General features: G+C 37.3%; 16 protein-coding genes across 18 annotated transcripts; 9 read left to right on the top strand and 7 right to left on the bottom strand.

The window, feature by feature from the left end:
- The first annotated feature begins 1,794 nt into the window (after nt 1–1,794).
- LOC131984968 (glutathione S-transferase A-like) lies at nt 1,795–8,134 on the top strand. The gene is made up of 6 exons (XM_059349956.1): nt 1,795–2,026; nt 4,659–4,724; nt 4,832–4,937; nt 6,382–6,500; nt 6,586–6,674; nt 7,371–8,134. Exons 1-6 carry the CDS (start codon nt 1,859–1,861, stop codon nt 7,501–7,503), a joined length of 681 nt encoding a protein of 226 aa, XP_059205939.1. The 5' UTR covers nt 1,795–1,858; the 3' UTR covers nt 7,504–8,134.
- A 4,500-nt stretch (nt 8,135–12,634) lies between these two features.
- LOC131985137 (glutathione S-transferase A-like) lies at nt 12,635–18,670 on the top strand. Its single transcript, XM_059350184.1, has 6 exons — nt 12,635–12,867; nt 13,598–13,663; nt 13,929–14,034; nt 15,998–16,116; nt 18,158–18,237; nt 18,332–18,670. Exons 1-6 carry the CDS (start codon nt 12,700–12,702, stop codon nt 18,462–18,464), a joined length of 672 nt encoding a protein of 223 aa, XP_059206167.1. The 5' UTR covers nt 12,635–12,699; the 3' UTR covers nt 18,465–18,670.
- A 3,170-nt stretch (nt 18,671–21,840) lies between these two features.
- LOC131985134 (plasma kallikrein-like) lies at nt 21,841–29,612 on the top strand. The gene is made up of 9 exons (XM_059350180.1): nt 21,841–21,983; nt 22,075–22,231; nt 23,088–23,197; nt 23,278–23,440; nt 26,016–26,134; nt 26,220–26,352; nt 27,107–27,213; nt 28,561–28,720; nt 28,872–29,612. Exons 1-9 carry the CDS (start codon nt 21,926–21,928, stop codon nt 28,972–28,974), a joined length of 1,110 nt encoding a protein of 369 aa, XP_059206163.1. The 5' UTR covers nt 21,841–21,925; the 3' UTR covers nt 28,975–29,612.
- Nucleotides 29,613–33,369: 3,757 nt separating this feature from the next.
- LOC131985133 (coagulation factor XI-like) lies at nt 33,370–40,316 on the top strand. Its single transcript, XM_059350179.1, has 9 exons — nt 33,370–33,528; nt 33,621–33,777; nt 35,530–35,639; nt 35,717–35,882; nt 36,072–36,190; nt 36,270–36,402; nt 36,629–36,735; nt 39,797–39,956; nt 40,110–40,316. Exons 1-9 carry the CDS (start codon nt 33,468–33,470, stop codon nt 40,210–40,212), a joined length of 1,116 nt encoding a protein of 371 aa, XP_059206162.1. The 5' UTR covers nt 33,370–33,467; the 3' UTR covers nt 40,213–40,316.
- A 63-nt stretch (nt 40,317–40,379) lies between these two features.
- Nucleotides 40,380–46,552, top strand: LOC131985125 (uncharacterized). The gene is made up of 8 exons (XM_059350172.1): nt 40,380–40,905; nt 41,205–41,721; nt 41,829–42,360; nt 42,488–42,593; nt 42,718–42,956; nt 43,067–43,225; nt 43,336–43,984; nt 45,654–46,552. The coding sequence occupies exons 1-7, from the start codon at nt 40,849–40,851 to the stop codon at nt 43,460–43,462; spliced, it is 1,737 nt and encodes a 578-aa protein (XP_059206155.1). The 5' UTR covers nt 40,380–40,848; the 3' UTR covers nt 43,463–43,984; nt 45,654–46,552.
- Nucleotides 46,553–51,772: 5,220 nt separating this feature from the next.
- LOC131985130 (coagulation factor XI-like) lies at nt 51,773–63,906 on the top strand. The gene is made up of 9 exons (XM_059350177.1): nt 51,773–52,772; nt 54,663–54,804; nt 56,601–56,710; nt 57,375–57,537; nt 58,683–58,804; nt 59,894–60,026; nt 61,721–61,827; nt 62,541–62,700; nt 63,726–63,906. Exons 1-9 carry the CDS (start codon nt 52,679–52,681, stop codon nt 63,865–63,867), a joined length of 1,173 nt encoding a protein of 390 aa, XP_059206160.1. The 5' UTR covers nt 51,773–52,678; the 3' UTR covers nt 63,868–63,906.
- Nucleotides 63,907–66,224: 2,318 nt separating this feature from the next.
- Nucleotides 66,225–74,527, bottom strand: heyl (hes related family bHLH transcription factor with YRPW motif like). The gene is made up of 5 exons (XM_059350181.1): nt 74,150–74,527; nt 71,258–71,324; nt 70,245–70,328; nt 69,542–69,623; nt 66,225–67,349 (listed from the first exon to the last, which is right to left on the bottom strand). Exons 1-5 carry the CDS (start codon nt 74,227–74,229, stop codon nt 66,661–66,663), a joined length of 1,002 nt encoding a protein of 333 aa, XP_059206164.1. The 5' UTR covers nt 74,230–74,527; the 3' UTR covers nt 66,225–66,660.
- Nucleotides 74,528–93,797: 19,270 nt separating this feature from the next.
- On the top strand, nt 93,798–104,742 carry zbtb8b (zinc finger and BTB domain containing 8B). Its single transcript, XM_059350175.1, has 5 exons — nt 93,798–93,899; nt 95,307–95,499; nt 97,305–98,217; nt 99,143–99,321; nt 102,158–104,742. The coding sequence occupies exons 2-5, from the start codon at nt 95,326–95,328 to the stop codon at nt 102,476–102,478; spliced, it is 1,587 nt and encodes a 528-aa protein (XP_059206158.1). The 5' UTR covers nt 93,798–93,899; nt 95,307–95,325; the 3' UTR covers nt 102,479–104,742.
- Nucleotides 104,743–105,910: 1,168 nt separating this feature from the next.
- LOC131985193 (tissue alpha-L-fucosidase-like) lies at nt 105,911–112,836 on the top strand. The gene is made up of 7 exons (XM_059350258.1): nt 105,911–106,284; nt 108,210–108,344; nt 109,490–109,733; nt 110,268–110,468; nt 111,358–111,548; nt 112,516–112,615; nt 112,699–112,836. The coding sequence occupies exons 1-7, from the start codon at nt 105,911–105,913 to the stop codon at nt 112,834–112,836; spliced, it is 1,383 nt and encodes a 460-aa protein (XP_059206241.1).
- Nucleotides 112,837–116,035: 3,199 nt separating this feature from the next.
- Nucleotides 116,036–125,983, bottom strand: LOC131985129 (tissue alpha-L-fucosidase-like). The gene is made up of 8 exons (XM_059350176.1): nt 125,567–125,983; nt 124,008–124,142; nt 122,501–122,638; nt 122,300–122,405; nt 121,066–121,266; nt 118,950–119,140; nt 117,993–118,092; nt 116,036–116,842 (listed from the first exon to the last, which is right to left on the bottom strand). The coding sequence occupies exons 1-8, from the start codon at nt 125,923–125,925 to the stop codon at nt 116,708–116,710; spliced, it is 1,365 nt and encodes a 454-aa protein (XP_059206159.1). The 5' UTR covers nt 125,926–125,983; the 3' UTR covers nt 116,036–116,707.
- A 5,612-nt stretch (nt 125,984–131,595) lies between these two features.
- On the bottom strand, nt 131,596–133,022 carry LOC131985141 (uncharacterized). The gene is made up of 2 exons (XM_059350188.1): nt 132,341–133,022; nt 131,596–132,145 (listed from the first exon to the last, which is right to left on the bottom strand). The coding sequence occupies exons 1-2, from the start codon at nt 133,012–133,014 to the stop codon at nt 132,103–132,105; spliced, it is 717 nt and encodes a 238-aa protein (XP_059206171.1). The 5' UTR covers nt 133,015–133,022; the 3' UTR covers nt 131,596–132,102.
- Nucleotides 133,023–142,767: 9,745 nt separating this feature from the next.
- On the bottom strand, nt 142,768–386,058 carry dlgap3 (discs, large (Drosophila) homolog-associated protein 3). The gene is made up of 15 exons (XM_059350170.1): nt 385,934–386,058; nt 355,781–355,869; nt 242,279–242,349; nt 199,854–199,906; nt 174,087–175,303; nt 160,623–160,831; nt 158,636–158,738; nt 157,831–158,047; nt 151,885–152,393; nt 150,736–150,830; nt 149,615–149,834; nt 147,694–147,982; nt 147,502–147,593; nt 145,703–145,849; nt 142,768–145,059 (listed from the first exon to the last, which is right to left on the bottom strand). The coding sequence occupies exons 3-15, from the start codon at nt 242,305–242,307 to the stop codon at nt 144,742–144,744; spliced, it is 3,498 nt and encodes a 1,165-aa protein (XP_059206153.1). The 5' UTR covers nt 242,308–242,349; nt 355,781–355,869; nt 385,934–386,058; the 3' UTR covers nt 142,768–144,741.
- Nucleotides 380,249–388,260, top strand: gja4 (gap junction protein alpha 4). Its single transcript, XM_059350178.1, is given in 3 exon segments — nt 380,249–380,317; nt 385,839–386,645; nt 386,647–388,260. Coding segments are annotated over 2 exon segments (1,119 nt in total). The 5' UTR covers nt 380,249–380,317; nt 385,839–385,847; the 3' UTR covers nt 386,968–388,260.
- Nucleotides 388,261–404,652: 16,392 nt separating this feature from the next.
- smim12 (small integral membrane protein 12) lies at nt 404,653–409,261 on the bottom strand. Of its 2 annotated transcripts, none has more exons than XM_059350189.1 (2): nt 409,168–409,261; nt 404,653–406,670 (listed from the first exon to the last, which is right to left on the bottom strand). In XM_059350189.1, the coding sequence occupies exon 2, from the start codon at nt 406,650–406,652 to the stop codon at nt 406,380–406,382; it is 273 nt and encodes a 90-aa protein (XP_059206172.1). In that variant the 5' UTR covers nt 406,653–406,670; nt 409,168–409,261; the 3' UTR covers nt 404,653–406,379. The 2 variants fall into 2 exon arrangements, with proteins under 2 accessions (XP_059206172.1, XP_059206174.1); XM_059350191.1 differs by having other exon boundaries at nt 404,653–406,673; nt 409,168–409,199.
- Nucleotides 409,262–415,821: 6,560 nt separating this feature from the next.
- Nucleotides 415,822–425,990, bottom strand: pef1 (penta-EF-hand domain containing 1). The gene is made up of 5 exons (XM_059350187.1): nt 425,934–425,990; nt 422,531–422,771; nt 419,920–420,075; nt 418,803–418,946; nt 415,822–416,888 (listed from the first exon to the last, which is right to left on the bottom strand). Exons 1-5 carry the CDS (start codon nt 425,952–425,954, stop codon nt 416,659–416,661), a joined length of 792 nt encoding a protein of 263 aa, XP_059206170.1. The 5' UTR covers nt 425,955–425,990; the 3' UTR covers nt 415,822–416,658.
- A 1,795-nt stretch (nt 425,991–427,785) lies between these two features.
- Nucleotides 427,786–430,487, bottom strand: gjb9b (gap junction protein beta 9b). 2 transcript variants are annotated; one of them, XM_059350186.1, is made up of 3 exons: nt 430,098–430,487; nt 428,165–428,445; nt 427,786–428,107 (listed from the first exon to the last, which is right to left on the bottom strand). In XM_059350186.1, exons 1-3 carry the CDS (start codon nt 430,485–430,487, stop codon nt 428,017–428,019), a joined length of 762 nt encoding a protein of 253 aa, XP_059206169.1. In that variant the 3' UTR covers nt 427,786–428,016. The 2 variants fall into 2 exon arrangements, with proteins under 2 accessions (XP_059206169.1, XP_059206168.1); XM_059350185.1 differs by having other exon boundaries at nt 427,786–428,445.
- Between the last annotated feature and the right edge of the window lie 56,867 nt (nt 430,488–487,354).

Here is a 487,354-nt window from a genome sequence, read left to right as displayed (position 1 = left end):
TGGTATTTTGCATATATATATATATATATATATATTGCTCTGCTTCTCTCCTGGTGACGGCTACCTGTCAATCAAAGGTAGCCCCGCCCCAAATCATACGATTCTTTATCTTCTATTTTCTTCTAAATGGGGCCATTATTAGAACTGTTGACATCAAATTGTCTTGAAGAAGATTTTTTACTAGTGATTGAGACCATATTGTTGTCCTGAAAAAACTTTCTGAGGTAATAAATCAAGTCAGAAGTTTTCAAATTTTGCACTGAAATGAATGGGCAGATTTTTTTTGCAGCCAAACTTAGCACCCCCTACTGGAATTTTCGGTGGATTGCAGGCTTAAGGCACTTCCTGGTGGCCTCCATGCTCAGACACTATGCTGACTGCAGTGTTTCATGATTTCTGCACTAAGGTGGCTGCAGGCTCGTACCTGGCAGGAGCCTTTTCTTTGGCCGATGTGATCATCTTTCCAAACATTGCTTATGCGTTTCGTTTTGGGTAGGTGGTCATCTGTAATACTTGATGGAAGAATCAGCCCAGACTGTTCAGTGCCATGACATCATAACCTTGTTTTTTCTTCTCTTTAGGCTGTCTGTTGGACGTTACCCCAAACTGGCTAAATATTACAGCCTGTTGAAGGACAGAGCCAGCATTAAAGCCAGCTGGCCCCCACACAAAACATTGTATTCACCATTACATCCTTAAGTTAGTTTTCTGGTAAAGTGAATTAAAAAAAAATTGAAATGTGTGTTAATGTTTACTTTTCCATTTAGAATTCTCTCAAAGGAGACTCCTTTGTTCATCAAATATATATAATATATAAAGTTTTTCCCCCCAACTTTGATTAAACATTTCGAAATACCAACATTAATATCCTATACTAATTCCAAGCAGCTTATTTAAAGCAGTAGTTCTCAACCTTTTTGAGTCGCGACCCCCAATTTAACATGCATGTTGTCCGCGACCCCCGCTCACTGAACACAATCTCACACGCACAGTTCAGATCACCCAAAAAAAGAAACAAAATGACCCAAAAAAGAAACAAAATGATCCAAAAAAGAAACAAAATGACCAAAAACAGACACAAAATGACTAAAAAAAGACACAAAATGACCACAAAAGAAACAAAATGGCCAAAAAAAGAAACAAAATTACCAAAAAAGGAAACAAAATTACCAAAAAGACACAATATGACCAAAAAAGACACAAAATTACCAAAAAAAGGAAACAAAATGACCAAACAAGACACAAATTGACCACAAAATGATTAAAAAAAGACACAAAATGACCAAAAACACACAAAATGATCAAAAAGACTAAAACACATTACCACATGAACACTTTAACACAGTGGAGACAGAGCTGACTTCCAAAATGATTTGGCGACCCCCAGAAATCAGCTAATCTCAACCCCAAGGTTGAGAATAGCTGATTTAAGGTAATACAGGGTGAAAAAAATCATACAAAATAAAAACAATAACATAATAAAAAGCAATAAAGTAATGCAAAAAAAAAAAAAATCCAAAAAAGAAACAGAAATCAATTAAAGGTGAATTTATAATGTCAATAATTTATATTTCCAAGTTTTACCAACTTAAATCACTGTTTTAGGCCAAAAAATACAAGTTGGCTTTTTTTTGCAGTGTACTCATTACTCCCCAATCATATCAAAGCAGTTCAGAGTGAAAGAAATGTTCACCAACCACACACTAAAAGGAAGTTGCACCCGCTTGGTATAAAAGAGACATCTGGCACATTTCAGCTTCACTTCTTCCACAACTTAAGTTGGTGTTAGGTAGCAGCTGACTCTAAAACCAGTTGACTCTAGAACCAGTTGACTCTAGAACCAGTTGACTCTGAAACCATGGCCCAGGACATGACTCTGCTGTGGGGCTCCGGCTCTCCTCCCTGCTGGAGGGTCATGATCGCTCTGGAGGAGAAGAACCTGCAGGGTTATCACCAAAAACTGCTCTCCTTTGAGAAAGATGAGCACAAGTCCCAAGAAGTGTTGGATATAAATGCCAGGGGACAGGTATGGAGTATCTTAAATCTACTGTGAAATACTAAGTTATGTGAATGTGCCTCTATATTCCGCTTATATTATGTTTACAAAGCAGCACTTTTTTCAGGGAAATTTGGACTTTATGAACTTTAATTGCTCACTTTCACTTTCACTTAAACGCACCATATGCTACAAAAATAACCAATATGCAAACGTGTAGGGTCAAAAAAAATCCATCCACACATTGATGCATCCCTTCTGTTCATACTACAACAGCTGTTTGGGGAAAACATGCTTTTATGTAATTTATGTGAATATTTTAGACATAAAATATGTCATCTCGACACTATTGAAGGGGAATTTTGACTTTAAAGTGAAAGGAAAAGTGAGCAATTCAATGCATAAACGCACCATAGAGGGCAGTAACGACCAAGTAATAAGTAATAATAAGTAATTATGTGAATGTGCCTCTATATTGCGCTTATATTATGTTTACAAAGCAGCACTTTTTTCAGGGAAATTTGGACTTTACTTGAATTTTAATTGCTGACTTTCACTTTCACTTAAACGCACCATATGCTACAAAAATAACCAATATGCAAAGGTGTAGGGTAAAAAAAAAATCCATCCACACATTGATGCATCCCTTCTGTTCATACTAGAACAGCTGTTTGGGGAAAACATGCTTTTATGTAATTTATATGAATATTTTAGACATTAAATACGCAATAACTACAATATTGAAGGTTGTATTAGTACTAAAATCCCCTCACACATAAATTAGTTTCTCTTGGTAGAACTACAGCAATAACCTGTGAAATAGTAAGTTATGTGAATGTGCCTCTATATTCCGCTTATATTATGTTTACAAAGCAGCACTTTTTTCAGGGAAATTTGGACTTTATGAATTTTAATTGCTCACTTTCACTTTCACTTAAACGCACCATATGCTACAAAAATAATCAATAATCAACATATTTTAGACATTAAATACGCAATAACTACAATATTAAAGGTTGTAGTCGTACTAAAATCCCCTCACACATAAATTAGTTTCTCTTGGTAGGACTATAGCAATAATTTTTGGGAAAACCAGATTTTTTTTTGTAATTTATGTGATTTTATTTTATTTTTGTCCATAAAATGACAATAAGAACACTGTTTAAGGTTGTAGTAGTAAGAAAATCCCCTCTCACATCTACATACAACAATTGTTTTGGGGAAAAAATCTGCCTTTATGTCATTTATGTGAATATTTTAGACATAAAATATGTAATCTGTACACTACTGAAGGGGAATTTTGACTTTAAAGTGAAAGGAAAAGTGAGCAATTCAATGCATAAACGCACCATAGAGGGCAGTAACGACCAAGTAATAATACAATATAGGTTTACTTTCAGCATGCTGAAGTTATAACACGCATTTTAGTGTTACTTAACCCTTCATAGGGACTCCTGGAAATGGAAAATATCAACCCTGAAGTGATATTGGAGAATAATAAAAGACTTTTTGCAAAATATTTCATTTTTATATTGCAAATCGAGGTCAATTGAGTCATGAGTCAACAGAATCTCACACGCTTCAGTTCAGATCATACAAAAAACAAACAAAATGACCACAAAAAGACACAAAATGACTAAAAAGACACTAAATGACCATAAAAAAAGACACAAAATGACCAAAAAAATACACTAAATGACCAAAAAAGACACAAAATGACGCAGAAAAGAAACAAAATGACCAAAAAAGGAAACAAAAGACCAAAAAAGACACACATTGACCACAAGATGATCCAAAAAGACACAAAATGACAAAAAAAAGACACAAAATGACTAAGAAAGGACACAAAATGACCAAAAAGACACAAAATGACCAAAAAAAACCCACAAAATGACCAAAAAAGACACAAAATGACCAAAAAAAGACACAAAATGAAATGAAATAACTAGAATATTGAAGGTTGTACTCGTACTAAAATCCCCTCACACATTAATGAGCTTCTCTTGGTAGAACTACAGCAATTATTTTGGGAAAATCTGATTTAAAGTAATTTATGTGATTTTTTTTTTGTCCATAAAATGACAATAACGACACTATGAAGGTTGTTGTAGTAATACTGAAATGTGCTCTTACATTAATGAGCTCCTCTTACTATAAAAACTGTTTTGGTAAAATCTACCTTTATGTAATTTATGTGAATATTTTAGACATAAAATATGTAATATCTACACTAATAAAGAGGAATTTAGACTTTTTGACTTTAAATTGCTCACTTGCACTTAAATGCACCATAGAGGGCAGCAACGACCAAGTAATAATAAAATATAGTGCTTCTGCAGCTTCTGCTTCTGGTTGTTGGTTTATGTGGTGTGTATTTCGCGAGTAAACAAGATAACATTTAATTGACTGGACTTTGAAAGTTTTTTGGCTTCGAGTCAGTTTTATGTTGTTCTATAATTGACTGTATACAGTATTACTCACCATGAAGAAGCCTACTCTACTCTACTGTAATTCTTAAGAGGAAGCTAGCTGCCATTTTTGTTTTAGCAAAAACAACAACCAAAAACATCCAGCACCAGTTTCTGTTCCCCAGGAGACACTCAGCTCTTTTTAATGAGCTCCCAGTGGCATTAACATTTAATCAACCTGTTTGGCTTTAAAGCTTCCCTCTTTCAAACATGGAGGCATCATCGTGAACGAGTCCTATGCTGCCTGTTTTTACCTGGAGGTGAGTGAACCTATCAGTTTAAACATAAATACAAGTTTAGAACTAAATTCAACATTGTAAAGTGTGACATCAAATGTGTGTTTTCTTTTTTTCTCTCTGAATTGCAGAGCCAGTTTGAGTCTCAGGGAAACAAACTGATCCCAGACAGCCAAGCAGAGCGAGCCCTGATGTACCAACGCATGTTTGAGGGTCTCACATTCTACGAAAAACTCAGTAAGATAAATTCATTCAAATCCCCTTTTGATACAAACACATCCGGAAGGTTCTGGCTCATTTAACCTGCTGGCTGCTCCAAGGAACGATACAGGAAGTCCTTCCTTCCTTCTGCAATAAGAGTCTATAACTCATCGACCTCTGCCAGAATAAACATTACAGAAATGCACTAAATCTACGCATGACACTCTGCTATGTTATTAATATTATTATTATTATTATTATTATTATTATTATTATTATTATTATTATTATTATTATTGTTATTATTATTATTATTATATACTGTTGCTGACATTACTATTATTATTACTATATACTGTAATATACTACTATTACTATTATACCGGCCTTATTTATTATTATTATTATTATTATTATTATTATTATTATTATTATTATATATACTGTTGCTGACATTACTATTATTATTACTATATACTGTAATATACTACTATTATTATTATTATACCGGCCTTATTTATTACTATTATTATTATTATTATTATATATACTATTGCTGACATTACTATTATTATTACTATATACTGTAATATACTACTATTATTATTATACCAGCCTTATTTATTATTATTATTATTATTATTATTATTATTATTATATATACTGTTGCTGACATTACTATTATTATAACTATATACTGTAATATACTACTATTATTATTATACTGGCCTTATTTATTATTATTATTATTATTACTATTACTATTATTATATATTTATATATTATATATCATATTATTTTATTTATAATTATTGTATTTTATTTTATATTGTTACTATTTATTATTACATATTATATTATACATTTATATATTATATCCTGTACTATTATTATTAGGGCCACTGGTCCCATACAGCAATAGCTGTAGGGACCAGCGCTGCACTACTGTTATACTGTGGATTTCTTCTTCTTCCTCTTCAGGACGCAATTTTGCAGGAGTTGCAGACAAATTATATATCAAAACGTGCGGTGTGATCGGGATCGGTGTGCTATTACTTTTCTCTACAGAATATGAATTTTTCACGACGTAAATCGCGAAAAACTACCCAAAATTTTGCATTGAAATGAGACAGCCGAAAAAAAATGAGCGGAAAAGAACAATAATTGGAGATTTTTAAACGTCTACTTCTCCGGCATAATTTCAACTAGAGACTCCATTTAAACTTTAAACAGTGTATATATACATATATTTATATATATATATATATATATATATATATATATATATATATATATATATATATATATATGTATGTATTTGTTATCTGCTTTTCATAGGATATACTGACAATAAGAAAAATGTAGCATAATGCAGCTTCATATTTAAACAATACACTATTAATGTTTTAAATTACCACACTTAGAAATAAGATCATACACATCATACATCATCAACTATCCCCTGATTATGTTTCTCTAGATGGAGTGACCCACTATGACTTGTTCGTCCCTGAAGGAGAGAGGCATGACTCAGCCCTCAAGAGAAACAAGGAGGTTCTGGCCATTGAGCTCCAGCTCTGGGAGGGTTACCTGCAGAAGGTACTTTATGTACAGTACACACATACAAACAAGCTCAACATGCAGTAGAGGCATTCAAACATGATATATTTCTCTTTCTTTACAGCTGGACTCCAACTCCTACCTGGCAGGAGCGTCCTTCTCTCTGGCAGATGTGACTGTTTTTCCAACTGTTGCTACTCTGTTCAGATATGGGTGAGTTTACAGCAAGGTTATTATAGTTAACGAAAACTAACGAAATAACGAAAACTAGAATTGAAAAAACATTTTAAGTTAACTGAAATAAAAATAAAAACTAGAGTTTTTTTTAAACTAAATTAAACTGTATTGTGTGGTTACAAAACTAACTAAAACTAATTAAAATTAGAGTGAAAATGTCCTTAGTTTTCGTTTTTGTCAACTTTTTTCATTCATAATTCAGTGTTTCTATTTCAACATGCAACACATGGTGAATATGTTTACTGAGACTGGGATGTTTACACTAGAACCAAAATTCAAAACACCCAGAACTGTAAGAGTTAATAACCTTATTGGGGCTGAGATGATAAACCAAAGGAAATAAAGGCAAAATTTATTATGACCTCTTTGAATCACGCACCCAACACATAGCCCATTACAAAAAACCTAAAACTAACACTAAAACTAATAAAAACTAAACTAAAACTAAGCATTTTCAAGAAATAAAAACTAAACTAAAACTAGAAAACTCACTCTAAAAACGAACTAAAACTAACTGAATTTGAAAACAAAAATTCACAATGAAATTAAAACTAAAACTAATGAAAAATCCAAAACTATTATAACCTTGGTTTACAGAAGGCCTGTTGCACAAAACAAAATGAATGATGCATGGCTTAACATTGCAGTTCAAATTTCTCCTGCCTTCTTCAGGTTGTCTGCCGAGCGTTTCCCTAAGCTGGGGGAGTATTACGCTCTGCTGAAGGAGCGACCCAGCATCAAAGCCAGCTGGCCTCCTCACTGGCTGGAGGAGCCCACGGAGGAGGACACACTCAAAGACTTCTGAGATCCACACACACACTCCACAGCCACATCTGCCTGCAGTGTTTTGTTTTTTTGCAGATAAAAGCTACTGCTTTTCTTTAACCCTTTATCAGGCGAAGAACTATATTTGGTAACTTGGATATCAAAATGGGGTCGAGAAAAAAGTTGCAAATTTACTAGATTAAAGTAGCAAGTCTATAAGAAAAAAGTGGTGAATCTGCACGACAAAAGTCGCAGATTTAAGAGATTTAAAGTGGTGAATCTGCACGAAAAAAGTTGCAGATTTAAGAGATTTAAAGTGGCAAATCTGCACGACAAAAGTCGCAGATTTAAGAGATTTAAAGTGGTGAATCTGCACGAAAAAAGTTGCAGATTTAAGAGATTTAAAGTGGCAAATTTGTGCGAAAAAAGTGGCAGATTTAAGAGATTAAAGTGGTGAATCTGCACGAAAAAAGTCGCAGATTTAAAGTGGCGAATCTGCACGACAAAAGTCGCAGATTTAAGAGATTTAAAGTGGCAAATCTGCATGAAAAAAGTAGCAGATTTAAGAGATTTAAAGTGGCGAATCTGCACGAAAAAGTAACAGATTTAAGAGATTTAAAGTGGTGAATCTGCGCAAAAAAGTCGCAGATTTAAGAGATTTAAAGTGGTGAATCTGCACGAAAAAAGTCGCAGTTTTATGAGATTTAAAGTGGTGAATATGCGAGAAGAAAAGTTGCTTTTTTCCCCACTTCTTTCTCGTAAATCTGTGACTTTTTTCCACGCAGATTTGCCACTTTAAATCTCTTAAATCTGCAAGTTTTTTTTCTTGTAGATTTGCCACTTTAATCTGGTAAATTTGCCGCCTGATAAAGGGTTAATATAGTTTCAGCTTAGCATTCATGTTCACAGTCAATTAGAGCTATATTATTTAGCTGATAATGAAAATGAAAGATAATCTTCTAAATATAGTGTTACAATGGCAGCAGTGTGCTTCTTGTTCATTATTAACTTTTATATCTAGTTTTTCAGTCATGTTTCTGTCAAATTTACGGCAATCAGTTATTAATCAGTCTATGCAACATGTGTAATGTATGATAACCAGGCAAAAGTAGCAGGCAGAATGTTACATTGTGATATTGTTGACATAGCAGACTTTGTTGCTGAGATACATTGTGTGCATATCTATCAACGCCCGTCAAACAATAACTCAAATAAAAGTCACCATGACAGCAGTTTTTAATGGATTCTACAAGGTCTAATTTAACCCTTTATCAGGCAAAGAACTCTATTTGGTAACTTCAGGTAATATTTCGAGAAAAAAGTTGCAAATTTACTAGATTAAAGTGGCAAATCTGCACGAAAAAAGTTGCAGATTTACGAGAAAAAAGTGGGAAAAAAACAACTTTTTTCTCCCAGATTCACCACTTTAAATCTCATAAATCTACGCATTTTTCTCTCGTAGATTTGCCACTTTAATCTTGTAAACTTTTTTCTCTAAATATTATTTTCATATGTTTTTTTTTTTTTTTTTTTTACACATTCTGGCTGTATGCTGAATTTGCAAGTATTTCAATGAGTGCTCTGTTAAGGGTTAAAGTGGTGAATCTGGGAGAAAAAAGTTTTTTTTCCCACTTTTTCCTCATAAATCTGCAACTTTTTTTCTTGTAGATTTGCCACTTTAATCTAGTAAATTTGCAACTTTTTTCTCGAAATATTACCTGAAGTTACCAAATATAGTTCTTTGCCTGATAAAAGGTTAAATAAATAGGGTTCAGCTTATTAATAACCAGTAAACATCGACTGTAACATGGGCCCCATAAAACCAAGAGAGCATGAACAATAGTGCTTAATAAACCCCAATGTTAAAGTCCAGTGCAAAACAGGTTTTTCAATCTCACAGCTCCATAAAAAAAGGTAGGCGGTGTCTCTGAGGGCATGACCCAGGGTGGTTTGATTGTTCAGGTGGTTGTGCCAAACTTGTTTGGTCTGCACAGAGGTAAGCTAAAAGCGCTGCGTTATCATGACTTTGCATAAACAAGATGAGATAATTTGCATCAGAAACGAATGATTTTACATTTTGTGCACGGCTTCTTTTAGATTCACAGCAGCTGCACTGTGTGTTGGTCTATCTTCAATAATAATTTCAATATTTCTAATCATATAGCAGCATTTTAAACAGGTTACAAAGTGCTTTACAACAACATCAAAAAGAAAATGAAAAGATAAGATAAAATACAAATGAAAGAATAGAATAAAACCATGTGCAAAGCACCTACAGAGAAAAGTCAACACAAATTTATCAAATACAATACACTCTAAGCAAATGGCAAACAGCCAGAAAAAAGCTGGCAATTATTGAAAGGGATTTTTTAAATGTTTTTTTAAACATAATAAATGACTAATGCTTATATAGAGGCATATTTAACTTTCCTGCACACTATCAGGAGCACTGAGTAAGTCTGCAGACACTTCTCATGACAATAATATTGAATTAATGCTACTAGCTCATAATCACATGTACAAGAAAATAAATTAAAATGTGATTTTACTTTGGAACCTTCATACCAAAAAAGGCCTCACACTGCAAAAAAAGCCAACTTGTATTTGTTGCCTAAAACAGTGATTTAAGTTGTAAAACTTGGAAATATAAATTATTGACATTTGTCTGCTCAAAAACAAGTTGGTGAGTTATTGTTACTTATATCTTTAAGTTGGGGTTCACAACAAGGGACAATAGTTCTGATAACTCTTATTTCTTTGTTGGGAAATGCGGGAAAGCGGTGAAATTCGGTCATTAGCGAAGGCTAGCGACTAACTGATGCTAGCGACTAACTGATGCTAGCGGCTAACTGATGCTAGCGGCTAACTGGTGCTAGCGGCCGCTGCTTGTCACAGCTACAAGAGTAGCCATTAGCGTATCAATGCTAACTCAAAATTGTGGTCGCAACATTAGCTGACATTTCATAGTGGCGTTACAATCGTGCCAATTCAGCACATTGCAGAAGTTAGCAGAAGTAAGGATTAAAAGTTATTACAATGTAAAATTATAAGTTAGTACAACTTACAGTTGAGTTGACAAAAATCTGAATTCAGAGTTGAGCAAACTAAAAAACAAAACTTAAAATATTTAGTTTAATTGTCCAACTTAAAATTGGATTGAAACGTATCCATGGTTTGTAGAAACGTAACATTACAATACCAACATTGGGTTGATATTTATTTATTTTTTAATATTTAAATTGAAAACACGAAATGAACAAAAACATGTAATTCGAGTCATCATGTTTCAAGTCAAGTCACAAGTCTTTACCTTTCAGATCAAGTCTCAAGTCGTTTATTTTCTGTCAAGTCATGTTACAAGTCATACAAACCGATCCTTTCTTTACATAAAGTCCTCCAGTGCCCTGTGTACACAGGATGCAAACAAACACTTAAAGTCAAAATGTCCAAGTCATGCATGTACAGCAAAACCAAATATTCTAGAAAAACCAGTCGTGTTTTAGTCGAGATAGCTTTTGCCCTATTTTAAATGCTTTGTCAACAGAAAGTGTTTATGTCATGCTGATGAACTGGCTCATGAGTTGAAGCATGAAGATGAAATGATATGAAGAGGTGTGAGAGTCACCAGTGCTCTCACTCACACATCACTTACTTTCAGACTTAATGTTCTGAATTAGATTTCCTTCAGATATGAAGTACATTCACATTTACATTTAGTCCTTTAGCACAGTAGTTCTCAACCTTTTTGAGTCGCGACCCCAAATTTAACATGCATGTTGTCCGCGACCCCCGCTCACTGAACAGAATCTCACACGCACAGTTCAGATCACCCAAAAAAGAAACAAAATGACCAAAAAAGACACAAATTGACCACAAAATTATCAAAAAGCCACAAAATGACCAGAAAATGACCAAAAAAGGAAACAAAATGACCAAAAAAGACACAAATTGACCACAAAATGATTTAAAAAAAAGACACAAAATGATAAAAAAAAAAAGACACAAAATGGCCTAAAAAAGACACAAAATGACAAAAAAAACAAACACAAAATGACCAAAAAAAGACATTAAGTGACCAAAAACACATTAACACATGAACACTTTAACACAGTGGAGACAGAGCTGACTTCCAAAATGATTTGGCGACCCCAAGAAATCGACCCCAAGGTTGAGAATAGCTGCTTTAGCAGATGCTTTTATCCAAAGCGACTTACAGGAAGAGTAAAAGCAAACAATCAAGGTATAGCGCAATCATAATTAGTGCATCAATAAGTGCTAGTGACAAGTAAACTGAGTAAACTGAGATGCAGTGTTTTTGTCAAACTTGTCAGAAAAGATTAAAATAAAAGCATGTCATTTCTGCAACCTTCTTTCATGCAACAGGATGTCTTTTTAATGCAAGTCAATACCAATAAAGCTGAAGTAGTGATTGCAAAAACTGTTGATTCTGGAAAGTATCATAAGTTTGCTCAAACTCAGAGGAAGATCAAGGCATAAAGAAACTGCAAATTATATGTAAATAATGTCAATAGTGGGTGCTCATGTTTTAAACGTGGGTATACATTACATAGGTGGTGTCTATTACATTCAGTAGCTGCTTCATTGTTTGGTTTTAATGACAGTGCCAGAGCTGTTTTTTTCTCTCTCTGTGTGTGCAGAGGTGAGTGAAAAGTGCTGAGTCACTGTGAGTCTTCATTCAGCAGGCAAATTTGTGGCTACCGTTTACACACAATCACAGCAGGAATAGTTCTATAAACTCTAACTACTTACACTTCCAGGCAGGATTATTTAGAGTCCTTATCACTGCAACAAATACATTATGATTTCAGTGTTGGAGTCCTTGTGTGCTTATGTCTGCACCCTGCATGGTTTAGATCAAAGAGTATTCATGCAATGCAAGAGAAGTGTCTCCTCCTTCTTTGTGACTCTGCTAATGCCTTAAGATTTAAGTAGCAGAAGGCTTAATCCACATAAAATACGTTCAATTATTTGCAGAATTTCAGAATTACATCATGTTTTCCTGTTTTAACCGAAAGAGGGGGCGTGAGCTATTTGAACCGTCTTGAGACACAGATCTTTGGCATGACACAAAAATGGGATGGGACTAAATTCCACCAATCCGGATGTAAAGGGCGGGAGCTTCTTATATAACAGGCACCCAACTCACTCCTGCTTCACTGCTTTCCACAACTCCCAACTTAAGTTGCTGTTAGGTGTTGCAGTTGACTCTGAAACCATGGCCCAGGACATGACTCTGCTGTGGGGCGCTGGCTCTCCTCCCTGCTGGAGGGTCATGATCGCTCTGGAGGAGAAGAGCCTGCAGGGTTATAACCAAAAACAGCTCTTATTTGAGAAAATGGAGCACAAGTCCCAGCAAGTCTTGGACATGAACCCCAGGGGACAGGTAAGCTTTGACTTTAACATTGCCTAGAAATAATGCAAGGTCTGTTTTTTTCTGATGTGCACACACACACACACACATACATATATATATATATACACTACCGGTCAAAAGTTTTAGAACACCCCAATTTTTCCATTTTTTTTATTGAAATTCAAGCAGTTCAAGTCAAATGAACAGCTTGAAAGGGTACAAAGGTAAGTGGTGAACTGCCAGAGGTAAATAAAAAAAGGTAAGGTTAACCAAAACTGAAAGATAACGTACATTTCAGAATTATGCAAGTAGGCCTTTTTTTTTCAGGGAACAAGAAATGGGTTAACAACTTAACTCTATGGAGTCTTGGGCTATTTTTTAATTCTTTTCATGTCTTTGTAAGTCATTTTGTGTCTTTTGGTGTCTTTTTTTGGTCATTTTGTGTCTTTTTTTAGTCCTTTAGTCCAACATGAAATGTGATTTTGAATCTTTTTTTTACTTTCAAAACACTATCATGCTCGATAACGAATTTAAATGTTGCAAATGTGCATTAATTTCAGAGTAGACTGAGACATTAAACTGCATCATTTTCAATTAAATTCTGGAAAAGTTGGTGTGTTCTAAAACTTTTGACCAGTAGTGTATATATATATATATATATATATATATATATATATTTTTTTTTTTTTTTATTTATTTTTTTTTTTTTTGTGTTAAAAAAATAAATGTTACTAAACATTTTCATTCCTCTTTCTTAAAGCTTCCTTCCTTCAAAGTCAAAGAGTACGTCCTGAATGAGTCCTATGCAGCCTGCATGTTCCTGGAGGTAAGAACTTTGCTCGAGTTCTGAACTTAGTTAAAATTTCATGCAGCTAAACGCCACCAAGGAGTTAATAAGTAGGAGGGCTGATTGTGCTGTGTGTGTTCAACAATGCCTGGTAGACAAACAGACACCGTACACCTCAGGGGGAAAGAAACCGGAGATCCTTGCAGCTGTGTTCATAATAGTTACTCTTTTCATGTCTCCAACAACAGAACCACTTCAAAGTGTCACGTGAAATGTGTGTTTTTTTTATTTCTCTTAATGTCAGAGTCAGCATAAGTCTCAGGGGGCCCAGCTGATCCCTGACTGCCCCGCTGAGCAAGCAATGATGTACCAGCGCATGTTTGAGGGTCTCACACTCGCCCAGAAATCAGGTATGGACCCTGTCAGTCCTGCATAATAATCAATAAAAACATTGTGGTTACATTTGAGACAAGGTTATAATAGTTTTGGATTTTTCATTAGTTTTAGTTTTAATTTCGTTGTGAATTTTTGTTTTCAAATTCAGTTAGTTTTAAGAGTGAGTTTTCTAGTTTTAGTTTATTTTTTATTTTTTGAAAATGCTTAGTTTTAGTTTATTTTTTATTAGTTTTAGTGTTAGTTTTAGTTTTTTTGTAATGGGCTATGTGTTGGGTGCCAGATTCAAAGAGGTCATAATAAATTTTGCCTTTATTTCCTTTGGTTTATCATCTCAGCCCCAATAAGGTTATTAACTGTTTTGAATTTTTGTCGAAGTGTAGACATCCCAGTCTCAGTAAACATATTTACCATGTGTTGCATGTTCCAATAGAAAAACTGAATTATGAATGAAAAAAGTTGACAAAAACGAAAACTAAGGACATTTCCACTATAATTTTAGTTAGTTTTGTAACCACACAATACAGTTTCAGTTAGTTATCGTTTTTTTAAAAACTCTAGTTTTTATTTTTATTTCAGTTAACGAAAATGTTTTTTCAATTCTAGTTTTCGTTATTTCGTTAGTTTTCGTTAACTATAATAACCTTGATTTGAGACAGCTACCATAATAACTTTATGACTTAACTGATGAGGTCTGCCTTATGAGACTTTGAACTGCATTACTCTTGGCAACATACAACAAACTTCATGCCAATCTCCTCAGAGAGAGCTCAACATGAACTCCAATCCCAAGACACCTGAAGCACACACCTGAACTAATGAGCGAGCTGTGCATTCATATCCACACCTAACACAATGCTCTGCACTTTATATATTTGGGTCAATGACGTGATCTAACCCAGAGTCAGTTGGTGTAACCAGTATTTTTTCCCCCATAAAATCTGATTATATACAGGGAAATAAATATGAACTAAAATGAGAAAAAATACAATCCATGTTTAGATTGCAACATTATGGTATATAACACATTTTTACATAATTTGTCAAAACTTATGGTAAAAATGTTTGTATTTAGAATATGTTCTGCTCAATATTGACAAAATGTGTAAATGTAGGAATACTAAAAAAAAATAAAAATTCATTTGATGTTTTTTTTAAAATTAAGTAATATGTATAAATCCACTTAAATACAATGTAGGTGGATGAAGTATTTAATATTTAGCATTTTTTTGTGGTTACACCATTTGACATCTTGCCAACCCTTATTTGTCACTGACCCATTTATATAATTACAGTATTGTTTTACTGCATACAATGGCACTAAGTTGATGGTAAAGTGAATGAATGACATGAATATACTAAGTGCTGAGAGAATGAGAATGTATCTTTTCTATTTACTATTTATTGAGATGAGATGATAAGAATGCATCTTATTTACTATTTATTATGCTTTTTTTATGAGTCCAGTATCTGAGTGCATTGAATTTCGTTGTATTTCTGTGCAATGACAAATAAAATCTAATCTAATCTAATCTCATTAAGCCATAGCAACATGTATTAAGTCCATGTGGTGCACCCCTTAAGAGGTAGCAAGTTAAAAGGTCCCAATAATCCCACAAAGGATCACATGCTCAGCTTGCAGGCAAAGATCAAGTCATGAGACGGGGTACTTTTTTGGGGAGGAGTGCAAAAAGAAGAGAGCTGCTTTGCTCACTAACAATCAACTAATGCATAACCAGAAAAACAGTTCAGGAAATAGGCTGCTTCAAACTTAATTTGAGCTGCTTTAACAGTCTTCAGATGGAAACTGATGTTATGCAATAATGCCCTGACTAACCCCGCCCTCAGCTGCGATAGGGAAATGAAAGCAATTTCTTGTGCAGAGCGTGGAAGCTGCAATAAGTGGGTGGATTTAGCTGATATCTGACATTCCATCGTGAGCAGGCAACACAAATGAATGCCTGTTTTGACATTTTTCAGCGGATGTTATCTACTACACCTGGAAAGTCCCAGAGGGAGAGAGACACGACAGCGCTGTGAAGAGAAACATGGAGGCCCTGAAAGCTGAGATCAAGCTGTGGGAGGGATACCTGCAGAAGGTAAAATTACACCCTGAAAACTATTTTAAAGGGATCATATAGTCTAGACGTAATTGTCCAAAAAGTGAAAGTGAGGAGCATTTATGGGTACAAGTCAGGAACCGGCCTACATTACTTATTCCAAGGGTGCTGAATAAAAAAAAAAAAAGGTTCCCAAGCGAAATTTTTAGTTTTTGACCTTCTAATTTGCATATCAAAATGGCGGCCGTTGGTTGTTGGACCATTGTCCCCTAGTTTTTTTTGTGAGTAGGCAATCAAAGATGAGGAAATTAAGTTTCTAGATCTATATTCTAGGGTCAAAACAAGGATATAGTGGAGGCTCAGTGTCTTTTTTATCTATTTATATATATGCAAAATACCAACTTTTCAGGTGAAATTAAGCATTATTTGTGTCATTTTTTAAGGCCGACATAAATATTCAATCAATATCACTTTTAAATGTTCCAGTTGGTATTTCGCATACATATATTTACATAAAAAAGACACTGAGCCTCCACTATATCCTTGCTCTGACCCTAGACTATAGATCTAGAAACTTAATTTCCTCATCTTTGATTGCCTACTTACAAAAAAACTAAGGGGAAATGGTCCAATGACTGAGCAAGATGGGCAATTTGGTGGCCATTTGATACAAATTAGAAGGTCAAAAGCTCAAAATTTCGCTTGGGAACCATTTTTTTTGGACTCAGCACCCTTGAGATATGTAAGGTAGGCCGGTTCCTGACTTGTACCCATAAATGCTCCTCACTTCTTATAGGAGGCCTTTATTCTGAAATCCATCTAGACTAATAGCTTCATACTCGTATGTAAGGTTTCTACTAGAACATGTTTTTCATGCTTTTAATTTTTTTTTCTCATACTGTCTGTGTGAATATACCTGCATTCACTGTCTGTTTGAAGTGCTACATTTTAGCGCCTGTCTCTTTAAGCCCCCCTCCTCAAAAATCCCAGCATGCTCCAATTGGCTTGCAAGAAAAATATTAGCACATTTGCAAAGGTAGTTCTCAAGCAGTGGGTGGAAATACTCAAATCTGACCCCAAAATTTTCTGATTTAGTCAGCCCAGTAAAAACTGACTGGCTTGTCTTACGTCACATTTTGTGAGTTGGTAAGCACTCCAGATATCCAAATATATGTGCAAAAGTACAAGAAATGTATCTTTTCCGACAGATCTTCTTGTCTCATCAGTCTTTCCTTTGCATATGAAGATAGACACGTTGAGCGCATACACTGCAGAGGTCTTTCACATCGGCATGGATGTTAACAATACATCCACTAGAGCAGTAGTTCTCAACCTTTTTGAGTCGCGACCCCCAATTTAACATGCATGTTGTCCGCGACCCCCGTTCACTGAACAGAATCACGCACAGTTCAGATCACTCAAAAAAGCCAGAAAATGACCAGAAAAGACACAAAATGAAAAAAAAAAAAGACACAAAATGACCAAAAAATACACAAATTGACCACAAAATGACCAAAAAAGCCTCTCAACCTTGGGGTCCCGACCCCAATTGGGGTCGCGAGATGATTTCTGGGGGTCATTTTGGAAGTCAGCTCTGTCTCCACTGTGTTAAAGTGTTCATGTGTTAATGTGTTTTAGTCTTTTTGGTCATTTAATGTCCTTTTTTTGGGTCAATTTGTGGGTGTTTTTTGGTCATTTTGTGTCTTTTTTGGTCATTTTGCTTCCTTTTTTTTGGTCATTTCGTGACTGCTCCTGTTTCGTCTTTATCCTTTCACATGCGCAAATAGAGAAGAAATGAAGGAAAACTAGCCTACGGACAAAAGTCTCCGTCTGTATCCATATATCTAACATTGAGCGTTAACTCAGCAGTGAATAAGTGTATTTCACAATAAGTGGAAGGATTTCTTTAAAGGCACATGCATCTATAATGTATTTTAAGCTCCTGTATGGCATCAACCACAGCCAACATTTACTAGCAAATGAAAGAAGCCCTGTTCAGCAGCTGACATTGAGTATTTTGGTTGTCAAACATGCCCATCAGCACATGAATGTGGCCTCACTCTTTCTATCTCTCTTTCAGGGCCCTTATCTGGCAGGAAAGAACTTTTCACTGGCTGATGTGACTGTTTTTCCCAGCATTGCTTATCTCTACCGTTATGGGTAAGTGTAAAAGTAAAATGTATTTCATCACCTCAACAGAATTAATGCATGAATTTCCAATACCTTTGTTATTTAACTTTTCTCTTTTCTATAGGTTATGTGAGAAGCGTTACCCAAAGCTGGCAGCTTATTATAACCTTGTGAAGGATAGACCCACCGTCAAAACAACCTGGCCTAAACCCTGGCTGGAGACCCCAAAGGGATCAGACCTAATGAAAGACATCTGAGATTCTAACACATCAGATGGCACACTGGAAATGTACATGTTGTGTCACATGTAACCACTCCATTTATTGCACTACTTAAACTGGCTGCATTTTTGAGAAAAAAGATTTGCTGTGACTGGTCATTTTCTTACATAATCTGCTTGTTATTAAAAATTGAATAATCTTTTTGTTCTGTAAACTAAAATAAACAAAAAAAATGACTTTCAGCTTTGTTTCTTTTATTAATTTGAAGGTCAGAGTCAGCAGCAGAGTACTGGTTTGACTGGAATGTTTTATATAGTATAAAGTATGAACTTTTCAGCATGAAAAGTAGTTTACCAGCAGACGGTTGGCTAGTTAGCTTGCCTGCTAATTCGACCATTCTTTCATGCTGCACTGAATACAGAAAATGAGCCCAATAATATTAGTCGTCCAGCTACAGTAGTGTGCTTTCCTACACTACCAAGATTGTATGGACTAAGCATTAAGTTGTTAAATTTTACTCATTTAGCAATGGTTTAGCTACACTGCAAAAAAAAGAAAAGCTAGGTGAACTCAAAATTTCAAGGCAACAAACTTCTATAAAATTTCAAGTTGGACAATTAAATTAAATATTTTAATTTTTGTTTTTGAGTTTGCTCAACTCTGAATTTCTCTGGTACGATTGTAACGCCGCTATGAATGTCAGCTAATGTTGTGACCACAATTTTGAGTTAGCATTGATACACTAATGGCTACTCTTGTAGCTGTAACAAGCAGCGCCGCTAGCATCAGTTAGCCGCTAGCATCAGTTAGCCACTAGCTTTCGCTAATTTCACAACAAAGAAATAAGAGTTAGCGGAGCTATTGTTCCTTGTTTTGAACCCCAACTTAACCCATAAGAACCCAGACCTGTTTATCCTTGAAAGAAAATTATGGGAGATCTACCACAGACCAAGTGGACCACATAGAACACATTTATGATGTTTTTTTTTAAATACTACTCTTAAATGTCAAATATCTGTGATGTGACATATATGTCACATTGGGCATTTATGATATTTATGTTTATGATATTTCTTATTTTAATATAAATAAACTCAACACCTTTTCTGCTTACAGAAACACAAATTTGCGTTTTTCTCTGCATCTCCACAACATATATTAAAATTGTGACATTATTAGTGCTGTTAAATGGGTTAAATGCAATAAAGTGCACCATATTAACAGAATAGAATTGTTAAATTGGTTATAATTATAACAAAAAAAAAAAGCTTTTTCACATTTCTGTTTCCAGTCACTTAGGGATTTAATGAGTTAAGGTGAAAAATAAAGCTGAATATGGGAGATTCTAGAAGATTTAAAGTGTTTGTTACACCTGTGTCACCATGGGTTCTTATGGGTTAAAGATATAAGTAACAACAACTCACCAACTTGTTTTTGAGCAGACAACTGGCTTCCTTTGTTGTGCTAACTTACATTATTGCCCTAAATGTCAATAATTTATATTTCCAAGTTTTACCAACTTAAATCACTGTTTTAGGCCAAAAAATACAAGTTGGCTTTTTTGCAGTGTAGCTAACTTGCTACTTCCACCATACTTTTCATGTTATAAAGGACTACACAGCACGCCAGGCGGATTGGCTCCATGCATGTATGGGCTGTGCTGCATGACAAACAGCCAGTTCAATATAGGGAGGAAGTCTTAACACTACTATTTAAACACAGCAAGACTAGTGTAAGTAGGCTAACTGCATATTAGAGATGCAGCATTTTAGCCTAGACAACGTTATACATGCTACATTGACTTCCAACGGCAGCAGCTCAGCTTTTATTATTTCTATTTATTATAAGACACAGACCGGCCTGTTATACCGTATACCTTGGTCAAATGTATGGAAGGTGTGGTATTATGAAACTGCCAAAGCCTAATACACACCCCTTCAAATAGGTTTACTAGATCACTGTTAAGGTCTTAATGCCAGAACAATACGTTGTGTGACTGTTAGCAGACCATGAGGCATTTACAAGTCTTGACAGCAGATGTCGCTACATTCAAATAAACCACTGCTGCTTTCACTGTCCTTTGGTTTGATTTGTGCCATTCTGCTGCTTGAACTTTGCAGCTTTCCTGTCAAACAGAGACCTCAAAGGCTTCTGCGCTACCAAGGACATTGCGTCTCGGTGCTACGGTTCTATTTGCACATATTTAACCCTTAATAGGGCACTCATTGAAATACTTGCAAATTCCAAATTTCAACCCTAGAGAATATTGGAGGATATTACATACAGCCAGAATGTGTGAAATGTGTAAAAAAAAACATACGGACCCGGGGGAAGGGGGTTAATATTTTGAGAAAAAAGTTTACGAGATTAAAGTGGCAAATTTACGAAAAAAATGCCCAGATTTATGAGATTTAAAGTGGTGAATCTGGGAGAAAAAAGTTGCTTTTTTCCCACTTTAAATCTCTTAAATCTGCAAATTTTTTCTTGTAGATTTGCCACTTTAATCTAGTAAATTTTCAACTTTTTTCTGGAAATTTTACCTGAAGTTACCAAATATAGTTCTTTGCCTGATAAAGGGCTAAATTAGGTAATATACATTTTGTACAAAATCGGCCCCTTTCTTTGCAAATAAGCCTCCAAAGTTCAAATCACAGACAGATTTTAGGTCTCCTAAAAGGCAGCACTATCAGATATAGATTGTTTAAAAAAAGAAGAAGAAAAAAGAAACCCAATACCAAATGAAACAAAAGACAAATTATAACTCTGAATCTCATGTCATTGCATCTTCTACAGCAGCTGTTCTCAACCTTGGGGTCGGGACCCCAATTGGGGTCGCGAGATGATTTCTGGGGGTCGCCAAATCATTTTGGAGGTCAGGTCTGTCTCCACTGTGTTAAAGTGTTAATGTGTTTTAGTCTTTTTGGTCACTTAATGTCTTTTTGTGGTCATTTTGTGGGGTTTTTTGGTCATTTTGTGTTATTTTTAGTCATTTTGTGTCTTTTTTAGTCATTTTGTGTCTTTTTTTGGTTTTTTTTTTTCTTTTTTGGGTTATTTTGTTTCTTTTTTTGTCATTTTTGGTCAATTTGTGTCTGTATTTGGTCATTTTGTGTCTTTATTGGTCATTTTGTGTCTTTTTTGGGTGATCTGAACTGTGCGTGTGAGATTGTGTTCAGTGAGCGGGGGTCGCGGACAACATGCATGTTAAATTGGGGGTCGAGACTCAAAAAGGTTGAGAACTACTGTTCTACAGCACTAACAGAACAGTGAAAAATAAACAGCAAAATTCAAAGAGATGGGTCAATTAAACAGAACCCTTTCCAAAGTCCAAATATTGATTTTAACCTGAACTTTGCAGGGGCCAATCAGATTTGATCTGCCTTTAAAACTCAATGGGCGTCCAAATTGTGAGTATTCTTTGACCAACCGTGCAGTTACAGAACCAGCTCTTTAACTGCAGTTGTGTTTCAAGGATCTTCATTGGCTTTAAAACCAAGAAGATGGGAACTCATCTGGTTTTGGTTCTGCTGTCCATCTGCAGCCTCTCCTTTAGTCAAGGTAATACATCCATTATATATTGGCGTTTCACCACTTAGATGTGTCTATTTGTAGATGTAAATGTATGTTTGGCGGTTTCTTATTTTTTCAGAATGTAATCGACAGCTTCAGGAGAATGTGGATTTCCCAGGAACAGACATTAAATTTTTCTACGCTGCTGATGTTGAACACTGTCAGCAGCTTTGCACCCAGCACCCCTCCTGTCTCTTCTTTACCTTTGTTCGGGCTGACTGGACCAGAGACAACAGGTACAAAACAAGCAATACACAAACTTAAAAAAAATATATATACACTACCGGTCAAAAGTTTTAGAACACCTCAATTTTTCCATTTTTTTATTGAAATTCAAGCAGTTCAAGTCAAATGAACAGCTTGAAAGGGTAAAAAGGTAAGTGGTGAACTGCCAGAGGTAAATAAAAAAAGGTAAGCTTAACCAAAACTGAAAGATAATGTACATTTCAGAATTATGCAAGTACCGGTAGGCCTTTTTTCACGGAACAAGAAATGGGACTTAACTCTATGGAGTCTTGGGCTATTTTGTCCATTTTTGAATTCTTTTCATGTCTTTGTAAGTCATTTTGTGTCTTTTTTTTGTCATTTTGTGTCTTTTTTTAGTCCTTTAGTTCAACATAAAATGTGATTTTGAATTTTTTTTTTTTACTTTCAAAACACTATCATGCTCAATAAAGAATTTTAAATGTTGCAAATGTGCATTAATTTCAGAGTACACTGAGACATTAAACTGCATCATTTTCAATTAAATTCTGGAAAAGTTGGTGTGTTCTAAAACTTTTGACCAGTAGTGTATATTTAGCTAATATTCATCTTCTTGTGAAGAGTGATTAGTATTCACAAAACAGGAAAGTGGAAGTACATTTTGATTTTTTTTTTTTAAATTAGAAATGTGGACAAAAGAACAGCCTTTTGTCATTAAAAAAAAGTATTCATTTTAACTTTTGCTGTCTCACATCAATAGATTTGAGGTATTAGCATCCAAAACTGCTTTATTAACTTATTTAATCATAATAATTAATCAAATTATCATAATTATTTTTACTTAAAGTGTAAGACACACACACAAAGCAGTAATTCCCCTCTCTGCAGGCACTTCTACTGCTACCTGAAGAACACCCCCTCTGGAAAGCCCAAAGTTCAGACTCCTCTGCTGGGTGTCACCTCTGGATATTCTCTCAAATCCTGCCACCCAGAAGCAGGTAGGCCCACAACCATTTTAAATAACAATGAAAACCATTGATGCATAGTAACTCTCCTTTACTCTCTGCCTGTCTCCCAGAGCCTTGTCTGTCTAAGGTGTACCAGAACGTGGACTTCTCAGGGGGCGACTACCGAACCTTCTTCACAGCAGACTATGAGGAGTGTCAGAGAGCCTGCACACAGGACCCTTCCTGTCACTTCTTTACTTTTGTCAATAAGGCCTATACACCAGAGAGGATCAGGTAAACTCACATAATTTTACACTCCTGCTGAAATTAAATCTTCATCTCATCCCAAAAAAGACACTACAATTTATATATAACCCACGTTATCCTGCTGCTTATTATAGTCTAGACGGAATTGTCCAAAAAGTGAAAGTGAGGAGCATTTATGGGTACAAGTCAGGAACCGGCCTACTTTACTTATTTCAAGGATGCTGAATCCAAAAAAAAAGGTTCCCAAGCGAAATTTTGAGTTTTTGACCTTCTCATTTGCATATCAAAATGGCGGCCAAATTGCCCATCTTGCTCAGTTGTTGGACCATTTTCCAGTTTTTTTGTGAGTAGGCAATCAAAGATGAGGAAATTAAGTTTCTAGATCTATAGTCTAGGGTCAGAGCAAGGATATAGTGGAGGCTCAGTGTCTTTTTTATGTATATTTATATATATGCAAAATACCAACTTTTAAGGTGAAATTAAGCATTATTTGTGTAATTTTTTAAGGCCGACATAAATATTCAATCAATCACTTTTAAATGTTCCAGTTGGTATTTTGCACACATATATATATATATATATATATACATAAAAAAGACACTGAGCCTCCACTATATCCTTGCTCTGACTCTAGACTATAGATCTAGAAACTTAATTTCCTCATCTTGATTGCCTACTTACAAAAAAACTAAGGGGAAATGGTCCAACGACTGTGCAAGATGGGCAATTTGGTGGCCATTTGATACAAATTAGAAGGTCAAAAACTCAAAATTTCGCTTGCCGTTAGACAGTGACATCTTGTGGTAATTATTACAGGAGCAAAGGAGCCACTCAGGTGACGTACAATAAAGAAATTTACACACCATCACCAACAAGACGTTGTTCATAATGTTCATGTCCCCTGTGAAATCAAATGTCGACATTGTTAATTTGTTACATTCGTAAGTTCGAAGTTACATTTTGTAAGTAACTATGTCAAGTATTTACATACAGGAGTCGTTATATTTTAACTCAAACCATGTACTTCTTTCTAAACTTTTCCAAGTAGTTTTGGTGCCCAAACTGAACTGAGTACACTCAGAAGCCACTTTATTAGGTGATCTGTTTCAAGGTTGGACGTGTTATATGTTCAGAGATTGTCTTCTGCATACCTTGGTTGTAACAAGTGGTTATTTGAGTTACTGTTGGACCGGTCTGGCCATTCTTCTCTGGATATTTTCTCTTTATCAGACCATTCTCTATAAACCCTAGAGAAAATCCCATAGATCAGCACTTTGTGAAACACTCAATGCAGTGTTCAAGTCCCTTAACCCATAAGAACCCAGAGCCAGTAATCCTTAAAAAGGAAAATTATGGGGGATATACCACAGACCAAGTGGTTCTTATGATATATCTTATTTTAAAATGAATAAACTGGACACCTATTCCGCTTATAGAAACACAAATCTGCCTTTTTCTTTGCATCTCCACAACATTTATCAAAATTGTGAAATTGACAGTGCTGTTTAACAATAAATTATTTTTTAGATTTGTTTTTAAGTAACAAAATAATATTAAATCAATAATAAATAAAAACAAATAACCATCTGCCTTTTTTGTTTTCATCTCCATAACATGTATCAAAATTGTGACATTAATAGTGCTGTTAGACAACAAATTCCCTTTCAGATTTGTTTTTAAGAAACAAAATAATAATAAATCGAGAATAAATAAATATAAATAACACTGCCTTATTGGACGGCTTCTCAATAAGCTACTGTAGCTGTAGGACACTAAAAAAACACACGTTTGTACTTGAGAAAACATACATGAACATTACTAGAACATAAAATGTTTGTGACACCGTGTCACCATAGGTTCTTATGGGTTAAATCATCTTTCTTCCCTATTCTGACTCGTTTGAACTTCAGCAGCTCATCTTCACCATGTCTAAATGCCTCAATGCATTGAGTTGCTGCCATTTGATTAGCTGATTAGATATTTGTGTGAACAAGCAGCTGAACAGGTGTACCTAATAAAGTGGCGAGTGCAGTTTTGTTTACTATGTTAACCACATGTTTAAAGCTGTAATAATTTCACAATGTTAAAATGATCATAACATGTCATACAAGCTGTTGTATGTGGATAAGTTTTTTTAATTCAACCAATGAGAAGGAAGATTATTTTTTGGGAACAGAACACTGTAAAAAAGGATAAACAATAGGTACTCAATAAAATTGAGGCAACAGATTGCATGCAATATTATTAATTAAATCTAACTACGTTACAGGTTAAGTTAATAACAACTTAACAGGAAGTGCCTGTCAATTAAAAACGGACTATTGTGTTGGATTCATTCAAAATTCTCTTGATTTAGAATTACAAACACATAAAATTATATTTAGTGTGTTTAAAATAAGTAGATTCTAAGTAGAAGAATATTTTTATATTAAAGTTACTTAAACAACTGCCTCAAAATCAAGGATGCATTAATATTTGATACATTTTATCAAATATATTAAGTAAAATGAAATGACTACAGAATAATTTATTACAGTGAAGGGTGGCGACACGGCACAGGCTCTAAAATCCTCTAATTATGTTATTTCTTGTCCTTTTTCAGGTACATGTGTCACCTTAAATTTAGCTGGTCACTACCAAAGACTCCTATTGTAGAAAAAACAGTTGGTGTAACATCTGGATTCTCCCACAACACAGCATTATCTCATGTGTCTAAAGCAGGTACACCAACAGTCATACCAAAAGCATTAGGAAACAGATTGTTTATCTCTTTTTTAATATTATTGTATTATCTGTGTCTGTACAGCATGTGAGGGTAAACTTTTTCAAACCGCCGACATCCCAGGAAGTGACATCGAGGTTTTTCCTGCTGCCTCTCCTGAACACTGTCAGGCCCTGTGCTCTGCTCATCATTCCTGCACCTTCTTCTCTTATTCCAGGTAGTGTGTGTGTTTCACAAAACTTTCTTGGAATGAACCTTTTTTCTGTTTCGTGTCCAATAAGCAACCTGGTCTCAAAGAAATCCGTGAAATAGCCACGGATTTCACTTAACTCAAAATCCGTGGAATAGCCATGGAATCGCTCAAATTTCCGTGAAACTGACACGGATTTCGCTACAATGCAAGTTAATGACAGTCATATTTTTCTGGCAAAGTGATTATGTACATTCACTGAGTGAATATTTTGAAAATAAAACATATATTTCTCGCTGGAAATGTGATCAAAATCCATTTTTATGCAGAAACTAAGTCAAAATATTATTTTTTTCACTAAAAATGAGAGAACTGTCCGCCATGTTTTTTGTTCTGACCGCCGGAACCTTGAAAGTCACGTGACTTGGAACAAACCAATAGGAAAAAATATCCATGGAATAGCCACGGGATATGACTGTCATTAACTTGCATTGTAGCGAAATCCGTGTCAGTTTCACGGAAATTTGAGCGATTCCGTGGCTATTCCACGGATTTTGAGTTAAGCGAAATCCGTGGCTATTTCACGGATTTCTGTGAGACCAGGTTCCCAATAAGACAATACAGTGTGTAATTAGAAAGAGCTAATTCATATTAGCTTCTTGTAGCAACTTAACTGACAGTTTCTTAACAGTCCTGATCCGGCCAAATATTTGGTTTGTCCTTTCATGTTCTTTCTTTCTTTCTTTCTTTCTTTCTTTCTTTCTTTCTTTCTTTCTAACAGTAATAACTTCAATTGTCACCTGAAGGACAACAAAAATGAAATGGTGATGGTAGCCAAACAAGGAACCACATCTGGATTACCAGCACGCTTCTGTCAGCCAGATAACAGTATGTATCACTAAACAACACCAGAACTTTGAGTAGAAGAGACGGACCCCCTGAACTTCTTTGGATGTGTGAATCGACTTACTCAATAACTTAATGTCGTACATATGCACTCCACTGACTTTAACACAGGGAACCAGAAGTGCTAAAAATGCTAACAGATTTACAACCCATTCCTGCAACACTTTAAGGCAGGGGTGTAACAATACATTAATCTGGATTGATACATTGATTAAATGATCCAAAACAATTGACCGTTCTCAAAACTCCTCCTCCTCGACCAATCATACCTTAGCAACTGTTACTAAGAGAAGAAGGTCCGTCAAGCTTTGAGCTCTGAGCAACAAGGTGAAACGCTGTGTATACGGGATTTGTAAATCACCAGATACACTAAGAAGAGGAGCGTTGCTGGCTGTGGATTAAACCGTGTGGGAGAGCCCACTCCCAATTTAATATCTCCAAGATCAAAAGACACACAAATGTCTGCTCCAAGTTAAGGTGCTAGCTAGAAAACAAGCTAACAAACGATTGTCTAGCTATGTTAGGTAAGACAACCCAAGTCGGATTTAAAAGTTATGGTTCCTGTCAACTAATATACCACTACTAGTGCAGAACTAGTCCAACAAACTAGTTACCATCTGTAAAATTAGCATGTTAAGCTTGCTAGCAATGTTGCTAGGAGCTTAACATAATACAGTGCTAATAGCTAGCATCACTGCATCCCACATTGGCCGGCTTGTGGCTAACATTCTATCAAAATATCACATCTTATTTTACATGTTTTCTAGAGTGTATCCTACAGATGAGGTGTTTGTAACTATAGTTAAATGAGAAATGAGAAATTTTACAGATTGTGCTACAAAACTATCAACCTCTGTAGAACCAGTGCTAAGCAAAAAAAGTTAATGTATAGCCCTGTAATGTATATATCAATATTGTAACGTCCCAACAGGCCATTATGAACCAATTTTATTTTAATCTTTGTAGCATTTTGTGAATGGGCGGCCTACCTTACAGTAGCTAAGGGGGTGAAAGGTCAATTGATGCAAAGTCAAAACACTGATACATAAGGCATGCATTTTTCTTAATGTATCTGACTGTTCTATGATTTGCTTTTACATTCACATAATGTTTATTCTTTTTTTTTTTTAACAAAAAGTGTATTTTTCACTGCTGACTCAGCACGGCTTTGGAATCTGAGTCTTGTAATTGCTGGGAATAAACTTTTTCATAATGCATGGCAAACAAATAAAAATAAAGCATTGTGCTTTATACTTTCAGTTTATTGTTAGTGAAGTCTTTCTGTATTTTATCCAGCAGCAGTCTAACTCTGGTCCTCTCTGCCAACAGACTGGGTTAAGGTCCCTCAAGTTGGAGTTGATTTCCGAGGTTCTGATATCCGCTTTGAGCTGATGGACGATGCAGACACATGTCAGAGGACCTGTACTCAGGATCCTAACTGCCAGTTCTACGCATATGCCAATGAAAAGTTCTATGACAGAGCTTACCGGTACAGTATATCTTTCATGCATATATGTATATTGGCAACCTTGATCATGTAACGTGTAACTTTATTATCAGTCAGACAACATGAGCTCAAAATAATAATGTGATGGCAGTAATTATGGAGCATGATTGTTGTTATTTATTTTGTGTTCTAGGCGCCGCTGCTATCTGAAGCGTGTCATCACCATGCCTAATCCTCCTAAAGTTACCAAACTGACCAATGTTGTATCAGGGTTCCACCTGAGGAACTGTGTGTAGACTGCTCTACACCAGTTAGTTCTCAACCTTTTTGAGTCGCGACCCCCAATTTAACATGCATGTTGTCCGTGACCCCCGCTCACTGAACAGAATCTCACACACACAGTTCAGATCACCCAAAAAAGAAACAAAATGACCACAAAATGACTAAAAAGACACAAAATGACCAAAAAAAAGGAAACAAAATGACCAAAAAAGGAAACAAAATTACCAAAAAAGACACAAAATTACCAAAAAAGACACAAAATTACCAAAAAAGAAACAAAATGACCAAAAAATGACAAAATGACAAAAAAAAGACACAAAATGACCAAAAAAGGAAACAAAATGACCAAAAAATGACACAAATTGACCACAAAATGACCAAAAAAGACACGAAATTACCAAAAAAAGACACAAAATGACCAAAAAGAGACAAAAAATGACCAAAAAAATCCCAGAAATGACCAAAAAGACTAAAACACATTAACACATGAACATTTTGACACAGTGGAGACAGAGGTGACTTCCAAAATGATTTGGCGACCCCCAGAAATCATCTCGCGACCCCAATTGGGGTCCCGACCCCAAGGTTGAGAATAGCTGCTCTACACACACGCACACACGCATGCACACACAAACACACACACACACACACACACACACACACACACACACACACATACAAAGGGTTTTCAATGTGCTCTGAACTACCTCAGCTGGATATGGCCTTTGGTTGAGAGAGTGGCAGTTTATGAGGCTGTGTTTGTACCTGGATTGGTCCTGTTTTTGAATATGGAGCCCTCACAGCACTGTTTTGGACAAAGTTTTTCAATAAAGTTGATTCCCAAGCTCAGCTTTTACATGTCTTTCTTTTAAATATTATTTTAACACAATACTGCCATCTACTGTATACTGGTGAAATACTGCCCAAGCCTAATACACACCCCTTCAAATAAAGGTTCAGTGGATCACTGTTCCAAAGATTTGATGCCAGAACATCACAATTTAGGTTTTTTAAAACCTGACCTGTCCATAAAATGAATGTAAGTTGTAGACAGTTGTGTTTCAAGAGTCTTTATTGGCTTCAGTGAGAGATGGAGCCTTCTCTTCAGTCACAGTAATACATTATACAGTATATTGTAAGTTTACCACCTACCACTATATGTGCAGAGCTTGACTGGGACAAAAAATCGTCCCTGGCAATTTTGCCGCGCCCGGCTCACCACAACTGATTACAAACCAACTACCTTAGCTTTCCCCTGAATATTTAGGTATATACTAACCATATCACTCCACACTACACTACATGCAGGGTTACATTACATGGCCCTCATCCCAGAGTGTCAATCAAAACACACACTGCAAAAAAGCCATCTTGTATTTTTTGGCCTAAAACAGTGATTTAAGTTGGTAAAACTTGGAAATATAAATTACTGACATTTAGGGCAATAATGTAAGTTAGCACAACAAAGGAAGCCAGTTGTCTGCTCAAAAACAAGTTGGTGAGTTGTTGTTACTTATATCTTTAAGTTGGGGTTCACAACAAGGGACAATAGTTCTGATAACTCTTATTTCTTTGTTGTGAAATGCAGGAAAGCGGTGAAATTCGGTCATTAGCGAAAGCTAGCGGCTAACTGATGCTAGCGGCTAACTGATACTAGCGGCGCTGCTTGTTACAGCTACAAGAGTAGCCATTAGCGTATCAATGCTAACTCAAAATTGTGGTCACAACATTAGCTGACATTTCATAGCGGCGTTACAATCGTGCCAATTCAGCACATTGCAGAAGTTAGCAGAAGTAAGGATTAAAAGTTATTACAATGTAAAATTATAAGTTAGTACAACTTACAGTTGAGTTGACAAAAATCTGAATTCAGAGTTGAGCAAACTCAAAAACCAGACTTAAAATATAAATATTAATTTAATAGTCCAACTTAATATTTTATCGAAGTTTGTTGCCTTGAAATTTTGAGTTCACCCAACTTTTCTTTTTTTTGCAGTGTAGGAAGTCAGGATGGATAACTTTTACTCTTTCATATAAATGCAATAACATGCAGCACAACAAAGCAAGCCCATAGGCCTGCAGGACACACACAATATCTCACATTAAACTCCCTCGCTCACTGTAAAATGGTGTTCTACTAATGCTCAGCAAACAAATATTTACATTTCGTATTCATATTTCCTCTCTGTTGTCATGTCGGAGCCAGTTTGTCTGATTCCAAGTACGCTTTCTGGCCTTTTTCCTGTGTGTTCGGTATTCTCTTGTGTTGCCCTCTTATGTCTCTTTGACCTTTATTATTATTTTGGGTCTTTTACAGACATTCAATGTATTAACTGATATACACTACTGGTCAAAAGTTTTAGAACACACCAACTTTTCCAGAATTTAATTGAAAATTATGCAGTTTAATGTCTCAGTCTACTCTGAAATTAATGCACATTTGCAACATTTTAAATTCTTTATTGAGCATGATAGTGTTTTGAAAGTAAAAAAAAAGATTCAAAATCACATTTTATGTTGGACTAAAGGACTAAAAAAAGACACAAAATGACCAAAAAAAAGACACAAAATGACAAAAAAAAGACACCAAAAGACACAAAATGACTAAAAAAAGACACAAAATGACCAAAAAAAGACACCAAAAGACACAAAATGACTAAAAAAAGACACAAAATGACCAAAAAAAGACACAAAATGACAAAAAAAAAAGACACCAAAAGACACAAAATGACTAAAAAAAGACACAAAATGACTAAAAAAAGACACCAAAAGACACAAAATGACTAAAAAAAAGACACAAAATGACTTACAAAGACATGAAAAGAATTAAAAAATGGACAAAATAGCCCAAGACTCCATAGAGTTAAGTTGTTAACCCATTTCTTGTTCCCTGAAAAAGGCCTACTTGTATAATTCTGAAATGTACATTATTTTTCAGTTTTGGTTAAGCTTACCTTTTTTTATTTACCTCTGGCAGTTCACCACTTACCTTTGGACCCTTTCAAGCTGTTCATTTGACTTGAACTGCTTGAATTTCAATAAAAAACTGGAAAAATTGGGGTGTTCTAAAACTGTTGACCGCTAGTGTATGTGCTTATCGTGTAATTTTCATGACTCACTATTTATCCTACTCCCATTTTTGTCCATTTGTTTTTTGCGGCAAATGTGACGGCACCATTCCCTGCTTTTTGCAGGCACGTCTCCTGCTAACTCAAGAAGACTCCCTCTGGACAGCCAAAAGTTTAGAGTTCAAACTTTAGACTCATCTACTGGGATTCACTTCTGGATTTTCTGTCACACCCTACACCCCAGACCAGATAATCATTTCATTATGAAATCCCTTTGTTTATTGGTGGTGCGTGGTCAAACTGTGTCTGTTCACAGGGCACAAAGGGACATTTTTAAATCAGAGTTAAGATCCCTGATCTTTTTGATTTTGGCACCTTTTAATCTGACTTGTTTTGTCCCTGACCCTTGGAACAAGGTATCATTGCAGTTGACTGTTTCAGGCCTCCAAGCAATGTTTAAGCCTACAGAATTATGTAAAACAGGCAAATCAACAGTTCCTTGTTTCAGGTAACTTCGCTTTCTGCCCTCTTGTGTTTTCTTATCTTTTGTAATTACCTGCCAGCCCCTGATGTTGCCACCTGTTACCAATTATCCCGCCCTCCTTTGGCAGTCTTCTTCTTATAAATGGAAATAATCTGGAAAAATGGTTTTGCTGTGCTACTGGTGCTGCCCTGAATGACCTTCAGTACCTGTAGGAAGTGAGGGTAATTTCAATGGAACAGGCTATTGTTTCAGACCCTCAATCTCCTTTACATTGTTGAGTTCCAGATGCTTCCATCAGGATGGCGGTTAGGTCTCCAAAAAGGCAGCACTTACAGATAGATTGTTAAAAAAAAAAAACATGATTCCTGATCACCATTTAAGAGAAAAAGTGTGTTCTGACGGAGTGAAAATATATGGTCAGATGCCAGCATGCCATAACAAATAACAGCACTAACAAGCCTAATACACACCGCTTCAAATAAAGGGGGTCTTTGAGTGTCTAGAAAAGTGCTATACAAATTTAATGCATTATTTTTATTAGATCACTTTTCCAAGGTCTTGATACCAGAACATCCAAATGTATTTATTTATCTGGACTTTGAAAAAGCCAATAGACATGACCTCTTTAAAATCACGAGTAGTACACATTTGGGGATGGAGAAAGACTCCTTTGACTATGACAGCATGCCATAACAAACAACAGTTGAAAATAAACATCAAAATTAAAATATCCTGTCAGTGAGGGTGAGCAGAACAAATGTAAACAGAACGCTGTTCCAAAGTCCAAATATTGATTTTAACCCGGACTTTGAAACAGCCAATAGTTCTGATCTGCCTTTAAAACTCAATGGGCTTCTAAATTGTGAGTATTCTTTGACCAACCGTGCAGTTACAGAACCAGCTCTTTAACTGCAGTTGTGTTTCAAGGATCTTCATTGGCTTCAAAACCAAGAAGATGGGAACTCATCTGGTTCTGGTGGTTCTGCTGTCCATCTGCAGCCTCTCCTTTAGTCAAGGTAATACATCCATTATATATTGGTGTTTCACCACTTAGATGTTTCTATTTGTAGATGTAAATGTATGTTTGGGGGGTTTCTTATTTTTTCAGAATGTATTCGACAGCTTCAGGAGAATGTGGATTTCCCAGGAACAGACATTAAATTTATCTACGCTGCTGATGTTGAACACTGTCAGCAGCTTTGCACCCAGCACCCCTCCTGTCTCTTCTTTACCTTTCTTCGGGCTGACTGGAGCAGAGACAACAGGTACAAAACAAGCAATACACGTAATTAGTAGTAATTAGTAAGTAATTAGGTAATAATAATAATAATAATACATTTTATTTGTAAAGCACTTTTCATACAGAAATCTCAAAGTGCTACAGAAACCAGAAACAAGAAAGAGAAAACTCATTAAAATCAGCAGTAGATAAAAAAAAAAAAGACACGGGTAATAAAGTTCATTATGCAGAGACAATAAAAACATCTAGGGACAACCTAAAAATGCCTCCCTGAACAGAAAAGTTTTAAGCCCTTTTTTAAAGGTGTCCACAGACTGGGGTTTACGTAGATGTTCAGGGAGGGAGGTCCAGATGTGGGGAGCGGCGGAGCAGAAGGCTCGGTCTCCCATGGTGCGGAGTCGTGTGCGGGGCTGATGGAGGAGGTTTATGCTTTGGGAGCGGAGGTGGATGAGTGAGGGGTGAGGAGGTCTTTGAGGTATTGTGGGGCTATGGGCCCCTATGTCCCTATGTCCCAACCAAGTTGACGCACCCCCGATCCCCCACACCTTAAAAAAAACCAAAATGCAATAAGCTTTTTTATAGCCATATTAAAGGCGGCATGTTTAATCATGCTCAAATGACCAGAACATACATGTAATTAGATAATCACCATCACAACAATGAGCTCTCGTATTTGAATTAATCTGAAACACAGTTTCAATATGTTAATGTATAATGTATAAAGTTATGCGCAAGCTTCCACTTTTAAGAGCAAAGAGGATGATGACAGGCTCAGGATCAGAGGCAGAAAGCAGATCAGTTGGGGAAAAAAGTTTATAAGTATTTTGAGCCACATTGAACAAAAAATGCAGCAATTTTAAATGAGCGTGGAGCTAACAAACACAACCCCGTCATCATAACACAGGTTGGAAAAATGGAAGACGCTTTATTTTGAGATGAAGTGCATTTTGAATAGCCTGCATTTATTTATTAATTACTATTACAGTTTTTGATTTTACATTTTATAAAGGAAATGTTTATTTACACTTCTTTATTGTGTAGGGGAAAAAATTTAATTGTGTAATTATCAGACCGCCATTACATTTTTCATCTCGCGCACCCACTAGCAGCAGCTGTTGCACCCCCAGGGGTCCACGCACCACACTTTGGGAATCCCTGCTGTAGATGCAGAGGTGGGTGATGAGGGCGATTTTGTATTTAATTCTTGAGGTTATGGGAAGCCAGTGTAGGTTCTGTAGAATGGGGGTGATGTGGTCGTGTTTGCAGGTTTTCATCAGAGTTCTGAAGCAGCACAGTTCTGAATGAATCGCAGTTTCTGGAGGTGTTTGTTGGGTAATCCGATGAGCAGGCTGTTGCAGTAATCAAGCCTAGAGGAGATTAGGGCGTGGACGAGTTTTTCTGCATCAGGGAAAGTGAGGAAGGGGCGGAGTTTAGAGATGTTCTTTATATGGAAAAAGCAGGTTTTGTACAGTAGAAGGTAATATTTATCTTCCTATGAAGAGTGATAATTATTCATAAAAAAGGGCAGTGGAAGTACATTTTGATTAGAAAAAAATAGAAAGCTTGGCCCAATATCACAAAAATGTATTAATTTTAACTGAAACTGGCTGCAAAATGCAAATGGGAAAAAGTGTATGTGCAGTGTATAATCTGAAGTCTTTCCCACCATCAAATGTCATCTATATTTAGCTAATTTACTTAGGCTACTAATATATTTGTGTCATTATTTTTACTTAGCATTAAACACACACACAAAACAGAAATACCCTCTCTGCAGGGTCTTCTACTGCTACCTGAAGAAGACCGACTCTGGAAAGCCCAACGTTCAGACTTCTGTGCTGGGTGTCACCTCTGGATATTCTCTCAAATCCTGCAACCCAGAAGCAGGTATGCACATAGTCATTTTAAATAAGCTACTTGGTGGTTTATGGTGAAAGTGTGTTTTACTTCTACCTGTCTCCTAGATCCTTGTCTGTCTAAGGTGTACCAGAACGTGGACTTCTTTGGGGCCGACTACCGAACCTTCTTCACAGCAGACTATGAGGAGTGTCAGAGAGCCTGCACACATGACCCTTCCTGTCAGTTCTTTACCTTTGTCAATGGAGTCTTCTCTACACCAGAGAAGATCAGGTAAACCTGGATCACATATTGTGACACAGTGTTTACCACGTTTAAAACTGCAATTGTTTTAAAACTTTAAATACATTGTTATGAGATATCATACAGGTTTTATTAATTCTACCAATGAGAATGAAGACTCTTTTTACATGTCACAGGCTCCACAATTCTCTAATTATGTTATTTCTTGTCCTTTTCTAGGTACAAGTGCCACCTTAAATTTAGCTGGTCTGTACCAAGGACTGATATTGTAGTAAAAAAGGCTGGTGTAACATCTGGATTCTCCCACAACACAGCCTTATCTCAAGTGTCTAAAGCAGGTACACCAACAATCATACCAAAAGCATAAGGAAACAGTTTTATCTCTTATTTATTATTGTATTATCTGTGTCTGTACAGCATGTGAGGGTAAAGTTTTTCCAAGCATTGACATCCCAGGAAGTGACATCGAGAATTTTCCTGCTGCCTCTCCTGAACACTGTCAGGCCCTGTGCTCTGCTCATCATTCCTGCACCTTCTTCACTTATTCCAGGTAGTGCTTTCTCGGACTGAAACTTACCTTTTATTTAACATTTTTCTCTTTCGTGTCCAATAAGACAATACAGTGTATAATTAGAACGTGCTAATTTATATTAGCTTCTTGTAGCAACTTATCTGACAATTTCTTAACAGTCCTGCTTTGACTAAGTATTTGGTTTGTCCTTTCTTGTTTAAAAGCTTAATTTTTCCCCCTTTCTTTCTTTCTTTCTTTCTAATAGTAATGGCAACAAGTGTTACCTGAAGGACAACAAAAATGAAATGGTGATGGTAGCCAAACAAGGAGCCACATCTGGTTTACCAGCACGCTTCTGTCAGCTGGATAACAGTATGTATCACTAAACAACACTAGAACTTTGAGTGAACCGCCTTACTCAATGACTTAATGTTGTACATACATCACAACAACACATATTTTTGTATGCCAACCAAATTTAACATTGCACTGCTTACCTCGATGAAATGACGATTTTTTCCACATATTTTTAATTAATACAGAAATGTAGTTCTTTGGCAAATAAAAGTTTTTGATAAAAGTAAAAACATAATGCTATAATCAAAGTACACCAATGCTGCATAACTTCAGCGTCACATTGGGCTGGGTAATATATTATATAAATCCTGTGATTCTGGAGTCTGGATATCGTAATAGGGCATTTTCCTGCTTGCATAAGTGTAAATTGATGTATGATTCACCCTTACTGGGGATTTCCACCGGTGGCGTTACAGCCGCGGCACGGCTCCACCGCGGTTTTGCTGCCTCTTCTGCCCGCCGTCAATTCACACAGGGCGCGTTACAGCTTAGCGAGCCGGTCGTATACACGCGAGATCCTGTGATAAACTCTAAACTCTATTTATACAGTCTATGGATAAACTGTGTGTATAAAGTAAACAACAACAACAACAACAACAACAACAACCAACAGCTTACTTTGCTTCTCTGACGTGAAAGATCTGTTGATCTGACCATCTATCCTTATAAAAACAATGTGTTATGTCATAAATGATTGTATGATGTTCCACTTCAACAATCAGTCTCTTGTCGTCCGTGTCGCCGATCCTCTGAGACCCTTTGATTGATTGATTGATTGATTGATTGCTGATCTGGTGCCCCGGTCATAACATAATGTTGATGTGAAGTAGTTTTAGGCTGCATGAACTGCATATTGTGTTTTATTTTGAAAGGGGGCGGAAGTGTTTTACGTTGATTCTGAGTCAGACTTCCTGTCTGGTGCGATCTGCTCTGTTGTGATTTACGCGGTTTGGCAGTCCTACCTAATGCTCGCGGAGAGCTGCGGCTGAGACGCTGCTGTAACGTTCCGCAGCGCGCCCGGTGGAAACGCTCTCATTGATTAGAGTGTTACCTATTTGCAACGCCGACCGCGGCGCTGACGTTACGCGGCTGTAACGCGCCCGGTGGAAATCAGGCTTCACCTTCACTTTATGGTTATTCTTTTTATTAAAAAGTGTATTTTTCATATCCGATGTAGTATGGCTTTCAATTCTGACGGCCAAATTCACAAAAAATGGTTGAATGTGCATCACTTGCAACTAGGGCTGCAACGATTCGTCGACGTTGTCGACAAAAATCGATAATAGAAATAGTCGACAATGAATTCCATTGTCGACTATTGTCGCCAGACGTGTTTTTCCAACAGAGTGAGGCATCTCACTTCATTACAATCTCTACCGAGCGCGAGCGGTAATGTACACAGAAATGACGGTGTCCAACACAGCTACACGTACCAAAACTTAGAAAGTTTGGGAGCATTTTAGCCTGGATACGGCCAATAAAAAAATGACTTGCAAGGTTTGCAAAGCAGACCTGCGTATCACGGCGGCACCTCGGCGATGCACGAGCATTTAAATAGAAAGCACGTCGGGCGAGCTTTAACGTTATGTCTGACGAACGTATTTTAAATTAAATGCATGCAGTCTGAAGCAGAAAGCCAGCATGGAGCCTTTCTGCAGATGTGCAGCAGCAACAGGCTCCTCACTGAGTCAGTACTGGTGCTGGTCTGTGATATGAGGTTCCAACAGGTGAGCCCAGTTCAACCCAGACTACATCCAGAACCCAGAACCAGTTCCACCCACTTGATGGAGCAGAAATACAGTTTTATAAAACACATTTTCCTGTCCAGAAAAAATGGACAGAGGTTTATTTATTTTTTTGTATGAATCAGCAGCTGAATTGTTGAATAAAAGATGCATTTTTCATTTAAGTACCCATCTTTCTTTTGTTTATTATCATTTGCCACATATTTAAAGCAACTTCATGCTAAATTTAAGAAAAAATTAATAATTATCCGATTAGTCGACTAATCGTTTCAATAGTCGGTGACTAGTCGACTATTAAAATAGTCGTTAGTTGCAGCCCTACTTGCAACTGCTATCTGCCCCGTCATAAGGACCTAGTCACTAAAGGTAATGCATTAATTACAACACAGCCCAAACAAGGTCAGAACATTTTGAAGCTGAGCTCAATTCGACCCCTTTTTACGCATGATTGCAATTTTCCAAATGGCAGAGTATCATTGTGCTCGAGGTTAAAGATTGTTGTTGTGATGGGTGAAGCGCTAAATACCTCCAAATTGGACGTGTACTTGGCTGGGCTTGTGCTGTTATTGTTTTAATAGATTGGACTTGGCTCATTTAACCACAAGATAAGAGTGTCTTCAGAGAGACACATACTGTGTATCAATGCACAAGGCACAAAACCGGGTGTCTGTTGAATATTTCAGTCTCCAGAGTCAGACCAACCGATCGGTCAAGTCCTAATATTAATTAATGAATTTATAAATATATGCACACTCCGTCCACTTTCACACAGTGATCGTATGTGAGCAGCTGTGGACATCACAATGGTCTGACTGAGACAGACATCTATTAGTTTATTAACCTTATTAATTTCTCATGTGTTTCAAAAAATGACTTCGAGAGCAACTGAGAGGAGAGTCCTACCAATGAATCCCAAAATAAAGGAGTTTGAGCCACCCGATATTCGTCCTCATAAATGCGATTCGTTTACAACCACCTCTCTGAAGACGCTAATAATTTCACTCTATCTGCGTGAATAGGATTTTTTTTGCAATGAGGCCTAGGCCATTTGTCTAGATAGGGGATGATTTTGCTGCAAATGTTTGCATATTACCTTGTTTAAAAACATGCAAATAGATCCAGAGCACCAAGATGCAATTTGCTTGGTAGCGCTGTTAGGGGTACAACTCTGGTGCTTTAAGGGAGTCTTGAGTCTCGTAACTGATGAGACTAAATATTTTCATAATGTAAACAATTAAAATAAAGCACTGTGCTTTATCCTTTCAGTTTATTAGTGAAGTCTTTCTGTGTTTTATCCAGCAGCAGTCTAACTCTGCCCTCTCTGCCAACAGACTGGGTTAAGGTCCCTCAAGTTGGAGTTGATTTCAAAGGTTCTGATATCCGCTTTGAGCTGATGGATGATGCAGACACATGTCAGAGGACCTGTTCTCAGGATCCTAACTGCCAGTTCTACACCTATGTCAGTAATAGCTTCCCTGACAGCACTAACCGGTACAGTATATCTTTAATGCATAAATGCATATTGGCAATACCTTGATCATATGACATTTAACTTTATTATCAGTCAGACAACATGAGCTCAAAATAATAATGTGGTGGCAGTAATTATGGAGCATGATTGTTGTTATTTATTTTGTGTTCTAGGCGCCGCTGCTATCTGAAGCGTGTCATCACCATGCCTAATCCTCCTAAAGTTACCAAACTGGCCAATGTTGTATCAGGGTTCCACCTGAGGAACTGTGTGTAGACTGTTACACACACACACACACACACACAAACAGGTGTTGTTTTTTAAATAAAAGGTCTCCAATGTGCTCTGAACGAGCTCAGCTGGAGATAACCTTTAAGGGACTGGTGAATTATTATTGCACGTCATCTAAATCAGGTTTACAGGTCACATTATGAACAGATTACTACAGTATTAACAGATGGATGTGGGGGTCATATAGGGTGGGGAGAGTGTCAGTTTATATCTTGGGGTGAGAATGTGTTTGGACCTGGATTTGTCAAGTCCCTGAATATGAATGATGGTCTAAAAGGCACAGAGCCCTCACAGGGCAGCACAGGGCAGCACACAGCAGTTTTGGACAAAGTGTTTTTCAATAAAGTTTATTTCCCTTAATCAATTATTGTTATGTTGAGGCATTTGTTACAACAACAATGTTTTAAAATCTCCTTTTTGCAAAAACAAAAAAAAGAATTCTAAGAATTCCTTGAATATCTAATTAACATATTACAGAATGTTGATGATGTCATGGTTCTACAGTGGAATCACTTAGAACTTGGTTGTGTGTAGACTGGACACTTCACATTCAGTCAGACACTCATCGAACCGGTTTGGTTGAACAATTTGTGACAAGTCAGTTGTACATTTTGGACAGTCATGGCTTTTCATGAAACTATGAACACCTTGATACAGCGGTGGAAGAACAGAAGTGATGTAAGTAACCAACTCTTATTAAGCTTCTGTTGGAAAATTAAGAAAGTCTTAAACATTAATTTTTTTATTAATTTTGTGCTTCATGCATATTGATGTAGTCAATTAAAAAAATAGCAAATGTCCTTACCTTACTGTGCAAAGTAACAAAGTGTTGTTTAGTATAATATAATATGGCATGGTATAGTATAGTAATACATTTTATGTTAAATGTACACTATATTATAATATCCAACTGTAATATCAATAGCTGATTTAACCATCTAATTCTATACAACTGACTAATTTATCTTTGTTTACAGGAACCAGCAAGCCCCAGTGGAGACAGTGGCTCCAGGACTCAGTCCAGGATCCTGGACATTGAGAGAGCTGAAAGGGCTGAGAGGGCTGCACTCATTCACCGTGCAGAGAGGCTGTGTTGGTCCCAGAAAGCCCACAGCGATGCTGTTCTGGAGAGACTGGGATTCTCCGTCCAGCGGGACACCCTCTCCTCACCTGAGCCCCCAGCTTCTCCCAGAAGAAGCTGTGAATCCTCGATGTGGGGAAGGAGGATCAGGCCCTTCACAGAGGAGAAACTTCCAGAAGAGCACCCCTTCTTTGAGAAGAAGCTGTATCTGGGCAGTCAGATGGCAATGGTTGCCTGTCAGGCGGCAAAGCTGGCCAAAAGCAGGAGCCCAAGTCCAGACTCCTCCATCGGTTCAGCCGACACTCCAACTGAGCTGAGATCGATTCCATTCTTAGGCAGTTTCACCCCAACTCCTCCTCCAACCAGGAGACGGTCCCGCCTTCCAGTGATGACTCTACAGCTTGGTAGAGCAGGTATGTTCTTACTGCTGGGTGACTATGACTTTGAATATCATTTGAAATATGTGATTCAAAATGTGAATTTGAGTAACCGTGAGTATTTTTGTTGTTTATTTGAACAGGTAAGGAAGTGGATGGATGCAGGCTCCAAACAGCGAAACCTGTGAACCTGGTGGAAGGAATTGATTCCACAATGGAGAAGATCAGGCTCATGCAGCATCCTTCACCAAAACCACCAGCAGCCCCCAGAAGGACCCCAGCGGTGGCACGAAAGGTTCACGCACCATCATCTGCCCTACCAAAGAGACAGGAATATCATCAGGAGACCCCAGTGAGACCCAAGGTTCCAGTGCCTCCATCAAAACCTGCCCCACCCAAAAGACAGGAATTTCATCAGGAGACCCCAGTGAGACCCAAGGTTCCTGTGCCTCCATCAAAACCTGCCCCACCCAAAAGACAGGAATTTTATCAGGAGACCCCAGTGAGACCCAAGGTTCCTGTGCCTCCATCAAAACCTGCCCTGGTCAACAAAAAAGGACCTCGCCGTGGCACAAACCTCCGCACCAAAAAGCCAGTTGTGGTTGACATCCGGCCTTTGGCGAACCCATCAGAGGGCTTGTCCGTCTGCTTCAAGCAGCTGGAATCAGAAGACTGGTAAGAGACATCAACACTACAGAAGCTTAGAGATAGACTTAAAAACAGCTTAGCGAGCTGGGACACAGCAATTTGTTTTTCTTAAAGCAGTGATTAACAATTAAATCATTTTGTCATCTAAACACAGGGAGGAGAAAATGAAAGGCTTGAAAACTGTTCGAGCTCTGGCGCGACACCATTCAGCACTACTACAGACCAAACTCCATGAAATCTGTTTGGTCCTTGAAGAACAGGTAAAGTACACTTGTTTATTTTTATATCTGTGTTGGATGTAGTTTTAATTTGTCTACAGGTTCATGTGCACGACCCTGTACTGTACACAGAAGTATTAACTGATTCTTCTTATTAACTATCTAGGTGAATAATCTGCGTTCTGCTGTGGCTGTTGCTGCAATGGACGCCGTAGGAGAGCTCCATGTCCAATTAGGGAAAGCCATGGACCCCCACGCAGAGAGGACAGGCCGCGCCCTGCTGCTGAAGTTGGCAACAACAACCAACACCTTCATTCACCAGCAAGCTAACCTGGCCCTGGATTCACTGGTGGAAGGCTGCAGCCCTGGAAGGATTATCACCTTTCTTGTCAACGCCGGGCTAAAGTAAGAGGAGATGATCTGATTCAAATTTAGTAGGAAGTGTAGTAGAATAAGCTTTTAGACTAAATTAAATTAAACATTGTCCACATTCTTCTGTTTTTGTCCTTCCTCAGTCATCGTTGTGCTGCAGTAAGGGCCAGCACTGCACAGCACCTGCACCAGCTGGCAGACATCATGGGAGTGGACCAGACATTGGCGGCAGGAAAGGTCTTTGCAAAACGCTACCTGACTGCTGTCAGTAAGATGGCAGTGGATGCTGCACCAGATGTCAGGTGGGTTACCAAGTCTAGCACGATCTTATGCTTTCTTTGTTCAATCTCCAAATAATATGACCTTCTCGTCATTGTTCTTGTACGCTAAATGTGACTTTATTTCTGCACAGGCACCATGGACAGGCGATGCTTCAAGGACTCGTCCACCAGAAGGATTTCATCGCACTGTATGATAAGGTCGTCCCAACGGCAGACAGGCGGCCCTTGCAGAAAATCTTGCAGAAGATGAGGCAGTAGAGGCAGTGGACCTGGGCTTGGGGTTTGCATGTTCTCCCCCAATGCCAGTCAGGGTTCTCTTTGGCATTCCCAAAGACATGCATATTAGGTTTATTCAGGTAAGTTATTAGGTTATTAGACTGGTGACTTGTCCAGGGTAGATTCTGGACTAGTCACCAGTCTATCTTGAGGCTGGCATAGAGGTGCAGGGGTTAGCTCTGTTAGCTCACAGGAAGAGGGTTTTGGGTTAGAACTTGAGGATATACTGGGCCTTCCTGTGTAGATTTTGTATGTTCTCCCCATGCCAGTGTGGGTTTTCACCAGGTGCTCCGGTTTCCTCCCACAATATTAACAATGTTAATAATTTCATTAAAAAAAATGTTCTCCCCATGTCAGTCAGGTTTTAATTTAGGTGCTCCGGTTCCTACGGTGGCCCTGAAGTGCAAACAACACCAGCAATTCACACAATGCACCAGCATTTCACCACAACGCGCCAGCATTTCACTACAACGCGCCAGCAATTCATCAAAAAGCAAAGGGTAGGTACATATTGGACATATATAGGGGCGGCTGGTTTTACTATGGAGAAGCGAATGACGGCAGGAACCAATGACGGCAGGAACCAATCAGGAGGAGGATCAGTGTCCAATATGTACCTACCCTTTCCGTTTTGATGAATTGCTGGTGTGTTGTGGTTAAATGCTGGCGCGTTGTGGTGAAATGCTGGTGCGTTGTGGTCAATTGCTGGCGTGTTCGTCGCGCCGAAAATGTATTTGTTGTGTCGGCGAAATTCACAATACAATGCCCTTGTATATTCATTCATTCATTCATTATCCTTCTCCGCTTATCCGGACTCGGGCCGCGGGGGGCTGGAGCTGATCCCAGCTGACGTTGGGTGAGAAGCGGGTCCACCCTGAGCAGGAGCCGCTGAACTGGCGACCCTCTTGCTGTGAGGCAAGATTGCTAACCACCGTGTAGCCCAGTAAATATTACATTATATTAAAAAATAATCTGTTTCCAATTAATAATTCCAGTCTAATACCGGAGGACCTCGGGTATCTTCTCACTCACAAACTTACAGAACGTGTCACTGTGGAATATCAGAATAAAATGCCCTTTGATATTTACTGTACAGTAATTATCGAAGCGCATTTTATTCTGAATTTATCCTTCATGTCAGCTCACTCTGAACAGGCTCAATGAATTTACCATAAATATTACAATACGGGCGCACTACATATATATATAGGGGCGGCTGGTTTGACTATGGAGAAGCGAATGATAGCAGAAACCAATCAGGAGGAGGATCAGTGTCCAATATGTACCTACCCTTTCCGTTTTTATGAATTGCTGGCGCGTTGTGTGAATTGCTGGCGCGTTGTGGTGAAATGCTGGCACATTGTGGTCAATTGCTGGCGTGTTGGGTGAATTGCTGGTGTTGTTTGCACTTCAGGGCCACCGTAGTCCAGGTTAGATTCTGGACAAGTCATCAGAGTATCTTGAGGCTGGCATAGAGGTGCAGGGGTTAGCTCTGTTAGCTCACAGGAAGAGGGCTTTGGGTCAGAACTTGGGGACATACTGGACCTTCCTGTGTGGAGTTTGTAAGTTCTCCCTTTGCCAGTGTGGGTTTTCACCGGGTGCTCCGGTTTCCTCCCACAATATTAACAATGTTAATATTTGGATTAAAAAAAAAAGTTTTTCCCATGTCAGTCAGGTTCTTCTTCAGGTGCTCCCGTTCCCTTTGAAAATCCCAAAGACATGCAGATTAGGTTAATTGGTCACTCTAAATTGCCCCTAGTTGAAATAGCTTTAAGTCTATTTGGTCAGTCTGTAATAGACTGGTGACTCGTCCAGAATTACACTGGACAAGTCACCAGTCTATCACAGGACAAGATCTTGAGGCTGGCATAGAGGTGCAGGGGTTAGCTCTGTTAGCTCACAGGAAGAGGGTTTTGGGTTAGAACTTGGGGACATACTGGGCCTTCCTGTGTAGATTTTGTATGTTCTCCTATCCCAGTGTGGGTTTTCACCGGGTGCTCCGGTTTCCTCCCACAACATTAACAATGTTAATAATTTAATTTAAAAAAAATGTTCTCCCCATGTCAGTCAGGTTTTAATTTAGGTGCTCCGGTTCCTACGGTGGCCCTGAAGTGCAAACAACACCAGCAATTCTCCACAACGCGCCAGCAATTCATCAAAACGGAAAGGGTAGGTACATATTGGACACTGATCCTCCTCCTGATTGGTCCCTGCCGTCATTCGCTTCTCCATAGTAAAACCAGCCGCCCCTATATATATATGTAGTGCGCCCGTATTGTGATATTTATGGTGAATTCATTGAGCCTGTTCAGAGTGAGCTGACATGAAGGATAAACACTTTACTGTCCAATATGTACCTACCCTTTCCGTTTTGATGAATTGCTGGCGCGTTGTGCGAATTGCTGGCGTGTTGTGGTGAAATGCTGGCACTTTGTGGTCAATTGCTGGCGTGTTGTGTGAATTGCTGGTGTTGTTTGCACTTCAGGGCCACCGTAGTCCAGGGTAGATTCTGGACAAGTCATCAGAGTATCTTGAGGCTGGCATAGAGGTGCAGGGGTTAGCTCTGTTAGCTCACAGGAAGAGGGTTTTGGGTCAGAACTTGGGGACATACTGGACCTTCCTGTGTGGAGTTTGTAAGTTCTCCCTTTGCCAGCGTGGGTTTTCACCGGGTGCTCCGGTTTCCTCCCACAATATTAACAATGTTAATATTTGGATTTTTAAAAAAAAGTTTTTCCCATGTCAGTCAGGTTCTTCTTCAGGTGCTCCCGTTCCCTTTGAAAATCCCAAAGACATGCAGATTAGGTTAATTGGTCACTCTAAATTGCCCCTAGATGAAATAGCTTTAAGTCTATTTGGTCAGTCTGTAATAGACTGGTGACTCGTCCAGAATTACACTGGACAAGTCACCAGTCTATCACAGGACAAGATCTTGAGGCTGGCTAGAGGTCCCAGGGTTTACACTAGGTGCTCCCGTTCCCTACGACATTCCCAAAGACATGCAGATTAGGTTTATTAGGTGAGGTAAATTATTAGGTTATTAGACTGGTGATTTGTCCAGGGTAGATTCTGGACTAGTCTTCAGTCTATCTTGAGGCTGGCATAGAGGTGCAGGGGTTAGCTCTGTTAGCTCACAGGAAGAGGGTTTTGGGTTAGAACTTGGGGACATACTGGGCCTTCCTGTGTAGAGTTTGTATGTTCCCCTATGCCAGGGTGGGTTTTCACCGGGTGCTCCGGTTTCCTCCCACAATATTAACAATGTTAATAATTTAACTTAACAAGTCTTCAGTCTATCTTCTGGCTGCTAGAGGTGCAGAGGTTAGCTCTGTTAGCTCACAGGAAGAGGGCTTTGGGTTAGGACCTTGTGTGGAGTTTGTACGTTCTCCCTATGCCAGTGTGGGTTTTCACCGGGTGCTCCGGTTTCCTCCCACAATTCCAAAGACATACATATTAGGTTAATAAATCTGTGATAAACAAATAATTGGACTCAAAAAAGTTATGTTTGTATGCATATATTATTTATCTTTGCTAAAAAATGTTTTGTCTTGATTGATGTTAAACATACTGTGCATTAGAAGTTAAATTCTTAACAGCTTTGAGGGGTTTGCTTTGTTGGTGTTCTCTGTTGCAGGGCAAAAAAAAAATGTCTTGGTTGATAGGAAGCGCTGTACCAACACAAAAGATTGTCATTCATCAAAAGCTGGATATTGTGAATTGTAAATTCACCATGAGGCCATTATGTATTAAAGGTACCTTTGGGTTTGTAGCATGTGAACACACACTGGTGCACTTGAGAGGACTGTGTGGATAGCTAGCTTATTCAGCCTTTTCAGCTAGCTGAACTTAAGCTAGCCTTACTTTGTATCTTTCTAAAAAAAAATAAGTATAATCAGCTAAAATGCTGTGCTTGTTATTGTTAAATTACTTTATGTGGTGTCACAGTACAGTATAGCATATTAATAATTAACATCACTTAAGTTGCAGCAACAGGTGTAGCTTTATTACAAAAAATGTTAGCTGTAAGTAGCTGTTAGTTTACTTATGAATCAGTTGCACAAGCTCTCCAACAACAGTTTTACATACTGTTGCATTTGAGCTGTATCGTATTTGATTCAGTCACAATAGTGTTTTGGTATTTTTCAACATGACCAGAGATTAACTTCTCAGTATCTACAGAATAATGGTCTAATATATCTAAAATATCTAATAATATCTAAATGATTAGACTTTAATTATTTCTAAAATAATAATAGGAAGTTACTATTGAAAACATAAAACCTCCCACCACTAGACTTCACTTTTCATAAAGTATAACTTTTTAATGTTATGTAACTCTACACAAAGGTACTGCTGAGGCTTAATTACAGTATTAACTACTGATATCAATGTACAGATGACTTGAAACTTTACCAGTGTAAAACACATGTTGCTTGTCTTTTCAGTGGAGGGAAACACAAGCAGGAAATGCAGACATGACTATTTTCTATTTATTTGATTAGATTTAAGTTTGAACTCTGGATGTGCAACCTGAGGACAATCACACATTTGTCCCAAAGCCACCCTTGAATTTTTTTTCTGTTTGCTAAGGTTCATTGTCCCTTGGAAGGTAAACACAAACTGATTTCATGGACATTTGATGCTGTCCACTGAGAGTTTATCAAAACAGTACTGAACACAGGACTCTGACTGTATTTATTAACCAGTAATGGGTTGTACAGTTGGTTGCTTTAGAAACAAACAAAAGTAAAATTAAAACCATCTGAATAAGTGAAAAGTGACTTTCATTAGACATTCTTACAAATACAGCAGCAATGTTTTGATGGTAAAAATAGCACATTGACACAATATATAATAAATATTCAAGTTAATGCTGACTTACATTCCAAACAATTACAATAATCTAAAACCTTTCTTTCAATATGCAAACTGATTGCCCACATGAACTGTGAAGCAGGGGCAATTAAAGGAGTCAACAGTGACACCTAGTGGCTCTATTCACACATGGCAGCTCAACACTTTATTAGCAACACTCAATTAACCAAAGTGTAGCCTTCATAACAGACTGTGACCATTTAGCTGGATAATTTAACAGTTTTTGCAACTCTTCCACAGTAAGTACCATAATAACTCAATATACAGTTTACTGTTAATAACAAAGACAGGGGGGAATTAAAATCCATCAAGTCATACGAAAATTTCAAAGTACCCCTCCACTGAAAAATGTATTTTTCTTAGGTTTATGTCCTCCAAAACAGCTATTCTCAACCTTGGGGTCGGGACCCCAAATGGGGTCGCGAGATGATTTCTGGGGGTCGCCAAATCATTTTGGAAGTCAGCTCTGTCTTCACTGTGTTAATGTGTTAATGGGTTAATGTGTGTTCATCTTTTTGGTCACTTAATGGGGGTTTTTTTAGTCATTTTGTGTCTTGTCTGGTCATTTTGTGGTCAATTTGTGTCTTTTTTGTGTCTTTTTTGGTCATTTTGTGTCTTTTTGGTCATTGTTTTTCTTTTTTTGGGTTATTTTGTTTCTTTTTTGGGTCATTTTTGGTCTTTTTTTTGGTCATTTTGTGTCTTTTTAGGTCATTTTGTGTCTTTTTTTTGTCAATTTGTGTCCTTTTTTGGTCGTTTTGTGTCTTTTTTTGGTGATTTTGTGTCTTTTTTGGTCATTTGTTTCCTTTTTTTGGTCATTTTGTTTCTTTTTTGGATGATCTGAACTGTGCATTTCAGATTCTGTTCAGTGAGTGGGGGTCACGGACAACATGTATGTTAAATTGGGGGTCGCGACTCAAAAAGGTTGAGAACTACTGCCCTAAAATATATGACCTCGACTAAACTGACTTGAATATGTGTGAAGTTTGTCACTTGAGAGGTGTTTTCACACATAGACTGTATAAAATAAAGGTTTTCACATACCTGTACAGATTGTTGAGATGTCTGTGCACTTCCCTAAAATCTGAGAATCAAGCGACACCTGGCCAACTAGATTAGGTACTTCAAGAAGCCTGTCTCTCTTCTTGGGAATTGGGAAAACCAGGTTAAATAAAAATATTTATCATAGCAGAGTGTTTTTACAAAAAAAAAATATTTATATATTATTTAAGAAATGGTTCAGTGGTGTAGTCGATTGTATCTGTTAAATTGGAAAATGTTAAGGATTGTTTCTGAGATGTAATATTATTTTGTGTAATTTAAGCCGGTTGCCGATTAAGTTAGAATAATTTTGTTTTCAGACACAATCCTCTGTTAATTGTGGTTTCATTTTTATTGTGATATTTTTGGAAGAGATTGATTAATAAAGTTGTGAGAAGATAAACACTTTATCTGTCAATAATAAATCACATTGCCACAATCATTTCATGGAAAGAGGTAAAAAATATTTTATTCCAACTTTATAAGGCAGCCGTGTATTTGGCCCCTGATGAAAACTTAAACTTTCACATTAAAATTGAATACATTTGTACATAAATAGACTATAGGTAATGTTACCGGCGCCAGAGCTAGGGGTCTCTGGTCCGCTATGGTGTAGCTATTCTCAACCTTGGGGGCGGGACCCCAGTTGGGGTCGCGAGATAATTTCTGGGGTTTGCCAAATCAATTTGGAAGTCAGCTCTGTCTCTATTGTGTTAAAGTATTCATGTGTTTTAGTCTTTTTGGTCATTTTGTGTCTTTTTTTGTCATTTTGCGTCTTTTTTTTTTTTCATTTTGTATCTTTTTTTGGTCATTTTGCGTCTTTTTTTGTCATTTTGTGTCTTTTTGGTCATTTTGTATCTTTTTTTGGTCATTTTGCGTCTTTTTTTGGTCATTTTGTGTCTTTTTTGGTCATTTTGTGTCTTTTTGTTGGTCATTTTGTGTCTTTTTTGGTCATTTATGTCTTTTTGGACATTTTGTGTCTTTTTTTGATCACTTTGTTCCTTTTTTTAGTCATTTTGTGTCTTATTTTGATCACTTTGTTCCTTTTTTTAGTCATTTTGTGTCTTTTTTTAGTCATTTTGTGTCTTTTTGTGGTCTTTTTGTTTCTTTTTTGGTGATCTGAACTGTGCATGTGAGATTGTGTTCAGTGAGTGGGGGTCGCATACAACATGCATGTTAAATTGTGGGTCGGGCTCAAAAAGGTTGAGAACTACTGCGCTACGGTGTAGCTAACAGTTACTCTCTGTGGATCCAAACACAAACATGAGAGTTGTTAGCTCATGCTACTGCTGCTCAGCAGGTTTATTCTCTGCACATGCGCTTAATATTCAAATTTCAGAATACACAACATTGTAAATACTGTACCAGTTACTTCCAGAAAAGTATTAATAAACAACAACTCTAACAGGCAATGTTTATGGTCGGAACTGCTCTCTCACACACGTACACACTCACTCTGGTTCGACCGACCTACCTGGACGGGAACGCCCAAATAATAAACTTAAAAGACGATAAAGTACATATTTCAACATTCTACCATGCTTAACTTCTCGTCGTGGCTTCACTGTATGTTGTTACATAGTTTAACCGAACAAAAATGTACAAAATAATAAATTTTACATACCTGTGGATCCAAACTCAAACACGAGAGCTATTAGCTCATGCTACTGCTGCTCAACAGGTTTATTCTCTGCACATTAAACTATTTGCCCGGACCCACTGGTTGTTAGAGCACCATCTACTGGCGCAAAGTGGTAATGCTTTTTGCAAAACTTCATAAAGATTCAAATAAAAGTTCAGATATTAAAATGAAAAAGAGGGGGTGTCTGTTAATGTGATAACTATATGTGGCTATTCCAGACCCACTACAGCAGCTGTTCTCAACCTTGGGGTCGGGACCCCAATTGGGGTCGCGAGATGATTTCTGGGGGTCGCCAAATCATTTTGGAAGTCAGCTCTGTCTCTACTGTGTTAATGTGTTTTAGTCTTTTTGGTCACTTTATGTCTTTTTTTGTTCATTTTGTGTGTTTTTTGGTCAATTTGTGTCTTTTTTGATCATTTTGTTTCCTTTCTTTGGTCATTTTGTTTCTTTTTTGGGTAATTTTGTGTCTTTTTTGGTAATTTTGTGTCTTTTTGGTCATTTTGTTTCGTTTTGGGGTAATTTTGTGTCTTTTTTGGTAATTTTGTGTCTTTTTGGTCATTTTGTCCCTTTTTTTGGTCATTTTGCTTCTTTTTTGGGTCATTTTGTTTCTTTTTTGGGTGATCTGAACTGTGCGTGTGAGATTGTGTTCAGTGAGTGGGGGTCACGGACAACATGCATGTTAAATTGGGGGTCGTGACTCAAAAAGGTTGAGAACTACTGCACTACAGTAACAATATATCTATAAAGATCATGTTTGTCCGAATGAATGTGACCTCCTTGGGCAGCCATGAACAGCAGCCACTGTTTATTGTGTGGATGACATTGTCTCAGTTACATTTCCAGCCTCATAGCACCTCACAGAACATTCATTCATGTATATGAGGGATTTTATTGGAACATGAGCTGCTGTAACTTTAAGCATTTAGTCAAGTTGTTAACATGAACTCTGAAACAGCCAATAGACCCGAGAGGCTCACCAACACCAGATTGTTAAAGCTTAATTCCCAGCAGTACATAGCACAACTAGCTAAAAGTAATGCAGTCTGAAAAAAATCAATGCATGCATTGCAGCCTGGAGCGCAGTTTTAAAATTTATTTTTTGACAGTTTTTTCTCTCCCTCTACACTCTGAGCGATGACATCACACACTCTGACACCAACATTCCGTGCAATACACACCCATTATAATCTCAGAATTTCTCCAAAAATGATCATGGTCATTGAACAGGGATTGATAAATAACTATATGACCTATCGAAACGTGGATTAATACACCGATACACAAGACTTGTGTCTACTGTTTAAAGTTTAAATGGAGTCTCTAGGTGAAATTCTGCCGGAGAAGTAGACGTTTAAAAATCTCCAATGATTGTTCTTTTTCGCTCATTTTTTGTCGGCCGTTCCATTCATTTCAATGCAAAATTTTGAGCACAGACCATATTTTTTAAGTCTGTGACTATAGAAAATATCCATGTTTACCAATCTTCCATGTGTTTTTTCACATCAGGTCAAGGCTGTACAGAGTTTGCTGCCAACCAATCACTCAATGAGTCAACAATCAGATCAGATATACAAACGTGTGGACTTTAAAACATCACTTTGGTCAGCTTGCGGTTGCTACTTGATTTCTGTCGCGCTTTAAAAATCTTAATGGGCTTCCAAACTGAGAAGATGAGAACACATTTGATTTTTGTGGTTGTGCTCTACCTCTGTGGGGTCTCCTTTAGTCAAGGGAATCGGAAAGGTAAGGCTTAACTATCGGTTCAACACAACACCTGAGTTATTACACATTAGTCATACGCACATGTTGTACAGTAAACAATTGTCTTGTACATTAACAGTAAAATACTGGCAGCAGGGTTTCCAGCATTCTACTGTTAATTTTACAGTTCTCTTACTGTTATCTACTTTACAGTATGTTACTGTGATAAAACTATATACTGAATTACAGTAAAATTCATTTCATTGATTTTTACAGTAGACTAAAACAGCTATTTTCAACCTTGGGGTCGGGACCCCAACTGGGGTCGCGAGATGATTTCTGGGGGTCGCCAAATCATTTTGGAAGTCAGCTCTGTCTCCACTGTGTTAAAGTGTTCATGTGTTAATGTGTTTTGGTCACTTAATGTCTTTTTTTTGTCATTTTGTGTGTTTGTTTTTTTTTTTATCATTTTGTGGTCAATTTGTGTCTTTTTTTGGTCATTTTGTTTCCTTTTTTTGGTAATAATGTGTCTTTTCTAGTCATTTTGTGTCTTTTTGGTCATTTTGTTTCTTTTTTGGCTCATTTGTGTCTTTTTTTTTGTCATTTTGTGTCTTTTTTGGTCATTTTGTTTCTTTTTTGGGTGAGCTGAACTGTGCGTGTGAGATTCTGTTCAGTGAGCGGGGGTCGCGGACAACATGCATGTTAAATTGGGGGTCGCAACTCAAAAAGGTTGAGAACTACTGGACTAAAACACAGTATAGTGCTGAAGTAGTTGCAATATTGTTGCAGTATACAATGCAGTCATTTTCTGTAAATAGAGCATATTACTGTCTGAAAGCCAATTACTACGAATTAAGCCCTGTCTTCACTGTAACCTCAGTAATTTTAATAAACCATATACTGAATGAGTTAGTTAAGTAAAATACAGCCATTAAAAATGTGGACAAGAAGAGACTTAGAAAATATCATAGATATATATCATATATTTTATGGGAAACGGCAAGCTACCTATAAATATTGCCCAGAATGCATTGTTTTCTACAGTATAATAACTTTTTAATGGAAAACAGTATGTTACTGTCACAATTTGACTGTTTTCTTACAGCAATTTATTACAGTGTATGTTTTACATGCTGTTTGTGTCTGCCTTATGGAGACGGATTTGTTTCAGTATTATTTGTGTGAAGCTGTAAATAGAAAATTATCAACAAACACAATAAAATGCTTTGCAAATATTCACAAATATTCTGCAAATTGCATTTGTCTGTATATATAAACATGTTAATGAACATGTATTTCGTTAAATGTACACTACGGGTCAAAAGTTTTAGAACACTCCAACTTTTCCAGAATTTTATTGAAAATGATGCAGTTTAATGTCTCAGTGTACTCTGAAATTAATGCATGTAACAAATTAAAGTTAAAAAATAAATCATAGAATCCGTTTAGAAAGGAAAATGTATTCTAAACTGTTGACTCATTGAAGTAGCACCTTAACAGATAGAACAGCTGAACACACTCAATGGAAATCAAATAATCTTCAGAAAGTTCTTCCCAACTCTGTTGCAGAAGTTCCCATAAATGTGGAGCAACTTGTAGGTTGTAAGTGATCAGGAAAAGTTGGGACACCTGTAGGAATTGGTAGCAACTTAGCAACTTTCAAGGCTTGATCAACCTCCGTTGCTGCAGAACTGCTTTAAGTTTTTAACCCATTTCTTGTTCCCTGAAAAAGGCCTTTTTGTATAATTATGAAATGTACATTATCTTTCAGTTTTGGTTAACCTTACCTTTTTTTATTTACCTCTGGCAGTTCAACACTTACCTTTGTACCCTTCCAAGCTGTTCATTGGACTTGAACTGCTTGAATTTCAATAAAGAATTGAAAAATTGTGGTGTTATAAAACTTTTGACCGGTATTGTATATTTCCTTAGAATGTCGTCGGCAGCTTCAGGAGAATGTGAATTTCCCGGGATCAGACATCAGGAATCTCTTCTCTCCTGGTGCTGAGCACTGTCAGCAGCTGTGCACCCAGCACCCCTCCTGCCTCTTCTGGAGCGGTGATTTCAGACAAAAGTATGTCACTGAAAATACATGCTGAAATTAATACAAATGCATGATCTAAGATTGAAAGTATCTGATTTAAAATGCTAGTGCAAAATAGAAATGAACCTGAGTTAGAAGTCTCAGGCCAAAAACTGTTTTTCCCCCTACTTTTATCTATTTGACTCTCAAACTCTCGTATAGGCTTCGGATATGTATATAACCTGTAGAACATTTTCTGAATAAGCAGGACTATTTGAAAATGAGGATTTATTTGATGTGAATAAGTGCAATCTAGATTTATAATGGAATATAATCAGTGGCGGACTCAGACTGTTAGAAGGGCGGGGGCGAAAATAAAAATAGGGCACATTCTGCACAACATGGGCCCCACCAGCACGCAAAAAGCTATGATGCATCATGTATGATGAAATATTAGCATTAAGTTAAAATGAGATCCAGATCAAAGTAATTAATGATATGCTACTGACAATTAAAAGTATCGAACCAAACCATCTAGGGGGGTCAGGGGGCGTGCCCCCCCGGGAGAAAATTTGTATATTTTTAAGTAAAATGCTTCTATTTTGTGCACTTTGAGAGCTAAATGAGAGCAAACATCTCACATAACATTATTCACAGTTGGGTGATACCGTATTATAGAATCTCTAGAGGGCACATCATCATCATTTATTGTATAAAGGGTAACCCTAGAGGGCAATCAATACGTTTTTTCATGTGTAAAAGGCAGCCAATAAGGCACTTTATCTCATTTTCACCACTCTTCACCACTTGCTTTTTCAACCATGGAAGCACCAAACAGGAAAAGGGGCACTAGAAGGGCACTCATTAAGACACGTTATCGAATTTTCTTGCACTAGAGGGCACATCATCATAATTTTTTGTATGAAGGGGAACCCTAGAGGGCACCAAATCATTTTTTGCACCTGTAAAGGACACTTCCTCTCGTTTTGCTGCGCACTTTTTCAACTATGGAGGCACGAGGGGGGGCGGTCCATCATCAAATATATCTTTGTTAAATTGTAAAGATCAAAACAAAATTATGCTGAATGTAATGCTTTTGAACATTATATATATACCTAAACACACACTACCAATATCTCATGCTACCATGCTGATTCCATAATGGTTCATTGTTGCCTCGAGGCAACATAGCAATTTTCCATAATGGTACGTTGTTGTCTCAGGGCAACAGTTGCATTTTAACAAGTTTCCAATATTTAATTAGAAAACAAATTGCATGAAACTATCGAAAATGTTTACTCACCTATTAGTAGGAAAATATTTTTTTTCAGATGGAAAAAGGCCACAAAATTATGTTTTGAGTGCTTTTTTGTGGTGCAAAATGGCAAAGCTGTTTACTTTGGAAAAGTCTGCAGAAACGGGTTTCAATATGGCCTCCTGGAGGTCATGTGACAAATTAAACCATTGCTATTGGTTCCCTATACTCTTTCCTCTTTTTTAATGTATAGCACCATTAAAAATATGCATTGTAGAAATTTGACAGGCCAAAAATGGGGATGTTGCCTGAGGGCAACACCGTACCATAGAGGGTTAACGCAGTCTGAACCAAAGGAAGGAATCAACCAAAACACAGTGCATTCTGGGTTGAATTTGGGCAGAAATTTGAGAATCAACACCAGACAAGGTATTAGCAGCTTGAAAAATGTCTCGTAGACAGACGTGGTCCAATGATGAAGTGATTGAAATATACTCAGATGATCACAGTTGCTTGAGGTTACACACAAAACAACGAAGTCCTCAAATTATTAAGTGACAGATATCAGTTCACCTGCTTCTCTCTCCGTCAGCAACTCCCACTGCTTCCTCAAGACCTCAACATCTGAAAGGCCCAATCGCCAGAGGACAGTGAAGGGTGTCACCTCTGGATATTCTCTCAAACCCTGCAACCCTGACCCAAGTAAGCACACAGCCCTTTTAACCCTTCATCAGGCAAAGAACTATATTTGGTAACTTCAGGTAATATTTCGAGAAAAAAGTTGCAAATTTACTAGAAAAAAAGTCACAGATTTAAGAGATTTAAAGTGGCAAATCTGCGCGAAAAAAGTCGCAGATTTATGAGAAAAAAGTGGGAAAAAGCTACTTTTTTCTCCCAGATTCACCACTTTAACCCTTAATAGGGCACTCATTGAAATACTTGCAAATTCCAAATTTCAACCCTAGAGAATATTGGAGGATATTACATACTGCCAGAATGTGTGAAAAAAACATACGAAAATAATATTTTGAGAAAAAAGTTGACGAGATTAAAGTGGCAAATCAACGAGAAAAAAAATGTGTAGATTTATGAGATTTAAAGTGGTGAATCTGGGAGAAAAAAGTTGCTTTTTCCCACTTTTTTCTCATAAATCTGAGACTTTTTTCGCACAGATTTGCCACTTTAAATCTCTTAAATCTGCAACTTTTTTTCTTGTAGATTTGCCACTTTAATCTAGTAAATTTGCAACTTTTTTCTCGAAATATTACCTGAAGTTACCAAATATAGTTCTTGGCCTGATAAAGGGTTAAATCAGCTACTTAGTGGTTGATGGGGAAAGTGTCTTTAAATTCTACCTGTCTCCTAGATCCTTGTCTGTCTAAGGTGTACCAGAACGTGGACTTCCCAGGGGCCGACTACAACAGCTTGTTCACAGCAGACTATGAGGAGTGTCAGAGAGCCTGCACACAGGACCCTTCCTGTCAGTTCTTTACTTTTATCAATGAGAACTTTACATCAGCACAATACAGGTGAAAGTGAATGATGTTACATCAATTTTGATTTTACGCTGAAAATATTGTAGTATAGTATAAAATTAGCCTGGGTATACCCATACTGCCTTGCACACTTGAATTTCATTTCGAACCTCCATCCAGTCTGGCAACCAGGGCCGTTTCTTAGCCCTGTTTTAGGATCCAATCACAGAACAGGGAGGGACGGCAAGACGATGACGCGTACTACTCGACAGACGGAAGCTTGTAGTTTTGTAGTTTTCTTACGGATCCAACATGGCTGCAGCAGACGCGAAACACTCTCTCGATCTAGCTGACGGCGTTTTAAATAGTTTAGAGTGACAGTTGATTTTAAAAGAAGAACAACAATTGACTTTACACTCTTGTTTCACTGCGAAAAAGGATGTTTTAGTCTTGTTTCCGACAGGATTTGGCCAAAGCCTAATCTACCAACTAGCGCCGCTACTAGCCCTGCAACTATCGCCGCTACTAGCCCCGCTACTAGCCCCGCTACTAGCCCCGCCACTAGCGCCGCTACTAGCCCCGCTACTAGCCCCGCAACTAGCCCCGCTACTGTAACGCCGGTGATCTGGCTACGAGCCGGGGGACAGCGGAGCCGCCCAGAGACCCGCAGCAGCTCGTCTATTGCCCACAAAATCAGTGGATGTGTGTGGCTGAATGACATGAGGGGGAAATAAGGTTGAAAATAAATAATCTTGCAGAAAGCGAGAACTGGAGAAGCAAAGCAGCAGCAACACTCTCTCACAGACACACACACCAACACTGCTGGTAGACTGTGAGCTGAAACTACAGAGCAGCCAGAGTCAGAACATGCTGCAGAAAAACGTTGCAGAAGCACAACTGAGCATTTTAGTCTCAAAGTAGAGATGCTAGAGGGCTAGTCTGGCTATGTAAACATCAATTTCTGTCGCTGTACTACGTCATCTGGTATAACTGATCTGATTGGCTAAGAGCTACCTACAGACGCTTTGATAGACATTCTAAGCGCCCAATAAACGGCTCTGGAGGATCGTAAACCACACCTCCTCTACGGAGAAATGAACGGCTGGTTTCCAGACTAATCTCATTTGTGATTAGTCTGGTGTTAGCCAGGCTAGTATAAAATAGCATATACTGGTAAATTATTCATTTCCTGTTTGTAGATACAAGTGCCAACTTAAATTCAGCTGGACGGTGCCAACGACTCCTCAACTAAGGCTAGAGGCTGGTTTAGAGTCCGGATTCTCCCATTCAGTACAAATGTCTCGACATGATGACATCACAGGTAAACAAACACTCATGTAAACATTCAGTAGTAAGTAGTATAAACACACAGTAATGTTAATAAGCATCTTGTAAGGACTTACAAGGGCCTTATTACTTGTTAATTAATGGTTATTACAATGACCTTAATATAAAGAGTTACCAAATATTTTATTCCAACGACCGTGTAAAAACAGGGTGGGGGCGGTCAAAGGGGGTTCAATTAGACTAGAAGAGCAACGGTCAATTGATAAAATAATAATATTAATAATAAAACATTCCTTTTATCGGCAGATTTGTAGTTTGTAGTTTCAGTAGTTTAACTACAAAAAAATGGCAAAAAGTAAATTAACTACTTGAATCAGTACACAAATATAAATGCAGTTGAACTACAGCAAGCGGCTGCAAAATGTAGTTAACCCTTTATCAGGCAAAGAATTATATTTGGTAACTTCAGGTAATATTTCGAGAAAAAAGTTGCAAATGAACTAGATTAAAGTGGCAAATCTACAAGAAAAAATTTCGCAGATTTAAGAGATTTAAAGTGGCAAATCTGTGCGAAAAAAAGTTGCAGATTTACGAGAAAAAAGTGGGAAAAAAACAACTTTTTTCTCCCAGATTCACCACTTTAACCCTTAATAGGGCACTCATTGAAATACTTGCAAATTCCAAATTTCAACCCTAGAGAATATTGGAGGATATTACATACTGCCAGAATGTGTAAAAAAAACATACGAAAATAATATTTTGAGAAAAAAGTTTACGAGATTAAAGTGGCAAATCTACGAGAAAAAAATGGGCAGATTTATGAGATTTAAAGTGGTGAATCTGGGAGAAAAAAAGTTGCTTTTTCCCACTTTTTTGTCGTAAATCTGCGACTTTTTTCGCACGGATTCACCACTTTAAATCTCTTAAATCTGCGACATTTTTTCTTGTAGATTTGCCACTTTAATCTAGTAAATTTGCAACTTTTTTCTCGAAATATTACCTGAAGTTACCAAATATAGTTCTTTGCCTGATAAAGGGTTAAACGAAAAGTACAAAAATGACATGTAGTTCACTACTCGCCAACACTGCATAGTTTCTAACTGATTTGTCTTTGTATTGACAGAATGTAAGACCACGTTATTTCCAAATACTGATATCCCAGGAAACGACATTCAGAGTCTGACTGCTGCCTCTCCGGAGCACTGCCATGCATTGTGCTCTGCTCATCCACAGTGTTCCTACTTCTCTTTCACCAGGTAGTGTGTGTGTGTGTGTGTGTGTGTGTGTGTGTGTCCTTGTACTTCCTACATAGTGAGGACCGGAACACATTTTTAACCAACAGAGTGAGGACATTTTTGCAAAGTGAGGACATTTCGGCCGGTCCTCACTTTTTTAAAGGCTTTTTTTAGATTCCAGACTTTGTTTTAAGGGTTAAAGGTTACATGATAATGATAATTAACTGAAACTGTATCGTGTGGTTACAAAACTAACTGAAATTATAGTGAAAATGTCCTTCGTTTTCGTCTTTGTCAACTTTTTTCATACATAATGAAGATGGATCAGGCAAAGGAAATAAAGGCAAAATTTACTGTGACCTCTTTTAATCTCCCACCCAACAAATTTAGCTAAAACTAAAGCATAAAAAAAAAATACTAAGCTAAAACTAGTAAACTCACTCTAAAAACTCATTAAAACTAACTGAAATTTAAAACAAAAATTCACAACAAAATTAAAACTAAAACTGATGAAAAATCCAAAACTATTGTAACCTTGATAGGGAATTCACTATTCCAATGAGGGTCCTCACAAAGATAGAAGTACAAGAATGTGTGTGTGTGTGTGTGTGTGTGTGTGTGTGTGTGTGTGTGTGTGTGTGTGTGTGTGTGTGTGTGTGTGTGTGTGTGTGTGTGCATTTTGATTACGGTAGTCATAATATAATTAGGGCCCAAATGATACTCTACTCTTTGAGACTGATACAGATTTTAGAGGAGAAAAATGAACTGACATGTGACGGATTATAATGAATTTTTGAGCTGGAATAAAAATATAATTTATATGTCGATTATGCCGTGACTATGCACTGATATGAGAAGAAACCTAGAAGTCTGCTTTCTTTCTTAACCCTTTATCAGGCAAAGAACTATATTTGGTAACTTCAAGTAATATTTCGAGAAAAAAGTTGCAAATTTACTAGATTAAAGTGGCAAATCTACAAGAAAAAAAGTCGCAGATTTACGAGATTTAAAGTGACAAATCTGCGCAAAAAAAGTTGCAGATTTACGAGAAAAAAGTGGAAAAAAAGCAACTTTTTTCTCCCAGATTCACCACTTTAACCCTGCCAGAATGTGTAAAAAAAAAACATACGAAAATAATATTTTGAGGAAAAAGTTGACAAGATTAAAGTGGCAAATCTACAGGAAAAAAATGCGTAGATTTATGAGATTTAAAGTGGTGAATCTGGGAGAAAAAAGTTGCTTTTTTTCCCACTTTTTTCTCGTAAATCTGCAACTTTTTTTGCGCAGATTCGCCACTTTAAATCTCTTAAATCTGCAACTTTTTTCTCGATATATTCCCTGACTCTAACTACCAAATATAGTTCTTTGCCTGATAAAGGGTTAAAGGATATTTATCATTATTCTACAATTTCATACAATGTGCATACTTTGATTAAGGTAAGATAAGAAATTCCTTTATTGGTCCCAAATCAGGACCATTCTTAGTGTTACAGCAACAAAAGTTTATAGCAAAAATAGAAAGAAGCATCAATAAATGAGCAGTTTAGTGTCACCAATTAAACTTCAGGATCAAATACAGAGATGATGAAATTCATCCCTCAAAAATAATTTAAAATGCGCTTCCGTCTTCTCATCTCACTTCCTGCTATTCAGTGAATAAGCCGGTTTCCTCTTCCTGTTAACATTTGCACAAAATATTTATGTTCTGTTTCCAGTGATGACTTCATGTGTTACCTGAAGAACAATTCCAATGAAATGGAAGTACAAGCTAAAGAAAGGGTCACATCTGGGATACCGGCACGCTCCTGTCAGCTAAATAACAGTAGGTATCAGATCTAAAGCGTTGTGTTCTGTAGTTTAGCCCAACTGTTCTCAACCTTGGGGTCGGGACCCCAATTGGGGGTCGCGAGATGATTTCTGGGGGTCCAAATCATTTTGGAAGTCAGTGTTTTAGTCTTTTTGGTCACTTAATGTCATTTTAAGTGTCATTTTGTGTGTTTTTTGGTAATTTTGTGTCTTTTTTTTGGTCTTTTTTGGTCATTTTGTTTCTTTTTTTGGTCATTTTGTGTCTTATTTTAGTCATTTTGTGTCTTTTTTTGGTTATTTTGTTTCTTTTTTTGTAATTTTGTGTCTTTTTTTTGTCATTTTATGTCTTTTTTTGTCATTTTGTTCCTTTTTTTGGTCATTTTGTGTCTTTTTTTTAGTCATTTTGTGTCTTTCTTGTGTCTTTTTTTGGTCATTTTGTTCCTTTTTTTTTGGTCGTTTTGTGTCATTTTTTTTTGTCATTTTGTGTCTTTTTCTGGTCATTTTGTGTCTTTTTTGGTCATTTTGTTCCTTTTTTAGGTCATTTTGTTTCTTTTTTGGTCATTTTGTTTCTTTTTTTTGGGTGATCTGAACTGTGCGTGTGAGATTGTGTTCAGTGAGCGGGGGTCGCGGACAACATGCATGTTAAATTGGGGTTCGCGACTCAAAAAGGTTGAGAACTACTGGTTTAGCCAGCAGCACCAGTCTCACCCTGACCCTCTCTGCTAACAGACTGGCTTAACAAGCGTTATGAGGGAGTGGATTTCTGGGGTTCTGACCTGGACGATTTGCTGGCGGTTGATGCAGAAGCGTGCCAGAGGACCTGTACTAATTTTCCCGGCTGCCAGTTCTTCACCTATGTCACTATGAAGCACCGTGCAATTCGTCACTGGTATGTCTTATGCATGCATTCAGATATGCACACATGCACTTAACCCATAAGAACCCAGACCCAGTAATCCTTAAAGGACATTTTTAGGGATATACCACAGTGTACCAAGTGAACCACATAGAACACATATATGATGTTTTAAAAAAAATTCTACCCCTAAATGTCAAAGATCTGTGATGTGACGTATACGTTACATTGGGCGTTTATTTTATTTATGTTTATAATATTTCTTATTTTAAAATTTAAAAAAAACTAGACACATTTTCTGCTTACAGAGACACAAATTTGCCTTTTTCTCTGCATCTCCACAACATTGATCAAAATTGTGACATTAATAGTGCTGTTTAACAATAAATTATTTTTCAGATTAGTTTTTAAGTAACAAAATAATAAATTAATAATAAATATAACCATTTGCCTTTTGTTGGATAACAGTAAATTCAGTGTCATTTTGTGTGTTTTTTTGTCATTTTGTTTCTTTTTTTAGTCATTTTGTGTCTTTTTTTGGTCATTTTGTGTGTTTTTTTTAGTCATTTTGTGTCTTTTTTTGGTCATTTTGTGGCTTTTTTTAGTCATTTTGTGTCTTTTTGGTCATTTTGTTTCTTTTTTGGTCATTTTGTGTCTTTTTTTTAGTAATTTTGTGTCTTTTTTGGTCATTTTGTTCCTTTTTTTGGTTATTTTGTGTCTTTTTTTAGTCATTTTGTGTCTTTTTGTGTCTTTTTTTGTAATTTTGTGTCTTTTTGGTAATTTTGTGTCTTTTTTGGTAATTTTATGTCTTTTTTTGGTCATTTTGTGTCTTTTTTTAGTCATTTTGTGTCTTTTTGGTAATTATTTTTCTTTTTTGGTCATTTTTTGTGTCTTTTTTGGTCATTTTGTTCCTTTTTTTTGGTTATTTTGTGTCTTTTTTTAGTCATTTTGTGTCTTTTTTTGGTCATTTTGTGTCTTTTTTGGTCATTTTGTGTCTTTTCTGGTCATTTTGTGTCAAGGCACATATTTAACGGTGCTGTTTTTAATTTGTGTTTTAGGCACATATGTTACCTCAAGCGTGTCATCACCATGCCTTCTCCTCCTAAAGTTACCAAACTGGCCAACGTTGTGTCAGGATTCTCCCTGAGGAACTGTGATCCACACACACACACAGAGACAGCAAGTGATTCACATGTATAATTAATAAAAAGATTCAGCACTTCATGGATGAGTTTGTTTACAAGTCAGAGGAGAAATCTCTCTCTCGATTCTGTATCATGTTCTTGATCAGGGGTGGGCAATTAATTTCCCAAAGGGGCCACATGACCAATACCACGAAGGTTGCGGGGGCCGGACCAAAACTCTGAACTAAATTCTGCTCAGTATTAATTTAATCGCTTTATGAAATACAGTAAATTATCTGGTTTTGAGCTGCTACTGATAGGAACACATGTTATGATGAGACTGTTAATGTGGAGTAAATCAAATATAGCATTAAAAAGTAGTAAATACTCCAATCACTATACACATTCTGGCAGTATGTAATATCCTCCAATATTCTCTAGGGTTGAAATTTGGAATTTGCAAGTATTTCAATGAGTGTCCTATTAAGGGTTAAAGTGGTGAATCTGGGAGAAAAAAGTTCTTTTTCCCACTTTTTTCTTGTACATCTGCAACTTTTTTCGCGCAGATTTGCCACTTTAAATCTCTTAAATCTGCGACTTTTTTTCTTGTAGATTTGCCACTTTAATCTAGTAAATTTGCTACTTTTTTCTCGAAATATTACCTGAAGTTACCAAATATAGTTCTTTGCCTAATAAAGGGTTAATGAAGACCTAAAATTCAGTGTCTCAAAAAATATTTAATATTACAAAAGACCATTTTTTTTGCAAATTTACTAGATTAAAGTGACAAATTACAAGAAAAAAGTCGCAGATTTACAAAAGAAAAGTGTGAAAAAAGCAACTTTTTTCTCCCAGATTCACCACTTTAAATCTTATAAATCTGCAAATTTTTTTCTCCTAGATTTGCCACTTTAATCTCGTAAACTTTTTTCTCTCACTTCCTGATTTCCTGCAGCTTTTTTTCTCTCACTTCTGCCTCCTCCCGGCATCTTTTCCTCCTTCAGGCCGAACCGCAACGTCAGTCTCATGTTGTACACCCTCACAAACACACTTCCCTCCTTCTTCTTCTTCTCTCGTTCCCTCCCCTCCGTCCTCTCCTCTCCCTCTCGCCTCCCCTCCCCCGTGGGAAACCCAGCGCAGTGTGACTGTGGTTGTCCTTCCTGGAAGCTGTGGTGGTGACTCTGGCTCCTCCGCTCAGAGGCTAGAATAGTGCCAGCCAGCCAGCCAGCCTGTGTGCGTCTCTGTTTGTGTGTCGTGTGTGTGTGTGTGTGTGTGTGTGCACGCATGCACCCTCCACAAACATTCCACCACCGTACCGTCCGTCCGACCGCCGGCCGGCCTCGCACGAGAGCCACGCCGCCACCGCGGTTCAGTCCTGACGCCAGCCCTGAAGACTCACATTACACATACACAATGTGCGCACAACACCACATAAACAAAACACTCAGAAAGGCACAAACACACACACACAACGCAGGGCAGCGAGCACATGAGTCTGGCTTAAGCACACACTAGCACACTCGCTCAAATAAACAATATGCACTTTGCGGAACACACACATTTTTGCACCGCAGACCACAGACATTGCATCCTGAAGTAGATCAAAGCGTTCTGCAGCAGTAAACACACACAAGGCTCTTCTCTGCTCTCTCATCCCCGCGGAGCTGTTTTGGTGAAGCACGGCACAATTATGCTGATCTTCTTGAGAAACAACTCGTTGCGACTGTCATTCATCATTGTTCAGCCTGTACGTGCTGGCCGCCTCTCAGTGATTCACACTGTTTCTTTTCCTTTTCCTCTTAAAGCCTCACAATCCCTCTCATCTCTGCTTAACCCTGTCTCCTGCCTCCCCACCACCCTGTTATTGAACGTCTACGCCAAATCAGTCACCCGACCACAGCCCTTCAGATCTTTTTCTTTGTTTTCCCCCTCTCTCGGTCTCTCCATCCTCCCTCTCGCCCTCTTCTTTTCTTTTCTGTCTGTCCATTGTTGAGGAGACAGTGGCGCAGACAAACAGGGAGAGAAGATATCCGCTGGTGTACCACAAGATTGGAGAGAAAGAATGGCAGAGAGACAGCAGAAGAGGAGAGGAAGATACATAGACTGATATGAGGGTAAAGTTAATTACAGGGGACTGCCAATTAGAGGGCAGAGCGATGGGTCTGTTTGCCTCGCCGCGGCATCCCAAAAACATCACCAGCTCCCACCATGTTTATCCTCTGCAGCCACAAGACCACAGCTCCCATCAGCCATCACTGGAGACTGGGTAGATAGAGGGGGTGACGGCTGGAGAACATGCAAACAGTGTTTGCAGACATTGCTAAAATGGATAAGTGGCTATCATGTAGCTTGCAACCATTTTTTTCCATTTGTATTAATAGAAAGCTGCAAGCACATGTTGGGAAAAAACACACAGAAAAACGTAACCAAAGGTAAAGGCACTTCGTTTTTATAGAGATTTTTGTCAAACATTCTTCAGACTTGGAAAATATAATCAATTGTATAAATGTTTTGGGAGAAAAAAACATATCACAGTTAAAAGATCAGTAAAAAGTCAACACGCTGAGTGTTTTATATATAATATGGCTCTGTTGGACAATGTTTATGTGTATGTCAAGCAAAGATCGCGACCAGGAATTTATTCAAATCTTTCACGTTCCTTCATTTTTCCATTATATATGATTGTGATTATCTGAAACTTCACCCACAGTCTGATATGGCTTTTAGAGTCCCTCAAAAGCAGAGACGACCATCAAAGATTGAACCAGTCTTTCTCCAACGGTTTCATATTTGCTACATGGTGCGCACGGGAGCTCCACGTCCACTGTACAGAGTTCATTTGGAAAGAAAAAAAACCCGAGTCGACCCCTCAGAAAGCTCCGATCTCAGTCCCCCATCCCTGGGCTGGCTTGGCCGGTCCGCTCATGCCCCTGCGCTGGGCTGTGGGAGACCCCAGAGGAGCGAAGGGCCTGAATGAGACTTGCAGCGGGGCAGAAGATGATGAAGCAGCAGAGGAGGAGGAGGAGGAGGAGGGAGAGGAAGAGGAAGGGGTGGGGAGGGGAAGAGGCGAGGCCCTGGTGGCGCTGTGGGGGGACGGCTGGGTGGGTCTGGAGGGGCCGAGGGCCGGGGACGCCGCCAGGGAGGGCACCCGGTGGATGGAGGCCAGGGCGGAGGGCGCGAGGAGCGGCGGGACCCCCTGCTGGCAGCCAGCCAGGGGGCCGAGGCGCAGGGAGGCGGGCGAAGGGTAGCTCCCCAGCAGGGCCAGGTCTCTCCTCCCACTGGGGAAGGGAGGTGAGGAGGAGGCCGGTGAGGAGGGGGAGATCTGAGGGAAGGAGGCCCACGGCCAGGGAGGGAAGGGCAGGGCGGAGGCTGGGGGCGTCTGCAGGAGGAGGGGGTCTAGCTCACTGGCACAGTGGGAGAGATGGGAGACAAGGCGGGCTCCGATGGGGTCCGGGGAGTCCCCGTCCAGGGAGCTGAGGTACCGCACCACCTCCCCAACACACTCCCTGAAGCCCAGAGTCCTGTAGTCCACCGCCAGGGCCCGCGCATCAAAGTAACCTGGGAGAGGAACACACAGTGAGTCATAGTAATGGAATGCAGTTAGTCATGAAGAATATAATTACTGGCCTCACAGAAATATCACTGAAATATGTTCACATGTGAAATAACAATGTTTACATGTGAAAAGAAAATGTCACATGACAAACATTTTAAATTGTCTATTTTTAACTTTACTTAAAGTGGTGAATCTGGGGAAAAAAAGGTGAAAAATAGAAAAAAAGTTGCAGATTTACAAGAAAAAAGCAACTTTTTTCTTGTAAATCTGCAATTTTTTTTCTTGCAGATTTGCCACTTTAATCTAGTAAATTTGTAACTTTTTTCTCTAGAGAAAAAGACAGTGAGTCATAGTAATGGAATGCAGTTAGTCATGAAAAATATAATTACTGCCCTCACAGAAATATCACTGAAATATGTTCACATGTGAAAAGAAAATGTCACATGACAAACATTTTAAATTGTCTATTTTTAACTTTACTTAAAGTGGTGAATCTGGGAGAAAAAAGTTGTTTTTTTCCCACTTTTTTCTCGTAAATCTGCAACTTTTTTTCTTGTAGATTTGCCACTTTAATCTAGTAAATTTGCAACTTTTTTCTCTAGAGAAACAGACAGTGAGTCATAGTAATGGAATGCAGTTAGTCATGAAGAATATAATTACTGCCCTCACAGAAATATCACTGAAATATGTTCACACACCTTGAAATAACAATGTTTACATGTGGAAAAAAATGTCACATGACAAACATTTTAAATTGTCTGTTTTTAACAGTGGTGAAAGAAGTATTCACTTTACTTAAAGTGGTGAATCTGGGAGAAAGAAGTTGCTTTTTTCCCACTTTTTTCTCATAAATCTGCGACTTCTTTTCTTGTAGATTTGCCACTTTAATCTAGTAAATTTGCAACTTTTTTCTCGAAATAATAATACTTTGCCTGTTAAAGGGTTAAGTAAAAGTCCGGCACTCAAAACTAACTGGAGTAAAGGTACAAAAGTAACAGCATCAAAATGTACTTAAAATATCAAAAGTAAAATTAGTCATTTTGCAGATTGTTTTATATATTCCAAATATATTATTGAATTATTGTTATTGATGCATTTATGTAAGCAGCATTTTACTGTCACCAAGGTAGAGCTAATTTTAACTACTTAATATATTGTTAAGTGATTTACATAATAATGTATAATCACTTTAAATTGAACATGTTCTTATGTTAAATCTTGACCTGAGAAGTGACTAAAGCTGTCAGATAGATGTACTGGAGTAAAAAGTGCAATATTTACCTCTTATATTAACCCTTTATCAGGCAAAGACCTATATTTGGTAACTTCAGGTAATATTTAGAGAAAAAAGTTGCAAATTTACTAGATTAAAGTGGCAAATCTACAAGAAAAAAAGTCGCAGATTTACGAGAAAAAAGTGAAAAAAACAACAACTTTTTTCTCCCACATTCACCACTTTAAATCTCATAAATCTGCACATTTTTTTCTCGTAGATTTGCCACTTTAATCTTGTAAACTTTTTTCTCAAAATATTATTAATAGTATTACAAATAGTATTTCTATGCATGCCCTATTAAGGGTTAAAGTGGTGAATCTGGGAGAAAAAAGTTGTTGTTTTTTTCACTTTTTTCTCGTAAATCTGCGACTTTTTTTCGCGCAGATTTGCCACTTTAAATCTCTTAAATCTGTGACTTTTTTCTTGTAGATTTGCCACTGTAATCCAGTAAATTTGCAACTTCTTTCTCTAAATATTACCTGAAGTTACCAAATATAGTTCTTTGCCTGATAAAGGGTTAAGTGGAGTAGAAGTATAAAGTTAGATAAATTGGAAATAAAAAGTACAAGTATCACAAATTTTTACTTCGGCACAGCACTTGAGTAAATGTACTAAGTTCCATTCCACCACTGATACACACATGTTAAAGGTTTTACATGTGAAAGAAAGTAATGTAATGTGAACTGACGGGGGTTCAGAAGTGATAATTACATACATTCATATGTCACTGCCTTTTTTCACATATGGCTTAGAAATTCCATATGTGGAAGCAAAACGTGGCATACAAATACAAACAAATGTATTCCTCCACATGCTCTGTGGTTTATCTTTTATCACACAAAAATGTTCCACAGAAAATGAAGTAGAAAAAGCTAAAAAAAGGAAAAATTTTGCAAAAAACAAACGCACAAATCTCACCTTTTCCTCCCATGGCGTGCAGGAGTTTGAGGTGGTCCACTGTCATCTGCAGGATCTCTGCTTTCTCCAGCTTAGACGAACCCTGCAGGGGAAACGAGCAACATCCGTTGCATCAGATTTTATGAAGCTGGCTTTAACCCTATAAAGCCAAGTGTATCATATTTGATACACAAGTTTTTGAGACCTAAACATCATCAGTGTGATATTTTTTTGCTGAAAAACCTGATGTATACATGTGTTGAAGAAAAAAAAACTGAGCACCAAATTGCACAAAAATACAAGATATAGCAAAAATGATATGCAGATTCCACTGGTGGATCAGTCATTGCTGCGTGAAAACTTCATATCAGCAGATTTATGATGTTGTGTTATATGGTAAAAAATATTTTGCATGTTTGAGGAAAATGTTAAAAGAAAGTAAAGTCTTAAAAGGTTAAAAATGTTGGGTTTTATATGTTTTTGTTAGTTCAAGAAAAACAAACTGTGAGCAACAAATTGCACAAAAAGAACTGATGTATCAAATATGATACAAATTAAAATCATATACGCCTATTGTTTTTAGATTTTTTTTAAATGATCTGTCAGCAGGTTCAATAAACACTCCAGTTTAAAAGAATTTTCTGGCAATTATTTAATGGTTCAGGCTTTATAGGGTTAAAGAAACTGATTTTAATTGTGGATTTATGAGAAGATGAGTAGTCACCTGTTTCTCAAAAGCACTGGGCACCAGCCTCCTGAGCTCTGACAGGCTGTGGTTGATCCGGTCTCTGCGCCTCTTCTCTATGATCTACACAAGAAGAAGAAGAAGAAGAGCAGAGGGACGGTCAGGGCCAAGCAGAATAGTCTAGACGGATTTCAGAAAAAAGGCCTTCTATAAGAAGTGAGGAGCATTTATGGGTACAAGTCAGGAATCGGCCTACTTTACATATCTCAAGGGTGCTGAGTCCAAAAAAAATGGTTCCCAAGTGAAATTTTTGAGTTTTTGACCTTCTAATTTGTTTATCAAATGGCCACCAAATTGCCCATCTTGCATAGTCATTGGACCATTTCCCCTTAGTTTTTTTGTAAGTAGGCAATCAAGATGAGGAAATTAAGTTTCTGGATCTATAGTCTAGGGTCAGAGCAAGGATATAGTGGAGGCTCGGTGTCTTTTTTATCTATATCTATATATATATATATATATATATATATATATATATATATATATATATATATATATATATATATATGCAAAATCCCAACTGGAACATTTAAAAATGATTGATTGAATATTTATGTCGGCCTTAAAAAATGACACAAATAATGCTTAATTTCACCTTAAAAGTTGGTATTTTGCATATATATATATATATATAGATATACATAAAAAAGACACTGAGCCTCCACTATATTCTTGCTCTGACTCTAGACTATAGATCCAGAAACTTAATTTCCTCATCTTTGATTGCCTACTCACAAAAAAACTTGGGGAAAATGGTCCAACAACTGAGCAAGATGGGCAATTTGGCCGCCATTTTGATATGCAAATTAGAAGGTCAAAAACTCAAAATTTCGCCAAAATTCTTTGGGATTCAGCACCCTTGAAATAAGTAAAGTAGGCCGGTTCCTGACTTGTACCCATAAATGCTCCTCACTTTCACTTTTTGGACAATTCCATCTAGCCTAGAACAACAAGAGTAAAAAGATTAAAAGATCCAAGGCTTATTATCCACTCACCCCTCTTCTCTTCTTTCGGGCCAGAATCTGTGAGGCGCTGCCAGGAGACATGGACCCGGTGACTGGGCTGAGAAAAAGAAAAAGGGAGGGAGGAGAGATGAGGGAGATGGGGGGGATGGCACATGTTAACTTTGATTCTTCTGCATATTGTTATTATTACCCTCCTTAATATGACACAGAGGCGGGATGGCACATCAGCTCCCTTCAATCTAATTTGTTTTTTGGGCACGGAGCAAGCATCGGAGCGCCCGGGAGAGGAGGGAAGATGAGATTGTTTTTGGTTTAATGCGTTTCTGGACATTAGTCTCAGTGAAATGACATGCTGTTCTCCTTTCCATCTGAGCAAAAGCACTTTTAGAAAGATGATTATATAGCCTGGGGGCGATGCTTTCGCTCGCATGGGGCTCCAGCGTGCAGCTCCTCCGAGTACAGTCACTCAATGTGGATCGTGTTTGTTTGTGAACTCTCGTCTTACAGGCCCGAAAAGAGGCTGACAGTTCTCTTCAAAAACTGCCCCACCAAAGCCTCACTGCCTTAGTTTCTATTAGATTTTAACATGAAGGCTGCCAATTTAGCTGTGTGTTTTTGTTTAGGTTTGTGTTTGATGGGTCGGACTTGAAAAGGCGGCGCTGTCTTCTGTTTGCGTGTCACATGGCAATTTGATTTATCCAAACCGTCTTTAGTGTTTCTGGCTTGTTTTGGGCTTGTGATGTAACCAGTGCTGCTGTAAATGTGTTTTTAAATATACTGGAGAAACACTCTGCTCCCTTTAATCCATATTTCTGTAAATTCCAGTCAAAGTATTTGAGAAATTTACCTAAAAATCAGAATGGTTAAAGTACTTAAAGAGTATGTGCAGTGTTTGGAGTAATTCTAGCACTTATTAGACATTTTCTACAACACTAAAATAAATAAATAATACATAATAAACAGCCTAAACAGAGGTTAAATGGATTTTTTTCATATATTTTCCTTATCTTTAATTTGTAGTTTAAATTTTTTATGATTAATTGTATGAATTTGTGACACCCAAATTTCCTAAATATAAGTTTTACAACCTTAATACAACTAATCTAAAAAAAAATACTTTTAGCCTTTAAAATATCTGTATATTTGACAGTGAGTTGAATTAAAAAATAAATAATTAAGTTAAATGAAATAATTTAATTATTTGCACTCACACAACGTCTCTCAAATATCCCATCAGAATAACTCCTCGCCATATTTGAGGTGGGGTTGTCCCTTTGTGTTGCTTTTGTTTTAATTTGACAGTTACATTTTTATGTTGTTTTCCACAGCATCAAATAGTTCCTAAACTGGACTAAACTAATAACATGAAATTGTTACATCCCAACAATTTAAAATTGTTTTAAAAAAATTAAATGAATAAAATGTCAATTCTGACTCACAAGCCTTTCAAAAATAAAATTGTTGTGAGAATTTTTTTTATATCAAATGCATTGATTTTAAATTGATACAGACATTTTTGTCATGACTTCAACCCGTCTTTACAGGCCCTAAATAGACTTTAACCTATACTTATTGTAATGCACGTAATTTGTGAAATGACTATTATCAAATTCTGCACTTATTCACATGAGAAAGTAACAGAGCAACATGACACTTTTTATTTAGAGGGGAAATGCAAGTGATTTATATTTCAGTGACAGTTAAACTTCCAACTGACAGATCATCTCTACGGAAAGATGTGTGAAATGACTTAAACACATTTGTCAACTATTTTAAATGTTGGTTCTAATTGCAGAAAACTCTTAAGAGGATGAATCACTAAAAAATATTTGCTTTATAAACCACATCTGTGACTTAAAATAACCGGTAGCCTTTAAACTTGTCTGTAATTTCGTGCATGGCAACCTCTTAAGTGTCAAAATGCTTGTAAAGCCCACAGTTCACTGCCAAGAGCAAATTTGTCCTTAGCTACTAATCTCAGCTGTACAACATGTCATTTTCCTTTAAAGTGGGACTGGAGGGCGAAAAATCCTCAGTCACCTAGCTGGAGATGTGAGGCAACACCTTAAACTGGAGAAATTGAGATTTATGTTACGAGGCTCCCCAGATAACTTTGAGAATACCTGGAAACCATTTATGGATTACATTGAAACCAAGCTTTCCACTTTCCTGTATGTATCTCCAGACCAAGCTTGCAATAAGGGATCACTGTTATTTATTTAAGCCATTATAGCCCATCAAGATGGGGGAAAAAAAGCCCTGAACTGCCTGTCTGTCTGTCTGTATGTCTGTATGTACACTACTGGTCAAAAGTTTTACAACACACCAACTTTTCCAGAATTTAATTGAAAATGATGCAGTTTAAAATTCTTTATTGAACATGATAGTGTTTTGAAAATAAAAAAAAGATTCAAAATCACATTTTATGTTGGACTAAAGGACTAAAAAAAGACACAAAATGACTAAAAAAAGACACAAAATGACTTACAAAGACATGAAAAGAATTAAAAAATGGACAAAATAGCCCAAGACTCCATAGAGTTAAGTTGTTAACCCATTTCTTGTTCCCTGAAAAAGGCCTACTTGTATAATTCTGAAATGTACATTATCTTTCAGTTTTGGTTAAGCTTACCTTTTTTTATTTACCTCTGGCAGTTCACCACTTACCTTTGGACCCTTTCAAGCTGTTCATTTGACTTGAACTGCTTGAATTTCAATAAAAAACTGGAAAAATTGGGGTGTTCTAAAACTTTTGACCGGTAGTGTATGTTTTATTTTGTTCTCCTTTCTGATTGAAGTGTCAGTTGTTTGTTGAATGTCTGTCTTGTTTTATGCTTTGAAAAGAAAAATCCAATAAAAAGAGTTTAAAGTGTGACTGGACGTCATGTGTTATGAGCTCAGGTGTGGTCGGCGGGTGCTCACCAGTAGCTGTCCTCTTGTCCCACGTCAATAAACTCGTCTGTGTCCGAGTCGGGGGAGCTGTAGTCGTGAGGTCTCTTCATGTCTGAGTCTTCCTGGTGGAGGATGCACTGATGGATGTGGCTGATCTTTCTCTCTCTTTCTCTGCACCGCGATGAAGACCCCTCACTCTGTTTCTCCTGTGCTGTTACTTATAAAAGCCTTGTTGTCCTGAGTTACTTCTTGTCACTTGTGTTTGTTTTGTTGTTGTTTCTTCATGCGTCTTCTGTCCTTTTCCTCTTGTGAGTCAGCGGAGCCACTCCATCGACCCCCGAGGGCCCATGACAACTAAGTAAAATTCACAAGCTGCTTTAGTCTTTTACTCTATCACTGGCATCCAATCCTATAGTCTCTCGCTCTCTCTCTCTCTCTCTCTGTTATTTCTCTCTTGGCTCCCTCTCTCTGTCACAGCCACCCAATGACAAAATAGGACTTTGGCAGTTGGGGCAGGGTTGCCAGTTTTGGCTCCCCCGCCTCTCCTCCCTGTCCCTCCTCCCTCCCTTTAATCTGGCCTTCCCTAGCTTGTCACCCGAACCCCTCCCTACCCCCCCGGCCCCATCTTTCCACCCCTTTGCTCAGTCATCCTCTAGTCAATTAGCCTCCAATCTCATCCTGCTAGCTCCTTCCTTCCTTCTTTCTATCCTCCTTTCTGACTATTTCTGCTCCTTTAACTACACTGCTTTGTAGAACAATGGCAGCGGGAGGGAGGGGCGGGGAGAGGTGAGGAGTGTGGGAATGATGGACTGTGAAAGCACTCCATCATCCACGGGGGAGTGTGTGACAGTGCATAAAGCTTGACTCTCACACAAGTGCACAGGTGACTAGGAGAATGGTGTTTTTCAACTGCTTTTTGGGAGTGAGCAGAAAGAAAACAACACTGCAGCGACACAAAGACAGACCTCGAGACAGCAAAGAACCACAATATAAAGAAAAATAATAATAAAACCGTACATATTTCCCCCTTAACCACACTGCAAAAAAAGAAAAGTTGGGTGAACTCAAAATTTCAAGGCAACAAACTTCGATAAAATTTTAAGTTGGACAATTAAACTAAATACTTTAAGTTTTGTTTTTGAGTTTGCTCAACTCTGAATTTCTCTGGCACGATTGTAACGCCGCTATGAAATGTCAGCTAATGTTGTGACCACAATTTTGAGTTAGCATTGATACGCTAATGGCTACTCTTGTAGCTGTAACAAGCAGCGCCGCTAGCATCAGTTGGCCGCTAGCATCAGTTAGCCGCTAGCATCAGTTGGCCGCTACTATCAGTTAGCCGCTAGCATAAGTTAGCCGCTAGCATCAGTTAGCCGCTAGCTTTCGCTAATGACCGAATTTCACAACAAAGAAATAAGAGTTATCAGAACTATTGTCCCTTGTTTTGAACCCCAACTTAAAGATATAAGTAACAACAACTCACAAACTTTTCATTTATATTTCCAAGTTTACCAACTTAAATCACTGTTTGAGGCCAAAAAATACAAGTTGGCTTTTTTGCAGTGCATCTATATACACTGTACTTTTTGTTGCTGTTGATTTATACCTTTACTTTTTAGCTTTACAGCCCTATCAGATGAGTTCAAGTACCTCTTCAACAAAACTGCCAGGCATTTTCCTAATCTGTTCTTATTTCCTTGTGTTTCTTGAAAGGCGCTATTTAAATTTAAGTTGTTGTTGTTGTTATTATTATTATCATTATTATTATTATTATTATTATTATAAACTGATGTTTAAGCAAAATGGTTATTGTTTCCTCTTTTTTTGCCATACAATTGAATTGTAAATGTATAATTTGCATTGGTCAAGTTTACATATACTACTACACCTGATATGACAGAAGCTAAATGTTTTTATCATATTATCCTTTACTTTTAGCTAACTTTTTAAACAGTTTATCAGTTAGTTTAAGCTAAGTTTATCCGTTACTTTTAACGGACGCAGCTATTTCTTTAGTGAGCTACATTTAACTTAGTTAAATATTTTAACTGTCAACATCTTTTACACTTTTACACTTTTACGCTAATTATTTATAGATTGCTTTACAGCTAACTATTTCAACTGTTACTGCATTAGGCTACCTTTAGCTAACTGTTATAATTATGTATCTCTTAGTATCCATTAGCTATGTTTAGCTAACTATTTTAACTATTAAGGCATTACTTTTAGCTCCCTGACGTTCCTATTTTTCCATTGTTTTTAATCTAAAAATATTCAACTGTTAGTGCATTAGTCTTCTTTTTGCTAACTATTTTCACCATTTTCCCTTGCTATCCATTTGCTACTTTTAGCTAACTATTTCATAATAACTTATTAATGCAATACTTTTAGCTTACTTTTTGGCCAACTATTCCTCTAGAATGTTATTTTGCTCACTATTTCAACTGTTTATTCATTATATATCAGCTGACATTTAGTGTTAGCTAATGACGCAATGTGTTAAATTTAGCCAACAATTTCCTGTGTTTATCCATTAAATTTAGCATTAGCATTTAGCATTAGTAAAATACTGGCAGCAGGGTTTCCAGCATTCTACTGTTAATTTTACAGTTCCTTTACTGTTATCTACTTTACAGTATGTTACTGTGATAAAACCACATACTGAATTAAAGTAAAATTCTGCATTTCATTGATTTTTACAGTAGACTAAAACACAGTAAAGTGCTGAAGCTAGTTGAAATATTGTTGCAGTATACAGTGCAGTCATTTTTAGTAAAGAGAACCTATTACTGTCTGAAAGCCAATTACTATGAATTATCTCATATATATACCAACAAATTTTGCCCAGAATGCATTGTTTTCTACAGTATAATACCTTTTTTAATGGAAAAACAGTATGTTACTGTCACAATTTGGCTGTTTTCTTACAGCAATTTGTTACGTGCTGCTGAATTTTTGTTTTTAAAAATGTGACTTTTCACTCAGGTTTCACTCCACAATCATGACTTTAATAAATGTTGGTTAACTGAGAAAGTGAAGAGAGAAACTTGCTTGTATCTAACAGAGTGTGGCAGGACGAGAGCAGGTACTGAGGGGTCAAGAGAGGAATCAGCACAGTGAGTGTCTGAACATCTGGGCTCTTCACTTGACAAGATAGCGTTCCTTGTATGCACACACACACACACACACACACACACACACACGGTTCCTTGCAGCACTCAGCACTTGGTTCCGCTGCCACCGTGGGAAGATTGCTGGTACAGATTGCCATGGAAACACGAGGCCCAGGCGCCCGTTGTTAGGAGCAATGCCTGCCTGACCCAGCGGTGTGTGCATATGTGTGTGTGAAAGACGGAGTGAGGCCAAGTGGCATGCCCCCTTCCACACAATGCCCAGCTGAGTGTGTCTCTTCCTGCCTGGCAGACTGGAAGGGTGTGTTAGTTTAAACATACTACAATGCATCAGAGTGCGAGATCTTTGTGAAAGTTTTTTGAACAAGTACAGTCTTTTTATGGGCTAAAATCAGGTATATTTTGATTTAACTCTTTTTTTTGTGTGTGTCTTTGCAGATCACTTTAACCCTTTATCAGGCAAAGAACTATATTTGGTAACTTACATACATAAATGCATCAATGACGATAATTCAATAATATATTTGGAATATATAAAACAATCTGCATAATGACTAATTTTACTTTTGATATTTTAAGTACATTTTGATGCTGTTACTTTTGTACTTTTACTCCAGTAAGTTTTGAGTGCCGGACTTTTACTTAACCCTTTAACAGGCAAAGAACTATATTTGGTAACTTCAGGTAATATTTCGAGAAAAAAGTTGCAAATTTGCTAGATTAAAGTGGCAAATCTACGAGAAAAAAGTCGCAGATTTAAGAGATTTAAAGTGGCAAATGTGCTCGAAAAAAGTCGCAGATTTACGAGAAACAAGTGGGGAAAAGCAACTTTTTTCTCCCAGATTCACCACTTTGAATCTCATAAATCTGCACATTTTTTCTCGTAGATTTGCAACTTTAATCTTGTAAACTTTTTTGTCAAAATACAATTTTCGTATGTTTTTTTACACATTCTGGCTGTATGTAATATCCTCCAATATTCTCTAGGGTTGAAATTTGGAATTTGCAAGTATTTCAATGAGTGCCCTATTAAGGGTTAAACAGCTTTGTTTTCCTGTTTATTTCTCTTGTGATCAGATGTGACTGAGCCCTGCCCGCCTGCATTTTATCATATCATACGTGTAAAGTAATAAAGTAACTTAAAACATGTGCGTGTGCGTGTGTTTGTAATACCCAAGTGTCAGTAATCAGTGTGACCATCACCAGGGGGCTTATAGTGTGGTGAATATGAGTCAGGATGAACAGAAAAGAGAAATCCCTCTCTCCCCCCCTCTCTCTAAACAACCCCCCTCCACATATCCTTTCATTACCAATCATTCCTTAATTCAGATCTGGATCTCATTTCAGCATCAGAAAACGGGGAAGAAAGAGTCTGAAAGAAAAGAGACATCTATGAAGTCAGGCTTCAGTCTCGTCTCTGTTGTTATTTTTATCACCCACCCACCCTTCCCTTCAAAGAATAACTTTCCTCTCTGTATCGCCACTCTTTCTTGTTGTCTTTGTTGTTGTTTTTTGAAATGAAATCGCTCTGGTTTCACTCATCGTCAGTCCCAGTTGTTCCAGGGTGATGAGGCAAGTTGCGCACAAAACACGCACAAAGTGGAAAGTAATTATGAAGATGAATGAAGGAATAAATAAATAAGTTAATTATGAAAATAGTTTCATGGTGGGGGTGTGTGTGAAGGGGTTTTTGATGGAGAGAAACATAAGAGGAAGAGAGGGAAAGAGCTGGCTCGGGATGGTGGGATGGAATTCTGGGAGATTTCTGGCGATCTTGGTCGGCCACTTCAAGTCCTCTCCCTCTCATCCCTCCAAACCACAACAAGGCAACGTCCCTTATTGAAATTAACAAGCTCATACTTTTACAATTTGCACACACACGCACACATGCGCAACTTCGAATATGAACGTGTGAACGCTCAGGGACATACACACATCTGATTCATACAAGCGCGCACACACGCAGCTCCTTCACACGAATGCGGACAGTGCATACCCACAATTTATAAGGCACAAACACTCAGCTGCAATTATTGCTTCTGATGCATGACTATTGCTATTGTTTGAAAGTCTGTGAGATGGAACCAGCTCAGCAGGATATTTTGTTTGTGACTTTCCTCTGTGTTCATGTCAAACACGATAACTGGTCAGATACGTCTCACTGTGTGGGTGACTTTGATTATTTGTACCCTGTTGTTCAGAAACAGAAAGCCAACATTATTTTCCTGTAATGCAGATACTCCAGTGTAAAATTACACTCGAGGGAATTTAACCTAAAAAATAAAAAGTCAAAACATTAAACATGCAAAGAGGCATTCTTTTCAGTCCATTTATTTCTAACAAAAGTGCACAATTGCAAACAGTAGCTGTGTTAATATATCATGCAGAGACAAGCTGCTTAAAAGTTTAAAGTGCTGTCTTGGGGCCTTCAAACGATGTCTGTAAACCATAAAACATTTATGAAAGATGTTTTTTTAAACTGAATTTGAAATATTTTCTGTGATTTACATGCACAGGCACAAAAACATGTTGTTATAAAATCACTTCACATGTAGACTGTATCATGGTGTGTTCACTCCAAAATGCAAAATCAAGTTTTCCATGCAGCACAATTATAAACAAAGTAAATGCAAAGATATAGATAAATTTGCATCAGGTGATGCAATGTGACACAAACATAGACATAATGTATAAATAATGGACGTAGTCACCGTAATGTCACCCGTTGGTTTATGGACTTCCTGTTTGAGGCATCGAGTTCAGCGTTACACTCATCGCCATCTTTTTTCGGAAATGGCGAGCAGATCATATTTGGACTGAGCACTGCAAAAAAGCCAACTTGTATTTTTTGGCCTAAAACAGTGATTTAAGTTGATAAAACTTGGAAATATAAATTATTGACAGTTAGGACAATAATGTAAGTTAGCACAACAAAGGAAGCCAGTTGTCTGCTCAAAAACAAGTTGGTGAGTTGTTGTTACTTATATCTTTAAGTTGGGGTTCACAACAAGGGACAATAGTTCTGATAACTCTTATTTCTTTGTTGTGAAATTCGGTCATTAGCGAAAGCTAGCGGCTAACTGATGCTAGCGGCTAACTGATGCTAGCAGCTAACTGATGCTAGCGGCGCTGCTTGTTACAGCTACAAGAGTAGCCATTAGCGTATCAATGCTAACTGTGTGTCGATTTGATGCTGTGTTGTGAAAGCCTATCAGATTCAGATTCTAATGCATCGCCTAACCTTGATCAATCCAAACTTCATTCAGAAAATAAACATTTTAAGAGTTGTTTGCTTGTCCTCTTGTGGATAGATCTGATATAACATGAACTTACAAAAATCATCATGATGTAATTATTTCGGCAACCTTTTTTATCCATTTATTGCTATTAAACCAGACAAAAATGTTGGGTTATCTTGGATTCATACTGCTGTAGTAAACCAGACTCTTCAGCAGATGTGTGACTTGCAAGATACAATGGCTAGTTATAGTTCTGACAAGACACTCATGAAACTGCCACTAAACGGCTAGCCACAGTTGAGAAGGAACGTCGTTGGTTCCCAAGTGAGAAATCCTGGAACCAATCCTAGCTAACAGTTCATCAAACTGGGTACTGGTCAGCCTCAAGTAGCGCTGGATGTGGCACTTATTTAGATGCAGTTCCTGGAGAAAGTGGTGAAATTCAGTGAGCTTTGTGTACCTCAAAAAAACAAGACAGTGTTTGATTTTCCAAAGGTATGTGGGACTTCCACATCTATTACAGCAAGTGATAATAATAGCTTAATGGCATTGTCGTTTCTGATTTGTTGTTGTGTTTTTTGATTTGTCATTGTGTTTTTTGATTTGTCGTTGTGTTTTTTGATTTGTCGTTGTGTTTTCTCATTTGTCGTTATGTTTTCTGATTTGTCGTTATGTTTTTTGCTTTGTTGTTGTGTTTTTTGATTTGTTGTTGTGTTTTTTGATTTGTTGTGTTTTCTGATTTGTTGTTGTGTTTTCTGATTTGTTGTTGTGTTTTCTGATTTGCCGTTGTGATTTGCACTTCAGGGCCACCGTACTGATTGGTTGTAGGTTTAACGTCATGCACGTTAGATGTAATGTCAGGCTAACATTATGTACTTACATACTGAATTATTTATTTTTTCAAACAATGATATTTTCCTAAACCTAACCAAGTAGTTTTGTTGACTAAAGCTAGTCTTATTCACTTTGCTTTCAACCTGCCGTACCAAGTCTGGGACAAAGTATTTTTGTGGCCGAACAGAACTGCAACAGTTCCACAACGTTAAGCATGTGTTTAACGTGAAACATTAGGTGCTAATTTAGGTTCTAAATTAGCTTCTGTTGCGATAGGAACGACCGACCCATGTGGTCCTATTGGTTGGCTACTTGGATGACCATGGTCAATCCTGAAAAACTCTAAAAAAAACACATTCATAAGAGTGGCATTGATGCAGCCCAATTAACTCCTCAGATGTAATTAAATAGCATTAGTCAGAAGGAAATGTTTGTTCACTGTCTAGAACCCCTGCCAAGAATATATGAAAGGCCAATTGTGGTCAAAGGAGCCCTGCATGGTGCCCTGCTGTATGCAATTGCTATTGACATACACCCAAAAAAATCCTCAGATTTCTTATTGGTATGAGGCCTTCATAGCAGTCCGCCTGTGGCTGGGTGCTCAGTCACTGGGGTCAAGATTGGATTGGCATGGGAACTGGCACCGGAGCAGCTTGGCACTGTCTAGGCTGAACCCATGAGGGAATTATCTGCCCTTCAGACACATAAGGAATGCCTGGGACCTGTGGCACTGCCCGTCTGGCCGTCTCCACCATCCACTCAGAATAACCTGGATATACGAGGCATTCCTGGGAACGACAGGTTTGTTTCTATAGGCTGTTTGTCAGAGAGCAGTTTTTTGGATTGAGCTGATATGAAGTGTGAGTAAACCTCCAGAGAATTACGGTTAGACACAGTCAGGATATATGTTTGGGATGGTCGCTGGCTGCTGTGATTTGAGGTGTCAAGAGGGCAGGAGCAACATGGTCTCACAGAAACCTGTGAAATAGCCACAGATTTCGCGTAACTCAAAATCTGTGGAATAGCCACGGAATCGCTCAAATTTCCGTGAAACTGACACGGATTTCGCTACAATGCAAGTTAATGACAGTCATATCTCGTGGCTATTCCAACATACAAAGTGATTATGTACATTCACTGAGTGAAGATTTAGAAAATAAAACATATATTTCTCGCTAGAAATGTGATCAAAATCCATTTTTATGCAGAAACTAAGTCAAAATATTGATTTTTCACTAAAAATGAGAGCTGTCCGCCATGTGTTTTGTTCTGACCGCCGGGACCTTGAAAGTCACGTGACTTGGAACAAACCAATAGGAACAAATATCCATGGAATAGCCACGGGATATGACTGTCTTTAACTTGCATTGTAGCCAAATCCGTGTCAGTTTCACGGAAATTTGAGTGATTCCGTGGCTATTCCACGGATTTTGAGTTAAGCGAATCCGTGGCTATTTCACGGATTTCTGGGAGACCAGGTTGGCAGGAGGGCTGCAGTGACGGGTCCTGCTGCCTGACAGAGAGCGAGAGACATAGAGAGAGAACAGAGAGAGAGAGAGAGAGAGAGAGAGTCCTCCCTCCTTATCCGGCTCCCCTACACACAGATAAATAAAGAGGCTAAAAGCCGAAGAGAAGAAGCAGAAAGGAACTTTTGTGGCTTCCGAGTGGGGTCCCTTTCATGGCGGTTCCCACAGCACTAGGCCTGTGATGACATTCACCATGTTTCACACACACACACACACACACGCTGATGGGCCCTGTGACTGCGGTGACTTTCGCTGGTGCCGGGCCCCAGACGGGACGGCGAGGGCCCCGAGAGCCACAGGCAGCCATTGTGCTGTCGCCGCGGAAACCAGCCTCTTTATGTCAGACATGTTTTTCTGTTTGTTTTCTTTTTTATGTCTTTAATGTGGGCAAGAGGGGAATGTTTCCCCTCACATCCCCCCCCGCCTCCCTCCCTCCTGACTGCTCTGCGTTATTTCCCCCCAATACCCATCTTCCCCCTCTCACCAATCCATCCACATTTGTTTCTCCTCTTTTCCTCCCCCCTCCTCCTCCTCCTCTTCCACTCCTCTTCCACCCTTATGTCGTCTCCCCCCTTTTCCCCCTGGAGATCGTCATTTGTAAAGCTCTTTGCTTGGACAGCTCGTATCTTTGTCGTGGTGTTGCGGCCTCCCTCTCACTCAGCTCCTTTTTATCTGTACTTCATGAGGTTTTGGCACAAACTGGCACTTTTTCTTCCTGGACTGAAAAAAACAACAACAACAATGCGCACAACTCTAAAACAACAAAACCTATCCCCCCAAAAGAATTCTGCCTTTCCCACGCTAAGCCAATTTTCTTCACAAGATTAAACAAACTCCCAATGACAAAATGAAAGAAACGGGGGAGGAGGAGGGGTTGGAAGAAGAATCTGGTTATGATTCCAGTCTCCAGCAGAGGATGCCCCAAAGTCCTCCAATGAGAAAAACAAACCTGAAAAAAGCCAACTGTTACTATTTTTAAGCGCTTAAAGAATGTTGTTCTGTGCCATGAGTCAAAGGCACGCCGGCCCTCGTCCGTAATCAGTTCATTCTGACTGCACTCCTCCGCCACATCACACACAGGACGCAATCTTTTATGAGCCGCAGAGAAAGAGGAGGAGGAAAAAGGGGAAAGTGAAAAATGAAAGAGTTCAAGGCTAATCCGCTGTGTCCCCTCAGCCGCATGCGACTGTGCCTCATTTGATGACTGGGGGTTTTAAGACTCAGCTAATATTAGCCACTGTAAAACTCAGGCGTTTGCTCAGGCGTTTTCACTTGGAAGCTGACTATCATTCAAGTTTATGGAGGAGACTAATTTTTATTGCACAGAGTCATGTGATGCTTAATTCCTCTATCGGCTTTTCTATTTTTGCCAAAGAAAATGTTGTTCACTGTTGCAATTCTGAAAAGAAAAAGCACATGAAAAAGGATGTATTCAGAAGAGGAAAATCATATTGAAATTCAAGGATTTAACTGTATCCAGGTTGATTCAGAATTGCTCTCACAGTCAGAGCCACACTGTAAAAAATATTCTGTTTAATTTACGGTAAAATACCGGCAGCTGTGGTTGCCAGAACTTTACCGTAAAAAATACAGTGAGTGGGTTTTATACTGTAAATTTCAATGTAAATATCAGCTAAATCTGTCATTTAGACTGAAAAATCACTTGCCATTTTATCCCTATTGTGTCTCTTTTTGGTAATTTTGTGTCTCATTTGATAATTTTACGTATTTTTTTTGGTCATTTTGTGTCTTTTTTTGATAATTTCATGTCTCTTTTGGTCGTTTTCTGTCTTTTTTTTTTGGTAATTTTGTGTCTATTTAGATAGTTTTGTGTCTCTTTTGGTCATTTTGTGTCTTTTTTGATGGTTTTGTGTCTCTTTTGGTCGTTTTCTGTCTCTTTTTTTGGTCGTTTTGTGACTCTTTTGGTCATTTTAGGTCCTTTGTTAGGTCCTTTGGTCTGCTATTATTTTTAGGGTAGTTATGTCCTTGTGACGTTATGATATTTCTCCATTCATTTTAAATGAAAAATCTAATATTTTTTACAGCAAACTTGTGTTTTCTAAAGTTTATGACGATGTTTTGTGCTATTCTTTGATTTACGGTAATTAAAAGTGTCTACTACGGTGATATTACATTTTTAATTTCACGCCCTATTTCTGATATAATTTGACAGTGTTTTACTGTAATTTCTACAAACATTTTTTACAGTGCATAAACCCAGGAGATGGTGCTCCATGGCTGTTTTATGCTCCCCTAGATGCTCTCTGACAGCCTCTCACTTCCCCAAATCCCTCCTATAACTTTACACCTCAGATTACCACCTTATCATGGAGGCATCCAGCCAGCACCTCGTCCCGACGGCAGCTCACAAGAGCAGGCATAAGCCCCTGAAAACCGGCATAAAAACTTGCCGCCACTGCACCGCGGGGTCATTTTTAGCGTTCCCAGAAGGGGATTAGTGTGAGTGTGCAGGGAAAAAGAGGCAGACTTTGACGGAGGAAGGATGAGACACAAAATGAGAAGACAGAATAACCAAAAAAACCCCACAGAAGACACAAAATGACAAAAAAAGACACAAAATGACCAACAAAAGACACAAAATAACTAAAAAAGACACAACAACAGACGCACAAAGACCAAAAAAGACACAAAAAGACACAAATGACAAAAAAAAGACAGAAAATGACACAAATGACAAAAAAAGACAGAAAATGACAAAAAAAGACACAAATGACCAAAAAAGACTGAAAAAAAACACAAAATAACTAAAAAAGACACAACTACAGAGACAAAATGACACAAAAAGACACAAATGACCAAAAAAGACACAAAATGACTTACAAAGACACGAAAATGATTAAAAAATGCACAAAATAGCCCAAGACTCCATAGAGTTAATGAGTTAAGGTGAAGCATAAAGCTGAAGACTGAAAAAGACACAAAATAACTAAAAAAGACACAACAACAGACACAAAATGACACAAAAAGACACAAATGACCAAAAAAGACAGAAAATGACACAAATGACAAAAAAAGACAGAAAATGACAAAAAAAGACACAAATGACCAAAAAAGACTGAAAAAAAACACAAAATAACTAAAAAAGACACAACAACAGACACAAAATGACACAAAAAGACACAAATGACCAAAAAAGACACAAAATGACTTACAAAGAAACGAAAATGATTCAAAAATGCACAAAATAGCCCAAGACTCCATAGAGTTAATGAGTTAAGGTGAAGCATAAAGCTGAATATGGGAGATTCTAGAACATTTAAAGTGTTTGTTACATGGGTGTCACCATGGGTTCTGATGGAGGAAGGATGAGGGTAATAACAAACATCATTTCCATTTCCTGAGGGAAATGTTTCCACTTTTATTGGTCTAGATAGAGTTTTTATAATCAAAATGACTAAAACTAAAACAAGGATAAACTGAACATTCGTTGTCTTTTACTGATGCCAATCTGTGTTCAATAAAACTAAATTGGATCAGTTCAGCTGATCTATAAACTTTCTCTGTAGCCTAGTGTGTTGGAGTGAAAATGTGATATTGCCCTATCTGCAATCGATATCAGAAGTTCATGATTTTTTTTTTTTTGTTGTTGTTGTCTGGGCTTCCCGCGCCACCCTGTCTCAAGTGGCCCATTGTAAAAGATATTTTCCAAATTTGTTCTTCTGAATGGATTATAAACATGATGTTTTATAACACTTTTGTTTTATAACGTTTTTTCCCCTCACACAATTTAATTACAAATGTTTAGGTAACCTTGGTCAAGTTTGCATTCGTGTCACAACCACTTGGAGTTGCAGAAGACATTTATCTATTACTTTAACCCATAGGAACCTATGGTGACACCCGTGTAACAAACACTTTGAATGTTCTAGAATCTCCCATATTCAGCTTTATGCTTCACCTTAACTCATTAACTCTATGGAGTCTTGGGCTATTTTGTGCATTTTTGAATCATTTTCGTGTCTTTGTAAGTCATTTTGTGTCTTTTTTGGTCATTTGTGTCTTTTTGTGTCATTTTGTCTCTGTTCTTGTGTCTTTTTTAGTTATTTTGTGTCTTTTTTTGTCTTTTTCAGTCTTTTTTAGTCATTTGTGTCTTTTTTTTGTCATTTTCTGTCTTTTTTTGGTCATTTGTGTCATTTTGTGTCATTTTGTGTCTGTTGTTGTGTCTTTTTTAGTTATTTTGTGTCTTTTGTTGGTCATTTTGTGTCTTTTTTTTGTCATTTTGTGTCTTCTGTGGGTTTTTTGGGTTATTCTGTCTTTTCATTTTGTGTCTTTTTTTGGTGATTTTGTGTCTTTTTTAAGTAATTTAGTGTTTTTTTCAGTAATTTTGTGTCTTTTTTTTTAGTAATTGTGTGTCTTTTTAAAGTAATTTAGTTTTTTCTGTCATTTTGATACTGCCTCCAGCGGCCCCCAGATAATTTGAGTTTGAGACCCCTGTTCAAGGTGTCACCGTGGGTTCTTATGGGTTAAAGCAGCTACAAGGAGATTTTAACTGGTTATGTCTCATTTTAATAATTTATGTAACTCATAAAGAGAGGACTATCAGCGAGAAGATTGGTTATTTCTGTATAGTAATTCTTAATGCCTGTCAGCTGTACAACTCCCGTGTAATTAGACAGAACGATTTACAGCATGTAGATGTAACAGTCTGTTTACATTTTTTCAGCCAAAGTCTGGCAAGGAGCATTACATTAGCTAGTTAAAAGGAAACATGGTGAATTCTATTTTTTTCAGTGTTTTATTTTGTAGTTATGGCTGGTAATGGTGAAAAAAAAGTGAAAAGGTAAAACGATCATCACCTCATTCATCTGATGGAGAGAATTGGCCCTCTTTCTCCAAGACAGGTATATAATATATCAATTTAATTTACAAAATACATTAAGAAAAGTGGTTTTACATTAATATCTGAATTTATATTGCTGGCTAAAACCAACTTTTATATAGATATACCTGCATTCTCTTTGCACTATGCACTTTGGTGCTCAAATATGTTTAACAGCAATGTCTCTTTCCAGAATTCAGGAACTATTTCCTTTCAGCCAAACTACAGCCCCAAAATGTATCACCGTGCAGAATGCAGCATGCATCTATTCATGGATGAGGTGCTGGTGCTCATGACAGCTGTTGAGTTTTTCTGATGCAAGACGGTGCCCCGTAGTTCCATTGTATTTGAGAGAAGGCAGATATATCTTTCATCATAGATTATACATATAACACTTTGATAAATATTGATAAATAGCACAGGTAAGTAACAAAATACTTTTGACTTTGATGCGAACTGTCACTTTAGCATATGTGGATACATCTTTTAAACCAAAGTAGTTGAGTTTTTTGTTTATTGTATCCTTTGGATCCCCATTAGTCTTCATAGAGATGAAGACTATTCTTCCTGCACTGCAAAAAAAGAAAAATTGGGTGAACTCAAAATTTCAAGGCAACAAACTTCGATAAAATTTTAAGTTGGACAATTAAACTAAATATTTTAAGTTTTGTTTTTGAGTTTGCTCAACTCTGAATTCAGATTAACGTCAACTCAATTTATAATTTTACATTGTAATAACTTTTAATCCTTACTTCTGCTAACTTCTGCAATGTGCTAAATTGGCACGATTGTAACGCTGCTATGAAATGTCAGCTAATGTTGCGACCACAATTTTGAGTTACCATTGATACGCTAATAGCCATTAGCGTATCAATGCTAACTTGTAGCTGTAACAAGCAGCGCCGCTTGCATCAGTTAGCCGCTAGCATCAGTTAGCCGCTAGCATCAGTTAGCCGCTAGCTTTTGCTAATGACCGAATTTCACCGATTTCCCGCATTTCACAACAAAGAAATAAGAGTTATCAGAACTATTGTCCCTTGTTGTGAACCCCAACTTAAAGATATAAGTAACAACAACTCACCAACTTGTTTTTGAGCAGACAACTGGCTTCCTTTGTTGTGCTAACTTACATTATTGCCCTAAATGTCAATAACTTATATTTCCAAGTTTTACCAACTGAAATCACTGTTTTAGGCCAAAAAATACAAGTTGGCTTTTTTGCAGTGTGGGGTCCACATTAAATCAAACAATTATTACACAATTACAGCATTTACACAGATAATTACATGAAGTTATTCATCCTAACATGATTATAATGTATATTAACATGATTATAATATATATTAAGTAGTACAAGACATGATTATAAAAAGAGTTACATGATTATAGAAGAGTATACGAGGTAAGCATAAATTGTACCATGATGTTCAATGCAGATGTATTAACATACTTGAGTTCAACTTAACATGATTTCATATTTTCATAGAAGACTATTGCAGCATAAGATTATGACGAAACACTGCTTCTCTCAGTTTCAGTTTAAAACTCGACACAGTTTGGGTTCAGTTTACAAAATGAGATGAGTTTTCCTGTTGTTGATGTACCAACTAAAAAATGTTTAGGTAACCTTGGTCAAGTTTGCATCCGTGTTACAACCACTTGGAATTGCAAAAGACATTTATGTATGACTTTAACCCATAAGAACCTATGGTGACACCCGTGTAACAAACACTTTACATTTTCTAGAATCTCCCATATTCAGCTTTATGCTTCACCTTAACTCATTAACTCTATGGAGTCTTGGGCTATTTTGTGCATTTTTGAATCATTTTCGTGTCTTTGTAAGTCATTTTGTGTCTTTTTTGGTCATTTGTGTCTTTTTGTGTCATTTTGTGTCTGTTGTTGTGTCTTTTTTTGTCATTTTATGTCTTCTGTGGGGTTTTTTGGGTTATTCTGTCTTCTCATTTTGTGTCTTTTTTAAGTAATTTAGTGTTTTTTTCAGTAATTTTGTGTCTTTTTTTTTAGTAATTTTGTGTCTTTTTAAAGTAATCTAGTTTTTTCTGTCATTTTGTGTCTTTTTTTAGTCATTTTGTGTCTTTTTGTGTCTTTTTTTGTCATCTTGTGTCTTTTTTGGTAATTGTGTGTCTTTCTTTGTAATTTTGTGGGGTTTTTTTTGTAATTTTGTGTCTTTTTTTAGTCATTTTGTGTCTTTTTTTGGTCATTTTGTGTCTTTTTGTGTCTTTTTTTTGTCATTTTGTGTCTTTTTTTGTCATTTTGTCTCTTTTTTTGTCATTTTTTTTTCATTTTGTCTCTTTTTTTTGTCATTTTGTGTCTCTTTTTGATCATTTTGTGTCTTTTTTTTTTTTTAGTAATTTTTGTCATTTTGATACTGCCTCCAGCGGCCCCCAGATAATTTGAGTGTTTGGGAATCACAAATATATCAGTTCATATGTGATGCAGATTTGAGCTTGATGGGTGCAGATGTAAATGCAAACGCTGTCGTTTTTTTTACATCAAAGAAACACAAGACAATGCCATTACAAAGCCTAACTTACAGTGCAGAGACAGCCATGACAGCTCTTACACACATTGACAAAAGCACAATCAACAGATGTTAATGCAGAACTGCCTTGCTGAAGGCATACTTGTGCAGTGAACTAATTCTATACCGTGCATGTGGCACATGCACAAACACACGCTGTCTTTCTCAGACATGAAAACTTGCTTGAGGACGACTGACTAACTGTATATAGTGCAGGAGGCTTTGATGTTTGGACTGAGCTGTGGCACAGACAGCCAGCCGTGCAGCGCTGAGGCTCTGCGCTGCCGGAAGCTTGTGGTCTGGGCCGGCTCCATTTACTACTCTGTTCTGGTGCTAAATATACAATAATAAAAAGGCTGGCAGATTTATTTCAGACTGTGATACATTTCCTCTTCGGCGAGGGAAGAAAGAGAGCTAAAGCGAGAGACAGACGTCTCCAGATCACCGAAGAACATTAAGTGATAATTACAGAGAGAGATAGACAGAAGGAGAAGGAGGGAAGAGGTTTCCCTTCTTTCTTTCTTTCTCTTCTCTTCCTCTTCCTCCTCTCTGCCACCACAGAGGAGAGTGGCGTCTCCAAACTAAAGAGGGGCGCCCACTCTATTAGACTCCCAATGATTGGCTATGATTGCATTATCTGATCTCATGAGGGATAAAAGGACAGCACACACACACACACACACACACACACACACACACACACACACACACACACACACATGTCTTTGTGTAGTTGTGAGGACCACCACTTCCCCTAGCCCAACACACACATTTCAGGGTTTACCATCTCTGTTAGGACCTTCCCTGAAATTCATACAGATGATTAATTAAGGCCTTTAGAGGCTATCCTAGCATTTTCTTTGTGAGGACTGGAAAAAATGTCCTCACAACTACAAATGTCCTCACAATGTTGGTATTCCGCCATGGGTTGGTCCTCAACTATATGAAGACAAACACACACACACACACACACACACACACACACACACACACACACACACACACACACACCACATGCCTGTATTTCATTGCTCAATGATCACTGCCTCCTCAGAAGTCAAACATGACTTTTTTTTTAAAAAACATCTTAAGACATGTAGCCATAAAAGAAAATATGATTCAAATTCAAACATCGTCTCTATCTTTTCAAGTCAGAACACACAAGCGTGCACACACACACACACACACACACACACACACACACACACTCACTCATACTCCCCTATGTACTCGACTTCACCACCAGTCCACCGCACTCCTCTCAGAGCTCTTTGATCCCCGGTCGAGGGTCCTCTCCGCGGTGCCTCTGTCTGAATTCCAGAGATTCTGGGATAATTCAAACGTTTCACGGCACATACTTGGTCCCCCCAGGAGACAGCGGCGGAGATGGAAAACGCCACCACGGTCTCTCTCCCTCCATTGTCCCTACTCTTTAATCAGGCCCTCTCTGTGGCTCGCGCTGCCACCGTGGTGTGTTGTCTCAGCCTGGGAAAATGCCGGCCTAAGTGGCTGTTATGTGCTGAGGCGCAGACCGCAGGGACCCAGAGGGGTGCTGCTGGAGCCCTCGGTGCCAGCCGTGGGTCTCCCAGTGGCTAACACACACAATGAGTGAGGTCCCAAATCTGGATGCTGGAAGCTTTACATAACAGCCATCAGTGCATCTATTTACTTTTTCGACTGAGCTTTCAATCTGTAAATCATGCGCCATCATAATCACAGGCCCAAACCCGATCATAAATCATGAATATTATTTGTTCCGAAAGGGTTGATGGGCGTAAACCGGCATTAAACTGCCACACAGATAGGGCAGTATTGCAGAAACTCAAGTGTGAAAAAAGTCTGTGGAGAGGGAGTTTCCTGCCCATATGTCAACAAATGACCAAAACAAAGAGCTTGTGTTTCCCTGAGTCAGAACAAGAAGAAGGTCAGCAACCAGCGCGACCTCAGAGTTCAACCCGTTTCAGCTCTACGTAGTCCGGGGGAGACTGGCGTTGAGGCCGGGCGGCCGGGTCAACCGCCGCACGGCCCGCCTGCAGCCGGACACTACGCTCCATCAGGTCAAGTTTACAAGGGCCGAGCCAAACCCTGCTGCTTTATACCAGTTTATATTTAGGGCTTATAAGCGTGAATAGAACTTTTATGAGGTGCTATAAATTTCATTTTCAAAAGAGGGTGAGTATGGAGGCTCATGTACGCCTACCCTGTGGTTTCCCCAGGCCACCACGAAGCCTTTGTGTTCTCCCTGTTTGCCATGGGAAAATATCTGAAACAAATGAGTCGCTTGGTCGGCACCCATCAGTGTAAAAAAACACTTCTAAGAGCTGTGGATTGTGCTGGGAGGGTGTGGCGCAGCGCCGAAAGGAACTACTTGTTTACTCTCGCCATGTCCGAAAATAAAAAAAAAGGGAATTATTTTCTCTCCGAAATGGAAAGCAAATAAACAAGTATTCTTGAGCAGACAATGTGGGCAGGCGCGGGCCGCCTGTGGCGCAGCAGCCGCATGCTGGACGCGGTACGAGAAGGAGGGAGACGCTTTGAGGTTCTTCTGCACAACATCATCACCATCATCATCATTGTCATCATCACTATCAATACGTTTTTGCTATAAAAATAAAACCAGACATGAGCCAAAGTTCATAGAAGTAAGAGTGTAGGAGTGGTTTATTGTCTAAAGCACAGAATTGCCATAATTAAAAGGGATTACATGGAGTGAAACGCATTCACTTAAATAAAAAAAGCTGCCCCTGTTGTCTGATGATTACAAAATTGTTGCCTTTATTCTCCTTTATCCTCGGGACCCCAATTGGGGTCGCGAGATGATTTCTGGGGGTCGCCAAATCATTTTGGAAGTCAGCTCTGTCTCCACTGTGTTAAAGTGTTCATGTGTTTTAGTCTTTTTGGTCACTTAATGTCTTTTTTTGGTCATTTTGTGGGTTTTTTTAAAGTCATTTTGTGTTTTTTTTGGTTATTTTGTGTCTTTTTTTGGTCATTTTGTGTCTTTTTTTGATCATTTTGTGGTCAATTTGTGTCTTTTTTGGTCAATTTGTTTCCTTTTTTAGTCATTTTGTGTCTTTTTTTTTTCCTTTTGTGTCTTTCTTTAGTCATTTTGCGTCTTTTTGGTAATTTTGTTTCTTTTTGTGTCTTTTTTGGTCAATTTGTTTCCTTTTTTAGTCATTTTGTGTCTTTTTTTAGTCCTTTTGTGTCTTTTTGGTCATTTTGTGGTCAATTTGTGTCTTTTTTGGTGAATTTGTTTCCTTTTTTAGTCATTTTGTGTCTTTTTTTAGTCCTTTTGTGTCTTTTTTTAGTCATTTTGTGTCTTTTTGGTAATTTTGTTTCTTTTTGTGTCTTTTTTGGTCATTTTTTTGTCTTTTTTGTGTCTTTTTTGGTCATTTTGTTTCTTTTTTGGGTGATCGCGGACAACATGCATGTTAAATTGGGGGTCGCGACCCAAAAAGGTTGAGAACTACTGCATTAAACAGACTGATCTTTGATTGATCGCTCAGCTGTAGCGGCTCCGCCTTCGACGGCTGCCGATTGGACGAAGGAAGAAACGTCACATTATGACGAAAGCGGAAGTCGTTGTGTGGGACACGGGACAATGAACCCTGCTAATCTCGTCTTAATGTTGTGATAAAAGTTTCCCCACGTTCTGTCGCGTCTCTACACAGGTGAGAGCGGATTATTATTATTATTTTTATCTCGCTGTGTATCAACGCGCTCCGTTAAGAGATGTATGTGTTGTTATTCTGCCGTTTAGCTTTATAAAATATCACCAGTAGCTTCTCGGAGCTAGCAGCATAAGTTAGCTTCACTGTTAGCGTCACTGTTTGCTTTCTGACGTGTGTCTTCTTGGTTTGGTTGTTAAAGCCTCGGAGGCTTTAAGTGTATGTCAGAAAACCTTATTATATACTTATTAAAATGGTGAATAAACCTAATGAGTAATAGCTCAAGATAACGTCAAAGATTTCTTCCTTTACCTTTAGATTATTATGCCCTAACACTGTGATAATAACATGTGCATATTCTAACAAAGATAGATAGATAGATAGATACATGTACTTTATTTATCCCAAGCTGGGAAATTACAGTGTAGCAGCAGCATTACACACAGAGACAATAACAACACAATTAAATAATTAAATAAAAAGAACAACCTAGGCATACTTCAAGCAATAAAATATAAAAATACAATAAAATGTAATGTAAAAATACAAATAAAGTGTCTAAAGAAGGAGCATGTATTAAGGAGTAGAATTCCAGTGCTTCTCAAGTGGAGAAGTTGTCTCCTTAAGAAGAAGTTACACAAGATCTTAGGACATAGTTGAATTTAAATGAAATATTTGACATCACAGAACCAAAAAAGATCAACATTTGCTGTTTAAACTGACACACCTTTGAATTATTTACCTGATAGGTAATAGCTCAAGATAACGTTAAAGATTTCTTCCTTTACCTTTAAATTATTATGCCCTAACACTATGAGAATAACATGTGCATACTCTAACAAAGTGGAGAAGTTGTCTCCTAAAGAAGAATGTGGTACCCATAGTATTATGGGTCATGTTAATGAACAGTTAAAAGAGTACACCCCCCATTATAATGTTAATGTACTATTTTATTCTCTGAATTTAATTCATTTGTTCCTGATTTTATTTTTGTAATATTTAATTTAATTAACTCATGCACTATGTCCTTTCACATTAGAAGCCAGTTTTGATCAGGTAAAGTTAGGGTGTCTATAAATGAAGTTTATACAGGCACCGTGGGCAGCACAGGGGTCCATGAGAAGAGTCCAGAAGACCGTGCATGTGAGATGAAAATGTAAACAGTGAGCAGCATAATGCTAATGTGCTTGTGTATACGTGCAGAGGAAACCGAACCCAAGTAAACTTTATTTTTTGAACTTATGCACGCCTGGAAATCCCTTTTTGTGTCCAAGTGTGCAACAAGAAGTTACACAAGATCCTAGGACGTTAGTTGAATTTAAACAAAATATTTGACATCACAGAACCATAAAAGATCAACATTTGCTGTTTAAACTGACACACCTTTAAATGATTTTCTCTCCTTGGCAGGGCTCACTGAGGTGTAGACATGGAAGTGCCTTGCTACCTGCCCAAACTGCTGTTTGAGCTCAATGAGCAGCGTAAGCGGGACTTCTTCTGTGACTGCAGCATCCTTGTGGAAGGCCGTGTGTTCAAGGCCCATCGTAATGTGTTGTTTGCTGGGAGCGGCTATTTCCGGGCGCTTCTGGTCCACTATCTGCAGGTATATCATTGCTTCCCAAATCATTTTTTTTATAGTAGAGCTAGAGCCAAGTGTTGGACATGACTTCTTGGAAATATAATGATTTGTCCATTCATTCTTGTAATCAATGACTACTGTAATGCCTTAAGACAGTAGTTCTCAACCTTTTTGAGTCGGGACCCCCAATTTAACATGCATGTTGTCCATGACCCCCGTTCACTGAACAGAATCTCATACGCACAGTTCAGATCACCCAAAAAAGAAACAAAATGACCAAAAAAAGAAACAAAATGACCTAAAAAGACACGAATTGACCACAAAATGACCAAAAAAGACACAAAATGACCAGAAAAAGGAAACAAAATGACCAAAAAAAGACACAAATTGACCAAAAAAGACACAAAATGACCAAAAAAGACACAAAATGACCCAAAAAAGACACAACATGACTAAAAAAACACAAAATGTCCAAAAAAAGGAAACAAAATGACCAAAAAAGACACAAAATGACCAAAAAAGACACAAAATGACTTAAAAAAGAAACAAAATTACCAAAAAAGACACATGACAAAAAAAAACACAAAATGTCCAAAAAAAGGGAACAAAATGACCAAAAAAGACACAAATTGACCACAAAATGATTAAAAAAAGACACAAAATGACCAAAGAAGACACAAAATGACCAAAAACCCCCACAAAATGACAAGAAAAGCCCACAATGACCAAAAAAAGACATTAAGTGACCAAAAAGACTAAAACACTTTAACACAGTGGAGACAGAGCTGACTTCCAAAATGATTTGGCGACCCCCAGAAATCATCTCGCGACCCCAACTGGGGTCCCGACCCCAAGGTTGAGAACAGCTGCCTTAAGATGTAACACAATTGCAGATCACTTTCTATGAAAACAGTAAAGAAGAATGTAAAAAGTAAAAGACTTCCTGGATGGATAGTGGAGGTCTGATAGGGTTCCTATGGGTGCTGGAATTCCTGAAAACACTTGAATTTTAATGTGTTTGCCTCTCGAATAAAGTGCGTGAAACAGCCTAAGGTAATTTGGACACTGTTTACAAATACACAATGTTTTAATTGTCAGAATGCTGTCACAAAACATAATTTTGGTTGTTTATAGCAGCTATTCTCAACCTTGGGGTCCCGATCCCAATTGGGGTGTTCATGTGTTAATGTGTTTTAGTCTTTTTGGTCATTTCATGTTTGTTTTTTTGCCCATTTTGTGTTTTTTTTAAATCATTTTGTGGTGATTTTGTGTCTTTTTTGGTCAATGTGTGTCTTTTTTTGGTGATTTTGTGTCTTTTTTTTTTAGTAATTTTTTTGTCTATTGGCCATTTTGTGTCTTTTTTGGTCATTTTGTGGGTTTTTTGGTCATTTTGTGTCTTTTCTGGTCATTTTGTGTCTTTTCTGGTCATTTAGTGTCTTTTTTTGATCATTTTGTGGTCAATTTGTGTCTTTTTTGGTCATTTTGTTTCCTTTTTTTTGGTCATTTGTGTCTTTTAGTAGTCATTTTGTGTCTTTTTTGGTCATTTTGTTTCTTTTTTGGATGATCTGAACTGTGCGTGTGAGATTGTGTTCAGTGAGTGGGGGTCGCGGACAAAATGCATGTTAAATTTGGGGTCGCGACTCAAAAACGTTGATTAACTACTGCTTTATAGCACAATACAATCTAATTTAATGTGATGAAGAAGTGAAAAAAATCATATACTGTATGTATATGCAATTTATCACAGCTGTAAAGTGCTCGATGAGCTTGAATATAATTTTGAAAAAGGTGTAGGAACTCTTTACTACATGTACTTTATGTCTTTCCAGGATAGTGGCCAGCGCTACAGCACTGCATCGCTGGACATCGTGACAGCTGATGCCTTCTCCATTATCCTGGACTTCCTGTACTCTGGCCGCTTGGCTCTGAACAGAAGCAACGTCATAGAGGTGATGTCAGCAGGCAGCTACCTGCAGATGACCGATCTGGTGAACTTCTGCAAGGGATACATCCGCTCATCGCTGGAAATATGCAACAAGGAGAAGGAGAGGAACACGGAGAAGGAGAACAGGGGACCGGGTGGGGGGACGGGTCCTGCAGACAGCGGCACTCCTGCTGTGGCGGTCTCCAGTGGTGGTGCAGGAGCTGCAGAGCCTCATTCACAAGCTGCAGAGGCAGATAGAGGGTCGGGTTTAGGTCCAGAGTCTGTGAACTCTGCTAGAAGCGCCTTGTCTATCCCGGTCCCCACTACTCCAGGCACCAGCAGGGACATGGACAGCGACTATCACTCCAGGGAGGAATTTGCTTCGGAGAGTGAAGGACAGAAGGGACACATGGATCAGACTAACCTCTCGTCCTCTTCATCGTCCGCTTTGACTCCAGAGTTGGTGAACCCCAAGATAGAGTACGACCCCGACGAGGAGCTGATGGAGTCCCCCGACACCAAAGACCTGGCTTCATATTCTGGGTCCTCCCTCCATAACCCTCATCACAGCAGACTGCTTCCTCCCTCTCCCTCCAATGAGCGCTCTCCTTTGGGATACAGCCCGTCCTTTAGTGCCAGGCAGCTGATGGAGATGCTGGCCAGAGGTGAAGGTCCCAGTCCTCTGGGGGACCGAGTGGGGCAGCGCTTCACCCAGGGACTAGGGAGCAGCACAGGAGGGGGACGGATGGACGAAAGTTTAGGGTTTGTGGGGTCGTCTATCATGGAGATCCAGTCTGATTGGCTCGGAGAGGACACAGGTAACTTGCAAGATCAGTCCAAGCTCATTCAGGTGACATGAAGTGTCACTGTAGACTTAAAAAATCATCTTAACCCATAAGAACCCAGACCCAGTAATCCTTAAAGCAGGGGTCTCAAACTCAAATTACCTGGGGCCGCTAGAGGCAGTATCAAAATGACCAAAAAAAGACACAAAATTATTTTAAAAAGACACAAAATTATTTTAAAAAGACACAAAATTACCAAAAAAAGACACAGAATTACCAAAAAAGACACAAAATTATTTAAAAAAAAAAAGACACTAAATTATTTTAAAAAGACACAAAATTACCAAAAAAAGACACAGAATTACAAAAAAAAGACACCAAATTATTTTAAAAAGACACAAAATTACCAAAAAAAGACACAGAATGGCCAAAAAAGACACAAAATTATTTTAAAAAGACACAAAATTACTAAAAAAGACACAATTACTAAAAAAGACACAAAATTATTAAAAAAGACACAAAATTAGAATAAATAAATCAATAATAAATAAAAACAAATAACCATTTGCCTTTTTGTTTGCATTTCCATAGCATATATCAAAATTGTGACTTTAATTTGTTCAGTTCCCTATTAACAGATTAGAATTGTTAAACTTAGCCTCGTAACAAAAAATACGCTTTTTGAAATTAGCTACTTTTTCACATTTCTGTTTCCAGTCACAGCCACATTAAGGAGAAGTCACATGACCACCACACCACACCTTAGGGATTCAATGAGTTAAGGTGAAGCATAAAGCTGAATACGGGAGATTCTAGAAGATTTAAAGTGTTTGTTACATCTGTGTCACTGTGGGTTCTTATGGGTTAAACTACAACTATGCTGCATTAAATAGAGTCTAGAACTGCTCTATATGGAGTGCCGTAGCATTGAGCTGTTGGCCTCTGTCTCCCCCTGCAGGTGATAGTTTGGTAGTGCCGGTGAAACTCCACAAGTGTCCATTCTGTCCGTACACCGCCAAGCAGAAGGGAATCATGAAGAGACACATCCGCTGCCACACAGGAGAGAGACCCTTCCCCTGTCCCATGTGTGGGAAGAGGTTCACCAGACAGGAGCACCTCCGCAGCCACGCCCTCAGTGTAAGACCTCACTAGATTTGCTTTAATTTTAATACACAATGGGCCAAACATTGAACAAATAAACCTTTTAATATATACCAAACATGTTTTGCTTTAACATTAAATATGGAACCAGCAACGCTTATAAACATACAATATATAACTAAATAGTGCAGACATGCAAAATCAAATTTCAAATAAAAAACACATCAATGTCATTAATTTATTAAATAAAAATTAAATAAAAATCGTATGCCTCTTTTCTATTTGCATCCTTCTGATTTAAATATCAAAATAAAGTTTTTCAACAGGTTAATACATTTAAAAATAAAATAACAATAATAAATCTAGTATTAGCGGTAAATGTGCCGTATAATACCGGCGGGTCAGCTTTTATAGTACAATAATAAGATAATAATTTGATATTGGCTCGCGGGCCAAATAAAATTACACTGCGGGCCAAATTTGGCCCGCGGGCCAGAGTTTGACACCCCTGCTTTAACCCATTGAAGCCTGGAAAGCGGATAGGTCGTTTTGTAGTATTTGTATAAGCTCTCAAATACTTTTTGAATTTCATTTCTATCTGCTACAGAGGCTGAAAAATCTATTATTTAGTAGAAGCGTTGACACTTCTGTTGAATTTCCAGAAAAACTTCAGGTTTTAGGGGCTTATTTTAAAATCGCCCAGAGGTTTTACAGGCGTTTTAGGCCTCAATGGGTTAAGTTGGGAAAGTGTAAAAGTACTATGTGCCTACTGTCAATTTAGTGGTGAGCTGTTTCATTATTTAGCAATAAAAACAGAAATGATCGTTGGATTTTTACATTTCCAATAGTGCTTGAATGCTTTGGTTTTGTAAAATAAACAGTCAAAGAAAGTCAACTCATATTTTTTTCTTTTTAATGATTTGTGTCATTAGAACTATGTTGTACTGCACAAAAAACATTTTTTAATTCACCCCACTTGTAGCCATGATTGTGCTGTTCCCAGAGGGTTAGTTACATTTTCCAGTTGTAATCAATGCTCGGTCTCCTGTTGGCAGAGAAATTGGCAGGCAGATTGCAAGAGTTTGAGTTATTTCTGAGGAATTTCATGACCAACCAGATGGTTGCAGCTGTCATACAGCAGTAGTTCTCAACCTTTTTGAGTCGCGACCCCCAATTTAACATGCATGTTGTCCGCGACCCCCACTCACTGAACACAATCTCACACGCACAGTTCAGATCACCCAAAAAAGAAACAAAATGACCAAAAAAAGTAAACAAATGACCAAAAAAGACACAAAATGACCAGAAAAGAAACAAAATGACCAAAAAAATACCAAAAATGACAAAAAAAAGAAACAAAATAACCCAAAAAAAGAAAAACAATTACCAAAAAGACACAAAATGACTAAAAAAAAGAAACAAAATGACCAAAAAAGACACAAATTGACCACAAAATGACCAGAAAAGACACAAAATGACAAAAACAAACATTAAGTGACCAAAAAGATGAACACACATTAACCCATTAACACTTAAACACAGTGGAGACAGAGCTGACTTCCAAAATGATTTGGCGACCCCCAGAAATCATCTCGCGACCCCATTTGGGGTCCCGACCCCAAGGTTGGGAATAGCTGTCATACAGGATCAGAGTTTACTTGTTGAAACAATTTTAAATAAATTGCATTTCTCTATAGAATAATTCAAAAGTGTAAAAAAAGAGTAGCCATACTCTGTCCCCTTGTAGTAGTTCACAGATTAATTGTTCTATTTTGTCTTAGTTGTAGTTAAATTGTATTGTTAATAGCATGTAGTTAAGATAAAATGGTATGTACAAAACCAGTTCAAGCCAGCTAATTGCTAGCAATTAGTTGTAAACAGTAATTAGCAGTCCCACTTTTAAATTCAGTTGTTTTTTTCCTTGTCGCTTGTTGCTGCTTTGTGTGCAGTGGAAGAAGTGTAATAAGATCATAAGGTCATTTTTCTGGCTCCTATGTTGTTATTCTTCACCTATAATATTCTAAAAGTTGTTCTAAATGTTTCAAAGTACACTACCGGTCAAAAGTTTTAGAACGCCCCAATTTTTCCAGTTTTTTATTGAAATTCAAGCAGTTCAAGTCAAATGAACAGCTTGAAAGGGTACAAAGGTAAGTGGTGAACTGCCAGAGGTAAATAAAAAAAGGTAAGCTTAACCAAAACTGAAAGATAATGTACATTTCAGAATTATACAAGTAGGCCTTTTTCAGGGAACAAGAAATGGGTTAACAACTTAACTCTATGGAGTCTTGGGCTATTTTGTCCATTTTTTAAATTCTTTTCATGTCTTTGTAAATCATTTTGTGTCTTTTTGTGTCTTTTTTTTGTCATTTTGTGTCTTTTTTTGTCATTTTGTGTCTTTTTTTGGTCATTTTGTGTCTTTTTTTTAGTCATTTTGTGTCTTTTTTTGTCATTTTGTGTCTTTTTTTGGTCATGTTGTGTCTTTTTTTGTCATTTTGTGTCTTTTTTTGTCATTTTGTGTCTTTTTTTTAGTCATTTTGTGTCTTTTTGTCATTTTGTGTCTTTTTTTGTCATTTTTTGTCTTTTTTGGGTCATTTTGTGTCTTTTTTTGTCTTTTTTAAGTCTTTTGGTGTCTTTTTTTGTCATTTTGTGTCTTTTTTTGGTCCTTTAGTCCAACATAAAATGTGATTTTTAATCTCTTTTACTTTCAAAACACTATCATGCTCAATAAAGAATTTTAAATGTTGCAAATGGGCATTAATTTCAGAGTAGACTAAGACATTAAACTGCATCATTTTCAATTAAATTCTGGAAAAGTTGGTGTGTTCTAAACCTTTTGACCAGTAGTGTATGTTGTCTCTCTCACCATGAACAGGTCCATAGACACTACTGGCCCGTATCCTGTAAGAGCTGCAGGAGGACCTTCACCGGCTCCAGCGTCTCACCGGGACTCCGGCGCTTCGGCATCTGCGACAGCTGCAACTGCGTGACCACCACTCATGATGACTCCGCCTCCGGTCACCCCGCCGGCCAATCAGAGCCCATGGAGCGTGCAGACGGGGGCACGGATTGGTCCAGTTTTATGGACGATGTAGACGAGGTGGAGGTGGGCAGAGTGGAGGACTTGGTGGAGAAACAGATGCTGGAAAGGCAGCTGGCTGTCTGCACCGACGTAGGCAACACAGTCAACCTGTAGCCTGCTGCACCTGGAGGAGACAACCATTCCTTTAACCCAGGGGTGTCAAACTCAAATACACAATGGGCCAAAATGTAAAACTTGAATAAAATGGCGGGCCAACATTGAACAAATAAACCTTTTAATATATACCAAACATGTTTTGCTTTAACATTAAATATGGAACCAGCAACGCTTATAAACATACAATATATAACTAAATAGTGCAGACATGCAAAATCTAATTTCAAATAAAAAACACATCAATGTCATTAATTTATTAAATAAAAATTAAATAAAAATCGTATGCCTCTTTTCTATTTGCATCCTTCTGATTTAAATATGAAAATAAACTTTTTCAACAGGTTAATACATTTAAAAATAAAATAACAATAATAAATCTAATATTAGCGGTAAATGCGCCGTATAATAGCGGCGGGTCAGCTTTTATAGTACAATAATAATATAATAATTTGGTATTGCCTCGCGGGCCAAATAAAATGACACTGCGGGCCAAATTTGGCCCGCGGACCAGAGTTTGACACCCCTGCTTTAACTGTTTTACTCTTAACTCTACTGTGGCCACACACACTTATTGATGTTAAATTATGAATATAATACGGCCTTATTTATTGACTCATTTTAACCAGAAAATGTGTCCTTTAAGGGCGTTTTCACACCTGAAAGTCCGAACCAAGGTCCGTACCAAGGTCCGCGTTCTGTTCCGTTGTCTACATTTGGTCCTGTTGGTTTTGATTTCACGCTGCAAAAGGAATAACGGACTTTACAAGATAATTCTACTGGACACGTCATCACCCTGTGGACTTCCGCGGCTCATTTTGTTTTGGTTACGCTGCGTTGTTAGGCCGGCCTCAGCAGTGGCGGTTCTAGACCAGTTTTACTGTGGGGGCCAAGGAGGGGCCAGTGTTTAATCAGAGGGGCATATTTAAAAACTGCAATGATGATATTTAAGCATTTTAAACCTTTATTTTAGCTTATTTAAAAATCTCATTTAAGGATATTTGGAAGATACAAATACATTGATTGAAACAATGAGACTATGAGATTAAGTTTATGGATCTATAGTCTAGGGTCAGAGCAAGGATATAGTGGAGGCTCTGTGTCTTTTTTATCTATATTTAGAAATATATGCAAAATACCAACTTTTAAGGTGAAATTAAGCATTATTTGTGTTATTTTTTAAGGCCGACATAAATAATATATATATATATATGCATAAAAAAGACACTGAGCCTCCACTATATCCTTGCTCTGACCCTAGACTATAGATCCAGAAACTTAATTTCCTCATCTTGATTGCCTACTTAGAAAAAAAACTAAGGGGAAATGGTCCAATGACTGTGCAAGATGGGCAATTGGCCATTTGATATGCAAATTAGAAGGTCAAAAACTCAAAATTTCGCTTGGGAACCATTTTTTTTGGACTCAGCACCCTTGAGATCTGTAAGGTAGGCCGGTTCCTGACTTGTACCCATAAATGCTCCTCACTTCTTATAGAAGGCCTTTATTCTGAAATCCGTCTGGACTATGGAAAAAAAAGTTGTTTTCACACTGCAAAAGGTTCGGACCTTAGTTGGTTTGGTCCGGACCGAGACCTCCTCTTCTGGTCGGACCAAACTTTGGTCCTTTGGTTTTCACACCTGGAATTTATGTTGGGATCAAACTGAAAAGTCCTAAAGTCCGGAGCAAACCAGACAGGTGTGAAAGCGCCCTGACTGTTTATTTTATGTTCCTGTGATTTGCCTGGCAGCAAATAGATTCAGTGGTTTAAAAAATGTTTTTAAGTCAGAAATGATAATTTATGATAATTTAATTTATCCTTTTTTCTTTGCACTGTTGCTCAAATCCAAATTTCTCTGTATGTGCTGCACATAAAGAGGACATGCCTGTCAGACTTTACAAATGATAAACTAAGTAGCTGGTTATATGTTCTGTCCAAAAAGATTGCATTTCACAGATGAAAATGGCTTTGTGGTTTTAATACCATTGTGGTAAATGTCACTATGAATGTGTTGTGTTATTGGTGACATATTTCCTTTTATCGCTCTCTGTCTTTTTATGTGCTTTTCTACATGTAAATACTTGCTGATCTTGTGATAAATGCACATTTCCCTGTTGTTTTTCATGGATTTGCATCAGATGGGCAGCTTCAGGATTAAAACCACCCTGTGGCTCCCTCTAGTGGAACTAATGCTACACCGTAAAAAGTACTCTGTTGCAAGTGAGTCCTTCATTGGAAGTGTTACTGAAGTAAAAGTTTGTAATTGCATTCAGTAAAAATGCACTGAAAGTGTCAAAAGTAAACGCACTTAATGTTGAAAAATGTCCCATGTGACTCTTATATATTATATCATTGGATTATGATTACATGAGTTCAGTTTTAGTTAAGTTAAGTTTGTAAAAAAATCTTAAAATAGAGAGAAAGCCATCACATCTACCAGAAAAAAAGTAGTCATGTGACATAAATTGATATTTATGATTTAATTAGCTTCTTTTTGTATTTATCTTTGTATAAATTTATTGTATTATTTATATCATTTCTATTTGATTTTCCCTTATTTATTTAGGTTCAATGTAAATGTTGTTTATTTTGCATGTTTTTATAATTTATTTATTATTCATTTTTAAACTGATTTAAAAAGGACATTTTATCAATGAATGGATACATTTTTTGTTTGTAAATTTTATTTATGCAAAGTTTTGGCACATATATATATATACAGACACATACAGTACAAGAAACAGAGAAAAAAAATAAAAGTGAACAAACAGATAAAACAAAACAGAAGCAACAGACAGCCAGCCACCACTTAATCATTAACGTAAAAAGAAAATGTGCACAAAAACATGTCGGTCCAACAAAATGCCCCCAATTGTCCGCTCATATGAAAAGGGGAACAGCAAAGTCTCATAACCCGGATACATATCAAGAAAAAATGTATAATATATATAACCTATATTTATATACAATATAAAATAACAAAAATTATAATTACTTAATAAAATAAAAATAAGAAAGCAGTGCGTTCAGGTCCCAGTTTGAGGTCTATGAATGGATACATTTATTTTTCAGTATTATTTAGAATATCTAATGAAATAATTAATTAATTCAGTATCATTTTATAGTGTTGGCAGCTTCTTTCCTTCAAAGTAAAGTGCCACAGTAGTAAATGTGGTAAGTACATGCCACTTCTGAACGTTTCTTTGTTATTGGATTTGGAGAAAAAAAAAGTCCTGAGTGAAATCTGAGAAGGAAAGACATCAGACTCATATTTAAGCCATTTTATTCATATGTTCATCCCATTGTGCCGGAGGGCGGCTCCATAGTTTGCCCTTCCCACAGGTAGGCTATACAGCATGTTACAGACAGGAAGAGTTAAAGTCACCTGTCCTTCTGATGATCCTAATAAGAGCTTCTTAATAGAAAAAGGGATGACGTCACATGAACTGGGACCAGTATGCCTTGGAGCTTGGGTCTGCCTCGCGCCTCTCCTGCTGGGACCAGCATGCACAGCGCGCTACGCAGCAAACTGGACCAGTCTGGATGCCAGACCTCTGCCCAGGTGGTTCGATGAGGCGAAGATCGGGATTTTCGTCCACTGGGGGGTCTTCTCGGTCCCTGGCTTCGGCCAGTACAGTGAGTGGTTCTGGTACTGGTGGAGGTCCGAGAAGCGCGCAGAGGAAGTTCAGTTCATGCAGAAAAACTACCCGCCGGGCTTTAAATACGCGGATTTTGCACCCGAGTTTCGCGCAGAATTCTTCGACCCTGATACCTGGGCGGATCTATTCAAAGCCTCTGGAGCCAGGTAAAGACCTGATCTCCTCCTGGTGCATCAGCCACATAACAACATGCACCAACTTGCTGTATTTGCACGAGTTATTTGAATGCAGTAAATCTCTTTTGTTGCCTGTGTTTGCTCAGCCACAGACACACCTGCAGGGGTCATGTACAGGTGCATCTCAATACATTAGACCAGTAGTTCTCAACCTTTTTGAGTCGCGACCATAGGCTGTATAAAATAGGCTACTAATAGTTAATTAGTATTATATACTAATATAATACTATACGACTATACTAATTAATAGTCGCGACGCCCAATTTAACATGCATGTTGTCCCCGACCCCCGCTCACTGAACACAATCTCACACGCACAGTTCAGATCACCCAAAAAAGAAACAAAATGACCAAAAAAATCCTCAAAATGACCACAAAATGACCAAAAAAGACACAAAATGACCAAAAAAGACTCAAAATGACCAAAAAAAAAGACACAAAATGACCAAAAAAGACACAAAATGACCCCAAAAATAAACAAAATGACCCAAAAAAGACACAAAATGACCAAAAAAAGACACAAAATGACCCAAAAAGACACAAAATGACCAAAAAAAGACACAAAATGACCAAAAAAGACTCAAAATGACCCAAAAAAGACACAAAATGACCAAAAAAAGACCCAAAATGACCCAAAAAAAGACACAAAATGACCCAAAAAGACACAAAATGACCCAAAAAAGAAACAAAATGACCAAAAAAATACATTAAATTACCAAAAAGACTAAAACACATGAACACTTTAACACAGTGGAGACAGAGCTGACTTCCAAAATGATTTGGCGACCCCCAGAAATCAATTGGGGTCCCGACCACGACCCCAAGGTTGAGAATAGCTGCATTAGAGTATGATGGAAAAGTCCATTTCCAGTAGTTCAAGTCAAACAGCCCCAACCGAGTATTGAGTCATATAGATGGACATACTTTTCAGAGGCCAACATTTACACATTAAACATACTTTTAGAAATGTGTCTTTTGTAATATTAACATTTTTTTGAGACACTGAATTTTAGGTCTTCATTAAATGTAACATGTAGGGTGCCATGGTCGGGGATCGAACCACCGATTCTCCGATCAGCCACCCCATTACTGACATAAACTTTGCTATGATATTCTAATTTATTGAGATGCACCTGTATAAAGTACACTACTGGTCAAAAGTTTTAGAACACCCCAACTTTTCCAGAATTTTATTGAAAATGATGCGGTTTAATGTCTCAGTCTACTCTGAAATTAATGTTTATAACAAATTTACAATTGAAGTTAAAAAAAAAAGAAATCATAGAATCAATTTAGAAAGGAAAATGTATTATAAACTTTTGACTCATTGAAGTAGCCACCCTAACAGATAGAACAGCTGAACACACTCGTGTCATTCTTTCTATAATGGAAATCAAATATTCTTCAGAAAGTTCTTCCCAACTCTGTTGCAGAAGTTCCCATAAATGTGGAGCAACTTGTAGGTTGCAGACAGAGGGGGTTGTAAGGGATCAAGAAAAGTTGGGACACCTGTAGCAACTTAGCAACTTTCAGGGCTTGATCAACCTCCATTGCTGCAGAACTGCTTTAACTTTTAAACCCATTTCTTGTTCCCTGAAAAAGGCCTACTTGTATAATTCTGAAATGTACATTATTTTTCAGTTTTGGTTAAGCTTACCTTTTTTTATTTACCTCTGGCAGTTCACCACTTACCTTTGTACCCTTTCAAGCTGTTCATTTGACTTGAACTGCTTGAATTTCAATAAATAACTGGAAAAATTGGGGTGTTCTAAAACTTATGACCGGTAGTGTATGTGCATGTCGACCATGAAAGTATATCATAAAAGTCGGACCGGAGTACTTAGTTCCTTGACCCAGGAATGTGTCAGGGCTTTTGTGTGTTCATGCATCTACAGGTACGTGGTGTTCACATCCAAACACCATGAGGGATTCACTAACTGGCCTTCTGCAGTTTCACACAACTGGAACTCAGTGGATGTGGGTCCTCACCAGGACCTGGTGGGAGAACTGGCTGCAGCTGTCAGGAAGAGGTGACTCCACTGCATTCATTCAACTATAGCATCTTCAGTAACGCTTTATAATAAGGTCCTTGTAATAACCATTAATTAACAAGTAATAAGGCATTGTTCTCGCTTTAGATCCGGTAGTTGCAAAAAGCATAGTTAACTTATAGTTAACTTATAATAGATGAGCAATAAAGTATATTTTAATATCAATAAGCAAACAAAATAAGATTTATAAAGGCATGGCAAAGACATAATGGGTGGGTAGAAACAAAATGACCAAAAAAAGACACAAAATGATTCAAAAAAGGAAACAAAATGACCAAAAGGACACAAAATGACCAAAAAAGACACAAAATGACTAAAAAAGACACAAAATGACCAAAAAAGACACAAAATGACCCAAAAAAGAAACAAAATAACCAAAAAAAGACACAAAATGATTAAAAAAAGGAAACAAAATGAGCAAAAAGGAAACAAAATGAGCAAAAAGACACAAAATTACCAAAAAAGACACAAAATGACTAAAAAAAAAGGAAACAAAATGACCAAAAAAGACACAAAATGACTAAAAAAAGACACAAAATGATTCAAAAAAGGAAACAAAATGACCAAAAGGACACAAAATTACCAAAAAAGACACAAAATGACCCAAAAAAGAAACAAAATAACCAAAAAAAAACACAAAATGATTCAAAAAAGGAAACAAAATGACCAAAAAGGAAACAAAATGAGCAAAAAGACACAAAATTACCAAAAAAGACACAAAATGACTAAAAAAAAAAGGAAACAAAATTATCAAAAAAGACACAAATTGACCACAAAATGATAAAAAAGACAAAAAATAAAGACACAAAATGACCAAAAAAGACATTAAGTGACCAAAAAGACTAAAACACATTAACACATGAACACTTTAACACAGTGGAGACAGAGCTGACTTCCAAAATGATTTGGCGACCCCCAGAAATCATCTCGCGACCCCAATTGGGGTCTGGTTTAATATGTTTCTGGAAAATCTCAGATAAACTTTGAAATATCTTAACCCGATAGGTGGCGATGCTTGCACAAGTCCAAAACATATAATTCTGTCAATTTTAAATGTATGGAAATGATTGACATTAAAATGACCGGGCAGGTTTGTGTATTCACTCAAGTGTTTCCGCCAACAGGTCGCTCCGCTTGGGTCTCTACCACTCCCTGTATGAATGGTTCCATCCCCTCTTCTTGTTGGATCGAGCCTTGGGATTCAAGACTCAGCATTTTGTTGCCTGGAAGACTCTTCCAGAGCTCGTAAACCTCGTGATGGCCTACAAACCGGATCTGATCTGGTCTGATGGGGACTGGGAAGCACCAGATACCTACTGGAACTCCACCCAGTTCTTGGCCTGGCTCTACAATGACAGCCCAGTCAAGGTGAGAGAGCATTTCTGTTACATCAGAGCATCTTTTTTTATTTTTTTTATATAATACAAACACTTACAAACAGCCGAGACAGACACCAAAAACAGACAGAAAAATAAAAAAAATAAAATAAATAAATAAATAAATAAATAAAAATAAAAAATTTAATAAAAATCATCAGAGCATCTTTTTTTATTTTTTTTTTTATTAAAGTATTTATTTAATTTTTAATTTTTCAACATATAATACAAACACTTACAAACAGCCGAGACAGACACCAAAAACAGACAGAAAAATAAATAAATAAATAAATAAATAAATAAAATAAATAAATAAATAAATAAATAAATAAATAAAATAATAAATAAATAAATAAATAAATAAAAATAAAATACATTAAAATAAATTAAATTAAAATAAAATAAAATGAAACAAATAAATAAATTAATAAAAATTTTAATAAAAATCATCAGAGCATCTTTAGCCCCTGGGCCTGTGTCCAGTAGGCCCATTCAGAAAGTCATCCATGCTTGTGTTTTTCCTCAGGATGTGGTGGTCACCAATGACAGGTGGGGTCAGGGCTGCTACTGCAAACATGGAGGCTACTATAACTGTGCTGACAGGTACACGCCCGGCCAACTTCCACACCACAAATGGGAGAAATGCCAGTCCATGGACAGCCGGTCCTGGGGGTATCGGAGAGATATGAAGCTCAGTGAACTTATGGATCTGCCGTCCATCATTAAGGTGACACAAAATGACCAAAAAGACACAAAATGACCAAAAAAGACACAAAATGACCCAAAAAAGACACAAAATGACTAAAAAAAGATACAAAATGACTAAAAACCCCCCACAAAATGACCAAAAAAAGTAAACAAAATGACCAAAAAGACACAAAATTACCAAAAAAGACACAAAATTACCCAAAAAAGAAACAAAATGACCAAAAAAAGACACAAAATTACCAAAAAAAGAAACAAAATGACCAAAAAGACACAAAATGACCAAAAAAAGGAAACAAAATGACCAAAAAGGACACAAATTGACCACAAAATGATCAAAAAAAGACACAAAATGACCAAAAAAGGAAAGAAAATGACACAAAAAAGAAACAAAATGACCAAAAAGACACAAAATGACTAAAAAAAGACACAAAATGACCCAAAAAGGAAAGAAAATGACAAAAAAAGACACAAAATGACCAAAAAAGGAAAGAAAATGACCCAAAAAAGAAACAAAATGACCAAAAAGACACAAAATGACTAAAAAAAGACACAAAATGACCAAAAAAGGAAACAAAATGACCAAAAAGACACAAAATGACTAAAAAAAGACACAAAATGACCAAAAAAGGAAACAAAATGACCAAAAAAGACACAAATTGACCACAAAATGATCAAAAAAAGACACAAAAAAAAGACACAAAATGACCAAAAAAAGACATTAAGTGACCAAAAAGACTAAAACACATTAACCCATGAACACTTTAACACAGTGGAGACAGAGCTGACTTCCAAAATGATTTGGCGACCCCCAGAAATCATCTCGCGACCCCAATTGGGGTCCGGACCCCAAGGTTGAGAATAGCTGGCCTATTGTATGTTTGTGTCGATCTACCATGCTCTTCCTTCAGGACTTGGTGTCTGTGGTGGCGATGGGAGGTAACTACCTGCTGAACATCGGACCAATGGCAGACGGCGTGATCGCCCCGGTGTTTGAGGAGAGGCTGCGGGGACTTGGTGCCTGGTTGGGGATTAACGGGGACGCCATCTATGCTTCCAAACCCTGGAGGGTCCAGACGGAGAACAGTACTGTCACTGTCTGGTCAGATTTTGATTTTGTGTTTTTAAAATTCCATTTTCTGTCCTGTATGCGAAACCAGGTGCACTGCAAGAAAAGAAAAGTTGGGTGAACTCAAAATTTCAAGGCAACAAACTTGGATAAAATTTTAAGTTGGACAATTAAACTAAATATTTTAAGTTTTGTTTTTTGAGTTTGCTCAACACTGAATTCAGATTTTTGTCAACTCAACTGTAAGTTACTAACTTATAATTTTACATTGTAATAACTTTTAATCCTTACTTCTGCTAACTTCTGCAATGTGCTGAATTGGCACGATTGTAACGCCGCTATGAAATGTCAGCTAATGTTGCGACCACAATTTTGAGTTAGCATTGATACGCTAATGGCTACTCTTGTAGCTGTAACAAGCAGGGCCGCTAGCATCAGTTAGCCGCTAGCATCAGTTAGCTGCTAGCATCAGTTAGCCGCTAGCATCAGTTAGCCGCTAGCTTTCGCTAATGACCAAATTTCCCAACAAAGAAATAAGAGTTATCAGAACTATTGTCCCTTGTTGTGAACCCCAACTTAAAGATATAAGTAACAACAACTCACCAACTTGTTTTTGAGCAGACAACTGGCTTCCTTTGTTGTGCTAACTTACATTATTGCCCTAAATGTCAATAATTTATATTTCCAAGTTTTACCAACTTAAATCACTGTTTTAGGCCAAAAATTACAAGTTGGCTTTTTCTGCAGTGCACTGAGGCAGAGATGTTACACAGTAGTTCTTGGAGGTCTTGCAGAGACCTTTCCAGTCGCAGGTGCTCAGAGTTACAACAGGGCACATGCAATGATATTTTAAAACTTCCCAAAAATGTCAATAATTTATATTTCCAAGTTTCACCAACTTAAATCACTGTTTTAGGCCGAAAAATACAAGTAGGCTTTTTTGCAGTGTGTTAGTAGCAGGTAACCCAGACGTCCCCCTTTCTTTCTGCTCCTATTATAGGTTCACTGCTAAAAACAGAACTGTTTACGCCATTATTCTTGGCTGGCCATCCACACAACCACTTCAGCTCACAGCGCCAAAGACGTCTGGAGCCTCTAAAGTAAGCCTTTTATGTCTATGAAGTTTAATCCCAGTTTCCTTCACTTTTTTGCGCTAACTATAAAAACAACTTTCCATCCACAGGTGACACTCCTGGACTATCCTAATGTAGCGCTGAAGTGGGCACCAGTGACCCCAACAGCTGGATTAAGGATTGTTATGCCGACCATGCCCGTATCTCCTGGAGATGCCTGGTGTCTGAAACTGGAGGGAGTAGTCTAACGCGGTAGTTCTCAACCTTTTTGAGTCGCGACCCCCAATTTAACATGCATGTTGTCCGCGACCCCCACTCACTGAACACAATCTCACACGCACAGTTCAGATCACCCAAAAAAATAAACAAAATGACCAAAAGACACAAAATGACCAAAAAAGGAAACAAAATGACCAAAAAAAGACACAAAATGACTTAAAAAAAAGACACAAAATGACAAAAAAAAGACTCAAAATGACTTTAAAAAAAAGACACAAAATGACAAAAAAAAGACTCAAAATGACTTAAAAAAAAGACACAAAATGACCAAAAAAAGACACAAAAAGACACAAAATGACAAAAAAAGAAAAAAAAGACACAAAATAACCAAAAAAAACACAAAATGACAAAAAAAAGACAAAAACTGACCAAAAAAGACACAAAATGACCAAAAAAGATACAAAATAACAAAAAAAAAGGACACAAAAATAACTTCTTCGCTTAGCAAGCTACTTAGCCAAGTAGTTAGCTATGTAATAATACAAAAACTTTAAACAATAATGAAATAATGATCTGTTGTTATCAAAAACAAGATATTTAAAGAATACTTAAACACACAGCAGCATTTAATAACATGGGAAATTAATGTGGGTCATTTTTGACCCATGTTGTGCATTAGAAGGGGGGTCAATATGTTGTGATTTAGATCAGCTATTCAATATCAACCTTGGGGTTGGGAACCCAATTGGGGTCGCCAGATGATTTCTGGGGGTCGCCAAATCATTTTGGAAGTCAGCTCTGTCTCCACTGTGTTAAAGTGTTCATGTGTTTTAGTGTTTTTGGTCATTTTGTGTATTTTTTGTCTTTTTTGGTCATTTTGTGTATTTTTTTGGTCAGTTTTTGTCTTTTTTTGGTCATTTTTTGGTCATTCTGTGTCTTTTTTGGTTATTTTGTGTCTTTTTGGTCATTTTGTATAGTTTTTGTAAATTTGTGTCTTTTTGTAGTAATTTTTTGGTCAATTTGAGTCCTTTTTTGCTTATTTTTATCTAATTTTTTGGTCATTTTGTGTCTTTTTTTAAAATCATTTTGTGTCATTTTGTGGTCAATTTGATTCTTTTTAAGTAAGGGATCTGAATACTTCTTCCACTACTGAGTACATGGACACTTTGGCCGTGTAGACAAGCCCGCCTGAGCAGCATCCATTTGAAATGCAAAGCTGAGGTTAAACAGAAGGATTCTGCCAAAGACAATTTCCATTTTCTTTCCTGTTTTTGTCATCTCTCTCTCTCTCTATCAGAATTTGCAATGCAAATGCAGAGAAGAGCGCACAAACCTATTAAGGAAGGCTAAAAGGGAGGACAGAGAACAATTTAGCACTGTTATTCTGAGTCAAATGCTCGGTCCCTGTGGGTTTATTTTCCCCAGTCAGGTCGGAGCTCAGTCTGACACATCGAGGGTGGATTTTTGTTCATTCACACAATAGTCTTGGTTAAGAAGTGCACAAATAAAGGCAGCTGCTACTGAATATAAAGTGTCCCGCTGAGATTTAAGAGCATGCAGCAGTAGCCTCTGGGTATAAGATAAAGGTTACAAGCCAAGGTCAAATAGAGTTAGTCAAATATAAACACACGGGATGTGAATGAGTAATGCCATCCAGAAGCACTTAACCCTTTATCAGGCAAAGTATACTTCTATATTTGGTAACTTCTGGTAATATTTTGAGAAAAAAGTTGCAAATTTACTAGATTAAAGTGGCAAATCTACAAGAAAAAAATGCGTAGATTAAAGAGGTTTAAAGTGGTAAAATCTGCGCCAAAAAAGTTGCAGATTTACGAGAAAAAAGTGGGAAAAAAGCAACTTTTTTCTCCCAGATTCACCACTTTAAATCTCATAAATCTACGCATTTTTTTTCTCGTAGATTTGCCACTTTAATCTTGTAAACTTTTTTCTCAAAATATTATTTTCTTATGTTTTTTTTTACACATTCTGGCTGTATCTAATATCCTCCAGTATTCTCTAGGGTTGAAATTTGGAATTTGCAAGTATTTCAATGAGTGTCCTATTAAGGGTTAAAGTGGTGAATCTGGGAGAAAAAAGTAGCTTTTTTCCCACTTTTTTCTTGTAAATCTGCGACTTTTTTGGCGCAGATTTGCCACTTTAAATCTCTTAAATCTGCGACTTTTTTTCTTGTAATTTGCCACTTTAATCCAACAAATTTGCAACTTTTTTCTCAAAATATTACCTGAAGTTACCAAATATAGTTCTTTGCCTGATAAAGGGATAAAGCTCATTTCATGTGTACAGTCATGGACACATTTTTTTATAATGTTTTTTTTTTTTTAAAGCACTTTGTGTTACATTTCTATGTATGAAAAGCGCTATATAAATAAAGTTTGATTTGATTTGATAATGGTTACTTGTGTTAATTGCTTGAATATAAATCTGTCATAGATACCAACAGTTCCACAGGGATCAAGTTAATCTAATGAGGAAGGTAAATCTACAAGAAAAAAAGTTGCAGATTTAAGAGATTTAAAGTGGCAAATCTGCGCCAAAAAAGTTGCAGTTTTACGAGAAAAAAGCAACTTTTTTCTCACAGATTCACCACTTTAAATCTCATAAATCTGCACATTTTTTTCTCGTAGATTTGCCACTTTAATCTCGTAAACTTTTTTCTCAAAATATTATTTTCGTATGGTTTTTTTTACACATTCTGGCTGTATGTAATATCCTCCAATATTCTCTAGGGTTGAAATTTGGAATTTGCAAGTACAAGGGTTAAAGTGGTGAATCTGGGAGAAAAAAGTTGCTTTTTTCCCACTTTTTTTCTCGTAAATCTGTGACATTTTTTCGCACAGATTTGCCACTTTAAATCTCTTAAATCTGCAACTTTTTTCAATGAGTGTCCTATTAAGGGCTAAGGGAGATGCTGAAATTAAAAGTGCTAACAATTCATCAAAAGAGTCCTCCAGAAGGACCCGTGTCATCTTGTGATTCACTCGTAGTTGAATGCAAAAAGCACTCTTGAGGTTGAACATTTTACTTCTAACTCTGAGTTTTTAAAATGGGGTAATTGTGTTTGAGCACAACACAGCAGCAAGGAACGAGACGCTCCTCGAGGATGCTTAAAGCACCATTACACACAAAGTGAGACAACTTTGTTTCTTGACCTTGCTTTAAGGGGTTCTTCAGAATAACATGGACCTTTAAAATGACTTAAAGACAACCTTTAATCAGACAAATCTTTTATTCAGCCATTTTAAAAGCATCCAGTAAAAAAATAAGAGTGCTCTTTATGTAAACAGTTCATTTTCCAACAAATCAGTTTTAAAAAATGAATCATTTCTGAAAGAACAACAACTAAATAGCTGAAAAGCTGCCAGGGAAGCTTTATAACCTGCACAGATGATTCAAATCATTCAGTCACTTAAAGAAAGTTATTATTAATTAATTAATAACGCAGTGATACATTCAATATTAGTCCTCAGAGCTGCAAAGGAATCATTGAAGAAGAGTGTTAAATTCTTTCAATAATATGTGTATAATATATCAATATGTGCTGTGTGTGAGTCTGAGTGTGTGTTTGTGTGCGTGCATGACTAAATGCGTGTGTGTGTGTTTGTGTTTGTATACTTACAGATGTGTATGTGGGTGGGTTTTGTCATTTTTATTGTTTGTTTTTATTCTTATTTCTTTTGTAAAGCACTTTGTGTTGCATTTTTATGTATGAAAAGCACTATATAAATAAAGTTTGATTTGATTTGATTTCAGTTGTTGGCAAAAATACAAGCCCATTACTGGAGGACTGTCCCTTAAACCTTAGTCCATAACTGTCCCTTTAATTCAACCCAGTCTCCTTATTAAGCCATATGGAGGTTTAACAGTTCAAGGCTTTAAGGCTCACAGGACTCCGTCCAGTCTGAGTGTCCAGGCCTGACCGGGGGAACAGGGCAGTTCAGGCAGAAGCACCGTGAGGCCACCAGTGGGGTAGACCGGGGTCCAGGGGAGGGGATCTGGATCTCCCAATAAGGTTACCTGGAAAAGGGACAAGATCAATGATTTAGATCAGCTATTCAATATCAACCTTGGGAGATGATTTCTGGGGGTCGTCAAATCATTTTGGAAGTCAGCTCTGTCTCCACTGTGTTAAAGTCTTCATGTGTTTTAGTGTTTTTGGTCATTTTGTATCTTTTTTGGTCAGTTTTTGTCTTTTTTTGTTCATTTTGTGTCTTTTTTGGTCAGTTTTGGTCTTTTGTGTCTTTTGGTCATTTTGTGTCTTTTTTTGGTCATTTTTGGTCATTTTGTGTCTTTTTTGGTAATTTTTGGTCATTTTATGTCTTTTTTTGGTCATTTTGTGTCTTTTGGTCAGTTTTTGTCTTTTTTGGTCATTTTGTGTCTTTTTTGGTCATTTTTGGTCATTTTATGTCTTTTTTTGGTCATTTGTGTCTTTTGGTCAGTTTTTGTCTTTTTTGGTCATTTTGTGTCTTTTTTGGTCAGTTTTGGTCATTTTTTGGTCATTTTTGGTCATTTTTTGTCTTTTTTGGTCAGTTTTTGTCTTTTTTTGGTCAGTTTGTGTCTTTTTTGGTCAGTTTTTGTCTTTTTTGGTCAGTTTTTATCTTTTTTTGGTCAGTTTGTGTCTTTTTTGGTCAGTTTTTGTCTTTTTTTGGTCAGTTTTTGTCTTTTTTTGGTCAGTTTGTGTCTTTTTGGCCAGTTTTTGTCATTTTTTGGTCAGTTTGTGTCTTTTTTTGGTCATTTTGTGTAGTTTTTGTCAATTTGTGTCTTTTTGTGGTCATGTTTTTCCATCCAGTGTTTCTGCTGCTGTGGCTCTGCCTGCCATCTACATTGAGTTTGCCTTTGATATTGGTCATATATAACAGGACGTGTCATTGCATTTGTTAGAGATAAATAAAAATGAGCAATTATCTGCATTATGACCATTAGTAAATGCTGCTTGAAAATGTATTTAACAGAAGATAAAACACAGATTGAATATAACAAGACGACGCACACAGTTAACACTTTTTGCACATTCCTGAAGACAGAGACACATTCATAGAACAGAAACACATTTATAGAGATACATCCAAGGTTATGGGCTTAACTTTAATACTTGTGAATAAAAGCATCATATCAACAGATGCAGACATTGAATTCTGTCAGAAACACACATTATGAGTCTCTTTACCTTAGTGGATGCTGATGTTATGGGTTCAAACAGCAGCAATGCAGGCTTGGAGGGTTTGACTGTCATGGTGGCATAAACAGCACTTCCTTTAGATGTATACCTAGAAAAATGGGGGAGATGATTGGATCAATGATCTCCATGTTAGGGTGTCCAGTAGCTGACAACACACAACCAAGACGTCTTTTGATTCATATTATCCTGTCTTCCTATCTTTATCTCTACTCCCACTTTAAATAAAAAATCTGCTTTAAAAACGAATCGACTACTGAAACATACTGATAGCAAATATTATTCTGCACTTGAGTGGGATTTGGCAGACCAAATCTAACTAGTTAAACACTATACAAGGTGTGTATTTAAAGTGGCAAATCTGCGCGAAAAAAGTCGCAGATTTACGAGAAAAAAGTGAGAAAAAAACAACTTTTTTTCTCCCAGATTCACCACTTTAAATCTCATAAATCTACGCATTTTTTTCTTGTACATTTGCCACTTTAATCTCGTAAACTTTTTAAAACGTATTATCTAGGGTTGAAATTTGGAATTTGCTAGTATTTCAATGAGTGTCCTATTAAGGGTTAAAGTGGTGAATCTGGGAGAAAAAGGTTGCTTTTTTCCCACTTTTTTCTCATAAATCTGCAACTTTTTTCATGCAGATTTGCCACTTTAAATCTCTTAAATCTGCAACTTTTTTTCTTGTAGATTTGCCACTTTAATCTGGTAAATTTGCAACTTTTTCTCTCGAAATATTACCTGAAGTTCCCAAATATAGTTATTTGCCTGATAAAGGGTTAAGCAGTGAAAAACAAGATGACACATAATTGTATTATCAATTCTTAATATTATTCTGCACTTGAGTGGGATTTGGCAGACCAAATCTGACTATGTAAACACTGTACAAGGTGTGTATCCATCAATTTCAATAAAAAAATGACTCTAAGATGACAGACTGCTTCTTACCACACTGGTACCGTGGTGTTCTCCGTCTGGACCCTCCAGGGTTTGGAGGCGTAGATGGCCTCCCCGTTGACCTCCAGCCAGGCTCCAACACCCCTCAGCCTCTCCTCAAACACCGCTGGGATCATCCCATCAGGGGTCGGACCCACATTCAGAAGGTAGTTTCCTCCCAGAGCCACAGTACGAACCAGATCCTGCAACAGAAACGGGACAACCGGTCAGTCACGAGGAAGAGACACCTCACGGACCACAGTGTTATCTTCTGTTCTCTTTTAACCCTTTATCAGGCAAAGAACTATATTTGGTAACTTCAGGTAATATTGAGAAAAAAAGTAGCAAATTTACTAGATTAAAGTGGCAAATCTGCACGAAAAAAGTTGCGGATTTACAAGAAAAAAGTGGGAAAAAAGCTACTTTTTTCTCCCAGATTCACCACTTTAAATCTCATAAATCTACGCATTTTTTTCTCGTAGATTTGCCACTTTAATCTAGTAAACTTTTTTCTCAAAATATTATTTCACATGTTTTTTTTTTTTTTACACATTCTGGCTGTATGTAATATCCTCCAATATTCTCTAGGGTTGAAATTTGGAATTTGCAAGTATTTCAATGAGTGTCCTATTAAGGGTTAACGTGGTGAATCTGGGTGAAAAAAGTTGCTTTTCCCCACTTTTTTCTCGTAAATCTGCGACTTTTTTTGCACAGATTTGCCACTTTAAATCTCTTAAATCTACGCATTTTTTTCTCGTAGATTTGCCACTTTAATCTCATAAACTTTTTTCTCAAAATATGATTTTCATATGGTTTTTTTTACACTAATAATATCCTCCAATATTCTCTAGGGTTGAAATTTGGAATTCAGAAGTATCTCAATGAGTGTCCTATTAAGGGTTAAAGTGGTGAATCTGGGAGAAAAAAGTTGCTTTTTTCCACTTTTTTCTCGTAAATCTGCGACTTTTTTCGCACAGATTCACCACTTTAAATCTCTTAAATCTGCGACTTTTTTTCTTGTAGATTTGCCACTTTAATCTAGTGAATTTGCAACTTTTTTCTCGAAATATTACCTGAAGTTACCAAATAAAGTTCTTTGCCTGATAAAGGGTTAAGCAGTGAAAAACAAGATGATTGACACATAATTGTATTATCAGTATTCTCTTGACAGTGATGTCAAAATCAAGGCACATCTGATTATAACATAGGCAATTATGGATCAGCAAATTGCCTGATTAAAACAGTAACACCTTCCTCATTAGATTAACTTGATCCCTGTGGAACTGTTGGCATCTATGACAGATTTATATTTAAGCAATTAACACAAGTAACCATTATAAAAAAATGTGTCCATGACTGTACACATGAAATGAGCTTTATCCCTTTATCAGGCAAAGAACTGTATTTGGTAACTTCAGGTAATATTTCGAGAAAAAAGTTGCAAATTTGCTAGATTAAAGTGGCAAATCTACAAGAAAAAAGTTGCAGATTTAAGAGATTTAAAGTGGGAAATCTGCACGAAAAAAGTCGCAGATTTACGAGAAAAAAGTGTGAAAAAGCAATTTTTTTCCCCCAAATTCAACACTTTAAATCTCATAAATCTGCGACTTTTTTTGTTGTAGATTTGCCACTTTAATCTAGTAAATTTGCAACTTTTTTCTCCCAGATTCACCACTTTAAATCTCATAAATCTGCGCATTTTTTTCTCGTAGATTTGCCACTTTAATCTCGTAAACTTTTTTTTCAAAATATTATTTTCATATGTTTTTTTTACACATTCTAGCAGTATGTAATACCCTCCAATATTCTCTAGGGTTGAAATTTGGAAAATAGAGTGCCCTATTAAGGGTTAAAGTGGTGAATCTGGGAGAAAAAAGTTGCTTTTTTCCCACTTTTTTCTCGTAAATCTGCGACTTTTTTCGCGCAGATTTGCCACTTTAAATCTCTTAAATCTGTGACTTTTATTCTTGTAGATTTGCCACTTTAATCTACTAAATTTGCAACTTTTTTTCTCTAAATATTACCTGAAGTTACCAAATAAAGTTCTTTGCCTGATAAAGGGTTAATACAAAAGCTGAAGCAGCCAAGCTAATATTAGAGAGTTGGTAATAAAATGATATATCCTCACCTCAATGATAGTGGGTAAGTCCATCAGTTCACTCAGCTTCATGTTACGCCGATAGCCCCAGGAAAATGTGTCCACAGATGTACACTTCTCCCATTTGTGCTTGGGCAGATGTCCTGGAGTATATTTATCATCACAGTTATAGTAGCCGCCATGTTTACAGGAGCAGCCAGCTCCCCATCTGTCATTTGTCACAATGGTGTCCTAAGAAAAGAAAGCTCTTGTAAGCACATGCAACCATGCTTGAACAATTATTAGTTGAATGTCTTCTTGCTTAACCCATTGACGCCAGGAAAGCATTACTGCATTTCTACCATTAAAACCAGGAGCGCTGTTGCGTTATTCTACCATTAAGGCCGGGACAGCGGATACGTCATTTTGTAGTATTTGTATTTTTTTTCCACCTATTTTCGGTCTCTTGGCCAATGAAATGCATGCGGGAGTGTCGCAATGCATCATGGGACTTTTCCAGAACTTTGAAATCATGGAGGAAGACGACTATAGCGGAGGAGCTCAGCAGGAAGTGATGGAAGAGATCTGATGAAAACAGCGCCGATCATTTAATTGTTGATCAGACTTTGAACCCTCGGAACCAATCGACCGGCATTTATGGATGAGGAATATGTTTTAGACGACATATTCTCACCAAAGAACAGACAGATTTGTGGCCATCTGGAGATAATAATAATATTATTAATAATATATTAATAATAATAATAATTGATTGTGATGATGATATAAGAAATCATGACTGTTTATGTCTTATATTACTTTATGCGTCGTTGAGTACCCTGAAAAGTGCAATATATAAAATGTATTATCATTATTTATTATTATTATTATTATTATTTTTTTTTATTACAGTAGGCTAATGAGAACTATGTCTATTTCTTCCAGTGGTCATATCATGTTAGCATCTTGCTAATGGGCATGTATTAGTATTATGCATAGGATTTTTATTCAGTCAAATGTAACATTTGCTGAGTTTGTTGATTTAAAAAAAAACTTTATTGAAGGTTTGGATAAATAAACTCAACTTCTCATGAAAGCCACGGGTATAAGCTCTCAAATACTTTTTGAATTTCATTTCTATCTGCTACAGAGGCTGAAAAATCTTCTGTTGAATTTCCAGAAAAACTTAAGGTTTTAGGGGGTTCTTTCAGAATCACCCAGAGGTTTTACAGGCATTTTTTCCAGGCGTTTTAGGCCTAAATGGGTTAAAAAGACAGATAGTTACTTTCACAGGGCTGTAATTGTAGAGCCAGGACAGGAACTCGGTGGAGTTCCAGTAGGTGTCAGGTGCTTCCCAGTCCCCATCAGACCAGATCAGCTCAGGTCTGTACCTGCAAAACAACAGCAAGGCAAAGGTTGAAACGTACTTCTATGACTTTATCATCATGATTAGATGCAATAAACATGTTTGTTTCATGTGACACACCTCATGACCATGTTATACAGCTCTGGTAGAAGTTTATGCATCACAAACTCCTGAGTTTTGAATCCATTCTTCTTGTCACTCAGGTAGAGCGGGTGGAACCACTCATACAGGGAGTTGTAGAGTCCATAGTGCAATGACCTGAACAAGGAAATCAAAAACTTAAGAATCTGTCATTGAATCATAAGACTGCTAACCAAATTAAAACTAAAAATTAAAATTAAAAACTAAAAAGGAGAGATATCTGAATGACATAAGACAAAAGTCATAAATCCAGCAAACAAAACATTTTAATCAATTCATCTTATTTTGAGTGTTGGAAGTTTATCCAATATCTGGAATGGCGATGTACAAGGCCACTTTTTCTCACTACATAGAATGAATTGTATTATGAAGACATGGCAGGGTTTCCACACACTCATAAACATGAAATTCAGGGATGTTTCATAAGCGGTTATTAATGTATGATTAACTAAATGAAAGCTGATAGAGCTGATAAATATAATTATTCAAATAAACACAAAATTATATATAATGAATTCATTTCTAAATGCTCCTTTCCTTTATTCTTTCTTATATCTATTTTTACTGTAAAATAGTCAACTTTTCATGTGATGAAAACAGAAACCCTTTTTCAGCTTTGTGAGGGGGATTTTGTGGCGTCTTCTCTTCTTTTTGTTGTTGTTTTTTTTCCAACACAAACCACTGAGTCACACACTAGAGCAGCTGGAGACAAAAGCTGCTTCTCCTCCATTTTGATGTGAAAAAAGTGCATGGTAGGAAAAAAATGCTAAAATAATCTAGTTGTAGTCTTGTAAATAGTCTGTCTAAAATCTCAGTCTGAGACTAAAACCTTGTCGATAGATAGATAGATAGAAAGAAAAAGCATAGAAAAAAGACAGAATAGAACAAGGACACTTAAGAAGTTAAAAAAAGCAGATCGGTTGGTAGGTTGACAAGATGATGGTAATTATAATTATAATTATACTGATGATATGATGCAACAATGCTATAGTGACTAGACAGTATATAATAATAATAATAATAATAATAATAATAATAGTACAGTGTATAATATATAATATAATATGTAATAATAAATAGTAACAATATAAAATAAAAAAATAAAAAATAATTATAAATAAAATAATATGATATATAATATATGAATAATAATAGTAATAAAAAATAAGGCCGGTATAATAATAATAGTAGTATATTACAGTATATAGTAATAATAATAGTAATGTCAGCAACAGTATATATAATATAATATGTAATAATAAATAGTAACAATATAAAATAAAATAATTATTATTTAATAATTAATAAGTAAAATAATATGATATATAATATACAAATATATATTAATAACTTAGATGTAAGCAGGTGTGAGCCTATAGTTTTCCAGGAGTCTTTTCCAAATCTTTCCACAGTCTTCTGATGTGTAGGTAGCATAAGTTCCTTGCAGTGAGTCTAATATTTCTTATATTACAATATGGCGGCCCACCTCTTGCGCACTGCCTCCCCCAGGTCTCCCACTAGGTCCCTGTGAGGACCAGTATCAACTGAATTCCAGTTCCAGGAGTTTGGAGAGCCCCAGTTAGTGAATCCTTCGTGGTGTTTGGCAGTCAGGACGACATATCTGCAAAGAAGATAATGTTGAAGACAAACATACAGTAGGTGTAGCGATTTTCTGTTAGCAGGTGGAGCTCTGTAACGACCTGAGAGCTCGCTAAAGAAATACACTCAATCAAATACACAGAAATGAAGAGCAGCAGAAGAAAGTTTAGAGATGGACAGACTAACTTTTAGAAATAGGGAACAAGTACATATTTGGAATAAGTTATAGTGTAAAGAAAGGCTGGTAAAAACAGTGGAAATATTTAATCAAATTAAGGAGATGAACTAAATGGTCCCCTCCCCAACACTAACACTCACATGCATACACACACACAGATTCATAAACACGCATACATGCACCACTCCTTATTTTATCATTAGTCTATTTAAGTACAGTATATCTTAGTTTTTTTTGTTTTTGTTTTTCTTTTGTGTCATTAGTTTGTTGTTTATTCCTTTTCTTAGAGATCCTCATTTGGGGAATACCAGTTTGCCTTGTAAATATGTTGGTCTGTTTACCCTATGTCAGGGGTGGGCAACTAGAGGCCCGGGGGCTGCATGCGACCCGCACCCTCACTTGAAGTGGCCCTCAGTACAACTACATGCATTTGAGCATGAAATCTTGTGTAAAAATGCACAAAATTACTTCTTGCAATTAATGTTGTTGCTGCTACTGTTGCACTGAAAAAAAAAAAAGAAATCACAGTAAGTGGTTGTTTTTTATTTGCTTCAAACCTTTTGTATTCCTATTTATAGTGTTCTACATGCATTTGAGCATGAAATATGTTAAGTTACTGCACTGTAAACATATTTAAAATTGCAGTGTCATCATATCTGGTTAAGTGCACGCTCCTATATGTGGCCCTGTGGTAGTGTTGATGAAAAATTGTGGCCCCCTGCAGCATTTAAGTTGCCCATCCCTGCCCTATGTTTTGTTAGTTACTTTGTGAATATACAGTACAGGCCAAAAGTTTGGACACACACCTTCTCATTCAATGCGTTTTTCTTTATTTTCATGACTATTTACAGATTCTCACTGAAGGCATCAAAACTATGAATGAACACATATGGAATTATGTACTTAACAAAAAAGTGTGAAATAACTGAAAACATGTCTTGTATTTTAGATTCCTCAAAGTAACCACCCTTTGCTTACTAGAATATAAGACATGTTTTCAGTTATTTCACACTTTTTTGTTTAGTACATAATTCCACATGTGTTCATTAATAGTTTTGAAGAATTTACAATGTAAATAGTCATGAAAATAAAGGAAACGCATTGAATGAGAAGGTGTGTCCAAACTTTTGGCCTGTACTGTATATCTTGAAAAAATGGGGAAAAATGCAAGGTACAATATTGTAAAGAAAACAAAATGACTGATTGTGTTTGTGAAAGTAAGAAGTCTTGGAATAAAGTATTAAAAAAAACAAAAGAAATAGACTCACTTTGCTCCAGAAGCCTTGAATATATCCGCCCAGTCCTCCGGGTTGAAGAACTGAGCGTGAAACTGAGGAGCAAACTCCGGGTAGCTGAATCCTGGAGGGTAGTTCCTGGACATGAAGCTCACACACTTCTGGTCCGGAGGCTGCTGGCCCTGCCAGTGCCACCAGAACCACTCACTGCCGAAGCCGGGGACCGAGAAGACCCCCCAGTGGATGAAGACCCCCACCTTGGCCTCGTCGTACCAGGCAGGCAGCGGTCTGGAGTCCAGACTCTTCCAGTCCGGAGTGAACTGGGCCGCCGAGGGACAGACTGCAGCCAGGACCAGGACCAGGACCAGGACCAACACTGCCAGCATGGTCATAATAATAGGTTAGCTGTGATGCTAGCTGCTGGTTAGCATTAATGTGTCTTCATTTCTGCTAAAACTGACCCCGGAAATCTAATTATTCCAGCTGCCAGCTGTTTGGACCGGGGCTTTATTGCTATTCTATTGCTTCTATTGTTCAGGTTTTCCTGTTTCCATCCATAGACTGGACATAAATAAGTTCCCATCATATGATTTCAATCACATGGATTATCACGTGACCACACCGTCAGTCTGTTTTTTTTTTTTTTTTTGGAACCCCAATACAACTTTATTTAACCCTCCTGATATGTTGCGGGTCAAATTGACCCATTTTAAAGTCTAAAACTCTAAAAAAAATTGTTAAAATATTTTTTTTCGGGGATGAAACATCTGCTGCATGTCTTAATGAGAGTAATCAACATATAAAATAAGAAAACGGTTAATTTCACATATTTGCATGTTTATATTACATAGATACTGAGAGGTGACTCATGTTAATTTATCAACATCACTCAATAAAAGGAAAAAATAATAAATGTAAAATAAAATTTTCAAAAACTCAACATCATATAAAACTATTGTATTTTATATATAGGTCTTTCCAATGTACATTAAAAAAAAGTTTTAACGTGCATTTTCTATGAAAAACGAGTGAATTATCCTCATTGAACCCTGATCTGTGAGAGGTAAAGAACACCATGGCACTAAATATTGATTGAAATGGTTACTAATGGAGTTAATAATGAAATATAAACAATGTTTATTGGGATTTTTTAGTTTCTGACACCTTTGGATAATTAAACATTCTAAACACACTATTTTTATTCCTGAGAAACAAACATAATAAGAGGGTTAACAAATAAACATTTGCATGGGGATATTGCTGTCAAAGACATGGGTCGTATTTATTTTATATATATATATATATATATATACTATTATATACAGTACAGGCCAAAAGTTTGGACACACCTTCTCATTCAATGCGTTTCCTTTATTTTCATGACTATTTACATTGTAGATTCATCAAAACTATTAATGAACACATGTGGAATTATGTACTAAACAAAAAAGTGTGAAATAACTGAAAACATGTCTTATATTCTAGTAAGCAAAGGGTGGTTACTTTGAGGAATCTAAAATACAAGACATGTTTTCAGTTATTTCACACTTTTTTGTTAAGTACATAATTCCATATGTGTTCATTCATAGTTTTGATGCCTTCAGTGAGAATCTACAATGTAAATAGTCATGAAAATAAAGAAAAACGCATTGAATGAGATGGGTGTGTCCAAACTATTGGCCTGTACTGTATATACTATTATATATATTATCATTGTGGCGAACCGTGAGCACTACAGCCTGGCCTTCAGTAGTCCAACCGGCTCCTGTTTTTGCATTTTTTATGTTTTATAACTAATAAAAACAAAGTCTCGCCATCCCCGCTTGTTGCAACTTTAGAAAATATAATCATGTGGGGAAAAAGACTTACAAACATGGACCAAAACGGCTCCATAATACGCACAAAAATCCAAAAGAATTTAAAAAAAATAACTAAACAGCATGAAGTGGTCATAATTGCTGTTTTACGCCTTTTTTAACCCTTTCATTGCTGAAGTGAACTTGACAGTAAACTTAGCTCTAGAACATAGATGATAGAAAATGTATTAAATGTATTGTAATAAATTAAATTAGATATTAAAAAAAAAATATATACATATATTATTTAATACTCATATTTTTTGGTTTAGAATTTTTAAGGCCTCAAATGTCTTAAATGCAAGACATTATTAAGAAAATTAATGTATTTACAACAGAGCATATTGTTCTGTTAACAAATGCACCCAGTGCGCTGTTTTATTTGAAATTAAACCTCTCAAGTTCAGGAGATTTTGGTTCAAATGTGTCAACTTCCTCTGCATTAATTTCTGTCTCTGTTTAGCATCTTTCATACTGTCCTTACATCACATGCATGGCTCCTTTTTCTCCATACAAACTTGGCTATCAGTCAGATTTTTAATTTAATTTTAATTAACAAAGTATAAAGCTGCCAGGAACCCAAAATACAAGCAAAAGACACAGGTTTCTATGGATTTTTTGGACCATTTATACACACAAAAACAGCAGAAATAATAATAAATAATAAAACTACAGAACAGTCTGTTTGCATGTAAATTAAAAATAGTAAGTTTTCATTGTAGAAAGAAAATTCACATTTTAAAAATGGTCTAGAAAGATAAATGGCACACTGTGAAAGCTCCTATGATTGCAATTTCAACTGTCTTTCTCAGCTTGTCTACATATCATATATCGTTAGCCTCATAGCATATTTGCCTAAGTCACATTTGAATGTTTTCGGGAAACAAGAAAAAACACAATTTTTAGTAAGCCCATTGGTATTTTTAATTGACATTGTAACAGTAAGTTCAAATAGAAGTGTGAACAAGTTTGCATAAAAAATTAAACACATCGATTTCATAACAGATAAAAGTGATTTAGGCAGAATATGCCCTGACTAAGGCAATTTTTCTCTTACATATAAATAATAGTAGTAGTTTGGTTTGTATGTAGCCGCAAAAATGCCTAATAGTGGGGCGGATTAGCTCAATATTTTACACCAATCGTTCACTTTGTGATAAAAGCATGAAATTTGGTAGATGTGTTGGTGAATATGTTTCAAACAAATCTGGATATTGGGCCACCTCAAAAGCGCCCCCTAGTGGCCATGGCAGGCATTTGTTATTCCAGTTTTTATTCATCATTGAATAAATCAATGATGAATAAAAACTGCCCTTTTAATAATACCAACTGGTGATGAATTGTATATTGTTGGAAAGCCTGATTAGTCACCTTTACAACGAGGTACAGCTTGTAAAGATCGCGCATTCATGGAATGAGCAACGGGGCTAAACGTGTGGGTCGCACCCCCCAAAAATGTGCATCCCCTGTGTAGTGGGGTGGATTAACTGAACAATCGTTCATTTTGTGATAAAAGCATCAAATTTGGTACACTCATTGCTGAATACATGTTTAATGAATCTGGATATTGGGCCATCGCAAAAAAAAATTCTGATGGCTGTGGCGGCCATTTTTAAAAATGGCCATTTAAAAGCGGCCATTTTTAAAAATGGCCGCCGGTGGTTACTGCCGTGGAATGCTTTGCCTACCCTACAGCTGCTGTTTCATGTTTTCAGCACCACAAATATAATTTAGAGACATGTTAAAGTGACAAAAGCTTTATTACTAAGTCTAATAGAAAAGAACATTAACTTTGTATAACATTTTATTAGGTCTTGATATTCCCATTCACAGGCTACGGCCTCCTCTTTGGCTTGTATTCTTCGGTTGCTCCTTAAAGAGAAAAAATAATTTTCAATATTGTATGACCTGCAACAATAAAAACAAAACACATTTAGACAGAGAAAAAAATCATACATTTTAAAAATTCTACTAGGGTTACTTGTAGCAGGTTACTCTTGGAATTTCTGGCAAAATCCTTGTACTGAGGTGTGTGACTTAGTCAGGCGGCTTAGCCAAATAAAGGGGACACGCCGGACAAAAGCACCACATTTTTTCCACATACTCTCTATCATTATAGGTTTCAATTTTTAGTAGGAGCCACTTCATCAAGATTGCGGTGATGGCAGCCATATAAAGTCTATGAGAAATGCTATATCTTCCAAGCCACTTAGAAGGTCAATCTTGGTGTCAAAATATACATTTTCTGGGTCCAGGAATCATTTAAAGCTATTGAGAATATCACTAGATGATTATTTGATCAAATAGATATGTTCATTTTCACTCAGACTGGGCAACTCGCTTCAAGTGCTGCAGCAGGGTATCCTGAGTTGAAACTGTTTGGAATCAATGTTCACAGGAGAGTGTGGATTAGCTGCCATGTACACTGCTCAAAACAATCAAGGGTACGCTTTCATCTCATGTCAGATCTTGATCAACAAATTATTTACAGTGAGTCATCCAGTGATATTCTCAATAGCTTTAAATGATCCTTTGACCCAGAAAATGTATATTTTGACACCAAGATTGACCTTCTAAGTGGCTTGGAAGATATATTGGTTCTCATAGACTTATGGCTTATGGCTTATATGGCTGCCATCTCCTCAATCTTGATGAAGTGGCTCCTACCAAAAGTTGAAACCTTTGGTGATAGAGAGCATGTGGAAAAATTTTGGTGCTTTTGTCCGGCGTGTCTCCTTTCTTCTCAAATCTGGTCCTAAGCCGCCTGACTAACTGTGATGGAGTTATAAAATACATTTTAAAAAAAAGAAAAAAAGAACCACATGAGCAAAGGAGACATTACATATAGTGTGTGTGTGTGTGTGTGTGTGCAGAGAGGGATGTCCACGTTCCACAGGACATAATTTAACAGTGTCTTATTAAGCTTTCACACCCAACAGCCACTGATACATGTTCCAAGCTAACTAGCTAGCTTAAGTACATATTTTTGCTATCTTGCCAATTTACTTTTCGGCCAAGGCCCATGATGATTGTTTTTCTCTTTAGCCTTTATGATGTTCATAGCATATTTTATTCATAATTATAACAGGTGAAATAAAATATTGAGAGATACCTTGATGGACAGTCCACTGCACTGCTTGTCCCAGGAAGCAAATGCTAGCTAGCTCATTTGCTAGCTAGCTCGATGGTTAGCCTGATTGTGGTGGGGCAGGAAAAATAACTGAAAGAGTGTCTAACTGGATTTTTGTTAATTTAATATGTGTATTTACATTTTTTAATTTACGTTTGTATATTTAGTTTAAATTTTTTAAATATTTTAAGAAATAATTTAAATATTTTTTGTAATTTTAAAGAAGAAAATGACTGCTATGGCCACTAGGGGGCGAATTTGCGATGGCCTAATATACAGATTTGTTTGAAACATATCCACCAACACATCCACCAAATTGTGTGCTTCTATCACAAAATAAACAATTCTTGTGATTTATTGAGCTAATCCGCCCCACAGGGGATGCACATTTTTGGGGGGTGCGACCCACACGTTTAGCCCCGTTGCTCATTCCATGAATGCACGATCCTTACAAGCTGTACCTCGTTGTAAAGGTGACTAATCAGGCTTTCCGACAATATACAATTCATCACCAGTTGGTATTATTAAAAGGGCAGTTTTTAGTCATCATTGATTTATTCGTATAACAAATGCCTGCCACGGCCACTAGGGGGCGCTTTTGAGGTGGCCCAATATCCAGATTTGTTTGAAACATATTCACCAACACATCTACCAAATTCCATGCTTTTATCACAAAGTGAACGATTGTTCAGCTAATCCGCCCCACTATAAGTCAAGGAGATGACTAAGGCAGAAAGTGATTTTGGACTCTAACAAGTGTTCTGATAGGCTGAGAACATTATAAGGCAATAAAGCAGAAAGATGCAGCAGTGGTAGGAGAGTAAAGTTAGGCAGATATCACAATTTGGCCAAAAAATGACGTAGGCAATTATGCTAAGAGGCTAACGATATAAATAAAGGGCAATCTGTGGCCAAGAAGTTTGCAACTGGAGAGTCGCCGGTTCGAATCCCGGTAGTGACAGGTCAAGAACTCCCCGCATGGTGTGTTCACTTGTGTGTAAAAAAGGATGGGTTAAATGCAGAGGTTGAATTCCCCCATTGTGGGATTAATAAAGTAATCTTCTTCTAAATAAAGAGCCGGCCCAAGGCATAAGCGAACTAAGCGTCTGCTTAGGGCCCCGTGGCCACTAGGGGGCCCCCAAGAGCAAATACCAATAATATTTTTTTATTTTTTGCATGTATGAGTGATTTAGTGATTGAGTTTCTGTATAATCAAAGATATGTCAAAAGAGTGCTGCTGCTGATGTAGGCCTATATGTATATAATATAATGTATATAATATATATTATTTTTGTTTTTACAAACCCAGGTCGCTCTTGTATTTGAATGTGCTACATTTTGAGACTAAAAACCCTGGACATCATTCATTTATTGGTATTATTTGCATTATTATTGCATTGGTATTATTTATGTTATTAACAATCAATATTATTGGCAGAAATAGAGGGCCCGAATTCTGCTTAGGGCCCCATGGAGGCTTGTGCCGGCTCTGTTACTGTAAATAAAACGTGTATTTTCAATAAATAGATAAACTCCAGAGGGTTAATGGGTCGCCATTTCTGTACAATGTTTCCAATCTTACATCATGAGGGGTCACTCTCTTTGCTGCACACTAAGTCCGTGGAGGTGTCCTCCTGCAGGTGTGGGAAGGAGGAGGTGTCCTCCTGCAGGTGTGGGGAGGAGGTGTCCTCCTGCAGGTGTGGGGAGGAGGAGGTGTCCTCCTGCAGGTGTGGGAAGGAGGTGTCCTCCTGCAGGTGTGGGGAGGAGGTGTCCTCCTGCAGGTGTGGGAAGGAGGTGTCCTCCTGCAGGTGTGGGGAGGAGGTGTCCTCCTCCTGCAGGTGTGGGGAGGAGGTGTCCTCCTGCAGGTGTGGGAAGGAGGTGTCCTCCTGCAGGTGTGGGGAGGAGGTGTCCTCCTCCTGCAGGTGTGGGAAAGAGGTGTCCTCCTGCAGGTGTGGGGAGGAGGAGGTGTCCTCCTGCAGGTGTGGGAAGGAGGTGTCCTCCTGCTGGTCTGAGGAGGAGGTGTACTCAGCCAGAGCGTCCAGTCCGGCCAGGACCAGCGTGGAGTCCCGGGTCCCCCGGCTGTAGCCGAGCCGCTTCAGGGTCCTCCGGGTGGTGGTGAGGGAGATGGACCTCTCCTGGCCGCTGCTGTTGTACAGAGCCTGGATCTGCTCGGTGGTCGCATGGTTGTTAGCCTCCACCACTCTCTCCATCGTCCTCTCTCCATTATCATCCACGAGCCGTTTTCTCCCGCAGGAGCCCCGCTCACTGGAGGTTTTCTGCTTCTCGCACCACTCCCGGTAGACTCTGGAGACCCCTGTCCGGGAGAAGCCGAGCCGGTTCGCCGTTTCTGAGATGCTGTATCCGGCGCGGCGGGCTCCCACTATCATACCCCGCTCAAACTCACTTAAATCCCGCGACTTCCCCATGTGTAGCACCCATAGACTGGATATAAAGGTAGCACCGAACTGGCTTAACGCTGAAAATGAAACAGGCATAAATATTGGTTCTTCTTCTGTGGTTTTTGGCACATTGGCCTGTTTGTAGTCTTCTTCTTTTGGTTTTAAAAAGGCAGCTTGCACTACTCATATCGCACTACTGCCACCTTCTGGCTTTAGTTAACTCTTACACAGGCGGCAATCTGGTCTGAGCATATAGTGGAGATTCTTGATTGAACTTGTAATAATAGTATTGTGCAATAAAGTTTAAAAAAAAAAAAAAAAAAATAAATAAAAAATATATATATATATATATTTTTTTTTTTTTTTTTTTTTTTTTTATTTTACTTTATTTTTTTTTAACTTTACTGCACAATACTATTATTACAAGTTCAATCAATATATATATATATATATATATATATATATATATATATATATATATATATATATATGTTCTGAACATGGAGGCCAACCAGGAAGTGCCTTAAGCTGCATTCTACCGAAAATCCCACTAGGGGGCGCTAAATTTGGCTGCAAAAAAAATCTGTCCATTTATTTCAGTGCAAAATGAGAAAACGTCTCACTTGATTTATTACCTTAGACACTTTTTAGGACAACACTATGGTTTCAATTGCTAGTAAAAAATCTTCTTCAAGACACTTTGATGGTAATAGTTCTAATAATGGCCCCATTTAGAAGAAATCTCGCGACTTCCCCATGTGTCACCGTTTAGTCCAACGGGACTTTAAGTGTAGCACCCATAGACTGGATATAAAGGTAGCACCGAACTGGCTTAACGCTGAAAATGAAACAGGCATAAATAATGGTTCTTCTTCTGTGGTTTTTTTGGCACATTGGCCTGTTTGTAGTCTTCTTCTTTTGGTTTAAAAAAGGCAGCTTGCACTACTAATATCGCACTACTGCCACCTTCTGCCATCACACTGTACAATAACAAATAATAGTCTGGTTCATTACATACTGTCTATGCACTTTATGTGTTTTTTATGCACACTGTTCATTGCACCTTATTTGTTTCATAGCACCGACATTTTTATACTGTATATTCATATTTATTCTGCACTGGAATTCTATTCTACTACTTAATACATACTCCTTCTTTAGACACTTTATTTTTTATTGTATTTTATTGTATTTTTATATTTTATTGCTTGAAGTATGCCTAGGTTGTTCTTTTTATTTAATTGTGTTGTCATTGTCTCTGTGTGTAATGCTGCTGCTACACTGTAATTTCCCAGCTTGGGATAAATAAAGTCTATCTATCTATCTATCTATCTATCTATCTATCTATCTATCTATCTATCTATCTATCTATCTATCTATCTATCTATCTATCTATCTATCTATCTATCTATCTATCTATCTATCTATCTATCTATCTATCTATCTATCTATCTATCTATCTATCTATCTATCTATCTATCTATCTATCTATCTATCTATCTATCTATCTATTCTGGCTTTAGTTAACTCTTACACAGCAGGGAGGCCAACCAGGAAGTGCCTTAAATTGCATTCTACCGAAAATCCCACTAGGGGGCACTGAGTTTGGCTGCAAAAAATCTGTCCATTAATTTCAGTGCAAAATGAGAAAACGTCTCACTTGATTCATTACCTTAGACATTTTTTTAGGACAACACTATGGTCTCAATAACTAGCAAAAAATCTTCTTCAAGACAATTTGATGTCAATAGTTCTAGACCAATTTTACTGTGGGGGCCAAGGAGGGGCCAGTGTTTAATCAGAGGGGCACATTAGCACATGAAAAAATGGCAAAGATGATATTTAAGCACTCAAAATCTTGGTTAGGTTTAGGAAACAACATGGTTAGGTGTAGGGAAAGATTGTTTGGCGTAAAATAAGTCCTTCTGAAGGTACTGTTATGGCAGTTACTTAGATGACATAAAACATGATTTAGAATGTGACGCAGTTTAGAACATAATTTACATTATGTAACTTAATGGTTTAACTGGAGACATGCAGGAACACCGGTCTCCTGGGTGTTTCGCCCACCCTAAACGGACCTTGTGGTTCTTTACACCAGCTGTTCTCAACTTTGGGGTCGGGACCCCAATTGGGGTCACGAGATGATTTCTGGGGGTCGCCAAATCATTTTGGAAGTCAGCTCTGTCTCCACTGTGTTAAAGTGTTCATATGTTAATGTGTTAATGTGTTTTTGGTCATTTAATGTCTTTTTTTGGTCATTTGTTGTTTCTTTTTTTGGTCATTTTGTGTCTTTTTTTGATCATTTTGTGGTCAGTTTGTGTCTTTTTCTAGTCATGTGTCTTTTTTTCTTCTTTTTTGGGTAACTTTGTGTCTTTTTTGGTCATTTTGTGTCTTTTTTGGTCAATTTGTGTCTTTTTTTGGTCATTTTGTGTCTTTTTCTAGTCATGTGTCTTTTTTTGGTATTTTTCTTTTCTTTTTTGGGTCATTTTGTGTCTTTTTTGGTAAATTTGTGTCTTTTTTTGGTCATTTTGTGTCTTTTCTGGTCATTTTGGGGTTTTTTCAATCATTTTGTGGTCAATTTGTGTCTTTTATGGTCATTTTGTTGACTTTTTTTGGTCATTTTGTTTCTTTTTTGGGTGATCTGAACTGTGCGTGTGAGATTCTGTTCAGTGAGCGGGGGTCACGGACAACATGCATGTTAAATTGGGGGTCACCACTCAAAAAGGTTGAGAACTACTGCTTTACACTAACCTCCCTTCTCTAATAGGCATCAGTTGTGGCCACTAGAGGGCCCAACCTAACAATACACCTCCATATGGGTCATAACAGCAGTACAGTAAAACAGCAACTCTGTTGTTGCTTAGTCATATTTAACCCTTTGATGCACAACATATTGACCCCCCTTCTAACCCACAACATGGGTCAAAAATGACCCGCATTCATTTCCCATGATATTTAATTAATACTGAATGCTTGCTGTGTGTTTCTGTGCTCTATCTTTTGATATCAACTTATTTTATGATTGAATATTCCAAGTATTCTTTAAATATATTGTTTCTGATAACAACAGATCATTATTTCCATTTTGCCTCTCATACTTTATGAAGAAAAAAGGTTTTGTATTATTACTTAGCTAACTAATTGGCTAAGTAGCTTGCTAATCTGACTACTTAGCCAAGAAGTTAGCTTAGCAAGCTACTTACCTAAATACTTAGCCAAGAAGTTAGCTCAGTAGTTAGCTCAGCAAACTGCTTAGCTAAAAAAAATGGATATGGGTCATTTTTGACCCATGTTGTGCATTGTAGTGAAACAAAAGGGGATTTTATTCAAAAATTAATAAAGGAAAACACAAAATTAGGATGTATGACGATCAAAAACAAACTAATTGAGGAAAACCTGGAATACTGAATGATGAAAATAATTAATTGTAAAGATATAAAACATAAAAACTCTGTCGGGTCACTTTAGACCCATGTTGTGCATCAAAGGGTTAAGATTTGAAATGTTTTCAGGGACATTAAAAATAATTTGATTGACCTTAGGATTCAAGAGTCAGAAAATCAACACAAAATAAAGACAAAGGAGACACAGCACCTCTCATTTAACTCGCTAAAATAGCTTTATAATAATCATATTAATAGTAATAATATTAGCCATTAGAAAATGTTTTGACAACGTTGACAGTGTTACATTCTGTGTTGGGGTAAACCACGTCACAGTGTGCCATCTCTCTGGGCTTCAGCGCTATCAGACGTGCTCCTTTGACACATCTAGATCCATAAAACATACGAGATCAATAAATAAATTTGTATGTACAAAATGAGAATCACAACACAACAAACAGAATCATGATGTACACTTCACTGTGCAACACGTCCCACTGCCGTCCAGCACATAATCAGACTGCATCTCCCCCTCGCCGTGGTGTTCTCATGCATCTTGTGTATCCACTGGTGGCATTATGAAATAAAAGTTCATGTCTTATGGCATCGCTATTGCTATAATGCTCCAGTCAATTGTTTTCAGAGGAGAAAAAACAAAAGCATTTAATGTCTGTATGTACAATATGCTGTCTTGGCACTGAATCAAACGTGTATAAAAGCAAAGAACTGAAGATAAAGCTGAGCTTGAAGACAGAAAAGCTCGCCGTATCAAACCCGTTTGATTAAAAACCATGGTGTTCAGTGAGGAGTACATGAAAGAGGAGGAGACGTGGAGAGAGTAGACAACGAGGGGCTAGTTAGTTTTTGCTACATTATAGAGTAGAATACAGAGAGTGGAGAGTCTGTATCAGTTTCATGTCCGTGTTGTTTTCCTCCTCTGGCAGAACGGAGAGTTCAGAGTGGAATAAAATAAGATGGAGAAAGAAAGTCTTACGTTTGGATCTTCCATTCAGTCACTTCCTTTCCTCTTGTGATCTCTCACTCCTCATTGGAGCGTCCATCATTGATCCCAGAGAAAATGTCTTCCCAGAGTTATTGTCAGTTTGCTTTACTTCTACTCCATCTCCTTAGTAGCAGCGATTTAAGACTTGTCATCATAGATTAAACCTTTTTTTTGTTGTTGTTATTGTACACAAGACTCGCCCTTGAATACAGAACAATGTTTACCCATAGCTATAATCGACAACACCGTTTATAATAATGAGAGTGATGGCAATAATTAATCCTTTTAATGACAATAATCATACTAATAATATTAATCATATTGTATCAACAATATATGTAATATTGAGAATAGCAATGTCCATTGGCAACAGGTATTTACAGATTTGTAAACACGAGGGTGGCAGGGTAATATTTTTTTTGTTAATTACACAGTAATTGCTCAGTTGTCTCTGACCCACATGGTTACCTGTGTGTATACTGTAAAGCAACATTACAGTGTAAATACACGCACACACACACACACACACACACACACACACACAATTACACATCAGTGCTAAAGGCACATTAGAGTTTCAGTTAAATATCTTCTGGGGTTTGAGCTGCTCCGGAGGAAGTAAAACTTCTGGAAATACGTTTTAAGGACATGTGATCAAAGTACAAAGTATAAAGGTAATGCTTTATATTAAGGTCCTTGTAATAACCATTAATTAACAAGTAACAAGGCCCTTGTAAGTCCTTACAAGATATTTATTAACATTATTGTGTGTTTATAAGCTTATATAAGTGTTAATAATGGCATTACAAACACCCATGACCCACCCGTTATGTCTTTGCCATGCCTTTATTAATCTTATTTTGTTTGCTTATTGATATTCAAATATACTTTATTGCTCATCTATTATAAGTTAACTATAAGTTAACTATGCTTTTTGCAACTACCGGATCTAAAGCGAGAACAATGCCTTATTACTTGTTAATTAATGGTTATTAAGGACCTTATTATAAAGCGTTACCAATAAGTATTAAAGATATAATTGTAATGAAATCAGGAACCCAATTTTTCTGTTCTATATAGTAGTTATCAGTGTTAGTGGCGGGGTCCGCCACTGGATTAAAATTGTCAATTTATGGCCAAAAGAATTACAGGAATTGATGCATGTGTGTAATCCAGCATTTGTTGGGGTTCACAACAAGGGACAATAGTTCTGCTAACTCTTATTTCTTTGTTGTGAAATGTGGGGAAGTGGTGAAATTCATTAGCGAAAGCTAGCGGCTAACTGATGCTAGCGGCGCTGCTTGTTAGCTACAAGAGTAGCCATTAGCGTATCAATGCTAACTCAAAATTGTGGTGGCAACATTAGCTGACATTTCATAGCAGCGTTACAATCGTGCCAATTCAGCACATTGCAGAAGTGGATGGGACATGAACCAAACAAAAAACTCAAAGCACATGTCAAATACATTTTCTCCAAAAGATGGCTTCTGTCATTTAAGTGAGTTCTTATCACACTAATTGTTTGTCTTGTTGATACATTTGGTCTTATTTAGTTATTTTATTCCATAAATGTCATGATTGACAGCTGTAATTGACATGTGATTGGTTGGGTGGATGTTTTGGCTTCACCAACCAGTCACTGCTGCACAGACTCTAAATTATATTTTGGCTTCACTTTTGTACAGTGGGAGGAAGTGGAGACGGGGCACCATTCTTTATAAAATCTAAAAAAAACAAACAAATATTATAGTTAGTTTCGTCCCCAGTGTGAAAGCATTAACAGGTCCTTGGTTTCTCCCTCTGACTTTACTGTTACCTCCAGAGCAGCTCTGCCTCTCAGAAACTAAAACTCAAATCTGCTATTACAGCATGCCTCCTGCTCCACCTGGCTGCAGATGCACACCGCCCAAACACACTGGCTACAATAGAGCTCTTGCCTCGACTTCCACTTCTTTCGCTGCCTGTGATTCTGCCGCTCTCCAGTCTCAGAAAATGGCTACAAGGGAATCTGGGCTCAAATGATTTCCCCTTTCATTCAGAGGATATGGACAACATTCCTGCGGGACCGACCTGCTCCTGTATCAGCAGGGTCTGTCCGGTTGTGTGGTGTTAGAGAATCCCCTGAGGACAGAGGCCTGGGTCGGGGCTGGAGACACTGCTGCTAGAAACTGAGGTACTCGGAGTTGACTTGTCCGTCTGACTGTCCACGAGGGGTTTTTGCACTTCTAGAAAGAGGTGAAAGGGTTCGTATAGTAGTCTGTCAGATGTGTTGGTGAGTGCTCAGATCATGTTTGTACAACTATACACCCAGGTGCTATTTCTAGCTGAGGCTCCTGTATTCATACTGTGAAGATATCGGATGGATCGGGTGAAATACTGACCAAAAAGTATGGAAATCAAACCACCAAAAATGTGTTTGCAATGGACCTGTTTCAAGGCAAGGTGGCTGGCTAAACACCTCAACGTGTGATCAAAAGTATAGAGGAGAAAGTCAGCGAGAATTGAAGAAGTAGTAGTTGCTACGGTGGATAAACATCCAACAAAGCCTCTTTGATTCCTGGTGTCCCTCAAGGCCGACTCTCCGTCGTGGAAAGACCTTGCCGTCCCTCTGTGTGTAGGTTTGAGGATTGTGAGGGTGGAGTCAAGAGGCCTTCACAGTGGAGTAACAGTATAAAAGCAGGTATTTGTGCTTTGTTTGATGAGGGCTGTGTCGAACACCACTGAGATGTTGTCAAGTTTTTTGGAGGGTAGCAGAGGAGAAGGACGAGGGGATAAAAAGGCTGCTCTTCAACCCACACTGCTGCAAAATGACTTAAACATGAAGTCTGATTCTCAGCTTGTTTTACACGGAGGTTGTTAAATTGATCTTCTGAGATTCAAATCACAATTGATGTTTCAAGGTTGCCAGTATCATTGTCCTCCAAGGATATCATTTTTTTTTTTTTTGTACAAAGGCATGACTCATCGAAATATCAGCGTTGTAAAATCCTGTCAATCATTTTCGATCACAAAATAGGGGTTGTAAGCTACAAAATTTTGCGTTGCTTTTATCAGTCAAAAATGTGATTCTGCTAAATTTTTTCCAAAGGAGGTTTGACATAAAACATGCAGTATTAACAGCAACAAAATCTGCCAGTCTTATGTGTGTATTGCACGTGAAAGTGAGGGAGACAAAGTGTGGCGTGTCAGTACAATAAAAACATTATCTTTAACAATATTCTCTGAAGATTTTATACTTTTCTATTTACATATCTTTCTATATATTTATACTGTAAACTGTGTTCAAAGGAAACCTCCACATATAGCTGGTTAGGCACATGTAGTTGGTTCTAAAGGGGGAGTACAAGGAGTGGATACAGCAGTATATGTTGTTAGAGCCACAGATAGACAGATATACAGTAGGCCTAAGGAGGATCATACTTGGCAATTAACACTCTTGCCAGTTATACCCTGTGAACCTGACCCAGCACTCACAAACTGAATATAATAATCATTTGAAATTCTTTTTCACATGTACTGAGTCTGGATATGCCACACAGCTGTAGTATCACACAATGCTATAATCTATCATAATAATACGGTAGTATTTCACATTTGATATATGCTGTTTTTTGTACATATACTGTACTCAATAGTCTCTACTAATCTAGAAATGTAGATTACATTATAAAATATACATCTCCCATTAAAATATCCCATTTTGCCAACACATTCCATCCAAATGCTAGAAAAAAAAAAAAACAGGTCATGCTTAAAGATTCTTATATATATTTTTTTTGTCTTTAAAAATGGCTGATTTGGACGTTTTCATTGGGCTTCATCACATTTCTCTTACGACACGCAGCCCTTCATATTCACACTACACATACAAGCCTATACGCACCATCCATACAAAATATTTAAAGAGGAAACATCTGTTCGGACATAAATAAATAAATAAATAAGATCCCTTCAAAGCTTTTAAAATCATGCTACACCTTTTGTTCCGTGGAAACAGCAGATCGTATGATTTCAAGAAATAAATAAATAAAGAGGAAGGGAATGAAACGCAGAGTAACAATCATACAGGATAATTTCATTCACAACAGTTATTAAAGAGTTATTTAAAGGGAGAGTTTGGATTTTTTTAAAAGTTGAGTTGTATGAGGTGCTTACTCCATAGTCAGTGTATTACCTACAATAGATGGCAGTTTATTATTATTAATTCATGTCAATTTAAGTTTATTTAGAATATTTTGAGCACTTTACCTCCCTTGACGAAAACAATAATTTAAACTTACAGAACACAGGAGTTCCTGGTCTTCATTTGGCTCATTTTTTTTTAGTTTATGTGTTATTGTGTGCCTTTTGTGAATCCAAACTACGCTTTTAAACACCAAAATCACATAATAACACAAACAAACTGATGAAACGATTGCAGCAACTCCTGTATTTTGCAAGATAAAATGACACTTTACAATAACCATCATTTATAAATGGTAAACAGATAGTTTATTAATGTTTAATCATCATTTATAAACAGTATATAGGCCATTGAGAATGGTACATACATAATTTATTAATTTTTATTAAAGTTTAACTAACTACATAATGTATAAATGACAAATAGATGGTTTATTAATGTAACTTTATAGTTACTTTACCATTAACAAACAATTAAATTGTAATTAATAGTTTATTAATAGTTTTAGTTGCACTCATTATAACATGTTTAACACCATAGTAAGTATGTTAATGATTTTGAAATGATCCATAAGAAACATTTAAGAAATTGTTTGAAACCATTTAAAGATTAAATATGTATAGCACTTTGTAAATGGTTAATAATTGGTCTATAAACCATCTATAAACATTATTTAGATGGTTATTGTAAAGTGTTACCAATGATTGTTTTTGTCAAAGGAGTCTGGTGGCGTTGACAAGATGATAGTACGGTTTCAGGGCTGTCTGGCAGCACGGTTAGTTGGAGAAAATACTCTAAATAAAGCAAGAACCTAAACTTATAATGATTTTTTGGTAACACTTTCTATGAAGACTACATCTATAGTGCATTATGAGCGCATTCATACTGAATTATAATGCTCATTATAATCAATCATAATGCATTATGACTGCACTCATAAACACATATGAAGCACTATGATGATGCACTATATCAACAGTTATAAATATAGCTTATAATGACTTATAAATCCAAGTGTCTTATGAGTGCTCTTGACTGGTTATAAACTACAGGCTGACTGATGAGGCTTATAATACATTACAACTACTCATACCCCTCTATACACACACCTCAACAATCAATTGTTATAAGGACTCATAGGATGCCATAAGTATAAATAAATGATCAATGTATGCTTTAAGTAAAGTGAGGTGCATGAAAATGCGTTACACTTTACTTAACGCCAACAATGAAACATCATGATTAGCTATAATGCATTATAGATGCGTCTATATGAACCTCACTTTACTTAAAGCATACATTGATCATTTACTTATACTTATGGCATCCTATGAGTCCTTATAACAATTGATTGTTGAGGTGTGTGTATAGAGGGGTATGAGTAGTTGTAATGTATTATAAGCCTCATCAGTCAGCCTGTAGTTTATAACCAGTCAAGAGCACTCATAAGACACTTGGATTTATAAGTCATTATAAGCTATATTTATAACTGTTGATATAGTGCATCATGAAGCTTCATATGTGTTTATGAGTGCAGTCATAATGCATTATGATTGATTATAATGAGCATTATAATTCACTATGAATGCGCTCATAATGCACTATAGATGTAGTCTTCATAGAAAGTGTTACCGATTTTTTTGGTGGGAGACTAAAATACATTTTTCTTTTGCCCCCGTCCACAGCAGAACATTGCTTAGCTTCTGTGGGGGCGAACTGGATAAGAAGCTCATACAACCCGACCTCAAAAAACCTAAACTATCCCTTTAATCTCAGCACAATTACCAAAAACTAACAACAAGCTTCTTCTCTACCATTTCACAACAGATGGTTTCCTCTCTCTGATGACTCTTTGGACGGGCTTTGGAGGGAGCTACATTAAAACACGACTCATATTTGAAGAAATGATTCCTTCTTTCATCAGCGGTGTGTGAAACTGAGACGATTGTACTTCAAGTTAGGTGAGTGGACTCTGCTGAAAACTTCCGCAGCTCTTCCCCCATCTTACTTTGTGATCCATTGCTTTAACTTCACAAACATATCATGGGAAAAGTCCACCGTGAATATTCAAGAAAAAAAGAACTGAAACAAAGCAAAAAAAGAAACTTCTTTCATGGCTGTTTCATCAGGGCGTCTGTTAATTCCTGACTGAGGTGGAGAGAACTCTCTACAGACCACTGTTGTTGGTTTTGGGTCCTCGTTTGACCACTTGGTGGTGCTATAGTCTCACAGTGAACTGGGGGCCTTCTCAGTAAAGTCCTGAAAAGCCACCAAAATATATTCCCCTAAAAATTCCCAGCAACCTCACCCCTGAACACTTGAAACTTCAGAGAGACTACATAAAAAGCAAAAACGGCTCTGTATTTTTTGTTTGTGATGCTCTCTAGCTGTCAAGGCTGTGATGCTACACCGCAAAAAAGCTCCTTTTGGCAAACATGAGTGTGCACACTATGTACAAATAGCACTTGCACATTCAAACAGCCTCACTGCTGAATGCTGAGGGTCGTGGATGGATACGTGAGGAGTGAGGGAACGAGGCAGAAAGGAGGTTCATATTCCTTGACTGGGTGCCTGGTGGACAGATGGCACCTGGGTGAAAAGTGCCAGCTGTAGTTGACTGACTATGCTTGGAGAATGCTCTTTGGGGATTTGCCAACCATCTGATTTTTAAGGGCATTTAAACTGATGGTAAGAAATGACTCCATGTTTATTCATCCATACTGGTAGCATCATCATACTGCTGCAAATGGCATTCAGGAGATGGCAACAGGGGGATCCATGGGGAGATTCTGTCATCTCCTCGTCTCCACAGAGGTTTTGTGCCTGTTAAGCCCTTTATTTTCAGTGATGGAGAAGTGCTAGGTGAACACGCACAGGCATGCTACTACTGCGTGAACCTCCGCTGACTACCGTTATAAAAGTTTCATGTTTGTCAGCCGAAAAGAAATCCAGAGAATTCTTCTAAAAAAGTCTATATCTGCTAGCTACCATTTCAGGTTCTAGGCCTCTGTGTCAGTAAAATGTCCAAATTTTCAAGACACTAAAATGGCTGATCATTGCTTGTTTTAATGAACAAGAGAAGTGAATTAGTAGTAAGTGAAGATGCTGAAGGGAGGGTTAGCAGATAAACAGCGCTGACCTGCCTGCAGGAGCTCAGAGAAAGACTGAGCTTTGTGTGTGCAGGTCAGCTTAGCGTAGCGGGGCGAGTGAAGGGGCGAGTGACGAGGCGGGTGGGAGACACCTCAGGGTGTTCAGAGTCGAGTCTGGGCTTCGGGGATGTAGATCTCGATGCTGTCTGCGCTCTCGGTGGCAGAGTTCTGCCTGAAGGAGGCGGTACGCTTGGTCTGCAGCAGCCTCCTCCTCGCTTCTGTCCTCTGACGGTCCCCGAGGTCCAGGGACTTCTCCCTGATGGGGAGGGTATGTCCACCAATGCGGGGCACCACCAGGCCCCCCGAGCCACCTCCTCCACCTCCTCCGGCGCCCCCATCCCCGACGCTATCAGCCCGAAGGCTGCCACTCACCCCGCCTGCTGGCTTCTTTGGTAAGGGAGGAGGAAGCTTCTTATCCTCCTAGCTCGGCAATGGTGACACGTAGATATAAGATGAAAACGGACAGTTTTATCGTGTCGGGTGGTGAAAAAAATTGTATGGTTGTATGAAAGGGATCCCATGCAAAAAAAAGTGGTGGTGGGAGAAACAAAGAATGGAAAAAACCAAAGAGCAAAACCACCAACAAAAAAAGGGGAAAATTCAAGTGAGGAAGAATCACAGACCGACATTATAAGAGACAATTTGAGACATTTGGCAAAAAAAAAAAATAAGCAAAAAGAATCGCAGCATGCATTGGCATCAGGTGACGTAAAAGGACATGAAATGGGAGAAGAAAAAGGTAAACAAAGGTAATGTAAAAAGAAAAAGAAGAAAATAGAAACAATTGTTAGTTTATTATCAAGAATAATGATCTGTAAGTAGACTAACCATTCTAAACAATAACAGTTTGTCTGACCAGCTGCAATAAATGCAAAAAAAAGCTGCAATGCATTTAGATTTCTATCAGTTTAAGACTCCACCGTCCTCAGTTCCTCTTGCTGTTCTGTATTTTGACAGCCTGCAAAGGCTTGGAGGGCACGACCATCTGTGCTACTCTTCTGCACACTGCCATCTTAGCTCTGGGGGAGTGCTGTAGGGAAACCAGGACCCCTCGGCCTCTCACCTTCTTTTCAGGTGGGAGCCTCCAACCAGAGTCCTTGAGCCTCTGGAGGTCCTGAAACTTGACCCTGACGTCCTCTATGTTGAGCTGGAGCAGGTCCCAGAAGCCTGCCAGGTCCTGAGAGGTGGGCTGAGGGTACGCTGACGGGTCCTGGTGGTGATGGAGGACAAAGAGATATGAAAGAGAGAAAGACAACAAAAAAACACAGGAGTCATTTTTGCAACGGTGTTTTTGCAGCTGAGCTAATTTTGCCGTTAGCGACACACTGCAAAAAAAAGAAAAGTTGGGTGAACTCAAAATTTCAAGGCAACAAACTTGGATAAAATATTAAGTTGGACAATTAAACTAAATATTTGAAGTTTTGTTTTTGAGTTTGCTCAACTCTGAATTCAGATTTTTGTCAACTCAACTGTAAGTTGTACTAATTTATAATTTTACATTGTAAAAACTTTTAATACTTACTTCTGCTAACTTCTGCAATCTGCTGAATTGGCACGATTGTAACGCTGCTATGAAATGTTAGCTAATGTTGCGACCACAATGTTGAGTTAGCATTGATACGCTAATGGCTACTCTTGTAGCTGTAACAAGCAGCGCCGCTAGCATCAGTTAGCCGCTAGCATCAGTTAGCTGCTAGCATCAGTTAGCCGCTAGCATCAGTTAGCCGCTAGCATCAGTTAGTCACTAGCATCAGTTAGCTGCTAGCATCAGTTAGCCGCTAGCTTTCGCTAATGACAGAATTTCACCGCTTTCCAGCATTTCACAACAAAGAAATAAGAATTATCAGAACTATTCTGCCCTACCAAGTCTAACTGCAGTAACTACATTTTTGGTCAAAATTGAGTTAGAACTAAAATTGAACTCCTTGATGTCTGTTTTATCTTGTGACACAGTTTTAGATTTCAATTTTGCTTTATTTCAGAGAAATAATTATATAAAAAACACAAAATCCAACTCAAAACCAAGCAGTAATTGCACTTACCACAGTCTGCTTTGGATTTATATACTAATTTAACCATAAAAACAAAAGAAATTATAAGTTTATTTGAAAGGGAAATTATTATCTAGATAGTGATCAAGTAAAAAAGTAAGATATAATTATATTATGATGAAAGTATAACATTACTTTATAATATTAAGTCTAAAATATGCAAATCTTTGAATAGAGCTGTTAAACACTTTTAAATACACTGATAACAAAATCAAATTAAAAATGTTTATTCACTGAAAACTAAATATAAAAGCTGAAAGAAGACAACAACATCATAGTTACTGCTCTCTGTTAACCATTACTATTAAAATCTTTTACAGCAATGCAGTAACTACGTTTTTGGGGTCAAAGGTCAAATAAATCATCATGATTTTTGAGCATAAAATTGACATCATCAATACATGTAGAAATAAGTGTCATATCACTTATCTACCTATAACCCATTTGGCTGGCCAGTTAAAAAACGTTAAAAAACTTTAAAGCAGTTTTTCTCAGTTTTACCCTTTGCGTAGTTACTGCAGTTAGACTTTGTAGGGCAGTATTGTCCCTTGTTGTGAACCCCAACTTAAAGATATAAGTTACAACAACTCACCAACTTGTTTTTGAGCAGACAACTGGCTTCCTTTGTTGTGCTAACTTACATTATTGCCCTAAATGTCAATAATTTATATTTCCAAGATTTACCAACTTAAATCACTGTTTTAGCCCAAAAAATACAAGTTGGCTTCCTTGCAGTGCAGCATCTCAGTGAAACCATGTACCATGTGTAATGTGTGTTGTCATGATTTTGCATGCAATCACACATACTCACCACACTTTGTTGGCAGAGGCGGAAGAACTGCTGGACTTTCTGAGACATGAGCATCTGGGCGCTGCCAACTGCATTTCGTATCAGCTCAAGAACTAGAGAGGAAACAGCACACAAGTCGTTTGAGAAATCCACAAATAAATCAATGTTTATCCTTTTCCCTGATCCTTTTTCATCCCCTCTCCCCAAACCTACTCTCCTCTGGCAGTTCATTCTCCTCTGCCTCTCGCTCCATGTTCTGGCACCAGCCCTCCATCCTCTCCACCTCCGTCTGCAGCAGGCGTAGGAAGAACTCTCCGTCCCTCATGCAGGGCGAGGCTCGGCCAGAGTCGGGCAGGCTGCGGGGGCCCTCCAGGGACGGCGTGCCCGCCCAGGCTCTGTCAGCGGTGATGGGCAGAGGGGAGTGGGAACGTGGAGGCAAATGTGGGTGCTGGTGGGGCCGTGGATCAGGGGCCTCAGTGGTGTAGCCACTCTGGAGGAAGTCCTGGGTGAAATGATGGACACATGGTATTTAGACCATTAACCCTTTATCAGGCAAAGAACTACATTTGGTAACTTCAGGTAATATTTAGAGAAAAAAGTTGCAAATTTGCTAGATTAAAGTGGCAAATCTGTGCAGAAAAAGTTGCAGATTTACAAGAAAAAAGTGGGAAAAAGCAACTTTTTTTCTCCCAGATTCACCACTTTAAATCTCATAAATCTACGCATTTTTTTCTCATAGATTTGCCATTTTAATCTCGTAAACTTTTTTCTCAAAATAATATTTTCGTATGTTTTTTTTACACATTCTGGCAGTATGTAATATCCTCCAATATTCTCTAGGGTTGAAATTTGGAATTTGCAAGTATTTCAATGAGTGCCCTATTAAGGGTTAAAGTGGTGAATCTACAAGAAAAAAAGTCGCAGATTTAAGAGATATAAAGTGGCAGATCTGCGCAAAAAAAGTTGCAGATTTGCAAGAAAAAAGTGAGAAAAAGCAACTTTTTTCTCCCAGATTCACCTCTTTAAATCTCATAAATCTACAAAAAATTTTCTCGTAGATTTGCCACTTTAATCTAAATTTAGTAAACTTTTTTCTCAAAATATTATTTTCGTATGTTTTTTTTACACATTCTGGCTGTATGTAATATCCTCCAATATTCTCTAGGGTTGAAATTTGGAATTTGCAAGTATTTCAATGAGTGTCCTATTAAGGGTTAAAGTGGTGAATCTGGGAGAAAAAAAGTTGCTTTTTTTCGTCTTTTTTCTCGTAAATCTGCAACTTTTATCACGCAGATTTGCCACTTTAAATCTCTTAAATCTGCGACTTTTTTCTTGTAGATTTGCCACTTTAATCTAGTAAATTTGCAACTTTTTTCTCTAAATATTACCTGAAGTTACCAACAGCACTTTTCATACAAGCGAGATGCAACACAAAGCGCTTTACATAAAAAAGAAAAGAGAAAATAATGATAATAAAAAGATAACGAAACATAGAAACATACACCCTCCACCCTCACACCCATCCTATTAACCCTTTGATGCACAACATGGGTCAAAAATGACCCGCATTCATTCCCTCCATGTTATTTAATGCTGCTGTGTGTTTCTGTGCTCTATCTTTTGATATCAACTTATTTTATGATTGAATATTCCAACTATTCTTTGAATATCTTGTTTTTTGATAACAACAGATCATTATTTCCATTTTGCCTCTCATACTTTATGAAGAAAAAAAGTGTTTGTATTATTACATAGCTAACTACTTGGCTAAGTAGCTCGCCAAGCTAACTAGTTAGCCAAGAAGTTAGCTAAGTAGTTAGCTTAACAAGCTACATACTTAGCCAAGAAGTTAGCTGAGTAGTTAGCGTAACAAGCTACTTAGCTAAAAAATGGATATGGGTCATTTTTGACCCATGTTGTGCATTAGAAGGGTAGTGACATAAAAACGGATTTTATTTAGAAAATAATAAAGGAAAACATAAAAATTAGGATGTGTGATGATCAAAAACAAACTAATTGACGAAAAACCTGGAATACTGAATGATAATAATAATATAATTTATTGCAAAGATATAGAACACAAATACTCTGTCGGGTCACTTTAGACCATGTTGTGCATCAAAGGGTTAAATACCTCTCTGTAGGCCCATTGTCCCTGTGTGTGGACGGTGCGGTGGCACTCTGTGTACTGGCTCGCCGACTCCGGCTCTGACGAGTGCCTTTGGAAGGAACAGCCGAACTGGAGGCTCTTGTCCTGCGTTGGCACGGCGATGCTGAGCCCCGGAAAGCCCTCGGGGTCCAGGTCGGCCTGCACGCTCGCCGTCACGCTGTTGGAGCGCTTGAAACGAGCCCGTCTGCAACACACAGAGTCACAGCGGGCCCGGAGCCATCCAGTCACACAGAGTATCGCATGCAAAAGCAAATCAGTGTTTTCTTCTAATAATTGCACATTCCTATTGAAGCCAGACAGTCATGCAGTCCCCACTACTCACTGGGGCTGATAAGCCCCGCTAGATCCTCTGGCATATGACGCACCAGTGTGTGCAAATGTCATGTCAATGGACTCAGTGATGAGTGTTTACTCTATTACAAGTTATCCCCCACCTCCCCTCATCCTTCTTTGCCGTCTGATGAGGTGTGAGGTGTGACTCAGATTTCCGTTCTCGCGCTTCTGTTTTCGTCCCCCGATGTCACACCGTCGGGACGTCGTTAACAGGTGCACGATCACACGCCGCTCGGGGTTCGAGGGTTTGCAATGTTGCGAATGCTCGCATCCATGCGTGTGAATCTGACCCGTGAGCCTCGCTGGATATAATTAGGAGGAGGGCTGCATCACGTGTGAAAGTCATGTCGAGCGTATGATTGTCCGTCGTCATGGTTACAGTGGAAAAACAAGACATTCTTGGAACAAAGTGTTGCCGAGTTCAAGCTGTGATGTCTGATGAAATGTTAAATGAAATAATAGGATCCAGCCTCGAAATCAACCATAGGTGGCTGCACCGTTGGACGCCCAGGGGATGAAGGCTTTTTTTTCAAATGATATATTGAAATTATTCACATAATTTACTGTGCAAAGACCAAAAGCTGTTGATGAAGCAACATATTTTGGGGGGCAAATATCAGTTAGCAAATAAATGCACTTCTTAGTTTGCAAATTTGTGTCCATAATTAAGGAAAGTTAAATGTCAGGCATGATAAACACACTTCAAGTTGGGAGAAGATGAATACTTTCCCCCTGTTTTGTGTTTCCATTACCGTTTGTCATCTTCCACCTGGACTCCTATGGAGTGGACCTCCGTCAGAGCTTTGCCCTCGGCGTCTGAGTCTGACAGAGTCTCTGAGCTGTCCACCTGGAACACAAGACGCCATAAAGCAGCTCAGTCAGAGCGCAGAAACACACGCCGTAAAGATGTTATACACAACTGGAAATAAGGGAATAAATAGTTAGACGTTTTAATACTCCCATCATTCATTTTTGGGGCTTCGATGAGAAGATCAACTCACATCTGTCCATAAAATAAAAGCTACAGCCAGTAGCCAGTTAGCTTAGCAACAACGTGGACTGCTGTCACACCAACACAGCAGCAGTGGTGAATGTGTAATGTATGTACAGTACAGGCCAAAAGTTTGGACACACACCTTCTCATTCAATGCGTTTTTCTTTATTTTCATGACTATTTACATTGTAGATTCTCACTGAAGGCATCAAAACTATGAATGAACACATGTGGAATTATGTACTTAACAAAAAAGTGTGAAATAACTGAAAACATGTCTTGTATTTTAGATTCCTCAAAGTAGCCACCCTTTGCTTACTAGAATATAAGACATGTTTTCAGTTATTTCACACTTTTTTATTAAGTACATAATTCCACATGTGTTCATTAATAGTTTTGATGATTTTACAATGTAAATAGTCATGAAAATAAAGGAAACGCTTTGAATGAGAAGGTGTGTGTCCAAACTTTTGGCCTGTACTGTACATTTACTCAATTACTGTACTTTTCTGTACAATTTTGAGGTGTGTGTACTTTACTTGAATATTTCCATTTTATGTAACTTTCATTTTAGAGGTAAATATTGCACTTTACCAGCTGTAGTTATTGTTCAGGTCAAGATTAAATATGAAAAACATGATCCATTTAAAATGATTATGCATTTTTATAAATTAAATTACAGTAATAACAGTACATTAAGAATTTAAAATGAGTTTTTTTATTTGTGAGTTTATTGTTATTCATTTATGCATCTTGTGTTGGATTGGATTTTGTTGTTGTTGTTATTCAGTTATGTAAAGCACTTTGGTCCACCTTGGTTGTATATAAGGTGCTCTAGAAATAAACGTGACCTTGACCTTTATCCACCACTTTCACAGTAGTAAATGGACTAAAATGCCCCTCTCACCTGTACAGCTATGGAGGGTCTCCACTTCCTGCCCCCCCCGTCCGGCCCCCCAGCTTTACTCAGCACGATGCTGTTCTGGGGCAGAGAGACGGACTTCCCCAGGCTGCCCCCCACCCTGCCGTCCCTCTCTCTGGCCGGCCTCGGCGGCCCCTCCAGCAGGCTGTCGGCCGAGCTGCTGTGTTTGGCCCTCACTCCGACCCCCGGACCCCCTCCGTAGGGCACCAGCTCCCTCGACCCCCTGACCCCGTCCAGGCTCTCTGCCGAGTTACTGTGCTGCCGGGACCTCCCGGGGCCCGTGGCGGTGTAGTAGCCCCCTCTGGAGGTGCGACCCGAGGGCCCGTCGGAGCTGCCCAGGTCCACGGAGTTGCTGTGCTGCTTGGGGCGCCCGGGGCCGCTCTGGAAGTAGGCGTCCTGGGTGGACTCGGTGCTGCTCTGGGCTCGCACCGAGAGAGAAGACTTGGACATGCGAGGTGGAAGCGGGGGAGGAGCACCTTTACGATAAGGAAAGACTGAAGCGTCAGAAGAGCAGGAGAAAGGAAGACAGAGGAGAAGTGGGCTGTTAAAAGATGGGGAGTATATTAAGAGGGAGCAGGTGAGATGGATACTTACAGAAGGGACAGACTGGGAGGTGAAAGGAGCGACAAAGAGTGAAATTTGTTGACATAAAATGGGGTAAAACGACACACAGAGAGAAAGAGAAAACAACAAAATCATTAAAAAATAATGCCGGTGCAAGATGTGACAGAAAGATTCATAAACGCGACTCAAAGCTCCGTTTCTTTTCACAGACAAATCAGCTTTTGCTATGAATTTCAGTGAGATGCAGGGAGCGATGTGGTGGAAAAGACTGACACGACAGATTCTTTATTTACAGATACAGATACTCTTATTTCTTTGTTGAAATTTGGTCATTAGCGAAAGCTAGCGGCTAACTGATGCTAGCGGCTAACTGATGCTAGTGGCGCTGCTTGTTACAGCAAAACAAATCTCCCTTCAAGGGACTAATAAAGTGATTCTGATTCTGATTCTGATACTCAATTACTGTACTTAGGTACAATTTTGAGGTGTGTGTACTTTACTTGAATATTTCCATTTTATGTAACTTTCATATTAGAGGTAAATATTGCACTTTTACTCCACTACATTTAACTGACAGCTTTAGTTATTGTTCAGGTCAACAAAGAGTGAAAAGAGTGAAATTTGTTGACATAAAATGGGGTAAAACGACACAGAGAGAGAAAGAGAAAACAACAAAATCATTAAAAAATAATGCCGGTGCAAGATGTGACAGAAAGATTCATAAACGCGACTCAAAGCTCCGTTTCTTTTCACAGAAAAATCAGCTTTTGCTATGAATTTCAGTGAGATGCAGGGAGCAATGTGGTGGAAAAGACTGACACGACAGAAGTGACAAAAGAAAACCTCTTCTTCCCCTGAGCTAACTTAACTCTGCTTCTTATGAAGATAAAGCAATTTCCTGAGAGAAATATTAAAATGAGAAGCACAGATTCTGTCTCTTCCTCCCCCCGTACAGCTTCGTTGAAGAAAGGATCAAACTTTAATGCATTTCTTTCCAAGCATCCTCAACAAAAAACACAGCTAGTCACAGCTTACACAGACCCTGGCCATGAAGCTTTGGGAGCCAGTGTGTAGGTGTATTTGTCTTTGAGTTCACTGCGCATGTGTGTGTGTGTGTGTTTGTGTATGTGTGTGTGTGTGTGTGTGTGCGTGCGTGTGTGTGAGTGTGTGCAGTTGATGTATATGACACTTCACAGAGGCTTTAATAAATATCAGGGGGGATTTGTTGGTCTAAGCTTAGACATTTGTGTTCTGCAAGGTAGTAGAGTGGCTCAATCACACACACACACACACACAATCTTGTACTTCTGTCTTTGTGAGGACCCTCATTGTAATAGTGAATTCCCTTGAAAAGTTATAATAGTTTTGGATTTTTCATTAGTTTTAGTTTTATTTTCATTGTGATTTTTTGTTTTCAAATTCAATTAGTTTTAATTAGTTTTTGGAGTGAGTTTGCCAGCTTTAGTTTAGTATTCATGTTTTTGAAATGCTTTAGTTTTAGTTGAGTTTTTATTAGTTGTAGTTTTTTGTAATGGAGTATTTGTTGGGTGGGAGATTAAAAGAGGTCACAGTAAATTTTGCCTTCATTTCCTTTGTCTGATCCATCTTCATTATGTATGAAAAAAGTTGACAATGAAAAAAACGAAGGACATTTTCACTATAATTTTAGTTAGTTTTGTAACCACAAAATAAAGTTTCAGTTAATTTTTTAAACTCTCATTTTTGAGAGGACCAGCCAAAATGTCCTCACTTTGCAAAAATGTCCCCACTCTGTTGGTTAAAAACGTGTTCTGGTCCTCACTAAGTAGGAAGTACAAGAACACACACACACACACACACACACACACACACACACACACACACACACACTTTTTCAAAAAGGTGTGATTTGGAGCAGAATAGGGGTTGGGTGTGGGAAAGAAAGAGCATAGTATTGCAATTTTTTGATTGGCAATAATGCATGGAAACATGCATGCCAAGTATTGATATATATATATACATATATATATATATATATATATATATATATTATAAAAATTGTGATTTTTTTGGGCACTAGAATAATAACAATAAAAAAGCTTTTTCAGTCCACTAGCTGGTAATGAGTTGAGATCTTTTATTTATTTGATTTAGCTGTGTCCCCCAGTTTCTGAAGGGGCTGCATAACATTTTTGCATTGTTTCAAATACCTCCTCCACACATATTTCCTCATCTTTGATTGCCTACTTAGAAAAAAACTTGGGGAAATGGTCCAACGACTGAGCAAGATGGGCAATTCAGCGGCCATTTTTATATGCAAATGAGAGTCAAAAACTCAAAATTTCACTTGGGAACCATTTTTTTTGGATGCAGCACCCTTGAAATAAGTAAAGTAGGCCGGTTCCTGACTTGTACTCATAAATGCTCCTCACTTTCACTTCTTGGACAATTCCGTCTAGACAATAAAGCCAAAGAGTGACACTACACCAGGAAGAGACACACTGAAGACAGACAGAGAGAGTAAAGCAGCTGATACACTGAGCTATCATCATTATCATGAGCATTCCTCCACCTTTTACTGAGAAACCTGCCAGACGGAGGAGATGACAGAGAACAAAGAGCATGCACAATAACATACACACAAGTCTTTGCTTATAGAATGCATGCATATATACGCAAACATGGGGGAAGTGCTGCAGGATGATTGGGCTGACAAGAAGCGAGATAATAGAGACTGAAGGAATAAAGAAGAAAGTTAGACATTAAAAATGGATGCATACTTGCACACAGCTGTGCAGTGAGTGGGCGGAGGGTTTGTGTGTGTAAACTTTTGTCGAGCTAAGCAGACATAAGCTGTCATTAAATTCCTTCTCACGCTGGCTGTCCTACTGCGTCTCTCACCAGGTTGCCACCACATTAAAGGCAGCCACACATCCCTAACCAGGCAGCAGCACACACTCACCGGCCCCGCCCTTCATGCTTCCCCGGGGGCCCGACATGGAGAAGACGGAGAGGCAGTCGTCGTCTTGATTAACCCTATACTTCTCACTTGATTTACAGTAATACCTCAAAAAAATGTCCTAATGAGTTTATGTTCTCAATCACTCATGTGTTCTTGCACATGGTATTGTGTTGTCATCACAAGGTGCTCTGTTCCTAAAGCATACCCTACTTTATTATCTGTTATGCTTTTATTGGGACCATCATTTACACTATGTAGATCAGGGGTGTCAAACTCAAATACACAATGGGCCAAAATTTAAAACTTGAATAAAATCGCGGGCCAACATTGAACAAATAAACCTTTTAATATATACCAAACATGTTTTGCTTTAACATTAAATATGGAACCAGCAACGCTTATAAACATACAATATATAACTAAATAGTGCAGACATGCAAATCAAATTCCAAATAAAAAACACATCAATGTCATTAATTCATTAAGTAAAAATTAAATAAAAATCGTATGCCTCTTTTCTATTTGCATCCTTCTGATTTAAATATCAAAATAAACTTTTTCAACAGGTTAATAAATTCTGCCTTTCTTTTCTCCATTTTTGGGAAGGGGTAGCTGGGAGACAGCTCTAGCTTGAGGTTGCTATGACGACTGTCACAGAGGAGCGTTTCTGGGTCCTGTCCTGATTGACGCGCCAAAACAACAGCAGGGCATTGTGGGATTTGTAGTATTAGCGGTAAATGCGCCGTATAATACCGGCGGGTCAGCTTTTATAGTACAATAATAAGATAATAATTTGGTATTGCCTCGCGGGCCGAATAAAATTACACTGCGGGCCAAATTCGGCCCGCGGGCCAGAGTTTGACACCCCTGATGTAGATCATGCTGTATTAAAGAAGACTTGAAACTGCTGACGTCATAAACTCAGTAGGAACATGTTTATTAAGGTAATTAATCACGTGAGAAGAGGGGTCATTTTCTGATAGACTTCTATACAACTGGACTTCTTTTTGCAACCAGTGGAGCCGCCCTCACACACACACACACACACACACTCTTGTACTTCTGTCTTTGTGAGGACCCTCATTGAATTGTGGATTCCCTTGTAAGGTTATAATAGTTTTGAATTTTTCATTAGTTTTAGTTGTAATTGGGTTGTGCATTTTTGTTTTCAATTTCAGTTAGTTTTTTTAGAGTGTGTTGCTAGTTTTAGTTTAGTATTTATTTTTTTGAAATGCTTTAGTTTTAATTTAGTTTTTATTAGTTTTAGTTTTTTGTAATGGGGTATTTGTTGGGTGGGAGATTAAAATAGGTCACAGTAAATTGGGCCTTTATTTCCTTTGTCTTATCCATATTCATTATGTATGAAAAAAGTTGACAAATATGTAAATTAAAGACATTTTCACTATAATAATTAGTTAGTTTTAGTTAGTTTTGTAACCACACAATACAGTTTCAGTTAATTATCATCATCATGTAACCTTTAACCCTAAAACAAAGTCTTAAATCTCAAAAATGCCTTTAAAGAAGTGAGGACCGGCCGAAATGTCCTCACTTTGCAAAAATGTCCTCACTCTGTTGGTTAAAAACGTGTTCTGGTCCTCACTATGTAGGAAGTACAAGAACACACACACACACACACACACACACACACACACACACACACACACACACACACACATTCTTGTACTTCTATCTTTGTGAGGGCCCTCATTGTAACAGTACATTCCCTTGCAAGGTTAAAAGTTTTAATTTTGTTGTGAATTTTTATTTTCAAATTCAGTTAGTGAGTTTTTAGAGAGGGTTTGCTAGTTTTAGTTTAGTATTTATTTTTTTGAAATGATTAGTTTTAGTTAAGTTTTAGTTTTTTGTAATGGGGTACTTGTTGGGTGGGAGATTAAAAAATGTCACAGTAAATTTTGCCTTTATTTCCATCTTCAAAAAGTTGACAAAGATGAAAACGAAGGACATTTTCACTATAATTTTAGTTAGTTTTAGTTAGCTTTGTAACCACACAATACAGTGTCAGTTCATTTTAAACTCTCATTTTTCAGAGGACAGGCCAAAATGTCCTCACTTTGCAAAAATGTCCCCACTCTGTTGGTTAAAAACGTCTTCCGGTCCTCACTATGTAGGAAGTACAAGAACAGACACACACACACACACGCACACACTTTTTTAAAAAGGTGTGATTTGGAGCAGAATAGGGGTTGGGTGTGGGAAAGAATGACACAGCATAGTAATGCATGGAAACATGCATGCCAAGTATTGATATTTATGATATAAATTATTAATATTGTGATTTTATTGGGCACTAGAATAATAAAAAAAAAAGCTTTTTCAGTCCACTAGCTGGTAATGAGTTGAGATCTTTTATTTATTTGATTGAGCTGTGTTTTATCCCTAACCAGGCTCCAGCACACACTCACCGGCCCCGCCCTTGATGCTTCCCTGGGGGCCCGACATGGAGAAGACGGAGAGGCAGTCGTCGTCCTGGGAGCAGCCGGCCTGGATGGCGCGGACGTAGCTGTGGCTGCGAGTGCGGAACACGCCTGGAAGGTCCAAGGCCTCCACGGCTTGAGACTCCACCTCCCCGAACATGGTCTCACACACCGCCTCGAACTGACGGTTCAACGTGTCTCCCAGCTGAGATGAAGAGACACATTCTACTTAGAACCTGGTCTCACAGAAATCCGTGAAATAGCCACGGATTTTGCTTAACTCAAAATCCGTGGAATAGCCACGGAATAGCTCAAATTTCCGTGAAACTGACACGGATTTCGCTACAATGCAAGTTAATGACAGTCATATCCCGTGGCTATTCCATGGATATTTGTTCCTATTGGTTTGTTCCAAGTCACGTGACTTTCAAGGTCCCGGCGGTCAGAACAAAAAACATGGCGGACAGTTCTCTCATTTTTAGTGAAAAAATCAATATTTTGACTTAGTTTCTGCATAAAAATGGATTTTCATCACATTTCTAGCGAGAAATATATGTTTTATTTTCTAAATATTCACTCAGTGAATGTACATAATCACTTTGTGGCGAAGATCTCGCCAGAAAAATATGACTGTCATTAACTTGCATTGTAGCGAAATCCGTGTCAGTTTCACGGAAATTTGAGTGAATCCGTGGCTATTCCACAGATTCCTGTGAGACCATGTTGTCTACTTAAGTTTCACATCCTCCAAAACAGAACAAAATTCACACAAATGAATCCTATTGTTTGTTACCTGTGAGCTGGTCAGAGAGCGGGTGTAACTACGAGAGCGGGTTTGGGTTTTGGGTGTAGTTCTGCTGTTGGGGTAGGAGTCTGTACACTGCTTACACGAGTACCTGAATTAAACAAAAGATACACATAATCACCATTACTCATGACTGTAACAACTACGGTGTATGACGGCACAGAGCTCTTACTTCCTGGATATTATGTAAAGTCTTAGATTGGGCTATTTTTGTCAAACACTCACTGCAGCAACACACATTTGGTTAACCACAACTATCAAATAAAATGTCACTGAGTCATTCACTGTGACTGCCAGTTGTAATGCTGCATTCCTGCAGCTTATTCATAACAACAGTTGTATCTGTTCCAATAAGCCTGCCTATATTATCAGCCATATGCTTAACCCATAAGAACCCATGGTGACACGGGTGTACCAAACACTTTAAATCTTCTAGAATCTCCCATATTCAGCTTTATGCTTCACCTAACTCATTTAGTGGCTAGGCTAAACTGCTGAAGATGCTGCAGTGAAATTGCCAAGTGTGGTTGCAAAGGTGCAAGTGGCTATGTGCCTTCATGAAGGAAGGCACACTGGAATTGCACAGATCTTTGTAGTTGCAAATGTAATAGATAATTAAAGTTAAGCTTCATCAATTAAATGTATGCACATTATCCATTTTTCAGAACACATGCACTGTATGTGACCTATATTCATATATTTTCGACTGCTGAGGAACTGAGTTGGAAATAACATAAATACATGGCCAAAATGAACATATCTATTTGATCAAATAATCATCTAGGGATATTCTCAAGAGCTTTAAATGATTCCTGGACCCAGAAAATGTATTTTTTGACACCAAGATTGACCTTTTAAGTGGCTTGGAAGATATACTGGTTCTCATAGACTTTATATGGGTGCCATATCCGATCCACAATCTTGATGAAGTGGCTCCTACCAAAAATTGAAACCTATGGTGATAGAGAGCACGTGGAAAAAAATTGGTGCTTTTGTCCGGCGTGTCCCCCTTTTTTTTCTATTATTTTATTCTACTATTAATAGACCATAGATAGAATAGAACATGTTTACTAAGGTAATTAATTCTTCTATACAACTGGACTTCTTTTTGAAACCAGTGGAGCCGCCCTCTGCCGATCATTATAAAGAATGCAGGTTCACATTGGCTTCACTTTTCAGACCTGGAGGTTTGTTAGCATCATGCAAAATGTCCTTTCATGGCAAAATTACAGCTCAACTAGTATAGTAAAGAGAGAGTGGCAGGCTGGAGCGGGTATGAACCAAGGTTATTATAGTTAACGAAAACTAATGAAATAACGAAAACTAGAATAGAAAAAACATTTTCGTTAACTGAAATAAAAATAGAAACTAGAGTTTTTAAAAAAAACGATAACTAACTGAAACTGTATTTTGTGGTTACAAAACTAACTAAAACTAACTAAAATTATAGTGAAAATGTCCTTAGTTTTCGTTTTTGTCAACTTTTTTCATTCATAATTCAGTGTTTCTATTTGAACATGCAGGAACACATGGTAAATATGTTTACTGAGACTGGGATGTTTACACTAGAACCAAAATACAAAACACCCAGAACTGTAAGAGTTAATAACCTTATTGGGGCTGAGATGGATAAACCAAAGGAAATAAAAGAAACATTTATTATGATCTCTTTCAATCTGGCACCCAACACATAGCCCATTACAAAAAAACTAAAACTAATAAAAACTAAACTAAAACTAAGCATTTTCCAAAACTAAAAACTAAACTAAAACTAGAAAACTCACTCTAAAAACTAACTAAAACTAACTGAATTTGAAAACAAAAATTCACAACGAAATTAAAACTAAAACTAATGAAAAATCCAAAACTACAGTATTATAACCTTGGTATGAACATGGTTTTGTGCAGAGCGGCATGCATAACAGAAGGGTCTTTCAACATTAAGCAAACAAACACTCCATTTGTGACATTTGACCTTTGATCCATGCTGATAGACCGTCTGAAGGCGTCCCTCTGGGCGACCAGGGTGGACTTGGGCGAGGCTTTGGGGCTGGTGTCTGAGTCAGCGCTGTCGTCGTCGCCCATGGCCTTGATGTAGCTGCCGCTGCGCATACGGCGGCAAGGAATCTCCCCTCCGCTGTCTGCGGCGCCGCCATATCCACCCCCCCAGTCTTCTGACGGGACCTGAAACACAATCACATCGTCATAGATAAGTATAAAAACACAGAGAAGGATTGATAGTCCAGACGGATTTCAGAATAAAGGCCTCCTATAAGAAGTGAGGAGCATTTATGGGTCCAAGTCAGGAACCGGCCTACCTTACATATCTCAAGGGTGCTGAGTCCAAAAAAAAATGGTTCCCAAGCAAAATTTTGAGTTTTTGACCTTCTAATTTGTATCAAATGGCCACCAAATTGCCCATCTTGCACAGTCATTGGACCATTTCCCCTTAGTTTTTTTCTAAGTAGGCAATCAAAGATGAGGAAATTAAGTTTCTGGATCTATAGTCTAGAGTCAGAGCAAGGATATAGTGGAGGCTCAGTGTCTTTTTTATGCAAAATACCAACTGGAACATTTAAAAGTGATTGATTGAATATTTATGTCGGCCTTAAAAAATGACACAAATAATGCTTAATTTCACCTTAAAAGTTGGTATTTTGCATATATATACACTACTGGTCAAAAGTTTTAGAACACACCAACTTTTCCAGAATTTAATTGAAAATGATGCAGTTTAATGTCTCAGTGTACTCTGAAATTAATGCACATTTGCAACATTTAAAATTCTTTATTGAGCATGATAGTGTTTTGAAAGTAAAAAAAAAGATTTAAAATCACATTTTATGCTGAACTAAAGGACTAAAAAAAAGACACTAAATGACAAAAAAAAGACACAAAATGACAAAAAAAGACACCAAAAGACACAAAATGACAAAAAAAGACACAAAATGACCAAAAAAAGACACAAAATGACGACAAAGACATGAAAATAATTCAAAAATTGACAAAATAGCCCAAGACTCCATAGAGTTAAGTTGTTAACCCATTTCTTGTTCCCTGAAAAAGGCCTACTTGTATAATTCTGAAATGTACATTATCTTTCAGTTTTGGTTAAGCTTACCTTTTTTTATTTACCTCTGGCAGTTCACCACTTACCTTTGGACCCTTTCAAGCTGTTCATTTGACTTGAACTGCTTGAATTTCAATAAAAAACTGGAAAAATTGGAGTGTTCTAAAACTTTTGACCGGTAGTGTATATAAATATACATAAAAAGACACTGAGCCTCCACTATATCCTTGCTCTGACCCTAGACTATAGATCCAGAAACTTAATTTCCTCATCTTTGATTGCCTACTCACAAAAAAACTTGGGGAAAATGGTCCAACAACTGAGCAAGATGGGCAATTTGGCCGCCATTTTTATATGCAAATGAGAGTCAAAAACTCAAAATTTCGCTTGGGAACCATTTTTTTTTTATTCAGCACCCTTGAAATAAGTAAAGTAGGCCGGTTCCTGACTTGTACCCATAAATGCTCCTCACTTTCACTTTTTGGACGATTCCATCTAGACTATGAGCTGCAGCTGCGACATACATATAGTGTGTACATACAACCACGTAGTATAGACAGTTTTAGTACGATTTTCTACAAATGGGTTAAAAATAAGTATGCATTCTTCTTCTACACCAACTGTTAAAGGGAACAGCAGTTGATTACAGTGTTAATTCATTAGTGGAGATATTGAAGATGCTTTCACTGCCTTGTTGGCAGTGTCTTCCCAATATCTGTTACTAAAGTCAAAGGACTTCTCGGAACAGAAATATATTTCATCAGGGAAAAATATTTCACACCTCGAACAGAAGGAGAGTGATGAATCAGGCGTACAGTCATGGCAAACCAGCATCCAGAGCCAACACACCATGCACACGATAAGAGGACACACACACACACACACACACACACACACACACACACACACACACACACACCAAGGTTATTATAGTGAACGAAAACTCACGAAATAACAAAAACTAGAATTGAAAACACATTTTCGTTAACTGAAATAAAAATAAAAACGAGAGTTTTTAGAAAAACGATAACTAACTGAAACTGAATTTTGTGGTTACAAAACTAACTAACATTATAGTGAAAATGTCTTTGTCAACTTTTTTCATACGTAAACCTTTTTGGTTGATATGAAATCTATTTCATCTTTTTGGTTTTATGACTTAATAAACTTATCGGGGCTGAGATGGATCAGACAAAGGAAATAAAGGAAACATTTATTGTGACCTTATTGAATCTGGACCCAACAAATACCTCATTACAAAAAAACTAAAACTAACACTAAAACTAATAAAAACTAAACTAAAACTAAGCATTTTCCAAAAAATAAAACTAATCAAAACTAGCAAACTCACTGTAAAAACTAACTAAAACTAACTGAATTTGAAAACAAAAATTGACAACGAAATTAAAACAAAAACTGATGAAAAATCCAAAACTATTATAACCTTGACACACACACACACACACACACACACACACACCAAGGTTATTATAGTTAATGAAAACTCACAAAATAACAAAAACTAGAATTGAAAACACATTTTCGTTAACTGAAATAAAAATAAAAACGAGTTTTTAAAAAACGATAACTAACTGAAACTGTAATTTGTGGTTACAAAACTAACTAAAACTAACTAAAATTATAGTGAAAATGTCCTTAGTTTTCATCTTCTCAACAAAAATTGACAACAGAATTAAAACTAAAACTAATGAAAAATCCAAAACTATTATAACCTTCACACACACACACACACACACACACACACACACACACACACACACATGCATGCACATACATGGGAGATGATGAAGAAAGAGAGAAAGGGACAAAGGGACTTACAGAAAGAGAGAAACTCTGACAGCTGGAGAAACACTGACACAGAGAAGGAGAAACAGCGTATAAGCTAAAAGCCGACAGACAGACAGAAAGAGAGCAAATAAACCAACCAACCAGAGCACAAAAAGGCAGGTAGACAAGACAGATGGACGAAATGTAGTACACTGTAAAAAATGTTTGTAGAAATTACAGCAAAACACTGTCAAATTTCATCAGAAATAGGGCGTAAAAATTAAAAATTGGATATCACCGTAGTAGACACTTAATTACCGTGAATCAAGGAATAGTACCAAACTTAAACTGTAAAATTATTTTAAAAAATATAAGTAAAAATTATGGAGAAATACAATAATGTCACAAAGACACAATTACCCTGAAAAAAAACAGGATTATTCAGCCTAAATAAAAAAAATTCCCCTGATATTTACATTTAAATTTACAGTAGAAAACCCACTAACTGTATTTTTTACAGTGAAGTTCTGGCAACCACAGCTGCTGGTATTTTACCGTAAATGAAACAGATTTTTTTTTTTACAGTGTAAGAGAGAGACAGACAGATGTAAAGTGTGGGGAAAAATAAGAAGCAGAGAAGCTGAAAAAGGCAGAAAGCAGGAAGACAGATGGGCCGAAGAATGAGAGTCTGATGAGAAACCAGAATGAAAAACACACACACAGGAACGCAGTCAGGACAAAAACTAAGAAGGAAGACAATACATAGAGAACTGATAAGGAGTAATGATGTGAAACAAACAAAAAAAATACATTGGCAGGTTCCCCCTGTGGCCGTCATGTAAAATGTATGACTTTTCATCACTCTTTATAATGTTACACTGTAAAAAAAAAAATCTGTTTAATTTACGGTAAAATACCGGCAGCTGTGGTTGCCAGAACTTCACCGTAAGAAATACAGAGAGCGTATGTAAATGTAAATATCAGCAAAAAAACTGTAATTTATACTGAATAATCCCATTACTTTCAGGATAATTGTGTCATCATGGTATTTCTCCATTAACTTTACATGAAAATTGTTTATTTTTACAGCACAACTGTGTGTTTTCTACAGTTTATGACAGTAGAATTTAAAGTTTTATGCTATTCTTTGATTTACAGTAATTAAAAGTATCTGCTACGGTGATACACAATGTTAAATTTTACGACCTATTTCTGATGCAATTTGACAGTGTTTTACTGTAATTTCTACAAACATTTTTTACAGTGTACCCCCGTCTGATCGGGTTTCCTTTTCAGTGAATTGAGCTGTGAATAACTTCCAAATACTCTGACTTTTCCTGCCTGAAATGCTTCCCTTAAATTCAATGACATGCCAAAACATTCCATGATTTGTGGGGAAGCTGACCAATGAAACACAAAGAGCCTGGTAGCTATAAAGAGAGCTGATGAAACACATCTCAGTTCCTCTCTCGAAAGAAATACTTCAGCCCCAAAATGATCATTTGTATAAAAATTACTCAAGGATGGATACTGAGTGGGCCAAAGTGTCCTTCACCAAGAGAATGTTATTTAAAGAGACACATAGCCACCAGGCAGAGACTCAAAATAACCGCAAAGAAACTCAAAACGACCACAAAGAGACAAAAAAGACTCCAAAGAGACCAAAACAACTAAAATGAGATGCAAAGAGACAACAGATGGACTCACAACAACTATAAAAAGGGGTTAAACAACCACAAAGAGACTTAAAATAATCACTAAAAGACCAAAACAAGTAGAAAAAGACACAACATCATAGAGAGACAGATGCCTCCACGGTGAACGGAGAATCCAAAAAAAGAGAACATATTTTTTATCTTTTATCTTAAAACTTAAAAAAAAAAAAGTGCTGCTTTTAACAACAGTAAAACTGTATCAAACACCTGCAAACTCTCACATAACGAGGCAGCACCAGGAATCCAAGTGTCATGCTCTGAACTTTCCAAACACATCCATTTTCACAAAAACCTTTCTATTTAAAACTCTTCCACTGTGTCTTGCATAAGTAGAAACAAAGCTTGCATTTCTTTGGGAAGCAGAGATAAATGAGACTTGGATTAAACGGCACTAGTTGTGTGAAAGTTTGTAGAATGTTAAAGTTTTGCTGTTATTAACGCTTTATCAGGCAAAGAACTATATTTGGTAACTTCAGGTAATATTTCGAGAAAAAAGTTGCAAATTTACTAGATTAAAGTGGCAAATCTGCACGAAAAAGAGTTGCAGATTTAAGAGATTTAAAGTGGCAAATCTGCGCGAAGAAAGTCGCAGATTTACGAGAAAAAAGTGGGAAAAAAGCAACTTTTTTCTCCCAGATTCATTTTGTGTCTTTTTTGGTCAATTTGTGTCTTTTTTTGGTCATTTTGTGTCTTTTCTGGTCATTTTCTGGCTTTTTTTTCGGTCATTTTATGTCTTTTTTGGTCAATTTGTGTCTTTTTTGGTCATTTTGTTTCCTTTTTTTGGTCATTTTGTGCCCTTTTTAGTCATTTTGTGTCTTTTTTTGGTCAATTTGTGTCTTTTTTTGGTCAATTTGTGTCTTTTTTTGGTCATTTTGTGTCTTTTTTTGGTCATTTTGTGTCTTTTCTGGTCATTTTCTGGCTTTTTTCGGTCATTTTATGTATTTTTTGGTCATTTTGTGGTCAATTTGTGTCTTTTTTGCTCATTTTGTTTCTTTTTTGGGTGATCTGAACTGTGCGTGTGAGATTGTGTTCAGTGAACGGGGGTCGCGGACAACATGCATGTTTATTGGGGGTCGCGACTCAAAAAGGTTGAGAACTACTGTTGTACAGGACCTTGCAGCTCCATATGTAAATACGAGCGCTTCCATTTGATCCCACTTCTTCTTCAGTATGATGAAAGCTTTGCACCATCTAACATGAAGCATTGTAGCAGCAGCAGCTTGTGCAGAAAGACCTCTCTTTCTGTCTCATTCTGTCGGTTTTTGCAAATGCTGTGAGGTCATGTGACCAAATAAAAACACCTACACACGTTGACACACACACAGTCAAAGCCCCGCGGGTTTGGCATCCAGCTGAGTGTGTGTTTTTAAGGTCATCACTTAAAAGATGATTCAGCCTAATCTCCCGATCCCCCCGGCCTTCCACTATCTCTCTCATTTTCTCCTCCTGCTCTTCCTCTCCTCCTCTCCTCCTCTCCTTCGCCCCTTGGCTACCATCACCTCCTTTATCTCTTTTCTATCCCTGAGCTTGCTTTTCTATCTTTGCATCCCTCCACCTTGCTCTTTCTCCGAACCTCTATCTTTGTCTCTCTGTCCCTTGCTGTTTCTTTCTTCCTTTCACCCTCTTTCCATATTCCGTTTTATTTTTATTTTTATCATTCCTTATCTATCAGCCACAGGCCGAGGGGAGGGAGAGGCTTTTGGGACGGAGACACGTTGTGATTGGCGTCGACACCTCGGGAGAAAACGACACATGTCCCTTTGACTCTGACCACAGCACGTCAGACTTGTTATAGATTACATTTTTTTCATTTTTCACTTTGAGCTGCTTCACTTCTTTCTCGCTTGTGTGTGGCAAACTCAAGTAAGAACCCAATGTGGACTTGAATGTACATGCCTGTCTGTTTCTCACTTAAAGAAGCAGCTGTGGCATATTTTAATTTGCTTTTATTATTGACTATTTTATCCATGATTTCGTTAAACCAACAAGCTTACATTTGGGCACAGGCCGAAGGGTCCAAAGGGTCAGATCTACCTGGCCTTCATCTACGAAACGTCACTCAAAGAGACACATATCAACCAGCAAGGAACTCAAAATGACCACAAAAAACATGAAACAACTATACAGAGACACACAGAACCGCTAAAAAAAATAGCAAAAACAACCACAGACAAAACAATAACTAAAAAAGACTTAAACAAATTACTAAGAGACACAAAAAGTCAAAAAGAGACAGAAGAGACAGAAAAATGACAGCGAAATTAGGCTAAACAACCATAAAGTCAGTGTGTCTATCTCCTGTGTGGAGCCTTTTGCATGTCCATGCCCAGGGGCCCCAAGGGGCCAGTTGTCTCATAATCTGCCCATGAATTGCTAACTGTGGAAGGGAGGTAATATACATTTTGGTTTTAGAACATTTTTAAGTTACATGCTGTAAAAATGCTATTAAGCTTGGTAGAGTTGAGCGGGACAGCATAATTGGGTGATAACTCTCTGTGGGTTTATCACCACCAGCAACCGCTTTCATATACAAGAAGACACGGGATCTATTGTTAGAATAAAAATATTTATAGCCACTTTAATGTCAGTTGTTGAATGCATGATGTCTTGCTTTACAACGCTGTCTGCTCAGAGAAAGTTGTCAAATTTGCTTCCCGAGAACACGGCTTCAGTTTGGAGCTGTTGCTTTAATATGGCACCTGTGCTGCTGTTTATCCAGAGCTCTAGTACCTCCACAGTATATCTGCAGCTCTGCTCTGAAGCCATGGATCAATCTGGCTGACTTCAGCACATCTAAGCGCAGCGCAAAAAATTCTCTCTACACACACTGCCTCCCTCCCGTTTTTCCCAAAACTGCAAGTGACGTCTGGAGATATGAGCAAAGCTGCAGCGAGGATTTTCATTTGGTGTCCTAAGGTGTGAATGTGATGGTAGCCTCAGGCACAGAGGCAAATTTTGTGGGGTTTGTCCTTTGAAAACACTAACACACACAAGCCTGCTCTCTCTGTCTCTTCTATCAGTAGACCTCAGCTGTGTCTAAGGGATGAGAGTTGGAAAAACACCAGGGACTCCTGTGGCTACCTGCTGTTTCCGTAGAAACACAGCCCGCATGGCAGCTCTACCTCAGCACAGCTGGAGGTGTGTATGTGTGTGTGTGTGTGTGTGTGTGTGTGCGCACGCTCTCTCAGCTGACTTTGTAGGTACACTGTAACAGCCATTAGCTTCTCATTTTACGGAATTCATGTATATAAAATAAGAAAAAGGACAAAGGGAAATTTGCATGTGTTGGATTCTGAGATGGATCATATATAGCGACAGGAGCTGGGAGACGGACTGCTAGGGGAGACATTCCTGATTTACAACTAAACACCAAGACAGTCCATGGGGTCTCTCAGGAGGACATTTGACCTGTTGAACTCAAGGCTGTTTTCACTTTTCACACACTGCAAAAAAGCCAACTTGTATTTTTTGGCCTAAAACAGTGATTTAAGTTGGTAAAACTTGGAAATATAAATTATTGACATTTAGGGCAATAATGTAAGTTATAGTTGGGTCATAAACCTCAATTCCGTGACCATTCTCTGGCTAATATGTTTTGACGACTGATTTGACTTCTATACACCCTTTATAAAAAATTTAGCCCCCATGTCCCTCGCAAAAATGTCGGCATTTTTTGCTAGAGGGCCAAATCCAAAATGGCCGCCGGCATCATCTTGAAAAAGTATTTTAAAAGTATTATTTTTACCAGAGCACCTACAGTTATGTATGAATACACTTTTTGTGGCAAATTGACCATGAGGATTGTGATCCTGGCATCATTTTGAGATTTAGGCATCATCTTGGCTTTGAAATCCAAGATGGCCGCCATCTGGTAGAGCGAGAACATCTTTTCTAATATACAAATTTACTTTTTAATCAGAGCACCTAGAATAATGCATGAAGACACTATTTTTGGTAAAATTGACCATAAGAATTGTAATTCTGATATTAAAGCCCCACCATGGAGGAATTGGTATGCTCACGATCATAGAAGCTAGTTGTCGAGAGCTGGAAAAAGGACCAATTCAGTATGTTTGCAACTACATCTGTAGCCTACAAAGGTATGCACAATCACCTGAACCAGAGAAATGCTGTTAACCACTGCTGGCTCCACTGCATACAGCGGAAAGACAGATATTAGTGAGTGAGAGTGAGAATGCTAATGAGCAAAGTACAGCTAGTCAACTATCGCTAAATGTCTTACAAATCCTGGACTATCCTGACACTTGTGGAACTTAAGTAGCAAGCTAGCCAACATAGCTATCACAATAACATTGTAAAGAAGCCAAAGAGCACTTATTACTAGCTTCGAACTACAAGAGTGTTAATAACAAACTTGCTAACATTGCTAACGAGAGGTCTTGCCAGCACTAAACCTAGCAAAACCTGTTGTAACTTGCTTACTTTTTTCATGACAAACTAGCAAGTGAATAACTTCCCTAGCACTGACAAGGTAAAATTGTTCCATTGTGTTACATTAAGACATTATTTTGATCCCAAAGACTAAAATGGCCACCATCCGGAAGAGCAAAAATGTACAGGTACATCTTAAAGAAATTTAATATCGTGGAAACATCATATATCGTGGAAACAATCAAGTGAATGAAACATTAGCCTGGCTCTGCCCTCCTACGTACTTCCTCTCAATTTTCATTTCCCCCTTCAGTACGTTGTCTGTGTCTGTGGTATATTCACAGGTTTTCTTCTGCCAAAAACTTGCAGATCCAATCAGTGAACAGAGGGAGTAGCTAAGAACGATGTTAGCATTGGCTAAAATAAAAACGATGTTAGCGATTGGTTATGGCAGATCCAGAGTGGCTCTGGGCAGATCCAATAGTTTTAAACTTCAACAGAGTACCCGCATTCAAGGAAGTTAACGCTTGGCAATGGAAAGTGGCCGGACTCTCTGTACATTATGAAATATGTACGAGAGTTTGGTAGGACCAGGCTACTGAAACATGCCACTGAATGTGTAATGGTTATAGAATGTATGAAGGTGTCATTTCATGAATTACGTTTTGAAAATGTTTTATATAATATTTCATTTTTAAATACATAATATTGTATTATAAATTAATACAATAAATAATAAAGTACATTTTATTTATATATTTTAAATAAACAGCAATTTCACAAGGTCGTCTTATAATGTAATTTGTTTGACTAAATTCTCGAAGGTTCTTTTAAACCCCACCCACTACAATCATATCATCACTCACTTCATTCTCACTCTCACTTATTCATTTCTGTTCTGACGGCAAAGTGAATTGACAATTGCAAACATGCCAGGCATTCCATGTGTTCTTCTGTGTGGCAGGCTTTGTGATAAAGACACTGATTCAATTATCTCAATGGAGAGGTGGGCTAATCTAAAGAAAAAGGCCCTGCTATGGAAGGGTCTAGACAAGTATGGAGATGTCTACACAACTGTCGATTGGGATAAAGGTCCCATTGGACAATGTGTTCATAATGCATGTATGTTGACATTTTCAAACGCCAAAAAGCTGGAGCAAGCCAACAAAAGAGCTGTTGGCCATCTTTGGTTTTGGGGTCAGAACAATGTCTTAATGTCAAAATTATGTCAAAATCACAATCCTTATGGTCAATTTACCACAAAAAGTATCTTCATGCATCATTCTAGGTGCTCTGGTTAAAAAATAAATTTGTGTATTAGAAATTATGATTTTTCCTCTACCAGATGGCAACCATCTTGGATTTCAGGGCCAAGATGATGTCTAAATCTCAAAATGATGTCAGAATCACAATCCTCATGGTCAATTTGCCACAAAAAGTGTATTCATACATAACTGTTGGTGCTCTGATGAAAATAATGCTTTTTAAATACTTTTTTAAGATGATGCCGGCGGCCATTTTGGATTTGGCCCTCTAGCAAAAAATGCCGACATTTTTGCGAGGGACATGGGGGCTAAATTTTTTATAAAGGGTGTATAGAAGTCAAATCAGTCGTCAAAACATATTAGCCAGAGAATGGTCACGGAATTGAGGTTTATGATCCAACTATTAGCACAACAAAGGAAGCCAGTTGTCTGCTCAAAAACAAGTTGGTGAGTTGTTGTTAATTATATCTTTAAGTTGGGGTTCACAACAAGGGACAATAGTTCTGATAACTCTTATTTCTTTGTTGGGAAATGCAGGAAAGCGGTGAAATTCGGTCATTAGCGAAAGCTAGCGGCTAACGGATGCTAGCGGCTAACTGATGCTAGCGGCGCTGCTTGTTACAGCTACAAGAATAGCCATTAGCGTATCAATGCTAACTCAAAATTGTGGTCGCAACATTAGCTGACATTTCATAGCGGCGTTACAATCGTGCCAATTCAGCACATTGCAGAAGTTAGCAGAAGTAAGGATTAAAAGTTATTACAATGTAAAATTATAAGTTAGTACAACTTACAGTTGAGTTGACAAAAATCTGAATTCAGAGTTGAGCAAACTCGTCAAAACATATTAGCCAGAGAATGGTCACGGAATTGAGGTTTATGATCCAACTATTAGCACAACAAAGGAAGCCAGTTGTCTGCTCAAAAACAAGTTGGTGAGTTGTTGTTAATTATATCTTTAAGTTGGGGTTCACAACAAGGGACAATAGTTCTGATAACTCTTATTTCTTTGTTGGGAAATGCAGGAAAGCGGTGAAATTCGGTCATTAGCGAAAGCTAGCGGCTAACGGATGCTAGCGGCTAACTGATGCTAGCGGCGCTGCTTGTTACAGCTACAAGAATAGCCATTAGCGTATCAATGCTAACTCAAAATTGTGGTCGCAACATTAGCTGACATTTCATAGCGGCGTTACAATCGTGCCAATTCAGCACATTGCAGAAGTTAGCAGAAGTAAGGATTAAAAGTTATTACAATGTAAAATTATAAGTTAGTACAACTTACAGTTGAGTTGACAAAAATCTGAATTCAGAGTTGAGCAAACTCAAAAACAAAACTTAAAATATTTAGTTTAATTGTCCAACTTAAAAATGTATCGACGTTTGTGGCCTTGAAATTTTGAGTTCACCCAACTTTTCTTTTTTTGCAGTGCATCGTCTTTTCTACTGTGTTTTTAGCTTCTCTGTGAAAACTACCTGTATATGATAAGAGGAATATATGAATCATGTTAATGCAACATACTATGCCTTGATATCATTTTTTATTATTTATCTTTCAAATTGGAATTTCAATTTTTTTGAGTGGTCACCATCATGTTTTGAGTAAAGCACACAGAAAGTTTTACATTTTCAGTAAACCTTCAGAGCTGGAAAATGAAGCCAACACAGAAGTGCCAAAAACTGCCAAAAATGTCCTCTAATGGCCACTTGAGGCTGGAGTCAATCCCAGAAGACCCCCATGTTAAAATGCCCAACTTTACAGCAGAAATAAACATGTTTAAAGCTTGACACAAAACTAATTTCCCTGTAGATGAGCACTAAGGTTGACAAATTCTTATATAACTGACACATTTGAATTATAATTTTTAAATTAAAGTTATGCATATTTATGGCTGTTCGGAAACGAATGCATGACGTCACAAAGACTACATTCATATTTTAAAGTCGAGCTACACATTAACCCCATTTTCCCCCTATATTTACTTTCAGGCATATCTTCAGTCAAAATCATGCTTCATTAGCTGCTAACTAATTGATGCACAGACAAACAATCAAATGGATTAATGTGGTCAGAAGAAAAAGTCAAATTTGAAGTTTGTCAGGGATGATCTAAAGTAAGATTTTTTATTCACTGGCTTTTAACTCAACATGAGCCTTTGTTCTGTTTTTATTCTTTTTTTATTTGTTCTTTGTGGTTTTTTAAAAATTAAGATTAATGTTAAAATTAAGACTAATTTTAAGACCACTTTAAAATTAAGACTAATTTTAAAATTGAGATTCATTTTAAAACCCACTTTTATTTATTGGTTTTTACCCAGCATGAGACCCGCTTTGTTTTAGTTGTTTTTGCTTGTTTTGTTTTTATTGTTGGTCTGTCCTGCCGTGTACAGCACTTTGTATCAGCTAACTCTGTCTTAAAGGGCTCTATCAATACAGTTGATTTGATTTGATTTGAAGATCCAAACAAAATCTCTGTCTTAACATGATTTTGAATAGGAATCACTGCCATCACAAAGAGTAAAGTATAATGCACTCTACGGAGAAGAAGGTGGGACATTTTTGATGCAAAATGTGTAGACTGTAAGGGTTAAGCTCTATTATACCTGAGACCGGTTAGCACTGAGCAGTAAACACCGCCATCCCATAGTATATTCCCTCTGTACACATTTAACACGCTGTTATGACTGTGGTCATATTATAGTTATTGTTTAGCAAACTGCATTTGTATGTGTGCCTTGTGTTTTTGTTTTCCTTTTTTTATATGCAGATTGGAGTGTGCCATAGCCGTGGTGCGATTGGTGGAGAGGTTCCACGCCTGGGCTGGGATTGGCTGCAGCCAGAACCACCTGGTTTAAATGGAGCCAAGATGGCGGCCGTCGGTGGCAGCAGGCTTTTTTCCTCATCCTCCTCTCCTCCCAACCGGTTCACACCTTTTGAGTTAACTTGTAGTTTTGGACTTAATTCCCTTGTTTTGAGCAGTAAGGGTGGTTTGCCAGGTTTTGTTTCTAATTTTCTCTTGTTTAAGTTGGTAGGGAGGTAAGATTTTGTATCTTTTGGTTTTTCAGGTAAATTTCTTATTTTTAAGATAGGATTGTTTTGTTTGTTATTTTGGCTTTAGTCCACCCCTAAGTTGAAGAATATTTGTATTTACCTAAGTTCTCTTTGTAAATAAACGCACAAAATCATTGGTTGTCATGTAACTGTGCACAAACCTGCAGGTAGTGGAAGGTCCTCTCCTTCATCTTACTCTCCAAGGGCACCAGGGCCTTCTCGTAGCCTCCTCCTCCTCCTCTGGTGGAGGGGTACACCTCCCTGGCCTGACTCACTGTCATGGCCGACCAGGTGCTCCTTTTCAGGGAGTGGCCGTGGTGCCCGTGGTGCCCCCCTCCTTCACTCCCGGCCAGAGCCATTGTAGTACACGCCATGCACTCCCCATGTCCCGGCGCACCTCCACCACCACCTCCACCACCACCTCCACCTCCACCTCCACCTCCACCACGCTCTTTAGGCCTCTTCATGGTGAGCTCCTGGATGGCGGCGTCCAGGCTCTCGTGCCCGCTGGGGTACCCCCTCCTGCCCCCGGTGACCAGGAAGCTGCTGTCGCTGTCCAGATTGTCATCGGAGCTCCACCAGCCTGCCGTCCTGCTGCGATGGCGCCTGCCGGACTCGTGCCGCGAGTCTCCGCTCTTGCTACGCTCTCGAGACTTGCTCCTCCTGGCAGAGCGAGGCTGGTGACCCGAATAGTGGCCGCCACCTTCCTCCCCTCCGCTCCTGTGGCCTCCTCCTCCTCTCTCGCCACGGTAGTCCCCGCCCCCTCTCGTGCCGTTGTACTCTCGTTTGGTCGGTGCCTCCAGGGAATGGGACTTGGCAAAGAGGCGCTGCACGGAGTTGACCAGGTGGCGGATACGTGAGGGGCTCTCGCTGCGCGGCTCAGCGCCCCCACTGGCGGTGCGCTGGTACTGCAGCGTGTGGAAGCCATCAGGATGGAAGGGCACCTGCTTCTCAAACTGGTCCATCAGGTTCGGGGGAATGCGGTGCATCTTCCCTCCGTGGCCGGAGGTCAGGCACTCTTCGCAAGAGTCAAACGACTGGAGAGGTGGGTGCTGGCTGGGGTGGGAGCGCGGGAAGGTTCCCCCTCCAGAGTGGCTGTGGGAGTGGGAGTGGGAGTGGGAATGGTGCCGTTCCAGCGCCAGGGCCTCGGCCGGACCCGGAGGGTAATAGTGGCCATCGCTGTGACCTTGGTAGTACTCTCGACCCAGGCCGTCACAGTCCTCAGGCGTGCAGTGGCAGGGGCCGCCTCCGCCACCACCGGAGGAATGCTGGGACATGCTACGGCTGACATGGTACCCTTTCACAGGCGCCGGGGCGTGGTGGGCCGTCCGGGCCGAAAGGGGGCGCTGTGGGCGTGACAGGGCTGCACCGGTCTCACCTAGAAGGAAAAAAAAAACAATTGAGCTCTTGTATCCTTGGAGACAGGAGTGAAGACATTGTATTTATGAATAAAAATAGGAATCTTATCAAATAATTGAATCAAGTGTTCAGTCTTGCAATCAGTGATATTTTACTGTCTCATTACACAGAATAACTGAGTGTAGTGAGTTGCTGATTACTGCACTAACTCTTCTGTTACCTCAAAAGCTGCTGAGATTTCAGGCTTTTTAAACAGGAAAAATAATGTACACATGGAAATACACCAAGGCCTGGAATCAATCGGTAATATTCATTCATCTTAATACTCTCAGTTTTCATTTCTAGAACTGGTCGACAAAATAATACATTGTATGTACACTCACTGGCCACTTTATTAGGTACACCTGCTCAACTGCTTGTGAATGCAAATATCTAATCAGCCAATCACATTGCAGCAACTCAATTGGCAATTAGGCACGTGGACATGGTGAAGAAGAGCTCAAAGAGTTCAAAGCGAGCAACAGAAGAAGGTTGATCTAAGTTGCTTTGAATGTGGCATGGTTGTTGGTCTGGATATCTCACAAACTGCTGACCTACAACAATCACTAGGGTTTACAGAGAACGCTCAGACTGGTTCCAGATGATAAAAAGGCAACAGGAACTCAAATAAGCACTTGATACAACCAAGGTATGCTGAAGACCATCAACACGTCCAAGCCTTGTAGCAGACGGACTACAGCAGCAGAAAACCACACGCCACTTTATTAGGTACACCTTGCTAGCTAATAACATGGCCGATGAGTGCAGTTCCTCCATGAAACTGTTCACAACAACGTTACAGTGAAAATCATTTGAAACCAGAAGGCCGAAAGATCCAACCATTTCATGATATCTTGACTAGAAGTCCATTTTATTAGGTACACCTTGCTAGCAAATAAAGTAGAAGTTCTTATCTATAGTTTATCTTTAATAAAACTATTTGTGTAAGAAGGTAACTTTAGAAAGACATCAGTAAAAAAATGGTCCTACTAATTATTTTCTTTCCAGCTGAAAATTCAAATTACTGCCATCGTATTAGTAATAGGTACATTTTTCCCCTCTTAGATTGCTATCAGTCTCACTCATAATTGTTGGCCTCTACTCAGGGCTATAACATGTGGTATAATCCTTTAATAAAAGGGTTCTGATGCTCTGATATACTTGGCCGCGGTTTGACCCCAACAATATCGAAGCTCTCTGGAGTGTCAGCCTCTTTATCCTCTTTCTAAGCCTGACCATGAGGCAAGAGGAAATCTGCTGCATCTCCATCTCATACACATTGGATTGTAGATGTGCTTTACTTTCTTAATCCATAAGAACCCAGACCCAGTTATCCTTAAAGGATGTGTTCTATAAGTGGACCACATAGAACACATTTCTGATGTTTTTAAAAAAATACTAGCCCTAAATGTCAAAGATCTGTGATGTGACATTATGTTACTTTGAGCGTTTATGGTATTTATGTTTATGATATTTCTTATTTTAACATAGAAAAAACTAGACACATTTTCTGCTTACAGAGACACACATTTGCCTTTTTCTTTTGCATCTCCATAACATATATCAAATTTGTGACTTCAATTTGTTCAAGAAATCTGTTCAAAACAAGTTAAATGCAATACAGGACACCCTATTAACGGATTAAAATTGTTAAATGGGTTTAAATTTAGCCTCGTAACAAAAAATACGCTTTTTGAAATTAGCTACTTTTTCACATTTCTGTTTCCAGTCTCACACATATTTTGGAGAAGTCACTTCCTGTCAAAGTAACATGACCACCACACCAGGGTGTTGAGTATGTGTCGCTTAGGGATTTAATGAGTTAATGTGAAGCATAAAGCTGAATATGGGAGATTATAGAAGATTTTAAGTGTTTTTAAAGTTTGTTACAGGGGTGTCACCATGGGTTCTTATGGGTTAAGTTGGAGAAAGCTCCAATACGTTTGTCTGGCAATTTTTCTCAATATGTTTAACAGTACACCATTTATAGACTGTTGAACACCCTCATTATTATGTGTTATTATGTTGCTTTCTTCTTCTTTCTTCCCAGACTGTACATGCAGGTGCAAAGAGCCACCCAGCCTTCTTGCCACCTATGATTCTGAATGCGTACAGGTATAAATAACCATGTCTGTGCGAGACACCGAGGTGGGAGGTGCAGCGGAGTGTAATTCATGGTATGACTTTCAAATGAATCACAACTAAATGAAACGGACTTTGTAGATTGATGCCCAGATTGTTTTCTCTCTTCTATCAAGTGGACTGTTAAATTGAAAGTGAAAACAATGGTTTTTTTTTCTTATTCTGATTAACATTTTTATTGATGTTGCACTTCATTTTTTTTCACCCAACCAAAGACAAACCGTGCAATAGTGAGCATTCATCCCGCGGGCTGCAATAAGAGGCCACAGACAGCTCTCTTCTCCTCATTCATCTCAAAGGCTACTGTGCTGATAAATCAAGAATATTAGCCTTTCTTTCTCTATTTCTTTCTTTCTTTCTCACAGTGTCTCTTCAGCTTTTGCCTCGCTCTCCCATTTAGCACCTCCTCTCTCCTGTTTATCTCTTTATTCATCAGCCCAGCACTCCTCGGCGTCCGTCTCTTTTTCCTCCACGTGTGCCCGCGGGGAGTCTCGCAGCATTCACATGATTTACAGCTGAAGAAAAGAGTGCCTTTATCGATCACATGCATCCTAAAAGCAGGAGAGATAGAGAGCAGCGGCAAGCGTCCAAGCAAATTCACAAATGTGCTATTAATTACAGAGCGGATTCACTGTTTGAAGAGCAGCTGAACAATAACAAGACTCACAGTATCCAGGTGACCAGGAATAAACCAACCCTGCTGTTGGAAAGAACAAAAGTGCAGGAGAGGATGGGATCTCCTCCACAAAACAAATGCAGGAAATGAAATCAATACACCTTGCCAAGCTGCAGCAACAATAAGGCACAATGTAAACCTTATCACCCACACACTCTGTTTGCTGTAAGTAGAAGTAAACAGCCTGTCTTTGTATTGCCTTTCCTTTCAGCACATGGATAACAACTGAGATTACATTCCAAATGTGGTAATCATGTATTTTATTGGACTGGCATTAATTGCTGTAATCTCATCCTCTATTAACCACGTTCTCCACTAACTATATAATGAATCAAGGGCACACAGCCTGTTTATAATGCACACGAGCATTTCCCCGTCATTTCTAGATTTGATTAAATTGAGATGGAATTACTCGATGAAAGCCAGAATCGAGCCGCTCTGCTGGAGAGGACTCGCTGAGCTCCTGCGAGTCTATTTGCGCTCGTGTTTGTCGCCGATCACACAGAGATGAGAGATAGGGGACAGATGCTGGGATAATCATTAAATAGAGCGTGGCCTGTTTGCCTTGATTGGCTGAATGAGAGCCGCCACCCAGGAAGCTCACCAACATCCAGCCGTGTCATTGGTGTAGCCGTGACGACGGGCCTCTCCAAGTCAGCATCTCACCGTGGACAGACTTGTGACAGCCGTGGGACCTGGTACCAGGACACACTTAACCCTTTACAACCCACATAGATACATTTTTGTCCTTTTTTTGTTCTCGTTTGAGAAATTTGGAGAAAAACTGCATGGGATTAGCATTAAGTAGGCATGTGTGTAATGGGGAGGCTCATATACCAGTAGAACCCATCTTCATTCAGACATCCTGAGGTCAAAGGTTAACCCATAAGAACCCAGACCCAGTTATCCTTAAAGGAACATTATGGGGGATATACCACAGACCAAGTGGACCACATAGAACACATGTATGATGTTTAAAAAACAATACTACTTGAGGTCAGAGACAAACCACTTGGCTAGTGTGTCTGTCTTGCTGCCATGTCAAGTCCTCCCAGAAGCCTTAACCTTTATCGGGCGAAGAACTATATTTGGTAACTTCAGTGGATATCAAAATGGGGTCCCCATGTCTCTCTGTTGGGTCGTAGAACCACATGGACTTGTACGAGGAGAACTTGACTATGACGGCATATTAAGGCCAAGTATGAATGAAAATAAGAATACAAAAAACCAGGGGGCAGGAGGGAGGGGGAGTTGCAAATTTACTAGATTAAAGTGGCAAATCTACAAGAAAAAAATGTGCAGATAAATGAGATTTAAAGTTGCAAATCTGCTCGAAAAAAGTCGCAGATTTACGAAACAAAAGTGTGGTGGGGGAACGTTTCTCTTGCAGATTCACCACTTTAAATCTCATAAATCTGCACATTTTTTCTTGTCGATTTCACACCTTAATCTCGTAAACTTTTTTTTTCTCACAATATTACCCCCCTCCCCCGGGTCCGTATGTTGTTTTTTTTACACATTCTGGCAGTATGTGATATCCTCCAATATTCTCTAGGGTTGAAATTTGTAATTTGCAAGTATTTCAATGAGTGCTCTATTAAGGGTTAAGCTTAGAAACAGTTTTCATAAATATATCGAAAGTAAAATAATAATAATAATAATGTCATAATTTAACAAATTTTAGCTTAAAATGTCTAAGAAATGAACACAAAAAATAAAGATATCTATTTGGATATTTTTTGCAGTGTGTCATACTTGCATGTGTGTATTCCTGCTTATGAATAGACAGCAAAGTGAGCAGCGCCGCTCTGCCTGGAGGAGTAAATTAAACCATGTTCTGTTTATTATGAAGTCTTTGGCTTTGGAGCAGGCCGCCGGCTAGGAGCTGTCACTCACAGCGACACGCACACACACACACACACACACACACATGCACACACACGCCAAAATGTGTGGTTGTGCACGTTAAAAGAAGTCACCCGTGTGCAGACAGACAACAGAAAAGATAAAGAGGTTGAGAAGACGCAGCCTGTCTCTTCCCTTTATTTCCTCCATCTCTCCACATGTCTTCCTCTCCTCTCAGTCTCTTCTCCTGACCTACTTCTATCCATCCTCCAGTCATGTTTCTCCCTCCCTACGCTCTCCTTTCTTTGTTTTTTATTTCATTTTAACCTGTCAGTCCGTCTGGCTCTCTGCCTGTCAGCACTTCTCTGTGTTGAGTTAATTACAAAGTTTGTTTCCATTCTTCATCTCTCGGCCTCTACTGATCTATCTGTCATCCATCGGTGTTCTCTCTTCTCCATTTCTTGTTAGATAAGTGTGGTATTACAGTATTATGTACACACATTTATACACCAAATAAAATGTGCTTGGTGTTCTTGTGTGTGTGTGTTTTCAGGGAGCTTTTAAAATCAGAACATACTGCCACTATTTGACACTGCAACAAAAAAAGAAAAGTTGGGTGAACTCAAAATTTTAAGGCAACAAACTTCCATAAAATTTTAAGTTGGACAATTAAACAAAATATTTTTTACAGTATTTTTTTCAACTCAACTGTAAGTTGTACTAACTTATAATTTAACATTGTAATAACTTTTAATCCTTACTTCTGCTAACTTCTGCAATCTGCTGAATTGGCACGATTGTAACGCCGCTATGAAATTTTGAGTTAGCATTGATACGCTAATGGCTACTCTTGTAGCTGTAACAAGCAGCATGCTAGCATCAGTTAGCCGCAAGCATCCGTTAGCCGCTAGCGTCCGTTAGCCTCTAACGTCAGTTAGCCGCTACCATCAGTTAGCCACTAGCATCAGTTAGCCGCTAGCTTTCGCTAATGACCGAATTTCACTGCTTTCCCGATTTCACAACAAAGAAATAAGAGTTATCAGAACTATTGTCCCTTGTTGTGAACCCCAACTTAAAGATATAAGTAACAACAACTCACCAACTCGTTTTTGAGCAGACAACTGGCTTCCTTTGTTGTGCTAACTTACATTATTGCCCTAAATGTCAACAATTTATATTTCCAAGTTTTACCAAATTAAATCACTGTTTTAGGCCAAAAAATACAAGTTGGTGTTTTTGCAGTGTACCTACTTTCTCCACATCTCTGTGTATTCTACAACCTCCTGTGTTTAGGCAGAGATATTATAGCTGCTCAGTAGGGAGTTGGAGCTGTACAACATGCTGTCACTGTTTAACACTGTTTGGCATCAATGTGATTGTTATAGAGGTTTCAGTCTGGAGCTGCTTCATTTTAAATATTCATGCGATCATGCCAGCTGCTCTGACCCAGTTTGCTAACAGCTGAGTCTGCCCGCTCGCTGCCATCTCTGAGTTGTGGGTCAAAGGGTGTTTCACATCAGTGAGATACTGTAAATACAAGAGCTGAAATACCAGAAATAATAAATGCATTTTGATATGTTGTTCCTTGCTTAAAGGGAATCTTTCTGTCTGTCTGTCTGTCTGGAGGCTGGCTAGCTCAAAAAATGCCATTACAGCCACGAAGTTTGGTGGAGAGGAACATCTTGATATGATTGGACGTGACGAGTCAGCTCATTGCCACACAGCTGTGAACAAGTCAGTGATTGTAAGAAAATGAATGAACTGGCTGATGTAACTGTGTCATCCCTAGAGAATAGATATCTAATGTTTAATATATGCTATGTCATAATAATCAGACAAAGCAGAATTAGCTTTAAGGTCTCATACTGTTAAAAGTGAGACCTTCATGTTTTTTTTGCAATTATAAAGCATGTGCTAGGTGGTATATAAATACTGTTTAAGGCTCCGTTTACATGATGACGGTCTGAACAGAAGACGCAAAAGTGGCATCGCGTCTTCACTTTTTATTCCTCGTTTAGACGAGCGTTTTCAGGAGGAAATCTGCTGCATACGGTGACGCAAAAGTGTGTGGAATTGGATTGTATGCAGCCAGGCGGCATCACTTAAAGCCATAAGAGCATCTTTGGGCATGCAGAAGTTTTCACGCCACACATTTTCATCAGCTACTCCTTCCACAAAGTTCTCCACCATCACTAGATCTCCCAGGTCTCGTTCACAGCCGTCTGGCTCGCCTCCGACCAATCGGTGCATCCAGAATGTGATGGAGGTAATTCCAGATCCTTCTCTGTTCACTAATACTATCTGTACATATCCTGGACATTTGGTGGAAAGACTCCTGTAAGTTTATTAGAGCTGCCAGAGCAGCTTGAAGGTCCGACGCATGTTTATTTCCTGTCCTGGAGCATGTATGTGACGTAAACACATACGTGACGTGAGCAGATCAGATCAGAGTTTTGTGTCTTGTCAGTGTAGACGACACGCTACGGAGGAGAGGATTAAACTTTTCCACTTTGGAGGGTGGTTTCAGATTTTTGCGTTTTTAAGCCCCAAAAACGTCTAAACGACCGTCTAAACGAAAAGGCACTTCCGGTAAAATATTTTGTCGTTTTTACCCGCAGGCGTCCTCGTGTAAACGGGGCCTTAGTATCAAAACACTAAATCCACGGAGAATTGCACACAGCAGAAACTGTGCTTTAAACAAGCACACACTGACCAATCAAAAACAGATGGGCTTAAAGAGGCAGGCGCTAAAACGGAGCACTTCAGGCACAGGGTCCATAAAGGGGTATGACTAGCACTGGATAATGCTAGATGGTGAATCCCTTGTGACATATATTCATTTCAGAACAGTGCAAAGACAATATATTCAATGTTAAAACTGATTAACTTTTATTTTTTGGCTGACTACAGAGGGCAGCCCTACACAAGTGTGTGTATGTGACTGGCTGAGCGAGTGAGTGATCACACTTTGACTGGGGGGCGGGTCAATGGCCTCACCAGGACAGTGCTTTTACTTCACTAATTTCATTTTTAAGGTAATTATTAGGGCCTAAGCATTGAGTGGTGCAATAGGGATATTGTTCCTCTAAGGTTTATTATATCATTACATGTATTATGTTTATATAAAACTGACAAAAATACACTAACTACTGAAATCAGAAATATTCACATCATAGACACTATCATTAACTAAACCTTTAATAACACATTGCCCACAAAATTGCACTGACCGACCTAACGCGATCAGTCATATACGAGGTTTTGACCGAGTCTTGTTTGTTTGATCACACTCTCAATTTGATGCATTTATCTTTTACACAACATCCTAGCATTCTTGGAATCTGGGTTGCACAAGCAACTTGAAAGGTCACAAAAAACCAAAGTGAATTTTTGTTTTTCCTGGTGGTTTTGTGCTGACTTTCTAGAGTCTTATTTTTTATCATAAGGTTTACAGGTCACCAGCATAGAGTCCAGGAAATGACACATAATACTGCCTCATTAACCCCCTTTTTTAAACATATATACAATGTCATGAATTATTACTTAAAATAGGGTTTTATTTTGCTACCAAAGTGGGAGACAATAGCAGACAATCATTTTGGACAAGGCAGCCGCAGTCTTGGCTTTCGTTGAAATTGGCTAACACTGCAAGGCAACGGGTATTTCTGCGGCTTTGTTTGACTGAAGATACAATGAACGAAGCGGCAGTGTGGTCAGGACCAGATATGTCGACTCATTTGAGAGTCAGGAAGTGAAACTGCACAGAGCCCTTATAGAATTGTAGTCAAATAATGAGAAAGTTTTCATTAGTCTGGTATCTATCCATATGTGCCAGTACAGTAGACTTCAAAGATGCTATTAACCACTGGAGCTGTGCACACCCATAATGGGGAGTGGGACAGACAATAGTAAAATGTATCAAAATGGGAATGGAAATAATAGAGGATTGGCTCAGCTGTGTGTTGGCCTGCACTTCCTTCTTCGCCAGCCAGAGAGACATGCATGCTGGGAAACTGGCACGAGGACTGATTTGCTCTTCTCAGCTTTTAGCCATGAATGATCTATTTTCATTTTTCCACTGCCTTCTCATATGCACACACATACACACCACACACACACTGCTCTGGCAGCCGGGGGACTGCCGTAGCTAACCCGTCGTGATCCAGAAAGAATCAGGGATGATGGGAAAGATGGAACATTTCAAGGGTGACCCCGCAGACGAGGACCCGTAAAATATGAGTGCAGCACCGGGGCCGGGCTGCAGCTCGGCAGCCCTGTGCATGCAGAGAAAGAAGAAAAGATAATGGCTTAGGGTTTTAAAAAATGCAAGGTGTCTCCCGGCCTGGTACATGCTTTCATATCTATTTTGGATGAAGATGTTATAGCTGCACACTTTCAGGTGGGAATCGTCGAGAGTTAAAACGGTGATGCAGATGGGAACGCTGCACCTGCAAGCTCACATGTACTGTATGTGCACTCACATGCACACTCTGAACATAAAAATAGATGTTGGTGATGGCTGACAATTGACTTGAGATGCCTATAAGGAGCAGAGAAGAATAATAGCCGAAGGGAATGTTGCAAAAATGCAGCCAGGAAGACAGAGAGGAAACATGGAGTGAGAGGCCGAGAGAGTGTGAGAGGGAATGTGAGAGAGAGAGAGAGAGATGATGGCCACAGCACAGGGGAAATATGCTCCCATCATGAGGGCAAAATTGAAGAGTGCCTAGGGGGCAATTCCTCTATCTTGCTTTCCTAGTCTCCTCCTCCCCTTGCCCTGTTTTCCTATCTCTCATCCTCACATGTTCTCCTTCAAAACCTGCTTTTTCCCCTTTCATTTCTCCTTATATCGCCCATTCTTTCACTTTCACACTTCTTACAACTTCTTAGCAGAAACAAGTATCAGCAGGCGTTAAACAGATCAGCCCAGGTCAGTTTACAGGATGTGTAAGGGCATAACTTTTTAAAATCGAGTCATGAAATTCTATTTATTTCTTCTAAATCGGTAAAGCAGATCCCAGCTGACATTGGGCTTGTATTTTTTGGCCTAAAACAGTGATTTAAGTTGGTAAAACTTGGAAATATAAATTACTGACATTTAGGGCAATAATGTAAGTTAGCACAACAAAGGAAGCCAGTTGTCTGCTCAAAAACAAGTTGGTGAGTTGTTGTTACTTATATCTTTAAGTTGGGGTTCACAACAAGGGACAATAGTTCTGATAACTCTTATTTCTTTGTTGTGAAATTCAGTCATTAGCGAAAGCTAGCGGCTAACTGATGCTAGTGGCTAACTGATGCTAGCGGCGCTGCTTGTTACAGCTACAAGGGTAGCCATTAGCGTATCAACGCTAACTCAAAATTGTGGTCACAACATTAGCTGACATTTCATAGCGCCGTTACAATCGTGCCAGAGAAATTCATTCAACTTAAAATTTTATCGAAGTTTGTTGCCTTGAAATTTTGAGTTCACCCAACTTTTCTTTTTTTGCAGTGTGGGCTACATCCTGGACAGGTCTCCAGATTAAGGCAGGGCTGACACATAAAGACAGACAGACATTCACACTCTCATTATCGCCTACAGAAAATTAAAAGACGGCAATTAAACCTAAGCTGCATGTCTTTGGACTGTGGGAGGAAGCCAGATGTTCAAGCAAACTTTAACCATATTTAGACCCAATACCCAGAGTAGATGCCTTCAAGGTAACACCATGATATATACAAACAAAGTCTTTAAATCTTGAAATAAATCATTGTTCATTGCCTTCCCAAATGAGCCGTGTGAGGCAGTCTGATCTCAGCTCTGGTGAGGACTGTGGTCATTGTTAAACATGGCTTCTTTGTGTCCATCATGTTGAATTAAGCACCTTTTACAGAATGGAATTTAATACCTGTTTCACAATCATACTGTCCAATGTATTAAAGTATGATGGAAACCCAGCAGGGACAATGTGGCTTACAATAATTCGTTATTATATCACATTTTGTCATTACTTCTATAATTCCTAATGATTTAATCTATTAAATTAACATAACATGGACCATGACAAGTGGCAGAAATGGATAGATGGATGAACCAATTAAAAACGACTCATTCATTTAGGTTGATTAAAATCGACACATGGGCATTATGATGATTATCAGCCCTGCTAGCTGCTGTAGCCAGCAGTGGTGACAACATTTGTTTGTTTGTTTGTTTGTTTGTTTGTTGGTGCTGACTGAAACTCGGCAGAATGGATTGAACTACCTCATGCAGGCACAATCTACTATAGCAACATCCCACTTTTAATATATATAGATGTAGAACGTCTACTGTGATTAGATCCAAAAATATTTTTTTTGACACAATTGACCTTACTATCAAAAGCCAGGCGAACATTTTAAACAGTTTTGTTAATTATATTTCACACTTTTTCCTACCTTCTAAGACCTGCACATGTTAAATGTTAAATATGCTTAAAGTTGCTAGGATACACAGCAATTTCCAATATCAGAAGCTCTTCCTCCTCACTATGAGGTTTTGTGGCCCTCCAACAAAATATTTTTCATTAAATTGCAGGTTTTCAGTGTTAGTCCAGGGATAAATGTAAATCTAACAGTCAGTAGCTGGTAGTAGGGCACTTTTGGTGTTTTGTTATTTGTTACACAGCATACAGTAGCTTTGACGAAGCGATCTCTCGTCTTTTTCCTCTTTTCCCAGTGTGTTGGCGATCTCATTCCTGAATTTAAGAATATTTGATTGTCCCTGTAGTCTCTACATGAAGATTTGTAAAGAAGTTTGAACAGGCGAACCTGCTCAGAAAGTCTTCCTTCAAGTCCATGTTGCAATAAAAAGCACAAAATTAGCCTGGTTACAAAAATTCTGCCTTGTGATGATGTCATTTTTTGTGCACTCATGACCCAGTAAGCCCCATAGGTCGTTTGTACAGGCAGCAAAATATGACCCATATTTAATATTTTATACATACATGTTATGATAAGACTGTTAATGTGGAGTAAATCAAATATACCATTAAAAAGTAGTAAATACTCCAATCACTATATCACTTTAACATTTATAACTTGGTATATTTGTATTATAGAGCTTGTTTTTTCATGTTTGTAAATTTTCTAGGTGTTTTACAATGTGATGCTTTTATTTTGAAAAGGCGCCGTCCAGTGTGAAACTGGTGCTTTTATTTTGAAAGGTAGTGGCAGGAAATAACCGGTGGAACGGTAAAAATTAAAAACGAACGGTAAATAATAACGAGTGCGTAGTAATTCATATAAAGTTGATATAAAGTAGGAAAAAGGCTTCTATAGTGGCTGACAGGACACAAGGTTTGTTAACGTTTATTTTCTTCTGTCATATATATTAGCGGCTATATTTGTTGTCTTAACTATAGTAAAAGTGCTTGTTTGCTCTAGTGCTAATGCTAATGTTTGTTAGCTCTTATGGTGGATTCACAAGGTGACCAAGGAATGTCTGATTTTTATGTTCATGGAGCTACGATTTTAAATAAATCTTGTGAACTATCAGTTAAAGAGTCGAGTCTTTGCAGGGGGGTACGTAAACCGCCTTCAAAATAAAAGCACTGCGGTTGTATTGATTTTTAATTTCTGGGTAACCTCACGCGGGCCGGACGAGGCCAGCCAACGAGCAATGAACAATGGCGATGCTGAGTATAAATGAACAAAAAACGAAAACGTTCATATGGGTCATTTCAACAAATGATCATGTATCATTATGGGTGGCATTGACAAACAACCTAATCTGTCGTTCAAGTTGGAGAGCTTGTTGCTTGTTGCTAGTAACATCATGGCCTATAAACATTGGGAGAAAGACCATAATGATGGAGCAGCAGCAGGAACATCATAAGCACATGCTAATTACTCTTACTGCCAGAGAGATAAATGATAAAAAGTTTGAACCCCTGCTTTAACAAAAGAAATACATTATCAGAAAGCAACCCAAGGGCATCAAAAAGAGGGAAGCTAAATGGGCAGTCTGTGTTATTTTCCTGAAGGAATAAGTATTTCATGAATTTTCTCCTTTTATTCTCATTTTGCATCTACTGATATGACATATCCCTTTTTCTTTAAAACAGCCTTGCAGCCAACATTCATCAGCTTAATTCAATGAGTATGATGAAGAAACATATTTAGCATAAAGCTGTATGTTTACAGCCTGAGCAGGCTCCTGACTGTGACTTAATGAGAGGGAAAATACCAACACCACTTAGCAGAGTGCTGCTCGCTTGTAATTGGCCTGCATTTTCCCTCTCTACCTCAGATAACATGGGAGGACATTGCCTGGGATATTAGCTGGGGTCAAACAGAGATCAGAGGAAAACACAACAGACTCATTCATTCGTTATTAGGCCTTATAACCTCGTCATTCAACACATACACCACATACGCCACTGTGTTAAAGTGTTCATGTGTTTTAGTCTTTTTGGTAATTTAATGTCTTTTTTTGGTCATTTTGTGTTGTTTTTTGGTCATTTTGTGTCTTTTTTGTTAATTTAGTGTCTTTTTTTGGTCATTTTGTGTCTTTTTTTTTGTCAATTTGTTTCTTTCTTTGGTCATTTTGTGTCTTTTTTTTGGTCATTTTGTGTCTTTTTTTTTTGGTCATTTTGTGTCTTTTTTTGGTCATTTTGTGTCTATTTTTGGTCATTTTGTGTCTTTTTTTTGGTCATTTTTGTGGGGTTTTTTGGGTCATTTTGTGTCTTTTTTTGGTCATTTTGTGTCTTTTTTGGTCATTTTGTTTCTTTTTTGGGTGATCTGAACTGTGCGTGTGAGATTCTGTTCAGTGAGCGGGGGTCGCGGACAACATGTATATTAAATTGGGGGTCGCGACTCAAAAAGGTTGAGAACTACTGCACTAGAGAACGGTCTAAAACAGGGGTCCCCAAACTTTTTTTCGATGGGGGCCACATCAACTTTTCTTCCTGTGATGGGGGGCCGGGGTCAGTCTATAACAGGAAATGATATGGGCCAAAGTGACCACCAGTGTTATTGTGTAAATATAACGATCATTTGTTGGCCTTGGCACCACCTGTTGGTTTGCAAAAAAGTAATAAAAAAGTCTTCACATGTTTATTTGAAGTACCACAGATATTCCTTCTATTTTGTAGAAAATAAAAACACAAGCTGATGCCAGTTAACAATGAGGTGATGTGATTTTGTAACAGGTTCTGGTGAAAATAGATGCATTCAGAATCTATTTTCCGTTTCCACATTTTGTTGACCGACTCTCTTCCGTTAGCTTGCCTTGCTGCGAAAACTTGAGGCTTACGGTTTGGCATCATGTAGATCGGAATATACCATTGTGTGGGGGGGTGAAAATTAGCTACTACTGTAAATAATTCACAACTAAGGTCAATTTTAATTAGAACGCCTACCTTAATCACACTGCAAAAAAAGAAAAGTTGGGTGAACTCAAAATTTCAAGGCAACAAACTTTGATAAAAGTTTTGTTTTTGAGTTTGCTCAACTCTGAATTTCTCTGGCACGATTGTAACGCCGCTATGAAATGTCAGCTAATGTTGTGACCACAATTTTGAGTTAGCATTGATACGCTAATGGCTACTCTTGTAGCTGTAACAAGCAGCGCCGCTAGCATCAGTTAGCCGCTAGCATCAGTTAGCAGCTAGCATCAGTTAGCCGCTAGCATCAGTCAGAACTATTGTCCCTTGTTGTGAACCCCAACTTAAAGATATAAGTAACAACAACTCACCAACTTGTTTTTGAGCAGACAACTGGCTTCCTTTGTTGTGCTAACTTACATTATTGCCCTAAATGTCAGTAATTTATATTTCCAAGTTTTACCAAATTAAATCACTGTTTTAGGCCAAAAAATACAAGTTGGCTTTTTTGCAGTGCATTACAAGTGGATATTTTTTTTATAAATTAATATATAATAAATGCAATTTAAAAAAAACAGGCCATGTTTAGAGGGACTGTTTGGGATAGTTAAGTGGGCCAGTCCAATTGCTTTGGCGGGCCGGAAGTGGCCCGCGGGCCGTAGTTTGGGGAACCCTGACATACACAGTCACATACATGGGGCTTATATGCCACCACTGGTGTATTTCTGTAACACACAGAAGCTAATTGTACCCTTACTCTGTCTTCTTTTTAAGCTTCCTATCTCTTCTTTTTGTCCTTTTTCCCTCTTTTCTCCTCCAACTAATCACTTCATAACTCCTTTTTCCTTCTTCGTGTCTCCTCCTCACTCCCTCTCTCTGCCACTCTCTCAATGCGTCTCTTCTCCTTCTCTCTCTCCGTCTCTCTCTCCGTCTCTCTAGTCGCTCGTGTTGTGTTGTATTACAAGCTCTCCTGACAGAAAATCAAAGGTAGATGCAGGAACCACAGCTCAGAGGAGAATCAAGACATACAGGCAAACACACCCGACAGCAGCTCAAAGTGTTTTCCCACTGTCATAAAGTTTGGTCGCCTTAAAGTGCCACCGCCTCTGAAATGGGTTTTTAAAGCCTTCTGCTTTCCACCTGACTGTGCTATTTTACTTGGAATGAGTAAAAAAAGATATCATATTTATACATTTAGTCATTTAGCACAGTAGTTCTCAACCTTTTTGAGTCACGAACCCCAATTTAACATGGATGTTGTCCCTGCTCAAGCCAGAGACTCCTTGTAAAGTAATAACTTGATACTTTGGGATTTGTCAGAAAAGACACAAAATTACCCAAAAAAAGAATCAAATTGACCGCAAAATGATTTTTTTTAAAATGACACAAAATGACGAAAAAAATACATAAAATTAAGCAAAAAGGACTCAAAATTGACCTCAAAATGACCAGAAAAAGAAACAAAATGACCAAAAAAGGAAATAAAATGACCAAAAAAGACAAATTCACCAGAAAAGACAAAATGACAAAAAAGTTAGCTAGTTAGCCATCATTTGTAACACATAAAAAAATCACTGACAAATTGTATGTCATAGAGTAAAATGTGGAAAAAGTTCTTCTTGTTGAGAGCAGAAGAAAAAGATTAGCTACATGTGATCCACATTCAGCACCGCTATGAAATTTTAATCACCAATGTGGAAGACGTCAACTTTTCAACAAGCTAGCGGGCTGGTTAGCTAATGCTGAAACAAAATGTATTACATTTCCTGATGGTTAATTCAAGGTCACCTCATTGTTACATGTTTATATTCATGCTAGATAAGATGTGGTTTAATTGGTTCCACATTAGCATTGTTAATGACCCCATAAATTCACTCACTAGCATGCTAGCTAACACTGGCAGCCAGAAAGGAACACGTAGTCCGTCTGATAATTTAAACAAAGAACGCATTTTCTTGTGGAGGCCTTTCTAAAGTAGTGGGAGTTTCTATATTTGGTTATGATCAAGGAGCTGTTAAGCACACAGTGTTAGCTTGCTTGCTAGCTAGCTGAAAAGTTGTCTTTTTCAGCTTTAAAAACATCTAAATCCCCATCTGAGCTGTACTTTAGCTATGTTTAGCTACATTTTGTTACTTGTGGAGAATCAATCCATCATCTATACTGCTGCCAAAGCTGAAAGCAATATGTTTGTTGTTTGGTAGGTGATGGACAAGAAATTATAAATAGAAAAGCAAAGGCTATTTACTTCACATTGTTAGGTTATCTGGAAATGGACCTCAATGAACCTTGTGGAGATGCCAACTGCTGCATCCAAAGTAAAAAATGAACATTTACTCTCAACTACAACAAACATGCTTGTAATTATAAAATGGCAGAAGGACTCTTCTCGGTTTCTAAGCACACAACACTTTACTGGCTGCCAAGTGACAATCTTTTTCCAACTTTGCCAGCATGGACAAGAGGCCCTCAAAGTGTTCAGAAATGAGCAAATCCATCTATTAAACTGGACAAAATTCATATCTATCTCCAAAAAAACCCCAAAACTTCGTAATGGATTTCATAGTAAGGTTGCTTTGTCAACTACTGTTTCAAAGATTAAAGAACATGTTCTTCACCTGCATGAACTCAAACAGTGATAATGTTCTGGACCCAGTGTTTGACTGAAGAACAGATCTCAGCAAGACATACTTAACAGAAAAGAAGCAACACTCACGCTAACATCATGCAGGGTGACAGATTATTCTGGTTTTAATTCACAACTTTACCAGTCTGTGGATGGATTCCCAGCACGTGGTCCCTTCTAACTCCTGCAAATGCTGGACGGACATAGATCCCGGCTGCAGCTGTGTCCACAGATGCAAATCACAGACAAGCAGAGGGATGGACACACACACTTCTAACCAGCTGACTGGAGTGTTGCTAGGCTACTTGGTGAACTAGGTTACTACATATTTGCATAAATCTCACATGGGTGTTCATACACCGAGAGAGAGAGAGAGAGAGAGAGAGAGAGAGAGAGAGAGAGAGAGAGAGAGAGAGAGTATAGTTGTCTACTGGGATCAGTAATGATGATCAGCTCGTCTTCTGAGGGTGCAGCTATGTCAGCAATGCAGCAAGATTAAGACTTATTTGTGTGTTTAGTTGAATGTGTTTCTGGTACAAATGTAAGCATGTTTGAAATGCAAATAAAGTATACATGCAAAATGTATAGGGGCATTTGCATAATGTGTGTGCATATATGTGTGTTGTTTATGCCGGGGCTTTGATGTAGGATTGCCTTGTACAGTATAGGCCTATAGCTTTGAGGGCAAAGCCAATACTGAGGTGAGCCAACTCTTTTGCTTTCCATTCCTTTCCTCTTCTCTTCTCTCCTTAACTTTTCTTTTCCTTTCTTTTCATCTCATCTCTTTTTACTTTATTTACATTTCCTTCCCCGTCCTCTCATTTAATCTCCATTTTTTGCTTTGCTTTTCTTGTTTTTTCTGTTCCTTATATTTCTGTCTATTCATTGCATCCCCTTTCCTCTCCTTTCCTGTTCTCTCCTTTTACTTTATTTCCCTCCTCTCCTCTCCTCTCCTCTCCTCTCCTCACCTCTCCTCTCCAGTAAAGTAATTCTCTTTCCTCCTTGTCATTTCATTTCTCTCCATTCATTTCCTTTCCTTCCTTCCCTTTCCTTTTGCTTTGCTTTCCTTTCCTTTCCCATCCCTTTTTCATTTCCTTTCCCTTTCTTTCCTTTCCTTTCCTTTTGCTTTCATTTCCTTTCCTTTCCCATCCCTTTCATTCCTTTCCTTTCCTTCATTTTCCCTTCCATTCTTTTAATTTCCTTTCCTTTCCTGTCCTTTTACTTTATTATCACTCCCTTTTCAATCCTCTCCTTCCCTTTCCATTTCAATCCCTTTTTCCTTCTCTCTCCTGTTCTCAGTGCCCATCACACTTTTCTCTCCATCCAGTCTCCCTCTCTTCCCCTTCCTGCAACTCCTCATTAGAGGTAACTAATATCAATGCTAAAAGAGCAGTGTGCAGTCTCTAATATTGAACAGATGGAGCAGGCTTAATAACACTTAATCTCATTAAGGTGAAAAATAAATAGTTTAGCAGTCATCTCAACTAAGCTGGAAGTGTTTACATCATTTAGTTGAAAGGTAAGCTCAGTGTCTGCTGCGCCACATGGTGCATTAATCAATAGCTGGATGGATGTCGCACATGCACATGTACAGGTCCAAAAACACACACACACACACACACACACACACACACACACACACACACACAGCAACCTTTAGACCAGGGGTGTCAAACTCAAATACACAATGGGCCAAAATTTAAAACTTGAATAAAATCGCGGGCCAACATTGAACAAATAAACCTTTTAATATATACCAAACATGTTTTGCTTTAACATTAAATATGGAACCAGCAACGCTTATAAACATACAATAAATAATAATATAACTAAATAGTGCAGACATGCAAAATCAAATTTCAAATAAAAAAACACATCAATGTCATTAATTTATTAAATAAAAATTAAATAAAAATCGTATGCCTCTTTTCTATTTGCATCCTTCCGATTTAAATATCAAAATAAACTTTTTCAACAGGTTAATAAATTCTGCCTTTCTTTTCGCCATTTTTGGGAAGGGGTAGCTGGGAGACAGCTCTAGCTTGAGGTTGCTATGACGACTGTCACAGAGGAGCGTTTCTGGGTCCTGTCCTGATTGATGCGCCAAAACAACAGCAGGGCATTGTGGGATTTGTAGTATTAGCTGTAAATGCGCCGTATAATACCGGCGGGTCAGCTTTTATAGTACAATAATAAGATAATAATTTGGTATTGCCTCGTGGGCCAAATAAAATTACACTGCGGGCCAAATTTGGCAGCCAAATTTTTGCTATAGATACACACAGAAAAATAACATCTGTGTCGTGCTGAGAGGTGTTGTCACTCCGGGCGCTGGGGACACAGCTGTGCAATAGGTGAGAAATGACAGGAAGTAAAAACTATGTTTTGGGGTAGAGTGTGTTCATGCACCATGGACTATCTTCTCCTGCTGGCTGTGTCTGAACCAGTAGCTTACCCCCGTCCAGCTACCATCAGTACCCATCAAACACAGACACACATGTGCACAGACCCACTTATGCACTAACCACAGAGAGGCTAAGAAGTGAGCATAGAGCTCTGCAGGCAGGCAGCTTTCCCAGCTATCTTTCTGATTAACTTTAACATTCAGCTGTTTTTCCCTGATGGTGACAGAAAATACCCAAATCAGAGCCGCGATGCACGTTCCTGCCTTCAGTTCACACCTTGATGCAATATAAGCCTGATGTGTGAGGAAAGTGGAAATGCATGCTTGACACTGCTGTGAGATTTTATTCCCTAAAGTATGACTTGAAAGCAAAAAATATCAAACAATTAATTCATTTAAATCCCTCATTTGGACCTGGCAAATCCCCTGAACAATAAACAGGAGTAAGCAAGGACAGCAAACAGAAGTCCAGTTGGAGTAACAGATTAACGCATTAAAAGGCTTATCAGCTAAAAAAACGTCACAATGGTTTATAATACTTACAGACAGTATTTCACAAATCTGGAACATAATCATGTTGGTATTTTAATAATCTGTCAGTAAACAAGGTAAACATTAGAAATGTGGTGTTCATGTTTAAAAGTAATCAACCAGTAATGTGGGCTTGTATGTTTGGGATTGACTTGTTTTCAGGTCCTCAAAGTTAACTGTGTCAGAGTACCCCTTGCTTGCCAAGCTAGCCAGCTAGCACTAGCATTAGCTTATAGCCTACATGATTCATTCATGTTCAATCATTCCAAAATGTCAAACTCAAGGCTTCAAAATCAGAGTTCACAAACCAGTGGGTGACATCACTATGTCCAATATTTTTTATGTAGTCTATAGTTGCAGTAAAAGCTGAGCCAGGTTCAACTTTTTTGGTGGACAAACAAGACTGGGCTAATGTTGGTCTGACTGTACTTGGCCTAAGAGTCTACAGCTATGCTAGCAGCTATAAGGCTTGAGACAGGCACAGTGTTGTTTTGAGCGAAGTGCTGATGTTGGCATGAGAATACTAAAATGCTGATGTTTAGCAGCTATGTTTACTATATTCATGAGTTAGCATGCTAACATCTACAACAGTACGACTTAGAATGTCAAGTTTTGCAGGTTGGTCAAAAACAAACGTAGGATATTGGACAAACTGATGATGGTAGTAGATATAAGTATATATAAAGTCAGGATCATCAAAGTTATACATATAGGGCAAATGTCTGTTCCACATTTTAAGGCAATCCATCCATCCATCCATAGTTGTTGAGCTATTTCACTCAAAACCACAAATGCCAAAGTAATTGTACCACTATAGGAAAAGTCAGGGAATCACCAAAGTCAATAGGATTATCATTTGCACTGCAAAAAAGCCAACTTGTATTTTTTTGGCCTAAAACAGTGATTTAATTTGGTAAAACTTGGAAATATAAATTACTGACATTTAGGGCAATAATGTAAGTTAGCACAACAAAGGAAGCCAGTTGTCTGCTCAAAAACAAGTTGGTGAGTTGTTGTTACTTATATCTTTAAGTTGGGGTTCACAACAAGGGACAATAGTTCTGATAACTCTTATTTCTTTGTTGTGAAATTTGGTCATTAGCGAAAGATAGTGGCTAACTGATGCTAGCGGCTAACTGATGCTAGCGGCTAACTGATGCTAGCGGCGCTGCTTGTTACGGCTACAAGAGTAGCCATTAGCGTATCAATGCTAACTCAAAATTGTGGTCGCAACATTAGCTGACATTCATAGCGGCGTTACAATCGTGCAAGAGTTGAGCAAACTCAAAAACAAAACTTAAAATATTTAGTTTAATTGTCCAACTTAAAATTTTATCGAAGTTTGTTGCCTTGAAATTTTGAGTTCACCCAACTTTTCTTTTTTTGCAGTGTGGGAGCTGTGCTGCATGTCTCCCCCTTTCACTCTTAATATCTCTCTATCAATAAAGCTATAAAATGCCCCAAAAATATATTTTAAAAAAACAAACAGCTCTTAATGTGAACATGTATCATTGTGTCTCGGGTGTTAGGAAAAACATGCAGTGTTCTCCACAAGACACAGAAACTCCCCGTGTACATTGTGTATGACTGTCACAGAAAATGCCTCATTTCTCATTTACAAGCCTCTGAAACATTCAAGCATTACTGAGGTTTTTTTGTTGTTTTTCAGTGGAGATGAGCGATGTATGTAATTCCATTATTGCGTTGCTTACGTGTTGCACTGCCAGACCAAAGTAATCTATTTCACTTAGTGTTAAATTTGTCGGCGCTGCAGTGGCTGGCTTTTGTTATTAGTCTACTCTTTTTGCGTCAAGATTGTGTCAGAGAAAGGAAAAGAAAGTGAGAGAGCAAAGGAAGGAAAAATAGCAAAGGGAGAAAAAGAAAGCCTTGAAATGCAGGCCATGCAGCTGTATGCCATAGGAATGTATAATTCTGTCCACTCAATTCATATTCAACACAGAGCACTGCACACTTCTATTAGCCTAATATTATCCAAATCAAATTAACTGAAGGTAATTTCATTTCTGTAATAGATACTATCTAATAGGATACGCACACTGCCATGTAGCATTACAACCGCTGTTCCTTCAAAAAGACAGATAGTCACCCAACACTGCCGCCATCTGACATTTAGTCATGTCATTTTAAATAGAACACACACACACACACACACACACACACACACACACACATTCTTGTACTTCTATCTTTGTGAGGACCCTCATTGGAATGGTGAATTCCCTTGCAAGCTTATAATCGTTTGGGATTTTTGATTAGTTTTAGCTTTAATTTCGTTGTGAATTTTTGTTTTCAAATTCGGTTCGTTTTAATGAGTTTTTAGAGTGAGTTTGCTAGTTTTAGTTTAGTTTTTATTAGTTTTAGTTTTTTGTAATGTGGTATTTGTTGGGTGGGAGATTTAAAGAGGTCACGGTAAATTTCGCCTTTATTTCCTTTGTCTTATCCATCTTCATTATGCATGAAAAAAGTTGACAAAGACGAAAATGAAGGACATTTTCACTATAATATAATTTGTAACCACACGATACAGTTTCATTTAATTTTCATTATAATGTAACCTTTAACCCTTAAAACAAAGTCTGAAATCTCAAAAAAGCCTTTAAAGAAGTGAGCCCCGGCCGAAATGTCCTCACTTTGCAAAAATGTTGGTTAAAAACGTGTCCTGGTCCTCACTATGTAAGAAGTACAAGAACACACACACACACACACACACACACACACACACACACACACACACACACACACACACACACAGGCATTTGAATTTTATAAATTGGTGTTTTGGTTTATAGCTGCCTACAAACCCAACACAGTGAAAAGTCAGCAGTGTTGTAAATGGAAAGGTCTTCTCATTCATTCCAGTCACCATTCATAGTTAGAATCAATGAGAAATGCTTGCAGAAAACAAGGGAGAGAGAGAGAGAGATAGGGAGGAAAAAAAGAGAGTGACATTCAGGAGTCATTCATTGAGGATGCAGACAAAGGACGAAGTATCGCAATAGAGGAGAAGTGAAAAAGTACTCTGCTATTGTTCCCCGCCTCATTATGGACTACCAAATCGGCGCAATCTAACCAGGCAAAACAATGAAACCACACTAGAGCTAGAATGAAAAGAAGCAGGAAAACAGGAGATAATGAAGACTTCATTAATCAGCGCTGATACCAGCCCTCATTTATCATGCCATTGTTGAAACCAATACAAATTCCACCGCTGAGATGTCCTTAAAAATGCCTGATTGTGGAAACTTTCCCACTTGCTTTCACACTGACATGATCTGTAGAAGTACACACTGAAAGGAGGCAATTGCCAGAGTAGGAATCCAAAAAATCTTTACTCACGCAGTGTCCTCCGGCGAAATTTACAGGTGGTGTGTGCGTATGTTAGATTTCCAATCAATTCAATGGAGTAGAACGAGAGGAAAGGAAAGGGAACGACAGTGTGTGCCTGCTGTTAGTGGCTCACTGTGCCTTTGATTTTTATAGCAATGAAAACTGCCGGTTTAATAAACTGTTAGTGAGATAAAATTGTCAGGCACAATGAAAATGAGTCTGCAGTTCTAATAAAATTGTCAAAGAAAAGATCAGAGAAAGCGGCAGGTTTTACAATGGCAGAATGAATACTTCTTGCATTATTAATTTGTTTTTGGGTGTGGTGTCTTAAGACACTGTAGGAAGTCAGAGATGTTCTTTGGAGTTATGTGTAAAAAAAGCTATAAACAAAAATAATGTAATGAACATTAAAAAGCATCTATTCACAGTATTTATCTTCCCTAGAATATTCTAAATGAGCTACTTTAAGGTCTCCATGTATCTTTTATTGATTATAAAGCAGTTCTAGGTGCAATATAGATATAGAAAGTATCAATGCACACATTTGCACTCAGCCCATAATCAGAAACTCTTTTAACCAGCCGTCAGGACTTCCTTAACCCTTAATAGGGGTTGCAAATTTGCAAACTTGCAAATTCCAAATTTGAACCCTAGAGAATATTGGAGGATATTACATACAGCCAGAATGTTTACAAAACATATGGACCCGGGGGAGGGGGGTCATATTTTGAGAAAAAAAGTACGAGATTAAAGTGGCAAAAAGTTGCTTCTTTCCCCACTTTTTTTTCATAAATCTGCGACTTTTTTCCTGCAGATTTGCCACTTTGAATCTCTTAAATCTGCGACTTTTTTCATGTAGATTTGCAACTTTAATCTAGTAAATTATAGAATAAAACTTTTTTCTCTAAATATTACCAATTTCAAGTTCTCTTCGTACAAGTCATTGAAGAATAACTCGACTGATTCTTGCAGATTTTTTTTCTAAATTTTTAATTTTTACATTGGAGGTCAAGGTCAATAAAGTTATTATTGTTATATTATTATCATACTGATTAGTCAAATGTCATGGTGTCACTGTCTGTGACATTTTGGATTTCCGCTGAAGTTAACAAATACGGTTTTTCGCCCGATAAAGGGTTATGGTTGTGATGTACCTATGTATGCTACATAGGTAGAAAGTGCTTCTATAGTGCTGTTACAGTCATTCCCCACAAGATCTCAGTTAATTTTCATTATAATGTAACCTTAAACCCTTAAAACAAAGTCTGAAATCTCAAAAAAGCCTTTAAGCACAGATGCGAAAGACTGGAAGCTGACCAATCAGGCTTTTAAGGGAAGGGGTTCTTAAAGAGACAGGCACTAAAATGGAGTGTTTCAGACAGAGGGTGACACTGCAGGAAACAATTTGTCATTTGAACATAAAGCATGTGAACCACAGAATGACAGATGTTAGTATCTCCAGTACCTGCTGTGGCCTTCCTTAAAAAGGTAGCCAGTAAACCTCTGAACAGTATTTTTCATGTCTTTTTTAACACAGTCGCCTCCACCTACATTGCTTCAATTACTTTGACAGATTCTGTGTGGTTGCTTGTATCTCGTCTTGACAGTGACACTTACATGGACAGGACGGTGTGGAGGATGTCTGCCTGTATCCACAGCAGTAAGTAGTGCTGAGTGTTAGAAACAATAAGCTGTTAGAATCACTTATTTGTTTCTGTCACGGCCACAGCAGTGCTCCTGTCTCTCTCTGGTGTTTCCATGTGTTCTCTGCTCCATGTGATTTCCATATGCCTGCTTTGTGTGTGTGTGTGTGTGTGTGTGTGTGTGTGTGTGTTAGGTGACATCCTATATCTGTTAGTGCAGAATTTAAGTGGCTTATAAAACCTTCAACAGCATCTGAATCAATGCTGACTTTGATGCATCCCCGTACACTTTATGTACCAATGCTTAGTGCCACTAAGCGTACAAATGTAACCAGCTCAAACTATGTAACATTTTATTGTATTATTGTAATACACAACTTTAAAGTTTTCATTGTATTAAGGATCAAATATACAGTTCTTTAGTCCAGCTATTCTCAACCTTGGGGTCGGGACCTGATTTCTGGGGGTCGCCAAATCATTTTGGAAGTCAGCTCTGTCTCCACTGTGTTAAAGTGTTCATGTGTTTTAGTCTTTTTGTTCATTTAATGTCTTTTTTTGGTCATTTTGTGTCTTTTTTGGGCCATTTTTTTTCATTTTGTGGTCAATTTTGAGTCCTTTTTTGCTTAATTTTATGTAATTTTTTGGTCATTTTGTGTCCTTTTTTGGCCCTTTTGTGTTTTTTTTGTCATTTTGTGTCTTTTCTGGTGAATTTGTCTTTTTGGGTAATTTTGTTTCTTTTTCTGGTCATTTTGTTTCTTTTTTTGGTAATTTTGTGTCTTTTGTGGTCAATTTGATTCTTTTTGGGGTAATTTTGTGTCTTTTCTGACAAATCCCAAAGTAGCAAGTTATTACTTTACAAGGAGTCTCTGGCTTGGACAACATCCATGTTAAATTTGGGATCACGACTCAAAAAGTTTGAGAACTACTGCTTTAGTCAATGGTAAGCATTTTCATTTCACTGTAATGTTTTTTTTTATATTTATAGGGTCATTTAAAAACACTTAGCTGTTATAAAAATAGAAAACTAATGTGACCGATGAAGCTTAGTGCAAGTTTTATTTTTGTGTTCTCTGCACATTACGTAATCTTTTACTGCCTGGCACAGTCCCAGGGCTTAAAGTGTCAGAAAAGTATTTTTTTGCAAAACATTGTGATGCCATAGTGAAGTTGACCTTTGACCTTTGGATATTAAAAATGGCAAAATTTTTATAATTTCATCCTTCTAGACTTTTTATTCAAACGTGTCATGATTAGGAAATTGATTCTTGAGTTATGAGCCAAAAACATATTTTGTCAGGTCACACTGACCTTGACCTTTCATGCCCAGAATCTAGGAGGCAAAACAAGTACAGGGACACAAAACAACTGCAAAGGAATACAAAGCAACTACAGAGAGACTCAAAGCGACCACAAAAATACACAAAACAACTACAAAGATTCCCAAACAACTACCAAAAGTGGCCAAACAACCACGGACTAAATATAACTAGAAACAGATGAAAAAACGAATTACAAATTGGCCAATAACTACAAAAAGACATATAACAACTGAAAAAGTCAGAAATAGGATGGTGACCACGTTTTATAACTCTGCCTTAAACTGTCCATTTAATGTTATTTAATTATTATTATTGTTGTTATTTAATTAATTAATTAATTTTAATTATGTATGTAATAATCATGTTTCATGATTATTATTATTGTGTGTGTTATTGTTTTATTGTTATTTATTTATTTCCTCCCGATTTTTTTAATTTTTTAAAATTTAATTTATTTATTAATATGATTTAATTTAATTAATGTATTATTATTATTATTATTATTATTACATATTAATTAATACATTTATTTTTATTAACTCAAGTATTTGTTTTCCTCAGAGATTACTGTTGGTTATGAGAGGGAAGGATGGGGTTTTATGACTGTATGTTCGTTGTTGTGTTCATTGTGTATTACTTTTTGGGAAAAAAATCAATAAATAAAGTTTTGAAAAAAAACGAAAAAAAAAAAACAACTTAAAAAGTCTGTATCCTGTGTAGGAGAGGTGGTAGGGCCCTTTCCGCTTTTCCATTTTCTTATAATCTGCCCATGCACTTACCCATACAATACTGCAGCTCCACACACACACACACACACACACACACACACACACACACACACACACAGCTAGTAACACAGGCTGTCTTAAAAACTGTCGTCTCTAAGCCGAGGCTGAGAGATGCAACTGCTTCCACAGGCTGAATTGGACGCTCCATGCATGTAAACTAAACTCAAGGCATAAAAATCAGTGGAGCTCCATTTCACTGTGCAAGTCTTTCCTGACTCGAATAAAAATAAACCTGCACATGCAAGGTCAAGAGGTCACAGATTGTAATGCAGCAGACAGCTCATTGAGAATCAAAAATTCAAATTGATAGATACTAATTATCTCATAAAATTAGACTAAATGTAATAATGAAAACTGGCTGCAGCTCACTTGATAAATGATTGTGCTCAGAAGTCTGTGTCCTTGTAGAGCCAACTTCAGATCCACAGATAATCAAGATCATGGAAGTAGTGGAGTGGAGAGGAAAAAGCTAATGAGTGCTAATGAGGAGAGAGATCATGGAAACAGCCACTTGATTACCTGTCTGACTCACAGTAATGGAAGACAATGCACCCATGATTAGTGTGTTTCCAACAGTAAAATTGCAGTGTGTATGTGTAATGCATACTCCTTCGCTCCGTCTGTTCTCCAACTTTGCCTTTTTATCTCTCTGCACTGCAAAAAAAGGAAAAGTTGGGTGAACTCAAAATTTCAAGGCAACAAACTTCGATAAAATTTTAAGTTGGACAATTAAACTAAATATTTCAAGTTTTGTTTTTGAGTTTGCTCAACTCTGAATTCAGATTTTTGTCAACTCAACTGTAAGTTGTACTAACTTATAATTTTACATTGTAATAACTTTTAATCCTTACTTCTGCTAACTTCTGCAATGTGCTGAATTGGCACGATTGTAATGCTGCTATGAAATGTCAGCTAATGTTGCGACCACAATTTTGAGTTAGCATTGATACGCTAAATCATAAATCATGGCCGCTAGCATCAGTTAGCCGCTAGCTTTCGCTAATGACCGAATTTCACCGCTTTCCTGCATTTCACAACAAAGAAATAAGAGTTATCAGAACTATTGTCCCTTGTTGTGAACCCCAACTTAAAGATATAAGTAACAACAACTCACCAACTTGTTTTTGAGCAGACAACTGGCTTCCTTTGTTGTGCTAACTTTCATTATTGCCCTAAATGTCAATAATTTATATTTCCAAGTTAAACCAACTTAAATCACTGTTTTAGGCCAAAAAATACAAGTTGGCTTTCTTGCAGTGTGTGTTGTTGCTTGGGGACTTATCATTTTTTTAATGCCATACAGCTTCACAGGCTAGCAAATGTGTGTGTGTGTGTGTGTGTGTGTTTGCATTTGTCACTGAGCTAGCAAGGATGGTGTGTCCATCACCCATCAATGGAGACAATAGAAGACAGCCATGAGCCCTCAGAGAAATATCCATAATCAGAGGGAAACACAGAGAGTCGGGATGCCTCAGAGGGACACGCTTAGCAAAAGTTTCTGAGGAATTTTGGATCTCTGGTGAGTTGGAGAGTGAATGAGTGACAAGCCATCTGTGGGAAACAGATGAGCTAGACAGCTTCAGCTGAGAAAGCCTTCCTTCCCACACAGAGGGAGAAGCTATATTCAGCAAAACAGTTGAGGATAAATCCACCTTAACTCAAATACACACATTTGTAGAGGAGCCTCCCCATCTGCTGCGGATATCTTCATGATGGAATTCTGCTTATTATTTTACTAACACGTCCACATACCTGAACAACAGAATAGATTGCCAATAACTCTCCAAAAGACATCTAGTTCAGGACAGGTGCAAGTTATGAAACAGTTGCAGTTTAACCCATTTAACCCATTAAAGCCTGGAAAGCAGATACGTCGTTTTGTAGTATTTGTATAAGCTCTCAAATACTTTTTAAATTTAACCCTATAAAGCCTGAACCGTGAAATAATTGCCAGAAAATTCTAAATTTTCAAAACTGGAGTGTTTGTTGAACCGGCTAAAAAAATGTTTAATTCAATATCAATTTTCATATATGAATTTAATTTGGATCATATTTGATACGTCAGGTCTTTTTGTGCAATTTGTTGCTCACAATTTGCTTTTCTTGAACTCACATAATCATATAAAACCTAATATTTTTAACCAAATAAAACTTTGACTTTCCTTTTAACATTTTCCTCAAACATACAAAATATTTGTTTCCATATAAAACAACATCATACATCTGTTGATATGAAGTTTTCACGCAGCAATCACAGATCCACCAGTGGAACCAGCAAATCATTTTTGTTACATCTGGTATTTTTGTGAAATTTGTTGCTCAGTTTTTTAAATCATCAATTCATGCATTCATCAGGTTTTTCAGGAAAAAAAATATCACACTGATGATGTAGAGGTCTCAAAAACTTATGTATCAAATATGATACACTTGGCTTTATAGGGTTAATATTATCTGCTACAGAGGCTGAAAAATCTATTATTTAAATTATTAAGACACTTCTGTTGAATTTCCAGAAAAACTTCAGGTTTTAGGGGCTTTTTTAAAAATCACCCAGAGGTTTTACAGGCGTTTTAGGCGTCAATGGGTTAAGCCGGGAAAGCATTACCGCATTTCTACCATTGAAACCGGGAGCGCTGTTGTGTTATTCTACCATTAAGGCCGGGACAGCGGATACGTCGTTTTGTAGTATTTGTATTTTTTTCCACCTATTTTCGGTCTCTTGGCCAATGAAATGCATCAGAATCAATCCCCATTAATATCTTCGCTATTTATTATATATTTATTTACTTTTTAGGTATTAGGGCTACGTGCAAGGCAAGATGCACTTTATATTCTTAAAAATGGGAACTCCCAATATCATAAAATTACCATTGCTGTTATTTAATAAATGTAATGTGTATTGATTATTGTGCATTTAAAATAGCACTTTATATTTACTGTGCAATCGGGCAATCTGCAATATAATTACGCACCTAACACTTTAACACTTAAGCACTCTGCAATTTAATCAACCCTTTGATATAATAAACATAGCGTTTAACACTAGTGAAATACGTTTGGTCCCCTGACCTCTGACCCCTGACCCCTGGCCTGTATGTTCCATGATCCACTATACTTTTCATTGTTCTTGCTTCTCTTTTTCTTTTCTGTTCTATTGTGCTCAAGGACACGTTTTCTCTCCTGCTGCTCATTCTGGCCATGAAGGCCAAACATGTTGTTATCGTTGTTTTATTGTTTTTATTGTTATTGTTATGGTATTGACATCAACCTGCCAAAGGGACTAAAGATGGAAATTAGCTGTTGGCTATAATCTTGCATATTTACATGTATATGTCCATTAATATGTATTGTCCCTGTTTTAAATAAATAAACTCAAACTCAAACTCATGATCAGAATACATGCGGCAGTGTCGCAATGCATCATGGGACTTTTCCAGAACTTTAAATCATGGAGGAAGACGACTATAGCGGAGGAGCTCAGCAGGAAGAGACGGAAGAGATCTGATGAAAACAGCGCCGATGATTTTATTGCTGACCATCACCTGTATTTTCTTAACAGGAAAGCTGATCTTTACAGTTACAAAGAAACCCTCTTGTGGTGTGTGTTGATACATTGAGCAATGAGCACCAAAGTTGTGACCAAAATCGAAACGTAAGAACTTTACATGAACCCACACAGCAAAAACTGGAGTGTTGAAATTTCAGGGTTAAACATGTCAGAGTTGATTTCCACTCTCAAAGTGTCATTTTAACACATTCTGATTCAGTCTGAGTCCTTAAAATAAATGCTGTTTTTGAAAATGTATTTTTCTTGGAATTAATTATTCTGTCATTTTAATTGTTGTATTAGTTATTATTTTTTAAACTATGTAGTGTTAATTTAACCCAGTTTAGTGAGTTAAAAAGTAACTCTTGGCACAGTGTTAAATAATTAACTATTTTGAAAATGTTGATTTAACTCTGTAGAGTGTGGAGCTATATAAACCCTCGAAAAGTGTTAAAATTGACTCTGTGGGAGTTGATTCAACACTCCAGTTTTTGCTGTGCATAAAGTAATGCTTTTTCTGAATGTGAATTTTTTACTATTGTCCACATGCAATGCAATTGATTTTTGATTGTTTGGAGCTTAGCTGTCATTTTAACCGTCTTCCTCTCTGGCTGGAGAACAAGCTGGACGGCTGCCATTGGGTTGAAGGAAGTAGGGATGGGGGAGGATTATTTATTATTATACAAGGCCAGGAGAGAAAGATGTACACTGTAAAAAAATGTTTGTAGAAATTACAGTAAAACACTGTCAAATTGCATCAGAAATAGGTCGTGAAATTTAACATTGTGTATCACCGTAGTAGATACTTTTAATTACTGTAAATCAAAGAATAGCATAAAACTTTAAATTCTACTGTCATAAACTGTAGAAAACACACAGTTGTGCTGTAAAAATAAACAATTTTCATGTAAAATGAATGGAGAAATACCATGATGACACAGTTATCCTGAAAGTAATGGGATTATTCAGTATAAATTACATTTTTTTTGCTGATATTTACATTTACATACGCTCACTGTATTTCTTACGGTGAAATTCTGGCAACCACAGCTGCCGGTATTTTACCGTAAATTAAACAGATTTTTTTTTACAGTGTAGCTCCATTCAGGAATTCACAAATTAAAAGTAATCTCTCCTTTATTTGGAAACACTTAACTCCCCCAAGTTGTGTATGGCTTCAGCTTTTTATGTGTACTGAGAGTTTATAAAAAAGACTTGTCATTAATAATACTGTCAATATTTAATCCACTTGTAATTCATGTAATCTCATTGTTGAACCCCAGAACCGCAAAGCAATTTAGTTTTAATATGGAACAACTCATAAGTGTTCAAACAGTGGTGATTCATTGAGAGGCCCAAGTGGTCCAACTTTAAATAGAAGTGATTCTGAAAGCACCATTTAGTCTACAGCTTCATATTTTAGGATAACGCTAAGAGATGTCAGGGCTTTTCAAGGGTTGGTGCAACATTTCTCTCACTTATAGTTATATGAGAACCACTTATATTGCTATAAACCGTCTCTTTTAACCAATAAACCACTTGGCAGTGATTTTAGAACAGCAAAGCAGTGCTTGTTGTCATGCATATTAACAATAGAAAACAAATGTCAGAAAGTTGCCACCTAACTTTGTGGGTCTATACGGCATTTTAGCTTCTTTTGACAAGTTGTTTTAGATTTCTGGGCCACGAAACTTCATCAACGTAATGTTGCCTTGACAAAATTTAACCCAAATTAAAAGCCTTATGTAGTTCCTTCCCAAAGAGATAGCACAACATGGTGGTCCAAATAGTTGCCTTCTATTCTATTCTATTCTATTCTACTCTACTCTATTCTATTCTATTCTATTCTATTCTATTCTATTCTACTCTACTCTACTCTACTCTACTCTTTTCTATTCAACTCTACTCTTCTCTACTCTACTCTACTCTACTCTACTCTTTTCTATTCTTTTCTATTCTATTCTACTCTACTCTACTCTGGTCTTTTCTATTATTTTCTACTCTATTCTATTCTACTCTACTCTAGTCTTTTCTATTCTACTCTACTCTTTTCTATTCTACTCTATTCTATTCTACTCTACTCTACTCTTTTCTATTCTATTTTATTCTATTCTATTCTATTCTACTCTACTCTACTCTGGTCTTTTCTATTCTATTCTACTCTACTCTTTTCTATTCTATTCTACTCTTTTCTATTCTATTCTATTCTATTCTACTATTTTCTATTCTATTCTACTCTATTCTATTCTATTCTACTCTACTCTTTTCTATTCTATTCTACTCTACTCTACTCTGGTCTTTTCTATTCTACTCTACTCTAGTCTTTTCTATTCTACTCTACTCTACTCTAGTCTTTTCTATTCTACTCTACTCTAGTCTAGTCTTTTCTATTCTATTCTATTCTATTCTAGGTTTATATGATACTGATCTGGTATGACTAGACCTATGTTTTATATTTTTACATTATCCTGATTGTTTGCAACAATTTTCAAAACCAGAAAAATTTGTAATTTTATTGAAAGTAGGCGAGTAGCTAATAGTAAATCATACAAAGTTACAGAATTTACTCAGAAATAATGCATTTTTCATGAATTGCTAAAGTGTACCATAATGTTAAATCGTAACAACAATTTCCAACATTTTAGTATGATTTATTTTGGCCATGGATAACAATTCTGGGCTACCCTACAATTTAATTCACCACATAACGCTAGCTACAGTAGCTGTCAAGTGCACATTTAAAAACAACCTCAGTGCTGTACAGTTATTAAAATAGAATAAAATCATACACAAATAGTTATAAATAAAAACAATAAAATACTAAAAAACAGTAAAACAATAAAATAGTAATAAAAACTCAATCCAAAAACAGATAGCTGTGTGGGTTGTTGTGCGCTAGTTAGCAAGTTAGCTAACTAGCGCACCTAGCAACCGTAGCTCTGACCCCTCCTGATGGTGGGGCCACTGAAAAACTAACCAGAAAAACTCCAAAAGATACTTTAAAGACAGTTACTTTACTTTCATCACAAAGAAAAGAAAAAAAATAAAAAGCCCTCAAGTCAGAAGAGTTAAACAGTAAATTCATCTCAACTTTGCTTATCACTTATTACTAACACCACTTATTACTAACAGACCATGCAGGCTGGGTAAGTAAAAGCATGTTTTGTTGTTTAGGAATTTAACTGATCATTTAATGCAACAGTGGTGTTTATTCTTCTGCTTGAATGTTATTTTTTTTTAATTATTTTTCAGCTTATCACAGTTACTGAACTGTAGCTTAACAGCATTATTGCAAAGCTAAGTTATTAGTCGGCACAGAAAGTAGACATTTATTATGTATTATACCCAACAGTATCTTCACTAATTAAAAGTGAGAATAACAATCAGCTTTGATAGAAACATAGGAGGGTGTCTGTGAAAAGGAAAGAAGCAGGGAGCCAGTGGCGTGTGAAGCTGAAGGTGTGACAGAAGACTAAAGTGGTGGGAAGAGAGAGCCGACAAGGTGCAGATGTGTTAAAAAAGCTCGGTGTCGAGGTTCACGAGCCTCGTTAGTTCTGCCTCTCACAGGAAGCTGATCTCTCTAATCAGAATAAGCAGCTTGTCAGCGCACACTTCTCATCATCTAATTAATCACAATCAGACAGGAATCTACAACACATTAGCGTTACCTAGACTTCCCACAAATTCACACACACACGTTCACAGTGGCCTTTACTCAGTCTGACTGGCCATGAGTGGGTTTTTTTTTTCTGTTTCCCCTCAATCAATTTACTCTTAGTCTAGATGGAATCGTCCAAAAAGTGAAAGTGAGGAGCATTTATGGGTACAAGTCAGGAACCGGCCTACTTTACTTATTTCAAGGGTGCTGAATCCCCCCCAAAAAATGGTTCCCAAGCGAAATTTTGAGTTTTTGACCTTCTAATTTGCATATCAAAATGGCCGTCAAATTGCCCATCTTGCTCAGTTGTTGGACCATTTTCCAAGTTTTTTTGTAAGTAGGCAATCAAAGATGAGGAAATTAAGTTTCTGGATCTATAGTCTAGGGTCAGAGCAAGAATATAGTGGAGGCTCAGTGCCTTTTTTATGTATATTTATATATATGCAAAATACCAACTTTTAAGGTGAAATTAAGCATTATTTGTGTCATTTTTTAAGGCCGACATAAATATTCAATCAATCACTTTTAAATGTTCCAGTTGGTATTTTGCATATATATATATATATAATATATATATATATATTTATATATATATATATATATATATATATATATATAATATATATATATATATATATATATATATATATACATAAAAAAGACACTGAGCCTCCACTATATCCTTGCTCTGACCCTAGACTATAGATCCAGAAACTTAATTTCCTCGTCTTGATTGCCTACTTACAAAAAAACTAAGGGGAAATGGTCCAATGACTGAGCAAGATGGGCAATTTGGTGGCCATTTGATATACAAATGAGAAGGTCAAAAACTCAAAATTTCGCTTGGGAACCATTTTTTTTTGGACTCAGCACCCTTGAGATCTGTAAGGTAGGCCGGTTCCTGACTTGTACCCATAAATGCTCCTCACTTCTTATAGGAGGCCTTTATTCTGAAATCCGTCTGGACTATCTTGTATGTGTACAGGCATCTGTAGCGCTGCGACCTCACTAAGTTTCAAGGGCGCCATGAAAGCGGAACGATTTGGGCTCATCACATCAATACCAACCCTTAACGCCCTTTACTTCTCAGCCAGCTGTGACGAGGAGGGGGGGGGGGGAGAAAAAAAAATCTTGAGTCAATCAAATGAAAGATAAAATCACAAAAGCTGAGAATGAGAGAGAGAAGGGGGTGCAAGAGTGGGAGAGAATCTCTCGGGTGGGGAGACGGAGCGATTTAGAAGCACTGTCAACCACTCGTTCCCGTTCTACACTCCTTGAGGATCAGAGGGAAGCTCGGTGTCATTCGCCTGTCTGCTCTTTGATGTGTGCTGTGTGAGAGACGAGGCTCGCGGCCTTTCATGTCGTACTTTGTATTCAAGCATCCCAACCCTGGCGAGAATTACAGTAAGATAGTCATTTAGTTCAAGCTCATCACGCCGCCGATTTGCTTCTTCAGAGGCATTCGACTGTACTTATGTTAAGGCTGCGCCCACTTCAACAAAGCACATCGAGCTGTATTTCACAGAACAGAAAAGAAAAGACGCAAAAAATACAAATGGAAAATATAAAGTATCTTTTTTTTTCTCTTTAGCTCTGGATCCATTAATTATTCTGCTTCAATGCCCTGAAAACACGACACATACCTACATACGCTACCGGTCAAAAGTTTTAGAACAGCCCAATTTTTCCATTTTTTATGGAAATTCAAGCAGTTCAAGTCAAATGAACAGCTTGAAAGGGTACAAAGGTAAGTGGTGAACTGCCAGAGGTAAATAAAAAAAGGTAAGCTTAACCAAAACTGGAAAATAATGTACATTTCAGAATTATACAAGTAGGCCTTTTTCAGGGAACAAGAAATGGGTTAACAACTTAACTCTATGGAGTCTTGGGCTATTTTGACCATTTTTTAATTATTTTCATGTCTTTGTAAGTCATTTTGTGTCTTTTTTTGGTCATTTTGTGTCTTTTTTTGTCATTTTGTGTCTTTTTTTAGTCCTTTAGTCCAACATTAAAATGTGATTTTGAATCTTTTTTATTTTCAAAACACTATCATGCTCAATAAAGACTTTTAAATGTTGCAAATGTGCATTAATTTCAGAGTACACTGAGACATTAAACTGCATCATTTTCAATTAAATTCTGGAAAAGTTGGTGTGTTCTAAAACTTTTGACCAGTAGTGTACGTATTCAGAAAAATAGTCTATTTTGCCCTTCAGCCCACTATGTCACAGCAATGTACAGAAATGCATCGAGGTAAAAGGGTATGCAGTAATTTCCTGAGCCAAAGGTACATATTTCACTCACCTAATACATTTACAAGAAAGCAAAAGTAGAATCTAAAGGTCAATGGTTTGTTCAGTTCACAATCTTCCACTCATGGTCAAGAGCCTTAGACTGTAACACTGGTATGACATCATCGGGCAGGATCTGTTTTTAGCTCTGAGAGAGTTGCTCTGATTGGCTTTTCCCAATCTGCAAGAGGAACATGAGACTGGGGATGGAGTGTTTTTTTTCCCCCTTCACTTTAAAACACTGTACAGGGGCGTGTTCCTGCAGATGACTGGATGCACTGCAAAAAAAAGCTATGAAATGTCAGCTAATGTTGTGACCACAATTTTTGAGTTAGCATTGATACGCTAATTGCTACTCTTGTAGCTGTAACAAGCAGCGCCGCTAGCATCAGTTAGCCGCTAGCATCAGTTAGCCGCTAGCATCAGTTAGCTGCTAGCATCAGTTAGCCGCTAGCATCAGTTAACCGCTAGCATCAGTTAACCGCTAGCATCAGTTAGCGGAAGAGATAAGAGTTATCAGAACTATTGTCCCTTGTTGTGAACCCCAACTTAAAGATATAAGTAACAACAACTCAACAACTTGTTTTTGAGCAGACAACTGGCTTCCTTTGTTGTGCTAACTTACATTATTGCCCTAAATGTCAGTCATAAGTTTTACCAAATTAAATCACTGTTTTAGGCCAAAAAATACAAGTTGGCTTTTTTGCAGTGTGGAGACAATATGGTAGGCAGCTCTATTTTTTACCTAATTTAAACTGTGCAACTGAGGATCTTGGCCTCATCATTTGGCCACATCAATTCCAAAGAGAACCCCATTGCGGAAAAGACAAATTGCTGGAGCACAGTAGCTTCAACATTCAAAATTAGTAAATAATCTTGGTTATGTATTTCTAAACAACTGAACAACTTTTGGGTCAGTGAAGCCAATAAAGGGGGGTAACTCCATTGGTTTAAAAAAAAAAAAAAAAGTCAATGTATTGAAGTCTGTAAGAAAATGATCCTATTTCTCACTTGATTTATTACCTCAGTTAAAATTGTCCTAATGAGTTTATGGTCTCAATTGCTGGTTTCATATCGTCCTCATTACAACATGATGTTCAATTTGGAAAATATGATGCTATTTTGAGTAAAATAGGCAATAAAGCAGAATATGCTTTAGGGCTTGAATAAATTGGGATTGACAGTGAGTGTGCATTTGTGTGTTAGAACTTTGGTCACTTAAATGTATTTTTCAGGTTTTTTGCACCTTAATAGCTTGACTCTACCCTCTTGTTCAAATATGGTCATTTCTGGCTCCAAAATAACAAATGGCGACGACCAAGAACCAAAATGCTGACAGCCAAAACACCAAACTGGAGGCTTCGTGATAGTCATAAAACCAGTGGGTGACATCATGATGGCTACGCCCACTTATTATGTTTTTACAGTCTATGCTTCAGAGTCAAAAAGAAAGAACTTCATCTTGGGCTCATCATTTGGCCAAATTACCTCCATGAGACCTCCCAAAATATCCTCCTTACTGCAGTAGTTTCAAGATCAAAATGCAATGGGGCATTAAATCAATATGGTTATGTATTTCTTTTTTCAATATGCTACTGATGCCAAATATTGATAGAGCTCTAAATTATCCTGCTACCATTTTGGCTTAGCAGAGAGTCACTTCCTCATGACTGACTGTAGTTGCCCTGATATAAAGGATGTTAGGATGAGAGCAAGTTAGCCAATATGCTGTTATAAGGCTCAGCCCACTGTGAGTTGTGTAATACTGATGGGACAAACAAACGGCAGAAAAACAAAGATGATTTTGTGGAGAGTACAGGTAATGCTGCTTCACTTCTATCTGCCTTTATTGGATATAATGGTACTACAAATGTTGAAAACTTTAATATCCAGGAGAATATGACTTGCTGTTTTCTGCAGGCTTGGATCAAAGTGATGCATTTACAGCAGACGTCACACTATTCACTACCACATGGGTCCAAGGTAGCTGCTGTAAAATTAAACACTTTTCTTTCTGAAAAGACTGGGATACACAGGTAGTTTTTCATGGCGGCAGCACACACAGGAACAGTCTGTCCTGGTTGCTTTGTCAAGGCGGTCAGTGGTTCACAGCGGACACAAAGACATTGCAGGACCACTTTATGGATGGACCCCTTCTTGGGATTGTAACAATGATAGACAGCCAAAAAGCACACAGAGAATACACTCGAACCCCTGAATTAGACAGATTTACAAAAAAACGAAATAAAGTTTTTGCTTTCCTGCCAACAGAGTATTGATACACTGCAAAAAAAGAAAAGTTAGATGAACTAAAAATTTCAAGGCAACAAACTTCGATAAAATTTTAAGTTGGACAATTAAACTAAATATTTTAAGTTTTGTTTTTGAGTTTGCTCAACTCTGAATTCAGATTTTTGTCAACTCAACTGTAAGTTGTACTAACTTACAATTTTACATTGTAATAACTTTTAATCCTTACTTCCGCTAACTTCTGCAATGTGCTGAATTGGCACGATTGTAACGCCGCTATGAAATGTCAGCTAATGTTGCGACAACAATTTTGAGTTAGCATTGATACGCTAATGGCTACTCTTGTAGTTATAACAAGCAGCGCCGCTAGCATCAGTTAGCCGCTAGCATCAGTTAGCCACTAGCATCAGTTAGCCGCTAGCATCAGTTAGCCGCTAGCTTTCACTAATGACCGAATTTCACCGCTTTCCAGCATTTCACAACAAAGAAATAAGAGTTATCAGAACTATTGTCCCTTGTTGTGAACCCCAACTTAAAGATATAAGTAACAACAACTCACCAACTTGTTTTTGAGCAGACAACTGGCTTCCTTTGTTGTGCTAACTTACATTATTGCCCTAAATGTCAATCATTTATATTTCCAAGTTTTACCAACTTAAATCACTGTTTTAGGCCAAAAAATACAAGTTGGCTTTTTTGCAGTGTACCAATCTCATCTCTCTACACTTAATAAGAAGATGGAGCTGGCACGTAGCTAGCTTAGCTAAGCATAGACTGTAAACAGGGGGAAACAGCTAGCCTGGCTCTGACATTGAGCTAAGCTAACCGACTTTTGGCTCCAGTGACTTGTTTACCATGCAGCAGAGGTGGGACCAAGTAAGTTACAAGTTACAAGTAAGTCTCAAGTCTTTGCATTCAAGTCCCGAGTCAAGACAGCCAACGACCAAATCAAGTCCCAGGTCCAAACCTAGAGTTCTGAACAAATTATAGTGCAGTCTTAAACAAATGTAATTTCTTTTTAAAATGTATATTTATATATTAAAAGAAGTTTGGTAAATCAAGTTTTACTGAACTTAATCATAAAAAACTTTCAAAGCATATAGCATGGCTTGGGGGAAGATATCAAGTATTTTCAAGTCAAAAGGCTCTAGTCTAAGTGAAGTCACAAACCATTGGTGTTAAAGTCCAAGTCCAGTTGAAAGTCTTTTTTGATTTTGTCGATACAAGTCTGTAGTGATCAAATTTGTGACTCAAGTCTGACTCGAGTCCAAGTCATGTGACTAGAGTCCACAACTCAGCCATACAGACATTAAAATTGTATTGAGTGATGCTCTCATCTAACCCTCAGCAAAAAAATAAAAAAAAATATTTAAGCTTATTAAAGATCATTCAGACAAATGTCCTTGTATGGTTAGCTAGCCTGGCTCTGTTCAAAAGGCTCAGTAAAGCTGACTAATTAGTATGTTATATTGTTTCTATTTGAATCCTTACAAAAATTAAAACGTACAAATGACAAGTTTTGGTTGCATTTTTTCCTTCTGTCCCTGCTGGTTTTCTGACCATGTCCCTTTGTTTCTAAGTGTTAAAATAACCTCGTGCCTAGATTCAGATGTAGCAAATGGATATGACAGTTGTATCCTTTCTCTCATCTAATTCTCTGCAAGAAAGCAAAACCACAAGAGTTACCATTTTTGAATCCTTTTCATGTCATTACGTGTCTTTGTAAGTCATTTTGTGTCTTTTTTGGTCATTTGTGTCATTTTTGTGTATTTTTTGTCATTGGTGTCATTTATGTGTCTGTTTTAGTTATTTTGTGTCTTTTTTTGGTCATTTTGTGTCTTTTTTTTGGTCATTTTGTGTCTTTTTTGGTCATTTCGTGTCTTTTTCAAGACAAGTTTTGGTTGCATTTTTAACCTCGTGCGGAGCCTAGATTCAGATGTAGCAAATGGATATGACAGTTGTATCCTTCCTCTCATCTAATTCTCTGCAAGAAAGCAAACCCCAAGAGTTATATACCGTTCTGCTACCTTATGACCTCTCTATGTTGTGTATTTAGTGGCACTGATATCCTACATTCTAGCTGAAAAGCTTGACCTTTTATTTGAGCGACAAATAAATAAAGACAGAAAAACTCTTTGTGTGTACCTGACCTGCACTTTGTAATCCAGTGGAAAGGTTAGCAGGCAGCAGTTCTGACTCATGCTCAAAACACACACAGACACACCGTGCACGACAGAGCGGGTGGAAAACACCCCAAGTATCTGAAAAGGTCAAGGGTTGTGGATCAATTCTGACAGGGCCACTGGGATATGGACACAGATGGCGCATAATCTCCCATCCCCTCTGAATTATGCAGTGCGACTCCCCCTCTCTCTCTTCTCTCGCCAAAATCACAGCCAAAACATTCATTCAGACCTAGTTAGATTCGACTAAAAGCCCTTGTTGGTTCACACTCCAGTGACTCAGTGAAGAGAGATCAGTAAAAACAACAAAACAGAAACAAAAATAAAACTACTTTATGATATAAAATGTGCAATTATGTTTCATTTCTGAAGTATGTTCTTTTTGGATGGCTTTTTAATGGCTGAAATAAATATTTAACCTGCCAAAAGTAGAAGCAAAGTTATGATTTATATAACGTTATAATATACTCATATTATACAAACTGTATTCGTGCCACTGACAGTGAATTAGAGGACAAACATGAAGATCCTTTTCTGCATAATTACATACTTATATGAAAATCCTTGCAGTTCACAATGTCATCCCAGCTATTGCATATATCAAGTTCCTCTGACTGCATTTGGTGCCACATAGGCAGCAGTTTCCATATCATAGGCTACATTATTACCATATGAGGTCATTTTTTCCATTTGGCAGGTCAATGTGCCCTGGGAGAACGCCTTTCAAAATTATTAAAATGTGAAATGGAGAGTCTACACATTATTTGGTACAATCAGGCTACTCATTATTTTAGATGCTAATAATATAGCTCAGAGGATGAGCATGGAGGATGGTATGATTGCACAATGCATATTAAAAGTCTGAGAATATATACTGAAACCTGAGAATATATATTGAAGGTTTTAACAGAAGGTTTTGATATATATTCTCAGGTTTCAATACCTATATATACACAGACACACAGACACACACACATATATATTTTTATTTATTTATTTATATATATTTTTTTTATTTATTTATTTATTCATATATATTTTTATTTTTATTTTTATATATATATATATATATATATATAATTTTTTTATTTATACATATATATGTTTATTTTATTTTATATATATATATATATATATATATATAAGCCTTGTAAATTGACACTGGGGATAGAAAAGGTTACTGATCTGCTCACATTTTGTTTATTTACCATAATTGCAAGGAATGCCATCAAACAAATGCATTATTAATGCACTTGTGAACATGAACAATGAAAATTACATGAAGGTCTGACGGCCTGTTATAATCCTGGTGGTCCTGGTGTTAAGAAAGACGTGTTCTCAGATCTAAATTAAAGAGTGAAAGATCAATGGGATGACAATGTACCTTTCCATGCAAATTTAAGTCCTTTCATGTGGCTAAAATGATTATTTCTGCCATCGCACAGGTAATTCAATCATTGATTAAAGTATAGAGCTTTGATTCAAAGCCACGTAGAGATCAAAACACATTTTTTGGACAAATCTGGGACAGCTTTCTGCTGTCTCCAAAAGCAGGGACAGAGCAGGGAGAGCACCGTGTCAGCTGTGTTTATAATACATTGTTTTGTGAATAACTAATGGAGCATCCAAAATAAAGCAGCAATAAAACCACAGTGACATTAAAGAGGACAAACACAAATGCCCACACAAATATAAGAGAGATGTAGACAAAAGGAATAAAAGTACAAGAGGAGGACGCAGGATGAGCTCCACTGCCTTTCAATTACTGCCCCCTCTCTCCTTATGCTCCTCCAGCTCTCATCTGAGACAGAGCTGTGAAATTGAATTGCTGAGCACATCTCGACAAACAACGCAACTCTCCTCCTCTGTGCCAACAGAGGGAAGGACCAGCACCGTGACAGCGGCAACACACCCATGTCAGAGCCTGATAAGTTCAGTAACTATTGGAAAGAAAACAAATCTGCGGGCTGAAATCAAAAGTGCAGTGGAGCAGCTGAACGGACAGGTGAGATGGGAGGTATAGGTGTACTGTATGATTGGTCCTGGTTTTGTGCTTTGACACACTTCCCAAAATCTTCACCTTTAGTGGTGCTTGTGTCTATTTGCATTCCTTACTGTCAGAATGTTCAATTGCTGCATGAAGTTAAGTTACTAAATATTTTTGGAAAATACACCTGTTCACTTTATTGCCAAGAGCAGATTGACACCACTTAATGGGTACATCCCACACTGTCAAAAATGTTTGTAGAAATAACAGTAAAATTCTGTGAAATACATCAGAAATGGGGCGTAAAATTAAAAATTGTATATCACCGTATTAGACACTTTTAGTTACCGTAAATCAAAGAATAGCACAAAACTTTTACTTTTTTCTGTCATAAACTGGAAGAAACATACAGTTTTACTGTAAAAATATAACATTTTCATGCAAAATTTATGGAGAAATACCATGATGTGTGATTGAATGACACAATTACCCTAAAAATAACAGGATTATTCAGTCTAAATTACAGTTTTTGCTGATATTTACATTTAAATTTAGAATAGAAAACCCACTCACTGTAATTTTTACGGTGAAGTTCTGGCAACCACAGCTGCCGGTATTTTACCGTAAATTAAACAGATTATTTTTTACAGTGCATGTCCCTTATTTTATGTCTCCTCTATCCTCGCTTGAACCAGAAATTATTTTGCGTGCGCCATCTTAACGACCATCCCAAAGCTCTTGCTCAGTTGGATGTGTAAAAATCAACTATATGCTGACATTTTTGACATATTAGCTTAAACGTTGATAATATGTTGTTGTGGTCACAGTTTTGCCATCGTCTCAAAATGGACGAAAAATTTAAACATGAGTTACAATCACTTTCTAATGTGTGCATGCTTTAACACAGATACTGCTGTGTTAGCTTTTTCCAAAGAAAGTTATGAATGTCTTCAGGGACCAATTTGTGCTACATTGTCTATTTCTGTACTTCAATCATTAGATTTCAACCTGTGAATGTCAGACAGGCTGTCTGCTAGTGAAAGTTCAGTGTCACTCAGATTCCTCTAAATGATTTTCCAATATATTTAGAAAGTGAATGGTGCTGTCACTGACACGGTTTCGAAATGCAGATGTGCCCTATTCACCCTGCATACTTAATACTCTACTTAGTGTACTTAATAGTCTGCACATCTTGGTCAGGTTAAATTCAGTCAAGCTAACTTGGGTTTTACTCTATTAATTATAAGACTGAGGTCAAATAGTTTGCTTGTGTCACAAATGTTTCGGTAACACTTTATATTAAGGTCCTTGTAATAACCATTAATTAACAAGTAATAAGGCCCTTGTAAGTCCTTACAAGATGCTTATTAACATTATTGTGTGTTTATAAGCTTATATAAGTGTTAATAATGGCATTACAAACACCCATGACCCACCCATTATGTCTTTGCCATGCCTTTATTAATCTTATTTTGTTTGCTTATTGATATTAAAATATACTTTATTGCTCATCTATTATAAGTTAACTATAAGTTAACTATGCTTTTTGCAACTACCGGATCTAAAGCGAGAACAATGCCTTATTACTTGTTAATTAATGGTTGTTAAGGACCTTATTATAAAGCGTTATAAAGCGTAAGCCCACTCAAACGTAATTCATTGATACTACTCGGACTACAAACAGACTACAAATGGAAACCAAAATGCTTCCAATAACAGAATACAGTCATGAAAAAAATATTCGACCACTCTTGTTTTCTTCACTTTATTGTTCATTTTAATGCCTGGAACAACTAAAGGTACATTAGTTTGGACAAATATAATCATAACAATCAGCTCTTAAATTAAACTCTAACGAGCTATTTTTGTAGTTATGATTATATTAGTCCAGACAAATGTACCTTAAATTGTACCAGGCATTAAAATAGACAAGAAATTGAAGAAAAAGGGTGGTCTAATATTTTTTTCCATAACTGTATGGCATCTACAGATGCTGCATTCATATCCAGATATCTGTTTATAGAGATACACTGCAAAAAAGCCAACTTGTATTTATTGGCCTAAAACAGTGATTTAAGTTGGTAAAACTTGGAAATATAAATTATTGACATTTAGGGCAATAATGTAAGTTAGCACAACAAAGGAAGCCAGTTGTCTGCTCAAAAACAAGTTGGTGAGTTGTTGTTACTTATATCTTTAAGTTGGGGTTCACAACAAGGGACAATAGTTCTGATAACTCTTATTTCTTTGTTGTGAAATGCGGGAAAGTGGCGAAATTCGGTCATTAGCGGAAGCTAGCGGCTAACTGATGCTAGCGGCTAACTGCTGCTAGCCGCGCTGCTTGTTACAGCTACAAGAGTAGCCATTAGCGTATCAATGCTAACTCAAAGTTGTGGTCGCAACATTAGCTGACATTTCATAGCGGCGTTACAATCGTGCCAATTCAGCACATTGCAGAAGTTAGCAGAAGTAAGGATTAAAAGTTATTACAATGTAAAATTGTAGTTGACAAAAATCTGAATTCAGAGTTGAGCAAACTCAAAAACAAAACTTAGTTTAATTGTCCAACTTAAAATTTTATCGAAGTTTGTTGCCTTGAAATTTTGAGTTCACCCAACTTTTCTTTTTTTGCAGTGTATGTAGTGTAGTGACAGTGAAAGATGATGCTACTGTCCTGCTTATGTGGGCCGCTCCAGTTCCCACTGTACGTTAGTCACCCTGTGGTGATGCACGGTGGACCGTCTGCCTGGTCCTGCTTAGCCTCAACCCAACCCCCCACCCCGGAGGCCCTGGGACACCCCTGGGCCTAACCAAGCTTCCTCAGGCCCACAGTTGGTGATCTAGTTTTTACAAGCTGACACATATGGGATCCCTCTATTATTCATACTCCAGGGAGGCGGAGTATTGGAGTCTTACACCATGGTGCCACAGTGGAGGGGGGGGGGGGGGGGGGGTCTCTTCTGAGTTTCATGCATCATCAACAGAATGCGCATTAGTGTGTGCGCGTATTATTTCTGGTTGGAAGGGGCGTTTTACTTTGACATGGGGTTATGTAACATGTCAGATGATCCCCATACAGCATCTGATTGTGTCTTATACACTGACACACACACATACACACACAGGAAGTATGGCTGATTTGTTCATTTTGCACACAAATATTGCAAACACGTGCATTTATTCACACACTGTAAAACCCAATGTTGCTTTTTTTGTTATTCTAACTAATTTTTCCTTTTCAATACGACAAAGATTTGTGCAAAAAGTCATTCTCACATAAAATATTGAATCAAATAGTGAGATTCATTTGAGTTAACTCCGTCGTCTTTGTTGTCTTGACATAAAATTCTTTCTCAGCATCGACACTCAAACATTTATGTTGAAACAACAAGTTGGGTTTACAGTGCATTAATGCAATCAGGAAGAAAGAATCACACACACTCACAGGCAGTGTGGCTGACTGAGCTACAGGACCTTTTCTTTACACACACACACACACACACCAAACACACTGATTACTTCTCTCTGCTTGTACATGAGTGGGCCTCCTGACCAGCAGAGAGGAGCTGGGAGTGAATTACAAACCATTATCCCTTGCGCTAAAGCAGTTACAGCCGAAACCTGAGAGCCCTCACCGGAGGGAAGAGACTCAGAGAGCAGAGACAGAGAGAGGTGGATAAGCCAGAGTGACTTTAGGACAAATGGAAATGAGGAGAAAACAGATGGGGGAGCAAGGTGACGGAGGGATAGAATGACGGGGAAAAACATGGCGGTGGAGAGACGGAGAGGAACGACAACTCTTGACATTTCTCCGCCACTCTGCATGAGGTGTACCTTTGGGGTTAGTTTATTATCTCCACCCCTCGCTCCTCACCCATCCTGTTCTTTTCTCACCCTGCCCCCTCCCCCGTCTTTGCCCTCTCTCTGTTCCATTTTCCTCTATCACTTTGTCACAGGTTCATGGTTTCCTTGGAAAGATGACATCACATTAGTCACAGTGTTTAATCAAATGTCATTATCATTTCACAGAACTCTTTCTGTTGCGCGTGTGCGCGCGCGAGTGTGTCGGTAATGTCACTTCCACTCTTGGCAGGAACAGAAGATTTATCCCTATGGGGACTCATCTCACAGCTCTGTGAGGAAACTTGAACAAAGAAGAAAGGGGGAAAGGGGTTAGCGAAACCAGAGAAAGAGAGAAAATAAGAAAGTGTGTGCACTGCAAAAAAGCCAACTTGTATTTTTTGGCCTGAAACAGTGATTTAATTTGGTAAAACTTGGAAATATAAATTATTGACATTTAGGGCAATAATGTAAGTTAGCACAACAAAGGAAGCCAGTTGTCTGCTCAAAAACAAGTTTGTGAGTTGTTGTTACTTATATCTTTAAGTTGGGGTTCACAACAAGGGACAATAGTTCTGATAACTCTTATTTCTTTGTTGTGAAATGCGGGAAAGCGGTGAAATTCGGTCATTAGCGAAAGCTAGCGGCTAACTGATGCTAGCGGGTAACTAATGCTAGCGGCTAATTGATGCTAGCGGCTAACTGATGCTAGCAGCTAACTGATGCTAGCGGTGCTGCTTGTTACAGCTACAAGATCGTGCAGCACATTGCAGAAGTTAGCAGAAGTAAGGATTAAAAGTTATTACAATGTAAAATTATAAGTAAGTACTTACAGTTGAATTGACAAAAATCTGAATTCAGAGTTGAGCAAACTCAAAAACAAAACTTAAAATATTTAGTTTAATTGTCCAACTTAAAATTTTATCGAAGTTTGTTGCCTTGGAATTTTGAGTTCACCCAACTTTTCTTTTTTTGCAGTGTGTGTGTGTGTGTGCGTGTTAAAGTTCAAGAGAGTAAAAAAACAAGTTTGAGAGGGTTAAGGAATGATTAGGGCGAAGCAGAGGAGAAAAACGAGGAATTATGAAACAAAGGTTAAGGCAAAGAAAGGACGAGCAGGGTTGCTGTGTGCAGGAGAGACGAGGACAGGAAGTGGAGGGAGGATGAGGAGCAGCGATGTCCTGGAGGAGTCGGGATGGGGTGGCGGTGGTGGGTGTGAGCCGGGGATAATCCTTGTATCCCATTGTCTCCTGTTTTCAAACCAATTATTGTCATCTGCAGCCTCATGAAAGAGAGTTAATGAGGGGAGCAGAGCTTTGGAGTGTCAGGGCACAGTCAGGGGAACGGAGATAAAAAACGGCGGATGGAGAGAACGAGGGGATACGGGGGAAGAAATGCAGTGGCGATGCTAAGGGATAGAATGTAAAGTAAGAGAGGGAGAAGAGGGAAAGTCAAGTGTCAGAGAGGCAGGAGGCTCACTGATGCATTTGGTATGCCCTACACTCTCCTCTCCCTCTGCACCGTCACGTACAAATCCTGCTTTTTCCCTTTCTTTGTCCCCCTCAAAGAAACTGAAAACTAATCAGCAGTGTTTATCTGGCTTTAGGCCCCGTTTACACCAGGACGCTCGCGGGTAAAAACCACAAAATATTTTATCGGAAGTTTCGCCTTTCGTTTAGACGGTGACAGTGTTTTTGGGGCTTAAAGACGCAAAAATCTGAAACCACCCTCCAAAGTGGAAAAGTGTAATCCTCTCCTCCGTAGCGTGTCGTCTACACTGACAAGACACAAAACTCTGATCTGATCTGCTCACGTCACGTATGTGTTTACGTCACATACATGCTCCAGTACAGGAAATAAAGAAACGTGGGATTATTTCCATGGTGGGACCTTCAAGCTGCTCTGGCAGCTCTAATAAACTTACAGGAGTCTTCCCACCAAATGTCCAGGATATGTACAGATAGTATTAGTGAACAGAGAAGGATCTGGAATTACCTCCATCACATTCTGGATGCAGCAATTCGTCGGAGGCGAGCCAGACGGCTGTGAACGAGACCTGGGAGATCTAGTGATGGAGGAGAACTTTGTGGAAGGAGTAGCTGATGAAAATGTGTGGCGTGAAAACTTCCACATGCCCAAAGATGCTCTTATGGCTTTAAGTGATGCCGCCTGGCTGCATACAATCGAATTTCACAAACTTTAGCGTCACCGTATGCAGCAGATTTCCTCCTGAAAACGCTCGTCTAAACGAGGAATAAAAAGTGAAGACGAGACGCCACTTTTGCGTCTTCTGTTCAGACCGTCCTCGTGTGAACGGGGCCTTAGTTTATATTTCTACAACCCCGATTCCAAAGAAGATGGGACGCTGTGTGAAAGGCCATTAAAAAAGATGCATCAAATTCTGAATTCAGAGTTTATAATTATAAGTTTATAAAGACATATTGAACATATGTCACAGAGGATAAGCAAATTTACATACTCTGTTTTGTGACAGACCTGGTCTGCAGTCTGTTCCCTGACTGGAACGCGTCTGGATCTCCAAACTGTGAGCAAAGATCATCATCTACTACAAGGAATGCATTAACTGTGGATATGTTCCTCATACAACCTCACTCCAAAAATTCTGGACTATCCCTTTAAGAAAGCACTGCAAAAAAAAGAAAAGTTGGGTGAACTCAAAATTTCAAGGCAACAAACTTCGATAAAATTTAAAGTTGGACAATTAAACTAAATATTTTAAGTTTTGTTTTTGAGTTTGCTCAACTCTGAATTCAGATTTTTGAACTGATAATTTTACATTGTAATAACTTTTAATCCTTACTTCTGCTAACTTCTGCAATGTGCTGAACTGGCACGATTGTAACGCCGCTATGAAATGTCAGCTAATGTTGCGACCACAATTTTGAGTTAGCATTGATACGCTAATGGCTACTCTTGTAGCTGTAACAAGCAGCGCTGCTAGCATCAGTTAGCCGCTAGCATCAGATAGCTGCTAGCATCAGTTAGCCGCTAGCTTTCGCTAATGACAGAATTTCACCGCTTTCCCGCATTTCCCAACAAAGAAATAAGAGTTATCAGAACTATTGTCCCTTGTTGTGAACCCCAACTTAAAGATATAAGTAACAACAACTCACCAACTTGTTTTTGAGCAGACAACTGGCTTCCTTTGTTGTGCTAACTTACATTATTGCCCTAAATGTCAATCATTTATATTTCCAAGTTTTACCAACTTAAATCACTGTTTTAGGCCAAAAAATACAAGTTGGCTTTTTTGCAGTGAGGTGTTCTTGGTCAGAAACTCTGCTAAGGTAGAGACACTACTAGTTTATTAAATGTCACGTAAGATGCAACCTCAGGGTCTGAAAGGTGGCTCCAAATACTTCAGAGCGTATGAAATGGCGTATGAATTGGATGGATATATGCTCCTCATTACCCCAACCCTGGATATTTCTGAGGGGCAGTGTTTGTTTCCTGTGACCTGAGGAGCCACGGATCGAAACACTTCAGTTTAACAATCCATATTTGTTTTTCACGTCCAAAGGTTTATGTTGAAGTGGCTTTTAAATGATTTTTATCTGATCTCTATCTCATTTTTGTGGAGCTGTACACTATGAAAATGACACAAGATGTGCTACAAGACATGAAAATACATCAATTAATCAACCAGATTGCATGTCTTGCCTTAATGTGTCTATAATATATAAACGTTTTCTCTTTTCTGCCTGCACTCGCTCTGTGTTGACTATTTCCTACCTGTCTAAATGCAACATGCTCAAGGCTATGACCACAGGCTTCTCTCTGCGTTCCCTCGACGGGTTGCCTGCCATAGGCTGCTTTCACCATGGTAACCACATGCCATTTTTAACCTCAATCCATTCATTTACAGTGTCTCTACATCACATACAGTATGTCTCTCCCACTCACCTTGTCAGTAATGTCTGTCTCTTATGAAGTTTACATTTCCTGCTCAGAGATATCATTTCCAGTTCAAAGATGTCACTAATGTATGGCAGAGTATTGCTGCCATGCCCGAAACAGAAAAACAGATATTAACACATTTTTACTTGAAGAGTATATTGTTATATACAAGATGGTTTTAACCAGGTGGCAACACCTGGATCTGAGAGCAAACCAGGGAGTGCCTTAAGCTGCATTCTACCAAAAATTCCAACAGCGACAGCTGCAGAAGCATTTTGGTCCATCCATTTCAATACAAAATGAGAAAACTTCTCACTTGATTTATTACTTTAGAAAAAATTCTCGACAACACTATGGACTCAATCGCTAGTTAAAAAAACTTGTTAAATTTAATTAACAAAATTAATTGTTACTTGTGTAAATGATGGTCCAGTTTAGAAGAAAATAGAAGATAAAGAATCGATTTGGGGGCGTGGCCACCTTTGATTGACAGGTCGCTCCCCAGTTCAAATATGGTCTGCTCCCACTTTCCAAAAAACAAGATGGCAACATACGAAAAGCAAGATGGCGACGAGTGTAACGCTGAACTAAATGCTTCCAACAGTCCACAAACCAACAGGTGACGTCACGGTCACTACATCCATTATTTATATACAGTCAAGATATTTTAACATTACGGTTAAAATTTTTGAGCGGAATATTCTATTTATTTTGTTTCATTGTGAAACAGTTCATGCTAAAACACAAGTTATTGTTATAAAATGTTTAACGTTATAACTCGATCACTCAGCCTATATTGTTATCAACCTGGTCTCACAGAAATCCGTGAAATAGCCACGGATTTCGCTTAACTCAAAATCCGTGGAATAGCCACGGAATCGCTCAAATTTCCGTGAAACTGACACGGATTTCGCTACAATGCAAGTTAATGACAGTTAATACAGTTGTATTAGACAGTTACATATTTTTCTGGCGAGATCTTCACCACAAAGTGATTATGTACATTCACTGAGTGAATATTTAGAAAATAAAACATATATTTCTCGCTAGAAATGTGATCAAAATCCATTTTTATGCAGAAACAAAGTCAAAATATAAATTTTTTCACTAAAAATGAGAGAACTGTCCGCCATGTTTTTTGTTCTGACTGCCAGAACCTTGAAAGTCACGTGACTTGGAACAAACCAATAGGAAAACGTATTAACTGTCTTTAACTTGCATTGTAGCGAAATCCGTGTCAGTTTCACGGAAATTTGAGCGATTCCGTGGCTATTCCACGGATTTTGAGTTAAGCGAAATCCGTGGCTATTTCACGGATTCCTGTGAGACCAGGTTGATTGTTATAATGTGAAACTAATTAAAACTAATGGTTAAATGAGGAAACAGTGTGTAAAGAATGGATCAAACAGGGAATATTGCTCATGTACACCATTGTATTAAGTTTTACTTCATGTTTGGGTTGAGACACGGCAAGATTTTGCTGTTTTTTTAGTAAGGTGGATAAAAAAAGACATTCAACATCACATTGAACATCACACTACAACTGAGGAAGCAGAATTACTTTTTTGCTGTGCTATTTAGCAGACATCTGATCAGCTGGCAGCCGGGCCACGTCACAGAGACAGGGGGATAAAATATAGCCAACAGCATATTGGCAAATCAAGAATTTATTTTGTTGGGAAATATGGTCATTAACACAATGTGATTCCAAGCTTGGATGCAGCTGAAATGATGCAGCTTGTATCTATGGAGCCTTCTGTGCCTCTCCAACTGATGAATGAGAGATAAAACTACCTCCAGTGCAGTAATTCTCAACCTTTTTGAGTCGCGACCCCCAATTTAACATGAATGTTGTTAAGCGACCCCCGCTCACTGAACACAATCTCACAGTTCAGATCATACAAACTCAGTTGATACGACACATTTTGGACAAATAATGAAGCACAAAAAGGAAACCAGATGACCAAAAAAAGTCACAAAATGTCAAAAAAAAGACACAAAATGACCAAAAAAGAAACAAATTGACCAAAAAAGACACAAATTGACCACAAAATGATTTAAAAAAGACACAAAATGCAAGCCAAATAAATAACACTGTTATCAACCATTGACTGTACTTCTGTCCTTCACAATAAAATACAGTACAGTAAAAATACAGATGTACTGTTAAGATTGTCTCCTGAGTGTCTCCCGATCGTTCTTGCTGTTTTCTCTCATTAGATTTAGTTTCATATTTTGATTAGACATGTAAATCTCCATGTACATTAATGAAACTTCACACGTAGATTGTTAAATATGTATAAATCAATTATACCTACGCTTGTCAAAATGACAATTGGGATCCAGTCTCTATAACTCATAGAGGCACAGTATACTATGATCCTTCTTAGATCAATGAATACCCACTCACTTAATGCTCACATTATTCAATGTGCATGTGTCCTCTGTGTGTGTGTGTGTGTGTGTGTGTGTGTGTGTGTGTGTGTGTGTGTGTTGGAGTGTTTTAAGCACATGTTGTTTCAGCTGTGACTGGCAAGGCAGGCCACTGTGGGAGCATAAATGCTGCGAGTGACTAGAATTCGCAACGGCCTGCCCCTAGAGTCACTCATGTGTGAAAAGCACACACACAAACACACACACACAAACAAACACACACACACACACACTGTGTTCAACGCTTGAATCAGTTGAATTTTACAGCTTTCGAGCTGCACCTACCTCACTTTACCAGCTGCTTTCTGTGACAAATCTGATCTGTTTTAGGCTCAAACCCTCTTATTACCTGCACCGACGACTCAACTGAAAATGCAATGCAGTGAGAAAGATTGCAGCTGATAAGGTGATAATGACAAATGAGGATGTGATTTTTTTTTTTGCAGGCTTTCTTTGCGCGCGCGATTGTGTTTATTAGAGTGTGTGCGAGATGGAGAGACAGGTGGCGGAGAAAGAGAGGAGGAGAGATGTCGCAGCGGTGATGAAGTCGAGAGACAAGAGGCAGAAAAACGTCGGGAAGTTTTCACCTTCCCCTCGAAAATCTCGACGCTGCATTCTTGTCACTCGTTGGCGTGATCAATGAGAGAATGTGTGAGGAATAGAGGACAAGACATCTCACTGCTCTTACTCAGCAGAGAGAGAGAGACTCTTATTCTATAAACACTCATGCATTCATTAAAATATGTGCACATTCATTAGTCTATATTGTTTTAAAATCCTACAAGAGCCCATAGATCCACCCGACTCCCCCTCATCAAATCAATGTAAACACAAACTCACCATTAAAACAGGATCACTCCAAGCATAAGAGCAGCATTGTTAGTTGATTATGACATAACACAATAAAAAATTACATCTTGGCAGGATTACTGCTAATCTGTAGTTGCAAAACATATCATCCTCTGATGTGCATGTAATTGGCAGTCATTATTGAATATCTTATACATATTAAGCATTCAGAGGAGGATCAAAGCAAATTTGCTATGCAGGGAGGGTAAGGAATCCCTTTCTGCCTGTTTTGTCTGAATCAAACACTTTGACTATACAAATACTCTCTATAAGTAATTCAATATCTAATAGCAAGCTATAGAGACACATTTTTCATCTCAATTAAATCATTTGAATAAAAACCAAGTATGCACTTGGCACAAGTCGTATTCATTCTTCATGTATTCATAATACAAAGCAATGAAGGAAGGCTTGGTAAAAACTCAAACCTGCACTAATTACCTGATACACATTTAAGCATTGCTGCAAAATTAATTTAAGAGTACGCCAAAACCATGGACTTTATGTGATTTAATTACATGTACATTTTCCATGTAATGTTGTTACACAAGTTGAATGTAAAAGGTCAAATTAAATGCAATGTTTTTCTTTCATTTAAAAGTAATATAGATACATTAAATAAAGTTAATGCAAATTACATAAACTTAATGTGTAAATTTACTTAAAGTTTATGTATACTTTTACATAAACCTTATGAGTTTATTCAAGCATCTCATACGCAAGCAGTTATGAAAAAGTTTCTTTATTAACATTAAGCACCAAATTGGGGCAACAGATTACTGTTTAGGGAACACATATTCAACATTAATAAGTTGCTTATTAGCATGCAAATAAGTAACATATTGGCTCTTAATTAGTCATTATTAAGTAGTTATTAATGCCTTATTCTGCATGGCCTTATTATACAACCAGTAAGACATTAACTAAGAGTTAATTTACATGAAGTCCACGCTTTTGGCTTAATTATTTTTTTGAGTGTAATTTAAAAATGCCAAGTCAAATAGTATGACATTACCAGGTCAAATATGCTATATATTATGACAGCAATTACAGATAAGCTTGTTTCATTCAAGAAATGGCACTTGTCTTAACCCTATAAAGCCTGAACCATTAAATAATTGCCAGATTTTTTTTTTTTTTTAAACTTGAGTGTTTGTTGAACCTGCTGACAGATAATTAAAAAAATAAATCCAAAAACAATAGGGATATATGATTCTAATTTGTATCATATTTGATACATCAGTTCTTTTTGTGCAATTTGTTGCTCACAGTTTGTTTTTCTTGAACTAACAAAAACATATAAAACCCAACATTTTTAACCTTTTAAGGCTTTACTTTCTTTTAACATTTTCCTCAAACATGCAAAATATTTTTTTCCATATAAACCAACATCATACATCTGCTGATATGAAGTTTTCACGCAGCAATGACTGATCCACCAGTGGAACCTGCATATAATTTTTGCTATATCTTGTATTTTTGTGCAATTTGTTGCTCAGTTGTTGTTTTTTTCAACACGTCAGGTTTTTCAGGAAAACAATATCACACTGATGATGTAGAGGTCTCAAAAACTTGTGTATCAAATATGATACACTTGGCTTTATAGGGTTAAAAGTTCAAATAGATTGCCCGAGAGTTGAAATCTACAATGTGTTATGGAGCAGTTTGGAGTGGACATCACGATTACCTCATTGGCAGCTGCATGGGCAGAAACTCTGTGGAAAACAATCTATGAAAACAATAAGAAAATAGAGGGAACAGAAGAGTTTCAGGGGGTGAAGATGTCTTGCTGTGCTGTTGGATGCAAAACAAATCTGCCCATTCATTTCAGTGCAAAATGAGAAAACTTCTCACTTGATTTATTACCTCAGAATTTTTTTTCAGGATAACACTATGGTCTCAATCACTAGTAAAAAATCTTCTTCAAGACAATTTGATGTTAATATTTCTAATAATGGCCCCATTTAGAAGAAAATAGAAGATAAAGAATTGTATGATTTGGGGCGGGGCTACCTTTGATTGACAGGTCACTAACAAGGCGAGCCGTCATCAGTAGAGAAGCAGAGCAATGCGTATCCACGGTAACGAGTCAATAAAGTTATATATAACGTTATATAGATAGAAAAGAGGACGTTTAGCGGTTTGGTCTCATAACTTTGACCCTTTCACTGTATTTTCACTTAATGACAGTTTATTTGAACGTTTTGTTCAGTAAAATGTCTTGTTCAGTGTTTGGTTGGACTAACAGACACTCTAAGGAGTCGCTGCTCAGTTTTCTGAGGTCAGAAAGATACATTTTGTTTTTGTTTTTTTGCTAGCCAAAACTAACATCCCAGTTAATGCTCCAGTTAATGCTAACATGAATTAGCAGCAGCTTCTCTCAGTCAGGTTGAGGTGTAGAGAGGCTGTAGTCAGTGATCAGATCCCTCTCCTCCTCCACAGTCCAAATATGGTCTGCTTCCTGTATCAGAAACAAGATGGCGACAAGTATAACGCTGAACTCGAGGCTTCCAACGGGCCACAAACCAATGGGTGACGTCACGGTGACTACGTCCATTATTTATATACAGTCTATGGGCCTTTCACTGTGGTATCATAGTCTATGTAGAATCTGTCACAGGCTTTCAAAATAAAGTTTTTTAACTCAACACTTTCTCATTCCTAAATTAAAAACATAAAAACAACAGCACCATGACAACCCATCCAGCAGTGTACAGTTCTCATGGTGACACAACATAAAATAGTCATGAAAGTCATTGGGGCATATCCTTTTGGAATCTTGATAATTATAAGTAAAACCGACACACCAAGAGCCACGCTGCCATCTTGGTTTTTAAAAAGTGAAATGTTGATTTTTTTTTATCACAACTCACTTGACACTTAATGACTTTTTGTTGTCATTTTCTGCAGAGCGCCCTGTGTTCTGGTCCTTAGCTGGATTTTTGCGCAGTGCTTTCTTACTGCCAGCACTAATTCTACACATTTAATTGGCCATCAAGCACCAAAAAACCCCTCTGATGGAGGCCTACTTGGGCTAACTGGACTCGTCTCAACTCCATCGCTGGCTGATTATGGCTCAAATTTGTGCCAAAATGTTTCAGCTGCTATAGTCCTGCAGAGAGACGGGGTCGGTACTGGGACCCTCCTCGCCTGTTTTCTGGCAGATTTGAGAGGAGTGTGAATGCATTTGGGTAAGTGTGTGTGTGTGTGTGTGTGTGTGTGTGTGTGATCTATCCGATGGGCACTGGTCATGCGATCCATGCTGCTGTCTAATTATCCAGATGTGATGGATGGCTTTGATTAAATCATATGAAGGCTGAGGCAGTCACTGCCTCCCTCTACCTCTCTCTGTCACACACACACACACACACACACACATTCTTGTACTTCTATCTTTGTGAGGACCCTCATTGGAACAGTGAATTCCCTTGTAAGGTTATAATACTTGTGGATTTTTCATCAGTTTTAGTTTAAATTTTGTTGTGAATCTTTGTTTTCAAATCCAGTTAGTTTTAATGAGTTTTTAGAGTGAGTTTGCTAGTTTTAGTTTAGTTTTTATTAGTTGTAGTTTTTTGTAATGGGGTATTTGTTGGGTGGGAGATTAAAAGAGGTCACAGTAAATTTTGCCTTTATTTCCTTTGTCTGATGCATCTTCATTATGTATGAAAAAAATTGACAAAGAGGAAAACAAAGGACATTTTCACTATAATTTTAGTTAGTTTTGTAACCACACGATACAATTTCAGTTAATTATCATTATCATGTAACCTTTAACCCTTAAAACAAAGTCTGAAATTTCAAAAAAGCCTTTAAAGAAGTGAGGACCGGCCGAAATGTCCTCACGTTGCAAAAATGTCCTCACTCTGTTGGTTAAAAACGTGTTCCGGTCCTCACTATGTAGGAAGTACAAGAACACACACACACACACACACACTATTCTTTACTTCCATCTCTCCTTTTTCTCCCACTATATGGGACTTGAGTAGTTCAGAGCAGATGAGCCCTGCTTTCAACATTGATAAAATATATCCATAAATCATGTGGAGTGAGGGAGACGGAGTGAGTGACAGCAAGAAAGGAGAAAAAAGTAAAGAAAGACAGACAGAGAGAGAGAGAGAGAGAGAGACAGAGAGAGAGAGAGAGAGAGAGAGAGAGAGAGAGGCAGAAAAACAGACAATCATAAAAAATATAGTATCACATACTTGATTAATGCTAATAGTTTACACAGAATAACTGAGTCTACACTGTTAAAAATGTTTGTAGAAATTACAGTGAACCCCTTCAAATTATATCAGAAATGGGTCGTAAAAATTAAAAATTGTATATCACTGTAGTAGACACTTTTAATTACCGTAAATCAAAGAATAGCACAAAACTGTAACTCTTTCTGTCATTAACTGTAGGAAGCACAAAGTTTTGCTGTAAAAATATAACATTTTTATGTAAAATTAATGGAGAAATACCATGATGACACAATTACCCTAAAAATAAAGGGAATATTCAGTCTAAATAACAGTTTTTGCTGATATTTACATTTAAATGTACAGTAGAAAACCCACTCACTGTAATTTTTACGGTGAAGTTCTGGCAACCACAGCTGCCGGTATTTTACCGTAAATGAAACAGATTATTTTTTACAGTGTATCTTCTCAACTAAAATCACATGAACAAGAAAGTTTTGTGACAATTATATTAAATATTTTAATCATTTTAATCCTTTAAAACCCTACCCTATCCACTGAGTAGATGTAGCTAAACATGCTAAACATTTTCAGAACCAAAATACCTTCCAAATGAAGCCTCATACACTGTAAAAAATGTCTGTAGATTTTACGGTGAAAAACTGCTAAACCATGACAGTAAAATACCGTAAAATGATAAATGAGTTAATTCAGTTTCAGTAACAATGAAACACTGTAAATGTATATATCAGCCAAAACTGTTTTTTTTTTAAATACACAACTCCACTGTAAAATACACTGGCACCTTGTTTGTAACAAAATATATTGTAATATATATACAAGCCATCACTATAATTTTTGCATTTATTTTTTGTAAAAATACTTTTTCTCACTTTTAAATGTACTAAACACCATATCTCTAACAGAAATATACTGTGATATTTAATGTTAAAATCTTTGTATTATGCTGCATTTATAATTAAAATTAGTATTAGTATTTTCTTGTCAATTATATGGCGGAACAGAGTTTCTTTTGATTGAAAAACTTTTTCTTTTTTACAGTAAAATATGGAATAAAATGGCAATCTTAAACATGAAATCAACAGTGCTAATATCATTTTACCGTAATATTAGAAAAAGTTGCACCGTATTTATTACGGTAAATTTCTGGCAACCACAGCTGCCAGGTTTTTACCGTAAAAACATTTTTTTTTTACAGTGTATATGCATTTTGGCCTTACAGTCCTTCTGTTAAAAGCTCAAAAACATTTTGATTTAACTCTACTTAAGTTCAAGTTGTTGGCTTTTCTCCGAATACCTACAGGAGCCCCCTGTGGCACGAAATGGTGAACACATTTATAACATGCTTTTTTGTTATCTGTCTTTTATTGTGTCCATTTTTTCCGTCAGTAACACAAAGTGGGAGCTGCAGCTTTTGACAGTGACAGATGGCCCACTGTGCGGTTCGGAACAAGAAGAAGCAGCAGAGTAAATAACTTTTCAGATGTGGAAAATTACCCAATCCTGTCGGAGTAACAAAAGAAGCAAAGTTTTATTTTCCCCTGGTGAGTGCAATCTAAAAATAAGAATCAAGGGTAACACTTTCTATGAAGACTACATCTATAGTGCACTATGAGCGCATTCATAGTGAATTATAATGCTCATTATAATCAATCATAATGCATTATGACTGCATTCATAAACACATATAAAGCTTCATGATGCACTATATCAACAGTTATAAATATAGCTTATAATGACTTATAAATCCAAGTGTCTTATGAGTGCTCTTGACTGGTTATAAACTACAGGCTGACTGATGAGGCTTATAATACATTACAACTACTCATACCCCTCTATACACACACCTCAATAATCAATTGTTATAAGGACTCATAGGATGCCATAAGTATCTATAATGCAGTATAGCTAACAATGAAACATCATGATTAGCTATGCTGCATTATAGATGCGTCTATATGAACCTCACTTTACTTAAAGCATACATTGATCATTTATTTATACTTATGGCATCCTATGAGTCCTTATAACAACTGATTGTTGAGGTGTGTGTATAGAGGGGTATGAGTAGTTGTAATGTATTATAAGCCTCATCAGTCAGCCTGTAGTTTATAACCAGTCAAGAGCACTCATAAGACACTTGGATTTATAAGTCATTATAAGCTATATTTATAACTGTTGATATAGTGCATCATGAAGCTTTATATGTGTTTATGAATGCAGTCATAATGCATTATGATTGATTATAATGAGCATTATAATTCACTATGAATGCGCTCATAATGCACTATAGATGTAGTCTTCATAGAAAGTGTTACCGAATCCAGTAATATGATTCCTGTGTTAAGTTGTAGAGAAAGGGGTCGGCACGGAGGACTATTACAGAGAAAACGATTCTCAGGCTAATTCGCTTATCTGCTGCTGATAAGCTGCACTGCAGATAATCAAGAAACACGACTGATAACCCGTTTTCCTGCACGCTCACTTGTGTCTCCATCTTCACAGCTAACTACACACATCCTGATGTGCTTCCTAATGAGATGCTGTCCTTCAGTGCTGCACAAAAAAAGCTGCTGTTTGAAGTTTTACTGTCTCAGAAACCATATGCTGACAGCTAGGAGACCGGGCACACAGCCACTACAGACATATGCACATGCAGGCACGTAAGGACACACACATGTGTGCGATAATGTATGCACACCCACACACAGCCACCCATTCACAAGTGGAACTTGAGTGAAGGGGAAAAAATGGAGGGAGGTGACTCATCTCTGCAAAAAACACCTCACATGACATCAATTTAAAGCCTTTTGAGGACTTTGCTGTACTGTAAGATGATGTGAAATCAAACACGCTGCAACAAACTGCCATAAATCTCACCTGACATGACATTTATGCTATGTATTTTATATACGCCATTATACAACATCTGCAGAAGCATCTGCATTTTGCAGCATCTAAACTTATTATTCAGGTTATTACAAATCTACAGTGGTGGAAAGTAACTAAGTACTTTTACTCAAGTACTGTACTTAAGTACAATTTTGAGGTACTTGTACTTTACTTGAGTATTTCCATTTTATGTCACTTTATACTTCTACTTCACTACATTTTGAGGCAAATATTGTACTTTTTACTCCACTACATTTAGCTGACAGCTTTAGTTACTTTTCACTCGAGGTTTAACATAAAAAACACAATACATTTAGGTGATTAGACACTTTTTTTTAAATAAACCTCATAACAGAATATTAAATAGTCAATATGAGCCCTACCTTGAGAAAATTAAAACGCTGTATACATAAATGCATCAATAATAATAATATAATATGATATTTGGAATATATAAAACAATCTAAGTGGCTCCATTCTACATAACAAGTACTTTTACTTTTGATACTTTAAGTACATTTTGATGCTGATACTTTTGTACTTTCACTTAAGTACATTTTGAATGCAGGACTTTTACTTGTAGTGGAGTAATTTCACAGTGTGGTATTAGTACTTTTACTTAAGTAAGAGATCTGAATACTTTTTCCACCACTGCAAATCTAAATGATATTAATCATAGGCACACAGCCACATTCCTGTGTGTTGGCCATTTGAGGACACATCTTACTTTATCATGCTGGAAGTAATCATTATAAGACGGTGTGTGGTTATAAAGGGGTGGACATGTGATGTTTTACTGATGTCCAGTAGTTCATGTCCTTGGTGGAACCCCTGACGGTCCCCACCAGGCCATGCTGCGTCACTCCCCAGGCCTAACACCACAGCTTTCTTCTCTCTGCCGTAATAACATGGAGCAGCTGCCGAGGGAGACTTCACATCAAGTAGGATTTATTCCTCCAAGAAGAGATTGAGTAAACATCTTCTCAGCATGAGAGCTCAAGGACTACATACTGTATATACCCCTGAGTAGCTGCAGATAAGGCTCTCTGAATGGGATTCATGCTTGTATCTGCAAAAGTTAAAATAAAAATATAATAACTTTAAAAAAAATTGGTACCAGGCAGCCCAAAATGTGCCAAGAAAACATTCCCTTTCAAGTTGTTTACTTCAAATTCTAATCATAGCTGGTTACCTGATGGACTTTGATGATGCAGAATGTGGTGGAACCGTGCCATGATATCTTGTTTGGAAGTGGGTTGAATAATATGAAAGTAAGGCTAAATATTGGTGAGGGTAAAACTAAACACCGGCCATTTTCAAAGGTATCCTTTGAGCTCTGACCTCAAGATATCGGAAAAAAAAGAGAAAAAAAAAGGTTCTATTGGTACCCATGATTCTCTCTCTCTCTCTCTCTCTCTCTCTTTATTACACTGTAAAAAATAATCAGTTTAATTTACGGTAAAATACCGGCAGCTGTGGTTGCCAGAACTTCACCGTAAAAATTACAGTGAGTGGATTTTCTATTCTAAATTTAAATGTAAATATCAGCAAAAACTGTAATTTAGTCTGAATAATCCTGTTATTTTTAGGGTAATTGTGTCATTCAATCACACATCATGGTATTTCTCCATAAATTTTGCATGAAAATGTTATATTTTTACAGCAAAACTGTATGTTTCTTCCAGTTTATGACAGAAAAAAGTAAACGTTTTGTGCTCTTCTTTGATTTACGGTAATTAAAAGTGTCGGTGATGTACAATTTTTAATTTTACGCCCCATTTCTGATGTATTTGCCAGAGTTTTACTGTTATTTCTACAAACATTTTTGACAGTGTAGGTACAACTGTTCAGCTGCTTGTTAATGCAAATTTCTAATCAGCCAATCACATGGCAGGAACTCAATGCATTTAGGCAAGTAGACAAGGTGAAGATGAGCTCACTGTCCGTTTTTAAAACTCATCTTAAAACCTATTTTTATTCCTTGGCTTTTAACCACGCATGAGACTCTGCTCTTGTTTTTAGTGTTTTATGGTTTGCTTTTATTTATTGTTTTTTAAATTGTCTTTTAAAAAGCAATGAATCTATTTATTTTAGTGTTTATTTCCTGTTTTATTTATTTTATTGTCTCTTTTTCTGTTTGTTTATGTATGTACAGCACTTTGTTGCAGCTGTGGTTGTTTTAAAGTGCTTTACAAATAAAGTTGAGTTGAGTTGAGAAGTTCAAAGCGAGCATGAGGAAGAAAGGTAATTTAAGGGACTTTAAGCGTGGCACGTTTGTTGGTCTGAGTGTGTCACAAACTGCTGATCTACTGGGATTTTCTCTAGGGTTTACAGAGAACGGTCAGAAAAAGAGAAAACATCCAGTGGGCCTGAATGCCTTGTTGAGGTCAGAGGTCAGAGGAGAATGGTCAGACTGGTTTAACAGTAACTCAAATAACTCGTTACAACAAAGACCATCTCTTAACCCAGTAGTTCTCAACCTTTTTGAGTCGGGATCCCCAATTTAACATGCATGTTGTCCGTGACCCCCGCTCACTGAACACAATCTCACATGCACAGTTCAGATCACCCAAAAAAGAAACAAAATGACCAAAAAAAGGAAACAAAATGACAAAAAAAGACACGAATTGACCACAAAATGATCAAAAAAGACACAAAATGACCAAAAAAGACGCAAAATGACCAGAAAAGACACAAAATAACCAAAAAAGACACAAAATTACCAAAAAAAGACACAACATGACTAAAAAAACACAAAATGTCCAAAAAAAAGGAAACAAAATTACCAAAAAAGACACAAATTGACCACAAAATGATCAAAAAAAGACACAAAATGACCTAAGAAGACACAAAATGACCCAAAAAACCCACAAAATTACAAGAAAAACCCACAATGACCAAAAAAAGACATTAAGTGACCAAAAAGGAAACCAATTGAGCAAAAAAGACACAAAATGACCAAAAAAAAGACACAAATTGACCAAAAAGGAAACAAAATGACCAAAAAAGACACAAATTGACCACAAAATGACAAAAAGAAGACACAAAATGACCAAAGAAAGACACAAAATGACTAAATAGAACACAAAATGGCCAAAAAAAGACACATGAACATTTTAACACAGTGGAGACAGAGCTGACTTCCAAAATGATTTGGCGACCCCCAGAAATCATCTCGTGACCCCAATTGGGGTCCCGACCCCAAGGTTGAGAACAGCTGTCTTAACCCACAACACGTCCAACCTTGAAGCAGACGGGCTACAACTTTACCACAACTTTATCAGGTACACCAATTTCCACTCTTAATTTATCGTATCATTTCCCTTAGATTATCCAGTATTTCTTTTAAAGAAAAAGCAAAAAAAAATAGAGAAAAGTCCAAAAATGAATCGAATTTGTGTAGCAGAACATTTCATTTATCAGCCCACCACACCTCAGATTTATGTCTTTGTATCTCACAAGGCATAGGATTTTCAATTGAAGAATAACCATAGCAACAATACTTATCCTTCACTAATAAAACCTAATTAACTCACATGTTCAGAGCTGATTGCAATCCATGCTAAATGGCTACGCTATAAGTAGGATTCACACTTAAACGTCTGCATATAGAAACAGGCAGATCACCTTCTCCTGGTTATTATTTCCTTTTATCAGGACACCTCATCATGTGTGACCGCTTACATCACACACACACACACACACACACACCTGTCAGAAGTGAATTGCCCTGACAGCGATGACAGGCATGGCACATCACCGCGGCAACAGTGTGAAGCCATGTTGGGTTGAATACAAAGTGTTTCCGATCCTAACTACTACATTTTGATGATTCTGTGATTTCACTTGAATAGAACATCACAGACCATCACATCAGAGAAACTCACACACACACACACACACACACACACACACACAGGGCTTTTTGTCTCTAAGTGGCCCTCTCTCTAGCTATAAATAAGTGGAAGCTTCGAAGCTCCATAATAATCCAACTCTGGACAAAAAAAGAGGGCTGCAGACTGTATCAGCTGAGGTGGTGATGGATAAATAGGTGAAAAGAGAAGATAAATAAACAAAATGACAAATGGACGGGAGGTGGGTGATTGGGAGACAGTTAAGTGGTTTTAGCCAATTAGAGAGAGAGAGTAGATAGATCCAGAGTGCTTCCAGACACCAGATGGACTGGAGAGTGCTGGCGTCACAGCGGTAACAAAAGAAAGGAGAAAGGAGGGAGGGGAGATGGAGAAGAAGGAGGAAAGGAGGAGACTGAGGCTAAGAATAGTCGTACAACCTCGGGCCAGCACAATCGGTCGGCCCTGCCTGCTATTTTTTACTTTACTACTGAGCCAGCCAGCTATCGTCTGACATCTTCCTCTCCTCTCTTCCAGTGTTGCTCTCTCCATCAGTCATTTTCCAAAAATGTAAAGCCAACGTACACAATGGTTATGTCAACGTCCCTTACGAAACAATCAATACATTACCTTAGAGCAGTAGTTCTCAACCTTTTTGAGTCGTGACCCCCAATTTAACATGCATGTTGCCCGCGACCCCCGCTCACTGAACACAATCTCACACGAACAGTTCAGATCACCTAAAAAACAAACAAATTGACCAAAAAAGACACAAAATGACCAGAAAAAGACAAAATGACTAAAAAAGACACAAAATGACAAAAAAAGACACAAAATGACTAAGAAAAGACACAAAATGACAAAAAAGACACAAAATGACTAAGAAAAGACACAAAATGACAAAAAAGACACAAAATGACCAAAAAGGAAACAAAATGACCAAAAAAGACACAAATTGACCACAAAATGATCAAAAAAGACACAAAATGAACAAATAAAGACATAAAATGACCAAAAAAAGACACAAAATGAACAAAAAAAGACATAAAATGACCAAAAAAGACATAAAAGTACCAAAAAAAGACACAAAATGAACAAAAAAAGACATAAAATTACCAAAAAAAGACATAAAATTACCAAAAAAAGACATAAAGTGATCAAAAAGACACAAAATGAACAAAAAAAGACACAAAATGACCAAAAAAAGACACAAAATGACCAAAAAGACTAAAACACATTAACACATGAACACTTTAACACAGTGGAGACAGAGCTGACTTCCAAAATGATTTGGCGACGCCCAGAAATCATCTAGCGACCCCAATTGGGGTCCCGACCCCAAGGTTGAGAATAGCTGCCTTAGAGCCGAGTTACCGACCCACGCTTGGTAGGTAAGTCAAACCGCTGTATGTGGAGTTTTGACAATGAATGAAGACTGTAGCTTCAAAAGCCAAACATCTACAGAGAGTAAGTCAATCAATACGGCTTCACACATGACATCAAACGCACAAGAGGCCGAGGACGGAGAACAGAGTGAGTGGCACGCTGCTGATCCACTCGCTTAGAGCTGCTTCAATGACGTGAGTTAATCCTTGAGAGGTTCCACTGGGAACCCTTCTGCTCTCCTCCAGGGGATGGGTTTCAAGGACGCACAAGACAGGAGTGGGATTTTTATGTGAGGGTACAGGTGACGGGTAGCTGCAGGAATTACACGTGTGTGTGTGTGTGTGTGTGTGTGCATGTGTGTGTGTGTGTGTGTGTGTGTGTGTGTGTGCGTGTGTGTGTGTGTGTGTTCTTGTACTTCCTACATAGTGAGGACCGGAACATGTTTTTAACCAACAGAGTGAGGACATTTTTGCAAGGTGAGGACATTTAGGCCGGTCCTCACTTCTTTAAAGGCTTTTTTAAAGATTTTGTTTGATTTTGACTTTGTTTTAAGGGTTAAATGTTACATGATAATGATAATTAACTGAAACTGTATTATGTGGTTACAAAACTAACTAAAATTATAGTGAAAATGTCCTTCGTTTTCGTCTTTGTCCACTTTTTTCATACATAATGAATGGATGGATAAGACAAAGGAAATAAAGGCAAAATTCACCGTGACCTCTTTTAATCTCCCACCCAACAAATACCCCCATTACAAAAAAAAACTAAAACTAACACTAAAACTAACAAAAAGTCAACTAAAACTAGCAAACTCACTCTAAAAACTCATTAAAACTAACTGAATTTGAAAACAAAAATTCACAACAAAATGAAAACTAAAACTAATGAAAAATTCAAAACTATTATAACCTTGCAAGGGAATTCACTGTTCCAATGAGGGCCCTCACAAAGATAGAAGTACAAGAATGTGTGTGTGTGTGTGTGTGTGTGTGTGTGCACACTTACCACAGTCTCATCAGGAAATGGTGCTCCATGTCGTCAGGTAGAAACGGCTAAATAACTCGTTCTCAGTCACTCTGCAGAGAGGAAGCGAGAGAAAAAAACACTTCAGGGAAGCTCAAAAAGATGCAAAAGCTCACATGAGCTAATCTGTACAATTTTCATACCTGGCACGCAACATTAAGCTCTGTCCCTCTTTCATTTCTCTACAGTTTGTCCCTTCTGTTAAGGGAAAAGCACCCCTCCCCATAAGCTCCGACCTGTAAGATAGTCCCTGACAGAGCCTGAAGATGCAATGTAGTGGAAAATATTCGGCTGTGCCCGTTGGTCCCGAAAAACAAGCATCTCCCCTCCTCACAGCCTGGCTCCTCTGCTCTGAGCACTACAGGCCCTGGACCCACAAATGAAGGGACGACACGAGCATATGAGCAGAGGAGAGCATGTGGAGAGTGCAAAATTAGCACAGGAAAAAAAAAAAAGGGTTGGGAGAAAGGGAAGGGAAGGGAAGAAGGGGAGGCAGAAAAAAGAAGAGGGGATGACTAAGAGGCTAACAGCTTAATTGAGTGTGTGCTGCGTCCAATTACCTCCTAAAGGTAGCAGAATGTGTGAAATCACTTGGATTTCAGAAAACAAAACAACACACACACACACTGGGGCTTACACAGAAATAACACTGAGTGTGTCGCCTGCTGTCAGAACATGCATGCATGTAAATATATTCATACCAATAGAGATAATAAGACAAAAGACAGAACAAAGCCTTTGTCCTTGATGTGTCTGAATGCTAAATGCTAATGAGCTAACTGTGGTGTCACATTGGAGGATGCCACGGGGGTTCCACACACTATATTACCCTTCCATTAGCATTAGCATTAGTCCAGTGAATACTATTAGCTGTTAGCATTGGATCCCTGGGCTGTTTTCTTACTGTCATTTTGTGCCTCATTGTAGCTAACGAACACGCTCAGCATGTGTTAGCTAACGGCGCCATGGCAACAGCAGCTAATGCAAAGACTACATTTGCACAGTTTGAATCCATGTGAGGAATTGTGATGGGATGCATTCGCAGTTATTTACCCTCTATGGCAGCTGTTCTACCCATTTTTTGGCCTGTCAAATTTCTACAATACAGGTTTTTGAAAGATGCGATACTTTACAAAAAGGGGGAGAGTCTAGGGAACCACTAGCAATGCTTTAATTTGTCATCATTTGACCTCCAGGAGGCCATATTGAAACCCTTTTTTGCAGACTTTTCCGAAGGAAACAGCTTTGCACCGTAGGTGACCTTTATTTTTGATAGTTTCATCCACTTAGACTGTTGAAGACATTAATTTCAATGGGCCGTTGTTTCAATGGTTCAATGTTGCCTACAAGCAAAATTCAGACAGGAAACCAGTTCAAAAAGTTCCTTTTATAATGTTATTAAATTTAAAATGTTACGGATGAGATAAAAGCGCTATATAAGTGGAGTCCATTTACCATTTATATATAGAGTAGCTAGTAATAAGAAACTGAAAAAGGTATTACCCAGCAAAATATGAAATATTAAGAAAAAAAACAGGATTGATTGATTGATTGTCTTTATTTCGAACATGCAAGCAAGTAAAAAAAACAACACACAAAAAAACAAGTTTAGATATCAATAGATGAATAAATAAAGAACAAAACAAAAAAGCAACAAAAATTGAGAAAACAGACACTTTCTGCAAGCTCGAAAGGGAGTAGGAAGAAGTAAAAAAACGTATCGAGTCCTATCCTTTAACAGGTCTCTATATCTATATACATATATATATATATATATATATATATATATATATATATATATGATATATATATATATATATGAATAATCAATATAGTCACATACAAATATTATAAACAACTATATATAGGACAATGAAGGGTTAGAAATGAGGTCGAGTGCCAGGTTTAATTCCCATTGCTAAAAAAAGGTCAAAGGTTAAGAAAGAGGTCAAATGTCAATTTATGGTTGGGGAAGAGGTCAAAGGTCAGTTTAACCCATTGAAGCCTGGAAAGCGGATACGTCGTTTTGTAGTATTTGTATAAGCTCTCAAATAAGTTTTGAATTTCATTTCTATCTGCTACAGAGGCTGAAAAATCTATTATTTAGTAGAAGCGTTGAAACTTCTGTTGAATTTCCAGAAAAACTTCAGGTTTTATTCAGGGCTTATTTTAAAATCGCCCAGAGGTTTTACAGGCGTTTTAGGTGTCAATGGGCTAAGATGAGGTATCCAACGCAACTGCCTTTCCTGTCTCCAAAAAGGGTTTAGGTTTTGGGTAAATTGTATGATATTAATGAAACTAATATACACAACCGGTCAAAAGTTTTAGAACACCCCAATTTTTCCAGTTTTTTATTGAAATTCAAGCAGTTCAAGTCAAATGAACAGCTTGAAAGGGTACAAAGGTAAGTGGTGAACTGCCAGAGGTAAATAAAAAAAGGTAAGCTTAACCAAAACTGAAAATAATGTACATTTCAGAATTATACAAGTAGGCCTTTTTCAGGGAACAAGAAATGTGTTAACAACTTAACTCTATGGAGTCTTGGGCTATTTTGTCCATTTTTGAATTCTTTTCATGTCTTTGTAAGTCATTTTGTGTCTTTTTTTAGTCATTTTGTGTCTTTTGGTGTCTTTTTTTGGTCATTTTGTGTCTTTTTTTAGTACTTTAGTTCAACAAAAAATGTGATTTTGAATCTTTTTTTTAATTTTCAAAACACTATCATGCTCAATAAAGAATTTTAAATGTTGCAAATGTGCATTAATTTCAGAGTACACTGAGACATTAAACTGCATCATTTTCAATTAAATTCTGGAAAAGTTGGGGTGTAAAACTTTTGACCAGTAGTGTATATATAACACAATAAGAGGCTTAATGTGTGTTAACAGAATATTGAATAGGGAATCACAGGAGCCACTCCTAACGTATTCCTACAATTCCCAAATGCCACAACTAGAGCCTTATTTCATTTTCGCGGCGTCCCACCTTGTAATTACATTCTGCTAAGCAAAATAGAGTTGTGTCACATGCAGTGGCATTCAGAGACTAAATGCATAGCCGGAAATCACAGAAGGATTTTAATATGCGCTGTGTGACATGAGGCGCTGTATCCTTGCCAAAGCTACACGGAGGATCTGCCGCTGTCGTTCGTCAAGCGGAGCATGGCAGATGCTCTCATGAGCTCCCATTGATTTGCCGAAAAGTGTGTATGTGTGTGTAGTTGTGTGAGTGTGTGTGTGTGTGCATGCGGGTGTGATGTGTCGCTAGCTAGCTGCAGAGATAATTAGAACACAACTCTTTTGCTGTCCCTGCAGGCCACTGATCCAGCTGCTTTCATCTAATATAGGTCAGCTGTGACAAAGCCCTCAGCATGGACACTGATCAGCTCTGCTAGCTCTCTCATACTCAATATGCAGCTAAACTCATACACAAACACATGGAAAGGCAGCGTCATAGCCACATGTTGATGCTACATGTGTAAGGCATACACAGTGAGACCTGCTAAGTCAACATGATCTCACAGAAATCCGTGGAATAGCCACGGATTCGCTCAAATTTCCGTGAAACTGACACGGATTTTGCTACAATGCAAGTTAATGACAGTTATATCCCGTGGCTATTCCAACATACAAAATGATTATGTACATTCACTGAGTGAATATTAAGAAAATAAAACATATATTTCTCACTAGAAATGTGATCAAAATCCATTTTTATGCAGAAACTAAGTCAAAATATAGATTTTTTTCACTAAAAATGAGAGAACTGTCCGCCATGTTTTTTGTTCTGACCGCCGGGACCTTGAAAGTCACATGACTTGGAACAAACCAATAGGAAAAAATACCAGTTTGGGATATGACTGTCATTAACTTGCATTGTAGCGAAATCCGTGTCAGTTTCACGGAAATTTGAGCGACTCCGTGGCTATTCCACGGATTTTGAGTTAAGCGAAATCCGTGGCTATTTCACGGATTTCTGTGAGACCAGGTTGTGCTAAGTACACTGTAAGACTTTGCTGTAAATTTACAGTGAAATTCTAACAGTAACTTGCTGTATTATGATTGTACAGTACACTGTAAAAAAAAAATCAGTTTAATTTACGGTAAAATACCGGCAGCTTTGGTTGCCAGAACTTTACTGTAAAAAAAACAGTGAGCGTATGTAAATGTAAATATCAGCAAAAATTGTAATTTATACTGAATAATCCCATTACTTTTAGGATAATTGTGTCATCATGGTATTTCTCCATTAGTTTTACATCAAAATTTTATATTTTTACACTAAAACTGTGTGTTTTCTGCAGTTTATGGCAGTTGAATTTAAAGTTTTATGATATTTTTTGATTTACAGTAATTAAAAGTATCTGCTACGGTGATGTACGATGTTTAATTTGACAACCTATTTCTGATGCAATTTGACAGTGTTTTACTGTAATTTCTACAAAGGTTTTTTTACAGTGTATATTGCTGTAAAAACAATGCATTGTGGGAGATATCATGATTGCTTCGGCATTCCAACGGTCAAAATTATATTTTTACAGGAATTTACTGTTTTCAGCTGAGCATGTTGGGAAAATAAAGCTGTTATTTTCGAAAAGAAGAAAAGCTTTATTTTATTTCTTTTTTGTCTGGGCTGAAATAATCACAATGTGTTGTTTTTCCAGTAATCCTAATATAGAGTTTAAATGGAATAGTTACCAGACAGTTTGTCAGTAAATGGACCTGTATTTCTATAAAACAGTAGATTTACTGTAAGTTTTACAGTAACTTACTTGCGAAACTGCTGCCAGTAATTTACTGTAGTTTACAGTAAAAAGTTTTACAGTGTACACTGTAAAAAATGTCTGTAGATTTTACGGTGAAAAACTATTAAACCATGACAGTAAAAGACCGTAAAATGATAAATGGGTTAATTCAGTTTCAGTAACAATTAAATACTGTAAATGTACACCACCGGTCAAAAGTTTTAGAACACCCCAATTTTTCCAGTTTTTTATTGAAATTCAAGCAGTTCAAGTCAAATGAACAGCTTGAAAGGGTCCAAAGGTAAGTGGTGAACTGCCAGAGGTAAATAAAAAAAGGTAAGCTTAACCAAAACTGAAAAATAATGTACATTTCAGAATTATATAAGTAGGCCTTTTTCAGGGAACAAGAAATGGGTTAACAACTTAACTCTATGGAGTCTTGGGCTATTTTGTCCATTTTTTAATTCTTTTCATGTCTTTGTAAGTCATTTTGGGTCTTTTTTTGGTCATTTTGTGTATTTTGGTGTCTTTTTTTAGTCCTTTAGTCCAACATAAAATGTGATTTTGAATCTTTTTTTTTAACTTTGAAAACACTATCATGCTCAATAAAGCATTTTAAATGTTGCAAATGTGCATTCATTTCAGAGTACACTGAGACATTAAACTGCATCATTTTCAATTCAATTCTGGAAAAGTTGGTGTGTTCTAAAACGTTTGACCAGTAGTATATATATATCAGCCAGAACAGTATTTTTACAGGTTTTAAATAAAAAAACAACAACATTACTCTATTACTGTAAAATACATTGGCACCGTGTTTGTAACAAAAAGCATCACTGTAATTTTTGCATTTATTTTTTGTAAAAATACTTTTTCTCACTGTTAAATGTACTAAACACCATATCTCTAACAGAAATATACTGTAATATTTTATGGTAAAATTTTAATTTATGCGGCATTTATAAAGTATTTTCTTGTCAATTATATGTCAGATCTTTTGATGGAAAAACCTTTTATTTATACGGTAAAAAATGGAATAAATGCAATCTTAAACGTGAAATCAACAGTGTCAATATCTTTTTACCGTAATATTAGAAAAAAGTTGCACCGTATTTATTACGGTAAAGTTCTGGCAACCACAGCTGCCGGTTTTTTACCGTAAAAACAACAGTTTTTTTTTTACAGTGTACATGCATTTTGGCCTTACACTAATGATGGCTGTCACAATGGAGTTTTTCTAAACTCATCTGCTCATGGCTTCATCTGCCCACCAGTTTCCAGCTACTGCCCACACACTGCAGAATTCACAAATACAGCACAGAGTGCAAATGAGTAACTTCAAGCTCTTCACAGCAAAAGAAAATATTGCCAGACACAGTCAATACAAATTCATTCACTCGTTCCAAAATCAATACCCGACTGGAAATGGTATTTAGTTTCTGTGACAGTGAGTATGTGTCTATTATACTGTGGCATAAGAATTGCATTAGTTTATAGTCATTGGTGGTATTGGGATGTAATGAATACAAGTACAATGAACACACTGGACTAAAATTGGATGCAGATGTTGTTATTTGTTGAATCTTGAGTGAGAATACCTGAATTTTCAAAGCTTCTATGGGGGACCAATGGGGTCCAGGGGAGTTCTGTACTGGGCTACACCGCTTCCCAGTTAGAGCTGAACCAAAGGCTTTGATGCTTTAACCATTGGCATCGTAATCGAGGTCCAAATCCAACATGGTCAAATCCGTGGCTTAACTCAAAATCCGTGGAATAGCCACGTAATCACTCAAATTTCCGTGAAACTGACACGGATTTCGCTACAATGCAAGTTAATGACAGTCATATCTCGTGGCTATTCCATGGATATTTGTTCCTATTGGTTTGTTCCAAGTCACGTGACTTTCAAGGTCCCGGCGGTCAGAACAAAAAACATGGCGGACAGTTCTCTCATTTTTAGTGAAAAAAATCAATATTTTGACTTTGTTTCTGCATAAAAATGGATTTTGATCACATTTCTAGAAATATATGTTTTTATTTTCTAAATATTCACTCAGTGAATGTACATAATCACTTTGTGGCGAAGATCTCGCCAGAAAAAGACGATCCGCTGTGTTTTATTTTGAAATCTGTTTTATTTTGTAATCTACCAGATGTGGTCCGATCCTACCGGATGTGGTGCGATCTCATTGAATCGCGCTTCACTGTAAATGGTCTGGACTCTGCTCTCCTGTTTTAGTTAAAATATCTTCATTAAGTCAGTTAAGTCATATCCCGTGGCTATTCCAACATACAAAGTGATTATGTACATTCACTGAGTGAATATTTAGAAAATAAAACATATATTTCTCGCTAGAAATGTGATCAAAATCCATTTTTATGCAGAAACTAAGTCAAAATATAGATTTTTTCACTAAAAATGAGAGAACTGTCCGCCATGTTTTTTGTTCTGACCGGCGGGACCTTGAAAGTCACGTGACTTGGAACAAACCAATAGGAACAAATATCCATGGAATAGCCACGGGATATGACTGTCATTAACTTGCATTGTAGCGAAATCCGTGTCAGTTTCACGGAAATTTGAGTGATTCCGTGGCTATTCCACAGATTTTGAGTTAAGCAAATCCGTGGCTATTTCACGGATTCCTGTGAGACCAGGTTCTCCAAATCAGTTTTCAAGCGTTTTGCTTTTGTAGCAAAGGGGAGCTGAGATCGATGGGGAAACAGTCTACAGCATAATACAACACAACACAGCACAGCTCCCCACCAACCGTCCAAGCTTTGAATATTCACAGCCAATTCTCACTAAAGCTTCAAAGTCCCAAAAATGACATTCGGCACAGACCCTCCTTCTGTTCCTCTATTAACATTTTGTATTATAATTGTGTGTGAAGTTGCCTAGTGCCTGGTGTTCAATCTGTAGACACAACATGATTGACACCCAGTATCATATAACGTTTCTCTCATAAGGCTCTCAGTTAAAAATAATGCCTCATACGGTATGACAGGTCTTTTCTGAAAATAAAGAGACTTGAAGTTCCTCATAAATTACGAGACATTTTGTAAATGCTTAGAAATCTTGTTTATTTGCTTTGCTTTTCTGAGTTTATCCTTTCTCTCTTTTTTCTTTCAACATACCTGCACTGCAAAAAAGCCAACTTGTATTTTTTGGCCTAAAACAGTGATTTAATTTGGTAAAACTTGGAAATATAAATTATTGACATTTAGGGCAATAATGTAAGTTAGCACAACAAAGGAAGCCAGTTGTCTGCTCAAAAACAAGTTGGTGAGTTGTTGTTACTTATATCTTTAAGTTGGGGTTCACAACAAGGGACAATAGTTCTGATAACTCTTATTTCTTTGTTGTGAAATTTGTTCATTAGCGAAAGCTAGCGGCTAACTGATGCTAGCGGCTAATTGATGCTAGCGGCTAACTGATGCTAGCGGCGCTGCTTGTTACAGCTACAAGAGTAGCCATTAGCGTATCAATGCTAACTCAAAATTGTGGTCACAACATTAGCTAACATTTCATAGCGGCGTTACAATCGTGCCAGAGAAATTCAGAGTTGAGCAAACTCAAAAACAAAACTTAAAATATTTAGTTTAATTGTCCAACTTAAAATTTTATCGAAGTTTGTTGCCTTGAAATTTTAAATTCACCCAACTTTTCTTTTTTTGCAGTGTGGAAGAACTCTGTTGTGTATGTGGCAACACATTTCTCCTCTGCATAACCTCTAAAAATGCAGGAATACAGCTTAGTTAACAGTAAATTCTCGATATCCTCATAGGCACTTTCTCAAATGCATTTATGTACACACACATGCACATTTTGCATCATCAGACTCATTATCTGCACTTCCACACTAATGTTTAGTGTTATATATATAGTCCAGCCACGACCTGTTCACATGGAAACTGCAGAGGATGATGGGATGTAAACTGAAGAGCAGCTCAGATGAAGATGAATGAGGTAAGAGAGGAGAAAAGCTAATATTTTCTCCATGTACTACTCTGTTGCCCCTCTATTTAAAGGCCAGATTCTTTAAGTGCCACCACTGATAAGACTAAAAGTGACTGCTTCACCTCCTCAGGTGTTTTTTGTTCAACCTATTGTATTGATGACCAACTCAACAGAAGAGCATCATTATCTTGTGTCTGCTTTACAACAGGGAGCTCACTAATGGGCCAATAATTGGTCCAAATTACAAAGTGAACAAGTCGTGGCGTAGCCTTTGGGATGATGTGATTGAGAGGCCTACGCTATGTCGCATTGCGGGAGATCCATGCATTCTCCTGACTCTAATCACTTTTCTTCTTCTCTTTATTTTTTTTCTCCTGACGCATGCCCGTAGAATGCTAGGCTAGCAAGTGGAATCATGCAGGGCTTTTAACAACTGCGGCTATTTATGCAAATACAATCAATATTTGATAGTCCCCTTCTCTACCAACTCTCTCTCTCTCCTTTCACTTCCTCTCTCCATCTTCCTCTTTAACAAGAGACTGCAGTAGGGGCATTAATTAGGGCCAGACATGCGCCAAGGATTCCCCACAGGGCTGAGCAGTGAGGCCAGTTCATACCAGGCCAGGAGAGGACAGGTTGGCCCTGACCACTGCAATCAGGAAACAAAGAGAGACCACAGAGACAGCACAGCAATCTACAGCAGCCCTGCTAACTTAATAGCTCTATTGAACTGGTGTCTCTAGATGATAAAGTCAAAGACACACAGATTTTGAGAAAAAAATTGCAAATTTACTAGATTAAAGTGGCAAATCTACAAGAAAAAAAGTCGCAGATTTAAGAGATTTAAAGTGGCAAATCTGCGCGAAAAAGTTGCGGATTTACGAGAAAAAAGTGGGAAAAAAGCTACTTTTTTCTCCCAGATTCACCACTTTAAATCTCATAAATCGTAATAACCATTAATTAACAAGTAGCTGATTAAAGAAGGCATTGCTTTTATGAGCTAGTTAGTCCTAGTATGGTTAGGAAGAATGTAAGATAAAATGTTATTCATTTGAACTTAACCTGTTATGCTGATTAGCTTATATACCTGTTTACATTTTCAAATTCTATACACGTTTAACCCTTTATCAGGCAAAGAACTATATTTGGTAACTTCCGGTAATATTTCGAGAAAAAAGTTGCAAATTTACTAGATTAAAGTGGCAAATCTACAAGAAAAAAAGTCGCAGATTTAAGAGATTTCAAGTGGCAAATCTGCGCGAAAAAGTTGCGGATTTACGAGAAAAAAGTGGGAAAAAAGCTACTTTTTTCTCCCAGATTCACCACTTTAAATCTCATAAATCTGCGCATTTTTTTCTCGTAGATTTGCCACTTTAATCTTGTAAACTTTTTTGTCAAAATATTATTTTCATATGTTTTTTTTTACACATTCTGGCAGTATGTAATACCCTCCAATATTCTCTAGGGTTAAAATTTGGAATTTGCAAGTATTTCAATGAGTGTCCTATTAAGGGTTAAAATGGTGAATCTGGGAGAAAAAAGTTGCTTTTTTCCCACTTTTTTCGCACAGATTTGACACTTTAAATCTCTTAAATCTGCGACTTTTTTTCTTGTAGATTTGCCACTTTAGCCTAGTAAATTTGCTACTTTTTTCTCGAAATATTACCTGAAGTTACCAAATATAGTTCTTTGCCTGATAAAGGGTTAATATTTTAAGGGGGTTTAAGGAAACAATGAGAGACCACAGAGGCAGCAGTTTCCACACAGCAATCTACAGCAGCCCTGCTAACTTAATAGCTCTATTGAACTGGTGTCTCTAGATGATAAAGTCAAAGACACACAGATTTTCATTTGCTTAATTTGTACATATTTTGTAAATTGATTGATTTGTCATCTCTATAAACATATATCTTTACATCAATATGAATCCGGAAGCAAGTGGACCATATTTTGTATCAAAGAGCGTTCTGGTACTGTCATTATTTGTTATCTGCCTGCCTTGCTACACTGTAAAAAATGTTAGTAGAAATGACAGAAAAACACTGTCAAATTGCATCAGGTTGTAAAATTAAACATTGAATATCACCGTAGTAGACACTTTTAATTACCGTAAATCAAAGAATAGCATAAAACTTTGAATTCTACTGTCATAAACTGTAAATGTAAATATAGTAAATATAACATTTTCATGTACAATTTATGGAGAAATGCCACGATGACACAATTATCCTAAAAGTAATGGGATTTTTCAGTAAAAAATTACAGTTTTTGCTGATATTTACATTTACACACGCTCACTGTATTTTTTACGGTGAAGTTCTGGCAACTACAGCTGCCAGTATTTTACCGTAAATTAAACAGATTTTTATTACAGTGTAGATTAAAGTGGCAAATCTACAAGAAAAAAAGTCGCAGATTTGAGAGATTTAAAGTGGCAAATCTGCGCGAAAAAGTTGCGGATTTACGAGAAAAAAGTGGGAAAAAAGCAGCTTTTCCCTCCCAGATTCACCACTTTAAATCTCATAAATCTACGCATTTTTTTTCTTGTAGATTTGCCATTTTAATCTTGTAAACTTTTTTCTCAAAATATTATTTTCATATGTTTTTTTTTACACTTTGGAATTTGCAAGTATTTCAATGAGTGCCCTATTAAGGGTTAAAGTGGTGAATTTGCCACTTTAAATCTCTTAAATCTGCGACTTTTTTTCTTGTAGATTTGCCACTTTAATCTAGTAAATTTGCAACTTTTTTCTCGAAATATTACCTGAAGTTGCCAAATATAGTTCTTTGCCTGATAAAGGGTTAATGTTTTAAGGGGGTTTAAGGCTTTAAGGATGAGTTTGGCAAATGTATCGCTAATTTACCTGCTTATTCAATTTCAACAACGTCTTTATTCCAAAATGTAATGTCCACAACTCTTTTGATCACATTTATCTTCTAAAAAGTTTTCCCTTGCATTCTGGTCCCATGTAAATGACTAATTAACTACATTAATCCAAAACTAGAGGAAGAATGTTGACCTGACAGATGACAAGCCTCGTTGATCACACAAATCCCTCCCATAATTATCAAAAGCTGAAATTAGAACATAATTTACATCCAAATTATGGATAAATACCTTTTCCCATCTGGCAAAGGACTCCATCTCTGTGAAATGCTTCAAAAAGATGTCTAAAAGCTCATTAAACTGCTGTTTTAAAATTCAAATTCACACACAAATACACTTTTTTAACATGTTCATTTTTGTTTTTAATTGTTTTTGTTACTGTCATTATAACTTGTTGATGTTATACATGTGTTTTTTCTATTATCAGTTTATTACTTTCTAATAGCTACGAAATTTTAGGTAAAGGCTTTAAATAAATAAGCCCATCTGGGTTTTCTGCCTCTTCCTGCACTTTACATTATATGTTATCTTTGTCATTTTATGTAATTCTAACTGTGCAAATAAATAAAACCTAAAAACCATTTGTTAAAATATGACAGAAGCTGGAGTCACAGCTTTATCTGACAGCTGACTGGCACTGTGATGAAACAGACGTATAACTTAACAAAATGCTTGAGAGTTTTGTTTTCATTAACCCTTTGATGCACAACATGCTCTAAAGTGACCCGACTAAGTTTTTATGTTCTATATCTTTGCAATAAATTAATTTCACCATTCAGTATTGCAGGTTTTCCTCAAATAACTTGTTTTTGATCATCATACATCCAAATTTTTGGTTGTCATTTCTTACTTTTTGAATAAATACCCCCTTTTTTTTATCACTACGCTTCTAATGTACAAGGTCATTTTTGACCCATGTAGAAGGTGTTTATATGTTGTCACCAATTTAAAACCTCAAAGAAGACACAAATATTAACTATCCTATTATGTTTAATTGGTGTTTTTCCGATGGAAATTATTATTTGGTGGCTCTAATAAGTCTCAAATGTTAAAATATGTGATTTTCCTATGTAATCTGGTGGTTCTAACAACAAGTTCTAACACAAGTTAAACCTTAAAAATAAGAAAAACATAGTTACACGAATAATCAAATTATTAATTTAGTGAATCACTTTTTGTATCATTACGCTTCTAATGCACATAGTCATTTTTGACCCGTGTGTGTAAATTTGATGTAAAAATAGAAAAACTATTTTTATTAAGTGTGAAAGGAAAAATGGATATAATGATCTACTGTAATAATAATCAAAAAGATATTCAAACACACAGCCAGCATGAAATAACATTGGAAATGAATGCAGGTCATTTTTGACCCATGTTGTGCATTAGAAGGTGTTTATATGTTGTGCATAAATGGGTTAAAGTGCCTTTGTACAGAGCATTGTATGACTATATTCTCAACTTTGGGGCAACTGCTAAACCCAGAGAGTCAAAAGCTTAGTTCCGTTTGCAAACCACTGTCCTACATTTAGGACATAGCACATAGATTCTTATTAACTTCTTAGGGATTTCCACAGGATTAGGTTCAGACAACCCAAGCAACTTCCTTAACACCAGCCATTTCCAATTAGATCCTATTAACAGAACACTGACTTCAGCTCTGCAAACACCCTATAGGGGATTTCCGTCAGCTTAACGGAGGGGAAAAGTTTAATAACAGTTGCTTGTATTTCTCCTATGTACTGTTCTGATTTTCTTCATTCCATACCATAAGGCTTGTGATAACCCTCAGATCCCACCAACACATATCTAAGTCTGACTAAGGCTTCCAGTTAAGTATCATGCCTATCACACATAGGCTACATACTGTAAGGATCATGCTAAGAACATCTCGAGGAGATCATGTATGCTGTAAGTGCCTATAATGCCTCCTGCCTGCTCAAAGGAGCTTTATTAAGCTGCACATGAGATGACAGAGATTTAGAGACCGTATGGGTCAGGATTTTTCAGAGAGAGAAGAAAAACGAGATAGGCAGTGGCGGTTCTAGACCAATTTTACTGTGGGGGCCAAGGAGGGGCCAGTGTTTAATCAGAGGGGCACATTAGCACATGAAAAAATGGCAAAGATGATATTTAAGCATGAATGATGAGCATTGAATGTCTTGAAAAAGACACAAAACGACCAAAAAAGACACAAAATGAGAAGACAGAATAACCAAAAAAAAACCCTACAGAAGACATAAAAATGACAAAAAAAGACGCAAAATGACTTACAAAGACATGTAAAGACATGAAAAGTATTCAAAAATTGACAAAATAGCCCTATAAGACTCCATAGAGTTAAACTATTATACAATGTACACATTCTGGGTTCCTTTTGTGTACAATAAGATAATGTTTGAACAAAAAAAGGTTAGAATTGTTCCATTGTTCATTGTTATAAATTGATCATTTTATTATTAATTTGACACAGGGGGGCCACAGCAGGGGCCAAAGGCTTCTTCACAGGGGCAGTGGCCCCTGCAGGCCCCTGTGTAGAACCGCCACTGGAGATAGGGGATAGGGTGGATGCTCGCTTTTCCCCGGTGATCTGTGCACTGCACTGTAAAAAATAATCTGTTTAATTTACGGTAAAATAACGGCAGCTTTAGTTGCCAGAACTTTACTGTAAAAATGACAGTGAGTGGGTTTTCAACTGTAAATTTAAATGTAAATATCAGCAAAAACTGTAATTTTAACTGAATATTCCTGTTATATTTAAGGTAATTGTGTCATTCATTCACACATCATGGTATTTTCCATTAACATGAAAATGATCTTTTTTTTTTTTTTTTTACAGAAAAACTATGTGTTTCCTACAATTAATGACAGTAAAAGTTAAAGTTTTGTGCTATTCTTTCATTTACAAGTGTCTACTACGGTGAAATACTATTTTTAATTTTACGCCCTATTTCTGATGTAAGTCGACAGTGTTTTACTGTAATTTCTACAAATTTTTTTTACAGTGTGCAAATAAAAGAAGAGTTGGGTGAACTCAAAATTTCAAGGCAACAAACTTCTATAAAATTTTAAGTTGGAGAATTAAACTAAATATTTTAAGTTTGGTTTTTGAGTTGCTCAACTCTGAATTTCTCTGGCACGATTGTAACGCCGCTATGAAATGTCAGCTAATGTTGTGACCACAATTTTGAGTTAGCATTGATACGCTAATGGCTACTCTTGTAGCTGTAACAAGCATCAGTTAGCCGCTAGCATCAGTTAGCCGTTAGCATCAGTTAGCCTCTAGCATCAGTTAGCCGTTAGCATCAGTTAGCCGCTAGCATCAGTTAGCCGCTAGCATCAGTTAGCCGCTAGCTTTCGCTAATGACCGAATTTCCCAACAAAGAAATAAGAGTTATCAGAACTATTGTCCCTTGTTGTGAACCCCAACTTAAAGATATAAGTAACAACAACTCACCAACTTGTTTTTGAGCAGACAACTGGCTTCCTTTGTTGTGCTAACTTACATTATTGCCCTAAATGTCAATAATTTATATTTCCAAGTTTTACCAACTTAAATCACTGTTTTAGGCCAAAAAATACAAGTTGGCTTTTTTTGCAGTGTGAGAGCAGATCCAGATGTAGCAGATGGATGAGGAAAAGCAATAAAGGAAAGATGATTGAGGGAAAAGGTTAACAGGATGAAGTGGGAATAGTGAACTTTGTGAAAATGAACAGCTTGATAGCCACTTTTTCATCAAGGATTTAATTTAAGGTTTGAGCATTTACAACACTCAAATCATGCGTTTTAATGGAATTTCTCAGTCGCTGTGGAGGCAAAGTAAATTTGCGCAGAAGTTTGACACACAAATTGTGCCCTTGTCTGATTTGCAAACCATTCTGACAGTGTTGACCTTTGAGGGAAGTGGAGAGTCCAGTTGGAGGAAGTTCTAGCTGTGTCAAACCATGCAATTTATATAACCCTGCTAGGCTAAGTATAAACTGAGAGAGAGAGAGAGAGAGAGAGAGAGAGAGAGAGAGAAAGAGAGAGAGAGGTGGATGAGACATAGAAGGGCAGATAGTAAAAACAGAATTAACTGTCCAGTTAAAGGCACTATGTGTAATTTTCAGATAATCCTCGTTATTAATGATGGTGGCTGTCCTATGTGGCCAGATGGGTTTTGCTAGATAAATATAAGGTTGTCATAAAATGTTTTAATTAAACAATAAGTAATCAGAGAAACAAAAAAAAACAGATTAATCACGCTCTACACACTGTAAAAAAAGAAAAGAAAAGATAAACAATAGCTACTCAATAAAATTGAGGCAACAGATTGCATGCAATATTATAAATTAAATCTAACTACGTTACAAGTTGAGTTAATAACTTAACAGGAAGTGCCTGTCAATTAAAAAAGGACTAATTCTATTGTGTTGGATTCATTCAAAATTCTCTTGATTTAGAATTACATACACATAAAGATTATATTTAATGTGATCAAAATAAGTAGATTCTATCTCAAACACTTTTATATTAAAGTTACTAAAACAACTGCCTCAAAATCAAGGATGCATTTATATTTAATACATTTTATCAAATATATTAAGTAAAATGAAATGACTACAGAATAATTTATTACATTGATTAGTTTAAATTAATTAATCCAAAAACATATAATAATAATAATTATTATTATTTTGGGTTTTTTTTATTGCTTGACAGCCCAGATAAAAATGGACTTGTGTGTGTTCTGCTATGTGTTTATTTTTTAAAGATGTTAGAGGATGCCATCTTTTCTGTTGCACATTGTTGGCGCTGTAGGGAACACGTCACATCCTGTGGATTTTTCCAGCAGAACATTCCTGATTCCTTATATAGAAATCAGTCCACAAGCCGTGAAAGGCAGCAGAGAAAGTCAGGGAATGTCTCAGTTTTTACGTTACATAACCATCCTTTAAGGCAGCTATTCTCAACCTTGGGGTCCCGACCCCAATTGGGGTCGCGAGATGATTTCTGGGGGTCGCCAAATCATTTTGGAAGTCAGCTCTGTCTCCACTGTGTTAAAGTGTTCATGTGTTTTAGTCTTTTTGGTCATTTAATGTCTTTTTTTGGTCATTTTGTTGTTTTGTTTTTTGTCATTTTGTGTCTTTTTTATGGTCATTTTGAGTCTTTTTTTTGGTCATTTGGTGTCTTTTATTGGTCATTTGTTGTCTTTTTTTGGTCATTTGGTGTCTTTTTTTTGTCATTTTGTGTATTTAAAAAAAATCATTTTGTGGTCAATTTGTTGTTGTTTTTTTGTCATTTTGTTTCCTTTTTTTGGTCATTTTGTGTCTTTTTTTGGTCATTTTGTTTCTTTTTTTGGGTCATTTTGTTTATTTTTTTGTCATTTTGTGTCTTTTTTGGGTCATTTTGTGCTTCATTATTTGTCCAAAATTTGTTGTATCAACTGAGTTTGTATGATCTGAGCTGTGCGTGTGAAATTCTGTTCAGTGAGCGGGGGTCGCGGACAACATGCATGTTAAATTGGGGGTCCCGACTCAAAAAAGGTTGAGAACTACTGCTTTAAGGATCAAGACTGAAGCCAGATTTGAAGTTAACACAAGTGGTTAACAGATAAGGTCTTACCTTTTATTTTCCTTAGTAACTCATATTTGTTTTGTCTGCAGTGGCTTTGCTAGATGTCTGGAAAGAAAAATGTACCTGATTCTTTCACCTTGGCCCACAAAAAATGCTTACAGTGTCTGAAAAAAGATAACTTTGGGTTTGTACAAGACAACTGATGTTTTCTTTTGCACACTGTTCAAATGTTCTCCACAGACCATTTGATGCCTTGAAACTCTTTCTGCATGATAACAAATTTGTAGTGAATGACACATGACCTGTGTCAACAGACTGTCACCTTGCCAAATCCTCTCCACATGAGCTGCTGAACACAGATCTTAAAGCACCCACACCCACACACACACATGCAAAGGCAAGTGGATGCAAAACAAGCACCCTCATCTCCTGTCTTAATGGGTTTTAGGCTGTGTTCTGACTGTACACAAATCAAAAGAATGTACCAGCTCGGGGCACGCCTGCAGACACGCTGCACATTAGAGTGAGGTGGTGGTGATATGGTGCTCTTAAGCTGGCATAGAGCTGCATGCATAAATCAGAGGGAGCACCGCTGAGCCGAACAGAGGAGGTAAACGGAGTGAAGGGCACGGTATGACTGAAAGGACGGTAAAAAGTATGAGGAGGAGGAAAGGTTGAGATAGATCAGAGAAAAGAAAAGCTGAAGCAAGGAGGAAAAAGAGAAAGTCTTCTTTCTGCTTCGCTGGGTTTCATACAAGTGAACCATGTGTTTTTCTTACATCTGTGTGCACACAGATGTAACTGCATGGACTGTAAATGGATATGCATGTGCTTATATGAATGCATCTGTATGTGTGTGCATGGGTGCAGCTGTTCTTTGCTTCACAGGGTTTATGGGTGCACACACACACACACACACATACATACATGTCTTTGTGTAGTTGTGAGGACCACCACTTCCCCTAGCCCAACACACACATTTCAGGGTTTACCATCTCTGTTAGGACCTTCCCTGAAATGCATACAGATGATTAATTAAGGCCTTTAGAGGCTATCCTAGCATTTTCTTTGTGAGGACTGGAAAAAATGTCCTCACAACTACAAATGTCCTCACAATGTTGGTATTCTGCCATGGGTTGGTCCTCACAACTATATGAAGACAAACACACACACACACACACACACACACACACACACACACACACACACACACATTCTTGTACTTCTATCTTTGTGAGGACCCTCATTGTAATAGTGAATTCCCTACCAAGGTTATAATAGTTTTGGATTTTTCTAGTTAGTTAGTTTGTTTTCTTTTACTAGTGTTAGTTTTTTGTAATGGGGTATTTGTTGGGTGGGAGATTAAAAGAGGTCACAGTAAATTTTGCATTTATTTCCTTTGTCTTATCCATCTTCATTATGTATGAAAAAAGTTGACCAAGATGCAAATGAAGGACATTTTCACTAAAATGTATTTAGTTTTGTAACCACAAAATACAGTGTCAGATAATTATCATTTTTTTGTAACCCGAACCCTAAAACAAAGTCTTAAATCTCAAAAAAGCCTTTAAAGAAGTGAGGACCGGCCGAAATGTCCTCACTTTGCAAAAATGTCCTCACTCTGTTGGTTAAAAACGTGTTCCGGTCCTCACTATGTAGGAAATACAAGAACACACACACACACACACACACACACACACATACACATATTCTCTGTGGTCAGGGCAAAACACTTAAAGCCCAGCTCCCTTTCCACTACACACCTGACAGCTCACCATTTTTCATAGCATTTCTACTGCTCTCTCTCTTTCTCTGACTCTCTCTCTCCGTCCCTCGACTCTTAAGGATCCCTTGGTTCTCATTAGGCGATTCCTTGGCAGCAGCTGGCTACAGTAAGTGAGTGTTTCTTCTCCCTTCACTCTCTCTCAATCAATCTTTCACCCTCTCCCACTCACTCCTGTTACCCTCTCGCTACCCTCAACTTGTACAACTTAAACCTAACCTCCTTCCTTTCCTCTTTCCTCACCAGCAACCTGTGCCCGGCCTTTTCTTTTCTTTTTTTTTTTTTTTTTTTTAAACATTTGTTTATTGATTTTTCAGTGACATAACAAAATCAAGAGATGACATTACAAGAGTCAAAACAGTGTCAAGTGTAACAAGTAAAATAATAATAATAATAATAATAATAAAAATAATACATAAAATAAAATGAAATCAGATAAAGAATAACTAATAGTAAGAAGAATTACCAATAAATAAATAAATAAATAAATAAATAATTACATAAATAAAAATGGAAGCGAACAACAAATACACAGAACAAAACAAAAACACAAACAGGTCACCCACTGCTAAATAAAAGTCTAATAATATGTTCACTTAAGCAGAGATAAATAAAAAAACGTTCCCAGCATGCTACAAAATCACACAAGAAAAAACTCACAACTAGTAGACAATCAGGGTGGCTCCTCAGGAATAGCCGTAAAAATCAATCCCTCAACATGTGCAAAAAATGGACCCCAAGTTTTATCAAACTTTGCAAGAGAACCATGTATGGAGCACCTAACCTTCTCAGGATGTCCCTGATCCAAGAGGAGTGAGAAGGCGGTGCAGAAGACTTCCATCTCAATAAAATCAAACATCTAGCCAATAAGGAAACAAAGGCTACATAGTCTGCTTTACACTTAGGAAGCTGCAAAGTAGGAGGTAAGACCCCAAACAAAGCGCTACATGCTGTTGGATCAAATTGAACCCCTGTACAAACAGAAATAGAGTTGAATATCTGTGTCCAAAAATTAAGTAGTGAAGGACAAGACCAAAACATATGGACATGGGTAGCTGGAGCCTGATGTGCCCCGCCTTTTCATGTACCACTACTCCACCATCCTTTCCTTTTTTCCCGCTGAACTGGTCGTCTCTCCTTGGGCACGGCAATAGAAGGAGGAAGAGGAACAACAGCGAAAAAACAAGGCAGCAACACTTCAACAACAAGGACCTGAAAACAAATTTGCAGAGTTCAGCGTGGCCCCATATTACCTCCTGTTATTCGCTAGTCACAAGCGGGCAATTTGGAGAATGACTAAAGTTATGATTAATTCATTCCACTGCTGCTGGTGAATATAGCAGTAGCAATGATGCCCCAGAGCAACCAAACAATCAGTATCTTTCTCATTATTCTCATTCAGACCTGAGAACGATTTGGCGTACATGTGGGTGTTAGAACATATTGGAAATGTATGCACACGCATGTGTGAATCTCTAAATGTGACTTTATGTCCGTGTCCCTTCATCCGAAGCCGTATTCCAAGCTTGCTAATGCATTATGGATCATTAGACAAATATACTGTCGGCACACTGATTACAGAAATGAATGATGCATGCTGTTTTGCCCCATTGTGAGTGCGTGAATGTGTGCACTTGCAATTGTGTGTGTTCAGATCAGTCTCAAGGCAATGAATAGGATGTCCATTAGTGGCAGACTATTGGTAATATGACACAGAGGTTACAGCTAGAGTTCACAGCATCATCCTAAACCACGTCATCAGGTTCCACCCAAGGTCACATGCAGTTTAACATTGAGAGTGAATTGCAGTTTTTTACACCGACACATATAGCTGGAGCCATATTTTCTATCCACAAAGATGCATGGATCAGAAAGAAAAAACTATTAAAAGAAACTACTATTAAAACTACTATTAAAAGAAACTACTATTACTACTATTAAAAGAAACTTACCACACCATATAAAATGGAATTAATTAAATGTAAAGGCCCATTCAAATCAACATAGCAGGGTGGTCAGAATGAACGCCATTTTTATGTGTACTGTTTCCATGGCATTAACTGTTAACTTCTGTATCGTGATAAATTTCCATAAAAATATCTTGTTACAACACTGTAAAAAAAAGAAAAGTTGGGTGAACTCAAAATTTCAAGGCAACAAACTTCGATAAAATTTTAAGTTGGACAATTAAACTAAATATTTTAAGTTTTGTTTTTGAGTTTGCTCAACTCTGAATTCAGATTTTTGTTATGCTTTTTGTTATTTTTGTTATCGCTATGAAATGTCAGCTAATGTTGCGACCACAATTTTGAGCTAGCATTGATACGCTAATGGCTACTCTTGGAGCTGTAACAAGCAGCGCCGCTAGCATCAGTTAGCCGCTAGCATCAGTTAGCCGCTAGCTTTTGCTAATGAATTTTACCGCTTTCTTGCATTTCACAACAAAGAAATAAGAGTTATCAGAACTATTGTCCCTTGTTGTGAACCTCAACTTAAAGATATAAGTAACAACAACTCACAAACTTGTTTTTGAGCATACAACTGGCTTTGTGCTAACTTAGAGTATTGCCCTAAATGTCAATAATTTATATTTCCAAGTTTTACCAACTTAAATCACTGTTTTAGGCCAAAAAATACAAGTTGGCTTTTTTGCAGTTAAGGGTCAGCCGCTAAATGAGTAAAATTTAACCACAAGCACATTGCTATCACTATATAAGAGACAGCATTTCTTTGGCTCATTTTCTGTAATCGTTGTAGCTAGCTAGCTAGCTAGCCACCTGCTAGTTAGCTCGTTAATTCCACCATGCTTTCATGCTACACTGATTATAGAAAATTACAACTTCACTGGGAGGAAAACAGACAGCGGCGCCAGAGACAGACAAGCTAGCTAGCTAAAGTAGGCTAACTATCTAGCTGCTTGTCACTTTGCAGGCCTATAGACGTGTGCTGTCACGCTAACAACTAACAGCAATCATCATTTGAAGAAGCCAAATGACCACAGCTAACAGTTCAATGACTCTTCTAATTCTATGGCACACACAATTCAAACTATCTGCGAACCTTCAAGTTTAACAGAAATTTTCTCTAACTTTCTATTCATTAGCACATCAGCAAATTCAGCAAAAAAACCCTCAAATACTCACATTCAAACTGTCACTTTTAACGTTAAACTATCTACACTACTGAAACTATCCTCGGTGCTCAGATTTAGCTAAAAAGTTCAATTGCTTTTGAATGGATTAAATACTTTTAGTGTTTATGTGAACGCTGACAATTCCACTGCATATAGCGCTCAGACTTGAAATTAAAAACATCTTTCGACTCTCTAACTTCAAAAGACGCTTCAATCCCTTTCAGTGTTTCAACTTCAGCTGACATTTTAACTGTTTTAAGTGCCTCAATTTAAACTGCAACTCCCATTCACTAGCTCCGATGCAGACAGTTGACAGATATTTTTTCCAGTCGTGATTTTCAGCATAAATATGTGCATTAAAATGTCCCTTTTGCCTTTTCTAGTTTCTCTAATGGGGTCCCTGTTGCATGACAGCAAGTGGGACCTCTATGTTGGTCCCATTTGTACCACTCAGATAAAAGAACACCATATTGGATCATTTCAACAGTCATTTGGAGTTTATTTACACTGATGCGTTCACTGTCAATGAACAGGTCTGTTGATTTAAAGCTCTTACAACAATTTCAAGAGTGCTTTAGATTTCTCTTTCACCAAAGGGCTTCAGCTGTTTCAGATGTTCTCTCCATTGACCCAAATACAGATAAATAAGTCTTTCCTCTGTTAACCTACCCACCTATATCATTCCTACTCCGTCTGGGGCCATATTCACAAAACTTCTTAAATCTAAAAGTAGCTTCTAAAGTTGATTTATCAGTAACTCTCTGTCTGACAACATTGTTCACAGAACAACCTTTGCCTCAGTTTTAGATGTGTCAGGGACGGTGTGTGACTAAAACCACTTGACTCAGGTTAGAGGAAAAGATCACGGTTGGGTTTGGTTTCACAAGGGACACAAAAGTCCGGAGGTGGTTTGACCCGTCCTCCTCCCTACCTCCCTCCTGTCCTGACCGGACCTCTGAGCTTGAAATTACATCATTTTATTTTTAGTGTCTAATATTGACGCAGATTGGTTTACATTGCAGTCAATGGGAAGCCCAGTGTGTCTCATACACTCACTAAAGCAGTAGTTCTCAAACTTTTTGAGTCGCGACCCCCAATTTAACATGCATGTTGTCCGCGACCGCCGTTCACTGAACAGAATCTCACAGTTCAGATCATACAAACTCAGTTGATACAACATTTTTTGTACAAATAATGAAGCACAAAATGACCAAAAAAGACACAAAATGACCAAAAAAGACATAAAATGACCAAAAAAAGACACAAAATGACCAAAAAAGGAAACAGAATGACCAAAAAAGACACAAATTAACCACAAAATGATCAAAAAAAGACACAAAATGACCAGAAAAGAAACAAAAAGACCATATAAGACATAAAATGACCAAAAAAAGACACAAAATGTCTTAAAAAAGACACAAAATGACCAAAAAAGACATAAAATGACCACAAAAAAGACACAAAATGATCAAAAAAGGAAACAGAATGACCAAAAAAGACACAAAAAGACCATATAAGACATAAAATGACCCAAAAAACCCACAAAATGATCCAAAAAAAGACATTAACACAACATTACATGTAACACATGATATATATATATATATATATATTCACTGGCTTTGAAACATAATCCTAATTCACAGTGCGACCAATGGAAATACTGCTCAGCCAATCAGAAGTGCAGATGTCCACCAGGAGGAAGGGGTGAATGAATCAGAGCAGAGTGAAGGGGTCGTGGCAAGGTCACCGATGATGTCATGATGGAGTGAGTCTCTTCAAATGAAGTCATCAAAGCCTCATTATTCCTTTCACTCAGGTCCGCTTGGGCAAATTAGCTGCACCACTCAGGTGTGTGTGTGTGTGTGTGTGTGTGTGTGTGTTTATATCTAATTTGTGTGCCAGTGCCCAGTGTGAGTGCAGACTGAGCCTGCTTTTTTGTGCTTGTACGTGCGTGCATGCATGTGTATTGGTGTGCATAGGTGCTAATTGAGTTTAAAATTCAGCCGTTCAAAGAAACACACAGCACTTGTGGTCAGATACTGTGTGTGGAAAAGGACACATCATCAAAAAGTGCACCATCAAACAGCCCCATTACAATGACAAGTATTACGGAGGAGGCAGAGAGAGACAGAGAGGAAGAGGGAGGGAGGAAAGCATCAAAAGAGATTTATCTTTTCCTCTTTTACCTGCTGAGCTAGCCTCACTATTTACATTTGAAACATCGTTTCCTTTTCAGCAAGAGACAGAAAGAGAATCATAAACAAACAAGAGAGGAGTTTAGATCTTAAAATCGTCATCAACCTGTAGTTGTTCGCACTAGCGGAACCAATAGGCGGAACATTTTTTGCAGACTGGCTGCCTCCGCTGTCATTTGCATATTCCTGCATGCATAATGCAGACAGGTTTGTGTGTCTAATTACAGAATAACGAGCATCAAAATTGATTGCTTTCCTATCTACTCTGTTTTGGGAGTTGGCCCTGATCTAAACAGTCATTTCGCAGTGTGAGTGCGTGTGTTATTTGAATGTTTCGTGAAAGCAAATGATTGTGTGACCTTTAAGTGATGAAGGGAGGAGAAAAGTCACACACACACATAGGAGAACCACACACTGAGAGTCATATTGGGTTCATGCATTGCCTTTGCAGATCAAGGCTTCACCTTATCATTGGAGCATGAACAAACCTCCATCACATGGAGCTTGCTAAAGGCCAGCACTGTCACAGCTGCTTTGTAACTCTCTAACTGCTGCACATATTCACCACACACGTATACACGCCCAGGTCACCTGTGTGGACTGTGACTCTCATCGAGACACAAACATCCAACGCATCTTTCTCATTAAAGAAATCAATCATGTTTTTTGCTGCAGATATCGATTGCCTGTCAACAAGGAGCCATATTGGCCAATATGATTTTTTGTTGTGCTATAGATCAGTAGTTCTCAACCTTTTTGAGTCGCGACCCCCATTTTAACATGCATGTTGTCCACAACCCCCGCTCACTGAACAGAATCTCACACGCACAGTTCAGATCACCCAAAAAAGAAACAAAATGACCAAAAAAAAGGAAACAAAATGACCAAAAAATACTCAAAATGACCACAAAATGACCAAAAAAGACTTAAAATGACCAAGAAGACACTAAATGACCAAAAAAGACACAAAATGACCAAAAAAGACTCAAAATGACCAAAAAAAGACTCAAAATGACCAAAAAAAGACACAAAATGACCCAAAAAATAAACAAAATGACCAAAAAAAGACACAAAATCACCCAAAAAAGACACAAAATCACCCAAAAAAGACACAAAATTACCAAAAAAAGACACAAAATTACCAAAAAAAGACACAACCACGGATCGTACATGTATGTATAATGAAATGTGTGCTATGTTTTAGAACGTGTCGCCTGTCGTTTAGGTTGGAGATCTTGTTTGAATTGGACTGCTAGCTAAGCAAGCAGCAAGTTAGCTAACGGCAGCTACGGTTGCAGTAAGCAGCAGTTAGCTTGCAGTTATTTTAGCAGCAAGTGAAGCTAAATCACATACAGCAACCTTGCTTTATCTGCAACCAGAGAGCATTACTGACAATTAACCGTTTGCATATTTTTATTGAATATTGACACATCAGGGCGTCCCTGTTTCTGATGCATTAGGCATCCTTGTTCATGCATATGTGAAAGATAAATGCACAAACAAACTGGCCTTTTGTCTGCACATTCATGTTGTCTGATGTAAAACAGAACTGGATGCTATACCTGAATTTAAACATCTATTTTCTGACACTGAGTTTATTCAGCTTGGACCAATTAGCAGGAAAAAAAGACTACAATTGCACTGTAGATGTCAAGCAGACCTGCATGCACACCCAGCAGAGAGAAAAAGTAAAGGGACGCCCAGACACTAATTAGCGGATGGGAGCAAAGTGGCGCTAAGAGTTCTGACAATGAGGAATGTCGTGATTCCGAATCTCCCTCCTCTTCCAGCTCGTCCCTCTCATTAATTGGCTGTCACGCTTGTGAGCGTCTTGATGTATGTCTGGGATGTGTGTGCACGCGTGTGGTGATTGTCAACATCAGAGCGTCGCCGTGGGCTGTGGTTGCCCCTGGCGATGATCGGCCACATCATTAGAGGGAGGTGATTATCGTATTTGGTGTGACGATGCATCGGTGACCTACACACACATTCACACGCTCAGTTTCTTCCCCAGTGTTTACATCAATCTGTGAACTTTTTTATTCATTCCTCAACTCTTTCTATTATCGGCTTTCTAACTTTGTTGCCTCAAACATTTAGACCCACGCTTCAACATACACAAGTCAGGCGAAATTGATTTGAGTGGGAGAATGCCACCCAAGTCATAATGAAGGAGTGAAATGCCACTGTGTGTGTTCCAATGTGTGTTTATGTCCACATATGTCTGCTTGTAGGACTGTGAAAGTTTAAAAGACAAAAATAAAGTTCCAGAGACTTCACACAGAGTCGCAGCGAAAGCAACAGAAATAAAAAAAGCAAAGTAAGAAGAGAGATAACTCATTTTCTCTCCCACTGAGATCCATCTACGGGCTGTGGAATTGTGCAACGCCATCTTTACTGCTTGGCTTGTAGCCCTAAAGCAATACAGGGATTAGCGCAGAATTTGTTCTGTGAAGCTCCTGCTGTACTGTGGCTGTGATCTAAAGGAATCTTTCTCGGTGCATTAAGACCTGAGGGAAAGCTCTGTTAGGCGCCAGGAAAAACAATGAGATGAGGGTGCTTCAGTACAAACAGTTGCTGCAGGATTCGGCCTATTAAGTCATGATAAAGGATTGCTACATGTTAGAACCTGCACTGTAAAAAATAATCTATTTAATTTACGGTAAAATACCGGCAGCTCCGGTTGCCAGAACTTCACTGTAATAAATACAGTGAGTGGGTTTTCTGATGTAAATTTAAATGTAAATATCAGCAAAAACTAATCTAGATTGAATATTCCTGTTATTTTTAGGGTAATTGTGTCATTCATAAACACATCATGGTATTTCTCTATTAACTTTACATGAAAATGTTATATTTTAACAGCAAAACGGTGTTATTTCCAGATTATGACAGAAAAAAGGAAAAAGTTTGGTGCTATTCTTTGATTCACGTCAATTAAAAGTGTCTAATACAGTGATATACAATTTTTCATTTAACACCCCATTTCTGATGTATTTGACAGTGTTTTACTGTTATTTCTACAAAAATTTTTACAGTGTGGTCTCCGTGGAATAGCCACGGAATCACTCAAATTTCCGTGAAACTGACACGGATTTTGCTACAATGCAAGTTAATATTTTTTCCTATTGGTTTGTTCCAAGTCACCGGCGGTCAGAACAAAAAACATGGCGGACAGTTCTCTCATTTTTAGTGAAAAAAAAATCAATATTTTGACTTAGTTTCTGCATAAAAATGGATTTTGATCACATTTCTTGGGTGAAATACACTACTGGTCAATAGTTTTAGAATACACCAACTTTTCCAGAATTGAATTGAAAATGATGCAGTTTAATGTCTCAGTCTACTCTGAAATGAATGCACATTTGCAACATTTAAAATTCTTTATTGAGCATGATAGTGTTTTGAAAGTAAAAAAAAGATTCAAAATCACATTTTATGTTGAACTAAAGGACTAAAAAAAGACACAAAATGACCAAAAAAATACACAAAATGACAAGAAAAGACACCAAAAGACACAAAATGACTTAAAAAAGACCCAAAATGACTTACAAAGACATGAAAAGAATTCAAAAATGGACAAAATAGCCCAAGACTCCATAGAGTTAAGTTGTTAACCCATTTCTTGTTCCCTGAAAAAGGCCTACTTGTATAATTCTGAAATGTACATTATCTTTCAGTTTTGGTTAACCTTACCTTTTTTTATTTACCTCTGGCAGTTCACCACTTACCTTTGGACCCTTTCAAGCTGTTCATTTGACTTGAACTGCTTGAATTTCAATAAAAAACTGGAAAAATTGGGGTGTTCTAAAACTTTTGACCGGTAGTGTATATGTTTTATTTTCTAAATCTTCAATCAGTGAATGTACATAATCACTTTGTATGTTGGAATAGCCACGGGATATGACTGTCATTAACTTGCATTGTAGCGAAATCCGTGTCAGTTTCACGGAAATTTGAGTGATTCCGTGACACGGATTTTGAGTTAAGCGAATCCGTGGCTATTTCACGGATTCCTGTGAGACCATGTTGCATGTTACCTGGCAACTTGGGAGAGCAAACATTAACCATATGTTTGACAGGGAGGATTCAACATGTTGATAAATTTGCTGTATAATAATGTGCTGCCATGATTCAGAGGCTGACTCAGAGCATATTTTTTTCTGTTCGACACTGCTGGATGCTGGATCTGGCTCAAACCTTGTTACTAAGTAACATGGAAGTTTTGCTGCTTCTTCCTTTGAACGTGTTTACAAAGTAATTTTCTATCAATCGCCTGCTTGTTATTTCCTGTTCTTCATACCACTGATTATGATGCTTCAGGAATGAAAGATAAAAAATTAAAAATGATATGAGATAAAAAACAACACTACTATTCTTGTCTGCATCTTGATCTCAAACAAATGTGGCTGCAGTCTGTACAGAAAAAGCAGGTAATCTGTTATTGATATTATCTCTTTTGTTTTATTGTTCGGTTATGAATTTGTTCTTTATCTTTTGTTCTTTAACCTCCTGAGACCCAAGCTTTAGTATAACAAAATAGTGGATTTATTTGACAAAAAAAAACGGACTTTGTCTGTTTATGTATGATAAAAAAAAAAGTTTCTAACTGAATGCAACATGAAAAATATAGCCTGAGTTGATCACCTCTATCAAACACTACATTCAGCAGTGTACTTTTCTGTACAGATCATTTGCTGCAGCATCTGCTACAAATTCAGTAAAATTCTCACTCTCTGCTAGCACAGTGCATCCCACACTGCTGTCAAAGGACCAAAGGCTTTCATGTAAGATTACTGGACAGAATATATTTTATCTTTTTATTCCCGCTGACCTGCAGAAAGTAGCCTCAAGCTTTTATTTTGTTAGAAGCATCTGCTAGTTTTTGCTAGCTAGCTGTTACTGTGTAGCTTGAATGAGCATGCTAATTATTTAATTTTAATTCATCTATTTAAATGTATTCCTTTTAAAACTTTTTTAAATATAAATTATTGTACTACACTAAGTAATACACTAAGTAGTTTGCTGCCTGCATTGCTGGCTCATTATTATATTATTATAATTATAATTATTATAATTAGCTTTCCTCAATGGCTAACTTATTGCTTACTAGCTATCTCACCACATGGCACATTTAACATTGTAGGAGCTATTTGACAAATTGGTGTATTTATTTGGCAAAAAACGGACTGTCTGCTTATGTAGGCTATGTTAAAAAAAATTTGGTAACACTTTATATTAAGGTCCTTGTAATAACCATTAATTAACAAGTAATAAGGCCCTTGTAAGTCCTTACAAGATGCTTATTAACATTATTGTGTGTTTATAAGCTTATATAATTGTTAATAATGGCATTACAAACACCCATGACCCACCCATTATGTCTTTGCCATGCCTTTATTAATCTTATTTTGTTTGCTTATTGATATTAAAATATACTTTATTGCTCATCTATTATAAGTTAACTATAAGTTAACTATGCTTTTTGCAACTACCGGATCTAAAGCGAGAACAATGCCTTATTACTTGTTAATTAATGGTTATTAAGGACCTTATTATAAAGCGTTACCAAAGTTTCTAACTGAATGCAACATGAAAAATATAGCCTGATCTGATCACCTCTATCTTTCTACGTTATTCTGGTTAATTCACATAGATTCACTAAATTCTCATTAAAAGCTTCCACCTTGAATATTCATGGTATTATGCAACTCTCACAGTACAATCCAGTAAGATTAATCTCTCAAAGAAAGATGATGTGTATTTGATTCATACAGTCAGATGTAAAATAGATTTGTTGCTTTGAAGAAAGACACAATAAGAATGTGTTGTTTTCAGCAGATATTTTACGCTTCATGCTTTCATGCTGCTAAGGTATGATGCCTCTAGACCAGTAGTTCTCAACCTTTTTGAGTCATGACCCCCAATTTAACATGCATGTTGTCCGCGACCCCCACTCACTGAACAGAATCACATGCACAGTTCGGATCACCCAAAAAAGAAACAAAATGACCAAAAAAAGGAAACAAAATGACCAAAAAAGACACAAATTGACCACAAAATGATCAAAAAAAGACACAAAATGACCAAAGAAGACACAAAATGACCAAAAAAGACACACAATGACCAAAAAAGACACAAAATGACCAAAAAAAGAAAACAAAATTACCAAAAAAAGACACAACATGACTAAAAAAACACAAAATGTCCATAAAAAGGAAACAAAATTACCAAAAAAGACACAAATTGACCACAAAATTGTCAAAAAAAGACACAAAATGACCAAAGAAGACATGAAATGACAAGAAAAACCCACAATGACCAAAAAAAGCAACCTGGTCTCACAGAAATCCGTGAAATAGCCACGGATTTCGCTTAACTCAAAATCCGTGGAATAGCCACGGAATCGCTCAAATTTCCGTGAAACTGACACGGATTTCGCTACAATGCAAGTTAATGACAGTCATATCCCGTGGCTATTGGTTTGTTCCAAGTCACGTGACTTTCAAGGTCCCAGCGGTCAGAACAAAAAACATGGCGGACAGTTCTCTCATTTTTAGTGAAAAATCTATATTTTGACTTAGTTTCTGCATAAAAATGGATTTTGATCACATTTGTAGCGAGAAATATATGTTTTATTTTCTAAATATTCACTCAGTGAATGTACATAATCACTTTGTATGTTGGAATAGCCACGGGATATGACTGTCATTAACTTGCATTGTAGCGAAATCCGTGTCAGTTTCACAGAAATTTGAGCGAATCCGTGGCTATTCCACGGATTTTGAGTTAAGCGAAATCCGTGGCTATTTCACGGATTTCTGTGAGATCATGTTGAAAAAAAGACATTAAGTGACCAAAATGACTAAAACACATTAACACATGAACACCAAAAAAGACACAAATTGGCCACAAAATGATCAAAAAAAGACACAAAATGATCAAAAAAAGACACAAAATGATCAAAAAAGACACAAAATGACCAGAAAAGACAGTAAATGACCAAAAAGGAAACAAAATGACCAAAAAAGACACAAATTGACCAAAAAATGATAAAAAAACACACAAAATGACCAAAAAAAGATAAAAAATGACAAAAAAAAAGACACAAAAGACCAAAAAAGACATTAAGTTACCAAAACACATTCACACATGAACACTTTAACACAGTGGAGACAGAGCTGACTTCCAAAATGATTTGGCGACCCCCAGAAATCATCTCGCGACCCCAATTGGGGTCCCGACCCCAAGGTTGAGAACAGCTGTTCTAGAGGTAAATCAGTCTACTCACAAGGAACTGAAATGTGTCATAACAAGCATGTGAAACCAGCCAGTAACTGTTCTGTCCGCTCCGTGCTCCTTTCCAACCACGAGCAAGTTATGGAAACACAAGTCGTCCTGATGTGCAGTGGAACTAGCAGGTTGCTGTAAATTTGAACAACTGTTTTGGCACTCTGAGCCTCTTCCTGCGATGCTGTTTCTCATTATCTTCCTGTGTTAATCCTGAGATCTGCTCATTAAACAGAGCAAGAACATCCACACACTGTCGGCAAACTCAGCAGGAACAAAGTGCCGACACACTGGGAAGTGTTCACACACACAGAGACGCACACACCATATATCACCCCCCTCTCCATATGTGTCAGTCACATGATGCAGCTACACTACCGGTCAAAAGTTTTAGAACACTCCAATTTTTCCATTTTTTATTGAAATTCAAGCAGTTCAAGTCAAATGAACAGCTTGAAAGGGTACAAAGGTAAGTGGTGAACTGCCAGAGGTAAATAAAAAAAGGTAAGCTTAACCAAAACTGAAAAATAATGTACATTTCAGAATTATACAAGTAGGCCTTTTTCAGGAACAAGAAATGAGGTTAACAACTTAACTCTATGGAGTCTTGGGCTATTTTGTCCATTTTTGAATTATTTTCGTGTCTTTGTAAGTCATTTTGTGTCTTTTTGTGTCTGTTTTTAGTCTTTTGGTGTCTTTTTTTTGTCATTTTGTGTCTTTTTTTAGTCATTTTTAGTCTTTTTTTAGTCTTTTGGTGTCATTTTGTGTCTTTTTTTGGTAATTTTGTGTCTTTTTTTAGTCTTTTGGTGTCTTTTTGTCATTTTGTGTCTTTTTTTGGTAATTTTGTGTCTTTTTTTAGTCTTTTGGTGTCTTTTTGTCATTTTGTGTCTTTTTTTGGTAATTTTGTGTCTTTTTTAGTCCTTTGGTGTCTTTTTTTGTCATTTTGTGTCTTTTTTTGGTAATTTTGTGTCTTTTTTTAGTCTTTTTGTGTCTTTTTTTTGTCATTTTGTGTCTTTTTTTAGTCCTTTAGTCCAACATAAAATGTGATTTTGAATCCTTTTTTTTACTTTCAAAACACTATCATGCTCAATAAAGAATTCTAAATGTTGCAAATGTGCATTAATTTCAGAGTAGACTGAGACATTAAACTGCATTATTTTCAATTAAATTCTGGGAAAGTTGGTGTGTTCTAAAACTTTTGACCAGTAGTGTATCTGTTGTTATCATTATATTTGTCCAAACAAATGTACCTTTAGTTGTACCAGGCATTAAAATGAACAAGAAACTGAAGAAAACAGGGTGGTCTTTTTCCATTTTTTCCAAGTCTGCAATTTTTTTCATGCTGGCGTGACAAGCCTGCATGTGTGTATGTAGCCTAACATGCTCACGACAGTCTGTTTGTATGGGTTTGAAAGTGTTGAAGATACGAATTATGTTCCCTCCCCAAACATAAACAAATACATATGTATATTTGGCCAAAGAAATCTGTCAGACCTGATCTGTGTCTGCGCCCACTGTGTGCATCTGTGCATGTTGCTGCTCATTTTAAATTCATGCATTTCTCACTGACTGGCCAAACTTCTCTGGAAGCGTTCACAACAAAAACGACAGTGTATTCCTTAAATCTCATACTGTAAAAAAACCTTTCACACGAGATGCAGCCTTGCATAACATTACTGTGCTTTTGCTTTTGCTGCCCATCCCCACGCTCTCCCTTCTGGTCCACTCGGAGCACTCAGTGACATCCATATTGCATGAGAATGTTGCTGGGAACTAGTCAAACAAACATGCAGACTAGCATGCATACAGATTCTCACAAAAACACAGATATGTAGTCTTGAACGCACATACGGAGAGCGTGCATGCACACAGCAACGCTCATTATGAAGTTCATGAGTTCAGAGCCAGCAGATCTTCCAGCACCTCTTTTTCTTCTTCTTGTAGTTTTATTAATTCATCGAATGGGAACTGTGCACCGCAAGCCTCACAAACCGTCATTTACAAGCACTGCGCTAACAGTTGGAGCGTATCTGAAATAGAGTATAGTCACATTCCCCCCCCACCGTCCTTTACACGACAACAAAGAAAGCTATTTTTGATCCAAACGAAGAGAGCAGGAGAGAAACGCTGCAGACAGACGGAGTCAGGAAGAGAAATTGCCGAAACCCAGCGTGCTTCTGATGTTCACCAGTTAGCGGAATAGACGGAGCTTAAATGAAGGAGGAGAGAATTATTGCCAGTTAGAGGAGAGGAGAGGCCGAGTGGGTAGCAGAGGATTAAAAAAAACAGCATGTAGCAAATTTTTCAGAGTACATATTTGAATATGAAACTTCTCCACTTTTCTGTCTTTCTGCCTTTCTTTTTTGTGTTAACCTTCTCTTCTCTCTCTGCTTCCTTTTTTTGCAGAATTTCTCTGCTCCCATGCCCTGAGGTTGTGGGCTGAGTGCCAGCAGAGAGTGTGTTTGTGGGACTCGGTAGAGAGTGTGTAAACTAGACCCCTAACCCACCCTTGAGACATGCACACCATTAAATATGCATATGGCAGCTGGAGCGGCTATATGGTTTTCTGTACGGTGAACTCTGTGCTGGGGCTCTTCTTTATTTCCTACGTTTAAATGCATCGAGAAGATAAAGTGCAGAAATTGTACACACCATCCCTCCAATTAATGCCCTCTCTTAAAGCTACAGTCTCAAAAGCTGAAGTCCAGGGTGAGAGATTCTATTTCTTGTTGCACATTCACCACACTGCAAAAAAGCCAACTTGTATTTTTTGGCCTAAAACAGTGATTTAAGTTGGTAAATCTTGGAAATATAAATTATTGACATTTAGGACAATAATGTAAGTTAGCACAACAAAGGAAGCCAGTTGTCTGCTCAAAAACAAGTTGGTGAGTTGTTGTTACTTATATCTTTAAGTTGGGGTTCAAAACAAGGGACAATAGTTCTGATAACTCTTATTTCTTTGTTGTGAAATGCGGGAAAGCTGTGAAATTCATTCATTAGCGAAAGCTAGCGGCTAACTGATGCTAGCGGCTAACAGACGCTAGCGGCTAACTGATGCTAGCGGCGCAGCTTGTTACAGCTACAAGAGTAGCCATTAGCGTATCAATGCTAACTCAAAATTGTGGTCACAACATTAGCTGACATTTCATAGCGGCGTTACAATCGTGTCAATAATTCAGCACATTGCAGAAGTTAGCAGAAGTAAGGATTAAAAGTTATTACAATGTTAAATAATAAGTTAGTAGAATTTACAATTGAGTTGACAAAAATCTGAATTCAGAGTTGAGCAAACTCAAAAACAAAACTTAAAATATTTAGTTTAATTGTCCAACTTAAAATTGTATCAAAGTTTGTTGCCTTGAAATTTTGAGTTCACCCAATTTTTCTTTTTTTGCAGTGCAGATTGTGACCCCTCTTCTGCTCGTGTTCTTTTACATCATGATATTTTTTTATTCCACCAAATCAAATATTTCCTTTCTTTCACCATTTTCAAGCTGAGTCAAGGTTGCGTCTGATGAGACGGGTTCACAGGAAAGAGCGGGAGCGTGATGAAACGAGGATCCGCCTCACATTTACTGAGCGTGCACTAAAGTTCCAGTCTGTTCACCTGGAAAAATATGAGACAGCGGGAGGGAATAAATCCTAAAATGCCATCCAAAGAGCGCCACACTGTTTCAAAAGGCATTGTAATCATTTGGCCAGGATGCATTTGCTGGCAGCTATGGGTGCTGTCAGACACTATGAACTGTAATTCAATGAGCCAGATCTCACATTGAGAAGGCCTGGCTGCCACTTGAAGGTATTTCTATATAAGCTTGGACACAATCCCACCATAATGGGCTCAATCAGGACCTTTCATAAAGTGTATCCACCCCCAAAATTATGGCCCTCGCTCTGCTGGGCCTGTTGTGTTGTTCACCTCTATCTCTCCAAATAGTTTCCAGAGTTTATAGCCATCAAAAGACCAAACACTCCGGTTGCAGCCTCGATATAACAGCATTCAAGGTTGCAGCCACAAGAGATTGTGTGTGTTTTTTTTAAACTCTCAACTCTTATTTTTTCCCAGCTGGATAACTTCTCACATCACTCCATAAAAGGCAGTTTGAAATAGACAGGTAGGGCATTTTGGTCCACAAAAAACCCCCACTTGGAATGTGTTATATTTAATGTTTTGTGTCTGAGTATGTTTTCTAAGTGTGAACTTTTTTGCTTTAAAGTGCCATGCATTAGTGCTTTCATCCATCCACCCTTGAATTAAGCTAGTAATGGATACGCTGCTTCCTCTGCTACACAGTATAGATTTCAAGTGATGAATATGTAAATCAAGCAAGTCCACCTTTTTACACAGAAATGTGCAGATTTTGATTATTTTCACCTGAAAATACATACAAAAATTGTTACAGAGCAACAGTTAACTGATTTGCATATGAAGCACAAGATCTACTAAGATATCTACTTGCACTAATGTACAGTTAAATCTGCATTTATTATTTATTTTATTTATTATATAATCTATACCTATATATCCCATAAGAACCCAGAACCAGTTATCCATAAAGGAAAGTTATGGGGGATATATCACAGACCAAGTGAACCACGCAGAACATATGTATGATGTGGGTTTTTTTTGGTCATTCTGTGTCTTTTTTTAGTAATTTTGTGGGGTTTTTTGTGTCTTTTTTTAAGTAATTAAGTTTTTTTCCTGTCATTTTGTGTCTTTTTTTGGTCATTTTGTGTCTTTTTTAAGTAATTTAGTGTTTTTTTCAGTCATTTTGTGTCCTTTTTTTTAGTAATTTTGTGTCTTTTTTGGTCATTTTGTGTCTTTTTAAGTCATTTTGTCTGTCTTTTTTGTGTCTTTTTTAAGTAATTTAGATTTTTTGGTCATTTTGATACCGCCTCCAGCGGCCCCCAGGTAATTTGAGTTTGAGACCCCTGCTCTAGAATATTTAAAGTGTTTGTTACATGGGTGTCACCGTGGGTTCTTATGGGTTAAACTGCATTTTTATACAATTCATCCCTGTATATATTGCAATATGATTCACAATTACTGCTTAATGCACTTCTGGTTAGATGCTATCTGCATTTCGTTGCTTTGTACTTGTGACATGTGCAATGACAATAAAGTTGAATCTGATCTAATCTTTAAAAGCCATGTGGGCATGTACCTGGGGTACTGTTTTTTATATTTATAGAAGTTAGGGGAATTTCTGTTTCCACCCCATATTGCAGAACAAGCAACCTGTAAGGTGAATCTTACTTTCTGAATAATGTGCCCTTAAAATAGCAGGAAAGTACTGCACCATTGACTTTAGATCAGGGTTTTTTTGGCAAACGGCGGCATCACTTTCTGCTGCCTCAACATAGCAATTTGGCAACAATGCACCAGACAACCTCTCATTCTGTGATGGCCAGACAGTTGCACTATGCTGTTCACCACTTTGCACAGGTAATAAGACTATACCTGCTAAACATCGGCATGCTAACACTGTCTTTGTGAGTATTAGTCAGGCGGCTTAGCCAAATAAAGGGGACACGCCGGACAAAAGCACCAATTTTTTTCCACATGCTCTCTATCACCATAGGTTTCAATTTTTGGTAGGAGCCACTTCATCAAGATTGTGGATCGGAGATGGCAGCCATATAAAGTCTATGAGAACTGCTATATCTTCCAAGCCACTTAGAAGGTCAATCTTGGTGTCAAAATCTACATTTTCTGGGTCAAGGAATCATTTAAAGCTGTTGAGAATATCACTAGATGATTATTTGATCAAATAGATATGTTCATTTTCACCCAGACTGGTAGGTCTTCAAGTGCTGCAGCAGGGAATCCTGAGCTGAAAATGTTTGGAATCTATGTTCACGGGAGAGTGAGGATTAGCTGCCACGTACACTGCTGAAAAAAATCAAGGGAACGCTTTCATCTCATGTCAGATCTTGATCAACACATTATTTACAGTGAGTCATCTATTCTCAATAGCTTTAAATGATTCCTTGACCCAGAAAATGTAGATTTTGACACCAAGATTGACCTTCTAAGTGGCTTGGAAGATATACTGGTTCTCATAGACTTTATATGGCTGCCATCTCTGATTCGCAATCTTGATGGAGTGGCTCCTACCAAAAATTGAAACTTATTTTGATAGAGAATGTGGAAAAATGTTGGTGCTTTTGTCCGGCGTGTTCCCTTTCTTCTAAAATCTGGTCCTAAGCCGCCTGACTATATGTTTGCATGTATCTCAAAGCATCATAATACAGCCTCACAGAGCCACTAGCTTGGCTGAAGTCTGGTCCTATTTATTTACACAAACTGTATTGACAAATGAGTCTCTGCAAACTGCATTTCTCAAGACAACTGGACAGATATTTAAAGCAGACTGATGATTCCCGACAGCTAAGCAGTCAAGATGAAGTCTAAACTGAACTCCAGTAAATGGCCATATCAGTCATGTACAGAGACAAAGCAGGGAGGGGGGGCAGGGGGAAAGGTATTATAGATAGATATTTAAATAAATATATCCCTGCAAGATGAATAACTGACATTTTCAGGCCATGTGTGGCCGCCCGGAGATGTGGCCTCATAACAAGGAGGATCAAATCTCAAAAGTCCCATTGAAACGATGAGTGGAACTAACACACTCCTGTATTTGAATGTAAGAGGCTGATAGAGCCACGCATGGACGGCCACAGTGACACACACACACAGACACACACACTTAAGTCCAGTGACATACTCATAGTCTCTAATTAGCACTGATACTTTGTTGTAAAGGGCAAAGCTGTCTGCTGGCTTTTGGGCATGACACTCCTGCGATAACCTTCCAGTCATCAGGAGGAGGAAGGGCGAGCGGACGAGAGAGATAGAGATTGCATCACACACACAAACAGAAAGATAGAGCACTCAAAATGGCACTGTGTTATGCTGCTATGACTCTCCACGGCTGTTTTTCTGTGTCATGTTGTTGATCGTTTGCTAATGGGGTGGCTGTTCGCACTATATGTCAAAGTGTGTATGAGTCATCTCTGTGAGGGGATTCGAATGTGTCGGGCAGCTCTCTCTCTCTTTTTTATCAGATCCTCTCGTTCTAATTCTCTCGGGCGGTGCATGCACAAACCTGTGATTCCTCTCACCTGAGCCAAACTCTCAAAAAGAAGCAGTAAAAAAGCAGATATGAAGCAATCGATGGCAATTGTGTTTAGAGTGGCTACCAGGGTGTAAAGAAAGAATGGCAGGGCATGTAATAGAGACGGAGAGAGGCAGTTAGGGGGCACATGTGCTCAGGGAGGTGCGGGCGGCCGAGTCGGAGAAAATTGACTGTGTGACAGTGCAACGTTGAGGGATTTTCAATGAGAAAATAAATGGCGTGAATTGATTTTAGATCAACTTGTGAGTAGAGGTTCGGGGGAGACTACGGACTCCTGCAGTCACATATTACCATATTTGAAATGCATCTCTGCTTAAGTAACGCAAGTCGCACGAAAAAAGTCGCAGATTTACAAGAAAAAAAGTGGGAGAAAAGCAACTTTTCCCCCTCAGATTCACCACTTTAAATCTCACAAATCTGCGCATTTTTTTCTCGTAGATTTGCCGCTTTAATCTCGTAAACACGCTATCCTAAGACCCTGACCATTGAAAACAGTAGTGCAGTGAGTCTTAACCTTTTATCAGGCAAAGAACTATATTTGGTAACTTCGGGTAATATTTTGGAAAAAAAGTTGCAAATTTCCTAGATTAAAGTGGCAAATTTACAAGAAAAAAAGTCGCAGATTTAAGAGATTTAAGTGGCAAATCTGCACGAAAAAAATCGCAGATTTACGAGAAAAAAAGCTGCTTTTTTCTCCCAGATTCACCACTTTAAATCTCACAAATCTGCGCATTTTTTTCTCGTAGATTTGCCGCTTTAATCTCGTAAACTTTTTTCTCAAAATATTATTTTCGTATGTGTTTTTTTACACATTCTGGCAGTTTGTAATATCCTCCAATATTCTCTTGGGTTGAAATTTGGAATTTGCAAGTATTTCAATGAGTATTAAGGGTTAAGTGCAAGCAGGGTGTGTCCAACTCCGCTTTTGCTCGTTAAATGGTGCAAAGGAGTTATATTTAGTCTATTATTTAGTCATGGTTGTGTTTTGGACATAGAAGCAGGATCAGATTGTCATTTCTTTGTCATAGAAAATTGACTGTGTGACAGTGCAACGTTGAGGGATTTTCAATGAGAAAATAAATGGCGTGAATTGATTTTAGATCAACTTGTGAGTAGAGGTTCGGGTGAGACTACGGACTCCTGCAGTCACATATTACCATATTTGAAATGCATCTCTGCTTAAGTAACGCAAGTCGCATAGTTTGAGAAATACAGTAGACTCCCACAAATCCATCCAGGTGTCAGTGGAGCGTGTACAGTAGGTGAGCTGAGCGCTGTGATGGGCTTGAAGCCCAATGAACCGCGAGCCCTCCACTCTCTCCGTCTTATGTCGGAACAGATGGCAACACTGCCAAGCCTCACACTCATCCATCATTCACCATTCATTTAGCCAGGCAGCACATCGGTGTGTGTATGTGTTCGAGCCGGGCCTGCACACTACAGCTCAGCTGCAGGATTTCAGGTCAGATATGTTTTCTGTTCAGTTTTTGCTAAACGTCACCTCCTTCTGAACTGGAAATCCACAACAGCTCCTTCCAGCACGCAATGGATTAAAGAGGCTATGTCCTTTTTAAAAGTAGAGAAAATTAGATATTCAAGAAGGGGAAACTTGAGCAAATTCTACGATAAATGGCAACCGTTTATGGGCTTTTTTGTGACAATGTAACCCCCCCCACACTCCTTTCTTTTCTTTTCTTTGTCCCTTTTTATTCATTTATTTTTATTATATATATATATCTATATATATATATATGTATTATTTTTTTTACTTCCTCCTCTTTCCCCTCTCTCTTTTATTATTATTTATGTATTTTATCTGTTATGTTTATGTGGTCAGTTTATTCATTTTATACAGACAATGTCTAAATATCTAAATACTGTATAGTCTATTTGGTTTCGTTTTGTGTGACTGTTGTTTGTTCTTAAAATCATACAATTTAAATCTAAGGATGTGTACAACATGTTTAATGTCGAAACCAATGTACCCTGATGTAGGTATGTCCCTCTGTTTTTTTTTGTATACACATCAATAAAAATATGAAACACAGATATGTTTTCTGTTTGAGCTGCGTCGACAACACGGAACTGCATTTTTTTTTTTTTTTTTTTTAAATATGCATGTTTCTTAAAGTTGCATCTGCCTGATAGAAAGTGGAATATTCAATACTTTGAGCAAAAGAGAGAGTAAAACATATCATGAGATGATGGATGCCATGTGTCAACTGTGATTGCTCTGAAGATTACTGAATGTGGCGCAGTGTTGGTGACGCCTGTCAAAACCCCTCCAGTTTTCTCTCTCTCTCTCCTTCTGAAGCACTGGGGGAGAGGAAGTGCAGATGTGTAGTTAGTGTTTCAACTCATCATCCCTCTCCATCTCTCTCTCCTTGTAGTGATTTCTCTGAGTATGGAGCGCCTTGGGCGAAAAGGCTGAAACCATCTGCTCTGCTAAGTCTGCCTCTCCATTCGGCTTTTGCCTCTACATTCTTTTTCTTCCCCTTCATAAGGCTGTGCGACCCCCTCTAACACACACACACACACACTGATCATTAATTGTGCTTTGTTTAGTCCGTCCACTGCTTAACTCTGATTTCAAAGCATAGTCATGAATTTTTATGCTTGTTTTTCGCAAATTAGGATGTCTCGACATTGCCTGCAATTAAAATGCTTAAGCTCAATGTAATCTTTATTTATTTTTTAATTCTATTAACAAATATTCAGAGCTTTAAAGCATAACTGCTTTTCACTGCATGCATTTCAAGTATGCATGCTTTTTTTTTCTACCTTTAACATCAATCTCAAACCCTCAAGCTTTTGTTTTCTCAACCATCTGCTTACATTAGGTGAGCATAAACGCCTGGCTTCTGAAAAACTCTTCTTGTTTAAAAGTCATCTGACAGATAACACATGATGTTACAAGTTTCTTATGTCACAAGCCTTCTGTCAACCTAAAGAGAACAGCTGCTTTCATGTTCATGCTAACGGGTATATGCAACAGAACACTTCATGGTTTCACACCTGACATTATTTCAGTGTTTACTGTCTAACAACTTCCTGTTACCCCTCCAGAGTTAAAGCCCTGATCTCCACTGGAGTTGTGTGCTGTGCTGCAATGTATTCTCATGAAGGGGTTTCATGTGATTTCCTACCAAAACATTTGCAGCACAATTTTGATATCCATGGAAGTGAAACATCAGAGCAACATCACATTGGCTGTTTTAAACATGTTGTTAATGCTGTAAAACTCCTGGGTTTGACCCCTCAGTCATCCAACTGCCCACCTGCCCAACATAAATGGCTTTTAACATAATGTTGCTTCATCACTGAGCATCATTTGGTGGCATACCTACAAATTCCAGTGCATTACTTATATTTGGAAATCATAAAAAGCATTCATGAGGACACATAGCAGACAGAAAAAATGCGTGTATTGCTGATGATGTTTCCTGATGCTCAGTAGTGTAAGAGCCTGGACAGAGTAAGCTGTTACCAGTAGCAGAAGAATGTGGGCTGCATTGTGTAGAAAAGGTTCCAGGTCTTGCTGCTAAAAGACCCTCCATGATCCACTGGTTACCACTGGTCACTCCCTGCATAACAAGGCAGCAGACCCTGGCCGCTGTTCATCTGTTCAAATGAACCAAGCTACAGATGTGGAAGCACCCTGACTGTTCGCCAAGCCCCAGCCTCCTTAGTCTCTGTTGCTATTGTTTGGTGGCAGATTTAACACTCAATGAATTCTTCCTAATATATTATCTTGACTTCAGGCGGATGCTGTCAATTGTCAGCTGTCAATTTTGCGGCTTAACTGACGAGTGTCACGAGCAGATTTATTTAGCTGTAGCTATCTAGCTAACTGCGCTAGCTCAAGTGGCCTTCAGTAAATTTAAAAAACGCTTGCTGGCTAATTATGCTAACTAAGGTGGCCTTCAGTAAATGTAAAAACGCTTGCTGGCTAATTATGCTTACTAAGGTGGCCTTCAGTAAATGTAAAAACGCTTTCTAGGTAATTGTGATAGCTAAAATGGCCTTCAGTTAATGTAATAAAGCCTGCTAGCTAACTGCGCTAGCTCAAGTGGCCTTCAGTAAATGTAAAAAACGCTTGCTGGCTAATTATGCTAACTAAGGTGGCCTTCAGTAAATGTAAAAACGCTTGCTGGCTAATTATGCTAACTAAGGTGGCCTTCAGTAAATGTAAAAACGCTTTCTAGGTAATTGTGATAGCTAAAATGGCCTTCAGTTAATGTAATAAAGCCTGCTAGCTAACTGCGCTAGCTCAAGTGGCCTTCAGTAAATGTAAAAACGCTTGCTGGCTAATTATGCTAACTAAGGTGGCCTTCGGTAAATGTAAAAATGCTTTCTAGGTAATTGTGATAGCTAAAATGGCCTTCAGTTAATGTAATAAAGCCTGCTAGCTAACTGCGCTAGCTCAAGTGGCCTTCAGTAAATGTAAAAACGCTTGCTGGCTAATTATGCTAACTAAGGTGGCCTTCAGTAAATGTAAAAACGCTCTCTAGGTAATTGTGATAGCTAAAATGGCCTTCAGTTAATGTAATAAAGCCTGCTAGCTAACTGTGCTAGCTCAAGTGGTCGAAAAATGGCAATGCAACATGTTGGTCTACATGTTGTGTAGACATGAAGGACTCATTCTAAACTACTGAAAACCACAACATGGCCACACTAAAGGACTTATTTAAAAGACTTAAGTATTTCTATAGTGAAATGTATATTTTGGATGTATCAGCCTATTTTGTTGAGCTAGCACCTATTTTTTTCCTGTTTTCTTGTTACTATATGACTTGGAAAATAGGACATAGTTTGGATGAGTATTCCTGGGAATCCCGTCTCCTGAGAAACGGGAAACCCTAGTCCAGGTAGCAGGATTTAAACTCCTGTGATTACAGGATTGCACAAAATATTGACAGCTTGGAAAATGAGTCTGATGTCAGATGGATAGAAAAGCCTGGGATGAGAAGAGAGAACATGCTGTGAGTCAGGGCAATCCCTCAGACTTTAAACACGGCTTTCAGACTCTGGAAACATTCTCTGTTGTGCTCTCTGTCTTGCATCTTTCTTTTTAACTTCTGTATTTTATGTGTCATTCACTCTGTATATCTTAGAAAATAAAACCAGCGGGGGTGCACTGTTTGATTCATTGCACCAGGGGAACTGCTCTGCAATAAACTGGGCTCTATTGCTGCCTTCTAAACGTGATCAAGTCAAACAACCCTTAGTCCACCCCATTCAACCAGTCTATTCATTAGCTAATTAAGATAAATAGCCACTTTGCCAAATCAATTCGATGAAGACTGCTGCTCCACCAAAGTCCAGCTCTCTACCATGCATCAAGGCCTGGTGAAGCAGTGAAGCTGACAGGGGGCTGGGGACCCACAGTGACTGAGTTTTTCCTGGTTGAACATATTACAAGGTGTTTTTTGTGCATTCATCTAGATCAGCTGTTCTCAACCTTGGGGTCGGGACCCCAATTGGGGTCATGAGATGATTTCTGGGGGTCGCCAAATCATTTTGGAAGTCAGCTCTGTCTCCACTGTGTTAAAGTGTTCATGTGTTAATGTGTTTTAGTCTTTTTGTGGTCAATTTGTGTCTTTTTTGGTCATTTTGTTTCCTTTTTTTGGACATTTTGTGTCTTTTTTAGTCATTTTGTGTCTTTTTTTGGTCATTTTGTGTCTTTTCTGGTCATTTTGTGTCTTTTTTTGGTCATTTTGTGTCTTTTTTTGGTCATTTAGTGTCTTTTTTGGTCATTTTGTTTCTTTTTTGGGTAATTTTGTGTCTTTTTCTGGTCAATTTGTGTCTTTTGGTCAATTTGTGTTTTATTTTGATCACTTTCTGGTCAATTTGTGTCTTTTTTGGTCATTTTGTGTCGTTTTTTGGTCATTTTGTTTCTTTTTTGGGTGATCCGAACTGTGCATGTGATTCTGTTCAGTGAGTGGGGGTCGCGGACAACATGCATGTTAAATTGGGGGTCGTGACTCAAAAAGGTTGAGAACTACTGATCTAGATGAATCTTAGATTGGAGATTTGAAAGGTTGGAATGGATATGACATGCACATACACTTGCACAGAGAATTGCTAATAATGTATTCATAATAAAATATTGCATTCTGGACTATGAACAGTATCACAGCCTTCTGTCAACAAACAGGCAGTGATTTGACAATGCCTCATCCCAATGAATTATTCTGTTTAAATTATGCTTTCATTATGCTGTTGGAAGCATCCGCATGGCCAGGGAGCAGAGATCCGTGTGTTTGTGTGTGGGAGTTCAAATTTGAACTGAATCAATTCAACAATACAAGCCATTCAATTTAGTCCATAACAGTCCTAAATTTTTAAATGAGGACACAGAACAAAAGGGTGGGTGTGTGATGGAAAATGAACCATTTGAAAAAGCAGTGGACAATGAACCAGGGGAGAACTTTTTAGTGGTTTGATCATTTGAGACGCAAGCTACACAATACGCCCATTCCATTTTAGCTGGCGAAGCAAAGTCCATTCTCAACGTCCAGTGTTACAGTAATTATGGGTCGCTTTATCCTTCACAGGAATGAGGAAGTCACTCACTATTGTCCAATATGTGAATCGTCAAAATGAATCAAACTCCAGCCAGCAGATCATCCCTCATCTGCTAAAGTCAATCTCACACTGTCAGTATGGAACTGTATCTGAAATTGATTTCAGTGGCATTTCTAGTCCTTTTCCAATGAGGGGATCAAGCTGGGGCCACATGAAACTGCTGGTTTTTGCCCAAAAAGCGCATGGTATTACATAAAGCAGGCATGTCTGTAAATGCCAGATGCATGGGTACCCATAAAACCATTTTTATTCAGATGTCTCAAGGGGAGAGGTCAGTTTTTCCCTCGTCAAAGTATTTTTTTTAGCACCATTCCCAAAAAGAAATGTGTTGTCACCAATGGATGGTGAATGGTCTCCTGGTATCCCATGAAGCCGACTTTAAAGACAGTAATGACGACTAACATATAGGGGGGCAAAATGGGCCCCAGATTTAATATTACAAGGGCTCTGGTATGGAGCTAGAACAGTGACAGTTAACTGAGGTATTAAAAATAAAAATTTAGTTTTGGCACTGGAAAACGTTCAACTGAAAAATAAAACATAGGTGTTTTTTGTGCATTCATCTAGATCAGGAGTGGGCAATTAATTTCCCCAAGGGGCCACATGACCAATACCACGAAGGTTGCAGGGGCCGGACCAAAACTCTGAACTAAATTCTGCTCAATATTAATGTAATCGATTTATGAAATACAGTAAATTATCTGGTCTTGAGCTGCTACTGATAGGATCACATGTTATGATAAGACTGTTAATGTGGAGTAAATCAAATATAGCAGTAAAAAGTAGTAAATACTCCAATCACTATATCACTTTAACATTTTTAACTGTAAATGACCTTTAGCAAGGTTCCTATTGGTGTATTTGTATTATAGAGATTTTTTTCCATGTTTGTAAAAAGGTGTTTTACAATGTTGTGATGCTTTTATTTTGAAAAGGCGCCATCCAGTGTGAAACGTTAAGATTAAACATTAAAAAAATTACAATCTCACAATCATGTTATGTGATATCATTTTTATATTTTTATGCATTATGATTGATTTTTTAAAATTTCAACCTTTGCTATTTACAATGACAATTTTTTTTTTATGATGTCAGGGTTTGACAATGATACTTTGCAACAATCATACTCTGGACCCCCTCCAGAACTGCCATTACGTGTATTCAGTGTTGGGGGAAGTATTCAGATCTCTTACTTGAGTAAAAGTACTAATACCACACTGTGAAATTACTCCACTACAAGTAAAAGTCCTGCATTCAAAACTTACTCAAGTAAAAGTACAAAAGTATCAGCATCAAAATGTACTTAAAGTATCAAAAGTAAAAGTACTCGTTATGCAGAATGGACCCAATCAGATTGTTTTATATATTCTAAATATATTATCACATTATTTGTAATGTGCCTTTTATGTAACCAGTGTTTTAATTTAGTAAAGACAGGACTCATTGTATCTACTTAAAATACTGTTATGAGGTTTAATTAAAAATATGTCTAATCACTTTAAATTGATCTTATATTTTATGTTATATCTCAACCTGTAAAGTAACTAAAGCTGTCAACTAAATGTAGTGGAGTAAAAAGTACAATATTTACCTCAAAATGTAGTGGAGTATAAGTATAAAGTTACATAAAATAAAAATACTCAAGTAAAGTACAAATACCTCAAAATTGTACTTAAGTACAGTACTTGAGTAAATGTACTTAGTTACATTCCACCACTGCGTGTATTTTAACCCTATAAAGCCAAGTGTATCATATTTGATACATACGTTTTTAAGACCTCTACATCATCAGTGTGATATTTTTTTTCCTGAAAAACCTGATGAATACATGAATTGATGATTAAAAAAACTGAGCAACAAATTTCACAAAAATACCAGATGTAACAAAAATGATTTGCTGGTTCCACTGGTGGATCTGTCATTACTGCGTGAAAACTTCATATCAGCAGATGTATGATGTTGTTTTATATGGAAAAAAATATTTTGTATGTTTGAGGAAAATGTTAAAAGGAAAGTCAACGTTTTATTTGGTTAAAAATATTAGGTTTTATATGATTATGTGAGTTCAAGAAAAGCAAATTGTGAGCAACAAATTGCACAAAAAGACCTGACGTATCAAATATGATCCAAATTGAATTCATATATGAAAATTGATATTGAATTAAAACATTTTTTAGCCGGTTCAACAAACACTCCAGTTTTGAAAATTTTGAATTTTCTGGCAATTATTTCACGGTTCAGGCTTTATAGGGTTAAAAAGGTCATTTTGGAGGTGGAGTTGGGTGTCCAGCTTCACAACTTGGAGGGAAGTACATGTGACGGACTTGACTGTGACATCAGTCTGTCTGACACGTCTCCGTCCACTCGCATTAACGCTGCAGGTGGGAAGAGACCGGGTGGGTCTCCGTGGTGTCTTTCTGTCTCTCACTGTCTCTCTCCATCAGTCGCACCTTTCTCTTTCTCCCTCCAACAGGCTTTCTTTGTCTCTTTACCCACAGATATGAATCATCAGATGAGAGATAAACTAGAGGTCTGGCGAATTTACAACAGACGGATGATGATGACTGAGTGTCTTTTACTGTTCCACCCAGGTTTGGAGACGGATCTTTCGTGAATCCGGTGTGATCCGCTGGTGGGATGAGCAGCTATCATCACTGAGAAGAGGCTCTATATTACAGATAATATGAAGGTTATGGGATGGAGTTTCCCTGCCTTCTAGCTACTTTTATTTCCTCTATTCTAAGCGACTCAGGAAGGCAACCTGGTCTCACAGGAATCCGTGAAAAAGCCACGGATTTGCTTAACTCAAAATCCGTGGAATAGCCACGGAATCACTCAAATTTCCGTGAAACTGACACGGATTTTGCTACAATGCAAGTTAATGACATCATATCCCGTGGCTATTCCATGGATATTTGTTCCTATTGGTTTGTTCCAAGTCACGTGACTTTCAAGGTCCCGGCGGTCAGAACAAAAAACATGGCGGACAGTCTCATTTTTAGTGAAAAAATCAATATTTTGACTTAGTTTCTGCATAAAAATTGATTTTTATCACATTTCTAGCAAGAAATATATGTTTTATTTTCTTCGCACTGCATTGTAGCGAAATCCGTGTCAGTTACACGGAAATTTGAGTGATTCCGTGGCCATTCCACGGATTTTGAGTGAAATTTCCGTGAAACTGACACGGATTTGGCTACAATGCAAGTTAATGACAGTCTTTGACGGATTTTGACGGATTTTGAGTTAAGCAAATCCGTGGCTACTTCACATATTCCTGTGAGACCAGGTTCCTCAGGGATACATATGGATTTATAATATTAATCACTGTGGCTTCTCAGCTAGTAAAGAAAATATTCATATTGAAATGTAGGTCAGCTTTAAAATTAATTAAATATAAAAACATCACAGATGACTAGTTTTGTGCATATTCCAAGATATGATGCTGAATGAGTGTCTTGGACCACCCTAATCTGAAGCAAAAGGTCACACGCAGCATTAGAAATGCATCATGGGTTTTTTTTAAAAGCTCTGTATATGGCAACTGAGTCAAAGAAAGAGAAAGCGGGCTGATGTGTTTGATTCAGACTAGTTCTGTTATCTCTGTTGCTCCACTGCACATCTCTGTGCAGAAAGAGTGTAATCTGTTTTCCCAACTGAGCAAACAAACCAAACCAGTACACCCATGTACACATGACTGATAAAACACCCATGTGTGCACACGGATAAATAAAATACAGGTATAAACACACATGTGCATGCATAAGCACATTGTACACGCACCAGATAAACAAAGCAGAGAACTACTTTCGCACAGTCCAAACTGTAGCAGGGGAGCCGTATCAGGCAGAGATTGGTAATAAAACTTTCCCTTAGTCAATGGAGTCTGTGAGAGTGTGTGCTTGTGTGTGTGTAAGTGTGTGTGTGTACTATTTGCTGCTCTCAGCGGTGTGGGAGGTCTGATTTGTAGCTGTAATATCGACAGGCAAGGCCTTGGAATGAGGTCTTTCCTTCAGGGAGTCCTCCTACCCTTACGTGCCTGCACAGAACTGCTCACACAAAGAAATACACAAACAGCGGGCTTGGATTATTATCCTACGGACATCTCCGCTGATGGCATCCAATCTCTAACCCATAACCTTAACGCCACTCCTCAATATGTGCACGACTTTACCTCAAATCTAAAATAAAATCACGGCTTAAATCCACTCAATCATGCACCCACCAACTATAAACTCAAACATTAGTTCACTATTTTGCAATCTCTTTAGTGTTGTATTTTAACATTGTTTCGTGTTGTGTCTTAATACTGTGACTTTACTTTTGCTGTTGTTCTGTGTTGTATTGTGTTCTTTGTTGTTGTTGTTTGAAAGGCTTGTTTGTTTGTGTTAGATTGATGTTATTTGTTCCTGTCCAGGGACTACAGAGGAAATTTAGCTTGTAGCTAATTCTGGTACGGCTGAGAGCCATGCACTGTCCCTGTTAAATAAACGAAATAAATAAATACATAAATAAATCGAGGAACTGCATGTCAGCAGCTAAAAATGCCAATTTCTTTATGATAACAATTCCAATTCATTTTGCATCAATTTTTTCCCCAGGTCAAAAACGTAGATAGTGAGGTATTGTAGATGAGCAGCTAGCTGTGTGTCATCCTCTACTGTTATAACCTTTTCTGTCGGAGCATAAACTCCTCCACAAAAGAGCAACGGTTGCTAAGAGACAGGAGTCAACGGTACTGATTTGTTTTTGGAATAAACTGTGTAGCTTATGGCTTCTCGGATGGTCCCATTGTCTGAGTCGGGAAGTTATTCTCAGAACTTTATGGACTTTTGGTCATAATTTGGATATGACATGGAGGCTACAAAGATGTGTTGTACTGCATGGCTTATAACTATTAAATAACATGTTCAGTCCCCAATATCACTAAAGTATTGCTTTGTTTTCAAGGTTAATGCTGAAAAATAATTTTTGTAACTAACCTAGGTCACTCTACATGGACAGCAGCTAATGGTAATAACCTATTATCCATCCATTCTTTATCCTTTACCACTTATCCAAAACGGATGGTATGTTGATTTTATGATTTTACGATTTTTTGTTTTTATTTGTAGACATGCATGTTTTATTTTGTGCGGGCAGTACATTTTACATTTTATTTTATTTATTTTTATCGCATTTTTAATTGATTTTATCTTATTGCATCTTACTGTTCTATTGTTTTCTACATCTCTTTGTATTGTGTTTCTATCTATTTATTGTTTGTGCAGCACTTTGGAAACCTTGTGTTTGCTAAAATTGTGCTATATAAATAAAGTGGATTGGATTGGATTGGAGAGGCGGGGTACACCCTGGTATACGTTTATTTTCATCCAGCATGTTTCTGTGAAGTTCTGAAAATGAGGTGTTGCTCTGGCTCAACCTGGTCTCACAGGAATCCGTGAGATAGCCACGGATTTGCTTAACTCAAAATCCGTGGAATAGCCACGGAATCACTCAAATTTAGTCATTTCACAGTGTTATATTAGTATTTTTACTTAAGTAGAAGTCTGAATACTTCTTCCACCACTGGCGTCCTGTATAGGTAGCTAAAATTACAACATGGTCTCACAGAAATCCGTGGAATAGCCACGGAATCACTCAAATTTCCGTGAAACTGACACGGATTCCGCTACAATGCAAGTTAATGACAGTCATATCCCGTGGCTATTCCAACATACAGAGTGATTATGTACATTCACAGAGTGAATATTTAGAAAATAAAACATATATTTCTCGCTAGAAATGTGATCAAAATCAATTTTTATGCAGAAACTAAGTCAAAATATAGATTTTTTTCACTAAAAATGAGAGAACTGTCCGCCATGTTTTTTGTTCTGACCACCAGGACCTTGAAAGTCACGTGACTTGGAACAAACCAATAGGAACAAATATCAATGGGATAACATGTATTCCTATCAGTAGCAGCTCAAAACCAGATAATTTACTGTATTTCATAAAGCGGTTAAATTTATACTGAGCAGAATTTAGTTCAGAGTTTTGGTCCGGCCCCCGTAACCTTTGTGGTATTGGTCATGTGATTAATTTAACTAATTAATTGCCCACCCCTGGTTTAGATGCTACAAAATGCAGATGCTTCTGCAGATGTTGTATAATGGCGTATATAAAATACATAGCATAAATGTCATGTCAAGTAACTTGTATTGTAGCGAAATCCGTGTCAGTTTCACAGAAATTTGAGTGATTCCGTGGCTATTCCACGGATTTTGAGTTAAGCGAATCCGTGGCTATTTCACGGATTCCTGTGAGACCAGGTTCTCTGGCTTGACATATGAATTTTCTGCGAGAAACTAATTTTCCCTATTATTTGTGTCAACAGAACCCATGTTCACCCATCAATGTTGGTTGAAAAGGAGTTTCTGTCTCCAAGAACACAAACCAGAGAGCGTCTCGCACAAGGACACTTCTATCAGCACACTTTTCTCACTTGCAACAGTGGAGACACAAGGGAAACTGGCAATCAGACAGAAACACATTTTGGGCTGATACACCTTGTAAATCAGAGAGCGCTTGAAGGGCGAAGCTCTCTCTCTGTAGTTGTCCACACGTCTCTCACACCCGTTCCTCTACTGACACATTGGCCAATTAAACTTCTAAACTCTGACACTCAGACTGCCTGCTTTTTGGAGTATCTGGGGTATTTTTCAGTGTGTGTGTGTGTGTGTGTGTGTGTGTGCACGCTCAGGATATACCGTCCTGGCATTTCTGTCAGGCAATAGATGGATTCCTGTTTGACTGTGAAACTGCAGAACTTTTAAAAAGGTATGAGACAGCAGAAAACAGCCCACTCCTCTTCTCCTCCCTCTATCCCTGTGCAGTATGGCATAACAGAGAGCGAAAAGAGGGCTTTTCATATCCTCTGTCTTTGTCTTCAGCCCTCTCTGGAGTCACTTTAAAACATATTAAGCTGTTTGTTGTCCTTATACCGAGACTTATCCATGAAGCTCTGCCAAACTACAGACAGAAAATAAAACAATTCTTGCGAAGCCAAATGGCTCATCCTTAACCACAATTAGGCTGGGAAAGGGAAGGAAAGGCACCTTCAACTAAGTAGGGAGAAAAAGTCACTTTAGTGAGGTCACTAACTTAATTCACATGAGAAAAGAAAATTTTGGGACAGTCGGATAACAAATCCTTTCATTTAAAAAAAAAAAATATATATTATTATAATGATATTTTATCATTGGCGGCATGTTATGCCCCTCACACGCGTGCCAGTCCTTGCACAGAGGCCACATACTCAATCACGATTTCAATCACTCATTTTGCACTACAAAGTGACGCCGTACAAAGTATTTCAAACCTAATCATATGATTTCCAGGTGGCTCGCTAAGGCTGATTGACAAGCCCATTCATTTTCTTTTCAGATGAAAAAAAGCTGGAGGAGATGAAAAGGCCAGAAGATCTCAGAGTATTTCAAAAGCCGTGGACGCCATCAAAGATTCAGTCAGCATGTGACAAATCCTGTCCGGTACAGCGCTACAAAAGATTGCAATAAAGACGGGTAATGATTGTCACACACTTGCCGACCGTTTCTGCAGGTTATCGGAAACACGGCGAACACCTGCAACAGGGATATGCACCTGTGTGTGTGTGTGTGTGTGTGCGCGCTCATTTGAATATGTGTGAAAGTGACCGGCTGAGCGCACACATCCACGCAGGATTATGGAAACACTGGATTATTTCCTCTGCGCCTTGAAGAAGCGCCTTTAAATCCTAAAATGAACAGTCAAGGAGAGGACAGCAGCTTGAAAAGGCTTGGAGATGAATTTCTGAGTCATTTCTGCTAATGCGGTTACAACAAAAGTGACCTACAGTTTGCAGAAAAGAGATGCTTTGAGGATTAAATCAGCTGTTAAAAATTCACAAAGACTGTGCATATTTGTCAATATTTGTTTGGGAATAAAGTGTCACTGTGCTCCAGTTTTTGTGTGTGTGTGTGTGTGTGTGCATGCACGTTGCAGCATGAAATAAAAATGTGTTTAAGTGTGTGCATGGCACCAACTGTGAAGGCCCTGACACACAGCAGTAAACAGTCAGTAAAAAGCAGGATGAGTGAGCCCAGTAGCCTGTTACATGGTTGATAAAGGAGAGACCTTACTTTAGAACACAAGAGCAACAAAACAACCAAGCCTCTCTTCTCTCTACTCCCTCTTTCTCTCAATCTTTTCCACTCAGTTTCTTGCCTGGCATCTGTCACTTACTGGGAATGCCAATGGCGGAGATGAAGGAGCAAAAAAAAAAAAAAAAATATGTGAAGAGAGAGGGGAGAAAAAGAGGAAGGATGCTTGAGAAAAGGAGTGACAGGTGGTGTTCAGAGTCCTTCCAAGAAACTACAAAGTGATAGAGGGATGAATGAATGGATGCTAGAAAACAATAAACCAACAAGCCGCCAAAAAAACAGGTACTGAGATGAAGACGAGTATGAGAAAGAGAGGGAGGAAGACGATGTGTAGAGAGTGAGGGATCTGGCAAGCTTTGCGTTCGGCCTTCATTGGGGAGCTGATAAATCCACAGCCGTTTGACTCCTGCCAGACGCCGCCGCGCGCACAAATGCGCGCGCTCACACACTCTAAGCACACTACATCTCCATCTGTTTGACTTGTGCCAGTTGCCCCCTTTCAATTACCCAGCATGCCTTGCTCCTCACTGAGAAACGAGGCTATTCAACGAGTGCTGTGAAAGAGAGACAGATGGACAAACATAAAATACAGATAAAGACTTTAGGAAGAGACGACAGGTGCTAAAATTATCCCCTCCGTCCCGTGAGTTTTATCTAACTAGCATGTAAGTTGTGAGAAGCTTTTTGGTGGAGGTTAGCTCATTAGGAGCATTGTTACAGCAGGAACATGGCTGGACAAGTCAGTAATGAGAATCCAGGTAGTGCTGTCAAACTAAAATATTAATTGAAGTGTGGGGCATTCCTTATTTTTAATGGCTGAGTCCAACTAGAGGATGGGATCATTATGTTTTTGTCTGGGTCAGGAAGTCAAACTGAATCATTTTCTAACCCCAGGATTAAAATGAGGGGGCTGCGGCATGATAGCCTACTGCCCTACAAAGTTACGCAACTGTACAGAGGCAGGATCGAACCTTCTGTCATGGGGACTACAGGGCGTAGAGAGTATTGAATTCTGATACAAATGTAAAAATAATCACACTCAATTCTGAAGAGTCTCTGTCTGTTGGTATGTAGAAGAGATGTCACAATTTCTGTCGATCGAAATTGATATTCATGAATCAAGACTCCATAGTCTGACAATGGCAGAGCTGTCAGTGCTGGAAAAAAAGGCTTAAAACCAGAATTGAATCACACTGTAATCATTGTGGATGTGGAGAATGGAGACAACCCTATAATGAATGTGTGTGTCTGTCCCTCAATGTTTCTGACAATCATTCATCTGAATGACTTTACACTTGTCGGATGTGTTGCTAAGGAACCAAGTATCAAGATCTTAGGGACATATTTATTCATTGTGCATTAACAACACTGCAGTATATTGAGAGGGGGGCCCTATTAATTGAAGACATTTTTATTTGTTCAGGCTTTTGATTAATTGTTTTGGGACTGCTATGGTGGTTTAAATTGCTGTTGTTTTGGTCTTTTAAAACTTGTATGTACATTTTTATGTTATGTGTATGATTTGTATGTGAAGCACTTTGTGACTTCTGTCTGTGAAAGGTGCTATATAAATAAAGTTTACTTACTTACTAATTGTTCAACAAGATCTCCAACCTAAACGACAGAATAGGTCATTTGTCAATAAGTACTTTTTGAGTACTTTTTGGAAAGTGTTTCCAGTTAGATCCCCTCAGCCTCTGTTTTGTAGCGGCTAACCGACGGAGTTCCAGTGTGACATTAGACCGATGTGGCAAGCAATGTTGCCAACTTAGCAACTCAAAGCGACTATTCAGACCCCTCTAGCGACTCTGATGCAATAATTCTCTCTGATGCAATAATTATTTTCTGGCGACAAGGCTGGCAATTCCACTGAATATGGTACTTGCACTGGAATAAACTGATCATTGCAAAATGTTGTTGGCTGTTTGTTCGTTTTAAACACTGGTGTTGCCTTAGAATTTAAATTTAAAGATAATTTAGATACGTTTTTTTACTTCCTCCTACCCCCTTTCGAGCATGCAGAAAGTGTCTGTTTTTTTTATTTATTTATTTGCTTTTTTGTTTTGTTTTTTATTTATTAATCTATTAATATTTAAACTTGTTTTTTTTTATTGCTTGCATGTTCGAAATAAAGACAATCAATCAAATCACAAACTACCTGATTAAAGAATAAGCATACAAGATTAGAAGTACTGAGGTTTCATATCCAGCTTAGTCACTCTACACCTGGGGTCTCAAACTCGTGGCCCGCAGGCCAATTGTGGCCCTCGTGATGATATTTTGTGGCCCCCACCTTGATATTAAAGTTTAATGTGAGTTTTATATGAATGCCACTTTACCGTGTTGTGCGTGGAAGGTCCCTTTAATTACTATTTTGGTAATTTAGTGTCCTTTTTTCGTAATTGTGCGTCTTTTTTTCAATAATTTTGTGCCTTTTTTTCAATAATTTTGTGTCTTTTGGGTAATTCTGTGTCTTTTTTTGGTAATTTTGTGTCTTTTTTTTGGTAAATTTGTGTATTTTTTGTAATTTTGTGTATTTTTTGGGTCATTTTGTGTCTTTTTTAAATAATTTTGTGTCTTTTTTGGTAATTCTGTGTATTTTTTGGTCATTTTGTGTCTTCTTTTGTAATTTTGTGTCTTCTTTTGTCATTTTGTGTCTTTTTTAAAGTAATTTAGTCTTTTTCTGTCATTTTGTGTCTTTTTTTGTAATTTTGTGTCTTTTTAAAGTAATTTTATGGGGTTTTTTGGTCATTTTGATACTGCCTCCAGCGGCCCCCAGGTTATTTAAGTTTGAGACCCCTGCTCTACACCATAAAAAAAATACCATATTCTTTATGGTTGAAAGACTCTAAACATTAGACCAACATGACACCAAAGCTTGTTATAAGCCTGTATGTCACCCAGCAGCAACTCATGAAGCTTCATGTGTTCCCGTTTGTCAATCACAACAACATGTTCTCATTACGTTTCATCTTGAATGACAGCATGCTCAATTTGTGTAATTATGTTTCAAATCTTCTTTGTCACCTGGAGCTATAGTCCGTCTTTTTGTCAACTGGTAGCATGTATGACAGCGCAGCCATGGCTGCGATGTTCAAATGGATAAAGAAATGTTGTTGTATCCGTGAGGTCATCTCCCCGGCAACGGGAGAAGCCTGCCTTGTCAATCAAATTGGAATTCTGTTGCTCATTGAGATGTGGACAGGAACAAAGAACAGGAAGTGCACTGTAAAAAAAAACCTGTTGTTTTTACGGTAAAAAACTGGCAGCTGTGGTTGCCAGAACTTTACCGTAATAAATATGGTGCAACTTTTTGTAATATTACGGTAAAATGATATTATCACTATTGATTTCCCGTTTAAGATTGCCATTTTATTCCATATTTTATCATAATAAATAAAAAGTTTTTCCATCAAAAGAAATGCTATTCTGCCATATAATTGACAAGAAAATACTTTATAAATGCTGCATGAAATAAAGATTTTACCATTAAATATTACAGTATATTTCTGTTAGAGATATGGTGTTTAGTACATTTAACAGTGAGAAAAAGTATTTTTACAAAAATTAAATGCATAAATGATGGCTTGTAAATATATATTACAGTATATTTTTTGCTACAATTACGGTGTCAGTGTATTTTACAGTGGTAGTAATGTATTAAAAAAAATAAAAATGTAAAAAATACTATTTTGGCTGATATATACATTTACAGTGTTTCATTGTGACTGAAACTGAATTAACCCATTTATCAATTTACGGTCTTTTACTGTCATGGTTTAGCAGTTTTTCACCATAAAATCCACAGACATTTTTTACAGTGTGGGGGAGGATGAAGTAAAGGTCTGATTTACATGCTAAGGGCTGGCCTGCCTGAGGCGAAACCTTCAAAGCGGCTTCAATTGCTTCAATATGACATCTCAGTTCATAGCCACCTAACAAGTGGGGAGGTGAGAGTGAAACGCCGCGAGCTAGCTTTCTCTAATAGTTATCTCAGCCCTCAGGTGAGTCGTGGTCACTACGTAGCATTAAGCCGGCTGCTGAGAGCAGCATAAACTCAAAGACTCAACGCCAGGGTGGCCTGCAACTTAGCTTCCATAAATCCTTTTTGGTCATTAAGATATTCCTGAGGGTAAACAGGCTAAAGCGGCACCGCTTTTAGTCGAGATTTAACATAAAATATATGATACATTTAACCCTATAAAGCCAAGTGTATCATATTAGATACAGTTATTTTTGAGACCTCTACATCATCAAAAACCTGATGTATACATGTGTTGAAGATAAACAAACTGAGCAACAAATTGCACAAAAATACCAGATGTAGCAAAAATGATATGCAGGTCATTGCTGCATTAAAAAACTTCATATCAGCAGATGTATGATGTTGTGTTATATGGAAAAAATATGTAGTTTGCATGTTTGAGGAAAAAGGAAAAGTCAAAGTCTTAATAGGTTAAAAATGTTAGGGTTTATATGTTTTTGTTAGTTCGAGAAAAACAAACTGTGAGCAACAAATTGCACAAAAAGACCTGATTTATCAAATATGATACAAATTAGAATTCATATATGCAATTTATTTATTTCTTAAAATTCGTCAGCAGGTTAATAAGCACTCAGTTTTTACAAAAATTTAATTTTCTGGCAATTATTTCATGGTTCAGGCTTTATAGGGTTAAAGTTATTAGTATTTCTTTTAATCAAATCGTATAACAGTATATTAAGAAATAAAATTAGCCCTATCTATACAAAATATAAACACTGCTTACATGAAAGTATACAATATACAATACAAATAATTAAAAAAAATATTTGGAATATATAAAACAATCTGAGTGGGTCCATTCTTTATTACAAGCAGTGGTGGAATGTAACTAAGTACATTTACTCAAGTATTGTACTTAAGTACAATTTTGAGGTATTTGTACTTTACTTGAGTATTTCCATTTTATGTAACTTTATACTTCTACTTCACTACAATTTGAGGTAAATATTGTAGTTTTTACTCCACTACATTTAGCTGACAGCTTTAGTTACTTAACAAGTCGAGATTTAAAATAAAATATATGATACATTTAAAGTTATTAGTATTTCTTTTAATCAAATCTTATAACAGTATATTAAAAAATAAAATTAGCCCTATCTATACAAAATATAAACACTGCTTATATGAAGGTATACAATATACAATACAAATAATTTAAAAAAATATTTGGAATATATAAAACAATCTGAGTGGGTCCATTCTTTATTACAAGCAGTGGTGGAATGTAACTAAGTACATTTACTCAAGCACTGTACTTAAGTACAGTTTTGAGGTATTTGTACTTTACTTGAGTATTTTTATTTTATGTAACTTTATACTTATACTCCTACATTTTGAGGTAAATATTGTACTTTTTACTCCCCTACATTTAGTTGACAGCTTTAGTTACTTTACAGGTTGAGATATAACATAAAATATAAGATCAATTTAAAGTGATTAGACATATTTTTAATTAAACCTCATAACAGTATTTTAAGTAGATACAATGAGTCCTGTCTTTACTAAATTAAAACACTGGTTACATAAAAGGCACATTACAAATAATGTAATAATATATTTAGAATATATAAAACAATCTGATTGGGTCCATTCTGCATAACGAGTACTTTTACTTTTGATACTTTAAGTACATTTTGATGCTGATACTTTTGTACTTTTACTTGAGTAAGTTTTGAATGCAGGACTTTTACTTGTAGTGGAGTAATTTCACAGTGTGGTATTAGTACTTTTACTTAAGTAAGGAATCTGAATACTTCCCCCAACACTGATTACAAGTACTTTTACTTTTGATACTTTAAGTACATTTTGATGTTGATAATTTAAGTAAAATATGAATGCATGACTTTTACTCGTAGTGGAGTCATTTCACAGTGTTATATTAGTATTTTTACTTAAGTAGCTTTCTCTAATAGTTATCTCAGCCCTCAGGTGAGTCGTGGTCACTACGTAGCATTAAGCCGGCTGCTGAGAGCAGCATAAACTCAAAGACTCAACGCCAGGGTGGCCTGCAACTTAGCTTCCATAAATCCTTTTTGGTCATTAAGATATTCCTGAGGGTAAACAGGCTCCTTAGCTGCTCCAGTGCGGAGTTTGGGAGCGTTGATTAACACGCGGCGGTTTCCATTCTGCTGACTCATTCAGGGACCGGCTCCTCTTCCCACCTCGATAAAGGGCTCTACTTGGTCAAACAGTGCTGAAGACTGTGAGATGGGCTAATGGGAGCAGCGTGGCCCAGGGCCTCCAGAGTGGTGTATGTGTGTGTGTGTGTGAGAGAGAACGTATTAATAAATTGGCTAGTTTCCAGTTAAGCCTGTAAAATTAATAAGGCCCCAACAACAACGAGGTTTGGAAACAAATCACACACACACAGATGTAGAAAGAGAAAAAAAACAACGCTATTATGAATGTGTGTGTCTGTCCCTCAATGTTTCTGACAATCATTCATCTGAATGACTTTACACTTGTCGGATGTGTTGCTAAGGAACCAAGTATGAAGATCTTAGGGACATATTTATTCATTGTGCATTAACAACACTGCAGTATATTGAGATATTAACTATTAACTGAAGACATTTTTATTTGTTCAGGCTTTTGATTAATTGTTTTGGGACTGCTATGGTTGTTTAAATTGCTGTTGTCTTGATCTTTTAAAACTTGTATGTACATTTTTATGTTATGTGTATGATTTCTATGTGAAGCACTTTGTGACTTCTGTCTGTGAAAGGTGCTATATAAATAAAGTTTACTTACTTACTTACTTACTAATTGTTCAACAAGATCTCCAACCTAAACGACAGAATAGGTCATTTGTCAATAAGTACTTTTTGAGTACTTTTTGGAAAGTGTTTCCAGTTAGATCCCCTCAGCCTCTGTTCCCATACAGCTACTTTTGTAGCGGCTAACCGACGGAGTTCGAATGTGACATAAGACCGACGTGGCAAGCAATGTTGCCTCGATAAAGGGCTCCACTTGGTCAAACAGTGCTGAAGACTGTGAGATGGGCTAATGGGAGCAGCGTGGCCCAGGGCCTCCAGAGTAGTGTGTGTGTGTGTGTGTGTGTGTGTGTGATCTTTTGAAGTTTTTAAATCCTCCTTAAAAACACACTTTTTCTCCCTGGCTTTTAATCAAGTTTAAGTGGACATCTTGCAAAAACAAAATTTTATTTACATTTTTTATTTATTTTATTATATTTTTAATTTATTTTATTCTATTGTTGCACTGTGTTTATGTATTTTAGTATCTTAGTTTTTACCGTATTTCCTGCAACTGTGATATCTGTACAGCACTTTGGTCAACCCCGGTTGTTTTAAATGTGCTCTATAAATAAAGTTTGACTTGACTTGACTTGTGAGAGAGAGAAAGTATTAATAAATTGGCTAGTTTCCAGTTAAGCCTGTAAAATTAATAAGGCCCCAACAACAACGAGGTTTGGAAACAAATCACACACACACACAGATGTAGAAAGGAAGTAAAAAAAAGGCAACAAAGCTGCGCTGCATGTTGGCTGAACATGAAGCTAAATGAGTTACAGACACACACCCACACCCAGAAACAAATTGGCGTAATGTAATGCAACAAAAGAAGAAAAAAACACAACATGGTTTGCTCGCTTCCAAAATCTAACATCATTCCAGCCTCCCTCTCTCCCTCTCTCGTCTCTGCTCAGCTGCTGTAAGTAGGGCACATCAATTTTTCACACTGCCTCTGTCTTTCACTCAGTCTGTGGCTGCGACCATAGCACCTGTCTGGGCCACATGTGTCATGGTCCTCGCTATGTGTCGCGTCACTTCAAAGAAATCCTCCACTCTGCTCCTTCTCAGTCCCTTCTGTGAGCTTCTTCATCCATCTTCCTTTCTGTCTGAGCCATTCCTCTTCCTCAGCTCTCAATCTCTCACTGCAACATGCAATCTGTCCTCTAATGTATGCAATATGTAATAATCACAGAGGCACACACACACACACACATGCACGCACACACATTCTTGTACTTCTATCTTTGTGAGGACCCTCATTGTAACAGTGCTTGAAATGCTTTAGTTTTAGTTTAGTTTTTATTAGTTTTAGTTTTTTGTAATGGGGTATTTGTTGGGTGGGAGATTAAAAGAGGTCACAGTAAATTTTGCCTTTATTTCCTTTATCTTATCCATCTTCATTATGTATGAAAAAAGTTGACAAAGGTGAAAATTTTCCCTATAATTTTAGTTAGTTTTGTAACCACACAATACATTTTCAGTTAATTATCATTATCATGTAACCTTTAACCCTTAAAACAAAGTCTGAAATCTCAAAAAAGCCCTTAAAGAAGTGAGGACCGGCTGAAATGTCCTCACTTTGAAAAAATGTCCTCACTCTGTTGGTTAAAAACGTGTCCTGGTCCTCACTATGTAGGAAGTACAAGAACACACACACACGCACACACACACACACAAACACACACACACACACAGTGGTGGCTCCATAATGACATGGAGATTAAATGGCAAAGAGAAAGCATGGACTTACTGATGCTGCACTTTACAAGAATGCATTTCTACACACACACACACACACACACACACACACACACACACACACACAGACACACACACACACACACACACACACACACACCATAAAATCAGTGTTCTCCTGATTTGTATACATCTCCATTTTTCGTACAGAATCTAAAGCACAACCTTGGCATCAAAAATCCAGAGTTAATTTGTAGCTGCAATAAGGATTTTTTTTGCTGTTGTTGTTTCCCCCCCATAAATACAAGTGTGACTAAAATAAATCATTTCCCCAGTTTTTACTTCAAATACTGAATTAGAAACGGACCATAAAACTCTTCTGCCACACAAACAATGGTAATCACGGGCAGTAAAATACTCAATAACTTTTTAACTAGTCCCAACGGAGGATACATTTTACATTGAATTTTATTGTTTAGTTTCATCTTTGTGAATTTATTCATTTCAATAGCACTGCAAGGACACCCGTCCATGACGATAAAACACTACTTCAGTAAGCAAATAAACAACAGGTAACATTATTCAGACATTTAACTTGGGCCAAAAGACTCTTTTGACAAAAAGAGTCATTTTTACTTGCAGAACAGGAGCTGCTGGTCTACTGCTGTCTCCATCAGTTATCTTTTCATTTTGTGCGTGATTTTAGTGTATTAATGGGTTAATTCACCAAAGATCCACACACTGCAAAAAAGCCAACTTGTATTTTTTGGCTTAAAACTCTGATTTAATTTGGTAAAACTTGGAAATATAAATTACTGACATTTAGGGCAATAATGTAAGTTAGCACAACAAAAGAAGCCAGTTGTCTGCTCAAAAACAAGTTAGTCATTTCACAGTGTTATATTAGTATTTTTACTTAAGTAGAAGTCTGAATACTTCTTCCACCACTGGCGTCCTGTATAGGTAGCTAAAATTACAACATGGTCTCACAGAAATCCGTGGAATAGCCACGGAATCACTCAAATTTCCGTGAAACTGACACGGATTCCGCTACAATGCAAGTTAATGACATAGTCATATCCCGTGGCTATTCCAACATACAAAGTGATTATGTACATTCACTGAGGGAATATTTAGAAAATAAAACATATATTTCTCACTAGAAATGTGATCAAAATCCATTTTTTTGCAGAAACTAAGTCAAAATATTGATTTTTCACTAAAAATGAGAGAACTGTCCGCCATGTTTTTTGTTCTGACCGCCGGGACCTTGAAAGTCACGTGACTTGGAACAAACCAATAGGAACAAATATCCATGGAATAGCCACGGGATATGACTGTCATTAACTTGCATTGTAGCGAAATCCGTGTCAGTTTCACGGAAATTTGAGCGATTCCGTGGCTATTCCACGGATTTTGAGTTAAGCAAATCCGTGGCTATTTCACGGATTCCTGTGAGACCAGGTTGTAAAATTAATCTTTCTTGTGCCCCCATCGCCACGCCTTACAACCCCTATCAATAACTCCAAACGTCTCTCCAGCCAATACACTCTCAGTGCCTCAACAGTGAGACCACAAACTTCCCAGTATTATATGTGTCAGTTAATCTTTGCTCTCTAACTTTTTTCCTGACATTGCAATCATCTGCTCTGATTATAACGGCTGTGAAGTCAATGCATCGATCAATCAAGCGAAATCAGACGGATTCAGACATCCCATTGTGTTTCCAATATAGCTTTGTTGTGACGTAAATTACCTTTGCTGTGATGTAGTGCTGCTGCTTTTCCCCCCGAAGCTCCATAAACATTGAGCGTTAATAATTTCCTGTGACGTTAGCTTGTGCCGCTCTGTATTTCAGGCCAGGCGGGGGGTTCCCACACTATAACAACCTGCACACACACACACACACAGAGCACATAATGTGAAATAACTGAAATTAATAAAAGAACCCCATCATTAGGAAGACAAAGGCCACATCTATAATTTCATTACTTCTAAAACTTGTCTTTAATGTATTTTCCGATGCAGCTGGTGGGAAATGTCAGGTCAATTGGTGTCACGGTTAAAGTTCACAGTCGTGCAGTTGATACAACTTTTTCCTGACAGAAATATGGGCCAGGTGTGACGGGCTCGAGCCTTTACTGGAGGCTTCCACTGTGAAAATGCTAAATAATTCACACAAAAGGGCAGTTTTGAAAAGCCTTAACCACCTGAGCTAACCTATCCAATATTGTACAGAGGGAAAGTCACAGCCCACATTGAATTATATAGTTTGATTTCAGACTATTTCAAAGCTAATATGTCTCTAATATCAGAAGGGCTCACCTGGGATCTCCTTCACATTAATATTTGGAGCTGTGAGAGAAAGATTGAGAGGGAGGTCACTGCAGGTCATGTCGCTGAGTGAAAGAAGTTTTCTCTTTCTTACACCATTTATAGATGACATACTCATTTATTTTAGTATCCCAGCGTGAACTAAGCTTGAACTTTGAGGGATTATAAACGTAGTCAGAGATTAGACACGTTATGAGTGGTGACGAGCAGTGGTGGGAGAAGTATTCAGATCCTTTACTTAAGTAAAAGTACTCATACCACACTGTGAAATTACTCCACTACAAGTAAAAGTCCTGCATTCAAAACTTACTGAAGTAAAAGTAAAAAATTATCAGCATCAAAATGTACTTAAAGTGTCAAAAGTAAAACTACTCATTATGCAGAATGGACCCACTCAGATTGTTATATATATATATCAAGTATATTATTGGATTAATATTATGATGTATTTATGTAAGCAGCACAAGTAATCAAATGTAATTTGATCAAGTTCGGGATCGTTTTAACTATTTAACATACTGTTACAAGGTTTAATTAAAAAACAACAAGTCAAATCACTTTAAATGTATTTTTTTTATGTTAAATCTCGACCTGTAAAGTAACTAAAGCTGTCAGCAAAATGTAGTGGAGTAAAAAGTACAATATTTGCCTCTAAAATGTAGTGGAGTAGAAGTATAAAGTTACATAAAATGGAAATACTCAAGTAAAGTACAAGTAAGTCAAAATTGTACTTAAGTAGAGTACTTGAGTAAATGTACTTTGTTACTTTCCGCCACTGTTGACGAGATATGTGAAAAGACAAAAGAAAAGATGAAATAAAGAAAGAAAATTGCTGCGAAATATGCACATATGCGTGTTTGTCAGGGGGCGTCACCTCGCCAGTAGCAATGTGCTAAAAATGACTGCTGTAAAATAGCAGTAGCCGGTTAAATAAAGAGGTCTGGAGATGGTTATGTGGCGTCTTTGGAGAGATAATCCATTTGTCAACCAAGCTGTGGGTTGAGGACAGGACCCAATACACAGAGACAGACGGAGAAGAGGAGGAAGGGATAACACTTGGCAGCAGAGGCGCAAACAGAGAGGAGGGGTAGGAAATAAGAAATAGAAAGACAAACAGGGAGAAAAGACTGAAAGGAGAGGATTGAGCGATTAGACAGATGGAGGGTGTAAACACAGGAGAGGGGAGAAAGAGGAAGGAGAAAGTACGGAGTGACAGTGGCGGAAGATGAAACTGGGAGCAGAGCGTGTGGGGAGGAATAGAAGAAGAAGAGCTGGAGGCTTTGAGATACTGTATGAAGCAATAAAACAAGCAGGCCTGACAAGAGAGAAAGAGCTGGGGGGGTTAAAAGAGAGGATGAAATGAACCACAGAGCCGATTCATAAAGACATTGGGTAACACTTTACAATAACCATCATTTATAGATGGTAAATACACTGTAAAAAATAATCTGTTTAACCCATAAGAACCCACGGTGGCACCCATGTAACAAACACTTTAAATATTCTAGAACAGGGGTCTTAAACTCTAATTACCTGGGGGCCGCTGGAGGCGGTATCAAAATGACCAAAAAATCAAAATTACTTTAAAAAGACACAAAAAAGACGGACAAAATGACTTAAAAAGACACAAAATGACCAAAAAAGACACAAAATTACAAAAAAAAGGACACAAAATGACAGAAAAAAACTAAATTACTTAAAAAAGACAGAAAAAAGACATAAAATTACAAAAAAAAGACACAAAATGACCAAAAAATTACACAAAATGACAGAAAAAAACTATATTACTTAAAAAAGACACAAAATGACCAAAAAAGGACACAAAAAGACAGAAAAAAACTAAATTACTTAAAAAAGACACAAAAACCCCACAAAATTACTAAAAAAAGACACAGAATGACCAAAAAAAACCCACATCATAAATATGTTCTGCATGGTTCACTTGGTCTGTGATATATCCCCCATAACTTTCCTTTATGGATAACTGGGTCTGGGTTCTTATGGGTTAATTTACGGTAAAATACCGGCAGCTGCACTGTAAAAAATGTCTGTAGATTTTACGGTGAAAAACTGCTAAACCATGACAGTAAAAGACCGTAAAATGATAAATGGGTTAATTCAGTTTCAGTTAAAATGAAACACCGTAAATATATATATATCAGCCAAAACAGTATTTAGTATTACATTTATTTTTTTTAAATACAGTACTCCACTGTAAAATACACTGGCACCATGTTTGTCGTGCAAAAATATACTGTAATATATATATACAAACCGTCATTTTAGCATTTATTTTTTGTAAAAAATACTTTTTTTCACTGTTAATTGTACTAAACACCATATCTCCAACAGAAATATACTGTAATATTTAATGGTAAAATCTGGCATTTATAAAGTGTTTCTTGTCAGTTATATGGCAGAGCAGCATTTCTTTTGATGGAAAAACGTTTTATTTTGACGCTAAAATATGGACTAAAATGGCATCTTAAATGGGAAATCAATAGTGCTAATACAATTTTACCGTAATATTACAAAAAGTTGCACCGTATTTATTACGGTAAAGTTCTGGCAACCACAGCTGCCGGTTTTTTACCGTAAAAACAACAGGTTTGTTTTTACAGTGTGTGGTTGCCAGAACTTCACCGTAAAAATGACAGTGAGTGGATTTTCTATTCTAAATTTAAATGTAAATATCAGCAAAAAATGTAATTTAGTCTGAATAATCCTGTTATTTTTAGGGTAATTGTGTCATTAATTCACACATCATGGTATTTCTCCATACATTTTGCATGAAAATGTTATATTTTACTGCAAAACCTGTGTGTTTCTTCCAGTTTATGACAGAAAAAAGTAAAAGTTTTGCGCTATTCTTTGATTTACGGTAATTAAAAGTGTCTAATATGGTGATATACAATTTTTCATTTTATGCCCTATTTCTGATGTATTTGACAGAGTTTTACTGTTATTTCTACAAACCTTTTTTACAGTGTAGACCATTTATAAATGGTAAACAGATAGTTTATTAATGTTTAATCATCATTTATAAACCATATATAGGCCATTTAGAATGGTGAATAGAAAATGTAATACGGTTGAACTACAATTTATAAATGCCAAATAGATTACTTTACCATAAACAAACATAATTATTAGTTTATTAATAGCTTTACACTCATTATAACATTTTTAACACCATATTAAGTATGTAAATGATTTCAAAATTATTCTTATACCTTTAAGAAATTGCTTGAAACCATTTAAAGATTAAATATGTATAGAATTTTGGGTAACACTTTACAATAACCATCTAAGTGATGTTTATAGATGGTTTATAAACCAATTATTAACCATTTACAAAATTCTATACATATTTAATCTTTAAATGTTTTCAAGCAGTTTCTTAAAGGTATAAGAATCATTTTGAAATCATTTACATACTTAATATGGTGTTAAAAATGTTATAATGAGTGTAAAGCTATTAATAAACTAATAATTATGTTTGTTTATGGTAAAGTAATCTATTTGGCATTTATAAATTATAGTTCAACATTATTACATTTTCTATTCAGCATTCTAAATGGCCTATATACGGTTTATAAATGATGATTAAACATTAATCTGTTTACCATCTATAAATGATGGTTATTGTAAAGTGTTACCGAATTTTGTAAATGGTTAATAATAATTGGCTTATAAACCATCTATAAACATCACTTAGATGGTTACTGTAAAGTGTTACCAGACATTGTTGTGTGTGTGTGCAAAAGAAAGTAAGAGAAGAAAGAGCAGAAGGAGATGGGGGGAAGAGAAGATGAGAGAAAAGGGAAAAATGAGGATGGAATGAGAGAAAAAATGGGAGAGAAGATAGAAACGTGAAAGGGCAGTGGAGCGGCAGGAATCAATTCCCTCTGGGGGTCGCAGCATCGGGGCAGTGGAGTGCAAATGCTACATTATAAACACTCAGTAGGCTATGGCCGCAACACAAGCCATCAATTTGCCCTGGATGTGCAATGAAAAATATCCTCATTGCTTCTCTTTCCAAGCGTTCCCCGCAGGAACGTTGACTCACTGCATGCATGGGCAGCAGAGTCTACGTCTCATACAGCGAGGTCGCTATTCAGAGTGTTTTATCCCGCCCTTTGTGACAAGACATTTACCCTGCTCAAGTAAGCAGAGCTGGTGTTGTGGGTTAAAAAAAAGCTTCAACAACGTGGTCTTATTTTTAGGACGTGTTCACTTCAGGGACTCCCTGGAAATGTGGGATTTCACCTGGGCCTTACATCCTGCGTCACACACAGTGTTGTGTGCCCTGATGCACCTCCTTGTTGGCTAAAAGTGTTCAGTCTCACTTTTATATACTTGATAAACTGGCAATACCACAACCTAAAAAGTTATTTATGCCCTAACCCCAAGGTTAAACCATTATATGTATATATATAACATGCATGTTGTCCGCGACAGAATCTCACACGCACAAATGACCAAAAAGACACAAAATTACCCAAAAAGAAACAAAATCACCCAAAAAGACACAAAATGACTAAAATAAGACACAAAATGACCAAAGAAAGGAAACAAAATGACCCAAAAAGACACAAATTGACCACAAAATGATCAAAAAAAGACACAAAAAAGACACAAATGACCAAAAAACACACAAAATGACCAAATAACACACAAATTGACCACAAAATGATCAAAAAAAGACAAAAAAAAAAGACACAAATGACCAAATAACACACAAAATGGCCAAAAAAATCCACAAAATGACCAAACATGAACACTTTAACACAGTGGAGACAGAGCTGACTTCCTAAATGATTTGGCGAACCCCAGAAATCATCTCGCGACCCCAATTGGGGTCCCGACCCCAAGGTTGAGAATAGCTGGTTTAAGCAATAAGTACGAAGCAGATCTTGTGTCCTCCAAATAAAAAAGGACTCATTGTACCTGGATATGTTGTGCTCTTTTGTGCTTAATGGGCTTAGCTGGAGCTGAAGAGGATTGCAAGCAATAACTACCAAGTTCTGAGGTTTAATTTCATTGATAATATCACCTTGGTGGCCTGAGCCTCAGCCTTTATCCCTCTGTGCTGCTATGAATCAAACCTCTTCCTCCTCTCTCTCTCCTTGTCTTGTTCAAGTATTGCTAACGTGTGTAAAGTTAGCTTTTGCCTTTGGATTCTGCGGTCAAAGGTATCAATAAATAACCTCCAGCGCATTATTTTCCCCCACCGCATACTTAGACTCTCTCTTTTACACACAAAGCCAAACAGTGCACACACTAGCTTGCACACACACTTGAGTACAAACCCATAAACATGCCTTGCCAGAGGGCTCTCCATTATTAAAATTCCCACAACCAGTGTAAAAGAATGGCCGCCTCCCCGCAATTATCCCATGCAATCACTGACACACTTAATAGCTGGTTTTCATTCATGCAGCGGCGTTGTTTCCCTCACGTCTGTCTGTTCTTTCTTACCATTATTTTTCATACTCTGCCCTTAGACTGGCTGCCTCAAAGCCACTCTAATTGCATTTGGGATCGGCCTTTAAAGGGTTGCCATGGTGACCAGTAGAGCCTCCACCGCGCCACATGCCTCGCTCGCTTTCCCTTACTTTAGCTAAAGCCCAATCGCTTTCTCGCTATCTATCTCCATCTCTTTTCCTCTTTCATGTACTTCCTACCTCGTCTATACTTTTCCACTTCACTCCATTCACCCCTTTAATTATTTCCCACTTTTCCATGCAGCAGGATGAAAGCGAAGGGGGAAGGCCTCCCTGAGGATGAGTGATCCGCAGATGTGGGAGGAGAATGCCTCGCCAATAAACACTCTACGTGTGTGGATGCATGCGCACGCATACACACACCCACATACACACCCCCTAAAACCCAACCCCCAAACACACACATGGCTCTGAAAGCCGTCCTGCTGGGCCGGCCAGGGGTGCAGCAGCAGGAATTGAACGTCGGCCCAGTCCAGAGTGTGTGCGAGCGTCATCACAGCTGGCCGGCAGTAAATACATGCCGGCTGACAGCTTTCACAATCAGGAGGCAACATTGTCAGTCAAGGAGAAATTCTTTGCCAGAAACTCTCCCACACTTCAGCTCTAATCACTGAGGTGTAGGTGAAAACACATGCAGCACTCAGGAATGCAGCAGTAAATAAAAGGCTGGATAAACAAAGACCTCATGCTGGCAACATTTCCATAAAAGCCATTTTTTTACGATGATTGGCACATCTGCTTCGTTACTAACCAAAGAATGTGATTGGTACTATTGTCTTCAAGCGTTGATTTATCAGTAATGAAGTTTAAGGTTCTGCATGAGGCACTTTTTCTTTTCTCTTTTCTTTAACTGTTTTAAACCAATTTCTTCAAGGTATATGAATGATTTCAAAATCCTTAACACACTTAATATGGTGTTAAAAATGTTAAAATGAGTGCAAAACTATTAATAAACTAATAATTATAATGTCATTGTTTGTTAATGGTAAAGTAACTATCAACTGACATTAATATACCATCTATTTGGCATTTATGAATTATAGTTCAACATTAATACATTTTCTGTTTACCATTATAAATGGCCTATATACAGTTTATAAATGATGATTAAACGTTAATCTGTTTACCATTTATAAATGATGGTTATTGTAAAGTGTTACCCAGCTCTGTTGCCAGAACATTATTATTGGACAGTTCTGCAAAACTTTGTATTTAGCTGGCAATGAACCTTGGAAAAAAATACTCAGCATTTAAAAAGAATTAAAAAAAAAGTACAATATATTTTCATATCTGCTCATGACAACTGCAGAATGATTAAGGTATGTTTAAGATTAGATGAGAAATAGTGGCTATGACATGTAATCTGTATAGTCAAGGTATGTGAGGTAGTTACATGGTCACATGACCCACGTGAACCTCGTTCTCCTGAGTGAAAGTCCACCGTTTGCCTGCCTTTTTAACTTTGCTTCTCTGTCAAACACTACTACATCAGCAAGATGGCAGCTGACGGTCAAATACGTAAATATATAGATCATTTTTGCTGCCTGTACACATGACATATACCAGGGGTGTCAAACTCAAATACACAGTGGGCCAAAATGTAAAACTTGGACAAAGTCGCGGGCCAACATTGATATTTATTTTAAAAAAATGGACCTAAACAAGTTCAAACGAAATGGAACAAGCAAAGCTTGATATAACTTAATATTGCAAACATGCAAAACCGAATATCAAATAAAACAAACAAACACATCAACGGCATTCATTTCTTATAATAAAATTTAAATAAAAATCGTATCTCCCTTTATTTTATATGCGGGCTTCTTTAAATTTAAATTTAACAGTAATCTTTTTCCACAGGCTAAATATGAATGTGAGAATAAAATAACAATAATAAACCAAATGACCAATAATAATAATATCCTTCAATGAATGTGCAGCCATTCAAGCCTTGGACTAGCAAGAAAAAGTGCATAAAGACAACTTTAATTGTTGCTCAGTTTGCTACACACTGATCTACTGTGTTCAAGCCCAAACACCAGCAGAGCATTCTGGGATTTGTAGTATTATTTGCGCTGTATAATAATAATTTGGTACTGCCTTTCTGGGCCAAATATAATTCGAGAGTTTGACACCTCTGTTCTAAGGAGTCGACTGGTTATCTTGAAAAAGCAGCTGAGTAGTATGATTTACTCTTGAGAAGTGGAGATGACCCCTCTCACTCACTCTACAGTGAGTACATCAATTATTGGCCTGTTAACTTCATTCTCCAAAACAAAAGTCCACGTAAACGACCACATTCTGAGGTTGGGGTATGATCTACGTTGTTCAACCACATCAGAAGTCCTTTATAAAACCCCAACAGTCACACTCCAAGGCAGGGTCGGTGACAAATCATTTATTTTTCCTCAAAAGAGCTTGAAGGAGAAGCCTACCTACCTTCTCACCTCCACAACACTGATAGGTGTTGATAAGTGTGGTCAGAAGTACCAAACAGTGAAATGTCATATCTGTCTCAAAGTACACCACAGATCACTGCAGCAAGGGGAACAAAAGTACAATTATTCCTTTGAATAACACACAAAAGAACTGGATAGATAGATAGATAGATAAATAGCCACGGATTCGCTTAACTCAAAATCCGTGAAATAGCCACTGAATCACTCAAATTTCCGTGAAACTGACACGGATTTCGCTACAATGCAAGCTAATGACAGTCATATCCCGTGGCTATTCCATGGATATTTGTTCCTATTGGTTTGTTCCAAGTCACGTGACTTTCAAGGTCCCGGCGGTCAGAACAAAAAACATGGCGGACAGTTCTCTCATTTTTCGTGAAAAAAAACTATATTTTGACTTATTTTCTGCATAAAAATGGATTTTGATCACATTTCTAGCGAGAAATATATGTTTTATTTTCTAAATATTCACTCAGTGAATGTACATAATCACTTTGTATGTTGGAATAGCCACGGGATATGACTATCATTAACCTGCATTGTAGCCAAATCCGTGTCATTTTCACGGAAATTTGAGTGATTCCGTGGCTATTCCACGGATTTTGAGTTAAGCGAATCCGTGGCTATTTCACAGATTCCTGTGAGACCATGTTGGTGCCACCTGCTGTTTAAACTGTAAATGAGTCCAAGTGTGCATGTAAGAGTGTGTGCGTTTTTTGTGTGTGTTGGACAAGACACTGATCTGTAGCCATGTTCAGCTGGGCGCTGGTATAAAGCCAGTAGATTTGCCACTTTATAGCACACGTACACACATATACAATATATGTCCCTCACACAGAGCACACACACACACACAAAAGTTCACACATATAAACAGTGACATGAGCAATAAAGCGCAAAAAGCCCAGCAGCCTCTGCAGCTCTATTGAGCAGTGTAACCTGAGCATGAAGAAGACATTACTGCACAATGTCTGTTTTTCTTTCCCTTCATCTCCTCCGGTCCCGTGGGGTATGGACTTTTAATGCGTGTGTGTGGCAGCATGTATTTCCGCAACTAGTTAAAGTCAGTGTAGGTAAAAGCCCCTGCTGATCCAGCCGTTTCCTCTTTACATCAGCAGGCAAACAAGCCACAGGGAAAACTACACATTCCACTTACCTCCACCTCTTTTTCTTCCTGTCTCTCCTCCTCCCTGCCTCTGTCGGCATCTCCGCCCTCTAATGCTCGTACCATCTACTCCTTCCCAAAGTGTCTCCATGCCTTCATCCTTCATCCCTCCGCTCTCTCTCCTTCAGCCTGCCAGCCCACCTCTTCCTTATCCTTCACGCACAAGTTCCCTGTTCACTCTCCATCTCCATCCTTCAGCCTTCAATAATTCAAGCGGCTTTTCTCCTGGTGTACAGTACGTGAGGTAGGAGTCCCTTCAGAGACACAGACAGCGAGCCAGAGAGCTCCAACATCACTGATGGAAGAGTGTGTGCTTGAACAAGTGTGCGGGCTGCAAGCGTGCATTTGTAGAAAGAGTGCTCTGCATGTTTAAAGAAGAAGAAATGGATTGCAGGGCCTCGGATATATGTATTTTAAAACATGTGTGGTCAGTGTGTAGATGTACTCTGTTCTAGCTGTATTCTGTAACCCCTCTCACCCCCTGCAGGCAACATGATCTCACAGGAATCCGTGAAATAGCCACGGAATCACTCAAATTTCCGTGAAACTGACACGGATTTCGCTACAATGCAAGTTAATGACAGTCATATCCCGTGGCTATTCCAACATACAAAGTGATTATGTACATTCACTGAGTGAATATTTAGAAAATAAAACATATATTTCTAGCTAGAAATGTGATCAAAATCCATTTTTATGCAGAAACGAAGTCAAAATATTGATTTTTTTCACTAAAAATGAGAGAACTGTCCGCCATGTTTTTTTTGAAAGTCACGTGACTTGGAACAAACCAATAGCCACGGGATATGCTTGTTACAGCTACAAGCGTATCAATGCTAACTCAAAATTGTGGTCACAACATTAGCTGACATTTCATAGCGGCAGCGAAGTTAGCAGAAGTAAGGATTAAAAGTTATTATAACTTATTATGTAAAATTATAAGTTAGTAAAACTTATAGTTGAGTTGAGAAAAATTGGAATTCAAACTTAAAATAGTTTAATTGTCCAATTTAAAATTTTATCGAAGTTTGTTGCCTTGAAATTTTGAGTTCACCCAACTTTTCTTTTTTTGCAGTGTAGTTTGATATTACTGCTGGATAGATTAATGGGTGGACAGATATATGGATAACGAAAAAGACTGGAAAAGGAAAATAAGAAAGACAAATGCAAACTGAAACACGCTAAGCATCAGACTAATGCAGTGTGTGAATAAAGCAGGTAAATCCGATAAATCTTCCACTGTCTTCAGGCTTCCAGAGAGCGTGAGACAGAAGAGCAGTCAAAGGGAATGATGCAAAAAAGATGAAGCCAGAACACAAGAAAGGCTAGCACCATTTTTTTTTTTTGCCCCATGCAGCGAAAGGGAATTTTAGGTCAAGTAGGAAAGCAGCTACAGAGTGCGCTTGTACCAGCCTCCAGAGAATTCAAATGGGAAACCATTCGACTTGACAAGGACATTAAAATCCAATTTATTCACATTATGAGGCCCGTGCGTTTCTGAGGTTATTTTAGACAGCTCCTCCCATAAAGCATGCACAGACACACACATCTTTATGAGCTGAAGACAGCTCTTCTGGAGTGCCATCAGCAGTATTATTTAGGATTTGTCACTTTGGGGACTCCACTGTGATCCAGGGAGTATAAGCCTGATCGGTCTTCATGGCTGCATGGCACATGTCGATGTCCATAAATGCAGATTGATTGGTAATGGATGTGAATACACAAACACACACACACACACACACACATAAATGTAAGTGGGTGTATCTTAATATGCATCCCCCAACTCTTCAAGCACGCACACACATGCAAATAGATGGGAAACACATCATGCATGCTCGCCCACAATCATTAACATAAAGTAGTCAATGATCATTGTTTACCTTTCGTTTAGGAAACATCCATATGACTGGAATGAATGGCACGAGTCTGCAGGTTTGAGTCAATCAATCAACCAATCAATCAATCAATCATCCAACCAATTGTCACATGCAATCATCATATTAGATACAATTACAGGATAATCATTTCCTTCAAATTGTGGATTAAAGAGTTTAGATAGAATACAAAACACACCAAGTCACGTCTGTTGAGACAAACCAAATGATTGCTGACCGTGACCAAGAATGGATTTACCAAATGGGTCATTCAAAGATTTTACGATTAGATTTTACGGTGAAGAACTGCTAAACCACGACAGTAAAAGACCATAAAATGATAAATGAGTTAATTCAGTTTCAGTAACAATGAAACACCCTAAATGTATATATCTGCCAAAACAGTATTTTTTTTTAGTTTTAAAAAAAAAATTAATTATGTATTTAATGTAATATACATACAAGCTACCACTACTTTTTCTCACTGTTAAATGTACTAAACACCATATCTCTAACAAAAATATACTGTAATATTCAATGGTAAAATCTTTAAGGGTTTCTTTTAATGGAAAAACCTTTTATTTATATAGTAAAAATGGAATAAAATGGCAATCTTAAATGTGAAAAATGGTGCTAATATCTTTTTACCGTAATATTAAAAAAAGTTGCACCGTATTTATTACGGTGAAGTTCTGGCAACCACAGCTGCCGTTTTTTTACCGTAAAAACAGGTTATTTTTTTTACAGTGTACCATATATTCTGTTTGGAATATGATTTCTGTTGGAAAATACACAAACAAAAGTGGGGCTTTTTTGTGTGAAAACAAGCTGTTAAAGCTTCCAGTGGAGAGATCATTCCACTTCACCAATGCAAATCAACTTGTTTGAAGGGTTTTCCCTAAATGAAGTGGCATAGGTTTGATAGAAGTTAAGTGACTGATGCTTGTTTTGAAGACATTTCTGGAGGTTCATTTGCATGAAAAGCAAGTGGAATAATCTCCTCGCCCTGAAAACTTTGCCTCATGAAAAATACAACTGAATTAAAGCCCTATTTTGAGACAGACATATTTTTTTAAAGGACTATTATAACAGAATGGTTTGGGGAAAATAACTGTATATGCTTCTTTTCTAAGAGTAATAGAAGAACAGATCCATCTCATGTGTGCTTAATGTATTCTCATACGACTGTTGTATAATATCTCACAAGATATAACCGTTTTATATGGGAAGCAGTCGCATGATCACTGTTTTAACCCATAAGAACCCACAGTGACACGTCACAGACATTTTAAATGTTCTAGTAATGTTCATGTATGTTTTCTCAAATACATAATTGTGTATTTCAGTGTTCTACAGCTACAGGAGCTTGTTGAGAAGCCGTCCAATGAGGCAGTGTTATTTATATTTATTTATTATTGATTTATTATTATTTTGTTACTTAAAAACAAAGCTGAAATGGAATTTGTTGTCTAATGTGAATGAGAATCGTTGTTGTTATTGCGGAGAGTGCTGAAGTCGGGGCTGCTTAGCTTAGCTTAGCTTAGTTTAGCTTAGCTTAGCTTAGTTTAGCATGAGCAGGGGGCAAAAGCTAGCCTGGCTCTGTACAAAGTAGAACTTCAGTCAGCAAATTGTGTATTAGATCATTATAGAAATGTAGAATATATATACAGCATTAGTGTTTTTGGTTTGTGATTGAAATGAATCATCTCACCTTCTGCTTGGAACGAAAGCACAAAAGGATTTTTTTTCCCAAAATGTTGCACTATTCCTTTAAGATTGGCTCGAATTCTGCAGATTTAACCAACATGACTGTCAAACATTTAGTAATAATGATGACAGTCAGTCTCAATACCCCCACCCATTGAAACAATACTTCTCTTTATTCCGGTCATTTGTCCTTGTTTCGCCTCTGCCCTTCCCTCTCTCTCCCTTTCTTCCTCTCTCTCTCATTTCATATTCAGTGCAGCCATTCAGGTCAGTTCTAATTACTGGGGTACAATTGGAATTGGCTTTTCAATTTTTGACGCTGCAGTGGTGGAAATCACAAGGTGCCGGTGCCAGCTTCCCCCCCCTCGCGGCTCAGCGCCCTCCTAGTATGACTTAATATGCCTGATACATTCACCTCACTGCGCCAACACTTTGCAATGCAGTGTGACTCTGTATGTTTGTGTGAGCGAGAGAAAAAAGAAAGAAAGATGAGGCTATTACTGTAAGTCACTATAAGGCCAGCCAGTATGTGCGGTGAGAGCAGTGAGGATGTGAATATATGTGTGTGTGTGTGTGGGTGAGAGAAAGGGTAAGTGCATGTGTGCATCAGCGTGTTTTGGATAGAAATTGAGAGAGAACGGCAGAAAGGAAAAAGGAAAAAGGAGGCATTTCTGGGAAGAGAAGGAAGGATGGGAGTGGCAGAAAGAGCCTCGGTCTCTCTCTTCTGTCTTTCCTTGGGTCCGCAGTGCAGGAGAAGAGAAGATTAAAGTGGAGACGCTGCTTTTGAAGTTGGGCAATGTAGGAGAAGCAGCAGCTCCACACACATGCACAGACACACACACACACACACATTCTTGTACTTCTATCTTTATGAGGACCTTCATTGGAACAGTGAATCCCCTTGCAAGGTTATAATAGTTTTGGATTATTCATTAGTTTGAGTTTTAATTTCGTTGTGAATTTTTGTTTTCAAATTCAGTTAGTTTTAATTTAGTTTTTGAAATGCTTTAGTTTTAGTTTAGTTTTTATTAGTTTTTTGTAATGGGGTATTTGTTGGGTGGGAGATTAAAAGAGGTCACAGTAAATTTTGCCTTTATTTCCTTTGTCTGATCCATCTTCATTATGTATGAAAAAAGTTGACAAAGACGCAAACGAAGGACATTTTCACTATAATTTTAGTTAGTTTTGTAACCACACAATACAGTGTCAGATAATTATCATTTTTTTGTAACCCGAACCCTAAAACAAAGTCTTAAATCTCAAAAAAGCCTTTAAAGAAGTGAGGACCGGCCGAAATGTCTCACTTTGCAAAAATGTCCTCACTCTGTTGGTTAAAAACGTGTTCCGGTCCTCACTATGTAGGAAGTACAAGAACGAACACACACACACACACACACACACACACACACACATTCTTGTACTTCTATCTTTATGAGGACCTTCATTGGAACAGTGAATCCCCTTGCAAGGTTATAATAGTTTTGGATTATTCATTAGTTTGAGTTTTAATTTCGTTGTGAATTTTTGTTTTCAAATTCAGTTAGTTTTAATTTAGTTTTTGAAATGCTTTAGTTTTAGTTTAGTTTTTATTAGTTTTTTGTAATGGGGTATTTGTTGGGTGGGAGATTAAAAGAGGTCACAGTAAATTTTGCCTTTATTTCCTTTGTCTGATCCATCTTCATTATGTATGAAAAAAGTTGACAAAGACGCAAACGAAGGACATTTTCACTATAATTTTAGTTAGTTTTGTAACCACACAATACAGTGTCAGATAATTATCATTTTTTTGTAACCCGAACCCTAAAACAAAGTCTTAAATCTCAAAAAAGCCTTTAAAGAAGTGAGGACCGGCCGAAATGTCTCACTTTGCAAAAATGTCCTCACTCTGTTGGTTAAAAACGTGTTCCGGTCCTCACTATGTAGGAAGTACAAGAACGAACACACACACACACACACACACACACACACACACACACACACACACAAAGCAGCTTCTTCCTTATAGCCTGGTAAAGTGAAGGAATATCAATGCTGCTCAGACTGCCTTTGATTCGAGCTGCCGTTATGTGATCCCTCACGACGTTTTAACATTCTCTCGCCTCAACCGCACACAAAAAAACAAAAAAAACACCCCTCCGAAAAATCGAATCCCATCCACTATTTAAATGAGAGCAAGGTGATAAAGAAGTAAACTCGATTAAGTCCTGACTGAGTTGTGTTTGTGGCCATTGTGGGGATTTGGAACCTGCGTCCACGTAGATACACTGGCAGCCCCCAAAGCCTATCAAAGACAGGGATGGAAATTACAGCTGTAAATGTTTGCAGTGGCGGTAAATAAGAGGATTAATCTTACACTTTTGACACACACATGCATGCAGACACACACACACACTAAGTGGAGTCCAGTAAAAGAGGTCTAAATATGAGTCTGATGCAGAAATGTCAAGAGGTAATTGTAGGAGTAATACTCAGACTTGAAATGTCAGACTCACCCAATCATTAGTGAGCAGCGCAACAAAAATAAGGCTAGAAGAATCATTAAAGAGTCCAACTGCCTGGATAACGGCCTTTTCTACCTGTGGAGGATATATATATATATATATATATATATATATATATATATATATATAGTAGTACGATCCTTTTCCACTCTGTTTGACTCGGCCCGTCACCTCTCACAGCAGGGATTTGCATCCACATTACAACAGAGCTCCACACTGCAAAAAAAACCCTGTTGTTTTTACGGTAAAAAACCAGCAGCTGTGGTTGCCAGAACTTTATCGTAATAAATACGGTAGAACTTTTTTTTAATATTACGGTAAAATGATATTAGCACTGTTGATTCCACGTTTAAGATTGCCATTTTATTAAATTTTTTATTGTATAAATAAAAAAGTTTTTCCTTTAAAAGAAACGCTGTTCTGCCATATAATTGACAAGAAAATACTTTATAAATGCTGCATAAATTAAAGATTTTACCATTAAATATTACAGTCTATTTCTGTTGTTGTTTAGTACATTTAACAGTAAGGAAAAGTATTTTTTACAAAAGATAAATGCAAAAATTACAGTGATGACTTATAATATTATTATAAAAATACTGTTTTGGCTGATACATTTAAGGTGTTTCATTGTTACTGAAACTGAATTTATCATTTTATGGTCTTTTACTGTCATGGTTTAGCAGTTTTTCACCGTAAAATCTACAAACATTTTTTAGAGTGCACAGCTGCCGTTTTTTTATCGTAAAAACAACAGGTTTTTTTTTACAGTGTGGGTGTAGTCCTGTTATAACTGACTCCTTCCTGCTCCCTCACTCCTCCTTTTACCATTTCACCCTTAAGTGACCTCTCCTTCCCCTCTTCCCTTCCCTCCTCCCTCCTCCTCCCTTTTCACCCCACTCTCACCCCGACCATCCTCCTCCTTCCTCCATTCATTCCGTTGCAGCACCTCCATCTAACCTCTCCATCAATGCTGCTGACCCGTACATCTTCTCTCTTTCTCCCTCTGTTAAACTCCCCGTTGGCTTCACCTTGACCCCTCACCTTACCCATCTACCTCCAGACCCTTTCAAGACCAACTGTACTGAAGCAGAGACCCTGATATCAGAGGCTGAAAATGAGAGACGGAGGAAAAATGAGTCGAGGGGAAGAAGGGGTGAACGCAGAGAAGGAAAGTTAGAAAATGTCAAGAATGATTGACAGGTGGAATCATATAAGTCAGAGGGGGAGCTACGTATAGATATGAGTTTTGGGATTTATTTTTAAAGTGCACACACACTCACACACACACACATTCTTGTTTTTCTATCTTTGTGAGGGCCCTCATTGGAATAGTAAATTCCCTGGCAAGGTTTGGGGATTTTTCCTTAGTTTTGGTTTTAATTTTCGTTGTCAATTTTTGTTTTCAAATTCAGTTAGTTTTAATTTGTTTGCTAGTTTTAGTTTTTTGTAATGGGGTATTTGTTGGGTGGGAGATTAAAAGAGGTCACAGTAAATGTTGCCTTTATTTCCTTTGTCTTATCCATCTTGATTATGTATGAAAAAAATTGACAAAGATGAAAACGAAGGACATTTTCACTATAATTTAGTTTTGTAACCACACAATACAGTTTCAGTTAATTATCATTATCATGTAACCTTTAACCCTTAAAACAAAGTCTGAAATCTCAAAAAAAAAGCCTTTAAAGAAGTGAGGACCGGCAAAATGTCCTCACTTTGCAAAAATGTCCTCACTCTGTTGGTTAAAAACATGTTCTGGTCCTCACTATGTAGGAAGAAAAAGAACACACACACCCACACACACACACACACACACACACACACACACTTTTACCTTCACAAACATACACACCAGTCCACAAGAGCTGTCAAAGAAAATGGTCACACTGGGCTGCCCAGGCACAACACACACACACACACAAACACACACACACACACACACACACACACACACACACACACACACACACACACACACACACACCACAAAACAATCCCAGCATGGTCTTAATTCCTGGCTGCTTTCACTCAAAACTAAATCCAGCACAGAGCACAAAAAACCTAATTTAACCTCTCTGCAACTAACAATTGAGAGATCTGTCATATAATTGGCTTTGAAGCATTGAAACAGAACAATTAAACAGAAAGTTGGGCCTTGAATCCTGCCAATGCATAAACAATCCCAGTCTACTGATATGAGGTAATAAAGTCCTCTCTGAACGTAACACTGAGCACAATCAGAGTTTTAGCATTTAAATAAGGCATATAAAAACAAAATGAGTGTGCCATCAACCACAGATAGATTACTGCCTCTTTCCACAGAGTCCACTTATTCAGCTAAAGATCTTAAGGATTGGTAAATCTGACATTTCTTCCCTGATTGATCACTTAGTCTTAGAAGCACTTAGTCTATAAAATAGGAAAAATGTCTGTCACAAATTCCCAAAGCCCTAACTGACAGGCTGGAAGCCAAAGACACCTATTACCTGTCATACATATATTTATATGGTGCAGAGATGCACATACAGTCAGTGCAGGCTGGAGAGTTGAACTGGGGCTCATGGAGAGTACACTGCAAAAAAGCCAACTTGTATTTTTTGGCCTAAAACAGTGATTTAAGTTGGTAAAACTTGGAAATATAAATTACTGACATTTAGGGCAATAATGTAAGTTAGCACAACAAAGGAAGCCAGTTGTCTGCTCAAAAACAAGTTGGTGAGTTGTTGTTACTTATATCTTTAAGTTGGGGTTCACAACAAGGGACAATAGTTCTGATAACTCTTATTTCTTTGTTGGGAAATTTGGTCCTTAGCGAAAGCTAGCGGCTAACTGATGCTAGCGGCTAACTGATGCTAGCGGCTAACTAATGCTAGCGGCTAACTGATGCTAGCGGCGTTGCTTGTTACAGCTACAAGAGTAGCCATTAGCGTATCAATGCTCAAACAAATTCAGAGTTGAGCAAACTCAAAAACAAAACTTAAAATATTTAGTTTAATTGTCCAACTTAAAATGTTATCGAAGTTTAATTGTTGCCTTGAAATTTTGAGTTCACCCAACTTTTCTTTTTTTGCAGTGCATAAAAGGTTTCCTTCCTAAAGCATTTTTTATAATCATCCAACTCCAAATGACATTATACTGAAATATAAAGCCCTCAAATCATCACATAATGAGCAGTAGAACATGAGATGGACTTCATCTTCAGTCTTATCTAAATCACATTTTTCTTCAGAGGAACCTGAGACAGCCTGCTTCTATATCTAATGGTAATGTATACTATGATACGTAACAGAAAAAGCAGCAAATCCTTTCATTTGAGAAGCTGGTACAAGCAAATGTTTGGCAATTCCTCCTTGATTAATCACTTTAATGTCTAATCGCTTGTAAGAAAAATTAAATTATTGACCGAGCAATGATTTTGGCACCGATTATCTTCACAAAATGCACGCAGGCAGTTATCTCCAACACTGTATTAGAATTCCTGCAGTGATCACTGTGAGAGAGTGTGACAGGAAATCGATGACGAGTGCAGCCGACACTGAGGAAGAGCTGGAAACCAGTAGCATGATGGGAATAGATAGGAAGGAATGGAGGGAACATGCATGCATTCATTCAATGCATTCATTAGCTGCACAAACACACACATATATATATATATATATATACAGTGGCGGTTCTGCACAGGGGCATAATAGTATAATGTAATATAGTATAGTATAATAGTTTAACTCCATGGAGTCTTATAGGGCTATTTTGTCCATTTTTGAATCCCGTTCATGTCTTTGTACGTCATTTTGTGTCTTTTTTGGTCATTTGTGTCTTTTTGTGTCTTTTTTTGTGTCTTTTTTGGGTAATTTTGTGTCTGTTGTTGTGTCTTTTTTAGTTATGTTGTGTCTTTTTTTGTCATTTTGTGTCTTTATCGTTTTTTTTTTTTTGCTATTCTATCTTCTCATTTTGTGTCTTTATCGTTTTTTTTTGCTATTCTATCTTCTCATTTTGTGTCTTTTTTGGTCATTTGTGTCTTTTTATGTCTTTTTTGTGTTTTTTTTGGGTAATTTTGTGTCTGTTGTTGTGTCTTTTTTAGTTATGTTGTGTCTTTTTTTTGTCATTTTGTGTCTTTTTTGTCATTGGTGTCATTTATGTGTATTTTTTGTGTCTGTTTTAGTTATTTTGTGTCTTTTTTTTTGGTCATTTTGTGTCTTTTTTTAAATCATTTTCATGTCTTCTGTGGGGTTTTTTTTGGTTATTCTGTCTTCTCATTTTGTGTCTTTTTTTGGTCATTTTGTGTCTTTTTGGTCATTTTGTGTCTTTTTCAAGACATTCAAAGATTTTGAATGCTTAAATATCATCTTTGCCATTTTTTCATGAGCTAATGTGCCCCTCTGATTAAACACTGGCCCCTCCTTGGCCCCCACAGTAAAACTGGTCTAGAACCGCATATATATATATATATATATATATATATATAAATATATATATATATATATATATATATAAATATATATATATATATATATATATATATATGCATTAAAAGTTTTGCTGAGTATAGCTGCACACAGACACTAAAATGCACACACACACACACACACACACACACACACACACTAACGGGTGGTGAATGTATTCCATTAGTGGGTGCTGTAGGTACCAGTGCTGGCTGTGCTCACTCTCTAATGGCCTTGGTCCTGCAGCCTCCGGTGATCCAACAAATGCAACTGACTGTCACAGTGTCAGAACTCTGTGTGTGTGTGTGTGTGTGTGTGTGTGTGTGTGTGTGTGCACCTTACTAGTGTGGACCCCCTGTCGAGCTTGTCTCTTGCCTATTTATTTGCCTGCTGGTGGAACAGCATTTGCCGCCAATGTTTTCACAGCATGGAGTCAGATACAGTATTATAAAGCAGTGGTTCTCAACCTGTGGGTAGGGGGTAAAAAAAAAAAAAAAGACACAAAATGACCAAAAAAAGGAAACAAAAAGACACAAAATGACCAAAAAAAGACACAAAATGATCAAAAAAAGACACAAAATGACCAAAAAAAGACACAAAATGACCATAAAGAAGACACAAAATGACCAAAAAAAGGCACAAATTGACCACAAAATGATCAAAAAAAGACATAAAATGACCAAAAAAAGACACAAAATGACCAAAAAAAGACACAAAATGACCATAAAAAGAAACAAAATGACTAAAAAAGACACAAAATGACAAAAAAAACACAAAATGACCAAAAAAGGAAACAAAATGACCAAAAAAGATCCAAATTGACCACAAAATGATCAAAAAAAGACATAAAATGTCTAAAAAAAGACACAAAATAACTAAAAAAAGACACAAAATGACCATAAGCGTGTGTGTGTGTGTGTGTGTGTGTGTGTGTGTGCAAATTACTAGTGTGGACCCCCTGTCGAGCTTGTCTCTTGCCTATTTATTTGCCTGCTGGTGGAACAGCATTTGCCGCCAATGTTTTCACAGCATGGAGTCAGATACAGTATTATAAAGCAGTGGTTATCAACCTGCGGGTAGGGGGCCCCAAGGGGGCAGCAACATACTTTCTGGGGGTCGCCACGGGGCTTGTAGAGGAAAAATATAAACATATTGAAAATTAAATAACACATTTTAGGCCGGGTGATGTTTTTATTACTGTGTGAGTTTGGTAGCTTTGTTACATTATATTCAGTGCTTAATTTGAAAATCAGCACGTCCCAGAACTCATCAAAAATCCAAACCGCCTGGAGCACAGTAGATAACATGTACTAGCTGGTAAAACTGAACAAAACTGTCATCACAAAGTATGATTTATTTATATTTATTAATCAGAGCGTCTCATTTGTCCAAAAAACTGTTTCAAGCTTCAGCGCTACTCATTTGGACTCATGGACTAACTCACTAAATGGTAAGATTTTGGTGAAAATGCATATTGGGGAAGTAATGAGCTTATGACTGGATAAACAAGACGAGAATTCAATAAGTTGTCCAAAGCATACATAATTTCGGCCTCCAGACCAAAATGACCAAAAAAGACACAAATGTCTAAAAAAAAAAAAATACACAAATTGACCAAAAAAGACACAAATTGACCACAAAATGATAAAAAAAATACATAAAATGACAAAAGACACAAAATGACCAAAAAAGACACAAAATGACCATAAAAAGACACAAAATGACCAAAAAAAGACACAAAATGACCAAAAAAGGAAACAAAATGACCAAAAAAAGACACAAAATGACCAAAAAAGGAAACAAAATGACCAAAAAAAGACACAAAATGACCAAAAAAAGACACAAAATGACAAAAAAAAGACACAAATTGACCATAAAAAAGACACAAAATGACAAAAAAAAGACAAAATGAATAAAAAAAGACACAAAATGACCATAAAAAGACACAAATTGACCAAACAAGACACAAAATGACCAAAAAAGTCACAAAATGACCAAAAAAGACACAAAATGACCATAAAAAGAAACAAAATGACCAAAAAAGACACAAAATGACCAAAAAAGTCACAAATTGACAAAAAAAGACACAAAATGACCAAAAAAGACACAAAATGTCTAAAAACAAAAAAAGACACAAATTGACCATAAAAAAGACACAAATTGACCATAAAAAAGACACAAAATGACAAAAAAAGACACAAAATGACTAAAAAAAGACATTAAATGACCAAAAAGACTAAAACACATGAACACTTTAACACAGTGGAGACAGAGCTGACTTCCAAAATGATTTGGCGACCCCCAGAAATCATCTCGAGACCCCCCAAGGTTGAGAATAGCTGCTTTAGATAACAGTCTCTGTCAAAACAAATAAATGAGTCCATCTCTGTTCTCTCTGAATTATGACTCATATCGGAGTGTGTTTCCTCATTAGCTGTGGCCGTCACAGTGCAGACAGAGGTCAGGGTCCCAGCAGCATCATGTCGGGCCACTGGACCTTTCCTCCCCTGGATGAGTGAGGTCAGAGCGTCTGACAGCTGTGGGCCTCCTGCTCTCCTCCTGCTGCTCCTCTGGCTCTCCTCCAGACAACACACATTTAACCCAAACTGGCCCAGACTAGAAATTAGTGTTGCTGTTATAATGACACGTGGAGTGTTTTAAGTCTCGTCTCAAGACCCATTTTTTATTCCTCGGCTTTTTAACACTGCGTGAGTTTTGTGGTCCTCTGTGTGAAATAGTGTTTTATAATAGTGTTAGCGGCTGAACAAGTGTTTTAATACAGCTGTTGTTTAACCTGGCCACCAATAGACAAACTATTTGAATACAAACATTGAAAATGCATGTGCATGCTGATTGCAAAAAAAACCAAAAACATTTTCTAAAAAATATTTAAAAGAAAAAAGAAAAAAAAATATTTTCTTTTACATATGTTGGTGAAAAACTGGTAACTTAAACTATTGCTGTCCTTTTTTTTATTTTTTTTTATTTATTTTTTTTATATATATATTTTGTTTTTATTATTTTATATACTCTATAGGTATGTATATGCATGTATGTGTGTATTTATGTGTATATGTGTGTGTATGTATGTATGTATGTATATGTGTATGTATGTGTGTGTATATGTGTGTGTATGTATATGTATATGTGTATGTATGTATGTATATATATATATACATGTATAGCCTTTTTCTTTATTTTAGCAGTCGACTCAGCTGTTACCTTCTTTTTTTTCTTTTTTTTTTTCTCCTGTTTTCCTTATTGCACTACTTTCTGTTGTATTCTCTATTTATTTATTTTTTATTTATTAATTTTTTTTTTGTGGAGGATATGGGACAATGGGGTGGGGGGAAGGGGGGAGTTATTGTGTACACTTACAGAATCTGTAACCTGTTTTTTGTTTAATTATAAATACCAATAAAAAGATTTTTCAAAAAAAAAAACCAAAAAAAAACGGACCACCAATAAGAAGACTGGGATCGTGAAGAAATCTAGCTGGCAAAAAAAGACTACTTTCTCACAGACTTTTTCTTTATTTTACTGTTGAAATACTGTCTTGATATTATTACAACTTGTCATTTGGGGATAGGCTGGTATAAAAAATATGTAAAAGTAAACATATACAGATGTGTTGTGATTAGGGGTCTATTAGTTCAATTCATTAAGGATTTACTTTTTCAAGAAAAATGTATAATTTTCAGCCATTTTTTGGTTCTCCGTTTGTCATGGAGACATGCAAGATGGATATTTGTTCCTATTGGTTTGTTCCAAGTCACGTGACTTTCAAGGTCCCGGCGGTCAGAACAAAAAAACATGGCCTCTCATTCTCTCATTTTTAGTGAAAAAATCAATATTTTGACTTCGTTTCTGCATAAAAATGGATTTTGATCACATTTCTAGCGAGAAATATATGTTTTATTTTCTAAATCTTCACTCAGTGAATGGACATAATCAGTTTGTATGTTGGAATAGCCACGGGATATGACTGTCATTAACTTGCATTGTAGCCAAATCCGTGTCAGTTTCACGGATATTTGAGTGATTCTGTGGCTATTCCACGGATTTTGAGTTAAGCGAATCCGTGGCTATTTCACGGATTCCTATGAGACCATGTTGGTTTATCTGTTTGATTGTATTGTTTTATTTATGGCATCATTTTAGATTAATATACTTATTATTTATTGCTGATTGGTATATGGAATTGTTTGTTTTATTGTTGATTTTATGTACAGCACTTTGGAGACGTTTGTGTTGTTTAAATGTGCTGTACAAATAAAGTGGATTGGATTGATTGAATGTTATAGAGGTTACACTTTTACTTAAAAATAGAAATGGCAAACTTGCAATTTCCATGTTCTCTTCACAGCTGTTTGAATTCAACTGTCAAATTATTATTTCTTTTAAATAATGTATTCCATCAGCCCTAAAAATTGAATTTAAAAAAAGCAGTGTTTAGCCAAATAAAAAGTGACAAGTAAATGGGCAAAGTCTGTCATGAAATGATTAGCATTGGACAAGTTCTTATTGTAATAAGTTGTCAGCCAATGCCATATTTCTTACCAGCTTAAGATGACAACACGGACATTAATTTGGCAATAATACAGTGTGTCAACTAATGGCCACATAATCACTGGGTAAGACTTCTCATTTATATTCTCTGAGAACTTTTGTGCAATAAGATTAACCATTTATTTGGCTGACTATATTTAAATCTAAATTATTTCTTATTTTATAGATGTAATGTCAATTTTATTGGCTGTATAATTTCTGCACCGTCCTTTGTGTTGTTTTTTTTGGTGATTTTGTGTCTTTTTTGGTCATTTTGTGTCTTTTTTGGTGATTTTGTGTCTTTTTTTTTGGTGATTTTGTGTCTTTTTTGGTCATTTTGTGTCTTTTTTTTTTAATCATTTTGTGGTCAATTTGTGTCTTTTTTGGTCATTTTGTTTCCTTTTTTTGGTGATTTTGTGTCTATTTGTAGTGATTTTGTGTAATTTTTTTGTGATTTTGTGTCTTTTTTTTGTGATTTTGTGTCTTTTTTTTGTGTGATTTTGTGTCTTTTTTTGGTAATTTTGTGTCTATTTGTAGTCATTTTATGTAATTTTTTGGTCATTTTGTGGTCAATTTGTGTCTTTTTTGGTGATTTTGTTTCCTTTTTTTGGTAATTTTGTGTCTATTTGTAGTCATTTTGTGTAATTTTTTGGTGATTTTGTGTCTTTTTTTTGGTGATTCTGTGTCTTTTTTTGTGATTTTGTGTCTTTTTTTGGTGATTTTGTGTCTTTTTTGGTCATATTGTGTCTTTTTTTAATCATTTTGTGGTCAATTTGTGTCTTTTTTGGTGATTTTGATTCCTTTTTTTGGTAATTTTGTGTCTATTTGTAGTCATTTTGTGTAATTTTTTGGTCATTTTGTTTCTTTTTTGGGTGATCTTAACTGTGCGTGTGAGATTGTGTTCAGTGAGCGGGGGTCACGGACAACATGCATGTTAAATTGGGGGTCGAGACCCAAAAAGGTTGAGAACTACTGCCTTACATAACCTACTGCAGATGTTACCTTACCTATGTTAAAGAAACTCTGTGAAAAAGTTTCACAGTGTTGTGCCCAAAAAAACTAAAGAAACAATTCCACACAATCCCAAAACAAAAGCTTGTCGTCTTGTCTTGCCTGTGATTCACACAACCCCAAACGCTCTGACAGTCTGCATACGTTAAGTGTTCAAAGTAGCCCAGGCGTCGAACTGCAATGGAGCATAAACAGCGAGGTAAATGGAAATGGGTTATCACATGTATTTCTGGTGGAATGCTGTGTGACTGCATGTGACACAATAACAAATCCCACTTTACAGCACCGTCCCAGACGAGGCTCGGCATTGTTGGAGGTGTAAAAGTGTAGCTTTTAGGGCCCCACATTTATCAGCTCTGGAGAGAACACTGCTGACAGCAGCACACTGTACCACACCTCTGATGGATGGCTGAATATATGACAAGGTTTTTGCTTTATCTACCACACAGATTACACTCCGGATCAACGACAGACCCCCACAGAGACAGAGGCGGGGACAGAAGATGGAGAAAGGAAGTGTGTCTTGGCGCATATGTGTCCGCACACTGCAAAAAAAGCCAACTTGTATTTTTTGGCTTAAAACAGTGATTTAAGTTGGTAAAGCTTGGGAATATAAATTATTGACATTTAGGGCAGTAATGTAAGTTAGCACAACAAAGGAAGCCAGTTGTCTGCTCAAAAACAAGTTGGTGAGTTGTTGTTACTTATATCTTTAAGTTGGGGTTCACAACAAGGGACAATAGTTCTGATAACTCTTATTTAGCGAAAGCTAGCGGCTAACTGATGCTAGCGGCTAACTGTTGCTAGCGGCTAACTGATGCTAGCGGCGCTGCTTGTTACAGCTACAAGAGTAGCCATTAGCGTATCAATGCTAACTCAAAATTGTGGTTGCAACATTAGCTGACATTCTTAGCGGCGTTACAATCGTGCCAGAGAAATTCAGAGTTGAGCAAACTCAAAAACAATACAGAAAATATTTAGTTTAATTGTCCAACTTTAAATTTTATCGAAGTTTGTTGCCTTGAAATTTTGAGTTCACCCAACTTTTATTTTTTTGCAGTGTACTTTCTGCCAATAGCATTGGTTGTTTTATCAAAAATAAATAAGTTGTGGTTCACAACAAGGGACAATAGTTCTGCTAACTGTTATTTCTTTGTTGGGAAATGCGGGAAAGCGGTGAAATTCGGTCATTAGCGAAAGCTAGCAGCTAACTGATGCTAGCGGCTAACTGATGCTAGCGGTGCTGCATGTTACAGCTACAAGAGTAGCCATTAGCGTATCAATGCTAACTCAAAATTGTGGTCACAACATTAGCTGACATTTCATAGCAGCGTTACAATCGTGCCAATTCAGCACATTGCAGAAGTTAGCAGAAGTAAGGATTAAAAGTTATTACAATGTAAAATTATAAGTTAGTACAACTTACAGTTGAGTTGACAAAAATCTGAATTCAGAGTTGAGCAAACTCAAAAACAAAACTTAAAATATTTAGTTTAATTGTCCAAATTTTATCGTAGTTTGTTGCCTTGTTGCCCTTGAAATTTTGAGTTCACCCAACTTTTCTTTTTTTTTTGCAGTGCACGTGTGTTTTTACTGTGAAGACACCTTGAAGGAGGAAGGAGACCGGTGAGCCTTTTTCTTCTCAAAACTCACATTCAGTAGTCTGTCTCTTTCTCTCAGCTCTCACTCCTCTGTCGCAAAGCACCAATCTCTCCATCACATCCCAGTGTGACTCAGCACCCCACTGATCAAACACTGTCTAGTCCTTCGTTTCCACCATTTCCATCTCCCTTCTCTCCCTTTCTCTCTGACAGACAGACGGAGGCGCCCACACACAAACACCTCCCTAAAATGCCCCCCTGAGGGACCAACCCTATATTCTTGAAAAGTAAGAGGCACCCTCCAGTAGAAGGCTTTTCAAAAAAAAGTAGTGAATAACCAGCAAGAGAGAAAATAACAAGATAAGATCACAAACACAAGTCTTGCTATAGTCTTTTTCCCTTCTTTCCTCAAGCACCAGTGCATAGCTTTCAACAAGGATACAATGGGAGAGACAATGGGGCATATTTTTCTTTTTTACGGCTGCACTTATTTCTCCCTTTGTGATATCTTCTTATGACTTTTTGCCCACTACACTGTCCCTAAAACCTTCGAAAAAGGCTGAAAAGCACAAAAAAAAGCTCATAAATCGAATGTTTTCTTTAAAGTCTTTCCCTTGTTACAAATCATGACCTGCTATTCTGAGAGAGCAGCCGATCTCAGATGAGCTGCCCGACAGTCCAGAAGATTAGCGATCATGACAGAATGGATAACACTGATAGTTATTAGAGCAGTGGCTTGTGGGAAAGCCAAACAATCACCCCTATGATTAGGTTTCATGAGAGCATGACATGAGATCAAATGACAATATCAGCCGGCATCAGAGGAAAGAGGAGGAAGAGATGATAAAGAGAACTGCGCTGGTGAGCTTATCGCTGTGATCGGTTCTCGTGGTTAATGAGTAAATTCTCCAATGGCGGTATCTCCTGAACACTTATGACACCGATTATAGATGTATCCCTAATAGAATCTAGTCTAATTCTTATTGTTGAAATATTAGCGTGTACACAGTGCAATATGGCTTAGGTGAATAGCATCCCCTCAGCAGCTTATAAAGGACAGGTCCATTATTTATTTTTTTATTTTCTGAGGTTTTTGTATCAATCAACATGTATGTTTTCGTGTAAAAATGCTGGTTTCTGAAAAAGTTTCCTTAGCACTTCTAAAAACTTTTTTCACATGACCTGATGAAGGCTTCTAGACCACGTTGCTACACAAAGATCCTTATCAATAGTCAGCATGTGTTAACCCTTTATCAGGCAAAGAACTATATTTGGTAACTTCAGGTAATATTTCGAGAAAAAGTTGCAAATTTACTAGATTAAAGTGGCAAATCTAAAAGAAAAAAAGTCGCAGATTTAAGAGATTTAAAGTGGCAAATCTGTGCGAAAAATGTTGCAGATTTACGAGAAAAAAGTGGGGAAAAAGCAACTTTTTTCTCCCAGATTCACCACTTTAACCCTTAATAGGGCACTAATTGAAATACTTGCAAATTCCAAATTTCAACCCTAGAGAATATTGGAGGATATTACATACAGTCAGAATGTGTAAAAAAAAACATGAAAATAATATTTTGAGAGAAAAGTTTACTAGATTAAAGTGGCAAATCTACGAGAAAAAAATGTGCAGTCTGGTGAATCTGGGGAAAAAATTTGCTTTTTTCCCATTTTTTTTCAAGTAAATCTGCAACTTTTTTCGCGCAGATTTGCCACGTTAAATCTCTTAAATCTGCGACTTTTTTTCTTGTAGATTTGCCACTTTAATCTAGTAAATTTGCAACTTTTTTCTCAAAATATTACCTGAAGTTACCAAATATAGTTCTTTGCCTGATAAAGGGTTAAAGATGGCGGTTGGTCAGTTCCCCATTTGGATAAGCAGAGTCAAGGCACAGAAGTGAATTAATACTATACTAAAGTCACACAATGACACAAAAAAAAAAACTAACAGATCGAGGTATCGGTGGACCAACAACTCCTTTGTTCTGCGACATAACATTACTTTTTTGTCTGTTATCCTTGAAGCTGTTATGCTTTCTTCAAAGCCAACAGACTCCATTGACAAAAACAGCAATTTTAGCTCGCAGAACATAAGAGTTGCTGTTCTAGCGCGTTTGTTTGTGTTACTGTGTGACTTTAGATTCCAATTTTTGACTTTGGTCATTGCTTTTTTCATGGCATTTCCATTTAAAAAACCCAGAAAAGAATGCAGATGAAGTCAGCCTTAAATGCTAAATGTACACTGTAAAAAATGTTTGTTTAAATTACAGTAAAAAACTGTCAAAATGCATCAGAAATAGGTCATAAAATTAAACATTGTACATCACCGTAGTAGATACTTTTAATAACTGTAAATCAAACAATAGTATAAAACTTTAAATTCTACCGCCATAAACTGTAGAAAACACACAGTTTTGCTGTAAAAATATAAATTTTTCATGTAAAGTTAATGGAGAAATACCATGATGAAACAATTATCCTAAAAGTTATGGGATTATTCTGTATAAATTACAGTTTTTGCTGATATTTACATTTACATACGCTCACTGTATTTTTTACGGTGATGTTCTGGCAACCACAGCTGCCGGTATTTTACCGTAAATTCAACAGATTTTTTTTTACAGTGTAGGTATCTTTCAGAGGGTAAAAGCTTTGTACTTAAGGACTGCAAACAAATTTGCATCCATGCAATGTTTTGAACTGCAGTATCACAGTCTATTTTTCCTGTTTACAGTGAGTTGACATTGAAAAACTGTACTAGAAAAAAATGGCTGTGCCATGATTGTTCATTTTTATTATTCCAAAAATAAATGTGGCAGCACTCGCTATCAAGATGGGGATGAATGCATTTTGAAATGGAGTAATTACTACTTCATCTGTCACACACTATAGTGTATGAATTGGCTCGTTGTTTATTCTAAGCTGTCAATAAGTAAATTCACCCATTGCATGATTTGGGAATAAAAACCTGCCAGCAGAGTTTTATAGACATTAATGAACTTTCATTCTTTTTCAGTTTTTCTCTTTTTCTCTCTTTCTGCATGCCCTCCTTGCGCTATGAACTGCTACAAGTTTCCAATAAAAACCAGCAGCTTGCATAGCTAGCATGCACCTACAGCCTTTGAGGCTTTGCTCCAGTCATGCACAAAAATGACTCATGGCCGGACTCTTCACAGACTATTTTCAGACAGAGGATTTTGCAGGCTTGAGCAGAAATGTAAGCTCTTAACCAGCAGTGTTCTCATCCTTGTACCATACTTGACTGATCCATATGAAATACAGTTTGGGCATCATTGTCATCAGAAAATGGAATGTTTCTACTGTAAGTTACACCCACAGCAACTCCTGGCCTCATACATAAAACTGACTCCAGTGAGTTCTACACAGCAAGGTACATTTTAAATACGGGTAAAAATATAACGTTTAACTATATGAAGTGTTACTGGGGGAGAAAAAGGTTAGATCTCACCGTCTCTACCTACAATAACGACATCATGTGAACCAGTACTCATGAGAACAGGCTGTTCCTGTATGATTTTCTACAAAAAGAAGGAACTACAATACCCTGCTTTGAACCAGGAGACTGACAGACGTGTCCCATTCTTGTTCTGTTGGAAGTTAAGTATGGAAGTCGTATTTTATCACTTATCACACCCTGTCCTTTTTTGCTATACATCTTGTGAAACAGTTCCATTTCACAGTGTTAACATGTTTAAAACCGAGATCATGACATGTTTAAAACAGCTACCATGCATTACATATTATACGAAATCATACAAATTTCTTCATGAGAATTGATTAGAACATAAAGCTGACTGAGTGCAGACGTTCAACATATTGTGAGTCTTTGAAGCTGAGTAAACTCCCCAATTCAAGCAGTTCACCAAAGTTGAGAGTCAGAACTGTTTTTTTTCTTTTCTGGTTTCTTCTACAGTCCAACGACATTCAGCTAAGGTTAATTCTTCTGCAGACTTTGCGGCATACTCTTTGCTCCCAATGGATAAGAGTCAAACAATCTAAATGCACTTGCAAACATGTCTTTATTGGGTATTTTTGATAGAACAACCAATGCTATTGGCAGAAAGTACACTGCAAAAAAAGAAAAGTTGGGTGAACTCAAAATTTCAAGGCAACAAACTTCGATAAAATTTTAAGTTGGACAATTAAACTAAATATTTTAAGTTTTGTTTTTGAGTTTGCTCAACTCTGAATTTCTCTGGCACGATTGTAACGCCGCTATGAAATGTCAGCTAGTGTTGTGACCTCAATTTTGGGTTACCATTGATACGCTAATGGCTACTCTTGTAGCTGTAACAAGCAGCGCCGTTAGCATCGGTTAGCCGCTAGCATCAGTTAGCCGCTAGCTTTCGCTAATGACCGAATTTCACAAAAAAGAAATAAGAGTTATCAGAACTATTGTCCCTTGTTGTGAACCCCAACTTAAAGATATAAGTAACAACAACTCACAAACTTGTTTTTGAGCAGACAACTGGCTTCCTTTGTTGTGCTAACTTACATTATTGCCCTAAATGTCAGTAATTTATATTTCCAAGTTTTACCAAATTAAATCACTGTTTTAGGCCAAAAAATACAAGTTGGCTTTTTTTGCAGTGTACTTTTTCTTTAGATACAAAAGATCCTTCTCTCCTACAGCCATCAGGCTGTCTCACTCTTCAAGAGATTCTACCATACTAACTGAATTTCCCCTTGGGGATAAATAAAGTAATTTTGATTTGATTGAACTTTAAGTATAAAGAACAAAGCTGGCATATAGGGGAAAAATAAAAATAACTGCTGCTGAGTCCCTTCCTCTCTCTTGATATCAATATTGCAAGCTTGCGAGCTGGCGTGTGCATGTCACCATCAGTGATGCCTGGCAACAATGCCTTCAGGATCTCCTGCATTATTCAGAAAGCCCAACAAGCGCTAGGGCTCTGCCATTATCTATTTAAATCTGAGTGCAGGCATGTCCCAATGAAAGCCTGTACTTGTGCCACCACCTGCCCCGCTTACAAGAGATTGAGAGGGCTGTAGAGAGGAGGCAAGGGACTGGTTGATGTAGGAAAACATGCAGAGGGAGAGTGATGGGAAGGCCGAAATATTATTGTTTGGAGGGGGTTGGGGTAGCAAAGAGGCAGAGAGGTAGTGGTCGCAATGAGATGAGGACTGAGGAGGGGGAGGAATTAAGCATGACAGCTATTAGAGCAAGGCTATCAGGCCAGGTCAATCAGTTTGAATACTTTACTTTATACACATGTATTACACCAGTAGTTCTCAACCTTTTTGAGTTGCGACCCCCAATTTAACATGCATGTTGTCCGCGACCCCCGCTCACTGAACAGAATCACGGACAGTTCAGATCACCCAAAAAAGAAACAAAATGACCAAAAAAAAGAAACAAAATGACCAAAAAAGACACAAATTGACCACAAAATGATCAAAAAAGAGACAAAATGACCAAAAAAGGAAACAAAATGACCAAAAAAGACACAAAAGGACCAAAAAAACACACAAAATGACCAAAAAAGACACAAAATGACCAAAGAAAGACATTAAATGAAGGCCGAAATATTATTGTTTGGAGGGGGTGGGGGTGGCAAAGAGGCAGAGAGGTAGTGGTCGCAATAAGATGAGGACTGAGGAGGGGGAGGAATTAAGCATGACAGCTATTAGAGCAAGGCTGGGAGGTTAGACGAATGTTGTGGAGTAAAAATGGGAGACAAAATCTAGAACATGGAGGAAGGGTAAGAAGTGATGGAGGCAGATATTAAGAGGGCATTAGGGAAATAGGCAGAAGATGAGATGGGGGAGGAGTGGAGAGAATGAAATGATGAATGGAGTGGAGGAAGAAGAGAAGAAGGAAAGAAAGAGGAAGGAAGGAGGAGGCAAAATAAAAAGCCAAAAGACAGCGAATGGGGAGAAAGAAGGCAGGAAGGGGGCCATGGGAAGCAGAGAGGAAATGAAGGAAGACTTAAGAAACTAAAACTGAGAAGAAGAAGAGGAGGAAAGGCACAAAGACATTTAAGAAAGTGGTGCACCTTGAGAAGAGAATGGAGGTAAATGAAATGAATAGCCGTATGATGTAGCATTTAAAGACTGCTCCTCTCTATCATTTCAGAGCCCCCTCCTTCCCACCTCGCTCTCCTCCATCACCCATTCATCAAATGACTGCCATTCCTTCATCCTGAGTCATCGACGCAATTGCTCATCCACTCCATTAGGCCATCATCCCACCCTCCTTTATCCGCACTTTCCCCCCTCTTGCTTCTCCATCCTCTGATCATCTCCAGGTGAAACACATTCCTCTTATGGTGCCAGTGTGAGGGGAAAACCAATGGCTCAACCATAAAAACATGCAGTTTAACACGTCATTTAATCCGGAATTAAGTCTTCTCATGTCATTCCCATTTACTTGCCACTAGGGAGACATACTGTAATGAATATCCAATCAATCAACTTGTTCCAAGGCTTTTCCATGAACATGCTTTTGAGCAGTGGAAGATGCTTTTTTTGTGTTTTTCAGAGGGCAAAAAAAAAGCAAAATTGAAAGGAATTGATTGAAAAGTGTTTATCTGCTCTAATAAGATGCAAATTTAACTTACTAACTAACAGGCTTTTGAGCTACAGAAGTAAACTAGCGTTATGTTAAGTATTTTAATATAATTTACCGTGATAGTACTGAGAAACTAGCCAACTACTCTTCAGCACTGTGAACAGAAGAGGATTCTGACTGTTCTTCTGGAAGAGTTAGCTTTAGCATCTGCCTTTTTAGCATTATGTCATATGTAGCCATGTGATCCTTTATTTTAGGGTTCTTGTTTTAAAGCAAATCAGGCCAGGTCAATCAGTTCGAATACTTCACTTTATACACATGTATTACACCAGTAGTTCTCAACCTTTTTGAGTTGCGACCCCCAATTTAACATGCATGTTGTCTGCGACCCCCGCTCACTGAAAAGAATCACGGACAGTTCAGATCACCCAAAAAAGAAACAAAATGACAAAAAAACGGAAACAAAATGACCAAAAAAGACACAAATTGACCACAAAATTATAAAAAAAAGACACAAAATGACCAGAAAAGCCACAAAATGCCCCCAAAAAGACACAAAATGACCAAAAAAAGTCACAAATTGACCAAAAAAGACACAAAATTACCAAAAAAAGACTAAAACACATTAACACATGAACACTTTAACACAGTGGAGACAGAGCTGACTTCCAAATTGATTTGGTGACCCCCAGAAATCATCTTGGGACCCCAATTGGGGTCCTGACCCCAAGGTTGAGAATAGCTGTATTACACTGTGCACAATGTACTTACTTGCGTAAGTGTGCGCAAGTGTGTATTTTAACAGAACTGTTGCCTCAAATCAGACATGGCTGTTGTACAATTACTGAAAATGTTGTTTGCTTCATTTGAACTCGAATGCCAAATTGCAACCGAACAACATTTCACTATAATTGTCACCTGCCAAAATATCTACCAGCTTGTCTGATGAGAAGTGCATTCCTCAGTTGTTGTTTAGCACCATACAGGTACACAAAGTACACTGTAGTTTGCCAATGTGAACTCACTTAGCTAGTGTAAGTACAGACGAGCCATGGACATAGCCTCAGAGCTTAAGCTAATGCTAGCTAAATGCTAGCAACACTTGCCATTTCAGCTGTCAAAAATACTGTGAGGAGCTGTCAGGCATAGTTACAGTAACTAATAGAAAAATATATTTCATGACAATTTAAAAACATGTTTACTTTACTTCTAATGGAATGGCATGTAGATCCTCATTAGGAGTACAAATATAGATGTTTCTTTACTGTCCTGTCTATCTTATATATGAGTCATTTTCATGGAAATAGTGGGACCTATTAATGCAGTCATCCAGAAAATAAAATATGTATGTATGTATGTATATAATATGTATTTCACAACTGCAGCAAACTGCCTTTATTATTTTTCATGCACATAATTGTCATGGGAACACTGTGTGAATGTGTGTATTCCCCTTGAGAATTACTAAAGAATATACAGTGAGACGATGCAAAGCAAACACACATCTCCTGGGCAGTGTCTCAAACACATAACACAGTAGGAAGTATGCTGATGTATCCGCCACTATAGTGGTTTTCTATTTTGAGCACAGGGACTGACACACACATATATTTTTCATACTATATGACTTGTTGGACTGCCCATGTAACGAACGGCTGTGACTCACAGTCCTCAATCAAGAAATTCATCAATTCATCAATCATGAAAGAAGGCAAGATTGAAAATACACCCGTCCACACACACACAAACACACATTCCTCTATCAATATGAATGAACACATGCTAACATGATTCATTTCCAGAAGCACTTGAGCCACAGTCCTCAAATCAGCTTCTCTCATACACTGTATTTTCTCTCTCTCTCTTGCTGATTTTAGCGTGAAATGCTCAGTGATCATTCTGCCGCAGTTCTCCATGCAGCCCGTAATCATTGCAGCGCTCGCTCACTTATTCTGTCAGTCAGAGAGGAATGGAGAGGGCTAGTTGACACCCAACACCAATCCTCTACCCCCCCACAAATAAACACACACACACACACACAAACACACACACATCAAAAACCTACTCAAATAAAAACACTCACACAGGCGACCGAAGGCAAACAGACAACCCCGGTGTTTAATGACACACATGTAGAGAGGCCATCTCGCCTGGCTAGAAATGGGCAATGGACTTGGGCTTGGAGCTTGCTAGGGTGGAAAGGGGAACAATTTCATGCCCAAGTGCATCAGAGAAGAGTACACTGGGAACACGAGCAAACATTTTTCCACCCAGATAGGTTACAGCAATTACCCTCGCCTCTTTAACCTTGCCGCTCGCCTGCAAGCTCTGTTTCAGGTCCCATCCACAAGAGGAGTCAAACATAATAGTTCATATTGGAACGTTGGGGGGTTGGGTGGGTATCTTTCCCTCCATTACATCATTTTGAGCATGATGAGTGGCCCAAACATCTATTGGGAGTATATATACTGCACGGGTAGCGATTATTAGTTTGTGTTTTGTTTTTGAGTTTGCTGAACTCTGAATTTCTCTGGCACGATTATAACGGCGCTATGAATGTCAGCTAATGTTGTGACCACAATTTTGAGTTAGCATTGATACGCTAATGGCTATTCTTGTAGCTGTAACAAGCAGCGCCGCTAGCATCAGTTAGCCGCTAGCAACAGTTAGCCGCTAGAATCAGTTAGCCGCTAGCATCAGTTAGCCGCTAGCAACAGTTAGCCACTAGCAACAGTTAGCCACTAGCAACAGTTAGCCGCTAGCATCAGTTAGCCGCTAGCTTTCGCTAATGACCGACCAATTTCATGCCCAAGTGCATCAGAGAAGAGTACACTGGGAACACGAGCAAACATTTTTCCACCCAGATAGGTTACAGCAATTACCCTCGCCTCTTTAACCTTGCCGCTCGCCTGCAAGCTCTGTTTCAGGTCCCATCCACAAGAGGAGTCAAACATAATAGTTCATATTGGAACGTTGGGGGGGTTGGGTGGGTATCTTTCCCTCCATTACATCATTTTGAGCATGATGAGTGGCCCAAACATCTATTGGGAGCGTATATACTGCACGGGTAGCGATTATTAGTTTGTGTTTTGTTTTTGAGTTTGCTGAACTCTGAATTTCTCTGGCACGATTATAACGGCGCTATGAATGTCAGCTAATGTTGTGACCACAATTTTGAGTTAGCATTGATACGCTAATGGCTACTCTTGTAGCTGTAACAAGCAGCGCCGCTAGCATCAGTTAGCCGCTAGCATCAGTTAGCCGCTAGCAACAGTTAGCCGCTAGCTTTCGCTAATGGCCGACCAATTTCATGCCCAAGTGCATCAGAGAAGAGTACACTGGGAACACGAGCAAACATTTTTCCACCCAGATAGGTTACAGCAATTACCCTCGCCTCTTTAACCTTGCCGCTCGCCTGCAAGCGCTGTTTCAGGTCCCATCCACAAGAGGAGTCAAATATAACAGTTCATATTGGGACGTTGGGGGGGTTGGGTGGGTATCTTTCCCTCCATTACATCATTTTGAGCATGATGAGTGGCCCAAACATCTATTGGGAGCGTATATACTGCACGGGTAGCGATTATTAGTTTGTGTTTTGTCTTTGAGTTTGCTGAACTCTGAATTTCTCTGGCACGATTATAACGGCGCTATGAATGTCAGCTAATGTTGTGACCACAATTTTGAGTTAGCATTGATACGCTAATGGCTACTCTTGTAGCTGTAACAAGCAGCGCCGCTAGCATCAGTTAGCCGCTAGCATCAGTTAGCCGCTAGCATCAGTTAGCCGCTAGCAACAGTTAGCCGCTAGCAACAGTTAGCCGCTAGCTTTCGCTAATGGCCGACCAATTTCATGCCCAAGTGCATCAGAGAAGAGTACACTGGGAACACGAGCAAACATTTTTCCACCCAGATAGGTTACAGCAATTACCCTCGCCTCTTTAACCTTGCCGCTCGCCTGCAAGCTCTGTTTCAGGTCCCATCCACAAGAGGAGTCAAACATAATAGTTCATATTGGAACGTTGGGGGGTTGGGTGGGTATCTTTCCCTCCATTACATCATTTTGAGCATGATGAGTGGCCCAAACATCTATTGGGAGTATATATACTGCACGGGTAGCGATTATTAGTTTGTGTTTTGTTTTTGAGTTTGCTGAACTCTGAATTTCTCTGGCACGATTATAACGGCGCTATGAATGTCAGCTAATGTTGTGACCACAATTTTGAGTTAGCATTGATACGCTAATGGCTATTCTTGTAGCTGTAACAAGCAGCGCCGCTAGCATCAGTTAGCCGCTAGCAACAGTTAGCCGCTAGAATCAGTTAGCCGCTAGCATCAGTTAGCCGCTAGCAACAGTTAGCCACTAGCAACAGTTAGCCACTAGCAACAGTTAGCCGCTAGCATCAGTTAGCCGCTAGCTTTCGCTAATGACCGACCAATTTCATGCCCAAGTGCATCAGAGAAGAGTACACTGGGAACACGAGCAAACATTTTTCCACCCAGATAGGTTACAGCAATTACCCTCGCCTCTTTAACCTTGCCGCTCGCCTGCAAGCTCTGTTTCAGGTCCCATCCACAAGAGGAGTCAAACATAATAGTTCATATTGGAACGTTGGGGGGGTTGGGTGGGTATCTTTCCCTCCATTACATCATTTTGAGCATGATGAGTGGCCCAAACATCTATTGGGAGCGTATATACTGCACGGGTAGCGATTATTAGTTTGTGTTTTGTTTTTGAGTTTGCTGAACTCTGAATTTCTCTGGCACGATTATAACGGCGCTATGAATGTCAGCTAATGTTGTGACCACAATTTTGAGTTAGCATTGATACGCTAATGGCTACTCTTGTAGCTGTAACAAGCAGCGCCGCTAGCATCAGTTAGCCGCTAGCATCAGTTAGCCGCTAGCAACAGTTAGCCGCTAGCTTTCGCTAATGGCCGACCAATTTCATGCCCAAGTGCATCAGAGAAGAGTACACTGGGAACACGAGCAAACATTTTTCCACCCAGATAGGTTACAGCAATTACCCTCGCCTCTTTAACCTTGCCGCTCGCCTGCAAGCGCTGTTTCAGGTCCCATCCACAAGAGGAGTCAAATATAACAGTTCATATTGGGACGTTGGGGGGGTTGGGTGGGTATCTTTCCCTCCATTACATCATTTTGAGCATGATGAGTGGCCCAAACATCTATTGGGAGCGTATATACTGCACGGGTAGCGATTATTAGTTTGTGTTTTGTCTTTGAGTTTGCTGAACTCTGAATTTCTCTGGCACGATTATAACGGCGCTATGAATGTCAGCTAATGTTGTGACCACAATTTTGAGTTAGCATTGATACGCTAATGGCTACTCTTGTAGCTGTAACAAGCAGCGCCGCTAGCATCAGTTAGCCGCTAGCATCAGTTAGCCGCTAGCATCAGTTAGCCGCTAGCAACAGTTAGCCGCTAGCAACAGTTAGCCGCTAGCTTTCGCTAATGGCCGACCAATTTCATGCCCAAGTGCATCAGAGAAGAGTACACTGGGAACACGAGCAAACATTTTTCCACCCAGATAGGTTACAGCAATTACCCTCGCCTCTTTAACCTTGCCGCTCGCCTGCAAGCTCTGTTTCAGGTCCCATCCACAGGAGGAGTCAAACATAATAGTTCATATTGGAACGTTGGGGGGGGTTGGGTGGGTTTCTTTCCCTCCATTACATCATTTTGAGCATGATGAGTGGCCCAAACATCTATTGGGAGCGTATATACTGCACGGGTAGCGATTATTAGTTTGTGTTGACCCGTTATCCTGCAATAACAAGGCGGGTGTGATTAAATACTCATTATTCAAGGGGAAAATGTGTCAAAACAAGGTGCTAACTCTCCGGTAAGAGCCGCTCCGTTATAGCAACAATGAAGCTATGCTTATGGATATGAGGGGGAGTACTGACAATTAAAAGAGAAGTGTGAAGGATATCAAAATGCACCCATATGAGTGTGTGTGACGCCCTCACTCCACCAAACCTGGATTAACAATACAGGCCTTGCTTTTTTATTAGTGTTTGTCTTCTCGCCAACACTGTGAGCCTGCCAACAGAGAGTGGGGAAGGGAAAGCCCCTTTGACACAGGAGAAAAGATTAGCATTAATATTACTACAAACACACTTAGAAAATGTCAGGGTGGTATTAAGCTCAATTGGAGCAGCCTTAGCATCTATTTAATGCTTATATGGATATTATTGACCATACTGACATTTATTATCTTGCCTAATCACTGTCTATTGGTTTGCTTTCAACTTTGTTCAAGTTACAAAGCTTTGCAGACGCCAAGAAATCCAGACTTGTCGTCGTAAAGTTCCTTTGTTTCTTACATTTCTCAACCAAATACGTCTGTAAGTTGGATCCAAGTCTCCAAGTCCGTGCCAAGATCATCAAGTTTCTCACTCAGATTTTGTAAAGATGTCCCTCCAGAGCCACAGAGAACATTACACAAATGTTTTAACATTGACTGTATATACATTAAAGACTGTACAAAAATGAAGCCCACACATGGGCGCTGCTCTTAACGCAGTTGGAGCTACACTCAAAAAAATTATTCAAGCCCTTCTTAGATGTGACACATTAATGTATTGTTTATCCAATGAAAATATATCAATTAAAATCAAATCCAAAGTAGTTTAAGAAGTGTAACCTAAAATGTATTAATTGACTCCCCTGTCCTTCCCTTCAACCCAAAAAGAATGACTTTCAGTTTTCCAATTCTATGTTTTTAGGTTGAACGAACACAATTTCTTTATTTTAGCTCTCCTCGACCTAAATGAGTTGAGGTAACTCAATTTAAATACAACACATACATGTTTTTAATTTGAGTTCGACCAAATGTAAAAAAGTGAGCTACATTAACTCAAATACATTATATTGCATCGATGCACTTGTTTTGAGTTTGGGCTACATATATTTGTTGGATGGAAATTCTGCCCACAATTTAATTGAGTTCATCCAATGAGTTATTTTTTTGAGTGTAGAGTCTGTTCAGTAGTGAACAGTGGATAGAGCTGTGCCATCAAGTTCCCACCCATGACGTGCACTTTGATTTTGTAATTTGGCCCATGTCCCATCGGCTGGAGCGGGGTTTGTGGTCTATACCTGCGCCAGCCACCAGGGGGCGATCAATATATTTTGGCTCACTTTTGGGGGACTGTCATGTCATGTAGTCCATCTTTTGATGCAGCCAATCGTTCTACCAGGCTGACTGGTAATCTGACTTTGTTGAGAACTGGCAGGATGCCAGTTTGAACACACACACACACACACACACACACACACACACACACACACACACATTCTTGTATTTCTATCTTTGTGAGGGCCCTCATTGGAATAGTGAATTCCCTTGCAAGGTTATAATAGTTTTGGTTTTTTCATTAATTTTAGTTTTAATTTCGTTGTGATTTGCTAGTTTTAGTTTAGTATTTATTTTTTTGATATGCCCGAGTTTTTTTTATTAGTTGTAGTTTTTTGTAATGGGGTATTTGTTGGGTGGGAGATTAAAAAAGGTCAGAGTAAATTTTGTCTTTATTTCCTTTGTCTGATCCATCTTCATTATGTATGAAAAAAGTTGACAAAGACGAAAACGAAGGACATTTTCACTATAATTTTAGTTCGGTTTGTAACCACACAATACAGTTTCAGTTAATTATCATTATCATGTAACTTTAACCCTTAAAACAAAGTCTGAAATCTCAAAACTAGTGAGGACCGGCCGAAATGTCCTCACTTCGCAAAAATGTCCTCACTCTGTTGGTTAAAAATGTGTTCTGGTCCTCACTATGTAGGAAGTACAAGAACACACACACACACACACACACACACACACACACACATACACACACACAAATTGTAAACTCAGTATTCTTTTAACTTGTCTCTCCAAATTGATGGAAAGGTGGAACGGCTTCATAAATGTTGGACTCGCAACGTGAAATTTTATCAAATTCTCGTGCAAGTAAAGCACATGCTTTAGTTTGCCAGTGCATTGTGTTCATGACTAACACTTTTCAAAAACAACAGATTTTTCATCTACTGCATAATTTAGCCAACCCTGACTCCCCTCTGCATCAGAAGAACCATGAATGCACCTGGTTATTTGAGCTTCAATAACGTCTGCAGCGTCTAATCATCTCATCTCTGCCAGCCTGCGTCTCATAACGACAGTAATCTCCCTCCTTGCTTCTGTTTGGCTCTGTGAGGAAGATATGACTGTGGACAGGCAACATTTTAAATGAGTAATGTTACATCCACTGATTAACTTGAAGGTAAATGTTGCACTGTTAATTACCACAGGGATATTAGCAAGCAAGCAAGATTAGACCATGAATCAGTCATGGTGGCCTCTTCAGAACCTGAGCTGATTACTAACCGAGAAAAAAATAAATGCATCCTGCTTAATCAGATGGAGAACCACGCCCACGCCACATCTGATCTTTCAAGCTGACTTTTATCCACTTAAGAGTGTAGTTTGCATTTTTATGGCTATTCCTGAGTAGCCACCCTGATTGTCTGAACAGAATCACGGACAGTTCAGATCACCCAAAAAAGAAACAAAATGACCAAAAAACTGAAACAAAATTACCAAAAAAGACACAAATTGACCACAAAATGATCAAAAAAGACACAAAATGACCAGAAAAGACACAAAATGCCCCAAAAAAGACACAAAATGACCAAAAAGAGACACAAATTGACGAAAAAAGACACAAAATTACCAAAAAAAGACACAAAATGACTTAAAAAAAGACACAAAATGACCAAAAAAGGAAACAAAATGACCAAAAAAGACACAAAATGACTAAAAAAACACAAAATGACCAAAAAAAATACATTAAATGACCAAAAAGACTAAAACACATGAACACTTTAACACAGTGGAGACAGAGCTGACTTCCAAAATGATTTGGCGACCCCCAGAAATCATTTCGCGACCCCAATTGTGAGTTTTTCTTGTGTGATTTTGTAGCATGCTGGGAATGTTTTTTATTTATCTCTGCTTAAGTGAACATATTATTAGACTTTTATTTAGCAGTGGGTGACCTATTTGTGTTTTTGTTTTGTTCTGTGTATTTGTTGTTCGCTTCCATTTTTATTTATTTAATTATTTATTTATTTTATTTTATTTTTGGTAATTCTTCTTACTATTAGTTATTCCTTATCTGATTTCATTTTATTTTATGTATTATTTTTATTATTATTATTATTTTATTTTTTTTACTTGTTACACTTGACACTGTTTTGACTCTCGTAATGTCATCTCTTGATTTTGTTATGTCACTGAAAAATCAATAAACAAAAAAAAAAAAAAAAAGAGTGTCATTTGCCTCACATCTGTCATTGTTATCGATTTGTTCTAACTCCAGTTACAATCAGAGGTTTAATAATAATATGGCTGCAAAAAAAACTGCTGCCATGTTCATAAAAGTTGGGTGGTTGATGTCTTGATCACCAGACAACATCTTTTGAACCTCGCCTCCATAAAGCACGTGGATGACAGAACATGGCATGCTTATATTGTGCATGAATGACTGCCAATCTGCTGCTTGTGTCTGTGAGGGGCTAATAAAACCCCCAGTGCTAGAGTTGAATGCTCTTTATTGATATGCAATATGCAAAATGGCCTCTTTATGGCTTAACACTCAGCGTGGTTTATCAGAGTCGGGGCTGAGGGGAAAATAGAGGCAGAGAGATGAGCAGAAAACATGAAGCAGGGAGGGAATATGTGCATAGCCAGCCACTGCTACCCCCAAATTGTTCTTATCGACCGCAACCATTCATCTAGATTTTAAAAATGAATGCACTATATCAACACTGAGAGCTTTTCTTTTAGATAGCACCATCTCCTCTGCTCTGCTATCATGCAGCGGGTCGGCTTTAGAGGCAACTGTAATAATATGGAAACCCCTTAAAGCCCTTCACCTTGTCATCCAGACTAGTATTGCTTTCCCACTACTGCGAGATTTCAGCACGGAGCTTTGATATACCGGAGAGATGATAACAAAGTGCTTTGTTGCAGAGGGAAACTCTATCAGTGGCAGATCGTATTGGGAGAATAACGTAACGGTCAATTTCTGAAAGGTTTGACAAGTCGAGAGCAGCTATTAATGGCGGGGAAATCTGACACGTGATATTGTTCAACATTTAAAGATGGTCCGCTGCCATTACATTCCTCAGTGTATTACATTAAGTGAACCTTGTGTCACGTCCAAATTAAGTTTTCCTTTTAAGTCCGGAATCATTCAATAGCGTTAAAAGTAATGTTAGAAAACCTTGGCACTGAATTTCTGGCACCACTTGGGGTTGTAAGGGTGGTCATTTTCTATAAGTGTCAAACTGAGCTGTTAGATTTTAGCCATGCGAGCTGCACGGCTCTAGGAATACTTCTTCAACCAATTGCAAAGCACAAGAAACAGACACAACTATTACATGAGGAGTGCCAGCTCAGGTCATTTAATACCTCCAACACCAAGAACAAACATACTCAAACGCACAGTTATCTATCGATCAATAATGTCATGGAACTTCCCACACTTCCTCCTCACATCTCTAGCATGCAAAACAAATTGTCATGGAAGTAGTATGATACTACGTATCCATGGTGTCCATGTCTACTTGGGAGTATAACCGAGACTTTAGCATGGCTGGAGACTCTTAACCTTGTTAATATGGCTGCATGAGGAAAGCCCATATTAGTGCTGGACATAGTCAATTAATATTCTCTGGTGTTTGACATCACAGAAGCCTGTCAGATGTGTCATTTTGTCCCAAGAAATTGAACTGTCTGTCATCTTTCTACAAACTATCAGGGGTTCAAGGTGTTGCCTGTCGGACTCCCTGTATCTTTTTTTTTTCACTCTGAGAACGGAGCGTGCAGGAGACTCAAACAAACGCCAACACGGCACTTAATCTTCATGCACCCATCAAGACACAGCATCATTACCGAGCCTCTCATGTGACGGTGAAAAGAAATAATGGGATTTGTGCAATGCGTGTTGATGCACCAGAATGAATCCTGGCAAATTCATCTCTACACACTGCAAGAAATGTCCACACAACATTGCCTTTTCTTCTTTTGCTCAGTTCAACAAAAGAAACTCAATTTTAAGGTTGAACGAAACTTGATAAGTCACAGCGAAGCGACATTTTGATAGCATCTTGCTTTCTTAATGTCCTGTGTTTCCTCGTGAATGGAGAAGAGACAGTTGGAAGAGAGAGAAAATATGCTTTCAAACATTTTAGGGGATTTATTTGGAGTTTGGAGATTATACGATTAACACCCACAGCACAAGGACTTATCATTAAAAATGTAAATGTGATAATAATACTAGTAGCTCTGTAGATGTACAGGTGCATCTCAATAAATTTGAATATCATAAAAAAGTTTATTTATGTCAGTAATTCAATTCAAAAAGTGGAAATAACACATTATATAGATCCATTACACACAGAATGAAACATGTCATGCCTTAATTTATTTAATTTCTTCTAATTATAATGATTATGGCTTACATTTAATGAAGACCTAAAATTCAGTGTCTCAAAAAAATGTAATATTACAAAAGACCAATTTTAAAAAGTATGTTTAATATGGAAATGTTGGCCTCTGAAGAGTATGTCCATCTATATGACTCAATACTTGGTTGGGGCTGTTTGACTTGAACTACTGGAAATGGACTTTTCCATCATATTCTAATGTATTGAGATGCAGCTGTATCTATATTGTGATGGTGTACATAAGTTGTATAACACACCTTTTTTTCCGCTGTATCAACAATGGTTTTTATCTGTGTAATCATTCCCTGTCCTGTCAAAGTGACCCCCCTTTTCCATTTGATGGACAGAATGAGCAGCGTGTCCTGTTGTAAAACACAACCGGCTGTTTCATCACACCATTTTCACATCTGACAGATTGCAGACAGGGAAGTGCAATTGATGGAGTGTGTCTCCAGTTCCTTCTGTAAACCGAGTGTGCAAGCAGGACGAAGGCTTTGATACTATGATGCAAATTTCAATACCTAAGGAGTTAATCTCTTCAGTGGGCCATTAACCCTTTATCAGGCAAAGAACTATATTTGGTAACTTCAGGTAATATTTTGGGAAAAAAGTTGCAATTTGACTAGATTAAAGTGGCAAATCTACAAGAAAAAAAGTCACAGATTTAAGAGATTTAAAGTGGCAAATCAGCGTGAAAAAAGTCGCAGATTTACTAGAAAAAAGTGAAAAAACAACAACTTTTTTCTCCCAGATTCACCACTTTAACCCATAATAGGACACTCATTGAAATACTTGCAAATTCCAAATTTCAACCCTAGAGAATATTGGAGGATATTACATACAGCCAGAATGTGTAAAAAAAACCATACGAAACCAATATTTGGAGAAAAAAGTTGACGAGATTAAAGTGGCAAATCTACGAGAAAAAAATGCGTAGATTTATGAGATTTAAAGTGGTGAATCTGGGAGAAAAACGTTTTTTTTCCCCCACTTTTTTCTCGTAAATCTGCGACTTTTTTCGCACAGATTTGCCACTTTAAATCTCTTAAATCTGCGACTTTTTTTCTTGTAGATTTGCCACTTTAATCTAGTAAATTTGCAACTTTTTTCTCAAAATATTTGTATTTTTTATTTTGGATATCAGCTGAAATTACCAAATAAATTTTTTTTCGCCCGATAAAGGGTTAATCTGCATAGACAAATGTTTAAATCACACAAATTCAGTTCAAAACACATATACAGTGGGATATTACTGTGATTGAAGCAGCTGTCTATGCAAAAAAACATTCACATAACGCCACAAAAATAGACCTGAAGTGTAAAAAAAACCCAGGGCTTCTCCATGAGATGCATGTCTTGCGTCCTCAGAGTGGACACATTTAATAGAATGAGGTCCTATGGCTGTCCTAATAATGTCTTTTTTGGTCTTTTGTGTCTTTTTTTGGTAATTTTGTGTCTTTTTTTGATCATTTTGTGTCTTTTTTGATCATTTTGTGTCTTTTTTTGATCATTTTGTGGTTAATTTGTGTCTTTTTTGGTCATTTTGTTTCCTTTTTTGGTCATTTACTGTCTTTTCTGGTCATTTTGTGTCTTTTTTGATCATTTTGTGTCTTTTTTTGATCATTTTGTTTCCTTTTTTGGTAATTTACTGTCTTTTCTGGTCATTTTGTGTCTTTTTTGATCATTTTGTGTCTTTTTTTGGTCATTTTGGGTCTTTTTTTGGTCATTTTGTGATCAATTTGTGTCTTTTTTGGTCATTTTGTTTCCTTTTTTGGTCATTTACTGTCTTTTCTGGTCATTTTATGATGCTGGTGATTGGTTGTCTAACATACACGTCATAAAGGCATGGGGGGGGTCTTTTGTGTCTTTTTTTTGGTCATTTTGTGTCTTTTTTTGATCATTTTGTGTCTTTTTTGATCAATTTGTGTCTTTTTTGGTCATTTTGTTTCCTTTTTTGGTCATTTACTGTCTTTTCTGGTCATTTTGTGTCTTTTTTGATCATTTTGTGTCTTTTTTTGATCATTTTGTGTCTTTTTTGATCATTTTGTGGTCAATTTGTGTCTTTTTTTGGTCATTTTGTTTCCTTTTTTGGTCATTTACTGTCTTTTCTGGTCATTTTGTGTCTTTTTTAGTCATTTTGTTTCCTTTTTTTGGTCATTTTGTTTCTTTTTTGGGTGAACTGTGTGTGTGAGATTCTGTTTCTGATTCTGTGAGCTGGGGTCGTGGAAAACATGCATGTTAAATTGGGGGTCGCGACTCAAAAAGGTTGAGAACTACTGCATTTTGTTTCCTTTTTTGGTCATTTACTGTCTTTTCTGGGGGGTCTGAGCCCTTAAACTGACACGAAGAACAAGAACGATATCTCATTTGACTGATTTGTCCACCAACATTCGCCTATCAAAAGAAAGGATATTGAGAGATACACTGTAAAAAATGTTTGTAGAAATAACAGTAAAACACTGTCAATTTGCATCAGAAATAGGTTGTAAAATTAAACATTGTACATCACCGTAGCAGATACTTTTAATTACTGTAAATCAAAGAATAGTAAAAAACTTTCAATTCTACCGCCATAAACTGTAGAAAACACACAGTTTTGCTGTAAAAATATAAATTTTTAGATACAAACTGTATCTATCTTCTAATATCCTCTGTTTTGCAAAATTTCTTACAGCCCATATTTTCAGAAAACAATGCTTGACAGGACTTAATTGTGGTTTCATAGTCATTGTGACATGTTTGGAAGAGATTGATTAATAAAGTTTTATGAAGATATACACTTTATCTGTCAATAATAAAGCACATTGTCACAATCATTTCATGAGAAAAAGAGGAAAATCATATTTTACTCTAACTTTATGTGTGACCATGTATATAATAATATAATATAATATATATATATATAATAATATGAGGTAATCTGAGTACTTCTGAGTACATTTGCAGTTATGTGGATGTAAAATCCACAAATTTCTATTTTCATTCCAGTCCAAAAAGTCACTATATCAGCTGCGATATCGGTAATCTGTGGATTTTTTTCCTTCTTAAATAAGAATCATATCTGCCTCAAAAATACCTTATCATTCAGGCCCTACTACACACACATACACACAGAGTACTGTAAGCAAGACACAGTGTGGATTCCCAGCAATAAGAGGCAAAACCACCACTCTGGGTCCTTTAATTAACTCCAAATGTATTAGATAAACACAACTCAGGCTTGTGGTTTACCCATCATTTCCCACAATCCTCCTTTCAATAATTTCAGAAGATCACACCTGGTATGATGTGGATGAGTTCTGTGCCTGATCCATCTGATATTTCCCCACATTATCCACATAATCCAACTAATGATGCCATAAGGTACAGCAAGGCGGTGCCAACAGAGGGGCTGTGTATGCAGCAGTGTGACTGTAGCATGCAGGGGAAGAGGCGGTAACTGAGATAATTCATGTGAAACCAGATGTTAAGGAGAATCATCTTTCAAAGGAGCGCCAAACGTGCATTAAAGAGGCACGACTGCGCCCCCTTTAATCATCCACACATCTACACTGGTGGAGTAATGAATGTGCAGCATCTTAAACGACCCTCCAACAACCCCGGAGGGTTCCTGGACCGGGGTGGTCCTGAGGAATCATCTCCTCGCTGTCCCAAGTGTTCCCAAGCTCGTTGTGTTGCATATGATTAATTAAACCATTGTGCACCTCTTTGCTTTGCAGCGTAAACGCGATACTTCTGCAGCCAGAGCGAATTCCTCTCCGGGACATACAGCACACACACACACACACACACACACACGCACACACACACACATGCACACTCAGATACATGCACACGCACAGCGCGCTTTCACGGTCAGCGAATATTTACGCACGGATGAAACTCGGCGACAACATGTTCGAGTCTTTTCCATATGTGTTTTTGCAATGCCAGCCAAAGACCATTTGGTATGTGTGTGTGTGTGTGTGTGTGTGTGTGTGTGTGTGTGTGTGTGTGTGTGTGTGAGGAGAGGGGGTCGTCCTGCGTTCGCAAATGGCGCAACTTCTCATTTTTCTCCTGTCAAGTTGACACAGCTGGGAGCCCCGCTGACAGCACACTGAACCTGTCGCTGCTGCACCGACACACACCAGGATCTAGTGGTTCTCTTCCCCGTACAGTCCAAAGACAAAAGCCTGCTTTACAGTGCAGCGTGCACGGAGAGTGAGCGTGCAGAGAAGGTCTCTGCACAGGAGCACCTGCACCTCCAGCCCTTTATCTTCACCACCCCCATCCAACATCCAACCGCTCCAGGAGGGTGCTTACCTTAAAGTGGAGGCTTCTGGGCGACGTTTTCACTCTTCGTTGGAGTAAGAGGAAGAGAAACACACGCCTATTCCGCAGCTCCCCGATCGCTGTGTGGAGGAGAACGGAGGTAGCAGTAACAGCAGTGAGAACCAGCGGTGCTCTCTCTCTCTCTCTCTCTCTCTCTCTCTCTCTCTCTCTCTCTCTCTCTCTCTCTCTCTCTCTCTCTCTCTCCCTCTCTGGTTCACAGGCAGGGCTCCCCACTGAAATATTACCGACAACCGATTGGTCCACGGGATCCTCGGCGGCCCCCTTTCCGCTGCTCTAGGAGGGGCCAAATAAACCCGCGGGGACAGAGGAGGCCATCACACTGACAATGAATCAATCATAAAAGCCAAACAAGTGATATGCATTTTGATTCTATTCACACAGCATATATATATGCCACGTGTTTTAAATTTAAATGTGTGGTTGCACAGATTTGCTGGAGGTCTCTCTGGAAAAAAAAAAGCCCAATTTTGGCTCCATTCACACAGATGCACAGCATCACTAGAGTGCAGACTGTAGTTACGGTACTCGGAGGGTTTAGACCTCACCCGTGATGTTTGAGCAGCGGATCCGCCCATTCTGAATACGCCATCACGTCAGGCACTTAACTTAGACGGTAGCGACTGTAAATGGGTCAGAGCAGAGGGAGAGAGAGTGGAAATAGAGCCGTTTCATTAGGCCTTAAGGCAATTCCATGATTGCATGAGTGTTTTAGTGCATGCACGTGGGCTGATACTTGCAAACAATAATAATAATAATCATGATATTCATAATAATGACCTATTTTTTGCTGGACTTTCCAAATGAACAGTTGGAAATGGGTTTACTTGTCATGCACGTGTCCAAGTATCATATGAGATGAAAAGGTGCTCGCGCTTGCAACCGAGAGGGCGTTAAAGTCTGACTTTTTTTTTTTGTCAGTTCCTACCGAAGACCGTGATTTTCACAGGCGCTGCTCAGCGCCTTTGGTGTTAATTCCTCATGATGCTGCGTAAATACATTCAGCGCTGCTGCTCCCACAGAGACAGACACAGAGTGAGTGCAGCAGGACCCACCCTATCAGCTTTATTGTCTTCTCACCCAGCACATTTAGAAAGAATTTGAACATTTCCAGGACGCTAAATGACAATTTCCTTATCTTTCCTCTCAGTTGAACTAACTATACAACTCTCTTTCATTAGCACAACAGAGTTTACCCCCTTTCAGGGCTGATAAATATTCATGAAGTACTTTTAAAATGAATGTGACTATGAGGTCTGCTTAAAAATAGTGTTATTTTTCCCAAAATATAATAAATTGTTTTACTTTATAGATTTTAACCCGCTGGCAATCATGCATTTACTCACACTTTAATTTACTGCTACAGCACTCTTTATTATGAGGATTCAGCATCTATTCAGCAATTAAGAAGCGGGAAGTGATGTGCAAGTGGATTTTAATTATCCCCGGCATTTGAATGTGTCATTATTTGTATAAAAGAGTCCTGTTTACTTATTAATAGCAGTGACAGTTGTGGAGCAGGAGCAGCTTGGTTGCATTGGCAGCTTTTAGTTTCAGCACCATGGTCAGTGACACTGATACAGGCCACTGTGTGAGACTGTCAGTGTGTGTGTGTGTGTGTGTGTGTGTGTGTGTGTGTGTGTGTTTGTAACTGTTCACACCAGAATGCTGACACTAGAAATAAATGTGTTGACTTTCAGGATGAATGTGTCAAGTCAACTTCAGAACAGAGTTGAGAGATTGTCAAAGTCTGCTCTGCTTGGTGTCAAAATCTAGTGTTAAACTCCATGAACACAGTGTGACCCCGACCAGTCGCCAGCTAATAATGTTAGCATTTTAGCTCCCTGCAAACCACAGATATACACTACCGGTCAAAAGTTTTAGAACACCCCAATTTTTCCATTTTTTATTGAAATTCAAGCAGTTCAAGTCAAATGAACAGCTTGAAAGGGTCCAAATGTAAGTGGTGAACTGCCAGAGGTAAATAAAAAAAGGTAAGCTTAACCAAAACTGAAAGATAATGTACATTTCAGAATTATACAAGTAGGCCTTTTTCAGGGATCAAGAAATGGGTTAACAACTTAACTCTATGGAGTCTTGGGCTATTTTGTCCATTTTTTAATTCATTTCATTTCTTTGTAAGTCATTTTGTGTCTTTTTGTGTCTTTTTTGGTAATTTTGTGTCTTTTTTTGGTCATTTTGTGTCTTTTTTTAGTCCTTTAGTTCAACATAAAATGTAATTTTGAATCTTTTTTTTATTTTCAAAACACTACTCAATAAAGAATTTTAAATGTTGCAAATGTGCATTCATTTCAGAGTAGACTGAGACATTAAACTGCATCATTTTCAATTAAATTCTGGAAAAGTTGGTGTGCCATGTTAGGATCCCCCACTGGGTTGTCAGCAGCACCAACCAACTAAGAACTTTATACCCAGAGACTATTTTTTTGTGTCAGTTGTTGGAAGTTATGTCTGGAATTAATGTTTTTTTAAATGGTAAATGGACTGCACTTATATAGATATTTTATCCAAAGCGCTTTACACTACAGACTGCGCTCATTCACCCATTCACACACACATTCATACTGGTGTTAGAGGCTACCAGGGCACACTGGTGCCACCTGCCACCATTGGGAATTCATTCACACACCGATGAACGCAGCATTGGGAGCCATTTGGGGTTCAGGATCTTGCCCAAGGATACTACGACATGTAGGCTAACCATTGGCCTTCCGATCAGTAGGCGACTGCTCTACCAACTGAACCAGCCGCCTTTTTAAGCTTAATCTAGTTCTTTTTACCTAACTGAATTTTTTTGGGGTGGAAGTGTTCTGTGGTCTTGCCTAAGATAAAGTCTGAAGTTACTTTCAAAAATCTGTCCGACCATTTGGCTGGTTAGTGAGTTTTTCTTATAATGGTCTACCTGCACTGTAAAACTGTTGTTTTTACGGTAAAAAAACGGCAGCTGTGGTTGCCAGAACTTTACCGTAATAAATATGGTGCAACTTTTTGTTATATTACAGTAAAATTATATTAGCACTGGTGATTTCACGCTAACAGTTGCCTTTTGATTCCATATTTTACCATAAAAAATAAAAAGTTTTTCCATCAAAAGAAATTGTGCTTTGCCATATAATTGACAAAAAAATACTTCATAAATGCTGCATAGATTAAATATTTTATCATAAAATATTACAGTATATTTTTGTTATATGGTCTTTAGTACATTTAACAGTGAGAAAAAGTATTTTTACAAAAAATAAATGCAAAAATTACAGTGATGTTTGTATATATATTACAGTATATTTTTGTAACAAACACAGTGCCACAGTATTTTACAGTGGAGTAATGTATTTTTCAAAAACATAAAAAACTGTAGAAAAAAAAGAAATACTGTTTTGGCTGATATATACATTTACGGTGTTTCATTGTTACTCAAACTGAAGTAACCCATTTATCATTTTACGGTCTTTTACTGTCATGGTTTAGCAGTTTTTCACCGTAAAATATACAGACATTTTTTACGGTGTAGTGTTTGTGCATATGGGGCTATTGTTTTTGCAATATAGTCCATTATATTTCAAGCTATTGATAAAAGTGTGATTCTTCATCTTATTAAAAAAAAACAGATTGTTAGATGCTTGCCTAAAGTATGTCCGTACCACAGTTCAAGACTTTAGACCAATCAGAACAAATGTTGTGGCAGTTTTGGTCCTACAGGCCCAAATGGGTTAACTAAAGTGTTTACGAAGCGATTGGCACATGTTTGCAACATATTTAAAGCAGCAATCTTTTGGTGTCACAATGAGACCAGGTTGCACCTTCCACATAATTGTGGTTTTAAAAGTGTTACGATGGAAGGTATCCTTGGTTTGAAGAAACTTAAAATACTAAAATCTATTCCGGCAACTGCGTTGTGTGACCACATCTGCCTTTGGCTACTTTGTGGTATTTTAGATCAATAGTTCTCAACCTTTTCGAGTCATGACCCCCAATTTAACATGCATGTTGTCCGTGACCTCCGCTCACTGAACACAATCTCACACGCACAGTTCAGATCACCCAAAAAAGAAACAAGATGACCAAAAAAGACACAAATTGACCACAAAATGATAAAAAAAAAGACACTAAATGACCAAAAAAAGACACAAAAGGACCAAAAAAGACACAAAATGACAAAAAAAGACACAAATTGACCAAAAAAAGACACAAAATGACCAAAAAAAAAGACACAGAATGACCAAAAAAGACACAAAATGACCAAAAAAGACACAGAATCACCAAAAAAGGAAACAAAATGACCAAAAAAGACACAAAAGGACCAAAAAAAGACACAAATTGACCAAAAAAGACACAAAATGACCAAAAAAAGACACAAAATGACCAAAAAAAGACACAGAATGACCAAAAAAAGAAACAAAATGACCAAAAAAGACACAAAATGACCAAAAAAAGGAAACAAAATGACCAAAAAAGACACAAAATGACCAAAAAAAGACACAGAATCACCAAAAAAAGACACAAAATGACCAAAAAAGACACAAAATGACCAAAAAAAGACACAAATTGACCAAAAAAGACACAAAATGACCAAAAAGGACACAAAATGAACAAAAAAAGACACAAAATGGCCCAAAAAAAGAAACAAAACGACCAAAAAAAGACACAAAAGGACCAAAAAAAGACACAAATTGACCAAAAAAGACACAAAAGGACCAAAAAAAGACACAAAAGGACCAAAAAAAGGAAACAAAATGACCAAAAAAGACACAAATTGACCACAAAATGATAAAAAAAAGACATAAAATGACCTAAAAAGACACAAAATGAACAAAAAAAGACACAAAATGACCAAAAAAGACACAAAATGACCAAAAAGGACACAAAATGATCAAAAAAAGACACAAAATGGCCCAAAAAAGAAACAAAACGACCAAAAAAAGACACAAAATGACCAAAAAAGGAAACAAAATGATAAAAAAAGACACAAAATGACCAAAAAAGACACAAAATGACCAAAAAAAAGACACAAATTGACCAAAAAAGACACAAATTGACCACAAAATGATAAAAAAGGACATAAAATGACCTAAAAAACACAAAAGGACCAAAAAAGACACAAAATGACCAAAAAAAGACACAAAATGACCAAAAAAGACACAAAATGACCAAAAAGGACACAAAATGAACAAAAAAAGACACAAAATGGCCCAAAAAAAGAAACAAAACGACCAAAAAAGACACAAAATGACCAAAAAAGGAAACAAAATGATAAAAAAAGACACAAAATGACCAAAAAAGGAAACAAAATGACCAAAAAAAGACACAAAATGACCAAAAAAGACACAAAATGACCAAAAAAAGGCACAAAATGACCAAAAAAAACACAAAATGACCAAAAAGGACACAAAATGAACAAAAAAAGACAGAAAATGGCCCAAAAAAAGAAACAAAACGACCAAAAAAAGACACAAAATGACCAAAAAAGGAAACAAAATGATAAAAAAGACACAAAATGACCAAAAAAGACACAAAATGACCAAAAAAGGAAACAAAATGATAAAAAAAAGACACAAAATGAACAAAAAAAGGAAACAAAATGACAAAAAATCCCCACAAATGACAAAAAAAAAGACATGAAATGCCCGAAAAGACTAAAACACATTAACACATGACTTCCAAAATGATTTGGCGACCCCCAGAAATCATCTCAAGACCCCAATTGGGGTCCCGACCCCAAGGTTGAGAATAGCTGTTTTAGATCATGGTGGGAACTACCTACCTACTTGTAAATGGATGTGGATCTGCATGCCATGACACACACTCAGGCCACGCTGTCACAAAGTGATTGCAGTAGAAGAGGGTTATGTGTAGTAAACATGCCTACCTCCCACACTGCCATTTAGCACATCAACATGCAAGCCTGGGGCTAAAGCTTCGCCATAGGCAAGTGTGTTTGACTCATTCAAGAGTGCATTAATGCTCATGTAAAGTATAGGGTAGAAAATCACGCTTTGCTATATTAGCCTCATTATGTTTGTGGCATCTCTCTGAGTCAATTGCATTCCAGCTCAGCCATGGCTGGCACACCATTTTCCTGCATAACAAGGCCACTGAGCTGCAGCGTACACTTGCTCTCTCTATGGAAGGAAAGCCCTAATAAATATTTATCGGTTCACTGGGTCAAGGTGTAATATCCGCATTTTCAACACGCGGCCTCACCTCTCATGTATGTGGCAGGGCATTCATCACCGGGCTACAATCGTTTACAGCTCGGCCTTGCGCCACCTGCTTCACAGCCTGCCAGCTGATCTGTTTGCATCTTCATTAGCAACGTCGCGGCTACGCTAACACCAGATGTCAGAAGGCTCTGACCCCGGCTCACTTCGAATAACGTCAACCCACTGCTTGCTGTTTTGTGTAATTGAAGAATTTTGATTTTTTTTTTTTTTTCCTTCCTGCAAACCTTCTACACAGCAAAATCTGTAGTGTTGGTTTTTTCAGTGTTAATAGTTTTGAGTTGGTGGGTGTTGATTTTAGCAACATGGTCTCACAGAAATCCGTGAAATAGCCACGGAATCGCTCAAATTTCCGTGAAACTGACACGGATTTCGCTACAATGCAAGTTAATGACAGTCATATCCCGTGGCTATTCCAACATGCAAAGTGATTATGTACATTCACTTAGTGAATATTTAGAAAATAAAACATATATTTCTCACTAGAAATGTGATCAAAATCCATTTTTATGCAGAAACTAAGTCAAAATATTGATTTTTCACTAAAAATGAGAGAACTGTCCGCCATGTTTTTTGTTCTGACCGCCGGGACCTTGAAAGTCACGTGACTTGGAACAAACCAATAGGAACAAATATCCATGGAATAGCCACGGGATATGACTGTCATTAACTTGCATTGTAGCGAAATCCGTGTCAGTTTCACGGAAAATTTTTTTATTCCGTGGCTATTCCACAGATTTTGAGTTAAGCGAATCTGTGGCTATTTCACGGATTCCTGTGAGACCAGGTTAAAAAAAAGACACAGAATGACTGAAAAAAAGACACAAATGACTCAAAAAAGACACAAAATGACAAAAAATTACATACAATTAAGCAAAACAGGACTCAAATTGACCACAAAATGACAAAAGATTACTACAAAAAGACACAAATTGACCAAAAAAGACAACAAAATGACCAAAAAAAAGACACAAAATGTCTAAAAAAAGACACAAAATGACAAAAAAAAAGACACAAATGACTCAAAAAAGACACAAAATGTCCCAAAAAAGACACAAAATGACTAAGAAACCGCCGGGACCTTGAAAGTCACGTGACTTGGAACAAACCAATAGGAACAAATATCCATGGAATAGCCACGGGATATGACTGTCATTAACTTGCATTGTAGCGAAATCCGTGTCAGTTTCACGGAAATTTGAGTGATTCCGTGGCTATTCCACGGATTTTGAGTTAAGCGAAATCCGTGGCTATTTCACGGATTCCTGTGAGACCATGTTGGATTTTAGAGTTGTTTTAACACTTGTAGTGATCAAAAAGCTCTGCCAGCGTTGTTACATGTTAACACCTGAGTTAGATTCACTTCAGTTGGAGTTTATTTTCAGATTTTGTGACTTGTATGTTCGGCTAAAGACAGAATGCACTTTTAATGTACTGTAAAACAAAATAATGAATGTTAATTATCACATTAGTGACAGGAAATAACATGATTTTAGGGTTGAAAATACACTTTAATGTGTCGAAGTAACACAATGTATGTTAAAAATTAACACTCAAAGTGAAAAGGAATAACACAATTTCGAGTTAAAAATGCACTTATGTGGTGTCATAAAACAACACCAAGGGTGTCAAATATTTAACACTATTCAAGAGTTAAAATATTAACACTTTTTAAAGTGTAATTTTAACTCAGATCCGTGAGAACTATATAAACTCAGAAAAAGTGTTTCTTGAGAGTGCAAAATTGCCAAATAAATTGGAAAATACTACTTCTTACTCCAGAAATATTGCTTGAAGAACCAACAACCCAGCAATGCAGTGAGTTCCTATGAGAATGAAAGTCAATGGTGAAAACAAATAATAATCTTTCTATTGCACAGGCTCTCTTGGAACGTCTAAAATAAATTTAGCTTTGCACAACCTTCCCCACACATCCCATCAGCATATACAAATACATATCCATACATCAGAGCAAATACAACTGCAGGCCTCCACTGCTTTCCATAACTGTGATTTGACAGAAAGTATGCCAGGTAGACAATTACACACACATCATTTTCTGTATCTGTTTAACCAACAAAATGATCTCTCTCTGTATTTAGATGGTAGACCATTTTCATTGGCAATGCAATCTTTGTGCATTCACAGCATCAAGTTGAGTTAATATTGGCATCTAATAATCCATGAAATATATATATTTCCATCCTCATTCTGCTCGTTTTATCATTTCAAGACACTTACAGATTGTGCCTTTTTTACATTAGATTATTAACAAGCAACTTTGGATAGTAAAGATATCTGTTTCCATGACATTATTGTTATTAATGTATTACATATTCCCAATGGGGTGCATCCTGTGTTATGTAAACAGCTAAATTAAAATCTGAAGAGTTCATAAACAACTTTTTTTTAGAAATAAGCCAACAAAAAAGACACAGAATGACCAAAAAAAGACACAAAATGACCAAAAAAAGACACAAAATGACCAAAAAAAAGACACAAAATGACTAATAAAAAAGACACAGAATGACCAAAAAAAGGAAACAAAATGACCAAAAAAGACACAAATTGACCACAAAATGATCAAAAAAGACACAAAATGACCAAAAAAAGATGTGACATTATTGTTATTAATGTATTACATATTCCAAATGGGGTACATTCTGTGTTATGTAAACAGCTAAATTAAAATCTGAAGAGCTCATAAACAACTTTTTTTTAGAAATAAGCCAACAAAAAAGACACAGAATGACCAAAAAAAGACACAAAATGACCAAAAAAGACACAAAATGACCAAAAAAAAGACACAAAATGACTAAAAAAGACACAAAATGACTAATAAAAAAGACACAGAATGACCAAAAAAAGGAAACAAAATGACCAAAAAAGACACAAATTGACCACAAAATGATCAAAAAAGACACAAAATGACCAAAACAGACACAAATTGACCACAAAATGATCAAAAAAGACACAAAATGACCAAAAAAGACACAAAAGGACCAAAAAAAAGACACAAAATGACTAATAAAAGACACAGAATGACCAAAAAAAGGAAACAAAATGACCAAAACAGACACAAATTGACCACAAAATGATCAAAAAAGACACAAAATGACCAAAAAAAGACACAAAATGACCAAAAAAAAAGGAAACAAAATGACCAAAAAAGACACAAATTGACCACAAAATGATCAAAAAAGACACTAAATGACCAAAAAAAGACACAAAATGACCAAAAAAGACACAAAATGACCAAAAAAGACACAAAATGACCAAAAAAAGACGTGACATTATTGTTATTAATGTATTACATATTCCAAATGGGGTACATTCTGTCTTATGTAAACAGCTAAATTAAAATCTGAAGAGCTCATAAACAACTCAGGAGTGGCCCTTTTTTTTTTTTTTTAGAAATAAGCCAATCGTAGTATTACTTTAAATACCCAAAAGAGGGTTTTCTTTTGACGATGGCTCATGTTTACCTGTGCTCAGAGTCCATTATCCCCTCTGGGCAAAACAAATTGATCACCTTCAAAAAAAATACTGCCACTCAATTGATCCCCAAACAAATGCGATGAGCTCTATCCATGGCTCATCCCCTTTGGGCCTTTTGATGTGGGGAAACTTGCTGATCTGCCGTGTCCTCCTTTTCTAATAAAGCTGTCATCAGCTGCCAATGTGCACTTTCATGGCGTCGCTCCAAGCTGGCTGAGATCAATAGCGCCTGTCAGGGAGGGGTCCCCAGGCGTAATAAGGCTGGGAGACACATGGTAAGTAGACCACAGGGGGGGATCTGGGCAACGCTCTGATTGGATACGGACGCTGAATTCAACAGTGAGACATGACACTGTGTTTACACACGGGATGAGAAAAGAGAAGTGAATTGGTCATGCATAGATATAGTCAGGCGGCTTAGGACCAGATTTAAGAATAAAGGGGACACGCCGGACAAAAGCACCAACATTTTTCCACATGCTCTCTATCACCATAGGTTTACATTTTTGGTAGGAGCCTTTGTGGTATTTTAGATCAGTAGTTCTCAACCTTTTTGGGTCGCGACCCCCAATTTAACATGCATGTTGTCCGTGACCCCCGCTCACTGAACACAATCTCACACGCACAGTTCAGATCACCCAAAAAAGAAACAAAATGACCAAAAAAGACACAAATTGACCACAAAATGACCAAAAAAGATACAAAATGACCAAAAAAAGACACAAAATGACCAAAAAAAGACACAAAATGACTAAAAAAGACACAGATTGACCAAAAAAAGGAAACAAAATGACCAAAAAAGACACAAATTGACCACAAAATGATCAAAAAAGACACAAAATTACCAAAAAAAGGACACAAAATTACCAAAAAAGACACAAAATGACTAAAAAAAGACACAAATTGACCAAAAAAAGACACAAAATGATCAAAAAAAGACATAAAATAACCTAAAAAGATACAAATTGACAAAAAAAACATGAAAGGACCAAAAAGGGACACAAAATGACCAAAAAAGACACAAAAGGACAAAAAAAGACACAAAATGACCAAAAAAGACACAGAATGACCAAAAAAAGGAAACAAAATGACCAAAAAAGACACAAATTGACCACAAAATGATCAAAAAAGACACAAAATGACCAAAAAAAGACACAAATTGACCAAAAAAGACACGAAAGGACCAAAAAAAGACACAAAATGATAGTCAGGCGGCTTAGGACCAGATTTAAGAATAAAGGGGACACGCCGGACAAAAGCACCAACATTTTTCCACATGCTCTCTATCACCATAGGTTTACATTTTTGGTAGGAGCCACTTCATCAAGATTGTGGATCAGAGATGGCAGCCATATAAAGTCTATGAGAACCAATAAATCTTCCAATCCACTTAAAAGGTCAATCTTGGTGTCAAAATATGCATTTTCTGGCTCAGGGAATCATTTAAAGCTGTTGAGAATATCACTAGAGATCTGACATGAGATTAAAGCGTTCCCTTTATTTTTTTTTAGCAGTGTACATTGCAGCTAATCCACACTCTCCCGTGAACATAGATTCATTTTCAGCTCAGGATTCCTTGCTGCAGTACTTGAAGACCTACCAGTCTGGGTGAAAATGAACATTTCTATTTGATCAAATAATCATCTAGTGATATTCTCAATAGCTTTAAATGATTCCTTGACCCAGAAAATGTATATTTTGACACCAAGATTGACCTTCTAATTGGCTTGGAAGATATAGAGTTTCTCATAGATTTTATATGGCTGCCATCTCCGATCCACAATCTTGATGAAGTGGCTCCTACCAAAAATTGAAACCTATGGTGATAGAGAGCATGTGGAAAAATTTTGGTGCTTTTGTCCGACGTGTCCCCTTTATTTGGCTAAGCCGCCTGATTAACTACACTGTAAAAGAAACCTGTTGTTTTTATGGTAAAAAACCAGCAGCTGTGGTTGCCAGAACTTTACCGTAATAAATACGGTAGAACTTTTTTTAAATATTACGGTAAAATGATATTAGCACTGTTGATTTCACGTTTAAGATTGCCATTTTATTACATTTTTTCTTATATAAATAAAAAAGTTTTTCCTTTAAAAGAAACACTGTTCTGCCATATAATTGACAAGAAAATACTTTATAAATGCTGCATAAATTAAAGATTTTACCATTAAATATTACAGTCTATTTCTGTTGGTGTTTAGTACATTTAACAGTTAGGAAAAGTATTTTTTACAAAAGATAAATGCAAAAATTACAGTGATGACTTATAATAATAAATAATAATATAATATATAATAATAAAAAATATAATATTACTATAAAAATACTGTTTTGGCTGATACATTTAACCCATAAGAACCCACGTACGTGTTTGTTACATGGGTTGACACCCATGTAACAAACACTTTAAATATTCTAGAACAGGGGTCTCAAACTCAAATTACCTGGGGGCCGCTGGAGGCGGTATCAAAATGACCAAAAAATCAAAATTACTTTAAAAAGACACAAAAAAGACGGACAAAATGACTTAAAAAGACACAAAATGACCAAAAAAGACACAAAATTACCAAAAAAAGGACACAAAATGACAGAAAAAAACTAAATTACTTAAAAAAGACACAAAATTACTAAAAAAAAGAGACACAAAATGACCAAAAAAGGACGCAAAATGACAGAAAAAAACTAAATTACTTAAAAAAAGACAAAAAAACACAAAATTACTAAAAAAAGACACAGAATGACCAAAAAAGACACAAAATTACCAAAAAAAAGGACACAAAATGACAGAAAAAAACTAAATTACTTAAAAAAGACACAAAATTACTAAAAAAAGAGACACAAAATGACCAAAAAAGGACGCAAAATAACAGAAAAAAACTAAATTACTTAAAAAATACAAAAAACCCACAAAATTACTAAAAAAAGACACAGAATGACCAAAAAAGACACAAAATTACCAAAAAAAAGGACACAAAATGACAGAAAAAAACTAAATTACTAAAAAAAGAGACACAATTACTAAAAAAAGAGACACAAAATGACCAAAAAAGGACGCAAAATAACAGAAAAAAACTAAATTACTTAAAAAAGACAAAAAACCCACAAAATTACTAAAAAAAGACACAGAATGACCAAAAAAGACACAAAATTACCAAAAAAAAGGACACAAAATGACAGAAAAAAACTAAATTACTAAAAAAAGAGACACAATTACTAAAAAAAGAGACACAAAATGACCAAAAAAGGACGCAAAATGACAGAAAAAAACTAAATAAATTACTTAAAAAAGACACAAAATTACTAAAAAAAGAGACACAAAATGACCAAAAAAGGACGCAAAATGACAGAAAAAAACTAAATTACTTAAAAAAGACAAAAAACCCACAAAATTACTAAAAAAAGACACAGAATGACCAAAAAAACCCCAAACATCATAAATATGTTCTGTGTGGTTCACTTGGTCTGTGATATATCCCCCATAACTTTCCTTTATGGATAACTGGGTCTGGGTTCTTATGGGTTAAGGTGTTTCATTGTTACTGAAACTGAATTTATCATTTTACGGACTTTTACTGTCATGATTTAGCAGTTTTTCACCGTAAAATCTACAGACATTTTTTAGAGTGTAATAGGAATCTGAGCAAGGAACCAGGAGCCAGCGGTGACACTGAATTGTCCACTAAAAGGGGAGAAACCTGATACAAAATGCATGAGATGCAGCTGTGTTTAGTTTCGGCACCGTGCTGATGTCACAGACCTTGTTCATGTTGTGTGATATCACCCAGATCCCATCGGACTGCCAGGCTTCAACACATACGATATATATATATATATATTTATATATATCACTTCAGAAGATCTACAGCTCTGCTGGTGTCATGCATATTTCATCAAACAACATGCAAGGCAGTGGAGCTCATAGCTCACGTAGCTTTGACATCTTTACTAACCAGGCAGCACTGATAGACACACACGGCTCTCAGTGCTGGAAATTCACTGTTAATGTGACAGACTGAGCCATTCTTGTGCCGTCCCATGCAAACACAGAATACAGAATAGTCTGTATTGTGTGGGTGCATCATGTGATGTAACCCCAGTAGAGGTAGTGTTATTTTTACTTAGTCTTGCAGATTAATTTTGCATGATATAACATGTCACAAGAACATTCCTGTTCCTCAGAGGCTTCTTTGTGTGCGCAATCAGCCACATCTTTCTTTGATTCTAAGACAAATTCATTTTTGATGAGAAAATACAATATTACAAATGCAGTGCTATGGAGCATCACTGACAAGTCCTCCTAGATCAGTAGTTCTCAACCTTTTTGAGTCGCGACCCACAATTTAACATCCATGTTGTCCGCGACCCCCGCTCACTGAACACAATCTCACACGCACAGTTCAGATCACCCAAAAAAGAAACAAAATGACCAAAAAAGGAAACAAAATGACCAAAAAAGACACAAATTGACCAAAAAAGACACAAAATGACCAAATAGACACAAATTGACCAAAAAAAGACACAAAATGACCAAATAGACACAAATTGATCAAAAAAGAAACAAAATTACCAAAAAAAGAAAAAAAATTACCAAAAAAGACACAAATTGACCACAAAATGATCAAAAAAAGACACAAAATTACCAAAAAGACTAAAACACATGAACACTTTAACACAGTGGAGACAGAGCTGACTTCCAAAATGATTTGGCGACCCCCAGAAATCATCTCGCGACCCCAATTGGGGTCCCGACCCCAAGGTTGAGAACAGCTGTCCTAGATAACATAAAGAGGTGATCATCTGGGGAGCCAGAGATGGGTTATGGAAATAATTTCCACAATTCTCCATAAAATACTTCCTTAGTTTAGCGAGAAACAGTTTTGTTGAGTGAACAAAATGTAAATATGTCGGGTCAACATGATGTATTTGCATTACTGTTAATTAATTACCAGGGTCAGTACAACTAGATTTGTAAGGGTAATTGTAACATACTAACATAATTTTCTTGGGCCATTTAAACATGTATGACATTATTAAGAGTTACTTTATTTAATAGGGTAGTTACAACTACTTTTTAAAATAGTGCAGTACATGAATTAATTGTGCTGAGCCAACAAAACAAAGTTAGGTTGAAGTGGTTTAGCCTAAAAGATTACCTTTATCATATGAAAATGAACATAATAGTAATTATTCAGGAAATAAATCATTTTTAAACACAGAGTATTATATTCAGCAATTTAATTAGGTTGTTTTAACATAAAATATTCTAGTAAATTTTAAAGTGTTGCATTTTATGCTAAAACTACCTGTTTTAAAACTGTTCAACCACAAAACATCATTTTATTTAGTAGAAGCTACATGTTAGACTAAGGAGAAGGTAAGAAGAAGGCTTTTTTGAGTGCAGTCAATCAGTCAGTTCACATGAAATGGTACATCTCTTGTGAAATGCAAATAATGCAAAAGCTCCTTCACTTTATGCATTATTTAGCATAAAGACATCACCTTGTTTTTTCTTGCTATTCCACTGCTCTTTCAGATACACTCAAAAAAAGCAAACTGGGTGTCTGTCACCTTCTCCTTAGTCTAACATGTAGCTTCTACTATATACAATTATGTTTTGTGGTTAAACAGTTTTAAAACAGGTAGTTTTAGCATAAAATGCAATAATTTGAAATTTACAAGAATAATTTATGCTAAAACAACCTCATTCTAATGGGTTAAGATTTCAAATCAATTCTTTTTTGTTTGTTTTTTGGCCATTTTTAAGGGTTTATTGATAGTGAGAGACAGTGTGAAGGGGGGAGACAGATGGGAAGAACCTGGGCTTCTACCCTATTAAATTAAGTAAATCTTAATAATATCATACAAGTTTAAATGGCCCAATAAAATTACGTTAGTATGTTACAATTACCCTTACAAATCTAGTTGGACTGAGCCCTGGTAATTAATTAACAGTAACGCAAATACATCATGTTGACCCAACATATTTACATTTTGTCGCTCAACAAAACAGTTTCTCGCTAAACTACACTGTAAAAAATATTTGTAGAAATTACAGTAAAACACTGTCAAATTGCATGACAAATAAGGCGTAAAATAAAAAATTGCATATCACCGTAACATACACTTTAAATTACCGTAAATCAAGGAATAGTACAAAATTTTAGAAAACACAGTTTTACTGTAAAAATGTAAAACAATTCATGTAAAATTAACTGAGACATACCATAATGTCACAAGGACACAGCTACCCTAAAAACAACAGGAATATTCAGTCTAAATTACAGTTTTTGTAATACATTTTAAATTTACAGTAGAAAACCCACTTTTTTTATGGTAAAATTCTGGCAACCACAGCTGCCAAACATTTTTTACAGTGTAAAGCATTTTATTTAGGTGGAAATTATTTCCATAATTGTATTACGTTCTGGGAACAAGTTCTTTTTTTAAGTGTAGGTCTATAGAAAACCTGGTTGAATGGTGGTAATCCTGGATCTTGCCAATGGCAAAGGCTATTACAGCTCCTTATATTCCTTTGGGGAGTGAAAAAAAGTCGCAGATTCAAGAGATTTAAAGTGGCAAATCTGCGCGAAAAAAGTTGCAGATTGACGAGAAAAAAGTGGGGGAAAAGCAACTTTTTTCTCCTAGATTCACCACTTTAACCCTTAATAGGACACTCATTGAAATACTTGCAAATTCCAAATTTCAACCCTAAAGAATGTTGGAGGATATTACATACTGCCAGAATGTGTAAAAAAAGCATATGAAATAATATTTTGAGAAAAAAGTTTACGAGATTAAAGTGGCAAATCTAGTCCTTTTGTGTCTTTTTTTGGTCCTTTTGTGTCTTTTTTGGTCAATTTGTGTTTTTTTTTTGGTCATTTTGTGTCTTTTTTGGTCATTTTGTTTCCTTTTTTTGGTCATTCTGTGACTTTTTTGATCATTTTGTGTCTTTTCTTGGTCCTTTTGTGTCTTTTTTGGTCAATTTGTGTCTTTTTTTGGTCATTTTGTGTCTTTTTTGGTCAATTTGTGTCTTTTTTGGTCATTTTGTTTCTTTTTTGGGTGATCTGAACTGTGCGTGTGAGATTGTGTTCAGTGAGCGGGGGTCACGGACAACATGCATGTTAAATTGGGGGTCGCGACTCAAAAAGGTTGAGAACTACTGCCATAGGGGATCACCAAAAGTCAGTAGGATTCATCTTCTGGGGACCATGAATGTTTGTATAAACGTATGGCAATTCCTCTGATACTAGAAATTTTAGTCTGGAGCAAAGCAGTGACCTGACCGTCAAACATTGCTAAATCTATGCCGACAGCACGGCGAAAAGCAGATGGGCACTCGAAGACCTCCACCAAGGCCAAATCCTTTATCTCACACTGTTGACAAAAGAGAAAAATAATCCATGTATCTCCCCCCGTGGTTCAGAGCTGCTTGAAAATTCAATTGGTTCTTCCTCGGCCCATGCTACACCCTGCCAACAAGTTTCATGAAAAATCAGTTCAGCAGATTTTCCGAACAGAAACAAAACAAAACAAAAACAGAGCTTTCTTGGGAGAGATAATGACATCTTGATGCAGGTAGATTTAATCTTTTGACACAGTAGTATTGTGCAAAAAATTTGAATTCGACTCAATAGAACCATCTTTGATGTCAGTAAATAAAGAGAGTGGGTAGAAGGTGTTCCAGCCTGTTTTTCAGTCTGTTATACAGGCAGTTAATCATTTAGCACAGCAAGGTAAGGTTGATTTAACACTCCCAACATTACTTATTCATGTAAAAGGAAATTACAAACATGGACATGATTTGTTGACTGTCAGTACTTTTCTTTGTTTTTTCTACAGGGACTTTAGCAGTCAAATAAATAGATCCTGTCATTTTATTTGGTAACACTTTACAATAACCATCATTTATAAATGGTAAACAGATAGTTTATTAATGTTTAATCGTCATTTATAAACAGTTTATAGGCCATTTAGAATGGTAAATAGATCATTTATTACTGTTTAACTAAGTAAATAATGTATAAATGGCTAATAGATGGTATATTAATGTACATTTATAATTAATTTACAATTAACAAACAATTAAATTATAATTAATAGTTTTAGTTTCACTCATTATTACATTTGTAACACCATATTTAGTATGTTAATGATTTTGAAATGATTCATATACCTTTAAGAAATTGGTTGAAACCATTTAAAGATTAAATATGTATAGCATTTTGAAAATGGTTAATAATGGTAATAATGGTTTATAAACCATCTATAAACATCACTTAGATGGTTATTTTTCTTTTGTTTCATGTTTTTAGATGTTTTTATTACTTGGTTTTAACAGATGACAACTAACAAAAAAAAAAAAGGAAAAAAATTGCAGATTTAAGAGATTTAAAGTGGCAAATCTGCGCGAAAAAAGTCGCAGATTTACGAGAAAAAAGTGGGGAAAAAGCAACTTTTTTCTCCCAGATTCACCACTTTAACCCTTAATAAGACACTCATTGAAATACTTGCAAATTCCAAATTTCAACCCTAGAGAATATTGGAAGGTATTACATACAGCCAGAATGTGTAAAAAAAAACATACGAAAATAATATTTTGAGAAAAAAGTTTACGAGATTAAAGTGGCAAATCTACGAGAAAAAAATGCGCAGATTTATGAGATTTAAAGTGGTGAATCTGGGAGAAAAAAGTAGCTTTTTTCCCACTTTTTTCTCGTAAATCTGCAACTTTTTTCACGCAGATTTGCCACTTTAAATCTCTTAAATCTTCAACTTTTTTTCTCGTAGGTTTGCCACTTTAATCTCGTAAATTTGCAACTTTTTTCTTGAAATATTACCTGACTCTAACTACCAAATATAGTTCTTACTCTGCCTGATAAAGGGTTAAAGAAACCAGAGTTTGTTGTTGGAAAGCTCCTGGATGGGGTGCTGGTAAGTCCACATCCTTATCCTGATGAGCACCTCATAGTCATATTTCTAACAAAAAAGTAAAAAAAAGATTTTTCATCCTCAAAACTCATATTTGGGCAGACCAACCCATTTCTGGATTAGTGTTCCCATTCCACATTCATATCTGCATGCACTGTAAAAAAAAACCAGGTGTTTTTACGGTAATAAACTGGCAGCTGTGGTTGCCAGAACTTTACCGTAATAAATACGGTAGAACTTTTTTTAATATTACAGTAAAATTATATTGGCACCGTTGATTTCACGTTTAAGATTGCAATTTTATTCCATTTTTTACTGTTTGAATAAAAAGTTTTTCCTTTAAAAGAAACACTGTTCTGCCATATAATTGACAAGAAAATACTTTATAAATGCCGCATAAATTAAAGATTTTACCATTAAATATTACAGTATATTTCTGTTGGTGTTTAGTACATTTAACAGTTAGGAAAAGTATTTTTTACAAAAGATAAATGCAAAAATTACAGTCATGACTTATAATATTATTATAAAAATACTGTTTTGGCTGATACATTTAAGGTGTTTCATTGTTACTGAAACTGAATTTATCATTTTACGGACTTTTACTGTCATGGTTTAGCAGTTTTTCACCGTAAAATCTACAGACATTTTTTTAGAGTGTGGTTATTGTAAAGTGTTACCTTTTATTTTTATTTTGTTTCATGTTAACCCATGAGGATACACCTGCTAGATGTTTTTATTACTTGGTTTTAACAGATGACAACTAACAAAAAAGTTAAAAAAAAGATTTTTAATCCTCAAAACTCATATTTGGGCAGACCAACCCATCTATGAATTAGTGTTCCCATTCCACATTCATATCTGCATGGTTGAGATCCCTAATGTACGCTCAGCACTGAATCAGTCATTAAATACAATAGTGCATTTTAAAATGTGTCCGGCACGGCAGTGAGGAATTGATTGAAGCTGAAGCTGGCAATTAGTTTCATTGATAACTGTAGCAGCGAGCAGGAACACACGGAGCACGAGGAGGCATAACACGTCCCCTGAATGGAAACAGTCCCATTACTCTCTGTCGGCTGTCCTCACTTCCCTCCTCGCCATTCATCTACGGATGTAATGACCAAAGAAAGAGCAAGACGCTGATCTGTCAGGATGATTCACTGTCAATTTAGCAGCCTTTTTTTTATAAAACAGCGCTGTGTGCAGCAGCCGGGTAGACGAGCCCGGCCTCCTAACTCTTCTTATAATCTACATATTGACACATATGATGGTTCAGCGCTGATTGGAAACGACTGTGAGGAGATGACTTCTCGGCAAACACTTTAATTTGACTGAGTGCCGTGTCAGAAGGTGATAACTGGAGAGGCCATTAGCGCTTGGATTTGTACAGAATATGTTATGACATGTGATATGTTGCTGAACAGTATTAGGATGAGCCAGGCTGGTTTTTTTTTTTGTATTTGTGTTATCATGCAGTAAAATCGTTTACGATCAATCACTCTTTCTTGGCGGCATTAGAAAGCCATTGGCTTTAACCCTTTATAGCCTTTATAGCAGTAGTTCTCAACCTTTTTGAGTCACAACCCCCAATTTAACATGCATGTTGTCCGCGACCCCCACTCACTGAACAGAATCTCACACACACACAGTTCAGATCACCCAAAAAAGAAACAAAATGACCAAAAAAAAGAAACAAAATGACCAAAAAAAGAAACAAAATTACACTAAAAGACACAAAATGACCACAAAATGATCAAAAAAGACACAAAAGGACGACAAAATGATCAAAAAAGACACAAAAGGACCAAAAAAGACACAAATTAACCAAAAAAGACAAAATGAACAAAAAAAGAAACAAAATTACCCAAAAAAGAAACAAAATTACCAAAAAAAAGACACAAAATGACCAGAAAAGGAAACAAAATGACCAAAAAAGACACACAATTATCAAAAAAAAGACACAAAATGACCAAGAAAGACACAAAATGTCCAAAAAAAGACATTAAATGACCAAAAAGACTAAAACACATGAACACTTTAACACAGTGGAGACAGAGCTGACTTCCAAAATGATTTGGCGACCCCCAGAAATCATCTCGCGACCCCAATTGGGGTCCCGACCCCAAGGTTGAGAATAGCTGCTTTATAGGACACTCCTAGAAATTGAAAATGTCAACCCTGAAGTGTTATTGGAGGATATTACAAGACTTTTTGCAAAATGTTTCATTTTGTGAAATAACTGAAAACATGTCTTATATTCTAATTACTTTGAGGAATCTAAAATACAAGACATGTTTTCAGTTATGTCACACTTTTTTGTTAAGTACATAATTCCATATGTGTTCATTCATAGTTTTGATGCCTTCAGTGAGAATCTACAATGTAAATAGTCATGAAAATAAAGAAAAAAGCATTGAATGAGAAGGTGTGTCCAAACTTTTGGCCTGTACTGTATTTGTTTTTGAGTTTACTTTGTTGTGTTACTCACACATGTTCGAAATAAAAGCTGAACTGAACTGAAAGCTCACAGCGATGTACGGCCTCACTTGTGCCAGAATTGATTGAAGATATGAAATCTGGTCTTCCAGCAACCTTTTATTCACCCCACAAACTCTCTTTGCATCTTCCAAAGGAGAGCGGCTTGTTTTAAAAAGATGCATTTTTGGACCCAGTCTATTGCCAAGAGGTGCCTCAAGGTTTTTGCATTATCTCTGTACTGATGTTCGGTGAATAAGCACAGAGAATCGTTATTATAGCAACATCCTGGGCTTGTTCGGGTTAGCTATAGCCACACATCTACAAACAAAGCCTGTGCACCGCCAGCCGGCTGTCTGGGCCTTGACAGGCTGCAGTTTCCAATAAGCACAAACACGAGAGATCTCTTAGCGTGGCGTCAGAAAATAGAGCTCTTTGTTATCTGTGTAGTATCCTCTCTAATATCACTAAGTAGCTTACTTCATTGTTTGAAAGGGCAGAAATGATACTATGAAAACCTATAAGAGGTGCCAGTAATACACAAGATAAAATCACCAGTCTAGCACACACACACACACACACACACACACAGAGGGGCTGTACCTTGCATTTTATTTGTATTCACTATTGATTGATTTAGTGAATACAAATTATCGCCAAAATGATCAAATTATAACACTGTAAACCTCAACACTGCAAAAAAGCCAACTTGTATTTTTTGGCCTAAAACAGTGATTTAAGTTGGTAAAACTTGGAAATATAAATTATTGACATTTAGGGCAATAATGTAAGTTAGCACAACAAAGGAAGCCAGTTGTCTGCTCAAAAACAAGTTGGTGAGTTGCTGTTACTTATATCTTTAAGTTGGGGTTCACAACAAGGGACAATAGTTCTGATAACTCTTATTTCTTTGTTGTGAAATTCGGTCATTAGCGAAAGCTAGCGGCTAACTGATGCTAGCGGCTAACTGATGCTAGCGGCGCTGCTTGTTACAGCTACAAGAGTAGCCATTAGCGTTAAATATTTAGTTTAATTGTCTAACTTAAAATTTTATCGAAGTTTGTTGCCTTGAAATTTTGAGTTCACCCAACTTTTCTTTTTTTGCAGTGAATGGGAGCAGTGCTAAGCAGCTACCTAATTATTAACTTCATTCTAACACTGGAAGGAATACTCAGATCATTTACAAATAACCCCGGTCTTTACTTACAAAATGCCAATCAAAGAGACATGGAATGTACCAACTACAAAGAGGGTCAAAATGACCACAAAGAACAATAAAACAGCAACAAAGATACAAAAAAGGACAACAAAGAAACACCAAAACAACTACGAAAGGATGCAAAACAACCACAGAGATGCAAAATGATAAACAGAGCAACCACAAATAGACTTAAAACAACTACAAAGAGATGCAAAATGAAAAACAAAACAACTACAAAGAAACTAAAACAGCTACAAAGAGACTAAAACAGCTACAAAGAGACTGAAAACAGCTACAAAGAGATGCAAAATGAAAAACAAAACAACTACAAAGAGACTAAAAACAGCTACAAAGAGATGCAAAATGAAAAACAAAACAACTACAGAGACTAAAAACAGCTACAAAGAGACTAAAAACAACTACAAAGAGATGCAAAATGAAAAACAAAACAACTACAAAGAGACTAAAAACAGCTACAAAGAGACTAAAAACAGCTACAAAGAGATGCAAAATGAAAAACAAAACAACTAAAGAGACTAAAAAAAGTTACAAATAGACTAAAAACAACTATAAAGAGATGCAAAATGAAAAACAAAACAACTACAAAGAGACTAAAAACAACTACAAAGAGACTCAAAACAGCTACAAAGAGATGCAAAATGAAAAACAAAACAACTACAAAGAGACTCAAAACAGCTACAAAGAGACTAAAACAGCTACAAAGAGACTAAAAACAGCTACAAAGAGATGCAAAATTACATCAGAAAGGGGCAAAGCAATCACAGACAAAAATAACTACAAAAGGACCAAACAAAAATGACAAAATGACAGAAAACTACTTTGAAGGGACACAAAATGACCACAAAGAGACACACAATGGCTTTAAAGAGACACAAAACAACAACACTAACTATAAAGTGTGTGTATTTTGCTGTCGTCTGTTCCCAGGGGCCCATTGAACCATGTCCCACCCATGGCAATACCAGACTATGAAAACACTCCATTACATTGATAAATGTACTCAAGTTAAATAACATAAATATTACCAACATTATGTAAGTATAAGTGTCCAAACAGTAATTATGCTCAGTAGCCCCTGGCAATGTTTATATATAATTTCATATTGTTTGCTATTAATGTAAGCCGTTAATGTAGTTTGATGAGCTGAAATAATATAATATAATATAATATAATATAATATAATATAATATAATATAAGATAAGATAAGTTAAGATAAGATAAGATAATTCATTTTATATAATTTGTATCAAAATCTTAATCTGAAAAGAAACAATGGTACTGAGGTGCAGATGGTGGAAACATTCAAGAAATCAATAAAAACAGACAGATAAATAAATAAATAAATAAATAAATAAATAAGGGTCACATTTCCTGTATGCATAGGGCTCCAATGATCGGTGCGTCATGTGCTTCTCGGAAATAAGGTGACTGGCGCCATTGTGTGGCATCATGGAAAATTACATGAGCCCGTGGAAGTTAGGTAGTCCCGTTAGTTACTTAGTACTCTTAAAATATATATATATATATTTTAAAAAGGACACAAAGAGCGACATGAGTAGAAGTAGTTTGTTCAGCTGCTGCAGATAATAATATATATTATACAAGTGTTTATAGAGGATATAAGAGGACTAAGAGGTCTATTTTCTTGTGAGAAAAATGACATTACATGACTATAAATGCTCTTTCTGGTGCTGTAATTATAGGTTTATTTATTTCTAACCTCATAATGCTGCACTGACTGTGATTAACGTGTTTTTCCCTTCAAAACTCAGTCTTTCCAGTGTGTCGTTCACTTCCTAAGCTCCTTCACCTCTAACCTTTAAATCAGCGCGGTCAGGCGATATTCCCGTGTTAATGGATGCAAACTGGTGTTGTTTAAACAAAAGTTAAAGTGCGTCTACAGTTAACCAGAGCTGCTTTGAGTTCATCCATCCCATTTCCTGGACCAAGTTTCCTGAGGGAGGGCCAAATAAGCAGGCATGGGAAAGTTCTCCCCACTTTTTCCGATTACATGGAATCTTTTTAAAGCAGGCAAACACAAACCGAGTGGAGCTGCATTTCACTACCGAGAGGCGCGGAGGGACACGTTAGTGCTCTGAGTGCTGAGACCAATAAGGAGACAGAGCCGCTTCAGAGAGAGAAAGGTAAGAATCTTTATTTAATTAGAGGGAAAACACATTAGGTTTGTTCTTATGACAGAAAAAACAACTTATATTGTATTATAAGCACATAATCATATTTGCCCCTGTAGTTCTTAATAGTTGTCAACGAATTGTTCTGTATTTTATATGATTTTTATTATCCCAAAGTACCACAATTACATTTCCCCAAGGGGTTTAGCATACTTTTATTGACTTTTGGTGAGAAACTTTACTTTTGTTTTATTATTATTATTTTTTGTATTCTACATAAATTACAGAGTAAACTTCTGAATCTCTATTATAGTCGTAGTCATTCAGTATAAATGAGTGTGTCACCAGTGTTATAATTATGTATTTATACTTTCTTGTTTATCTTGTTCTGTATTTTATATGATTTTTATTATCCACAAGTATCACAATTACATTCCCCCAAGGGGTTTACAGTGCCTAGCATACTTTTATTGACTTTTGGTGAGAAACTTTACTTTTGTTTTATTATTTTTTTTGTATTCCTACATAAATTGCAGAGTAAACTTCTGAATCTCTATTATAGTCGTAGTCATTCAGTATAAATGAGTGTGTCACCAGTGTTATCATTATGTATTTATACTTTCTTGTTTATCTTGTTCTGTATTTTATATGATTTTTATTATCCACAAGTATCACAATCACATTCCCCCAAGGGGTTTACAGTGCCTAGCATACTTTTATTGACTTTTGGTGAGAAACTTTACTTTTGTTTTATTATTTTTTTTGTATTCCTACATAAATTGCAGAGTAAACTTCTGAATCTCTATTATAGTCGTAGTCATTCAGTATAAATGAGTGTGTCACCAGTGTTATAATTATGTATTTATACTTTCTTGTTTATCTTGTTCTGTATTTTATATGATTTTTATTATCCACAAGTACCACAATTACATTTCCCCAAGGGGTTTAGCATACTTTTATTGACTTTTGGTGAGAAACTTTACTTTTGTTTTATTATTATTATTTTTTGTATTCCTACATAAATTACAGAGTAAACTTCTGAATCTCTATTATAGTTGTAGTCATTCAGTATAAATGAGTGTGTCACCAGTGTTATAATTATGTATTTATACTTTTTTGTTTATGTTTTTTAAAATTCCATATTGTTTCTATGTACACATTTGCCCATAAAGTTGGAATAATTTTGTTTTCAGACACAATCCTCTGGTTATTCCTATTTAAATGCCCCAGTAATAACTTTGGAAGAGATGGATTGATAACGTTTTGAGAAAATATACACTTTATTCATCAAGAATAAGGCACATTGTCACAATCATTTCATGAAAAAAGGTTAAAAAAAAGTATTCCAACTTTATGAACAACCATGTCCAATATTAGGCTACAACATAACATAGCCAATAATAAGGCTATAAGGCTTCTGCTGGATCGAAATGTAACTTTGCAACAGTTTATTAGATTAAATTGCACTGTTCTGTTTTGTCTAACAGATTATCTGTGGGGTATATGTGAAGGCTATGAACAAAACTATATATTGTTAGAATAATTTAGTTGTACTACTCAGTCAAACCCCTTACAGGTTGAGTGAGTAGTTCAAGTTCAACATATATTTTTAAAAAGGAGACTTATTACACATACTTCCATTAAAAAATGGTTTAAAGTTTTACTTTTAAAAAGCATTCATTCATCTTGAAAAAAAACCCTTCTGCTTACATTTCTTTAAGGGTAGGTGTAACTTAAAATAATATTATTAATAATAATAATTATAATAATAATTGTGGAAAAAGTGTATACACAAATATTGTGAAACCGTGATTTTTTTTCTGAGACAGTTATCGTAAAAATCTTCCAGTGTTGCAACCTTACTCTTATAAATAATCTATTTAACATTACAGACAAAGTAAAACAGCTGAACTTTTGAATCTCATCTAATAAGCTGCTGAAATTTTACTAATATTGTTATTATTATATATTTTTTATAGTATTTGATGCTGCATTCACATACTCCTCCGATGGTCTAGGAAAAATTTTCCCAACTTTGATGTCTTCATGAGTCATAATACAGAAAAAAACATGGATGCTACAAAAATGATATGATATATTTTAATTCTCAGTGTTTAAACAACACGTTAATTGCCTAAAATTTGTATAATATTGTTTTTATCGGGCCTAATAAATACACTGCAAAAAAAGAAAAGTTGGGTGAATTCAAAATTTCAAGGCAACGAACTTCGATAAAATTTTAAGTCGGACAATTAAACTAAATATTTTAAGTTTTGTTTTTGAGTTTGCTCAACTCTGAATTTCTCTGGCACGATTGTAACGCCGCTATGAAATGTCAGCTAATGTTGTGACCACAATTTTGAGTTAGCATTGATACGCTAATGGCTACTCTTGTAGCTGTAACAAGCAGCGCCGCTAGCATCAGTTAGCCGCTAGCATCAGGTAGCCGCTAGCATCAGTTAGCCACTAGCATCAGTTAGCCACTAGCATCAGTTAGCCGCTAGCTTTCGCTAATGAATGAATTTCACAACAAAGAAATAAGAGTTATCAGAACTATTGTCCCTTGTTGTGAACCCCAACTTAAAGATATAAGTAACAACAACTCACCAACTTGTTTTTGAGCAGACAACTGGCTTCCTTTGTTGTGCTAACTTACATTATTGCCCTAAATGTCAATAATTTATATTTCCAAGTTTTACAAACTTAAATCACTGTTTTAGGCCAAAAAATACAAGTTGGCTTTTTTTGCAGTGTACGATTTCTCACTAATCTAATGTAGACAGCAAATAAAAAGTTACGATCTAATACCAAATTACATGTGAGTAAAAACTTGATAGCAACACAAAAAGTTTCTTAACATCAACCTAACATTGACATTTTTTTTTTCCAATATTGCAAGTTGTGTACCGAAAAAGTAGTTTTTTTGACCTGATGGGGCATGAATTTTCCCATTTGTTAAACTCATTTTCCTGATTATTCCATGTTATAAACCATTACTATCTGTTGTTATTCTGTGGCATGTCTGGTAGAGATAACAGCAATACTCAAGACAATACGCCCCGATATGGACCAGTCCAGCTATCACGTTTGTGCTTGTTCAGCAGCAGAATCCCTGACAGCCCATTGTCTCGTCTCATCCTGTCACAAGAGTTTGTATTTTCACTTTAACGATATTTTCTTTTCTCAGAGGGGAAGAAATAACAAAAAAACATAAATGCTCTAAACAAATAGACAAGTGTCACAGCAGTGCCTCAACTCTCCCACACAGGATGTTTATTCAGATGTGACTGTGCGTATGTCACACACACACACACACACACACACACGCGCACACACACACACACACACACACACACACACAGACGTTGAGCTTCCTGACTGTGTCATTTATCATGAACCATTTCCATTAAACCCCCCCCTCCCTCAATAGTAACTTTATGAAATCTGTCACTGAATGATTTGACTCAGCTGTAATCGATTCATAAATCCAATTAAAAAGGCTGTATAATAATAATAATGTAAAAGTTTGAGTGGCCTCCCTTGGACTCATTCACTCCAGTTTTACTGTGAACAGTGAAAGCGCTCTACACAATTTCCTTTCATATTAAACGTTCACTTTAGTAGCATGTGTTTTTGTTTTACTTCATTTTAGTGTATGGAGGCCTTGTTGTTCACTTCTTGATGACGAGGAGTTGGATCCCTCCCTAACAACGCTGTGAGCTCATGGAAGAACTAATAAGGGGGGGCTGCAGCCAGATACACATGTTCCCCAGTAAAAAAAGACACCATTATACTGAAAAGCTTGGACAAACTTAGCTCATTTGTTGCTTATAGAAATCATTAAACACTCATGCATTAGCTGTGCGTTAATAAAAACCCTGGAGAATGTTGTAGTGGAACTAAAATATAGCAATTAGGTGTTAAGTGGCACATTTAAGCCAATCTGTTCAGCAATGGAGCAATAAATATAAAGGTGGATAAATTATATGGCCTGCATAACAATTAGAACTAGGCGTGCAGCAGGGCTGGGCAATTTATCTAATTATATTTTCAATTAAGATTTAATCTCCAGCGATTATGGAAACAAGGTAATGGAGATAAAACGATTATTATGATGCATTCGGTTTCGCAAAGATGGTCGAGCTTTGTCTTGTGAATCCAGCGCACCCTTTTCCTTTTCATCCTTTATTAATGACTGGAATATGTTGTATATCGTATAACAATATTTTGTTTTTTAAAGTAGGTTCTGGTAGTACACTACAACATGTTCAATCTTATTTATTTGAGTCTATTTTTTGTATTTAGTCTTTATTTTTACATTGATTATATGTCTTGTAGTTTTATCCTGCATTGTTACAGTCTACTCCAATGTATCTGATCTAGTATGTTGGTCTGAATTATAATACATTTATTGTTATTATATATTGAATATATGTTTAGTTCAGCAGGTTGTGGAAGTACACTTACATTACAACATACAAGGTCACCCATAAAGATGGAATAATTTTGTTTTCAGACACAATCCTCTGATTATTGTGCTTTAATTTTCATTATGATATGTTTGGCAGAGATTTATTAATAAAGTTTTGAGAAGATATACACTTTATCTGTTAATAAATCACATTTACACATCATCTATGAATCAAATTCATTTTATGTATTATTTTTGTATTATGTATTTGTATGTATATGTGCATATTTATACATTTAATATATATATATATATATATATATATATATATATACTTGCATTATTGATATTTCATTCGAATCATTTTTAAAGTTCAAGAAAATCCAAAGTTAAAAGAGTAGTAGTGGTAAATATCCGAGTAACAATACTTGACCAAAATTATTTCTCGATTATGATTATTGCCATAATTAAGCAGCCCTAATGTGATAGCACTTTACGATTTAAACAGGCAGTTAAAACAGGAAGAGTCTGACTCTACACTGCAAAAAAGCCAACTTGTATTTTTTGGCCTAAAACAGTGATTTAATTCGGTAAAACTTGGAAAAATAAATTATTGACATTTAGGGCAATAATGTAAGTTAGCACAACAAAGGAAGCCAGTTGTCTGCTCAAAAACAAGTTGGTGAGTTGTTGTTACTTATATCTTTAAGTTGGGGTTCACAACAAGGGACAATAGTTCTGATAACTCTTATTTCTTTGTTGGGAAATTCGGTCATTAGCGGAAGCTAGCGGCTAACTGATGCTAGCGGCTAACTGATGCTAGCGGCGCTGCTTGTTACAGCTACAAGAGTATCCATTAGCGTATCAATGCTAACTCAAAATTGTGGTCGCAACATTAGCTGACATTTCATAGCGGCGTTACAATCGTGTTGAGTTGAAAAAAATCTGAATTCAGAGTTGAGCAAACTCAAAAACAAAACTTAAAATATTTAGTTTAATTGTCCAACTTAAAATTTTATCAAAGTTTGTTGCCTTGAAATTTTGAGTTCACCCAACTTTTCTTTTTTTGCAGTGTATCTGAAACAAACCTTTACTCGTTTACTAACCAGCTGTCCTCCTCAGGTACAGAGGATGTCCAGAGCTGACTGGTCCTTCCTGGAGAACCTGCTGGAGGAGGGCCAGGAGTATTCAACAGGCATCGGCCGCGTCTGGCTTACCGTGCTCTTCCTGTTCCGCATCCTGGTCCTGGGAACCGCCGCCGAATCCGCCTGGGATGACGAGCAAGTCGACTTCGTCTGCAACACGCAACAACCCGGCTGTCCCGCCGTGTGCTACGACAAAGCCTTCCCCATCTCCCACTTCCGCTACTTCGTCCTCCAGGTCATCTTCGTCTCCACGCCGACCATCTTCTACTTTGGATATGTGGCTATAAGGGCTGGGAGGGACAAGAAGACAGAAGAGGATGAGAAGGAGCTGGAAGAAGGTGGTGGAGACAATAGCAATGCAGCTAAAGACAATGCAGCAGAGAAAGAGAAACAAGAGGATGCTGGGAGAGGTAGAAAAGCTGAAAAGCCTTCTCTTGAGGCTCCGAAACTGAAAGGCAGGTTGCTGTGTGCGTATGCGTTCAGCATCCTGGTGAAAGTCCTCCTGGAGGTGGGCTTCATCCTCGGGCTGTGGTTCCTGTATGATGGCTTCTTCATTGCAGCAAAGTTTGAGTGCACGGCGACCCCCTGCCCTCACACGGTGGACTGCTTTGTCTCTCGACCCACGGAGAAGACCATCTTCACCATCTACACTCAGGTGATCGCCGCCATCTCCCTGCTCCTCAACCTGGTGGAGCTCCTCCACCTCCTGCAGCTCGCCATCTCCCACCGGCTGGAGAAACGTTACCAAGCAGTGCGCCAGGACTACCTCCCTCGGTCGGAGCGGGGTACCGGCCCGACCGGAGGTTATAGAGCTCCAAACGGACGTGCCGCAGTCTTATAAAGCGGGGAGCCATGTTGGCGTCCCCATGCAGGTGGAGGCTTCGTGCTACCCCAACCCGTGCGAGAGCTACGGGGACCTGGCCATAGAGGTGAACTGGGGGACTGAGGAGAACGGGAATGACCTGCTGCCCAGCTATGTGAACTGCATGGGGGCGATGAAGACAACACATCCCCACAGAGTCCATTATAAGAACCACACACAGCACACTGGGAAAACCCCAAAGGTTACGCGTAAGGGACACTTAAAGCAGAAACATTATGTATGACACAGTCAGATGTGGCAACGCGTTGCTTAAAAAGCTGAAAGCTTGGTTTTGTATTGAGTCTTCCAGATATCATCTATGAATATAATCCCGCACATGACACTTGACTATCAAGAAGTGCATAGTGAGAGCTCAAATGAAGAACAACATTGCACTGTGAACTTGATGCCTTAAAGGCAGGCAGACATTCAAACAGAGATTTAGCTGATAAATGGACCTATTCAAAACATTTTGGGAACACTCCCCAAGGCAGACAAAATGAGATTCCACAATGAGATACCATTACAGTCATAAGATGTTACATTTTGTGGCTTTTAGTGCTGAACGCAACAGTGGAAAAAAGCTGTGCAATGGGGGGTCTGGGGTAGTGTATGAGTGTGTATGGGAGAGCAGCAGTAGAAGCAGATTGAAGCATATTCCTCTGAGATCTGCACTGTAACCCCTGGAGTTGTTTGAAGCCCTCCTCCTCCTCCTCTTTCTCCCATGGCTCTGTCCACTCTGTGGAATGTCCTGGTCTCTGGACCCGGCTCTGCTCCCAGGAGGATAATGGCTGCGTGGATGCAAGCATGCATGCATGCACACACACAATATCCTTTCCCCCTTTCACCCAGAGAGTATCGGTCACTTGCGTTTTCGGATGTGAACTGGGGAAGACATGGGTAAAGAGAAGGGGAGCCAAACCAGAGGAATTCTGGGATTGTAAGCGACTTATTTTTGCCAGTAACCAAAGTAATTTAGCTATAAAGGAAGAAGGAGGGGGAGAGAGGACCACTGCATACCAGATTATGAGTGCTGAATAATGGAGGAAAGACAAGCATCCAGTTTGAAAATCAAATCTTTACAGAGATTTTGGGAGAGAACTCCAAAGATATGTGAGAGATTGCACATTAAGTGGACTGAAAGCGGTACAGAACTGTGCACACTTAATGAAAGCTAACAACGTATGTGAAAACTGTATTTAATGTTTATTGTTTAAAGCCATGAAGAAATACTGGTGTTTATATTTATTATTTTGTGGAAAATAAAACTTAAAGGACCATATATTTATTATGAACTTGTCAAATGTGGTATAATAATAATTTTCAATGTATCATATCATTACACATATCAAATCACATATTGCATTTTTGCTTTTATACAAATATAGTGCATATAGTGCTCATTGGGAACGTGTGACCCCAATGCATACCTGTTTCTGGTTCCTTAGACCAGCTATTCTCAACCTTGGGGTCGGGACCCCAAGTGGGGTCGCGAGATGATTTCTGGGGGGTCACCAAATCATTTTGGAAGTCAGCTCTGTCTCCACTGTGTTAAAGTGTTCATGTGTTTTAGTCTTTTTGGTCACTTAATGTCTTTTTTTGGTCATTAAGTGTGTTTTTTGGTCATTTTGTGTGTTTTTTGGTGATTTTGTTTCTTTTTTGGGTAATTTTGTGTCTTTTTTGGTCATTTTGTTTCCTTTTTTTGGTCATTTTGTTTCTTTTTTGGGTGATCTGAACTGTGCGTGTGAGATTCTGTTCAGTGAACGGGGGTCGCGGACAACATGCGTATTAAATTGGGGGTCGCGACTCAAAAAGGTTGAGAACCTTAGAACTGCCTTAGTAGTGCTGGTCGCAGCCTTGTACAGAACCACTCTAGTGATCATCTTCATACTCGACACTGCACTCCCTTAGGTCCTCAGAAATATGCCTGCCAAGTTTGAAGTTGATTAGATGAACAGTTCTTGAGATATATGAAGGACAATCATACATGCACAGACAGACGGATATTCCTTCCTTTACAGTAACATGATGGGCCTACAGCGCCACCTATTGGCCTGATGGTATCAAATCTGCCATGGTCATTCACATTTACACATGTCCATGTAAAGTGGTTGCAACAGCACAAAACATTGAGGAAATATGACATTTCTTGTATACAAGCCATAACAACAGCTTTTCAGCAAACTCTAAACTGTATGAAACATCAAAGGAGTAGCGAAATTTGATTTGCACACAGTTAAAAAAGTTGGAAAATTGATCTAGACGTAAATAGGCGTGGCTTTTATAGATTGATTTATCTGGACCCACATAATGCAAAAAAAAAAAAAAAAATGTTTTTGAGATGATTTAGAAGTTTCAGACAAAATATAACATTTGCTGTTATAGCGCCACCGTCTGGCCAAATTGCACCACATTTGACGCTGCACTCCCTTGGATCCCCAGGAATACACTCGCCAAGTGTGAAGTACGTCGAATGAACGGTTCTCAAGATATGCAGAGGACATACATACATATATGCAACCCCAATTCCAAAACAGTTGGAATGCTGTGAAAAATGACTGCAAGGATTTGCAAATGTGTATTACTTAATGCAAAGACAAAATATTTTAGATATATACACTTATTCTGAATTTAATACATTTGGATTTAATTTGCATTTTACGCAGCACTCCAACACACACACACACACACACACACACACACACTCTTTGCTTTATAGTTAGATATATTATGGCTTATATACTGAGACTCTACATTCTACAACAGGGATGGGCAACTTAAATGCTGCAGGGGGCCACAATTTTTCATCGACACTACCACAGGGCCACATATAGGAGCGTGCACTTAACCAGATATGATGAAAATGCAATTTTAAATCTGTTTACAGTGCAGTAACTTAACATATTTCATGCTCAAATGCATGTATAACAGTATAAATAGGAATACAAAAGGTTTGAAGCAAATAAGAAATAACCACTTACTGTGATTTCTTTTTTTTTTTCAGTGCAAGAACAGCAGACCAACATTAATTACAAGAAGTAATTTTGTGCATTTTTACACTGCACTTTTAAGATTTCATGCTCAAATGCATGTAGTTGTACTGAGGGCCACTTCAAGTGAGGGTGCGGCCCGTATGCGGCCCCCGGGCCTCCAGTTGCCCACCCCTGTTCTACAAGGTGATCTGTTGTTTACAGGATGTTTTTTGTTTTTTTCCTCAACATAAGGATGTGATTTCTGTGTGAGGGAATGTCTCTGCGGTGTGTATTGCTACTGTGTCCTACCGCTATTCTAATACTGTCACAATACAGAGGCGCTGAATCACTCAAGAGAAAGCGCTTTGGGAATAATAGAAAGACGGAGGTGTGGAGAAGTGGATGAGTCTTACGGGGTATCATAAGCATGACCTCATGACAGGGGGAAAATGGAGGAGAATAACTTTGATTTAATGGCTGTTTTCAAATCCGTAGCTCTGGCGGTAAGGGGAAAAAAGGCATCAATTATATGCCGGCAAAAGTTCATACAAGGTGGAACGGCGCTTTATGCTGGCTCTATTTAATATCCCCTGGGGAGTGCTGACTGTTAAAGCTGTTTTCGTGGAGAGCAATTGATAAAATCCAGCACCTTGAACGAAGGTGCTTGCCTGGGCTCTGAGTGAATGCAGCCATACGTCTTTTCAGAGGTTGCAGCAGCAGCAGCAACGCTCATTTCCAGCAATTTACCCAACTGTCTCTATGATGATAAGCCGTTATCTATAGCAGGAAAAGGGCTTTATGGGAAATACAACTGAGACAGGATCTCATAAAACAAACCACTTGAATTGTGTGAAGCCAAACAAGAAAACAGAAATTAACCCATAAGAACCCAGACCCAAATATTCTGAAAGGAAAATTATGGGGGATATACCACAGACCAAGTGGATCACATAGAACACATTTATGACGTTTTAGAAAAAATACTACCCCTAAATGTCAAAGATCTGTGATGTGACATAAACGTTACATTGGCCGTTTATGGTATTTGTGTTCATAATATTTCTTATTGTGAAAATAAATAAACTAGACGTTTTCTGCTTACAAAAACACAAATTTGACTTTTTCTTTGCATCTCCACAATATTTATCAAAATTGTGACATTAATAGTGCTGTTTAACAATTAATTATTTGTCAGATTTGTTTTTAAGTAACACATTAATAATGAATACAAACAAATAACCATTTGCCTTTTTGTTTGCATCTCCATAACATATATGAAAAAATTGTGACAGGAAATATGGTCAGAACAAGTTAAATGCAATACATGACACCCTATTAATGGGTTAGAATTGTTAAATGGCTTTAATCTTAGATTCTAGAAGATTTAAAGTGTTTGTTACAAGGGTGTCACCATGGGTTCTTATGGGTTAAAGCCTTTTTTTCCCTTTTTGCTACAGATTTATCAAAACGTTTTCTAATCTAATAATAAGAAGACTGTTTCTCTGTCCTCATAGTGGTTTTTATTGTGTGCAGGCTCTCCCTGTGTCAAGGATAAATTGGCAGATACTGTTGGGAGAACAATCCAAACAGAGCCTGCAGAAGCTGCCCAGTTCAGTGCCTGTTCACAACAACTTGGCTGGCATTCCTGCACACAGTCTTGTTATCTCAGTGCAGGAGGGAGGGCGGGTGCATGTGTGTGCACGTGTTTGTGCACGATTGTTCATGTGTGTGTTTTCACAAAAAGCCAGCGGGTCACGGAACAGATTGCACGGGGCGACTCATATCAGACCTCGGCTGCCAACCACAAAGCCAGCAGCGGAACAGCGGAGCTCCCCTTTACATCCATCTTCCTTATAGCTGATCACGCCGGAGACGCCCTGCTTTATTCTCCCCACAGAGAAAACTCTCACCTCCTGTGCACCGAAGCACATATAAACCTCTGAGATGAAAACAACATTGCAGGTTATTTGCTGCTCCAACAACCTTTTTTCACTCCACAGTCAATATCTACCCGCTGAGCTTCAAAACCGGAGTCCACAAACCAATTGGTGACTGCATCCACTTTGTTTTATAAAGTCTATGGTCTAGAGCAGCTGTTCTCAACCTTGGGGTCGCGAGATGATTTCTGGGGGTCGCCAAATCATTTTGGAAGTCAGCTCTGTCTCCACTGTGTTAATGTGTTCATGTGTTAATGTGTTTTTGGTCACTTAATGTCTTTTTTTTGGTCATTTTGGTGGGTTTTTTTGTTTGTCATTTTGTGTCTTTGTGTCTTTTTTGGTCATTTTGTTTCATTTTTTGGTCATTTTGTGTCTTTTTTGGTCATTTTGTGTCTTTTTTTGATCATTTTGTGGACAATTTGTGTCTTATTTGGTCATTTTGTTTCCTTTTTTGGTCATTTTCTGTCTTTTCTGGTCATTTTGTGTCTTTTTTGGTCATTTTCTGTCTTTTCTGGTCATTTTGTGTCTTTTTTGGTCATTTTGTTTCTTTTTTGGGTGATCTGAACTGTGCGTGTGAGATTCTGTTCAGTGAGCGGGGGTCGCGGACAACATGCATGTTAAATTGGGGGTCGCGACTCAAAAAGGTTGAGAACTACTGGTCTAGACCAGAGGTGCCAAATTTGGCCCGCAGTATAATTATATTTGGCCCAGAAAGGCAATACCAAATTATTATTATTATTATACAGCGCAAATAATACTACAAATCAAAAATGTGTAGCAAACTGAGCAACAATTAAAGTTGTCTTTCTGCACTTTTTCTTGCTAGTCCAAGGCTTGAATGGTTGCACATTCATTGAAGGATATTATTATTAGTCATTTGGTTTATTATTGTTATTTTATTCTCACATTTATTTTCAGCCTGTGGAAAAAGATTATTGTTAAATTTAGATTTAAAGAAGGCCGCATATGAAATAAAGGGACATTTTTATTTAAATTTTATGTAAGAAATGAATGCCATTGATGTGTTTTGTCTTTTTCTTGCTAGTCCAAGGCTTGAATGGTTTTGAATGGCACATTCATTGAAGGATATTATTATTAGTCATTTGGTTTATTATTGTTATTTTATTCTCACATTTATTTTTAGCCTGTGGAAAAAGATTACTGTTAAATTTAAATTTAAATTTGGCCTGCAGTATAATTATATTTGGCCCAGAAAGGCAATACCAAATTATTATTATATAGCGCAAATAATACTACAAATCCCAGAATGCTCTGCTGGTGTTTTGGCTTGAACACAGTAGATCAGTGTGGAGCAAACTGAGCAACAATTAAAGTTGTCTTTATGCACTTTTTCTTGCTAGTCCAAGGCTTGAATGGCTGCACATTCATTGAAGGATATTATTATTAGTCATTTGGTTTATTATTGTTATTTTATTCTTACATTTATTTTTAGCCTGTGGAAAAAGATTATTGTTAAATTTAGATTTAAAGAAGGCCGCATATAAAATAAAGGGACATTTTTATTTAAATTTTATTTAAGAAATGAATGCCATTGATGTGTTTGTTTGTTTGTTTTATTTGATATTCGATTTTGCATGTTTGCAATATTAAGTTATATCAAGCTTTGCTTGTTCCATTTCGTTTGAACTTGTTTGGGTCCATTTTTATCAATAAATATCAATGTTGGCCCGCGACTTTGTCCAAGTTTTACATTTTGGCCCACTGTGTATTTGAGTTTGACACCCCTGGTCTAGACGATTTCCCAAATTCAGTGCAACAATGGAGATATTTGTTTGTGTAAAGCTGTTCAAATAAAAAGTCATTAGCTGGGAAGACCCCAATCTGTGCCATAGGTCATCGTTAACGGTTATACATGCAACCTCTGGGATCAGCTGCCGTTCTGTGTTTCCTCACATTGTTGGAGTCACCGCTGATGCATTTCCTCACTCTGTTGGTGAAGCCACATGCGGCTGATCACACACAAAGACAGGCAACATCCCAGTTCGGTGAGTATACGCAGAACAAAAGCTTCAGAAGCAGTTCAAAATGCCGTCAAGTCGCCCCCAGGCTCCGGCAGGTTTTATAAAAAGCAAACTGTCATGCCCAGAGGCAACTCTCCTTTAGGGGAGTCTTACAGTCGAGCCCTGTGCCAGACTCTGAAGGCTCTCATGTGCCAGGCCTGTCCAAAACGGGCTGCTCATACTTCCTGTCAGCTGTACTGCTGAAAGCTCTGCATATCTCTAGGAAGCACCCCGAACTCACTCCCAAAACCAGGAGTGACCCAGACCTCACATCTCAAAACTCAAACTTTCTCTCTCTCTCTCTCACACACACACACACAGAATGCAGGAATACAGGTATTTCTGTACACTCTAAAAAATGTCTGTAGATTTTACGGTGAAAAACTGCTAAACCATGACAGTAAAAGTCCGTAAAATGATAAATTCAGTTTCAGTAACAATGAAACATCGTAAATGTATCAGCCAAAATTATTTTTATAATAATATTATAAGTCATCACTGTAATTTTTGCATTTATCTTTTGTAAAAAATACTTTTCCTAACTGTTAAATGTACTAAACACCAAAAGAAATAGACTGTAATATTTAATGGTAAAATCTCAAACTTTCTCTCTCTCTCTCTCACACACACACACACACACACACACACACACACACACACACACACATTCTTGTACTTCTATCTTTGTGGGGACCCTCATTGGAACAGTGAATTCCCTTGCAAGGTTATAATAGTTTTGGATTTTTCATTAGTTTTAGTTTTAATTTCATTGGGATTTTTTGTTTTCAAATTCAGTTAGTTTTTTAAATGCTTTAGTTTTAGTTTAGTTTTTATTAGTTTTAGTTTTTTGTAATGGGGTATTTGTTGGGTGGGAGATTAAAAGAGGTCACAGCAAATTTTGCCTTTATTTCCTTTGTCTGATCCATCTTCATTATGTATGAAAAAAGTTGATAAAGGCAAAAACGAAGGACATTTTCACTATCATTTTAGTTAGTTTTAGTAACCTTAACCCTTGAAACAAAGTCTGAAATCTCAAAAAAGCCTTTCAAGAAGTGAGGACCAGCTGAAACGTCCTCACTTTGCAAAATGTCCTCACTCTGTTGGTTAAAAACGTATTCCGGTCCTCACTATGTAGGAAGTACAACAACACACACACACACACACACACGCATGTAAACAAGAGACCAGCAAGGCTCAGAATAGCAAGCTGCGGGGTGAGTGAGTTATGTAAGATCTCTTTATTTGGCTGTAATTGGAAATAATGTGCCTTACAGAGTAAATAACACTTTTTAGTGTTTATGTTGTGATGTGTATGTGTGAAAGGCATACAGCATAGCGTGTGCCAACTCCCTTTGTTTCTGTATCCATAACAATGTCCAAGCACCCAGTCCTTAATTTGTGCTTCTCAACAAACCAAGACAAGAACTGCTTTGAGCAGTACCTATATTTAAACTCTGGATAGGAAGTGGGTCTGTATCTGCTTCCTGTTCCAGTATTGTTTCTCCCTCGGGATTGGTAGATTGGGATTGTTCACCCTGACAATTGGGCTGCAGTGGGCATTGTTGCATTGTTTGGTCCCAGCTCCCCTGTGTTCTGCTGACCCCGCGTCACGGCCGCTCCATCAAAGCCCAGTGAAGGATTAGAGAAGTGGGCAAAGTGCCAGATGAGCGGCTGGAGTCAATTAAGAGGGCTGGTACCACTTATAGCCTGCAGAGTGTGTGTGTGTGTGTGTGTGTGAGGTGGGGTGGGGCACGTACAAGGCATGCTTGGCCATGTTTATTTGGTGGTCTCTCTTCAGCTATTGTTTGTCAAGATGAATTACAGGTAGATTTTTAACACTACACTCTATGAACATTTTAGCATCTTTCAGCTTGTTTTACATCAAACAACTTGGTAACGCTTTATTATAAGGTCCTTAATAACCATTAATTAACAAGTTAAGGCTTTTAGGTTTTATTTATTTGCACAGTTAGAATTACATAAAATGACAAAGATAACATATAATGTAAAGTGCAGGGAGAGGCAGAAAACCCACATGGGCTTATTTAACCCTATAAAGCCAAGTGTATCATATTTGATACACAAGTTTTTGAGACCTATACATCATCAGTGTGATATTTTTTTCCTGAAAAACCTTCTTTTCTTCATGTGTTGAAGAAAAAAAAACTGAGCAACAAATTGCACAAAAATACAAGATATAGCAAAATCGATACGCAGGTTCCACTGGTGGATCATTCACTGCTGCGTGAAAACTTCATATCAGCAGATGTATGATGTTGTGTTATATGGAAAAAAATATTTTGCATTTTGCAGGAAAATGTTAAAAGAAAGTAAAGTCTTAAAAGGTTAAAAATGTTGGGTTTTATATGTTTTTGTTAGTTCAAGAAAAACAAATTGTGAGCAACAAATTGCACAAAAAGAACTGATGTATCAAATATGATACAAATTAAAATCATATACGCCTATTGTTTTTAGATTTTTTTTAAATGATCTGTCAGCAGGTTCAATAAACAAAAAATAGAATTTTCTGGCAATTATTTAATGGTTCAGGCTTTATAGGGTTAAAGCCTCCACCTAAAATGTCATAGTTATTAGAAATAAATAAACTGATAATAGAAAAAACAAATGTATAACATCAACAAGTTATAATGACAATAACAAAAACAACTAGAAAATTTCCTCTGGGGAAATTCTGAAAGGGCCACGGGGGCTACTGCCGGTGTGTGTACACTATGATGAGATTCTTCAGAGATTTCAAACTATGCCCTTTAACCTCAAAAAGTGTGTGTGTGTGTGTGTGTGTGTGTGTGTGTGTGTGTGTGTGTGTGAGTGTAGCGAAAATCGCATAAAGTTACCTGTGTGTGTGTTTGTCTGTGTAATTAAAATCACATAAAGTTACCTGTGTGTGTGTGTGTGTGTGTGTGTGTGTGCGCGCACGCGTGTTTGAAGCATGTGTATGCATGTGTGAGGAGTGTGCGTGCTTACGCGCGCGTGTGTGTGTGTGTATCTGTAACTGTAATCACATCAAAGATCAAAGGCAATCAGATCAAAGCAATCAACAGAATTAACTGGCACCTGTGACAGCAGAGTGACAGACTGAATATTCTGGCCTCGAACAGAAAGCATTTTTGGCAAAACCATAATACCTATCATTGATCCGACTTCACTTTGAGTTCTTACCAACAACGGTAATGCTTTATATTAAGGTCCTTGTAATAACCATTAATTAACAAGTAATAAGGCCCTTGTAAGTCCTTACAAAATGCTTATTAACATTACTGTGTGTTTATAAGCTTATAAACATACAACTTACATCCAGGACCTTGTCAAACTCTACACCCCTGCCCGTCCTCTCCGCTCTGCATCAGCCAAAAAGCTGGCGACTCCCACCCTGCGTGGGTCAACTCGCCTCAAAACCTCTTCCAGACTTTTCTCTGTCTTGGCTCCCAAATGGTGGAACGAGCTCCCCACCGACATCAGGACCTCAGACAGCCTGGACATCTTCCACTGCAGGCTGAAGACCTATCTCTTCCAACAATACCTTGGTTAAGTCATGGTCACCTAACACATAAATGTATTAAAAAAAAAAACATTAACATATAGCACTCCTGCAGCAATGACAGTTAGCTCTTAAAGTTATGTACTTACTTGATTCCTGTGGTCTATGTCTAGTACCATCAGGTTGAATGCACTTATTGTAAGTCGCTTTGGACAAAAGTGTCTGCTAAATGACATGTAATGTAATGTAATGTAATATATTACAGTATATTTTTGTCACAAACACGGTGCCAGTGTATTTTACAGTGGAGTAATGTATTTTTTTGTTTTCAAATATTGTTTTGGGTGATTTATACATTTATGGTATTTCATTGTTACCAAAACTGAATTAACCCATTTATCATTTTACGGTCTTGCGTCTTGCATTTTGCTGTCATGGTTAGCAGTTTTTCACCGTAAAATCTGCAGACATTTCTTACAGTGTAGAGCGGTTGCCCATTGATCATAAGGTTGGTGGTTTGATCCCTGACCATGGCAGCTTTTATCCAACTGCAATAACCACCCTCAATACTGGAAAAAAAACGATAATATTGCACTGCATTCACATCGATGGCTCAACACACTTGAGATATGTTCTGTACTGTTGTTTGTCTTGACTGTGTGTTCATGCTGTTTTTTGTTTTTTTTCCTGTGCGACTATGCATGTATGTCTGGGTGTGTTTATGTGTTTGTCTAAACTCTGTATTTTGAATTGTACATATTTCTCTTTTTATATTCATATTTTTATAGACTGTTAAATGTTGCACTTACTGGAGAGCACTTTGAATTTCGTTGTACATGTGACAATGACAAATAAAGACCTATTCTATTCTATTCTATTCTAATGTCGAAGTATCTTTCCCCAAGTGGCTCCCAATACTGCGTTCATCGGTGTGTGAATGAATTCCCACTGGTGGCAGGTGGCACCAGCGTGCCACCAGTATGAATGTGTGTGTGAACAGGTGAATGAGTGCAGTCTGTAGTGTACAGTGCTTTGGATAAAAGCGCTATATAATTGCATTCCATTTAACTTTTGGACTGGAAGCTTCTTTGCTGTGATTTCCTCATTTTGCATCACAAACATGGACTCAGGGCTGAGTGGGCGTGCACATTTCAAAAACAGAACACGGATGTTGTCGGACTTTAGGTGATAATTTAACAATGTTTTCAACATGTTCTGCTGCCCCTCGAGTGGCCACATAACAACAACAACAACAACAAACTAGAAAATTTCCTTTGGGGAAATTTTGAAAGGGCCACGGGGGCAACTGCCGGTGTGTGTACACTATGATGAGATTCTTCAGAGATTTAAAACTATGCCCTTTAACCTCAAAGTGTGTGTGTGTGTGTGTGTGTTTGTTTGTTTTTACTCTTCCTGTAAGTCGCTTTGGATAAAAGCGTCTGCTAAATGTAAATGTAAATGTGTGTGTGTGTGTGTGTGTGTGTGTGTGTAATTAAAATCACATAAAGTTACTGTGTGTGTGTGTGCGTGCGTGCGTGTGTTTGAAGCATGTGTATGCATGTGTGAGGAGTGTGCGTGCTTACGCGCATGTGTGTGTGTGTATCTGTAACTGTAATCACATCAAAGATCAAAGGCAATCAGATCAAAGCAATCAACAGAATTAACTGACACCTTTGCCGGCACAGTGACAGCAGAGGTGGACAGAGTGAAATTTCTGGCCTCGAACAGAAAGCATTTTTGGCAAAACCATAATACCTATCATTGATCCGACTTCACTTTGAGCGTCCTGAGTTCTTCCTGAACGTCTACATATGTTTTTTTTTAAAGAAAAATGAAAAAATAGCTTTGTTAGAGCGATCTAAAAAAACTGTTTTTTTCCCCCTTTTTCCGAAATCTTCCTGCGTTTTTAATATGGGAGCCAATGAGGCTGTTGGTGGTGTTGGTGGCGCATCTTTGCGTCGTACGCCCAAACTATAACTCTGACAGCTTTACCAGAGGATTGTGAGTGAGAAGACAAATTTTCCTACATTTCTATGTATAAATTATTTCTGTAGAGTGGAATTTGCGGCCTGGAGCGCAGTTTTCAAATTTATTTTTTGACAGTTTTACCTCTCCCTCTACACTCTGAGCGATGACATCACACACTCTGACACGAACATTCCGTGCAATACACACCCATTATAATCTCAGAATTTCTCCAAAAATGATCATGGTCATTGAACAGGGATTGATAAAAAACTATATGACCTATCGAAACGTGGATTAATACACCGATACACAAGACTTGTGTCTACTGTTTAAAGTTTAAATGGAGTCTCTAGGTGAAATTATGCCGTAGAAGCAGACGTTTAAAAATCTCCAATTATTCAAGTATCGTGATTATCAGTTAAAAATAATGAAAGAGGGGCTTAAGACTTCATTCAATCATTGCTTTTTAATTTGAAGAGAATTTTATTTTTTACAGGAAGGGGACATTTCTGAGTTATAGTTAGTAGTATAGCAGGTAAAGCCCAAAGTATGCTACAACCTAAACCTAAAGTATGGTTTATATCAATTATATCAAATTCATCTGCGGTCAACCAATTAAGTCAGCAACTATATTATGCATCCTGGTTGTCAGAGAAGTTTAGAAAACATTTTTCATTATTTAAATCTGTGAAAAAATGTATTTACATCGGCTTCCCCTACAACTATTTATATGTTTATATTTAAGCTTCTTGTGTGAGAATAAGTCTGATACCTGTATTCCTGTATTCCTGTATTCTGTGTGTGTGTGTGTGTGTGTTTAATAGGGGATGTGTGCCCCTCCAGCAGGCAGACAGCTCTATTGTTATTGCAGCAAAGGGAACAGCGTCTCCGGCCTGTCCACTCAGGATGTTGGACTGGACCTCCTTAAAAATAAAAAAAAGGAACAGCCAGCATCACCCGCACCCATTATCCCCATCATCCAGCCAGAACAATGGAGCCCTCCTCCTTTCCCAGGAGCCTCTGTGCTCGGTTCCCACAGTACTGTCCAGTTCTGGGCCATTGTTAGCCAGTGACCTGTCCTCTGATTGTTCCCAGGAGGACACACACACCTAACCTAAACACAGCACACTTCTTGTTAACTCTCAGGATAATCTACTCGGAGCTCTGCCTCTGCTCTGTCTTTTTTTTTTTTTTATCATTTTGTGGTCAGTTTGTGTCCTTTTTTGGTAATTTTGTTTCTTTTTTGGGCCATTTTGTGTCTTTTTTTGGGGTAATTTTGTGTCTTTTTTGGTAATTTTGTGTCTTTTGGTCATTTTGTGTCTTTTTTGGTAATTTTGTGTCTTTTGGTAATTTTGTGTCTTTTTTTTGGTAATTTTGTTTCTTTTTTTGTCGATTTGTGTCTTTTTTTTGTCTTTTTTGGTCGATTTGTGTCTTTTTTTTAATCATTTTGTGGTCAGTTTGTGTCTTTTTTAGTCATTTTGTGTCTTTTTTTGGTCATTTTGTTTCTTTTTTGGGCCATTTTGTGTCTTTTTTTTGGGTAATTTTGTGGTTTTTTTGTAATTTTGTTTCTTTTTTGGGCCATTTTGTGTCTTTTTTAAATCATTTTGTGTCTTTTTTTGGTCATTTTGTTTCTTTTTGGGCCATTTTGTGTCTTTTTTTTGGTAATTTTGTGTCTTTTTTGGTAATTTTGTGTCTTTTGGTAATTTTGTGTCTTTTGGTAATTTTGTGTCTTTTTAGTCATTTTGTGTCTTTTTTTTAATCATTTTGTGTCTTTTTTTTGTAATTTTGTGTCTTTTTTGGTAATTTTGTGTCTTTTGGTCAATTTAGTCATTTTGTGTCTTTTTTTGGTCATTTTGTGTCTTTTTAGTCATTTTGTGTCTTTTTTTGGTCATTTTGTGTCTTTTTTAGTCATTTTGTGTCTTTTTTTGGTCATTTTGGTCATTTTGTGTCTTTTTTGGTAATTTTGGACATTTTGTGTCTTTTTTTGGCCATTTTGTGTCTTTTTTGGTCAATTTGGTTCTTTTTTGGGTAATTTTGTGTCTTTTCTGACAAATGCCAAAGTAGCAAGTTATTTCTTTACAAGGAGTCTCTGGCTTGAAGCTGACTGTTTTTAGTTGTTGTCTGCTTCATTATTTGTCCAAAAAAATACGTCGTATCAACTGAGTTTGAGGTTCCCACAGTACTGTCCAGTTCTGGGCCATTGTTAGTCAGCGACCTGTCCTCTGATTGTTCCCAGGAGGACACACACACACACACACACACACCTAACCTAAACACAGCACACTTCTTGTTAACTCTCAGGATAATCTGCCTCTCCATCCTCGCTAGTTTCAGATGGAAACTTACTGCAGCTTGAAGTAATTGCGTCTCTGAACATGCACAAACAGGGGTCAGCAGAATGGAGCCGGTCATTCTGCTGATAGCAAACTTAAAGAGGGGAGAACAAGCTGATGGCTGCCGATAGCCTCCATCCACCACTCTGCTGCCAATGTAAACCTGGGCCTCATCATCTCTCTACATTCACTAGCTGGCAGGCTAACGTAGTGGAACTTCTCCTGGCAAATTGTAAAGGTTATCATCCATTAAGAGAGCTCCCGGGGCGCGGGAGAGTCGGACCTTTCTGTTTATTATTTAACACAGGAAAGGCTGCGGGACTGGAGTTAAAGTGTCAACAAAATAATCATTAGAGCTCTCTCTAAGTGCATGTGAGTTATCATGTGCTGCATTTAAAAAGCTTCATAAAGTTTTCTCATTTTGTAGCGCTTTACGACGCCACTAACTTTTCCGTCTTCAATCGATGGTGGGTTCTTATTAAAGTCTTTGTTCCCTGACCACAGCACTGCTCTTGGTTTATTAATGAGGATAATAAAGATTTTCTCCATTGAAAATGTGGAAACTTCTCCTCTTTCTGCCTCGAAAAAGGAGATCAAAGGTCATATTGGGTACAGGCAACATCACAGCAGTGCTGAGCGACAGTGCTTTATATTTTCTCATCATTATATTATTCCTAATAAGCATTCCGTATTATTAATCATGACTTATATTTATCATGCAGGGAAAGTCACCAGGGGAAGAAGGTGAATCATTGTTTGTGTTGGCGACTATATAAATCATGACACTACTGATAGATTGTGAGATAAAGAGAGGAACGCCCTTAAAAGGCTAAAAAGAAATGTGGCCTCATGTTCTTCTGGTGATGCCTGAGTTACATGGAATGTTTGCACAGAACTGAATGTTGGAGCTCTTTAGTGCAGCTGTTCTCAACCTTGGGGTCGGGACCCCAATTAGGGTCGCAAGATGATTTCTGGGGGTCGCCAAATCATTTTGGAAGTCAGCTCTGTCTCCACTGTGTTAAAGTGTTCATGTGTTTTAGTGTTTTTGGTCACTTAATGTCTTTTTTTTGTTGTTGTCATTTTGTGTCTTTTATTTTCATTTTGTGGTCAATCTTTCACAATCAAGTGGGATCAGATATTTGTTCAGACCTGAATGTGAAACAATGCTGCTGAATCATAAGTGACAAAAACTGAAAATTTGAATTTTATTTATTAGAGAATTTCATCAGTTCCTGCTACTGATTTTTTGGTCATTTTGTGTCTTTTTTTTATGATTTTATGGTCAGTTTGTGTCTTTTTTTAGTCATTTTGTGTCTTTTTTTGGTCATTTTGTTTCTTTTTTTGGTAATTTTGTGTCTTTTGGTCATTTTTTAGCATATATAAAAAATATTTCCTTGACACAGGCCTGGAATGATTTTCTGCATTAAACTTGTTGCACTGCAAAAAACAACAAGTTGTATTTCACTTGATTTGATGCATTAAAAGTATTTTTTTTACTTTTTTTATTCAGAGGGTTTATTTCCCATCTTTTGGTATGTGTTTGCTATGTATTGTAATTTTTGTCATAATTGTTATCACCTTTTCCTACACTATCATTTATCTTTGGGTAAAAGCATCTGCTAAATGACAAATCTTTGAGGCATGTTCATTCTGTCTATGTTGGTATTGTAAAGCACTTTAAAATGCATTTCCTGTAAAAAAAAAAATTTGATCTGACCTGATTAAGGACAGCTGCAGGTACATTTTTGAACTGGCTTCAAATCCCTTAAAATACCAGACTTTGAGGATATTTTCTCATCATGTCATACATTCCAGACAAACAACACAGAATTGTCTAAAGGTGAGTGAGTTTGCAGTTTTCCCATTTATCATTGCTTTGTCAAACATGTTCCCTCGAAAATAATTTCCTTCTTGGAGCTGAATGAGCAGATTCATTACTTCCTTCCTTTGTCTTTGATGTTCCTTTCTGTCCTTGGCAGCAGCATTGTTTCACTATCAAGTGGATCAGATATTTGTTCAGACCTGAATGTGAAACAACGCTGCTGAATCATAAGTGACAAAAACTGAAAATTTGAATTTTATTTGTTAGAGAATTTCATCAGTTCCTGCTACTGATTTTTTGGTCATTTTGTGTCTTTTTTGGTCATTTTGTGTCTTTTTTTTAAATCATTTTGTGGTCAGTTTGTGTCTTTTTTAGTCATTTTGTGGGGTTTTTTATTATTTTGTGGTCAGTTTGTGTCTTTTTTAGTCATTTTGTGGGTTTTTTTTGGTCATTTTGTTTCTTTTTTGGTCATTTTGTGTCTTTTTTTATTATTTTGTGGTCAGTTTGTGTCTTTTTTAGTCATTTTGTGTTTTTTTTTTGGTCATTTTGTTTCTTTTTTGGGCCATTTTGTGTGTTTTTTTGGTCATTTTGTTTCTTTTTTGGGTCATTTTGTGTCTTTTTTTATTATTTTGTGGTCAGTTTGTGTCTTTTTTAGTCATTTTGTGTTTTTTTTTTGGTCATTTTGTTTCTTTTTTGGGCCATTTTGTGTGTTTTTTTGGTCATTTTGTTTCTTTTTTGGGTCATTTTGTGTCTTTTTTTAATCATTTTGTGGTCAGTTTGTGTCTTTTTTAGTCATTTTGTGGGTTTTTTTTTGGTAATTTTGTTTCTTTTTTGGTCATTTTTTATTATTTTGTGGTCAGTTTGTGTCTTTTTTAGTCATTTTGTGTTTTTTTTTGGTCATTTTGTTTCTTTTTTGGGCCATTTTGTGTGGTTTTTTTGGTCATTTTGTGTCTTTTTTTTGGTCATTTTGTGTCTTTTTTGGTCATTTTGTGTCTTTTTTTATTATTTTGTGGTCAGTTTGTGTCTTTTTTAGTCATTTTGTGTTTTTTTTTGGTCATTTTGTTTCTTTTTTGGGCCATTTTGTGTGGTTTTTTTGGTCATTTTGTGTCTTTTTTGGTCATTTTGTGTCTTTTTTTTATCATTTTGTGGTCAGTTTGTGTCTTTTTTAGTCATTTTGTGTTTTTTTTTTGGTCATTTTGTTTCTTTTTTGTCTTTTTTGGTCATTTTGTGTCTTTTTTTATCATTTTGTGGTCAGTTTGTGTCTTTTTTTAGTCCTTTTGTGTGTTTTTTTTGTCATTTTGTTTCTTTTTTGGGCCATTTTGTGTCTTTTTTTGGGGATTTCTTCTAAGACGATTCTTGAAAAAAAAAAAGGCAACATTAACTGAAATGTCAATACAAAGTAGCATGCACTTTCAGCATACAAACATTCTTTTATTCATAATATTGTTCCGGTAAAACACACACAATTAAAACCATCCAGACTTTCTAAAATGAAAGCATTATGTAGATGTTTCAAACAATAGGACTAAGCAGCTTAAACTTCCTGAGACCTCCCACACTGCTGGCTGATTCTGTCGCATACCATCAAAAGGTTACATGAGATAAAAAGAAACTAGAACAAAGACCTGTCTCTCTTCTCTTCCTCTCACTTTGATGTCCCCAAGTCCTTCCTCAACATACAGAGATGATTAAAAAGGAGAAACACTTTGTGACAGGCTCGGAACATGAAAATTATTTGTATCTGTCATTTCTTGCATCACCACAAAGAAAATGACATTTTTGTGTGATTTAACAGCAAAGACATGATTACATTTGTGTCACAGAGCCACAACTAGATTTAAATAACAGACAATTCTAATCAAATCCTGTCATCAGTTCAAAGCCTGGGCAGCCGTAGGTTGTCTGACTTTAATTATAGTGTCTTAAAGTTGTTGTTGATCAATGCATGAACAGGCATGTGCAGCATCAAGGGGGATGGGATTCACAGAGCACATAGAAGCTTTATTTGACTCTATAAAAGACCAAATAGAACTTCATTTAAATTACTCTAGAGCTTCTTAACCCTTTGATGCACAACATGGGTCTAAAGCAGGGGTCTCAAACTGGCGGGCCAATTGCGGCCCTCGTGACGATATTTTGTGGCCCTCACCTTGATATGAAAGTTTAATGTGAGTTTTATATGAATGGCACTTTACTGTGTCGTGGTGGAAGGTCCCTTTAATTACTTTTTTAATAATTTTGTGTTTTTAAAAAAAATAATTTTCTGTCTTTTTGGTAATTTTGTGTCTTTTTTTTAAATAATTTTGTGTCTTTTTTTGGTCATTTTGTGTCTTTTTTAAGTAATTTTGTTTTTTTTCTGTTATTTTATGTCTTTTTTAAATAATTGTGTCTTTTTTTTAGTAATTGTGTGTCTTTTTAAAATAATATTGTGTAAGTGGATTTCGCTTAACTCAAAATCCGTGGAATAGCCACGGAATCGCTGAAATTTCCGTGAAACTGACACGGATTTCGCTACAATGCAAGTTAATGACAGTCATATTTTTCTGGCGAGATCTTCACCACAAAGTGATTATGTACATTCACTGAGTGAAGATTTAGAAAATAAAACATATATTTCTCGCGAGAAATGTGATCAAAATCCATTTTTATGCAGAAACTAAGTCAAAATATTGATTTTTTTCACTAAAAATGAGAGAACTGTCCGCCATGTTTTTTGTTCTGACCACCGGGACCTTGAAAGTCACGTGACTTGGAACAAACCAATAGGAACAAATATCCATGGAATAACCACGGGATATGACTGGCATTAACTTGCATTGTAGCCAAATCCGTGTCAGTTTCACGGAAATTTCAGCGATTCCGTGGCTATTCCACGGATTTCAGTGAGACCAGGTTGATGAATGAGTCATTTTTTACCCATGTTGTGCATCAAAGGGTTAAAAGCAGCAGGTATTTACAGAGCCAGAGCTGCAGGAGTGAGGATGTACGGCTGCAGTGGATGGGAAGAAGAAGAAGAATGGGTGTTTGTGTCTTCCGGTTCATCCCCGGTGCTCGATCCATTCTGCTGAGAAAGGGGAAAGGCTAGTCTCTCACGCTAACACGGGTTAGCTCTTTTCAGAGCGGTTCCTGTTCAGAGCCGCCCGAGGCGTGAACTCCAGTTTCTCCTTCAGGCTGAGCACCTGGGTGCTGTCCCTCCCCTCCTGCTCCTGGAGCTTCCTCTCCTCCCTCAGCTCCAGGATGCTCAGCTCCTCTCGGGGTTTCGGGGTCCCTCTGATAAACCACTCCAGGTGGTAGCCCACTGCTCCCACCACAAGGGCCACGGGGAAGGTGATGTAAGGGGCGTAGGTCCGAGCCGCCGTCCAAATTACTGGCCACATGACTGCACTCTGCTTTGGCTACTCCAGAGGGGGGAAAAATAGTGAAATGTAAGTTAGGGGTGTGCCATATCGTATCATTTTGTGTCTTTTTAAAATAATTTTGTGTATTTTTTAGTAATTTTATGTATTTTTTTGGTCATTTTGTGTCCTTTTCTGTGTCAATTTGTGTATTTTTTTAAATAATTTTGTATTTTTTTGGTCATTTTGTGTCTTTTTTAAAAGTAATTTAGGGGTTTTTTGGTCATTTTGTGTCTTCTTTGGTTATTTTTTGTCTTTTTTTGTAATTTTGTGTCATTTTTTTTGGTCATTTTGATACTGCCTCCTGCGGCCCCCAGGTAATTTGAGTTTGAGACCCCTGATCTAAAGGGTTGACTACAGTGTTATAGTAAGAGGGAAACATTGATTGCCATTCACACATAAAAGAGGATTTATGTTGTACTGCCAACATGTATCTGCATTTTAATAAACTGTTACTATAGTTTAAAAATAACATTCTGTGTGATTTAACATTTTAAAAACTGTTTATTGGATAAGAAAAGATGTCAGCAGGTTGTCCTTGTATTGCCACATGTCTACATTTACTGCAGCCAGACATACAGTCATGGAAACATTTATTAGCCCACCCCTGTTTTCTTCAGTTAATTGTTCATTTTAATCCCTGCTACAACTAAAGGTACATTTGTTTGGACAAATAAAATAACAAAAATAGCTTATAAGAGTTTAATTTTAGAGCTGATATACTAATATGATATAATGATTTGGGTTATTATCAAGAAAACATTGGAAAATTACTAGATATATACTAAATCAATATGAGAATGCTAGGCTATTCATCAGACAAAGTCTTAACTGTCCTTTTTTTTTTATTTTTTTTTTTATAAACTTTATTAAGGCAGTTGGGTGGGGTGTAATACAAAAAAATACATCAGAACGTCGCCAGGGGGTTTCAATAAATCATAAAGAGGTTGTCATACAAAAATATTATAAAAATTACAAATATTCAGAGTTTTAGCAGCTTTCAAATTAGTAGAGTCTTTAATAGAATTAATATACTGCTTGGTTTCACTTATAAATATAGAAAAGAGGGGATTTTTTTTTGTGTATCGAGATTTATGTATGTGATATTTTGCCAATAGTATAATTAGATTTATAATGTAATATTGATTTTTTTTGTGTATGGGAAGTCAGTGAAACCAAACAGTATATTTTCAAAACAAAGGGACAAATTAGGTTCAATTGAAAAAAAAAAGGAAGTTACAAATATCTTTCCAGAACTTAGACGAAAAAGGGCAAAACCAAAATAAATGAAAAATAATTTCAGGGTGTCCTTCACAAAAAAAGCAATTCAAATCTAAATCTTTTTTAAAACGTTGAAGAAAAAATTTAGTGGGGCTTAACTGTCCTTCTCACCTTTTATTAGCTCCAAACAACAACACACAGCTTACTAAAGTAATGGCGGACTCTACGAGAAGGCCCAGAGAATATTGTTTTTCACTGTAAACAGTTAAAACAATATCCTACCTAGCAACATGACATTGGCCTTGTTATATCAATATTTCAATACACGTTTCGACACAATTACAACTTGAATGTATACGATAAATTGCGTTTATGTACGGAAGCGTATTGCATTCACCTGAAAAAAAAAAAAAAAATCCGGCTTTTCTGAGTAATTTATTTTTTGGTTTGTTTTTTTTCGGGGTAATTATTTCTGTTTTTCTGAGTAATTTTTTTTAAATTTTTTTAATGAGCAATAGGTTTGCAATAGAAGGATAAAGTCTAAAACATAACAAGAGTATCATACCCTGTGTGTAACTAATTACATGTTACATTATGTTAATTACATTATATGTGCGGGGCAGGAGTCACCATACATCCACGGGAGTCACTTGCAAAAAAAAATAAATTAAAAAAAAAATAATTAAAAATAATTACTCAGAAAAACAGGAAAAAGAAATACTCAGAAAAACTGAAATAATTACCCCGAAAAACAAACCAAAAAATATATATATTTTTTTTCAAGTGAATGCAATACGCTTCCGTATTTATGCATGTGTTGCTCCCATGCCGAAATGAAAAGCGGGTCTCCTTGATTCGGAAAGGGCATTCATTTTTGTGCGACACTTTATTGTTTACTTTATAAATAAGAAATAAATTCTATTAGTGAAATATGTTATGGAGTTTGGCATGGCGTTGGACATAACTAGACTATGGCAAGGAACGGGGCTCGAACAAACCTGACACAGCATTTTAAAATATGAAATAATGTTTCATATTTATTTCGTATGGTGGAATATTTAATTTCGTAAGAAAAGTCACTGTGTCAAAGTCATGATGCGACCCTTAGTACAACACAGTCTGTAACTCAGCTAATGATACGTGACGTCACTATTGAAGTAGTGACACCGTAAAGATAAACCGGCACCTTCTACATTAAATAAAGACAACACCATGTGGTGTTCATTTCTTCAGTATTTATGAATGAGATTAGTTTGTTTCATAAGTCTCCACTCACCTCTACCGTTAGCACGTTGGTGCAGCAGTGGCTATACGTAATATCCGCGCGACCGTCTGTCAACTTCCGGGTTGTCGCTGATTGGCTAATGAGTCTCACTCTGCTGTAACCAAGAAGGCTCAACCTGCGGCTCTACGTCAGTGTTTTAGCACCGCCTAGTGGTCAATAAAGGGCACTGCTTTGAAATGAGGAATGCCAAGACATGCATTTACTTTTTTTTTTTTTTGACAAACATAAATACTTATAGACCTTTTTTTAATAGAAAATGAATAAAAATACATTCAATTCAAGATCAATACTACTTGGAATGTCTGTAATTTCTGAGTGATCCACTAAGATAGATAGATAGATAGATAGATAGATAGATAGATAGATAGATAGATGGATAGATGGATAGATGGATAGATGGATGGATGGATGGATGGATGGATAGATAGATAGATAGATGGATGGATGGATGGATGGATGGATGGATGGATGGATGGATGGATGGATGGATGGATAGATAGATAGATAGATAGATAGATAGATGGATGGATGGATGGATGGATGGATGGATGGATGGATGGATGGATGGATGGATGGATGGATAGATAGATAGATAGATAGATAGATAGATAGATAGATAGATAGATAGATAGATAGATAGATAGATAGATAGATATACTTTATTTATCCCAAGCTGGGAAATTACAGTGTAGCAGCAGCATTACACACAGAGACAATGACAACACAATTAAATAAAAAGAACAACCTAGGCATACTTCAAGCAATAAAATATAAAAATACAATAAAATAAAGTGTCTAAAGAAGGAGTATGTATTAAGGAGTAGAATTCCAGTGCAGAATAAATATGAATATGCATGAAACAAATAAGGTGCAATGAACAGTGTGCATAAAAAACACATAAAGTGCATAACTACTGTATGTAATGAACCAGACTATTTGTTATTGTACAGTGTGATGGCATGTGGCAGGAAAGATTTTTTATATCTGTCCCTTTGACAGCGGAGTCAATCAATCAAATCAAAATCAAAATTACTTTATTCATCCCAGAGGGTAAATTCAGTTAGTCTGGTAGAATCTCTGTTAGAATGAGACAGTCTGATGTCTGTAGGAGAGAAGGATCTTTTGAATCTCTCCGTCCTGCAACAGAGAGAGAGGAGCCGTCCACTGCTGTTTTTTTGGTAGATAAAGTTTTTGTGAGATGTGCATCACATTTATTATGAGATGTCTGTGTATATTTTGTCAACTGAAACAACAATTTCACAATTACATTTCACTCAAATATGTCTCATTAAACTGTGAAACAGTTAACCCTATAAAGCCAAGTGTATCATATTTGATAAGTTTTTGAGAACTCTACATCATCAGTGTGATTTTTCCCCCTGAAAAACCTGATGTATACACGTGTTAAAGATAAACAAACTGAGCAACAAATTGCACAAAAATATCAGATGTAGCAAAAGTGATATGCAGGTTCCACTGGTGGATCCGTCATTGCTGCGTGAAAACTTCATATCAGCAGATGTATGATGTTTTGCTATATGGAAAAAAAAAATATTTTGCATGTTTGAGGAAAATGTTAAAAGGAAAGTCTTAATAGGTTAAGAATGTTCGGTTTTATATGTTTGTTAGTTCGAGAAAAACAAACAAAATTGCACAAAAAAGCCTGATCTATTAAATATGATACACATTAGAATACATATATGCAAATTGATATTGGATGTTTTTAATCATTTGTCAGCAGGTTCAATAAACACAGTTTAAAAAAAATAAAAAATAGACTTCTGGCATTTTTTTCATGGTTCAGGCTTTATAGGGTTAATGCTCTATAATCAAGTCACCGGTTAAGCATGTGCTTTGTTACTATATGGTCAGAGGGAGCTGTGCTATTACATCACATATGTGCATGCTTGTCCTTTCATGGAAGCCATAAAAAAACCCCATCTGTCCTTTTGTTCAAACATCAATGGCATTCTTGCACAAAATCCTCCTCTCAAGGAATACTCATGACAGATCTGTCATCAGCATTGTGTCATATACGCAGACACAAGTCATGCACCGCCCTTCTTGGATGAATAACCTCTGAAGTGCCAAGAAAGTTGACACAGTTTGGCATACGAAGACACTTTCAGAGGCTCGGTACAGTGTATAAAGACACAAACTGTTTCAGAAGTTTTTGCTTTTGTTTACTTTAACTGCTTATGAGGGATGCAGAGAAAATGTGTAAATTTCAGCCACCCAGCGGGAAACCATAAATTGCAGAGTTGACTATAGGGGAAAGAAAATATGCTACTGTAGTTTCTGGGTAGTGAATCGGTAAGTGTTCTTTGCAAGACTCTGTATGATTGATGACACTGATATTTCAGCTCCCAGGCCCAAAAGTTTTCCACAAAACTTGGTACAGCATGCAGGCAGGGTGCAGGGCACGGGGCTGATCTATAGCGATTGGAATGCAGCCTGTCATGGAGCGATGACCAGCTCTGACTCATTGGTCATTTGTGCGGAGACAGAAAGTTAAAAAAATGGAGCTATATCCAGATTTTTATGGTATCATTACTTCAAATGACTGCTGAAATTATGTTGATTAACAGGATTCTGTGTGGGTGATTATGCTTCATGCTTCAAAATGATTCTTTTAAGCAGTCCCTCCCTCGATGCTGTCCATCTTGTAGTTGCCAGAACTGGCATTTGATCAGTCCTGTCAGATAAAGTGAAATATGCTCATCCCCTGCGGGAAAACAACACTACTAGTGCCAGTTTTGCTTTACCAGCAACATTAGCAATGCCAGGATTATTTCATCAGTTTGTGTTTATTAGTAAATGAGATTTAGAGCTGCACTAGCCAAGAGTTTTATGTAAAAATACAACCATGTTATCAATCCAAATCACAAACTGGGGCTGACAGAGTGGAGCGTAGCATCCTCACTAACTGAAGCTCCACAAACCTGCTCTATTTGCCCAAGTTAATTACACATGTCAGGCATGGTCAGTGGTGGGAAATTTCCTCATTACACAGGAAATGACAATCAGGACTTGAGTTAAATCACTGCTGAATCACACAGTGGCGGTTCTAGACCAATTTTACTGTGGGGGCCAAGGAGGGGCCAGTGTTTAATCAGAGGGACACATTAGCACATGAAAAAATGGCAAAGATGATATTTAAGCATTCAAAATCTTTGAATGTCTTGAAAAAGACACAAAATGACCAAAAAAGACACAAAATGACAAAAAAAAAGACACAAAATGACCAAAAAAAGACACAAAATAACTAAAACAGACACAAAAAAGACACATTAATGACACCAATGACAAAAAAAGACACAAAATGACAAAAAAAGACACAACAACGGACACAAAATTACCAGAAAAGACACAAAAAAAGACAAAAAAAAGACACAAAATGACCAAAAAAGACACAAAATGACCAAAAAAAGACACAAAATAACTAAAACAGACACAAAATGACAAAAAAAATACACAACAACTGACACAAATGAGCAAAAAAGACACAAAATGACTTACAAAGACACGTAAAGACATGAAAAGGATTCAAAAATGGACAAAATAGCCCAATAAGACATACAATAAGACATACATATAACATAGAGTTAAACTATTATACAATGTAACATTCTGGGTTCCTTTTGTGTGCAATGAGATATTGTTTGAACAAAAAAAAGGTTAGAATTGTTCCATTGTTCATTGTTATAAATTGATCATTTTATTATTAATTTGACACAGGGGCCACAGCAGGGGCCAAAGGCTTCTTCACAGGGGCAGTGGCCCCTGGAGGCCCCTGTGGAGAACCGCCACTGGAATCACATCAGCCAGAAAAAGGGCTGCTGTAACGCTCGCTGTGGGCTCAAAGTCCCTTAACTCGGCATTTTGAAAGCGGTCCAGATGCTAAAGCACATCCATGTTCAGGTGATGTGTCAGCTGACAGGGAGAATGTGACACAAAGTGTGCTTAAGGACCTGGGACAGCTAAGTTTAGCCTCAGATTAAGATGGAGGGTGGAGGGGAAGAAGGAGATGGATGTGAGATATGACCAAAAAAGATGCACAAGAGAATTTGATGGATTGCCTGTGATTTGGAAAGAGACGAGGAGAAGCAGGAGGACTCTTGACACAGGATGTGATCGAGCTGAGGAACAGATGGGGAGGGAGAGAAGAAGAAGAAGGGCCAGATGTGGAAGGAGAAGACGGAGGATCTTTTGCTCTTTTGTGGAGCCAATCTGCCCTACGAGGACCAAATGAGGAACTGATTTGGGGCAATTTGAGGTCAAAGGTCATATGTAGGGGTTCTGTTTTCAACTGGCTGTTAAAGAAAAACCACTACAGTAATAACACTTTTGCTGAGAAAATATAAATTATGAATTGATTTTACTCCATTAGTTAGAAGAAACTTTAATTTTGTGTTGAGTATAACTGCCCTTTTGCACCAAGGTGAGTGTTTGGCCCCTGCGTCAAATTAATAATAAAATTTTATTTCAATTTATTTCAATTTATAAATTCAATTTATAACAATGAACAATGGAACAATTCTAACCTTTTTTTTGTTCAAACAATATCTCATTGTACACAAAAGGAACCCAGAATGTTACATTGTATAATAGTTTAACTCTCTGGAGTCTTAAAGGGCTATTTTGTCCATTTTTGAATCCTTTTCATGTCTTTTTTTGGTGATTTGTGTCTTTTTTGTCATTGGTGTAATTTATGTGTCTTTTTTGTGTGTGTCTGTTTTAGTTATTTTGTGTCTTTTTTGGTCATTTTGTGTCTTTTTTGTCATTGGTGCCATTTATGTGTCTTTTTGGTCATTTTGTGTCTTTTTTTAGTTATTTTGTGTCTTTTTTGTTGTTGTTTTGTGTCTTCTTTGGTCATTTTTATGTCTTCTGTGGGTTTTTTGGTCATTTTGTGTCTTTTTCAAGACATTCAAAGATTTTGAATGCTTAAATATCTAAAATCTTTGCCATTTTTTCATGTGTTAATGTGCCCCTCCGATTAAACACTGGCCCCAGTTCAGTGGTAGTGAACTGGATCTGTGTCTGTCCAGCTTGGGCTAGCTGCTGCTGGAGGCCCCACTGAAGTCCAGCTTCAGGAGGTTCCTGAGAATCTGCATCTGTCTAATTCTGACCAAAAGGAACCATAGCATGCATTAAGAATGACTACATAGAAATAGCCAATCTCCCCACTGATGGTCTCCTTGGCTAATGTATGTTATAAAGAGGCATCATAATGAGATTGAGACTGTTTCATAACAAGCTAATAGTTATCTGTAGTCACTTTCAGCACAGTTACTGTTCTCTTGTTTTTCAGACCAGAGAAAAAACTTTAGCCAAGCTCACACAAATGTGCCATATTTATCATAGTGACAGACAGTAAAGTGGTATTGGTATTTCTATGGAACTGCTGCATTTACGCAATACTTACCCTCCAGATAGAGATTAAATACTATGTACAGTGTACAGAATCTTATATAAAAATCCTTAAGTGCAGGAACTGTTTTTTTTTCATTAGTGTGAATGTCAATCAAGACTCTGAATACATCCAGATGTGATAGAAAAGCATTTATTTGTTTTTGGCATTAAAACCATTTTGGCATGTTTATCAGTTGAAGTATTGGCCCCACAATCACTGAACATCCCCTTTGATTGAGGGAAAAATGGCAAACATAATACAGAATAGCTTTTTAGCACTTTTGCGTACTTATCTTTTGGCCACAGATAATTATTTATATTTATTGTTTATACTGGCTAACAGGGGTGCAAAGTAGCAGAATGTGATAATAAATTCATTTTTATCGAGTTACAAAGCTGTAACAGCAACACCTTAATACATTTCAGAGTAGAACAATTCTGTTATTATAAAATGTGGCCATTTTTTCGCGTAATTACACACATTGTAATGCCATAGAATGCTATGAATATACACTCTGGAAGTGTAGAATATTCCTAACATACACTACCGGTCAAACGTTTTAGAACACCCCAATTTTTCCAGTTTTTTATTGAAATTCAAGCAGTTCAAGTCAAATGAACAGCTTGAAAGGGTCCAAAGGTAAGTGGTGAACTGCCAGAGGTAAATAAAAAAAGGTAAGCTTAACCAAAACTGAAAGATAATGTACATTTCAGAATTATACAAGTAGGCCTTTTTCAGGGAACAAGAAATGGGTTAACAACTTAACTCTATGGAGTCTTGGGCTATTTTGTCCATTTTTGTCTGTCTTTGTAAGTCATTTTGTGTCTTTTTTTGGTCATTTTGTGTCTTTTTTAGTCATTTTGTGTATTTTTTTAGTCCTTTAGTCCAACATAAAATGTGATTTTGAATCTTTTTTTTTACTTTCAAAACACTATCATGCTCAATAAAGAATTGTAAATTAAAAAAATTGAAATGTCGCAAATGTGCATTCATTTCAGAGTACACTGAGACATTAAACTGCATAATTTTCAATTCAACTCTGGAAAAGTTGGTGTGTTCTAAAACTTTTGACCAGTAGTGTACATTTTAAAGGCTAATGCGTTACTGGCACAGGAACATGTGTGCATGTGCGCAAACTGACAGCGTCTGAATTTGCTGTTCAACATAATTATAGTCATGCAGTCGAATGCATTGAGGAACTCTATAGTAGGAGCAGAAAAATGATCTATCACTTAATATAATCTGATACCTCGTCAAGGCGAGGCGCTGCTTCAGAGGGAGGAGGGATATTGGGTGAATGAAACGTGTAAACTATAGCTCAAGTAAACAAAGGAACTTTCTAACTGTCACTAAGGCATATATGGTAAGATATTGACTGTTTTATAGCATCAGTCACCTTCTAAATCACTTTCATTGTCACCTGCTGGTGAAAGATAAGCTCTTCTTTAAAAGGCGTTAGCTACCTTTATTATAGCCACTGAACTTCAAGTGCATGATGTAAGGCTTTATGTTTTTACAGCAACACGGCATGGAATAATAATATACTCTGGTGGATATACTGGGTACCAACCAGTGGCGGTTCTACCCAAATCAAATTAATAATAAAATGATCAATTTATAACAATGAACAATGGAACAATTCTAACCTTTTTTTTGTTCAAACAATATCTCATTGTACACAAAAGAAACCCAGAATGTTACATTGTATAATAGTTTAACTCTATGGAGTCTTATGGGGCTATTTTGTCCATTTTTGAATCCTTTTCATGTCTTTACAGGTCTTTGTAAGTCATTTTGTGTCTTTTTTGGACATTTGTGTCTTTTTTTTGTAATTTTGTGTCTGTTGTTGTGTCATTTTTAGTTATTTTGTGTCTTTTTTGGTCATTTTGTGTCTTTTTTTGTCATTGGTGTCATTTATGTTTCTTTTTTTGTGTCTGTTTTAGTTATTTTGTATAGTGTAGTCTAGAACCGCCACTGGTACCAACAGGTAGGGCCGCTTATGGTCGAGCATTGAAGATATGACCTGGACATGGAATGATTGCTGTGACTCCACAGTGCAGAGGGATTGATCACATGAGCCTGGTGACGGCCCCGCAGAGGAAGTCCTCGTAGTTGAGGCGGATGTTGCCCGTCATGGTGGTGTCTTTCTCCCTGAAGGCCTGCGTCATGCTCTGCAGCTGGGTGCACACCTGGATGAAGCGGTCCAGCTGGACGCCGGGTCGCGTGCCTCGCATGCTGAAACGCTGCACCAGCGTCTCAGAAAACTGGGGACTCAAGTTGTAGCCCATCTGAGCGAGGGCTGAGGCAGGAAGAGAAGATAGGAGAAGGTAAAGATAACTTTGTTCTCTGCTGAACGTCTTGGGATTTATTTCAGCAGCTAAACATAATCAATCCACCCCAAGAAAAATTCCGCCTCAGTAAAAGTGTGCATTATATTTGGGATATTTCCACTATTTCACCTTGCTCTTAGAAAGCCCTGTTTATCGGGGAGAACTAAAGCTGTTATCGATGCTTTCTTCAGGGCCTCTTGACTCCTTTGGCAAAAACAGTTATTTTACCTAACAGCACAAACTGCTACCTCCAAAATAACCCTTTAAATCTGTCAAACTATTACACAAACACGCTTATTGTTAGAGGCAGCCATCTACTGTATGTAATAAACTGATAAGTACCTCATTCAACCCAGGGCTGGGCAATATATCAATATATTTTTAAATGTGATATTGAAATAGGCCATAATGCATAAATCGATATAGTTCAAATTTTTCTCTAATGCTGCCCTTACTGGGGTTTGGCATATATTGTTCTTTTGTAATGTTCATTATTCTTTTCTCGTATACATTTTTTTTTTTATTAAACCTTTATTTAACCAGGTCGGTCCCACTGAGACACAAAGAGCTCTTTTTCAGGGGAAGCCTGGCCAAGACAGCAGCAGGGTTAAAAGTTACAACAATAAGACAGACAGTGCATCATGACAGAACAGACAATAAAACATGGACGTACAGTAAAATACAAGCAAGCCAGACAACACAGTAAGATAGGCATGGACAGTACAAGATCATGACATCATAAAGAACAAGTGCAAAGGCGATACGAGTCTGCTTCCAGATCTCTCAAGAGTTTTTTAAAGGATGTGACCGTAATAAGGTCCTGCAGATTGAGACTATATTTATTTCAGAAAAAGATTTTCATTTAAGATATTTTTTTTATTTAAATGTGCACTTTATGGAGCTTTGATTGGAAAAAAGACGTTATCTTCAATAGTTAGTTTCAATAAAACTACTTGTGACATGTCATATTTGTCTTTGACTGAACATTTTGCAATACTAACACTTTGCGATAAACATATCGGGAAATATCGTATATTGATTTTGAACCTAAATATATCGGGATATGACTTTTGGTCCATATCGCCCAGCCCTAATTCAAACATACTTGAAAATAGCCTTTAATTAAAAAACAAAATAGTGTGATGTATCGATATAGTTCAAATTTTTCTCTAATGCTGCCCTTACTGGGGTTTGTCATATTTAGTTCTTTTGTAATGTTCATTATTCTTTTCTCCTATAAATATATTTATTTCAGAAAAAGATTGGCCTATTTTATTTCAAAGGCTATTTTCATTTAAGATATTTTTTTATTTAAATGTGCACTTTATGGAGCTTTGATTTGAAAAAAGACAAAAAGGTACTCCTGTTGTTATACAGTATTTATCTTCACTTCATTGAAATAAACGGTTTCAATAAAACTACTTGTGACATGTCATATTTGTCTTTGACTTTGACTGAACATTTGCTCTCAATTTGTGATAAAAATATCGGGAAATATTGTATATTTTTTTATTTTATTTTTTATTTATTGTTGTTTGCACTTAAAAAACATACAATCGTTAGGAAATAACAGTACAAGAAACAGTAAAAGAAAATGCAGGAAAGATCAAAAAGCCCAAAGGGCTTATACGCGACCCTCCCTCTTAAACCTATAAATAACTATACTTTACTTAAATTACATAACTAGATGAAAATTTTTATTTTTATTGATTTTTAACCTAAATATATCGGGATATGACTTTTGGTCCATATCGCCCAGCCCTAATTCAAACATACTTGAAAATAGCCTTTAATTAAAAACAAAGTAGTGTGAAATTGAAACCACGAATTATCCCAATGAAAATGATTCAGTATTCCATTGAAGTCTATCTTTAAGGGATTACCTTGGTGCAGCTCTGAGCCACTGATGGTGCCTGAGCGGTCTCTGTCATATTGCTGGAAGAGCGCTCTCCACCGCTGCATGAAGTCCCACAGCGCCGAGAAGCCAAACAAGTCCATTCGCCCCGACCGCGTCTTGTCAAACATGTCTGACAGGAAAAACAAAGCACAGCCAGTTCAGACTCTTACTTACAGCTCGCCGTTCTTTTCGATACACAGCACAAATGTGAAGTGCATTTCCGGCATGCTTCCAGCGAGCAATGTCGTCCATCATCATGCATCTTCTCCTCGTGTCATTTAAGAGTCACACACTTCTCATTATGGTAATGGAACACATTAGTCACTGCCTGGCAAACAAAACTGGAATGTATGGATATTACGCAACGAACGGGTACCGAGACAAACATGACTCATTTGTTTTTTAAGGACAAGACTCCTTGCTGCCTGATTTTTTTTTTTCCTTTTGGAAACATAAGAGATTTTTATTTAAAAGTTTTTGGGAGATTTACAAAGCTACACAGATATAAAACCAGCCTACTTTCTTTGTCCCACTACTCATTTAACCCTTTCCAAACTTTCAAGAACGTGTACAAATTTTAGATACAGTAGAGAATATGCAGATATGAAGATTTTTTTTTTCTTTTTACGATTATGTGAGATTAAATCAGAACAAAATGTTCATCACGTTTGAAATACTTGCTTTTGACAGCAGTAAATAATGTCTAACCATTATAAGTAAAAACAGCTAAATTCAGGAGGAAATGTAACGGCTTTGAGTTGTGAAACCAGTTGGTATTTCACTTTCATTTGTTTTTTAAGGACAAGACTCCTTGCTGCCTGATTTTTTTTCCTTTTGGAAACATAAAGAGATTTTTATTTAAAAGTTTTGGGAGATTTACAAAGCTACACAGATATAAAATCAGCCTACTTTCTTTGTCCCACTACTCATTTATTCATTTGTTTTTCCTAAATAATTTCCTTTGCTGGAGCCATTTAGGTCTCTAAAAGTCTCAAAACTTTGTCTTATTTTGCCTCCAGAAACTATCAAAGCATTTACAACCATTCCAACAACAAAGAGCTACTTCACACTCACACTGTTGAGACATTTCGGCCTCTACTTACTGATCATCATGAGACAGGTCTCGTCATTAAAAGCAGACCAGTTGGAGTTGACAAGTGCCTGCTTCAGCTCCTTGAGGTTGATAAAGCCGCTGCGGTCTGTGTCGACAGTGTGGAACCACTGGTACGCCTCTGGGTTAACACCAGGAGGGATGTTACCTGCAGAGAGGAAAAATAAAAGCATTAACAAGATGGTGAAGAAAGAAGTGGCGGCTCAGACTGACTTTGAAGAGGCCCATCACAAGAAGATAGTTTTCTTCGCTGTTTTCCTTTTCTTCTTCAAGATGTCTGGGCCAACTAGTTTGATTTATTCTCTTTATTATTTCCCTTCATTATATTTTTTTTCTTACTGGCTATGATTTCACTGCAGCTCTGAGGCTTTGAGGAGAAACGGATATGTGTGTGGGGGAAAAATAAATGGTAAAAGAGTGGAGGAAAAGACAGTGAAGTTCCTTGGAAATGAAGCGGCTGCCTCGTTCCGATGCAAAACAATTATTTATTTATTGAGGGATGAAGAAACACACTTCTGCTGTCTGACAGTTGAAACTGCGCTGAATCTGCCAAGCAGGAAGTTGATCATAAAAAATAATACATCTATGCTTGCTCTATAATTTTTTTTTGCTTTTACAGCACAGCATATAATGACTGTAAGATATTTTGTATCAAAAGTATGTGCCAAATTTGATTCCTAAAACTAAGTACATTTCATATGCAGTTATGCAGCAACTCGTTTAACAGCATTCATGTTCTGAGTCAAGACAGGAAACCCTGAGTCAAGTCCCAAAGCAAGCCTGACAAGTCCCAAGTCTTTCAGTCCTAAACAAGTCATAACATGCACTTCAGCAAATGTATGCAAATAGGATAATTTAATTTCAAATAATAAAATATCTGTAGATAAAACACCAGATGTTGTTGAATATTGAGCCCTTTTCAAAGAGCATATTCAAATTAAATCCTACTCCTAACCATGAAGGCATAATCCTTAATATTAAGCCCTTTCCAAACTTTCAAGAACGTGTACAAACCTTTGATACAGTAGAGAATGTGCAGATATGAAGAAGAAAAAAACATCACGATTATGTGAGATTAAATCAGAACAAAATGTTCATCAAGTTTGAAATACTTGCTTTTGACAGCAGTAAATAATGTCTAACCATTATAAGTATTCTTTTTTAAATGTGTTACTATTTTTTCTTTTTTGTGTGTTATTGTTGTTTGTTTGTTCATTGTTGTCTCATTATGACTACATGGGTGTATGTGTACTTATGTGTTTGTAAGTTAATAACAAGTTATGTGTGTTAATAATGGTAATAATGAGTTTATAAACTACATTACTATGTGTTATACATACGTATATATAAATATTATTGTTATATAACTGAATACAGTAAAGTAACATAGGGAGAAGGGATTTAATAAGCTTTGGCTCCTTTTGAACACAAATAAGTGTTGAGTCTTGTTGTTGTTTCATTTGTGTTGTTGTCTTGTATTTATTGTTGTTCGTTTGTTTTTAAATGTTCATCTTTTATTTTGTGTTCAAATAAATTCTCAATCAATCAATCAAAAGTAAAAACAGCTAAATTCAGGAGGAAATGTAAAGGCTTTGAGTTGTGAAACCAGTTGGTATTTCACTGAAGAATACCTCCCTAACCTTAGATACACACGGTCAGTGTTTCATAAGGTTGAGGCTGTGGAAAAAAAGGCTGCAGGGTGAAAGGTGAAGAAAAGTCCTCTCAGTGAGAAAGAGATAGAGTGGGGGCAAGAGGACATTACCTAATCTCCCATGAATCTGGGAGAAAAAAGTTGCTTTTTTCCCACTTTTTTCTCGTAAATCTGCGACTTTTTTCGTGCAGATTTGCCACTTTAAATCTCTTAAATCTGCGACTTTTTTTCTTGTAGATTTGCCACTTTAATCTAGTAAATTTGCAACTTTTTTCTCGAAATATTACCTGAAGTTACCAAATATAGTTATTTGCCTGATAAAGGGTTAAAAAACAAAAGTGTTGGCACATGGCACGATGCATACAATTCGTATTCTTACCTAACCACACAGAGGAAGAGAAAGGTGGTGGTAAAAATATGGTTTGAGACGAGAGGAGGAGTGGAGGGAGGGATGAGTGTTAGATAAATGAACAGGTGAGACCCTGATGGCTTCTGTCCCTGTGGGGAGTGATAGTGGGCTTTCACATTCTGATTTAGGATTAGCTGCCACAGGAAACACTGTAATCACACACACACACACACACACACACACACACACACACACACACACACACACACACACACTATGTATATACACACGTAGCACACTCTTTACCCATCTGTCTGGTTTTCTGTTTAGCCCTCACTCAGTATTACAGGAGTCATCACTCCAGCCGTGTAATCCTGCTGAGGGGCACAAACTGAACCCTGTCTCTACATGACAGTCTGGGAATGTAAGTCATTTTCTATCCATCATCCCACCAGAGAGAGTGAGGGAGCGAGAAAATGAGAGAGAAGATGAAGAAGGGGGAATGAGAGCCAATCTGCAGTCTCCTCATGTTCACAATATGTCTGTTCAACTCCCACGAGCTACTGCAGATGCAGCTCCAGTCTCAGCATATACAGTAGTTACCTGCAGGAGCATGGTGTCCATACTGTCCCCCGTGAGGTTGTGCCCCGTAACCCGCATAATGCCCGCCTGGGGCAACCCCTGCTCCATGCCCATAGTGCCCTCCTTGACCAGGAGCTCCATAAGCACCATAAGGATTTCCTTGTGGATGTGTTGGACCTCCGTGTGGAGCTGAGGGCCCATAGGGACCCCCGCCGCCCCGGTATTGAACACCTGGTGGGGGGTGGCCTCCCACTGGATAGCCCTACAGTGATAGACAATAGATAGATAGATAGATAGATAGATAGATAGATAGATAGATAGATAGATAGATAGATAGATAGATAGATAGATAGACTTTATTTATCCCAAGCTGGGAAATTACAGTGTAGCAGCAGCATTACACACAGAGACAATGACAACACAATTAAGTAAAAAGAACAACCTAGGCATACTTCAAGCAATAAAATATAAAATATTAAAAGAAAATACAATAAAATATAAAGTGTCTAAAGAAGGAGTAGAATAGAATTCCAGTGCAGAATAAATATGAATATACAGTATAAAAATGTTGGTGCTATCAAAATGTTGCTGCTATATAAAAATGTTGGTGCTATAAGATAAGAGATAAGAGATAAGACAAGCTCACTGAGAATTTAAGATGAGTACAAGAACAAACAGACTGTGTGAGGCTAGATGGAGCCAATGACAATGAACAAAAGTATCAAATTCTAAGTATCACAGATATTAAATATATATATTAGAGTTGGAATGATTGGTTGAAAAATAACTGCCAACTACTTTGATCATCAATTATTTGTTAAAGTTATTTTTATGCAAAAGGGTTGGAAAATGCTGATTTTTAGCCTGTTAAATATAAAGATATACTGCTTTTCTCTGTTTTGTATCATATTACACTGAATATCTTCTTTTTGGACCGACAGAAAAAAGAGATTTTATAATGAACAATTAACTGATTGTGAAGATGATAAATCGATGATGAAAACTCCTACCAGTTTTGAAGTCAACCCATTTTCTACTAGTTTGTACTGCACTACCTTTAAGTGGGAAATAATCTCTTTACATGTCCACATTTATCTGATAGACAAAATTAGCCTGTGGGTTAAAATTTGACTTAATAAACTAAAAACATGTGATTAGTTTATTAAAGATGATACACAGCGTTGCTTACAGATGAAGGCATCAGTAATAATAATTCAGCAGTAGTAATTGTTATATTGTCACTCTAAAATCATAATTGCCTAACTCATTTTATAGTAATAACACTGTGTGTAAATTATGTAACTTAAGAGAAATAAATGACTTAGGCAATTTTTTGAACATGCCTTTGTGACTTAAGCAAGATATGGTAACGCTTTATTTTGAAAGTGTCTACATAAGAGTCACACAAGCCTGTCAGAAACATGACATGACAAGTATCATGAGCATTAATGTAACTGCAAAGTGTCATTAATGTTCATGACACATCCCATGTCATGTTTATGACACGCTCATGTCACATGTCAACTCTAGTTTTTATTTTTATTTCAGTTAACGAAAATGTTTTTTCAATTCTAGTTTTCGTTATTTTGTCAGTTTTCGTTAATCATAAATAACCTTAGTAAGGAGTCCATCTGAAAGCGGACAAAGCAAAAATAAATAAACAACTACAAAGTTAATACAAGTAGTATCTGTTATTTACAAAATATAAAAAAATATTTCTGTAACACTTTATTTTGAAGGTGCCTACATAAGAGTCACACAAGCCTGTCAGAAACATGACATGACAAGTATCATGAGCATTAATGTTACTTCAAAGTGTCATTAATGTTCATGACACATCCCATGTCATGTTTATGACACGCTCATGTCACTCTTATGTAGACACCTTCAAAATAAAGTGTTACCAATATTAGTGTCAACAATAAAAACACTGATAAACTAAACTGATAACTAAACAATCTCCCTCAAGCTCTTCTTTGCTGGGTTCTTATCTGATGCCTATGAATGTGGCAAATTATCAAAAAAGTGATGATGTTAAAGTGGTAAAATCATGATCTGATCAACTGAGGATGTAGGCGATTTTACCATAGGTGGCTATGAGGAGATGATTTAGGCAAAAACAACAACAAAAAAATGACTTAGGCGATTATTTTAACCCTCATGTTATGTTCGTTTCTCAGGAACAGCAATAATGTTCGTGGGTCAATTTGACCCACGAACATTATTGAAAAAATCCCAATAAACATTGTTTATATTTCACCATTAACTCCATTACTAACCATCTCAGTCAATTTTTAGTGCAGTGGTGTTCTTTACCTCTCACAGATCATGGTTCAATGAGGATAATTCACTCGTTTTCATAAAAAAAGCATGTTAAAACTTTTTTTATGTACATTGGAAATACCTACATATAGAATACAATAGTTTTACATGACATTGATTTTTAATATATTTTATTTTACATAGTTTTTTTCTATGTAAATACTGTTATTTTTTAATTTTTTTTAGATTATTTTTCAAACTTTGAAATGGGTCAATTTGACCCGCAACATAACAGGAGGGTTAACAGTGTGACCACATAGGCTATACAATTCTGAATGCAGGACTTGTAACTTTACAGTGTTACAGTGTTACTTTGACGTAGAAGTAGAAGTTAAAGTACAAGCTAGAAAGTACAAGGCAAGAATCCTTGGCTTTCTTTTTTACTTTTTTACCCTTTTATTTGTCTTTTTATCTCTAACACTGTTTTGGATTGAGTTTATATTACTATTTTATTCTATTTTATTTTATTGTTTTTACTGTTTTTAGTATTTTATTGTTTTTATTTATACCTATTTGTGTATGATTTCTTCTATTTTAATAACTGTACAGCACTTTGGTCAACTGAGGTTGTTTTTAAATGTGCTCTATAAATAAACTTTGACTTGACTTGACAAGCTATAGAAACTCAATTCTAGTATAATCATAATAGTATACTAATAGTATACTAGTATATAGACGTAGAAGTAGAAGTTAAAGTACAAGCTATAGCGATACTGCTCAGAAAAACTACAACCAAACTCATAACCAAGAAAAAACAACAACACTGCCCTGGTCACATAAAAATAGCATTACTATAATTGCTAACTTACATATAGTTAACTGTAACTACAAACAATACAGACGCAATGTAAATGTATATGACGTCAGTAAGACACATTGTTGCATAAGCTGCTAAATGTTATTAGCAAGTGGCAACATTGTTGCAACACTGTTTCGCTATCTATAGCATGCAAATGAATGGCTAACGTTTCCTATGTTTCTATGACAAAAAACACTAGTTACGTTATATCAAGGCAATACAGGTGATACTACAGTTATTTAACAATACTAACATGTTATTGTTATTGACATATATAAAACACAAAATGCAGTATTTCGATACCTGGCCGTAGTGGAAACTCATGTTTGACAGACTTTACTTCCTTCAACAAGGCAGCCGTTAAGGCGGATACAGCCCCGCCCAGCTCAGGGCAGCGATTGGTTCTTTTCCCTGTCCGTCACAGCCCGCACCCGCTTTCTGTGCTCCTGATTGGACGGCGGAGTGGAAAAGTGATGACGACAGAACAAAGAAGTATGAATCACCATGCACATCATTGTTAAAGTACAATACTTGGTGACTTAGTCACTCACTGTGTCAGTAATAGATACTGATTTTACTGAAACTCTATGAAGTAATTAAGGGATTAAATTTATTACATTTAGTTTAAACTCATTTTGATGTACCTATACTCTGCTGTTCAAAAAATAATTAATCAATACACTGGTAAGGAGCAAGGTTATAATAGTTTTGGATTTTTCATTAGTTTTAGTTTTAATTTCGTTGTGATGTTTTGTTTTCAAATTCAGTTAGTTTTAATTTGGTTTTAAAGTGATTTTGTTAGTTTTAATTATTATTATTATTATTATTATTTGAAATTTTTTATTTATTAATTATTATTTGAATTTGTTGGGTGGGAGATTTTTAAAAGTCACAATAAATGTTGCCTTTATTTCCTTTGTCTTATCCATTTCAGCCCCAATAAGTTTATTAAGTCATAAAACCAAATAGATGAAACAGATTTAGCATCAACCAAAAAGGTTTATGTAGGAAAAAAGTAGACAAAGACGAAAACAAAGGACATTTTCACTATAATTTTAGTTAGTTTTGTAACCACACAGTTTCAGTTAGTTATCGTTTAAAAAAAATATATATATATATATATATTTTTTAATTTTATTTCAGTTAACAAAAATGTTTTTTCAATTCTAGTTTTCGTTATTTTGTTAGTTTTCGTTAATCATAATAACCTTGGTAAGGAGTCCATCTGTCCATCTATCTATCTATCTATCTATCTATCTATCTATCTCTCTATCTCTCTATCTCTCTCTCTCTCTCTCTCTCTCTCTCTCTCTCTCTCTCTCTCTTTTATTGGAAATAATACGGTTTTGGTCCTTTTTCCTTAGATACATACAGACATAAAGCACTTAATCTAAAGTTCTACTTTTTCACATATTACAGGGAACTAGAAATACGGATAAAGCAAAAATAAATAAACAACTAGAAAGTTAATATAGGTAGTATCTGTTTTGTACAAAATATAAAAAAAATATTTCTTCATTCTCAATTGTTTTATGTGTACAGTAAAAGTGAAATGTTTTTTGTTGTTGTTTTTTTAAAAGAAAAAAAGACACACAGACAGAATTACATTCCTTGTGAAATAACTTTATATATCACATCATAAATACAAAAAATAAAATATATTATCTGGAGTCTTCCTTCTTCGTCAAAAAAAATAACCAAATTTGTGCGAATAAAAACAACTTTCCTTTAATTTTCACTGGTATGAATGTGTTCATACATGTATCATACCTTCATTAAGCACTTGTGATTTATTATTATGAGGACACAAAATGTGAACAGGAGTCAAAGAAAGCTTAAACAATAAAGATCATTTCTTTATATTGCATCTGAGAACAAAAAACCCCTCAAGTGATGATTACTGCATCACCCTATAAAGAAGTGCTTTGTGTACTTTACCTTTTTTTTCATTAGGGGTTAGTGTGTGTGTTCAGGGAAAGGGTTTGCTTTGGTTCTTTGGTACATCACTGTACAATATAATCTACACGTTATACTTTTATTTACAAAGTACCTGATATAACAGCTTAAACATACTGTACTTCTGGCCAATAATGCATAAACAAAAACACAAATACAGACATGCACACATCCACACACTCATCCTCACACACACAAACCAATTCTAAAAATATTGGAAACCTTTTAACTTCCTCTGTCATCCTCCTTTTTGAGGGATTATTTGCATGCATAAGGGGTTCATTCCTGCAGAATCTATAATTCTATAATCTTTACAAAAACGCTCCCCTGAATTGATGGATATCTAGCAGTTGTCCTTAGAGTCTGAGAAATGCCTTTGCAGTGGTTTCTCCAGTGCTTTGCTCAGTTTTTCAACATCCCATTTTGTACATCATTTCTTCTTAGATGTCCCCTCCTCCTGGATGTTACTGAGGTTTTGGATCGAGGCTGCTGTAGGATCCACTCTGATCGAAGTTTTGGACCTGAACTCTGACCTCGGTGCAGCCAGTGGCGTCATCTCGTGATTTTCGGCAAACAACCTCCTCTCTGCCTCAGTCTTTCGTTTAATGAGTTTGTGGATGCGCTTGCAAATGAGGTAAATCATCTCGCAGATGCACATTAGGATGCAGAAAGCAGAGGAAACCACCATGAAGAGGGTGAAGATCTTCTTCTCAGTGGGACGTGATATGTAGCAGTCCACTGTGTTGGGACACGGCTCCAGGGAGCACTTCGACAGGCGGGGCATGTCGTAGCCATCGTAGACGTAGTACAGGATGTAGAGGAAGCCAGCGTCAAAGCCTGCTTTGAAAATCAGACTCACCTATAAGAAGATGCATAAGGGTTAAACACATTTCTAAGAAGATTAACATTCATGAGGCAAACGTACATTTGCCTGTCTGTGTCTTTCTGTAATTGCACTGCAAAAAAAGAAAAGTTGGGTGAACTCAAAATTTCAAGGCAACAAACTTCGATAAAATTTTAAGTTGGACAATTAAACCAAATATTTTGAGTTTTGTTTTTGAGTTTGCTCAACTCTGAATTTCTCTGGCACGATTGTAACGCCGCTATGAAATGTCAGCTGATGTTGTGACCACAATTTTGAATTAGCATTGATACGCTAATGGCTACTCTTGTAGCTGTAACAAGCAGCGTGGCTAGCATCAGATAGCCACTAGCATCGGTTAGCCGCTAGCATCAGTTAGCCGTTAGCATCAGTTAGCCGTTAGCCTCAGTTAGCCGCTAGCTTTCGCTAATGACCAAATTTCCCAACAAAGAAATAAGAGTTATCAGAACTATTGTCCCTTGTTGTGAACCCCAACTTAAAGATATAAGTAACAACAACTCACCAACTAGTTTTTGAGCAGACAACTGGCTTCCTTTGTTGTGCTAACTTACATTATTGCCCTAAATGTCAGTAATTTATATTTCCAAGTTTTACCAACTTAAATCACTGTTTTAGGCCAAAAAATACAAGTTGGCTTTTTTGCAGTGTGCTTTGTGTCTCTTTTAGTCATGAGTTTGTGTCTTTTTGTGGTTTTGTGATTTTAACTGGAGCAAGACAATGAACAGATCCTTTGTCCCGCCCCTTTTCGCTGTGTGCTCCAATAACATTTAAGTAAGCTTGGGATTGCCAGAACCTCAGCCAACCATACCCTTTACTATTATACTTAGATATTATATGTAATGGGGCTGTCTATGATGAAACAAAACTACATTTTGGTGATGGATAAAAGATTGGCCAGGGATCTGGAAGACTCACAACCCCACAAACCTCAACCAGTGGAGTCTCCCCCTGCTGGCCACTAGAAATAATGCAGGTTAAAGTTACTTCCTCATTGGCTTTACTTTTATCAGGCCCTAAGGTTACCACTTGGTTAGAACATTGAAAAGATTGGGTGAAGGACAGATCGGGTGGTTGTTGACTGCTTTTTTTTTCTCTGTAAAGCTACATGCCACCCAAAAGTAACTTTTGATCTTAGTTATTAGGATATACATGCTTCTTGGAGCTGTATTGCCTGATGCCCAGAAGCTATCTGACACTAACACACACTAAATGCCATGTTTCTTTTTGCCAAGGGGCTGTGGGACTTAGGATTGGTCAATTGACCTAGTGCAGGGTCTATAATAAAAAAGATAACCATTTTAAACCATTGCAAGCTAATAAGTTGTATAGCTACCGTCCACATTGGAGGGATGGTAAAACTTGTTTCTGATTGGGCCATGAGTTGCAAAAAGAAGCTGTCAAAATTGTTTTTCTTGTGATCAGGAGAAAACAACTCATATATAATTACACAAATGTCTTCTCCCGCTTTTTGTACACAGTTATTCATCCATGACAATTATTTTTGACATTTCTAACAATGACTAACTTCAGTTGTGCCAAGGCCGAAACACATCAGTGTCTGTGTTTTTTATTGCATGTGACATCTCCAGCAAGGTTAGAAAATAAAAACCCTTTTCCTCTGTTCTTACCAGGTATGTCCACCACAGCCCGCCACGTTTCTTCCCGGGGTTGGCGTACAGGTGAGCGCCCTTGTGGGACACGCCGTACTGCATGTCCTTCTTCTCACGATACTTGACGTGCCCCACCACCATCAGTGATGGACAGGTGACGAAGATGAGCTGCAGGGCCCACAGGCGGATGTGGGAGATGGGGAAGATGGAGTCGTAGCACACGTTGACGCAGCCCGGCTGGGCCGTGTTGCAGACAAAATCCTTGCTCTCGTCGCCCCACACCCGCTGAGCCGCCACTACGAACACCATCACCCTGAAGACGAAGACCATGGACAGCCAGACACGACCGAATACGGTGGAGTATTTGTTGACCCCACTGAGGAGGGCTTCCAATGCAGACCAGTTCATGACTGCTGGAGGAGGGGGTGGAGGAGGCTGAGGGAGATGAAGGAGCTCCTGTGGAGACCAGATGGGATTGGAGGGACGAGGTTCTTGTTGATCTGAAGTAGATTATGAAACGAATAGTTCAAGCACTTGATAATAAAAACAACCCTCTTCATATTAACAAGAAGAAGAGCACTGCACATTCTTTTCAGACATTTCATTTTCATTTTGTAAAGCAAGGTTTGAATGGAAAATAGATACATTAGTGATATTACACCTTCAGAAAAATTGAAGGAAATCAGATTTGAAAATAAGAGTCACAATTGATGCAATAACTGATATCTGAGATATCTGAGATATCTTCTATCTCCGACTTTTAGGTCCTAAAATCCTGGATCTTACGCTTCCCATAATGCAACCAAATGGCTTTTTTTTTTTGCTACACCCTTCCTGCCTGCTAATTGTTTACATCTTTTATCTTCCACATTGTCAGTAAATCATGCAGACTTTTGTTATAAATCTGTAGTCCAAGTCCAAGCCGACATAACCCTGATGACACCAGTGTACAAGGCTCCTCCACAGTCCCAGGAGCTACTATACAAGTGTTTTCACAGACCGAACAGTACATGCACCGAAACTGAACTTGACGTGCAAAATAGGTGGTGGAGGGCCCCTTTAATTATTTACAAAGTTTCAGTTGTCTCATCAAAAATTTAACACTTGAGGATCACAAAACCACAAAAAGTTTTCATTCCACTAAATGTGGTTGATTTCAATTTGATAACCGACACCAATAATGGAAATACAAAATGTTTCAATCATATAAATGAATACATTTTACACTGAGAGGGAAATTTTTTACATTTTCTTCTTTTAAAATTAGTAATTAGTAATTAGGATGATGAACAATGGGCCCCTGGGCATGGGAACCACCTCGACACACAGACTTTACAGCTGTTTCACCTCTTTTTGTTGTTGCTTTCTTTCTCTTTGTAGTCATCTTGTGTCTTTTTGAAGAAGTTGTTCCTCTTTTGTAGTTGTTTTGAGTCTCTCTTTTTTCTCTTCTGCCCCTTTCCACAGTCATTGTGTGTCTCTTTGTGTCTCTTTGCAGCTGTTCTGCATGTCTTTGAAGCTTGTTTGTTCTCCTCGTTCTGTTTTTGCATCTCTTTGTATCTTAGTCTTTGTTTCTTAGCAGTCATTTTGAGTCCCTTTTCAGGTTGGTATGTGTTGAGTTGAGGGGCCCTGACACTTCTGGGCCTCATGATTAGTGATGCTATATAACAGCAAGACTACAAAAAAAGCTAATACTAAAACTTTTGTTTTTGTGTCATTCTCCAGTCTTAGAAGCTAGATGAACAATCACGAACAAAAAAGCAATTTTGAAATGGTGATCAGTCGTGAGGCAACAAAACAACCAGACATATTCCCTTATTTACACAGAGATGCCTTTTTAAGAGTGACTCATTAAACATCAATGAGTGAGTCATCATTGGAGCCTCCCTATGCTGAAAAGACAAACCAATACTCTCAACTCTATTAGTCAGCTATTTGAACAGTGTTGCTGATCAGGCCACCACAGACATTTCTGTAATCCCAAGTGCTTGTTGCAGTCTTGGTTCTTCAAAGGACTGTTAAGGGATTTCATTTGTGAATGTTAAGCATGCCTTAATTGTACCATGGGACCCATGCTCTAAGACAGAAAAGGGATTTTAGTCAAAATATCACTAGGATGTGGATTTTATGGCTTGATCGTGTGCAGACTTTAAAGACAGGGCTGTTATGGATGATGTTTCTCTGTGTGGTGGTGAGCTGTCAGGTTCCTCTGAACTTATGTTGCATGTATAGATAGATAGATATAATTTATTATTTTTTATTTACAGTGTAGCAGCAGCATTACACACATAGACAATGACAATTAAATAAAAAGAACAACCTAGTCATACTTCAAGCAATAAAATATAAAAATACAATAAAAATACAATAAAATATAAAGTGTCGAAAGAAGGAGTATGTATTAAGGAGTAGAATAGAATTCCAGTGCAGAATAAATATGAATATACAGTATAAAAATGTTGGTGCTATGAAACAAATAAGGTGCAATGAACGGTGTGCATAAAAAACACATAAAGTGCATAGACAGTATGTAATGAACCAGACTATTTGTTATTGTATTTGTTGCTATGTGTACATGCATGTGCATTACAGAATATGTGTCTAAATATTAATTGTAGAGTGAGGGTGCAAACATCTTTGAAATGCATATTTGGTTTTGGTTATGTAAGCGTAAACATGCGGAGGGGTCTGCTAAGCCGCATCAGGGTTAAGATTTCTCAAGGATTTATTTTCAGCAAGAGAAAAAGAAGAAGTGCTCTTATACATTTACATCTCATTCTGATAAATGCTTATGGCCTGACAGGGAACAAGTTGGATAACAGCCTTGCTGTCCACTGTTCCATTTCAATTCTGTCGCGTCTAATCCCGACTATTTGAAATCAGAAACACTTTCCTTCTGCATTTCGGTGTCACTATAGACATATTGAGCTGTCAAATTGGTTGCTATTTTCTCTCTCGTCCAGCATTCCTGACTATTAAATTACACAGCATAAAAAGACTTGACTCAATGAATGCCTTCTGAATCTCAACATAGGCTTCTGAAAGCCAGATGTGTTCAATCACTGCTGGTGTTAGCTATACTTTACCACCCCCTCTAAGTGGAGAATACAACCAGGGGTATTAATCAGCCATTGCTTTTGCACAAACATATAGGACATGTGATTTATCAGTGTATTTTCTTACTTATAAAATTCACACTTGCACATACACAAACTTTGAGGTGACATTCAGCCTAGATAGGAAAAAAACAGGGCGACAACAGTATATCTTGTCTCAGGGAGATGGCAAAGCTGGACCACAATTTGTTTTCCTATTTGCTCTAGATTGCAATGTTGCCTTCCGCCGGCGTCGTCTATCTCTGCGCCGTGTGTTTGTCTTTCCCTTTGTTGTGACAGACGAGACATATCACGCTTTCTCAACTGAAAAACCTCAGGTTATGTGATGCATTTCGTTTCAATATTTCTCCTCGGCGCGATGCAAATACAGCTCTAGTGGGTTTATTAAGAGTCTAACAAAGTGTACCAGAGTTGTGATTCTCACGAGGGGAAATCAACATCCACAAGCTTTCAGGTGCAGTATCACAGGCGAGGATAGTTAGACAATACCCCTTAACACTTGTTTAAATACTCTTTATCCTCCAGTGCAGATCTCCATTATGTCTACGGCTTTATCCAGCTCCCTGTGTACACAACCACCTCATCTCACACTGTGACTTGCTCTACAGGTTGAGCTAGTTGCAAATACTTTTCTATCCACCGAGTCTACATTATCTGTGTGAGTCAATGCTCCTGGCTAAAAAGGTGGGGTTGAGCTTCTCTTGTGAGGCTTTTTCCCTTCTTCTTCCCAGCTCTACTTTTCTTTCTTTTCTTTGCACATCTTACCTTCAACCTGACTTTATTCCATTTTTTGAGGTATCAGCCGGAGGAGTATAGCACAAGCTCTCCCAAGTATAGTTTTATTCGCAGCGCTTCTAGTTATCTGTCTCTACAAATCTCTCTCTTTTGAACGCAGCAAGGTTGAGCTCTTTCTTTGACATACAAGATCTTCCCTCGTTGTACAGAAGAAAAAGAACAGAATGAACATTTTTGGTGCCCTTTTAGTGTCCTCTTGAATCCTTTCTAGTACTCATATGATATCTAAGTGAAATATATCTACACTACATTTATATTCTTGATCTAACACTTAAAAATAGTCAAAGCCTCTTACCTTAAACAAAGAAGCAGTATAAAAAGAAGTTTCCTGCCTGGCAAGTGAACGGTCCTAGCAGGACTCGTGTCGATGCTAACTGACACAGCCTCACCTGGATACCTTGAGAGGGTTGGCTTTGAGGTGTGGACCTGCTGGAAGAGTCAGGAATGGGAGGAATGGGTGGAGCCTCACAGACAGACAGACGCATACTCAGGTAGTATGATGCAGTACGCAGTTTCAACTGGGACTTGTTTTGCATGAACAGACGTGCCTTGGGGTATTTTTGAGGGAAGACAGAGAAGTGACAGGTATTGTCACAGACAGGAAAGAGAAACAGTGCAACAGACAGAATGGAAAATGATCATGATAATGATAGTTAGACTTAAAGAACAGGTAAGAAGCAGGCAGGTAGCTAACCAGACAGGTGACAGATCTGCATTTGTAAATCAGTGATTCCCAACCAGGGATACTTGTACCCCAGGGGGTACTTCTGCAGTTCTGCAGTAAAGATTAGCTCAGAGTAGCTCAACTAATTTGTAAACTTATACATTTATTTGCATTAAGTCAACTAAACACTACATGTTGCAGTCATACAAGAAACATATTGAACAAAGAAAGTAGTATCTAGCTAACTACTTTCTTTGTTCAATATGTTTCTTGTAGTTCTCAACCTTTTTGAGTCGCGACCCCCAATTTAACATGCATGTTGTCTGCGACCCCCACTCACTGAACAGAATCTCACACGCACAGTTCAGATCACCCAAAAAAGAAACAAAATGACCCAAAAAAGGAAACAAAATGACCAAAAAAGACACAAAATGACCAAAAAAGACACAAAATGACCCCAAAAAGAAACAAAATTACTAAAAAAGACACAAAATGACTAAAAAAAGACACAAAATGACCAAAAAAAGGAAACAAATTGACCAAAAAAGACACAAATTGACCACAAAATGATAAAAAAAAAAGACACAAAATGACGAAAAAAGACACAAAATTACCAAAAAAAGACATTAAATGACCAAAAAGACTAAAACACATTAACACATGAACACAATGGAGACAGAGCTGACTTCCAAAATGATTTGGCGACCCCCAGAAATCATCTTGCGACCCCAATTGGGGTCCCGACCCCAAGGTTGAGAACAGCTGAGCTAGATGACACATGAAACAGCTATAATTATGAGCTAAAAGTGATGGATAAAGTGATGAATTGCGAAAAATACTGAATAAACAGTTCATACGCTTAAAGTAATGGAGAAATGGTTAAAATAGTTAGTTAAGAGTGCCTCTAACAATCAGTTGTAATAATTAGCTAAAAGTATGCCTAAAATTAGCCTGATATGCTTGATAAAGTTACATGAAAGTGCCAAATTAATGGTTAAAATTGTTAGCTAAAGTAAGGTTAATTACTGACTAAACAGTTCCTAAACTTAAAGTAATGGAGAAATTATGAAATTGTTAGCTAAGAGTATGCCTAACAATCAGTTGAAACAGTTAGCTAAAAGTAATGTTAATTGATAAATGGTTGAAATAATTAGCTAAGAGAAGGCCTAAAGTTAGCCTGATATGCTTGATAAAGTTACATGAAAGTGCCGGATAAACGGTTAAAATAGTTAGCTAAAAGTAAGGTTAATTCATAAAAGGTTCAAATAGAAGGATTAACATTAACTGATAAACAGTTAAAATAGTTAGCTAAAAGTAAGGTTAATTCATAAAAGGTTCAAATACACTCAAAAAAATAACTCATTGGATGAACTCAATTAAATTGTGGGCAGAATTTCCATCCAACAAATATATGTAGCCCAAACTCAAAACAAGTGCATCGATGCAATATAATGTATTTGAGTTAATGTAGCTCACTTTTTTTTTAACATTTGGACGAACTCAAATTAAAAACATGTATGTGTTGTATTTAAATTGAGTTACCTCAACTCATTCATGTCGAGGAGAGCTAAAATAAAGAAATTGTGTTCGTTCAACCTAAAAACATAGAATTGGAAAACTGAAAGTCATTCTTTTTGGGTTGAAGGGAAGGACAGGGGAGTCAATTAATAATAATATTTTAGGTTACACTTCTTAAACTACTTTTGATTTGATTTTAATTGATATATTTTCATTAGATAAACAATACATTAATGTGTCACATCTAAGAAGGGCTTGAATCATTTTTTTGAGTGTAGAAGGATTAACATTAACTGATAAACGGTTAAAATAGTTAGCTAAAAGTTTTGGATAAATGCTTGAAATAGTCAGGTTACCTTAAAGTGCTGGATGAATATTTTAAAAAGTTAGCTTCAAGTAAATCTAGTGATTAACACTTAGGTAATTGATTAATGGTTGAATTAGTAGGCTAAAATGAATAGATAAACTGTTGAAATTGTTATCTTAAACTAATCCCGTGGCACGTATGTGTTGTCTTCTGACCTGATCTGCTAAATGACATTGTAGAATTGTAGAAATGGATAATGTTAAACAGTCACCTTCAATAGCAGTACAACTTGTAGTACAATTGCTTACAGATGACAATGCTATTTGGAGAATGCATAAAACTGATACACATTAGAATGCAAAGTGTGAGGAAGTGTGACCACTTAGGCTTGTGCTAGTTTCAGGTATTTAACCTCTACATCCCATTATTGTCTGCTTCATTAGCCTGCATTTACTGCCCTACTTATATGCATTGTGATGACTGTCCACGAAAAAAGTAAAAAATAAATCAGGCACTATCTATCTCCTAAGCCTACCCTCAATATGAAAGTCTGATAAACAGTACCTCTGAATAAAAAGTGAAAGAAAACACAGGGGAAATTACAATGAGTCTTTAAAAGAAAACTTGTAATGAGCCTGCTACTGATGTCAGCAAACACATCAAACAAAAACACACCAAACATCCCCTATGGGATCATATTTATATTCCTCAGACCTGTATCACATCTACATTTACTTCTTCCTTAAACACACAGCATCATCAAAATTAACACATGACATCTAATCCTTGTGGGAAATAGATAATAGATGTGTCTCTATGGCAAACAATCCCATACATTCCAGAGGAGGGAGGTGTTTTTTTAGACCTGTTGCGATGTTTGTCTGTTTGATTTTTTCCCTCTTTCGTTTCCAAGAAATATGCTGACACACCCACCTGTTGGCTGTGTATCAAAACACAAATACATTTAGAAGAAGCAAACAGACAAACAAAGGTACTCGTGTACGCCTCAGAACAAGAATATGTGGGATAAGGAACACAGTATATGTCACATTTGTTCAGTTTGTACAATGTTGTTTAATTTATGAGTGACAGTGAGAGATAAAGGAGCAGAAAAGCAAACCTCAGGGTAATTACAAAGTTCAGTTAGGGTGTGCCAAGGTGATGTTAGACAACATTATTTGTAACTTCCTTAGAAGTCACAGAGCAGGATCCTCTTGTTACATCATACCAGTCAATCCTTAACCTCCTGGGACCTGGGATTTCATTTTAGGTTTTATGGACCTTATATTTAACTCTGCTTAACTATGACCTGTTGTCCTCAGTACACTGCAAAAAAGCCAACTTGTATTTTTTGGCCTAAAACAGTGATTTAAGTTGGTAAAACTTGGAAATATAAATTATTGACATTTAGGGTAATAATGTAATGCTCAAAAACAAGTTGGTGAGTTGTTGTTACTTATATCTTTAAGTTGGGGTTCACAACAAGGGACAATAGTTCTGCTAACTCTTATTTCTTTGTTGTGAAATTCGGTCATTAGCGAAAGCTAGCGGCTAACTAATGCTAGCGGCTAACTAATGCTAGCGGCGCTGCTTGTTACAGCTACAAGAGTAGCTATTAGCGTATCAATGCTAACTCGAAATTGTGGTCACAACATTAGCTAACATTCATAGCGGCGTTACAATCGTGCCAGAGAAATTCAGAGTTGAGCAAACTCAAAAACAAAATTTAGAATATTTAGTTTAATTGTCCAACTTAAAATTTTATCGAAGTTTGTTGCCTTGAAATTTTGAGTTCACCCATCTTTTCTTTTTTTTGCAGTGTAGTACACACTCTTGAAAAAGCGCAATACATCAATTAGTGTAAAAACCAGATGGCAGCACCTTGCTAAAGTCAATCAACAGCTTATCCCTAGACAAAAGTGGACCAGGTACAAAACCTGATCAGATTTTATGGTTAAAACTTCTTTATTTGTGCTTAATAATGTTTGTAGTTTGATATTCTGTGCAAGTTTGACTATTTTTAGCAATAGCAGCAAGCTACGATTCTGCTAATCAGGAAGTACTCATTTGAGAACCAATAGACTTTAAATATCGTTCTTCCAAAGAGAGGGAGTAAATGTAAGGAAATAAAAGTTTTATACACTGGTGAATTAATTGTGTTATACAGTAAAATTAACCGATTTGTTTTTTTTTTTCAAAAACTACTTCCTGTTCAAAGACATTGCTTAGTTTTTGTACTTATCATGTCCTACAAATCCAAAATATCAAATATCTACACTGTAAAAAAGGTTTGTAGAAATAACAGTAAAACACTGTCAAATACATCATAGGGCATAAAATGAAAAATTGTATATCACTGTATTAGACGCTTTTAATTACCGTAAATCAAAGAATAGCACAAAACTTACTTTTTTTCTGTCATAAACTGGAAGAAACACACAGGTTTTAGGTAAAATATAACATTTTCATGCAAAATTTGTGGAGAAATACCATGATGTATGAATTAATGACACAATTATCCTAAAAAATAACAGGATTATTCAGACTAAATCACAGTTTTTGCTGATATTTACATTTAAATTAAGAATAGAAAATCCACTCACTGTAATTTTTACGGTGAAGTTCTGGCAACCACAGCTGCCGGTATTTTACCGTCAATTAAACAGATTATTTTTTACAGTGTAGGAGAAACTAACAATACATACCAAACAAAAGGTCGGGTCTCAGGAGGTTAAAAACATGTCAGAACAGTATGGTCTGCAAGGGCTGGATTCTGCAATAAATATTATACTATCTTGCATTGAGAGCAGAAAGATCAGACGGGGAGAGAGAGATTAATGTGTTTCTACAGAGAATATGTTATGCCCTTCATTGGCCTCTAGAGAATGCTGATGCTCCATCGTTTTATTACAGCTTTTTTTCTGTCAGACGGAGGGGGGGAGGGAGGGAGAGAGGAGAAATGTTAAGTAGACAGAGAAGCAGAGAATCTCAGCTCACCTATTAAAACTAAGCAGCCAAATCATCTGTGATAAAGAAAGAGGCAGCATCCAAGAAAAGTTGCATAGTCGGTTGTCAACACTGAAACGGCTGTCTGAAAACAAGCCATTCCAGATGATTTAATTTTTAACTTGGCAACAGATATTTAAAACACCAGCAGCCTTGTGAAAGTAAAAAAATCATATCACTGCTACAGCTCTATGATCACTTGCATTTCTTCATTAGAGCTCTCTTTACTCGACACCTACCTCAGCACACGGATAATACACACTCAAAAAAATTATGGAAATAATTTCCACCTAAATAAAATGCTTTAATTTAGCGAGGAACAGTTTTGTTGAGTGAACAAAATGTAAATATGTCAGGTCAACATGATGTATTTGCATTACTGTTAATTAATTACCAGGGGTCAGTCCAACTAGATTTGTAAGGGTAATTGTAACATAAAAACATAATTTTCTTGGGCCATTTAAACGTGTATGACATTATTAAGAGTTACTTTATTGAATAGGGTAGTTACAACTACTTTTTAAAATAGGGAAGTACATAAATTAATTGTGCTGAGCCAACAAAACAAAGTTAGGTTGAAGTGGTTTAGCCTAAAAGATTACCTTTATCATATGAAAATGAACATAATAGTAATTATTCAGGAAATAAATCATTTTAAAACAGAGTATTATATTCAGCAATTTGATTAGGTTGTTTTAACATAAAGCATTCAAATTTTAAAGTGTTGCATTTTATGCAAAAACTACATGTTTTAAAACTGTTCAACCACAAAACATCATTTTATTTAGAAGAAGCTACATGTTAGACTAAGGAGAAGGGAACAGACACCCAGTTTGCTTTTTTGAGTGCATGCACATGCTCAGCCAATCAGAGTGAGCCTATTAAAGTCACATCCCTCTAACCTGGAAAATCTGCTTTCACTCCTGGGTGTTTAATGTACATGATCTTATGCAGGTGGTTACCACTGTTGCCAGGTAACAATCTTAGTGGACGCAGAGCCAAATTACCACAAATCACAGGTGCGTGATCATCCGTGCAAGCTGCAAAGAAGTTAACGCCGAACACCTCGACCCTCCATCATTACATTATATTGAACCCCAATGTTATTCTCCCCCATACATATGTGAAGCATTTTATCTCGTTAACTCGTTTCATATCAGTGACGTACACTTCCCGAGGGTATCGTTATCGCCGTTGTCCATCACAAATAAATGTCCATAAATCCGTATAGAAATAATAGAAAAAGATGTTTCAGAACACTTCCCTTCACTATCATATCATAATATCATTCATCATTTTCTTGCTAACAGTGCAAAGATGCCATGAATGATGCTACTGTGACAAGCAGAAATACATTTTCTCCCAGTAGGATTAATGTATGAGCTCTGGCTGCACAAACTGGAATTATCCACATGAACATGTTTTTTAACCCTTTATCAGGCAAAGAACTATATTTGGAAACTTCAGGTAATATTTCGAGAAAAAAGTTGCAAATTTACTGGATTAAAGTAGCAAATCTACAAGACAAAAAGTTGCAGATTTAAGAGATTTAAAGTGGCAAATCTGCGCGAAGAAAGTTGCAGATTTACGAGAAAAAAGTGGGAAAAAAGCAACTTTTTTCTCCCAGATTCACCACTTTAACCCTTAATAGGGCACTCATTGGAATACTTGCAAATTCCAAATTTCAACCCTAGAGAATATTTGAGGATATTACATACTGCCAGAATGTGTAAAAAAAAAACATACGAAAATAATATTTTGAGAAAAAAAATTACCAGATTAAAGTGGCAAATCTACGAGAAAAAAATTTGCAGATTTATGAGATTTAAAGTGGTGAATTTGGGGGAAAAAAGCATTTTTTTCCCCCCTTTTTTCTCATCAATCTGCGACTTTTTTGGCGCAGATTTGCCACATTAAATCTCTTAAATCTGTGACTTTTTTTCTTTTAGATTTGCCACTTTAATCTAGTAAATTTGCAACAATTTTCTTGAAATATTATCTGAAGTTACCAAATATAGTTCTTTTGCCTGATAAAGGGTTAAGGACAATTTTTACTAGACTTTTTAATACTTTTTGGCCCTTCGTTACAGCCCTTGGTTACTGAAAATGGAGGTTTTGTAAATCTTGCAATGTTGGTGTGCACCACTATATCTCCTATGTGCAAACAGGACTTTTTATTTGATTTAATTTTTTTACAAATTCATACAAAAATGTACATTTACTGTTCCTCTATATTGCAGAACATATTGTGAATGTGCTACAGGCGACTGATAACAGGTTTCAGCCTTCTGATTGGCCAACAAAGCTATAGGGTTAGGGATATATATCACATGTTGATCATGTTGTTTTGGCATGCTCTTAACAGGGCTTCAGTTATGTTTTTTTGAGTTTTCATTTGATAGAGGTTATTTAACAGTACTTGTGTGGCCAGGATTTCTTTTGTTTGTTTTTTTTTTACCAAGGAGGGAAAACCCTATTTTCAACAAATGCTGGTGTATGTGGGTGCTAGGCCTAAAACAGATCCCTGGCTACCTTATTTTGGTGGGTTTGCACCAAAATAACAACAAAATGATTCTTATTGCCACATTTTTACAAGGTTGTAAAAGCTCCCCGTGCACAAAAAGGTCTGCATCACAGTGTATAACTTGTTAAAGCAGTATGAAGATGTTTACACTAATCCAAAATTGCTTAAGAAGGGTCAATATCTGACAACACACAGGCTTTTGACGCTCTGTTTCCATTGTTTGTGCCTCCACTTAGCCATGCAATCCACATTATACATGCCAATATACAATGTAAGAGAGTCAAGAGCAGTGCAACCTGGCTGCGACGTCTCAGAGTCATTACTTATTCTCCAATGCACCTGTTTTTCCTCAATTAATTCTAAAAGAGTTTTGCTGGCATTGTGCAGATTTTGCCTGAAACCAGTGTGATTCTTTTCTACTATAAGATATCTGGAATAAGCTGAAAATACAAAAGTAACTCACTCTTGCAAGTCTGCAGGGTAGACTTAGTGACAACAATTTAAGAGAGGCCTGCCTGAAAATGTGGCTTCACAAGTGTTCTCAGGGCCTGAAGAATGAAAAGCAACTCCCACCACTGAGGGAATATAGAGGAATATATCACTAGATGTTTTCTTCCTATAGCAGAAAACATTTTAGGTGAGGGTGGCCAAAAAGCAACCTTTTTCTATACTCCTCTGAAAGTGCAGACATTGTAAAAATGAGACAACTGAACCAAATGAGCAAATCTCTGGATCAACACCTCTTTCCCCACACTGCTGGTGGAAAGCACCATTCAGCTGTGTATCTGGAAAGGCTGGATTACACCTCTGCACCCCGGATAGTCTGCACAATGCCTGCTGGCAGTACTAGCTGCATATGAGTCTTGCTGTTAGAGTCTTTTTATAAGGCATAACCCCAAAAGATTAAACTTGCTTAGACTGATTGGTTGAGCATGCATGTATCGTCTTGTAAAGCCGAATCTACTAAATGAGTCCCATTAGAAATGTATGAAATAAAACTGGGGGACAAGTTTATTATCTGCATGGGAAATCAAAGGAAATGAGGGCTTTATACTTGGTGCTTGAAGCGTACTGAGATTTTTAATTTCAAGACATTTAAGAGAAATGTAAGAGCCTCATCAAGAACACTGCAAGCTACTGTCTCTCACAACCAGCTTCAAAGACGGAAGAGAAGGCAAAGATCAAATTAACATTAACACCTTGTGGTGGTACGCTTCCACCAGCCAGTCAAGTTGTAGTTTACTTCCATAAATGTTCAAACATGCATGTTGCAGTAGAAACTACAAATTCTTAAACATAGATGCTTCACAAACATCTTCAACCTGGCAGCACACAGATCTATAGAATCACCAGTTCAGTATTCGACCAAATGTGAGCTATGACCACCTAGTTATGGCACTGAATTAGGGTGTTTTTGTAGAACATTATGGTGCCACAGTTATGCTGACTTTGACTTTTAGGTATAAAATGTCATCATTTTGTTCAATTAGACATATGTTTGAAAAACATATATTGTCCAAAATCCAAAATCAGTTCATCCTTGATTACAAGAAAGCCCGTCCAAGGTTTCCTGAGATGTAGTGTTCATGAGAATGGGACGGCAGTGAGGTCATAATGTAATTTCACTTTGACCATGGAAATCAAATCAGTTCATCATTGAGTCCAAGTGGATGCTCTTGCCAGGTGTAATGAAATTCCTTGCAGGCATTCATGATATATTGCATTCATGAGAATGTTAATGACATAAGGTCCCAGTGGCATTCACCTTTGACCACCAAAACATAAACAGTTCAGTCTCGAGACCAAGTGGAATTGATGCAAACTTTTTAGAAGTTCCCTCGAGGCATTAATGAGACATTGAGTTCATGAGAATGGGATGGATGTGTGACCCTGACCTTTGACCAACAAAATCGAATAATTTTATCCATGAGTCCAAGCAGATGTTTGTGCAACATTAGTAAATTCCCTATAGGCATCCTTCAGATTTGGCACTCATGAGAATGGGACAAATGCCAGGTCACACTGACGCTGATTGTTGACTACTAAAATTCAAATCACTTCAACCTTGAGTCCAATACTACATTTGTGCCAATTTTTCTTTTTTTTATCTCACAATTTTTGTAACCCATTTAATTTTCACCCAATTGCCTATATCATCATATCATGATCCTGGGCGCTACCTTGTCTCTGTCAGCCTGGTAGTCTAGACGGATTTCAGAATAAAGGCCTCCTATAAGAAGTGAGGAGCATTTATGGGTACAAGTCAGGAACCAGCCTACCTTACATATTTCAAGGGTGCTGAGTCAAAAAAAAATGGTTCCCAAGCGAAATTTTGAGTTTTTGACCTTCTAATTTGTATCAAATGGCCACCAAATTGCCCATCTTGCACAGTCATTGGACCATTTCCCCTTAGTTTTTTTGTAAGTAGGCAATCAAGATGAGGAAATTAAGTTTCTAGATCTATAGTCTAGAGTCAGAGCAAGGATATAGTGGAGGCTCAGTATATATATATAATTATATTTATTTTATTACTTTCACTCTAAATAAAATCTGTAGGGGCTACCATTCTCTTGACATTGGTCTGTTTATTTGTTTATATATACAAAACCATCACTATTCATTTGATAATGACACACTGATGTTTAAAAATGCTACACAAAGCTTTTTCCCTTGTAAAGTCCCAACTGTTTGACTATAAATATCCAAACAATGCTGTATCTGTCCCTGCTGACACAGTCACCCTGTCTTCTTGTATGCCTTGTCTCTCTGATCATCCTCAACAAACCACTCTCCCACAACTCACCCCTCCACCTTCTCTTGTTTCTATCCTGCTCCCTCCACCACCCATCCCTTTCCCAGAGACCTGTCCCATTACTGTCACAGTCATTGCTCCAACTTGGGTCATTCCCCAGTGTGTCAGGGCTGGTGACACCGAGCCAGCCCCTCCTCGCTGTGTGTTGTGACAGCACCATGTCTCCTCCGCCACTGTGGATGATGTCAGGATGCCCCCTCAAGGAGGTCACCATCTTCTTTCTCTCTCTTTCTGCTGTTCTTTGTCCATTTAACTGACTCGACGGGACGCTAGTCTGAGCAAAGAAGTTTGTCAAAAGAGATTGACTGGAGATAAAAAAACACAAAACTGTCTGAGCAAATTTATTCTAAGAGCCACTGATTACAGCCAATCAAATAACCATGTATTATACTTAATGTGTTTCACATGAAATGCAAAAAAATACGTAAGTTGTGACTTTATTCTATATGGACTTGGCTTACCACACTGCAAAAAAGCCAACTTGTATTTTTTGGCCTAAAACAGTGATTTAAGGATGGTGTTTGGAAATATAAATTATTGACATTTAGGGCAATAATGTAAGTTAGCACAACAAAGGAAGCCAGTTGTCTGCTCAAAAACAAGTTGGTGAGTTGTTGTTACTTATATCTTTAAGTTGGGGTTCACAACAAAGGACAATAGTTCTGATAACTCTTATTTCTTTGTTGTGAAATTTGGTCATTAGCGAAAGCTAGCGGCTAACTGATGCTAGTGGCTAACTGACGCTAGCAGCGCTGCTTGTTACAGCTACAAGAGTAGCCATTAGCGTATCAATGCTAACTCAAAATTGTGGTCTCAACATTAGCTGACATTTCATAGCGGCGTTACAATCGTGCCAATTCAGCACATTGCAGAAGTTAGCAGAAGTAAGGATTAAAAGTTATTACAATGTTAAATTACAACTTACAGTTGAGTTGACAAAAATCTGAATTCAGAGTTGAGCAAACTTAACAAAACTTAAAATATTTAGTTTAATTGTCCAACTTAAAATTGTATCGAAGTTTGTTGCCTTGAAATTTTGAGTTCATCCAACTTTTCTTTTTTTGCAGTGTACTACAAATTCCCAGTTTGGATCTTTCATTGCAAAACTACATTTTTGCCAATGCAATACTACTTAGTAATGTGTAATAGGTTGGAAGAAAAGTTGTGTGGTGCTATGACAGCACATGGCATTTATTGTCTTTGCTGCGAAGGCGAGTAGGTCAGGATTTGATATTCCAGAGAGCAAGCTTTCCTTTTTGTATGTGGCTCTGGCAGTGATTGTGGTGTTTGGGGGAGCAGTGAGCTGCATGTAAAACTACACTACATTGTTTTGTTGTCTGCTAGAGCAGACAATTAAGTCTTTTGTGATTAAGCAACAAATAATCTATGATGTCTATTGTCCAATAATAACTAGAGAACTATGAATTGGATATTAATTGCTGACCTTGTTAATGAAGGTTCTTAAAACCTAAATTGTTTGTGTGACTTATAATTCAGAACTATGAAAACCAAAATAAATACAGAACACATTTCATTTGAAAATCTATTAGTATGTATGCTCTCACATTATAAATTATGCATTATGATTTTCAAAAATTATCTTCAATTATCTTGGAGACTGAGATAGAGTGATGCCTTTAGCCTGTGACCCTGCATAACAATGCAGTGTGGGATGATGCCAAGTGATGGGAATTGAATTCACAACAAGTGGTATTATGCTGGATCTTGTGCAGATTGGTTGCCACTCCTTTGGGGGTTTTCTCTTCTAATCTATGGCCCCTTTCTCTGGGAGGGGACATATTCATCATTATTCCACAAACATCCAACTGCTGGCCTGCATGATAATACATTTGAATCCTGTGGTTTTAACTATGCAAGTGTATTTTTAGTGAAGTTAAAGACAATTTCCATTTGATATAATATAAGTCTTATTTGAATAGTTTTGGTTACTGTTGTTAAACTCTTCAGTTTGGATTAACCTGATTGGCTCCTCCAGGAATCAACCAGGAAGATGACTGACAAGGGATCTAGGAGGACTGACTGGCTGGGGATCCACTGGGGATCCATCGCTCTGGACCGAATTTTAACCATCTCAAAGTTACAGGATACGGCCTGTAATAGACATTGATATTCCACAAGACAAAGAGAGAGTTACAGTAAGATTGTATAAATTATATATTGATTGTAATTCAATGATTGTAAATATTGCTTTCTTTTATTGTTATTAGTTTTTCTTTTCTTTTTAATATAATCATTTATTGTAAATATTGCTTTCCTTATCTTGTTATCTTTTTTTTCTGATGCTTGCTTTGGCAATATATACATTGTTACATCATGCCAATAAAGCCAATTGAATTGAATTGAATTGAATTGAATTGAAAAAATTGAATTGAATTGAATTGAATTGAGAGAGAGAGGGAGATATTTTTTCTTCTTTTTTTGCTGGGACAGTTAGATTGTACGAATTATATATTGATTGTAAATATTGTTCAATGATTGTAAATATTGCTTTCTTTTATTGTTATTAGTTTTTCTTTTCTTTTAAAATGAATAATAGAATTATAATAATTTATTGTAAATATTGCTTTCCTTATCTTGTTATCTTTTTTTCCTGATGCTTGCTTTGGCAATATATACATTGTTACATCATGCCAATAAAGCCAATTGAATTGAAAATTGAATTGAATTGAAAAAATTGAATTGAATTGAGAGAGAGAGAGAGAGAGAGAGAGAGAGAGAGAGAGAGAGAGAGAGAGAGAGAGAGAGAGAGAGAGAGAGAGAGAAGGATACTGCAGGAGGTGAATAAAAGTAAAAAATCATGCTCATTACTCACCCAAATCTTAACACAAAGACATGAAACACACTGATTTAATTCACTAGTATGATCACAACCACAGTGTTCTTCAGCATCAAAGAACAAACAGGAACGGTAAAGAGCTAATTCTGCATACTTCTAAAGCCAGTTTGAAAAAACATGGTTACATTTATAGGTTAAAAAAACAAGCTTCTTAGAGAAAACCTTTCCGCAGCTGACATTTTATGTAATTTTGTTCCCAAATAGGCCGACATGTTGGCAATGGAATGTTTCCAAATCAGCAGAAAATGTTGTGACTTCCTCCATTTCCAAACAAAAGTCACATTTCAGACGAAGCTGATAAAGCAGAAAGGTATTTGCAGATGACATGAAAGGTTTTTTTTTTGTTTTTTGCTTCATCTTGCCAGTAGTTGATATTACTTCACCAATACTTCATGCACTGCAAAAAAGCCAACTTGTATTTTTTTGGCCTAAAACAGTGGTTTAAGTTGGTAAAACTTGGAAATATAAATTATTGACATTTAGGGCAATAATGTAAGTTAGCACAACAAAGGAAGCCAGTTGTCTGCTCAAAAACAAGTTGGTGAGTTGTTGTTACTTATATCTTTAAGTTGGGGTTCACAACAAGGGACAATAGTTCTGATAACTCTTATTTCTTTGTTGGGAAATTTGGTCATTAGCGAAGGCTAGCGGCTAACTGATGCTAGCGGCTAACTGATGCTAGCGGCTAACTGATGCTAGCGGCGCTGCTTGTTACAGCTACAAGAGTAGCCATTAGCGTATCAATGCTAACTCAAAATTGTGGTCGCAACATTAGCTGACATTTCATAGCGGCGTTACAATCGTGCCAATTCAGCACATTGCAGAAGTTAGCAGAAGTAAGGATTAAAAGTTATTACAATGTTAAATTACAACTTACAGTTGAGTTGACAAAAATCTGAATTCAGAGTTGAGCAAACTCAAAAAACAAAACTTAAAATATTTAGTTTAATTGTCCAACTTAAAATTTTATTGAAGTTTGTTGCCTTGAAATTTTGAGTTCACCCAACTTTTCTTTTTTTTGGCAGTGTGGGGACTGGGTGCCATTCATCTGCACCTGGAATGACACAACTAGTGAATTAAAACTTCCAGCTCGGTCATTTAATGCCATTGCTCCTAAAATACTTTATCCAAATGACTTACATTGGAAAAGTAATATTTGTAAATCAGACTGTCACAACCCACACAAAATGTCTCGTCTCACTAGGAGAATTTCATTTATTTCCATTTGATAACATTTAAAAAATAGAAGAGCTGCACAATCAATCATTTTATTACCATTGGAGTTAGCGGAGGTGCTAGTCTTCACTCTATGGGCCCCATAGATGTAGAAGATCTGTGTAATTTTAGACTTCGAAGCCAAACTTTTTTAGCTATATGTGCCACTGAGGAGCTATCACAGGAATAAATGGGACCCCAGATCTGATACTGTATCTAGTTCTCTTCATACATCCAACAGCTGCAATCAGAAGAACATACAGGTTTATAACAGCCAAGCATATTTGGAAAGATACCTCAGATAAATGGTAAAAATATAATCCAAGCAGACCAACTCAATCCAATGAGGGCATTTAACAAACATCTTTGGCTGAACTCATTCCATCGATATTGTTTAGATAATCTATCTCCTCTGCTGGCTTGTGTACAGCTTGTCTGACTGTTTTTTTGTCAGGTAATGTACCAAAATTATCTTTTAAATAGGTTTAATGTGAGTTTTAGTGAGGCTTTTCTTTTGTGAGTAATAGTCTTAACATTTTTTGTGTGGCTATAATCTCTAAGGATAGCTATTTTTATGAATTTATTTGTTTTGCCTTTTGGAAAGCATTCCAATCAGGCATGGAGTCCAAAGCCAAGTTTGTACCTCAGCAGACTCCTGCTCAGCATCTAAAATATCCCAAGCTATTTTTTTCACAGCAACACTAAAGGCAGCTTTCAGATTTCGCTGATGCTATCTGTGAAGCTCTTCGAAATTTTAAAATACCCTCTTGTGATGTTTCTAAAAAACTGTTACCACTTGGAAGAAAATGACTTGGCTCATGATGACACAGTAGAGCTGGTCAATAGATTCACTGCATGGAAGAGCTGTGCTATTCTAGCTTTGTTTTTTTTACTGCAGGAATAAAATGTGCACACATACACATGCATGCACACGACTGGTAACTGGACACTGTCTCATGCTCAACCTTTACTGTGAAAGTTTAAGTGGCTGTGTCTACACTGCAAAAAAAGAAAAGTTGGGTGAACTCAAAATCTCAAGGCAACAAACTTCGATAACATTTTAAGTTGGCCAATTAAAGTAAATATTTTAAGTTTTGTTTTTGAGTTTGCTCAACTCTGAATTCAGATTTTTGTCAACTCAACTGTAAATTGTACTAACTTATAATTTTACATTGTAATAACTGTCTCCAAATGTTTCGACCACAATGTTGAGTTAGCATTGATACGCTAATGGCTACTCTTGTAGCTGTAACAAGCAGCGCAGCTAGCATCAGTTAGCCGCTAGCATCAGTTAGCCGCTAGCTTTCACTAATGACAGAATTTCACAACAAAGAAATAAGAGTTATCAGAACTATTGTCCCTTGTTGTGAACCCCAACTTAAAGATATAAGTAACAACAACTCACCAACTTGTTTTTGAGCAGACAACTGGCTTCCTTTGTTGTGCTAACTTACATTATTACCCTTAATATCAATAATTTATATTTCCAAGTTTTACCAACTTAAATCACTGTTTTAGGCCAAAAAATACAAGTTGGCTTTTTTGCAGTGTAGAGGAAATGCAGACAATGTAGACGACTTGTTAACATTTTTCTCCCAACGCAGCACATATATAAAGCTAAAAGTACATCTTTGATCCCTTATCAGCATGACTCACTGCAGCGTATTTAGAGGACTATTCACCATGTCAGTGTTTGAGTCATGATAGTGACCTTTTCACTGTTTCTAATGAGATGGATTCAGGCAAAAAAGAGAAAGCTTGAAATATCTATTAATCGTGCATGGATGTTAAAAACGTTGATGCTCATATGGATGTCGGCAGTTAATGTGCTACAGTGCTTGGACAGCAATACATTCCTAAACGGTTTGGCTCCATGCAGCACCCTTATTACGGCCGATGTGAAATGACATGATTTAATTTGCTTTAATTTGAGTGAATTTCGGCCACATAGCAGTCAGAATAAATTTAGCATGAAAGACATTTTTCTTTTTCTTTTTTTTTTTGTTGCTGAAACTTTGCAATGACTTTTTAAAACTTTTGCTGCTAATGAACAGTGCCACTCTCTTCATATCCTTTGTCAGCCTCTTTTATTTTCCAGGGCTTTTTTTTTTGTAATGACTTTTCAGCTGCAATTCTGTTTGGCTCCGAGTGACTCAGCAAGATGCCATACGTGCAACGAAGCGACATGGAGAGTACAAAGCTGGAAGAACAAGTAAACAGGGATTGGGGCTTTTAACTCAGTTTGAAATCATTAAACTACAGAACTTTATGACAGACAAGTAATGTGCCACTGATTTATTTCCAATGAATAACACATCAACACCTGCCAAGAATGACATATTCTGTTTATGGTTAATTTGACAACATCTGCTCAGATAGTTCCTCTCCCATCGCCCACCTCGAAACCTCTGATGATTTTAATTCAACTTTTCCGCTATTTGATCTATAAAACTTCTCGTTTGAACAATTGAACAACCTGTTGCAGCATTACTTTTACCATTCAAGCTATTAGAGACAAATGAAACAGAAAACAATTTACTGGACTAATAGGAATGGCAAAAAAAAGCAGCTAACAGGGCTGTTTCTGGCTTTTTGGTGCCCAAAATAAAGAGCATTTTACCACCAGTGCCAGCCCAGCTGGTGCCATGCCATTGTTACAGTGGCCCAAAAATTTACCAATGTACCAAAATCCCAGTCGTCCAACAGCATTTTACCGCCAAAACAAAATCCCTTTGCTCTGAAGGCCTGTTGCTTTGAAAATAGCTTACACACTCTCCCTGAAGTTTCTTTTCCCTTTATATAGTAGATGAATTTAGACGTACAAGTGGATCATTTTAACCCAAACCATAATCTTTCTCAAACCATAACCAAGTGTTTTTTTGTGCCTCGACCAAACTATTAGTGTTGTCAAACCATAAAACATAATCAGTTTTTAAAAAGCATGTGAAAATACAATGAGATATTAACCCTTCATCAGGCAAAGAACTATATATATATATATATATATATATAAATATATATATATATAACTTCAGGTAATATTTTGAGAAAAAAGTTGCAAATTTATAAAAGTGGCAAATCTGCACGAAAATAGTCGCAGATTTACGAGAAAAATGTTGGAAAAAAGCTACTTTTTTCTCCCAGATTGAATGCCAGAAATCATCTTTTATAAAGGAGTAGATTCTTACCAGTAAGCCTGGCTGCATTTCATTTCACAATATGTCAACAGAGACTTTCCTGATAACTGTGAAGTTATCAAACAGGCTTTTCACGATTCCTTCAGCTCTTCTCATAAATGAATCATGTCAAAGCAGAACTCACATTGTGTGAACATGTTCGGTGTTTCAGGACGTCAAACGGTAGCTTTCTACATGTAAGTTTCAGTTTGTGTCCCATGTCAAAACAGAACCTAGAGAAGTGGTTTTGTGAACCTTATGTGTATGTATCATGACATGTCCGCTCTGCTCTGTAGCAGCGAAATGCTCATATGGGTCGTTTTGGGTGCCAGACGACCTATTCTGTCCTTTAGGTCAGTAGTTCTCAACCTTTTTGAGTCGCGACCCCCAATTTAACATGCATGTTGTCCGCGACCCCCACTCACTGAACACAATCTCACACGCACAGTTCAGATCACCCAACAAAGAAAAAATTACCTAAAAAAGGAAACAAAATGACCAAAAAAGACACAAATTGACCACAAAATGACCAAAAAAAGACACAAAATGACTAAAAAAAGGCACAACATTACCAAAAAAGTCACAAATTGACCACAAAATGATCAAAAAAAGACACAAAATTACCAAAAATCACACAAATTGACCACAAAATGATCAAAAAAAGACATAAAATTACAAAAAATCACACAAATTGACCACAAAATGATCAAAAAAAGACACAAAATTACCAAAAATCACACAAATTGACCACAAAATGATCAAAAAAAGACACAAAATTACCAAAAAAGACACAAAATTACCAAAAATCACACAAATTGACCACAAAATGATCAAAAAAAGACACAAAATGACCAAAAAACACACAAAATTACCAAAAAGACTAAAACACATTAACACATGAACACTTTAACACAGTGGAGACAGAGCTGACTTCCAAAATGATTTGGCGACCCCCAGAAATCATATCGCAACCCCAATTGGGGTCCCGACCCCAAGGTTGAGAATAGCTGCTTTAGGTTGGGGTGTGTTGGAGTTTAAGAGAATAATTTGTGTAATAAGGAACTCACACTCAGTCATAGAAACCATTTTCTCATACCAACTCAACCCCAACCAGTTTCCACATTTTTGATATTTCAGGCTCCAGTTACTGAGAAATTGGTCCCTAATAGCAAGCCCCAATCCTCAAATCTCCTCCTAGCTCAGTGTTTATGTTTTGAAATTCAAATATGAACAGTTACCTTGAAGGGAATCTGGGAATTGGAGGGTGCTGGTGGGTGTTATGACAAAACCTGGTAAAGGTTTGTGCCTAGAATAACTGAATTGAGTAATAAATAAAGATGAATGCCAAAGGAAAAGAAACACCAACAACCTATTCAAGCTGTTCTTTCATCAGGTGTGATGAGTGTCTGGGTGTTATCGTTTTGTTCTTCAAGGATCTTCACGCTCCTTCAGCCACCTTTCAGGGATGTTTTCCACGAGAACGAATTGTATGCATCGTGCCATGTGCCAACACTTTTGTTTTTTAACCCTTTATTAGGCAAAGAATTATATTTGGTAACTTCAGGTAATATTTAGAGAAAAAAGTTGCAAATTTACTAGATTAAAGTGGCAAATCTGCGCGAAAAAAGTCGCAGATTTACGAGAAAAAGTGGGGAAAAAAGCAACTTTTTTTCTCCCTGATTCACCACTTTAACCCTTAATAGGACACTCATTGAAATACTTGCAAATTCCAAATTTCAACCCTAGAGAATATTGGAGGATATTACACAGCCAGAATGTACGAAAATAATATTTTGAGAAAAAAGTTTGCGAGATTAAAGTGGCAAATCTACGATTAAAAAATGTGCAGATTTATGAGATTTAAAGTGGTGAATCTACGAGAAAAAAATTGCTTTTTTCCCACTTTTTTCTTGTAAATCTGCAACTTTTTTTGGCGCACATTTGCCACTTTAAATCTCATAAATCTGCAACTTTTTCTCTTGTAGATTTGCCACTTTAATCTAGTAAATTTGCAACTTTTTTTCTTGAAATATTACCTGAAGTTACCAAATATAGTTCTTTGCCTGATAAAGGGTTAAACTGTAAATCAGTGGGATGGAGAAATGTAAACAGATTGCTAGAAAGGACGGCATTGAGAGTCGACAGTTGCCAAATCATTTTGGAAGTCAGCTCTGTCTCCACTGTGTTAATGTGTTTTAGTCTTTTTGGTCATTTAATGTCTTTTTTTGGTAATTTTGTGTCTTTTTTTTGTCATTTCGTGTCTTTTTTTGTCATTTTATGTCTTTTTTTGATAATTTTGTGGTCAATTTGTGTCTTTTTTGGTCTTTTTCTTTCTTTTTTGGGTCATTTTTTGCTTCATTATTTGTCCAAAATTTGTTATATCAACTGAGTTTGTATGATCTGAACTGTGCGTGTGAGATTGTGTTCAGTGAGCGGGGGTCGCGGACAACATGCATGTTAAATTGGGGGTCGCGACTCAAAAAGCTTGAGAACTACTGACCTAAAGGACAGAATAGGTGGTCTGGCACCCAAAACGACCCATATGAGCATTTCGCTGCTACAGAGCAGAGCGGACATGTCATTATAGATACACATTAGGTTCACAAAACCACTTCTCCAGGTTTTGATTTGACATGGGTCACAAACTGAAACTTACATGTAGAAAGCTACCGTTTGACGTCCTGAAACACCGAGCATGTTCACACAACGTGAGTTCTGCTTTGACATGATTCATTTACGAGAAGAGCTGAAGGAATCGTGAAAAGCCTGTTTGATAACTTCACAGTTATCAGGAAAGTCTCTGTTGACATATTGTGAAATGAAATGCAGCCAGGCTTACTGGTAAGAATCTACTCCTTTATAAAAGATGATTTCTGGCATTAATCTGGGAGAAAAAAGTAGCTTTTTTCCAACATTTTTCTCGTAAATCTGCGACTATTTTCGTGCAGATTTGCCACTTTTATAAATTTGCAATTTTATATTTGCTAAATGACTAAATGTAAATAAAATAACAGTCTCTTCTGGGTTTGACCATTGTTTGAAACATTTGGGATGATGTAAGGACACAACTCAGCCAAATATATAAGACAGGTCTAGTCGCTTTCAGACATTTTTAATGTTACGTTGTTAAACTTTACCGTTTCTATACCATGATTACAACAGATGAATCTTGTGATATGAGCCTATATGTTGATGGTCCTTGCCTCTGACGGAGTTTTGCTCTCAGAGCCTCCATCAGGCCTGATGGCTTTCTGAGACGTCGCAGCAATAATTGCTGCTATTTTGTCATCTCTGGATGACACTGAAGTGGTCCTCTGCCCCCTCCTGTGGCTCAGACATCTCTTTTGTGTTCCTCAATCCCGTTTTTTTCTTTGCAATCACTTTCAGGTCAATCCATTTTTTCTTCACCTGTGGCACACCTCTTATGACAAGTGACAAAGCCTCCACAGCGTTTGTCTGCTGGCCTCATGCTGGGCCTTTTTTTCCCCACACACAAGCCATTAAATGTACCAGAGGAGCCTCATTCAGCGGAAGCTGAAATTTATTGTTAGTGAAGTTTGTCTTTCTTATTTGGTCTCTCTTTCCCAAAACATGCAGACCTTTTGTGATGTTACCTGGCCATCAGCTGGACGTTCCTCCTGGTCATTCTAGCAACACTGAAACATATTATTACCATAAACGGCTATATTCAGCTATTTTGCTGGAAATTTGTGTACACAGTGTGCATCCATTAGCTTCATACATCATGAAAAATGACAATAAAAGTTTAATTTGTGGTCTGACGCAGAAATCAAACCCTGTCTCCAGGGTGAAAGTCCTACACTTAACCCATAAATCCATCACAATTTACACTTTTTAAAATATTTTTTTTACTTGTCAGCTAAACTTCTGGCAGAAAGCCCTGGAGGTAAACCAGAAATGGCGTAAAGGTATTTCTATGTTTAAAAGAGGACAGGGAGTGGACTTTACACTGTGAGCATTTGATCACACACAAATAATCAAATCCACTTTATTTATATAGCACCACAATTTTAGCAAACAAAAGGTTTCCAAAGTGCTGCACAAACAATAAATAGATTTTATCTTACTCTTCTAGTAAACAATAGAAGAGTAAGATGCAATAAGATAAAATGAATTAAAAATGGGGTAAAAATAAATAAAATAAAATGTAAAATGTACTGCCCACACAAAATAAAATATGCATGTATACAAATAAAAACAAAACAAAAAAATAAAATAAAAAAAATCATAAAATCATAAAATCAACACTCTACGTGGTGTTAAAAGCCAACAAGAAGAGTTTTGGAGCTGTGACATAAACACCCAATCAAATGTCTTTTTAAACAAACAACAAAGAAACATGCATTTGAAATTTTTCCAAGTTTGTGAGAGAAGGTGTGACTGCTCCATCACTGCACCAGGAAACAGCGCCACCATCTGGCCGTCCACCTCATAACCACGGTGCAGTTTCTTGGCTTCCATTTGGGACCATTTGTGGCCAGGAACATGACAACACTGTCTGAAAATGTGTCAGGGTTATTATTTTAGGCTTCAGAAAGCTCTCCTAGAGCCAGAGAAGACTCAGTTCAGGTATTTTTACAAGCTGAATAAACTCCCTGAGATGACCAAAGTGAAACTGATCTGTAAAGTCAGTGAAGTGCTCTTTTAATATTAACTTCTTGCATGCACAGGCAGTTCTTATGTACATATTATTTCATTTGTTTTTTTTGCCTATCATTTATTTAATGTTTTTTGAAGACATTAGCCCTTATGAATAACAAGGCTCACTTGAGGCTTTATAAGCTGGGCAGCTGGATAAGAAAATATTAATTTAAGAAAGTAAATGTAACTTTTGTCTGCACCATGGCTGTCAATATATAGACTGTGGCGTTCTTAGAGTGTGGGAGAGCATTTAAAATGTCTTAGGCACTTAATTAAATATCCATCTGTTGTGACCAAAGAGCGGTCTTTGTTTTTCATGCAATTTTATCCCCTTATCTGTAATTACTTTGTGCTTAATTAGCCCCGTGTACACTGAAAAAAAGCAAACTGGGTGTCTGTTACCTTCTCCTTAGTCTAACATGTAGCTTCTTCTAAATAAAATGATGTTTTGTGGTTGAACAATTTTAAAACATGTAGTTTAAGCATAAAATGCAATAATTTAAAATTTACTAGAATAATTTATGTTAAAACAACCCAATTTGCTTTGTGTTTTTCTTTTCTAAACTTGACACCAGCTGGGGTTATATAGGTTGAATAAATGAATAATTACTATTATGTTCATTTTCATATGATAAAGGTAATCTTTTAGGCTAAACCACTTCAACCTAACTTTGTTTTGTTGGCTCAGCACAATTAATTCATGTACTGGACCAATTTAAAAAGTAGTTGTAACTACCCCATTAAATTAAATAACTCTTAATAATGTCATACAAGTTTAAATGGCCCAAGAAAATTATGTTAGTATGTTACAATTACCCTTACAAATCTAGTTGGACTGACCCCTGGTCATTAATTAACAGTGACGCAAATACATCATGTTGACCCGACATATTTACATTTTGTTCACTCAACAAAATTGTTTCTTGTTAAATTAAAGCATTTTATTTAGGTGGAAATTATTTCCATAATTTTATTACGTTCTGGGAACAAGTTTTTTTTTGAATTTAGTGTATGCATATAGCTGGTAAGTACAGGTGAGAGAAAGCTCCTTCATCCTACACTCTAAAAAATGTCTGTAGATTTTACGGTGAAAAACTGCTAAACCATGACAGTAAAAGTCCGTAAAATGATAAATTCAGTTTCAGTAACAATGAAACACCGTAAATGTATCAGCGAAAACAGTATTTTTATAATAATATTATAAGTCATCACTGTAATTTTTGCATTTATCTTTTGTAAAAAATACTTTTCCTAACTGTTAAATGTACTGAACACCAACAGAAATAGACTGTAATATTTAATGGTAAAATCTTTAATTTATGCAGCATTTATAAAGTATTTTCTTGTCAATTATATGGCAGAACAGCGTTCCTTTTAAAGGAAAAACTTTTTTATTTATACAATAAAAAATGTAATAAAATGGCAATCTTAAACGTGAAATCAACAGTGCTAATATCATTTTACTGTAATGTTAAAAAAAGTTCTACCGTATTTATTACGGTAAAGTTCTGGCAACCACAGCTGCTGGTTTTTTACTGTAAAAACAACAGGTTTTTTTACAGTGTGGGTGTACACTGTAAAAAATGTTTGTAGAAATTACAGTAAAATTCTGTCAATTTGCATCAGAAATAGATTGTAAAATTAAACATTGTACATCACCGTAGCAGATACTTTTAATTACTGTCAATCAAAGAATAGTAAAAAAAACTTTCAATTCTACCGTCATAAACTGTAGAAACACACAGTTTTGCTGTAAAAATATAAATTTTCATGTAAAATGAATGGAGAAATACCATGATGATACAATTATCCTAAAAGTAATGGGATTATTCAGTATAAATTACAGTTTTTGCTGATATTTACATTTACATACGCTCACTGTATTTTTTACGGTGAAGTTCTGGCAACCACAGCTGCTGGTTTTTTACCGTAAAAACAACAGGTTTTTTTTCTACAGTGTAATAGGTGCAAACATGCACATATACACACATAAATCCATCCCAAAAGTGATTACCAACGGCTGGAGAGGTGGAGAAAATAAGTGTCTTGTCTCTCTTCCAACTTCTTTCCGGACAAACAATCAATGATGGCCCAGCAACAATTGAGTTACAATCATTTAGTGTTTTCCGGCTCTGCTTTGATGCCGTCTACTTCCAGACGAGGCTTGATGGGACAGGGGGGAAAAAATTGAATTAAGTTAAGTCACAAGGGGAGAATGGCACCTGAGAGCTTCGGTTATTCAATAAAGCACCTTTCATTCACTCGCTCTCTCCCCTTTTTCTTTCTCCTCTGCCTCCTTTTAAACTCACTTTCCCATACGTGCGTCTCAATGCCTGGCTTCTTGGAGACAAGGTGAACAGAGACATGCAGAAAATGCACAAACAAAGTGTCTAATCCAAGCGCCAGACCTTCTTCAGGCTCCGCTGTGTGGACTTGTTTGCTTTTGTTGACTGTAAATTGTCTTGGATTGCGAGTGTTTAAAAATCTTTAAAGGATTACATGGGTATTTCAAGCAATTTCCCCTCACTAACAACAGCCTTCGCTTTGCTTGTTTGTTATTGCCGTTGTTAAGGACATGCAGTTCAATGATTGAATTGAATAAAGTAATTATACTACTCGCTTCAAATAGACAAAACCTTCAGCGGCTTAATTGAAAGTTGGGGTTTGATTATAACCTGAAATGTGTTTGCATCCAATTTTGTTCACAGTGTTTGTGGAAATAATAATAATAATGTAGAAATGGTGCCCACTTGGGATGTACTGTACACAGATACATAATTTGGACATGAGTAAATAATGGAGTCATGCTTTGCATAATTTCCTTTTCATTTAACCTTTATTCTATCGCCCGGTGAGATCAGGAAATCTCTTTTTTCAGACAGCGCTGCATGTATACAAATTATATCCAAGCTATTCATTTGGTGTTCCAGATAAAAAATATGGAGGTTTATGCAAACAAAACATTGCCTAATCAGCAGTGTCGACACCTTTGATTACTTAATTTTCCCAGTAACAAATAGAAAACTGTGTTAAACATGTTGCAGATTAATAGTTTATTACATTACTCTAATTAGTTGCATTAGAAATTCTACTCAATCAGTCTATGCTGCTTGGTCATATTTAGCCTTTTTAGAGTGTATTTACTGAATATGAGGTTCAAATATGTAATATAAATAATACATTTTCATTCTGCTCAACTTGGTTTGCAGACATACATTTACATTACGTTGACCTACATTTTTTTATTCACTTCCTGTTCACTTTCACTCTATGAGAGCGAAGGGGCAAAGATAATATCGTTAGCCTCATAGCATCTTTGCTTCACTGCTGCATCTTTCTGCCTTATTGCCTATGTTCTCAGCCTATCAGAGCACTTGTTAGAGTCCAAAATCACTTTCTGCCTTATCATCTCTTTGACATTGTGTGGCATTTTTGCCACTCCATACAAACATAGTGAAGTACAAGTGAAGTAATACGTCTTCTCTTTGATTCGTCTGGTTAGGTAGTTCATGTTTCTTCACCTTTCTAGACAATAAATGTACTTTCAGTCAATCAAAGGGATTAGGAGAAGTGTGTTTTTACTTTTAATCACATTTCTGCGACAAGGTATGATGAAGTGATGTAAACGCTAGCAAAACACTTTTAAAGAGAGACTTGTAAAGAGATTTGTTTTGACTAGAAATAAGACATTTTGACAAGATATAAGAGAAGTATTCTTGGTTAGATTTTGAGTCTTTGCAGTGAACCTGTTCATATTTTTGAAATAGCGTTCAGTGAGCAGAAGTACTCTGTTCGTTCCAAAAAAAGACCAGTGTGATGTATGTATCGTTTTTTTCTTGTTTTTTCCCCACTTTCTTTCTCGTAAATCTGCGACTTTTTTTCGCGCAGACTTGCCACTTGCCACTAAACTTTTTTCTCAAAATATTATTACGTATGCCTTTTTTACACATTCTGGCAGTATGTAATATCCTCCAATATTCTCTAGGGTTGAAATTTGGAATTTGCAAGTATTTCAATGAGTGCCCTATTAAGGGTTAAAGTGGTGAATCTGGGAGAAAAAAGCAGCTTTTTTCCCACTTTTTTCTCTTAAATCTGCTACTTTTTTCACGCAGACTTGCCACTTTAAATCTCTTAAATCTTTGACTTTTTTTCTTGTAGATTTGCCACTTTAATCTCGTAAATTTGCAACTTTTTTCTCGAAATATTACCTGAAGTTACCAAATATAAAGGGTTAATATTTATATAATGACATGAATATTCAGTTATGAGATTTTTATCAGTTCTGAGTAAATTATTAACCTGTAAGAGCATATTTTCTGTAAGAAGTTGATAGAGGGGGAGAAAAAAAGTTGCTTTTTCCCCACTTTCTTTCTCGTAAACCTGCAGACTTGCCACTTTAAATCTCTTAAATCTGCACTTATCCCCACTCGGGTCGCCGGTATGTCATTTATAATTGACTCTATTTATTTGGATGTTTAGATGAGTGGTGGAGTGTCTTGCCTCGGTTCACTTCAGGTCCCTACAATTCAGAGAGATTACTGGGACTGTTTGTGACCGTGCAGTCTGTGTGTGTTTTTGGGGGAGTGTGAGGAGTGTGTGTTGCTGTGTGTATGGGCCACTGCGTCCAGCTCCTTCTTACTGGAGCTCCAGTCTGTGGAGGTAATGAAGATCAATGAGAGGAATAGTGGAGGCCGGCTGAGATCCAGGTGCTGTCTCCCTGTTTCAGGCCAAAGCTCTATCGATCCCCCCTGTGCTCCACTCTGCCAGCATCTGATAAAGGGCTTCTGTACACACACAAAGACACTAACGCGTAATACAACGCACACACTCGCACAAACTCGCTCATGTGCACGAGCAAAGAAACACACCCAGTTGTTGGGCTGAGTCCCTAATGCTGGGGAAGGAGTTAAGCCTCCATCACCCCTTTACAGTTTTCTCTACTGTCTCAAACACCTAAAGGAAAATGTAGAGCTCACATTTCATCATTGTCAAATAATGCTAGCTGAGTATAGCTATTTTTCACACAGCAAATTGCCTTGTGGTGGTGCTGCTTTCAAGTACACTTTGCAAGCTCTTACTTCAGAATGCAGACGATGGAAATACAAGTATATCATGCATTCAAGTGCTGTTTTCGTTAGCAATAATGAGAGAATGGTTCCCGCAATAATAGCAGTCAATTTTTTAATGGCTGTTATATTACTTTGGAGATCAGTGGAGCCTGTAACTTTCTTTTCAAATGCAAAATACAGCTGGCAAAGACTTTCACATGTACATTTTGACAAGGCATTGTAATATGTTTCTGCTCTATTTTAAATGACTGTAGTTATACTAATATATATATATATTTAGGGGAAAACGATGGTGTAGTGGTTAGCACTCTTGCCTCACAGTCTCAGTTGGAGTCCAGCCTGCAGCTCTTCTATGTGGAGTTTGCATGTTCTCCCCGTGTCATATGTATATATATATATATATACATACATACATACATACATACACTACCGGTCAAAAGTTTTAGAACACCCCAATTTTTCCAGTTTTTTATTGAAATTCAAGCAGTTCAAGTCAAATGAACAGCTTGAAAGGGTCCAAAGGTAAGTGGTGAACTGCCAGAGGTAAATAAAAAAAGGTAAGCTTAACCAAAACTGAAAGATAATGTACATTTCAGAATTATACAAGTAGGCCTTTTTCAGGGAACAAGAAATGGGTTAACAACTTAACTCTATGGAGTCTTGGGCTATTTTGTCCATTTTTGAATTCTTTTCATGTCTTTGTAAGTCATTTTGTGTCTTTTTTAAGTAATTTTGTGTCTTTTTTTTTGTCATTTTGTGTCTTTTTTTAGTCATTTTGTGTCTTTTTTTGTCATTTTGTGTCTTTTTTTGGTCATTTTGTGTCTTTTTTTAGTCCTTTAGTTCAACATAAAATGTGATTTTGAATCTTTTTTTTTATTTTCAAAACACTATCATGCTCAATAAAGAATTTTAAATGTGTATTAATATATATTATATATATATAATATAATTATATATATATATATATATATATATATATATATATGTATATATATATATAAATATATATAAAGGTAAGTAAACCATGTGATTTAATCATCATGGAACTTCTGTGGCTCACGTTTTCTGCATCATGTTTTCATGTAACTAAGTCACTTCTTTCATGTCGTCTTCATAACTACTTCATAACTACCACTATGTCTATGTCTTTTTATAACGTCTTACCAGGATTTTTTTTGCCCTAAACTTAGATCAGTGGTTTTGTAGCCTAAATTAAACGCAACTACAGCCTTTTTGTTTCAAAAGTGAACTGTACGTCATCATTCTCGTAACTACTTCACTTCCCGCATTTATTTAAATTTCCTTTACTTTTTAAATTGTCTGTTCTAACACCTAACAAGGAGGATTTTTGCCCTAAACATAGATCAGTGGTTTTGTAGCATAAATTCGATGAAATTGCAGCCTTTTTCCTACAACAGTGAACCGTACATGTATGTTTAATGATTACAAAGAGCCATAAAACAACAAAAATAGGCTAAAGAACAAGAAACTTGTGCAGATGTGCTTACTTTAAATGATTACATGCTCCTCCATGGCCTTTATAATAGCTATAATGATATTCAGACTGGAAAAAAATGTGTAGTCTCTGAATGAAAGCATGCCCGAATTGTAATCTCCGTCTTCAGATGTTGGGGAAGGATCTCAGTATCTGTAACAGCAGTGCCAAGTTCCAACACGAAATCCTCAAATGATCACATCATCCCCACACGCCTTTTGAAATTTGCCCAAGATCTATCCCAATATGTTCTAAAAGGTGCTAATTGTCTCCACTTTCCCAGAGCTTTATTTCCAAGCGAAATAGTTCAGAAGAGATTAGATAAGTGTACTTTTCAGACAAATAGCTCCTTTTTCCAGCTTTATAGTGTTTCAAGCAATTAAAAGAGTGTGTGAATGCCAGAGCCTGGCTCTGTACTGTTATTTCATTTAAATGAGAGAGGCCTCTTTGGTTCCCTGGCTGGTCCTGGGCCAGTTTTGCATGTCTCCCTCTGATGAGAATGGTTAAGGCCATGCAGAGGATTAAGCTGAGCCAAATGTTAGAGTTTGAGTGGAAATTTGCTCACAATTAGCATGACATGGAGGATAATGCTCTGCGAGTTGCACAAACTGTTCCATGTTGCCAAACATGCAACGGATTAATTGACCTAATTAGCATAGCGATGAGAAAATACACTGTAAAAAATGTTTGTAAAAATTACAGTAAAACACTGTGAAATTGCATCAGAAATAGGGCGTGAAATTAAAAATGTAATATCACCGTATTAGATGCTTGTAATTACCGTAAATCAAGGAATAGCACAAAACTTTTACTTTTTTCTGTCATAAACTTTAGAAAACACAGTTTTGCTGTAAAAAATTTTTCATTTAAAATGAATGGAGAAATACCGTAACGTCACAAGGACCAAAATAGCAGACCAAAGGACCTAACAAAGGACCTAAAATGACCAAAAGAGTCACAAAACGACCAAAAAAAGAGACAGAAAACGACCAAAAGACACACAAAACCATCAAAAAAGACACAAAATGACCAAAAGAGACACAAAACTATCTAAAAAAAAACAAAATGACAAAAAAAAAAGACAGAAAACGACCAAAAGAGACATGAAATGATCAAAAAAAGACACAAAATGACCAAAAAAAATACGTAAAATTATCAAATGAGACACAAAATTACCAAAAAGAGACACAATAGGGATAAAATGGCAAGTGATTTTTCAGTCTAAATGACAGATTTAGCTGATATTTACATTTAAATTTACAGTAGAAAACCCACTCACTGTATTTTTTTACGGTAAAGTTCTGGCAACCACAGCTGCTGGTATTTTACCGTAAATTAAACAGAATATTTTTTACAGTGTACACTGTAAAAAATGTTTGTAGAAATAACAGTAAAACACTGTCAATTTGCATCAGAAATAGGTTGTAAAATTAAACATTGTACATCACCGTAGTAGATACTTTTAATTACTGTCAATCAAATAATAGTAAAAAACTTTAAATTCTACCACCATAAACTGTAGAAAACACACAGTTTTGCTGTAAAAATATACATTTTTCATGTAAAGTTAATGGAGAAATACCACCATGACACAATTATCCTAAAAGTAATGGGATTATTCAGTATAAATTACAGTTTTTGCTGATATTTACATTTACATACGCTCACTGTATTGTTTTACGGTGAAGTTCTGGCAACCACAGCTGCCGGTATTTTACCGTAAATTAAACAGAATATTTTTTACAGTGTAGCATAGCTATGAGAAAATAGGACATTTTTTCTACATGGTGGTGTTCTTATTCACATCTCTTTTTGTGTATTTATGTGCCAGACAGACAGAGAGAAGGAGAAAAATGTACAAAAAGTTCAATCAAGCAGGCGTTAGCTGTGGGCTAACGTTAGCCTCAGCCACCCTGTGTTTGCATCTCGCCGTGCCAGAGCGCGTTCTTCTGTCACAGCAGACATTTCACTTTTCTGCCTTCTCTTCGTGAGCGAATGAGACAAGAAACTTGAAGACTCGTGGGCATCTCCTGGCTCCGAGCGATGCACAAAGGCATCTTGTCCCCCCCCCTTTACATCCCTTCTTTTTTCTGCTCTCTCCTGTCGATCTCTCCATCTTATCATCTCCGCTTCCACGTCTCCTCGGGCGAAGCTTAGGGAGGCAGTGCTCTCGGATGGATGGATGAGGGGATGGTGGGTGGACAGACAGGAAACACTTGTCAGCCATTACGACAGGCGAGAATCACATTATATGATTCGCGTGGCATTTTTTCCTCGGGGCGCCTGATATGGCCATCACACAGCTCAATCCACTTAGTGATGATGAGGGGCCACTTGTCACATTCACATCAACGTGTGAGAAGCAAAAAAAAAAATCCCAGGGGGAAACAAACATGCACACTGCGGGTGTGTAAGCACATTCAATTGTTTAAATGCATGCATGCACACTCACACGCTACCTCTCCCCTGCTCTTCAAGGTTATGAACAATGCAATTAAATTAACCCTTTGGTATGTAAATGCAAAAATTCAGCAAAGCATAACAGCACGAGAGTAGTTCCTTAACTAAATTTAATGTATTCATTAAAAGAGAGTTTTTACATTGTAAATGAAAACTGTCACAATTAAGTAAATTCTGCATTTAAAATTTGAAACACACACACACACACACACACACACATACACACACACACACGTTTTACAAAAAGCCAAGGATTAATAGCTTTTCTAACTAATCAAAGTCTGAGTCTGACGTTTAAGATAATAAATAAGTACATTTTTAAAAAGTGGAAATAATAATTACATTTTTTTTTCACTTTGTCATATAAGTTTTTGCCTACTTGCTAAATTCACGGTAACACTTTACAATAACCATCTAAGTGATGTTTATAGATGGTTTATAAACCAATTATTAACCATTTACAAAATTCTATACATATTTAATCTTTAAATGTTTTCAAACAATTTCTTAAAGGTATAAGAATCATTTTGAAATAATTTACATACTCAATATGGTGTTAAAAATGTTATAATGAGTGCAAAACTATTAATAAACTAATAATTATAATGTAATTGTTTGTTTATGGTAAAGTTACTATCAATTTACATTAATATACCATCTATTTAAAACATAAATTATAGTTCAACATTAATACATTTTCTATTTACCATTCTAAATGGCCTATATACGGTTTATAAATGATGATTAAACATTAATAAACTATCTGTTTACCATTTATAAATGATGGTTATTGTAAAGTGTTACCAAATTCACATTTTCACATGAATTTTCACAGTTGGGAACTAATTTTTCTGTTTATTCCAAATCACTTAAATCACATGTCACACTGCTGCTCATTGAGCTCCACTTGCTACCTGTTGCAGCCCAAAGCATCAAATTAAAATCTCTAATGAAGCAGAAGAAGAAGATTACTTTATTTATACTATTTATACTTAATTTAAATGCATGCATGCACGCTCACACGCTACCTCTCCCCTGCTCTTCAAGGTTATGAACAATGCAATTAAATTAACCCTTTGGTATGTAAATGCAAAAATTCAGCAAAGCATAACAGCAGGAGAGTAGTTCCTTCACTAAATTTAATGTATTCATTAAAAGAGAGTTTTTACATTGTAAATGAAAACTGTCACAATTAAGTAAATTCTGCATTCAAAATTTCACACACACACACACACACACACACACACACACACACACACACACACGTTTTACAAAAAGCCAAGGATTAATAGCTTTTCTAACTAATCAAAGTCTGAGTCTGAGGTTTAAGATAATAAATAAGTACATTTTTAAAAAGTGGAAATAATAATTACATTTTTTTTTCACTTTGTCATATAAGTTTTTGCCTACTTGCTAAATTCACGGTAACACTTTACAATAACCATCTAAGTGATGTTTATAGATGGTTTATAAACCAATTATTAACCATTTACAAAATTCTATACATATTTAATCTTTAAATGTTTTCAAACAATTTCTTAAAGGTATAAGAATCATTTTGAAATAATTTACATACTCAATATGGTGTTAAAAATGTTATAATGAGTGCAAAACTATTAATAAACTAATAATTATAATGTAATTGTTTGTTTATGGTAAAGTTACTATCAATTTACATTAATATACCATCTATTTAAAACATAAATTATAGTTCAACATTAATACATTTTCTATTTACCATTCTAAATGGCCTATATACGGTCTATAAATGATGATTAAACATTAATAAACTATCTGTTTACCATTTATAAATGATGGTTATTGTAAAGTGTTACCAAATTCACATTTTCACATGAATTTTCACAGTTGGGAACTAATTTTTCTGTTTATCCCAAATCACTTAAATCACTTGTCACACTGCTGCTCATTGAGTTCCACTTGCTACCTGTTGCAGCCCAAAGCATCAAATTCAAATATCTAATGAAGAAGAAGAAGACGATTACTTTATTTATACTATTTATACTTAATTTAAATGCATGCATGCACGCTCACACGCTACCTCTCCCCTGCTCTTCAAGGTTATGAACAATGCAATTAAATTAACCCTTTGGTATGTAAATGCAAAAATTCAGCAAAGCATAACAGCAGGAGAGTAGTTCCTTAACCCTCTATGGTACGCATTATGATGCCAGTTAGGGAAAAAATGTTTTGAGTGTTTTTTTTGTCTTAAAATAGACTAAATAAACATAATATCATTTTTTAAGTTTTTGGGGTTTGTTGCCCGTAGGCAACATTGTATCACAGGGGTCTCAAACTCAAACTACCTGGGGGCCGCTGGAGTCAGTATCAAAATGACCAAAAAAAGACACAAAATTACTAAAAAAAGACACAAAATGACCAAAAAAGACACAAAATGACAAAAAATACACAGAATTACCAAAAAAAACACAAAATTATTTAAACAATTCACAAAATTATTTAAACAATTCACAAAATGACCCAAAAAAGACACAAAATGACAGAAAAAAACTAAATTATTAAATAAAGACACAAAATGATTTTAAAAAGACACAAAATTACCAAAAAAAAGACACAAAATTACCAAAAAAAGACACAAAATTACCCAAAAAAGAAACAAAATTACCCCAAAAAACACAAAATGAGAAAAAAAAACAACAAAATTACCAAAAAAAGGAAACAAAATTACCAAAAAAGACACAAATTGACCACAAAATGATCAAAAAAGACACAAAATGACCAAATAACTTGACTTTATCTGCTCAACAATACACTGAAATTTAACACACTTCTGCTGCATTATTATCATAAAGCACACATACAGCGAGCGCGGCCCTGGTGTCATACACCACCTCACATCGCCGTGATGGTGTTATGCATTTTTATGTTGGGCCGAGGCCCCTCTCTAAATAGGGGTGTCACGGGTGCCAGGTTCGGTAACCTTGTGCTTTATTGTCTCGGGGCTGGAAAATGGGTTTTATTCCAGGGTGAAGATGAGATAAGGCTCTGTCAGGAATACTGGCCTCTGTGCCTCTTAGCCTCACTGCTGGAGGCTTATTGCAGCAGAGAGGACTAACATTCCATCTCTCCCTCGCTCTGTCTTGTATAGATTTTTCCCGACTGCCACTTTCATTACATTTGCTGCTTTCTTCTCTTCTCTGCTTTGACTTTCATGTTCTCTAACTCTTCCCTCGCACCCTCAATTTCACCCATCTTCATTATGCTGTCATTAAACCAGTTCTGATTTCATTGCGATCATTTATCATTCTGTTGCATGGATTCATTATCGGAATCTTTTATTGCTTTCTTCTCTCCCCCCCCTCCGCTTATGTCTTTTTCTCAGTCTGACCCTGCAGTGAGACGGCCCCAGTGCATAGAGATTGCACTGTACTGTGAGTGTATGTGAGAGAAAGACTAAAAGATACAGATAAAAACCTCGACTGTGCATATTTCTCACATTTCAGGCATTTGTCCTCTACTCTTTCCCACTCACAGAGCAACATGGTCTCACAGAAATCCGTGAAATAGCCACGGATTTCGCTTAACTCAAAATCCGTGGAATAGCCACGGAATCGCTTGAATTTCCGTGAAACTGACACGGATTTCGCTACAATGCAAGTTAATGACAGTCATATCCCGTGGCTATTCCAACATACAAAGTGATTATGTACATTCACTGAGTGAATATTTAGAAAATAAAACATATATTTCTCGCTAGAAATGTGATCAAAATCCATTTTTATGCAGAAACGAAGTCAAAATATTGATTTTTTTCACTAAAAATGAGAGAACTGTCCGCCATGTTTTTTGTTCTGACCGCCGGGACCTTGAAAGTCACGTGACTTGGAACAAACCAATAGGAACAAATATCCATGGAATAGCCACGGGATATGACTGTCTTTAACTTGCATTGTAGCCAAATCCGTGTCAGTTTCACGGAAATTTGAGCGATTCCGTGGCTATTCCACGGATTTTGAGTTAAGCGAAATCCGTGGCTATTTCACGGATTCCTGTGAGACCAGGTTGCACAGAGAGTGGTACTCTGAGCACCACTTTCTCTGTTATCCCCCAGCCTCCCTTGCTGTCTTCCCGAGCTGAGGCCGTGTCCCATGGGGTCACGTCTGGTGACAGGCCTCCCTCCCCATAAATTGCTCCTCCTGGATAAATATGTGTGCAGCTGTGCTGATACTTTACCTCTAAGTGCCTCCTTGTTGCCTGGGGTTGTCTGGCTATAAATTGTCCCGGGCTAAGAGGCAGGAGGCTGAACTGACTGTGTGTGTGCTGCTTCTCCATGTTATTAACCCTTTGATGCACAACATATTGACACCCCTTCTAATGGGTCCAAAATGACCCGCATTCATTTCCCATGTTATGTAATGCTTGCTGTGTGTTCCTGTGATCTTTTGATATTAACGACTTATTCTATGATTGACTATTCCAAGTAAATATCTTGTTTTTGATAACAACAGATCATTATTTCCATTCTGCTTCTTATACTTTATGAAGAAAAAACGTTTTTGTATTATTACATAGCTAACTACATAGCTACTACTTAGTAGCTTGCTAAGCTAACTTCTTAGCTAAAGCTAAGTATTTAGCTTAGCAAGCTACTTAGCTAAATACTTAGCCAAGAAGTTAGCTAACTATTTAGCTTAGCAAGCTACTTAGCTAAATACTTAGCCAAGAAGTTAGCTAAGTAGTTAGCTTAACAAGCTACTTAGCTAAAAAAAAATGGATATGGGTCATTTTTGACCCATGTTGTGCATTAGAAGAGTAGTGACACAAAAAGGGATTTTATTCAAAAATTAATAAAGGGTAACATACAAATTAGGATGTATGATGATCAAAAACAAACTAATTGAGGAAAACCTGGAATACTGAATGATGAAAATAATTTATTGCAAAGATATAGAACATAAAAACTCTGTTGGGTCACTTTAGACCATGTTGTGCATCAAAGGGTTAAAGATCCTCTCCTCGTTAACATGCACAGGTGAAAAGTTTTCGGTAATGCTTTATATTAAGGTCCTTGTAATAACCAAAAATTAACAAGTAATAAGGCCCTTGTAAGTCCTTACAAGATGCTTATTAACATTATTGTGTGTTTATAAGTTTATATAAGTGTTAATAATGGCATTACAAACACCCATGACCCACCCATTATGTCTTTGCCATGCTTTTATTCATCTTATTTTGTTTGCTTATTGATATTAAAATATACTTTATTGCTCATCTATTATAAGTTAAATATAAGTTAACTATGCTTTTTGCAACTACCGGATCTAAAGCGAGAAAAATGCCTTATTACTTGTTAATTAATGGTTATTAAGGACCTTATTATAAAGCGTGTACCAAGTGTTTTTTAAACACTTTTTTTGTTCATTGACATTTTCATTTCTCATACTTAATCCATTGAAGCCGGGAAAGCGGATACGTCGTTTTGTAGTATTTGTATAAGCTCTCAAATACTTTTTGAATTTCATTTCTATCTGCTACAGAGGCTGAAAAATCTATTATTTAGTAGAAGCGTTGACACTTCTGTTGAATTTCCAGAAAAACTTCAGGTTTTAGGGGGTTCTTTCAAAATCGCCCAGAGGTTTTCCAAGCATGTTTTTCCAGGCGTTTTAGGCCTAAATGGGTTAAGCAGTTAAGCATTGAATATCCCTTTGAATAATATAAATACCTACACATGGAGAGATAATAGTAATATAATAATAATATGATAATATTATTAAGGTACAAAAAGACTTAAATGAAGATAAACAACAACAAAATTATCATTATATAAATTATTATTATTCATATTAGATTATTATCAATAATAATAATTAAAATAAATAAATACAATAAATAAACAAAAACAAATAAGAAAAAAAAAATCTAAATTAAATTTAAAAAAAGACTATAAATGTATTCGTTAAAAGAGAGTTTTTACATTGTAAATGAAAACTTGCATTTAAAATAAGTTAATGAGTTTGTTGATTTAAAAAAAAAAAATGTATTGAAGGTTTGGACAAATAAACTCAACTTCTCATGAAAGCAACGGGTATAAGCTCTCAAATACTTTTTGAATTTAATTTCTATCTGCTACAGAGGCTGAAAAATGAATTTCCAGAAAAACTTCAGGTTTTAGGGGGTTCTTTCAAAATGGCCCAGAGGTTAAGGTGTAAAAGCTCCGCCCCCTCATTTTTCCCGCACACCTGCTGCTGCTGCTGCACTAATGAGGTACCCTCTCTGCTACATTCACTCCTGTTGGTTCTCACATAGCATTTCACAAAAAAGCTAACCCGCTAACAGTGACGTTATGTAGCCCCCAAAGGGCTTTTTGGGGCAACAACCCCGTGCTATTACTTTAGCCTTGACCCAGAACTTTAACCTGGAAGTGTTAATGTTCCTGCCCTGCTGAACTTTCCTCACCTTGGGACCCCACTGGCTCTTTCTAAATGGATCTTTCTGCTCACCTGCTGGGGACACAGCTCCACTTTATTGAGGTAAGTGTTTGCTGTTGTGTGAGTTGATGTCTTGGCTATGTTCACTTGCTGTTTGTGTGTTTGGTAATATGCTGCAAGGTTGCAGAAGCTGCTGGTTTGTTTGTTTGGCTCTTTTTTTCCTGAGCCGTGTCGTGTCATGGTGTCTGCTGGCTGCTGACTTGTGTTGTCGTGTAGCCGGCTGCTCTCTGCCTGTTTGGATTCAAACTGTGGCTGGCTTTGCTGTTTGTTTGCCACATGCATTGTGCTTTAATGTTTCTAATTTATGTAAAAGAGCCATATGAATATTCATAGAGTATTAATGAGTACATGTTTCCATGTCACGTTAGCTTGTTGTGGTTGTTTTGGGGGGTGACCTATTAGCTTAATTCAAACTCTGGCTTCAGGGTTGTAACAACATCACTTTTATCTTGTGCACAGCTAATTCCCTGTAGCTTCACAGGGAATTTAGCATGTGCATTTTGTCCACGTAGGATAACTAGTCACATACAGTTTTCCCTCATACTTAATATTCATCTAATATTAAGCATTAGAGAAATAGTTCAACCCAAAGCAATTGGCTTGAATGTCAGCTTGCTTTACTATTTTTCATATCATAATTACATCTAAACTGCCGAGCGCCTTTTCCACGGTTTGCACAGCTGCTACACCCAGCTGCACTCATTGCCAACCTTAAGCTTATATCCATGTACTGATGCTTATCAATGCAACACTGTTCCCTTTAAACACTCTTACATTTTATAAACCATCAAATGTTGTGTTAAAAAAATGTACCTTAATTATTCTATGCTGCATAAATTAGGTTGGGTCCCCTTTCTTTCTTTTACTGGGTTTTAGAATTATTCCTCTTAATTTACTCAAGTTAAAGTTTATTTATAGAGCACATTTAAAAACAACCTCAATTGACCAAAGTGCTGTACAGTTATTAAAATAGAATAAATCATACACAAATGGGTATAAATAAAAACAATGAAAACGATAAAATACTAAAAACAGTAAAACAATAAAATAAAATAGAATAAAAAGCAACAATTTTTAGGGTAATTGTCTCATTCATTCACACATCATGGTATTTTTCCATAAATTTTGCATGAAAATATTATATTTTTACAGCAAAACTGTGTGTTTCTTCCAGTTTATGACAGAAAAAAGTAAAAGTTTTGTGCTATTCTTTGATTTACGGTAATTAAAAGTGTCTAATACGGTGACATAAAATTTTTGATTTTACGCCCTATTTCTGATGTATTTGACAGTGTTTTACTGTTATTTCCACAAACATTTTTTATAGTGTGGCTTTAGCTTTATATTTACCGTAAATACATGAGAGTGGAATCCAAGAAGGCAAATGAGCATAGTAGGCCTACCCAACATGTAGTAAACTGGTTTCTTCCTGTCACAAACAGGATATCCTTTGCCTGATGTGCATTAACTTCCTATTTTGCTTTATCAAAAGGAACAATCATGTTGGAAGTCATTTTTAGATCTTTCATTCATATCACCATCTGATATTGACAGATTCTCGACAAGCTTTAGCTGTTTGTGTTGGAGGAACACAGCTCTCTTCCCGCTTTGTGCTATAATGCAAATCCCTTTTATGAACTCAAGTAATCTCTGTTTTCTTCAGAGATCCGTCCTGCTGGGACACAATGTAAAATACAGTGTAGTGAGTAATTAATGTTGTAAGGATATTTAGAGTGTATTCATGTCATATGCCTGATTCAGACATACTGAGATAACACATTCTCCTGCCAGTTAAATAAAACAAAACCAGTACAGCAACAGCAACTGTGTAATGCTTAAATGCCTAATGTGAAAGGAAGACAATGACCCTGGATTTAATTAGTGTCAACACCTCTCTCAAAGTACATAAATCATGTGCACCTGTTTTTAAGCCATCTCAATTAAAATAAAAGTGATGTTTTTCTGTGGGGAAACCAAACAAGTCATGGCTTACACTGGTGTGTGTGTGTGTGTGTGTGTGTGTGTGTGTGTGTCTGTCTGTCTGTCTGTCTGTCTGTGAAGAGTGTCTGTCTGTCTCTCTGTCTGTCTGTGAAGAGTGTCTGTCTGTCTGTCTGTCTGTGAAGAGTGTCCGTCTGTCTGTCTGTGAAGAGTGTCCGTCTGTCTGTCTGTGAAGAGTGTCTGTCTGTCTGTCTGTCTGTGAAGAGTGTCTGTCTGTCTGTCTGTGAAGAGTGTCCGTCTGTCTGTCTGTCTGTGAAGAGTGTGTGTTATATCTCAGTTTCTTGTGTGTTTTTGGTTTATTCTCCCTGCTTGCGGTTATCACTGGTGGCTTGGCTACAGGGTGCATAAGTGAGCAGGGTGGTGTAATAAATCAACACGCTTGCCGCAAACCAAACATAACCAGAATGCCAACTTTCATCCCTTTGTGGAGAGGGAGGATGTTAATTGGTCGGACAGAGCAGCAGTTTAGCCCGACTGTTTGATCTCAGAAGAACAAGAAAAGTCTTAAATGCCCTGAGGGAGCCAAGAAGTTAAAGCTAGAACGGTTTGTATCTGACATCAGCTGGAAGAATGTATTATGTGGGCTTCTTTCTCTCTAGCACATACACTCAAAACACAAAATGACACGTTCTCAACTACTTTTGAAGGCTGTAAGTCAGTCTGAATAAGTCTGCACACTTTTTTTTTTTTTTAGGTCTATTTGTAATACCAATAATTTTTGGTTCGAACCAGTCGGCATCATCAGGGCCTGAAAAGGAAGCCAATGCGGATGTGCGTTATTCCCATAGACTGTATATAAATAATGGACGTAGTCACTGCGGCATCACCCATTGGTTTGTGGCCCGTTGGAAGCATTGAGTTCATCGTTATACTCGTCGCCATCTTGTTTCTGATACAGGAAGCAGACCATATTTGGACTGTGGAGGAGGAGAAGGATCTGATCACTGACTACAGCCTCTCTACACCTCAACCTGACTGAGAGAAGCTGCTGCTAATTCATGTTAGCATTAACTGGAGCATTAACTGGGATGTTAGTTTTGGCTAGCAAAAAAACAAAAACAAAATGTATCTTTCTTACCTCAGAAAACTGAGCAGCGACTCTTTGGAGTGTCTGTTAGTCCAACCAAACACTGAACAAGACATTTTTACTGAACAAAACATTCAAATAAACTGTCATTAAGTGAAAATACAGTGAAAGGGTCAAAGTTATGAGACCAAACCGCTATTAGTTATATATAACTTTATTGACACGTTGCCGTGGATACGCATTGCTCTGCTTCTCTCCTGATGACGGCTCGCCTTGTCAGTGACTTGTCAATCAAAGCTAGAAACGACCCAAATCATACGATTCTTTATCTTCTATTTTCTTCTTAATGGGGCCATTATTAGAACTATTGACATCAAATTGTCTTGAAGATGATTTTTTACTAGCGATTGAGACCTTAGTGTTGTCCTGAAAAAGTTTTCTGAGGTAATAAATCAAGTGAGAAGTTTTCAAATTTTGCACTGAAATGAATGGGCAGATTTTTTTTGCAGCCAAACTTAGCGCCCCCTGCTGGAATTTTTGGTGGATTGCAGGCTTAATGCACTTCCTGGTTGGCCTCCATGCTCAGACACGGAGATTGCCGCCTGGTTATTCCTTTCTAATAGCCATCAGGGGAGTGACTCCAATAGTTGCAAAAAGAAGTTTGATTGTATAGATGTCTATGGAAAAAAAATACCCTACTATCACTTGATTTGTGACCTCAATAAACACTTTCCTAATGAGTTTAGGGACTCGGACTAGAAGGAGTTGGCTCTTCATTCTGAATAGCTAGCTGATGAAGCTAGCAAGCCAGCACCTGATAAAACCGTGTCCTACTGTTCCTTGTAGATCTGTTTTAAGTATGCTCTGGTTGCAAGAACCAAGATGGCGACAATCAAAAAACCAAGATGTTGAGAGCTAAAAATTCCCTTTTTTAATCAGATTCCACTCACCAAAAGATGATGTCAAGGTGACCATGTCCATTACTTTCATACAGGCTATGGTCCGATAGCGAGGAGCCCTTGACATTATGACAAGTGGATGATTCAGTAAGATGCTTTTTCAGTAAGATGCTGGATTTGATTGCCATATCTGATTGGATGCTCCTTCATAGTCTAAAAACACCTGCACCCTGTGTGTCAAAGTACTCCAACTAAATATCAGTCAGGGGTCATTACCAGTCAGTGAATAATGCACCGGCAGGATGCTTGGGGTACAAACCACTTGTCTTTGTTGTGCACAGTGGGAAGCTTGGGCTGTAATTAAAGAAAGTTAATTTGACTCTTCATGTGGAGTAAAGGATCTTTTCATTGCAAAGACAATATGCTCGCCTCTTGCCTGATTGATGTTGGAGGATAATGTGTGCCGGCGTGTATTTTGTGAGAGTGTGTGACTAATCTATTGTGCAGCTGTGAATGGCCTTCCTATGACAGTCCTCTCCTATCTGCCTCGGTTGCCATGATACATCACAGATGTGCTCCCTTGTTGCCTCACCTCCCTTATCTCTTTACAGTATTTTTCTAGCACGAGACAGGCTCAATTATAGTTCTGAAAATACCAACTGCTATCTGGTAGAGGGTATGAAAGTGTTAAGCATTGTCTGCCGGTACCTTTGTCCTCTTTAGCGACATAAGAGAGAATCTGTGAGTGAAATATGACACCACATGGACACAGTGGTTAAACCTGGTGTTATGGGAAGATGATTGGTATTAAGATTTATACAGTGTTTGAAAGATACTGCTTTTCAAAGCATATAATATTATTGAATCTTGAATCAGAGTGAGCTGAAAGGCGAGCACCATCGTGTTTGATTTGCTGCTGAGAAAGAAGCAGCTCGCATCTCTCATGCAGCAGACAAGTGCGATGCAAGCAAGTCTTCGAATTATTCAAAAATTGTTTCTCGGAGGGGTACGCCGAACTTTTGATTGGTGCCTATCCTCATCCTGGAGCAGCGGCGTTTCACAGAACCACTTCGGTTAGTGTGTGTGTGTGTGTGTGTGTGTGTGTGCGTGGGGGGGGGGGGGGGGGGGGCTCTCTGTTAACTGACAGAGTGAAACTGCCGCCTGGCTCAGTGAAGCTGAGCGCCAGCGCTTGGATTCCCCCTCCTTCTGTCACCGTGCAGAGAGTCTCAGCTCTCTGTCTCAGTGCTTTTCTAGGTCAGGACGATCACAGCACTGCAGCAGCACACACACACACACACACACACACACATACGCAGACAGACAGACACGGCAGTGTACAGTGTGATCGCACAATGAAGTGTTGATATTTGTGCAATGCATCCACATGCATAGATAAATGAACGCACTGAAAAAGCTTTAAATGCTTTTGATGTATGCAGAAACACACACACACACACACACACACACACAGCAATTTGTTGTCCTGTCCACTTCAGTTAAGCGTGTGATACGGCACACTAATAGAGACAAAGACGGCTCTATTGTAATTCTGCAATTGCAAGACCAGCATAAAGCACTATAGGTCATTTAGACAAGGTCAGCGGGGCTGTACTCAAGTGCACCTGTTCGTCTGTTCAAACAGTCTGAGGTGAATACCTGGACGTCATGATTCGCCATTACCCTCTCAGCTAGTTGTATTACTCATTTTATACCTTTTTAAACACAGCCAATCACAGTGGCAACGGACAAAAATGACTCACCGAATGGAAAGAACTCAAAGTAGAGAAGTAAAAAGTACAGATGCTGACTTTGTTGTAGGTTGTATTACTCAAACTAATAAGGTAGCATTTAATTAGATTTGGCTACATTTACATGTGGCAATCACGCCACTGCTGCCAAAACTAAGTGAAGCGGATTGTTTAAGCTGATTATGATTGCATTAATTGACACGTTTCTATAATCCTGTTTACATGACTATCCAGTCATTGACTCATCCACAGAGAACGTAGCCCAAACTATCTCTGCAACAAATGAATCAAGAGCTATAGTTCTCCTGTCCCACATATCACTTATCAATGCATTGTTGTAATAAAAAACTGAACCGCCACTTTGGACGGTTTGGAAAGGAACTGTGATGCAAAAAAAGAAAAGTTGGGTGAAGTCAAAATTTCAAGGCAACAAACTTCGATAAAATTTTAAGTTGGACAATTAAACTAAATATTTTAAGTTTTGTTTTTGAGTCTGCTCAACTCTGAATTCAGATTTTTGTCAACTCAACTGTAAATTGTACTAACTTCTAATTTTACATTGTAATAACTTTTAATCCTTACTTCTGCTAACTTCTGCAATGTGCTGAATTGGCACGATTGTAACGCCGCTATGAAATGTCAGCTAATGTTGCGTCCACAATTTTGAGTTAGCATTGATACACTAATGGCTACTCTTGTAGCTGTAACAAGCAGCGCCGCTAGCATCGGTTAGCCGCTAGCATCAGTTAGTCGCTAGCATCAGTTAGCCGCTAGCTTCCGCTAATGACCAAATTTCACCACTTTCCCGCATTTCACAACAAAGAAATAAGAGTTATCAGAACTATTGTCCCTTGTTGTGAACCCCAACTTAAAGATATAAGTAACAACAACTCACCAACTTGTTTTTGAGCAGACAACTGGCTTCCTTTGTTGTGCTAACTTACATTATTGCCCTAAATGTCAGTAATTTATATTTCCAAGTTTTTACCAACTTAAATCACTGTTTTAGGCCAAAAAATACTCTCTTTTGCAGTGTGTGATGCACAAGGTTGTAAGGGCCAATAGAACTGAAGCACTGATGTTTGTGTGCTTAGTTTGGTGCAGCCAGGTTGTACATGTTGAAGTTGGCAATGGATGCCTTCAGGTGGCAGTAGGGATTCAACCATCTGTTAAATACAATCAGGAAGCAGAGGTGGTTGAGTGCATGAAACCTTTTTGATGCTGATCTTCATGTCTGCTCGTTGGAGAGTAATTAACTTGTTCCCAGCCGTGACAGCGTGTGGCTGGTATTGTTTGTACCCTGTAAGTCTGGGTGTGTGTGCGTCATCAGGACATAATATGGTCATATGTCGACACCGACTGTGGCAGGAGCTACGACTGTGGTTTTGAGTACTTTAAAACTTGACAGGTGATCAAAATTAAAGCTGAGCTGAAAGGTCGGTACGGTCTATAGAAGAGCAGAACCAGATTCAAGGTGGTAGAAAGTAGGGAAGGAGCCATTGGCCCCTCCACTTTACACTCCTGTTCCATTACACCATACACACCGATTTGTCATAGAGCTGCAATTATTGGGTGACTAATCAATTAGTTCATCCACAGAAAGATAATTGCTTACTATTTTGGTGATCTATTAATCTTAGGGGTGCACCGATTGCAATTTTCTGGCCGATCACCGATTTTTAAAAAGCCTGACCTGCTGATTCCGATTTTGACCGATACCGATTTTTTTTTATAACTCGCAGCATACACCTTCAATGTTTGAATCTTATTATATTGAAAACCAATAACACAGCAGTATTTTTCTTTAACAAATAAAGGAAATCACAATGTCTGAGGTAGTTAATAAAATATTGAACTTAAAATAAATAGCAACAACTTACAGGACAAACTAACAAAAGAACTGCAACCATAAATAAAGTGTTTTTTGTTCTGTACAACATACAGACAACTAGGGAGGGCATCGATTTTCGAATATTCAAATAGTCATTAAATCATAAAAAATTGAATAGTTCATCATATCTGGAAGAAAAAAAAGTTGTGTTACTGGTGCCTTCCACACGGGGGCAGCGTAACATTTGATGATACAGTGTGGCGCGCGGTAGATACCAAGCTGTAGAAGAAGAGTCTGAAAAGTCGCTGAATTTAGCAACAAAGTTGGGAGCACTGCTTCGCCGGTGGGGGGTTATTATCTAGGTGGATAAGATGCTAGATAAGATCGGTTTGATGTAAAGGAATTGGCCGATCGCCGATCCCGCAAAATTAAGGAAATCGGCGCCGATCGATCGGTGCACCCCTAATTAATCTATCAATTTTTCATGCAAAAAAAATCATAAAATGTTTGTTTTCAGAGGCCTCTGACCTGAGGCTAGATGGTGGTGTAGTGGTTAGCACTCTTGCCTCATAGTCTTGGTTGGAGTCCGGCCTGCGGCTCTTCTATGTGGAGTTTGCATGTTCTTACCGTGTCAGTGTGGATTCTCACCGGGTACTCCGGCTTCCTCCCACAGTCCAAAAACATGCATTTAGGTTTAACCCTTTATCAGGCGAAGAACCGTATTTGGTAACTTCAGCGGATATCCAAAATAAAAAAGTTGCAAATTTACTAGATTAAAGTGGCAGATCTACAAGAAAAGAGTTGCAGATTTAAGAGATTTAAAGTAGCAAATCTGCGTGGAAAAAAGTCACAGATTTATGAGAAAGAAGTGGGGGAAAAAAAGCAACTTTTCTGGTAGATTCACCACTTTAAATCTCTTAAATCTGCAACTTTTTTTGCACAGATTTACCACTTTAAATCTCTTTAATCTGCAACTTTTTTTCTTGTAGATTTGCCACTTTAATCTAGTAAATTTGCAATTTTTTTCTCAACCCCATTTTGATATCCACTTAAGTTACCAAATATAGTTCTTCGCCTGATAAAGGTTTAATTGGTGACTCTAAATTGCCCGTAGGTGTGAATGAGAGCGTGATTGTTTGTCTCTATGTGTCAACCCGAGGTCTGATAAGTGGTTACGGATAATAAATGAATTAATGAATATTAACCTGGATATTTTGGGGTTTGGAACAGACTTTTATCTGTTCAAAACCCCAAAATATCCAAGACCTTTTACTTTGAGAAACATGGAGATTTTTCACTATTGCTTGACATTTTATAGACCAAGAAATTAACTGTGAGATTAATAGAGAATTTGGTGTCACGGCTGGTGTGATCCCATTGCAGGATGATCTGTAGGTATTATTTGGCATTATTTTTTGGTTGCTGTTTATTTCTATCAACAACTCTGCTTTCTAATTACCGATGGAGCTACCAGTTATTAAATGAATGGTATCTGTGCCTAAACCATTTGGACTGATTATAAATGATTTGATTATAGATCTGGCCCCAGATCGTTTATAATGACTTGTTCCGCAGTGGGAGAACTTTGAATATGTTTTATACACATGGCTTCTGGTCCTTGGATCCTTTGTGCAATTTTAAATAGACTAGATCTTTTAGTAAAATGTTTGAAACTCCCTTATCTGCAAGTTTTCAATTTTTGGCATCTCACAGCCCAGAGAATGTGAAGATTTGGGGAACATTCAGAAGACCACCTTGTTTTGAGCTGTCAGAGGTTTGTTTAGAGAAGGAACAGGCTGCCATTATCCCAAATTAGTAGCAAAGTGGTCAAAGAGCTCCTCCTGATTAACAGAAATGGGCCCGTCAGCCAAAAAGACAGCGCCAGGCAAAAATCAACCATCAGTTCTTCAGACACTAATTGAACGTTCTCTGTGAACAAATTATATTATAAGGTTCACATTTCTATTTATGCTGGGGGGTTTTCAAACCTCGATCCAAAACTGCCTCGCCCTCAGTGGCCATTGAGACTCCCTCACAAGAAAATCGCTTTTGACAAAGCAGTCGGATGAAAAGGAGAGAGGAGAGAGCCTCAGTGATTTGAACCCTCCATTGAAAAGTTGCCATGTCAGTCTTGGCACTGTGCAGAAGAACATTTTGAACCAGCTTGATGGTGTGCATATCAAATGGAGAGGAGTGCGATATCACCAAGAGATGAGCTGCCCTCAGATGAGACAACACAGTTTGCCATTGAGAGATAAACAGGAGAGAAAGGAAGGGGGAGTGGGGGGGAAATCTACACAAACAAACAAACAAACAAACCAAAAACACACAATAATGAGCATTCCCCTGACTGGTTTGATTGCATAACTCATCAGCTTTCACCACTGTCTTTTTAGCACCCTCCCAGGAGTACCTGCTGTGCAAAGTTTGCAAGCAGAAGTTTGGCGGTTCTGTGGGCTGTTTTGTCAGTACTGTAGGTCTGAGGGATAAAAACAGAGCCTGCAGATTATTCTGTCTGAATGTGTCCTGACAAGAGTCCCACGAAGGGTTTATCAGATGGCATAATGATGAAGCCATATGTGATCGCAACTGAATAAATGAAAGCTTGCATAGAGTCATTCAGTTTAAATGATGCAAATGTTTTCCAGGAGCAGGGTTTTCCAATGTGATCATGTGATGGTTTGGTTTGGTGAAGACCATAGACTGTATATGAATAATGGACGTAGTCACTGTGACGTCACCCATTGGTTTGTGGCCCGTTGGAAGCCTCGAGTTCAGCGTTATACTTGTCGCCATCTTGCGTCGCCATCTTGTTTCCAATACGCGGAGCAGACCATAATTTTACTGTGGCGGAGCACGAGGGATATGATCACTGACTACTGCCTCTCTACACCTCAACCTGACTGAGAGAAGCTGCTGCTAATTCATGTTAGCATTAACTGGAGCATTAACTGGGATGTTAGTTTTGGCTAGCAAAAAAACAAAAACAAAATGTATCTTTCTTACCTCAGAAAACTGAGCAGCGACTCCTTGGAGTGTCTGTTAGTCCAACCAAACGCTGAACAAGACATTTACTGAACAAAACGTTCAAATAAACTGTCATTTAGTGAAAATACTGTGAAAGGGTCAAAGTTATGAGACCAAATCGGTAAACGTCCTCTTTTCTATCTATATAACGTTATATATAACTTTATTGACACGTTGCCGTGGATACGCATTGCTCTGCTTCTCTCCTGGTGACGGCTCGCCTTGTCAGTGACCTGTCAATCAAAGGTAGCCCCGCCCCCAAATCATACGATTCTTTATCTTCTATTTTCTTCTAAATGGGGCCATTATTAGAACTGTTGACATCAAATTGTCTTGAAGAAGATTTTTTACTAGCGATTGAGACCATAGTGTTGTCCCTGAAAAAGTTTTCTGAGGTAATAAATCAAGTGAGAAGTTTTCAAATTTAGCACTGAAATGAATGGGCAGATTTCTTTTGCAGCCAAACTTAGCGCCCCCTACTGGAATTTTTGGTGAATGGCAGGCTTAATGCACTTCCTGGTGGCTTCCATGCTCAGACACGGAGATTGCCGCCTGGTGAAGACACCATGGGTAAACTGATACTGTTTGACTGTGAATCCCATCATCACACTCTATGTTGTGACATCCCAGTAAAATCCATACGCTCCACAACTTCGCAGGGCTCAACAAGGCTTATTCCCTCGCCACTGACTCCACTCCAACACCAGCGTACACAGAGATTTACTGAGCTATTCATCTGTTCATTCCTCTACCTGTCACAGAAGAGGTACATGAGGTTGTCAAGATCAGTGTGTTTGTGTGCGTGTGTGTGTGTAGATGTGGGTTTGCTTCCACCTTAGAAAGCCACAGAGACCTAACAATAATGTGGCAAAGTTGCTCAACATGGCGTGAAATGACTTTATTGCATTTTTACATTAAAAGCACTGATAGAATACATTTCTAATAAAAGGGACCGCAGTGCCCCGGGGAGCAGGCATGGGGTCTGCCAGTCATGCGAGGTGACGTACCAGTGTGTATTTTCTGAGTGTGGAAAAAGAAAAGGGTAATCAAAATGGCACAGAAAGCAAATGAAACATGTCAAATTTGTACTGTGACGTTCTTGCACACAGACAACCTTTGTAATGGTGCTAATCAGTGTTAAGTTGTCGACAAACATGCATGTTTCCACAAAAGACCCATGTGACAAAGGGTTGATTGTGTGCATGAACAAGGTGCAATGAAGCAGACAAAGGAACGTGGGAAAACATAGTGGTTTGGGATTGCTGGGATTAGATTCACAACCTCTTTGCACTGGCTCCCTTTTCGATTGAGGATTGATTTTAAGATTTCTTTTAAAGCTCTTTTAGGTCTGACTCCGAGCTATTTAAGACAATTATTAACTCCATACAAGCCGTCATGAGTCCCTTGTGACCGTTCCAAAGTCAAAACTAAAAACCAAAGATGACCAGGCTTCCCCCACCAGAGCGCCCAGACTTTCGAACGCGTTCCCTTAGGACAGGGGTCCCCAAACTACGGCCCGCGGGCCACTTCCGGCCCGCCAAAGCAATTGGAGTGGCCCACTTAACTATCCCAAACAATCCCTCTAAACATGGCCTGTTTTTTTTAAATTGCATTTATTATATATTTATTCATAAAATATCCACATGTAATGATTAAGGTAGGCGTTCTGAATAAAATTGACCTTAGTTGTGAATTATTTACAGTAGTAGCTCATTGAACAATGTGGGTGTGTTCTGGGCTGGACCCTAATCACATGTGTGAAATTTGCAAGAGATTGGACAATGTATGGTCAAGTAATCCAGTCTGGTGTTAGATGGCGAGACGCCATATTTTGCCGCCATGCCACGCCCACATAGTGTGACCGTCCGTAAAGCTTTCAATAAGTTTTGATCCCAAAGGTCTTGTGATGCTACTGACCAAGTTTGAAGTCAATGGGGTGAAATCTGTAGGAGGAGTTCGTTAAAGTATGCAGCATGGAAATGGGTAAAATCGATGAATTGTGCGATATTCAAACCAAGATGGCGGACGTCCTGTTGGCTTTGAGGTATGGGTATGGAATATTCCGATCTACGTGATGCCAAGCCGTAAGCGCCAAGTTTTCGCAGCAAGGCAAGCTAACGGAAGAGAGTCGGTCAACAAAATGTGGAAACGGAAAATGGATTCTGAATGCAGAATCTATTTTCACCTGTACCTGTTACAAAATCACATCAGCTCATTGTTAACTGGCATCAGCTTGTGTTTTTATTTCCTACAAAATAAAAGGAATATCTGTGGTACTTCAAATAAACATGTGAAGACTTTTTCTTACTTTTTTGCAAACCAACAGGTGGTGCCAAGGCCAACAAATGATCGTTATATTTACGCAATAACACTGGTGGTCACTTTGGCCCATATCATTTCCTGTAATAGACTGACCCCTTTTATAGACTTGCTTTTATGTAATGCTTTCTATCTCATCACTCCTTATTACTCCTTCACTTTTTATTTATTTATTTATTTTTACTCCTTTCCCTTTTATTTTCTGTGTATCTGTATGTATGTCTTGTGATTGTTCCTGCTCTGTCTCTTATTGTTTTTCCTTTTGTTTTTCTTTTAATATAAGAGTTGTTTTTAGCCTTCTGGCATCACTCTCCTTGTAATTAACTCTGTGTTGAAGCACTTTGTAAACTGCTGTTTTTAAAAGTCGCTAAGTAAATAAAGTTATTATTATTATTACTGTGGTATATTTTCTTTCTCATCATTATTTGTCCTCTTCTGAGTAATGTTTAGCTGGTGACCAATGTCCCCCAAGTATTTTTTAGAGGTGAAAACACTCAAAATAGACCAGCAAAAGTGTCTGCCGGGAACACAGCTTCATGAGAATCCTTGACGGCTCCAGTGCACCTGATGCTGGCCCTGAGGATCCCAGATTGATTATGAAAACAGCTCACCATGAATGCAACATTGTACTCATTCATTCCCTTTTTTTTCATTGACTGCTGATATTTTCTGAGGACAAAAAATATTGCATTCACAGTAGTTCACAATGAAAACATAATCTTCAAGATACATTTCTTTGCCACTTGTCCCTCCGTGTTTTCAAAAGAATTGCTGCTACGCTTCAACCAAGACTCCATCTTTCAGTTGAATTAAATTGAATAGCCTACTGAATATAAATTAATTTAATGAACTTACACTTATATTTTCCTAAAATATTTATTAAATAATTATTTTTAAAGGATTTTTGCACGGATGCTACTTTTTAAATGTATATTTTAAAGTCTCATGTACCCCCATTTGAGAACCACTGCTCCAAACGATGACAAAATTGTTGTTAAATCAGTATGACATATGGTACTATTCACGCACCATCCATTCTAATTACACATGCTACAGATTGCACGCAATATTATTTATTAAATCTAACTACTTTTACAAGTTGAGTTAATAACAACTAAACAGGAAGTGCCTGTCAATTAAAAACGGACTAATTCTATTGTGTTGGATTCATTCAAAATTCTCTTGATTTATAATTACATACACATAAAGATTATATTTAATGTGATCAAAATAAGTAGATTCTATCTCAAACATTTTTATATTAAAGTTACTTAAACAACTGCCTCAAAATCAAGGGCGCATTTATATTTAATACATTTTATCAAATATATTAAGTAAAATGAAATGACTACAGAATCATTTATTACAGTGTAGATTAAGGGTTTGAAATTATTAAATACATTGGTAACACTTTACAATAACCATCATTTATAAATGGTAAACAAACCGTATATAGGCCGTTTAGAATGGTAAATACATAATTTATTCATGTTTAACTAACTTCATCATTTATAAATGGCAAATAGATGGTATTTTAATATAAGTTTATAGTTACTTTACCATTAACAAACAATTCAATTATAATTAATAGTTTATTGTTAGTTTTAGTTGCACTCATTATAACATTTTTAACACCATATTAAGTAAGTTAATGATTTTGAAATAATTCATATAGCTTTAAGAAATTGGTTTAAAACATTTAAAGATTAAATATGTATAGCACTTTGTAAATGGTTAATAATTGGTCTATAAACCATCTATAAACATCATTTAGTTGGTTATTGTAAAGTGTTACCAATACATTGACTTTATAATAATGGATTTGTTTTCAAAATGCTATACTAGTGTCTTAAAAGCCATAGCTCCACTGTTAATAATCTTTGTAGAAATAACAGTAAAACACTGTCAAATACATCAGAAATAGGGCGTAAAATAAAAAATTGTATGTCATCATATTAGACACTTTTAATTAATCAAAATCAAATCAAAGAATAGCACAAAACTTTTTCTTTTTTCTGCCATAAAGTGGAAGAAACACACAGTTTTGCTGTAAAAATATAACATTTTCATGCAAAATTTATGGAGAAATACCATGATGTGTGACTGAATGACACAATTACCCTAAAAATAACAGGAATACTCAGTCTAAATTACAGTTTTTGCTGATATTGACATTTAAACTTAGAATAGAAAACCCACTCACTGTAATTTTTACGGTGAAGTTCTGGCAACCACAGCTGCCGGTATTTTACCGTAAATTAAACAGATTTTTTTTTACAGTGTAGG

This window comes from Centropristis striata, chromosome 14, assembly GCF_030273125.1.
Source record: "Centropristis striata isolate RG_2023a ecotype Rhode Island chromosome 14, C.striata_1.0, whole genome shotgun sequence".
Lineage (NCBI taxonomy): Eukaryota > Metazoa > Chordata > Actinopteri > Perciformes > Serranidae > Centropristis > Centropristis striata.
Note: the sequence above shows the minus strand (reverse complement) of the source record. Positions and strands in the feature narration are given on the sequence as shown.

What these genes read in the sequence shown, in the direction of transcription:
- dlgap3 (XM_059350170.1), bottom strand. Translation starts at nt 242,307, where the DNA reads ATGGAGCACCATTTCCTGATGAGACTGTG. An exon ending in GACCCTCCATAGCTGTACAG is followed by an intron (nt 150,831 to 151,884) that starts GTGAGAGGGGCA and finishes CTTGTGTTCCAG; the next exon opens with GTGGACAGCTCAGAGACTCT. An exon ending in CAGGTGGAAGATGACAAACG is followed by an intron (nt 149,835 to 150,735) that starts GTAATGGAAACA and finishes TGTGTGTTGCAG; the next exon opens with ACGGGCTCGTTTCAAGCGCT.
- LOC131985133 (XM_059350179.1), top strand. Translation starts at nt 33,468, where the DNA reads ATGGGAACTCATCTGGTTCTGGTGGTTCTGCTGTCCATCTGCAGCCTC. An exon ending in ATCTCAAGTGTCTAAAGCAG is followed by an intron (nt 36,191 to 36,269) that starts GTACACCAACAA and finishes GTGTCTGTACAG; the next exon opens with CATGTGAGGGTAAAGTTTTT. An exon ending in TTCCCTGACAGCACTAACCG is followed by an intron (nt 39,957 to 40,109) that starts GTACAGTATATC and finishes TTTGTGTTCTAG; the next exon opens with GCGCCGCTGCTATCTGAAGC.
- gjb9b (XM_059350185.1), bottom strand. Translation starts at nt 430,487, where the DNA reads ATGAACTGGTCTGCATTGGAAGCCCTCCTCAGTGGGGTCAACAAATAC. An exon ending in GGCTGTGGTGGACATACCTG is followed by an intron (nt 428,446 to 430,097) that starts GTAAGAACAGAG and finishes ATCTTCTTATAG; the next exon opens with GTGAGTCTGATTTTCAAAGC.
- LOC131985141 (XM_059350188.1), bottom strand. Translation starts at nt 133,014, where the DNA reads ATGCCTGTTTCATTTTCAGCGTTAAGCCAGTTCGGTGCTACCTTTATA. An exon ending in CACCTGCAGGAGGAGGACAC is followed by an intron (nt 132,146 to 132,340) that starts CTCCTCCCCACA and finishes GCAGGAGGACAC; the next exon opens with CTCCACGGACTTAGTGTGCA.
- LOC131985134 (XM_059350180.1), top strand. Translation starts at nt 21,926, where the DNA reads ATGGGAACTCATCTGGTTTTGGTTCTGCTGTCCATCTGCAGCCTCTCC. An exon ending in CAGCCTCTCCTTTAGTCAAG is followed by an intron (nt 21,984 to 22,074) that starts GTAATACATCCA and finishes TTATTTTTTCAG; the next exon opens with AATGTAATCGACAGCTTCAG. An exon ending in TATACACCAGAGAGGATCAG is followed by an intron (nt 23,441 to 26,015) that starts GTAAACTCACAT and finishes GTCCTTTTTCAG; the next exon opens with GTACATGTGTCACCTTAAAT.
- LOC131985125 (XM_059350172.1), top strand. Translation starts at nt 40,849, where the DNA reads ATGGCTTTTCATGAAACTATGAACACCTTGATACAGCGGTGGAAGAAC. An exon ending in TCTACAGCTTGGTAGAGCAG is followed by an intron (nt 41,722 to 41,828) that starts GTATGTTCTTAC and finishes TTATTTGAACAG; the next exon opens with GTAAGGAAGTGGATGGATGC. An exon ending in CAGCTGGAATCAGAAGACTG is followed by an intron (nt 42,361 to 42,487) that starts GTAAGAGACATC and finishes ATCTAAACACAG; the next exon opens with GGAGGAGAAAATGAAAGGCT.
- LOC131985129 (XM_059350176.1), bottom strand. Translation starts at nt 125,925, where the DNA reads ATGACCATGCTGGCAGTGTTGGTCCTGGTCCTGGTCCTGGTCCTGGCT. An exon ending in ACTTACCCACTATCATTGAG is followed by an intron (nt 119,141 to 121,065) that starts GTGAGGATATAT and finishes TTTCTGTTGCAG; the next exon opens with GATCTGGTTCGTACTGTGGC. An exon ending in AACACCACGGTACCAGTGTG is followed by an intron (nt 118,093 to 118,949) that starts GTAAGAAGCAGT and finishes CCATTTTTCTAG; the next exon opens with GTATACATCTAAAGGAAGTG.
- pef1 (XM_059350187.1), bottom strand. Translation starts at nt 425,954, where the DNA reads ATGAGTTTCCACTACGGCCAG. An exon ending in TGGACACCATGCTCCTGCAG is followed by an intron (nt 420,076 to 422,530) that starts GTAACTACTGTA and finishes TCCTCTCTGCAG; the next exon opens with GTAACATCCCTCCTGGTGTT. An exon ending in TGGCTCAGAGCTGCACCAAG is followed by an intron (nt 416,889 to 418,802) that starts GTAATCCCTTAA and finishes TTCCTGCCTCAG; the next exon opens with CCCTCGCTCAGATGGGCTAC.
- heyl (XM_059350181.1), bottom strand. Translation starts at nt 74,229, where the DNA reads ATGAAGAGACCTCACGACTACAGCTCCCCCGACTCGGACACAGACGAG. An exon ending in CCAGTGCTTTTGAGAAACAG is followed by an intron (nt 69,624 to 70,244) that starts GTGACTACTCAT and finishes TTTCCCCTGCAG; the next exon opens with GGTTCGTCTAAGCTGGAGAA. An exon ending in GCACGCCATGGGAGGAAAAG is followed by an intron (nt 67,350 to 69,541) that starts GTGAGATTTGTG and finishes TTCCTCTCCCAG; the next exon opens with GTTACTTTGATGCGCGGGCC.
- LOC131985137 (XM_059350184.1), top strand. Translation starts at nt 12,700, where the DNA reads ATGGCCCAGGACATGACTCTGCTGTGGGGCGCTGGCTCTCCTCCCTGC. An exon ending in ACATGAACCCCAGGGGACAG is followed by an intron (nt 12,868 to 13,597) that starts GTAAGCTTTGAC and finishes TCTTTCTTAAAG; the next exon opens with CTTCCTTCCTTCAAAGTCAA. An exon ending in CAGCCTGCATGTTCCTGGAG is followed by an intron (nt 13,664 to 13,928) that starts GTAAGAACTTTG and finishes TCTTAATGTCAG; the next exon opens with AGTCAGCATAAGTCTCAGGG.
- zbtb8b (XM_059350175.1), top strand. Translation starts at nt 95,326, where the DNA reads ATGGAAGTGCCTTGCTACCTGCCCAAACTGCTGTTTGAGCTCAATGAG. An exon ending in TTCTGGTCCACTATCTGCAG is followed by an intron (nt 95,500 to 97,304) that starts GTATATCATTGC and finishes ATGTCTTTCCAG; the next exon opens with GATAGTGGCCAGCGCTACAG. An exon ending in TTGGCTCGGAGAGGACACAG is followed by an intron (nt 98,218 to 99,142) that starts GTAACTTGCAAG and finishes CTCCCCCTGCAG; the next exon opens with GTGATAGTTTGGTAGTGCCG.
- LOC131985130 (XM_059350177.1), top strand. Translation starts at nt 52,679, where the DNA reads ATGGGCTTCCAAACTGAGAAGATGAGAACACATTTGATTTTTGTGGTT. An exon ending in TAGTCAAGGGAATCGGAAAG is followed by an intron (nt 52,773 to 54,662) that starts GTAAGGCTTAAC and finishes ATATTTCCTTAG; the next exon opens with AATGTCGTCGGCAGCTTCAG. An exon ending in TTTACATCAGCACAATACAG is followed by an intron (nt 57,538 to 58,682) that starts GTGAAAGTGAAT and finishes TCCTGTTTGTAG; the next exon opens with ATACAAGTGCCAACTTAAAT.
- smim12 (XM_059350189.1), bottom strand. Translation starts at nt 406,652, where the DNA reads ATGTGGCCAGTAATTTGGACGGCGGCTCGGACCTACGCCCCTTACATC.
- LOC131984968 (XM_059349956.1), top strand. Translation starts at nt 1,859, where the DNA reads ATGGCCCAGGACATGACTCTGCTGTGGGGCTCCGGCTCTCCTCCCTGC. An exon ending in ATATAAATGCCAGGGGACAG is followed by an intron (nt 2,027 to 4,658) that starts GTATGGAGTATC and finishes TTGGCTTTAAAG; the next exon opens with CTTCCCTCTTTCAAACATGG. An exon ending in GGGAGGGTTACCTGCAGAAG is followed by an intron (nt 6,501 to 6,585) that starts GTACTTTATGTA and finishes CTTTCTTTACAG; the next exon opens with CTGGACTCCAACTCCTACCT.
- LOC131985193 (XM_059350258.1), top strand. Translation starts at nt 105,911, where the DNA reads ATGACGTCACATGAACTGGGACCAGTATGCCTTGGAGCTTGGGTCTGC. An exon ending in GCTGCAGCTGTCAGGAAGAG is followed by an intron (nt 108,345 to 109,489) that starts GTGACTCCACTG and finishes TTCCGCCAACAG; the next exon opens with GTCGCTCCGCTTGGGTCTCT. An exon ending in ACAATGACAGCCCAGTCAAG is followed by an intron (nt 109,734 to 110,267) that starts GTGAGAGAGCAT and finishes GTTTTTCCTCAG; the next exon opens with GATGTGGTGGTCACCAATGA.